The sequence below is a fragment of the Trachurus japonicus genome, chromosome 3 (assembly GCF_045865225.1).
Source record: "Trachurus japonicus isolate A0001 chromosome 3, Traja_1.0".
Classification (NCBI taxonomy): Eukaryota; Metazoa; Chordata; class Actinopteri; order Carangiformes; family Carangidae; genus Trachurus; species Trachurus japonicus.
This window is the reverse complement of record NC_140909.1, coordinates 11,049,760-11,599,995: the sequence shown is the minus strand read 5'-3', so window position 1 is coordinate 11,599,995 and position 550,236 is coordinate 11,049,760. Positions and strand designations below refer to the sequence as shown.

Genomic DNA, 550,236 nt, shown 5'->3' with positions numbered 1-550,236 from the left:
AGCAACTGACCCTGCAGGGCTCACACGCTCCAGGTTTGACCAAACAGCTGGTTTTTGGTTGGGAGGTGTTTTTGTTTTGCAGGGAGGTATAAGGGTAGTACCAGAAGAGCAGCATTTATGTGTCTTGTGTGACCTGTTGAAGATGAGTTACATTTTCTGTTTCAATATCCTTTGTATGACAAACTGAGACAGTCTTTGTTTGAGAAAGCCCGGATGAAGAATCCAAACTTATTTTGGATGTCTGAGCCGGTTGTGTTGGTTTTTTAAGGAAGAGATCTATGTCCTTGCTAGATTCATTGAGAAAGCCTGGACACTGAGACAGAAAATATATCCACAGAGAACCATAAATTACTGTTTATTGTTTTTTCTTGGAAGCTTGTCTGTTTTTTGTTGTTGTTTTTTTCTCCTTTCTTTTCTTTTAAGATGAGACGCTAGCCAGTCTTTGTATGTACTTAAAGCTTAGTGTCTTACAAACCTATGTGGACTGGGCACAGAAAATGTGCATGACACTTAAATTGTTATTCTATTTTATATATAAACCCTAAATTGTATATAGTATATGCATATTTTTATTTTTATTCCATCATACCCGTTTGTTTTGTTTTGTACCTTTTGTGTCTGCACCTGACACCATGTAAGGTTACTGCTCTTGGCAATAAAAACATTTCTGATTTCTGAAATAAACAAATCAAATCAAATAAAAACATTTTTTGGGGATATGACTAATCAAATACCGAATCTTTAATACTTCTTCTTCTTTACATTGACCCCACCACAGTAAAACATCAAGAGGGGATTGCGTTTGAATGAAGACTTTTATTGTGAAAGACCAAGAGCGAACCACCACCGGAAGTGTTTGTGGTTATTCCTTGAGCTCACGCTGCCGCTACAACCGACCGACCGCGCTGTGGCTCGGCTAGCAGCAGGCAAGCGAGGAGGAAGATGCTAGACAGAAATGGCGGTGACGGCAAGGCGAGCAGCATGAAGTGCTGATGCATTACATGGATCGAAACACACGACTGCGAGGACAAAGTTGGGAAAATGACAATGGCGTCGAAGTAGGACACCGTCTGTAACTGTCATTACAAAACCTACAACACCTTTCCCGGGAGAGTTTTCATCTTGTCCAGCGGAGAAGAGAGAGAAACGAACGGGGAGCATGGCTTCTCACAGCAACCAGGTAGCTAAGCTAACTGGCTAACGTTAGCCTGCAAACAACTGCTGCTCCACGCGCCGTGTTAACATTAAATATACACACCCACGGCCGCCCCGCACGCACACAACACCCACACCCGAAGTAGTGCCATACTGTAGTAGCAATCTAAACAGGTGCGTGTTGTTATTTGAAACATCTGGCTTGTCGTGTCATTGAAAGTAAGTACTGAAAAGTGCTTGCTAATGCCCCCACCCCCCTCTTCCCCCCTAAGCCTCATTGATACACCACCAGCATGGTAGCTAACAGGCCCTAGGTCTGTCCATTCAAATGAACCAGCGGCACTTTGCGCTACAGTTTTTGGGGGCATGACAGCAGCGTGTAGCGAAACGACACGAAAGCGTCCTCGATCTCAGGTCTGCGACGCTTTGGTGTCAAATCCCACAAGTGTCATGTGGTATTTCCCACAGTAAAGTGACACTGAAAACTGCTGCGTGTATGCATGGCATGGCCCACCTGCTCTGTTCAGCGACAGGCCCCTTTTTTTTCTCCCTCAGCGCATATTTTCATAACTGGAAATACCTCCTGATGGGGGTTTATTTGTGGGCTTTTTGGGGAGCACAGCGACGGTTTTGTTGAATGTTTTGCATGTGATGGTTTTTCACCGTTTCTTAGCACCGTATCAATCCGCTGCTGCTCGCTTAGCTGCTAGCAAGCTAACGGCTTTTGCTCAGGTGGTGTGTGGGGTATCCTACTTTGCAGTCAGTCAGTCCGCTAGCTGGTTAGCTAAATGGAAATGCGACAGTGTGTGTGGGGCCTTCGTTCATAGAGGAGATTTATTTGATATGGAAACAATTTGAAACACGTTTTGAGCCTGCACGGTTGTCCGGGGGCAGGTGTGCGGTCACGCCGCCGGTGTCCGCCTGACATAGACCGCGGGTGATTTAGCACGTTTGGTGTTATCTCCAGAGGAAGGTAGCTGTCATGTGGGAAGGCCCATTTTGAAGTCTAGGTAGGTGTGCATGCAGAGACATGCCAGCCTCTGAAGTTTCTCGTGGATGACTGAGTCTAAGTTGAATTTGTGAGTAAAAATAAATAAATAAATACCTGGTGGAATAAAATTAGGCTCACTATAGAGACACATGTGTTATCGGGTTCAACAGTTCAAGAAACGGTTAAGGAGTCGGACCATAGAAAGAGAAAACCTCACAAAAGACTTAATTCTGCATGCTTTCACACTTCTGGCTATAAACGTGAGTGTTTCTATTGGCAAAGTGAAAGCTGAAATGGAAAAGCTCTGTTGGCTATATTTACCTCCACAAATGAATGATAACACACGGTCCAAGTGATATTGATAATCCTATCATGATGGAGCATTTGCTGTTGGACAATTGTTGGCATTTGTGAATGAATAGCATGACTCAGAAAGGTTTGTACACAGCCAAATTTAAGTTCTGACAAGAGTTCAACATCGTTGACAGTTGTCCAGTTTTCTCGGGCAACCAGATTTGGATCCCTATCAACTATTTCGTTTGGTTTGGTTTGGTTGGCAACTGTTTGTCCTGTGCAACAAAAACTCCTGATGGCTCACCCTCTGTGTAAAATCCTCTGTGCAGACTAATTCAAGTGTTGCTGTCTTATTGATTTATTCTGTGAGAAATTGCTAAGAGAGTGGAGTAAAAAAAAAGCCACAGCACAGTAGCTCAACTGAAAGTAACCAAATCCCAAGGAAAGTAAACTTGTTAAACAGGTGGGGTAGCCAAATTATCAGAGGGAGAACAAAACACCTGGATGGCATCAACTTAGCAAAACAGGTCATTCTGGAAATTCTTATCAATACTCCTGTGTAGGTCCACCTACACATGAATAGCTTTAAACTGGCATTTTACTAATTTTAGTTTATCGTGTTAAATCTTGCTAATGTGCCATTTAAAAGCAGCATTTCAACCTTTTTTTGTATGATTGGTAAATCTGAGCCAGTGTGTGTGATGACCGTGCATTAAAACAATTACAAGATTGCAGGAACATGAATTGAAATTATACATTTAGTGCAGTTAAAAATGTGTCCATATAACTTCAGAAAAAATGGCTGCTGTGTTATGTGCGTTGTTGAAGAGGGTCTCGTGGGTATGTTCTGGGTGTAACTATTAATTAAATCAATCACCTTTCCATCTCCAATTCCCTATGAAATCCAGATGGGGTTCCACTTAGGTGGATTTCTATTATAATGGCACATTTGTGGCAAGTTGATTACATATTGTAACTGACCAGTGAGCCCAGTCCAGACACACACGCAGCATGCTGTGTGCCCTCAGGAGCAACAAACGGCTGAGCGAATCAATGTGCCGCGCACCGCTGTACAAAAAAGCAACGATTCAAATCACAACTTTAGACATCTATTTATTCCTAGTAAGGAAGCAAGAGCCTTTCTCTGCTTCATTTGTGTCTAAGACGCATCCATGACACATGGCAACGTTGTGCAACCTACAATATGCCAGAGGGCTTTGAACTTATGAGCGGCGCTATATTGCAATATGCTAACTGACTTATCTAAACATCTGAAGTGCGTTTTCAGCACATTCTGCTTGTGCATAACAGAGCATATGTGAGTTGTGCTCCCAAAATGACAGTGAAATGCTACAACATGGTCTTAGGACCAGGAATCAGTTTGTCAATCACGCAATCACTTTCCATTGCCTCAAGATAGCAAAGCAGCTGACCACACCTCATTTTAAGACCAACACACCCATGGGCGCTTCTGTATTTTAATCTAAACAGCATGGGCAGTGGAGGGAAAAATGACAGCTGTGATGGTCTGAAACTAGTGAAGACAGTTGCGTTGCACTTTGCGCCTGGTGTAAGGTAGGGCTCCGTCTGTGTTTAGTCTCTTCACCAATTCATGAAAAATCCAACATCCATGCAGAAATGTCCGTCACAAGATTAAGACTCATCAATTTACCTCAGGCGTTTGCTATAAATTACATTTGCTGCCTGTGTTACTACAACATCTTATAGATTATATGCGCCTCCATTCGATGTCTTAAAAACACAAAGTCACATCTGCATTACACGGCAGCTGTCATAACTCTCTTGCCCAAGACAAATTTCCCCTGGTGGGACAAATAATGTTTATTTGATTTGATTTGCATTAAGGTGACGTGTAATAATCTGAAAATGGCAGCTGTAGTTTACCTATTTCAACTCGTCAAACTAGTAAAGCAATGTAAACGTGGAGCTTCCTCCTGTGAGAATGCACTCTGATGCTTGCCCAACATAGATCTACAGTCTAGAGATTCAAAATGCAGTTTCAAAATAAACCGCAACACAAAGCTGTCTTTCTTGTAATAAGTCATCTGATAGACTGGCATGGCTCTTGAGCACTTTTGCAACTTAACCTGTCATTGCAACATCCTCTTTTATTTTTCATTGTCTATTTTTAGTTAAACCCAGTGTTCCGCCAAAGCATAAATCTGTGAGTGGGATAGTAATCCTCACCACTCCTCCTGGGAAAAACTACAGTGTAAGCACAAACAAATCAGTCTATCATCCAAATTGCCTGAAATTTTCTGCATAGTCATTTCAAGTGCACACAGAATGTAAATGCAGCAGAAACGAAGTCACAAATTCACTGGGATTATTTCACTCCACTTGTCACGCTCCCTTTTACAAATCTGGTAGATCAATTTTCAATTCCCCACTTTCCCAACACACATTGGCAACAAGATTTAGGTACAAGTCATAATGCCCTTTCAGATTAGCATGTCACCACGCTCACACTAACAGGCTGAAAGTTAAAATTTTGTCTTTCCATCTGTTAGCATGCTAAGAGGCTAAATGTTAGCATGCTGCTGTTAGTCACCAAATTGAGGCTAAAAATAGGATTTAAGCACGTTCGTTAATTCATCGCTTAGTTTTCTGATTGGATTCTAAATAATTATTTTTGAAAAGTGAACATTATAACCATCATAATGTGCTAGACTGTATTAGTTTGAGCTAGGTGTTCAGTGGCAGTTCATTGTTTGTAGTAATTAATGAGGAATAGCGAGGGTTTGATTACAGAGAACCGCATAAAGGGGGTTTGCCCAGTCAGTGTAATTTGTACATAAGGGCACTGATTGTCCTCTTGATAATTAATATCAGGAGGGATGAAGTGAAACCGTCACGCCAATAGCATCCTTTTAAAACCCCAAAGCCTAGTAGACATCCAAATGTTGAAATCATTGAAACTGGTTGTTTTGTGGCCTTTTGATAATCTTATTAATAATATTGTGCCACATTGTTGAAATTGTTCAGTTCATTTTGTTTCATAACATGATTTGAAGCAGAATTAAAAAAAAAAAAATCCCTTCTTTAGGACTTATATTGGTCAGTGTTTCATGCTTTGTGATTATTGTGTCACTGTTATTTACTACACCACACTAATATGCAGTCACAGACATGCCAGAGATTCATTGAAAACTGGTCTGACTCCGACCTTATATGTAGTGGTGCAGCAGCATTTCTATGCTCAGCCAAGTTGTCCATTAATAACATTGCATACCAATTTAAGAGAACAAGCACACTAGTACTCTCTGTGTCCCTTGTTATGGTTAGTGTTGACAGATTGTCTGAGTAGCACTCATTTATTTGATGGTTTAACAGGTATGTGAGGGATTTAAAAATCCATACACAGTTGTAATTTGTGAATATTCGATGGGGAACAAAAAAAAATCATCTTTCAGAGTTGTCTGGTCAGTTTGGGTATTTTTGAAGTACTCCAAGTTATGCATTAAAAAAAAAAAGAGTAATTGCATTGTGCATTGGTTGTGAACAACAACAGTGTTGTCAGGTGAAAAGATTGCTGAACTGGACTAAATGATCTCTGTTTTACACTTTGCTACATGTGGCCTTTTTGTGACCCTAGTTGGTTTTAGTGGTTTCATTGTGTTTTGGAGCGAGCTGCTGGTAGCACATTTTCATTTGACTATTTTTCAATAGCTCACATATCAACCTTTCCAAAAGAGGAAGTATCGATAATGATCATTTACACACCAGAATCAATCTTTTCTGCATATTTGCACTTGATACTCATGTGAGAGATTGTGTCTATGTAAATTAAGGCAGCATTAAATAACGTATACATCATATACTAATGCTGTTATGTCAAACTCATCCTATATCATTTGTGTGTGTGTGCATGCGTGCGTATGTGGTGTCGTCACTAAACTGTGTTGAAATCATACAGATGGCTAATTTGTTGTAATCCTCAGTCCAAACGAACAGCAAGGGAAGCTTAGTGCGGTACGTGTGGCACGCCTGCAGAAAGAAGCAAAGGGACATTCTTTCTGTTGTGATTGTATTAGCCATCCTGAGGCCATTGGATTATGGCTGGCTGTTTGTCGCTTGTAGTGCCATTTCAGCAATGTGGGCCCTCGTGTGGGGCCTCGTTTGCAAAGAGTTACATATGCTTGAGCTGCACTTTCTTTTCTCTATGCCACCCCTTTCACGTCCCACTGTTTATTGCGCTGAGAGGATTAACGGCGTGGCTAGTGAGTTCATGTCACCTTTTCTCAGTGGCTTTGTGTTTTCAATGCTCATGTGGACACTTAGGTTGCGCAGTGGGGTGTTTCCCCTGGAGCTCTAAGGGTCATCGGTCAGGGCTGCAGCACAACTAAAGCCGATATGATATGAAAACAGAAAAAGCATGATATCATTGATTTAATTTTTTTAGCAGTAAAAAACTATGCACCAAATAAATAAATCCATGGAATAATGGGACACTGGTTTAGAACAATATTGCATCATGCTACCTAGTAATTTAATTAACTTCTGTGAGAACATCTGTGCAATTCTTCCTCTCTACCCTGCTATTAATTATTACACCAATACCTCTTGGTAATCGGTTTGTTGGTAATTCAATTTATCCACACAAACAACTGTGAGAGCAAATTCACTTCTCTTGGAAGAAGTTTTTGATTAACCTAATGGATATGAGGCACTTACCTCCTCAGTCCATAGCGATGGTGGGGAATAATCCACCACATGCTAATTAATTTGTTGTTTCAGGTTCATCTTGGTCACTGAATGTATTTATGATCTTTACACCTGAGTGACATTTTCATAGTTTGTGACTCTGAGTAACTGGATAACAGGGTTAAAGTTAATCATTCAGGAAAACAACAACAATTGGTAATAAGTGCATGACTGAGAGCCTTCAAGTTGATTTTCAGGTCATTTTGAGGCTGTGGTTTATTGTACAATTGGAAGCAATAAATTTATCTCTGAGGATTACAGCACTGCGCAAGCGATAAATCACAAGTGTCGTTATCTTAAATGACTCATCATTTAATTATTGACCTAACGGTTAATAGTCCAGCGCTGAGGTAAAATTGTATTGTTAACATTGTTGATACTGTGATACTAAACAGAACTCCAAAACCCCAAATAATGAGTCTTTATAATATGAATTTTAGAAATGCAGGCACAAGTGAGTCACTCATTAATGACATTGACAAACACAGTGATGATATGATTTAGATCGGCCGTGCTAAGTGGCCAACACTAAAGCCGCTGACTTGTTTCACAAGATGATTCATGTTTGAGGTTGACAAGGCAAATGTTTGCCTTCAGAGATTGTATGTTTCCTTCTCACTGTCCTTGACACCCTTAAAATAAGTCACACTTCCTGACATGTATTTATTGTAAAAGACCGTCCTGTGTTTACGAGGGCTGCTTTGACATTTGAGTATAATGTGCCCCCCCAAGAGCTGCAACAAGGCAGCCCCGCTGGCTTTGTTCAGCTCATCACTAAATATGTCCAGTTAGTTGGAGCCAAGACACTTGGTTACAGTATAATCTAACAACCACAGGGACCAGCTGTGTAAACATTGTCTGTCTGTGACTGAGTGTTGTTGGTGCCCCCCCCCCACACACACACACTCCCACTCTATCTCTGCTAAGACTTTGTTAACTGAGACTCCTCTCAGTGAGTATTCAGTGGCAGCCATAACATACACCTGCTTCTGTGTGTTTAAGGATGATGAAGGTGTTTGGTTTTCTGTGTTTTAACCTGTGTTTAAAAGCTGTAAATCCTTCCTCACTCACAGCCAGTCGTCCTGGAACCAGATCTGAGCTGTTTGTATTCATGGTTTATGTGTAACACGGCATGACTCATCGCTTTATGTGGTGCTTTACCTTTGCACATGTTAGCACTGTTGTCTTGGCCATGTAATGACTGACTGAAGTAAGAGCCCTTGCACCTAGACGTCCAATGACGGCATCTTTTTTTTCACTCAGTTTGGGTTACGGGGATAAAGGTCCTGTCCTTGAGTATCTACTTGGCTTTTGCTTTGATTTGTGGTATTGATGCATTATTCCATGCTTTAAGACTTTAGGGATGTGCCAGGTAATTCAGGATCAGTCTCCAAATATTGAATTTGCATCATAACAGGAAAGAATATGTGGGTTTTCTTCTTTCCTCAACTAATGGCTGTATTGATTTCTTCCCACAGTACATCTTCGGGGAATTCAGCCCTGATGAGATCAATCAGTTTTTTGTGACTCCACGATGTTATGTCGAGGTAAGAGGATTGATTATAAAGAAGCAGCAGTAAATGTTTTTACCTAAATAAATCATAACTACATGAAAAACCATGATGGTTGACCATCTTTTGGAAGTTTCTGTAAACTCTTCTTGGCCAACAGTCATATCTCCTCCCCCTGCCAATGATTTATCACTGTTTTACCATCTCTTCTTTTTTACACATTGATGTTTAGTTGTCTGAACAAAAATTGTGCTGTTTTCAGTGTTTCATTCTTTCTAATGTTGTTTTGTCTCCTCAGCTTCCTCCGTTCAATGACAAAGTCCCATGCGTCAGTCAGTCTTCTGGTATGTACATTTCCTTTACTCTAGATTGTTAGATGATTTATTTTTTTCAACTATTCATTCATAAGCATCAAAATACCCTCTCAGGAGCCGACCTTTAATGGTCTGAGTTGATATCTTTGTAGATATACAGAGCAGGTCTTTCTAATGTAAGTGTGAAGCCCAGGCTGAGTTGACCTGCCCAGACGGGAGATGCTTATCATATCATATCTTTTTTTGCAAATATTCATACAAACAGTTCTGTTAATATTGTTGATATTCAACACTTTATTATTTTAAGAAAACATTATTTCTTAAATCTTCGGCCACCAATTGAAAAATGTTATAACAGCCACCTTTCTTTGAAATGGTTCTCATTTGCACATTGACATTTGCCTTACCTTGATTTGTATTGATTATTCAGGAAGTTACTGCACTCCTGCTGTACCTTATATTATGGAATCTATGGGACTGCAGGTTTGCGGTGAGTTGAGGAGTCTGACACCCTGTGGCTTGACTAGCTGTTGTGCGTTTGCTGTAAAACTCAAAATCCAGGTTTCAAAAACTGGTGGCTTTCTAAACCTTGCGCCTGTATTCTTTCTCTTGCCTGTTGGTAAAATCTGTAGAGCTTTGCATGCTCAAGATACTGCTAAGTATCTTATCTTCTCTTGCATTTTCACCACTGCAGGGCTCCCAAGTTGAATTCGAATCGGATTTAATTTTTTTTTTTTTTTACAAGATTTAACAATCACAACTTATTTACCAGGGGCATAGTGATGGTATTATGTGGTTGCTAACGTGTGTGTACATATTTACCCCCTACACATTTACCCTTGCATATTTACGGTTTTATTGCTAAATGCATTTTACAGTCATGAAGTGTGATTTCAGTAACACTAACAGAGGATCTTCTAATCCCAGTAGAGGAAGTAACTGCTGTTTTCATACTGTCTTAACCCCTGCAGACCATCAGGGTTTACAGCCTGGGTGACCAGTCAACTGTGTCATCATGGAAAAACTTGAATGATTTCTCTGATTTGCACCTACTAATGTTTCCTGTTTGTTTACCTTTTCACTTTGCACCTCTCACTGCATAGTAATTTGCTCTTCAAGATGCCATGCAACACATCTTAACTAAATAATTAAGTGATAATTTCTTTTGTAATGATGACAGACATTTGTTTTTGTGCCTTCTTGTCCGGAATTGCTGAAGAGCAGTTCGTGACACTTGGGAAATAAAATTAAATTTGGGAAAAAATACCCGGGATGCATATTGATGTGCATCACTGTACAATCCATTATGGAAATATTCAGACAAGTCACACTTATTATAGAGTATATAAACTGCCTTTGGGGTATGGTTGATTATGTTTTATAATTCTAATGGATGACATTTGACACTAGATCTCATATCAGAAATTTAAAAAATACACCTTTATATTCCTAAAGAGGAATATTTGACAAAACTGTTGCTATATTTGAAGGTGGGTAGCACCATATAGGAAAACATAAGGTAGGCCTGTTTATGCTTTCTAGTGTGCTTTTGTTTTGTTTTGTTTGTACACTATATTGGTAAATAGGTAAATCTGTGTTAAGCTACCTTTTTATCAAGTGATTCTTACAGACTTTACTTAACTTACTTTTCCATTGATAGGTCACATGAAGATCCAAATTTTGACATTATTTTAAAAATAGGCACACCTTCGGGGAAAAAAAACAAAACAGAAAAAGCAGTGAGACACAAACTTCGCCACAGATAAATGTCAAATTTGAGTGCTTTTTCTTTTGTGCCAGTTTAGTCCAGTCTGTACAAAGCGACTGCTTATCTGATTTTTTTTGTTTTGTTTGTTTAATTAGTAGTATACAACATACACATTTATCGTGGCTTTCCAAATCTGGTCATTCGATGACTGCCCCCAACTTAAGAGGAAAAGAAGAACATGATCAGATGAGCAAGTCATCGCATTTCTAACCTACATTGTGCGCCCTGCCCAATTGGAAATGTTGAATCACCCCACTTCTGGGCTTCACATAAGCACAGAAAGAATGTGGTTCAGTCAAGCATAAACACAACAGTAGATGTTGAAGCTAAAAATAGGTCCAGCAGAATTTATTTCTTTTTATTGGTACATGTGATCCTGTCAGCGTGCTCCCACGACTCCTGTTGAGTGAAAGCTTATTTGTTCACAAATTAAGATTTCATACAAACCTCCCCAGCAGGGACTAAAAGTGTCACAGTGTCTGTTCTTCATGATTAGGATTTAGATTGTTTTCAAAGCAAAATTTTGTTTCTAATTTGTTTAAATGTCATCTGCAGCAGAAGACTATCAGCGCATTGAGTTTGGCGTTGACGAGGTGATGGATTCAAAGCCTGTCGGGCCGAACGATCCTTTGTACAAGGTGTCGAGCACCCTCAACCCCCAGGCTCCAGAGTTCATCCTCGGCTGCCAGTCGGCCTCCAAGGCCCAGCAGACGGCTCCTCCGGCGGCCGACGTCCCCGACGGATCCGACTTCAACTCGCTGGACGGCCCCGACTCGGAGGCCTCGGCCCTGGACAATCACCAGGCCTGCCAGGACATGGACGGACTCCCCGGCAGCCTGGGACAGCGAGAGAGGAAGAAAAAGAAAAAGCGGCCGCCCGGGTACTACAACTACCTGGACCCGTCGGCGGGCGGCGGCAACAACAGCAGCGGCGCGGCGGACGGGTCGCCTGTGACGGCACTGGTGAACGGACATGCGCTGGGTGGCCCGCACCACGGCGCCGAGGATGTGGACGGTAAGGTTTTGTCAGGGGCTGAACTTTCCACCCCTGGGCCTGTCTCCACGGCAACGTCGACGGCTGCCGTGGCCGCGGCCAAGTTTGCCCCCTCATCCACTGCCAATCAGAGGACTTGTGATAGCCCTGATGACTCTTCTTTGGACTTAACAAGTGGAGCTGCCTCTTTATCAGACGGCAATAATGCAACTTCCTCCTCTTCATCCTCCTCTCAAAGCAGAGGGATGACAGAGGGACCGAGGACTGCAGATCAGCAGCCAGACCATTTGGCTCCACAGAGCCCCGAACTTTCAGATACCACCCCCCACAGCCCCCGCTCCAAATCGCCTCTCCCTGCTTCAGCTGCTGCGGCCACCCCCTCCGTCGCCACTTCCATTACGACTACTGAACTGGAGGGACAGGAGGTAGCGGACAGCGGGGTGGCCAACGGGGTAGCAGAACGTGAAACTCCCATTAGTGCAGACGGACACAAAGAAGACTGTGAGAGCGGGGAGCACACTCCGCAGGCCTCCCCAGACACTGCTGCCCAGCCGGCGGCGGCGGCGGCAGTGGCGGAGCAGGGCCAATCGGCGGCGACTCCAGCTGCACCCACTGCCAACCTCCCCAAGTCCTGGGCTAGCCTCTTCCACAATTCAAAGCCTCTGCCTGGGGGCCCTCAGGCCTTTGTGGAGGTAAAGAATGTGGTGGAGGTTGTTTCTCCCTCACCCGCTTCACCAGAGCAGCCTGAGAAAGTTGGGGAGGTCAGAGACGGCCCTGTCCATGTATCAGAGGATCCAATGGCCCCTAAACTTGCAGGTATAATATGAAGAAGCTTAGAAATAACCCACCGTACCTCCTTTTGTTGTTTCAGCTTTAAATGTTTTGCTGCAAGAGAAAAATGTGCACTACTGCTGAATTTACATCCCCATCCACTTGGTGGCAATGTTGAGACAATTGTACTGTTTCTGCTTCTTGTACTCCTTCATGGGTGAACAGTTTTTTAATATTTTGGTGTTTGGGAAAAGTGATCTACTTTATAATCTGCTGCTCATAATCTTCATATTTTTTAAAAGTGTAGCCTATATTAAATCAGAGCAGCTCAGTAGCACCTTGCTACTGTGATAGGTCACACAAATGTTGCTTTCATGTTCAGGAAAATTCAAGAAATGAACACTAGATGGTGGTACTACATCCAGAATAGGTGCCACATAGTAAGTCATCAGTCTCATTTGTGTAACCCCCTTTATCTCATTACCCAACACATTAGTAGGCAGGGAATACCTTGCAACACTCAGGACTCTCTAGTGAGACAAGATTGTTCTCCCCAGACGCCTTGAAGCGAACGGCCTCTTGTTCTCATTTTGTCAGGATTCTGTTATTATCTTGTCGTCACATCCTTCTTTGTGCAGCAAACCAATCTATCAGTCAAGTTCACATATTTTTCATAATTGCGAATTTGGAAGACATTAACCAATCGGACGTTAAACTACACACAAGCACAACACAAACTGTTACAGTTGTTATTTAAAGATGAATTCGACAAGTGAACCCACATTATTTCAACCAAAAGATGTGAGTAGGTTTACCCTGAGACATTTCATTGATCGGGTCAGGGAAGAAAATAAACTGAGGCCAGACTATTGTGGTTTGGCTTCAGAGGAGTCAGTGTTGCACAGTTTAGTCTGGACTGGGATCACTTCTGGGTTTGATTTATTTAAGAACCTGCAAACAAAGAGAAGATGCAAAGTATTTAGTTATGCCAAGTCACTTTGAACTGTGTCTGATCCATTGTGTCTCTTAAAAAGCAGTTTGCACTTGTTGAGATTTGTTTGTTTAGATAGACTGTGCAGGATGTATGTACATGTTGGGGTTGTTATACTGTTGTTCTCTCACAAGGGTTTGGTAAGTTACCACAGACCTCACTTGTTTCTCTCCACCCAAACGCTGTGATTTGACTTCTGCTTTGAACACAGTCCTGTTTAGTCAAATGTGCAGACTTTGAGCTCATAGTTTCTTTACTTAGGGTGTCAATTTAATAATTCAAAGTTTTCTTTGTTCTGCAACAGTGTGTTCACTTTTGAGATGACAATTTTACTTCTGCATATTTATAAACCCAAAAAATCTTGCAGCCGTATTTTATCTGCAGAACATGACGACCATCAGCTCCAGTGTCTGAATCGTTGGGTATTTACATTTACTCAGAAGTACAAGTGGGTCACATTGACCCTTTTAGAGAGTTGTATTGTGTTTTTTGTTTTCTGTGGGAGTACTGTGCAGCTTAGTGAGGCTATATACTGTTAATGGCAAAGTGATGAAGACGTTTGTCGCGCCTTTGCTGTTAATACAGTTTAATACACTGTTAAGATAGTTTTAAACATAACTGGCCAATTTATTTTCTTTAAATTTAAAAACTTGAATGTGCCTCAGGTCTTAGCATTGCATCGAGGTTTACATGAGCCATCCAGTCACAGGTTTGTAAAACTGTAGATCTAGAGAACGAGCAGATTTCCTACATCCGTGTGTCTGTGTGTTCCCTGTGCATGTAAAATGACACAGTAAAGAGGTTTGTAATAGTTGGCACAACACAGCCTCATGTAAGTCTCATGTATGTCTTTGTCCTACAGGATAAATTGTTGTCTGTCAGTATGACCCACTGTCACTGCTCAGGTTAAATGTTTATTATTTGTTTTGCTCTTTCCTGTTGAACTGTGTGGCCACAGGATCTGGACTAGCTTGTTCTGACCAATCCTCATCTTTCTGTGAAGCAGTATTTGAATTATTCAGGCAAATTTTAGTGCAGTCTACGTGTAGAAGAATAAGACTGTACTCATTGATGATCCATTGATATTGCCAATGTATAAATGTCATTGTTCTTGCAGTCACAGCTACACAGATGGTTTTGGTTTATTTTAATTTATAACTCAGTTGTGTCAATGTCCACGTTACCATGGGAGCTGTGTGTTTGAATGACAGTCTCCCTTCCTAGGCGTGGTAAAGCAAGTTCTCGCTCTTACTCCGACAGCTTCTTGTGCTCTTGTCACAAGACGCAGGAGCAGGAGAAGAAACATTTGTCCTTTTCAAATGGAAATGTATGTTGTGTGTGTATCTGTATTGTAACGTTTAACGTCTGATGTTATCCACACAAGATTGTACTGATGTGGCTTTTGATTGTTTGTTTGTTGAAGTAGTTAGTGGGCTGTGTGTTTATGAACATTGTGTCTGTTTTGAATCCCCAGAACTTATTGAGAATGTGAAGTTGATACATAAACCAGTGTCTTTGCAGCCGAGAGGACTGATCAACAAGGGAAACTGGTGCTATATCAACGCTGTATCCTTTCACTCGCATATTTACACCTGCTTTATTTAACCTCTCTGACGTGTGTGCAAAAAAATTCTGTGGTAAGCTGTTGGAAGCTGAAGTGTGAAGAGTCGACGCTTTTCTCTTTTGCTCCTCTTGTTTTATATCACAGGAAATTAGACAGCACCAGGCAACAGGAAATCATAACTGGCCCTTTTTTCTGACATTGTACAGACAAAGACAATTGAGAAAATAATCTTCAATAGCAACTAATGGAAACGGGTGTTTTTTAGGTTGGATAAAACAAAAAACATACCAAAATCATGAGAGAATTCATTCAAGAACAAGAGATTCTAATCATGGGACTTATTTATGTGTTTGTATGTATTTAGAGAGATTAAAGCAGCCTGTCATTGCTTTTTCCACATGGTTTTTCATCCCTGACTCTCAGCACTCAGACCCTACAGGCCCTGATTGCATGCCCTCCCATGTATCACCTGATGAAGTCCATTCCTCTGCATAATGAAACACAGAGACCATGTACCTCCACACCCATGATAGACAACTTGTAAGTACCGTTTCTGCACGCCGATTTTACGTTACTAAAATGTGTTTTTTGTTGGAAATGTAACCATGGTTTCTCTCTCTGGCAGTGTAAGGCTGGTGAATGAGTTCAACAACATGCCTGTGCCATCAAAAGCCAAACAGCAAGGTACAATGTGACAGCGTGTTGACAATGCGACAAGAGATTTTGACACCATTTCCCTGTCGGCGCCACTGATGTTGTGAAATTTGCCTCCACAGCTGTTGGTGATAAGGTCATGAAAGACATTCGGCCTGGCGTACCCTTCGAGCCGACTTACATTTATAGACTCCTCACTCTCATCAAGTCAAGTCTCTCTGAGAAGGTAAGCTGTGCTGCCTCCGGAGCTCATGCATCACATTGAAAATAGACCAGTGCTGCAAGACATGCTTTTTTTTTTTAAATGATCACACTCCTGGAACAGACAGTGCTTGAAGGGAGTGTTCGTCTGTGTGCTTTTATTTTTTTGACAACTCACCTGAATAAAAGCAACTCATGCGGTAGACATGCTGAGTCAATTCTGATACAGTTTTAATGAATGAATTCCCCGTCTGTGTTTACTTCAGTGAATGACTGCATACGCACATTCATGTCTAAATGCACTGTTTTTTAATTTGACATTTTTTTTATGGAGTGTTTTAATTGGTGTTTACGTCCTTGTGCTTTTACTCACAGGGCCGACAAGAGGATGCAGAGGAGTATCTTGGCTTCACTCTCAATGGATTGCACGAAGAGATGCTGGCATTGAAAAAACTAATCTTGCCTCAGGAAGAGAGTAAGCATTTTTTTTTCTTTTTCTTTTTTTTTACTACTTCCAAATTAAATCTGTGTCAGAACATAAGATAAGGTCAGTGCAGGTATTGCTTCACTGATTTGATCTTTCTTGTATCATTTCCGTTCTGAATATAAGCTGAAGATGAATTATGTTACTTTTTGCATCATCAAACCAAAGTAAATGTGGAGTTTAAAGTTTTTGTGCGACTTCTTTTCAAAAATAATTTAGAAATCGGCAACCAGCTTGATAATCCAAACACTAGTATATTGGTTTTACTGAAGTGATGAAAATGGACAACCTGTGCAACTGGACTGGTGTGACTAGACAAACCCAATATTTCAGAGGGTCAGAAGTTTATGACAATGCTTCAGATTATTCTTACTAATGTAAAGCATAGATTCCAGTTTATAAAGAAACTTGAATCATCGTCCAGTGTAACCCCTTGATCAGTAGAAATGCCGTTGTCTTTACACTCATGAAGATATTCAGGAGAGGATAAAGCCACTTTGGTTATTTGACCTTTTTTTTAAAGTGTTTTTATCTTTCTTCACTTGACAGAAGCTCCCACGCCCAACGGGCCCGAGTCCCAGCCGGGTGTGGAGGAAGATGTTGCTGATAAGGAGGGGGAAGGCAGCGATGACGAGTGGGAGCAAGTTGGCCCCCGAAATAAGACCTCCATCACTCGCCAAGCCGACTTCATCCGCACACCCATCACTGACATCTTTGGTGGCCACATCAGGTGGGTTGACAGACGGTTGATCTTCTCAACCCGTCGGTGGGGAGGAATTGTAACGACTGCTGAATATATGGAGTGTTGTACTTACCGTAATTCATCAGAGATTACATCACACAGTTGTTGTTTTTTCTTTTTTGAGCCATTGGCGGTTATGGCTTCAGTTCCCTTTTAATACGCCAACGCCGGGGTAGGAATTGTTTTTGACTTTATGTGTGCGTCCTCGGTTAGTCATAAAGTTTTCAACCTCTCTTCATGGTCATCACAAATCGGTCTGCCACCAACTATCTTCTATTCAGCTTCTATTCACCAAACACCAGAGTCCTTCAGAATAACAGCCGCTGTGGTTTGATTGTGGTCAGGAGTCTCGACAGCAAGACATGGGGCACCCATCCACAAACAAAGGTCTTAGCTTTCAGACAAATTGGAAAGTTAAGAACCTGTGCGGGTGTAGCTTGCCTAAATAATATGTTCTATGAGGGTTCTGGTCTGGCACAATCCAGATCCACACTGGTTGCACAGTGTCTTAAAGGATTATTTTCTCAGAAACGGTTGCAACCAGAGAGAAATGGAATACAGGAGTGAATGTTTACAGAGGGTAATATGTACGCCCACTGAGCTTGGCTTTGACCCACGGACTTCTTCAGGCATTGGTCAAAGTAACTGGTTTGTGTTGTGGAATCACTGCAACAATTTGAAAATGATTTTTTTTTTTGCCTTTTGTTAACTCCTTCTAGTGACGACCAGCTGACATATTAGCTGTTAGTCCTTTCATTATGTGACGGGTCAAATGTTGCAGTCAGGATGAGCATGGAATGAAAAATAAAAATGGTTAAATCATTGCATGATTTCAGTATCGGGGCTACAGACTGAATTATCTTAAAACACTGTAGACAAATAACTGCAGCAAAGTAAGTAATGCAAAGTAATGGTGTCCACGTTACCATGGGAGCTGTGTGTTTCAATGACAGTCTCCCTTCCTAGGCGTGGTAAAGCAAGTTCTTGCTCTTACTCCTACAGCTTCTTGTGCTTTTGTCACAAGATGCAGGAGCAGGAGAAGAAACATTCATCTCTCTTCAAATGGAAATTTAAATTGTGTGTTTCATTAATGAATGTCCTTTGTGAAATAGTCTTAAGTGCCTTGAATGTAATTGCATTTCTAACTGGGTGTTTTGTTTCTGTGCCAGGTCGGTGGTGTACCAACAGAACTCTAAAGAGTCGGCCACTCTGCAGCCTTTCTTCACCCTGCAGCTGGACATCCAGTCAGAGAAGATCCGCACTGTCCAGGAGGCTCTAGAAACCTTGGTGGCACGGGAGTCGGTCCAGGGCTACACTTCTAAAACTAAGCAGGAGGTATGCAAGAGGAGCACTTAACAGGCTTTAAATGTCACACACATCACATTTCAAACTAGCAATCTAATATAAATCGCACAGTTTTTTCTGGATTACAAAGACTGTTGTTGTTGTCTTTGTTGAGTGCACAACTGAGGAAAGCACTTGAAAATGGTACAGAGAGTGAACATTAAGCTGGAACAAGTGGTGCAGGAAACATCTGCTCTACAGCTGTATAATGGGCACACACTTTGAAGTGTGTTTTTTGGTGACATAAACCTATCATTTGAGTCTTTATCATTTTTAGAGACGGATAAATTTGGTCTGACACTTGTCTTTTGTACTTTGAAGAGCCCCAAAATATAGTGATTGGTTAATAACTACTTCTAAAGGACTGAGCAAGCTCATCTATTTTCAACACAATATTACCTTTTGTTCTGTACTTGTCTTGTTCTCATCCCTGTGTTGTTTAGAAGAAATTTATGGGGTGTAACCCCAAGCCCTACACTTACAAATAAACTTTTATGGGTTCTTGAAAGTTTATCCAGGGAGGAAAAACACCACATTTTCATTTACTGTCACGGTACGTCCTCTGACTTCTCGTCTTTTTGTCCTCACTTTCAGATTGAAATCAGTCGGAGGGTGACTCTTGAAGAGCTGCCCCCTGTGCTGGTGCTCCATCTCAAGAGATTTGTTTTTGAGAAGACCGGGGGCTGCCAAAAACTGACCAAGAACATCGATTACCCTGTTGACCTGGAAATCAGCAAAGGTATCGACCCACACTCTTTATCTGTGGATCTCTATGGATTCAATTTACCTGCATTGGCCAGAGGCTCTGCAGCTTTTCACTGTTGCTAAATCACCACTGTATCACAGTATTGAGTGTGGACCTGTCAAGTGCATGTGTTTGCACGCATGCACATGTTGACACCACCCAGTCATGAGAGCCCATGTAACTTTAAGATGTGAACAAGATTCGGTTTCTGATTGAATGATAAAGCATTACATTATATAACATGCATCTGTTTCATTGTGTAGTAATTATGATCTAAGCAGTGGTTTTGAATTTCTTGGTCTAATCAGTGAATTTTCCCTAATTGTCATTTCCTTTCAGATCTCTTGTCCTCTGGAGTACGGAGCAAAGTTGTGAAAGGCCAAAGAACTTACAGGCTCTTTGCAGGTGTGGTTCGGTTTTGTTGTGTATTTACTTCAGGCACATTGTTACAGATGCTGCATTCACTCCCTCCACAACCAGAACAACTGTTAAGTGTATTTTAAGAGTGGATTATTTTTTATTTAGTTGGTAGAATCATTAAAACAATACGGTTTGTCAGCATCAGTCATTTTAGTTTAATTTCAGCATAGTGGGTCAATCGGATCATAGGACAAACTCCAGCGAACTTGAGATAATATAGAGTATGCCGCAATTCCCTAATGCCTTTCTTTCTGTCTCTCAACATTACAGTTGTCTATCACCACGGGAACAGCGCGACAGGCGGTCACTACACCACGGATGTCTTCCACATCGGTCTTAACGGCTGGCTGCGCATTGACGACCAGGCAGTGAAGGTCATCAACCAGTACCAGGTGGTGAAGCAGACTGCGGAGCGCACCGCCTACCTGCTGTACTACCGCCGCGTCGACCTGCTGTAGACACACACACACACGCGCACACACACACACCCACCACATGCAAGAATACCTGAATATATTGACAAACACACACAGCACACAACATGCTCAAAATGCACTCGTTGACAGTACAGTACATCTACACACCACACAAAACACACAGCAAACTAATGAACAGGAACACTGCCCAACTTGTTCTCTGCAAGATTTTCCTCTTCTTCCCTCCTGTCCCTGCTTTCCTGAGAACCAGCTTTTCCAACACCCTTTTTCCTTGTCTCTTTTTTCTTTTCGGAAGAAGAGTAACAAGCTGCATTCACAAAGATTTTCCCTGTGACTGCTCTTTTCTCTGTGCACCACTGCTGTTTTTTTTTGTTGTTTTTTTTCCTTTTCCTTTTTTGTTTTTACTTTTAAAGCAGCAAGGAAAGGACTGTTGAATAGACAGAGGTTGGGCTGAGGTTACTGGTTAGGACCTGAGACTCACCTGACTGAGCCCACAGCTCGGCTCAGATAGCAAACGGTGGACTCACTCACACAGGAAGAACTATCTACCACAGGCTGCAAGAGGACTGCGGGGGGTAATTTCTCTTGTTTGAATGACCTTTTTTAAGGAAACGACCCAGAAATATCAGTGTTTGCCTTTTTAGTAAAGGAGAACTGTTGGCCTAAAGAATTAGCCACAGTTTAAAAGCCTATTTGAATTTGCCCTCGTGCATTGAAAAGGCCCAGCACCAGCATTATCACAAGTCTCTCCTCCCAAGGCCAGATTGTCTTCTTCGCTACCACCACCAAGTCTCCTCCTCTTCCTCCATCTCCTCACTTTTACGATGCTTTTAAATCTCGGTACTTGAGCCATCAAAAAACAGGAAAACTAAAAGAAAAGGTGGTACATGGAATGGGAACTGAAAAGCTTCCTTGTTTGAGAGATCTTTGTTATGATATCTGGGTTTAGATTTAGAGAGACTATCTAAAAAAAAATATTAATGCGCTTTAGAATTTAATAACAAATAAGCTTCTGTGCACAAAGTATAAACTGATTGATTATGATATGACAGGCAAATGCATATTTTGCAAATATTTAGATTAAAATGTTAAAAAAAAAAAAGGAAAAAATACTAAAAATATAAAATTTAGCTGACTGAAAACTTGTTTGGGTCCTAAAAGACTGCGCTAGTTTTTAGACTCAGTTCTTGCACTGGAGAGATGGCAACCAATCAAGACAGATTCCACTGCAAAACCTGCCCTTGTTTACTTTGTACATTTCCTTCTCTATCCATTGTTTTTTTTTTTTTTCTTTGTGTCTTTTCTTGTCTAAAGGTTCCACCTGTGTATAGGTGGCTTATCAGTGTAGTTCTGAGCCACACCACCCCTCTTAACCCCCCAACTCAGCAGAAAGCGGGGGCTGCCTTAGGTTCAGTGTGTGACGTTTTTCCACTCAGTGTACGAGTCTAACCCTAATCTGGTGGCAACAGCAAGTCTAATGTCTTGACGAGTTAGGGGAATGTACCTGACACCTCTGTATTTTACTCTTTTGTGGCTCAGTGTTTCCTCCCAGTCGAGGGGAATAGGTGTGTTGAGGGGAAGTGGGACTACACCTGTGCTACGCTCTGCATAAACACCCCAGACATGCGCACAAAAGGAGATAGTGTTTGCTTTTGTTGATGATATTGATTTTTGGATCATTCATTGATTGTGATGATTTTTGTTTGAGTTACTAAAAGATGTTAGTTTTTTTTTCTTCTTTTTTTTTTTTTTTTCCTTTTTTTGTCATTGATCATTTATTGGATGTCCCCTTGCTCTCGCTCCCCTTCAGAAAAATATGCTTGCATTTGAATTGGTGTTTGAAAAGAAACTACACAGGCTAAAGCACAACAATGAATAAAATTGATCTAGTTCTTTGCTTGATATTTATTTCCATTTTGTCATTTTCTCGTTTCATAATTATTATTTTTTTGTTTTTGTTTTTTTGTGTTTTTTGTTTTCTGTTTTTACTCAAGACCCATTTCATTCCAACCACCAGTGCCACAACCTCAGTATCAACACAAAAAGAAATCAGCTCAAGTATTTCTACATGACTTAGGATTTTACACTTGGATTTGTATCCCAACAAAAAATCCTTTTCTCTTCGTCTCAAACGCACTTCACTTTCTCACGTGCACTTGTCCATCCGTTAAAAGCAACGAACACCGGCGAGAAGGCGGTTGTCCCCCACTTTAATGCTTCAGATCAAAGAGTGCAGTGTACAAACACTTATGTATTTTCAGAGCAGCACATGGAGTTAATTAATTTCATTTAAAATGTCCCTTACTTACTTATTTACATGTTCACAAAGACTGACTTGGTTCTGTCTTTGGATTTAAAATTATAAAGTAATAATTTTCAAAATTACATGAGATATAAATAATTTTATGCTTCTGTGTGATATATCAATGTGATGCATATTGACTCTTCTTGTGGGTTTCAAAGTCGGAAGCCTCTCCCAGATAAACCAAAGGAAAACATGGGCCCTCCTGCCTTTCCTTCAATTCAAACTTTATTTTGCCTTCTCCACCCGACGTCTTGTTGCCATGTCTCGTCACAACCCGCATCTCATTTCACACAGGAAACAGCATGCTGTTTAGACAGTCAATACATCTTAACAACGTTAATGATAGTTCAGCTGTGCTGCTGGCTTTGTAGTCATTTCAGCACGAATTGTGACAGTGTTGATTTGCATATTTTCTTTTCCTTTTTTTCTTTTCTTTTAAGAATGTGGAAGTTGGGACTTTGAGATGGACACCTTGAGCTTTCTGTTGTACAGTTTTATCTCAGTCTCTCATGGCTGGTCAGGAAATGTGCTGGTGAAATGCTTCAACAATGTCTCTCTTTTCAGTATGTGCTCCTAACACTATTGTCTGCTGGGAATTGTTAGGATAATGACCTAAAAACAAAATCTATTCTGTCTTTTAATTTTAAGCCTCCAGCATTATATTTTGTTTATTGTTCAAATAAAGGATTGTGCAAAAAGCAGTTTGCTAATGAGGTGTAGTCAGAAGACTACTGGGCTTTCTTATAATACAGTAAATACTGAAAACATCTGCAGTCTCTGGATCGTGGACTGGCCTACAGAACAATGTGCACAATAAACCAAAACAATCCATAGAGTCTTGGTGTACCACACGCTGTTAATTGGTCTCTTGTTCCTGTATGTCAACATATACTGTGTGTAGTATTTGTAGTGTGTCTCATCTCCCCCTCCTGTGGTCGAACTGGCTGCCTCTGTGCCCACAGTGCTCTCTTTAGGGCCGTGGCTGTTTGTTTTAATGGGAAGCAGACCCATCATTGAAAAATTTGCTATGTAAGGTTTTTCTGGCCTTTAGTATTCCTTACTATTTATTCCCTCTTCACTATAGCTCAGCCGTCCACCGAAATGTGGCTTCGCTCTCAAACTTACAATCAAGCTCAGTATTTTCCTTGTTAATGTCAGAAGGCAACTAGAGGAGTTCTTTCTTTTTTTACAGGCCCATAGCCCAAAGAGAAAATTACACGTTTGAACACCCACCGATAGACCACCTATACTCAGAAGTGTGTCCTGCCATTCTTAAAGAGTGACGGTCTATGTATGTTAGCCTGCTGCTCATGGGCCATTTTAAGACTTAAAGTGGTTTGTTGAAACTGTGTAGGACCTATTTTTTCAACACAAGCCAGTAATTTTAATGGTCATGGCAGTACAGGCACAGAACAAGAGTAACTATCCACAGAATCGGACTCTTGCTACTTTTTGTTTTTTTCTTTTTGTAATTTAAAGCACCAAGGATCAAAATAAGTCAGAGTGGGGATGAGTGACACAAAATTGAGGGCTCTCTTGGGACAACAGATTTAAACCACATGTGGAGGCAAATGAAATCAACAGGCCCTTGTTACAGCTGTATTTTGGCTTCACAAACTATGTCGAACTGTTCTAGTGGAGAGAAGACAACCATTAGCCCTGATACTGACACAAGCAGCAACCACCACAGCTCAATATTAAAACAAATGCAACGATAACGCCTGGATCACCAGATTTGCTAAACACAAGCAGTAATTCACATGAGATTGTGTCCTATTACACATTTTCATCTTGTATGGCTCACAACCACACATGTGACTTATCAATCTTATATCTTATATTTTGGAGTCAGAACTACTTCTCTAGTGTGATGCCACCATCATATGTGATTGAGAAGCAGTCAGATTGCTTTTGTAAAACAGACCACAGGTCATCTAATGGTTAAATTAATACAGTGCCCAAAACATATGGGAGTTATGCTGCCAATTATTTCCTTTGCTCTGTTTGAATCTTTCAGTTTAAAGTTATATTGAGACTTAAACAAGTGTTTTGAGCTGTTAAGCATCACACATGCAGGTGACTGGTCAGGTAGATACATTGTAAGATGTAACTAATAAGTGTAGGGTATAAAGGATTGGCTTTGGCACCTGTTTGCCATTCATGAGGTTACAAACCAATAAAAGTACAGAGATTCTTACATTTCACTAATCTGACCCGCTATCACAAATTGTACTCTGCAAACTGCAAATTGTTCTGCATTTCCTGTTAAATTATGACCCACACAGGTTTGTTTTTAAAATCAGCCTTGTACACCAGATGGTCTGCTCATCCATTCTCCCCCAGTTTTCCTCCTCCACATCTCATACTTGTGTCTTGTTTAGAGGTTCACCAGCGCTCCACATTTTCTAAGGAAAGTAAACATCGCAACCAGAGCTTCAAGGACCTCCACACGCCCCTGTCCAAATAAACCAGCTCTCAGTTTTGTGTATTGAGAGTAGTGGTGCCTGCGTGTGTGTGTGTAGTGGACGGTGGTTCCCCTTGAACTTTACAAAAAGAAAAAAAAAACTAGGGTTCCACCTGCTGAAGATTATATAATGTTAAAAAGTAAACAAGAAAAAGGGGATGTTTGAATTATGTAACCCCTCTGTTGTCTTCAACTGAGATTAATGTAGAGTTGTACGTTTCCAGTTTCCACTTGGTCTGGTCTGCTATGAATTATGTATCTGGGTTGATGCAGCCCAGTAATGAATAACACTTCTGAGAAGAAGCCCCTCGTCTCCTGGAGATTGGGATACAGACATCCCTCTGTGAGATAAATGATGACTGATGTTCATCACAAGGGACTGTCAGGATCTTGGAAAATAGAGATTGATGTTTTGTCATAAGACGATCTACAGAAAACATCAGTAGCCTAAGATGAGGGTTATGCAGAAAAGCCGTTAAATAAAATAACAGGTTTGTGTTTCAAAAAGTCTGAAGAAACAACACAATACAGGAGGCTCTCGGAGAACAAAAACATGGGTGACTGAAAGACAAAATGCTTGTTGGAGAGGGAATGACTTAATATATGTCAAGGCAACACACCAAACATTCACAATTTGATGCATAGAAAATATGGTATTAAGCTGAATTTACAGGTGTCACAACCGGCGGCATTCAACAAGATGTTTACACAAAGATAAAAAGAGTGAGTCTGGGAAGGCAGAGTACAAGTCCAATTTTAACTACTGAGGTCATAAAGAAGAAACAGTTAGTTGAATATCTATATTTATGATCTATTTAATACCTATAATAGCCACAGCGTCACTTGTGGTTTATGTTTGGAGTCATGATTTTGTAAAGGTGACAACAGCTGACTCCAACTCCACCAGGCTCTCACTGTGTTGCTGTGTAACTTCAGTCGCTGAAGGAGGAAATCTAATGTTCTCATAGTTTTTAAAAGAAAACGCCCCAGGTCTGAATAAGGCAACTGGATGGCTCTATAAATCATGTATTTAACCATTGGTTAATAGGCTACTGGAATTATTATTATTATTATTATTAAAAAAAGATATTACTTAAAGAATTGTTTAAGATCCTAAAAGCTATGCAGAGATAAGGGATGAGTTGTCTGACAAAGGATTGAAGGTGAAGTGGTGCCTTTTAGCTCAGAGAAGCCAAACACAGTGTTTCCAGATGGTTATCTTGGTACATGTACAGTAGATGGAGCCCGTCAGGCTGTGAGCTTGATCTTTAGGTTTTCTTTTCTTACATCTCAGAAATGTGATTTTCCTGCTAACATCTCACTCCAGACCGCAGTCATCCTCTCTAGCATCTCTGCAGGACATTTGGGAAAGAAAGCAGATGCATGATGGGCCAGACTTCCTGTTAAACATGTATTTTGACTGAGTGCAAAGCCCAAATAGGCAGAGTCGTTGTGGGAAGGAAATCTGTCTGAGGGTTCAGTTCAGCTGGCATTCCTCCTGAGTGACCGTGTTCTTGTAAATATCTGAAATCAAGCTCATGATGGAAGAAAATGTGAACTATGTGGGTCACAGCGCAGCAGCCGTCGGTCAGATCAGGAGGGAGATAGGACCTTGACACATGATGAACCCTGTGTGAGAGCAGGATCCCCTTTCTTTATTCTCTCTGCACCTGACCTCAGTGACATGAAGCATTTTAATAATGTTCACCCCTGAACTCTTCAACATGATGAGGGTTTTAACATTTCTGTAGTTTGTGGCGAAGAAATAGAAACAGTCAATCTCAGTGAATGTTGAGCAAACTAAGTAAAGTCAAAGTGAAATATCAAAAATAATTTGTGACAGATCTATCTATCAATACATTGATAAGACTGAAATGTCTTATCCATCTATGTCTAGCTTTGCATAAAGCATTGTTTTAGTAATAGAGCATATTTTAAAATGTTAGTTTTATCTTATTGAGTCCTTTACTTTACCTACTCTTAGTAATAGGGAGGCAGCACTCCACAGGTGAGGCTGTGACAGGGTGATGAGTTGTCTTCCAGGGCTCCTGTATAATGATGAGGTTCAACTTTAGCCTCCGTGTCTTCACTCCTGTCAGTTGCGGGTCTCCTCGTTCACCGCTGCCCCCGTGAACCTCGTAGTACTGTTGTAATGCAGCGTGCGTGGAGCTGCTCGAGAAGATACATGTCTGGGTAATAACTGTCACTCTGTGATTCAGGGATGCTGATCTATCTGCCTGCAGCCGACTCCTCTGACAGTCGCTGATTTACAATATTTGCAGTTTTTTTCTTTGCTGCTGACATTCGGCTGCGCGTCAGCGTACGCAGACGGCGCGTAGTTTGCCAGGAACATAACCTACTTGAGGGAGGCTGGAGGCTGGGTGAGTGTGGGAGTGAGTTAGAGACAGTAATTTTTTCCTCTGGTCCTGAGGGGTCTCCTTCTCTATATAAGGCTCTCGGAGCTGCACAGGAGTCACTCAGTTCCTATGAGCTTCAGGAACAGCGCCAACAAGCAGCAGCCCGGTGCTCTCACCAGGGAATAATCCGGACCGTTCTCTTACGCGCAGAGGAAACTCAAACAGTCCAGCATCTGGATACTCTCTAACTCACAGGTTAGTGATTATGCGAACTGACACACATTTTTCTGCAGCGTGTAGTTTTATATCGTCCAGTGCTTTAGTTAGGATTTGACTTTCCTGTGTTAAAGCCTCATGCACATCATCCTCTGAGCAGTGCAGCCTACCTGCCTGGTCTCATCTGCACACCAGACAGCTTTTGACTGACATGACGTTTCAGGTTTATTGATTCTACTCAGAATTTATGTCACCAACAACTCTGATATTTCGGTTGTGGGTTTGAAGCCATGCCTTGGCCAGAGAGGCTGTTGGCAAGACACTGCCATTCATTGTGAGTCTGTCTCCTTACCAAGGAAATGTCAATGGGAGAGCAGCAGCTCCCAAATGGAAAATACTATACAGGCAACAGACTGTGGGCTACTGAGCAAAGTAGAAAGTATTTTAATACCAATGCTTGATTTTAAATGATTAGAATAAGAAATATTTATTTTTCCAGGGGAAACCACTGGAGACTACAACAATTGCACAACTGTCAGTCTATAATGTGTGCTTTTCCATGTAAAAGTATTTATGAAAATGTACTTAAATCAGTCAGTCTATACTGTCCATGACTTGTGTTTACATTCAGCCTCATGGTGGGGTGGAGAGGAGGTCAGTCTCTTCTCCAGACCAGAAACAAGCCCACCAGATAGACTAGATGTGGACACGTGCGTGTTTCCAACTCTACTGCTCTGTCTGTCACTGGGGTATAGAATTCATGAGAGCCATGAGAAGGGCCCAGACGCAGAAGCTGGTAGCGGTTCAGTGTGAAAAGGGGGCACAGGGAGAAAGGAGAAGGGTGTGGTGCCTGGGCTGCCCGCTGGCTCACAGTGCCCAGAGCTGGCACAGCATGTTGACACAGAGCCGGTGCCAGACCTCAAGTCGTCTTTTCAGCCAGAGGGAAAGAGGTGAAGGGATTCAAGGATAAGAGCAACCAGTGCGTGCTGGAGCTTGGTTTATTTTTTGTCTTTCTGCTCTGATCACACTGACTGACTGGTTCTCTCTCTTTATAACAGTTTGGTTTAGCTTTAGTCTTGGGCGTTTTCCTTGTTTCCTCAGAGGGAGGTCAGATGCAGGGTCAGATACAGAGTGTTGCCCTTGCATGTGTCAGGAATGCTGGATTTCTTTTGTTCTCAAAGACAGTTCAGCAGGGTGACAGCTACTGATGAAGCCTTAATTATGTAACAGATATTCATGAAACTACATCATTTATGGTTAAATGCTCTTTGAAATATAAACTTCACCTGATCGCTAACGCTCATTCAGACAGAGTTCATCTTTTGGATATGGAAGTGAACAGGTTGATTATTTTTGATACAGATTATATTATTTTTCTGTTTATTAGAAAATAATCAAAACATAGATAGTATATTTAATGCTACATATACAGAAACTGGAGTTGGTAATCAGAGGGTCTGATAACAACACGTCTTAATAACTTGTGCTGAACATAATAATGTAGCCATTTCTGTGGTGCACAATATAGTGCAAGACAGTCGTCTTTGATGCATCACAGTATCTGTGCACTGGGAGGAAAGCATTTCTCTTAAATGTAGATCTATAGATGTTGTTATAGACTGTAACATACAACCACTAGTTTATTCAGTGATAGTGTACAATCTAATAGAGTCCAATACAACTGTTCTGACTGTAATGATCTGCTCACTTGTTGACAGAGGAGTCCACTCAACTCTAGGGTCATTGTTAAGCCTGGTGTTAGTGTGAGGAGAGATTGTATAGGATTTTATTATGTACAGATGAATTTACGATTTGTTCAACCCCATTTACTCGCATGTGAGTGAGAGGATATTTATAAGTCTTTCACAATACTGCGTTTCAACACTACAGCAACTGTACAGCCTCAAAATGATGAATCACATGAATAATTAATAATAACTCAACTTTAACAGAAGAAAAACAAAGCAAAGGAAGGACTTATTGCAGGGCAGTTCCTTTGGATTGCATCAGATTCAGAAGAAAAGTAGTAACAGTTTTTGGGAATTGGCCATAACTGCCAAACTGCAGTCTCATCAGAAAAGCAACAGAGGCAGGTGACAGCAACCGATGGAAAGTGTTGCTATGTTGATACTTTCTGATTTGATATATTTGGGGTACTTAGCAAAGAAAACATTTTTCTGTGTGCATTAAATTGATAACCTTGGTGGAGAAAGTGTTTCCTGCATTAGTTGAGTAACATCTACGCCCTTATTTTGTAATCTGTTCTACTTTATTGACTCACACAGCGGGGAAAAACTCATTAGACATTTCCTCTCTGCAGGTTGTGTCTGGGACTCCGAGGAGCGGCGTTCGCATAAAAACCCAAGTGTCTACTCCAGTCTTACAGTCCGACCCAGACAGCTGAAGTGTCGGAATGACCTGCGCTGCCATGAGCTGGCTCTCTGTCGTCTCCCTCTCCCTCCTGCTGTTGTGCATCAGGGACTCGGGCTCCCTCTTCCTGCCTGACTCCAAGGAGCTCAGGCAGCTGCTGAGCCGCTATGCAGAGGAGGAAGCAGACCAGAACGGCACCAGCAGCAACACGGCTGGCAATAGGACCCGTCGAGCCATCCGCTGGTCGGACCGTGAGGAGATCATCCAGCTGCACAACAAGCTGAGAGGCAGCGTCTACCCAACGGCCTCAAACATGGAGTATATGGTCAGACATGTCCTATTGCCCCAATGACCTATTTCAGTATTATTCTTCATTTACAATGATGCTTACATGTTCTTGACTTAACTTTTTGGCTTCACCTCACACAGAACTTCATTTCCAAGTGTCAGCAACACTTAGCTCTGAAATAAGGCTGGTAATTAGGCTTTAAGGTTTTATTCTGCTGAGAAGAGTGGTGTTGGTAGAGTAAAAACAACCTTTTCTCTCTGCTGGAAACATGCAGTCATGGCGGTGAGTTATTGCCAGCCTGCTGTGCTGCTCTTTTACAAGGAGGATAATAATGCTGACTCTGTCCTACCTGCAAACAGCTCAGAGCCGGAGAAGACAGGACGGCGAGGGAGGGCTTTGGTCATGGGAGAGACAGAGGAAATAGGACTTAAACAGGAAAATTATGGGACAACGTGGCACATCAATGGGTGAAAAAAGGAGAGGGATTATTGTTGAGACAGAGAAAGTTATTGAAAACCGCGAGGTCCATAAAGTTGAGAGAAGCAGTGGTGGCCTGTGTGTCTCTGGAGTGTGGTTAAAGCCTGGGAGGAAAGTGTCTGTAGATTTACTCTGCCGGCTGCTGCTCTCTCAAATTCCAGCAAACAAGCAGCTTGTGTGTGTGTTTGTGTTGGTGTATGGCTGTTTGGGGTTACAGCGGTGTCTGTGTGCGAATGTTTAAGCGACCACCAAAAGGCTGGAAATTTACTGAGGAGATGTGCTTTGAGGGGCCACGGCTGTACGGCAGTCCTCCCTCCATTCATAGCAAACCCCTCCACGGCGGGAGTCAGGTGTCTTCTCCGCTTTCCAGCCTTCTCTCCAACACCGTAAAGAAACCCCTCTCAGGAAATGTGGATAATTCAGCTGTGATTGCTGGAGATTTGTAGTGGACCAGGGCCAGGCGCCAGCTGCTCCGCTCAGATGTCACCGTCTAAGGTTAATGTTGTACTTGTGTCCAGCTCAGTTTCACCTCACTGGGAAGGAAGGAAGTGCAGGAGCAGAGGCCTTGAGCAGGTTGTGGTTAGATATCTACTGAGTCAGAACAAGATGTGGATTATACTATCCCATATTGTGGCGGATTATGCAGGTGCATATTGTAGCCTACCACAGGTGTAAAAAAAGAAAAAAAAAAGTAAATTCTTTGTAGAAAAACTTGTTTTATTTGATGTGTCCAGGTGTGGGACGATGAGCTGGAGCGTTCTTCCACTCACTGGGCGGGGCAGTGTCAGTGGGACCACGGACCTAAAGACCTGCTGATGTCTATTGGACAGAACCTGGCTGTTCACTGGGGCAGGTGAGACATAACACACACACACATCCTGAATATATAATACAGTCTGGGCTGAGTTTCCGGTTTCAAAGCAAATTATTGACATCTCACCTTGAAACAGAGGATGATTTCACCTGACTTGGGTGATCCCTGACTTGTTTTTTTTCTCTCACACCATCATGATGTTTTTTCATTTGCAATTTTGGGTGACTGCGTTTTCTTTTTTTTTTGGCTTTGCCATGACATTTGCCACAGGTGTTGTTTTATAATTACCTCTCACATTAGCTATGGTGCCATGATCAGGTTTTTATGTTCTCTTTTTGAGCGAGTGTCTGCAAAATGATTGACACAACAGCCACAACTGTACTTTGTGTTTATTTCTTAAAAGTGTGCTAACAGACTAAAACTTATACCTGCTTGACATAGTTATTCAGCATTTAGCTGAAAGGACCTCTATTCTAATGCACAATCTTACCAAACCTTTAACATTCATCTGTGCACAAATACATACTCATCAGCAGGTCATTTCTTTGACTTCTGTTTTAATTACCGTAAGTACTTTCTCAACAGTCAGTGTTGCAAGAGGAAACCGTTCCTTGTAAATCATAGACATGAGTTTCGGCAAAAAACTATTAGTCAAATCCACTTTGAATCGATCTGCTTCTTTAAAAAAATAAAAAATCTTGATCCACTGATTTGCAGTGCCAGCGTGGGTCGTACTACTCAGTGCTAGCATTTTAAGGCTGATGTTTGTGTGAATGAGTGTGTGTCCGAGCAGACACCAGACACAGTAGGCCTCTGTGTATGACAGCGTGTGGCTATCGCAGCAGGTGCCCTTCCAGGAATCTGCTCTCATTCTCACAGGCCCTTTCCTCCCTCCCCTCTTTTCTCCTTTTCTTCCTTTGCCAACAAACCTTTTTTTTTTTAACTCCCCCTCTACTCTCCACTTATAAGCTCAGCACTTTTCAATACCGTAAAAAGACATGTTTATAATAAGAGCAAGAACTGATTTGTTAGGCAGTGGAGCCATGTTTAGATTTGCTCTGATTGTTTTGTTTTTTTTTTAACCTGATTTGATTTCCCCTGTTATGGAGGGGAGCAGACTGCTGTTCTATGTGCCAGGTCAAATTCAGACTCATCTCTTGAGGCCTGGAGGGGGGGGGGGGGGGAGGAGGAGGAGGGGTGGTGGTGGTGGGGGGGAGTTCAAGCAGTGTTTTTCAAGTCAAGCCAAAGCACCTGGCAGCTCCTTCAGATATTTCCCTTTATGCCCCCCAGTACCTGGATGGCCTGTGACTGAGACTACTGTTTGTCTGTCTGTCTGCGTGTGTTTGTTTATTTGTGTGTGTCTGTGCATGGGCTCCACAGATACCGCTCTCCTGCTTTCCACGTCCAGGCCTGGTACGATGAGGTGAAAGACTATACCTATCCCTACCCCCACGAGTGCAATCCCTGGTGTCCAGACCGCTGCTCGGGGCCCATGTGTACCCACTATACCCAGGTGAGACAGATCACACAGAAATGAAGGCGGGAAGAGTTGAGGTGAAGGAGTTCGTGAAAAACTTTGACAGACGAAAAATAGGTTAAATGGGAGCTGCTGCACTTATTTTACACATCAAAGACTTTTATGGCTCCAGAAAAGCTGTGTGAAGTCTGATAAACTGCCTAAGATAACAGTCCTGAATGTGTGAGTTTAAGCAGTTGTATTGTGGGTAATGTAGGCATCAGATGTTTGCAAGCAAGAAGGCACACACTAATTAACAATATCTCTGGTTCTGCTGCTTTGACTTAATTCTCCATCATAAATCTGAAGTTTGGCATCCTGTTTGATTGGTGTCATTTTAGTCTGAATTATATTTTTCAATTTCCAGTCTTTATGCTATATTAAATAATAAATAATAAAAAGTGTTTAGTATCAGGTCATGTGCCTTTTTTTTTTTTTTTAAATCTGTGAGACAATATTAGACTACAACACGTGGTGGACACCCTGTATGATATTTCACAGTATTTATGGGTGTTGCGGTGTGACTGAGGGGTTAAATGACAGGTGTGCATATAGTAACTTGTAAACAGTAAAAGTTTAGAGAGATAAATAGAAAATCAGTTGCAAATAATGGGAATGAAGGAGACTGAGGGGACAAGAAAGAAGAGTTGAAGATGAGATGAGAAAATGAAGAAATCAATCAAATGAAAAGGAAACAGCGATGGGTGAGCTGGCGTGTTTTTCCTCTAGACTTTACTTTGTAGCTGCTGGGATGAGTTTACAGAAGCATCCAGGCTCCTCCCTCTGCCTTCACCCTGAAACCTGATCGCTGTCATCTGGTAGTCATTTCCAGACACACCAGACATCCCTCGCTGCTTGACCTGGATTCTTTTGAAGATGCTGCAGAGAGGGGGACAGTGCCAAAAAGCAGCATCATCACCTTGTCTCTGTCTTTCATTTGCTGGATGTCCGGATGTATCTGCAATCCAGGCAGTCATAGCCCATTACTACCCCTACAGAGAAATGGAAGACCCTTTGGAGTTAGAGACTGCATTGTGCTGAGCTACCAGCACTCAGCACACATCGGTCTATGTGCTGACTCACTGCTTCCAGTGGCCTCTAACTCTACCAGGAAAAAGATGAACATTCCTGAGGAGGGAGAGCGCACATGTTTGAGAGTTGGGGAGGAAAGTGAGGAGGAGTTATGGAACATGCTGTGTGTTGTATTCGTTGTCAAATGGCACATCATTCATCTGTAACACTACTGCAGCAGCCCTCCGTTTAATAAGGCGTTTTATTTTAACTTGGACGGTCTCGGGCCCACGCTGACCGTTTTTTCCACTTCTAACTGGATGATGAAAATGATCGTGATTGTGTCACGGAGGGCAAACTGGGTTCACACTTCATGTGCATTGGACTGGGTCAGAATAACAGACCAGGCACTACTGGTCGTCCCAGAGGCCACATTAACCGTGACTGCGAGCCTAGTTTCTTCCTCTGAAATGATTGATTGAACCATAGCTGGTGAGAAACGTGAGTCAGGACGTCCAGGCTATAAGCTAACACAGTAGTTAACTCTGCTATAATATGTCTGTTCTTGCAGTAAGTGTTTGTGCTAACTCTGGCCATTCCTCCATTTCCTTCTTCACAGCTGGTCTGGGCAACCACTAGCCGAGTGGGCTGTGCTGTGCACGTGTGCCCCAGGATGGACGTGTGGGGTGAAATATGGGAGAACTCCGTTTACCTTGTGTGCAACTATTCCCCAAAGTAAGATCAGTATTCCCTCATGTTTCACCGTTCACCAACACCTCCGTTCTGGAGATTTTTGTTTACATTCCTCCTCCATAAACTGCTGACAAACGCTACACTGCGTGCTCCTAATATAGCTCCACTGCCAATATGCAGCACTAAATGTTTGAGAGGTTTCTATAACATATTGCTGCCATTAAAATTCCTCCATAAGTCAGAATAGAAAAATAATAATGAAGCACAGGGAAAGAAAAATAAAAGCAGAGCTGGCGTTTGTTTTCCAGACAGCCCACAGGATGTAATTGCCTGAGAGACAACGAGGAGTGTGGGACTAATGACTTCTAGGAGTGTGTTGACCATGAGCAAAGAGTGCTGAAGTAATTACACGGCTATGTGCCCAGTGATGCCTGACTGATGATTAATTTCCACCTTAGTCAAACTATCCATTGTGCTCTACTTCTGCAGGGGCAACTGGATTGGAGAGGCCCCATACCAACATGGCCGCCCTTGTTCCCAATGCCCCCCCAGCTATGGAGGAGGATGTAGGAATAACCTGTGCTACAAAGGTGAGAGAACACAAGTGGTTTTTTTCATTCCAAGATGTTGAAATTAAATGTCAAACTTCTGCTAACCCGAGCCCCATCTGTTTATTGATCAGTGGACTCCCAGCGCTCAGAGACAGAGGACATGAATGAGGTGGAGAAGCCTCAGGTTCCATTGCTGCCTCGTACCACAGCCAAACCTGTCGTCAGACCTAAACCCTCCACTCCGAAGAAACCCGTGTCCAAACCGTTCACCCCGAAGCTTACCACACCAAGGACACCAGCCTCAAGGCCTACCAGCAACAACTTCTTAGGTAATTTAGAGCGATCATTCACAACAACCTTAAACCTCTATGTTTGTGTGCATTGCTTCACTTTTGTTTTTTGTCTTTTGTGTTTCCTGCAGCTCAAAACATTAAGTGTGAGACTAGACTGCGAGATAAGTGCAAAGGAGCGACCTGCAACAGGTCAGGGAATCTAACTGAATGAATTACAATATATAGCTGGCTTTGGATATATCGTATTGTGTGTCAACTCACTCTCATCTCCAACAACAGATATGTTTGTCCAGCTAACTGCATGAATAAGAAAGGAAAGGTCTGGGGAACTCTCTACTATGATGTGGTGAGTCTGCCCAGCATAAACAGCAAACACTGCATCATCATGTAGCAATTACGTAATACTGTGAATGAATATTGATATCCCTCGTTTTTTTCTCATCTCAGCAATCAAGTATTTGCCGAGCTGCTATTCATTTTGGTGTGATTGACAACAACGGAGGACTGGTCGACATCACAAGGATGGAGAAGCTTCCATTCTTTGTCAGAGCCACAAAAAATGGCATCGAGTCTCTCAGGTAGACATCTGTAATATCTGTGCTTGGGGGGAAATCCCATTTACTGATGCAGCACTTATAAAATCCTTTCCCTGCTTTTACGATGCACATTTTGCGCAATAATGGATTTTCACCATTTGTTTTCCTGATTTTCTAAACACTGTGATGACTTTTCCAGCAAATATAAACCGGGCAACGCATTTGTGGTGGCCAAAGTGGAAGGTATGTGGATCACTATTTGAGTCATGGCTCTATAAAAAATACATGTATCAGGAGTATTAACAGCTTTTCTCTTTCTCTGTGACAGAGACGACTGCAGACTGCTACACCACAGTGGCTGAAATCTGCCCTTTCAAAAAACCCTACTCCCACTGCCCCAGGTGCCTTTTCACACCCACTGTCTGATTACTCACTGAAGCATCATATCATAAGTCAATATAGTTTTACACGCATTTGTAAAATAAACTTAATTCTGTGAATATAACCATCATCTGCTCCTTCAAATGCATACTAACTTTAAATTTCTTCCTCAGGATCTTCTGTCCAACTAACTGCAAGACTCAGCCGTCTTACTGGTCACCTGTTATTGGAAACAACATCTACACAGATGTAAGTTAAACAAGTATCTGTATCTGTATGTTCCAAGTGAACCACGAGTCAGAGCAGAGGTCCTGGCCCTCCAGTTCTGTGCTATTTATTTTTAAAGGTACTTATGGCCTATTAGTTCAGATGGAAAACATTGGATATGTAAATCTGTATCATGGTAAGGTCAGAGCGACTCTGCAGGGTTTGTGATGCGTGGTAGCTATGGAAAGCCATTGAATCACAACCTGAATTTGGCTCATGGAGAATGGGAGTAATGGTGAGGTAAGCCAGAGACTGCCAGGGATGTAATACACTCAGAGACTGACTAACATGTTATCTCAGAGTAAGGATTTGTCTCACCAAACATGCCCAAGAATGTGATGAAGTCTCGGGCTCTGAATGTGTTTCAACTGTGGTGTAGAGACTGGATGTTGGTTAAACTTGAGACATAAACTATCTGGTTAGAAATGTGGGAGGGCTGTATGGGCAGTGTAAAGTGTGTTTGGACTAGAAATGAATGATCTGCATGAATCTGCTCCAGACTGTTGATAAGAGTTCATGCTCTGTTGTGGTGGAGCCAGACTTCTGGCTGAGATTGTGAAATGAACACTTGAGTGTGTGTGTGTGTATGTGCTTACATGTGTCTGTGAATTACTGCCCAATACAGCAGCAAACAATAAGGGAATTACAAAATACTCATGTGGAGACAAATGTATTCTCCCCCTCTTAAATGTCTTTCTCAACTTCCACACATTCTCTTCACAGAACTCCAGTATTTGTAAAGCAGCCATCCATGCAGGGGTAATCAAAGCAGATGGTGGTTTTGTTGATGTTCTGCCACTGGACAAGAGAAAGAGCTACATTGGAGTCCTGAAAAATGGCATCCAGTCTGAAAGGTACTGCTCGGTTATTTTTCACATTATTTTTTACTGAACTTTTCTTTCTAGATGAGAATTGTTGCACAAAAACACAAAATACAAAGACAGATGGGTCAGGCATTGTATCAAACATTTGCATGGACATAGCTTGAATTCCAGAAATGTATGTTCCTTGCAGTCTCGTTGTAGAGTATTTTAAAGAGGCTGTGTCTAAAAATGATATCAACTATGCTTAGACATGCTGTGACAACTTCCATCAGCAAGCAACTATTTGTTTAGTAGCCACAAAACTGCCAAAACTCTTTGGCTGTGATGTAAGGGAATATGTTCACTGGTGCTAAAATAAAAAAACAAGAAACTTGTAGTAAAATAACACAAGTAACACTGACAAGAGAATCTGAAATATGACAGAGAAAGGTGTTTTTACTCATTTGACTCTAACGTGATTTATGTGTCCTGTAATATTGCATGTAGTGGGTTCCCTGCGTGCACGCCATGTTTCTCACATCACTCTCATGTCTGTGGCTGGCTCCAGTGGACTGAGCTTGGGCAGAGAAGCCCTTGTGGCCAGTTCTGCTGGCATGTGGGGTTGTAAGAGTAATGGTGTGGTTTGGTGTGTGGATGGGCCACACATGGGATCTGTGCTTACTTTACCCAGGCATTTCAATTGAGTGTGCAAAGTGCTGAGTTGCCAAAAATAATCCAAGTCTGATTCTATGAAATCTAATGCAAAGCTGCGAAGGCCCCACTCATGGCACCGGGATAGGAGGTCAAACTGCTGAGTGAGAGTCCGTGCCATGTGCCAGCATCATGGCAGGGTGGGCAGGTTGGACTGGACTCTGTTGCTGGGGAAGTAATCACAGCGTATCCTATTACCCGAGGATGGAAATGCTGTCAGCCACTTAGTGCTTTCCTATAAGGATAATTATCTGTGATGTGATACCAATCGCGCTGGCCTATCACGATTATTGATCATGGCAGAGATTCAAGGTTTTCTCCACTGATGAACTAATTACAAAGTTGTTAAGTTTAACACATGTGGTAGCTGGAAAGGTCATTCTCAGAAATACGGCAACTGTGAGTCATACTGCCAATCGGTCATTTGTCGGATTCTTTTCCAAAGATGCTGTGAACAACATGATGGTGCAATTTTTTATGGATTTGGCTGCAGGGAAGACTTGGGCAATACAAAAAAAGGACTTGTTTATATATGAGGACATGTTTTTATTGGGATTAAAGGGGAATTCCATCTATTTTATACCTTAAATTCAGTTTAATTGTTACAGAAAGAACATTTCATGGCGTTATCTTAGTTTGCGCCTTAGGATGGAGGTGAGCAGCTTGAAAGAAGTGGGTATTTAGTAGGCACAGAAGGTGTAATGAAAGATACTACTGGTTGCATAGAAGAGGATCCAGTGCTTTTGGAGCTGAACTTTGAAATGTTCAGCTCAGATAAACTGCTGTTTCAGTTTTGTCTAGTTCCCAAAACTAACTTGTTTTCTGTATCGTCTGTTTGCAGCAGGAGCAACACAGAGGGAGGCTCCTTCCGACTCTTTGCTGTGAGGGAGTGAGGCTTCGGTTGAGAAGTTCAAAGACCAACAGAGTCACCTCAGCTGCCCTTGAAGAGCAGGAAGTGCCCGCAGGTTGGATACCAAGGCTGTTCATCTGTCTCCGTGTCTTACAGTAAATGGAAACAGAGCGTCCCAGTAGATTGAAAGACACTTTCCCCTCCTAGTTATCAAACTGTAGCCACCCAGTAAAAGTAACTGTCCGATATCTTAATGAACTTTAATTTTGTCTCATCTTGTAACTCCAGAGATGGATATTCCTTAGACATACTTCATCTGTGAATACAGGATGTTTCGTTTGTTTATATACATTATGATGCATTGAACAGCTGGTGCTGGAAGTTTTACATAAAGTACTGTGTTTACATTGATGTTCTTATTACAAATATAAGTTGATTTCATACACAGGAATGTATACTGATCACACTGTATTTAATCATTGTGTACAGAATATATGATATTTTGTTTGTTTTAAAAATGGAGTACCATATATTAACATTATTATGTTCAATTATGATTTTTTTTTTTATTGCTGCCTTCTTCCTCTTTCTCTGGATAATATTTGCTTTCCTGCTCCTGAAAATTTAGACTGTGAAATCAAATCTAAGTCTAAATTGTATTTATAAATTAAGAGGTGTGCTCATTGTGAGGTGGGCTGTTTTGTTTAATGGGTAGAGCAGGACTTGGGCAGACATAAAGAGAGAGGACACAGTATGGTAAATGAAAGTGTATTCAGGCAGCAGGCACTGCAACAGGGAAATAATGTCTCCCCTGAGGAGGCTGGAGTCACTTCAGTGCCAGATATGTGAGACTAATGAAGGTCACTGTGTAGTGTGTGATAGTTAGTGGAGATGGGCCTTCTGAATGGGGGCAATATTCTGGACAATCACAGACAGCAGATATGTTTATAATAATGAGCTTAATATGCCATTTTATATTTATTGTTGCTTAGTGCTTTTCTTGTTTCTTTTTTTCTCTGGCTCCTCTAAGATAAACAAAAATGCTAAATTCGTCCCCTCCCCACCAGACAGATGAATGTGTACATTTTTTCAGGTACAAAGAGATTTTTTTTTTTTTTTAGAAAACAGGCCATAACAATCAAACTGTAGTTTATGCACTATGGAACAAACTACACTACAGTATGCAGTGACAGCAGGAGACAGACTCTGTGCTGGACTGAGGCGCTGTGCCAAATATTTTTGCTTTGTACACTTACAACTCTAAACTGTTTCTCTTGTGCCACATAAATGAGAAACAAATGAAACAAATGTAATGTGCAGTTCATCCTGCAGGATTGTCACAGTCCTTAAACCCACTAGACGCATTAGAGTACCATTAAATCTTAAATCTCTCTACCTGTTCCTTAAACACTTCAAAGTAAAAGCCAAGACAAAATGACTAACTTCAAATCTTTTCCGTCAAGATTATTTAATCTTTATCTCTTTATTCTACCTCAGTCCTATCGCTGCGCTAGGCATTTACGTCTTTTCTATATGGGAATTTTTATGGGAAAATTTAAAGGTTTTGTAAAATTATGCAAACTGTAAATACTATGATTTCGTTTTTGAAACATCTTCTATGCAATAATATTATAATTAAAATGTGTGAATTTATTTCTGTTGTCTTGGTCATTTTGTTTTTATACAGGTGTTGGATAGGTTTTTTATTATTTTTGTCACAATTTGAAAATAAAGTTTGCCTTATAATACAACTGAACGTTCTTTTGTGTCGTTTCATCATCATCTTTTCTTAAATATCACTTGATGGAGCCACATGATATTTAGGAAATGCACAGATGATATTTCAAGGTTTTTGAGAACATCTTTCTCATTTTTTTTACAGAGCACTTCAGGTCATATTCATTCAAAAAGAGTAATTTTATTTTAAATTAAGTACAGTATTTGATATTTTATTTACTCATAATACTCATGCTCTTTCATAATGTATTTCCCAATTGTATATTAATGTAGTGTAATAATAATAATAATAATAATAATAAATTTGATTTGTAAAGCACTTTTCATAAAGTAATCTCAAAGTGCTACAGTAATAGTCTACTAGGGATAGGGTTACTCAATTAGGGTAAGGGTTAGTTAGTTAACATTTGGATTAGTCTACTGGGGTTTGGGATAATTGGTTCGTCTACTGGGGTTAGGTTTTGTCAGTTAGGGTTTGGGGCCTGAAACATCACTGAGAAAGGTACTGTATAATATCTTTCCACCTTTAGTGTTTTCTCTTTGGTTAAGTTAAACTCTCATCCTGAAGTCTTTAAAGCCCCATGCAGTGTGTAACTCCTCTTGTTGTCTGTTCACAAAAATCGATTATTTCGTCCAAAAGTATGTTTCATTAATTAGTAATTACCCCCATCAACAAACTGAAGTGCTCTGGTAACCTTTGAATAGAGCTGGTAAGCTCAACGCAGGCTGCCATGTGGTGCTGCCATCTTTTACATTCAGTGGCAGCGTGTAAACCACAAAAACACTGACTCACCGGAGACACCGGAGCGGTCGGCTCTGGGAGAATCGATCGAGGTCGAGGTGGCCTCACCACGGTGTAGTGTGAGAAAGGATGAAGGGTCACACTTCTGCTGCATTCACATGGAATCAGGCAGACGGCAGTCGGCCAACAAACCAGATGTCATTTTAGTCAACGAGAGAAAGCCAGTAAAATATGGGTAAGGTAAACAATACGACATCGCCATGACAACATATTTTCACATGTGTATATTTTTGCCTCGTGCTGATGGACCAGTTGTTTACATAGATGCTTGTTTATCCCATTACGTGCAGCGGCTGTCATCCCTATGCCGTCTGCCCAATTCCAGGTGAATGCAGCATAAGAATACGATTGAGTTGAGTAATTCCTACAAAATGTCCCTTTAAAGAATAGTTAAAAACTAATGGGCTTGATTAATCCACTGTAGGGTTAGGGTTAGTCAGTTAGAGGTAAACTAATCTCAACCAGGGTTAGAGGTAATCTCAACCAAGATGACCTCTCACCTACATGACGTAAGTGACTTCATGTATGAAAAAGTCAACCAGACCTTTTTCAATTCAGAAACATTTAATCAAAACAGCTAGCATGTAACAAAAACAGAAAGTGCGTAAGTGAGTGTAATATGAAATAGGTGTTTGTTGTAATAAGATCTGATAACTATATTATTGTATTGACCAGAGCATCACGATAAAATCAGTGTGTCATGCATTACGAATAAACTTCCAACCCAGGCCACCCAGTGTTTGCCCATTATCTTTGGAAGAATATCACTGACCATGTTCATAACCTGGCTCTGCTTCTTGCGGTCAAATGCATGCTGAGTGAGGTGGAACAATAAATTGAAGCAGTCACTTTAACTCAAGGATCATGCACATAATCTGCCAATACTTAAAGGCTCTTGCCTATGGTGGGATGATTTCAGAGGAAAAATGAAACTCCATGGACTCGGCTAAAATTTCCTGACTATGTAATTTCCCATTTCACACTCCAGGGTCAAGTTGTCATTTGTAACAAGTTCATTGAGGTGATAAGATCATTATTGTGCAATTAATAAATGCTTTGTTTACTTAAAGCCTAAAAACATTGCAAGAGGAATGGAGAATGGCAGAGGGAGAAAAGAAAGCTTGTAAACACTGATAACTTTTCATACCTCCATGGAGTTTCATTGGAGGCAGATGTTCAGTCTCGGTTGAGCCCCAGTTGGACAGGACCCTGGACATCTTACTGATAAACAGCTGCAATTGGCTTGTGTGATGACTACTTTACTCCCATTGTCAATGGTGATAAAAATATGTACTCACACTGTAAATCCCCCGACTGCGTAGAGAGAATGCTCTGGGTTTTAGTCCAAGTTTCATTTTTCTTGTCCTCAAATGTGCCTTTGCGCAACAGCATCACACAGTAATCACAGCAGAGTTATTTATTTGTCTATTGTCATTAAAGGTAGAGTCTGGGGGAAATCCGGCTTATCACATGTGGGCTTCTAGTCCTTTGTGGTGGTGACTGTGTCTACAGAGCCCCCTCTCCCCGCCTGTACTTTGGTCTTTTGCTTTGTTTTGTTGTGCAATGAGTTAATTGTGAGGGAATCACTCTGTTTTCCTGTTACTGTAATACATGATGAACATTGGAGTAATTGTCTCAAGTGGACCGATGAACCACCACATGGCTTTTAGAGAAATGCATCACACACTCAGCGTCATCGACCAGCTGCCACTTGGACCAGATCTTGAGTTCACACAGGGGATATTAAAGTGCTGCGTCTGGCAGAAGTTTGGTGAGTAATGGCTTTCGAGCATCTCTACAGCAGAGAAGATTGCTTTCAAATCAGGGATCATATTTTAATGAGAATAATGGGTGATATGGATTTGATGAAACCAAAATAACATAGGCCAACACCGTAGCCTTCATAAAATGGTAACATTAGCATTGCTCAAGTTTGAACCCTTAGGAGGCCCGCTCTGTGCTCTCGTGGGCAATTTTACATGGTTGTCAAGGGAAAGCAATGTGTGTGGCTGTGCTAACTGTAGTATTACCAGAATTGAATATTGGGAATTTTATTAATGAGGGTTTGGAAGGGAGGACGAGAGCTTATTGCAGTACAGTTCATACACTCCAAACTGGACCTTCAGGCAGGATCTTGGTCATTGGAGAGAGTCTAAGGAGTAGAGTCCAAGTTATATGATTGAGATGTTATTTCCCCTAGTCAAAGAGTCTGTATAGTCCAGCACATGGCTTTAGGAAAGTTAGCTGAGATGGGCCAGTTTGTGTGAGGGAATCTCAGACTTCGAGAGACTGGAACTGAAGACATAATTTTCCAAAAGAGTTGAATGGGAGATGTGGCTGATGTTGTTATGACAGGTTGTGTCTGGCCTGCTTGTTCATTACAAAAATGTTCTAACAACTGTAGAGCAAGAGTTGATCGATGTTTTACCAAAGCCATCTATCTGTAAAGAGCACCTGAAATTGGTAGGAGGCTCGTTTTACCTCCTTTGGTTGTCTTTTGACGTACAGATTACCATTTATACATTTGTTAGGTTATGATAAGGGTATGTAAAGTTTAAGTGCAACTTTTTTCTGCTAAAAAGTTCCCTACAGCCTCACTGAGGTTGCCTCACTGAGTGCTGCTGTTAAGCACACTCTCACAAAGCCATTAGCATGACTCTTACTCCTCTTAGTCTCACTCTTCTTGCTTATTCTTTTATATCTTGTTTACTTTGTCTGTCATAACCTATATTCTTTTCGCATATTTGATATAAGAGATGCATTAAAGTTGTCAAGGATTAGTTTATGCAGGAAAGAAGATTTAACTTTTTGAAGATCACTTTTGAAAAGCCATAAAACACAGAATCTTAAGTGACAACTTCCGGCACTAATGTTGCCAAACCACCCAGGGAAATTCAGGCGATGATGCTCTAATGCGTCCCCAGAGTTGTTTTATTTGGTTTGGTCTTCTTTGTTTTTTTTTCTCTTCACAAGAGCCACCACAGTGAATCCCTGGCTGTGTTTCCCCAGGACTCGGTTTGAATCTGGCCCAGAGGGAGGCAACCCCAATCGAGAGAACAAAGGCTGTTTGTCAGAGAGATGATGAGGAATCTGTGTGGATGGTGTGTAGCCAACCAATGTGGACTGGAACAGCTGAAGCCTCGTTGCACTGGTAGATCTATAGGCTCCATGTATTAGTCTGAAACGATTAGACCTCAGTGATTTTAGTGTTGACAGCCACACACAGCTTCTCTTTCTCCCCTGTGACGCACTTCCATTCTGGGAATAGTCAAACACATGAGTACGTGCACATATGCCACTCAGCAGCAGTCAGCTTTTTGTGGTAGAAACCATAATCCAGTTGTTTTGCAGACATACTTTTGTTGGATTTTATATGAACGATGATTAAGAAAAAGTCATTTTGAAGTCTGTCAGTAATGAGATGACTGTGACTTTAAAAATCAAACTCCTTACCAACATTTGGACCTTTAAGAGTGATTTCAAGGCATAAGCTGTTTATGAGATCAATAATATTTTTTTTATTTAAGAAAACAAACATAAAAGTAAAGCCATGGGAAGGTTCAGTGTTCCCTGTGGACAGTAACATTTGCTCCATCATTCTCCTTCACAATGAAAAAGTCCTAAATAATGAGGTCTGATAAAAGACCTCATTTACTCCTCCACATAACTTTCCTCAAAGGACTCCCAATAGTTCAATAATTGGCAAATGATGGGTACATGAAACATTGAAAGGTTGTTACATAAACCTGTCAGTAAAGCAGTCTAAATATAGAGAACCTTATTATAGATGTGATAACAAAGAGCACACTCATAGTTGGGTTTTGTTTCCCAGCATTACACAGTGGAGCCGACACTCAGTAATCACAGGCTGCTAATTGTCTGCCTGCTTCTTTTCTAGCCCTACTGTCGACTACGGTCCTGGTCCTGACACATGAATCCAATGAGCAGCAGTGGGGAGTTTGTCACCACTTTGTTCTGAGTGGAGAAGCGGAAAGTTGAACTGAAGTAAACAAGGCTTGAGGGACATTGTTATTGTCTGTTTAAATAGCTCTATATCCACTGAGAATTTGGGCCAGTACACAACCAGTAAACCACAGTAGAAGAAGGAATAAGCCGCCGGGGCAATCCTCAACTTTGTTAAGGTTTTTCCCTCTGCGAGAGGCTCTGAGAGTTTAGATTGAACTGACCCCAGCCTTGTACGGGCTCTTCGTTTGTCTAATCAGTCTCAGGTCCTGACAGCAAGGATCAAAACAAAGCCTACAGTGAATGTAGAGCAAAGGCAGGGTGCAGCAGCAGCAGTGGTGCATAGTCTGTTTGTGAAAAATACATTCATGAAAAATTGCTGATTGCCTGAATGTACAATTTTAAAACTTTCCTCAGCAGTTGCATACGGTAGTAAGGTGAGGTTGTTTAGTCCAGGTATATAGTGCTACAACAACATTTGTGGGAATATTTAGCATAAATGTTTGTCGGGAACATAAAGAGAGATATTATAGATGTTTTGGAGAATAAAGCAGAGTGTTTAATTTTGTCACTGTTGCATATATAGCACATTTAAATTAGGATTGTTTCCAGGTGTTCCTACCACGGGTTGTCAGTGAGCAGATAGAGTAATTTTGTTTTCCTTTGTTATGTAACCCCCACTGCCTCCCACTCTGCGTGTCACACACTGCAGTGAGTACAATATGTGTTGGGCCGAGTAAGAGGTCATAAATCGTCCCACTAGCCGCCCTTTTCTCTGTCAGGACTTTTTCAAGAGAGGATGACACAGACCCTTTGAAACTGAGGAGATACAGTATAGCTCTCTCTCTCTCTCCACCAGGTATGGAAATGAACCCCAGAATTATTTGACCTTCCCCAGTTCTGAGAAAAAAGGATTTCCTACTTGTAACTTCATGTTGTGGCAGTTAATTATGGTGGTCTCTGTGGAGCACACAGCACAGATGCGAGGCATTCATCACACTTGCAGAAGCAGCTCTCTAAATTTTTAAAACAGGTTACAGTATTTAACAGGCAGTGTGAAGCCTGTGTTGTGCATACAGTGCATTCATCAAATCTCTTGGAGTCTTGTTATTCTTTGAAATCTGGTCATAAATTCAGACCAAGTTTCCACTCCAGATACGGCTTCAACTGGAGAAAGGTGAATGAACTGGTTACACCTCCACCACTCTGTCGATCTGTTCGCTTCAGAATGTCAAACTCATGCTTTGAGTGATGAGTGATGAGAAGAGCTGTGACAGAGCTGATGTTTTGAAACTATAAATAGCAACATTCAATAAAAACCCACAACCTTTTTAAAGGGTAAAGAGTTTTCAGAAGTTGTGGGCATTCAGATACCATTTAGACTAAACTCCTGATGCCTGACATGGAGTTTTACCTTTTTTCTAAGATATACTTTTGGGCTTTTGAAGCCTTTATTGTGACAGGACAGTATTAGAGGCAGGAAAGGACTGTGCCTATATGGACTGCTCTCTACGAGACGAGCTACTGGAGTGCACCAGACATACGCTTATGTGTAATCTGATATACCTGTTTTTAATTTGCTGTTAATAAGTCAGACTTGTACTCCATGCTGAACCATTCATAGGTAGCTGCAACATTTACTAATAGAATCAGTTAGTTGTGACTGAGCTGCAGAAATCCATTTTCTTACACACATCCTACGCAGTTGCAACATCATAAATAAGATTCATCGTCAGTCCTACGGATATGTGTTCTCATGGATCCTCAATGAACAGCCGGAGGGCACTTTTCCCATGTTTTTGATGTCATAGGGGGTATCAGCACTAACGTTGGCACTGACTACTCATGCCAAGACAAATGTCAGCCTGGGCGTCCCTGCTGGGTCCCAGCTTGGGGTCGTGAGTTTATTTTACCAGGCTATACTAGACTGAAAATCCCTCGCTAGCTGCCATCTGGGCAGTGGTACTGTGGGGGCTCTGGGAAAGGTTTGGTTCCCAGACAGAACTGGTTTTCTAGACTTGTTGGTGACCTTTTCCTTGAAGGCTAGACCAGCTGACCGGTGGGAGCTGCAGGGGAAACAAGTCTCATTTTACTAAAATTTTATTTAACAAATTCCCACATTTTATCTCCAGAGCTTATGAGTATGTGGGCCATTGTCACCTAATCTAACGGTCAGTTTTCCTGTGATTTGTGTTTAGGTTTACACAAAAGGTTCAGACAGCTGTGATGAATGTACGTCGCGTTTGCTTTTGTGTGTGTAATTATGCATGATTTTCTATGAACAGCCTTCACTCCTAAGGAATGTTTCTCTTGCTGTATCTGGACTTCATTTGACATGCACTGTTTCTCGTTAAGAGAACCATCCAATATGTTATCATGGTATAAAACACAAACCAGAAGTGTTTCTTTTTTCCATACTGTAATTTATAGTCACTAATTATGATAGTGGGTGGATGACTGTATTTACATGTGCAGTTATATTTGAAATCAGATTCAGACAACCAGTCTAAAAGGGGAGAATAAAGAAAAAAAAACTTGTTTCTGTCTCTTTGAGAACCATAAATTATGTTTTGGGAGTGGTGGTTGGACTTTGACGTCTGAGCAAACCAACTTACTCACTCATTGTGGCGTTGTCTCTTTAGAATGAGTAGTAAGCAGTAACAGGAGATCAGACTGCTGACATGAGCGCGAAGCCATCCTGACAGGCCTGCTGACGCACATCAACATCAAGCCGACCAACGTGTGCTGCTTCAGCCAAGATGCTTTCTCAGGGCTCCCGAACTGTGTCTGACTGACACACGGGCTTCAAAGTGCTCCTGTCACAGCGGAGGTGGTCGGACCAGAATCCAGAAGAGTGCTCCTCAGCAAAATGTCCCAATGTCTTTGTCTTTGTAACTGATGGAATCGGTAAAAAAAGAAAAATCAAGAAATATAACAATCAATGGTCAGATCCTTCAGTAAATGTCTTTAGTATTCCATCATACTTGCATTGTAACAGCCAGTAGTTTCTGGCTGTTGTGGCTCCATTCGCTGCAGTTTAGAAGGAAACAGAAGATCACACAATGGTGAAATTCCTGGTTCTGCATTATGTTGAGACAGTACCCTACAGCTTCAACCTTTATGAGATTAGTAATGATCAGAAAACATCTGAACTCTTCGGTATATAATATTGAGGTGGCGCCCATATAAACAAATTTGAGCCTTGTCAGGCTATAGGGTGAGGAGAGAAACAGAGCATATACTGAACCATTATACAAAATATGAATTCAACTGCAAAAGGAGCTGAGCAATAGTCACTCATATTTGACAGGCGGACTGGTGCTGCATCAGCAGAAATTTGGGCATTGTGCCGGACCATTGTGGTTCAGTATGAGCTGAGATGTAAGACCAACTGATTTACATTTCAACCTTCACCTGTGGTCATGAGCTTTTTATAGTGACCAAGAGAATGAAATTTTATCTCTGAACAAGAAAAAAGCCAAGGTCCATAAAACACACATGTATACAATCAATGTATTGGTGCACAGCACAATTTCACTTCTCAAAACATAAAACCTTAAAACTGTCCTACAGTCTCTCCATCCTGACCATGAGGACTTGAGGATACCTCCATTTGGAAGATTTCCAGATGCATCCAACCAGAAGAATACAAACTTTGAGGCAGACCAAAAAGAAAGATGGAGGGAATTTCTCGCTCCTATCTCCGCCACACACCCACACCCTAAGACACCCCCCCGTTTCTCCACTCAAACCCAGCAGACGGCCGCCCACCCTGAGCCCAGTGTTGCTGGAGGTTTCTTTGTGTTAAAGGGAGTTTTTCCTCACCACTGTCGCCAAAAGACAGCTCTTTGTGGGAACTGTTGGGTTTCTCTTTATAAAAAAGTCAAGGCTGTGACGTTCATGTAAATCTTGTGTGATGTTTTATTTTGAATAAACCCAGTAGTGGGTTAATCTCAAAGCCCATTTGGCAGCTCCTCAACTGGATGTGAGTTTGACACAGAAACAAAATGTCTTTTCTGTTTTAAATGTTCTCAAACTGAAGAAATAACACACTGCTGCAACTCAGGGATATTAAGTATTTTACCTGAAGTTTGTCATTTGTATGAACATCAAGCGATAAATGAAGTGGAAAGAAAGAAATTTGTAGAACTGTGAAATAGTCTGACACACATATTGAAAACATTTTTCTACTCGTCATCCCACTATATCTCTGTTTTCCAGTGTCTGTCATCATCTTCTGGCATTTGTCTTTCCATTGCTGTGCAGCTTAGAGCCTCTCCTAGGAAAAAGAACATAACTTTTATTTAGCACTGGCAGCTCCAGCGCTTTTGTGGATTTTGCTGTCCTGGATGTGCATTATCAGAGTACCATATATCATGCCCCCAGCACCCCACCCCTTTGAAGTGATTATGTAACACAGTAATGATGGCAGTAAACAGGTCTGCATGCTTTTCTACTGCTTCTACTATTACATACGTATACTTCATACTATTACTGGTGCTACTGCCTAAGAGAAAAAAGAAAAAAGTTCAAGCATGATTAGAAACAGAGTTAAAAGCCTGACATGGATTCAAAATACAATTTTAAGGTAATGATATATCCAGTCCAAATACAGTAGTCATAAAATAGAAATGCTTTCACCACGTAAGCGCTAAATATGTTTGAAGATGAGATCGAGAAGATGACTCATCCTGACATCCTAAGCTCCTGGTCCTGAGCCTTGAGGCCCACGTGGAAAAAAAAAAGTCTGATTGACAATTAGGATTGGGCTGTGTGGAAAGTTTTGTTCCACCCCGGAGACGAGAAGACGTCAAGTCAAATTTAGTGTGAAGCACCATGAGAAAGACAGATGACAGCGTTCCACCATCTGCAACCCAATCTATACCAAATTGTTACGTTTTGTGAAATTATCCTTTTCATTGATTTCAGTCTAATCAGGCTTATAGACCAGACTTTTCATATTACATTAGAAAATTCACTCCCTTTCAAAAGGTTGGCCACATGTTTCATGACAGATGGGTTTCGGGGTTAAGGTGAAGTGTGCTGTAGTTAATAAAACCTTGTTTTCCTTTTTATTTTCCTTGCTAAGTTTCCAAGAACCATGTGTAACTAGGTCACTTTGGCATTGGTTAGTGTTGAAAGGAGGGGAGCTGTCAAATCAGACTGCACACTGTGTATGTTTGTCAAAGGACAGAGTCACCGCAGGGTTATCGTAAAGGCTGTGTGTGTAGGTCATGTTATTTACTAAGGCAGAAACATTATTTGTATATTGTATATTTTATATAGTATATCATTTGACTTTGGTTTAACAACATTTTTGTAACAACATCTATTGCACGTCTGTCCGTCCTGGGTGAGGGATCCCTCCTCTGTTGCTCACCCTGAGGTTTCTCCGATTTTTCCCTGTTAAAAGGGTTTTCTATGGAGTTTTTCCTCAGTCGATGTGAGGGTCTAAGGACAGAGGATGTTGTCATGATGCCATGTAAAGCCCTTTGAGACAAACCGTTTGTAAAAACGGGCTATACAAATAAAATAGCCTTGCCTTTGGTTTAATATGTGTTTATGTGGACTGGAGATTTTGTGTCCTGCCATTATGTCAGATTTCCCAAATAGCAACAAACTTAACAGCATGTTAAAGGGACGTACAGGTCTTCCTGTGCTGTTTGTCCTGACTTCATAATCCTTCATTTCAGGGTGATGAAAAGATCAACAGCTCGCCTGTTTGTTGAATTCCAGGTCTCCTCTCCAGCTGTATTCCCAAAGAGTCCAGACCGCAACATTTTAATACTCACTGTGCAATATCTGACATTCAAGAAATCCACTGCCAGTGACCAGATACCTTCTTAATCCAAGACATAAATTTACATGGCATGTTGATTTGTGGAAAACTAATGGAAGACTTTATGCACCAAAAGACACAACTTGTGAAGAAAACATGATCTGTACCCTCCTTAATTGCACCATTTATTGTGCAAAATAACTGTGCTCTGTGTGGTGATTCTCTGCAGTGGAAAAACCCAAACCGTGAGGGGTTGTGTTGAGGTTTGATCCCACTGGAGTGTCTCTGTGTGTCTATGTAAGCAGGTGTTCTCTGGGCTCCCTTGCGTCACGGTGGCCAGCAAACCTAAAAGCCTGCTCCCTCTCATCCAACCTCCACTTGTTCAACTGCCTCACACACTCCCATTCTGTGTGTGAGTGTCCCTGCTTTGGATGTGCAACTCATTCACAAGTGGTGCAACAAGTCTGGCTAAAAATTGAACATTGTGGGGTTTTTGGAGGCTACACAGGGGAGAGACACACTTCTCTACCGTGTACTAGCAAACACAGCTGTTCCTGCATCCCCACGTCACCCCCTCTCCTCCTGAACGCTTTTGCCCAGAATTCCCTTGGCCAAACAAATCATACAGGTCAACACAGCAGTGGAGAGTTTATGCTGAGCTGCGCTAAATAAGTATTAGTTAGAGCTCAAAGGCTACTCTGGTGAGTCCTGACTTCTGCAAGTTTCTGTCTCTGATGTTTTTTTTTGTCAGGGTTATTATTGTATCGTATAATACGATTTACTGCCTGTAATCACATTTATGGAGAGGATTCAACTGTGGTGAATCATGATCAAGCCACAAATCACCATATTATTGAATCAATTTGATCAAGTTTCACCTTTTGTCTATGCAGTGAGGTCAAAATGATTAGTTTTCTCCTGCCTTGATTGTAATTGTTTGCATGTGTGGTTGTTTTTTGGTGTTTCTATTTGAAGACATAACATTAAAGGTCCTTGGATAGATGCATTTTTAAAAGGCAAAATGCTGAGTCTTTTTTCTTTTTCTTTTCTTTATTATCTGTAAGACTTTTCCTCAACCACAATTTTAATGCTCTGGTCATATCTCCGCACCCGTTATGGAAACAATTATAAGGAGGAAAAAAAATCCAAGTATTTGGAGGACACACACACACACACACACACACACACACACACACACACACACACACACACACACACACACACAGACACACACACACACACACACGAAATCCACACACAGTTGTGTGTTCATCTCTTAGGAAGACATAACATTGCCTTACTTTCATTTCTGAAGACTTTGCCTAACCCTAACCACTACTTCTCTAATCACCAAACATAATCCTAACTCTGGTCCAATCTTAACCAAAATCTTCGAGAAAGAACTTGTAATTTTTTCTGCCACAATTTCTGTTTCAGCCTGGTTTCATCTGTCATCATCTGTCCACCAGATGTCCTCAGACTTTGCTCCATGTGTCAACCACCTGTCTCCCCTCACCCCACTGCTCACCTGTCCTCTTATTCCCAAATCACCCAGTCCTGTCTCCTATACACCCACCTTTCCCATTCCCTAAAGAGCTCACAGTATACTGTACTGTATCTGCCTGCTGTCCTTACCGAGCCAGATTATTATGTTAGTCAGAACTGAGCAGAACACACTCACACACACTGCTTTGACTGCTTCAAAGAAAAATACTTGATATCCACATAACAGGGAACTCTGCTGTAACTTTTCCTTATTCTCTGAAGAATGTGCACCATGAAGTATAGCATGAAGGAATTGAGAAAAGCTGCTCATGGTCCTTTAACACAGTGCAGCCAGTAAAGTTTTTTCTTCCTTAGGTGATGATCTGAAAGGTCACAGGTGAGGAACTTGACAAGATCACTTCAGGCCCTTTGTCATCACTCAAACTTGGTTATTTAAAATGACCTCTTGGGTCAGGTCCTCTTAACCTCTTGGGTCATCACAGCAACTTCAATTAGTCTTCACTGCCAATTGTAATAATTGTCTTCTCTCTCTTCAGATTTGACGTATTGTGGTGTCACTACATCTCTGACTGTGTATTGGCCTCTTGATGTACTGCTTCACATATCTAGCAGTCTCCTGAACCTTTTCAGTCTGTTTTCAGGCTCCATTGTGCTACTGAAACTGTATTTGGTGAATGATCATCTGCTTTTTGCTCCACTTACTTGATGTCAGTGCAGCTTTTGATACCATAGATCACTGCACGCTAGACAATCTGGCATCTCCGACCCATCCCTCATGTGATTAAAGTCTTGTTTAAATGTGTTTCCTACAATAACACTGCATCGATATTTTCTGAAGTGAAGGATACCCAAGGGCTCTGTTCTTTTATCGCTTCATATTTAATTTATCTTCATATTTGGCCAAATTATACACAGTCATGAAACTACTTTCCACTGTTAAACTGCATGATGATGATCAACTTTATATTCCTTTAAAAATTTGAACCAGAGGCCTGCTTTTCTGCTGGATGTCACAGAACTAAGTCTACGGGTCATTGGCCCACCAGACATAGACAACTATTTGAGCAGTTAGCAGTAACCCCTGACGACTGTGCTATTTCTCAAAGTATGACGGCCAAGAACCTCAAGGTTACTTTTGATCATAACCTTTCTTTTGACCAGCACAATGAAGCCACCGTTCCCACTTATGCAAGATGGCTAAAATGCTGTAAAGCATACAAGTGTCTCCACTGAGAGTTTAGGGTTAGGACTTAAACATAGTTTCAGTCTCAGTGAATCCCTTCAGCTTAGTTTGTATAGTAAAGTCCATGTGATCCTGCTGACAAGATTACTGTAAACTCTCTGATCCCTGCATCTCTCTAACTCTCTGTTTGTTTATTCTCTCAAGCGCACGAGTGTCCACTCTGTCCTCAAGACCCCTTTCTCTGTCTCTCTTTTCTCCTTTTCATCTGGCTGTCTCCCTCTGTACAACATTTCTTGCATGTCTGTCCATCCTGATGCTCTTTTCCATGTTTTTTCTGTTAAACATTTATTTTTTCCTGGGGAGCTTTTTCCTTATCTCCAAGTCCCCTAAGACAAATTTGTGATTTGGGGCTATATAAATAGAGTTCGATTTGTCTTTGTTGTATGATGTGGTCTGGCAAGCCCTCTGCGTTTTTAGGAGCCTCGTGAAACTTTATATACCCAAAGCAGAGATCTAGACATCTCATAAAAACAGTGCTTATTTGCTAGGGTACTGTATATTCAAGATGAGAGAGCTTGAGGCCATCAATTGCATTTGCGCCACACACACACACACACACACACACACACACACACACACACACACACACACACACACACACACACACACACACACACACACACACACACATAGCTTTTGTAGCTTAAGGACGGATCACTTTATAGTTACAGTTTATAGTGGACTTACGTAAGAGTGGAGTGGTGTTTCGAGCCTGAATTTGTAGCTTTTGTTTGTCTCCATCACTTGAGTAGTACAAACTTTATTGGACATTACAGTACACTTAAGTGTCTGAGAGTACACACTGACATTCTTTTTGTTCTTGTGCTCTACAAGTCTGTAAACTGTTTCCAAGGTTGAATTTAACTTTTGTTTGGTTTTACTTTCAAGAATGAAATTGGACCACATTTCCTCTTGAGGATGATGGTTTGTGGCAGTAAATCCTGGTCCTGTTTAATATTCCAGTCAATTATTTGTACTTCAAAAAGCAACTTCTTTTTTTCATTCATTAAAAGTGTTTCTCTTTCTTTCTGGTATAATCCAGCTAATTTGCCTTGAATATTAGGGTTTAAACTGCTACCTCTCCTTACAGTGTCCCTGATTGAAATTCAGACCTCGGTGAGAGCAGCCCTGTGCACGGCTATATTTAGGTGAAGCGGTTTCCAGTCATAAATCCATACTACAAAGAGGACTGCTGTCTGTCTCTGCTACCTGAGAGGGCAGTGAAAACATCTGGATGGTGGACCTCACTGGCCTGACTTCCCACCTAACGGACGTGTTTATTATACAATGAATACTTATGGCAATTAGCAATACTAACTTCCTCACTTATCATCATCTTAAAAATTGTTTTTTTCTAGCTGTCTTGACCTGAGCTGTACAGCTGCAAAGGGGAAAAGTTACAGTAATAAGGGGACAACTGTGGAAAAAACCCCAGAGTGAACTGAGCTGAACCTTTGTGTTAGTTCCTCAGCAGCATCACTCTCATCTCACTGATGATGGTGTTTCAAGCCATGTTTCCTCTTGAAGTGAGAACCAGACAAGAGCGCTGACAGCAGTGGGTTCATCACAATCAATCCTGGACTATGAGGCCTTCAGCAGCAAATGCTCATCTACTGTTTCTGTTCATTCTTTTTTTCCCTCCCTTTTCCACTTCTTCATCTACTTGTCACTTGTTTTAAAGTTACATGGGGATTGTAACTTAGCCATTTCTTGAATATTTGTCATTTCAGGTTATGGTTAGGGATCGACAAATTTGACATTTACTACAAACACTGAAATGGGTTGATCTAAGTCAATATATCATTTTCAAGACTCATAATTTGGCAAGATTGCATTATAATAAAACCAATATGTTCATAGAGACTTGGTTGGCCTTTCTTGCAAACTTCCAAAATAAATTCATGCTTCACAGAAATCCAGTGAAATAAAATGCAAGAAGTCTTCCACTTGCTCCTCTTGAACAAATATTGAAGTTCCTTTTTAACATAATAAACAATATTTCTACATGTCATGTGATTTTCAGTAAGTAATATCATTTCTCAGACATGAAATGGAAAGTAAGTTTTACAGCCTCATGTTGTAAAGTTTGAAACTTTGAAAATGGCAACAACGTGTGTTCAGCTGCTGCCTGTGAAGTTTTTTCCATTGTTATTCAGAGCTACGGGAGTGTATCTGCACATCACTGCTTTGGAAATTTGAGTGACCGCAATAATCTTTTATTCTGTTCTCAGTTTATTTTGAAAGATGGATTTCGAGTGTCCCCACTGTTTATCATTCACTTGTTTCATGTGGTGATCATCTTCATGGTTAAGAAGTTGTTTTGGCTTTAATATAAGATTTCAAGACTTGCAGACGCAAATTTGATTTCACCCACCTCTGATTTAATGATGTCAGTGTTTCCCCCACTCTTTCCCCACTGCCTTCCCGCACTAACATAATTAAATAATCCTGTGGCATAGCTAAACCCTTCTTGCCCTTCAGCGGAGGGAATCAAACAGGTCTGTGGGCGCAATTGGAGAACGCACAATTTATACACTTGAGCAGATGTCCCAGATACTCAGAGATATCTGGCAGTCTTCTGTCTTGGACTCTTTGTACTTATTTCTTGTTTTATTTTGAAATCACATGCCTTATCTGTTCACAGTTGCTTTACTTCCTTTTCTTTGTGCTGTTTCCCGGCAGTTTTCTGTGTCATTTGTGTCTCATCAGCCAGTGAGTCCTCTGTGTATACAGTCCTATGTCTCATCCTTTCAGCTGCCAAATTGTCTTTGTATTACCAGTCCAGCTGCACTTGTTTGTAGTTGTGTACTCCTTGTGTACGATTTATTTATTTATTGCCTTCTGACTGCTCCTTGCTTGTGTTGTTTACCACACTGATTGACTTCTTGTGTATGACCGCCGGCTTTCAAGCAAAGACTTTGATTTCTGAACCCTCACCTGGTCTCCTCTGTGATCTCTGTATTTCAGTCGATTCCCAGTTGGAAGAAAAGCAACACTCCTACAGTAGTTCAAACACATCAGACAGTCGGTGTGCGATGCAGAGGAGGGATTTTGCATGTTGCAAAAATAACAAGGTCAGTTCAGACAGAACCCCCCCCCTGCCTCTGGACTCCCTCTGCCCAGGATGTGGAGAATGACATTGACAGCTGAGAGCGAGTGTTCAGCTTTTAACACTGATCACCACACTCTCTGCTGAGCTTGACAGATCAATAGATTGCCAGCACAGCAGGCCCCTGGGAAGGAAATCAACATCACAGCAGTGTCACTACTGAACCTTTTAAAGGCAACAAACAGTGAAACCTGAGTATGACAAGAAAACCATTTTCAACTATCTCATGTTCCTGTTTAAAAGCCCATTAACTGTCTGAGTAAATGGTGGATGAGCATAACCTGCTCCGTGATCTGAGGAGGGTTAGTAAGCAAAATGGCATCTTTGATACATTAATTAACTTACAGTAACTTTTGCATGAAACCAGCCTTTTAGTCTATAAAGGACAGTTTGTTCTTTCACAAAGCTATAACTGAACATCCCCTACTCTGCACCCTGCAAAATGATTACACTGACAGTATCACTGAAGCACTGAAGCTTTGACCTGTTTACATTTCTAATTTATTCATTCAGACCTTATTCCATGAGGTAAACCATAGAGGAGCCCTGATCTTACTTGAAATGACATATCATGCAATGTTTTTTTTTCTTTGTGGTGGAAAGGAGAGAGATTACATGGAGCATGAAATAGTTTACAGAAGAAATGCCCATTATGCACACTTTTCCAGTCCTGTTTTTGTTTCCAAGTTTCCTCCCACAGGATAAAGCGGTGGAGTCTTCCCCCTCTGGCTGATGGTGATTGCTGGTCAACACAGATCACTTAACCTAAATCTCAGATAGAGCCTGGTGTGGATGGTCTGAAGATGAGGGCATTAACTGCAGTGGAAGTTCAAATGCCCATCTTTGGATTGTCAGGGTAAACCAAAGACTATGCAAAGAAACACTGGGGTATTATTTGAAAAGCTGAAAATGCTTTTCCTTCTTTAGATCTCTTTGTGGCAGCTTAGGAAATATGATCACACTTATGAGGATATTTACTTTATGGTTGCTGTACATTGCTGAACATCATCAGTCTGCCCTGTGCTGTCCCCCACAGTGTCTCATTGTTACACTAGAGAAATCCAGCTGGTCTATATGAGCGTTCTATACAGTATGCAGGTGTAAGAGTGCGAGCCAAGGACATACTGTATATGCTGTCAGGCAAAAGTAAACTTTGAAAAGACGTCCACCGTCTGGGGAGAAGTTTTTTTTTTTCTCTCATTACATTGAAGCACTTAGCTTTATGGGATTATGTAATGTTATATAACTTCTTTAACATCAAGAATTCCCTCGCTGATTAGGTAAAGATTAAATGTCACAGACTTGATGGTGTCTCAAATGGAAAGAAGAAGACGTCATTAACCTGACTTCTGTGATGCATGAGTGTTTTTTTTTAAGGTATTAGCAGCCAATATGTTTAGATTATACCCTCTATTGTGGATATAGTTGCCAATGACTCCAGGGAACAATAAAGCATGGATTTCTTTCTCTGTTTTTGCAGGGGACCAGTAATTAAGAGATGAAAACAAATGGAGTAGCTAGAAAGAGAGAGAAGGTTTCAGTATGCAGAACACACTTTTGGCATCAAGTTATGGAGTCATCACAGCACCTCTTACCTTATGCTCTATCAAACTCCTTCATCCCTCATTACATCAGTCGCTATCAATAACCTTTACTGATCAACACAAATGGTGTCCTTGAAGGAAGAACTCCACCTACCTGGCAGGTGGTGTCTTTTTTAGCCAAAGGTAGAAAGAGAGTCTGCAGTGTTGGCTTAATGCCACTTTTCTTTAAAGTATATCAATATTCTATGATTTTTTTTTTTACTTGGCCTTGTTATATGTGTTTTCTGTTCAGATTTATACAACAAATCTTTCACCACAAAAACAAGAGTGAAGGCTTTTATTTACAGTAAGAAGAAAAAACCTGACTCATAGAGGTTGACTAATCTTTCTGAACAGGCTTTGTGTGCCCTCTGCTGGCAAAGACTGGCCATTTCAGTTCTAAATAGTACAGTTGTAGTGTGTGTGTGTGTGTGTGTGTGTGTGTGTGTGTGTGTGTGTGTGTGTAGTGAGTGTATTATGATCAGTTAGAATTCTGCACACATGTTAATCTATTTGCATAAGTAAGTTTATTTTACAGTCTTGAAATTTGCTGAAGGTTATCAATCCAGTGAATCCTATCTAGTCCAAACAAACAAGACATTTTCCCACAGTAATGGATGACTGAATCTCTGAGCCTGTTTGTGTGTAGAGTGTGTATCCTGCGCCCTGTCTCATGCTCATAACATCCCTCTAGTGTCCATGGTTGGTTGAGTTGGTTGAGTTGTTGCATCTTGACATGTGTCTTGGTGTGGACAGGTATAGCTCTTGTACACTGTGGGTATATTGGCAGCTTTGACATGTCTGTACCTCAGTGCCAGTCAGCCTGGACAGCAGGGAAGCCCCTTGGAAGAGCTGTGGGTGAAAGACAGAAAGACATGGGATATTTAGCAAATGAGGACAGAGAACAGCTGCATTTAACACAACTACATCTAATAAAAGCATCTACAGTGTTCAAAGTCAGAGCTTCCTAAAATAGCCTACACCACTCTATACAGTAAGTACAAGTAGATACATGTTTTAAAGGGATAGTAGCATTTTTTTTAAAGTGGGGTTGTATGATCTACAAATAGCCCCTAAGTACTTTAATTGCAGTAGAAGACTATCTGCACTCCTCCCGTTAGCAACGCCAGCCCATAGCCCTGCCCAGAGATTTACAACATTGTTGTGAATGGACCCAAAGAAACGGCCTATTTTCACGGGCTAAAAGAGGTTTTACCTGAAAAAAAATACACAGTTCCATTGTTCACTATAATACAATTTTTTCCAGCCCCTCAAAGTGCAGGAAAAACACAGTTTTTATTTGGACCTAACCAACTGCTGATCGGCAGGCGCTAACTCTGGCCAGAGGGATACGTGAGTTGGTTAGCTCCAAATAAAAACTGCGGTTTTCCTGCACTTTGAGGGGCTGGAAAAAATTGTATTATAGTGAACAATGGAACTGTGTATTTTTTTTTCAGGTAAAACCTCTTTCAGGCCGTGAAAATTTCTTTGGGTCTGTTCACAACACTGTATGTTGTAAATCTCTGGGCAGGGCTATGGGCTGGCGTTGCTAACGGGAGGAGTGCAGAGAGTCTTCTACTGCAATTAAAGTACTTAGGGGCTATTTGTAGATCATACAACCCCACTTTAAAAGAATGCTACTATCCCTTTAAAACTGAACTGAGCTCACGTGCTGAGGTGAGAGAGATGGCAGAGGTGACGTTTTCAGATGAGGCTCTTTCTTGGCCTTGAGTCTTGTTGTTTTCTGAAGGAGGAGGAGAATCTGGAAAAAGACAAATATTAAAAGGTGGGAGCTGATGAACAAATGGCACAATGTCAGTGGTTGTGCACAGTACAGTACAACTACATATTATTAAAAATGTCTACATTTTGGCACTACTCAATATTGTTCAATTTACAACAAAACATATAATTCAAATCCCCTTCCAAGCGAATACTGCAGCAGTGTCCTCTACCTGTACACGGTCCATTTCCTGTCTTGGCTCCCTCTCCCAGCAGCATCTCCAGCAGCAGGCTGTCCATTCTGGCTTCACCCAGCAGCTGAGCTAAGTGCAGAGTCTCCACCATCTGCCAGGCTACACTCTGCAGGGGAGGCATGATCAGCAAGAGCTCCCCAAACCTTCCCCGCTGCTCACAAGTTGCTTCTTCCAGCAGCAGCTGGGCCTGGAAACGCAGATGTCGAACCAGCCGAGGACTCTCCAGACTGGGACAGTCTGTGGGACAAAGGTAGGAGGACATATAATGAAGAGGAGAGAGTTCACTGTAACAAACAGGTGAACAAAATAGAAGTGCAGTTTAATTGTGCTGTAATTCAATTTCATTTGACAACAAAAAGTAAATATAACTTTTAGCATTACGTATGAATGATTTTTACTTTTACAACAGGACAGTTTACTTTAACCAATCACTGCATTGAATCTGCATAAGATTTTATTCATTCAAAGAATCCAATGATTGATAAAACTACACACTGATAATTGTATTTAGCCTACTGTATGAAAAAGCACATTTGTTATTGTATTTAATTTCAAATCTTTGTAATGACACCAGTGAATATTCTTACTGTCTGTTTGAGTGCATAAATTAAACTACAGTAGTTGCAAAACAACTGGTTATGATGAGAATATTTCAGTATGAGTCAACAGGATGGTTCAAATGATGTTAAAATGAAGTTTGTGTGATAATCCCAAATCAGAGTCTTCACCTATTGTTGTAATTTGCCTATTCAGTGCTCATGTCCTTTGCTCATCCTGTCTTTATTTCTTTTCTGTCAGGTAAATGGACCATTAAGTTCAGCAGGCAGCCACCTCCACCTGACTGCCAAGAATTTCACCACATCCTGATATTATTAGAAAATCCCCCCCAAAACACTCTGAAGCCAGACCAGACCATTCAGACTAAACTACACATGCAAAAGGCCAAGAAAATAAACAGCTCAGAGAGAAAATGTCAAAAAAAGGTGTTATTTGTCTGGTGCAACGGATGAGGTCAAGTGGCAGAACAGAAATTACAATCCACTGTCACCCTCTCGCAGGCTGACTAAACTGACCTGGGGCAAAGACGACAACTGCTTTTAGGCAAGAAAACTCTTTGTCTGTGATGTCCAGCTCTCGGAGAGGTTTGACCAGCTCCTCTTGGATTCTGAACGCCACTCTGGACACCTCCATCTGTGCACCCCTCAAGGGGATCACAAAGTCATTGCCTGTTCAGTAAACATAGACATATCAAAGAAAGATTACTCCAGATACATGTGAAAATTAAATGATTAAAATATTTAGGAACATAACTGAACAGTGAAATAAAAAGGAACACAGCCAGTTTTATACCAAGAAGAATGAGATTGTTGTAAGGCAGTGAGCGTCTCGCTGCCCCTAGAATAAGATGTTCTGCAGAGTGGCTTCGGAGCAGAGTTACCTGCAGACAGACAAACACAGGCCTCATGGTATAAACAGCATAAAAACGTAAGTAAGTTGTTCAGACATAGTGTCCCTTTCATACCCTGTCATCTATTGGGAGGCCACAAAACTCTGGGATGTGCTTTGCCCATTCAACCAGCAGGAGGAGTTGCTGCTTCATGGACTGAAACACATCTCCCACATCGGCCGTCTTCTTGGTGTAGATGTCATGACTCGCAGGTGAGACCAGCGCTGGGAACTGAGAGCAGCAAAGCAAAGACAGAGTTCACAGTGGGATTAGGTGATACTGCAATGTGGGAATGGACCTTAGAAAAGGTGCAGGTGTGTGTGTGTGTGGGAGGGAGGGAGGTGAATGGGCAATGAGAAAGGTGATGATGCTGATACTGTAGGTGTGTGAGTGCTTTGGCACCCTGACAGCTGTAAAGCAAGGCAGGAGGCAGGTGCAGGAGGCTTTGGTGGATGGAAACACGTGATAAATGTGGAAAAAATGCACCACCAACATACAGTATAATGCAGCAACTCATTTGCCAATCATATAATTTATGTCTCTGCATTCCTTTTACATGCAAAAGCATATATATCCGGTTGTTATTATTCATTTGAAGGTAATTGAACATCGGCACACAATCCCAGATCAAGTGGTGCAATTAAATGGGCTATGATTAGATGGGGTCCCTCGGCAATTTTGTCATTTCTAAGGAGTAACTGAATCCAGCCTACAGCTACAGCCTCCCCTGAATTTAATCGCTGCATGTCTAAAATGTAACTTATATCCTCTTCGTCTCTGACCTTCATCAACATGATTTCCAGAAATAGTGCAGGGATCCCTTGGCTGGCATATATGTGAAAAGTGTCCACATCTGTTCAAGAAGTTTGTATCTGAGGTCTTAAGCAACAGTGTATTTACCTGTTGCACACTGGCTTCTGCCCGCTGGAGCACACTGATGGACAGAGTGCCCACTGTCTGTCCCTTGGCTCTGTGAGTGCTGATGCAGTCTCTCTCATTCTGAACAGCTGGAGATTAAAGAGAGGAAAGAACCATCAGAGACGTTTCTTGGCTTCTCTGGACATCTTTTTTTTTCTCACCTTAGCAGCAACCCCGTTCAGAAAGAAAAGACCTTCTCTTTGCCTCCACAAGGTCCCTCTGTCCTCTCTGACACTGAAGTTGCTGTTCATGCCAACATTAGCTATGCCAAATGTTATATATATGGCAAAAAAAAAAAAAAAAAACTAGAGAAAACAATCTCCTGTGCCAGGGGACTCCTTCTGTTTGAAGTATGCATGTCTATTTCTATTTCGTGATGAAAAGAAGTATAGAGTCACTGAATCTCATTGTCTCTAAGGTAAAACAACTGGGTAGTTGATGAGAAGTAATATGAACAGGTACATTTGAACAGAATTATGTTTTATTCCTGTCATGTAGACCTTTCTTGGTTTGATATGGATTGATTTAATATTCTGATGCGGACAACAACTTCTTACATTTGTCGTGCACAATAAAAACTGGGCGTGGATGCCTGGATGCTTGATGGTTTGGATTATGTTTAGCGGAGATGTCATCAAATGTTGATGACCCTGTGAAAGTCATTAGAAAGAGAGCAATCTGGAAGGCCTAGGACTGATTCCAATATGGCTTTACAAAGTCAGACAACAGGACCGAGAGTCAGAGTAATCAGTCATCAGAGCTGTTCTCTCAGCAACCAATCAGGAGTATATTAATCAAACTAGAGGGGGAGAAGGAGCAGGGGGCTAACTCCCCGCTTCACTGTCATGGTGCTGCATGACAATGTCAAAAATGAATCTTCTGTTCTGTTAGAGCATCAGTTAAGTCCAGATCAGGAGTAAACACTTACAGGGAACATGCTCAGAGGTCAAGTGTAAACGACTGGTATTTTATTCTACAGCATGTTATGCAAACCGAACAAGTTACTTCAGTAAACTTTTAAATTAGTAGCCCTGGCCTTCGCTGCAGGGGGTTGCAAACGACTTCTTTCCAGAAAAAAAAAATCAGAACAAATATTTGCACATACTCAGTCAAGTTAATTATTCATGTGTAGAGACTATTCATGGCTCCTCTGATCACATCTCTCTTTCTCTGCTTTATCTGTGGGAGTCGGTGGAAGATAAGGCCAAAGATACACATAGGGCACATCAATATGGACAAAAATCAATGCTGACGCAATCATTGTTGCACATAAAATAAATAAAAACATATTTTCCTCCATTAAACCACTGGTGATCCCCTTTTCCATTTCCTAGAAGTAGACCTGAGTTTTTTTGTTTGTTTTTTTGTTTTTATTGCAAATGCTTTTAATGCAAATAGTAAGTTGTTTTTTTTTAAGTTTGGAATATTTTTCTCAATCTTTTATGTAGGTTCTTGTGGTTCAATTACATTATTAGAATTCAAACCCTGAAGGCACACTGTATTAAATTAAAGAAAGCAGCTTATGAAGATAAAAACATTTCCTCTGACCTTCCTTTCTCATTCCAGCTTTGAAACACTTTTGTAGTCTGCAGTAACGGCACTGGTTCCTTTTGTCTTTCTCCACAGAGCATTGCCTGTTGAACCTAGAAAAAAAAAAGGTGGAGTTCCCCTTTAATATTTCTTGGAAGAAGACACAATTACACACATTGAATACTCTGAGGTTTTGGAATTGATCATATATTGTGCCTGAGCCTTCACACCTGACAATTCACTCTGCACTCAGGGACACTTTTTAATGCAAGATCAGACATGACAGAATCTGCTGTTGGCAAAGCATGGCTCAATCTACTGCTCACATGGGAAAGTCAAAAAAAGCCTACAGCTATATCTCACCATTGATTTAGAGTCCCCTGTTTCTATAAATATTATTTTCTCCATGCCTGGACTGGTCCCAGTGACTGTGACTTTTAAAGTTGCTTTGCTGTTGCAAGGTGTCGTTTCCTCTGTGATACATCTCACACTGTTGTGCAGTGAGTGAGAGGTTTACCACCACAGAGAACTTCTCACTTGAACTTAAATAAAGACCTTTTGGAAATTCTCATTGTTATTGTTCATGCTGTGTATTGTCGAGTTATTATTTAATAATGATCTGTTCTATTATGCGGGATAAATGATGGAACTCACCTACAGTTGTAAGTGTGGTTATTGCGAATACTCCTCCTGAAGAAGCCCTTGCAGCCATCGCAGCTGGATGCTCCATAATGCTTACCTGTGGCTCTATCTGCACATATGGAACACCGAGTCCTATCTCCATCTGGATGTGAGAGAGCTGGGGTAGGTGCTGCTGATGCTGGTGAATCTGTCAATTAAAATAGACAAGACACTAAAAAAAAGAACCTGCAGATGTTGGGTAAAAATAAAATATAGGCTATGTGCCTGATGAAAAGTTTGAATATGAGACATGTGATAGACATTAGCATTGCAGAGGAAAGGGATTCTCTTAAGACCTTTTATTTGGTTGCTAATGAATAAATAAATATCTCTGTGCCTAATCTAACAAGCCTCACAAGCATCACACATCACATAGCTGAGAGAACATCAGCTTTGTTTAGAGCAGACAGACACCTTGATAGACACGATTATTCATGATCCCCTTTTATCAACTAAGGCACCAAATGAATCTTATTCCACCTCTGTGAACAGAAATAACCTTGCACACCGTGATGGCTATGCGGTGAGGTGTTGATTGTGAACTTACGACCTCTTAGGAATTGCCTGCAATGTTTCATAGGTTTAGCAATGGTGTTGATAATAAAACTAGGGTTATAGGTAGTGATATCACTGCTCTGTGACTGCCAGTGCCATGGACCTCAGAGGAGAACTGGTAGTTATTACTCAAGAGGAAGAGAAAACTCCCCATTTAATTAAAGCAGTTAGAGGTCAGTGGCGAACCAAAGTCCACTACTCTCCTCTGGCTAATTTTACATTGGATGCTCTGTTTAAATTCTCCCTTCCATGTGTTGCTCCAAATTGCATCTTGCCAGGGTTTGATTGCTGCAGGATTGTCTGTCTTTAAAAGCACTGACCGTCAAATACACATTCTTGGTGCAGTGTTCCTGCACTGATGCCTGTACTGTACAGACCCCAGGCTATAATGTATGTAAATTGCATACTTAGTTTAGGGAGATGAAGCAGCTAGGGATTGCGATTTAACAGGGAAAATGCTTTCTGTGGTCAAAGATCAGTTAGATTGAATTAAGAGATTAGAATACATTTGCCTTGCAGTTATCTGAATTTGAAGAGCGCTCTGTTGGTAAAGCTTTTTCATTTAAAGTGGCAAGGAAAGGGCCTGATTCAGCTGAACGGAGCCCTAATTATAACGATGACAGGGGATAAGATTATGAGGGGAATTAGATGAGAATGTAAACGTATGGAGAATGCTGAAATGAATAGTCAAAAGACTGAAAATTGATCTGCAACTATTCCGAACATTGATTTATCTTTTGAATAAATTCTTTCAGCAAAATTACCAAACATTACAAGCTTCAATGCAGCCAATCAATTGTAATGATTGGCCGCTTTTCTCTTTCTTTTTTTAAAATATCATTATGAAGTTCCCTTTGACTTTGGACCACTGATTGGACTGAGCAAGCAATTTAAAGACTTTGGATTCTGTCATTTTTTTCTGTCAGGCCCCAGAGGACATGCTTTTAGATCAGACAGTTAATTGAGAAAATAATTGGTAGATATAATTAAAAATTGTTAGTTGCACTCTAAAAACCTAATCTGAAAATAATAACTGCAACAATTACAGTATTTTGTGGATTGGTAACTCATGGCACTGGAGAGGCTTGGACACACCAAGCTGTTTTCATCATACCTGTTGTATTAGTTTGCAGTGGTATCACCCTTGTGTTGTTTAAATGCTCAGTGTCTGTACAGCAGTGAGTGTACTCCAGTTTAAGGATAGTCCCAGGAAGCTTCATGGCTCTGATGAGGCTCTATGTTTAAAGGGTTTTTGAAACTGGCCGACAAGCAGCTCTCCACCAGTATCGACTGTAACTTCCAGATCACACTCGGCTCAGTTTCTCTTCATCACAAGAATCCAATGTGTATGCTGTATCCCTTTCCTTCTTCTACACTTGTTTGCAGCTTTTGTTTTTGTCGTCTCGATCCCAGCTATGGATGTTAACCTTCTTTACTATGCCACTTCTAACACTCTTGTGGGGGGTTGATAAGCTGCTCTGTGATGGTCCACTCCAGTTACTTCACAGCACTGAAATTTGGCCCACTGTCTGTTTGCTTGTTTCTTATCAGTAAAGTATATAAAGGGGAGAGTTCAGAAACAGATAAACAGGACCCAGTGTGAGCACCAAAAACAGATAAGACTTGAGAGAAAGATGTGTGACCTACATGTAACAATACATTCATGACTAGTTCATTTTATTGGGAAAATTAATGTCATAAAAAAGTCAATAGACAAGTCCAAAGGTTGCCTGCTGGGATGTCTTTTATTGAATTTTAGCAGAAAATTTACATGGTATTCTCTTATCTTGGAAATCGATTTGGCACAGAAGAGTGACATTGCACAAACAAACACAGTGCAAGAGTTTGTCTGATTAACCTTTGCTTCTAGTTTTGTGATACCATTCAGATGACATTTGTCCTATTTTGTCTCCATGGTGTTGATGAAGAGTATTTTAGTTTCACTATGAAGACTCATTTCACATTCCATTGTATTGGTGTTAATGATCAGTCCTCTGGGACTTGATATAAAGCAAGTCAACACAGTTTTGCTCTCTGTTCAATGACCATTGCAACTACAGAAATGTCTATTCAGCAAGTCTATTCAGTCTAGATTCTTATTATAAAGGCCATGTTACAATTCTCATTGAGACTTAAGAAAGACAAATATATAAATATAAAATTAAAGAAAATTGAATCCATCTTAAGTTTTGGACACAAATACAAAGCAGATGAACACAGTATACATGCTACATGGTGTAGGGACAGAGTTTAAAAAAGTGAAAGATAGGGATAAAGGTGAACATGGTCACGCAATTTTTTTTTTATTTTTTTTTTACAAATTATAACAAATTATATGTCAGACCACATATGAGCTTTCCCAGTACTGATATCCATCATACTTTGGTGTAATGGGATTTCCTGGGTGAGTAGCACTCCTTCCTTGAATGTCACGCTAGGCCGCAGGTCAGACCTCCCCTGGCTGTGGCTCACACACTTAAGCTTTGTTTAGGTGATTGATAGATCATAAAAACCTGCAAGTCGTAAGATGACTGCAGAATAGGCTTTCGCTGGTCTGTCAGATTCTGACAGGTAAGGGTTAAAATGACCCATGAATATTGAACGTCTAGCTTGTGAATCTACAAACATTGCCCTCAAAATAGAAGGCTATATCATGAACTACATTATACAATATAGATCTATACAACAGAAACAGAAGTGTTTTTCCAACGCTCCAATTACACTTGCATTAATTCAAGTGCAACATAACATGTTCACATTTAATTTTATCCACCTGTATCAATCAAATCCTGGTGAGGAAGTCAGTTATTGATGAGCACCATTCAGGACAATTACACATGACAAGATTTTCTCTGTCCACTGGGGGGAGACAGAGTACATCATTTCTGGCCTCAATTTTAATCACTGCTGCTGGAGTAAAAACTTCCCTTGGCACTGCATTACAGTATCAAGGCACTTTTTGCACGGTCTACTTGTGTTATTTATTTGCATGGTCCTTTGCAGAATCAAAAATGCTAAATCCATGTAATCGTGTATTGTTGTTGTAAGTAATGTTAAGTGGCGTACAGTTTAGTTTCTGATATATAATTTGTGTACAAACTCCTCAGTAGCTCTCTTCATATCTGTTAGGCATGTGTTCGTGATGTAGATTGTGTCTCTCATGTTTTGCCATACAAGCCAAATTCGATGAGTTTACTTGAAATTATTTTCACTTCTCAGTTCCCAGTTTAAAATGCCAATTCATAGGTTGAATGGTGGCCAATATACTGACCAGGCTGTGGACCTTTGCATAATATTGCACTTGTAACTGTTTAGTTTCAATGGTGGCTGCATGTGACATGAGTAGGTGAATCTTAGACATAGATATATGTCACACATGTTGTGACGTCAAAACTATCAAAGCACAATAAAGGAAAACACCATTATCTAAAAAAAAACAAATAAAAAAACAAACAGGTTTCTTCTCAGATTCTGTGTCCTGCTCTGTCTGTCAGTCTCTGGATTATGACCAACTGCACGTGTGATGCTCAGTCACATAAATAATTTATGCTTTTCCAGGAATGCCACAGACATATTCCTGCTTATTCGTCCAGTTATTACTCAGTGGGTATAAACGACAGGAGTGCTGCATGAAAGATAGAGGTTAGAAAACAGTAAATGAATGAAATGAAATATTCTGGAAATATTTGCTCTTTAGATAAGAGCATTTTCTGTTGGAGCATTTCTCCAGTCCAAACAAGGTTTGACACATTTGTCTCTGTGAATTTGATTAATAAGGCTAGATCGCAAATCTCCACCTGAATACCAATGGAGTGATAAAACCTGGAAGATTAATACAATGTACAGTACAATAAAAAAGGGGGTTAAAAAAGGAGAGAAACCACAGCCTTTGGAGTTTCATTCAAAAAAAATGGGGAAAGTAAAACAAAGCAGCAAAAATTGGTCATAAAAGCATGGTAAGCACATGATTTAGTGGGGCGATAAAGAGTGGAGAGGTGGCCATTCATCATAGAGGCTAGCTCACCAGGAGAGGGCCTGTCACAGACACCACCAGGTCTGGGAGGCATGTTGAGAGAGAGAGAGAGAGAGAGAGAGAGAGAGAGAGAGAGAGAGAGAGAGAGAGAGAGAGAGAGAGAGAGAGAGAGACTCCAGTTGCCCCTACAACCTGTTTGTTCCAATGGCTTTTCCAGATGGACACATGCAGCCCTTAGATGGGTGAGGAGTGCTTTGTCTTTGCCGCTCTGCAGCTCCATCGACACAGCAGTGTTGAGGGATGGATGTTGTTAACTGCAAAGTAGACGGCCAGACTTAAGAAAGCTTTGAGCTGCAGAAACACTCAATGGGAACAGAAAAAGCTTTAATGTGGTAACTTCAGATTTCCCTGTAACAACACTGGGTATTATAACGGAAACGGTGACCCTCATAGGTGAATTTTAAAAGGGCTCAGCAACAGCACCTAAATGTGACTTGTAGGTTGCAATAAAACCATAAAGCACCAGTGACACCAAAGACCAAAGCACCAGAAAGAAGCAGCTTTTGAATTTTTTTTGATCAAAGATACAGTACAGGTAGTTTTGCAGTTGTCAGAGTGATCTGAGTAATTACCAGTAGCCTAATCAGAACCTTGGAAGCAAAACTATACTAGGACTTGTTGATCTTCCATAAATCTTCTCTGTCTCTCTAAAATCAGTGTGTCTGGTGTGACAGGGTGACGGAGGAAGTTCAGTAAAGAGGAAACTTTGATTTAACTATTTATGTCCACTCCACTGGGACACACTGAACCACTGAACACCACACTGGTGTCCGTTACAGTTGGCACATGTGACACTTTGTTCCAAATTTAACATAGGCTATTAGAAAAAATAGTTGTAATCTGATGAATATTTATAATCATTAGTTTTATAATTTACAATTTTATACCTAAAATTCAAGGTCACACAGAAATGCTCTTCAAGGCTGCAGTAAGTACAAGCTAGGGGCCCCATGTGGAACATGAATATTTAGTGGGATAGGGATATTTACAATTTATCCCATTATTTAAAACTAGTATGACACATTTTACATTCAGTTGTTTTCTTTTGAAAAATCAATAATTTATATTAGACCTATTATTATTTTTATGTTCGTGTATTATCACACTTTTCTTTACATTTATTTACTTGTTTTTTTTCTTTTTTCTTTTAAACAGCACGTCACTTCCTGTCAGCAAAAACAGTCACAACTTCGCGCGCGAAGAGAAACTCGTTAACTGCGCAGCTGCGGATGCCGAGCACGTAGCCTATGCCATTTGAGCTGAGAAACTACAATCTACAAAAGTTTATCTCATTATGATATTTTCGGAAAAAACACATTTGCAGTTGGCGCAAATTATCAATATTGTCCAGGAATCTACTGAAAAAGCAACGCTGGACCCAGTGCACCCTGGCTTAATCCAGGTTTTGTGCAGCAGCAGCAGGCCTCTTCTTCTACATCGACCAGGTAAACACAAGCAGACATTTCTGGTAAAGTCAGTGAGCAGTGACTTGTCTGAGAAGTCCAGAGAACCAGATTAAAGTTATTAATTATTATGTTATTAAAGTTAGTTAGTGAGCCATGTGACTACAAACGCGACTTAACTACTATTATTGTCAGGGGTAGGGTAGCCTAATGGTCCATTGGCTGGACAGGTAACCTGTAGCCTGCTTGGAGCTATCAACAGTTGAACTATGTTCGCTCATATCATACCAGGGGCTGTTTTGATTTTTTTTTGTTTTAAATCTAAGTTTGGTCAAAGTTTAGTTAATGCACATTTAAAAATCAGTGTGTAACTGCAGTTGGTTCCCCCTGAGCCTAAGCTTTGGAGAAACCTCCTTCAGTGTTTGGTATAATTCAGTAGACGAGACTGCACTGTTTTTTTTTTTTTTTTTTTTTTAAGTTATTGAAGACATGAAAGAAGAAATTCAGACCGTATTCATATTAGGCTACATGTGAGGGGGTAGAAATGGTTTTCTATGCTCTTTCATAAGAAGCCATTGTGCTAATCTCATGTCATCTGTTCAGTGACTGGATTTCAACAATGTCAAGCACATCCAAACGACATATTCACTATAAACATTGCATGCAATCATAGAAATTGTATTTAAATATCTGTAATAGAATCTGCTATAAACTTGTTAGTTTAGTTTCTGTTTTTGTATGAATGAAACCAATTGGGCACAATGTTTTAATTACTGCGTTTTAAAGAGGCTCTGTAATTCAAACATTGTGCCTCCAGTCTTATAGGCTTTAAGTTAACCTGTTGCTGACTTCACATTCACAGTCACCATACAATTAATTTAAGTGGTTTTATCCTTCCTTTAAAATTGTTTATTTATTGTCATGGGATATTGTTGATACTCTCTCCAACATACATATCTCAAAATTGTGGATTTTCTGTAAATGAATACGAACCCCTCAAAGATATTGCTGGCGTTAGATGTTTTTTGCCACTCTTTGATAGAAATTGAACATGTTGGTGACATCAAAGCCAACAGTCACTGTGTCACTGACCTTGAAATTTTGATGGTCTTTGCTGTTGTTGAATGAGTAAGTTGATATGTGGGTTGAACAGATACTGCTAACAGAAGTTCAAGAGTGGTTCAAGTGGAGAGCCCCCTCTACCTCTTTCCTTGTCAGAATTGATAAAGACAATCTTTGTGTGGCCTTCGAAACGTGCTTTCATATGCCACCCAGATGTTTTAAGGACTTTTTTGTTATGTAAACAGGAACCTCAACATCCTTAAAACTGTTGCTGTCGGGGTTTAATTACACTTTGAAACTGTATCTGACCATATTTGCTCAGTCTAAGTGCCAGTGCAGAAAATGTGATCTGAATACTGAACTGAGGATGAAGCTGTATCACTTTTTTCCCCCTGTACTTCTATTTTTTCCCCCCTGTTTGGGGGTTGTATGTGTCCACGTCTGCAAATAAAAGTGAAACATACGGGATACTGTGAAAAATGATTAAAAAAACTCAGCTTTTCCAAGGTCCTCTGTGAACCAGCATTTTAATTAAAACCACTTGTTCTCAAACCTGTACTTCCCATTAGTCATGTTTGAGGGATTATAGACAGCACCAATGAAAGTCAAAAAGATTAAATGGAAAATGCAGATGTGTGAACAATGTGCTTATTTTATAGCTATTGCAGCTTTTTCGTAATTTTGAAAAACTAACTGGCATTGACAACGTCCCCTAAGTCCACTTCAAATGAAAATGACATTCTTTGGAAAAAGAAAAATCTGGAAGGGGTTTCCTGGTTGTGGGTCAACAGGGGAGCTCTTCAAGGAACTTAAAAGTTTTCTCAGAAAACATTTTTATGCTTTTTAATCACATTATCAGCACTGCCCAATAAATCATCAGTTACATTATTAACATTACACTTCATATCTGATTTTACAATAGATGAGTACATAATCTTGTTTTGCGTCAAGTCACATAGGAAAGTTTGAGAAAAAATTAAGTACATTTTGTATAAAGAGTCATCATCACCATCCAGGCAGAGGGGTGTTAGTGCAAAGTAGAGACTGCAAAATTTCAGCCCCAAAGTTTTCACTCGCCTACAGTTTTTGGAAAGAAAAAGCCACAGATCAGACAGAAACTGGCACTTGATCGATGTCTGGGAGAGATGCCGATGCATGCAGATGCCTAAACGATATCTAGCAGGCGAAATATCTGAACCTGTGACTGGTAGTGATTACGGCAACAAATGTAGGAGTTATTGATGTTGGCCTCTCTAGTTAGAATGACTCGAGAGACCTGTTTGGTATTCCTGGTGGTGAAATATCTTGTGATCCCCTGTTGCTGATTACTCTATTGTGTGCAAACCAAAATGATTTGAGATTCTTGATTAAAAGAGTTGTGTAGTTTGAATAGTGCAGCAATCTGACGGCTTTGGTGAGAAAAAACCTATCATATATAATTTTCTTCCTAGTAAGTGCACAGTTATTTTGACTCTATGCCCTGTGAATTGTTAGTGACCCTTGATCCAGAGTTGGCACCTCTGTCAGTCAAGGCTCTTATAAATACTTCCTCAAATGTTCTCAAATGTCTCAGGACACACATTTCCCAGTGCCCTCTGCTCAGACATCACATCCACACAGAATAGACCTGGCAGAGGTTTAGTGCTTTTGAAAAGCATGCCATAAGTAGTTGGTGCATGTCTATTTCTTAAAATGTTCTCCTTTTTGAATCTTTTTTCCCCTACCACCTACAGAGGAGTATCTGTGTGTTTCAGCATTTTAAATGCAGTGAAGTAGTTAAAACCATGTTCTGGAGTCTTCATGAGGGACTGTAGAAAGAAGTGAAGTATGGAAGAGTGGTTTATTTATTTAATGTGGTTCATTTATTTCATACTGCACCCATAATTAAGAGGAAAGGAAGGCAACGATCAGCAGTGTTTGGCCTCTGGCCCAGTATGATTATTAAGAATTGGTACTGATAACAGCAAACACTGTATGTCATGTTATTGGGATTTGTAATAACATCTTTGCTTTCTCCTCTTTCTTTCTGTTTGTGAATCAGCACCCTTTCAGCTCCTCAGGAGATTTCAGCGAGTGAAGAGACGGGAGAGAAAAAAGAAGAGAAATGACTGTGCAAGGGTTTCAAAACCTGGTATGAAAGTAATTTTTTTTTCCTGTTCAAGATTTTGGCATATTTATGGAGCATTACTATAGGAGCGAACCATTTAATGTTATTTGCAGAAAGCACACATTGTTCACATCAAGCTTACAAAAGCTGAAGGCACAGCCATGTGATCGTGACCTCACAGCTGAAGGGGCAAGCTGCATGAAGCAAATGGGATTCAGCATTTGTGAGAACTCAACACAATTAATAATAGAACCAGGTTATGAACATACAAAGATGTAGGAACATTACTTGTCCTAAAGCTTTGTGCTGAGCAGCCTGAGGTGCCCACGCAATGCTGAAGTGAGAGGCATGATATGATGCAATTGCTTAGTTTACCAAAACACTTGCTCAGTAAAAGGGGAGACAGAGAATAGACCTTGGTAAGTTGTGTGTAGGAATTATCAAAAATTTAACTCATTCCTGCTGAGCTCCCCAAAGATGTTGTATGCATGATTGTGAATGGGGAATACTGTCTGCATCATCACATTATCTGGAATCACATCATCTTCAGTCAATAGTGGTTCTGGGCTTCTTCTTTTTTTTTCCATGGCAGGATTAAAGCACCAAGTGTTTTAACGATGAAGGCAACCATAAGGTTGATATATTTAATGCACCATCTGGGAAAAAGTACTTTTTTGTAGTGCAGTTTAAAAAAAATAGCTCCATGCCAAAATAAAGTAACATTCATAGATAAGCATTAAGTAACATTTCTAGATCACCACCAACATCATGCCCGATTATTCCAATATGTTATGTTATACAATATCTGTGTGAATGCTTAGATGGAGACCTGTAGGACTGTATTGTCCTGACTACAGAAATATAACCACTGACTCTTGTGGCTGAGTCAGATGAAAATGTGGTGTGCTTTTACTCTGCTCGGCCAAATGTGAAATAAATATAAAGAAAGGAAAATGGCTGCTCTCTTGGCTGTACCCTTGGTCCCTTGCTCTTTGTTAAAACCATATCTCTGCTGCTCCATTGCCCCCAGCTACATTAAATCCTATTAAATTCACCTTCATTAAAGCAGTCCTCTCTACTCCTTGCAGCAGCTCTGGTGCGGGCCTCTCAAGGACAGAGCAGTAATGAGGGTGGACTGGGTTTAACCTTGAAGAGTACAGGTTTTCATTTCCAAATCAATAACTTATGGTTCAAAACTGCCACTAGATCCAGGCTATAATTTTCAAGCATTAATTGTGTGGATTATGTTTCTCCACCAGTGAGAAAGTATTTAACATGAAACTTCAGTGTAGATTGTGCATTTATCATTGCTTTTTTTTCTTAAAAGAAAAAAAAATGGAATTGACAGCTTGAGCATTTTCTATATCAGTGGGTTTGTGTGCATGCGTACACTATGCTGCACAGATGGGATGACTTAGGGAGATTGTATTTCAAAGAGTCTGCATGAGTATAAGTGATTATTGGTACAATTTTCTACAGTGAAACCAAGCAGAGGGCAGTAGGCTGGAATTTTTCCTCAATCCAGTATTGCACCAAAGTGTCGTCATTCACTCTAGAAATCTAAGAAATCTCTTTCACAGCTGTGTAAGACGAGTTTTGGCAGTCACCTGCTGTCATAAGAAGTAGGAAAATATGAATTATGAATAAAAAATTAACACGTGGATGATAGACAGCAGGGACAAGGGGAAAAATGCCTGACCTATAGTAGAGGAATGATATTTTTTCAGCTCCTGTCATTTTCCATGTTTTAGTGGGACACTCTCTGTAGTGGGCTTTAGTGTCATTGTCATATGATTGTATTGAAAGCATTAACTTGTCCTGCGGTGATAATTTCTGCCCGACATGTTCATAATATGAAATATTGGATCTTTTCATAAAATGGGGAGGGCTGAGGCTATGGTGATCACTGGAGCTTAATTTTTTAATCAACTTCTCTCTTAAATGAAGCTTTATTAAATTACAAAGCTCACACAGTGGGAGTAGGACACAGACAGAGATGGCCCAGTGTAAAAAAGAGCTTTGTGGGATAATTAAATAAAATTAATAAAAAACCCTCCGCTAGCATAGACTGAGGAGAATGGGAAAGAGAGGAAATGCTGTTGCCATTTTCATGCTCTGCTTTTCTTTCATTCTTTCTCATCAGGGTCTCAGGAAATTTACCATGTGCAATTATGAAAAGAAGAAAAGAACACAATGGCTACAATATATTGATGGATAGAAAAAGAAGACTGTAATATTCAATTTTTTCTCGCATTCAGATTCATGCCCAGTGCACATCAAAATTAAATGTGCTTATTGAGGACTCTGAGGTCATCTAGGTCATCTAGCTCTTAGAGCTTTACGACGGTACTGTAAGTGGACTTGCTTTAGATCCTCAAAGACATTTCACCTCTCGTCCTAAATGCTTCTTCAGTTCAGAAATTGTTGCTGCTATTCTACCAGAGAAAGGAGATGTGATCACATTTGGTTAGGCTTTGGCAGGTTTTGCAAAGCTTTCACGGCTGAGAATGCAAACTACATTGTCTGTCTTCAGCTGACTCAGACTGAACTCTTTAATACTACAATTTTTTTTAACAATTGTATCATAGTACATTTTAGAGCAGGGTCAGATCACTTTATCCTTTTTAACCTCGCTTTTGCGCAGCCCTCAGTCAGAACTTCCTCACAACTGCTGTATCTTGGTCAAAACTAAACTTGTGTTTTCATAGCTGTGAGTCTTTAAATCAAAATCTTACTTTACTGTAAAGCTTCATTAAAATGTTCTTTGTTACCTTCTGATGTTTCATAATGACTTTTGAACATATATTGGGGTTTTCTGTTCATATCCTAGTTGAAATATAGATATCCTTTATTGTCAATTAGTATTATAAATTGGAACATCTGGTCATTTCAACGAAGTGGCCCATTAAATGACCAATTGCCTTGTTGCTATTCAACGTCTACAGCTTTGAGCTTTAAATCCCTGATAAAGAGGGGACTTAAATGACAGGTTAAAGGGATTAATGAAATATGGACTACAAACCATCTGGAGAAAGAATCATAATAGTAAGACCCAAATTCTTGAGAGATGTGCTTGGATAGATCCAATAATAGCACAAATAGCAAAAGCATTTGCCGTCCCTTCCATCATGAGACAATCTCTGATGCTTCCTCTTTTTGGGCATGCCTCACACTTGAGCAATGTGGGCACAGCTCTTTGTCTTTAATCATCACACACCTCAGGGTTAAGGGAATAGAGTGCAGCTCAGTAAATATAGGTCAAATGTGATTATCCTGCGAGGTCAGCTCGTATGCAGCTACTGTAATTGGAGAGGTGATATACTTATATTGTTTGGACAATCCCACAGTTCACATTTTTCTCTTATGGCAAAATATGAGATGGGTATTTCTCTTTCTTGCTTTTATGTTTTGTCTCATTCTTCGCAAGACGTAGGATTTACAATATGCTGCTCTTTAAGGCATCTCCCCTTTGTGTTTTACCCACTGCAGATGTCCTTGGCCTTCTTGCCTTGTTTTACACTTGCATTGAACATTTCACACAGTCGTCCTCGACATTTTGGAAAGTCTTATGATTATTTGTGACCTCTTAAGAGGACCAGCAGTGTGCTGTGGGCTGCTGCTATAATGTGTTATATCATAGGTTGTTCTTGTTTTTTTAATGTCTCATTATTGTCATGAGATTCAAATGATTAGGAGTTTGAAGGGAAGAAATTGCTTTGGCTCAGATAGACATATCTTACATCTGTGCTCAAAAGTGGATTGTATTGTTTATATTGTGGTAAAACTCCTTAAGTACTCTTCTGCTTCTGCTCCATGAGTACTTTTTTTTTTTTAGCTGCATCTGTCTCTGCGGCGCTGTGCTTAACGAGTTTTGGTAATGTAACAGCATAGGCAGATTAGTTGGAGAGTTTGGTAGCTTTAATGGTGCATGAGATGAGCCTTTTCCAACCTTAACACTGGCGATCAATCTCTTGCGTGACCAGGAATGCAATGTTGGATTTGTTTTGGGAAAGAAAATTTCAAAAGCCTTTACACTGTGTGAGCCAGACTGAAGGGTGCTGGGCAATGACTGTCTCCTCAGTGTTAAAGGGATAGTTCAACATTTTGGCAAATTGGCCCATTGCCATAATCGCTATAGTCATAGCAGTAGGTTCGTTACCTTTAATTGTCGGTGTAAGCTATTTTTAGAACGGAGGAGCGGAGCGGCGAGCTGCTCAGAGCTACACTATGGAGGCTAAGGGAATTTCTTGGTTTTCCTCATCAAACTCATCAAATACACAATCCAACAACTCCAAAAGGCTGTCGTGGACAAGTTGTGAGCTGCACAATGACCACGCTGTGAGATAATAACAGAACGTTACGAGACGGAGCTGTTTTAGAGGTAAATTCATGCAAAACCGCTGATGCGTGTTGCGTTCAGGGACAGTTTTTCAGCAAGCAGACTGTATTTACCCTGTATTTACCTCGAAAACGGCTCCGTTTCGTAACGTTCCATTATTATCTCATAGCGTGGTGATTGTGCAGGTTACAACTTGTCCATGAAAGCGTTTTGGAGTTTTGGGATTTTGTATTTGATGAGTTTGATGAGGGAAACCAAGAAATTCCTTTAGCCTCCATAGCATAGCTCTGAGCAGCCTGCCGCTCCGCTCCTCCGTTCTAAAAATAGCTTACACCGACAAATAAAGGTAACGAACCTACTGCTATGACTATAGCGATTATGGCAATGGGCCAATTTGCCAAAATGTTGAACTATCCCTTTAATATAGAGTTGAGAAGGTGCATTTCCTCATCCTCACAGTTTGCTGACCATTGTGATGTGACACATTTGTTTCTTCCAGAGAAGTTATTACTCATTTTGTGAGAGATTGTTAGAAAATGCAAGAGAATAGTCATAGACACTATGTAAACATTTCAGGTAGTTTTGACCATTTAAGTTTTCACTGTGGAGCATTGTAATTAGACCAAACAAACCTGCTCTATTAAATGTTTGCGATTTTGCTTTTTAATTTTTGAAGGGCATTCAGCATTTGCACATGGCTAATACCGGCTTTTTAATTTATAGTTTGGCAGGTTTGTTGGGTCTTTCCTAGAGTTTGGCCATATGACACTCATCTCAGCTGTATGATAATCAGCCTGGGCTAATTGTCACAGTTTTACTAAGATCATTTATTGTTTCCTTCAATCATACCTGACTGTCAATAGAAAATCTATATACAGTACTGCATGTTATGCTGTGGCTGTTCCGCACCCTAACACATGAGCCCCACCTCTGTCTGTTGAGTTTGGCCATACCTCTTGTTCTTTATCTGAATAATGTCCTCCCATAGTCTAACATCATCGTAGCCAGAAGAGGCTCAACAGAATAAGCAGCCAAGTGTTTTAGTGGTCCTTAAGCAATGGATGCTTGGCTACTCTGGCCTTTGCCCTACTGTGATCACAATTACAATGGTATTAAGAATGTATTTTGACATGAACGCATTTAGAATGGATGTAAATTGTTTGAGAAGCAGAATGTACCATTTGCGGCAGATTTCCAAAAGACATTCTCTCAACTTGACTGTATACTGTATGTTTTTACAGCTTTTTCTTTTAGTATAAAGTTGTCATGTTGTGCATTTTGTGACTGCTACTTTGTTACTGTTTCAGTTGTGCCTTTTACGTAAAATGTCAAAATTGCAATGTGACCAAGAAACTCAATACTTACCAATGCTTTTAAAGAAAATAGAAACACCCTTGGTGCACACACCACTCATCCTTGCATGGCATGTTATCTAATGTCACTCACAAAATCTTTGGCTGGACTTCAAAGCTGAAATACGGTAAAATTATATTTCAGTACCTAATATTGCACTTATAGTCACTACAGACCGTGTAGTTGGGCTAATTCAGTTAGCCCAAACCTCTTCCAGCCAAGGCTCTGAAGTTTTACACTCGTGCCCAGTATGTTGTGAAACTGCTAACACTTTTATGTCTGTCTGTCTATCAAACTTTATAATGCTCTGATTTCTACCCCACTGGCAGTGTCTTTTAATTAGATTATACTGGAGGAATAACCACAGTTCAGAATGCCAATTTGTGTCCCAGGCGCTGTAAAATTTGCTGTTACACTGCCGCCAAACAGAGCAGGTGAGAGCAGACAAGGTCCTTAGGCAAAGAGCAGCCGACTGCTCTGTAAGAACTTCTCTCTCTCCCTTTCTTTTTACCTCTCTCTTCCCTCTTTGCAGCCAGACATTAGAGGCATGAGAGGATAAATAAAAATGATATTCAAGAGTCCAACAATCAAAGTAAAATGCAGAAGTTTTGGTACAGATATCTCCAGGGAAGAATTTTCTATACTATAAAGAACGGTGATGTTGGCAAGCAGGCGCATGTGTAGTGTACGGGCTGTATATTGAAACTGACAGTGTGTTAGTTCACTCAGTCATACTGATTTCAGACTGAGCAAGAGGTCAAACATGTGTCTACAGCTGGACTCCAAACCAAATGTTATGAACATTTATTTCACCCAGTAGTTTACCATTTGTGGACGTGCGCCACAAAATAATTTGAACATAGTATCATGAGAACCATGATGCATCTTTAGGATGCTTGCAGAAATCAGCCCTTTTTTTTAACTCTCTGTGTTAGAAATATATAATTTACATTGAAAATACTAACCCTGTGTTTAAAGAATATGGCCAATGAAAGCAGCAAAGTGAACAGCTGCAGGTAATTAGAGCTGGCCCAGGAATGGCCAGGGATTCAAAGTAAACATGGACGGTTTCCACAATCAACAACATTTACAAATGCAGAAGAAGGAAGCTACTGAATTTGTGAAGAATGTGCAGTGGGAATGGAAAGCATAGAAGCATGAAGCCAGCAGATGTTGAAAATTAAATACATGCGGCATGTGGCTAACAGGACTGTGGGCTTATTCTTCTGATGGCAGACCCTGGAGTTCCCGAGGGCTCGAGGACAGCTGTTCCAGGTTAATACTTACAGGTTTACATCCAGCCAGCCATAGCTAAGATTTTTTAAAAATGGATTTCCTTTAGGGGAAACTGACCTTAGTTTTGGTGCATATCTATGGCGGCCTGCTACTGTTGTTTGCGATAGTACTTGCATGAAGTCTGATTCCTTAAAATTGGTCAGGAGTTTGCAACACAGAACAGTTGTTGAATTTATTTAACGTTAAATGGCTGGATGAAACCAAACTCTTATAGAATCACAGTCCTGAGAGCTCAGATTGTTTCAAACATATCCCTGAAATACTGAAGTCTGTGGGTGCCAACTGTTTCTACTTTAAATTGCTGAAAAGACTTGAATTATGGATGATCAGCAGAAGGAACTTGATGCTCACATGTCTCTTTGTGCACCCAAGCTGATACGCACAAAGTTTTTGATGAATGGCACCACTAGGTAGATTCTTTCAACGCTGTGAGGTAAAACAAAAAAAAAACATGAGGTCAGCAATGAGGAAATTATCAAGCAGATACATTGTAACATTAAAAAAAAATTCATTTTTGTTGATCATGTATACATTAGATGGATCTTTGGCAAAAATGCTTTAGGTTTTGTGGTGAAAAGCGTTGCTGGCTTTACTTTGCCTTCATGGAAGAAATGCAGATTTTTGTTCTCGAATGTCTCAGAATGAGATATATTGTATTAATATTGTATTTATATTTGTAGCATTTAAGTGTTAGAGTAAAGACATTGGTAGGAAGAAAATCGCAGGGAGTTGCCCTGTGGAAGACATTGTGTACAGTCTGTCGCTGTGTGGCATCCCTTAACTAAATATTAGCACACTGGCTGGGCAGCCTGAGTGTGGTTCTTCCTTCACCGGCTTCCACTGGAACAACCGTACTCTGTTTATTCGAAATAGCTGCCTGAAATTTTACTGTCAGACTCTCTGCCTCTCTTGGCTCTTTGGCTGTTGCAACAAAAACATGTCAGTAATATTTAAAATAGTAGTGTCATAAATTATTTGCACTAATCTGTGTAGGTATTCACTCTGACTCATGAAGCAGTGGGTGATTCTAGGCTGGAGAGTGTAGGTTTTGTTTTTCAAAGCCAGGCACCGCTTCACAGAAATGAAGTTTTAACATTTGCTTTTTGTTTAGCTTCACAGCCTGCAGAAAGAAAATATGACTTTTTACTAGAAAAGAAAGCACTTCATTAGAAAAGACATTCAGCCTAGCATACGGTGCCCATTCATTTCACTGTTAATATTTCAAAAGGTCAGTAATGTGTATAGGTTATTCTTTCCACTAATGCTTCAGTTTTCATGTCCAAATAGTAGTTGACATATTCTTGGAACCATCAATGAAAATAACCTATGTATCAGCAGGGTGTGGTGTTTTTTTTCAGTTTAGAAAAAAGACTTGAGAATAAAGATATCATTACTAAAACCTTTTTCCAATTAATATGTGTTTTGTTTGAACTAGTTTTGTGTTTATCGTTTCCCTTGAGTGAAACTCTGTGTGTTAATATCCACTGGTCAGAGAAGAGCCTTTTTCTTTAAGATTAGAAACGTTTAGCATCGGATTACAGTGCTGTTGTAGAGAAACAGTACAGCATGGAGACTGCAAAAGTGGCTGTGAAGTTGCTGCCTTTACCTTTAAGCCTTCTCTTCTTCACATCTTAGTTTATGTGTACACTCCTGCATGTGGGAATCAGGGCAGTATGTCAACTTTACCCTCGCTGCTTCCCACCCAATTCACGTATCTCACCCCTCACACCTCTGCCCTGTCTGACCAGGTGCGTCTGCTCAGTCACCCCACTCACGACTGCAGGTTGGGTAGCTTATTATTACTAAATCGTTGCTGTCAGCTCCCATCAGGGCTTAAGATGAATGTTGCCAGCTGTTTCCCAGCTCTCATTATTTCTGTCTTTTTCTGACTGTGCCTTTGACTCTCTCTCTCTTTCTTTCTCTCGTTGTCAGATTTGCTCCTCGTCCATTGGCCTCACGGTGGTGGTGAAGCTCCTTCAGTGGTGAGTACAGTGCTTTACTGCATTCCCAGACTGTGGATACAGCAAACAACTTATTAAAAAATCCCTGAAGAAGTATTCAGAAAAAGCCCAGCACACTACAGTACAGATAAAAGGGGTGATTCTGTAGTGTCTCATTTTGTAGGGTTATATTGTAATTTTATTTAGCAGACATGACAAGATGTGTCAGATAAGATGGTACATATTCACTGCAACTGCTCCGCTGCGTATTCAGAGAGAAGGAGATATACATTATGTATCTCATGTTAAATCATTTTTAAATGTAGTGGTACTAGAGTTGGGGCGAATGGTCAGATCTCCACTTAAAGGAGTGATGTTTTCTTGTGGCCAGGGGCACATTGGACAGAGTTGAGGCCCTCCTCCTCCCTGGAGGTGGGCTTGGATCATTAGTTTTAGTTTTTGAAGTGTTTGGCCTTTTGATGTTTCTATGTTCTCTTTAGGCAGCCTGGCCTGAAGGATATTTAATATCACTCCTACAAATTTCCAGTTAGGAATAATTTGAACTGAGCATCTGTCAAAGAAACTGCCATTTAAATACATTGGTCATGGTTAAAGAGGCATAAAATGAGGCAAGATTAGACAGAGCACCTTTCTCTGACGGCTGGCTCTGGTCGAGTCGGGGCCAACCTGGGGCATGGGGACCAAGCAAAACTGCTCCTGCTTTCAATTCATTAAGTGCAACAATCTAACACCGCTGGGATCCAAACTCTCCCCTGGCTGCCCTTCTCATGACCAGCCAAGCTTGCTTCTCCTGCGACTGTGGCATTGTGGGGATTGTCTTAGGGTCTCAGTTACTTGATATTTTATTTATGAGTGTTCAGGGGAGTTGGGACTAGATAATATTTCTCTCTGTCTCTGATGCTCTGAGCAACAAGGGACTGGTGTATCCCTTGTGTCTTCACTTCAAACATTCCTCTTGTGTTTCCACTAGGGTGTGCAGGAGGACCTTCATCAGCGTATGCAATCTTAGATTATGTCTTATCACCAAGAGAATCATGAAAGAGCATGCATTACATCTTATGAAAGAAACTGTCTGTACCTAAAGCAATTGACTGGGTCTGTCTCAAAAATGTTCAGCTTTTCTTTTCTCTGTCAAGTAAAACAAAGGCACAGTCACTCTCTGAACCACAGAAAGATACATTAAAAGACTGAGAGACTGGAGACCAATTAATTGATGTTAATGAACTTCCTCTTCAGACAAGGTATGTGTAGGGGTGTTGAGGTACTATTTTGTGGAGAAAAATTAGCATTGCAAATTTAAGTTTTTTGTTTTAGGCTACAGGAAGTACTGAAGAACATATTTTTTTAGGAATAATTGAAAAGTGCCGTCTCCATATACTTCAGTATATCATTTCAACATACAGTATAGTAACAAGGGGGAGTTGGTTATGTTGCTGAACATAGTCAAACAGTCTTCCCTATAGCCCCTGCCTGATATAACCCTTCCGTCACTCTTGGGTCATTGTGTCTAAGAGCGAGGAAGGTTTGCGTGAGCAGAACACCTCAGACATTATCTTTAGGGGGAAATAAACAACATATTAGTTCCACATTGCATTCAATTGGAACAGACACAAGAGAGGGAAGAGGAGTGGTTAGGGGTAGTTCACTGTCGGAGGAAAGTTTGGTGTTGGCAGGACGACAAATTTTAGGACGTGCTCAAGCTCTGTCCTTCCCCTCTGTCTTTGTCTTACACAGAACATATTTATCGTCATTTGTTTAAACTACAAGATCTGCCTAATGTGTTTTGATGTGGCACAAGCATTTGAGCTCCTGCGATTGTCTTCTTAAAGAGGAATCAATATGACCTCAGTGAGTGACACCTTGCACCTGAATACAAATACAAGCCTTCCCGTTTGCGCTGCATTGGATATGCAGATGATCCCACTCTACTGTCACAACCTACCACAGCATTGTACAACTTCAGATTCTCTTCAGGATTTCTAAGTCTTTTTCCTCCTACTTGACATGGTTGCCCTTATTCTATCATGAATAGCACCGATGCAATTAACCCTAAGAATGTTCATTAAAAAATTAGGTAAGCCCTAAGTGTTAATTGTCTAAAAATAGTTATCTCTGGTAAATAGATCACCTAAGGTCTGAACTAATCACTAATGAGTACTGCCTTCAAATTCTAATCTACTTTTTTTTTTCTTATTGGTATTACTTTGGCAGAGTACTGTCTGATATCGAGTACAGATCTGGTGTCAGTGCTTTCCTTTCTCTGTCACCCTGTCTGCTCACTGAGTGGTAGGTAGGAGTCTAAAGGAGCTATTTATAAGTTTTGCTATTACTACAGAGCTTCAGCCTGTCTCCTTACTTTCCTGTAGTGACCAATCATACCCTCCAATCTACTCTTAAGATGTAGTGCTGCTCAGACAACAACAAAAAAACATGTTTAGCTGCAGAGAAAATGTACAAACGGCCCCTTTTTGAGAACCCCATTCTACAGTTTTGGTGGTATATGGTGATATTTGTGTTCTACAAGTTCACAAACTGTTGTTTGCGGACTTCTTGGCACAAGCAAGATGAAGTACCTTGTATTGTGTTTACACTTAAGTAAAGCTTGTCATTTGGGTCAAGCAAAACGTAACTGTGAAGAATAAGGGAATTGTCAGTGTGTTTGATGTGGAAGGGACCATGCTGCCACTGCACACTTTCAAGTGTGATTGGGTGTTAAATAACTAGATAACAGGGAGTAGTTAATCGGTGTGAAGTTGTAACTTTATCCTCTCTACCTTGGCTTGTCCTGGTGGTGGGAGGAGACGGTGTTGGAGGTGAATGCGCTGTAAGTGTGGAACTGCTGTGGAATAGGCTGTCAGGGTTCATTAGCCCAAGCCATCTCTATCTCAGGAGGAATGTGGCCAGTGGTTTAAAACCAATTTCCATTACCTGCCTTCATTTTATTAACTTCCGTACCATTACCAGGGAGCTTCCCTTTGACGTTTGTTCCCACTCACTGTCTTGTACTTCTAAAAGATCCCTCCGGGAGCAAGGTTGTGAATCCTCACTTATCCTGTACTGTGTGTTCCCTTTAATCGCCAAGCGCAGTGCCTCAGCCTTCTTCAGCCCTGTGCAAAAGTGTGCGGTGTGTGTCAATCTCAGATTTCAGATCTGAGGACCCTTGCATAAACCTCTGTGGCACCACCACTTAGAACAAGAGCTGACACAAGTACCCAGTCTATAGTTTACTCCCTGTCCCTGCTGATCTATGATCAGCTGTACAGAGAGATTCTGTGGTAACGCGAAAGATCCTCTTCAAAGTTCAAACATGGTCTGTCAGCTTGGTTTGAGTTGTCAGAAGCTGCTAAAATTTGTGTCAGACATATATTGTGTTGGGGTAATCCTGTGGGGGCCTGGGATGTGTGGTAAATAGTAACTATGATATCTATCTATTCCATGACCCCAGTCCACCATTGCTGATTAGATCTGCTGGGAGCATTTGTCCATGAATAAGATGGGCTGTTCTTGCAGTGTAAAAGAGGAGTATGAAGCTTGTGCGACGCCCCTCTTCGTGACTGCCACTTGGGAGCACAGGGAAATGGAAGAGGAGGTGAAAGGCCAGGTGTCTGCCACAGAATTTAATTAGAAAGACTGGATGCTTTGTCCTTTGTAAAGTTGCTTCAGGCATTGTTTAATTGCCCCATTCCCCATTTCTTCCAACAATCCCCTCTCTAAAGTTGATTAGTATTCCTCATGTTCAAGCATTTTAATGTTGATTTCAAGTATATTCCACTGTACTCTGCTTAAATCCATTGTTTTAATGCAATGCCAAATTGCATTACAATCTAAATGTATATTGAAATTCTGGCCCATCACAACAGTTCAGCTCGAAACAATTTAAAATGTTGCAGTTGAGGCCACTCTATAGCTACCTGATGAGATCAGTAATTGACCGTGCTGATTAACTTGGCAGCTATTAAATAGCTCCCAGATGATGCTTCAGAGAGTAACGAGATAGATTAAGATATGGAGAACAGAAGAAAGAATATTGACTTAAGAGACAGTGTGAAAACTATTTAATCTTTTTGGGGATTTTCTCTCTTCTTTGAAATAGTTGGAATTAACAGTGTGTGCAAAGGGGGACAGTTTGTCATTGTACATGAACCAAGTTACACCAGGGTCCTGCCTTTTTGCACTTAAGCATTTCTTATTGGTGTTCAGGGGAAGAATAGAAACTGTGTTAAAGAAAGCAACCTTCAAAGAGAAATTGGAGAGGAAGTTTGGCATCAGAAACATACCAGTCAACTTCACAAAAATCCATTTGATAATTCTGTTTTTCCCGAAAGACTAAAAAAATCCAGATCAAGCATAAGCTGAGACATTACTTCTTGACTGGTTGTTTATTAACTGACAGTTCTGAGCAAGTGACTTAATAAGAGGAATTTCGAGGTCAATCATGGATCGATTTAACATTTAATGAAATCCACCAGGGAGATTTGATTTTTAAAGTTTTTATAAATCAGAGTATGTAATAGGCAATTAACTGTTAAATTTTCATGATTCATACGATGGTATTACCAAATATGTTAATAATGTAAGAAGGCTTTTAAGACAAAGCAAATTGCTTTTTTTAGGGTCTTTCTTCCCCACTCACCAGCCTTGAGCTTTATCAGCAGTGTTTAGCCCAGTTACCAGCATTTAAGAAGTGAAAGCTGAGATTAACCCCTAGAATAACATTGACCATCATTCATTAAAACTGTAATCATGCGTAAAATGAGATTGATAGAAATTTTTCTAAAAGGCTGGAAAAAAGGGAATAGCAGAAGGAATTATATGTCCTGATGCAGGATTTAATGGACAGAAAGTTAATTCAGCTGCGTTCAAAATATGGTAAGGCGGAAAATCCTCCTGGGCAAATTATAGACCTCTCCACCATCATCACAGCATTTCTAACTGGAGACAGAGGTTATGCCCCTTCTCGCACACCCATACCTGTACTGCAAACTGCATACACACATACACCAACACATATTCTGCTCTGGAATATAATATCTGGTTTATCTAGTTGCTGGGAATAGTTAAATCCTTCATGGGGGAAGCACTCTGTTGGTAGGATTACCTCAGTATTCGCCCACCATTCCTCTTCTTATTATCACATTTTTTTCTCAACCGGCGAGTTTAAGGCCAGTGTTTTAATGTTCAGCTCTATTCAATCCCTAGCTTTTACACTGGATATAATATTTATTTTGGTTAATCACTTAAGTATCGCAGAGAGCTCAGTATCTTCAGTAGTCAGTAACAGGATTACGTGTATGGGTCAAAGTCAGGGCACAAACATACTTTTTTGATATGATACATTATAAAGTTTCCAAAGTAAGATTTAAACTATAAAACACCCTTGACTGCCAGAAGTCTGTCAATTTCACCACTCCTGCTGGGATAAATTTTGAATACATTCTAATGAATCTAATGGAAATTTACTTTTCCTTTTTTCTTCCGTTTTATAGTGTAACGTATAACTTAATTAATATGTTTGAAGAGACACAACAACAAGATACATATGGTATAACATCTTTCCTGTGCCTATTTTCCTCTTCTTGCTTGTATTTTTTTTTCATTCGCTCTTTCCACAGCTATATGCAGTCCCCCCCTGCATAGTTCACTTAAGAGTAGACTCTGTACCTGCTGTTTTAAAGGTTCATTTTGAACTTACAACCAAGGCTGACACCTGAGGAACCCTGCCTTTGATTGATTGTTGAGACCATTGATCTAATTTTGAAACCTTTGAATTTCTCCACTGCATCCTTCCTTTTTTTTGTATGAAGTGGAATAAACCTAATTTCCGTGCGCCTCATGCGGGGCTTCACTCTCCAAGGTGGGAAAACAGAGTGAATAAATAAATAAAGAAACCCAAGAAACAGGTCTTTCACAGCGGCACAGAGATTTTTATAGACTGGATCAATTAAATTTGTCTTATTTGGAACGATGGGGCTCCGTAACTCAATAAGAGGTAATGTGGTTGAAAATGCCTCTCACTGTGCAGCCATTAGGTGAGAGAATGTTACCATGGGAGTATTAACATGCAGGGATTACAGAGGCATAAGATGGGTCTGGGCCAATTAAAATCAAGAGCAGCAGAGAAAACGAAGATGTGGGTGGCTGTCCTGGGCTACTGAGTCCTGCTGCGAGGGCAAGGGTGGGGGAGAGAGAGAGTGAGGACATCACAGCCAGGTCTTGATGGAAACCAGTAGTGAAGGAGGAGAGACGGTGGTGTTTGATATTACCATAGCAGAGCAACAACCCACACAGAGCCCTCAGTGTTGTTCCAATAACATGTGCAGAGTTATATGAGTCACACTGTAGAAATGGATTTCAGATGAAGATGCAAGTTTATAAACTAATTATAATGTAGATAATTTATCATTAATAATATGAAGCAGCTATAGTGTCACCAACATTTCCAGAATGGTGAAGGAGGAATGCAGAATAAACCTGCATCTGTGCATATGTTGAAACTTAAAAGTGATATTCTTACTGCAGAATATATTCAGGTTCTGTATAATCTACATCAAACACAGCAGAGTTGAAATTTGGCATAATACAATAATTAAAGCTGCAAATTTGCTGGTTCAAGACTCTTGCGTCAGGATTCGTAGCTTATCCTGGTCTTACATTACTGTAAATGTTGAGGTTTTTGACAGTCGGTACTGTAGGGCCAAATAAGACAAACGATGATGTCAGCTTGGATGCTGTGATGGACATATTTCACAGTTTTTAAATGCTTTATAGACGGGATAAATCGGTAATGAAAATTATTGTGAGTTGTGGCTCAGTTACCAATACTTAAAGATCACATTTGTTGTGTGATGTTTGTTGTGTTAGAAAAGAGGCACTGCAACTGGAGTTGAGGTTCAGGTTGTTGTAAAACAAGTGTAACTGCACCAAATTAAGTGAACTCATTAAGTGACTCATTTATTTTTTCAAAAATCAACACATCTGAGTCAGTTAACAAGACATTTTGTTGATAGGTACAGTACATGCAGTGTTATTGTACTGGTAACATTACTCTCCTACAATAACGCTCTAAAAAATCTTGACAAAATATAAAATTACCATTCTGTTGTGTGTTTGAGGAGCTGAGTGATTGTTCTCTGGCGTCTCTGGGGTCTGACTCTGTATTTACCACTAAGTGTCACCAACTTACAACAGACTACAATCCGTTACCTTTTGCTTTTCATTCAAAGTCACTTTTTCCCCCTGTTTTTCTCCCACATAAATACACATCAGTGTCTTGCTCAAAGACACTTGGAAGTGTGGATGATTAATGGACGATGTGCTCTACCACCTGGGCTTCAGCTGCCCTCTTAAAATACAGTGCTTCTGCCTCCGCCCGTATGCGCCCCATTTACATGAGCTGGTGTGTGCACTTGTTTGCATGTGACTGCCTCTTTCTCTTCCATTTGGCAGAATGTGTGATGCTCTGAATTTCTAATATATTTTACTGATTGGCTTCCAGGCAGTTACATTCTCAATGAACAGCAGGTGTGTTATATGCATACCAACGTACATGTATGTGGTGATGAACTGTCTAAGGTTCAGCATGAAGACTGACACAGATGTTGTGCATTAAATCATATTCTGGCGGGATATGCATGTTTCAAACATACCTAGCATATGGATCAAGAGCCAGGGGGTTTGCTACTCCACTGCAGAGTTTAGAGAAGTTTATATGATTATAAAAGACCTGTTCATAGTCACGATTGACTAAACTTTTTACCTCCACGTTTCAGGGCTTCAGGGCAATCAAGTTTGATACCCAAGAGATGGAAGGTACATCTTTAAGTTGTTTTTTCCTTATTATGATTGTGTAATATATCAGCCATTAGACAAACTATGCATGTAGTTGCTTTATACAGTTTTATGAAGTGGCACTTTCTTCTTCCAGTGTTTTAATTTTCCTAAGTAGGTTCAAAAAATTCTTTTGCGAAACACTTAAAAATTTAGGCTTTTTTGCATGTCTTTTGAATTTCCTCCTCTAAGTGGTCTATTCTCCAAGAGACAGTCATTCTTTGTGTGTGTCTGTGTCTGTGTGTGTGTGTGTGTGTGTGAGTGTGTGAGTGAAGCACTTCCCTATCAGTGAACTCAGATGTGTCACTTGCTATGTTGGAGAAGGATGGAAACACAGAGTGCCTCAGGACATTGTAACAAAGTCCCTTGTGCCACCAGCCCCCCCGACACAATTACCCACTCATGTCTAATTGGCATTTGAGGCTTCTCTGCTTGATCGACCATGGCCACATCAGCATGAAGTGGCAGGGCAGCGCTTGCCAAGCTGTGACTTAACTGGTATCACGCTTTGTTACTCCTCTAGCTGCTTACATAATTTGCTGATGTAAATTTACTCTGCCTAATTAACATCGTCAGCCTCTCATTTAATCTGAGCAGACATGGGATGCATCCGGTTGCTGGTGCTACTGTCCGTTTAGCTGATTTCAGAATGTCAGCGCGGAGGCCTGTCTGTGGTGCCGGAGTCTATGCGACTTGGTTGAACAAATCCATTACTCAGTACATACACAACTTAGTCATGGCATGTGGAGCTGAAAGGAAGGGATGGACATGAAACTAACTTTCCAGAACTGTCCTGAATTAAAAAATTAAGTTCATCTCAGTTGTTGGTTGATTGAAACTGAGCACTTAGCTTGAGAACCGTTGAGACATTGCTGCATGGACACAAATCTGACTGACAGGCCTCGCTGTAGTGAAGAGCTTCCTGATATTTAGGGTGACTGCGCTACACACAAATAATCATACTCTCAATTAGAGTCCCTTTCTCTTCTCTGTGGTCTCTGCAGAACTTAATGGCCTGTCCACAGAACTGTCTCTGCCTGCAAAGTCATCATTATCCAAATAGATCTCCTGTGTTAATAAATGACAAGCGTCTGGAGTATTGATTTGTTAACCTTCAAAGTGGCGCCATGATCCAATGCAGACAGTAGAATTATATGACTTTAAGAAATGGAGGGGAGTTTTCTCTGAGAGTGCGGTTTGCGTTAGAGTATGTGAGTTTGTGTTTGTGCACATTTAAGGATTGATCCTAAACTCTGAGTTGCAATTCTGAACCGCTTTTACAGGTCCTTCAAATCTAGTCAGGGCAGAGACATCAACCTCTTCCAACAACAGCAGTAGTTTTTGTACTTCTGAGGTGGATGCCCAATGTTTGTGTTGGAGAAAGAGTGCTTGATGCTGAGACAAGGGCTGCAACCAAGCCACCCACTCATTCAGCCAGTAAGGATATTAGATCGGACTGGTGGTTTGTGATGGTGGCAGGGTCACTGAGCATCTCATTCACGTCCCCCCCTCATCACCCAGCTCCCTCCCATTGCTGCTCACCCATTCTGCCGCACTGCAGGGTAATCAGGACAGTGACACTTCATGAGGGAGGGGACGACAAAAGGATTTACGCACAAAGCTTGGCAGAGAAATATATCTCATTTGCCTCCAGAGTTTGAACCTGAGTGCATAATAACAAAAGTTTAAGAGAAATAAGTTTGAGTACATTTGGTGTTGCCTAATTGTTTACATTCATTTACCCCAGATGATTTATGCATTGACACACAAATTAAATTACATGTAATAAACGTTACTGAGATATACCTTGGCTTTTAATTTAATCTTTCCAAATAATGCCCACTTTTACAAGTTTTTTTTTTTTACTGTCACAGACAAAAATAGTGAGAAGTGCTCTATGGCCTTTTGTGCTCATACCAATTCAGTGATAGAAATACCTTTACTGCATCACAACCAAACTCAGCCCCAAAGATAGGAAAAATAAGTTTAACTCTGACACAGCAAGGAGGAGTTGTGTGTTTTTTGTCCCTCTCTCCAAGTTGTGTGCTTTTCGCTAAGCAGAATGGTTAAGAATAAATGTTAATAAAGGTTAAGAATATGTGTTGGAATGTCGGCGGCAATCTGGGAGAGTGAGTATAAAATTAGAGGTGAAAGTATTAAAATATTGATAACACCTCTCTGTGTCCATTGCTAGCCCATATTTTATTCATTCTACCTTGAAGGTAGCATGCAAGATGACCCCTTTTCATTCAGGCCCTCTACCTGCTAACTCCTGCTTTCATAAGTTGTGATTCCCTGTGCTTCCACTGACATTCTGCTCTAGTTCAGCCACTGTGAAGATGTTTTATTTATTTATTTTATTTGTGCATTTCTTTTGTCTTGTATAGTCTACTGCTGTCCAGATAGTCAGAGCCTATACCCATTGTTTCTGTGACAATGCTCCATTTATGAGAACAACAACATTATTTTATTAATATTGGCCCAGTTAATGCACTTTCTAGAAACAGTATTTTGAATTTGTTTTAAAGCTGACATCACTTTACAAAAAGAGAAACAGTGTGTTGCAGGTGTGTCAGTGTCAGACATCTGTCAGAGATGGCCTGGACTATAAAAGTGTTTTTTTTTTTACCCCATGTCATTGCACCACACTTTATTTTCATTTAGAATAAATATTTGTACATGCATTGTACACCAACATGGTAGTAGGATGCTGGTTCTTTCAGTACAGAATTAATACGTTTGATCTTTGTTTTCCAGATATTTGACTGGTTTTTAAATCGTATTCAGTATATAAACACTGTTTTTAACAGTGTCATATGTCATACTCAAATTAGTATCAGCTGAGTTTGGTTCCTTTTTAATGTTTAATCCACAACAGTATATCAAGGACATATGTTGACTTATCCATACACATAGAATTATTTCAGATTTCCAGCAACTCTCCCAAATGATTTATATTTCATAGGGGGCATATTTGCCAGTGCTTCTTTGAAGATCTGTGCAGAGCTTCTGCTCAGACTTTGGTCAGTAATAAACAGGAATTCCCCTGAGGGTAAGGCTCATAGGTGCTGTTTATGTTGACCAATGGAACCACAGTCTGGAAACCAGAGGAGTAGTGCTGTTGGGATTGAAGCAGGTGGGTTCTGGGCTTCAAAGACCAAAGATAATCTGCCGAAAAAATCTAAAGCCAGGCTCTGAAATGTGCTGAACATCTACGAGCTTCTGCTCGCAAAGACACAGGCTCATCATGTGGTTCGAGCCAGCCCAGGAATGCTTTGATGCCGCTGATCCCCTAACTTTTGTTAGTTTATTTGACTGAGTTTTTATGTATAATATGTATTCCAAATGCTAGCTCCTCTTTAAAGAACTTAAAGGAAATCCTGAAGAAATAACTTTGGAGTTGAGAGCTTGTGCTAAAGCATCAGTTGATTCAAAGGCTCAGCAGCAAAGTCTTCCATAACACAGAGGGAAAAGTGCCAGGTCAATCGCTGGATAAATTGCAGAAAAAAATGGTACCACATAAGAACAGGAGATTTATTTATCAGGCTTATATCGTTTTAATTTTCTGAGCAGAATGATAATGATAAATATTGATCGTCTTATTTTGATACAGTTCAAATTATTTGATATCACTTTTTAAAGTTTTACTGTTTGCCAGCTGTGGTATTTTGGACAGTTGACACCAAAATGTAATACAAATATGAAATAGCCAATTAAACTAAGGTGTGAAAGTGATTTTAGGTTAAATGCAATACGAAACACAACATATGTTTTTTTTTTCAGTGAAATGAGTAATGTATGTACAGTACAGTTTTTAATAGTGATCACAGTCCTCAATTTTGCACGTTTGACTAGGTGTATTTTAGGAGATTTTATTTGCAGTACCATTTATGATTCTTGGCAAATGGTGTTCACTTAGGGTGACTTCCAGAGAAAGTTGAAATTAACCAGTACATTTAACTCTCATTTGGACTGTCGGTCATTTCATCATGTTTTCAGTGTAAAGGTGACTGATATTAATCCCTAGGCACGCACAAAAAGTTGAGTCTTATAGGGTCATCCTGTTCTTTCCAGTAGCCATTTTTAACCTTCTCCCTTTTTTCCAGCATTAAGATGAACATGTGCTATATTTCTGAAGCCTATTTCAATCAAAGCTGCGCACATCCAATTTTATCACCTACAAGGTGAAGATTCAGAGCAGGCCTGAAAATATGGAGGTACATTTATTCCAGTATATTCATATCTATCTGGAGTCCCAGCAGTATTAAATGGCGCAGCAAATTTGGTTTTCTGACTGAACATTTTGAATTTGGGCCAGCTGTGACCCCTTAAATTTGTATAAAATCCCTTTTTTTCATATGCATGCTGATAAATGAAGCTGCTAATATATCTTTGCTGGGGAAATGCAAGCAGGGGAGAGCACAGGTTTCATAGTTCTTATGTCAAGGTGGTTTCAGATGGAAATTGCTCTCCTGACATGACTATGAGGGCAGAATTGATCTTAGTAAGACTGAACCAGGGGATAGAGGAAAGAGGTTGATTATGTTTTTCTCCTGCTCTTCAGCAGCATTAGGCCTACCTCTTAACCACTGCATCTGCTGCATGTGTATACTTCTTGTCCTGTACAGTCAGTTACGCCCCTTGACTGTCAGAATCACAGGCTTTTCTTTTTTAAGAGGGCTATCTTAAGTGGTCTTCAAATGAAAACAGGAAAAACATGAAATAGATGGATGGTAATGAATGAAATGGCCTCCTAGTCTCCATCTTAGTTTATAAAACAGGTTTTTGTGGAGAGTGATTGTGTTCTCTTTGCCTGCAGAGGGGGATGTTGCCCTGGACATGAGCTCATGTCCTGTGTTTTAGGCAGCGGTACGCTCACTACCTGCACTGTTGTTTCCCCACATTAATGTTATTGTATGCAGGTCTGAAGCATTTCATTATATTATGAAAACCAGTGTATCTTGCTGGTTTCATGCCGTTTCCCTCTACATTGCTCTCCCTCTGTGTTTGCAGTCTGCAGCATACTAACATGCTCTGTTCTCTGTCTTTGTTCACTTAATTGTATTGTTCTTGATACAGTACATACAAGCTCTGCACATAGAAACCGGGCTCTGCACCCATGCAGATAGGCAAATTATATTTACCAGAACATTAAACTGAGCTTTTAAGAAAAAAGAATGATTTAACAAATTTCATTAGGTAGAAAATGAGCAGGTAAAAAGCCACTTAGCAGAGTACTGTACGAAACCAGTCCATAAATATGAGAAATAGTTGAGGTTGAAGAATAGGTTACGGAGGTGGGAGATGAGATAGTGGTGGTTCAGATGGCCCCCCTCCTGCGCTGGCCGTCAGAAGGAACGAAGTAGCCATTTTGTGGCGAGTGCGGTGGTGCGGTAGAGATGAGATGGTTAACACCCTTCTGCAGTATAGCCACCCTCCTCTCTCTCCCTCAAATGTTCTCTCTCTCCCTCTTTCTTTCCCTCGCTCGTTCGCTCAGTCGACTATGAAGACACTTCATCTTCCCTGACAGTATGACCGCTGCTGCATGTTCTGATGCGTTCAGCATACCTTCATTGCATCATAAATAAATCAGAGAAATGACTTTTTCTTTCTCTTTCTCTCACATGTTCCTTTATCTCACCCTCTTCTGCGCCTGTTATCTTCAGCAGTCGCTGGAAAAGGGGAAATGGTGTGCTGGTGGATTTCCTGTGTGCTCTGGCTCTTCCACTGTTCTTACTGCATGTGCAGGATCATCACCCTCCAATCCCCTTTTACATTATCGCACAGGAAAGAAATTATTTTTGCTCCATAATGATATTCAGTTCTTGTTATGACATTATCTGCCTTAATTTTAATTTAAATGTCATGGATGTGAGGGATTTTCTTAATTAATGTGCACACGGGATGCAAAATACAAAGTTGTATAATAGAAACCACGTATTGTCATTTTTCCATTTTTGAAAGGGGCTTTGGGGGGTGCATTGTGACATAGGGGCTATACAAATAAACTTGACATGCTTTGTTATTTGTGCTAGAACCAAAAAAAAAACCACACACACCAACACACAAGCATGCATGTACATTTTATGGGGCTGCAGATTACATGAGCAGGGGAGGTAGTGATGGGTGGATGGAGGAGAAGGGGGATGTGGAGGAAGATTGTCAAGAACCCCCCCCCCCCCCACACACACACACAGACAGACAGACAGACACACACTCACACACACACTGACTCCCAGTTACCCAGTCCCTCCACCCCTTCCTGTAATCTCCACTCCTCCACGGGTAGTCTCAAACCTTGTGTACGTCCACCACCAACCAATTACCTGGCAACCCTGCCCTTATCCCCAGCACAGGCGTGATGCTGCTGCATGATGGGGTTTTTGTATATTGAATTCCATCTCCTGGTGAGATAAAGGGTGTAGGAACAGGGCTCTGCCGCTGTGCTAGATAAGTGTTTCTCACAAACCGTTCCTTGCTGCTTCTTCTGACACTGATTGTGGAGAAAAGAGACATTGGGGATGGCAGGGGGGAGAAGGCGTGGGGGTGGAGGGTTGTTGCAGCGAGATGGGACCCAATTTCAGTATGATTTTCCTCTTGTTTTTAATTTGTTATAAAGCAGCTCTCAGAGTTGGATCTAGCGCCTAAACGCTTTTCCTGTTTCATGTTTGCAAAGTCTACATGTCACTACTGAGATCAGTATTCAAATGGCAAGAGAATATTTTCTCTGGCATCTCTACTCCTCATTGTAGACTTACCAAACACCAGATATTACTCTGTGGATCGATAGTTTATCTTCATTTAGGATGGCTGTTCAATCTGCAGAGGTGACAGTTATGGGTTGAGCAGCTCTGTGGAGTATCAGCTTTTATTCAGCTTCATCCCTTCGCTCTCAGTCCTATTTGTAAGCTGTCCTGAGAAGTGTCCCTTGGTACCTATGGCCTGAGCCGGGCCCATCTATCTGTCTTTGTCTGGCCCACTGCAGGGAACCACACACTCATTGGTTGTCCTGGGGAACAATGTAAGTGATGGACCACCGTTCATACATCAAACCTGCAAGGCGTTTGACAGTGCAGGACAGAAACATTGAAAATAATGACCACAGCAATATGTATCAGAGGTTAAAAATAGAGCACCGCAGAGAAGTGCTGGCAAAGTTGAAGCTGAGAGCTCTTCTGTGTGACCCACCCAACCCCGGCCCTCCCACTGTTTTAGAGGTTAATGGAAGCTGCCTTGAGCGCACAAGAAAAGATGTTTCCAGTTAGCTAGAATGAGTGATATTCAACTACTTGGACACTAATATGCTCCAATTGAATTTCTCCCTTTGTCAGGAGGGAGTCTGTCCTGCTGTGGACCCTCCCTCACAGCTGTGCCCTTGCCTCTCGCTGCTCCACCAGCACTGAGCCAAGCCCCAAAGGTCAAGTGTGAGGGGTCAAGTTTAACCTGAAACCAGACAGAATGAGAGGGAGGGGCTGGGGTCACTTCTGTGCAGCATATTAGTCAGCATCCATGTGCATCTTTTTATTTGTCAGTGTCTGGCTGTATCTGTTGAGGATGTTTTTGTGAGTGTATATCACCACACCAGTCATCTGTGTCTATAGCAACACATTTGTAGTTAACCTTCCTATATGCAAGCAGAGTCTGACAATATTTGAAGTTTTGTGAGAAAATCTTTTGCAAAGTCTTGTTCACACGGTGGTGAGCAGTCTTCTAGTCTATGGAAATGTTTTATACCAACTACAGTGACCTACAGTTGCAGACATACAGACTGTAGAGATGTGCATACACATGGCCTGTGTACAAGGCTATGCTATTGCTTTCACATGTTATGAACTTGATGTACAATGTGTTTGTATTGCTCTTCTGTTTTAGTTTAGTAAATTGCTTGTGGATCTTGAATCTGTTCATGTACATAAACATCTGTATCCCTCTCTCACTTTCTTTCAAATGCACACACTCACAGCGTGAGTCAGCCCACACCTGGAACAGATAAAGGCTCTTTCATGTTTGCAGGGCTATCCTGAGGTCAGCGAGTGCTGGTGTTGAGAGCTAGTTTTACTAGGAGTGAGTGGAGCTGGAGAAGAAATGAAAAGAAACCATATATATCCAGGTGTTGCAGAGTTAAGGAAGTTTTATTAGTCTACAATTCCCTCCTTGATTCCTTCCAGCACCACAATAGAGATGCACCCCTGGCATCATACCTGGCCCATCTATTGCACAGTTATCTTTTGAGCAAGAAGATGGTTCCTATTGAAATATCAACAGTAGAGACATATAAATAAAAGCTGACGTTTTAGTCTTGTTTCAGGCATTTATGGGAGAATCTGTGCTTCACTGAGTATTAACTTTCACTTTATTAACCTCTATCCTCGAGGCTCTTGCCTGATAGTAACTCTGAATATACACACATATAAACACTCACAGAAGAACAACGAACAAAATATACATTTACTGTAGAATAGAAACCAGCACCGTAGCTCAAACAATAGCTAACACAACACACATTTGCAAGTTTTATTGCTTCACACTGTTATTTATATGTGCATTTTAGTGATTTTCTCCTCCCACATACTGCATGTTTGAATGTTTTCAGTAATTTTTGACGTAAGCCCATCTTCATAATGAGGCACAGAATTTTTCTTAAAAAGAAGTATAAAATGAAACGACTGTGGGAAAGTGGTGCTCTGCAGCACTTGTTTTAAATCCAGCCAGGACTTTGGTTGCATGTCATCCCCCTTTTTTCTTTTACAGTTACAGTGTTTCCTGTCACTCCACTACCAGCAGTCCAGTAAAGGAAAAATGCCGTATAAATAGTCTTTGAAAATGTCTCTTATAGAGCTGTTTCCCCTTGAATGTCAATGTTTTGTGCTTGGAGAAATCTCTGTTAAAGTGGTTGTGCGAGTGCATGCTTTAATGTATGTGATTGAAAGGACTGAATAGAGCTCCCCATGTCCAGTGTCTCACAATGGTCTGTGGGAGAGTGCGGGAGTGTTTGTGACACCCGTATCCCTGTAAAGTTTCCGGTGCAGGTGTAATTCCCTGTTAAACGCCCTGTAATTTACTGCCCTTTGGGAGCACACTGTCTCGGTGAGAAAATCAATAGGATGGTGGAGAGGGATTGGGCACGGTGTCTATGCTCAGCCACATTATGGCAGCAGTTAGGGTAATTCTTTAATGGCAGGCGATGAGGTTCAACCTATCTAACGCTCTATCTGAAGCAGATAAATGTTTTACAACACCATCGTTTAACCCATCCTACCCATTCCACCCTGCCCCCAAAGTCTCTGAAGGCCATGCCCAGGGACTGCTCCAAGAGCTGAGGTCTAGACTGTGGTGGTGATGGTAGTGTGTGAGTCTATTTATTTGTGTGTGTGGGGTTCACCCCCTCGTCTCCCTTGGTGTGCATTCCAACTCTTAATGCTCTGTAACCTTGTAAAGATAGCCCGAGGCGTTTTAGCATATAGCTGATCTTCAAAACCCCCCAGTTGTTTCAGAGGGAAGCCATGCGGAAAACATGCATTGAATCTTACAAGATACTGCATGTATAATGTAGCATAGGGCAGATCATATAGAGAACGGAATAATATAGTCTCATTTTGGTGCACCTCTATGCATGGAGAGTGGGCAATTTAACTGTAACACAATGAGATTGATAAGAATGATCAGAGAGGATGTCGACTAATGAGGAAGTGGTGAAATGGAAGAGGATAACTCCTGGAATCGATCAGAATATAGTGCAATTGCCTTGACTTTGTTTCTAATAAAAGCACGAGGGAAGCTTTTGTGTGAATGAGAGCATCACAGCGAGTGTGATGGTGAAGAAGTGGCTGAAGAGGGAGATCCCATGCAGATTTACAGCCCAGTCTGCATGACATGTCTCGGCTACAGCAGGGACACGCAATTCATTCTGCCAGAACTGAGCGGAGAGATCTCATTGTGCCTGCCTGGATTGGCACCAACAGCAATCACTTGTTTCTGATTTATTAGATAGCCAAGGAAATTAATTTTGTTCCAAAATGCATGGTCGGAAATTAGATGGTGAAATTGTGTGAAAGAATCAGTGATTGTTTTCCCCCCCTGCCATCCCCCCGGAGGTACTGATAACTGCTGATCTCTGTGACACCATTAATGAAAAACTTATTCAGATTCTGGAGGGAAAAAAAAAACCTATCTTTAGCGATGTTGTAATTAACTTGGCTATCTCTCCAACCCTTAACATGATTTGAACCACCCATTAACATTCCCCTAAAAAGCTGGTCGCTAACACTCAGGTCATGGCTGTCTATGGACCTTAGGAAGTTCTGTACTGCCTTCTACTTCCTGCTCACATGTCTGGAGATCCGGTCCTTTAGAGTAGAGGAAAAGTGATTTGTACTGATGGATCAGCCGTCTTCAGTGGTTTTATAATTCATGCTGTCTAATTCTGTGTAACTAAAATACTCCAAAAATAAAAACAGACATTCTTTTTGGACATTGTGGTTGATGTTATCAGTGTGCAGCAGTATAAAACAATGTTGATGGTTTTATTGTAAGTAATACGGGGGATACACAGGATAGCCCATTTGATCGTTCCTCTGCATTGTGTTTTAGTAATAGTTTCACATTATTTGCCATTGTGGTCACGCTTAATCATTACCATGTCCATGGATGATCACATTCATTATCTGCTCAAGTGTGTCTCAGCTAATGGCTAATGCAAACTCACTGTGAGACGATTGACTGTGGAGAATACTTGTCTCACATTTTCACCCTGTCACGTTTTTTATTTGACCATGAATAAGTATGATTGCCAAGGCTGCAAACGGAGCCATCTTTACACTGAAGTAGTTTCTGACGATTCTGTCAGTGTGTAGTTCTTTCAGCAGTGTAGTATGTTGAATATCAGGTTGCATATTCAACATCATGGCCTTTTTACTACTTCAAATGATTTGATTAATTTTGACCATAGTATGAGTATATATTGTATCTGTCTGCTTGTTCAGCCTTTATAATGAGTTTTTGTTGCCCTGCCCCTAAGAGGTTGGAAGTATATTTTCTCTACTCATTTGTCCTAGGCAGTGAAAATGGAAAACAAATGCTCCACAACTATCAGCAAGACAAACATGCCAATATATTTACTTTGTTACCTGTCGACTTAAGTACTCGGGAAGATCAGGCTTTTTTTATTTTGACCATTTATCCATGAATACTGTGACACAAACATTAAACATACAACACACAGCCATTCAAAACTAACAACATCACGCTACTATAAATCCCCGCTAATCCCTGTTGGATATTTGATGATTCACTTTTATTCTCCCGTGTCTCTCTCTGCTACTCCATCCCCAGCATTTTCTCCTCCACCAAGGCTGTTCCACCATTTTCTCAAGATTGAATGCAAATTGGTTAAAACACTGATCAGAACTTATTACAAAATGGAGCCTTGCTTGGAGAAAGAAATGATGCATCACTATGAGAGCAGGGATGGGAGGGGCTGGGGGAGCCTGAAAGTGGGCTGGTAGCGGTGGTGGGTGGGGCTACTGGATGTGTGTGGGATGGGGGGGTATTCTGTGGCAGGGATGGGAAAATTAGATTTATATTTTTCATGTGGTGAAGAGAGGGAGGATAGAAGGGGGTTTCGGGGTTCAGTAATAGCACCAACAGTATTTTATATGTGTGCAGATGGAAGAAAATGAAAATGTTTTCTGAATAGGTTTTCTCCATGCATCTACTTTCAGCTCCTGTGTGTATGTTTCTGTCTTTACTTCTCTGTCTATCTACATTTAACCCACCCAAATCCATCCCCTCCTCCCACTTCCTTTTTTTGCTGGCAGATCCCCAAGGTTATGGCATGTCTGGACATCTAATCAGGCCAAGTCTTGATGCTGAATATGTTGTGCCCCACATCCCCACATCCCCACACCCTATACTGTTTATCCTATACTTGCCATTACATATTCAAGCCTTTGTCCGGTCTCTACTGCACACCCCGCTGTGATAAATGAACACGACCTTGGAAAATAGAAAGGTTGAAGAACAATGATTCCACTTTTTATGAATTCATTTTCTCCTAGGTCGCTGTGTTCAGCAGGTACAGAGGTAATGCATAACTCACTCTCGCCCATGCCTACTAAAGGTATGCATTTGAGCATTTGAAATTTATTGAAGCAGAACTGAGGCACAGGCTACATGTGTGAGCCATTAGGGGTAATTTAGGCAGTTATGTCTCTTGTCCCTTTGACCTAAAAGGATCATTTTTGCACCTTGTCAGTAATAATAAAAAAGGAACAGCTCCCTTTTTTGTTTGATTTTTTAGATCTGTGCATCTGTATGTCACCCCGTGGGTTCTCTGGCAAATTGCTTCGGAACGGCTAAATAACAGATTTTCTGGCTAATTTGAAGAAAGCCATCGCAGCATGAAGTTGTTTAATCTAGCAAAGGTTGTTCAGGTTGTTATGTTTCAGAGGATGTAGACAGTTGCAGAAGAGTAGATGGAGACTATGATATTGACCTTTAGGTGAAGGGGGTGCTCTCTCTCTTTAACCTCTTGCCTGACAGCAGACAGCAGTACCCGTACCTCACCAGTAGATGGTGTGCCTTGTTCAGGTTTTCACGGTTTCCACTCACTGAGCCTTGCTTGCTCACCCGTGACTTGTGAAAGCGCTCTGGGGTAGGCCTCCCTAACCTATCATCCCACACTCCCCCCCCCTCAACACCCCTCTGAGCACCCCTTCCATCTCTGCCATCTCCCCCATCGCCCCCACCCCTCCCTATCCATCCAGGGGGCAGAGTCACCGAGGTGGCAGTTCTAACAAGCTGCCGGGGACCGCACTGCTCAAATGAGCCAAATCAAAGAGAAAAGGGGGAGTGGGATAGGTAGAGCCATGAACCCCCTGCAGAGAACAACCATTCTGATGAATATGAAATGAATTTGTATTGCTTGACACGATAAGCCCAAGGATAACCCTGTGCTCAGTCGACATCCCTACCCTGACATCCTTCAGACATTAAAAGATGCACAAGAAAACATCAACAAAAATGACTACAGCAACAACTGTCCAGCTAGGCGTGAATTATCTGTGAACTGATTTCTGAACAGGAACATGAGCGATTCAATGAATTGCAAATTAATAGGATTTAAGATGTTGTTGTTTTGTTGTGGACAAGGTGAAGTGTTCATCTAACCCTCCAATGTATGTTCATGTCCCTTTTGAAAAGGACATGGGACAGGTGGATGACTTAGACACTACAACACCACTGACTTTTTTTTTTGTGGATTCATTGACTGGTGGACTGGCATTAATAAGAGAGCACTCCTGTATCATTTTCTTTTTTCTGTCAAGTCCCCATCCTCTCCTCCCCTCCTGTCTTCATTCTTCATTCTGTCTGCACCTCTCTGATTTCTCATTTCATTTTGTGGTGCAGTAGCTATCCTTCTGCATCTTGCATCTCTCTTGGGCTGTCTTCTAGGGGTCCATGATGAAACGGCGTCAGGTCACTCCACCAAGAAATATAAGGGATCATGGAAAAAGGAAAAAAAAGAAAAAAAAAGCTCACCATATTGTGTCCTTTCGCATCATGCAGCTTTAGTCTGTCACTTCCTCAGCACACATTGAAATGTGTGAGTGAGCATGCACGTACACGCACGCAAACACACACGGATACACGTAAGCACATGTGCACGTACACTCATGTGGTTGCTGCACACTTCATTTAACACATACAGATGCAGGGCTTTATGGTTTTCTTAAAGCCAGAAAACAAGGAAGTGCACAGAAATTGTAAAAGCCTGTGTATCATTTTATGTTCACAAATGCTCCTGGCATGGAAGAAGAGCCATTGAAATTGCTCATCCAAGAGAAGGGAATAGGAAACTTTGTGTATAATAACATGAATGGTAATGCTTCAGTTTTATGCCCCTATTTCGTCTGTATGTGTGCAGTCTCAGAGTCTTGAACCTAGATTTCACAATGATTTCACAATTTACAAAATGTAATGCATACAGAAATGACAATATCAGAAATGTTTTTCCCCTTCCCTTTCTTCTTCTTGGGGTTTTTAAGCTTTCTGTGAGTTTAAAGAATTACACAGTGAATGTGGCTTCACCTGCACTACTCAAGCCTTTTATTTTCTGCGAGATGCTCTTTTGGCGGATTCACATCTGAGAGAACCCTGCATAGTTATCGAAAAGTAATGGAACCAGCTTGTATGAGCAAGTGTAAAAGTAGGACCCCCGATGCCACTTGGACATGAATGTTTTTCGGTGCTTTTACTGTTACTTAGGTGTGTAGTTGTCGTATAGATATTCTGGCTGTAAAAAGAATAGATATCCGTGTTAATGTGGACATGTATATCATTTGATGTACAGCAGTCAGCTGTAGTGTTATCATTAGATTGTCTTTATAATTAATTTCATCATTTGTTTTTCCAAATGTGTTGATGACATGAGTGATATTTTAAAGTCAAAACCACTAAGCAGTGTTGCCGTTCCCCTCTTGTTCACAGAGCAATGTGTTCAGTGGACACACTCAAGACATAAGTATCTCTCTGCTACTCGCACCTTGCCTTCCTGACCTTTGGAAGGTACTACTGGGCCTGTGTGTTTTAGTGAGGTGCTACTGACTTCACCTGCGACCCCTCTCCAAACAGTGGGTCAGGAAGGCACTGAGGGATACTGCCTCTGTGTAGTTTAATGTGGTGCACTGTCACTATATTACGTTTGAACTATCAGCCCGCAGATCAGAAGACAGAGCTTGTGTTGTCTTACTATGCGTTATTGTACTATCTAGATATTCTGAGAGAGTCTTATTTGAAGGAGCAACATGTGGTGTGTGGTGTTCATTAACACCAAGATATCATTTAGAACAGCTGATAAAAAACTAAAAAAAAACTACAGCACATTGTTGGTATGTTGATCCTGGTTGGTAAGTCATTTCCTCCACACTTTTGTGAGCATTGTCTTCAGACTGAATGCTGGAGGTGTTTTTGCTTTTGGTTTTCCTGAGTGGACACAATAAAAGCAATTTCTCTATAAAGCCACTCAAACATGGAGTGAACGGACAAAAGGGATTGGAGAAAATCTGGGCCACAGCAGAATCCAGCCTGCCCCGCTGCTAACCTCCTCTCAAACAAACATAGCAGCCATTTCCTCCCTCTGTCTCTGGAGCCCCTCGCCCCTTGCTGAAGCACCAATTCAGTCGGTTGTAGCACAGGTGTTGTGACGTGTGCAATTTCTGTCCAATGCGATATTGTATTTAGACGGCATGTTATCTTTTTTATAGCATTCATATGTAGTGTGTGTATAAAACCACACTCCTACAGATATCTGATCGTGTCTTCATGTTTTAACATTTTTTGCAACAGTGCACTTTGAAAAAATGAATCAATGAATTAGAAAATGTAACAAATGATTTTAAAGCAATCAAAACAATAAAATGTAATTTTATTTTTATATCCCAAATTTTGTTAAAATCTCTCATGAAAAGAATGATTAGAATGAGATCCCTGCAGCAAACAGTTTACTCCTGAATAAAACTGTAATTAGCAACAAATAAAAAAACATGTTCATCATAGTTTCCTGCTTTTTTTATTTTGACAAGCTTCAAACTATTTATTTAAACCTAGCTGAGGGACTTTCACCGGCTGAGTCTAATGGTGTGTTTTATGTACGGATGCATCTGGTAGGAATCAGCTGACCTCGCTCAGGGAGCTGAAAGTGAAAGAGGCTGTTCTGCTTTAGCACTGGCCGAACTGCCAAAGTCACAGCCCGATCGGACTAAATCCCTGGCGTGTCCACAAAGTCAAGCGTGATGGAATCATTGCTGTGCTGTATCAAGCAGTGAAAAACACCGTCAACGTGAACCAACAAAAGGGGGGAAATCTTCCAGTAATGTCCTGCCCTGGACAATTTTAGTAATGTCAGAAATTACTCAAATTATGTTTTTTTTTGTTTTGTTTTTTTGGTTACTGTTTTTGTTTTGTTTTATTGTATGTTATTAACTTAGGTGTGGTATTTTATGTAGAATTTTCTTTTTTTGTTTTAATTTTGTACAAAAATCCTGAAAGTGTAAATTCTCTCATAAATATAATTATGTTAATTAATTGTTTTATATTACAAAAAATATACATATATTTATTTATATTAACCCTAACCCTCACTTCATATTAAGGATATCAAAATATAGTATAATTTATTAGAATTGTTTGTCTTATTGTTTGCGACGGTGTGTCCAAGATTTAAGTATTTTCTTTTTGTTCTTGTTTCGCCCCTGACATGGGTGGGGTATTTTGGGTTTAGGGACACAGGGAGGGGGCGGTGTGTTTATTTATTTTTTATTCCCTCTCCCTCTCTGTCTCCTGACATATCTGTATTCCTCATCTTCTTTCTCCTCTTTGAATAGAAATAAAAAAAGAGAGAAGGTTCTTTCTTTTCTCTTCTTTTTTTTTTTTTGAATCGTCCTCTCGCCTTACCATTTTCATCAGCTGCTCTGATAGCCATGAATCTTGTCACTCATGTTTTTCATCAACTCATGTCCGTGGAGCGTGTGGCGAGTCCTGGAGATGGCCGCTGAAGCGAATGCAGTGGTCAGAAAGAGAGTCACACAACAACCAAGACAGAAAATAACACACACGCACACACAGACGATATCACTGTCTAAATAATTTCAGGCTTGAGACATGTACCCACGGAAAAAAACTGTCCTAAAATAAGACATGGTAGTAAAATGTCTGCACGTGTGTGAAATACATGTACATTTTTTAAAGATGAATTGACTGGACAGACAAAAGCAGGAACAGTGTGTATACTTGACAAAAACACGTCTTTGCATGGGCCGAGCATTTTTACTGGGAAATGTTTTGTTAGACGTTCAGGAATTTGGTAGGAGGAAAACCGTGTTTTACTTGTGAACGCTGGCAAAGAGAGCAGAAGACAAGAGAGCAGGGTGTGTGTTCTGTAGTGTTTCCTCCTGGTTCGATCCTCAGATGGCAGGAGCCAGTTTCTATCACTGGTGTTCCTCTCTGCATCTGGGTTCTGCTGCTTGTCAGCTCAGCTGTAGTTGTTTTCATATGTGAGCCATGTTTCTTTTGGTGCAATTTTTTCTGCCTCCTGGATACTTTGTTCTTTCAACCTGAACTTGACATTGTTTTCCCTGCTTATGTTCAAGGCTGGAATGATTGGCTGTGACAAAAGGGGCATCTCCCTCCATCCTCAAAAACGAGTGATGGCCTCTCAGACAGCTGTCATTTACCATTAGTCATGCCCCATTCTGCTCAGCTAATTTTGTTTCTTATTGCTTTTTGTTATGTCCATGATGTTTTTTCCTTGCTTTTTTTTTTAAACAGCTAATATCAGCACATTTTATGCCCTTTCCCCTAAACCCACAACTGTCTCTGTGAGTGAAATAATTACTTATTCTTTCGGCGTTAATTGTGATTTAATTGCCCTAATTACTTCATTATCTCCTTCATGATTAAGATAATTAGCTTAGTGTTAAACACTGTGACTTTTTTCATGTAAGACAGGAAGAATTCCCCTTGATTAGCTAATGAGATTAATTATACTCAGTGATACACCAGGTATAATTGTGAAAATTCCCACCTGCAATTCCACTTTCACACCATTAATGTGAAATCGCTATAAATGAAGACATGCATGTGTCTTTATCAGGTAATTAATTAGAGATGACGGCATGCACAGTTTAAATGTGAAATGTGGATAATGTATGTTCGCTTCATGTGGGGTTTTCTCTTTTAGAAATGGTTTTTCCAGAATGAGGTCAATCAGCGTTGACATTTCTCTGCCTTAGGATTTCATAATAAGAAAGGATTTTTTTTTTTTTTTACAAATGTATTTTTTTGAGGTTCAGAAGTTTTTCAGACATAGATTGGACTTTGCATCTCTTAAATTGTAATTACTTGTGAAGCAGGGGATGGATTTTGAAAAGTGGCGTAATGTCTGATTCTTTGAAGAGTTTGAAACAGATATTAGGCCTGTTTCACAGAAACTGTAGCTTCAATATGGCCAGCATGCGTGGAATCATGCTGAATCAATCAGCACGGTTAGCGTTTAGATGAATTTAACCATTGCGAACATAGAAGCCTAAGTTTAATATGGGATGCAGCTGGAAAGTCTAGTCTGAATCTGAGGATGGCTGGCAGCCTCGATTGTCTATGTCTGTGTTTTTCTATCTTTCCCCTCTCTCCACCCTCCATCTCTTTCCCTCTGTGTGTCTGCAGTCAGAAGGTAGAGTCAGTTTTACTGTCACTACCTGTGAAATTGTATTCCACGAAGATGGATGCATTCTCTTATATTCATGACATCCAGGGAAGCACAGTCACCTCCAAAACTGTTTAATATGGATGCCGTGGAGGCGGACACGTATACACACATTCATACACGCAAACACAATACGTGCACGCACACACAAACACATGGGCATAAATGTACTTCTGCACACACACGCACTCACACACACACTTTTTCTTTCTTTTTTTTGCCCCAAAGACAATGCATGGCTGGTGTTTTGCTCCTGCTGATGATGAAGAGTGGTAGTGACAGTGCTGCTCTCAGTAGGGTTGATGCATTACAACACAGTGCTGCCATGTTGCGTAAATTCTCTGTCTCTCCTCATTGAGAACATGGAGGCTTCTCATCTAGCATGGTACACCAGTGCACTTTAGCTTCGCTGCTCCTCTGTTGTTTCATCTCTAGAGTTTCATGACGACACTCACTCCATTTTGTGATATTGTCGTTTGCCTTTGGTGTGTGTGTAGTCTCTCTTTTCTGTGCTGAGTGGCAGTCCAGCAGACTATTGCACTTGGAGGTGTTTGCCATGGATCCCTGTGCAGTTACTGAAGAGTACATGTGCTCTGCAAGTGTAGCCCACCTTCCTCCCCTCACCTCACAGGGGGGAAACCATGCAGAGTAATCTGCTCTGGTTGGACCGAACGAGACAGACCATGAGTAAATTTGCGGGCTCTGTATGCAACATTTGTGTATGCATGTGCGGTTGGATGTGTGTGTGTGTGTCTGTATTTATTTGTACTGACAGAGAGGATCAAGATGGAGGGGCGTGGTCTGTGGGTCAAAGGGGGCAGAGGAGACTCACAGTTGAAGGGTTTGAGGGCTGCAGCCGCAGAAACACACAAGATTAATAAAACAACACTGAGCACTGGATAGGACTCTGAGAGCACCAACAGACCCTCCCACCCCTCCCTTTTCACTCTAACCCTCCCTGCACTCTTCCACTGCTACCTTAATATAACCAAGAGATGGATCCCCACAAGTCTTTTTTTGGGGGGTGGGGGCGCATTGTTATATTTCATTTGGGCTGTGTTTTCCCTCTCGGCTCAGCGGTACAGTACATAACTGGCACCCTGCTCCTGTCTGCATGAAGCCAGCAGGTCCTCCCAAGCGTACAGGGTTCCTCCTTACTGTGTTGTCTATGCTGTCTAGACCCTCAAGTATCTCCTCCTGAAATCCTGATCCAACAGGACAGTCAGACACAGCTCTTTGCATGTACAGGGATACAAAAATACAGAGCGCATGTGTACTCTTTTAGGAATATCTCCACGGAGAGAGGCTCCTTGAACAGTCGCAATGTTGCTACATTTCACTCTCTGTGAGCCTGTTTGGTTGAGCTCTATTGTAGAACTAAACTTAGGCACCATGCCCTAGCTGCGGGTTGTATAGAGTTTCTACACCTCATTCTTTGGTGAGGGGGAGGAGAGGAATCACAGAGTCTGTGGAAATGGGGGTTCTGTTCAGAGGTTCAGAAGAGAGGTTTTGTGTAATCCTATGCTAAATTCAGCATCAGATCTTTTGGGGAGCTGTGTAAAACCAGTATGTTTTTCTTGTCTTTACTTTTCCTGCACACCTCAAAAATGATGATAGCACATGGCTTTTCAGCTATCTCACCCTCAAGGCAAAATGTACAAGGCTGCTAGGCGGCGTTACCTCTTCCTCTTCCTAGAGACAGCTAACCCCCTCAAAGGATGCTGATGTCTGGTGAGGGAATGCCTATGAGCAGAAATGGGGAAGAAGGAGGGAGGTTTGGGACGGGGTGGGGGTAAGATAGGGTTTGGGGGGGAGGAGGGAGGGGGGGGGGGCATTGAGTAGAAGGGGAAAGAGGAGGGGATGGAATATGTGTTTGATTCAAAGAAAAAAAAAGTCAATTCGGTCCCCCTGTTCTTTGTAGAACATTTAGCTTTGACCCTCCCTTGCTTTCTCTACTCCCTCCCACCACCACCCCCCCAACTCATACACACACAGACACACAGGGTCCAGCAGATCTGCAGGATATCACACCAGCGAGCCTTTTCTATCTTCTGCACAGAGATGCATGCTTCTTGATATATATATATATCTACTGTATAGTGTGTATATGTCCACACTGTTGCAACAGGCAGACACTGAGGGAGGAGAGAGGGAAATAGGGAGAGAGAGTGACAGGAAGGGAGTGAGGGAGGAAGAGAGAGAGGTAGAGTGAGAGTCAGACTGAAATAGGAAAAGGGAGGGGGGAGAGCTTTATATGTTGGTTACATGTTTATGATGCAGTGAAAAATATCAATTTAGATTAAAAAAAATAAGGCATGAGGATAGAATCAGAGTATTTTCTCATACATGTGAACTAGTCCACATAGCTGCAGCCAAAGCCCTGACCAGACCTCTACTTGTGCTGAGCAGACTGGAGGCGACCCAGGGTAAGTTATGGGCTTTTTTCTTTCTCTCCCTCTCTACGCTGCTGATTACGATGCTGCTGATTGATTGGTTAGAGGCTGTGGATTATCACGGGCCGCTCGTCACCAGGTACCTGATGATGAGAGGAGAGAGAGACGAGAGGAGAGGAGGAGGAGAGGAGGGAGGTGGGGGGGTGGAGGAGGGGTGGAAATTAGATGAGCATGGCCAGTGCTCACATCACCAGATCTCACTAACTCTCTTTCTGATTTCTCTGTTTACTCTGCCGTTGCACATTTGTATACCGCATGTGCAAAAATTGATTTTGTGCATCTGTGTGTATTTGTGTATCATCTTGTTGTGCGTGTGTGGTCTCAGCCGGCACACGTTGCCAGCCCGCCTGCTTTTCCTCCCGTCAAACTGGCGTGTGCTGATGAGGCTGTGGGGAGGGGTTTGCTGATGAGGGAAAGCCAGAGGGGCCTTTTTGTGAATATGCATATGAGGGGCATGTGTAAATGGGAGGGGGCTCGAGGTGAGCGTGTGCCACACGCTTTACTGTTTGTATGTTCCCCATAGGGAGCCTGATCCTCAACAGATTGCCGGCGTTTGGTGTGATCTTGCCGCTGCTTTGTTTGGGGCATTCAGTGACAAAGATAGAGAAAGCGAAGAGCAGAGCCAGGGAGGGGAAAAGAAGAGGGGGAAAAACAGATAGAAAAATACAGCTAAAGAGAACGGGGGAAAAAAATGGTAGCGCAGCTTCAGGGCATATTTTCACCCCATTGACAAGACGTGATGATTGCTGTTTTGCCCCCTCCCTCCTCCCCTTTACCTCCCCAAATGTTTTTCTAATCCATTTGCATGTCAAAGCAGTGGAGGCCACTGTGCAGATTAGTATGAGATGACATAATGATGTAATGAATTAAATGCTCCTGTTTAAGCAATGCACTCTGTGCAGTGGGAAGCAAGGCACGAGGGGCAAATAAGAGAGGGACAAGTAAGGATGAGACACTGGCTTTTCTTTCACTCTTATCTTAGGCACACTAATTGAAGCTTGATTACAACACAATTTTTTATTTTTATTTTTATTTTTTTACTTATTTAACTTTTATTTGTTTATTTTCACAATGACAGTGCACATTAATTAACATTACTGTAAATGTCCCAAACAAGTATAGTTTTCAACTGTAGTCCTTGGGCAAGGTGATAACTGCCAGTCTGTAGCAAAACAACAAAACAACATTACATACTGTATACAAATTACATGGTATATCACTAAAATAATACAACCTAAAAGCACATATGACACTAAAATAGTTATACATAGAAACACATGGGAATACAGCAAATAGAGACATAACATAAGGGTGTAGCATGTAAAAGCACGTAGCATGCAGAAGAAGAATTTCAAGTTTACATTCATCCTTATATTTACATATTTCAACTGCATGTATATCTTTGACTGTTAACATCTTTACTAATGGTTACAGCCTGTCAAATCTTGACTCAATTGCAATGCATTATATTTATTACATTTTCTTGGCATTTATTATTTTTTCTTGGACTGAATTTGTCTTTTTTTTTTTTTTTTTTTAATAAAAAAGTTTATTTAATGGACAAATGTTTTCATTTGAACTCTCTTATCTGGCCCTTTGTACTGATTTTCTGTTTGTATGGTTGTTGTGAAGACCAACATAAATATAATAATAAAAAACCCATTTTGTCTGACTCAAGAGAGGGGTCAGAAAATCACACAAGACCTTCTCTCTCAGTTTCTAGTTTCTCTGATTTTTTTTTGTATTCTGCTGAATTTTAAGGTTAGTTTTTCCTTAGAACAAGAACTGTAAATGCAGTTTACTCGGCCTTTAACACAGAACACTAAAGTGACTGCGTGTGGCAACAGTAAAAGCGTATGGAGTATATCATCGATTGACGCGCTGGCTATGGCAGTGTTTTTATGAAGCCGAAAAGATCTGAGACACGACACCTGGGTCTCTGTGGAGAAACACCTACTCTATGACACAAGCTGGAGTGTGTCACTCTTGTCATCTCCCACCCCATCAATGATAGAAACCGCCGCACACACACATACACACTCACACACATGCACACACACTTCAGTCACCTGTAACAATTGGGATAGTTGCCTCACTGAGGACAGGGGCAGGACGGGGGCTTGTTGAGGAGATAGATACGTCCCTCATCTCACTAAAGTTTGCATTATTCACACTACCTTATTTCTCTCCGCTCTTATTGATCTGGGATGTACAACACAGATTCAGGTTTGCCTGGCTGATGGTTGTCTCCTCTTTTAGGTCATGATTTACTTCTTGCCTGAGTGGAAGAATTGACACTAAAATCAATAAGTAGTGATGGCATCATGATGGATCAGTAGAGTATTTATAGATTTTATAGATTTATCTATAGTAAGTCTAAAAAAAGTAGTTGCTGAGAAGAAAATAAAAGCTTAACTAAATCTCCTTGACAAAAGGTGTATTCATAGGTCTTAAGTCTTAGTGTGATATTTCCAACACTGAGACAGTGAAAGGAGAAAATTTGTAAATGTAGTTTTCTAGTTTAGGATTTCTAGCTGTCCCCAGTGTGGCCCTGGAGCCGTGTCCAGGCGGGTGTGGCCGTGTGGAGTCAGCTGGCTGGTGCAGGGGGTAATGAGTATGCACTGTGACAGCTGGGATAAAGTGTATGGATGTGTTTGGTGGGAGTAATCAGCTGCCGACCACGGGGTGCAAGAGAGTGATGTGAGGCTTTATGACTGGAGAGCGCGCGCACACACACACACACATGCACACGTGCACACACATGCACACAGAAGTCCGTTGGGACTGCATGCTTCACCTCACCCTTGCACTGCTGAACATATCCTGAGCTTCACAGCTAGCTTCTCCTTTTTGCCTTCAGTAAAAATATGTTGTTGGCATTTACTTCCAGTGCCCTATGAAAATGAGGGATTAAAAAAAAAAGTTTAATAATACATAATTCACTTATCAGAAAAATGTAAACGTTTAATTGTACTAAAACTGTCCTGCACATTAGAAAATAATGAATATTTAAATTTGTGCTTGGCTATATGCTGCACAAAGATAAAGCTGCATTTTGTGAATCAGGATTGAGTATTTGGTTGTTAAACAGCACACCCAGCAAAATATTGAATATGTGGTATTTTAAACAAATGCTTTTCCAATATTGCAGAAGAAAATGAATAATGTGGCTTCATATATTTCATGTGGTGTTGTCTAATTGCTTTACTGCACAGATTTGCTTTGTTACAAACTACATCTCAATTGAAGTTTTTGGAGCCTGTGGCTACAGTGCTTTACAAATAATTGACCTAAAGTAGGCCCTACCGGCCAGTCAAATTGAGCCCACTAATAAATGCATAAAAGGAGAATATATATTGATCACCCAGTACATGAGAATAGTATCACTTTGATTTGATTCCTGCAGTTTGTGGAATATGTTGTTTGTGGGTTTTGATGGGGTGTGGGGGTCTGGGGCCATGAATGTGTTTTTTATTTGAGTGTCCAGGAGTTTGTTTGCTTCCTCGTAAATGTGCAGCTTCTAAGCTCCAGCTTGGATTGTCTGTGGTCTTCAAATATTTTGTCGGTGTCTGAGAAAAGTGTTGAAATGCCGATGTTGGCCTGTGTTTCAGCTTTGGATAACACATCTGTGTGTGTATGTGTGTGTGTCTGTGTCCAAAGTGAAAGTTTCTGTGCATGTGTGAGACTTGGAACCTTTGCGTTGAACTCTTGGCCCTGTCACTCTGGGCTGCAGTTTTCTCCAGCTCCTCCAGGTTCTCTATAGTCAATGAGGAGGATAGGCGGGAAAGAGGATTATTGGTATTGATCTACCCAGGGGGATCATTAGGCATCACTATCAATTCACAGCTCCTAGCACACAGCACTGGCCCGCACAGACATTGCCAATTTGTCCCTATTAGAGAACCCAGTTTCTGGGTGTCTGCTGTGAGAAGCTGCTCAGGCCCCACTGGAGAGCAGCCAGCCAGGGCCTGGCTTAGGCCTGACCACAGCGGGCTTGGCTGAACTCAGCAAGGATGATGAAACACTTGGTGGCTGCACTTACCTGCTTGATATCATGAGGAATACAGAACTGAATATGAAAAAATAAAAAAAACATCTTTTTTCTCTAGGACGAAAAAAAAAAAAACGTGTCCTATGTTTTGCATTAAAATGTCTGGGACTTTTAATGTTATTTAGGGAAACAAAAGAAAATGAGATTTTTTTTAGACTCCCTGAACACATTCTACTTCCTGTCAGTAGTTTCCTCTACATCCCATATTATTTACCAAGGGGTAATTGGCACTGTAATAGAATACTTCAGTGAGGCTTATCCAGCCTGGCCCACTTATCTGTGTAAGCTGGCTGTTCTGGGGACTAAAGCTGCTAGATCCGTTGTCGCTGACTTTAACCCTCTCTGGTAGAGTCAGGTGTGCAGGGAGCTGCACTACTGACTGCCACTGCACGTCATGATAGGTGGTAGTTGCCAGTAAATACCAGTCATTCAATACAGAGATGCCTCTAATTTAATGGTGCCGCTTTGAATTATGTAATGTAGAAATTATAAATATTTGTGTGCATTTGTTGTTCTTTAATGCTAAATATACAGTTTTTTGTACAAGGTTTTGTTCTACCTCGTGTTGCTGTTTGTTTTCACATTTTTTCTTATACATTTTTTTCCTTTATATTATTGTTTGCAGATTTAACAGAGTAGTGCCACTCTGGTTCACCACCCCTTCATTTGATATATTTTATTATTATTGCTGTAAATGGAAAATATTTGATCAAAATAAGATAAAACCAGTTGAATAATAACTTTCAGTGGAACCTGAAAAAAATCCATCAACTACATTTCACCTTTCTGACCATCTTGTATGTCAGGACACAATCCTTAAACAGGAGGTTGGTGCCATGTTTGTAGTGAATGTGTGCAAGAAGTACCTTTATATGAACAGAGAGAAACGGTGCTAAACAAGACGATGGAATTACATAAGCTTGGTACTGTATGCCTTAAGAGCAAAGCAGCAGTCCTTGTTGTGGGTGTAGTGGTTTGAAAACTGAAGGTCAGAGAATAGAGAACCCTGTTGTGATGCGCAAAGTTTTGTTTAACTGATTACATTTATGTGTGTGTGCTCCATTTGTGAGGTTGGTTTCAGGTTGTGAGTCAAAAGAAAATATATAGTCAACGATATGGTTGACACACACACACACACACACACACACACACACACATGCACACTAAAGCACTAAAGGAGTGAGCCAGACAAGCCTTGCAGTCTACCAAGCGGGTCAGTGAACAGCAGGTGATTTTTTTCTCACGCCCCTTGACCTCTTTCCAGGCCTCTTTAGCAGCAGTCTAACAAAATTTTAATCATGCAGAAAGCAGACACCACCCACACTGACTGTACCCTCAGCTGTAGCCAAACACACACTGTATAAACTATCAGGAATATAGTGCATAGATATGAAAGACTTTTTTTTTTAACAGTGCCATGGTCAGTGAAAATGGTGTCATTTCCCACTGAGGTTCACCAGAGGGTGAGCTGGGTGTGAAGGATTTAAGTACTCTAATAAATCATCTTCAACACATTCAAAATTCATCAGTGCTAACACTTTGCCCTCTCTTTCTGAATCCGCCCTGCGCTGTCAGATAGCCACACCACATGCACACAGCAGTAGAAACCATTCTCCAGGATAGCAACACATTGGTCTTCAACCTGAGGTTTTGCATGTGGAAATCAAAGGCCTGCTGGTAATGACTTCAGTCTGGGCGATGTGTGGGGGTCCTTTTGAGCTGCATGTTATCCCCCCCAGCCCCAGCACTGGTTTCACACATCCTCATTCACGGGACGGTGTGCAGCTCTGCCGTGCTAGGTCAACGACCACACAAATGACATATGGGGCTAGCTCTGGTTTAACCAGCTCATTCAGGCGGTCTCACTTCATCAAATGCAAGAGCAAGGGGATTTCTTTTAAGAGTAAACCATAAGGAATACAAAAAACACTGTTTTTTTTAGCATTAAAGCATAAAGGGTAGAAGAAAAATATGGAAATTGATGATCTAATTGTTAGTTCTTAGTTTCAGCATCAGCATTGATGTAGAGCCACCAAGAGAGGGCAGTGTGGCCTGCCCAAAAGCATTGCTAGCAGCTGCAATTCATGGCTGCAACATTGTGATCACCTGACATAAGCAGACACACACACACATGCAGGCGCTCACACACACACACACACACTCTCATGCGCGTGCACACACACACCTTTGTATAGTTGTAAGGACACTCATTGCCATGATGCATCCTCTAGCTCCTACCCAAACCTTAACCATTACATTAAATACCTAACCCTGACCTAAACCTAATTCTAAACTAACCCTTAAAACCATGTCTTAGCCATCAAACAAGCCTTTGAAGTTGTGAGGACCAGCGATGAAATTTGTCCACACAACCGTAGAAACACACATACACACACACGCGCATACACTCACTCCCCTGTCCCTCAGTTGGTTGTTATATACATAGATGATATACAGACGTGGCTCCTTTTTTTCTTTCTTCATGGTGGTGTGGAGAAACTCTCTGATCTTCTCTCTGGCATGCATGCCTTTCTTATAGGTTCTGGTTAATTTCCTTTCAGTTCATCTTTAATTGATGTTTGTCCAAACAGAGTGAATATATTCTAGTTGAAAAGCCAACCCATTTACAATATCCTACAGATAACATCCTTAGTCCATACTTATTTATATAAACTGTATCTTAATGCAGGAATGAATGCAAAATGAAATGAATGAAATATAAGCCAAAGCAGAAGGACATTTGTTAAATGAAAGGACTACATGGTCGTGTGCCATTTTGTTCCTATCCTTTGTGTTCTTATGAGGCAGTGGAGGCAGACTGTCTGGGAGTAATCAGATAAAAACAGGAATCATTCATGATCCTCAAAAATGTACAAATGAAAAATAAACAGATCGCACAGAGCCAGTGGGAGCGATGTGTGCTTCCGCTTCTGTAGATTTTACCCAGAGGACCAGTCATCGGCGGATCTCACTGGTAGAAATCCAACATCATCTCAATACGCATTTGTGTCATCTTGCATGTTTTGTTATCTGAGAATGTAAGAATGTGTATGTGTGTGTTTTCTGGGGAGGAGGGAGAGGCTAAGTCTGTGAGTGAAGGAAGAAAAAGAGAGAAAAAGAAGGGAGAGATGGATGAGGGCAGTTCGGGGGCCCTGGGTGTTTTAATTATCCACTGCTCTGTCGTTGGGTCAGAGCTTGCTATCTCTCCCTGGCTTTATCCCTGTCTCATGATTTGAGCAGTACCTTTATCCCTAAGCCCTCAGCTCCTCTGGCCAAACAAAGAAAAAGGGAGGGCAAAGAAGGGGTTTTACAGCAGTAACTATGCCACATTTACCATTAATATCCCTCAATCTCCTCTTTTTTATGTAGTGCAGAGCAGAGTAACCTCAATAAAGTGACCCCAGTGAGGCCTGGTAGTGTATGAATATGGCTGTTGGGATGGAGGATCCTCTTGCACACCAGGGCAGAGCCGGTCTAGTTCTGCTCAAAAGCTGAAGCTAAGTGCTGGCAGCCTCCTAAACAAGTGGGGTGAAGGAGCACATTTTTTATCTTCTTTCTCCCTTCATTCTTTCTTTCCGCCTTTTTTTTTTTGTGAGAAGAGATCATTGAAATGCCAAGCGTACCAGGAATACTGTTTATCTGATAACACTATTGGCTGAGGAATGGCTACTGTGGATGGGCACAGTGGTCACATGACCTTGCTGTAGAATATCCCTGAAGCGGAAGCATTGACACATCCATGCTAAGCGTTGGAGTCGATTTCACTGTTACTGAGCATCCAGACAAATGGTACTTACTGAATTCAGGTTTTACTTCCATTGAAAACACTCAGTGAATGAAGACTTTTTTTTTTCCATGAATGTAATAACTTTAAATAGAGAAATCCCTTTGCTATTGTTGATTGTAAAAGAAAAGACATTTATTATTTCTGTTATCTCTTAATTATTAAATGTTTTACCACCACAAAGCAGTTTTCTTTTAAATTGCAAATGGTGGCTGTTTTTATTTATTTATTTATATTTATTAAATCAAAATATATTTCAAAACAATTAATGTTTTGGCTGGAATTGGGTGTTAACCAAAATAAGTGGTTTAAATAATCTTAACTCTTAGGCCAATATTTTTCTTTTGGTAAATTTATTTAAATGTATTCACCTAAATTTATTTGACTGATTTTTTTTTTGGTGGGAAAAAAAAGAAAAACAAGTGTAGGAAAACAAAAGACTTCTTTTGTCTTATGTATACCATATATAGTAGATATTGTTTGTCTAAAAAAATCCATAAACCAAATGTATTTATCTGGGTGAGCATAAAAGCCGGTGTGTGTGTATACTGTGCCTGTGTGTTAGTCTGTAATTTCTGGACCGTACTGTATCTCCATGACAACATGGTTTTGATATGGGTTCCCTTCCTGACATTTCCCCATTTGGGGAGGCTTGTGAATTGCCTTGCCTCTCCTTCAGTCAGCATGTCACATGAAAAAAAGGTGTTTGGGGGTGGGGGGTTGGGGGTGGGGGGCATTGAAGGAGGGTTGTGCATAGGGGGGCAGTATGAGGAATCTAATGGGCGTCTGGTCTGATGGTCCTCAGCCGTGGCAGTAGAGACAAAGCAGATGAATTGTGCAATGGATTCGAAGAGATTGGAGACAAGTGCATGTCAGCAGCCCCTCCATCTCCTCCTTTCCTCCCCCCATCCTCCAGGATCCCTCCCTCTCCATCTCTCCTCTCTTTTTGTCTGACTTCCTGAAAAAAGCAGGCATGACAGCAGAGCTCTGCTTGAGCAAAGCATTAAAAACAAAATGCAATCCTCCCCATTTTTCTTTTATATTAGATATTCAGGCAGACATTCGCTGTGTTGGGGCCCATATTAATTGTGAAACACTGCATGGCAGATCTTCATAATATTAATCACTAAGCAAACATCAAGGACATTTTGAACCATTCTGTCTGAAATGCTAGAAATAAATGACAGCATTTATAGAAAACACATTTAAAGATAAAGCTGCTTATCTAATCATCTTAAAAGAGGCATACTGGGGAGAAAATCTTTCTGAGGGCTGATACTGTAATAATTTCTTAAACCCTCTGTGTGTGAATAAACGTCTATAGCCAGTGTCTCAGACCACTATCTATCCTTTCCAGTGGATGCTAACCTCCAGGAAAACATTGACAGTCAGCATAGACAGCTTCAAACACCCTACTGCTTCTGTCCTGAAGCTGGAGGTAGAACAGAGTCTCTTTGTGCCTGCACATGTTTATCTGTGAACCCTGGAAGAAAAAATCACAGAGCCTTATTTTTTACAATTTCTTTCTCATGTAAGGCTCCGGCCAGTGTCTTAGCTTAGGTGAATGATTATGGTTTGTGGTAGCAGTATAGCCTGGGACTGTAACTGTGAGGATCTCCTCCTGTACAGTAAGTGTGCTGATGTGTTTTAGACATCTACTTTGGCTTTGAAGTTTCAAAGACAAAAACTCAACACTCTGAGGGATATCACATTTCTGCCAGAAAACATGATCAGATATTTTTCTGTGTTTTTTTTTAAAACTTTTTTGTGTATTGTTCTTACATGTGCATGTATATATTTTTGGCTTAATTAACACACACGAACCAAAAAATTATTAATTTATGTCATTAATTATATCTATGCTTAATTTAAAAAAAAGAAAAATAGTTTTAATCTGAGCAAAAGCAATATCAAGAGTGCTGAAATATTAATTTGTTTATGTCTTAAACATACCCCATTATTAAGATGAATTGACACAATAAATTTTCATTTCTATCAAGTGACCACCTTGACAGCACTGGTCTGCCAGCTTTTGTTTTGTGTTGACTGCATTTATTATTCATCTTTACATCAGTCTGTATTTTAATATGAATAATGGAAGAGGTATCAGAGGAGGAAGAGGGATGTGAGAGAGGGGTGCCACACAGCATGTGTCCTTGGCTGTTCTGTGCTCCTGCACTCCTCAGAGTGGAGCAGGTGGGGGGTGGGCTGAAGGAAGAGGAGGGCTGTCGGACTCGGAGTCTCGCTGTGCCTGGTGCAGGGCCAGGTTTCTGGGTCCTGCTCTCTCTTTCCTCTCCACCTCCTCCTGCCTGCCTGCTTACCTGGCTGGCTCTCTTGTCGGATTTAATAACAGTGTATAAATCAAAAGCCTCCTGTCAGCCACACAGCCTTCATTAAATTCAAATAGGGAACGGGTCTCTTTGGATCCAATTTTAATAAAACCAGGTAATCAAATATGGGGTTTAAAAATGGGTCATCATTTCGCAGCCCCACAGATGTCTGGTCGCCATCGGTTTCTTGTGTACACATTTAACATTTCAGAGAAGAAGACCCCACTTATACACACAGTATACTGTATACAATCTCTGCAAGAGAACCAATATATTGTTTCTTTGTATACAGACACAATGGTGGTTCACTAACATAATACATTCTATTCAGTCACACCTCCCATTTCCTTCCAGTTTATTCTAAGAATATGTTCATATAACCTATACTGTATATGTAGTGTAATGCTTTTTGTTACTGATAATTAAAAATCAATTTAGGGGTTTCAGCTTTGATTGTTTCCTAATCAGTGTTGTCTTAAAGGTGTGCACATGCAAGAAATAGTATCTTAATGATGTAGAGTATTTTATGCACAAACACAGTATGGGAATATTACAGTATAAGTAGACTTATCTATTGTCTGCATCCAAGAGCCACGATGTGATGCTGTGTAGTTTTGGAGGCCAAATAAACACAAGGTACACACAAGTACATGAGCAGAAAAGACACATGCACAATCTTACATGCATGCAATCTTACATGTTCCAGCAGGAATTGCTTGTTGTTGCTCAGCTGGGTTTAGTGTTGCATCTGGACTGAGCCAAAGCTTGAAGGTTTCCAGGGTGCAGTGATGATTTTGCAGCCATCATTTTTGTGGCTGATTTTGGAGACAGATATCGAGATTCTCTGACTGAAATATACACCAGCTGCCCCAATCATTTTTGTACAGTTTTTTTTTGGTGCTGGGTTTTTATAATAGTAATGCATAATATGCATGTATTAATTTGGGCTCAGTGTTGACCCATAGCTTATTGAGCACCTGTTTGTCTTACAACTGCTATTTCTGGTCGATGATGGAGATGATGCTTGAGGTTTTTGCTTTAGATATGATAACTTCCTATTTTTAATTATGCCTAGAAATAAAGGTATGGATTGCCATGTGCAAGCAGAGCTGTTAAAAGAGAAGCGGTGCTTTATCAGGTGCTTTATACTTGTATTTTTTGATGATCAAAAGGAGGAAAACTCTGTTTCATACAGCTTGTGAGCAGAAGAGGGCACTATGAGTCGCTGATGTGTATTCCCCTTCTCTGTCCCTCTCTTTTTTTCTGTCTGTCTGTCTGTCTCTGTATCTCACCTCTCTGTCTGTCCTCTCTCATTGCCCTCACTTGCTTTGTTTCACTCTTGAAACAATTCAGCTCATGTGTATATCAAAAACATAATCAACATGAATTTATGTCATGAAAGGAAGAGAGCATCCATCAGATCATATTCAGAACATGTCCTGTGAACCCCAGATGGAAATTGAAAGTGATTAATAGATCAAATTATATTAATTGATGTCATGATATCAGCTTGTAACTTTGCTCAGTGGTTGTTTGCGAACGGGTTTGTGTGCCACATTCAACTGTCACTAACTTTATTTCACTTCAGTTTTATTATTCTCACCCTACAGTAGTAAATATTTCATTTATATTGAATATACTGTCATGTGTTGCAGCGTTTGGGAGTTTCTAAACATGCTACAAATTCATCATGATTTTCTAAACACACTACCTCTTCATCCGGCCTGTTGAGCCTCTCACTCAAATATGACAGAATTATCCTGCACTACACATCAATGTATTTCAGCTTTTAACCGTTTTTTTTTTTTATGGATATGATGATTATATGTCACAAAAAATTGCATCTCATATAAAACCTGTCTACACTAATTCTTACTATGCAGTATTGTGAACGTAGCTTAACTTTTTTCCAAATATTTTCCTCAAGACTTTCAAGATGTTTCTATTTCTTCTTTTTTTTTGTTTTGCGTTTTTCTTTTTAAACCTGCCCGTCCTTTGTTAGAGTGGAGCACATGCAGTGAGAGCGGTCCCATGATTATTTGTCCTCCTCAACAGCCAGTGTAATCACGGTCAGCTCTACCTGAGCATTGTGTCCTCCACAGACAGGTCAGTGGAGTTCCCATCACCCCCTGGTGTGTCTCCCTCCTGCCTCTGTTCTTCCTGCCCCCTTTCCTGTTGCCATCGTGGCCTGCCATGTTAGTGCAGGCTCCCGCTGCTCAGCCCTCTCCTTCAATAAATCTTCATATGTGTTGGAGGGAAGGTGTGGAGGGTGCACACAACAATAACCACCGGTACTCTCCATCAAAGGGTTATCTGGCTTTCACAGACGCACTGACAGACTGCTCTCTGACATGGAGCAGAGTCCGAGTGCTGTGTCTCTGACAGGGAAGAGAGACAGGAAGGGGATTCATTTATAGGAACTAAAAAATTCTTCAAAAAGTTCAAACGCCGAGAGGACAGAGCTAAACAATCACACAAGTGAGAGACGTGATGAAGTGAAATGTCAGAGTCTGAGTGATTAAATCGCCAAAGATACGTGATTGTCAAGTTTTCCAGTTGCAAATTTTAGCTATTGCATGTACACGTCTGACTTTACTGCATTTCTCTGTTGGTTTGGTTCCTATTAATACAACATATTTGCAGTTTGTTTGTCTGTCATTTTGATTATGCTAATTTTGTCAGTGTTCAACAAATAACCTTAATGCCTTTGTGATCAGGATTGCCGAGTTTTAGACGAGAACAGATTTAGTTATGAAGGAGACATTTTTTTCTGTGTTGAGCTGCAGGGCCTATTCTTCAGTGCCATATTAGTGTGTCAGCGAGCACTGCTGTTATGAATTACCAGCCCCAAATTTTGCAACTTAAAAAGTGGGAATGAGAGTAAACCTTTTGTTTATGTCACCTATCATCTTGAAATATTTACTATTCTGCGCCTCTCAGCTCCCTGTCTCCCTCCAGTGTGATAAAAGGTTGCTGGCTCCCAGTCTTAACCCCTTCCTACTCTGTCCCATCTCCAGCTCCATCTCCTCTAGGAACACACATTATATAAACCTCCGCTCTCTGCTCAAACCGTGTTGCTTCCCCCCCCCTTTTTTTATATTGTCTCCCGCAGGAAGTAGTTTATTCATGGCGGTTCCTTTGGGAATCAGATGAGCATTTGACCAGGTGTCTGTGACACTTTTCAATATTTTATTCTAGAGCATGTTTGTGTGTGTATTTGAGTTGTTATGTTTGACTTCTCAGTTCGAAGAGCAACAATACATGCGTGTACTTTTGCACTTTGTATGTCTGTGTGGTACAGAGTGAGGGTGTGTGCAGAGTGTACGTTTAAAAAAAGAAAGAGGAAAGGAAATGAAATTCAATGCTCAATGAATTATGGAGTATGTATCCTTACCTACTGTGTGTTGTTCAGAGTGCGTGAGTGAATGGAATTCATGTGCGAAAGGTGCCGAAATAAAAACAGAAAAACTGCAGTGTGTTTTTAGGCATAGTGTCAGGTACTGTATGAATTGCCTGCGGTTGCCTTGCAGGACTGATACCTCTGAAATCCACCATTTCTCTCCATTCGCTTTCAACAAAAACATGTCCCCCAGCTAAGGTGCACCTTCACTGTTTTTACCAGCACTTTTTTCAAGAGAAAACAAAACTGTGAAGAGTAGCAGCCAGATACTGGATTTTGTAAAGGTGTATGCGCGTTGGTTTCTAAGGTAAATTGGCATTGGGCTGGATTGCCACGCTATACATTTCTTCACACTATGCGGGACCTGCTGCTGAGATCAAAATTACTGCAAATTATTGTTGTATTGCCTGGTCAGGTAAAATGATAATGTTTCATCAAATGTGTTGGTTGTGTGTGTTTCTTTTCAAAACCAGAATACACTTACAGTAGTGCTGTGACTACATTTGCCTTGGAGAGGAGGAGATGAATAAGCATACTGTATTTTTGTCAAAGAGTTTGTTCTGTTATTGACATAAAATGGATCTTCTAATAGGGTACTCTACTTCTCTTACACAGGCTAGAGTTTATTGTGTTTTATCTCTTTGTTTTTTAAATTCTCTGTTGCTCATAAGAATGTGGTGAATGGCATTAGGTAAAAATCTATTTTGAAACAAGCAAACATGTGAATGTCCATGTTGAAAATACAGGATATTCCATTTTATATTTGCCTCACCAGTATTTCATCCTAAATGGTTTTTCGTCCTCTTCCACACCTTGTTGTCTTGCACTTGCTCTTCCTCTTTAACCTCATATTACTCTCCCTTTCTGTTGTGAATGTTTATCAGATATTCTCTATGTTGCATTGAGAAGTGAAACCTCAGTCGGACTCTCACTCTCCACTCTGCCAGCCTTGTTTTTAAGTCCTGTCTATATTTTTTTTCTGTTGGGATGGTGCGAGGGTGGGGGCGGTAGGCCTGATGTGGGGGTAATGTCAGGAGGGGTGATCATAAATATTAGGAGCTGCAGGGAGACAAAGGGGCTAAAATGGAAAGGCTTGGCTGGACGAGGGGACCTGGCCATGTCATGTACCTCAGTCATTTTTCTTGTGCGCTTAGAACTCAGTCAGGGGTTTAATTGGAATCCAGACTTCAAAGAAACCCTCGGCCCATCCAGCAGCCCCCCATCCCAACTCCACCCCTGCACTAACTCCCCTGGCTGGATCCACTCACGTCCATAGCACATACACAGAGACCATGACCACTACAATATCAGAGAGCATCACCATGTACGACCCCAGCTGAAATTGACTTTGCTCATATTTGCACAAGATGTTTAGGTGTGGAGTGGATTTGTGTGGCCCTTGTTTGTGTTTGAATTGCACAGCCCAGTTTTTCTTACACTTTATAAAAGTCCCATATATATGTTATTTGTTTGGGATTCATTACACCCAGATGAAATATATAAATAGAGAAAAACAGTAATTTTGGCAGGAATATTTACTCGAAGGCGCTGCATATGTCGTTGCTTTGACAAAGTATAGGCCACTTAATGATTGGTTTGGAAACACAATACTAGTCTGAATCCACAATTGTTAATAGAAATGTAAAACTGAATTTTCTCTGCTGCTCAGCAAGTAGTTTAGATACAATAAGCCTCCTCCCACCCTGAATAAAGTATGTAACTAGGTAAAAGTCAAGTCAGTGTCATATCTTAACCTCATCAGGGCCTGGTGAGATGTACATGTGGGTGTCCCTTTGAACTTCTCTGCCTTTAAGTCTAACACAAACACATACTATAGCCATGCCTTAAAAATGTAATATTCTGTTTCCCATTTCCCTAGCAAATTATCACTTATGAAGAAAACATGTTCTTATTTTGTTGTTTTGCGGGCTGATTGTTTCCATTCCACATTGTCTGATATTTATGTCATAATTGGGGGGATTAGAAATGTGCTGTGCAAGGCTCAAAATGAAAGTGAGAGAAAGTTAACTTTGTAATGGCTGAAGAGAACAGTATAATTAATATCGGAGTACACTTCTACCTAGATCTGGTGAGTTTCAGTAGGGCTTGTTAGCACTATGTGGAAGACACTTTTGAAGCCATACCTGTAAGATAATATGTTTCAAAGCTATAATTATAGGTAGGGAAAGGGGACCTATTTTCAGACCTCTAACAAATCACTTTTTCTATTACACTTGGTAAAGGTGTTAATGACTTCTTGTCTTTTTGATTTTCTCATTTGAAATATGAAACAGCTGTATCATTTGAAGTGCAGCTAATAGGTGAATTTCAAGTAGGGATACATAGGGAAAATGTGGAAAAAATGTGTATCCAACTTAAATAGTTTTCACTGAGAAAGACCTTAGCTTCAATCAGCTTGATTAAAAAAAGGTGAGTTCGTTAAAACTGAATGTGAGAGGAAACACTGAAATTTGTAAATGAAGCTGTAACTTAGATAGAAATGGAGTTAAGGAGGTGAGATGGTCATTGGTAAAGCACAGTTAAGTTGAGGAAAGGCATTAATCCAAATGTGCTCAGAGTATAGCATTTACTTTGGATAACACTGAGCACTTTGAATATAGACAGTATTTATAATGTAGCATTTATCATTGTTTTTAGGGTTGAACTTAGTTTTTTTCCACTACCCCATCTTTAGATGTTGGAGACATTTTAAATCAGGGAATAATTTTCCTTTACTGCAACATTTTGACAACTAAGGACTTTGTCCCTGCTGCTGTCATCATATTATATGTCCAGCAATGGATGGTGTTGTTGCGTATAAGGAATTCATTTGTCTTATGAGGATAACTGTGCAGCTTTGACCTGCCATATCATAGCAGCTCACAGTCTGCTCTGTAAATATATTCAGGCAGATCAGTTTAATGCAGGAGCCTTACTAACAGCTGGTGGTAGAGATGATGATGACTGATTGTTGTTAAAAAGAAAACAAAGAGGACTTTTCTACTATCCTGCTGTCTTGTTCAAAAAAATGTATGGCAGTCTTGAAGAGAAGCGTGGGCTCTGAATGACTAATAGAGCTGCTCATACAGAAATGTTTGTAATGGAGGTGTTAATGACCACGTTGCTTAAAGGTTACCTCTGAGTGGTGTTTTCTTCTCCCTCACGTCAACACCTTTATGCTGCCACCAACATGTTCACTTTGTTTCCTATCATCTTCCCCCTTTTCATCACACTTGCCTGTGCTGCTCACAAAGCAGTTTTGATTTTATCATTTTTTATTAGGTCAATACATTAAGCTTCCTCACATCCTGAATAAGTTATGTAATGAAGTCAGTGTCATAATTCAACTTTATCAGGGCCTGGTGACAAGTTTTTGAGGCACAAGTTGTATGTTTGGGATCACCTCTATTGTTCTTCTAGAGTCCCACATACACAAGTTTCAAAGTTAAATAGATAACCATGTTATAAAAGTGTGATATCATTTTCATTGTTCGACATTTTCTCTGACTAATGATTACTCATCATGCTACCATGGTCTTATTTTATCATTATTTTGTATCTTGTATATTGTTTCCTTTATTATTTTACATTTTTCAGTCGTTTATGTTGATTCATGTTGTCTGATATTTATGTCATAATTGAAGGATCTAGAAATATAATATGAACAGGTTGGAAATTAAAGCGAGAGAAAGTTAAGTTTGTAATGGGCAAAGCTGGAAGAGAGCAAGTGGGATAAAATGTCTGTTGTACAGTATAATTAATATTAGAGCAGCAGGGGTTGATGTGTAGTAATATATGCACCAGTGTAATTAAGGCTTCTCTCTGCTCCTGGTGAGTTCCAGTAGGCCTTGTTAGCACTGTGTGGAAGACACTTTTGAAGCCATACCTGTAAGATAATATGTTTCAAAGCTATAATTATAGGTAGGGAAAGAGGGCCTATTTTCAGACCTCTAACAAATCACTTTTTCCATTACACCTGGTAAAGGTGTTAATGACTCTTGTCTTTTTGATTTTCCCTTTTGAATTATGAAACAGCTGTATCATTTGAACTACAGCTAATAGGTGAATATCAAGTAGCCATGCACTGAAACAAATTGTATATCCACTTTGAATAGTATTCACTGAGAAAGACCATCTCAGGCTCAATCAGCTTGATAAAAATGTGCATTCATTTAAAACAGAAAGTGAAAGGAAACACTGAAATGAAGCTGAAACTTACACAGTAAAGGAGTTGAAGAGGTGAGCTGATCACTGGTAAGGCACATTTTAATTGCATGATGAGCTAATTGTGCCCTTGTGCAAGTTAACACTGTGTAGCTTCATCAGTGGCATTACTTATATTTTTGGAGATGTATTTAATATTTTTATATCCACTATCTCTTTTTAGATGACTTGGTCAGGGATTTTAAAGATGGGGATGATTTTCCTTCACTGCATCATTTTGACAACTGCTCTTAAAATTCTTTGCCCCTGTTGCAGTCACTTTAATCACTGTCCAGCAATGGATGATGTTGTTGTGTATAAGGAAGTCATTTGTCTTATGAGGATAACTGTGCAGCTTTGACCTGCCATATCATAGCAGCTCACAGTCTGCTCTGTAAATATATTCAGGCAGATCAGTTTAATGCAGGAGCCTTACTAACAGCTGGTGGTAGAGATGATGATGACTGATTGTTGTTAAAAAGAAAACAAAGAGGACTTTTCTACTATCCTGCTGTCTTGTTCAAAAAAATGTATGGCAGTCTTGAAGAGAAGCGTGGGCTCTGAATGACTAATAGAGCTGCTCATACAGAAATGTTTGTAATGGAGGTGTTAATGACCACGTTGCTTAAAGGTTACCTCTGAGTGGTGTTTTCTTCTCCCTCACGTCAACACCTTTATGCTCCCACCAACATGTTCACTTTGTTTCCTATTATCTTCCCCTTTCCCAGCAGAACTTAGAGGTGCAACTGCAACATCCAACAGATCAAGGGATGACAGAATCAGATGAGAATAAAAAAGATAATGAGAGAGAATGAGAGATAGAGGGCTCCAAGGGGAGAAAAGGTGCTAAATCGGAGAGGTCTCAGCCCAGCAGGATTTTGACTTAAAGGGATGGGCATCTCAACTCAGCTGCCATCAACTACGTCTTACTCGGGCCTCTGCAGGATGAAGGGAAACACATGCTACTCGTAATACACACTTGCACACACACTCATTCAAATCGTTTTCATCAGATACATTTAAATTTTGGGATCCACATGCTTCACAGAGCTCCAAAAATGCAGGACACAAGGGAACTATCGGAGGGAAATGGTAGAGGAGAAAAGAGGATTTTTTTTGGAGAGGTAGATGGAGAAAAGGGGTGGTGTGGGGTGTACCCAGAGTGGTGGTTGTAGTGAAGGGGGTGCCAGCTTTTATAGTAATTGCATGTCAGCATCCCATTGTCAGTGGGCTCAGTGGTAGGTCTAATTTAGGAGCAGAGGTTGTTCTGTTTTGCACCCTGGCAGACCAGACCATTGTCATATCCGGTGGAGTAGGGAGCTCTGCTCCACTTCCATGATGGCTCTATATTGAGTTTTTTAAACAAGTGAATGTTTGGCCTAACAGATGTCCTTGTCATAGAAAGGGTGAATGAATGTCCTTTTCCAGGAAACAGGTGAATGTTTGGTCAACTGGATATCCTTGTCTTAAGTGAGCAGAGCATTGGGGAGTATTCAGAGGTTCTGCTGTTCCTTCACATGATGGGAAACATTAAGACTTTCGGCCTCATACAGCTGCTCTACATGTGCAGCTGTCACTTTCAGTGTAGATTAAAGGCAATTAAATGATGGATGTCATCTCACTGATGATCATAAATGACTGCTGTCAAGATTAATTACACGAGAGGAGTAGATATTTGTTGAAATCCTGCTCATTTCTCACATCCCCCCTGCCGCAATAATATTGCCTCATGCTTGGTAAGATTTTTCATTTCTCAGTGGACTCGGTAGGAAAACTACAACTTTTTACAACCATGGATCTTAGTTCTGCTTTAGTTTTAATTGGTTGTGATACTTTTGTCATCCAAAGTAATTGTTGAGATCTGGAAAGGTGGTGACATGACATCACAAAAAAAGAATCCAAAGCAGTCAGACATATCGAGTGATACAGGGTTTCAATATCAAACAGGCCAGCCAGGCTTAGTTTCTAGAATAAATTCAATATCGTCTTCAAATTTCTGTTGTAAATATTTGTCAGTTTACAGACCAGCTTCCGGGTTCAACTTTGACTTTCAAAAAAACGAAAAAACACTGTAAGGTATTTGCATAATCTTGGCAGGTGGTTTAGCTAAACAATTACTCTGGATAAAGTACTGCAGTCATGTAATTGAGTAGTGCGAGTTCCCAAAACGAAAATGACATTAGTAGGTAGCTTACCTTTCAAACTAAGCCTTCAGTAGTAGGAGAGAGACGGTGAGGCTTACCAGCTGAAGCCCTTAGCTCCTAGGGCTCGCTAATAATGTGCTGTCCTTCAGCCAGATTTTTGTAGAACAAGTAACCATCTGCAGAATCATAGAGAAAACTCTGTCAGCCCTACAAATAATTTTGTATTAATGTTGAAGTGGTAGAGACAGACACACCATGCAAAAAGAGATTATTAAATGTGAATGTAGATAATAGGGGAAAAAACAATTAAGAGACAGCAGTTTCCTGGAAAGGCAACTTATTAAATGTGAATTTGTCAAGAACTGAGAAACAGATTTACCAGCTTTTGTCACCATTAGACTGGAAGAGGCACATGAGATGTTGATCTCTCTTTTTTGTTGGGGAGAGATTTTTGTTCAGTGAATTGTTTTGGACAGCTGGCCTTGGACAGAGGAGGTGCGATAGGTAAGAGTCTGAGAGGAGAGAGGAAAAGGAAAACAGCAGTGTTGGGGTCCTGCGATCTGTTACATGAACGCCTCAGGTCTCCTGAAAACACAGACCCAGACTGGAGATTCACTCAGAACAACACACACACACACACACACACACACACACACACACTGGTGTATCTCCCTACATCATCTGTGCTGATAACAGACCATAGTGCAGAGGAGCATAGAGAGGAGATGGTGCACTAGCACACTTCTCACCTTGCAAGCGCAGACACAGAGAATGGGACCAGCTCAGCTAAACGGCGTACACTGTCTTCACCTGCCTCTTGCCCCTGGTGCAAACACCATGCCACCCTGCTTTATCACTGTGGGGGATCACACACACACACATACACACGCACACACACGCGCGCACACACACACACACTCTTAACACACTTTTATGTTTTTATTTATAGGCCTCTAAGCCTCAAGTTTGGGTTGAGCTCATATAAATGCTGTCGTTTATAAATGTCAAGAAGAATATTCCACAGCATAGAATCTTCAATCCATAACTCTTTTCTGATCACACCTATGGTGATATTTAAACAAAATGACTAGACTGGCATCGCAGTGGAATTATATTTGTTTGGCCTTTTTTTTAAAGGGTATGGCATTACAGCCAGTGCAGGAAATTATGTCATACATATTTTTCAGATGACAAATTATTCAAAACATCACCTCAATTAATATATCACATTAAACAACGGCAGAAGAAAAAAACATAAATCCTATAGTTATAGATTATTGTTAAAACACAGACTTGTTTAAACTGATGAAAAACAGCAACACAGTCTCCTGCAAATTCAGTACAAAAGGATTAGAGTGTGCGTCCCACATGTGACTAGGTTTAAGGCAAAGGAAGGTCGTGGTTTGTGGTCTGTCATAGAAAAGCAAACAAAAAAAGACACCCACCACACTTTGAATTTCTCTGTTAATATTTAGATCTTAATCTTTCTCTAACCTTAAAAAATAGGTTCATACATTTTCCTAAACATTCTTAAAACAATAGTAATTTGAATTTGGAAATGTGTTTTGTTTGCTGTCATTACTCATCTTTGTCATTCTTTAAAAAAAAAAAATCCATTTCAAATTACAACAAACTTTAAAGAAGTTTGATCATAATCGAGCTACAATAGACATTTGATTGCTGGAGCAAATATTTTAGTTTCTGTATGAGCACTGGCAGATGTGTACATTAAAAAACTGGAAATTGGGAATGCATGTGCCAATATACTTGAAAAGCTAAAAGGTGTGTGTTATTTTTAAGTAATGACAACATGACAACACATACCCTGCTGAAACCCCAGACTGAGCTAACGAAGCAGTGTGGCTGTGACGGAGAAGGGCCACCCTGCTCCTCCTGTGGTTCTGTGTGGTAGGAGCCCCCATGTTTCAGGCCTCTACCAAGGGGATTATGGTTACCAGTGGGGAGAAGCAGACTGGGGGCTCATGTTCTTAATGTAGGAGCGTTCCTCCCCACTGGTGGCTGTTGTGGGTGGGCTTCTCTACCCTCTGTTCTACACATTGTAGCCTGCTGCCGAGGCGTAAAGGCTAGGTACTGCTAGAAATCTCATACACTTTCTAAGTGCTTGTAGTTTTTATTCTCAGTTCTGCAGTGCTTCAAATGTGTCTCTGAAGTCTATCAATCATTTAACTCTAACTCTCTCCTGTTAACTTAAATCTGCTTCCAGCGTACTCTGTGGTTGTGTTGCGTTCAGTACCTCTCTTTCTTTCCATCCTATCAGGAATGTGGCTCTGATGCTACAATTGAGTTTAAAATGAAAGTGTTTGTTAAGTGCCAAACCCACTAACACAGAGAGACTTAAAGGAGTGCTGTGCCAGGCCTCTTGCAGCCTTGTGTTCCATAAAAACTGTAATTGGTCTGTTAAACATCAGAGTGTAATCACATGTGGTGAACCTGGAGAGATCTGTAAACACCCTGTATGTGGTGTTTCTCTCCTCCCGCTCTCTTCCCTCCTACATCATTTCAAAACAAAACCACGTGTGGATTTCAAAGCTAGGATGTGGAATTTGGACTTTTCCCCTGGTTTTTCCATGTTGGAGAAAAATCTGAATGAAATAATGTTAAATCTTATATTTGTCGATGGGACAGTACTGTCAGTGTTGGACATCAAATGCAGTGGATAAAATACATGTAGACATGTGGTTGTCAGCTTTGTTTCCTGGAACGAGTTGACACACATACTACAGACTTGTCTCGGTGGCCTTGCTAACATCTATTCCAAATTGTATTGTTGTGAAAATGTAAAGTTAATTTTAGTGAGCTGTTGCATGAAGGACTAGGTCATTTGAAGGGCATTACAGAGAAGATAGAAGAAAAAAAAAATCTGCCGCAGAAGGTGAAAGCTGTCTGGGTTCAGCTCAATCAGTTTTCTTTTTCTTACCCCCATCCCCCTTCCCACTCACCAACTCCATCTTTCTTCCTCTGTGGAGGACTGGAGCCAGTCACCATGGAGCTGAGGTTGGAGTTCAAAGTGGTGATGAGGACAGGGTGAACTTGTGGCAATTAAACTTATAATGGAAACAGTCAGGCGACACACTATTCTCACCCTTTTTTCTATTGATTTAGGCATAGTAGCTATCAATGCATATGCTCAATTTAAAGGACAGCTTTTACCTTTTTAAAGATTTTTAAAGATATTTATTCTTTTTTTTTTTTTTTTTACATAAAATGGATCTTTGTCATCTGGATTGAATTCACACACACAAAAACTCTCCAGATCAACTTAGAACCCACAGATTGTCCTTATTTGCCCAATGAAATTGGCTTAAAAGTCACTTTAGGCCTAAAAAAGTGACTGATCCATACAATGAGAGTTTAAATAACCTAAACCCCTCCCAAGAACTATGATTGTCCAATCATACTGAAGCATAGGAACCAGGCACAACAGAGCTGACAACTCAGCTGTCGATTTCTTTTCATGTTGAGGCCATGGGTATTGGGCCTTCATGCTACTACTTACATTTAAACTGAAACAGGTGTCTAAATCAAATCATTCAAAAGGTGTTATGACAATATCAAATAACTTATCTTGAGTGTTTCGTTATCATATGCCGTACTTACTCATCAGCTGACAAAATTAAAAACTTGACCAGAGACAGAGATTAAAAATCCCTCAGTGATGTTAACCCTCTTGCCATTTTGTCTCCACTGTTCCTGTGTTTACATGCACAGAAACTTTTCTCTTTATTCGCCACTGTTAGAGTCAAGTCAGACATGATGATCAGCCAAAAAATGACACCACTGGAGCTAGTGGGGATTGAGTACACTGATCAAACTCACAGCTGTATAGCTCCTACACTGCCTGACAGTGGGTGCTGAATTGAGATCTCTCCGTTAAGGGTTGGTCTCTCAACTCACTGCGCCTTCCTGCAGCCCTACACACTTTTAGTAGTGCACATGGGAGTGTGAGATCTGCGTGTCCTCTGATGTGTATAGTATATCTTCATGTGTCTTTGGTGAGGTATAATCCCCTGTATGTCTTTAACTACTGTATTAAATGTGATTGTTGTGACGTTTTCATGAAAAGATTGCCATAATATAGATTGTATGTAATTACCAAGCTGGAACACTGATACATTTTTTTCATTATTGGTCTTGAGGGTTTTCCTCTGATGCAGGTAAGGTGGTGTCCCATTCTGTTATTACACCCAGAGAGCTGATAGCTAATGTAGATACACGCCGATAGAGGAGGTTTATCACAGCCGAGCACAGCTGCATTGATGGCTGCTCTCTCCCAGAGGGTAGAGGTGCTTATTATGCATCCCATATGAAGGCACAGTGTTTACTCATAAAAGCCCAGTCTGGATAACGATGCTTGAACACTCACTCTCCTGATTTCATCTGAAGACTAATGATGAGTTTGCCTTCTAACTTCATTTCCTCTCAACATTACAGTGCAGCTGTGTTTTTCACAGTGATCAAGTGTTATAAAACTGTGGACGAAGTGTCTGAGGTACATTTGTGAAATGAGGCATCACAAGTCCAGCTTTTCCAGGAGATGGAATGAATTCTTTAAAGTGAGCTGTCGAGTGTAATGCAGAATGGCTGTGTACTCCCCCCCCCCCCTGTTCTTGTTCTTCTACAGTACTTACTCTGTTTAGTATGCCCACACAGACATGGTGCTGCTAAGTGACAGCATGCGACCTCAGTTACCATTTGGACCATGATATTATGCTGCCATTCCTTCTTCATTGTCCACCAAATGGTGCAATTTAGCCTGTAGCAAAAATAACCTGGAAATCTAAATGCACTAGTTATACTGTATATTCTGTGCCAAGCCTTGTCGCCAACACTTGAATTCAGTAATCTTTTAATCCTGAAAAAATTGTCAAATATCAAATGCAAAATAAGAATTTAAGAATCCTTCCAACACATACAGTAAATGGATAGCTAGATAACATTTTTTAGTAATAATAAATAATATCATTGTTATTTTTGAACTGAAATTGAGTGTGATTTGATATGGAGCATATAAACCTGTTGTTAGGGAAAAACAGGCATCATCCAATTCTAAAATCTAACCACAATTTCTTAAATTGAATGTTTTTGCCTACTTTTAATACACTCGTGCAGCTGGTAAAACAATGTATATAGTTCAATGTCTGCTTGTGTAAGAGTATGCTACAGGAAAGGCCTGCTTTGCATTAGATACGGCCAATGGAGGCTGCTCTATATTCTCTCAGGCACAGACATCCACACTTATACAGTATGTGCCTCTAATGCACCTCTCATGCACATTTTCCTTTTTGGTTAAATGAATTGTAGTATTGCTATCATATGAATTAAGTCCCCTCTCTGACCACTACACTACGTCAACTATACACTGACATATCAGATATTAATCCGTTATTATTGTTTTTAAATCTTCATTGTAAATTCTGTTAAAATTGCACTTTGACTGAACAATTCAATCTTGCTCTTCTTGCATCTTTGCCTAAATGCCTCAGTGAGCTTTACAAGCTGTGTTGTACTGCACTGTCTTTACTACTCAGCTATAAACTTGTTTAGATTAATTTGTTGGTGCTTGCATAGAACTGCCATTATCGCTCTGCCATTACAACTGATGACAGTCGCTGCCTCAGTGGATTTTATTATAGAATTTTTGCATTTAATTGAAACTATATTGTAGAAAGTGTGTTTAGTTAATATGGTATAGTTTCTGGTTTTATGTGACTTTTTGAAATATGAACCATTATAATTTAACTTCTATAACCACAAATATGTTTGCTGACACGGCATACTGTATAAAATGCAGCCCTGCAATGTGTTGTTATGCTACACGGTGGTGTTTACATGCTACAGAGGGACATAACGTGCAAACCGCACCGCTACATGTCTACAAAGGTGAGGTGCTACACTTAATACTATGGTAACAAGGTAAAAAGCCACTAGCTATGAAATCTGTGTTGATCACATGCTTTCCTAAAGTGGAACAACTGTTTTCACCGTAGCTTGTAACCACCCTTCCATAAACATTGACCTTATACCTGAAAAAATCAATTACCTCTATAAAATCCAACAGTTGACATCAGTGGCCTATTGTGACTGAACTGAAAAGTCCAGAGATTTACTTATTTTGTTACGTTTTTTTTTTTTTTTTTTTTACCTTGAGCTTACACAAGTCAATGATGAACAATCAAAATAAACTTCTTTTAGTGAAATTATAATGACTTTCACTAAAACTACTGTTAGTTATTGTATTTACAGCAGCTACATTCAAATCAAATGTCCAGCACCATTTCTAGTAATAAAGGAGTACTTTAAAGATGATCAGTTTGGAGTCTAAAAAGAAGAATCAAAGGAATGGCTTTATTAATTTTTGATGAAATTTCTTTTATGTGTTACCTGTTTTCTTGGGCACTTCAGACAAGAAGAGACGTGACTCCAGGTTTTTACAACTCTCTTGAGATTTTGCAAGTTCCTCTGCAGTATGAATGGATATTTGGTCAGTGCTTTGTTAAAATAATTGTTATAGTCATATTCATGTATTTGGCAGTGGTATGCACTTGCTGCACAGAGACTATGCAGAACACACAACACAATGGCAGATTGTTTGTTTGCTCCATCAGTGAAGAGCTGTCGGACGGTAGAAGCTTGCTGAGGATCCATTGAGGGGATATAGTGTCCCTTCCCCCTCTTCACCACTGTCCTTCCTTTGAGCCGCATTTGAATTTAATATTCCATGAAATAAGGCAGCCCATCAGGCTATTGTAATCACGTCAGGTTAATAGAAGAAGTAAAATTACTCTTACTTACTCTCTCCCTCTCTTTGACACTTTTCTCAACCTACCCTTCTTTTCCTCGATCAAGAGCATATTTGAAGCCAAACTGCGCCACAGAATTTTTTTTTTCTCTTTTCAAAATTCTTTATTCTTCCTCCCCAAGTGTTCTGATTATTATTAGGATTCATCCTGAATGGCTGATGCAGATCCTTTTGAGAGTGAGACAACTGATTTTCCAGTCCTAATGGGATGTTCATGGGAAATAAATCTGGACCCTCGTTCTTTCTTTACTTGGGTTTATTTTATTTTTATTTTTTACACTCGCATGTTCTCTTTTCATTTAACACTCTCTTGTTTTTCACTCCCGAGCTTGCTAACCCACATTTATACACACACATACCCACACACATACGTGCAAACATGGCTGCAGTCTGTGGGTGTCAGCCTGTCAGGGTTCTAGATGTCATGTAATTGTATGTATCACCTGCAGCATTCCTTCAGTGTAAAAGCATTTTCCTGCAGCACTGAGGCCTGCTGTTCCACAGTGATGCGGCAATGCCACACATGTGACACCCCCGCATTGCTCCCTGTGGATCACTCTTTATTACTCCCATTTCACCTCCATCAAGGCCTGGTCTGCTGCCATTATGACACCTGAGGAGAGAGGGAGAGAAGGGAAAAGAAGGAGAACAGTCACACTCACGGCAGTGCAAGCCTGACAGACTTGTCTTTTGGACAGGCTGGGGACAAAGAGAGTTTCTAGGCAGCCAGCTCCCTAAGCAGGATTTCTTCTCTTTTATAGCTTACCTTTTCACAATAAAGACGGTCTCTATAGCTGCAATTCTGAATTAGTTGACTTAAGTCACACATAGTTCTTCAGATCAGTCAAAGAGATGCAGGGTGAAAGCCAATCACATTCAGCTGTGGGCTCGGAGTGTGCTTAATTTTGATTTTGTGTGAGGTCTTCAAACTGTTGAAATAAGTTGTCAGCAGCATTCAAATTCTGAGCAGAGGTCAGTGGGAGTTTTCATGCGTTTTGTAAGACCTATGAAAGAGCATTTGCCTTTAGTTAGAGGAAACTGGTTTTAGCCAGTTCACTCTCATTTATTTATTTTTCTCATAGCCAGTGTCACGTTGGATCAAGTATAGGCTACCTTACATTTTGGCTCAAGGTCATATAGTAGTTGGGCTAGATGTATTTTTTGTTTTGCTTGTAGTGCTGCTACAAATAATTCATAAACATCAGAGTTTTGGACATGATGAGTAAAAAAAAAGAAGTCAATCAATAAGGGGTGAAAGGCCAAAGGGATTTTAAAGATGCAATGGTTTATATTTTACTCTTTGATAAATATATTTTTTAATCTCTCCCATGTTATCATGACCAAAATATCGAACATGAGAAATACAGAAAATCATTAAACCTAGCCTTCGGTAACTCTGAACAGCAGATGTATCATATTAAGAATACAAAGTATCCAGCTAGAGGAAGGGTAAAAAGAAACTGACAAGAGTGCTAGTATCATCCATCCTCTGTCTGCATGCACAAATAAAACTAAGAGAATATGGGTCAAGGGAAACCGTTATCTACACACCTTTTTTGATAAAGAGTAGTAGCTTTGCAATCCATATCTGGCTTTATACTGATGATTATACAGCTCCATATCCAATGTTGACATTTTGGGCTCTACTCCTGGAAAAGTAGAACTTGTGTCAGGTTTTTTTTTTTTGCACATGCTCGTTTGGTATTGTAATGGTTCGCCATGAACTTCACTGTGCAGAAGTGTGTCAGAAGCAATGAAGTGACACAGTGCAATTTTGGTGTCAACCATCACTGGGATTAGTGCTTTCATCACATGGACCAGTAGTGTCACTGCTATATTTTAAACTTTAATTCTTTTTGTTAATCTTTGTTAGCAGTTAACATAGAGCCATGGGCATACTGTCCATTTTGTTATAGTTCCTGGTTTAGCTATTAAGATTATTGCAGTAGTCAAGGGAAGCTGTAATACATCTAAATTGTAGTCTGTTCACTTCTTCAGGTACTGACTATATATTTCTTATTCTTAGACTTATACTTTTAATATTTTATATAAATGATTGAGCATATTTATCAAGTTAGTTTTAATGAAGGAAGAAACTGCCTTTTAACCTTCCTGTGTTAATACAGATTAGAAACCGCCAATTCCATGGCTTTCATTTCCCTGTTATATTTTACGTATTTTCACTGTGGAAACTTTAACATGTAATATTGCACCTTTAGTAAAGAGAGAGGATGTAGAGAAAAAAAAGATGGGGAAGGGGGGGTGATGGTGTATGCTGATTTATAGCAAGGCCAGAGAGCAAAGCCCTGAAGCAGCAAATGCAGTGCTTCAAATAGAGATTGCCGGTGGCCTTTGGTGTGATCGGTGACCCAAGGTGAGGCACTTAGTGATTTATCTTTCACATATCCCCTCATCTCTCTTGCTCTGTGGTGGGCCAGGGCAGGCTAAAACGCGTAGCACCTCTCTCCGAGCTCCGTCCCTGGCCTTGACTCTCTGACTGACCCAGGAACGTAGCCTAGTCTGGGCTGGGAAGGCTAGGACACACAGCCCAGCACCTCTGGCAGTCAGGGTTAGCAACATACGGATGGTGGGTCAGAGATGCAGGTCAAGCTGGCAGACCTCTCACCAGTAGTGGAGTGCACCCGCTGAAACTCTGTTATTCTGTGATTGCATTGTTTTTCTCATCTCCTTCTTTTGTGCTGTGGATGGCCTCTTTCTTCCTTCCCTGCTTCTGTTCTTTTTCACACACTCACACATGTTCTACACTTTCTTTCTCTCTCAAACACACACACACACACGCACGCACACTCACACCTTCATATATACAATCATGAAGACTCTGAGCCCCACAGCTGTCTAAAGCTGAGGTTGGCTAATGAGGAAATGTCTTCTCAGTTGAGTGGACTTGATGCCAAGAGGAAAACCTGCAGAATCAGCCCTACAGCTTCATCTGTCCTCTCTCTGGTAAATGTGTGTGTGTGTGTGTGTGTATCTACTGTATCTACGCACATACACAATGTACACATGTTCTCCCTATGAGTGTGTGAATGAGTGTGCACTCGAATGTGGGAGAGTATGAGGAGTGTGTATTTGTGTATAGACGGCATGAGAGAGATCGTGTGTGTGAGAGAGAGAAAGAGAGGGAGGGCGTGAAGCTCGACACCACTCTTAACATATTTCACTGCATGGGACTGGGGCTGACATCTCCCATGCCCTGGGATCCTTTAGGAGCAGATTTAGAGTGATTTTCAGTTCAATTATACCTGCCAGCTTTGACTGGTAGAGATGCCCTCTTCTCGGCTCATGTCTTCATGCTACAGAGCCGTTCCAGTAATGCTGAGCAGGCTGGTGCTGAGGCCCAGAGCCACCGGCCAGACAAACCAGAGGAGGAGCCTCCCCTCACTGTAACCGGCTGTAGAGGCCCACAGCCAGGGTCCTGCAGGACAGGAAACCATTCACGGCCAGTGCAAAGTGATAATGAGCTCCTGTGCCCTGTCTTTGTACTCTGTAGCTGCGTGTGGGTGTGCACAGGGTGGGTTCAGTGGCACAATCGGAGAAGCCATGTGTGGAGGTGCAAATGACAGCATTAGGCCACAATGGGTGATTAGTGACCTCTGCACCTCTAAATAGCCTCCGCTCATGTGTTATGAGCTGGTAAATGCAATTTTTGAAGCTAAATTGTTAAATTAGATCAAATGGATGGACTTTAGACAATCAATATCTTGCTGTAATAGATACTTAAAAATATTTGACATTTTAATGAATATTACAAAGCTTATGATCATACAGTTTATTTGTGCAATCACTGCATGCTTTCCGTCCATATGTGTGTGTGTGTGTGTGTGTGTATGTGTATATGTGTGTGTGAAAGGGTGCATGTGTTTCATTTCCCTGACCTGCACCCCAGTGACCTCTGTCTGGGGCCCGGCTGCAGTGTCTTCACACCATATATCAGATTAGTCATAAAAACCTGCCTCAGCCTCATTCTTCTTCACACACTGGGAGATAATGAGAGATGCACTATCAGCTGCACAATGAAGCCACTCACCGTCTCCAGTGGAGTAGCAAGGGTAATAAGGAGGGGAGTGGTGTTGAGGACAATTTGATCCCTTACAAGAAGCATAGTACCACTTCAGCTGCCATGTCGCTGCGGCGTCCATTTTACCTGTATCAGGGTAGATGGTAAATGCATGGGCTCATTTTCCAGGTGAGAAGAGGTTCTGCACAGAGACTTGAGCACTTCTTGGTAATTTCACAGATATTTCACAGAAGCACAGAAGAACATTTTTGTGTTGCAGTGGTGTTTCAAGAGATTAGTAGAAAAAAGTCTTTTGCCTGGCGGCACAGGAGCGGGCTTCACTGCAGGGGGAAAATGAGACAGGGCTGAGGCAAGTCGGGGACAAGCAGATTAAACAAAGGTGCTGTATTGGTGAGGAAGCTAATCAGAGCCAGCCTGGTCTGGGGAGGGCCAACACTGTTGAACTGCAGAACACTTCTGTAGTTGGATGTGTGTGTGTAATGTCATGTAATAAACCTTGATGTAAACGGTAGCTGTAGCTCTGCTGTTCTTCATCTCTTACGTTACCATTAGCTGGTTAAATGATAGTTGCATAGATACATGTCAATCTTAACCATTGTCAGAGAACCATTGGCCTCTCAATCTTGGAAAAGCCCAAACCGATATTGGCTCTGGTTCAGAGTTGAACAGGGAAACAGATTCAGCCTTGGACATGTCCACTGGTACTGGGCGTCATGAATGGCAGGCACACAGAGAGGAGTGCAAGAGACACTGACGGAGCCAGTAGAAACTTTAAAAACTTAATAAATGTTTTGACAGTGGTGGTCCCCACCAGCAGACCGCAGATTCTTCTCTTAGCCAAAAAACCAGATTTCTGTAGGGAAGAAAATTCTGTAAGGTTGCATTCACCTGAAAACTGCTGCATCATGTTGTGTCAGTGCGGTCAGTTCCTATGTGTTCATAAAGTCGGGGAGGGCAGTTAAACAAGGAAGGACTAACACGCACACATTTCTGTTGATTAGCAAAATAAAGAGCAGTTATGAACGGTATGGGTAATACAAACAGCAATGTGTTCTACTGGGTCAATGGTCTACTAGGAGTTGGCATTGGATACTTGCTCAAATTCTGAAGTTTGTCAGATATCTCCTGATCTAAATCAGTCAACTTCTCTGATACTAGAGTATTTAACTTGAGCTGAAGACCTTTACTCAACAGTTTTACACTTGGCAATTTAACATACTTAAAAATCAAAGGTGAACTTTGTATTTGAGGTAATAAAAGGAGAGTAACATTCTGGTGATGGAGCAACGTTTGCTTGTTACAAATGTAGAAGACATTTCAAATAATAGCCAACCCTAGTCATGAGAGCTGTGAGTAGCCTTGTTGTTTTTTTGTTTTCTGCAGTGTTTGTGTTCTGACACTGTGGTTTGAGATGTTGACAGTGAGATAGGGACTTACCTTGTCTAAATCCCCCTACTTCACACACCTGACACCCATCTCTATTTGCTCACAAACACATACACACACGTTGTGTAGAGAGATGGGCGCTCCTTTGGTCAGTACATTGCATGTTGCTGACTTTTAAAAAGCACCTCTGCCCAGATAAATAATAGAGCCAAAGAGGCTTTCTCCTGTCACTCCACGCCATCAACTCAAAACACCAAAGTTGACGACTCAGCTGTAAGTTGTCCATTATCTGCTGTGGACACAGGAGTTGAGCAGGCTCGTCCCGTAGGGGCCACATGTGTTAAAGCATGGAGCAGCCAGCGTACTCTCTGACAGTTCACTTCTTCCTGTGCCCTTTACAGTCACACTCAAAGCAAGGTGGAGGCAGCGGACAACCATGTATATTAATACCATTGTCTGCTTAATGTCGCCATATGTGTCATGGTCATCATTTGAATGAACTGTGATCAGGTGTGCTAGTGAAGCCCTTGACGGTACACACACTCCCTTGCTGTTTTAGGTACACACACACACATTGGCTCCCTCTGACACTCTCCTGAGATGTTCAACTAAACCGTTCAACAGCAGAGTGTTTGATTGCCCTGCTCCGTCACTATTTATTCCGATATCGTGGCATTACAGTAGTGGCTCATAATGAGTTCTGCTGAATTAAAGGTTGTATTGTTTGGCTGCCATGGCTGTCCTTGATCAGGATGTCAATTACGTTGGGTAATTTTGCTTCTCTCCCATTTTCTTCCATATGTTCCGAACAAAAGGAGGTTTTTGCTGGGTGCATCACGTTGACATATGGTGACAGATTCTGTCTTAAATCCTTTTTTTCCCAATATTATTTCAATGTTATGATGGCACTTTCTGCATTTTTATTAAATCCTACCCTCATTTTTGTGTTTTTTTTCCTTCTTCTTAAGGGGCACAGTACAAAATACTGCTTCTTTGACTCAATTGAGGATGTCACCCAGCCTGAATAGAACGTGAATGTGAATAGAATAGTTTTGACTATGAGGACACAGTCTATCTTTATTTGTATAGATGTAGTCAGACAAGTATGCCTCTCCCTAACTAGTGCAGGTCTAAAAATAAGTAAATAAAACTAACATGCTTGGAGGCAGGTGAAGGGAGGGGAACCTTTGCTTTTTTTTTCATAAACAATATATGAGGTGCTTTTTGCAAGTCAAATCCTTAAAGATTTACTCCCGGCTCCACTCTTAGTGCTTTTTAAAGAGCAAGATGGCATGCAACGGAAATGGCAAGGAAGTCTAGAGCGGGGTTGGTAAACACTGGATAATTGTTAAAAGATAATATTTAAGTAAAGGTTGCAAACTATCTCCTAGTGTTGTTTTACAGTCCTTTTTGGGGGATTGTGCAGAAGTCGTTCACATCCACAACGTCTTCTCTGGGCATGCTCACATATGTGTCCCCACTGCCTTTACTGACCAGTGTGAATTCAACCAGAATCTGTGTAATATCTCTTCACTGGGAGTGACCGGTAATTAAGGTCCTCAGATTCCCACTGCATGTTATCGCTTTAACAATCTCCAGGGTAAGATGCTTTTTGACTGCTGGTTGTGCAGTGACCTGTGCACATCAAGCTTTTCTCTGTTTATTGGGTTGTCTTCTTTCCACACTAATAGCCATAGGGGGTTGAGTCCGGGCTTCACCTGACCACTGCTCACAAAGCTGGGTCTCTGGAACCGACAGGCGGAACAGAAATCACATTAACCCAGCCCGAACCAAAAGAAAAGCCTACATACTCTTGCACATACATTCTAAACAAAAACAGGAGAATCTCACTGTTTTCCCCTTCAACAGCAGCATGTGTCAGTTCGGCTCATTGTTGTTTACTGGTGTTTCGTGAAGGCCGTCTGCCACCCACACCTCCTTCCAGAGGGCAGTCGACAGGCACCTTGCGAGGACACTGGGCTGAAGATGTAAAACACCCTGTGGGTGATGGCAGGGCCTGACCTCTTTAGACAGCAAAAAAACAATTTTGTGATAGTGAGGAGATAATTTGCAGGATTTGCTGCCAATTAGTGTGTCATTTCTCTAATTCAGTTTGGGTTTTCAAACAGGTTGAATGATGTGATGGCTGCCTCCATGTCCGTAAAGAATCTAGGCCACTGCAGTCGAGCACATCATGTCCTGCCTGTAGGCTTAAAGGGAAGGAATGGAAGGTGAATTAAACCTAAATTAGTTATCACAGCAGTCATCTACCAGCAAGATTTTTTTTTTTTTTGGTAAAGATTGTGGTTGAGTTTTTTTTTAGGTGAGTCTCCATGTCTCATCTTTCATCTGCGTGTGCATCTCTGTGTCCAGAAGGCATTTGGACTCATTTCTTTTCTACCCTTTACATTGCACCTCATCATAAACTCCCCCCACCCCGACAATGCTGTGGAGAATAAATCGACCATATTTCAGCACTGATGCTCCCTGCCCATTCCCAGTCCTTCAGAGGGGAGGGCAGCAGCCCTGGCAGTTTGTTGTTTTTATTTAATGCGCTCCCACTTCCATGTCATATTTTCTCTCTTTAATTGATGCCCATGCCTGTGTTGTTGCCCAGTGCACCATTGAGAGGATGCTTTCTCCAAACAGGCCCTTATCTTGCTCTAATAGGCCTGGCACTCCTCTGAGGCCTTCAGCTGTGTCAGGCCACTGCTGCCTCGCTGCGCCTCCGGTTTGAACTGTTGCTGTGTTGCCCATTAGTTCTCTCTCCAGGCCTCACTATTCCCTGTGCTCATCCCTCTGCCACCCCATCCCCCCCAGCCCACAGCCTTCCCAGCCCTATCGTTCACCTCTGCCTGCTCTGCTCTCTGCTCCCCACTCCCCAATGTTTCATCAGCTATAATATGAGCATGCTTTCACAGTAAACATTTTTCTTCTCATTTTTCTCTGCAGTTCCCCACCGCAGGTCTGGTCCTGTCTTGGTAATTTGTGTGTTTTGGAGGTACTTTAGTCCATGTGCCACCCATCACATCCTGCCCCCAACAGGAGGTCTCTCTGATAAAGCCTGTGTGTAGGGGGCATGATTGCATCCCACGTTTAGGTGGCATGAGATTTGTATCTATACAGTATATCTATTTTTTTGTGTGTACAGGATGTGTGTGTGTGTGTATGTTTGTGTGTGCATGCCCCTGTGTGTGTGCACGTGTATGAAAGTGATTGTTTCAGTTTGTGCCCATTAGAGAAAAAGGTAGACGGTGAAATCTTGAGTGTTGTATGAATGGTTCTGAGCTTGTAGGCCATCGTTGAATCAGAGCCTCTGCACACATTGATAGATTGGCAAAGCAGTTTGTTCTACCAAATTTAACAATGATATATCATTATCACAACTTTGGGGGAAATCTATAAAATCAATGGGTCTGCCGGTGGAGCAGGATTAGTATTACTAACACGCTGAGAGAGTGTTAAAGTGCCCGAGTATGGATCCCAGTTGTGGCTTGGATCAATGGCATTTGTGGACACTAAGCTCAATAACAAGCCATCCAAGAACTGGTTAGAAGAAGAAAGAAATAGATGTGAAAAGCAAATTTGCTGGTAGAGAAGCTAATATCCTGTGCGCGCCTGGCTGAACATGAGCTGTGTAGCTGCTGGCGGGTGAAGAGGGAGTAGAGGGCAGGAGAGGAATAGATTCCACTGCTGAAATGATACAGATACAAATGTAGCTGTCATTATTGATATTCTTCCATCATTGATATTGGCAGGCTGGGATGAAGAATGTAAAATACATTGATCTCAAAGGGTGGGAAAAATGTATTGAGTGACACAATTTGATTTAGATATTGAGTGTTTTCAAAAACACAACTAAAGCTGAAGAGGTTATTGAGAAAACTGTATGACGAATATCTATGAGATTTTTTTTTTGAGGTAAGGATGATTCTCCTTCAGATAAGAATAATGCCTGACATCCCTGTTTGAACAGGGCAGAGTGAGATGTAGAGCTCTGTTTGCATGGTTTGCTGCATGGTGCAACAGAAAGAGGTGAGGCAAAGCCACCGTAATTGGATCTGTAAAAGTCAAATTTCCTGTTTAGTGCTCAAGTCTTGAGAAGATGACAGTGTGTTATTTTTAAAGGATGGGGATGTCTGGCCACAAGGACAGTGTTATTTCATGAAAGCAAAGGAAGGTCCAATGAAAAAACACATTTTCTCAACACTGAACAAAAGAAAAACACAGTTTCCAGTTAGTCCTCACTTTACCAAGTGTTGTTCCTGGACCAAGAACAAAGCAACAGTGTGCTTTTATTGAAACAATCAAACAGCAGTAGCATGGCCAGATATAAGGTGAATATTCTTGTAGATAGAAGAGACTAATGACGTTATACATTATACTACTAGTAGTAGTCGTAGTAGAAGTAGTATAGTATAAGCTTTTACATTGAAGATCACACATTTACATTTGTTTCAACAGCTTTTTCTCTTGTGAAAGTAAAGAACTGGAGGAAATAAGCTCAATACAAAAGCAGTGTGTTTAAAGTGTAATAATTTCATTGTGGAATAACATTTCATATTCAGGTGACACAATGATTTGTTGGGGAGAATTTTAACATTCAACGTGTTATTATACAGTATTTTTTCCAGATACGTATGTCGTTGACCCTGTCTATGCACTTGGCAACCCAAACTTCAAAGAGGAGAAACACAAATGATGTGTAGGGACTATGCTTAGATTAAGGTGACAAGTGACACACAGAGACATATCACTTAGAGAGCTTATGCTTCATGAAAGTGGAAACATATCTCAGTCCTCCATACTCTGATAAACTTACAAAATGCCTCATGTGATGCGTTTTCTGCAAGTGAACCTCCTTTGCATTTTGTCACCTCTCCCATGTGCTTTGAAAACATTACCACACACAAACTATAGTTCTTATTTGCAGGTAGAATCAATTTTCTTCATCTGCCAAGACACTCTGAGAGATAAACAGGACATTTTCTTTCTGTCAGTGAATGTGATTGCTTATGTGCTGTTGCTCTGTAATTGTACATCCAATAGTGGCTGGCTCTGGCTCCAAAAGTAACTGTTGGCAAGCACGGGGAAAGGTAGCAAGTGAACTGTGGTCAAACAACATCACTTCCCTAAGAACACAAGTGGACCATCTATACAAAGGGCTGACGATAACAGCAAGACAACAACCCAACTTATTGGTTTGGGAGAAAATACAAAGAAGAGAATGATAGATTGAGGGGGAGCAGGGAAGAGGAGAGATTGTTCTTTGAGGCACAAAATAAGGCCAGGTACAAAAGGGAAGGGACAAGGTAAAAGGCAGATGAGATATCGTGCCAAGAGGGGGTGTGCGTGGAAGAAAAACACACAGTGAAATAGAAAGCTCTGTTGAGAGCCAGGACTTCTCCTGATGGGGCCAGTTTGTTTTTACCTCTATTTTGAGAGATGAGAGATAGACGGAGAGAGACGCCAACAGGGCGTAATTAAACAGCCTAATGAGTTTGTAGCTCTTTTGAAGACTGTTTTTAAATGGAGCCCTGGTTTTGTGGTAGAAAATCTTCTCTTTCAGAGATGTCAAAGAAGTTTCTGACAGAGCAGTTATCACAGCATGTCAAATTGCTCCAGCTCAAGAAATAATTTGGATTTTTTTTCTTTTCACAGAGTGCTGCGAAACAAAAGCCCCCCCTTCTCTCTAATTTGCCTTGGCAGGGTCCCTCTGGGTGGGGGGTCCGCATGGACAGAGAGGGCTTTGCCAAAGGATTATAGGATGAGAGGGGGTGAGATGAGTGAGCGTACGTGTGTGTGTTGGAGGTGTGTACATCTGTGTGTGTGATGGGCATGGGGGTGTGGTGGCAGTAGGGGGTTCGGGGGGGTTGCAAGCAATTTTACCCAAAACGCTGCAATTGTCCCAAGATTGAACAGTGCAGAGTGGTAACGCTCATTTTCCAGTCTATTCATTATCTCCTCTGTATTTACTTATCTTTGTCTCACAAGGAAAAAAAAATCTGTGTTAAAAAGGGCCCTTTCATGTGGAGAGGGTTTTTTAACAGAGCTTTATGCTCTGACATGGTTGAGTTAAACTAAACTGTAGTTATGTTATGAAAGCAGTATGAATAGCAAATTAGTACTTTCTGCTTTTCAGTGGTATTATAAACTGTATTAGATCCCTGATTTCTTCAAATTACATTTCCCTGCAGTCTATTATAATGCCTTTTTTGGATGAAATTCCCAATTTTGTGGTGTCAAATTAGCTCAAAGAAAATTACACCATTATTCTGAGACAGAAATAATTATATAGTGTTTTTACAACCTGTGCTATAAGAGTTTATGATTTTATTTCTCTTTGAAAATAAATCCCCTCATAAATGATTCATTCTTGGTGAGAGATCATCTGACAAGGAATAATAAACCAGGACTAGCTGAGTCGTATTTACATTCAAATAAATGCAGACAAAGGAAGTTCATATGAAAAGATATTTCTTCTGTGTTTGCAACACAATAAAACATAGTTGTCATTGTCCCTCTCAATGACTGTCAAAGCTGATTTACAGGTTTGTTTTTCTTGCATCTGAGAGTTTGACACAACATCACCACTTCAAAATCACAAAGCATTTTTTTCCACACATCTCTTTACTATACATGTAGAAACCGGTTTCTCTCTAAGACTAGGTTGAGAAAACTGCTTATTTTCTGCTGCTGAAGTGTCAACTGCAGTTATTCTGTGCACAGTACACACAGCTTGCCAGCTGTAAACATCTCACCAAATGATGTGATAAAAGCTGATTATTAAGAATAACTTATTTGTACAATTTGGGGAAAAAAATAGATAAAAACAAATTCTGCTAGTTTAGGCTACATTTTCTTAGGCAAGAGTAAAAATGAGTGGGTGGGTTTACAATACATAAACTACAGAAGTAATTGTGTCATCTCATGCAGTTCCGAAGTATAGACCAGACTATATATATATATATTTATAGATGCAATGTTTGAAAAATAATTGATTACAATTTCCTGTAGTGTCATGTGGTGACACAGCTCCAATGTCAAAGGATGTTGTAATGTGGTTAGAGGTCCCTGATAAAGTAACACTGCTGTACTGCAGATACAGTGAAGTCTGTGATAGAAATAGCTTGAAGAAACATCTCCTTAGGGCACACCTACAGCTCTTACCCACCTCTTCCCAGACAAAAAAAAAAAACGTCCTATAAAGAATTCTCAAACAATACAGGTTTTTTTTTCTCCCTTCCAACTTAATTACTGATATTTCTCTGTAATAGGTGACTGATTTGAGGAAGATAATTAGGTGGGATATTGAAGTGGGCCTCCAGGGGGCTCAGGTCTGGTGGATCAGGAGCAAGAAGATGAGGGGAGACACCATCTTTTTATATTATTCGGGGGGACCAGTGCTCCCAAGCAGCTTATGCAGCTAAGGCTGGGTAATTAAATTATAATTTAACCTGCTGAGGGTGGAGTGGCAGGACTGGACCAGGCTGGGGGTGGAATGGCACTGACAGGATTTACACTTAATGAAATAATAAAGCAACACAGCGAAGGTAGCTGGCAGTGAAGAACCCAACACGCTGCCACTTGGCTCTCTGTTTATCCACTCTACGGCATTGGGGGAAGGTTGAAAGCTAACGAGCTGCTCTCTTCCTCTCCTTTCTGTGGTTATGTTCTTCTTTTGAGTGCAACTTAGTATTGTAGGTGGCAGTGCTTTTCGGTCAATAGTAGTCTTTTCTTAGTTTTGTTTTAACCTGGATGTATTTAGTGCTGTGTGTGTGTAGGTGTGTTGGTGTATGTGTTTGCTTGGATTGCCAGCATTGTCTTCCGAAGTTCAATGAGCGAACTACAGTATATCAAAAAAAAGGTTGTAATGTTTTTGTGAAGTGTGTGGGATGAAAACATATACACAGTACAACATAATCGTGTATATATAGTTATAGTTGCTCCTCTTAAATCAGAGGCATTTACATATCTGTATATAGACACAAAAACAGTCAAAGATTACATATTTGTTTTGCTGGTTTGTGCTGATGGCTGTAATATTTTGTATTTACTCTGCTGCTTTTTGCTAAGGGGGTATGTTTCTTCTAGTGCATGCTAATTCTCTGTTGATTAATTAGTTTCTCCGTGGGGAATCTTAAAGTGTATGTAATTAAAAAACTCTCAAAGTACACAGTGCCCACAAAACAGCTGACTCCGAAACATAAATATTACAAAAAGTAGAAACATGTTGAGAGCAGCTTTGCTCCCAGAAAAATTGATGGCGTCTTGCTGGTATTATGCTGTTGAAAACATTCTGGATCCTAATGTGACATGTTTACTTCAAATTCACTCAGTACCCCACATCCACAGGCACTTACAAACAAGGGCAGTAAAGATATACAGGTACACATATATTTGATTTATATAAAAGAAGTTGTACATCTGTGTAAGAAATGTATTCAGCATGTTGGTTATCACTTTATTCTCATCATATAAGCAGAATGTAACTCACTCATCAACAGATGTATTAATATGAAGTACCCCCTTGCCAGTGAAACAGGAAGTAAGAGTAAAGTGAGAGAAAAAGAGATGAAAACATTGAAAGTGAGGATGAAGTAGAGAGGAAGAAATGCAAACAGTTAAGGTGAGAATGAGGTTGAGAGAAACACGGAGCCAACTACATCTGTTTTGTGTCACTACGTCTTTTCAACTCCTTCCACTCTCTCTCGTCTTCCTCCATCTATGCAGCTGTTAAGATGGATGCCTCACAGTGAAGGGAAGAACCATGCAGTGTTCCTATAGCCCCTCTTTGCCGCAAGCTCATTACAACCCTCCCCTCCAAAATCACACCCGCCCTCGCCTGCCCTGCACTCACCATCCACCCGAGCCTAAATCTGCCTCCACCATAGCCTCAGCCTGAGATCCAGCCCCAGCCAGCATGACAGACAGGCCCAGTTAACAGTCCCTGTAAGCGGGGAAAGAAAGCCGAGCAGAGAGGTAAAATGACTGGACCGCAAATGACAGGTGTAGTTAAAATAGTGAGGCGCAGAAAGGCTTGAGGACAGAGAGCCGGGGCGGCACTGTAATAAGCAGGATGAAGGAGCTCAAGCATTGCCTGAGTTTTCCTCTCTCTTCCACTAACATCCTTCCTCAGGCAAACAAAGGGAAACGAAGAGAAAGTTAACTTTTCCTTTTTAGACACTTCCTCTCTTCATTCAGTTCTCTCTCTCATGTCAGTCCTGTCTTAGACTGCTTCCTTTACAGACGCTAATGAAGCATTATTGATATCATGCAGGATATTTTTTTTTAAAATCTTAGAGTTTTAATACCATGCTGTGCAAAGGGGCTACTTGAATTGTAAATGGGTGAGGGGAGGCCATTTTGTTTGGTCCCCTTTGGACTCATTTAGATGGACACAGGAGGGATTTGCCTCCACTGCTGATCTGCATCCATTTTCTATGCCTTTCTTCCATTGTCTATGTTGCCTTTTTTATGACCACCTCTCCATTAGATCCTGTCCAGCCTCATGTTTAAAATAATCAGTTTTTTCGCAGCATGCTGCGCAAGGGAAGATGGGATGGGGTTGGGGGTGAGGTTGTGTGGGGGTGGGGGCATTGCCTGTCCATCAATTTACATCATCCTTGTAACTAAGACTCTGTTTCAAATCAATCTGAATAGTTAAAAGTCAAAATGCATGGTTGCAATGGTTACTTACCCGCTAGTGTCCAACAGACTTCAATCCACACAGCTCTGAGCCAGCAGAGGTCAATAGTCTACAGCCATCTCTGTGCTGCTGCACTTGAAGACACAGTGCTAACATGTACAAATGAAATGGGTGTAATGTTTACCATGTTCACCATTTTACTCTTACATGTATAGGATTCTAAGATTTGATAATCGGCACTAAACACAAAGCACGGTGGGTGAATTTTATTAGCTTTACAGGTATTTGTCCGTAAAAAAAAATACATTTAGATGATGGTGACGCTGTAAAAATCAAAGGATCACCAAAGTTGTTTTATTTAAAAAAAATTTTTAAACCCCATCAGCTACTCTGTCGCAAGAGTTAAAATTCATCGTGAGAAGCAGATGAATGTTTATCCAGACATGTGACTAATATCCACAAATGTCAACCTCCTGGTGGTGCTAGAGGGAGAGGACCATCAAAATCAGTAGGACTCCTCCTTTGGGGACCATGAGTGTCTGGCAATACGTCTAACCCTGACTGACAGACAAAATGACTTTGCCGACATCGAAATAGAGCCGCGTCGCTTTTGTGGCGAGAAAGGATATTCCCAAAATAGCACAATTATAAAACACACAATAAAGCACAACTACCACATACTGTCATGATTATAATGTGTTGAAGTTGCTTAAAGAAGCATGCAATTATGTAGCAATTATGGTTATTACTGTTACCTGCATTTAAGTGGTTTGGTACATTAGTGTATGTGCTGCTTTCCTCTAAGCAAGCTCTCTCTCCAATCAAAATCCTATTGCCATTTAAAGTGATTTTGCTCTCCCTCATCTTCTCCACCTCCTCCTCCTCCTCCTGCATGCCCTCCCTATCTCTGATTTCACCGCCTATCTGATTGGTATTAACAGGATTATCAATGCTGCTGCCATAATTAGAATTAATGCACCACAATTACTGATATAGATCAGGGGGATTAAACTCCATAATGTGGTGCTTGCTTCCAGGCAATAAATCTAATGCATTTTGATCATATGGACTTTGTTGATATCTACATGTCAGTATTTATAAGAGACTCTGCCATTATTTCCACAAGACTTAAAATGGCTGATAATTGTTGGCTCTCAACCCGCCTTAAACCTGGCAGATACTGTACAAGTGACAGAACGATTCTTCTGTCACAGCCTGGAAGCTGATTCCAAGTTGGGGTAATGCCAGAGTCTTTATTACTGTACAGTGTTTTTGATGTTTGATACTGCATTTCATCTTTCTGAGCTGTATATTTAGAGAGGAGTGACAGAAAATGTGGGAGAAAGAGTGTGGTTATAGTTTGACTTCAACTCCCGATGTCACGGCACATCACATGGACCAAAGCCCACTGAGCTGTAGAATACTCCCACAGTCAAAACCGACATTATATGATGTAACGTACAAGCATGTATTACATTAGCTTCCAGACTATATTGAGGAGAATCAGTGTGAGGCCGGTTGCAGCCGGAGCTCCCCATCTATGGACTCGGTGACATATAGAGCGAGTGAAGAGTATGGCCATCTGGGGGAGCTAAATTTAGCAAATCCCTGTGCAGAAGAGGAACATCTGTCTTTATCAGCAGTGGTTAACTCTGTACAGGAAACCCAGCACATGTAATTCATGCAATATTTAGATGAGAGGGTCAGAGTGCTCCTGTGGGGATGGAGGCAGTCTCTGTTGCGTAGACTGCATGATTGACCTGGGCCTGGTCTGTGGAGAGAGGTGCCAGCTCTGATCTTTTTAAAGGACAAGACGACACACGGGAATGTCATGCTTTAACTCCCCTATCTGCTGATGTTGTGCCTTTGAGTGATAAAGCAATAACACAGCAAGACTGCATATTAGAGTTTAGAGGCTAAATGATGGATATAGTTAGTGATGTTGAGTTAGGTATCAGCTCTGATGCAGACAGTGACATGCTATGTCACTGTCTATGTCACTATGTCACTTGATAGTTCCACTTCTCTACATTTCTGTTAGAAATATACTTTATGAGTATAATTTTCAGCTGCAGGTTTTGGTTTAACATATAAAACATATAACCAGTTTATACAATACAATACCTGGCCAAAGAGAGGAAAGGTGTGAGAGTTGTTGTTTAACTTGCACATAAAGAAAAATGGCACATGCACAGCTATTATTTCTTTCTTCCTATGGCTGCTGACCTGCCACCCCTTCTGCCATACTAAACACTTGGCAACAGACCTGACTTTTCTTTCGGGATGTGATGCTGTAGTGTTGCTCCTACGTTGTTCACATCAAAGCCCAACAGAAGCGGAGAGAGGAAGGCTGAACAGACCTAAAGTCCTCCAAATTTGCCGACCACACACATTCATGTGTTCAGTTCAGACACACACCTTACCTTGAAGGTCATCTAATTCTCCAGCTGTCCATCTCTCTGGCACACTGGGGGTTATGTGTACATACAGACTAATGAAGGGTTCATTAGTTTGTGTGCGTATACATACTGGAATTGCTTATTAGAAAGTCTTTGAGGTGTGAAAAATGGGTGGAGTCTCACCAAATGCCTATAGAGGCTAGTCATTGTGGCAGACAGACAGACCTTTGTCCTGACTCACCTTTGGCTGCAGAGATATAAATACAAATTCTATCATGAGGGGTGGAAGCTATACTCCAGCAAGCTGATAAGCTTTTTTTTTTTTTTTAACTGTTCCAATAAAGTGCCACAGGGGAGAGACTCTCCTTATTAAACCAGTCATCCACTTGACGATACACAGTGATGATAGTTGCATAATAGCTTTAAACAAAAAGAACAATCTCATTGCTGGGCCAGGCTGACCATTTTTTTTCTTTCCCCGCTAAGTGATCTGCCATCGTGCAACAACTGCTCCATTCAAAATATAACATTATTTAGAACTGAAGCCAATAACCCGTTAAGATATATGAAACTCATTTGTGAAATGTTTGAGAAATTGCTGCCAGGGGGTTGTGGATTAATGCGGTCTCTGGCACCCGTACTGAAGATTCAGAAAGGGGAGGTAAATATTTCAACTAAAAATAATATCACCAGGAAACCATTTGCAAACTTAAAGGGCACACACACAAACACACACAAACACACACACACACACAAGCAATCTCTTGAGCTTCGAAATGACATGATATAAAAATGCTGTCCCTCATGCTCTGCATCTGCATCCGTGTTGTTTTATTAAAGATTTAAACAAGTTTACGTCGCCAACAAATACAAATAACCAATTTTTTTTTGACACCTTTGATCTAATGGGGGGAGATGCTGGGAAGAGAGAGAGAGAGAATGACAAAGTGACATTGTGAGGGTATATTATATTTCCACATCTGAATTGAATACATTTAAAGAAAACACTATTTTAAGTTATCAGTGCTTAGTGGGCCAACATTAACTGTCCCGGCATTCAGCTGGATATGACTTGTCAGAATAAGAGTCTTTGGGAATTAAGCATGCTCTTAAAATTCACAAAATAACATTCAGTCTTTATTACTTAGAAGATGAACACAGTCATCATGTATCTCAATGCATTGTGTCCATGTACGTATTAATAATGAATATACGATGCTGCTTTAACATAAAGCTACCATCCGTCTTTCGAGAACTGTACTGAATGAACAGGAAATATCTCTCAGCATCCTGGCAACCATTCCTGTAACTTTGTTGAGCGACTTCTTGTGCTACTGTTTGATCTTCTACATTTACTACGTTTAATTTCTTTCCCTTGTTCTGTCATTGGCTCCCTTGTCTCAGCTCCTCTGCGTCCTCATAGTCAATCGATTATCTCCACGGTTGAGGTCTTTGCTCTCATCTGACGCCTTGGGTATCTATCCTTGGCTTTCTGACCTGGGCCAACCCCCGCCTCACCCCGTGGCTCCTTCCGAACTTTGATGGCAGCATCCATATCCATGTCACCAGTCTGACACTGTCCGTCCTGCATCAATAAACATTTGGGGAGGGCAGATTTTTCTAGGCTGAATAATTTATAGTGCATGATTAGAAACTCTATCCTGAGTGCAGGATCTAGTTGCTTGTATGTTTGTCTTGGATCTTTACAATAAAACATGACCCAGTCTGATTAGAATGTCCGCTGCTACAGAGTTTGTTGGGTGCGTGTGTGTGTGTGTGTGTGTGTGTGTGATTGTCTTTGTGAGAGACAGAGACAATTGGATGAAGGGTTTAGCTCTGCTCTGAAGTGGCTCTGGATGAGCAGACATGGTAAAGAAAAACTATTAAGACTTAGCATTTTCAATTTTCTTCCCTGTGTGTTTCCAGTGAAATAGACAACGTCACATGTTAAATACCATTTTTGTTGTCACACTTCTCAATGAGACATTTTATCCTTAATTATAGTCACAGGTAATTGTCAGACTGTAGACAAGCAGTTTGGTATGATTTAATGAATCACAGACAGTCATACTTAACATTATTTCTTCAAAAATAGGAACATGAAACCTCATGAGACACTATTATTTCATGACAAATAAGGAATCCGTGTAAAATTGTGACAGTAATCCCAGTGATTCAAATACAAGCCTATCAAATTCAGTTGATATGTGAACTTCATATAAGTATTACAGCATGGTTACAGCTAAATGTGTTGCTGGGTCTTTTCAGGTCCCACAAGTGAAAAATATAAACATTGCGCTGACAGGGAAAATGAAAACTTGAAGCCATTATGTTTATTTAAAATGTGCATCTGTACCAACAACATGTGGTTATTTTTCTTGTGATTCAGACTCAATCTGGAGCTTCAATCTTTGGCATCAACATATAAAAGGATGGTAAACTTCTTGCCATCCCAGCACCCCATCACTTTTACAAATTGCGACAGAATATTGTGCATGTTAAAAATACAAAACCTCTCTGTTTCACAGAACTAATGGAAGCAGCTACGAGGCGTGAGCGTCTGGCAGCCACTGTTGTCCTTCACTGGGGCCCTGCATGCGTCTCTTTGTGTTTCAGAGGGACAGTAGAGCAAGCACATCATGAACTTCTCATCATACAGTAGCTAGGAGTGTGTGTTTGGGGTGGGGAGGGGTGTTATGTTCATTAGCACAGTCAAAATGCCTGGAGGCATAAGCAGAGGAGGAGTGAGTGAAGGCGAGCAGGGAGGGAGGGGGGTGGCTTGTATGGAAATTGACCAGTGTGCTGTAACTGTTCATCTGGTGTAGGCCTTTGAAGTGAGCTGTTCAACACTGCAGCCGGCCTTGTTCTTGATAATTGCCTAAATGATCTCCATGGAGCGCAGGGCTGTGTTACATCTGAACTAATCCAGGGGCAACCCGCTGATTTGACAGAGAGCTCTTCGCTATGTCAGTCTCTCCCCCTCGCCCAAACAACAGCCTATCTTCCATTCTGTTACGTCTGTTTATTAGACTAACACAGCAGGAGGTGTCATGGTAGTGATGTGGGTTCTGGAGGCACGGGAGGAGGAGGAGGAGGAGGAGGGTGGGGGGGGGGGTTCTGTTTGTTGTAGGGATGATGGCCTCTGCGCTCCCCAAGCTTAGCCACACGCTTAACCCGCACTCCTTGACATCATACCCTCCCCTCGCCCCCATTGTTATGCAAATGAGCAGCAGCCCCGTTTGCAAATGAGGGAGGAATAATTAGTCAGGAGCACTTAGCAACAACAACAATAATACACGCGTCTGATCCAGGCTGAGCTGCTCTCTCTTTGTCATTTGAGCTCCTCCTGGCAATCAGACAAGGCCCCCCCCCCCCCCTCTCCCTCCACTCGCACATACACACACACACACACCCTCACACACCCCCCCATTGCAAGCACCAGAGACACTGGTGGGTTGTGGGGCATCCACAACAAGTACAGTGTTTGGCCTTTTGGAGCCTCACTAGGGTTTAGGGAGCCAGTGGAGCATGGAGGCCAAGCAGAGCCCTAGGCCAAGAGCAGCGAGTACAGAGCACAGCCCGGGTTGGAGACCTCGCTGGTATGCAGGGAGGTCAGAGCAGAGAGCGAACCAGAGAGGAAGTAATGTGGATACGCTGAGACCTGAGCTTTTCAGGTCCTGGAGGAAGAAAGAAAGAACACCGTCGCACACATGTCCATGAAAAAGGGAAAGCTCAACTGGAAAATAAGGAAAATCAAAGTTCAGTTAAATTTCTCTGTGAGGAAAGTACAGTTTGCATTTGTTTGTCAAAAAGTAGAACAAAAGAGAGGATGAGCAAGTAAAAGACATGAAGTTGAAGAAAACAAAATGGCCGATGGGAGGAAGAAGAAGAAAAAAAAAAAAAACGGCATCCATTTCGGGAATAAGACTCAGTGCACTGACTGGGAAAAATAGATTATTATGTCCCATTTACATACAGTGCTTCAAAAGAGGCGGGTGTCATGTTAGTGCTCCGGTGCCAGGCGTAATGAAGAGCCCCCCTCCCACTGTCCCAGGACAGGCCCAGTGGCAGGGTATCAGGTAGACTAAGGTCCCATATAAAAGCGGCCCCTATGAATTATAAATCATAGGCCACTGGAGCCACAGCCTATGGGAAACCGAGGGGGTAAGACGGACTGTGTTCCCGGAACAAAGGATAGCAGTGGGAGGGGGTAAGGTGGAGAGGTGGCGGGTTCGTGTCACACGGTAAAAGTTAAAGAAGGACAGACAGTCTGGTGGTGTGTCATCATCGCTGTCTTTGTCTAACATGTAGAAAGTCAATTTCACTGTGGCACTGATATTAACTTTTTAAGCAATCGGCCCAAACGGCAGATTCATACTTTCTTTATTCACACCTACTGTAGGTGTAACTGTAAAAATATGTTTCACACATGTACCTCTTGGGAGGAAAATAGGAAGTGCTTGGATTTCTGAATATTTTCTGCACCTCTTCTCGTTTGGGCACACACACATATAAGAATAAGCAAGAATGCATGCGTTCTATTTTATGTGTGTATTCATGTGGAAAGATTTGTGAACCAGCTGGAGTTTTCTGGTCCTCCCCACTGGTCAGTAGGTTTTAGGCCTGGTTCAGTCAGAGGTGATTGAATAGAAATATTGTTTTTTTTCCTCTTTTTTGGGGGGGTGTGGGGGGCATGCTGATGAAAGGTTGATTGATATGGTGTCAGGCGCTCTGTGATGGATTAAATTGTGTGTGCAGACGTTGTGGCCCTGGCCAGTCATGGCTGTTGCTGCCTTTTCCGCCAGCCACTGCTGCGGCAGCTTTAAGAAAATTTGATTTTCGCAGCTCAGAAACATACGGCAGCCCCTTTCTCTCCGCTGCCTGACTTCCATTTAGTTTGAGAGTGCACAAGTGATTCTTTATTGGATGAAATCTGCGCCGGATTGGATAAAGTGTTAGAGCGCTGAGCCATCTATCACTATCACCGCCCCAGCTCCAGTTTCATTTTAAAAGAAAAGAATGAAAGCAGAAAAAACAGAAAAGAAAAAGAAGAAAAACAGACAGCCATAGGATGTTGGAGATTTGAAAATTAACTGTGGCAAGTAAAAAAAAAAGGAGATCTATCCTCCAACCACTAAGCCTGTTTCCTCTGTTGGAGAATACCAAGCTTTTCTCTGTAGAGATGCCTCCATGACTCACTAGTCTCTGGAGCTCTGCTGTCTCCTGCTCTCATAATGTCTGCTGACCACCTCCAGCCCACACCTGTTCACACCCTGCTTAATACGTTTGTTTCATTCCCTTTAACTTAGTGGTTGCGTTTCTCTCCTTGTGTGGTCCTCCATATAATTCCAGCATCTTGTATTACAATTTTTTTTTTAATTTTTCTTTTATTGATGTCACCCTTGCATTTAATAGGCTGTATGTGTTAAAATTGTAATTGCTGCACATTTTGTGACAAAACTGTGGCATGAAATCAACTGATTCTCCTTGCACCAACCCCAAACCTTAGATGCTACTTGATTAGCTCTGTCATATATATATTTTTTAGACCCTTTAAACAGTGTTTTTCAAATATATATATTTAATTTGAATCACTCATTAAAATACACATATAAACAGAGATAGTATTTAGTAAAATTTAATTATCTCTGCTTTCAGTGGTCTAGTTTGTCTAAAGTTCACTATCAGTATAAATATATACAAACACAGACCATATTCACTCAAGTCCTGTTGACAATTTAAAGTGATTGTTTTGCATAGGGACTTTAGCTTTGCACAGCTGTGACACACATTTTCTTATTATGGACATCAAATAGTCTGAAGGCATCTACTGCAAAGTACCAGCCTCTTGGACCCCCCCCAAACCCAACTTACATAAGTTTAGTCTAACTCATCGGTCCTGCTCCTCTAGTCCATCCCGACACAGCCCAGCACTGCTCAGTATAAATTTGTGAATTAGTCAGAGTTGTTTGTTTGTTCACATCCGACCTTCTCTTTTCCATTCATTTTTAAACACAATCCCATATGTCCCCCTGTCTGTCCATTAGTGCTCTGCTGTATAAAGCAAATGGCCATGAATTTACCTCAGGGCGATGCAGACAAGAGCTTTGGAAGGAAGGAGGAAGGAAGGAAGAGTAGTATAAAGAGCTGGGGGAGGCGGCAAAAATTGTGCAACTCCTATGTATTTCATTTTGTCTTACATAATTCATTTTGAAATGCATCTTGGATGATGTAAATCTGTTCAGAGGCACCCTCTATTTCAAGCCTTTACCCTTAAATGTCTCTGTGGTTGGAGTGTCCTGAGGCAGTTTGGACCCACCAGCCTTCCCCACCCCCAGCCTTAATAAATCATTATGGAGCAGAGCCGCACTTATCAAGCTGGTCAGAGACCTCTAATGAGCGCTGGGACCACGACTCTGGACAGCCCCAGAAATATTTTATTGAGAGCACATTTAAACACACACTACTCAGGATGTATGACCACACTGGTGAGCCCCCCGTATCACATCTGCATCAGAAATAGCAGGCCAGAGACCACAGACTGTACGTAAGATCCACACATTGCTTAAGCTGTCCACTGCGATGCAGCTAACTGTCCTCTAGTAGTCTTTCTTGTCCACCAAAGCCAACGCTGAGTGCCCTCTGTGGAGCGCTTGGATTATTTCCTGGATCCTGATCGCTCCTGTGGGGACTTATGACCTTTGCTCTTATGCTCTAGTTATGATGGCCCTTCTGAGAAGAGAACATACTCAAAAGTCAGACTCGGATCATCTCCCTGAGTAATGGACTACTGCTACAATACTTTATCTCCATTGTGTGCCTTATGTATGAAATTGAATAGGCAGAATTATGAAAATCTAGATATTTCTTTGAGGCAAACCTTGACCAAGATTCAGTTCAGAAGTTTTTGTACTTAGTATGTGGGAACATTTTTTTCTTTCAAATGAAACACTGGGCCCACTGATTTCATTATTCTTTTGAAGTTAATATCATGCCAATCAAACTCTCTCCTTTCTCTCTATCTCAGGTTGAATTAATTGGTGAAGTCAGATGCTGCACTGTTAGATTAAACTGGAGCACAAATCCAAATAGCTTCTTCACTTGTACAAGGGGAAATGCTTGGTTTTGAACACCACTTAGCAATCCTGTTCTTTATGACAGCTTTGTCAAGTACAGTTGTATGATTGACAGACTTGTAGCTTGTATTGTGAGAGTGAAGCCACTACCTTGTACCTTTTTTGAAAAAAATCTATATGCCTCTGCTCATGTATTTTTCCTAATGAATTAATGCAATTTAATCCAGTAGGTAAGGCATTTGGAGGTAAAATGAGAAATAGAAAGAGATCATATCACAGGTTAAGGCCAGTCTCTTTGATACAGGAAGACCATCATTAAAGAAATGCTCAGGCTCTCAGCGATGAATCCGCTATTCAGAAATACCTGACCTAGGATAATGGCAAGTACATTGTTAATGCATCATTTTTTTAATAAGTTAGAAAATTGCTCAGACCACTGAACAAAGTCAGAATGAGCAAGGACTCACTGACAGTAATAATAAAAGGTAAGAAAGTCTTTCTTTAACATTCCTTTTAAGTTTCCAACATCCAAGACTGAAGAAAAGTAGTGAGAAAAAAATCATTACGCGGTTGTTTCATCTGACTCTTTTCTTCCCCAGCACAGAAACACCGGCCTGATTAAAGATGACTAAAACCTAAAACCGACCAAGCTACGTACTTCTTCTCTTTCCTCCTCTCTTTAACTTTTATTTTTAATGGAAAATCGGCCCCGAGCTCGTTTACTCAGGAACAGAGGGATATAAATGTTTTAAAATTTAACCAAAAAAGAAAAAGAAAGGGAAGAAAATGGAATGGAAGGAGGAAAGGATAGGTAATATGAGAAAGATTTTAATCTTAATAATTCATAAAGCAGTCCTTCAATCCCCTTTTTTTCCTCTGCTGACTGGTGTTTGATGAAGATATAGGCTTTCTCTCTGCTGGGCTCCAGCAAGGTAAATGTTGTGCGGTGTAGATAGGCCACCGATAAGGCCAATATATGAGACACTTACCAAGGGGAGTGGGGAAACGGCATTACCCAGGCAGAACATGGGGAAAGAGAACAGAGCAGGACCGTATCAGAAACAAGGTTAGAATGGCAGGAAAGGCCCTAAGGGAAGCCAGGCAAGACAACAAGTCAGACTGCACAGTGATTGTAGCACCGAGGGTCGCAGGGTCAGTGAAAGGGTGGGACATGAATACTTAAAGCCCTGAGAAGCTATGTTTGCTTATGTGGAAATTTATTTGAAGCCTATTGGACTCCAAAATGTCACTGGCTTTGTTGGTAAGACATTGCATTTCAGTAGAATGATGCATTATGTTTTTCTTATCTGAAACAGTGGCGGCTGAATATTAGAAGTGGCAGGAATGTTATTTTCATTACTTTGAAGATCTGTAGTTTCTCATATGAAGGCATCTCTCTCTCAGGTATTGCTTTCAAACAGTGATGGCCTTCTACACAGGAAAGATCTTTTGTATTTTATGTATTTTGTGCAGAATTTTTTATTTTTTTTGGTCCAGAATTCACAGTGAAATTGTCAGTGGTTTGTAAGTATGGAAAAAATGGACAGGCTGAGAGTGTGTACAGAGGGAGAGGGGCAGAGATGAGGAGGAAGGAAGAGGGCTTTGCTGCTCTGAGGTACAGCCCTCTGATCTCCTTTTAAGTTGTGGCCCAGCATGCTCAGCAACATAGCCAGTCAAACCTGCAGCCCCCCAGGGTTCAAGCTCTGCTCAAAGGATTCTCCTCTCTGAGGCTCCGCTGCCTAACCGCCAGGCCACGGCTCCTTTCCACCTCAGTGATCTCACACACACACGCACACACTCCCCCGACCAGGACTCGCATGTTGACACTGTGTTTGAGGAAGCGTTCTGTGATAATGTCCCTGTATTGATCAGCTATCTGTGATGATAGCTGTTGGGAAAGCGACCTGAATTCAATCTGGAACGATTGTTAATACGGGAAAGGTGGCTCAGCCTCAGCGGTCTGCCATATAGTGGGGGCGAGGGTGTAGGGTGTAGAGGTCTAGGGTTCGCCAAAGGTGAGGAGCCCTCCTTCCCATCTGTAGTCCTGGGAGTCAAGTTCAGCCAGAGGGTCTATGGGGGGGACTGGAGGTCTGGACGCCATGTCCATCTGGATCAATCTGCATATAGAGGCCAGCTGACTGAGACAGCCCCTCCTGGTTCATGACAGGAGAAGATGGCTGAAGGGGATGGTTGATTTTGGGAAATGTGATTTTTCTAAGCAGTAGAGAACTCAACTGCTGGCCTTTATATTTGGTTAATGTAATGCAAATTGATTTTCAACATCGCCATCACTGCTTATATCTCACTGGGTCATGTTTATTTGACTTAGAGTATGTATGTAATGGAAGGATGCAGTCAGTAATTATTTTGTATATGAAAAAAAAAAGAAAAGGAAAATGACACTAAAATAAAGTGACATTAAACCTTTAACTTGGCAACTTGAATCCACACTTATAAAAAGTGAAAGTGTTTTTTAAAAAGCACATTTGAATTTATATGTCAGTTTACCAGTTCTTGCTCTGAGGTTGGTTGCTGACATTTGTTCTGTTTGCGAGTAGATGTCATGCATTTGTGAGTGTGTATGTGTGCATAAGGCATTCATGAGATTGGTGTGAACCTTGTCCTCCCTGAAGGTGCAGAGGCCAGGCACACTGCTGCCGCTCATATGCATCTCTTTTATTGTCTATTGTGCATAATCACAGTCCTCTCGCTTCTCAGTGCCAGACTTTTGACCCTTTTTATTTTGCTGTCCGTTTTCAGCTGCCCCGCAACCTAACAGGCATTAGACTACTGAACAGATGTGCAGGGGGCAGCCAGTTAATGCTAATGAGGGCTTCTCAAACACCAAATCCTTTTCATAGCCTGGATGACAGAGTGAGCAGAAGTAGCACACGGCATGTTGAGTCCAGTTTTAGTCAAAAGACGAGCTTGTTTTGAAAAGCTTTGGTCGTAGCTCAAGCTCGTACGTCACTGAGTCATAGGCCACGTTTGTGTTCGTGTGTGTCCGTCTGTGTCGGTGTGTGCAGTGCACGTGTCTGCGCGTGCATGTGCATGTGCATGTGCATGTGGCATGTGCGTCTGCGTATGCGTGTCCCCGGGCCAGACAAAGCATGCTACTCCTTGGCAGATCCCCCTGTCACTGCAGAGGCCTCGGTGTGTGCGAGTGCGAGTGTGTGATCAATCTCACGTGGACCAGTCATGGTGTCAGGGCAGCAGTGGATCTGACTCTTGCTCTCTCCCCCCCCCCCCCTCTCTCTGTCTCTCTCTCTCTCTGTCTCTCTCTCCCTCCCTCCTTCTCTCCTCGTTTCCCGTTTCTCTTTCCCTCTTTCTCTCTTGCTCCTCTCCATCCATCCTTTCCTTTGACTGTGGGACAGTAGGAGAGCCGGGTCAGGAGCGAGCCTATAGAGCACCCATCGTTCTAGAGGATAATTAATGCATGCCAAGCTGGAGGGCTGATCCCACTGATCCCAGGACTGCTCCAAACAGGTACCTGTGCCTTCCTTTTCTGAAGACCTGCTCTGCTCTGTTTCACTTTGTCAACAGAGCTTTGCAGACTGACTGATTTGCTGACCAGCACTCACTCATGCTTTCACTTTTTCACACTCTCTCTCTCTCCCTCCCTCCTCCCCCTCTCCCTCTCTCTCTTTCCCTCCCTCTCTCTTGCTCTCTCTCTCTCTCACACACACACACACACACACACACACACACACACACACACACACACACACACGCATACTGTACACAAGGCAGCCCTCACGTGCATGCACGCCCATTACCGAGTAACTTTTTATTAGTGTTTGCTGGAGTGAGAATAGCACAGTTTCCCTCTTGATCTACATTGTGTGGGTTTACAGGTTTACAGGTGTAGAGTTGGAGAGACACGTTTTATGCTCTGAGGTGGCAAATGTCATGTTTTTGAAGTTGAAGTGGGTTGTCTTTACTGCTCTGGGCTGTACTAGGTGCTTCTACACCTCTGATCGCCTCTGATCGACTTTCTCAAAGGTTACAGCTTTTCTCTTTTCTGTGATTTTGTGTATTTGATGTGTTATTCCTCGCTGAGATAAAACCCCCAAAAATGTGGCAAACCGTGATGATTCTGAAGCAGTTAAATCTGTTTGACTGCTCTGCAACGTTGTTACTTCTTACCCTGAAGTGGTTACTGAAATGATGCAGTTTTTAAAATAACAAATTCATAAAAACGAGACAGAAAGAGGGAGATATTTTTATTTTCTCAAAAGCTCTAATAGTTGCCAGCTTTCCCAACAAATACTAGTTTCTACTTTATAAATGTATGTTTTGGGTTTTATTAATGGGTCTGTTAATATCATAATGCATTAGTTAATATGGTGACAGACTTGACTGTTTCGCTTACAGGTTTATTCTGTTTAAATAACCATGGTTACTCCCACTTCAACAGCAATTCATCATATATTCAGATAACTTAAGAAAAATAATCTAGCACTGATATCACACTGGCTTTGGTGTTAGTTACTACATCACTACAACGTAACTTGCTTTTTTCTCTAGTTTTCCTTTGTCCATTAGTTTGGATTGACAGACCAGATCAACTTTCAAAGTCCCGCAGGCATGTAGGGAAGCAGCTACTTCACGGATTTTGAGAGGAGGAAAAGGTGTTTCCTGTAAATGTCACTCTCATTTTTAGATGAGGAGATATTTTTTCTAAAGGGTCAGCACAAGAATTTATGGAAGGTGTTGCTCTGGGAGCTTTGAGAGGGGGGTTAATTTGTCGAGCATGTGATGGTCTCTCAGCAATCTTAACATTTTTCTGCTCAAGCACCCACCTGTCAAATGTGTTGAAGCTGTCCTCATGTATGGTGATACAGTGTAATATAACTTAAATATGTTAGCATCCCATTTATTAGATGAGCTGATCCTGAGGTGATGAGGCAAGGTGATCCATTTAGAAGTTGTTTTAAACTTAATTTACACGTACATAGCCACCAGTCTAAAAGGTTAATGGCTGACAAATTAACCCCTGCAGCATTATCTTACAAATGGCCTGCAGCATATGATAACCTATAATCAATATCAGCAATTATGTGTCAGACAGAGGCTATTGGCCGTGACCTGTCTCTCATGAAGAGACTTTCTGAGGAAACAGGATCTCTTCCACTATGCAGATGCAGGGTCTCTCCCATTCTGATGTCATTACAGACACCTGGGACCACCTATCATCCACTGGCTGCATCTATCCCTCTGATTCTATTGCTTCATAACCTTCTACACTACTTCTCCTCTTCTTCCTCTCTATATCGATTGCATCCTCATCCTCATTTTCACGGTCTTGTTTTCCTCTCTGCTTCCCTTTTTTGTTCAAGTGAATCTTGTCTGTCTTCAATTTTAAGTAAAGACAAGAAAAGACATGGAAAAGTTCAGGTGTCCCTTCATTAAGCTTATACTGTATGTACCTCACACATATTTCCATATGATCATTCTTTCTATTTTTCATCCCTCAAAGTGCTTAAATAATATTTTATTAATTACTTCAACTGAAATCATGAGCGGGGATGTGATCCTTGATTTTAATCCAGTTGATGCAGTGATTTGTGTGTTAGGAAAAAAATGATACAGGCCCATGACACAGATACTGTAGTACAGATTTTTTTTTTCTTATAATATACACAAACGTTGATAGATTTTATCAACGATTTTATTTTTCATAATGTTAGAGAAAGCGTTCGTTTCTTTCTTTTCTAAAATAACGCGACTCTGGGCAAATCATTAACTTCCTGTTGCAATTAAAACAAAATGAATTGAGTGTGATCAGTCCTGAGAGCAGGAGCATCTTTTACATACTGACAGTGACAATCTGCACAGGCCACTGTTAAAACTCCCCGTGTTTCATCATTACATAATAATTAATTAATTAGTATTTAATAAATAAACAAGCCATACCTTAACATTTACCAAATGGTTTTCTAATAATCACTTTGCAGCGACCAGTGCGTCTTCTTCATTAAACATCACACATGTCACCGTTTATTAGGAGTTAATTAAAGTCCGAGTTACTTCAGAGCAAGACAGTTACCAGCTTTTACATGTTTTATTTAAAGTTATAATAATAACTGCGTTTAACCAAAAGTCGTGTGGGGCTAGTGCTTTTGATTGTTTGTATTATAGAAACAAAATGTGTGTAATTCTGGCCCTGAGCTCACCTAACTTTTTGTTTTTGTTTTTTTGTTTTAGTTTTTAAGGAAGGACAAAACCGTGTTTGTGTCGTTCAGTCAGTGTGTGGAAAATGTCACTGTGGACTGGGGGCAGCTGAGGCATACATGAGCTGTGTGATTTGTATTTATGAAATGCGCCACAATGTTGTGTTTTGAAAACAATGTGAGATTGAAAAGCAAAATAGAATTTTGTGGTTCAACGCGAAGTCCTTAAAATTCGCAGTAAAGCATTTAATTTTCATTTCAGACAAATGTTTTGTTTAAATCCGCGGTAACAGTGAATGTTAAAACATCAGTTCACAAAACAGTGGAGCTGACCATCTACAAACCATTACATGTCTGAACAAACCTTATATGATAACTAATTACTTAATTAGTTTATAATAATAACAATAACGACTGTGATGATATGAATAGTAATAATGATGATATTAATAGTAAAGACACTAAAAATAATAGTGCTACATAAAACGCATTTTAAACGTGTTATTGTGATAGAGAACAGAGCTGTAGTGTTTTAAAGCAGCACCTCGGGACAGTCGCAGACATCCAGACAGAAGGCGCTCGCTCCTCCGCCTCCGTTGATGGTCACTGGCTGCAGAGACCTTGAACTTCACCGGAGCTGGTCGGGGGTTCAAATGCGGGGTGGGGGGTGGCAGCTGAGAGCCATATGCCTCCATGTGACTGCTGTGACACCCAGCGCAGGGTGAGTGATGCTCACCGGCTCTTGTGGTGAGGACAAGTACCTACTGCTTCTCTGGCTCTTTGGACATTTTTTTTTCCTAGGAATTTTTCTTTTCTATCCATAGCCTGCGCACTTTGTTCAGTCACATGACCAATCTGTTGCGATTGTTATATATTTTTTTCTGTATTCTTTTCTGCATGTCGGAAACCTCCTGTAGGTGAGACTCATTAACAGGTCAAAAGTGGGGTTGATTTCAGAAGGTGTTGTCAGGAAGGCATTTTGTTGGTGATTAGTGCCTCAACAGGCCTTTATATTTACATATCAGCCTGCAGATGGTTTCAGCTGCTGGGGCCTATAAAATATTCAGCCTGGACTAAGGCAGCCTGTTAGTGATGTGTAGTGTAAGAATCAAAACGGGGCCTGGATCAGGTTTGCCCCCCCCACCCCACCCAGCCCCCCACTGCATCCACACCAACCTCCACCCAGACTCTGCTGCTGTCCAGACCTGCCTCACATCTAGGCCCGTGTCTGCCCTTCGTGGATAGGATGGCACACAGAGGGGAGGGGAGGGGGTGGGTGGATAATAGTTTACTGTAACCAGCATAAATAGAAACGTGCATGTAATTAATTATTTGTTTTGAGGTCTTTATTTATTTATTTTTTGCTCTTTCGAAATGTCGTGGCTGCCTTCATCCTCCATCCTTTTTTCTTTTTTTTTTTCGAAACAGGACTATTTTGTTTCACAAATGTTAATTGATTAATGATCAAACATTCTCGCGAGTAGATACATTTACATCCTGCATTGATGTTTCAGGTTTCTATTTTTGTTGCGTATCCATTTTGGCTATGTAAGACTACAGGCCCTATCCTCTGTACGGTATGTCAGTTCCTGCACTAACTATGATGTCATGTTTGAAACCCCTTTGGTCTTTGAATGACTGAGAGTAACTCTTAATAATGAGCACTAAATAAACATTATTGTTTCCCTTCTTCCGAGGAAAGAAGGGGGGCAGGAGACTAAGGTGGGAGATAAATAAATGATGTTTAGAGTCGAAACTTGAAAACAAACTCAGGTAGATGAAAAGTCTGATTGTGGCAGGTCGCAAAATGATTTGTTTGCCAATTCAGCTAAAAGAAAAAAGAAAAAAAAACTCTGCATGAAGCCAGGGTGCTTTAACTCATATCCAGATTTAGACATTGACATAAAAAGAAGAAAAATATATTTTTTTGATGGTGACACGACGGTCTGGCAAAGCGCAAACAGTAGGCCTGTATTTTAGATGACATTAATCTGTTAATGATTCCAGTCGATACAAAAATATCATATAAGAAGTTCTGAGTAAAATAAAACGTTGGGCCTCAAATATTTTATGGAGTAATTTAAATATTTTCACATTAATTTAAATTTGGATAATTTATTAAGATAAATTCTGCTTTGAAATAGTGATTAAAATGTTTCAATGAGTAGGTTTACTAAATAAAACGCAGGCCTATACCCTGTTGCTTATGTTGGGGCCTAATTGTTGTATTCCTGCTAACAAGTGTCCTATTAGAATATAATGAATATTAAATAGACGGAATAAACTTGTCACTTTCAATTGGATCACTCGCCAAATTCCTCAACAGTTGGCCCGCGAGGCAATTAATACAAGCTATTACCCCGCGATAAAGCCTAATTAGGCCCGATTAGCAGAGAAAGGGAGGGAGGGGGGCCCTAATTGAAAAATCCTTCAGAAAAGGAGGGTTGTGTATTGTGTACACGCGGTCCTTATAAGCAGCTCTCAGTGGTAAATACCATTCACATTCAAATGAGAGTGACAAACTTTGGCACAGAAACAAGCACACGTCCGCCTCCTGGCCTCCCAGCCTGCCTTAAAAAAAAAAAGGAGAGGAAAAAAAAAAAAGCGCTCCGCCTTTTGTGAACCTGACACGTGTTTAGAGAAGCGTTATTTGGTTAATTCTGGAGGAGGATGGCACCGTGCCCGACAGCTTGGAGTAGAAACCCAACCCCAAACACGAGGAAGGAGAATCATTAGAAGATTACACTCAGTCGTACATTATGAAAAATTATACATAGGCTATACGATCTTTTTCCATTTGTCTTATATCTATGACCTCTTTCTTTTGTCTGACATTAAAATATAATATAAACCCTCAAACACGTATACGCACGCGGCCAAAGCGCAGAGACGAGCCTACAAAAGCACAGGAAAAATCTGACTGAAATAAAGAGTGTGTGTGTGTGTGTGTGTGTGTGTGTGTGTGTGTGTGTGTGTGTGTGTGTGTGTGTGTGTGTGTGTGTGTGTGTGTGTGTGTGTGTGTGTGTGTGTGTGTAAAAAGAATGGACTTTAAATGCATTTAAGCTACTGTATAGAGGGGAGAGCCTTGCACCTGTCTCCCTCTCGCTGGAGATTTGCACCCTCCTGCTGCCGGCATAGAGGAATCGCTGTGTGTGTATGGGTGCGTGTACGCGTGCATGAGTGCGTGTGTGTGTGTCTGGCCATGCATGTCATATTTTCGACCGAGACACACTCACACACGCAAACGACGCCTTTCCTGCGGCATTTGTCTCTTTCTTGAGCATTACAGTGACTATGTGACCTAAATAACCATTTTATTGTCTGTTCCTCCTTTAAGACTTCTCATAAGAATAATCTGTAATTTTGCACGTTTTGTTGGACCCCCCCTCTCTCCTCATGATGTAGACTTCTTTGATGAGTGTAATATTAACATGATAAGGAGATGTCAATGAAAAGCTCTCTACCTGACTGAGCAGATGGTTCTGTGATATACTGGGTCTAATGTAATATTAATGCATGCAGAGCTTGTTTCTTATCAGGAAAGATCTCTCCAAAATTGTCCTCCACAGGGACCCACTTAGAGTGAAGCACACATAATAGAAATGATCACTCTTTTTTAGCCTGCATCTCAAAGATGTCGCTCCATTTTATTCAGTAAGTGACAAGAATTTGTAAAAACCAGTTCATTTAGGCCTTTTTTGGTTAATGAAAGCAAATTTTATGTTAAATTTAGAAGCTTGTTTCCATCTTCTGTGAAATAACAGCATAATCATAAAAAATGAAAATAAACATACAATTAAGATTGAATGTCAAATTTCACATCTATGATAATCTGGACAGAGCACACTGAGGGAAAACTTCATTTATTTTATTTTTTATTTATTTAGAAAAATACATTTTCAATCAAGTAACCAAAACAACTTTAATTTGAAATGAGGACATCTCTAAATCATAGCTACTTTGGTTTAGTTGCTGTAATTAGTTTGGAATTAATTGGTGGTTTGTTTTTGTGTTAATTACAGAGATATTAACACTAGCCTATTTTAAAATATTATAGTCTATATATATCTTTTGACATAGGCTGGAATACCTAAAATATTGTTTGGGAAAAAAATATGTATATTAGGTTTTTTTTTTTTTTTTGCACATGACCTGATTTTCAAGTAGCTAAAGGTTGACTGATAATCATGTTCTATTCAGGGCAGTTGAGATGTATTTAAATGAATAATGTTGTCAGTTGGAGGTATTGATTGTAGGATTGTGAAGGTGTAAGTAAAATGGAGTGTTGATGCGTCTGCTCTGGGCTGTGCCCTGTGAGCAGACAGGACCCGGGGATAATGAGGCATAATGTTGCCTGAGACGGGGCCTCCTGCCGAATAAATCCCAAATTATACCCCAAACCAAGTGAACATTCTCCTGGGGGCCACAAGGTCAAGTCCACGACCCCTGACCCCAGAGAGTCTGGGTCTAGAGAGGAGGTGAGGCAGGAGGCTGAACATGGCTGCTGCTGCTGCTGCTGCTGCTGATGATGATGATGATGATGGCAGCGAGGGAAGTGCCTGGGACCTGGTTGTTGTCTGTCTCTGCAGCCTGCTGTCCACAGCCCTGCTCCTCCCTGCTTGATTTTAGCCAACACTTCATCTATTATTTAACAGACTTATTAAAAGTTATTTCAGAGCCATCAGGTCCTGCCAGATGACCTGAGAAAGGGGGCCTCCTGAGTGGCCAGACAGACTGGAAAATCCAAATGGACACAGTGGAACTGCTAAAACACACAGGCTCAAAACAAACAGAAAACACTACCTGCATTATTAAGAGGTGCATTCACTATAGGAGAAATAGGAGCTCTTCAATATTTCACAAGCACAATCTCAAATATAGATGAATGTTTAATTAAAGCCAACTTTTGCAGTATATGTAAGAGAAAACTAAATAAGAGCACAAAACAGAAAATAACATCTTGGGCAAAAAAAAACTTTTACAAATAGAAATTCAACTACAAATTTTTTGTTTTGTTTTTTTAAATCTCTTATTTGAATACTTATTAAATTTACCAAATTGAAACAGAAATTATTTGTGGAAATACTAAAAATATAATCTTTTGTGGTACAATGTTTTAAATAATTTAAATTTGTTTAATTCTAAAAGTCTGTAAAAATATCCCCATTGTCTGTGAGTGTGTAAATTGAATAACCAAACTCTAAGGGAAGAGGATTGTATTTTTAATCCCTTTTGAATATTTGAATTTCAGAACTCCTAAAATCAACACTCAATTCAAATGTATTGGCTTATCCTTTTGAGGCTGACTTAACCTATGTCTTGACACAGCTTTTGCCTTGGTCTGTGCATAGTTTTGAATATTCATATCTTTGCTGAAGAAGCGTGACATAACCTTTTCCCCCTTAATGTGATGTGTGCACATGCACTTCCCAGCTGTGTCCAGAGAGGGCTGGGCTATCATGGGGAGTTGGGGGGTGGGGTGGGGTGGGGTGAAAGGCGTATAGAGCAGGAGCTGGCCGAGGCGGAAAGGTCAGGGGAGGCAGGAGACAGGCGGGCTGGCTGACTGCTAAAGCTTTGAACCTAACAGATGGTGAAGGTTAGGTGACGTCCCCTCGCCTGGCCTTTCCCCAGTAATTGAGGATAATTTGAGCACCAAAGAGAGCAGGCCTGTCCACTGTCAGGCCCAGAGAGGAGAGACGAGGTTAATATGAAAATGATTTTGCATTACGGCTGGCTTTGTGAGGCTGGCCGCAATCCTAATCCTGGCCTGAGGCGGCAGGAATGAAGAAGTGTCACCCTGGGTCCAGGCGCCACGCCACGCACATGAATACATCTCCAACCCATGGCCCTGTGCCCCCCATTAACCAGCACTCTGCCAGGACCGATTACACACACACCCACTCAGGAGCCAGGCAGGCTTTGGGGGCATTTTAGGGAGGCTTGGGAGTGAACTGACATCACCCCTTATCCCATAAGAACAAAAGAGGTGCAGAAAGGCCGTGTGATATCAATGAGGATTTTTCACCTCTCCCCACAGCTACTGTAGCTGAGCACAGCACTCCTCCTTCGCACCTGAACTTGGATCAGGATCACTTTTCTGAAAGTTGTTCAAATCCTCTAAATATGAATTTTGATTTAGCGAAAACTGTGCAGCGTTATGTGAAATTTCCTGCCAGTTGGATCATTTATTTGTTCTTACGCTGTGGTACATTTTTGGAGAAACGCTACATTTGTAACATGACTGGACTTCCCCATAGCGCTGGCCTGTCAAGTTGCAACTGTGGGACCAATTCTGTCCAGAAAGTTGCCTCTTTGGTGTGATGAAGTCATTTACAACTATTGATCTAATAGTCAAACTGGGCATGTTAACCTGAAGAGCCTAGGAGGGAGTTTCTGGGAAAATGGAGGTGCCCCAGGGAGCCTCACATAGGCTCAAGCAAGACACAATAGACAGAGATGTAATTTAAAATGTTAGCTGTGGCCTGGGCCCTCTTATATGTTGGTATAGTGCTGCAGTCCTGCCAGGGCTTCCTGGATCTATTCTTATAGTAAAAGTTTAATAGCAAAACCCATGACACTTTATGTTGGCATGGAATATATGATAAATTAAACCCAACTTCCACAGTAAAGGTCTTTAAATGGGCAGTAAATTAAAGATGGTGAAAGCCAAAGGTAAACACCACTTTTTAAACAGGCCGATTTATTAAGATAAGCATTTTTTAGAGGGAGATATGAGCATTTGTGGTGCAATACAAAACACACATTCACGTATCAGTACAAGAACATACAATGCAACGTAAAAGTTAACATAGTAAAATCCTATTTCAATATAGCCATAGATTTTAGAATATTAATTTTTGTATTTTATTTGTTCATTCTGAGACTCAGTGTTTGGATGAGTTAAAGGTTTCTATTTCATAGAAAAATAGTGGAGGAAGTTTTGTACATCAAACATGAATGTATAAACAGTGCATCAACAGATGCCACACAAACTTTGTACAGTTTGTTCGTCCAACACCATATTTTCTTCAGTCCTAGATGAGTAACTGCTTTTGTTAATTCACTCTTCAGTTTTATGCCATGAGATCAGTGTGTGAACTTTCTGTTTCACACACTGAGGAACATTCACTTTCAGAGCTGAGTGAGTGTGCATGTGTGTAGTGAAGTAGCTGCTGTGCTGTTCTGTCGAGCTGGGTGGCCCATGGGCTCCCCCAGGTGTAGTCCAGATGAAGGGGTCTTTACAGGGGCGTCCCCGCTGCTGTGCCCTCTGCTTGTCTGTCTTGTTCCCCAGGAGCAGCAAGCTTTAAACCGCCTCGGCCTGTGACCTCCTCCTCCTCCTCCTCCTCCTCCAGCATGGGCTGTCTGAGCTGGAGAAGGACCCTCCCAGCCCTGGAGGATAGTCCCTGGCAAGAACTTCTGTCCCCATCTTTCTCCACCTCTCTTTTGTTTCCCCTCCGCCTTACACATGGGAACCTCTGCTGAAGTTCTAGTGAATTGAAGCAAGTTCAAGTTCATGCACAGAATGGAGATTAATAGTGATTTATTGGCTCCGCTTACACCACTTATTTTGTTAAAACACAATAATTGTCAAAGATGAAGGAGCTGGGTTCAATAGGGCAGGAAGAGGGGGTGCTCATCCTCTCCTCTCTCCCCCCTTCTTTCTCTCTCTTGTCACCCCACCCACCTGTGCTTTATTGGGATTGGTCAGGTTTCAGGTCAGTTGTTCCCTCTGAGGAAGAAGGCTGAATGAAAATTGTAGACTGCTTCCCTAAACAATGAAGGAACAGCTGTTTTATGCAGCTTTTAGGTCATTTTATTTTCATTGTGCAACACAGCAATGCAAAGACAGATGAACACACACACACATGCACGCTTGCACACACTAGTGGTAACAATGATTGAATTTTTTTCTACCATATTTCATGATGCAACTCAGATTTCAGTAAATCTCAAGAATGAATATTTCCAGGCAGTTCAAATTGTATTTATTTGCTTTCTCACCAGCGGTATATTTCTTGAACTTTTTTTTGTCTGTAGTCAGAGATGTTATCTTGCATGTGTTTTCTATTTTACATTTCAAGTTGGAGACCTGGGAAGAATCAGTGGCACAACAAGGCTCACTGTATTATTATGTTGTGATTATTTCTTTTTTTTTTCTTTCTTCTTCTTTTTTGCTCCAATTGGAAAAATAACATTCATCGTTCCTTTGACCTACAAGATCATGGCAGAAAGTATGTCTTTGAAAAGTAAAACAAAAAATCCACTTTTAAATAAGATCAATTGTAAACAAACCCAGGGCAACCCTTTGAAAGGCCCCGCCAAGAGATTTACCTTGCCCTGTGGCAAATAATATTTCTTGAACTGGGTTTAAATTTCAAGTGTCTTGGGTTTATAAAAACCTGGAACAAAAGAAAGCCAGTCTCTGAACAGCAAATATTATCTGCTAGTTGGGCAAGATGTCAAGATTGCTTTTTTTTTTTTTTTTGGTGTCTCAAATACACAGCCAGATCTAGTGTCTAGCAAATCCCAGAATAAACCTCAGACTATATTCCTATTTACTTGAATTTAGGAGGATCACTGTAAACCCACATCTGCATGCACAGTTAGAGGGAGATCTTATCTTGAACTGACACAAGCTGTATCCTTTCCAGATTCCATTAAATATTTCTTTTAACATTATCACCCCTCTGACCAGCTTCATCTTAAAATATTTATTACTTTCTTAGCTTATGTCATATTTTTTTTTCTTTTACATTTTATGTTTCTGCTATTGAAGGACTGTTAAAAAGCTGTTAGACTGAAAATAATATTGTATGTCATTAAAATAATTTCATTTTTTAACAGTTTCCACTTATGAACTATAATTTCATGATTCATTATAGAAAGAAAAAATAGAGATTGTGCTGGCTTGCTCTGTAATAGCTATCTTTCAGGATGATAAACATAGCAATAACTATTTACTGTTTCTTGGTAATAACAGTACTAGGAAACCAAGTAATGACCTGTTCCCTTCATCAGTCTCATATCGAGCCATGATGAAAGCATATGAGAATTTGTTATAGGGGCCTGGTGTGACATCCATTACTCCTTAATATCCTGCAATCTTTCCACTCTCCTCTCTCCTTTGCCCCCAAAATCCCCAACACGGAGCATAACACCCCACCCTGAGGCGAAATCTGTCCTACCACACGTTTTGTCTTTTGTTTGTTTGTTATTTAAAAACGCGAACACATCAGAGAAGGATGGTTAAGTAATCATAAAAGAAAGCTGCTGCTGCTGCATCTTGGAGTCACTTTTCTTTTAATTGGATGCAGCTTTTAAGTGAACTTCACTGGTGGGAGAGAGGGAGGAACAATTTCTGTCTCTAATTTGGTTTTCCTTGTAGTGAGTCCTTGTCAGAGCCAAATAAACCCATTGCAGCTCGCCGACCGGGCAACCTTTCCCTGCAAACCATTGCACCCCTGCAAGAGAGCCTTCTGTCATCTGATGTTCCACTCTACTTAAAACAGAGGCGGAGGCGGAGGTGGGGGGAGTGTGGGGTGTAGACAAAAAAAAGAGAGAAAAGCCACAGCCCCGCTATCATCATTTTATTTTGATTTTTTTTCCATCCCATTCTTTAATCCCTCTGATGAAGTCTGGACAGGCAGAGGCATGCTCTCGCAGACAGCAATTTCACTGCACCATATGCGCCTCACACATCGGATGGCAGGGAGGAGAGGGGTCTGTCGGGAGCACAGCCAGGAGAAAGGAGAGAGGAAGAAAATACACGACATGAAATCCAGAATGGGCTGCAGTCGGGGCACACTGATAGCCTGTGATGTTTTGTCTGCAGCATCCGCTTATGCTCCTTTAGCAACGCGCCCGTCATGCATCCGCTGTTAACAAAAACGCACCGAGTGAAACGTGTCACAAATGACACTTGACCTGTTGTCAAATATTAACACTTATGCAGGTAAACAAATGAGCCAGGTACTCACACAAAAGGAGCCAGGTACCCACACAAAATGGTGGTAAGCTGAGCGCTGTTTGGCCCCTCCCTGCGCTGAGGATGTGGTGCCGACACCCTGATCATGTGATTAGAGAGGATGGAAAATAGCTGCGTGTCTACTGTGGTTGCCTTCAGACTTCCCTGGTTTACTCGTCCGCCCGGAGGAGATGCCTTTAATTTACTGTAGACAAGCGTCAGTGCAAGACGGAAGGACAAATACAGGGACGCCTCATATTTATTCAGACATTCACGTCATGGTTTTGCAGAAAAATGGTATGAGATTTGATTTGATTTTTGGAGCAAAACTTAAAATTTGTACAGTGTGTACAAATGCCAGTGCTAAAAGACAGATCAAGACCATCAGAGTTTGCGTAGTAATTGACTTTGGAGTGTAAACCAGCTCCCACTCGACATTAAGAACAACATCTACAGATGCGTGTCACTGTAAAGGGGACAGAAAGGGGAAAGGGAATGGGCGGAGGCTAAAATAATTAAATTTGGGTCAATAGACCTTGCCCAGTTACATACAAGGGGAGATCCATAACCCTGCTTGTTCCTTGATCTGCTTGCATTTTCAGCACACTCTGTGCTGACCAAGCATGTTGCTCCTTAAATCTCACACTTGCTTACTATATACATAATATATACATCTCATATCCTCTAGACGTGTTTACTCCCCCAGTGAAATATATATAGACCTCAGGAGGGACGCACTACATTTGTTCTTCCCTCAGAGAAGAAGAAGAAAAAAAGAGAGAGGGATGGGGAAAGGAGAAGGTGTTAGTGTGGGTGGGAGGGAGGTGCAAAAGGTTACACTTAAGCTCTGATTGGGTAGCATGTAATTAAGGCAGCATTTGGCAGCTTTCAATTTTAGGTGAGAATTGAAGGAGAATTAGAGTGACTGTGTCTATTACTAAGCTCACCTGTGAGCTCAGGAGCATGTATCAGTTCTCTGAAGCTGAGTCCTGTCCTATAGATTACTCCACAATGGGCTGGCCGGGCTCCCTGACATTGAGATGCGGTTTAGATGGGCTGGCGTCGTGGGTGTGAATGCGGTATTTCTGTGGGGTGAAACCAAATTACTTTTACTTACTTACTTTTGAGGATGACGCTCTTGGTTAAAAAGACTTTTGCGATGCTCACTTGCGGACACAAAAATGAGATCACAAAGGTGCACAGCTGTTCCTAACCAACGCACATCTGTGAAACATTCCTCACAGCAATGCATCAGTATCACTGCATCCATGCCGCGTTGGACAGTGGCTCCAGTGAATCGTTTTAAATGTATTTTAAATGGCAATAATCAGGCCTGCTGAGTGATTGATGCTGTCAGCGTACAGCGTATACCTATGCAACCCTGGGCCCAGCAGGTGTAGATCAGCAGCACATTAGACAGACAGGGGAAATGTGGCATACATGTGGTGATGTCTGGGAGAGGAGTCATACATCAGCTGTCCTTCAGCAGCAGCAGTACAGTACACTATGTAGTGTAGCCCCTGGAAGTGTAGTAAGAGCTCTGCCCATGAGGATCCGTGTAGCGCTCTTCATTTTCTGCAGGGAAAACTGAGACATCCCATGGTATTGATCCGACTATTGACATCATTTGATGGTTGATGGTGCCAAAGACAGAGTGAAAGTGTATCGGGGTGATCTCTCTGTCATCAGGGTGTTGTGTGTGTGTGTGTGTGTGTGTGTGTGTGTAATGTAGTAAGTGCATATTCAAAGGTTGCTGTTTAAAAAAGATGACCACACCTGGCTCTGAGCAGCCTGGCTTATCATCCTAGTTAGTTTCTTCCTTTCTCTCTCTTTTTTTTGCATCACTGTTATCCAGTTCGACATTTCTTTACTCTTTCACTTATACCAGTAAGAAGAAAGGAAAATTAAAACAAAACAAAACTTTTTCTTTGATTTTTAAGTGAATTATAACTTTGCAGAAAATTTAAAGAGGTGCAGTAGTGATGCAGAATAAAGTGTTTGAAGTCTAATTTTCTCCTGTTGAAAATCTGAATATTTCATTCAAGCAGTGTGACAGTCTCTGAGCACTGTGAAAGACTGTTGCAGTGTCCAGTCAGCATTTGGACTGGGGAGGCTGCCCTTGACTTTGAGCCGTTCCCAGGCTCTTGAGGGCTGCGAGGGGCTCAGAGGGGACCGCTTTGTGTGACGCACAGAGAGCAGATGTTCCTCTGCATTTGTTGTGGCCAGTTTGGGATGCCGTGTCTGTCCAGACCTGACCTGACCTGACCCGACCTGACCCTTTAGGTTGATTAGCATGCTCGTGCAGTAGGCGTAAAAAACAACAACAGTGCAGCTTTGGCGTCAAGATGGAAAAAATCTGTCTTCTATGAATAATCATGGTTTGATGACATGTACTTTGTGCTGTTTGAGTGCATCAGCTGATCGGGTTTATATGCAAATAGAGCAGATTTTGTTTAGTGTCATTTTGCTAATGTCTCTACATAGAAAGTGCGGTGTGCAGTTTTTGTTTTTTGATAAAATAGCAAATTTAATGCAATTAATTTTCATAAGAATTTTAAACATTTAGAAAAAAATTGTAAAAAGGCCTGAGAGCTCCAAGACAGATAGGGTGGTTTTGTTTTTTCCTTTCCTCCTTTTATTTCATTTTCATATACAGTTTACTATAATTATTTATTAATCATCAAAAATGTATTATTATTAATAATTGAAGTCACACTTTACACCTTTAAACCTATAAATCCAGTTTCCCTGCCACCTGCAGACTCTCTTTGTGTTTGCTGCTGGATGCACTGTTGCTGAGAGCTTATACATGCCATGAGGAAGTATAAGGAGTGCAATGGATTGTGGCTGAGAAGTGGGAATATATTACACTGGTCTTAAATAGTCAGGTCATGAATTTGCAGTGGCACCTCTCTCAAATGGGGGTCCTCTCCTTTGCTTTTCCTCCCTCTCACTGTCTATCGTACAGTACAGTAGTGAGATGTTGTGAAGCTGCTCCCCACTGACCACCTTCAGGCCCCGGGGCTTTCTGTGGGGAATGAGCTACTTGCTGACCACTTCAATAAAATTCAATCATAGGTATCATTCGCAATTCTTGTAACTATGTTCAGACTTTATAATGTGACAGGCTCTGTCAAAATCTAGATTATTGGAATCGAAGTTAAACCAAAATTTCCCTCCAATGGATCATTTGTGAGAGGGTCTAATACTGTTACTGAGAGGTGTGCTGAAAAGATGGAAAGACTTTCGGAATATTGATTCCTGCTAAATCAGGAAAGTTAACTTTCCTTGAGTTTATCAAACTAAATACATCGTGAAAGAGTATACAGGAAACTGACTGACAGTGTGGCTGACAGGAGAATGTAGGTATTACTTACAGTGGAGTTTGATCCTTACAAATTATTAACAAATATTGTCAAAATGATATTTTTTTCCTCTCTCTCTGCTATTCCACATGAAACGCAACAACTACAATACATGAGACAATGTGCTGATTAGAGAGGATGCGCAAAATGTAAAAGATTATATGATATTATCACTGAAATGTGCCGATTATGTCATTTAACACCTGAGACCAGACAATCTGGGGTCTTGACATGTCCCTTAGTCTTGGATTTATCATTGATGTGTTACAAAAGCAAAGTCTTCACTGTAATATTCTGATCAGTTGCATTTAATAATCTTTATTTTACATCCTAACTAGAGGCCCATATGAATCGGTTGTAGAGTACAGACTAATTTGTTGTGAGGCTTGTCAAAAAGTTTTGATTAGGTTAAAATGACAAAAAACATGATTGGCCCGTGGAGAAAAGCAGCTTTGTTAAGCTGAGTGGTGGCAGCTTTGAGTGGTCCCTCCCCTCGGAGACATGCCGTACAGACTGGGGTTGATTTGACCTCATCCACATTGTTGACTCTTTCAAGGTAATGGGAAGCATCTTATTGTGTTGTCTGAGGTACGGTGATTACTGCTTTCCCTAGGAAAGTTTCTCCAGGATCAAAGAGTCTCTCATGCATTAATAAAGGGTGTTTTGTGAGAGTCTTATTAGCTGTAATGTGCCTGTCGGGTAATTCATGTCTGATGGCAGCAAGCGTCAGTTGTAGGCGGAAGAATGAAAGAGCACAGACAGTGTTGTATTTCAATATTGCTGCCTTTTATGGGCACAGAGGCTAAATTTATATTGATCTGAATTTGATAATGATTCTATTAGCTCTATTAAATTTGTATATATTCAAGGGCTCAGTTACACACTGAAACCGAAAAAAGAGCCAAAGAAAACAAATTAGTGTGTAAGGGTGGATTGTGTTGCATGTAATATAAGAGGAGACCGTTGGCGGGGATCATCAGGAGCTGTCAGTGAAGTTAGAAAGGAGAGAGCTAAGGCCTTGTTTGTACATGTGTGTGTAAATATCGCCATCTAAATTGCCTCTGGCAGATAATTAATGCAGATATAATCAATTCAAGGCGTGTGCAACAGGGCTGCAAATATTTGGAAATGTTAAAATATATATTTTTTTTTTACAAAGGAATCAATTGTCTCTTTAATGTGTTCTCTGACTTTTTTTTTTCAAGTTTCAAAGGTGAACACATTCACCAAGTGGCACTGTTCCTCCTCGAACACTGAGGCCACCGGGTTACTCATTATTAACACACTGACCAATTATTGGCCCCTGACTGACACTGGTCAGCACGTCTGCCATACCTATCTCCTACTATCATGGCCAGACAGAGGTCATTATCAGAGATCTGGGCCACAATAGGGACCTTAGGGACTCCACCGCTCACTGGCTCAACAGGCCTACAGCCGAGACAGGTCAGGTCAAAAATGCAAACCCCCCCCCCGCACTCCCACCCCAACCTCTCTCTGCTTCTGTCTCATCATCTTGTTTTTCCTCTGAACACGCGCTGCAGCTTCTATGAAAGAGTTTACTGGCACACCTCGATATTTTCTTAGTTTCTGGGGATGTTTTCTATCAGTAGATTTACAGCCATGTAGGTTATCTGCAGTGAGCGCCTCCGAGCTCTGCCTGTGGCCCCTGCAGTTACAGTTGATACGGAGGAATCACAACTCAGTGTCAGTGTTTTCATTTTAGTTGGCAGCATGAGGCTGATAAATCTCTGGGAAAACACTCATTTAGACAGTGTGCGTATGGATTCGTCCCTCGAAAGTAATGGGTATTGTATACTTAGGGGAATTAACATAAGACATTTTACACAGTCTAAGAAAAATATAATTCATGCATAATTGATTGGCGGCATGATTGCCTGAGTTTACTGTCATTTTTCTGTGGTGAGACAAAGTCTTTCCTCAGGCTGTTTAGCCTAATGGACTTTGGGGATATTTAATTTAGGGCTGTCCAGGAGCAGAAATGGAGCTCCAGAACTCCTTTTATATAACATGTATAGCTTCCACCACTCAAATGACTCTCATTTAGCATGCAAACCCATGGTCAGAGCCGGTCTAATTGCCTGTCATTTTGATAAACTCTATCAACTTATTTAAATGTGTTGTGCCTCACATCCCAGTTTGAGGTGCAGGTGAGAAGAGTGGTACTATTGGCAACCTTTCATTTTGTATGTGATGTGGTAGATGGACCAGATGTTTGGTTAAATGTGTGTGTTTGATCACATGTTTTTGGTTTCACAGTTTCTGACATAAGTGGATTTTTTGGGGGGGTTGGTTAATGGAATTCAGAAACACTCATAAAGACCATAGTGTAGAGAAAAGAGTGGTATAAGGAAATATAATTTACATTAATGAAAAAAAAATCTTTGTCTGGGGATAATGCACTTTTTTGTTTTCCAGCACAATATTTATTAAAACTTGGCAAGTTAATGTCTTGGAATATATGTTGTGTTTCTAGAGTGCTCTGTAAACCTACAATCACTGTCATTCCCATCTTACTTTCAGTGTCTTTAAACGTGGCTATGTAATATCCTGAGTTTGAGATCATAAACAGTTGGCAGAGAGGAGACTTTGTGCATGCTTTTTGGTGCTGTAATAAAATAAAAATAAAAAATCTTAAATGCACAATTGTGCAGCTGTGAGAACAACACAAAGAGTTTAAACTTTTATCTTACAATGCCAAAGTGAATATGAACATGTATCTTTACTTTTCAAGTTTCAGTACTAGCAACTGAAGTAAAACCAAACATACTGTGTGCCCAGTAGAATTAGGTTAGTAAGGCTGTTTGTTTTTAGCAGTGAAATGGTTTGTATCCCATGTGGTCTGGAAATACTGAAGGAGCTGTTTTTAGTAATTAATAGATATACTGGATAAACTCAGGTATTGTTTGGGAAGCCGTCTGTCACAAACACAGGTGGTGATTGGAAAGATGGGCGACAATAGTGGCGATGCCGACAATATAGTCTTGAAAGGTTTTTCCTCACTTATTCACAGTGAACAGCTGAACAGTCCAACATGACTGCAGAATGAAAAGATGAAACTTGCAAAGGACTTGAAACCTTGACCATTTTCACACCTAAGCACTTCCCAAGCAGCACGTCAGTGGAACCGTACAGCAGGCCCTATGATGGTTCAGAAAGGGACCCGGCTAATAGCCATGTTAGGCAGCTGGCCCTTTCACAGCAGGGTGGACAGGGCGAACAGAACATGAGTGAGCCCCTGGTTGCCGCTTCATTATCCCTCTGTAACCATCCACATCAGCACACACCTCCGCTCCAGCCTGCTGGGCCCGCCGCTGCACCGGCCACTCGCCCGAGACGAAAAGCAATGGACTCCAAAACATGCCGTTCATCTTCCAGATGGAGTGATTTACTGATTTAGCATGGGCCCTGTCCCCCAAGAACCACTGCACCCACACGCCAGCATTCCCCACTCTGCTGAATAAACATTTATATTCTTTAACTTGATGTTCTGATATTATGAAAATAGAAATCAAGCAGTCAAAATACATTTGGAACATTCTGTGCATAACCGACCAATGGAGAAAATAGAGAAAAATGACACTGGGGGAGTAAGTGAGGAAAAATGAATATATCTGACTGGACTGCAGTGCTCTGAGGGGATTTAAAATTGTACTGGGGAGGGATGGGAGTGGGGGTTGCTCCTTTTCCTGCTGAGCTATACCAAAGAGGGGAAGGGGCACAGTTATTTTTATTTCCTTTTTTTTTTTCGTCTACCTTCCATGAAGGAGAGTTTTGTAGAAGCTGGATTCACTTTCCTAATTTTCTCATCACTCAGACGCAGCCACCTGTCTCTTCCCAAGATCCCCTTCCTTTGTCTCTTAAATAATAAGCCTACATCCGCATACGAAATAGGGTAAGGAAAATGACCAGGGAGGGAAAATAGAAGGTGTTAGCAGGGGAGACAAGAGATGAAAAAAAGGGGAGAGAGAGAAAAAAAAACACCACCCGCAATAGAAGACGGGGGGGTTACTAAAAGATGAGAGAGGTGACCTTTTTCTCCCTGGCTTGCGTCTGGCCATCAGTAAGCAGCCATGTTTGAGGGGGAAGCCATTTTCTTGCCCCACTCATTACTGTGTTTTATATTCAGCTGTGTTGGGAGGTGCTGGTCACTGTTCAACCCTGCAGTCATGTCAGGCATCAGTTGAAGGGTGTGTATTGTGTTTATCCATGTGTGTGTTTGTACGTGTGTGTGTGTGCGTGTGTGTGTGTAAGGTTGGAGGGAGGGGCTGTAAGCCAGGGGCACTCAGGATTAGACGGAGAGACCCCTGGGTTGGAGGCCAGAGCTCAAGTTCATCACTGCAGACAATGGAAAGCTCTTCAGAAAGCAATTGGGCCCTCAGTAATATTGGCCTCTGTGGCGTCTGCTGCTACACAGAACTCTCCTCTCATCCACCGCCATCACAGCTGCACCTTTGCTCTCTCCTGTTCCAGTCCAGTCCGGTCCAGTTCACTCATGCTCATGCAACTACATTTAATTACAACCCGCCATAACCATGACCAACCGGCACAACGACCATGTCCATTGTGTTTATTTGTGCTATTTGTGTGTGTGTGTGTGCGAAAGACAGAGGCACTATTTTCCTGGGCATGCGTACAGGGTCAGACAGTGCTCTGAGTACAATACACAGCGACAGTGCAACCACCCTCCTCAAAAACGCACGCATGCACACACACATGCACGCACATACACACACACACAGCCACCACCATTCCTCCTCCCTCCTGTCCTTCTCCCAACCCAACCTCCTCCCTCTTTACACCCCTTCACTAGGACATCTGCTCCCCCAGCGTAGCTGCCATTGTGATGCTCCACACTAACAGGGGTTTTAGCCACTGGTGGTGTGAAATTAAACAGCCACCTCGTCCCTTGATGATAAGTGGCGTCCTGTCTTCATGCTGCGGCTATCTCCTGTCACACAGCACAAGGTCACGCTTTCAAGGGTGATCATGGGAATTAGAGTTCACTATTGTAAAAAAAAAAAAAAAGATGAGGGAACATGAAGGAGAGATAGTTTCAACTATCATGTTTGGACCTATTTTGATTTTGATTTTGTGCTATTTTTTTTTTTTTTTTCAGTTTTCTGTTGTTGACTGAATCTCTGATGCTGTATTGACCATGAATTTTACACTGCATCACTTCTGCCATGCATGCGCCCACGTCCCTTTTTGTGCCCTGTTTTCATGAAAGTGAACATGAATGTCTTGTAGTGGAAAAATAATATTCAGTGTGTTTGATACACAGGCAAATATTCAGTACACGATAATTACATGTTATTCAAAGAGCCAAAGTCAGGAAGGTGCACTTCAGAAAAGAAAGAGGGCCACAGAAGTAATGAAAAGGCTTCTTTTTTTTTTTTCGAGGGCAAATTATCTTTTTGAAATTAATAGTTAATATTTTAGTATTGTTATATATTTTTAATTCACCCTTTGCATTTTTGCAAATATAATGTATCCTTCCACATTCATTTCACTGCACAGCCTTGATGAGTACTTCAAATGTGAATTAAAGCACTCCATTTTAAGAGGAAAATGAGTAATAATTCAAAGATATTAATAATACATAATAATGCTCTTCAGGAAAATTGAAAGTTGAAAAACAGTAGAGAAGAGAGGAGGAAACATGAACTCTTGGATTGTTTAGAGGTGTTTTACGGTTACAAGTCAGGAATACAGTATACACAGAGTGGCTTCCAGAAGACAGGAGTGCACGTATCATTGGTCAGATGGGGTGGTGGGGTGAAGGAGGGCACATGACAGTCGTGTGAAGAAGGCTACTTAACAGTCACAGTGTTCAACTACTCATTAATATTAATTGTGCTGTTTATTTCCCAAGTTTCATTCTCCTGAGATTGGTAACATAGTGAGACTGGCAGAGCACAGCAGCTCTGCAGAGGCAGTGTGTGTCTGTGGAGGGGTCGGTGGTGGTGGTGGTGGTGGTGGTGGGGGGGAGTTAGAGGTGACTCTTTATCACTTTCTTTTCCTGTCTCATAAGATATCACTTTCTTCTCCATTCACTTACTCTCTCTCAATTTAAGATGGTTAAGCAAAGGAAATGAAATTCCTTTTTTCTTACCAAGGCTTTTAAAAATAATATTAGAAATTCTCATGATTATGATAGTATTAAAATGATTGAGATGGACTGTTAATGCCAGTGGAGTAATTTTCCAGTTCTGCTTAAGCCCTAATGGCGGTGATAGAATGGCCTGGCTCTGCCATGGGCCACATCATTTCCTTTCTCAGGTACAGTAGATGGGCACCCTGTGGCTGAGGACCAAGCTGTTAACAGGCTATACAAGGGCCAGACAGCTGGTGACCGAATTAGACTCTGTATAATAAAGTGTAGCATGGTGAGCATCATAAATGTAGTCATGGATTGCATTAACATTTAACTTAACTTGACTAACTATGTATTAATTAGTTGTTAAATGTATCTTTTATACATGCAAATCTATTCAAGTTGACTGTGATGTGGAGAAAATAAAAATTAGGTATTTAGGTATTTATCAGAGGCCACTGGTCTACGTGCTGGAGGATTCTGTCAGATGTTTCTGTAGTGTTGGTCTGTTTCTCCTGCAGCAGGAGAAGTGAGACTGGTATTGCTGAGTCTTGGGGGTCCATTCTGCAGTCATGACTCCTGCCTGGCCGCTTGCCCCCATGGGTGCACAATGCTGCAGCCTGTTGACCAGCTTGCAACTCCAGCTTACACAGTCATTTCCAGGCCCCCTCCCCTCCCTCAGTGAGAGTCCAGGTCCCAGTCTAACCCACCGATGACACCGTCATTGCCCAGGGAATAATTCTTCAACTTATTTCATACCACAGCAGCCACTCTAATTACAATAAATACATAGACAAATGCCTTGTATCTTGTTCTTTAGTTCAGAATTATGAAAACACATTAATAGGATGTAAAAAGTCAAGGACATTTTGCAAATTGGGTTCTTGACAAACATAGCTTCATTTAAGTCGATGAATACCACATTCATTTTTCATACTTTGCACTCAACCTGCACAAAAGACTGATACAATTTCAAGTTTTTATTTGTTTTATACATTTATTACATCCCTCTTTTGAGTAAAACTAAAGTAGTCAGCAGTGTTTTTTCTTCATCTTGAGTAATTATAAATGGTTGGTAATAATAGAAAATGGAGATTTGTTTCTACTTAATATTTGTATTTCAATGAAACAGTTTTCATTGAGTGTCAGCATGTTGTTACAACCTCATAAACCTTTTATATTCACAAAAAATGCTGAATCCAGATGATTAATTTTATACTAATTCATTATATAAATAACAAAAATGTCATAGTTCTGAAATATTATGTAATAAAAGATCTATCTTCTATACATAAATGCCTTTACCAGATTATATTTACATAATATAATATGTACATGAATGTCTTAATTAAGAGGGCAGAGTATTATATTAAATGTTGCAGGATTAGTTTCTGAGTGTCTGATTACTGAAATTGCTAAATTATTTTGTGTTAATTAACAAAATGTTAAATTAAGTCTTCTTTACTTTTCCAATTAGTGAAACTAAATTAATGTGGCATTTTGGTTGTGAATTGGTTATTGTGCCATTTTACCCATCATATGAAAGTTTGTAAACACTGTTGAAGTTACTATAAACAATGTGTTTTATGAATTTTGTATGAATTCAATTCCTTGAAATTCACACTCACTAACATTAGTAACATTTTCAGGAATGTTTGCACAACAATGATGTTTTTACAAATAAGTAAATAAGCTTTGCTTCTATACGCTTTTTTTTTATGATTATTAACCTCACCCTATCAGTTTATCTTTATTATTCTTTTTACCTCTGACACACACACACACAGCGCAATAAATTGAAGTCATTTTGATGAAAACCTGAGTGGCAGAGTGATTTGGGACAGCTTGGAGAAGCCAGCAGTGATGTCATTAAGCAGCACCCTGGATGATAAGGCGATCCCTGTCGTTGAATAAATAAATAAATTAAAATCGTATCTTATGTATTCTTTTCACCTCCCTTCAGACCCCCGCTATCCCAAATCCTGACCCCTCATCCCTACCCCCCGCCAGCACCTCCGCCTCCCCCAAACACACACATCACAAATACACCCCTTCGCTGCTGATGCAGTCACCATCGCTGCCCCCCTCCCCACATGTCCACCGGCATATCAGGAAAAAAAATGAATGCAGCTTTGCAATAAATAATGCATTTTACTAATACGCATTCAGGTGGAGTCAGTCTTTGGCCCCATCTCATGTAAGAGAAATATAGAATCCAAGAAGGGAAGGCTTTCCTCCTGAACTGAGAGCAGTGACGGCTCGATAATAGGCTAAAACAACGAGCATGAGAGCGAAAGAGTGAGAGAGAGACTAAGAGAGTGAGACAGAGAATGAGAGAGAGGGAACAGAGGAAGAAGAGGGGGGGCAAGAGAGAGGGAGAGAGTGGCAAGCATATTATAACTCATCCATGTGGATCACCCTAGTAGATTGGGAGCAATCCCTTGTTGAAATTGTCTTCTAAACACTTAGAGAGAAGGAGACAGAACGGAGCAGCCAGCCCATCTCAGTGTGCCTGTGTGTGTATTCTCACACTGCCTGCTATCCCAGCCAAGGTAGAGAGACTTCTGACAGACTGCTTGCATGTGTGTGTATTTCACTTGGCTCGTGTGTGTGTGTGTGTGTGTGTGTGTGTGTGTGCATGTGCATGCATGTGGCTGTTCAGTTGCCTATCTTGCGAGCCAGCCAGCTAGTAAGTGTGTGCACGTGTGTTTGAGCGAGAGGGAGAGAGAGAGAAGATATGTGCGTGTGTGTGTAAGGAAGAGGGGGTATTATGCACCCTGGATGTTGCCTCGTGCTTTAAACAGCTGCCTACAAGCCCAGGTAGTGCGCGCCGGCTTCTAAATAAGCAGCACATTCACCGTCCCCTTCAGGACAGGAGGCTAGGCTGCAGAGTGTGAAATCAGACTAATACAGTGGCGTAGGGCTGAGCAGGAGCAGGAAGCAGCTCCTGCATGACTTACTTAGACTAGAGGTTTAGAGGACAAGAACCAGCAGAAGAAAAAGAGGGGATTGGACGTCAGACAGAAAGGGGAGAAAAAAGACAGTAAGGTCAGTAAATCCTTTTTTAATTTCTGCTCTGTGGATTCTTTCTGTCAGTCTACAGTACTTTGAGTACAGTTAGTGTGAAGCTCGGGCTGAGGCTGAGGCTGTGACTGTTGTGTTTTGCTGGAGAAAGTATTGATTCTTTGTAAGTTTGTGGGAAGTGTGCTCTTTTTGATCCTGCAAGGTGAGAGCAGATGGAAACATTGGATGTGGGGGGGCTGGCTTAGAGCGGCCCAACTCTTTACTTTGTGTGTGTGTGTGAGTGAGTGAGAGAGTGAGAGTGTGTGCGTATGAGCCAGGGTATTTGTTTACATAACTTATTGCAAAGGTGTATAGATTTTATATGCAGGGCATTGTGTCCAGCCTGTGTAAAAAAGCATGGTTGGATTTAAGGAATTTCTACAGTAACAGGTGAAAAGCTGTGTGTCTGCACGTGCAGATGTGTGTGCTGAGATGATGTGTTTTAGAAAAGGGGGTGACTGTGACTGTGCATTTAGGGCAAGAGGAGAGTGTCACCGCCCAGTAGCACTACAGTGGACCAGATATCAGGACTATGGGAATGAAATGGGTTGTGCTGGAACAAAATAGAAAGAAAAATCACTTTTACATTCTCAGTTTGCGTGGACGGTGTGAAGAGGCGACGCCATTGATAGATAGTCGGTGAACGCTACAAACGCACCTAACAGTCACTGTGTCATGTGGTGAAACGGTATCCAATGAGAGGGTCAGTGCATACAGGTACAAAAAGAACATGTGACCACATTACACACACACAAGATGGTGTCCACCGTTTGAGTTCACAAAGTTGTTTGCAGTGTTGGTACACTTTTGGACATTTTCTAAAATAGTATACAAGCATTTAATGGTTTAAGAGTTTGATTAATATCTAAAATAAAGGTATGAGTATTTTCAGAATTGTTTATTTTTGGATATGTAAAATTAAACTTTTTATTTGGCAAAAAGAAATTAGCATTTTTTTTTTTTTTTTCCCCAAAAGAGGATTTGGAGCAGGTGTGAAATACAGTGTGTCTGTTGGAGTGGGTGCCAGCATTTAGATGTGTTTAGCCACACGCAAGCACAGGAAAAGTGGAAAAGCCAGGACTACCAAATTGTCAGCAATACTAAAGACATCAACACAAAAATTTCAGCCATCCATCACAGCTGTCGGCCTGTTTCTGTGGCGACAGTGATTTATTCTAGGGCTGAAATCCATTTGGACTCTCTCTCTCTCTCTCTCTCTCTCTCTCTCTCTCTCTCTCTCTCTCTCTCAAACTCACTCACTCACTTACTCAGTGACACTCACTAACACACACATAAACCCAAATATACCATGCACAGCAACTCTCCCAGTGTTAATAAGTGTTGATTTTTTTCAGTTGCAATTACTTGGAGTTGACAAGTGTTGATTGGAGAATTATCTGTCCTCTCACAGAGCTGACATGGCTCTGGGGCAGGTGTTCAAAATATCAAATAAAAATACTGCTCTGCTGAGGGTGGACTTCAACACAGTTCATTTTTGCAATTTCAGAGTAATATTAACCCTGATAGTTTGGCAGTTTGTGGGTACTAACAATCAGAAGCATCACTGTGTTTATGAACAGCTATTTAAAGCACCAATTTTTGATTTTTATGGGGGCACATTCATAACAAACACTAATGAAGTCCACTGTCATAGGTATACATCTCTCAATATAACACAATACTGTTTAACAGCACCACAGATTGCAGCCTTCACTATGAAGTTAAATAAACTCTCCAAAACTGTTCAAAGCATCATAGAACATTTTAACTTCTTGAAGTTAAGATACATTTTTGGGGATGATGTATTAGCTACTTACTAAATTGATGAAGTGTATAGAGGTAAATAAGGTGTATTACTTACTTTTTACAGATAAATTGATTGATTTGTTTTGTTTCCATACCTCAAAAAGTTTCATAATGTCTATAATACTAAACTAACTCTCAGGCCCCCTCCCTTATAAGTTTGTCCTGTCCATTTAAAAATAAAATATGCCAAAATAAGAGTGTGAATCCTATGTTCTCATTCTTTTATTCAAACAATCGGTATAATTAAAGTCAAAATATCATACAATTTTTAATAACTGTCAGCCGCAGTCTTTTTATCCTCTGCAATACAGTAAACAATATGCATAAATGGAGACTGGGATCCAGTGATGATCCAGATTCTAAGCTTTTTAAATCCCAAACAGGAAGTAGTAAGTATTCTTACAAGCATACAAGACTATTTTTGACACATGTATTAGTCATACAGTGTTTTAGCTACTGTTGTGCTCATGACACAAGCAGAATAAATGTAGAAACATGAATGAAATCTGATATGTAGAGTGAACTGACAGTGTGTGTGCGTGAACATGCAGAGTGTGTTTGTGGGTGAGGATGAGGAGCAAAACAAATGCTGCAGTGCTGGTTTGCTCCCCTCCTTCATCCCCCTCTTATTTAATTTCCTCCCTTTTCTCGCAGCTTTTCTGGCATTTTTTATTTCATATGTCAGATGATAACTCAGGCCCTACACTGTGCAGGAAGATTTATCAGTCAACACACTGTCCCCCATGTGCCAACAAGCACACCCAGTGCCCTAAGCCCATCATCTTGCCCTAAGCCTTGGCCCAAGCCCTGAGACTGCACCTCAGAATTGGTGTGTATGTGCACGAGAACGTGTGTATGCTTGAACGTGCATGCGATCACATGACTGTGTGCTCGCCGGCCGTGCTGCCCTATTGGCTGATGGGTATTTGTGCTGCTGCTAAAACATGATGATGCTACTTTTCAGATGCATGGTCAAAAGCTGTCAGCTCTTAATACAGTATGTTTGTCTGTCTGCACAGCAGCTATCTTAGATGTTGATCTGAGGTGGCCTGTGTGTATCTGGAGTCGAATGGAGAAGAGAAGACTCTTGTTGTGTGCTTTGCTCTGCTCTGGCCTGTGTAACGTCTGGAGGGGTGAGGCTAGCGCTGAGGCTGAGGTTGGCCAGAGAGGTCACTCAGGCTCCGTGAGAGCCCACACTCTGAGCAAGCCTCGCTGGAATACTTCACATAATGAGGTGTTCAGCTATCTGCTTGAGAAAAATGTATATCCTGGATGTTGATTTTACATCACCAGGACATTAAATCCATTTTACTCTTTAATTTTGCAAATCACAACCTGAAAAGAAGCCAAGACAATAATACAAATCAAGTGGAAACAGTATACATGACTTTGGATCATTGATCATTTAAGGGTTATTTTTTTTGTCTATTATGTCTATACATACATATCTATTATTTCAGTCATGTCTGAGGCCTGTGTGACTGAAGTTGCTGGCACTTCTGCGTACTATTTGAACTGCGGCTAAGGTCTGGGCCTTGCCATGATAACATGCCAAACGTTGCTCTGCTCCTAAAATCCTGGATTAATGCCTGCCTTAAGAGCTTAACATGGTCAGCCATTCAAACATGCACTGGATTGACTGGGCTACCTTAGTTGCCTGTTATCTCCTCTTGAGTTTTACAAGCACATCAGCCAGTGGGGGAGAATTTTAGCACCATCACTGCTTGTGTTTCTCAGTCTTGTTCAGCGTTGCACGGGTCAGGTCAGGAAACACTTCTGACCTGAACACTTCCTGGGTAAAACCTTGAGTTCTGGCATGGAGATGTCATGAAATATCTTTTGCTCAAAATAATATTTTCTTAATAAAATTATACTCTTCTTAAAACTTTGCTCAAACCCTAATGTGCACTGTAATTTTTGTAATACAAAAAATATATATTTGTCTTCTTCCCCATTACGTTGTCATTTAATCTCATTTTCATTTAAATGCATGAATATTTAAAGTTAATAGAGTCAATTAAGTTTCTTTATAAAATTTACTCCAGCGTTTTACAGTTGAATTGATTTGTTATGTTTGTAATATGTTTAATTTACAGAGAATTTTTAACTATTTAAAAAAGAAGACTGAAATGAATTGATTTCCTGTAGCTGGTATGTAAATTATTTCCCATCACTCCATGTTTGCACGTACAAATGCTTTGCCTAAAAGCTTGTGACACCTGCAAGCAGTTTTCCTTTTCTTTTGTATGAAACCATATAGCGCTGTACAATAGACCAATACAAGATGTGTAGTATGTACGATGAGTTATTAGATTCAGTGATTTGCTTGTGAGTCTTTTGTTAGCATTTGAATGCTGGCATAGTAGCAAGTATCTCTGCTTTATTCCTTCAATGATACAAACAGCTTTATTGGCTGTTCACAAGGAGTGGCATCAGCTCTCCTCCTATAAGATGTCCACCTCAGTGCTGTCAGTGTTGTAGAGCAGCTTTGGATGCTGTCGCAAGTATTTACTGACAGTGTTTACCGCCACTGGGAAGAGCGACATCTAAAACCTGTCACTGCTGCTTTGGACATAGTTTTTTTTTTTTCCCTGTTTGATATTCTGATGTTTACCAACTAAAACATATGCATTTGTAAGCCTGATTAATGTTAAAAAAAATACTGTTAATACTTTGATGGTCAGATTTTCTGAGACATGTGCAATGTCTAATGGGAATAGTGAAAAATTGCACAGCCTCCAGAAGTTTTGAAATCACATCAAGCAGATAGAGAAGCTGATGCCTCCAAGGGTTTAGTTTAATTACATTAATGTTTCTGATTTCAGAAATCCCCCTTGACAGCTTTGTTGCCTCATTTGCTGTTGTTTCCATGTTTGTTTGCATGTTAAGCTTGAGGTTCTTTTGCCTTAAATCTCTAATAACCGTTGGATAAAAAATACAATGCAATCATGTTGGCCAGCCTTGCACAATGTCTGGAGTAAAATACGTATGGTCATTCCACATCTTATTACAGCTTATTATTGCAGTCATGTGCATAATCACTTTATGCTTTTCTCAAGTGTGAGTAACTTTTGCACCCTCGACTGTAAGCTCGTCCAAAAATTGTGCTTTTCAACCTTGTTGTTTTATCCATTGTGTCACCCATGTCTGCAAGAGGAAATCTAATTGTTTTATTATGATGCCTTCTCAAGGATAAAAATAAGAGCATTGACAGTTTACTGGAAAAGCCCAATCATGTATTGGCCTTCACAAGCAAAATGCTTTTGTATTTGTACAGTGTTTTATCTTCATTAGCTTTTGATTTATTACATATAATGTAATTTTTAATAGTGCTATTGTGCATTAATCTAATTTGGTTACATAAGGAGAGAACACTTAAAACAATATGCTGTAGAGTGAGCAGGGTGGCTTTTTGTGTTGTTTAGTTTTACAAACTGAGCTTCAGAATTTTTCAGAGCAGAATTTCTCATTATGATGTACGGGCTCAGGGAAGACCGTAGCAACGCCTTGTGTTTCACTGTGTGCTGTGTGTAAGAGTAATGATGGTGGGGTTTGGTGCTATGTTGATTCCATCTAGGCTGTTCTGCAATAATTCAGGAGAGGAGGAGGGGCGGGGTGGTGGGGAGGCACCATTTTACTCCTCCAATCCCCCTTCGCCACCATTGGAATATAATCCGCTGTCTCCTGACCTTCAAATCATGCAGCGCTGCAGTCATTTCAATTGGCCCGGCCGCCATTAGCGTGAAATGTCCTCTAGCCACTCTCCTTCTGCACATGGAAGATTTCCTTTCTCCCAGCATGGTTTCCCTCTTCTACTTTGCTCCTTCCCTCCATCTCGTATTCTCTCCACCATGCCCCCTGAAGCCTGGCTGCGGTAGAGGGTGGGAACCTCTTGCACTAAGGAAATGAGCCACCACAGGAGATGCTGTTGGTCAAAAGACAGGATGAAAAACACTCACTCCATTAGACTCTGATATGTTTGTGTTGCACTATGTTCCTTTAGAAAAAAATGTTTTAATACATATTGTGCACAACTGACACCGGATTTTACAGCAGCCGTCATTTTAAAATGCTTAATTGCATGTGTGACTTTAAGAAATGAACACGTTTATCATTCAAGGATACAATATACTTAGAATATAGGATATTTTGCACAGATAAGTACGATTGTAGGATACATTTAATAGCCATTGGTAAAATTACAAAACTAGTCTTTGCTTTACAATCGGTTTATCTCCTATTTTGAGCTTAGACACAGTAAATGCAGCTTCATCGACTGACACTTGGTGGTCACGGAGTTCGTTGGAGCATGCCCTGGTAGTTCCCTTGGCCAAGTGCATCACATGGAGCCGGTAGCCTCCTCATCATACTGAATTGGGGGAAGAAGATATACTGACAGGAAAATAGAAATCACATGCCAAAGCTCAGCATGTGTTATGTTGCTGGTAGATAGATAGATCAATTATTGAAAGAGGACATATTTGATATGATCTGAATATTAAAAATATATCAGAGGCCAAACAACATTCATGGCTGTCTTCAGATCTATGCTGAGAGATGTGTGTCAAATCTCCAGAGAGATGCGTTATTCAGAAGGGTCAAGGGTTTCTCTGAATGTTTGATAAGATGCAAGAATATTTTTTATTTTTTTTTTATTTTTGTTGTTCATTTATAAAAAGTAGTGTAGGAATGTCAGCAGTACCTTTCAAAATTATATTTATTATCAGCATGCCTCATAAATTATTATTTTTTCCATATTCATAACTACAGATAAATATCCTATGACCCAGAATTCATCTCATGATAAAACATCATTACACAAACACGCATCTCTCAACATTTTTATATTTTTCCTGTTTCCAAAAGATGTTGTTTTCGTGGTTGTACTCTGAACAAATTTGGCTCACCCCGTCACTACTTATTATGTTTCTGGGACAATGACAATTGGAAATGTGTACTTCTGTATACGTACACTGACTGCGTGACTGCTTGCCAGCTTTGTGAAAACGCTGACCCAGGTGCAGTGGGTGAAATGGTGAGATTTGTTTACATATATAGCTGTTGTGTCCCCTGGTCTAACACGAGTCCTCATCTGAAACCTTCCCCGAAGTCTATTTCTCCCCACTGGTTGTTATTACATACAGTGTTTGTATTTATGATTAATGACCCCACTGGGGTATATCCATAATGCTATGACCTCAAGGTAAAATTGAAATGCATACACTGGATGTAGAGCATTCTTATATTATTGCCCAATATACTTAGCAGCCATTACATTTGTTGGCAATGGTGAAAATAAAACAGAGGGCTATGAGGTTTCAAATCAACACGGCCACTCTAAGAAATGGACTTATTGGAATTGCATTAAGTTGATTAGACTGAGAAATGAATACTATTTACAATGGAGCAGTGTTAAACACTCTTGTTTCTCCCAGCTATAGGAGTGCATTGACAGTCGGTCAGCATCAATTAAATCTGCTGATCTGTATATCCTGAGAGGCTGGACTTGTTGTCTTCTAATAAAGGCAGTCTGTGGCAGCAGAATATTTCATTTCCTCTTGGAGATTGCCCTCAGTAATGCACAGCGCTTATCATAGTCCTGGAAAAGGACTGCAACAAGACAACGCTCTGATGCTTGATACCCAGATCAACCTGAGGCCAGTGCTCACAGCACTTCTAAGCAGCAGTTGGACCTGTTTAGTTGCACTGAACCATGACCATTTAGACTCAAAGAACCTTTCACTTTTTAAACCAGGGCGACTGTGTGGGGTTTAAAGGTTCATTATCGAGTTATTATTAGTCACACTGAACTGTTTTGTTTTTGTTTTGAAGTAGACATTTTGTTTTGGAGGAGAATATGTTGAATTTTGGGGATACTAGGAGTGATTTTTCGTGCCTCTTTGTGCAGATGAAAATGAAAAATGGGGTCTGGGAAGGACGGGGTTGTGAGGGGGCCAAGCTGTCCCTGGCCATTCATTCTCTCTGGCCCCCCTGTCTAATTAATGGGCGACGTTCATACACGTTATTGCACCAGAGGGTCTGTCACTCATTAATCATGTGACCTTCTGTGGCACAGTTAATGACCTTGGAGGAGTAGATCAGCTGGAGATGGCTGAAGCTGTGGAATTAAATTGTTTCTGGAAGTGGTCATGGTCACATCAGGCACTTTAACAGCCACTCTGCTCAGGCCCTCTCCTGTTACACAGCCAGTGTCGCACCCATAGGTCTTTTTGGGCTCAGCCATGGGGATGGGCAGGGGAATTTCAGACACTGGGACTCAGGATTAGGGTAGGCAGGGGATGGAACCAATGTTGAACTCAAATCACTCAGTTATGACTTTTTATTGGTTGATTTCCTGCATGACCACTGCCTGTCACTCTGGAAATCGCTCAAAAAAGACGGAACTTGTGCCAACTTTCCAAATTAAAAAAAGAAAAAAAAAAGAAGACTTTTCATCAAAGTTTTGTGTTGCAGCTCAATATGCAATGAAATCTCTCATGGGACTTTTCGTGCTCTTTCATTAGATTATTTTTAACCATAGCTTTAATATAATTTTGTACTCTTACCTTATGCACTTTTCAAAATGTTTTGTTTTGGCCTCTGATACATGCTATACATACCGTCTAATGCATGCTATACGTTTGTACCCTACAGTATCACATATAAGTTTAAGTTACAGCTCTAATGATTATTCTAGTAACTGATAGGTAGATGGACTCAAAATCACTTCACAGTCGATCTGATTTTTGATTAGTTATTCATTTCAGAATAAATGCCTTGCTGGATGGATGGATGAAGTATTGAAAGCAATTCTACGTAAGCATTATACACTGACAAAGTTTTTAATTGAGGCTTGAAAGATGTGGCTCAGGTGGCATCCCGAGTTTCCTCATACAGGAAAGGAGCCATTATGGAGAAAGCTCAGCCGTCCTTAGGATGTGGGTGTTGGATCACACCTGAACCTGAACAGGAGTCATATTTTCTCTTTTCTCTGATTCTGGCTGCAGCTGTTTGTGTTAACTGCAATATCAGTCACCATTTTGGTGTAAATACTATAAATATGCAGTTGACTGAAGTCACGTCAACACATAATAAAAACATCAGTGACAGTGTCCTGGCTCTACACTTTAAATTACATGCTACAGCAAGAAACACAGACTTATTTTTTCTTCTTTTACATTTACCTGTTCTTAGTTTGTCAGCAGAGATGACACCTAGTGCACGTTTTTTGTGCAGTCCAGAATAATGATGATAACAGGTTTGATGTTGACTGCCTACTTGCATACTGTTGTTAGGGCAAATGGAAGGATACGTGTCGTCTGCATATCACTGATTACAGATGTTGTCTTTAGATTTCATATCTAAGTGGATGTTAATTAGTAAAAGACAATGTTTTAAGGAGATGACATGTGTTAACAATTATTAATAGAGACCAGTCAACAATATCCACATTGTGTTATTCTACTGTACATCAGTTTTTCTAGACAACCGAAGTATGGCATTTCTGCTAAAATCAAACATTGAGTGACACAACTTTAAGGTAATATTACTTTTAATAATCCTTCCAATCTAAAAAAAAGAGTCATATCATCATTAATATCAAGAGAAGTTTGAAACTGTTCTTCCTGAAGTCAAGACAAATTAGAGGAAGAGTGAGATAGCGAGATTGCTATATATTACTGCCTGATGGCTGAATCAAGTACAACAATTATATCTCAACAGCCACCATGTTGATAATTACCTGTATTTTGGGAGAAAAAAAATTAAATGTGTCCAAAGTTTAAATGATGAACATGTTATGACTGTTACCTCCTTTTTACAATCGCAGTATTAAAATGTTAGCTTTCTTCCCAGTGACATTGAAATGGAGGGATTTTGTTTATCCCCGCCTTTGTTTATTTAACATTTTGCTCAGCGGGGGAGTTTCAGATAGATTGTTTTCAAGACAGTCCCTGCAGACAGCGAGCAAACACTCTACAGCTTCATCAAACAGAACAATCTTCAACTTTCCCCTTCTGCAGTGTGCAGGGAAATGTGACTGAGAGGAACATCATAATGGAATATGATTGAAAATGATCGTCATAATTTTTCTGTCTGAGTCTGTAACAATATGCGAGTACTGGTTTTTAGAGGATTTATTTAGAACTATGTGTAAGTGTACCCTAGCACAGGGAAAAAAAAGCACATTGATGGATGAAAACATTTCATTTTCATGTGGCAAACATTTGCAAGTTTTGTTATTAATGAATTCACTTGTGTGATGGATTCTAGGTTTTTTTTTCTTCGCTAAGAAAGCGTCGACAGACATTTGGGCACATGGAATTCAACCTGAAATACAGAGAGGAAGCTAAAACAAATCTTTGTGAGCTGAAAAGTGAATTCACCCCCATATGAAATGAGTTCAGAATGAGCTCATTTCACTCCTTTTTGTGCAAATACGAGCCAGACAAGTTTTCTTGGTAGGATGGCGTGTGCTTTTTATTTATTTTATCGTTAAAAAAAAAAAAAATTGACAAAGGAGTCGAAAATCCATTGTCAGAATCAGAAATGGCATGTTTAATGTCAGCATACAGATGTCCATAGCTTGGTGGGGACAGTCATGGACCTTTGCAGTTGTGCTCATTAAAACACACATAAAATCCAACGTATACGCACATACAACCACACACACATACACGTGCCATTATCCTCTAACGCTCTCCTACCACTCTCTGTCTCTCTCATTGATGCCTTCCTTCTATCTCTCCTTCCACCATCGTTCTCCCCGTTGCAAGTGCAGGCTTGATTAATATTTTCCACTGTTCCGTAACCATGGCAATAAGGTCACTGCATATGATACTTAATTGAATCTTCCCAGTGCTTTTGTGTGCATCTCCTGTGTCCGGACAATAAAAATCTTCCACTGATGACTCCAACCCCCTTCCTTTACTCCACTCCCCTCCATCTTTCCTTTCATTTTGTGCCCCATGAATTTATTCATTTGTTTCTTCTGCTAGCTCGCTCTTGTACTCCCTTTCTTTCCTGGCCTTTCTCTGACCTAGTCTTCCTTGTCCTGTCATAGCGTTTTACAGTTTTTTTTTTTTCTCTTGCATGCCTTGTCCTTCAATAAGAAGCAAGACAATGTTGTTTTTATAGGGCAAAGCCAAATTTCTGTTTGGTTTCGTCTTTTTGTTTACACCCACCTGCTGGAACAACACTCAATGACTTATTGCTCTTTAATTCCTGAGTAATGCACAGTATGTGGTTCCTCTTTCTTTGGCCTCTTTCTTGACTTTCTTCTCTGTATGTTGCCTACTCCTTTTTCTCCTCGTGTAGCATTTGCATACACAAATCAGTCTCGGGCACAATCGTTAAATTGATTTCAAACGACACTGATGACTCAAGTGGTGAAACAAAAAGCCCGGCAGCCAGGGAAACCATTGGGACACAAAGTGAGCCACTGACACAGGGTGCTCTCTGAGCAGGTGTTCTGATTAATGCCTAACAAATTGGGGTCCTCTAAGATCCGGACATAAGTGGGAGACACGTCCCCTCTTCACACAACACATGGACCAACACATAAACACGTGCTGACTGTGTCTTTGTTCACGCAAGTATGGAGGCTAATCCATGACAAGAGGGGATACAGGTTCACAGGGAGAAAACACTGGAGTGGATAAAGAGTGGAGGGGTGAAGAGGAGGTGGTGGTCTGTTAGGGGAGCTAGCGTTTCAAAATGGCATGCTGGACACAGGAACAAAATACATGTTTTATCAGGGCTTGATTGCCATGATTGAGCTCTGATAAATTTTAATTTTTGCACATTTATCTTTGATCACGCAGGACAGGGGGAATCAGGGTTGTCTAGTATTTACTGAATAGTGTACTGAATGATTTGCCACTATTAGCTTGAAGAAAACAGACTAATGCCTCACAATGAGGTAAAGTTTTAGAGTAAAAAACTACTCATTAAAATGATAAAAAATATTGTTTTTGCAGTGGTACTTGGCAGGGCATTTTCCTGAAAGGTCAGTTTTTGCTCATGTTATTACACGGTGAGGTAGCTCTGTTTGTTCTAATAAAAGTGTAACAATAATCTGGCGTCAGTCATTAGACTCAAATAAAACAGGGAAAGATGCGGTAAGAGGCAGGATGAAAAAATTTACACATCAGATTTGACATGTGCACCATAAAATAACCATTAGCAGTCACCTACAATCTGAAGTGACAGTCTATCAATAATGTCACTCTGAAAATAGGACAGGTTTGTTGCTGTCTTTAAATCACCAGAGACTCCATATAGCAGGAAAGCATGCAGGTATAGGAAATGCATTAAGGCTTGATGTTAATGGGTGTGGTGGGAGCAGCGGGAAACACAGGGGCACAGGAGGACATCGCTCACCTCTCACTCGGTCACAGGCTTGAGACACCTGCTCTGTCTGAGGCTTACTGGCGACGACTTCTGTAATTGATACTGTTCAGTTAGGATGTTATTTAGAATCTCATGTTCCTGGCATCAAAATACACTTTTAATATAGTATAATTTTATATTTTCTAAAAATATAGTATACTGTATAATGATCAGACCTCTTTTTTTATTTTCGTATTTCAAGATTATAATTATGAATATTCAAACCAACAGAAGAGGGAACTGTACATTTAATGAAACTTTATAATGAAAATATCCTCCTCCTTTCATTTTAAAGTATATATTCTACAAACCAGACTCAACTCAACCATTTACAATCCTTTTAAGCATACACAAAGAAAACTCTGTCACTTTCAAAAGATATGCAAACAAGCACAAGCAACTGCACTTGCAGAAACACCCACACATTGACTTGCATTCACTAACCAACCCCTTCCTCCCTAATGGGGCATTTGTGTACAATCAAACTTGGTGCTGCATGTGAATGGACCTATTAATGAATGGGACATGCACGCAGTGTCTGCCAGCTTTGAAAGCTGACAGAAGCACACGCTTCTTTTCTACTGCCATGTTTAATATGGCAGCACGTGGAGGCTATAGTATGCGCATCTGCTCCTCACACACGTTCCCCGGTCGCCCCATTTCTACCATGTGCTGGCGTAACAGGCAGGCATTGTAGCAACAAGTGTCTCCACATTACCACGCTTGCCAGCTCCCCTCACTTGGCAGCGAGCCTGCTAAGCTGCCCGCCCCCTTATGAGAAAAAGACTTGATTGTGCCAGGGGAGACAGCTTAGGGGGTAGACCGGGATGAGGGACGAGGAGGGGGATTTGATTTACATACTGCGGCTTAGGCGACACTCATCTGATTTTAAACAGCTCCAGAGCAATTAAGGGTCATTAGTCCTTTTGTTTTCTGTTGTGGCACACATGTAGCAGTGACGGCATCTGTGGCACGGTGCCCCCCGTGGGGGTTGCCTGTGGGAATGTCAGCACTAAACAGGGTCCCTATCCCACCCTTCCTCCCCATTCATGTCTCCTGCTCTGCCATTGACACAGGCTTCCTCTGTGTGTAAACAAACACTCAGCACCAGCCTGGCATTGCAAGGGAAGCCACTTTGGCAAAGACCCAGCTCTGAAGTATGCAGCTGAGGACGGCACAGGCTCAGGAGGCACTGGCTGCTTATCCTAATTATCTTGATCATGACAACATTTTCTTTTACATGATAAAATTTGCAAAATGGCAGCATTCAATTAAATGTGATTTTCAGACATATGTTCACAGGTTAGCACAGTGTTATTCAGTCTGAATTTCAGATATTATTTTAATTTTATAATTTGCATACAGTACGATGGTGGTGCTGTAAACCCCTTTGTGTTAAATAAATGTAATATTTAAATGCAGGTATGCAGCACAGTCAAATACAAATCATGATTTTGTTTTCTAACACAGACGTGGCCGTTATCTCTACTTTGATTGCTTTCTATCCATAGACTGTACATGACTCCAACTAGCAAGTGGAAATGAAATAATTCAAAACTATCTCTCTGAATATAGTAGCAATCTAAAGAGAGGATGTGATCAAGCAGGTGTTTTAAATAAGATATAATACAGAGAATAACATTGCCTCAAGGTCAATCGCACAGCTGCAATGAAGGCTGGGATGTATTCTTCAATATGTTTATGTCTGTTATTTTCCATTATTCACCTGGCAGGCAGCACTGTGTTAAGCACTCCTGCTACTGTGAAAAGGCATCAAAGGCAGCAAAAAGACAGGTATGGTATGGAATGTGAATGTTCACATGTCCATTTGTGTGCCTGTAAGACCCTCCTCAGTTGGTATAGAAAAACACTTACTGCTAATGTAAATAGCAAGGCAGCATAAATCAGGAGCCACGCGCAGCCCGGGAGAATATCGTGTAATAGTTATTGCGAAATGAAGTGGCATTGGGATCAATATCCCACTATATCTCACTCTGGCGTAATGGCGCAGGGGGAAGCTGGAGGCCAAGGGAGTCCGGTCCCTACACCCCACCATGGGCCTATAAATCTGCCTGACCTGCAGCCCGCTTATTAAAGTGCATAGACAATCGGCAGCAGCCATCCAAAAATACAAGCTTACTTACTGACCTGGAGTCAGGGGAATGGATGCCTTTACCTTGTCTAAGGGTAGGGGTTAAAGGCTGATTGAGGCTATAGCATCATCACACCATACTGTACAGAGAAACAGGGAAGTGTTGGTTTTAGCTCGGCTTTAATAATGTTAATATGATTTAAAATGAGTTCTGAATGTCAGTACTATAAGGAATACCGTAGATTTATTTCTGTTTCTGTAGTAAACCCAATATGTTGATTGTGTATAGGTTTTTATATTCTATTTATTAATGAATAAATTTGTCTGTTTGTCTTTTATTCATAGTATCTTGAGGCATAACTTTTCTTCTGCCAATGCGAAGCTAGCAATTATGCTGTCTAAGCTGTGGCTTATGCACCAAAATTAAACATTAGTATGTTGTTCACTGAGGAATCTGTGGTGCTGTCTGTAATTATTCAATAATAAATGAAACGAGAGAGGAAATTATTTTCAAGGTTGTGATTCCAGGGTCGAGATTCTCCCTCTCGAATATTGTCTTTTTGTGTTCATGTTTGAATTTTATGACCACAGAGTCACAACAGGTGGAGTTCGCGCAGCATGGTGATCAGCTTGATTATTATAATGGGGCTTAAATCATTCTTATATGTAACACACAGAAGAGCAAAATGTATGTATAAAAAGAGCAAAATGTATGGTTATTGTGTCGTCAGAGGCGAGGCCAAAGGAATGATTGGGAAACATGAGCTGACATGAGAGTGCCATGGATGTATGAAAGAGGAGATGTTTTTGATCTACATATGCAATTATTTTTGTTTGTTTTTCTTAAGAAAGCAGCGTTTTTTCAGTGGCTTTTATTCATTCTATCTTAATATGTTTTTGCAGTGTCCTTTTCTACCCTCCAGTTGTAATATAACTTCATAACAAACAGCACAAAGCCTGGAGACAGAAATGAGTGCAAAATAACAATATAATGATAATGACTGTCTTTGATTTGCCAGTTTATTCAGGTTTTATCAATTCATACATAAAAGCTTGTTGCCAGCTTAGACTAGCCCTAGGGGCTGATAATATTGGTCAGTGAGAGGGATGTTGGTGAAAGGTTGTGAATAGTAACTGTAATAAATGAGCAAGAACAGTGAGACCTGTGGTTAACTTTTGTTTTCAGAGAAGCAAATCTTAAACAGATTGAAGACTGACACTGATGCATTTCTCTTATGTTTTGCAGGTCTGTGAAGGAAGCTTTCCTCTGCTTCACAGTTGGTAAGTGTTTCCTTGGATTTTTTTTTCCTCATTGTAGTTTCACCACATGTATGAGACTTTAGAGGGAAGACCTTCTTTGGGGAAAGTTTGTATTTTACAGATTTAATCTCCAAGTAAACTCTTGAGAACTTGAGCAGAGAAAAGAAATTTCAGCTAAAGGGTTTAGAGTTTAAATAATAAGAGAGGGTGTGCACAGAGTCTCTATTGTTAAATCCATTATATCCACCTATCCCATTCCATTTAAACAATACCCCATTATTGTCAAAAAAGATTGTCAGGGTTTGGTTTTTGTTTGTAACATTTTAGACTCTTTTTTGTCTTAACTTTTTTCTTTTTAGAATTAACTGAATATTAAGGCTTACAAGCATAATAAACACAAATATTTACAATAATTTGACCCAGATGGCTCAAAAATATCAGGGGTTAATTATTGACCTATATGGTAAAATAATTACTCCAAAAATAACAAGGGCAATATGAAAATATATGTATGACCTTATAATTAGATTGTATATTAGCATAGTGATTTTTTTTTCTAACTCATGACATGACCTAAACAATTCAGGAAAATGGTTCTTGTAATTGCAGTCCAAATATACTGTAGCTTCATGGTTTTTACAGCATTTTTAACCCTGACAAATGTATTTTAATGTTATATTCATACCAATAAGGGATTAAATCTAACAGTTACTTCACAAATTATTACCAAGTATATATATATTTAAAAAATAGATGATGATGCAGTGTGCAGTGATCTACTCTTATGAAAATAAAAATCAAATTAAGGTTGATAGCCCTCACAGGCTATCATATGTGCAATGACGGATGATTAACTTGTTCTATCTTACTGAAAACATATTTATTGACATCCTGGATACATTTCCAGCATTTTAAATTTCACATGTCAGAGCACTGGCTGTATCTGGACTGGTTTTAAGGCAAGCTGATAATTATTTTAATGCAAGTTGCTCTAATTATATTATATTTATGGTGGTTTAATAAAACTGACAATCCAGGATTTTCTAATTAGCTGTCCGTATTTAGCAGAAGTGCTAATCAACAACAGTGAAATGCATGTAATTTTATAACTGTGAAGAACACTTATATTACTGCCCTTACATGATCGTTTGATTGCACACATGCACAAATGGGCCCTGTGTGTCTCAATGGATATGTACATGCACATGACTCTGGGTAACCATTAAAGTGTAATTTAATTATCAGCATCTTCTTCTCTGTTCTGTGGTGACCTTAACTTATAACAAGCCCTCTTACACAGAAACGTGTACAGTGGACAGCTCGTTTTCAGCCTGTCACTGCTCTGACCTTGAACCCGGGGGGGGGTAGCAGTTCAGAGAGGGCAAAGGTCAGGATGGTTTGGTTGGGTAGACAAGAACAGTGGCTGATTTCAAGTGGAGCATTATTAAAAAAGGATAGAGACTGGAATAGACTTTAGTCAGACTGCAATACATGATACTGTTTGTATCATGTACAGGTGATACTCCTTACAAAATCTGAAGTGTGGAAATCATATGTAAATGTGCAGCACAGACTGACCTTTGCCCTGTCTGTGTGAGGATCTGTGACCAGTGGCTGACCCTTAATCCTCTCCTAAATGGTTTGACAATAGAGAGACATATTGATCTGGTCAGTCTTCTGGCTATAGGGTCAAGAGCCTGACACAGTGTGTTGTGTGTCTGCAGGTAGAGAGGCGTCATCATCACTGGGGCTCCCTTTGTCTCTCCACCACCTGTAGTCCCTTCTTACGTCTGTTCCCACGTCACTTGCTACGCCATGTTTATTAGAGCTACAGCGAGGCTGTGTGTAAAAAATCCCCAAAATAACACATTAGAGGGTGTATGACAGGCTCAGGAAATAGGACCTTTTTCTCTTTAAGACAGCACAAATTGCTTAAAGTAAAGCGTATGCATGAGAGATTTAGTAACCTACACCATCTAACCCCCCTCCCTCCCCCAAAAAATAACACATGTCTGCATGCTCCCTCTCAGAGCCCCCAGCTCTCCCCACTGTGCCTGGGCGGCTGCTCTCCTTTGGGCTCACCCAAAGAGGGCTGGCCAGCTCCCACATCTGGCCAGACAGAAGAACAGAGAAAACACTGCGAAATTCTCCTGCCGACCGCTAGTTCTCCCTCTTGAATACTGGAACCCTGCCTCTCTCTCTCCCCCCCCTGCCTCCCTCTCTCCCTCTCTCTCTCTCACTCACTGGATTCTTTTGGAGTGACTGGTGATAGAGCAACATCTGGAAGGAGCAGCAGTTTTCTTTCCTTGTGTTTTTTCGGGGAGATCTAGGCCCCCGATAATCCGTCTCCCTCCTCATTAAAGGAGCTGAATAAACACAGGCCTCTTCCAGTTGTTCCTATGAATTTCCTCACCAGGCGTCAGGAGACCCAAGCAGGGGCTACTGGATCAAAGCAGCCGGCAGCCCCATGTGTGCCGAGAGTGAGAGTGCGTTCCGGGGTTGGGCCCATTACCTTTCTCCCTGGGAGCCTTGGAGGCTCCTAGGTCACTGGCTGTCAGCTCTTTGGCCCAAACTCAGCACAGGAGGAGGAGGAGGCGGAGGAGGCGGCAAAGCAGGACAAGGAGGAGGGAAAAGAGGAAAGTAGAGGAAAGGAAAGGAAAAGAAAAGAAAGGGAAGGAAAGGAAACAGCAGAGTTCACCAGGGGAGATCCACGGATAATGTAGTATGAGAGAAGATAACAAAACAAAACATAAGAAGACAGGAGAAAACTGATGTACAGGCCAGTACCTGAAATAGACACAAGGTTGTAAAGGGTGTTGTGACAGTCTTTAGGTCTATATCTTTGACATGAATGACCTCACACAGGACTCTTGTTTGGTTGTTTTGGCAGGAGCTAGAATTGACCAGTTGTAACTGTCTATATTAGACAGCAGTGAAATGTTGCCGTGAATTTCATCTAATGCAGAAAACTGCAAACTAAATGTTTTTTTTAACACCTGTGTAAAAGTTAGTCACCGGCATTGTGATATTTTCAACAGAGAAAACATATTGTCCAAGTTTGTGTGTGTGCCACTCTCATGCAATGACCCTGGTGTGACATTAATTTTCTAATTCCCTGCACTTCCTGGCAATCAACTTAGAGGGGCAGTGGTTCGCTGGAAAAGTTTGCAGTGGAGGCAATTAAAGGCAGGAATCTAAGGCAGTAGCAGCAACAACAGCAGCAGCAAAATCAACAGAGGCAGAAGAGGACGATTCCCTGCGCTGTAATTGTTACTCACTTACTCAGAAAGATGATAAAATTTATCAAATTGCATCCCTTGCACACTAAAGAAAAAAAAAATCACCAATATTTAATGGTCAAAGTAATTAACTTACCTGGCTACCAGCTGCATGATGGCTGCAGACGTGGTTAGAAATGACCATAGTGTTTGTGTTTGTATATGTGCGCCATGTGTGTGTGTGTGTGTATGTGTGTGTATCTGTGTGTACAAATGGCCCTGTGGTCGTCATCAGGCTCCCATCAGCCCCTCCATTAGTTACTGAGCTGTGGGTCCGTGCTGGAGCCTACCTGCCCTGAATACAGATGAGCAGAGGAGAGTACGGGCAGCAAGCACAATGAAGACAAACACACATGCACTCACACACACACACAGACACACACTCACAAAAGAAAGCATTAACATATTATCTACTTTGACATACAGTGACATATTTTGACGCACACACTCCTAATCAAAGTAATTGCATTTTACACACCTAAGTGACTGAGCTGTTGCATCATACGCATGGAATAATAGTAAAATCATTAAAAATATTTCTGTGTGTTTCCTCTGGCTGATAAAAGCATACATGTCTGATTACTGCCTATCACTGGACACTGACACGCAGACGCCTGTGGAGAGCACTTCATCTGGTGCAGGCAGATCATAGCTTACACATTCTGAAATAACGTCACACACAGCAGAGTACACACACTGGCAGCCCAGCACAAAGGCAAATATGGTTGCATTCTTCTCTTCTCCTCCTGGAGCCGGAGACTCACGTGCTCGTGACAGGAAATCTGCAGGCAGTCATTACACCGAGCCAAGCAAACACGCAGCCGCCACGCTCACTGATGATGTTTTCACATGTGCCGCTGCTATGTTGGAGGCATAGGCACACGCCTGTATGTGTGTAGATGCACAGATTTGGCTTGAAAATCTAGTGATAAAATGGATGGTGGCAGGATATCCATATTAAAGGATTCTTTGAAATGAAACCATGTCCATATTAGGGTTTTACTCAATTTTGTGAAAATACTTTTTAATTAAAATGTTCTTTAGTCTCTCTTGCAAAAGGAATACTGCAATTTCAAGGCAGTTAATTTTGGCTTTATTGTTTTGTTGTTTATTTGGTTGTGGTTAATGTGTCAAACCTGCAGGTTATTGAATTTTTTTTCAGAAATTTCAGAATATAATTACAATTAGCCAAACTAAAAAAAATATTAAAACAGAGTAGATGACGGTGTTGTTCAGATGTTCTCACCTTAGGACAATGGGGAAATGGGGAGCTATAGAAACCTCATCAGCCCTAATGCTTATGTTTAAAGACATGTCAGAAAAAAAAGACAAAGTGGGCGTCCAGGTTGAGTTCAAGACCGGAGACCAGGGTACTGCCTTGGAGTTCAAGCCGGAGCTGTAGGGCACGAGGGCTGAGGGAAGGGGAGAGGGCGTGTGATGGCTTCTCCGTGTCCCTCTGGCGGCGCAATGGGACCCTTGGGAGACCTGGGTCAGGAGGCCTCCCTCCAGCCTCCCTACATTACTGTGCCATTTAAAGCCACCCAGCATCTATTTCCTCCAATAAAAACTAATAACCTTTTCTGTCGGAAATCACGGCAGCTCTTGAGTGCTAGAGCAGAGGCCTGGCTGGATGGCCTGTAATTGCGGTCCAGAAGTCCCCCTGTAGTTTATTTTTTGCAGTGTTTTGGATTTGATTTTTTTTCCCCCCAGTCCTCTTGGTCCTCTGCGCTTTGCGGCTGATTGCCTGCGCAGCTCGCCCCACACTCAGTAATCAGACAGGAGCTGGAGAGGGGGCAAAACAGCAACTCAAGGACCTTTTATAATTGGAGGGATTTGGAGGGCAGTTGGACTTTACATTTGGTATCAGAATAGGTTGTGATGGTGACTGTGCTGGCTGAATAACAGAGGTGGCAAAGCCCCCATTACAGTCAAGTAGTTCATTGTGAGGCACCTATGAATAGTCTACATGTGTCTCTGCGCTGTTACTGTCCATTTGTTGCTGGGAGTGTCATGGCATAATTTGGAAACCAGCTAAAACAATTCATCCATTGAAGAGATCCCTTTACTCACATTTTGACCTGGACTTTAACGCTATTCCGGCATGTTACTAAATATTATTCAGAACCTACATTTCACAAAATAATTGTATTTACCTTTTATTTTATTTTCACCAGTTGCTGTGAATCATGCTCATTTGGTGTCTCTCTGTCTGTTTACATTGAAAATGGTCATAAACGAAATAGGCAGTTCTGTTCCTCACAGAATATACACTTCAGTTTTTATACAATATGTTACACAGAATGATAATGGCTTCTTCTTTCTGTGACATTTTGTAATTTTCTGCATTACAATGGCTTTAAAAGAAGGCATGCAGAAAACTCACAAACCAGTTAATACTCTCTAATAAGGCTGTAGAGCTTTAACACATATTTATCTATCGCAAACACTTTACACTTACAGAATTTGCCTTTGCAACACTGGCAGCAATTATATCTGGACCTAACTAAACCGTTGAGTGCTTTTTTCTTAGCATGTTCTTAGCAGGAGATTGTGTGTTTAAGAAGCGACTCTGCTATATATCTATGACTATGAGCCATAACGGCTTATAGTTATCGAATAATTTGGCAGACCCAACAGTGTTAGCTACCTCTGTGCTAACAGTAGTATTGAGGTGAATTGAGATTCAGCTCTGCTCAGGATGCCCTGGAGCTTAGAGCCCCAGCTTGTCCAGGACTACAAAAGGTCTCCAGTGTAGCTACAAACAAACTGCAGTGAGAAAAGAATAATAGTTGTATGTCTTTGGATAATTATGAACTGGTTTATCTAAATTAGCTGCTATAATAAACACATTCGGTTTCCAACAGATTAACCATCTGCTTAAAAATATACATACTGTTGCTTGATTTTGATTAATCTGATAATATATTCTAAATTTACATAACAGTAAATGAAGGGATCCCTCGTATTCTAGTCTTATTTCTACTTCCTCCTCTTCACTGTGTTTCTTAGACAAAAAAAACAACAAAAATATATATACAGTATATATATATATATATTTATTTGTTGAGATGATTTAAATGGAACATGTTCCGGTGTAGAGAGGAGGTCAGAGAGGGAGGGGCTCTGGGATGCAAAGGAAAGTAACATTGTGGGGTCGCACTTACAGAAGCAAAACTATGGGGTCTAATGAACTGGCCAGTCTTCAGTTGCATGAGGAGAAGGGTTTGCTCGGGGAGACACTACTGGATACTAATTGAAGAGAGCTGTAAGCAGCCTTAGGGTTACAGTCTGTGTCTGTCCATGCACTGCACCGATATAAAGCCAGCATGCCCCCTCTGCCACACAGAGCCACTTCCCCCGGGGCATAGAGGCCACAGCCTAGCCTTGCTCTCTGACAGTACAAACAAATATCTGTGGTCCAACAGAACAGACATTCTTGTTTCAACAATGCATGGTATTGGGGTGGGCATATTTTCCCAGTGTAGGAGTTCTGCTCTTTTTATGTTTCTGTGTCCTTCTGATGTCTTAATTTTTGTATAAAAGGGATTTCTCAGAATGAAGGAGCAGGACACTGTCACAGTCTTTCCTTGCTGATTTTTTTTGTCAAACATTGGGCTTTTGGGTGAATCACAATCGGGGTGCTTTGACACATTCACAATATACTGATATTTTCCACTTAATGGAAGATTCTGTTGTCCACTAGTTGCACATGTACGCTTTAGAGTGTTAGGTATATCTCATCTTTAAAGATGCTTCTTGTATTGATTTCATACAACACAAAAATAAACATTAAACTTTGTGACTTTGAAATTGTTACTATGTTGAGCAGAATTATGAAATTGTGTTGCCCAAAAATAGATACATTTTATTTATTTTTTCAAAATGTAAAAAATCTCTAATTGGGTTCACAGCAACACCTTCTGCATTGTATTGTGCAGGTGGCATGTGTGCCGTGCACGTGTGAACTTAACATGCGTGTGGACAAAAAAAAGTAGTATTAGTGACAAAATAGAAAAGGTCAAAGTAAGACAAAATAACAAAACAGGAGGGGCTGCAACTTAGAAAGGAAAAAAAAAGCAGCATAAACCAGAGATAATGACCAAAACAGAGCCATGGTGATTTTTAGATGTTACATTACTGTGTGGTTGTGAGCATGTTAGTATGTAAGTGTGAATGCCTCCTGTTTCTTTTTTGTACTTAGCTCTAGTACTGTGCTCTACTTTGTCTGTAGTGACTCATACGCAGACCAGGTCAGATGAGATAGATGACATCTCAGTTTAGGTCCTGTCACTTGTAAGGCAATGAACTCGCCTTGAAAAGTAGGGAAATTCAGGTGGTGAGTAATACGCCATAATGAGCAGATCAATAATAATTATGGAGCCTTCAAGTCTAACAAAAGATAGCACTCTGTGCTTACTATTGCTTTCGGCCTGTGTAAGCACTGTTATTTCCAAGGGATTTGCTTATGCATTTATGTTGGTGTGTATGAGTGAGTGAACTGTGTAACGTGGGAATTCATCTAGTGTTTAGCACATGGAGCCTAACACTGCTTTGTTGTCATTTTCAATTTTTTTAATGTAGCTCTTCTAAGTATTAGATTGTTTAACCTCTTCTATAGACTGGACAGCTTCTGGCCTGTTCTTTCCTGTGGTTTGCTCTCCTGCAAAATATTAATGAAGATACTGAGGAGATGAGGCTCCCACACAAAGTGCTAAAGTGAGAGAAACAAGTGGTGAGATTTCCCATGCTGTTCCCCACCCTGTCCAAACAGGCACCATAAAATGCCGCCTTTAAACAAATTAAATTTCTCTACCACCAAATTAAGAAGGGATGGGTAAAAGTTAGACGTAGACCCACAAACAACAAAGAATCTTCACATGCAAAATTGCCTCACATCTAACAGCTATTCACTACTTTAAATTGGTTTAAGTGTGCTGCGTTGTAATGACGCCTTGCTTGATTTTAACTGTTCATCTAGTGCTTGTAATCACATACTATATGTCAGAGGTTTGAGCTTAAGTATTGGAACATAGTTTTTAGAGTGAAAATGTCACATGTGCCTGACCAGAGGCCTGTCATTTCACATCATAACACAGCCTTTTTGCATGTATACCTCAAGATGTGTGTTATTGAATATAACTACTTCTCACCACCCGCAACTAAAAAGATTGTGCGGCTTGTTTATGTGGTTATCACCATGTGATTCTGCATCTAACTCCAGGAGACCTGTAATACTTTGTCTTCCTGCCATCCTTAGAGCTGTATTCAGGGGCCTTGGAAACATTTCTCAACAAAGGCAAACAGACATGGCCAATTATTTGCATCTTACCATCTTTCTAGACTAATAACTCAAGATCAGAAACTTTGCTGTGATTCCAAAGTTGTTAGAGACTGGTCTGGTACATCCATAAAAAAAACAGACAAGTATAAAATTATCTATAACTATCATTGTAAATGAAAAACATTGCTATTATTATATAAGTCAAAGAATGAACATAAAGTATGATTGAGGTCATTCATATAGAAATCAACTACATTTTACAGTTTTTAAAAGTAAGCTAGTCACAATTTATCTAGTTAGAAAGCATGAGCTTTTATGTTTGTCCTTTAAAACAGCCTATATACTGTCACATATGATGAAGACAAGACGAGAGCTTACATCGCCTGATAAATTAACCTTTTCCGCTTATCCTTTCTGTGTTCTTTCTGTGTTCCTGTTTTTGTGTTTCAGAGTATTACTGTATGTTTGTGTGCACACTTCCTTAATTGCATTAAGAGGATGACGCACTTTCTTACTCTGTTTAAGCTCACTTTAATTGCCTCTGAATGGTGCGCTAGGGAAGCAGGGACTGACGGCACAATGTGGACATGCAATTAGCTATCTTTCATAAGACGCTCCAGGGAAAAAGAGAGGGCTCCAATTCATAAAGGAATTTCGCACACAAGGCAACAAATGCTATTTTGTGTCACTGCTGTGGTGGCATCTTGATGGAATGGCATTTCATTCATTAAAGAATCAGACATTCAGGGAAAGCAAGACAGAGAGATCCAGTCAAAGAGAAAGAAGGAGGACTGTGATAAAGGGGGGGCGGGAAGGGGGGGCACAGTGGAAGCAGGAGACACCAAGATATAGGTGAGGTGCGAATAAAAAATGAGAAGAGAAAGACAGGCAGAGTTGGTGAGATAGGAGAAGGAGTGAGGAAAGAGTGATCGAGGTAGATCGCACTAGAGATGCAGCCCTGGTGAATTTTCACCTCAGTTTGGAAAGAGTGCACCACTCATGGCTCAATGACACGAAACTGCCGGCCTCTGCTGTAGTTTGAAATTACAGGCACATTCATTTTACATATTCTATCCAGAGCCTGACATATCAAGGTGAATGAGAGGGGGGGGGTGCCAAATGTTTTTTCATAAAGTAGTCAAACATTCAGGAAGCTGCCAAAAAGCGAACATTATTTTGATGGTGAATGTTTTGCTCACACTGTTGCAAAAAACACTGCAACTGCTTCTTCAACTGGAAGTTAAATTTGAAGGAGACGTGATACCTCCCCTTTGTCTTATTCCAACATCAACTTTTCACGTACCTTCACTGATCATTATTATGGGTGTGCTGTCCATAAAACTGTGATACTTCATAAATATTCATTTCTTTCTATCATTCTTTTTAGGGATGTCTGATGTAGATTGACAATAATATTGTAAGTAGCTCTTAAAATGTGATATCAGTTTATGGTCCTTTATCTAGAGTGGGACAGGCTGGACATGCATTTTTCATGTGTATGAATTTATAAGTGTAAGGCATTAAGTAAATGACGTCATGCATTAGGTTAATGGCATTGTTGTGACACGTATCAGAAGCTTTTAATGTCGTATAACGCAATAGGTAGCTCCAACAGCACGACTGATGCTCTGTCTCCACCAGCTGCCCCTCCATTTCCTTCTCCCTCTCCTTGTACACATTTTTCTATGCTTTTTCCCCATTTTCATTTTCTATGCACCCCCCCGCCCCCCCACCCAATACCCCCCCCCCCACCCAATACCCCCCCCCCCCCATCTTGGACAATCTCTCTCTGTCTCTTGCTGTCTCTCCCGTTCTTCCTCTCTCTGTCTCTCTCATCCCAACTCCATTCTCCCTATCCCTCCCTCCACTCTTCTTCATTTAATAGTGGACCTCAGAGTGGTTGCCATGTCGACCAGCCGGCATATTACCATGGCAACCAGTCTGAGCGAGGCGAGGCTGCTGATTAGGGAGAGATGTGTAGTGTAGCCTGGCCAGCGGAGGGTGGGGAGGAAAAGGGGGAAATGGTGTTGGGGTACTGGGTGGAGGGGGGGTGGGGGGGTTGTATATTATAGGTCTGAACATTTGTGCGTGTATGTGTGTGCGCGCTCATGTGTGCATATGAGCCTGTGTGTGTGTGTGTGTGTGTGTGTGTGTGCATTTCAAAAAAGAATTTGTAGATACTGGTCAGCTCTCTAATAGGAAGCCAAAGGACATTTTACTTTAGATTTCAGATCACACTGCTACCTGCAGCCATGTACTGTCTAGATGTGTCTGACAGTCTTTTGCTTTCTTTAAAAGAAATAAGAATCTCTGAACGTCTCCTCACAGTGCTAACCATTATCACATGGGCTTTTTTTTATGTACAGCACCTGATTCTCTCAGGTGGAGCAGACTTAGGGAAAAATTCTCTTAAAGACATTAATGATGATAAAGAGTCCATTTCCATAGGTATTATCGTGGACCCGCCTTACCGTGTCCCTCAGGGCCCCACAGTGCTGAATATCGTGGTGGCATCTATAAGCAAACCTGAGTCAGGATGAGAACGGTGCTCCTCTTGTATTTGGGCAGAATCATATCTGGTGTTATGACATGTGAGGGACGGAGCAGACAGAGGCTTTAAAAAGCTGCATCCTCCTCCAAGAACACTAATGAACGCTGTAGAGGATGCCTCAGACCTCCCAGATCCATCAGAGAAACTAATTACAAGATCCAATTAAAGAGAGAGAGGGAGAAGAAGAGGAAGAGAGAAAAAGAGAGAGGGAGAAGACGGGGGTGGGGGGTGGGGTTCTCCGTTTACCATTGACCCAGCCAAGCCGTCAGCTCATTCAAGACAGTAATTATAGCTTATTTATTATTCATCCTTGAGCTAAATAAGAGCGTGACATTTCAATAACAATAATAGGGGCAGAAAAAAAGGCAGCACAAACTACAGACTTATTAATTGCAGTGCTCAGAGATTAAACGACTGGAAAAATGTTGTTATTTACTTATTCATAACATCTAGACCAACCATAAGAGCATAGCAATGCACTTTGCTGAAAATGAGTCTAAGGGGTTCTCTCATGAGATCTCCCTCGTGGACATAATCCTCGACAAACCCCCGGATTCCATGCTTTCCGTAACAAGTGTTTTTGGGCAAGGACTTAACGACTTTCTCTCACTGTTTTTATTGTGACCGTGTCTCATTAGAGAGAGGGGTGCAATATAGTGTGTGGGCTTAAATTTCCAACAGAGTTTAAAATCTCTGGCTTTTAGCTCGCAATCAAACCATTTAGTGGGGTAGTAATTAACAGAACCTGTCTAACATTACTGTCTTTCTTTATAGCGTAATTATCAGTTTATCCATAAGGCCTATACTACCCCTCATCTTCTCATCCTTCCTCCGTTTCCTTTCCATACTCGCCCTTCCCCACCTCTCCTTCACCTAAGCTCAACTCTGAGGCACCTCATTAAGACTGCCAGCTCTTGGCCTCATTGGCCATGGCAGAGGTGAAGAATATCACATAATCATGAAGTGGAGATGGCATTACACTCATCACAAATTATAGATGAGTTTTATTGTGTGGCGGCAGGCCTGGCAGACTAGTGCTTAACTTAAGTGACTGTTACAGGGGGGTGTGCAGGCTCCCTTCCTCCCCTTTGGAACCATCACCATCCTTCCAAAAGGAAGTAACATCTCTACTAACATCAGGCAATCGTGTATGGTATAACACACTGTATGGATATTTTTACTTTTGTTTTTTTTCTGGAAATGTCGTTACCTTACAGTCCCTTACTCTGAAAACAGCAGGAGGATACTATATTAATTCTAATTCTTATTTGTACAAGGTGATTTTTACTTATATCACAACATATGAGTGACACTTTCTGCTCATTAAACATGGGTACTAGTATATTAAAATGCAGTACAGTGAGTATTGGCTAGGCTCAAGCCAGTAAAAGTCCATAAACAAAACCCACGACAGCTGTAATTGATTGGTTGTTGAATACCTATATCTGCCTTTGAATGTATTTGATCAAACAGAGACGACTTTGTTGTCTTCTGTCATTTACCTGCCAGGCACTAAGAATAACTGTTTTTGATCATACAATTGTTATGTTAGGTCTCACGACTCTTCCATTATGGTAGTGAGCTGAGAAAGAGAAAGAAAAAAGAAAAAATGCAGACAAACAGCAATCTGTGATTTGCCTTTGATTTTATCCATTTGCATTTATGTGTTCATTCAAGCCAGTCAAGAAGTCCTTTCGCTCCACCACTAACAGTAATGTATAGTAGTACAATGCAACATAAGCCCTGTGATGTGTCCCATTGTCATTGGGCAACAATAAACTGCACTGCACCTTGCTTCCTTTTCCTCTTAATGCCTTTGTCCTTGAATCTGAAAATATCCTCGTTAATGTACTCCTATTAGGGGAGTCAAGCCGCCACAGTCTTCAGACAGTGAAAATGAATAGTCAATATATGAAGATATGGTGAAGGCATGTTAAGAGACAAGTTTATCTGAGTAAATTGGTCTTTTTTTTCTCCTTACAGTACTTAATCTCATGGTATATGTGAATGTGCAGCTATGGTATGTTCCTTATATTTAGCCTGTGAGCAGTTGTACACATGCTTGAACATACATACCGACAGGCAGAAACCTTGACCTTGCAGAACTGAAAGAAGGCAATAGCAACCCAGTGACCTATGGAGGATTGGGGAAGGGGAGGGGGGGCTAGAGGTTCATTCAGAGGGCTGGAAAGCTTCTCCTCTCCCTCTCTCTCTGTGATTTTCCTCCTCTACTGCTTTCAATTCTAGCCGTGCAGACTCTTCATATACTCCCTGAGCCTGACTAGAACAGGAGGGGGGAGGTTGTACCACTTATCAGCTGTTACGGGACTTGTCCTCAGACAGAGCCATTGATTTTATTGATTGATTCATTTGCGGTTTTTCCCATACAGTTGTCACGGGTGCTGAGCTTGAATGCAGAGTTACGGAATTTGGTTGATGGTCTTGGTGGGACCAGGAGAGGGTTGTTGTTTTGGCTGGGGTAAAGAAATGGAAATGTTCACAAAGCCCAAACTGCTATAGTATATTTCCTGTTCCTGTTGATTTTTTTTTCTTGAACAGAAAATTCATTCATAAAACAAAAATGGAGTTATACACAGACTTTAAAACTATATTCTAATTTACCATGGGTTAGCCTTTCACCTCTTTCTCATGCAAATGGTGTGGAAACCGCGCACCTGATCGCACATGCTAGGCCATACTAACAGGATCACATCTGATACACAGACAAACACATTGCCCTATTGCTCTCTCAGCACACTCATGCAAACACACACACACTGACCAGATCACACCCCCTCGGGGCTGTGGGGCAGTGCTTGAGCGATGTCTCCCCAGGGGGCTGATATTTTATAGTTTGTGTCCATCAGTGCTGTAGCCCGGGGCGCCAGGGTTGACAGTAAGTGCTCTCAACACCGGTGACACTGATTCATCTGAGCTATGACACAGATGAGAGAGAAGTGGGGGTGGGGGAGGCAACACTAGAAAAGAAGTAGAAAACACCTAGAGACCAGGTTATACTCATGTGTTTTCTTTGAGTTACCAGTTCCATGCATTTGTGTTTGAATTAGCAGAATGCATATACAGTACTGTATACCTGTGTATATTCAGGTGCATGTACTATTTGTGATCACCACATATTCTCCTTTTTAGTGATGGTTCGTACGGATAGGTTTATGGATGTTCACCAAAACACACATGGCTGTTCTATGATATGGCGATCTAATATGGGCTACACTGGGCTAGACCAGAGAGATTGGCTTGAGGAAGGGACTCCAATCTAACATGGCATTTCAATTTCTCATTCCCCCTCATGGCTGTGCTGTGCACTGCTGCACCTCTTCTACATATATATAGGGAGGACGCCTCTGAACCCCAGCCTTCTGGATGCGCATACTAAGCAATCAATGTGTCACCTCTTCCTGACAATCCTATTTTTTTTCATATGGGGGCCATGCTCATTTTTTCTTGTCAGCAGAAGGTAATTTGCTGTATTGTGATTCAGTCCTAAAACTTGGTGACGAGGTGTCTGATAAGTCGATACCTCCCCTCTGTCTCCCCCACTCCCTCACAGTCGCCCCCCTGCATCACCCACAATATGGAAAAAACGAAGGAAGCACCCCAACCCCCATCCTATCTACACCCAACTGCATCCCACCACCCCTGTCCCTCCTTTCCACACCAAGCCCAACATAGTTGTATCTGAGGCGGGCTGCTAAATTAGATAAGCGGGGCTGTGGCGCAGCGCCCCTGATTAATAAAAGATGCAGTGCTCCCTGGGGATGGTCCCTCTGAGGGCCGAGCAGAATCCACCCCACAGACAATGGAGCTTGCTGGCACACATTGAACAGGAAATGGAGAGAATGAACCAATCATGGAAATATAACATTTAAAGCAGAGCTATCCTATGACCCTCTCTAACATTATGCATGCATCATAATAGATAATAACTAATGCTGGAAGTGAAAAAAGAACAAAAATATTAATATATTCATTTATTTAGAAAGCATATCCTGCTATTAACATATGTTGGATAGAACTGCTGATTTCCTGCTGTTTTATGAAATTCAAGAGAGCATCTGCGAGTCGGTTCAGCACAACTGCTACAGATTCATGGTCAGTTTCACTTTTGCCCCTAACAGTGTATGTTCAACTTAGCAGTTATTTTGCATCTTGTCTGTTGCGTAGACAGCTAAAACTACACCATTTGTGAGAATCTCATAAATTGCCAATATTTTATTTCTGACACCTAAATCATTGAATCATGGCCCCAGAGTCAAACTAGAAACAATCAGAGCTTTACACAATCAGAGCAAATTGCTAATGTAAGTGTAATTTGAGATTGAGTGATTTTTTTTTCTTCAAATAAAACAATAGTCCAAAAAAGAGAGCAGTGCTGTATATTTTAAATATCTTTGTTCCCAAAGTCTTGATCAAAATGTAACATGCCTATGTAATATCTGTACGTTCCTAAACTAAGAAGGGCTTTCTATTCCTGCACATTTGTACACATTTAGCATTGTTTTCTACTATCAAGAGCAGCCAGAGAAAACACAAAATAGAAGATGGTTTGTGGCTGTTGTGTTTACCGTTCAGGTTAATTTGAACTGCAAATAAGGGCAAGGAGCCCAACACGTGCAGTGTGAGGCTAAAGCTTGTGTTATGTTCAGTAATTCTGAATTCTGAACATTTAATGCTCATATTTAGTAAATAAAATATTTTATGGCAATGGAGTGGGAAATGGTAGAATAGTAGAAAAATAGTTTGAACTTGACCAAAATGATTGCCTTTACACTTTAATAAAAATGTTTTGCATTGCTAAGGCTCAATAGTAAAACACATGTTTTTGTTATGATTGGGCAGTATTCTGTAAGGCTGCCCTACTCTGGTTGTTCAATGGATATTCATAGAGTAGCCTATGTTTAGAAGATTTGCAATTTTAAAGTACCGTAACACGTAACACAAATTTTCAAGGGCATAGTTGAGTAGCTGAGTGTAGGCCTCCATTTGATTGTCTATATTTTCCTAAGAAATCCTAAATAATGGGTACTTCCAACTCCCCCTCTTTCAGCAGCCAAGGCACACCCAAAATGTTGATCTGTCAAAATGAAACAAAGATGGAAATTTTAGCTTTTGAAAGCTTGTTTTTGTCAGCTCTAGAATCATTATTTAGCTTTGTGCTTTTCTGTTTGTATTTGGCGTAAGAAGTTAAAATTTATGTTAATTAATTGTCTTTTTTTGATAAATGAATTTAGTGGGTCGTTTTAAGCATTGCTCATTTAAAATGCATTTCAGACATTTTCAGCTCTTAATGTCTTTCTGCAGCAGAGCCACATAGGCTATTAAAATACAGCTGAGATGAAACGGGGTATAATAAATGCTGCTTTGAGAGAAAAATCATTGTGAATGTTCCAGCAAACATCTGTACAACAGATTATTCATTTTAGTACTGTCGTAGTAATGCAAAAGCATCCACTGAAACCTGCTTGCCCAACGCCGACAGACAGGTTTACTAGGTAAACACAAAGCTACATCAGCACCGAACACACAACATGAATCCATTCACACATCAGCTCGTATGTGCGCATGTGCACTCATGCAGCCACAAGGACGTGTTTTTCCTCTACTCTGTGTTGGTGGTGTGTGATGGATCATGAACACTAGAGAATTTATCTTTAAATGCCCCCCCCCCCATACACACACACCTGTCGCTACTGAACAGACACTTCTAATTTTCTGCAAGATAATGGTAGTCATATTGAGATGAAAAAGGTCAGGGGTTGGCTTGTGAAGTTCTGATTGGTTCGGAGCTTCACGCTGCCCCCAGAGATAAAATGGAAAGTGATATTTCATTTATAGCACCACCCTTCCAGGCTGCACAGCAATTTTAGGTGATAGTTCCATGAGGAGGCCCAGTTCTGCAATGATTAGAGTGCATCTAGCAGTCAAACACTAAACACAAAAATGTCTACCCTGATGTCTTGCATCAGCAGATTTTTGCTGTTCTTTTTTATGATCAAAGGCTGTATGGTTTCCACCTGCTGTTTTTAATATTTAGTGATTCAAATGTTCTCCCACCCCCTCCAGCCAGCAGAGATTGATGGGTTTTGTTTATGCATATGTATAAGATGTGCATATGTTGTTGAACCTGCCTTTGACCTTCATCTGCTCACATGTATTCAGTAAGCTACTGCTGTAACACTCTGCATTGTAGTGTCTTAAAAAAATATTTTTTGTTTAAGCACACGCTGTTAGTTATAACACTGAATGAACTGATCCTCCTCAACTCTCAAGCCTCTCTATCTTATTATTCACAAAAGTGCAGTCATGCTTTATTCTGTATTGGTGCTTAAATAGAGATGTGGGGTGATGTTGCTTAAGTGGAGTGGATGAACCCATGCTAATTTTTTTTTTCAACCAACATTTCCTTGTAGCCCGGTGTTGTTCATTGAATGTTATTTTTCATTCATTCTTTGACCACAATAGTTAGATGATGACCACTCACCAGCATGTGAATGTGTTCAGTACCAAACTATGGATGACGCATGTGACCAAAAAGCCTGGTGACTGATTGTACACAGCAGGATGCATATAATCACATAACCAAAGGACCAAAACATTGCTGAAACCATTACGCATCAGCGAAATATAAATCAATGAAACTCTAATCACACAAGCTCTGTTTCTTAATAGAAGCACCCTGACACTTAAAACTAATTTATGACATAACTTGCACATTCATATCATGTGTGATATTATGTAAATCCCCAAATGTGTTATAGACCAACAACAGCAGAGAAACAAGCATTTGTCTTGCAATTTTTTTTGTTTTGTTTTGCTTTACCCTACTTGGCAGCTTTTGCATAATCTCTTTGGCCTGGTTTCTACATATATATATATTTTTTTTACATCCAGCCTGAGGGCCAAATGCATCACACATTATGCAGTGACCCAAACTGCATTTCCCAAAGAGCAGTCCAGCCAGTGGGAGTGGTCTGAGCTTGTTGCAGAGTCTGCCCTTTAAGGTCATTACAATGGTCATGTGATAGGCCAGTCGAGCCCCCTGGGCCATATGACAAACTGAGCTGCCAGGCTGAGGTGTGTGTCAGGGGTGTTTTTCCACAAAGCATTCTATAAAAGTGTAACTGGGCTGTATTTGCCCTTTCCTCCTGCTATGCGTTCAGCCAACAGGCCCCTGAAGATCTCTTAAAAAGTGCTGATCCACAGAGCTGGGCTGGTGCTCTTGTAATCCTTCTAGCTGTGCCCCCCCCCCACAATCCCACCATCTGTACCTCCTGCTTCCTCCCTCACATTCCCTCACTGTCTCCTGCTGATGCATTGCTCTGATGTGAGCGACAAGGTGATGGGATGAAAAGGGCTTGTTTGGGCCCCAAGCTAATTACCACACATTAGAGCATGACTAAATAAATCTTAAGTGCTGCTAATTGCTTGGCAGTGAAAACAATAACTGTAGCACTTGCCCAGAGGCTCTGGGGTAGTGAGGGGCTGGGGCACTGGGGACCAGGAGCCCTGGCACTGGGCCAGCAGAAGACACCAGCATCATCAGTCAACTCCCTCACCCCCACTGCCTTCATGTTAAAGTCACACACCACTTGGCACTGTCACTACATGCACCATATGCCCCACACCCACCACCCAGTCCCCAACACTCCCTGCAGCCCTCACCAGCGAAGAATAAGCCATACATGACAGGCACAGACAAGCTCAGTGTGTCTGTGGAGCCATCATACATCACTGCATTAATAAACATGAATTAGTAATTGCACGATTAGATGGGGTTGTTCTGACATTTACTTGTACGATAATGGTGTTCTCCTCCGCAGCCCCCTTTGGCCTGTAGTGGAGCACCATCAGACCTCAGATCTTTGGATGTGAGGGGTAGAAATGCCTCGCTCATTATGTATATTGTTAATTATTAAAGAACGATCTGTGGGATTTGTGTCAAAATTGTTTGTATATATTTTGTTGTTATTGTTAAAAATGATATTGACCCATGTATGGTTGTCATATTTTTTTTTTTTACATCTCCCTAATATTGCAATCAGTATCAGCTTCAAAATTGCTTTTGCTTCAGTCCGTATATGGGTATGTAAATGTGTGTATAACATGTTGTGTGTCTATGTGTTTGTTTCCCTCTCAGGTTGCATTGTGCTGTGTGTGAAGAAGAGGTTTGAACAGCCTGTGCTGCCTACCAGATCTCCTGTGGCCCAAAGGTATGTTTAACACAGCCACTATCAAAGCCTTCCTCTCTGCCACAGCACGTACCAAACATGAAGTCCATGAGTGACAGAGGGAATTTCAACCAATTCACTGTACTTTTCCCAACATTATTTGTCAGGCTCCTCCAGAGTTGGTAAACATGCTCCCACAAAGAGCCCAGCACTGTCACTGCACATCATCAGTCCGGATCTGCATCATTTAACAGTTATGTTTAGTTGCATATCATGACACTTGTGGTAAAACAAGGCTTTATCTTGTTGTGGGACACATTTAGTGAAGAGGTCAAGATAGAATAAATAAATAAGTAGTTTGACTTGAAATTTAGGAATATTTTACTTTTACCCAATCTAAGTCATAGTCAGAGGAGCAATACCTCTTCATTTCCATCATAACTTATTAGGACAAACTTTCGGTAACAAACATAAACCAGAAAACAGAATACCTCGTTCATTGTTTTCTTTATGGGGAATTTCCTGATTGGTTTTGATCATTTTTGTAACTTGTTCCATTTCCCATAAACCGACAGGAATGAATGGTGACAGGATCTCAGTGTCCCGTTTATCCTCTGCCACTGTCTGATCCTCCCTTTTCCCTCCTAAACCAATAGCCTCTCATTTGTACTGTCACTCTTCTGCAGTGTTTTACAGCTCTCCCAGGGGACTCATGTGCTTTTGTTAGCTTTTCTGTGAACACCCACAGCCTAATTGGTTGATTAGTTCAGGTTGACTGGCCTGTTAATTGAATAGTAATTTAGATTTGATGTGTCTAATGAAGATCCTAATTTATTGTTTGGCACTCATCCAAGGGTTTGTTTTTGAGAGGCGGAATCAAACAAAAGGGATGAAAGGGAACAAGGAAATGATTCAGTGTCTCAATGCTGCTTTGATGGCACATGAATTTCATCTCTGTGTAATGTTCAACACTGAAGGATGTTTATCTTGCTGAAATTATTCTGATATAGATGATATGAAGGCTCCAATATGAGTAAAATCCATTGCAAATTTATAGAAATTGTATGTGTTTTTTGTTCCAATAGAGGAACTGATCACATATGCTGGCTATAAAACATGTACAACAATTCTGGAAAAATGAATTGAAAAATGAGTGAATGAAAATTGTAGAGCCAGTCTTCCTGTAAAGTTGATGAGCTTTCTCTTTAAAGGTGCTATATGTAGCAATTTAGTATACATAAGTAATCACACTTAAATCAAGATACCATTATACTATACTGAAAACAAATAAGACAATGGCTGACTGGCAGCCATGTTTGTCCTCTATGCTGTTTCACAATGTGAACTATTGGCTTGAATTTTGCAAGACTTCAGCTGGTTCATTTTTTTTTTTTCTTTTAGCAAAAACTGATTTAAGGGCATAGAGTGGGCATTGTAAGCGTAGTTTCATCTGTGCTACATTATGGTGAAATGAGGGACCTTTACCCTCCTTTCACAGTTGACACATTTTTTTCTTTTTCTTTTATTCTTATCTTTGCCAGCTTTTGCTGCATGAAAAAAGCAGCCCTCCCATTCATTTGAATAGACTCAAGATGTTGCACAGTGATGGTGGCAGTAAATCAGTGCAGAGTTGTCCTCCAAAAAAACAACTCAAACCTGTTTCTCAACCTGGACTCTCTGGATTGTATCCTGTTGTTTGAGCAGTGGCTAAACACACCTCAACAAGTGCAGCTAGCTGTATTGATAACGCTATAGCTTTGGCAACCGTAACAACTTTTCATTCTGTTAATTTTGGTCCCAAGATGACCAGATATTGTGGTCACATCTGTTAATATAAATCCCCATGTCAGACCTGTCATCATTTGCTTTTCTCATGTTTCTTTTCTCTCGTCTGTGCAACTCACAACTTCACCCATGGACTGAAGAACCTTGCCCAGCTGCTCAGCTCATTGTAGTTTACCAATAAGGAGAACACGTGTTTGCAGTTGATGCACTGACACATATTATGTACATTCAACAATTTTGATGCAAGCAACCTTGTAGTGTTTATTTACCTCTCCTCCCTCAAACAATTGAGTTTCCGTGGTTACCATTACTTACTGTACCAACACAGTATTTTTTTCCTTCAAGTATATTTCAAGTATGAACTCTGAGGCAAGAGCTTTGCCCCATTTCCACAACCCTTCATCTTGAGTGTGGTAGGTTTATATAACAAAAGAGATGAAATTCAGTACACTGCAACAGCATTCATTTTTAGAGTATAGCAGCCTTCAGATAACACACACACACAAATAAAAGAAATATTTGGAGTAGTACTAATTTGAAACTGGAAAGAGAATACCAAAATGACACTTTAATTGAAGTCTGGCGGTGACCATGTTGTATCATTTCCTGCCATTAATGTCTTGTTTACTGACTGTCCAAACACTATACTATCACACATACACAGTGCATTCTTGATGTGTTAGTATACAGCGTGGGATTGGACATTGTAAGTATAAGTACCGTCACACACTAAGATAGATTTGCATTGTTTGCTGCACAATAGTATTTCATTTCTTTTACAGTTTACTAGCAAAACATGCCTCTTATCCTTGGTACAGAATGTTGATTTCTTTTATTACTTCACAGAGAAGTGAACCTGTAGAGTGGAGGCCTTTCTGTTGAGTGTTCCCAAATCAGAGCTCAAGTACAAAGTGAGTTCAGGCACATCAAGGTCTTTCCCCACATTTTGTTGGAGGAATTTATCTTCCCTCAAATCCACGATTATGCACACGAAAGTCACATTTAAATTCAATCAATGGAAACTTGATTTCCCTTCAGTATTTGGGGATGATCCCAAAAGCCCTTTGACTCCTCCTCCAGTGAAGCAACGCTTGGGGCCTTGAATTGAACATTCATTGCTGGTGTTGAACGGTCCAGTCACCACCAGTCGGCCGTCTGTTCAATAAAATTCCAATAGAATTCAAAATAAAATAAAAATTAAATCCAATCCAGTGAATTGTACTGTCAAAAGCATCCCAAATTAGCTACATCCACACAAATATGTTATCTGCCACAGTTTACACTACCTTCTCGCAGCCATTATCATGTTTGAGTTTGACATCAGAGTTGATTATACGTTCAACTTTTCCTTGATCAGAAATGTTCCTGTTGCTTCCTCCATGGATGTTTGTATCCAGGTTGCAGGCTGTTCCATTCCACAAGTGCTTAGATTTCCCAGATTCGATTTTGCCGTAACTCGTTGCTGCTGAACTCATGAGTGCGGTATGTGCTGGGCCTTCTCTGTCTCACATTGACACCAAGGTAAACTGCAGATCTCTTGCATTCCGCATTTTTCCTAGACAAAACAGTCAAGAAAATCAATATCCAGTTATTAGTAATAAATAACCCAGGATTTTTTTTTCTTTTTTTGCAACAAACATCTCAATCGCCCATCAGCCGCATCCCCCACCTCCCTACGTAGGCTACTCAGTCCCTTTGAATGCCAAGCAGTCATGCACTCCTATGCACATGCAACAACGTACCTGAAAGTACTACACAGCAGGCCAAACTAGTGCGGGTACTGGCAATCAGAGGTGAGGAAATCACTCGCTTTCTTGCACGCATACAGATTTATTCGCGATATTTATCCATCTGTCACTTACCCGCATACTTAAGGCGGTAGTCATTAGTCGCTCTAACCCACCCTCTCGTAATGAGAAAGCAATTACCACAGGTTTCTCCCCAATCCCAGTGGCCTGGCAGCGTTGTCCGAAACCTGCCTCCCCACCTGCCTTCAGCTCTCCGTCTGCTTCTCTCTCAGATTCCCTTCTCTTCCCTTGTACCTCTTCTCCCTTTCACTGTGGCTGCAGACTCTCTCTCTTTCTCCATCCTCTCTGCAGCCTCTCTCTTTCGCTCCTCCCATCTCTGAGCTCTAGGCTGCTCTGGGTTTTAGACGGATCACTCTCACAATGGTTGATCAATACAGGTATTGATCCACTGGCAAAATGTTTATAAAATCATTCTGGGCAGCTGCGGTGCAGCAGGGAGGGGAGGCGGGGCGACGAGAGGGCCAGCATGCCATGCCATTCGCCTACGAGAGACCCAACACGGACCTGATTGGCTGTCTGGCCGCCCGCCTTGCCAGGAAGAGGGCTGGCATAGTCTGCATTTCTTTGTCATTGTTGCTTGGTACACCACAGCCCTCCCTGGCTTACGCTGCGAAACTTTCCAGACCACCAAAGCAGAGTGCAGCAGTTTCACCTTTTTTATTGCTCGGTGTTGACTGCTGGCCCAGCAGTGGCACCTGCTCCCACATTTCACGTCAGCCAAGAAATTAATTTGCATAAATTAGCAGACTGCAGGCAATCCCAGCCTAATGATCCGCTGTCATTTCATTTCCTATTGCGCCCGTCTCTTTACAAGTCACACTACTTCTCCTCAGTGCTTCCCTGCTGCTGCTTGTCCACTGTGGCAAATTGTCACCTCAGAAACCTTACCCTTATTTCACATACACATAAGCACGTATAGACCTCATGGATCGCAGTGTGTGTAAATATTGGGACACTCACAGCCCGGCAGTGTGCAGAGGAACACAGTATGTCCCTCTTGTACTGTCATAGTAGCACTGGGAATAGGCCTGTCTCTCGTCTGCGCCTCCCTGTAGACACTCACTTTGAAGCTTACTGTTAATGAAAGGACTGCTCTCCTTGTTAGTCTTTGTTACTCCATTGTGGCCATCATTAGCAACATTAGCAGCAGCACATCAGCCACAACAGACTGCTGTGCTTTCTCTGCAGCAAAACACGCTGTTGCTCCGCTTGGGGAAGCTACTGAGAGGGCAGCTAACTCAAATGCTGGAACACTTCACTGTCATGCAACTGAATTAGACAAGATGCAAGCAGATTCCAATGGCATGGTTTATCAAAGGCTTTTTAATCCAGGGAGGGGCTTTTGCTTATGTCTTGTTGAGTGATGATGTTTGAGATGTTTCTTTACACAGAGATAATTGCAGTGTGTTACGCAGTGTGGTATAACTTTTTCCAGAATCCCAACTCTTGTTGAACCAAGCTAACATCTGTCAGCCATAAGGCCTCTGTGACACTGAGTCAACCTCACCCCTCTGGGGTGTGTGGCTTTGTCTGTCCCCCTCCCTCTCTGGCACCTACCCTAGACCCAGATGCCCAGACACCGGCCCAAACCGCAAAGTCTGGGCCTGCCCCAGCCCATCCTCTGTTAAGGAACCGTGGTAAGCTAATTATGGGAGATGATACATATGACAGTAGCCGCCTAAGTGTTGCCTTCTTTTAATTAGCAGCACCAATTGCCTCTGCTTGGCACATGATGGAAAGGACCTCCTGGATTGTCTGTGGATTCCCAGGAATATGATCAGCACACACACACAGACAGACACATGACTTCGCAAACACATCTAGGAAGTGTCACTCACACATACACTGGAGAGTGGTAATTACCCTAACACATCCAGAACTGGCCACAGCCCATTCATTACCATAACATGTTGTAATGAAGTTTAATCCCTCATCATGTTGTCTGTGGTTGGAGAGTGGTGGCTGTTATCCTCCAGTACTCCAGATGTCTTCCAGGCTGCCTCTCTTCAGTGCTGTGCTAGACTGAAGACATGTCATTCACTACTCCACCTTTAACCATTTCACTCTTTCTTTTTATTTCTGCTTTTTTCCCCTTATAAATTCATTTTGACATTATCCATCTTAGTTTCCTCCCTCCTCCCCTATCCCATTTTCACCTTCTGTTCCTTCCTCCACATACCCTCCCATCTCTAAGAGAGTGTGTTATTTATTTCATCTGAATGCAGGGGCTCTTTGGTGCATGCTTCTCACAGAAATCAATTTCAGCTCAGACAGCATAACCAAACAAAGCACTGCACTCATTTCAGCATGGGCATAGATGTAACCCATCTCTCTCATTTTCTCCCTCCTGCTCCTTTATTGGAAGACATTTTGTTCTCACTCTGATGCCATTATGTCAATCACTGCAGACATGTGGTGATGTGTGAATGCAGCTGCCAAATGAGTCATGGCAAGCAATGATCATTAGAGACTAGAGAGTTTGCATCTGTTAATGTATATGCCAGTTTTGTTGCATGTGATTGTCACCTTTCAGTCTGAGTGGATGCAGTACATGGAAGTTTTTCAGTTTTTGCTCAGCCTGTTCTAACTGTTTATGACTGAACGTTTTCATTCAGCATCTCTACTTGTCCTTACTGGACGACGACGTAGAGTATAAACAAGAGGCAGGTTTCTCTCAGTGCTGTATGAATGAGAAAGACGTGATCTGCCAGCTCTCATGTACTGTATCCTTTTCTCTGTTCTCAGTTGAGACCACCAGTTAATGCAGCTGCTGGATTGGCCTCTTTCCTTGCTCTGCTTTTATTGATTTCAGCCAGACACAGAGACAGACAGAAAGAAAGGGCCTTTTCAGGAAGAAGTTAAATGGTCAAGTAGCGGGTGGAGGGTGGCTTTCACCACTTTATTGACGAGGTGGAAAAATGTCACTATTATGGAGGCCCTTGCAGCAGATAGCGAGCTGATTGGATGAGTGCCCCCAGGTCAGAGTGGAGCACGTTCCCCCTGCAGCCAAACAAGAGCAAATAAAAGGGCAGAGGAATCCGCTTGAACTGGAGGTGATGTTTCTCTCTACCAGGCCTCTCTTTAGGCAACATTTCTCTGGATGTAGAAGGCAAAGTGCTTGGAATCTGGACTGAGGGCTGATCTCTGGTGGACTTGTTCCCTCTGAACTCTCTTCTCAAAGCATTCTGGGTTTGCAATGTTTTATAGCTCTAGGGACTTCCTTGTTTTATGTGTTACACAAGCCCATGATACACACAGATGTTGAACCTGCACAGATGTTGCTATAACTACAGCTTGATAGCTGCACAGACACAAAAAGAGGGCGAGAGATGAAGAAGATGATAAGAAAAGCAGACACTCGAGGTCAAGATCGCAAGGATCACGCAAAGGCATGTCACTGTAGATGCAGCCACTTCAAAGATGCCACCAAAATGGCTGACTTGAAGCTGAATGACCTCAGTACGACATGTGTCAGTGATGTGAATCCACACTTTGGGCCAAAAATTGGAAAGTTTTATATGAAAGCTTGTTTATGATTGTGTTTATGACACTGTGCACAGCAGGGTCTTTGTATCATATAGGACAGCAGGCAGGTGTCACATTATTGATTGACCCTGAAGTCAGAGGGAAGAATTTATGAGTGTCCTAAAATGAACGGGAAATGCATAATGGATATTTGCAAAGAGAGACTGTACGCAGTAGAAAAAATGAAATTAGGCTTTGAATTTGACTTGTGAGACTCTACAGGATCCTGACAGAGATGCAGTTGTGAGTCCTGACAAATGGCTCAGGGTTCAAACACAAGCCACTCTCAGGCCCAGCCTGCTGACGTCAATCAGTTTAATTAGCCCAGCATATCATCTGGCTGGCCCCTCCTAGCAGCACAAGACAGACCTCTGGAAAGGTCAGCATGCCACAGCAGAGACAGAGCAGTGCTTAATCAGAGGTGAAATGGTTTCTTTTCCAAATTGATTCCAGTTCGGATCAGACAAGAGTGTCTTGTGTTGAGCCACTTAAGGACTTAAGGAAAAGGCGGTCGGCGCTTTTAAGAGGCCTTTTAAAACAAGACATTAACAAATAAAAACTGTTCTGGTGACATCTGGACCAGGGCCCAGAGAGCAGTGGGACATGTGAAAGATCTGTCTGTCCGCCTCTATCTTCATATCTTCCTGGCCTCTTCCTCTGTTTTTCTCTCTGTGTATCCTTTTATCTCCTGCTCTGCATGTGACACAGTACGCATTCGCATACGGACACATTCTCAAATGAACGGAAAAAAATTCATGCAAACTCTGCAGGAAACTTTGTCCCTCTGCATTGTACAAAAAAAAAATGCAAAATCACTTTTCTAATGTTGACACAAAACAGTACGAAATAAATATTTTGTCTTCTCTCTCACAAAGTAAACTAAGTACCATTAACACTGGACCCCTGAGGCGTTATATCTTTTTACACCCTCTTTAAAGCTCTTTTTACAACAGGCTTGTCACAGCCATGTATACATAGAAGGAAACATCTGAGCTCGCCCACACCCACACACACATCTGCACACTGCACATTCACCAACTCCCTTATGCTGAATGCATAATATATGTAATGAAATAATGTTTCCAGTGGGGATGGTTGTGGCTGGGGGATGGAGATGTGAAGTGAATATCAATGTGGCTCCCCCCAGACTCCCTAGTTCAATTGGTGTGATGGTGGGGGGTAAATGAATATGTGGGAGTTAGAGAAGCTTTATCCCTTTGCCCAGAGCTACAGTGAGAAGTCCACGCAGACAGAGGAGGGGGCTCTTCACTGGCCCACTCAGTCATTATGAACTTAAGATTCATGCATTCTGACTGATGGTGTGTCCTCCCTTGTCCCCTACATCCCATGTCCATGCTGGCGTTAAATGTTTGCATTCAGTGCTCTGGTTTAAAGAGCAGTTGTCGGGCTAAACACTTTTCATTTGAAAAACCAAAGTATGCTGCATTTATGGTATGTAGACAGATTACACAGGCAACAGAGAGCTTTCATATGGTGGCCAGTCCTACAATACCTCAGACAAGGAGCTCTGTGAGTTTAACCTGCTCTGAACCACAGCCTCTCCAGGAAATCTCAATGAAAATCAATGGAGAGACAAATTACATTTTCCCCTGTGCCTCACCTTGACTGACTCAAGTGAGCTCATCTGTTCCATCTTGTCAGAGTTAAGATGCTGTGTCTCTGTCAGCCGGGGCTTTGATGTTTTAAACATTACCATTAATAATGTTTTCAGCATCAAAATTAATTGCTGTGCTACTGTGTCCTGCTCTCTTCATCCTAAGCTGAAGCATGCATAAATCATGACTAACTACCTTTGTCTTGAAATTTTGAGGTCAGGAATTTGGGATGAGACCAAACTTGAATGTGGCCAAGCCGAGTCCACTCTGGTTGTGTACTTGTGTGTGTGTATGCATGCTGAGTGTTGCAACAGAATTGCACGAACCTAGAAGATGTACAATGTTTGAAATATCTGTTTTTTTATATGCTGGAACATTTGTCATCCATATGTGAAAATATGTAGTATAAAATATTCTTTATAGAGGCCCTACAAGAATGTACTGTGTGTGTGTGTGTGTGTGTGTGTGTGTGTGTGTGTGTTTGTGTGTGTGAAGAATGCAGAGGTTTTGGGTACTTTACCATGATCTCTATTTTAGTCTAATGATGAATTTTCTGTAAAAGATGAGGCATGATCTGGGACTTTTGCCCAAATTACTGGAATGCCGTTTAGACATTACACTTTTTTTCTTTTCTTTTCTTTTTTTTTTTTTTTTACAACAAAACTTGAAATATCAGAGCTGTCATTGAGTTAGCTTTGGGATGCCGCTCATTGCTGGATGTGGTGACTTGAATTAGTTCAGTTTAGACACCAGAGAAGTATTTTTGTGACTTCCAGATGTTCTGTTATCTATAATTCCCAGCTGTGTTCTGAGAGATTAAATGAGCTGGAACGTTTCTGTCCAAGTTCTGTTATACTCATCAAACTCAGGGAAATGTAATTAGTGCCTTTTTGAGTTCCCATCGCCTAGCAACTCAGTCCTAAATAAACAATAAAAAATTGCCTTCCTTTTTCACTTAGCCACACCTCTTATCTGCCAAGCACCTCCTCTTGAGTGGCTTTGGCCCTACCCAGTCTCTGGGGCCCCACAATGTGAAGACAGGGTGAGGAATGTGTGAAGCATCCAAAGAAACATGAACTGCTATTTTCCCACAAGTATGAAAAAACAGAGGCCATGGCTGTGGAATCTTTCTGACGCAATCAGCTAGTGGGATGGCTGCTGTACAGTTGGGATTTGGACAGGGGCTCAGGTCAGGGTGTTGTTAAAGCTGTAGTCTTAGGACTTAAAGATCTAAGCTGGACCTGGGTGAGTTAGAGAGCTGCTGACGAGGTTAAACCCTGATGAGTATGACTGGATGGAGAGATAGCAGGAGGTGCTGAATGGCCCCATTTGGGAGCACTCCATAGTTCCTGTTATTTCATTTTTTAACAGGCATCTGTGGGGCAGCCTTTTAATTGTTTGTTGGCCAAACCATCATTAAAAAGTCAGACAGCAGGTGGCTTTTACAGAGATGTGAGAAGGAGCAGAGAGCTGAAACAGGAGAGAGGATCACTGAGGATGCCCCAAGAGGCTCTCCTAGAGACCCAGATGATTACCACACTACTGTTGCCTCTGTAATTCCTCATACATTAAGACACAAAGTTGAAAGGAATTCCCAAACACAAAAACAGAGCAAACTTCAATGAGTCTCTCTTTCTTTCCTGATCTAATTATCGCTGCCCCCATAATCGCTGTTATATTCATCATAGTGCTCAGTATTTATAGGGTCTGTTTTCATCATAGTAATAATGTCACTCTGGAATTCCCATGCAGGCACAGAGAGAGAGAGAGAGAGTGAGAGACATACATCACAGAGTATATAGAGGAAGCAGCTGGAGAAAGGCAAGGCTGGCTCTTGGATCCAAATATCATTTGATGTTAAGGAGGCCACAACAACAGCACTGCTAATGTCCTCTTGTTTTGTCTGGACTTTTCCCTGTATCTCCACCGTGGAGTCTGCAGATCAACTGGGTCCAGCTGGGCCCTAATGTCTGATCCTTGTCTGGGCCTTGACTGTGTCCTGGAGCTGGCACTTAGCCCGCCTCTGTTAGCCTGCTGTTAGCTTTAGCTTTGAGAGGCTAAATACATTTGGTAATCTTCTGCTCTTCCCTCACATTTAGCTTTCTTTTTTAAAACTACAACTCTTTCTTTCTTTCTTTCTTTCTTTCTTTCTTTCTTTCTTTCTTTCTTTCTTTCTTTCTTTCTTTCTTTCTTTCTGTCTTTCTTTCTTCAAATCTGCACCCAGTTTACTCCAGAGTTAACTCCCCTGTTCTTTCAGTCAGCTCTCCATCGCTCTCTCCGCCCCCCCCCCCCCCTCCTCTCCACTTTCAACCCACTCCTATTCCAAGGAGCCCACTGCCTCCTATTCTCTGCCCCCACAATGTTGCTCCCAGTATTTGGGTATATATTTAACACCCACATGTGAGGCCTGGTGAAAGTGCCTGGGGAATGGAAAGGAAAACAAGCATGCCCTCTCTCCCGGCCCTTTAGTGCTGGCCTGCTATAAATACCTCCGGGTGGCGCGCCAGTTCCAGCACCAGTGGCATGGGAACCTCTCTCCCTCCTCTGGTCCAGTGCTTGGCCACTTAAGTCCAGTCTGGGAAGGTTTTAGCCAGCAGGCTGGCCTGAAGAGCGGGTGGGTGATTAGGTGTGTGAAATATGGACAATGTAAAGAATAAGTATACTGTGGGGGGGTGAGGGGGGTGCATATAGCAATGGTGGTCTTGGTGTTTGTTTTGTCTGCTTCTCTGAGGAGCATCCCTGTGTCTTCTCCCTCCCTCCGTTCCCATCATCTCCCTTTTCAAAAGACTTCATGTGTATTGCATCCTTGCTGTTTTGCCTTATGAAGATTGTATGAATACGTGCTTTTCAAACTGTTAAGAGAGAGATCCCCTTTTCTTCACTGCGGTGAAGCGTTTGTTATGTTACTCCCCCAAAAATTGATTTAGACTTTTCAAAGGTTTGTTCTTCACAGTGCTGTCTCCCTGTGTCAATGCACGACAGGCTCAGCTCATATTTTCAGAGTTTGAGGTAATAGTTTTAAACTGACAGACTAAACATCTCTCTCCCCAGCTGTTCCACTTCTACAGAGTAAATAGTTTTATGTGCACAAACACACACACTCACACACACACAACCTGGGTGACTGACTTAGTCTAATGATTATTTCTTTTTGGTTTGTGGGGTTCAGGAGAATTTGCTGGGTTGTAAGTTAAAAGACATAACGTTGGGGCCTCTTAGGACACATTCTTACCTTCTCTGCCTCTCCTCATTGACGTTAACCGTTATAGATTTCTACAGTATAGATGCAACACTGACACCATTGTACTGTATTCATCAGCTATAGGACACATTTTTGGTATATTTGTACACTAATATTTTCCTTATATTTAGCTATCAGTTGATTTTTACAGAGGTTGTGTCTGTCCCACTGTCAGATACATTAGGGATACTTGACATCAAAGCTTTCTGTTTGGTCATTTTACATACTGACTCTACAGATTATATGTCTCAGCTGCCCCCCACCCCTCCACCCCCCACCCTCACACCTCTTAGCATTCTCCCTATGTCTCTTTTTCTCTCCCTCACTTAATACTCTCCTTTCCTCCTCTCCCACCCCTACAAGGCTCACTTGTTATTTTTTCGTACAAGGTCCTGTAATTAAGTTTGACATAAGCACAGGGATTAAATATGCGGTTGAGGAGGGAGAGAAAGGAGCTCTGTTACAATCTCAAGGCCAGCTGTAAAATGGAACCAGATTGCGACACTTGGAGTTGGAAAGTTTGGGAAAGGTGCCGAGACTGGAGCTGTGTTCTACCAACAACGGGATCTGAGTCTTTCTCCAGCTTTAGAGCAGCCAAAAGACTACTGAGTCTCTGGCCAAAAAAGCTCATATTAAAAATCCTTATAGGCAGAAGACTAACATACAGTCTGATCCAATGATAATTTCTTTTTCAGCAAAGAGACTGCCATCTCCTCCAGCTAAACATTAACTATTGTCTGTCCAGCCAGATGACTGATACCCTTACTCCAGCCAAAACCTCTGCTGCCAAAATTGTACTAGAAAGCAACATTTTTGATAGTTAACTGCATGTTTACAATGCATGGGGACAGCATGTATTGCTTCTCTTAACAATAGACATCTAATTTCTATGCCAATTTTTTTTACTTAGTTATCAAGCCCAATAAACAAAACATTTCAATTAAAACCAGATGGTAACTTCATGACACAAGGAAAAAGTACAGTTTTTTAAATTATGTTTACAGGTTGCCAAATTAGTCTAACAAGTGAAGAGAAAAAGAGCAATCACACTCAACCTCCCACTGATGGTAAGAATGGAAAAGTGATTGTAACTCTAAACCATAATGCAGCAGGAAAAACCATTTCACATGCTATCACTCAATCACTGACACCAAATATAGAAATATAGGCTAAGATCAGCCCCCAGTGCACCAAGCGTGTCGATAGGATTTTCTTCTGTTCTGAACTCTGAGAGGTCTCACATGGAACTTTGCATTCTTAAATAACTCTGGCAAAACGCTTTAATCTTAATGAGTCTGAACAGCAAATCTCTCATCTGCAGCAAAAAGGATTAGAAATGCAGAAAAAAAGACTGCCGTTCCACTTTGATGAATTGTGTTTAGAAAATCCCTGGGCATGAAGTTCCCCCAATGAACAAAGCGTTAGGCAAGAACGGATGCTTTTAAACAACACAACTTATCTGAGAAAAACAGAACATGCATTTAAGTGAAAATACAAAAGCAGAGCTGATTCGACTCCTCTGCAAATGATAAAAGTGACTAACTCTTTTTCTCAATCCACTTAGCTACTTTTGGAATCAAACGTGGAGTAGCTTTGCACAAATTACGTGCATTGTGTTTTCAGTGCTTCATCAGTGGTGTGTTTATTTACTCTGCATGATGCACTCTGCCATTGTTAAGCGCAAATAAATGAATTCATAATTTTTTTTCTTCCCCTTCTTGGTGGGAGCACTTGGAAATGGGTGATAGTGTGATGAAGAAGGGAGTTGATGAACAGAGACAGTCAAGTGCCAAGAGGTGTTGCACTCAAAACCACAAAAACTCTGCTGCTCCCACTGTAGTTTGCTGCGGTTTTTCACATGGCTTAAAGAAGACAAACTTTTTTTTAACCGTGTAAAAATGGAGTTAGTTAAGTATTCTATTATGCAGAGGTGTTTATTTGTATTTGATTAATACATTATTGATAATATGTTAATGTAATCCAAATCAAAGCAGTTCGCCGTTTACTTGATTAATTATTACTCTGTGGTGTAATTTCCCCAAACAGTCTCTCAGAGTGGTAAGGGTTAGAGCAGTAAGCCTCTGGCTAGTTCAGACTGCTCAAACTACAAAGAGCCTCACTGCACTGGGACCTGCTCTCGGTTCCCCCGTTCCAACCCCCCCATCCACCTCCCCAAATGCCCCCAGGCATTTCGAAAACGACTCTGGCTGACTTTCGCCGTATTTATTTTACCTTTCCTTCTAAATCAGCGCTCCCCTTTGTTTCCCCTAATGGACGTAAGAAGCAGATACTGCTGATACAGGCCAGATATATGATCCATATTAATGAGAAGATACACGGTATATCTTCCTGAAATAAATGAGCATATCACCAAGATGTGATTGAAAAAATATATACGTATACTGTATGTGTATATGTGTGTGTGTGTGTGTTTGTGTGTGCGTGTGTGTGTGTATACATATATACATGTACATTTTTTTCTTCCTGCTCAGCACAAATCTCTGTGCTGAAAAGACATCAGTGTCTTGTGTGTGTAGAGTACTGATAAATATTAGCATGCACTTGACCTATATTGATCCCCCTGTAGGATGTATACCCACTTCACCATGTTGAGCCTAAACATCTGGTCAACAGAATGCTCCTTTGAATGACAGATAACATCTGGGAAGTCTGCTGCTATCACAGGAAACAATGTTCCTATCTCCCCCTCCCCGCCCCACTATCTCTCTCCGCTCTCTCTCTCCCCCCATGTCCCTCTTTCTCCATGTCCTGCTCATAAGCACATCCCTCTCATTGATTTCCCATTAACCCCTTCTAGACTGTGAGTATCTGCCCACCCAGACACACAGACACCAATGGATTGATTAACAACATAATGGCATCACTATGGCTGCCTGTTCTCATCAGTCTGACCTGGTCTGCAGGCTGGTCCAGCAGTCCATGTCCAACTGTCTGCTGCACTCCCATCTTTGTCTCCACTTGTTATTTGGCCTCTTCCTTCCTTGCTTCCTTGTGTCTTTTATCTGTTGATTCCTTCCTTCCTTGATTCCGTCCTTCATTAGTCATGATTTCCTCCTCCTTCTCCTTCTTTATTTCCTTTTCTTAACTATTTGTCCTCATCATCATCTGTCTCCTGCATCTTCCTCCTTTCAGTGCCCTGTTAATATTCACCTGGCGTTCAGACTCAGATCACACATGTAGAACCACAATACTCAGCGTTCACGCTAAGATGCGCATGCGTGTGTTTGTACACTATGGTCTTGCAAGTACACACCGTTTCATTTTAGAGAATTTACAGTCAGGGATGAACTGGGATCTGTACATTTAGGAGCTTCAAAATAGCAGTGCAGACCAACTTTTCAAAAATACTTGCTGATGCTATTACAATGGATGAGAAAATTAAACTTGCATCTGTGTGTGGGAGTCCGTATTGATGTGTGCATATGTTTAGATTTTTTTTCTTTTGTTGTTGAACAGACTGTGTTAAAATATATACTTACATGAAAGAATGCCATCATATCTGTTTCACTATGTATTTCCTCTCTCACTTTGGCAGCAGCTTTGGCGGCAGAGATAAAGTAAATGTGTGTTTGTTAGGTTGCGTTTGTGAGCCACGACGGAGGCAAGTTAGAAAAAGCCCTTCATTTAAGCATGGCGTGCCTCCATCAGTCCTAGTCTCTGATGTACAAAGAGCCCAGAGGAAGGAGCTTCACAGCTGTTTGTAAACTATGAGAACAGGAAAGGTCAACAAAGTAATGCAGTGCCGTTTTTGTAACGCATTTTCATCTCTCTCTCTGTTCCATAGTGAGACAGCAGGGCTGCGCCCTGCCTCAGTAGTACTGGTGCATTTAAATTACTGTTCTTGCCTGGAGAATAATGGTGAAAGCATAACCCCATTGTATTCTTTGATAAACTCTGGAAAATGCATGGTATAAGCTGAGGAAGAGGCGCGGTTTAAGGGCACAATTGCCTTGCAAATCTACCATGGCAAAGTTTTTCAGAGAGAGAGAGAGAGAGAGAGAAAGAGAAGGAGGAAGAGGAAGAGAGTGGTGAGAAGAAGGGGAAATGTGAAATCGAGGGTTGAGGGAGGAAGAAAGGGGAGAGAGAGAGATGGAGGATCCAGCATGTGGGTAGAGTAGGGGGGTCTGTGTTGCAGGGACATGTGTTATCTCTGGGTGCAGAGGTCTTTGTTTGCAGGGCAGAGAGGTATAGATTTCCTCTCCATGTCAGTGCCTTTATTTAGGGCTCAGCATGGAGGGGACAATAGCAAACTAATCCACTACTGAATCAGGATTAATATTCAAGCTGCAAATATTAATTCACAGCCAAAAGGAGGAAATGCAGAATGTGTCAAAATGCTCAAACAAATAAAGAACAACAACAACAAAAAAAACACAAGATCCTTGACCAGAAATTCCATCCTGAGTCTTTTATATGAGTGCATTATTTTCACTGGGTCCTACAGTCTTGTCTCAGCATTCTGTTTGATTTCTGTATTAATCTTCATAATGATTTTCTATAGAAGAGCGAGAGCTGGGGGAAGCTGAAGAACTGCATGTTGTTTTTGGCTATTCTCCTCACTAAGCTCTGGATTTAAGATCTGGATTTGAATATTTATGATAGAAAATAATAGAGGTTATAAAAATAAGTCCCTGCAGAGCTGGGCTGTAAGTTATAGGGGTAAGCAATGCCTCCCACATCAAAGAAGCCTGGAGATGTTGGCCAGTAGACTGATACCTATAAGCCTAGGGCTCTTCAGCGGAAAGTGCGGTACCACTGAACATGTATGATCCAAAAGTGTCACTCACTCAGAATTTAGTGAAATTTGGGTTATTTAGTTCATTTAGTTTTGTCTACCTTGAAACAAGAGAAAACAAATCTGCCATTAGGGTGAGATCGTTTGACTTGTTTCAAATATAGTTTCACTTGTGTTGAGATTGAAGCATGTGACAGTATTCGTAACTGACAGGTGGATTACTCCTCTGGTTTCAACATCATATCACTTGATCCAAGAAAATGTTTTAAACTTGCTGGTTTGCATTTGAAACAAGTGACACTTTGCCTTCCATTTGACAGTTTTTTTCATTTTTCAGAAATACTCAGATGTTAAGATTCAATACCAGACTTATGATGATTTTACAGATCTGTGGAGACGAAATGTTTTCTGCTGCTCTCCTCTTGAGTGTCTCGAAAGCAGGGCAGAGCGACCTGTTCTAACAACATGAGGAGTTAAAATGGGCATTCAGGGGCACATCCTGACAGGGTTTTGTGAAATATTACTAGTTTGATATACATTTAATGTCAGTAATGTAACATGCCATATCAGTTAAATATTTAACCTACTGGTGTCTTTTTTTTTTGTCACACATGACCATGAAAAATAGATAGAGAAAAGTTTTTACACGAGATTACCACTTTAGTATTGTCCAAACAAGCGACCATGCAAGTCCACACCACACCCTTTTCAGCACACACACATACACACAAGCACAGTAATCCCACACCAGGGGGTAGAGGCCTGTTGTATACCAGCCCGAAACACTATTGTGATGTTCAAAGGGGTTTCACAGAGGCTCCAACCATTGATAAGGTCTAATGTGATGAGGGACTGTAAACTTCATCTTTTATACATGGCAACATAATGTGAAAGGTCAGCTTATCTTAATCCTCAAATCTGCAGAATCCAGGCCCGTGGCCCCATTTCATGAAGTTAAAGAAATAATCTTAGAGTCCATTCTGAAGACGGCCCTTATTATCTTCTCCGCAAGGTCCAATCAGAAGATATCATTAGAGTGTACTATGAATGCACTGTTAGGAATGATTTCTCTTTTCTAATCGGCCCCAATCATATCATAGAATCAGCTGGACTGTGTGCTCATGGTGAGAAGCTTTATTATGTCCAGTGATTAATCATCAAGCACTACCTTATCCCTCTTAGACACACAGCACACTGCTGGCCTGGTTCACAGAAGGAAAATTGGAAAACATCATCTTCATCAGCACGATGCTTACCTGATTTTCCATACGCTTTAGTTCACCAACCCAAGGGCCTTGTACAGTAAAATGCTGTTGTGCAACATCATCTCAAGTATAGCAACATGGTTTTAAGACCAGCCGTTCATGCAGGTTCCATGTAGAGGCTAATCAGAGTTTGGCACCAGTGGTTATAAAGTAGCATACCATTATATTTTTCTTCCATTCATTCTTTTGAATGTGCCATACCATCCCGATTTGGCTCGTGTTGGATTTTTGTTTGTTAACTTCTTGATCTGTTTCGATCTGTTCTCCTCCGTAGCTGCCAGCAAAAATGTCTCTTTTTTTTTTCTTAATAAAGACGTAACAATGTATTCTTAAATTCCAAACAAAAGGAGGGCAGATTACATAGACAGTCACAAAGTGAACGTCACTATCATATTTAGTGAATTAATGCAGGTCAGAAAGGTTATTATCTCAAGGCCAAGTTTGGGCAATTTGTTGTTTAGGAATCCTTTGTTCTCGACTGAAAGTGTGTCAAATGTAGACAGATTGTGAAATATTTATTCCTTGACTGCAGATCATATTAGAGTGTTATTGTTTGTTTCGTTTTGTATTCCAACCCTAATTTGCCAGTGGTACAGTTTCTCGGGAAGTCTAACAAACACACATCAACTTTAACAAAGGTAGACCCTATCCTGTAGCCTTAATTAGAAGGAAATTGTAAACAGACGCATGCCTCTCTTTTACGGATTATCCATACTTTATGACTGAATGTTTGAAGTTATGAGGGATTCTGAATCAGCACTGCTCGAGTGGTGCTCTTATAGGACATTGTTGTCTTCAATTATTTTCAGTTATATTCCCGTCTGTAAGAGGCAGGGGATCATTTATTATTTAAAGATGCAATCGTTGCTGTTTATCTGGGATTTTTAAAACCGGGTTATCTTTTCGCATAGTTTTTTTGATTAAAAGGAACAAAGTGTAATAAAGTGCAGTTTCAAATAGATGCTTGTCTCTCTAGCGTGAGAGCTCATCTGCCATTATTGTGATTTAATATGAATGGTGCCAAGCAGCTGCCGAGAGACAAGATCTAACAAGCATCAGGGATGCTTTAGTATGTACATAAAGGGTTTCACACAGACACGAGCTGGTGCAGATGCATGCGCACACGCGCACACACACAAATGCACATTTGGTTGCAAACTAACAATCACACGGCTCTTTATCCATATATCTTTGCTAAAGGTGGCTGACAGAAAGACTTGTACTTAATTGCCTTTGCATGTGGATTAATCACCTTTCTTGGGAATAAGTACTGATGATTTGAAGAAATACTCATCACTGCTTTCTTTTGTAAGTTAATCATCCTGGTAGACAAGAAAAACAGAAAAGCACACAACTGAAAGCAACGTGAGTAATTGTGCGTGTAGCATTCACACGCACAGATGATTGGAATCCTGCCTGTGTCGATCTCTTTATAAGCAAGAAGGAACTGATTCTGAGCCTGCAGACCCACATTCAGTCACAGTACAGCACTGTAGTTGTTCAATACATCTTGCTTCAACATCCTTTATTTCATTACTCAATAAAATTGTCATGCACAAGGCTTCATCCCCCCAGTGCGCCCTAAGAGTAAAACCGTTTTTCCAGGTTTGTACAGCAGTCGTAGTTCCAGTCACCCTACTACATTTCACTGTTCTTACACATATTGTTTTCTTTAAACCCCAAAGCCCCACAACTCTTGTTGTGTCCCTCTTATGGTCACTAGTATCCACTCGCCCCACCATCACTCTTGTTCCTTCCAGTACTTAACTTTATACTGAAGCCTTTGCCCCTGAGACAGTAGTGTTGGGAGATTAGTCCAGCCTCAACTGAAGTAGACATACTGCAATCAATACCTGATATAAGCAGCCCGCCTGGGTCAGGCGACCTTGCTGTATGGCACCCACGGCAACTCTAGTAAAGTCCTTATAAAATCTGGGTGACTGACCCCTGACGACCTGGGTAGATAAGGTCAGTCTGGCCGGAGTGACCTCGAGCCAAGAGGCCAGTGTCCAGTCAGTCTGGCTGTCCTATAATGAAGTGGTCAGTATTGCCTTTCTGTCACTCAGCAATTACTGGGAGAGATATGGAGCCATAGATAGGTGCTGAATGCACAAGGAGGCAGTGGCCACAGAATTACATTCACGAGGCAAAGGACCGGTAAAGTGACATGTAAACTACTCTAATATGGACTGGTAATGACTGGGAACAAGATGGATCGAAAGGAGTCTGACACCTTCAGTGGGACTGTATTACATCTGTGCATGCAGTCACTGGAGACACTACTGTAAAGCTTTTGTTTCAATAACTGCTCTTAGAAAAAAAAATCTGATGATTTGCTGCAAGTATAAATTATGAATACAAGAGTAACACAATATGAACACACACAGATTATATATATCTATACACACACATGCATATATATGTATATTACTCGTCATACTAAAGATAATTGTCAAAAGATCTAATTTTTGCTGATTAATTTACACATAATGTTTAAAAAAAAAAAAAAAAAAGCCAGTCGGCATCAGTCAAGTTGAATTGATAATGTAATGTATTGGGGATGATCTTGGATGAGTGGTCCAGAGGGAGCCATTAATAGAATGTGTCCCTACTGTATTAATGACAGAGATGTAATCTGCAGATTGAGGAGTGACCATATTAAAAGACAAACAGACTGACGTGCAAGCAGAGGTCATGTTTCCTGCACAAATAGAGGCCTGCGTATGTCACAGTGTTTCTCCCATGGCCTGTTGTGCTCCCCCACACAGGTCAGGGGCTAGGAAATCCCCGAAGCCATCCAGCTGCTGCCATCAGAGACTCTGCATTCTTCTGTCTGCTAACTATTTAGTTGTCAGTGATTTGGTTAAGTGGAATTGACTTTTATCTGTGGTGTGCTGTGGGGCTGCCACTGGCAATTCAGAATCCCCCTTCCTCAGCTCCTGTCTTAGCCTGGTGTCACATCCAGCACATTGCTATTGGCAGCTGAGCCAGGCCTAATCAATAGCTCAGGTCAGGGATGGCCCGCGGCTCTGCTGTGGGTGGGCTATTGATCCGACACACACACACTCCCACAGGTTGCCCTGACAAACCGGGAAGTCGTGGCCTTGGTTGGAGCAAAAAGAGAAAGGTAGAGAGACGACAAATTAGCAGGGCTGCTTCCTGTGTGCTGTACCTGATGACAAAACACTGCCGTAAATGTACTTATTGATTAGCAACAAATCTGTTGTATACCTATATTTGAGATGGTTTAAAGGGATCATCATTGAAATTCATGTTTCAAACAAAAATAATATGATTCTGAAAAACTTGAGCAGACATTACAGTTGTCAACAAGAGAAAGTGATAAAACCATTCAGATGCGAGTCAATCCTAACCACACAAGACCTCTGCCCCTGTCTGTCTCTCTTTCACTCTCGCTCTCTTTTCTCTCTCTCTGCTGCGTGGATCCTGTGTTGTCACTCTATCAGACCTGTGGCCAATGAGCAAGAGTCTAGTTATTTTTGTTGCAGTTTTAAATGTTGCTCCCCGAGCTCCTTATCAGCACCACAATAAGAACTCTTGGGAACAATTAAACATGGGCTTTAACTCAAGTCTAACCACAGAGGTAAAAATAATCGCACAATGTTTCCAAATGGAAGTGGCTTCAAAAGAGCTATTCAGTTATCACAAGCTGTCTGCCTCTCCCGCATGTATTCCCAAACTAAATCTCTGTCGCTGTGGAACTATTGGAACATATGACAAGCATATTTACCCAGCTTCACAAACCAGGCCCGTGTGGAATTCAAAGTCTTTTTTTACATGTTTTTTTTTTCATCCCTGAAATTGACAGTTGAATAAATATGTATTGTCTATGAGACTTTGTTGTCATATACAGGAGATCCTCTGCAGAACAGGCAATTATATATGCTATTACAGGAATATGTCTTGGTCTGGTTACAGGGAAATTAAGTTTCTCCGGAAATCTTTTTCATTTCTCATTTTAAAAGTCTTCAGTGGTATGAGAAGAGAAATTACTCACAGCAGTTCATTTGCTATTAAATGTAATCTTGAAATCATAAGAGGCTGTCCTGCAGTAGTATCATACAAATAATTATAGATTAATTTTGTTGGCTCTAAAAGCAGATGATTAATTTTGAAGTCTTGATGGAAGTCATGCTGCTCTGGTTTGTTTCTCCTGAAAGACATTTATTATGTGCTCAGATTTTAGGGATGAGGTAGAGAAACCGTGGGTTCTCTACAGGATTGCAGTGGAACTCTTTCTCTGCTGTCGTCATTTTTTGTCTGTGTTCAAAACATGCATCTGACGCCCTTTTTTTGTGTGTTTTTCTTTGTTTCAGGTGATGGTGTCATCCTGATTTGTTCCTCTTGTGACCCGGGAGTCCCTAAATCCCAAACCTTATAGCTTTGGAAAACCCTGGAAATACCTGGAATTCTAGGAGTCTATCACCAAAACTTCTTAAGGTGCCCAGGCACCGGAACAATAGCTTTACATTCTCCTTTTATTATTTTTTTGTGTATACAAAGAAAGAGACGAAAGTCTGAACATTAGCAATAGCCGCTGGCCATCCACCATCGCTTCGACGAACCTGCTGTGACCAAGAGGGCGTGACCTTTCTGCCTGCTGACTTCAAACAGACACTTGAAAAGAAAACGCAGTCAGAGAGGCTTCCGCGTGGTGGCAACTCAGACCAAAAACCCCATCAGGTAAGGCTGTGAAGTCCCCCTTGCTCCTGCTGTCCAAGCCCTAAGCCCTTTAACTTCTTCAGGGCTTTGAAGCTAACTTGTCCCCAGCCTGTGTCCCCCTACACGGTTAGCTTGCCTTCAGAGTTGGTGTAAAGGAAAAGGCTGGCAGATAAATGCTCCGCTTTCATGCTCTGCTCACCTGTTTGTTCCTGTCGGATTAGAGGCTCTGAATATGTTGAGGTTGTTTGGTTGATAGACGCTCGCCGCTGGTTCTTCGCTTGTCCCTTGCAGTTTCAGCCAATGAGCAGCCAGAGCTAGAGCAAAAAGGTGACATGACTTGGTGTGGACCACACTCCCATGTACACACATGCGTGTTCTCATTAGCTGTTGCATGTGTGACAGTGTGCGGATGTGCAAACACATGCTGTGCGTACATGTAGACCTACAGATCATATGTAAATGTGCAAATAGAAGGGAGCATTTTATTTAGTTTCACACAATGACACATCTACAGTATACACTGTACTGTACGCTTTCTATTACAGTTATCAGTAATGTTGTCAGTGATGGGAAGTGTGAATCTTCCAAGATGTGGGTGGTTTTTAGTTTGCTGGAGGGACAAAAGGGATTTTCAAGCTGATAAAATGTCATTGCTGTTATATATTTACAGATGAGTGTGTGTTATGTTTTGTATGTGTGTGTCTGGTTCGTATAAGAATAGATATACAGTATGCGTTTCAGGCTTGGCACATTTCTGATGCATACATGCATTTTTTTGGGCTCTGTAGCACAGCGGTGAAATGAGTATTTCCACTCAGAGAGACTTTGAAATTGATTTTGCTCAGCTTCACTCTTGTAGTTTTATTAAGAGTTGGTTTCCCAGTTGTTGTGCAGAAGACTGACAATACATTTTCAGTCAGTGATTAAGACCTGATCCCAGGTTATCTGGACTATATTAAATTATTCTGCTTGATAAGGGAATCTGTATGATTTTATTTTTTCTCAGGCAATAACTTGGAATCAAATAGAGCCTGATATAAGGATGTAGAGATTAGGCTCTGTTATGTATGTGACAAAGCATGTCCTCTCACTACTTTGCTGGGAAAATAGGCCTAATTTTAAAAAAAAAGTGGACCCTGAATGCATCACATACTGAGTGAGGTTGGAGTGAGGTCAGTCTTGATCTAAAGAGATTTGTTTGACAAAATGTAACAAAATGTGGATGACTGAAATTTAAAATTTACCCAGCAACCTTTGTTTGAAAAAGAGAATGAAGGAAGAGTAAATAAATAAATATTAAGATAAATAATAATAATAAATAAGGCAGGGGTTAAGAAGCCATGACAAATATGTATATATGTATATACTATATATATATATTTTATTTTATTTTATTTTTTCTCTTTCTCCTGCTTCTTTAAAGATTGTTTTGAGGAATTTTTATTATGAAAAGCACATGCAACTATATTTATTATTATGGAGCTAATTAAGGACGTGATCTGAAAAGTATTTTCTATAAGGTCTGATCTTAGGACCCAAAGGGTCAGATGCCTCACAATAGGACAGCGATAATACAGCAGGAGTCAGGAGTAGAGAGGGCTCCAGTCTGGGGAGCAGCTCCCCTCCCTGGCCTGTGTGCTGATGGAGCTGCACTCCTTGCCCAGGGCTCCAGGGCTCCGACACTAGACGTTATTTTTCATGTGGGCTGCACACTGTTCTGCTGCAGCCAGGGTTGCTCCCTTTGTGCCACCCCTCCCCCTTTTAGACAGAGAGACATGCATGATTTCATACATGAAAGATATATGTAATTGGACGGCAGGGCCTATGCAATACATTTACAATTCTAAACAGAATACGTTAAAACCAGTTTCCTCTTTCTCTCCCCTCTTTTCTTCCTCAGGAAATGTATTTGCACATATTCAAAAACATAAGATCAAAAAAACAGACAAAACACAGGTTATCACTCTTGTTACCTGCTTTATATCTCATGTGAATGCACAAAATGCACAAGCACCGCCAATGTATCTCAGTTCCACTTTGCCGGTGTGTGGCTCAGCCAGGCTTTAAGAAAAATACAGTAGATTCTGACCATAATGTACTGCAATATGTAATTGTTCATGGATGTGTATTCAAACAGTCACAGTAAGTCTGACACAATATAAAAATTAAAAAAAAAATTTTTTTTTTAATTAATTTTAATGTACCGACCTGCAAATTTGCTTCATCCATGCAAAAACAAACCAAAATCTGAAGAGTATACATTTTAGTTAGGATAATGCTGAGAGTCTTGTTCACATTCACAAATGAAATTCTTCAGACACAAAAAGAGGAGAAAAACACATTAAAATTAAACATTTCATAGTCACAAAACTATTTGATCCCTTTCAAAACATTATATTTGAAGAACACAATCACATTATGCAGAAATCTGGGGTGTCGTATCGGTTGGACTTGGGAAAGACTCAATCCATCAGATACCTTAAAGAAAGATCTGCAACTGTTGTGTAAAAAAAATGGACACAATTTGTGTGTTTAAAATCACTCTGTTGTTGCGAAGTAGGCCTGAAAAATATTAAATTTATGCATAAAATCATTGCAATTTTCAATTGTAATTCAGATTACAAATGTGCAAAAGACTAATTTGATGACTCCACAAGCTGCTGTGAATTGAATGCCTCTGATCCAATGCACATATTTTATCCTCTATCCTCTAAGCTATGAAAGAGAATATCACATCACTGTCTGTCATTTGACCACAGGGAGGGTATGACCTTTTGGAATTCAAAGACAATTTTTCATGTTGATATCTTTTTGCCCCTATAAGCAGAAAAACAACTTGTTTAGCTGGATTAGATTAAATTCAGATACACCACGAGCTGTACAGAATGCACCACATTACAAATTTGTAATCACATATTTCCATTCCTTCTAATATGAAAGCAGACACACACTTGTGAATCACACTTGTGTGTGTAAAGATAGGACCATAGGCATGAGGCACTATAGAGCCAAACCTCCTGTGTCTCATACACAATAGACAGACAGTCAGACTACTGATGAGCTGAACACAGAGTACAGTATGTGCTTGAAATGTGTTAAGGGTAGTATTTCTGCCACAGGACTCAGGTATGCTGATTGCTACACTTAAAATTCTTAAAACAAAGGTGATCTTGGTGGGAAAGCAGGATATAGGAGCTGGTTGTGCAGGCGGCACGGATACAGGTGTCACTCCTGAGTCTCCTCACCATGCCTGAAACGCCAGGCCTCTGACGACTGGCATGGTAAAACTCGGACCATGAATTAGACGGATGAGGTGTTTTCTATTAGAGGACTGAGTTTATGAAACATCTTATATATGTGGACATACAGTAGTAACATGACACAGGTGAGAGGTGCGTTGGTAGTTGGTGCAGACCAGTGCAGACTTCCTGGTGTGAGGTCGTAGCCCACCCCCTCCTGTAGTGTGTCTGTCATGCAAAAGTAAACACCTTCACATGAACTCCCTTAACAAGCTAACACCTAAAAAAAGGGAACAGCTCCACTAATCACCTGGTTTTATGGGCTCCACGAACACTTGAGGCTATGAGGGGGGGCTCACCTCCACTGAGGTATTTAGAGCACAGAGGCCAAACCTATTGATGGACAGGGAATGCTCCATGACCTCTACCCTCCCAACTCACCACCCACCGCAAATATCGGTGGGATCACCTGGCACAGAGGCAAAGTTTAGGAGTGCTGATAGGGGTTAAGGATCCACCATTCTGCCTCAGTTGCTTTGACTATCTAAAATTACTCCTGGTGGCTTTTGGCCCACGGGGGGGTGGGGGCTTCACGGCTCTGGAGGTTTGATCACACACAGCTTCAGATGAGCTTGTTTCTTAACTAGACGTATCTGTACATCGGCAGGGCCTTGTGTGCAAGATATGAGTGAGTTGTTGATTGCCACGCATGGAAAATTCTGCAAGATCCCACCATGTTCACTTCTCACTTGTTTGGCTAGCAGCCACTGTGTGCCTGAATGTGTGTAACATGGGTCCATGTCACTGTCAAACACTGAATATCATATAGCCTTATGTGCTTGGCTGCTATGTACCTACTTCAAACTCTGTACAGGAGATCTAAAGCTAGGTTGATGCTTATTTTGCATTTCCTGGATGAATGTTGTTTTGTTTGCTGCTTTATGAATTATAAGAAGTCATGCTTGAAATCACTGCTGTCTTGTTTGACCCGGGCCATAGTGTCTGCTGTAGATAGATGATGCTGCGCATCCAGAGGCTGTTTGTGACGCAGGGTTTGGATTTGACCCCTAGATCTGCATTTGCCTTGTGTGTCGCTGCCACCTGTCATCTTTCATCTCGTCCTGCTGTTTGGTGTGTGTGTGTGTGTGTGTGTGTGTGTGTGTGTGTGTGTGTGTGTGTGTGTGTGTGTGTGTGTTGGGGTGAGGGGTGGAGGGGGTGTCCTGACATCAAGGAAAATTACTCTCTTTAAATTTATTATATTGACGTTCAAATGCAGCGAGCACGCAGTGGTATTTTAATAGGTTTGGCGATGTAGGGATCCGCGATTCTCCTCCCTTCTGTTTGGGTCGGTTTACCACCAGCTAGTGTTTCTGTTGCCTGGAGTGGTCATATGGCTCTGATTTGGGATCCCTCTGTTTCACTGAGCCTCTCCAAAGCGCGTAAAACCCCACGAGTCCCGCCTGTCTCTCACCCAGAGCCTGTGACAGCAGCTCTCAGAATTTCTCCATTATTCACTATATCCCCGACTTGAAATATGCATTATCAGAAGGACTGCTCTGTGCCTCTTCCTTTCTTTACAAATTGATCTTCAGTTAAGGGTGTATTAGAAATGACACATTTAGTAGAGAATTTGGTGTGAAACGCTGATAAATTGTAATGCCCTGGTGAAATTACATACTTGATACTTTGTGAGCCTTCTCTTTACGCTTTGTTTTTATCACTATGTATTTTGTGTTCTTGTCTATTTGTAGGTGCTTTTGTTACTCGTGAGCTTGAATTTTATATGTGGGAGCACTTCTAAAGAATTGAGACCTGACGGCAACCAGCACGCAAACTGTTAAAACATTTTACTTTTAAAAAACAAACATAAATAAACAAACATTTTAATTACGTGTTCGGGAATTTTAAAGCATTACACAACCCATCAGAATATCAGCGACTGGTCCGGAAAAAAAGAAAAAGAAAAAATCCTCGACAATGATTTTCTTTCAAAAATGTCTCATGGAAGGTGGTGAGGTGTGATGAAGCTAGACTGAGGTTTGGTAGCCTCATATTTGTTGTTGTTGCTGTTGTGTGTGTGTTCTACATAGGCTACCTTTCAATTTCTGTAGTAATAATAATAATAGCCTAGTAATAATAGTAGAAAAACAATAGGTAAAAGTCTGTATTTCTCTATCTCTCTTGTTTTTAAATATGATGCCCCCGCCGCCCTAAAAAAAAGAAACAGGCAGTATACACACACACACACACACACACACACACACACACACACACACACACACACACACACACACACACACACACACACACACACACACACACACTTCCCATCCTACATACACACAGACACGCACGCACGCACACACACAGAGGCGGGAGCACAGACAGGGAGAATGAGAGAGAGAGAGAGAGTCAGGCTCGATGATTTTGGGGGATTTTGCGCGTGCGTGTGTGTATTTGTGTGCGCGCGCGCGCGTGTCCTTTGACTCGATTTAATCGCAGTGTTCAGGATGAAATAATCTGGGCAATCAAGTAAAGTCAGCAAAACCTCGGAGATATTTTTGGATGTTTTACAACATTTTTATTTTTCAAATATTGACAGACTTGGAATGATTATGTATTAACACGACAATTTTTCTAAAATGCAAACGTCAAAACTGTTTTTGAATTATGCATAGGATCATTAATACGGTAGTACAGGCAGGACGAGTGCATTGATGGGAGAGAGAGGGATTGATATGCCTTGTTTCTCATGTAAATGAGGCAGACTGACCAGACGGCCGCTCCAAACTCTTCACATCACAACAGCAGCAGCAGGAACCGGCTCCTGTTCTTTCACCTCCAGCTGCATTCATAAAATATGATGTCAGCTTTGCCCCCGTGTTGCTGGTTTTGCAAACGATCTAATATCAACACATATACAACTATTTTGATTAGAAACATTTGAATCTCATGATGCAGTGTTAAAAACGATATCAAAAACGGCAGATGCTTCAACGAATTTTGTCCAGGAGCATTTTAATGTCATTATTATTTTATTCCAAAAATATTTATTCAGATCAATAAAGAACAACAAAAAAATTAAATTAAATAAAGATGCCAATAAAAATGAATGACAAGATATTGGCCACAGACAGTCAGAAAATCAAGTAGAAAAACAGTCAACTATCAATCAGGATACAAACAACATCTGGAACAAAAAAGAAAGGAAAAAACAACAACAAACAAACAAAAAACTCCATCAACACACTTACGTTGAACATGACAACATTATATAAACGTTTAAATAAAAATATCTACCAATATGAACAGCACAGGTTGAAGTCATGTAAATCACTGAGGGCAGATTTCCACTCAGGGGAAACATTTCTGCATCTCTGATAAAGTTAAAACCAGTTGAATGATGAATAGCCTGTGTGATCTGATGTAATGCTACATCACAAGAAGGGCTACGAAAAATAGCAGCAATGACAATAACAAGCATTGCTCTTGAATTTGATACATAAGGCTACACATATACAGACACACACACACATAAAAAAAAATCTGCACACTGGCTGTATCCACTTCAAGAAGACTCTCCGTGTGCCAAACATGACACAGGGATGAAAAGAGAAACGAAGAGACCACAGAGGGATATAATACCGGGATATTTGCAAATACTGCTTTAGAAAATGAAGTCGATGAAATAAAATGCATTTACGTAAAGGTTTGCAAAACGACGCATTTCCATGATCAGCAGGAGTATCTGCTTTAATGGAAACCATCCAGAGTGTGAAACTGCTGCACATACAGTAACAGATAAATTATGACGACTTGAAAAAGTTCTTTTTTGATTAAATACCTGGAAAATATTAGTAAAATAACGTTTATTTCTGAATGTAGATTTGCATGTGAACTGTGCTGATGCTCCGCTAATTAGGCCAAGTTCAAGTTTGGGTTTTTGCTTATTGTTAAGTGGCTGTTTTCTTTTCTTTTTTCTATTACTTTTTTTTCTTTTTTTTTGAAGATGTCACTTTCGGACACTGTGCACTGTTATTAACAGACTATTTCGGTGAGACGTGCAAGTGAAATGTCTGTGATTTCCGCCGTGGTCGCTTTTGTCTTACTTCTGACCACGCAATAAGCCAACCATGTGGATTTCCATCATTTACACAGGAGGCAGTCTAATATATAATGTTGGAGAGAGAGGCAAAGGTGCGCTTTTGCAAAGACCAGCTGGTCCGCAGGCGCTTGGCTCCTGTAAAGAGTTGATGCGCTGCTTGATCCCAGTGGTCAGGCTGAACATAAGAGGGCGCTCCCATTGCACCTGGCTGCGCTGCCCTATCCACCCTAGACACATGGAGAGCCGGACACCAGCCTCCCATATGTGCAGTGATGTAGTGTTTAACAGCGCAGACTGGACGGTTTCATCCAGAGGATCATAAAAAAATACATATGAAAATAAGTAGCCTGTAAAAATATTTTCTTATAATTAAAATAAGCTTGTTTTCCTCCAACATGTTCTACCTTTAAAAATAAAACGACTGTGATGACGCGGTTCTGGTAGCTAGGCTCACGTCAAATGGGTTTTCATTGAGGCTCATCTCTCCCTGTATATGTCCCTGTCTGATACAGGACCCGGGCTAAAGTGGGCCAGGAGGGGTTTGCCCTCCGTGGCGAAGTTGGGCTACAACCCTGAGACTGTCACTGGTGGAGATTCCCACCTATACAGTCGCTGCATGCCACCATCTGTAAGGTGTCTTTTTATTAACCTCGTCACTAGAGTAAAATAAGATTTTCATTTTAAAAACAAGTGCAGCGTTTTTATTACATTTTTCTTCTTTTTTGTTTAGTATCTCGCTATGAGCATCCAGTCCACCTCCACTAGGTTTAGAAATATTTTCATAGCATAATCTCACTCAGACTGTTTCCTAAAGAATGTCTGATGCCCTTTTCATCTCTGTTTACAATAGCCTGAACATATGACTGACACCCTCCTTGTTAATATTGCAGCCTATGAGCATCTTAAATCCCTAAATCCTTCGGAATATAATGGTTGTTATCTCTTTATAAAGTTATATGACTTTTCTCGATAGCAGCTTTTATCTTTAAATACGTTCACCCCTGCTCATTTCCTCTGTTTCCCTTTGTGCTTTGTCTGGGATTGCGCGTGCGTGCGTGCACACACGTGCACACGTGCGCGCGCACACAAACACACACACACACACACACACACACACACACACACACACACACACACACTCTGTAACTGCATACATGAGGAAAACAGGATAAATTTAAATTTGATTTAATTTGAGTATATACATTCAAATTAATATTTCTAAAAGTTGAGTGGTGCACCCCCATCACCGAACACCGGTTCAAGCACGTTGGAAACGATTAGTAGGCTTTGGCCTCTGTCTGAACACAACTGTTGTGTTCCTTCAGTTTTGGTGATGGTCAAGCGCTTTCATGTGCCCCACATCTATGGAGCATTTTGCATTTTAAGCTACTCTGCCTTTCTTTTTCATATCCACGGGCTGTCATAGCCACAGGTTGTGTTGAATTTGCAATGCCACTCATCGATGTATGCCTATTGAGGCTGGCACGTGGACAGTTATCCTTCCCACAGAGAGGCGCAATTGAATGCTGGTAACACAAAAGCTTCAGACCCTGTCAGTTCCCCTTTTTTTTCCCTTTTCAGTGATGCATAGGCCCTAAAAGCACCAAGGCCTCCGTCTGGCTGCTAGTCTTTTGATTTAGCCTACACTATACTCAATATGGTCACTGATGGAGTAGTGTCAATCAGGCCTTTGCATAAATTTGTAAACTGAAGTTTGCATTGTTAGGCTTTAGGCGACTGACTGGCTCAAAGCTGCCTCCTACAAGCCTCAAATTACACCAGACTCTTTTATTATCTAGTAGCCCCTTTAACTCCACTCGCACGCTATTTTCAACCTATTCATTTTTACAATCTCTTCTTCCCGTGAGAGCAGACACGTCGCAAATCCTCGAGATTCCTGCAGTCTGCCTCTCACACTGCAAAAATGTGAGCTGTTCGACGGGGACGATGCAGTTTTCCTGTGTGTATTTTCGAGAGGGGCATGCATGCTATACAACACATGCTACTCTGCTTAAAAACAGGTATGAGCGCCTGCCTCGGCTTATGGAAGGAAAGTGCTGAGGAAATGCCGTGTTACAGCACACCATATATTTTAGCAGCACGGAGAGAGAGAGAGAGGGAGAGAGAGAGAGATAGAGGGAGAGGGAGAGAGAGAGTTAGAAGAGGGGGGGTGGGGGGTTGGAGAGGGTGAGTTGGGTCTTGGTCATATAGGCTGCAATATAAGAATTTAGATTTTTCTTAGGCTCTTCAAAGGGATATGTGCTATTGGATCTGTAGAAACGCCGCGTCCCATGGGGCTCCCATAACCTCTCTAACCTTTAAGTCAAAGGCCTGTGGAAAAAAATATAAAATATAGCCTATGTATTTGATCAGCCATCTTCACTGCTACAGCATCATGAAAGGCTGCTTAAGATATCAATTGTGTGCAATCTGAGAAAATAAAAACAGACACTAGATTTATCTGTGCCAGGCGTTTCTATCCAACCCACGTCTGAAAAAAAAAGAAAAAAAAAATCGCTGGTCGTTTTTATTAACCCAGTTATGGCTTGCCTCCTATACAGTGCTGTGTTATGGCTACTTTAGGTTATATAGCATGTTTGGACAATGTTCGGATAGGAGCATATGCAGCATTGAACTATTAACTCTATCGGAATGCACTACTACAGGCTATAGGCGCAGACTATCAAATCCGTATTGTTTCAATAAACATCGCACGTTATGTGATCAGTGAGAGCTGCTACTTGTATTCAGTGGACCAGGACTCTATATGGAGCTGTTTGCACAGAAAGTGTGCATACTGAGAGTGAGGGATTGTCCATTTCCTCAGAGAATCAACAATAAAATTATCATAACAAAGAGCACTGAGAGACTCAAAGGTCGATTTTTGCAATACAGTCTTTTCATTCGGAAGGAAACTAGAGGACATCAGTTACAGAGGCGAAGTGCCTTACGGAAAGATTATTAAGAAAAACAAACGAGAGGAACTCAACAAATAGTTGGTATTGATCATAAAGGCATTTAGAAATTCCTAATCACGAAACATATCAAGCTGGGATGAGACACTGACCATCTGGGCTTCTCGTCACAATATCAAAATAACTATCACAATATAGCAAATTGAAAGTAAACAGGCCGGAGCTGACCAAATGTCTCTAAGCAGCTTTCTTACACTGTCATACATTTATAGTGTTATTATTATTTAAGAGAACCTACACGTATTGACAACGTGTTCCCACCAGTTTCGTAATAGATGTCACGATAACCTGTTTCCCCATCATCCCTGCTACAGCTCCACTTACAAGTCCTGCACTGCTGTGCAGACGAACAACTACAAAGCTATTTACATTTTATAAAAACCCGCTACATATACTGTAAACATTAAATAAATTGTCACAGTCTTATAGAATACAATGAGGCTTCAACAAGTATTGAGGAAAAAAAAAAGCTGAACTTGCTTTGCATAATGCACTAACACAAAGGTGTTCTTTGGAGTTCCCCCATTTTCACTGGAAAAACATTTAAAGCCCTGTGCTCTGCATGCCCTCACAGCTTTAAAAACATTTAGTTTCTTTTATATTACAATAGTGTTATAAAGTGTTTTAACTCAATTTTAACTTGGACTAATATTTTGAGCTGACAGAAACTGTAAAAACGACACACGTCTTTCACATGATCTCGTCTCACTTCCAACTATGTCATATTTTACAAAGCTGAATTTCACTTTTTTTTATTTACTATGTCTGTACTTTTACTGTGAATTTTATAGCTTTATTCAAATGAATATGTGCATACACAATTTTGTCTGAGTTGGAAGCATGTAGTGCTGTAAGTCTCAGTAAAGCAGCCTTAAGTCTTATCTCTTTCAACGTGCCATCGGTAAATTCATATTTTTATTGAGTCTAATATAAAAAAATATATACAGGAGTTCGCCTACATGATATTCAGGTGAAATCACGTAAAGTTGATCAAAGTTTAAAAATATATTGGAGCTCCGTATGAGGAGTATTTCTAATAGCAGCTTCTGTCTCTGAGCAAGTGACATTTCTCTTAATGCTTAAAATAAATATTTACTAATACCATTGTTATCTCTGATAATATTCAGGTGCCACTGTGCTTTCGATAAGCTCTGTTCACTGCAGACTGCAAGAGCAGGCAACACCTTGGCAGCCTATATGATGCACTTACAGTAGCCTACAGTTATGCACACATGTAGAAATCGCTTCAAACATGCGTTGATTTTTTTGTGTGGAAAGTCTTTATTTTAGTTGTTGACAAACAAAACTCGTATTTACTTAATTACAAATGGCTCGTGATAAAGAATGTCATGTTTTCATTTTAGCTCCTTCAGCCGCCCAAACTCACTTATGGATTTCAATAAGTTGTTCAAATGTTCAGACTAAGTATAGAAACAACGCTGCGTGCGGCTTTCACGCGACTAAAAATGACAGACTTTGGCTGAGACAGGCAGAATAAAATAAAACTCGGTCGCTTATGTACTTTTAGTGGCCGCAGTATGCTCTTATCTTTCATTTAAAAAGGCAAAAAAAAAAAAGACCGGGAGAAAAACGTTAGAAAAAGTGAAAAAGAGCGGAGGAGAAGCTGCGCCTGTAGCGTCGGGGCTTCGCCTGCTGCGGCTGCCTGCTCCAGTATTAACTTTCACAGTCTTCCGTCTAATCAAACTCTTACTTTCCGCTGTTCTTAATTCCATATTTTCAATTCCTGATCATTACTTTCCTTTTTTTCTACTTGTATCTATCCATCCCTCCCTCCCTCCTCTTTCTCCCTCCCTCCCTCCCTCTCTCTCCCGAGCTCTCTCCTTTGCTGAATCTTATTGATCCAGAAGGCGGCTAATTAGCCCTTCCCTTCGTGCCTGTGTAATGAAGCACATGCGCACTGAATTAATCACAGCCATTTTTTGCAGGAAACTAATTAGCAGGAATAAAGATCCAAAGAGTTTTTTCTTTTCAATCATCAGATCTCACTTTCACCTCTTCCTCGCTCCCTCTAACACAAGACTCATCGCCTGCTTTGCATCCAAATTATTTTTATATTGCCTTTAACAACTAATAGTACCTACTTCGTTTTTTTACACTCCGCAACAACAATGATCTTTCTTTTGCCACCCTAAGCGCAAACTGACCAAAAGGGGACTGCCTTGATGGGATCTTTAGCTAAATCATCTCAATACTGGATTAAAAAGCGAGGATCACAAAGCGGCAGCGAGAAATTGTAAGTTTCAACTTTGCGTTTCTCTCTTTTCCTCTCTGTTTCCACGATCCTGTTCTTTTCGCTGTAGACTTATCTCAACCTCTTTCCATATCTGTTCCTAGTTTACGTGTAGCGGAGCTGGCTATTCTTACATTGTGAGACATTTGCTGGCGATCACAAGTTCATTTCATGCAAGTAGTTTGGTTTATTCTCGATTTTTTCATTCGTATCGTTACCTGTGTTTACATCAGCGTTCGTCCTCTCTCCTCCTCATGAATGGAAGATAAGAAATGGGCAAGACAGCGATCCTCTCCCAAGCAGTTGATCGTAGAAAAACACGGTTTTAAAGCAAATATGTGCATTTCGGTGGGATCGGGAAAAGGTATGGAGGGCTTATGGTTGTCGAGAAACGTGTTTTGAGGCACAGAGGCAATAAGAAAGGGGCTGTGTTGAGCGGACGAAGGGCAGCGGCAGCTCCACATGAGCGCTGCCCAGAAAAGGAGCTCCAAGTCCAGCCTGTGGGTCCGTGTGCGTCCGGCGAAAGGGAACATCTCTCGCTTTTCTAATTTTGACAGATTTGACACTTGCGACATCCAGGGGTTTTCGAGCACCGTCGTATGGTTATAAAATCCTCCTCTGGATAAACACATTTTTGTTCTTCTCCAATACGTCTCTCTCTGAAATGTGCAATCCCTCCGCCCTGCCTTAGTTCCTCTAGCTACACTTTTCCTCTTTACCCCACTTTGTCCATCTTTTCTTTTTTATTTTTCATGGACGTTTGCCTCTTTGAAGCGTTGTTTTTAGGTCGATTCTCGCTCATTCCCTGACGAAGTCACATGCAAATCGATCGAGGTGTGTGTGTGTGTGTGTGTGTGTGTGTGTGTGTGGTTGTGTGGTTGTGAGTGAGTGTGTGTATGTGTGCGTGCGTGCATTAGGGGTTTGTGTTTGCGAGCGTGTGTGTGTGTTATGTGAATGTGGTGTGTTGAGAAAAACGGATCCCCGGGTCTCCTTCATGACAAGAGCGGATCAGCAGGACCTTGTACACGGACAGCCTGAGAGTGTGAGCTGCGTGTCAGAGAACAGACATGTGGTTGGAGAGGGGAAGACATAGATAGGCTGCATCTGCTGCCTCCAACTACTTGGCCACCGTATCAGACGCTCAAGAGAACATTTTTCCCCGAGAAACGCTGACCGGAATGAAAACAAAACAGTGCCCTATTAGACTGACCTTAAGCAGACATAATCATACCAAAGTTAGTGCCGGAAACTTAAGTATGGTCCACGCTAAACCTATAGGTCACTGCATGCGTTTAGTAGCCACTTAGCCAGTTAACATTTGGAGGAGATTTTGGAAGTTAAACTAAACATCTCTTCCACGTACCCAAAATAGAATAGGCTGTAGTCTCGGAGGAAAACACAAACGAGGCTTGCAAAGAAGCAGCCTGTCTAAGCTGAATGGGCCTTTAAAAAAAAAAGAAAATAAAAAAAACTACTTTATCTCTCCCTGTTAACTACATTGCTACTAATCTCACCAAAAGATGAATCTGATCGGCCCCCAAAAAAGAAAGAAAACGGAGATGCGGTTGTTATCTTGACGTTTAGGTGTGAAGACTGACGAGCCCGAAAGTGCCCATAAATATGATAAAATAGCGTCTACTTTTCGGACGGATTGGAGCTGCATTGGAGTCAGAAAAAAAGCTGCAAGAATTACAAGTCAGCCGTGGATATTTTTACGCGACACAGAGACGGGAAAAGAAAGACAGAGGGGGAAAAAAGAGGTTTTGCGAGCGAGCAGAGGCAAGGATAGGATATGTGTACCGTTGGGGGGAAACAGAAAGGGGGATGAGAAGCTGTGTGTGGTGTGTGAGTGTGTGTGTGTGGTGTGTGTGTGTGTGTGTGTGCGTGCGTGCCAGTAGATGGGGAGGGTGGGGGGGTTTAGGTCAGACAGCAAGAAACAGGGGGAACAGGGGTCATGGAGTGAATGCAGAGATAAAAAAGAAAGAGAGGAAACCCCCTTCGCAAACAGCCCAGGGATGATGAGGAGAGAGTGGGTCTGGCAAGTGGGAGAGAAGGGTGATGGTAGTTGTTGGTGTGTTTTGGAAACCACACAAAGCACTTGTGGTCGTCAGCATCTGCAGGATTAAGACTTTTGTTCTTAAGTTAAGGAGGGGAGAAACCAAAAAAAAAACAACAGTAACACGTTTAATAAAAATGAATATAAAACGTCCAGACTGTCAGGCAGTGAGAGAGGCAAAAAAAAAAAAAAAAAGAGGGGGGAGTGGGGGTGGTGGAGGGTGAGGGTGGGGGCTGAGGCTTGGTGTGTTGAGGGGGCAGGGTGGAGGGGTCAGATAGCCATGGGCCATCGAGGAGGAATCAGGGGAAGAGGTCAGATAAACAGATCCCTACCTTTCAGTGTGGAGAGGAGCAGACGGAAGGAGATTAGCAGGAGAAAGAGAGGAAACAGGGATTCGAGCTGAATGTGTTTTCTTTTAGCTAATTTCTCTTTTTCTGTGTTGATTTACCATAGCACAATTTTTATATGTGTTTTGTGTGTGTTTACATCCCAGTAGTTAGAAAGTGGTAGGTGTTACTGTAGCCTGTTGTAGGACAGGTAGGCTGCTGTGCCAAAACTCAAATCATCTCCCTTCCTCCCCTGTCTGACAGTAACACTCCTCTCCTCTTCCTCCTCCTCCTTCCCTCCGTCTTCTGTTACAAAACAAAGAGAGCAGAAATGTTTACTGTCATCTCAGCTGTCTGATTCCCCTGTCCTGTCTCTTTGTCATATTTATGTTAAATTATAACAGCTCCTACCAAAGGTATAGGAATGTCTTTGGCTTAATTTCTGCTTATTGTGTTCCAAATACGTGTTTGGTGTGGCTAACTGTAGTATCTCAAGCTCATCCCTGACTGTGAGTGGTAGTATTGTGTTCATGCTCAAGTGATGGTTTTACCACAGACATCTTTTTTTTAATATAAATATTGAAAATGGGCCATTTTTATTTACAAGTCATCATTTGTGGTCAGAGTTATTTCATCATTTTTGTTGACATGTTTCTCAAGGCCAGATTTTCATTCTTTTCTCTTTTTTTTTTCTAAAAAACATTTTAAAGATTTCTGAAAACTGTTTAGTAGTAGATAAGTTATTTACTATAACTGAAGGATAAATGAGAAAATAGCACATTGATGTTCAGAATAAATGAAAAATAACCTTGAACAAATATTTCACTTATCTAATTATTCTAATTAATTTAATTAGAGTTTGTGTTAATTTATTTGGACTTGGTTATTAGATTTCTGTGACATCAGGTAACAGTTTTAAACCATTGTGCATGTAGCTATAAAAAAAAGACTAAATTGTGAACTTGTTATTTAGATGATAGACATAACACAAATCTTTGTCTGTTAAGATCAAACTAATTAAAAATGCTGTATTTGTGGTGGTAGTGCTGTGCATTTAGTGATTAAACAAGACTCTAGTGATATAATTGATCAAATAAGTGCATTTTGGAATCAGTGTCTGCGTGTTGCAGCTGTGGTGATTATTATTCATAATATGTAGAGTATATTAGGTGGTGTAATGCTGTGATGTGCTGGCTGTTCGAACTGTGGATATGTGCAGTCGCCACCGATCCTGCACAGCAACAAAACATTTGACCACTGTTTGCACTCGGCTCCTCTCTATTACCATATTCGATGACAGGTGCATTCAGACTGCTCTAAAGTCGTTTCACTGTGTGAGTGGGAATCGCACGTCCAGTTGGGGAAACAAGATAAAGAGAGGAGCAGTCGTCATAGATAGTTGTGTCTCATGTTTTTTTTTTTTTCTTGTGGGGTGGGAGGGGGGTGGGGGGGTGGTTACACAGAGAAAGGGGAGACAGCGCCTCTGGCTGTCATAACCCCTTCTCCTTTTCTCACTGTGCCTCTCCCTGTGCCTCCCCCTCTTTCTCTCTATATGTCTCTGCATATCTCCCACCTTTCTGTGCTCGGGCACTGGCACCATGGGCCATGTCGTCGGTCAGAGAGAGCCCTCTTTGGGTGAACAGTAGGCTAAGGCCACACATGAGAGGCTGAACACATACACTACACAAAATAGTCTAAATATAGAATGAATTTGTGAATGCAGAAATGTCATAATTATTATATTTATTGCTTCTATTATAATTATAATTAAAATTATTATTATTATCATTAAAAATATTACTATCAATATATTTAATAAATTGTCACCTATCACTAATTTCTACTGTCTGTTGTTTAGTTTGTGAGATGCAAAGCATTATAAATATGAATACATCTACCTTTGTGTGGATGCGGCGCCACTGAAATCAGACAAGAATGCAAAGTCTGTGTGTTTGCACCATCAGCAGTATGGGCATGTGCAGATGGGGGCAGTCGACAAAAAACGATGGCTTTGAATTAGATGTATGGTTTTGAATATGCAAGGTCGTGCAGCCAGGACCAGTTCTTCCAGTTGTCCTGCAGCCGAGGCCAGTGTACGTGTCATGCTATCATAAAGACGCAGGCGGTGGGCGGGATCTCGGCTCAGCACAGGGGTGAGCTAGAAAGTGGGAAGGGGGAGAGCAGGAGAGATGACTGTCATGCTCAGGTGTGTGTATGCATGCTTTTGGTGTACCTGATCCTTAATCCCAACAGCCCCAAGTGTCCAAAAGGTCTTTTCTTTATCGACCCCCGTTTTCTCTAAAATTCCCCCTCCCTGTCTTCTTTTGAGCCTCTCTTCTCCTTCAATGTCATCCTTTTATCTTTTTTGAAGTGAAGTTGGCAAGGATTTTTGTGGTTTGCTCTTTCACAATATGTTATCGTGTTAACAATCATGGTTAAATCATTGTGGTAGTCTAGATTTATGACAGAGAAGATGCGCATGTGTCTCTGCATATGTGTGAGCGCAGCCGCATACTAGTATGATGGAAAATCTAATTTCTTTTGAACATGCCACACCGAGACCTTTCTGTAGTACAGTTTTGTGCATACGGTCTTTACATTTCGTAATTTTGTACTGTCTGCAGAGATCTAAGGTAGTGTTCATATTCAAATCACAGCAGACCTGTATTGCTCTGACTACCCAGCAGTCACACAGAGAATAGAAAGACAGGATGGAGGGAGAAATGTCTTTTCCTCACCTTCACCGAAGGGAATTCACAAGCTATGACAGAACAGAGATAAATAATGTCGCATACAAATTTAAACAAATTTTTGTTCCATTTATAACAATAAATTAATGTTGGTATTGTCGTGGGAGAGGGTTATAATGTGTCCTTGACTAGAATCTCAATATTGCTTCTGTAATAAATGTACTGTATCAGTTTTGTAGTAAACAAGGTTTGTGAGGTAGTGGTATTTTAACAGTGATGAAGACTATTATGTCTCTGTGTTTAGAAGACCCATGTGATGCACGCCTGTCTAGGACCGGCAGTGCCGTAAAAGCTGTATATGCGTGTGTGGTGTGCACATGTGTCTAACGTAGCGGCTACAACTCACAGTGTATATATCCTATTTGGGGCAGCAGTAGCTAGCTCTAGTGTTCAGGGATGGGAGGAACAACGGTTTTGTGTCTGTACAGGCTGCATGTGCCTACACGCGGGCAAAGCGGGGATGACAGGGACCATTCCGAGGGCTTCAAAATTGAACTGAGCTGCACCCCCAGCCCCCCATAGGCCCACCCCTCTCTTGGACCCTGGAGGCCAGCATTCCACCCTCCGCACTGGCGCTTATCATCACAAAGGACAGAATGCATAAAACATGGAGGACGCTTAGACAGAGGCGGCCCAGGTCGCCTTTCTCTCCCCACGCTGAGCCCTGGAACAATGCATGGGCCCCTCTGGCCTGTGACTCTGACGACACACACGCCGTCTTTTTATCCTCCCCTATTTCTTTGTCATCCTCTTCCTCTTCCTCTATGTTACTGTGCTCCGTGGAGTGATAACTGCCCTCGCATTGTTTATCTGTGTCTGTGAAATCTGCATTGTGTAACTGAAATGTAAGAGTGTGTGTGCGTGCGTGCGTGCATGCGTGTGGGTATGAGAGGGGAGAATGACAGGTTTAAAATATTGACAGTATATCAGCTGCACAGCTCCTGCTTTTATTTTCCATATTATATACTGTATTACATATTTTTGAAAACAGAATTTTATGTCCTTTAAATTAAAATAACATTGCATTGCATAGTGTCACAGGGGTCAATGGTAAACAATATAAATCTTTATTTATTTATTTTCATATGGAAATATTACATTTCCTATAAAGAGGACATACTGCAGTGCAGGCAGGTGATGTGTGTTGTGGACCATCAGGGTGTCATTTTTCCCCGTGGCTAATTTACAGCCAGGTGACCTGATGATGCAACTGCTAAGCTTGTATTCGCACCAAATGCACCGCGTGTGTTTGTATAATCAAGCTATCAGCTTCTGCGCCTCTCTGTCGGTCAGTGGGCTGGGTTTAGAGGCCAGATAAAGAGCTATGTGAAAGTGATATGAACATTATGCTGCTATAGACTTCATATTCTCTTCAGCTTCTCCAAGAATACCCTTAGTGTTAACAATTGGACAGATAGACAGTGTTTGTCTGTATTCTTTTTTTTTCATTTTAGACAATTACGTGTGTGCAGTGTTTTCTTTTCAAAGTATGATGATTTTTCTATTTCTATTTCCAAATGATGGTTGAAGCTCACCGCTTTTAGATTTAGGTCATACTGATTTTAATTTCCTTTCTCTGTGTGCACGACATCCACTGTGACTGTGTGACTATGACAAACAGTAGTCATGTGTGGCTGAGAGGGTTTTAGTCTATATCTGTCTGTATGTGTGTCTTGATAGCTGGGCTGTAGGAATGTACTGCTAGGATGTGCTGGACCCCAGCAGGTCTATGGCACTTCCTCTCTGTGTACCTCACAGCTTATCCTCCTCAGGATTATAGAGAGAAGAAAAGAAAGGAGCGATGGCAGGAGCACCCTTTCCCTCTCACACCCTCTCCCCCATTTCACACACACACACACACGCACACACCAAAAAAAAAAAAGAAGAAATCTCAACAAAAAGTGTAATTCACTTGCAAATGTGTAGAAGCCCGTCCATGTTCCCAGTGGAGGAGAGAGAGAGAGAGCAAGAGAGAAAGAGAGAGAGAGCAGGAGCGGGAGGGGCAGGCAGGGTAAGGGTAAGACATAGAGAGGAGTCTGCAGAGTGTTTCAGTATGAGACAGGGCTGAGGGGAAGAAATCGACTGCTTCTTCCTGGTCAGGAAAAGCAGCGGACTCCATCTGCCCATTGATAGGTTCTGGTTCTGGTTTGTGCACATGCATCCATGTTATGCTGTATGAAACTAAATGTGTGTGTATGCGTGTGTGTGTGTGTGAGAGAGAGAGAGAGAGAGAGAGAGAGAGAGAGAGAGAGCGAGAGCTGTTGCCATGCAGTAGGTATATAGGTTACAACTCGCTATTTGTCATTCCCCTAGCTTCTCCTGAGGTGGCCTGCTGTAGTTCGCTTCGTGCCCCAGGCGACTGATCTTCCAGTCGTGAAGGGGTTAAGAAGCAGGGATAGCCCTCTTTTGTCTCTGCGGCCCTCTTTGCCATTGTTGTGGTGGAATTGAGCTCGGTGCACCTCACTTGACCACAGCAAAGCAATAAAATGGCCTCTAAGTGCTGTAGCCTCCATAGTCCTCTGATGTCAGCTCCTCCAGCTTCTGCCGCTGTATTTTTCTTTTTTCTACCAACACATCGGCATGTCTGTATCTGCAAGTGTACACATACACTATACATATTCTGTATTACATTGTTATATTTATAACATAACCAATAACCCTATAGCCTTTTTATTATCTACTTGTGAAATAAAGCTCACATCTGCTTTTTTCTTTTCTGTTAGAAAATTTATCACATATTAAACTCCTAACATATTTTTTTTTCACCTGCGTTGGTGCTTTACAGAGAATACTGAGTGGGGAAAGTGGTGTCCACTGTATAATATTAGAATATACATTGTAAAGGCCCTGTTAGCACCTGTAGTACTAAAGGTGGCAGAGAACGGCTCTTGAAAAGTGCATTCAAAGTTGCACACATTTTTTTAGTTTTACTGGTCTATGAAAGTTATTGTAAGTATTTATTTGAGGTTTATATTTAGAAAGGTAATGGCATTTTTTCTCTTACACTCGGTGAGCACACAGTCTGCCTCTGTGAATGCCAGCAAATATCTAGGCTGGTCCGACCAACCAACACCACCTGATAGTCATTATCAAATCGAACCAAGAAGTCCTGCTGTTGTAGCTGCTGAATGAATGACACACAGTTAGCTACTCCAGATCTTGTAGTTATTTTAAAGCATTTCTTTGAGTTTTATTACCAGCAATAATGAGACAAATACTATGGATGATAAATTTATTTTTCAGTTTGAGAATGTATTATTATAAGGCACGGTGTTGATGGTGGTGCGTTTGATTGCACAGATGATTGTTTATAGTAGAGTCCCACCTCTGCAGACATTGTAATTAAAAAGAAGATATACTGCATGCGCGTCTGTTGCCATTCCATCTCATCTCGTCAAATAAGTGTCTGGCTGTTGCAGTGAGCATGTCAGTGGATTTATGAAAGATGTCTGATTGGCTGAATTATAATTGGCAGTGTCCCGAGTGTAAACCATTTCTGCCAGGTGTCATACAGACTGCATTAAATGTTACACCAAACTGCAATTAAACCAACATTTCCTCAAAGCCACAACAATGCACCTCTACATTATTCTGAGGGGTGTCTCTTCTTGTGTGCGTTTGCCTCCTCCTCGCCCTCTCCTCCTCCTCCTCCTCCTTCTCCACCTCCTCCTCCTGAAACACGTGTGGTTTCCTCTTCGGGTCTCACTGTACCTAAAACAAATGCTCTTTCTCATTTTCCCTTTGTTAAATGAACAAACATAAGGACCTCAGTACCTCCATAATAAATTGATTAGAGAGAAGCAGACTCCCACACAGCAACACCGAAAACTAGAGATGTACTGTGTGTGTGTCCGTGTGTGTGTCTGTGTGTGCATGTGTTTAGCCTGAGGAGAAAGAGACACTCTTCTTCTCCCTAACACGCACACACCAGCACAGCAACTAAACGTGTGTATTTATCCAGTTTAATGGCAGTTTGTGTCGGCCGGTCCTCGTGCTCCCACCTCTGTGGCAGGCTATACTCTAACTGCTGTTCTGCAGCCAGTGGCTGATGTCTCATGACAGCAGCAGTGCTGTGGCGTTTACGTATTCGGCACAGAGCCCTCCGCGACTGTTTGGTTTTTGATTCTGACGTTCAGCACCACAGAGCATAGATTTGGTCTAGGCTGGAGGAGGGGGTTGGGCAGGTCCCATGGGGCTGACACAGGGCTAGACGGCCGTGACAGACTGGTGACCTCGGCTTTGTGACGTCATTTGCCTCGTCTGGTCACCATGGCATTCATTTTCCCTACTGTTTAATGAATGAAGATAGGGGCCTGGGCTATTTTATGCAGCTATTGGTAATGTTCTGGTGAATTCGGAGGCCCCAGTACAAACAAGACTAAAGCATTATGCCACATTATAATAATGGCCCCAGTCTAAAACATCCCTTCTGTCGCCTTATCATCTGCCGTCTGCAAGTCGTTCACACTTCAGTTTAGGTTTAATTAAAGGTGACATTTCCTTCTTTTTTTTTTAGCAGGGCTGAATGTTTGGCTTTTTCTGTTTTACTCAGGTGGTAACAAATAGAAAGTGAGCATTGTTGTGTGAAGCAGTAAAACACAACGCACCCTGACCACATATAGGAAGTCAGCCTGAGGTAAGAGCTGGGCTCAAAACGGATACTGACTGTTACAACAGTTTTTCTCCTCTTTACATGCCAAGTGCCAATTCTTTGACAAGAAGTGCTCTGCTTTCCCCCTCTTCTTTTTTTCTTCTGCTGCTCTTTCACTCTCCTTTAAGCACTTCTACCCCACAGCCATTCAGGATCATACACATTTGATTGAAATATAAAGAAGAAGCCTCAGCGATTGGGTAAAATCTGGGCAGCATATCCTCTGTAGATTGAGTGTTGTCCCTGCAAGTCAGACAAGGTGCATATCTGTATCTGGGGGATGGCTGTAAAACAGGCTCCTCTTATTGCCTGCTTTTTGTTGAAGCCAGGTGTTTCCTCATGTTGGATCATGCCCTGATAAGGTACAACAATCCACATGGCAGGTGAGAACCATGTTTGTAATGCTAGTGAACAGCTCTTCACGCCGTGGTGTTCCTATATGCCATGAGCAAAGCTCAGAAAACTCAGAGAAGAGTTGGTAAAATTGCACTCTGGGTTTAAGGATTAACACAGGAAGTAGCCCTTGTATGGTGTAGGAGCTGTGTGGATGTACTGTTTCCCTCCCAGCAGCACCAGGAGCAGGACAAGTGTGTAGATGACACAGCCTTTGTTTACACTGGAGAGAATATGGGCTTGGAGGAAGGAGAGAAAAGACAGAGGTGGTGGTCAGGGCATGTGGAGGGAGGGAGGAAGGGCTCAGACACCAGTCTCATCACTTCCTTCCTTTCTATAGGTTTTATGTTTTCTTTTCTTATGTGTGTGTGTGTGTGTGTGTGTGTGTGTTTTTTCATGAGTCGTCATTATCAAAACAACAGGAGGGATGAGAGGAGGTGTTGAGCGGTCCCCATTGAAACATTCTATATAATAATATTGTGTGAAAACACTAGGCTGTAGGAAATATAAAAGTGATTGCATGTTTGGTATTGACCACTGTTAAACTTTGTGTAATTTCATCCTGTCTATGTCTACCAGCTGGGTTTACCCTGTGACAACAATAACACTTCTCCTTTTTTTCTGCCAGACATGGTACATTAAACAAACCTGCATGTTTTGACCCTGATCAAGACAGAACGCTCATTTCTCACACTCCGTAGACCCCTGGCTTCCTCGGGACAGCTCTGTGCGTGTACGCGCACGTGCGCAGATGGATGCATGGATGTGTGCTTGGTATATGGCACATGTTAATCTTAGCTCTTTCCTGTGCTTCACATAGAATTTCTTTTTAAGAAAACAGTAGAATGACACCTGCAGCCTTTGTCTCGTTGAGCTTCAGCCCTGTGGTCAGGGCAAAATGTACTTTCACATGACAGATGGCTGTGTGGGCCTTCAACAGGAAGCCTGGCTACACTGTTTCACAATCTCTCTAGAAACAAGAACTGAGTATACCCGCTATAGTGTGCTGTCCGCATTTTGTGTAATGGATGCCAGCTTGCCTGTAGTGGGTACAAGCACAAGGCACGGGGAGGGGGGTACCCCAGCATAAGTGGACCCCTGAGACCTCCTGGAGGGGTAGAGGTGTGGCGAACGTCTGTTTTGGGCATGGCTTGTGTCAGCCTGTTTAGTGTTTGCCTGTGAGGGCATTTATATGCAAATGCTAAACAACCTATTGGGGTGGCTAATTACAACAGGGCTTTTGTGTGTCCCAGGCAGTGAGAAGCAGGGAGTTTTTTAGCACGCCAGGCCTGGACTTCCCCTGCTTGTTTACTCATTGTCTTTCCTTATTACCCCCTCATTGACACTCCCCTTTTGTGTGGCTGTGCCGTTTGCCTGCATGCTGGCTCCTCCCCTTGTGGTGCTGGAGTTAATGTAGTAGATTAAAGAGGCAGCACTCTGGCCCTGTTTACTTCCTCTTTCATCTGGTGGCCCAGCTCAGCTTTACTCTGTAGCCATCCCTCCTGGAGCTCTTGTCTAGCCACCACCCATTCAGGAAGGATTCAGCCTCGTAGTACTCGCTCTCTCCTACAACTAATGCTCAGCTAATTACTTTGGGTGATAAAAATGCATTTAGGTCAGGTTCTAATGCAATGCAAATTTATGAGCAGGCAGAAGCAAATATTAACTTGTAGAGTCACTGATAGTCATTGGCTGGGGACAAAGGTACACCTCCCTTAACTGTCAAATATGAAGGTTTTTATGTGCTTTTGGTGTCGCTGCCTGTTTTGTTTCTTTGTTGTCAGAGATCTAAGGACAATGACTGCAGGATGCACCGAATTTTTTAACTGTATAGGCTCCCGTTTAAAGATATGCCTTCCGTTAGACAGGACCATAATGCAATAAAGCCTGCATACTAAGCCCTATTTTTACTATTATACAAAGTATGAAATCATTTTCTTTTCCTCTTCCTGTTGTTGCCATTAAAATGTTGTTATTTGTAGTGATGAAACCACAGCCAAGTCATTGTGTTAAAAAAGGTGTGAATATAGTGTTTCATAATTAAAGAAGGATATTTTGAATATTGCAAGTGAGAAAACTTTAATACATTAGTAAACATGCCTTATGTGTGTATGAGTGAATGAGTGAGAGAGAGAGAGATAGCAAGAGACACACACATACAGAGCAAACACTTCAGAATTGCTTGGTGTCTGTGACCTCATGGCATCATCTGGTTTGGGCAGAGACAGGCTGAATTTCTTCTGTTTTATAAAGGCCTAGCTGAAAAGTCTGGACACCTGGATTAGCTGTAGCTCTGATACAGGTTTTGTGATTTTCTGTGATTCTGCCTTTATCCCACGACCCTTCAAAAATCACCAGCAGCAACAACCTCCTTTATCATATAGGAAAATTGCATATTTAGAAGTGTTTCACAACGTGTGTGTGTGTGCACTAGTGTGTCTTTCTATCCGCTTTTCCCGTACAATATTCTGAAATCCCTGCTGAATACACAACCATATCAAACTGGCCCTGCCGCATTCCTGTGAAATTATTTGTCTTGTGCTAAAACAAAGAGAGGGGAAGAGAGCAAAAGCACAGGTTTAGCGTTGCGTCACTTCATTCTAACACTTCAGTTTCAACGTTTGTTCCACGGTTTGCCACCACTTGTGCCTACTTACTACGCCAATTACACCCCCACTTTCATGTGTTCCCCCTCTGACATACATATACCCTGACACACACTCATACATACATACACAGGGGTGGGGGGGGGGGCTTGGCTGGCTAAAGGAAGCCAGGCTGGATCAAAGGCCATGTGTGAGGGGAGTCAGGGTACCTCATAGAAAACAGCTGCCCCTCGCTGTCTCTGCTTCTCACCCCGGCCTGACAGCAGCCAGAAATATGAGGCCTCTCCAGACCTCTGTCCTGGGGAAAAAAGGACAGGACAGCACACATACACTCAGAAAAGCTTTTGTCTCTGCTCTCTCTCTCTCCCTCTCCCTCACTCACTCAGACATACAAAGAAGAAAGAAAGCCATTTGTCTATGCTCATTCACTCATTCAGCCACAAAAAGAAATCTTCGTTTCACATATACACTCCCTCTGCCACCCTCACAAAACCATTAAATTATCACATGCTTGATTTCTCTTTATTGTCTGTTTGTTAAACTCTTTCATTAGCTGTTTTAGTCAATTTGGTGCAATTTGTCTGTCAATCTTACTCTGCATTTGCCTTTCTCTGCTCTTGTCTCCTGCCCTCATCATTGTGCCGGTTCTTTCTGTGACCTAGGCCTTCCTCAACACTGTCTGAGGGCGCTTTTCTTTTCCTATACTGTTGTCTCCACCTTTCCTCGCCACATGTCTGGGATTTCTCTCCCTCTGCTCTGCTTCTCCACTGTGCTCAAACTCTGACAGAGTTGAGAAAGGCATTCAGCTCCCTAATCCGGGCTCCCTCTATCAGGAATGCTAATACGTGTGATTGTGTGACCCGCCGAAGCCCAGCAACATCTGCAGGAGCCTATGGCGAGCCCCCACCCTCGCACACCCACCCTGCCCCCTGCCTTTGAGCGTTCACTCGCTGCCATTATTTCATTGTTTCACTTCACGCTTGTGACTGGGCAGTGCAGTTAACCCTCTGCTGCTCAGGCCAGGCTAGCTGCAGTCCTGCAGACTGAAAAGGGGTGCATGGGTTTGGGACAACCCTTTCCCAGGACAGGCCCATCTGGACCCCTACACATAGCGCCTCTCCTCAACACTCTTTTGCATATGACTTACATTCAAACACATCTGTGAGTTCATGTAGTCTACTTCAAAGTGTGGTCACTTGAGAGTTAAGGCTTAATTACAAGAATTTAAGAATTACTTGTCCTTTTCACTCTTGGATATTCTACATGAATGGCTCTTACTTTTTCAGGGACATCAAGAAAAGGAAAGTCACGCTTGATAGGATGAGATCTGAAGACGTTGTGGTGTTAGCCAATGAAAACCAACCTGTTATTAAATTTTCACCCACCCCTTCGCTAGGTATTGGAGTTGAAAGAAATTATTGTTGGGATAGTGTCTGTTTTCAGAAAGATGAATTACTGGTAAAGCACAACTGACAAAGTGAATCTGTGTCAGCCTTGAGTGCCGCTGATTGAATTACCCTTCTCCTCAGTCCTGGCTGTACTCCTGCATATGTATTCACGCTACACCATACTATGGACAAGCAAAGGAATAGATTGGATTTCTGTGTGCTTCTGTCACATCCTAACATTAGGCTATTAAAGCTTTTGGATTGTTAGACCTCTCAGAATTCAGCTCGTCTAATCTGTTTGTGCTGGATTCCAATAAAAAAAAAAAGTGTGTACTCTACACTGTATTGTCAAGGGCTTCACATGAGAAGGAAGTCCAAGCAAAAGTAACATTTTGTAGTTGTATTGCACAATATACATTAAGTCATTATTTAGTCCCTGAGTAGTCATAGTAGTAGGGCAAAGGTGGCTTGAAAATGAACAACAAACTTTTCATGGTAGCAGAGTTCCACAGCCACAGAAGATTCAATTAATTTCAACGTGTTCGTCAGCATCAGTTTGGTATCTTTAAGGTAGATACACCATTCAGTTTTTTTTCCTAGTGTGTTACAATAATCTACACAGACAGGGAGTTACCTTTGTACTGAGCTGTAATGTCTGTGTTAACCACTAGGGATCCACATTCATGCTCATGTGTCCATTCCTTTCTGAGTCACACACACACATACAAGCTTCACACACACATACAGTCTTCTCACACACACACACACACACACACATACAAGCTTCACACACACACACACACAGTCTTCACATACACATTCTGTTAATGTTAGAACAATGATTTTTGTCCACTCTTATCAAAACCACGATTAATCATTACATTTTTGCAAAGCACCGGCAGTGTTACTATGGGGACATGAAATGATCCATGTTGCTTTGCATATCAACAGAAAAGTTTACAATCGCTGTACAACTCTGGGTTGTGTCTAGAGCTGCCACAGCCCAAGTAGCTATAAAGAGATTTCCACTCTTTTGGGATTCTCTGTCTCTTCCTCTGACCTCTGTTGTTCAGCTCAACAGGCTGTTTTGTAGCGCACTGAAACAGATTATTGGGCAGTTCAGCATGAATAAAGGTTTTGATGGTGTCCTGTTTTCCCTTTCTGTTGAATGGCATTGTAGATTTTTTCCCACTGCTTTTTATAACATTATGACTAGTGGCTGTGTGTGTGTGTTTTTTTTAAATAAATAAAACACATGTCCATTGTAGAAATATAGAGAAAAATCAACACAGTGCAAATTCAAAACATTAATAGACTGTTGTGTCTATTTTGTTTAGCAAGGCCTAACATAACACAGAGAACATCTAGACCCTATTTAGGAGAAAACAAGTGCAAATTATATTAGGAGAAAATGAAGTTAATGTCTTTTTTGTCAGTCTTTACTGAATGTGCCTATGAATGTTAAATTCTAAATAGAACTTTAAAATGTTAAAAAATGTTTTAATGACTGATAATAACAGTTTTCCGTGGTGCTCGGAAACTAATGGGAATGAATAATAAAGAAATAAATGGATAATAAAGAAAAGAGCAGACATGATTCAAGCAAAGTTCACTGCCACTAATTAACAAACTTTTAGCACCTGCAGTCCAACAGATGAGACGGAAAGTTTAGGGAAAAATCAGATCTATTATAATTTTCAGTTACAGTGTTAAAACTTTGTCATAGTTTCCTAAACAAAACAGTCAAGATCTATCCATGTGCGTTTCACTTTGGTGGTCTTCCCCACCATTCTGTGTGATAACATTTTTTCTTGTTCCCTGCAAAAACAATTTAAACTGAATATGAGCCATTGGGGAATAAAAGTGAGCCTACCATCCCAGTTCCCATGATGGCTCATTGAAACCACGGATTGAAGGACATATTTTAAAGTCAAGCTTCATACCATAACAGGCCATCCCAGCATTCATTTACATCTGGAGCAGCAAATTGCTCTGGGATAATCATCTACTTTGTTATGTACACATCCTCTGACATTGTTTTTATCTGTGCATTCTAGATACAGTCTGCCTGACCAATATGAGATATAAATGTTTGATTGAAAGAACTGCAGATTACAGCTCCCCCGTTCCTTTGTTTACAGACATGTTTCAGGGTTTCAAGACAGTTTTAAAGGAATGGGCGCTACAGAGCCAAATTGGATCTGGGTATGTAAATACTGCTCTGATGTTTAATGAGAAACAAAGTTAGCTAATTATAGCAGCTCTGAGAAACATGAGGAGGACAGTGGGAAATGTTTCCATCACTCCCTAGCTCTATAGATTACTGCCTAATTGCCTCAATCGAATCAGGCGGAGACATTAGCCAGAGAGGCAGAGAGTGAGAGAGAGAAACACGGGGATGGGGCTGATTACACATATCCGTCGGTGGCTCTTTAGATAATCCAGCAGAGGACCAGCAAGTTGGACTCTCTGCCACAGTATGAGCCTGTCTATCTCCTTTAGTCGGCATGTCTCCCATGTTCTGCTCCCCTCCCCCAGTGCAGTTATGAAGGTGAGGATAGCAGGGTACTGTCTTCTCCTGCCACGCCAGCCAGCTGCAGAGGTGATTCATACTCCCATGCGGAAGTTTTTCAACTATAATTACATGTAATTCTGACACATGTTTATGCCTGATTCTACCAGACAGCTTCTCCACTAATGACAAAGTAGCGCATAACATCCTTCCAAACATTTGTTACAACAATATTTTTCTACCTTATTTTCGCATGTTGTAATTTTAAGCACTGGGTGGAAAACATGCTGTGCTAGTTTGGCTGACCTGTTGAGAGACTAGGGGAATAGTTTCGTCCATTTTACAACAAATGCTGCATTATTTGCTTTGTCAAACAGCAGTGTAAGAGAGTGAAACTCGAGATACAGCAAAATTAAATTCAATTGTTTTTAAGAATGTCCTGATGTTGGGAAACCCAATCTCTCTTTGCTCTCATTTATTTATGCCTCTGTGGAAATGATGAGGGGAGAGAAAGCTGACTTGTTTACTTTATTTCTTTTAATTTCTCTAATTCCGGTTAATGGCGGTGCAGGAATAAAAAGGAGACTTTTGTATATGGCTGTTTAAATATGTGTCCCACTTATGTTTTGTAGGCAGGGTGGGGGGAATAAGAAGCTCCATTGGATCTGTTTCGTCCTCAGAGCGCAATGATATTGAGGTCAGCTGTCCAAAATGATCTCATGTTAAGGAATCGGCAAGTCAGCAGGGTCAGAGCAGAACCGCCATGACGACACTTTCTCCACAGTGATAACGCTGCCCTCCTTTCCCTCCCCTTCACTTCCTCTGCAGGGGAGCAGCAGAGTGGAGTCTGAACCGTATCTGTGCCCATTTACTCTGGACCACATTGGTGCTGCCTTTGTCCGCCCGCAGAACTAGACTCAGTAATCAGGTGAAGATGGTCTCAGTTAAGATTAATTGTACCTTTTACAGTTGTGATGATTCAGAGCTGCATGGCTAATCCCTCCATCTTCTTTAATCCCAAACAAACATGTGAACTGCTGAAAATAGCCAACAGAAAATAGCTGTTTCCTGGATGTCACAGCAGTGTCAATGGGTGCCTGAACAATCCTTCCCTCAGTTTCTCAGGCAGGATGCCACGGAGCATGGCTTAGGAACTGTGTGTGAGAGTTCTGTGTGGGGAACCCAGACCCCAGCAGATTCCTTTTTAACAGTTCCGTTGGGAAAGTAGGCACTGTAAACAGATAATGGCGCTCATGCAGAAAGGGCCGGAAGTGGGAGGTCTCACTTGTCCAGACGTTTAGCATGGGCACTCTGGGTGTGAATCTTTGGAAAGTCACGTGGAAGTGAGCAAGTTTGGTGTTTTGCATTGGTGTTGCTGCTCATTTACATTCCACTAGTCCCTGTTGATGTAGGTAGACTTGGCTGTGGGGTCAAAATACCAACAGTTGGCGTATCAGCAGTTGAGGTGAATATTGTTGAGGAATATTTAGCAGAGCTTCCAAAGCGTGTTAATATTGTTCCCAGGTCACATGCACCAATCTCAGGAGAACGTCTGCAGGTTTGGCTACAGCTCGTATCTCTTTTCCGTCCTAAAATTACTCGCATACGACCCAGCTCCTGCACTTTCTCTCTACTGCACTACTTTCTCACCCTTTCTCTCTGTCTCCCTCTCTCTCTCACACACACACATGTTCCCATAATTTATGGCTGCCGGGTCCTTGATCAATTGATAGCAGGGAATCCTTTGGTAAATAGAGTTTTAGACACATTGCCAATAGACTTGGTCTATTGATTGGAGTGTAAATTAAAAACTTAATCAGGTCTCCGAGATAAGATTTATCTCCGCCCCAAGCAAATTACAGGGCTGACTTGGAGACATAAAGGCAGGCCAGTGGGCAGATGAGCACTGCCCCTTCGTGGGTGCCAAGTCTGGCCACGATTCTCTGTCCTCTCCCTGTCGCACTGCTGGTGCCACTCTCCACCACTTCTAGGCTTACTTCCCTCTTGTCGAATAGACCACGAAGACTTTAGTGTTGACATAACGGATGAAGTCTTTTCTTGTAATCTTTAGCTAGGAAGAGACTGGCTTAGACTAACACGGTTTAAAGCATCTGGTAGACATATTTATCCAATATGTCTTATTGTTCCATGATGACTTTTAGTATGCTGACCCAAGTGGGAAGTAGTTTTATTTCTTTATCATTTTATTCTGTTTAGCAGTTTGTCTTGTTCAGTCTTGTCAATATTCCCCCTCTCCTCCTCTTTCTCTCACCCTCTCCTTCTCACTTTGTGTTTAATCACTTACTTTCATTGCTGCCTGTGATGAAATATGTAAATCATTACACCCAGCTTTTATTTCTTCAATAATATTCTCATCTTGTTGAGGTCATTTTACGCCACAATAAATTCATGCACATTCATACTCACGTGCAATGTTGTCTATATTTTATATGTATTAAGACAATCCTTGGGATTGCACATTGATCAGTATATGGATTTCCACAGTAATTGCTGAGGGAAATTTTCTCTGTCTCTACTCTTCTTCATTATTAATATTGGGAAATGGGTATACATTCAAAATGTCTCTGAGTATAATTTCATTTTAAAATAACGAGAGCACTTTTAATTCATGCCAGCTAATACAGAGTAGCATGCATACTGAGAACGGGGCTTTCCTCAGGTTTCACAGATAAGGAGGACACTCAGGAAGAATCCAGGGATGCGTACCTCACAGATATCTGTCTGGATCTTTTTAGTCTGTAATTAAAACATACACTTTTTTTCTTGTGATTAAGGCTGGTATTAGGCTCCTCTCAGGGATTATAGCACTTCCCATTATCTCTGGTTATAGTCCTCATATACAGAAGCCATAGAAATGACATTGACCCAGAGAGAGCGAGACAGACAACGAGAGAGGAAGATGGAGGTTGAGGAGGTCACAAGTCCATTAGCAGATAACCGTAAAAATACATAAATATGAAAAATGTGCAGCACCCCTGAGGACTATTATATTGGTGGTGAATATATGGACATCGTTTTGGGTTTGTGAAGTGCTGTGTAAGTGTTAGGGGTCCCCAAAAGAGCCATGCAACCTAACCCATCCAGTGTCCACATAATGGTGGCCAACCTCTCTCTTTGTCTAGTTGTGGGGGAGGCTGAGACCATTAGTAATAGGCTTTTTGCCTGATAAGCCCGGAAAATACTCGTTTAGTTAGTGAAAGTGCAGAGGGATCTTGGCCTGATAAACCCGCTGTTTCCTTCTGTAATACCCGACAGCTAAAATCAATAGTTGGGATAATTCTCCCGCTAGTCGTCCAGTCTCCTTTATCTGCAGCCTTCCTCAACCCATGTACATGGGGGTGGTGGTTATCTGGAGTATGCCTGTCTGTATATTAGAGGTTAAATAGTTATACTTGCATATAACTTTGCCTTTTGTTAATATCACTTGCATTTGTCTTCACTGTCCTCAGCCCCACCGTTTCGCAGTAGTGGCCTTCAGGACTGGTCCACGGCTGCCGAACGTACACCTTTACACTTGGCTATTTCACAACTGTTCACTGCCATCATTTTGGCACGGGGTTCCTTGAGGGCAGACCATTGGTGTAAGGGTCCTCGTGATGTGGGCCAAACTTCCAGCAATTGGCTCAGGTGTTGTCTCAGAGTGAGTGCATGTGTAAATCTGGTGGGAGGAAGTGGCTGTCAGCACTATTTCAGCCCTGCTAAGAGCCCTGTGCTCTGTCAACACAAGCCCTATGTTCTGACACAGGTGCTTGATTAGGTTTAAAAATACAGCACAGGTAGTGCTTCTGTCACAGCCATGGTACTGAAAGGTTTCGACAAGAGAGGTCTGTCATAGTTTTAGGACACAAAGAGCATAGGGTTGATGACCCCAGTGAGGGTTTTATGCCAAAATGTTTTTAACAATACGTATTTTTCAGGTTTTTTTTTTTTAAATCTCTCAGAATTTGCCCTCTACATACACCTTGAAAGGAGGTGAATTTGCACCAGACTGTCAGGTTAGGCATGTCCCACTTTAGCCAGTGTTATCATTTTGCTGACAGGCTTTCCCAGAGTTAGGTTGTGTGTGTAATCTCTCTGGCCATCACAGCACTGCTGTAAAATACAGCCTCAGGTGTTAGTAGGAAGGGTGGTTAGCCTGCGACACCGTTACCTAAAGTGCAGTGTATTAAAAAGCAGTCAGGGCCCTGGATCACAGTATATCACAAGGGAGAGGCAGCGATAAGGCCTGCCTGCTCGCCCGCAGATCAATGAAGGTTACTGACATCATATCACAAAGTGAAAGCGAGTACTGCACCCCTAGCTATTTATCAGCAGTGGATCAGACATGAAAGGGGTGGAGGGGGAGAGGACAAGACAGGACAGCACTTTCCCCCCTCTGTTGGGGGCTCAGGCCCTGACTCCTCCTCTCTCACCCTGCCAGCGACTCGTCCCCTGGACTGCGGTGGCTCACACATGACACAAGATTGACAGAGACAACTTTTTCTGGCATGGGAAACCACACAAGGCATTTGTCTCGTGTTCTCTGTGCGCCTCTTTCACTTCCTTCCTCTCTGCTTCTCTATATTTGAGTGATTTTTATTCACAAATTTTGATCACCGTTGTAAATAGTGAGGCTTTGTCCTTAATCTAACTGACATCCATCCCTCTGACGCACCACAGCCCCGTGGATTTCACCTTTTGAGTGACACAATATCCAAAACAGAGACACAAGACGGCTTCATCCACTGCACGCTTATCTGTTACCCCCTCTCCTTCTTCTCTTTACCTTTCCACAGTTTTATCGGTTTATTGCATTATATATCATAAAGTCCCTGTTCTCCTCACTTATGCCTGCATTAGTATGGTGGTATTGAGCTGCATGTACGCGCAAATGCACTTTTGCGTGTCCATGCGTAGGAGATCATGCTTACAGGTACTGTATGAGTTCCATTTATCAGCTGCCTGGGGCACAATGTGGAGGATTTCCCCCAATGGGTTAGTGTGTAACTGCTCTGTCAATACATGCTTGTCAAGGCTGGGAGAGTGTGGGGGAAAAAAGGCCCCTCACTCCAACGCACTGAAGCCACTTATTGAGCAGCCAATAGCTATTTACCTCTTGACGGTGGCAGGCAGAGAGGGGGCCCAGCCCGGCAAGAAGGAACTCTGTGGCTCATTCCCCACACCCAGGATTTCACTGCTACTAGCTCGCTCTGAACCAAGCCCATCCTGAGCCAGGAAGCAGAACCAGTGGCTCAGACAGGAGACAGGGAGGTCTGTGTTTATGTGGAGCAGGTTGTCCTCTCCTGGCTCCTGGTCTTTGCAGGTCCTGGCTGTGTGTGCAGCTTGCTGCTGTAAAGCCCTGCTTCCTCTCTGGAATCTCGGTGTTGACAGAGAGCATCTGGGCCCTGGGAGAGCTTCCAGCCTGCTGGGTCCTCACATGTACACACACACAAAGGGAGGGATGGAGGGGGGAGGAGGGGGAGGGGGGGGTTGGGGGGGCAAGAGAGTTAGAGTGCAGGTTTCAGTTAATACGCTGTATACCATCTCTGTATATCCATTCTAACTTTGCCGTGCCCATTGACCTGCACTCATGGACCTGTCTCCCAGTCTGTTCCGCTCCTCCTTTCACCACCAGCGCCAAAAGGTGGTATGTTTTATGAATGGGTGTTTTGATGGGTTTCTTTTATCCTCACCTACTATGATTCAACAAAGAAAAGAATGTTGTCAAGGAGGTGTTCATCTTTCCTCTTCGCCTTTTGTTTTCTTAGTCCTTCTTGCTCTGGTGAAAATCCCCCTTTTTTGTGGGCTGTTCAGATCCCTGCACTCTGTGTTGGAGTTGTGGGTCGCCTGTCAGGACACGTCCCATATACCTGAGTCACAGAAGGATTAGTTAACCCTCACAGTGCTATTGAGGAAGAGCCTGCCAAATTATGCACAGCTGGGGTTTAGCTATGAAACAGAGCAGAAGGAGAAGGAAGGAAAACAGTTAGTCCAAACAGTGTGAAATATGCCACACATGCCCACCGGTTCAATTCCACAGGCTTTATCACCCTCTCACAGCCAAATTGTGTATGTATTTCATATATATTATACTGAAAAGAGATGTCAATTTTGCACAAAGTAAGCCATACAAGAGCAGCACAGCGAGATGTCCCGCTGTTAAAGACCAGCTGTGCAAACAAAGAGAGGGGAAAAAGAACAAGAAAAACACATTATATCAACATTTAACAACAGTTGCTCTGTAATCTGGTATTACTTCCACAAGCAAAGGAGGGGCCTGTGTCAGGCCAAAGCGAACTTGGATACTGTTGTGGCAGGAGGAAGCCAAGTGCTTTCAAGAGGTTAGCCCAAGATGTGAAGGTCCACAGACTCATCTTAATCCAGGAGGCTTGTACTTAATCGCTTTTGATGTGCATGTGAACATGACCTGCTTCAACATTCCAGCCCCTGACCATACCAAGTTCAGAAGACCAGGGCAAAGCCGAGCAGAGGGGCAGGGGTGAGGGGAGTTGGGTGGTGGGGGTGGCTTCAGCTTGCACTAATTGGCTGCCAGGCTTGTCTATACAGCCTGGGGCAAAAGGAATACCCTGCCGTCAACCTCCAAATGTCTTCCAACTGTCCTCTTCCAAACTGCCTTTCTTTTCTCCAGGGTCTCTTGTGTCTGAGATTCGGTGTGTGTGTGTGTCTGTGCGCGTACTCGCACATGCATGTACGTGCTACACTGTGTAAGTTGGCACATTATAAAGGGGAATTCCAGTGAAAGAGAGAAGTTGAACAGAGAAGGGTCTGTCCCATGGGTTTGCGGTGGGTGGCATCCTAGCATTCTTCTTTGTGTGTGATTTCTGCCCACAGTGACCCTGTGTATGTCTCTGGTGCGGTCAGTGTTTTATTACTGGCTGATGGCACATAGGACTCTATATGGAGCATGAGAACTCCCATCTGCCTTGAGTTCACTGAACTTATTGTGGAGGTTTGAGAAGACTTGGAAGTGTTGTCAAACCAGGCTTCGGGAGACTAAGTTAGAGAGATTTGGCTGAGGCGGGCAAGGGCTTTGCAGCCAGGCAGTCATCCAGAGTGACAGAGCACGAAGATGGAAAGGAAAAGACGAGGGTAATAGGAGCAACAGGGGATTAACAAATGAGAAGTCATGACTTGGCATCTGCGAGTGTAGTTCACACACAGACACGCACATACACATGCACACACACTTTGGTGTAGTGAGGAGAAAAGGCTGGCACACTGCAACATCTTGCCAAAGCATTGGAGAGCAGTGCAGGCAGTGCGTATGCCTCTTCCTGTTTTGTCCCTGTGTGTGTGTGTGTGTGTGTGTGTGCGTGCGCGTGTGTGTGCTGTGCTGTAGAGTGGTTCAGGTGCGGTTAATGTTGGCACCAGATCTTCAGGCCCGCGGCAATAAACAACAGAGCAGGCAGGAGGCCAGATGCAACTCCACAAACTTTTAACCTCTCTCTCAGTTAATCCCTCGCCACACTAGTAACTCTTTCTTTTTTTAACTCATTCTTTCACCTCTCACTCTCTCTCTGTTCTTTATTTCTCCTCCCACTGCCTTCTCTTCTTTCTTTCTCTCTCTCCTTTAGTCCCACTCTCCTTTTAAGTGAAGTCAGTGTGCTGACCTCTAAATAAAGGCTGGAACACTACAGCTGTTACCAACTTCAAACAGCCAATGGCTCAGAGTGGAGCCTGTGCGGGTGTTAGGGGTAGAAATAATGTGCCTATTAAAACTAACTTAGAGCCCTCTTTACTCTCAAGGCTCCCTGGGTCTAAGTTGACCACACCAAACCAGGCTTGATACTTACTTCAGCTCAGCCGAGACAATCACGGTGCAGCCAGGCCTAACCCAGCCCAGTGTGAGATAAAGAATGAGCTAAGACAAAGACACTGTTCATTTTGACTCCACAGTATCTGTATGATTTCCACTCTTTGATATGATCTTTCCATAGTGGAGGGCAACAACAAAGGGTCACCTACACTTCCTCACATTTGGCGCCAGTTACATCATTTGACTGGACGCCACCTCATGGAACCTCATGCAAAACCTTTGAGGCCCCCAAATTGCGCACTGGTGGTTGGTTCTCTGTTTGACACTGTGCTTTTCTGTTTCGTTGTCCTTGCACACGCAGTTGTTAAACAAAAATAAAGAACAACAAAAGTTCACAAGGACACAGTCAAGTTTTTAAACAAATGAATGTGTGCAGGTCATAGTTGTTACTAGTTAGATGGAGATCAGTGGAAAAAGCTAACCTCTGTATTCATGGAACAAGTTGGGCTGACAAAACCCAGGTCTGGTTCACAATGAATCATCCACCTCAAGCCCATATTAATAGAACTTGTAAAAATGGAAGCTGTCTTTTATCCAAACACTCACAGAATGTCTTTATGATACAAAGACTGAGCCAGAACCAAAATGGAACGCATTAGGATTAGTCACCTTATCCCGTGTTTGTTGTCTCTGGTTATAAAGGGAAAGGTTTCATGATTTATTATCTGTACAGATGGCTCTCATACCTTGACCCAGCCCCCTTAGTATCTTTTAAATTTAGATTCTTAGTCTTTTTTCAGTGAGCTGCCCTATAGGGCTGGCTGCCCTTTTAATGTGTTTGCAGTGGATTCTATTGCCCACCAAAACACCCTTATTTGCTTAGGGCACAAACAGCATGTAGAAATAAACTAGAAAACTTCAGTTCGGGCAGTTCAGTAAATTTGTTATGCAATTTGTTAAAACCTTGCTTGATGTCTAATTCAATAATGAAATGTAGAACTTTTGTAGTAAGCATTAATCAATGTTCAGAACACCAAATTACTGTCCAGTGCTTGATTTAATTACACTTTAATGTTTCTCTGTTGTAAACCACATTCATTGCCTTTAAACTGAAATTAGATGTTGTACGCTAGTTGTTATGACATTTGTATGTCACCCATGTTGCATATTACTTAGATTACACATTGTTTACAGGCATTATTATCTACGGGTCCTCCCTTTTTGTGTGTGTCTGAGTGATTTGTGCGTATGTGTTTGTCTGTGTTTGTGTTTGTCCCTTGCAAAAAATAATTACAAGGTGTACAAGTTGTCATTATGAGCCAAGCTCCTCGGCCTTCCCCCTGACTGCATGGCTGCAGTAGGTTAATTACATGTCTGATGTCAATGATGTCACCATGTTGGCAAGTTTGTCCCAGCCTTGTGGACACAGACTTACTTGTGGTGGGCTGAACTGGGTCTTGATGCTCCCCAAGTTTTGATAACCACTGTAGGTTTTGTCTCTTTTTTGTTCCATCCTTATTTTACAAGCTTGTTTTCAAAGAGAGGCCATTATTTCAGTGATCTTCCCTAGAGAATAACTTCTGGATATAGCAGATGTTTTTCCTCCTGATGTACATGTCTCAGATTAGTACTGTGCATGTGGTTATTTGACTTCCCCTGTTAATAACAGATAATCTCTACAACTCTAACAAGAATGGACTTGTGCCAAAGATAAATAGGAAAAAAATGTACTCGTGTTTGTGTTGTGACTCATATTATTCTGGAAATATCCCACTTGACCTTTTCTGAATGGTTTCAGGTATCGCAGGGCAGAGTCTCAAAAGTACTGTCGAAGGGGATATTTAAAAAGTTATAAGTCGCTCTTGTTTTGTGACCAGTTGAATCGTATCATTAAAGCAGACGAAGCGCAGGTAGAATGCATTCCAGGTTGAAGAAGGTGAATGAGCAAGTCAAGGAATGGACGTAACATTCCTTCTGGAACACCTGAGAGGTTAGGCGGATGGTGGCTGTAAGCTAAGAGAATGCTGAGTGCAAATCTCTGTCGACAAGCTGTGCCTCCTGCTCTGCTCCACCTGGGGAATGTGTTACCTAATGGGCCACAAAACTGCCTGGAGACCGCAGCTCTCTTATCGCTGATATTAGATGACCCTGCAAAAAAACAGGAATCCATCATGAGGAATAAGACCTTTGCAGAAAAGTAGGATTTGAAGGCTTTTCTCTTTTTCTGTGGACAGAAGGAAAGAATGGTAGGTAATGTTATCTTGTTCACAGTTACAAGAATCCTGCTTGCAGAGGCTATGGGTTTCGAGTTTCTAATATGTATATAAAGTTTCACTGCACAATGGATCTTTTGTCTAGAGCAAACTGAACACTCCCCCTCCTTCTTTTCCTCCCTTCTCTTGTAAAAAAATGCATTCATGTGCTTGTGGGGCTGTGAGGACTCAGGTTTCTGCTATCTTTGTGTGCCATGTCGTCACTCGCCCCCGCGAGCTGAAATGTGCATCTTGCACAGGCAGGCGCACTGCCAGGGCTGCTTCCAGCCATGGATTAGGGAGAATCCAGGAAACAACGGACTCCTGACAAAACAGCAGCATGACAGGTAACTGAAGTTGCACTAGGGAGAGAGGAGGCAGACGATAATTACAGAGCTTTTTGTTTTCTGGGCACTCTTAGCTGGCTACTTAAGTGCCTGATCTGAAATCTGTGCCTTGTAATTACAGTAGTGGGCCCCATTAGGGCAGAGGTCTTGGTGGGGATTATTCTCCTTCTCTTCTTTCCTCTGTATGTGTGTGTGTGAGACCTCCATACCTCCTCCTGCGTCACGTAGAAACCACAGCAGTCAGGGCAGGAGGAGGAGCAGGAATTAGCCTTCCTCTTGTCTGACCGTCCTGTGTGCACAGTCACTTTCACACTTAGTGCCAGATCCCCGAGCCACTGAGATCGCTCCATGACCTGTACTTAGTGTGTCTGCCTTTCCTTCATCTCCCTTTCTCCTGCTCCATAATACCTTTGCTCCTCGTGCTGACGCTGAGAGATTTGTGTTGATTATGACAGGGTTGTCACAGTGATGAGTGTGCAGCGTGGCGTGTGTCATGTCGAGTTGACAGGGACTTTTTGCATTGGCGTCTGTGGAGATGGGTGTGTGGCATGCCTGGCCTACACACCACCAGAACTGTGTCACCAGGTTGATGGAAGAATGCCAAGGGATTTGCTGGTGAAGTTCAGAGGATAAACCTTGTTGATACCTTGGCACGTGATTCTACTATCCTACAACAAGACAAAGAAATGCAAAAACAGGCTCAAAGAAACAAGAATCGGAGAGAGAAATGAAGGCAGAATTGGCCATGTGACTTGGAGATGGAGCTTAAAGTGGGTCAGTGTAGAAGGGGTCATCAAAAGCTGCCAACCTCTAGGCACAGAAACACAGATCTCGCAGTCATCATTAGATAGATCCTGCCTCTTTAAGCTGCTAGCCCTCCTAATAGATTCTTAAGCACTGGCTTTAGTGCATGTTAAACCAGGATTACCCAATCAATTATGGTCAGTACAAACAAGGATTACTTAAAACAGTACATTTTTCTTGTTGAGAGGCTAAAAGCAGGGTAAATGGAAGAAGCAGCGCTGCTGTTGATGTGAAGAGCAGTCACGATGGGGTCATGATGACCCCAGACATGGGCACATGGGGAGAGGAGGTGGACCCTCATCATTTTAGCTTTTACATTCAGAGCTTTGAGGAGGATTTTGCATGTTTTGGCATTTGTGTCTGCTAGGTTTTCAGTTTTTCACCTTTTCAACTCAGCACACATTGTCTTCAAAAAAACAAAAAAAACACACACCCGACAGAATCTGCTGTGTGTATGTGTTTGTGATGCTGCCCAGCCATGTAGGCTGTGTTAAGAATAAGAGTGTTTCAGTGGGTGTGGAGATCTGTGAGAGTGGATCAAACCTCAAACTCACATACTCGCCCTTTTTTTGAACTCAGCTTTTGTTTACATTTTAATCACAATCAACAGCTGTAACCTCCTTCACAATGCCCAACAAGCAAGGACATATATACTTGCCAAACCAGATCCCTGCACTCATGTGTGTCTGTGTTTGCACATTTGCTCTCTCCCACAATAACGGCCACACAACCCTTAGATACTGAAAATACGCAACCTTAGTTGCCAGTGTGGACCAGTGAACCACAGCTATTGTCTCAGAGTCCTGAGACAGCAGTAAGTATGTGTCATTAAAAAGGATATGCAATGGCTTTGAATGAGATTATGTGTCATCTTAACCTCTGCACATGTGTCAGTCTGTCTTTAGAGAGCAGCCAAGGATCTGGAGAGTTCTACATTGTCAGAACTCTCTCTCTCTCCCCCACCTACCCCAGACACACACACACATGCATGCACAAAACCTCCCGCTCTCATTCAGTTTTCCCCATGTTGTCAGTCAGTGCTGAGTGACTGGTGACTAACAGCCCTCTCCTGTGTAAAAGGTCAGCAGGCTCCTTGGAAAGAAAGAGTCAGCTGTCTTTTCGGAAAGCAACTGTTCCCAGAGCATTCAGTTTGTCTGTCAGTCAGCCATTTCTAATCAGAATACATTGTTAATGGCAGAGAAGGATTTTTGAGATAGTGAGGTCTAGATGGTGTGTGTGACAGGAGAGGACCTGTAGTAACTTAACTAACCTCGCAGATGTTTTATGTTTTATGACCACAGCCAGACAGGAAAAGCAAGATGTGCTGTTCCTCAACAGTGCATGTGGCATTACTGCTATTATCAAAAGCCGCTGTTGAACAGAGCCTATTCCAAGGGCTTCATATATCAAATTATGTTTTATACTCAGGTCTAATTAATACAGAGCCCTCTGTTTGACTTGTTGGGTGGCAGACAAACTGTTTGAAACATGGCTTGTTTAATGTGACTATGAAGCAAATGTTAACTGAGTGCTATGCAGCTAAGTGCCACTGTTTTGGTCATATGAAAATAACTCAACAAATTAGTGAATTCAAACACAATTCAAAGGTAAAACAACCTCGCTACCCGTCTAAGAAAAGTGACTGTTTGTCCCCATTTTGAAATGAATCTTACTTAATTAAGAAGCAATGAGAGTGCACAGATAGCATTCCTTAATTAGCTTAAGCTGGCTGCTGTAACCAGATCCACTGCATTAATGACAACACAGCCCCTGTGAAAAGCATCATTGTTCTCAAGATAATTGTCCTTTTAGTTAACGCGGCCCGGGAAGAGCTCTCCTTGTTAGAGGAGCTGGCTGGGACCAAGGACAGCCGGAGGCTGGGAGGCGACCGGGACTGATACTGGCCCAGTGCCCGTTGTGACAAGCCCACTTGTGCCCTCTGCTGAAATCCCCTTGGTATGCAGTGGAATTAGCTGTCCCCAGGGTGTGGCACCAGGGGATGGTCATTAATTATATACCCCGAATCTTAACGAATGAGGAGCAATCAATAAAATAAAGCAGATGTATGCAAATAGCATGCTGATTATACTGCCTAATGACATGTCATGTTGTTGGCAGGAGAGTGCTCAGGGAATAAAAGTAAGGAAGGAGATGGAGATACAAAATAAATAAAAGTACCGATCTCGTCTCATATTGAAATCATGCATGTGTTCAGACATAAACCTTGTAAATACTTGTGCTGCATTTGCAGTAGATATTCGTGTTTTGGGCTATGAACCTGCACTGTTTCATTAGCTCGTTAGATTCTATTTCAGATCTTATCATCGCAGTTTTATGTTTCTCTGTGAGACAGGGAACAGTGACTGTCAGCCAGGAAATGGTGTGAGACTTAAGGGTTGGGTCGGCTGGAATTTGAGCAAGATAGGGTAAACTCTGGCAGAGTCTGAGGTGTAGGGGTGTTAGTGGCACTGCTGCTGGAAGACTGATAAGGGCTATAAGGGAAAAGAGGAGAGGTTAGTTCACCTGCATGGAACTCTGCCCCTGCACTGAGATCTCCATTGTATCCAGCCAGCTGGAGCTGTTGGAAACTCTATACCTGCCTTTAAGCAGTGAGGGAGGGCAGCCAAGAATTAACTGCTGCCTCATCCTGGCAGCCGTCAAGGATGCTGTCTGCCTCCATTCATGGCGAGCGTGAGAGGGCAACGAGGAAAGAACAGAGAGGGTAGAGGAAAGAAACAGTGCTGGCAATGTGTGTCACAAAAACCTGAAAGAAATTATGAAATAAAGGGGGAGGTAATGTATCTTGGCTTGGTTCTATACATTATATTTTTAGGCTTTCTTCGCAATAATGCAATAATGATAACAATGCAAGTGCAAAAGAGAAATGCAAGTCCCCACCACCTTAAAATACATATGTTGAATTCAGCTCATATTGTTCAGTTCTTGGCTCAACTTTGTCTCTGTTTAGACACAACTTTGATGAAAGATATTTTATACACTTTTATCCACACTGAGAAGTCTAAACTCAATGCAATTGCAGTTTGCCTGCAGTGAAAACATTTGATGTTTGTAGATGATACATCCAGTTCCATAAACTGAGGAAAAAGTCAGAGTTTTTACAGAATAGGTAGAAATTGACAGTACAGTTGACTGTGTTAGACTGTACTACAGTAATAATAGCCCAGCCCCATTAACTGTTAACCTGTCATGGTTTATTGCCACAGTGTCTGACGAGACTCATGGTTCGATTATGCACCCCCCATGGTCTTCCTGTGTTTCTTCAGGATGGTGAAATCTAAGACCTGGGCTCTTCAGGAGGCCAGGACAGTCCAAGGAGAGGCCAGGGAACAGGTGGTGACCCTGTGCTGCCTGGGAGTATATTATTGACCAGGATCCAGCGGCCAGATTGATTACTTTATTGTATTGCCATGAACCTCAGTGGCCAGAGACCTCTGGTTGACCCTGGCCGGACAGAGCATCGCACTGACCCTCACCTTAGCTAAAGAGTTATGTGGCTTTGACCTGCTCCCTAATGGGGAGGTCTTGACCTGCTCAGCCACTGGCTCCACTACACAGCTAAAGTGGGCCTATGCCTCTCCCTCCCTGGTGTCAACCTAGGTAATTTAGAGGCTGGGGGTAGGCCTGGGTCCTGTGGGGGCCACCTTGTTTTTGGACAGACTGTGTCCTGACTTTAGACCTTCCTCTGACCCACCGGTGTTCATTGTGTCAGCAAGATGGGCAGTCCACGGGAAAATGTTAATTCATCTTCACCAAATTACACAAAAACGGTGGAAAATCAATACATCTCTATCAGATGTCCTCGCTTCCAGCTAATGGTTGAGATAGATGACTCATGGTGAAGGGGATGGATAGTTTTACAGCATTACAAACCTAAAAAGGTTTTTATTATATATTAATAACAATAATTTGGAAAAAAAAAGTTGTGAAGCAAAACTTTGTCCTATTTTTGATTCCGTGTCATATTCGACTTTGACTAAGCAAGTGAAACCCCACAATGCCTCCGTGCAGCAGTTTTCTGGGCTGGATTCCACGCTGACTAACCTTGTGTCCTGTATAAACAGGAGGAGACAACAGGCAACATAAGGGAAACAGCCTTTACTCTGGTAGAGGCTGTTTCCCCTCACCATCACTTCCTACTTCCACTTAGCTGACAGACAGAATATCTGTCAGGCAGGTTTTTCCTGTGCTCTACATACTTTTTTGGTTGTCAGCTGCAGCTTTTCATCAGAAAAAACAACCGTGCCCTAAACAAGCTGGGTAAACAGTTGATTCTGTTACGTCTCTCCTTCCACCCCTCACACTGCCTCTCCTCTTTCATTGCTGTTGTTTAATTTATTCATTTCCTCAGTGAAAGTTTTCCAAGATTTCCATCAAAAGATACATGGCGAGAAAAGGATGTTTAAATGTTTGAGTATCACAGTCTTATTTTTTAACTGTGCATGGCATCCAAGCCTCTCTACAGTATCAACAGCAAAAACATCCTCCCACTTTACAATGCAGATTTATTTCTCATCGCCATCTTTAGCACTTGTTTCTCCCCAATAAATGGGAGGCATGGCTGTTGAGTGGAGAGGAATTGATTTACTTTCTGTTTGAAGTGGATACTGTAGTCCTGTTCAAAGCAGAATGTGAAGGCCACTTATCTTTAGAGCAAGTATCTCCTCACAACTGAGCGCAGTGGTTAGGAAACCCTCTTGTTGCATTACTTTTTTGCAAAGGAAACATCCATGCAAGTGAACAATCAACGCTGGGCATAGTCAGCCTTTACTACTTTCATTTCCCTCACCAGTCCACATTTGGTGCTGTCATGTGTCACTCTTACCTTTTCCAAATAAAGCTGTGCAACAACGTCTAGCCTAGTAAATAGGGTGAGTGATCCTTTTCGTAGCGTGAGTTTCCAAGATGGTGCATGTTATAGAGGCCTGCTTGTGTGTGTGACTCATGAGGAAGGTAGGGGTCTGGCAGTGGGAGACAAGAGGTAGGTAGTGTGTTTTATAGGTGCTTCCTGCATACCTGCCCGAAGAGGGGAATGCATGACCGCACCCACGCAACTGCAGGCGTCGTGGCTAATTACCGATAATCATATGGTGATGGGCAGGACAAACAGATGTTCCTGCAACACCACTCCCTCCACCCCCCCTCCTTTCCCTCAGCTACCGCTTCAACACACACTGTCCGCTCCTCTTTGTTGTATGAAAACATTTCTTTAACAGGTGATTAAACAACACTGCTGTCCACATTAAGCAGCTTTCATTAAGACGCTGTACAGCATTTCTGATGCTTCTGCAAAAAGCACATCGCGCTCCATCACCCACCCTCCTCTTACTATGTCCCAATTAACACTCAGCCCCCATTACATTGATTGGGAGAGGTGTAGTATTGGCTAGGTGGGCCATGAACACATTGATCATATTGACCCACCATGTGAACCATGAGAATATGTTGAGCTGCAGATTTCTCACTCCCAACAGCAGATTGAAAGAAATTGCCCATGGACATGAGCCCAGCCTATACTATGGTCTGTGCATGTATTGTTTGAGTAAGTGTGTGTGTTTATAAGTGTATGCCTATTTGCATTAGGCGTGGCTGTGCTGTGTTGTGACGGGTTTTAGTACATGCAGGCTTTCATGTGGTTTTAAGGATCTAATAGGCACACGCCACACCTAAACTATATTCTTTGGGGGCACTCACTATAGAAGCCCCCTCCCCCTTCCATACACACACACGCGCATCTAATCCTCCCAAGCCGTTTGCATGCACCCACACACACATAGGCACACACCTTATAGCCAGTCAAAGGGCAAACCGCTGCCCCACCTCCTGAAGGTGCACCTGGCATCTGCGAGTCCACTCCAATTACATCTCCCCAATTACAGGTTATGAACCAATTAGTCACCCTCTCGTTTTACACTGCCCATATCACTCTCCCTCCTCACAGCTCAAATATGGGGCATCTGTTAGAGATGGGGCAGAGGGTCCTCTCATTGACAGCATGTGAGAGGTTGCTGGTCTGGGGCACTTGCTGGTCAGTGTAGCTAGAGGGACATTGTATAGTGTTGTTTTTTTTTCCTTTGGTAGAGATAATGGGTGACATGTAAATACTTCACCCAGAACAGCTGTCTGGAGGCAGTTGCCTTAGCAAACTCCAGCATGCACATACATTGTAAGGGACACGTACTGGGGATAATTTAAGCTGTCAACCTGTAATTTGTAGTGGCACTCAACTTGAACTTTCAGGGTGAGCCAGTTGCCTCTGCTCTAATTCTCACCTCCTTGCTAACATGTTTTTTTCTGTGTGTATGTGCAAGGACGTGAGAGCACAAACGTGGACGAGCAAGTTTGCACATGCACGCATGAATGAGTGGGTGTTTTTTTTTATTATTGTTGTTGTCTCATGTTGTTTGTGCTTTGTTTTCTCTTTGTAGTGTGGTGTAGGTGATTTTTGTGCGTGCTTTACAGTGTATACGTCTATCCTCTCAGTCTTATGGCATTATTCCCAGTAGTAGTTGGCATGTGTAAAGACTCTGAGCCATGCCCAGTACACTGGCATAGCAGCCTGACTGGAAACTCACCACTCAAGAATTCATTCACAATATGGCATAGTATCTGGCTGCTATTGAGTCTCACATGGATACATATGACCTAACACATGGGTGTATGTATGTTCACACTCACAGTGTGGTGCAGAGCTGGCAGCTCAGTGGTATGTGTAAAATATTTCCCTCATTGTGGAGTATTGAATGGAGCCGTGATCTCCCAGCTTTGAGTTTCTCTTAGTATTCTGATACTACTCTTCCTACAGCTAGACCTTGTTTATCTTGTTTGCTGGCATGCTCTTTCAATGTCAAAACAATGACATCATTAATTAAATGTGTATTAAATGTGCAGTTCTCCAGGAGGCAGTTGTAGCTCTACTGGCAATAAGTGAAGCTTATTTATCTGTGGAAAAAAAATCTAATGGATTTTACCCTTTTACCCTGTTAATAACAACAAGAATAATAACAAAGTTTATATGCATAGCACCTTTCAAACAAGAAATCCAGCACAAGGTGCTTTACAATAAGTAAGTAACATGCACCAAGTGCTTCACATGGATAGACATAATATGAACAAAAACATGTTATAAACTTTCATATATAATAGTGCAGTAATATTATATGAATGCTGTGCCCCATGTTTTCTGATTGTGGTCACTCCTGACATTTCCATTTTAAGTATCAGGTTGAATTAGTATTTGTTTACATATGAGTGTATGCTCATGCATGTCTGTGGGTGCACAGGCACAGCAGAGAGATAAACAATTGAACATTTAGAATCAGGTCTTCTGTGTCTGTGTTTACATCTGCTAAAGATAGCCCTGTTTCTATGACCTGATTTTTCGTTGTTCTGTACAGTCCACATAACAGTTTTTATGCCCTTGACATATGCTCCCTCTGACAGACTAAATCAATGAATGGTATGTGTCATAGAGGTAATGCTGAGGTCCTCTTCACATGCTTGCTTTTTCCCTGCGAGAGGCATCTATCATTGGCTTGAGCCCCTGATCCTGAAGCTAATTATCCAGCAATGTAAATTACAGAAGGGTTGAGCTGAACCTGGGTTGCTTGCACTGTCCACTCATCTCTTTTTTTTCCTTCCTTCTCCTCTGTGTCTGTGTACCTTATTTTCTCTTTTGTACTCAACTGCTGCCGCTCTTGACTACTAGCTAAGAAGACATCATACCATCCCCATCTGTGAAAGCCCACAACTAAATCTCTAGCAGATGATCATTTTTTTATCCTCACCCTTTAGCTCCCTTTGTCCCTTTCCACTTTGTTTTTTATAGTGATTTTTTTCTTAGTGCTCAGTCTTCATGCTTTGTATCTTGTGTATATGTCTGAGGATTCTGCTCAGAGTTGGAATATATATAGAGAGAGAGATAATATTCTAGTATAAAGCTGTAGGGGAAACTGGTGAAGTGGTGGAAAACTGGAGCTTCAGCTAGTTCAATATGCTTACACGTGCATGCATCAAAGTCAATGCAAACTTACACATGCTCATGCACTGAAGATGTGTGCCTGTCCTCTGAGGAATGTGTGGGTTCTCTGGCAGTGTTTGACCTTCAGACCCCAGGCTCACGTGACTGAAATTCCACTCACACATACACACACATATTACATACAGTACGCTCACACAACACACACTCAGCTACTTTTATCTCCTCACTCAGAAATAGAACCTACACCACTTAAAAACTGCAGTAATACACACTAGCCCCTACAGCTCATGGATAAGAAAGGCCAAAGATAAATGGCAGTGAGCAACACCCATTTAAATCCTCATTGTTTTTGGCTCTGGATCTCTGTAAAAGGGAGTATTACTATGAATCCATGCAGCAGCGTGGGTGCTCCAGTGTTTCCCTACCTAGCCCCAGTTGTGCTATGCTGTGCTCAGCAGGCTATACCCAGCTGGGGCCCAGATGTGGCAGCCATGTCATGTGGAGCTGGGAAGCAGAAGATATGAGGCTGGTGGTAGGCCTGCTCCTTGGTCTTGGGTCTGTTCCACAGCGGTTCAACTAGATGTTGCGGTCGGTGCGATCTGAACTTTGACAGCCCATGTCATTCTTAATGCCTCACTTCCCAAATACAGCTCAGTGGGGCTGATTTATATCTACCAGGTGCTACAGTGTGTAAGCAGCTCTGGGATGAGAGGAGGCATGTGGCCATTTCATTAAGGCAGATGAACAAGGGCTGCAGTGTGTGTGTGTGAAGATGAGGGGCAGGGGGCTGGTCTTTCTCAAATATAGCTCCACAGCACTGTAGCTGTCACAACACTCAGGCCAGGCCAGGAGAGGAGAGGAAGAAGAGGAACTTATTAACACGCTCCACATGTCTTAAAATATCACACCGGTTTTTGCCTCTCCCAACCTCTAATTTCCCCGTTTCCGCTGCCCCCCTACCCCCCTACCCCCCTACCCCAATTCATAGAGATAGGACTTTTTGAATGCCCCCCCGGTCCCTGCTCGTCTGCCTCCCCAGATCAAAGGGCTCAAACACTTGTAGACACCAACATGCCTACTAAGCTGCCAACAGTTTTAATGGCCAGATATATGATGGTCTTCATTCAGCTGCTGTGGAGTAAAGATACTTTAATCTGCCCCTTGTTCTCTTTCTGGGGTGTTTCTCACAGAGGGGTATGTTCTGCCACACACACGCACACACGCACGCACACACACAAACTCAGGGGTAGACATTGTCTAATACAAATTGCTTCATGGTTTGCAGTTGCCTTTTAGGATGGGGTTATTCTGTGAATGTTTTGTAGTTTGATGGCAGCAGTTTTAGCTCATGTTAGACAGGTCTCCCTGTGGCTCACAGCACAACTCTGATTCAGTGCATACAAACACTTATGATTACTACTGCAGGAGGAACTGTTGTCTTTTTAGTCACAATTTGCCTCTTTATTTCCTGCCAAACTGCAGTGTTTTTCTTCACACAGGGGTCTCTGAACAGTGTGGTCGGCTCTGTCAGTGCTCACTGTAGCTACGGAAATGCTGTTTGATGTGCCTCGCGCACTTCAGAGTCAAGTGTTGAGGTGTCTTTCAGCATTGCCCTCCAGGCCACCTTGTTATACACTTAACAAGTTGTTTTCTTTTTGTTTTTCTTCCCTTTTCCTCTGTTGACAGTTCCTCATCACTGCTCCGCTCAGAAGGAATGCACATCACCTTCCAAGGTTTGCCTTGGAATCTGTCCTTGTAAACTGTGGGGCAAGCGCTAGCTCTCCTTTTAAGATGACAGTTGCGTCAAGATCTGATGTTTTGTTTATAAACTGCCAGTGTAAAGATTAGGCATCCCATTGGCATGTAAACTAGTGCTCTGTGGGTTCATCTTCCTGAAGACACACATTAACATTTCTTTTATTTTGTCACATTGTAATACTCTAAAATACATTTTTGGGGGAATGTGTTTTCACTCCGTGGGAATGAGAGTAATCTGAATATGATAAGTGTAATTCCACGTGTCAGATTTTGTCTCGTTTATTTCCAGTGAATGATCCTGGTTAGCAGCGCAGCACACTGTAGAAGTGGCACATGCTTTTGACTAAACAGAGGATGCAATGCTATACTGTGGCACAAAAATAGCCCATAAATAAGAAGTCGGTAATTTCCAGTAACTTTAGGATCCTTTTAATATTCATAGCAGGCTTGCTATCACACCCCTTTGTCATCCTGAAATATAATTAGTCTTTGTTATTAGAGTTAACAGCTATTCTCTCTCTTTGCTTTGTTTATCCTGCGTTCTTTGACATCCAGTGTCCCAACATTTCTTGCTCACTTCCTCTTTTAAAACGCAGGGCACATTATTCTTTTAACTTTATTAACTCTCATAATTCAGCGGGGGAAGGGGGCAATAGAAAACACTTTTCCCCTGAGGTTTATTGTTTAAAACGGGTGCAGTTCTTTCCCAGGATAAGAGCTTCAGCTAAGCAGAGAGGAATTTGGGCCAGGCCTCATAAAAAAAAGTATTTGTGTACCAGAAAGATTTTTGCTTTTCCTTTCTAAATCTTTGTCATTAATGACTTTAGCAAATGTGAAGTGGGGAGTGAATGGTTCGGCTGTGCAAGGTCTTCAAAGGAACCCTCTAATTATTTATCCAGGATATCCTACTCTAGAATTAGAGGCCAGGTCACCATTGGCTTTCATGCCTTTTTTCTGCAAAGAAATAATTTCCACAGAATGGTTTCACTGGGACACCCTCTAATCCCTTATATGTGCGTGCGTGTGTGTGTGCATGTGTGTGTGTGAGTGCATGTCCGGATATGTGCTCCCACACATGGAAGGGCATATACACACACAATTGTATGTGTATGGGACTGGGCCATTCTTCAGTGCGAGGTGTGTAAAAGAGATAGTAAGTTTCCATTTTCCACACATAACACTGCATGACTTTCCACAGCTCTGCTCTCACCCTAGACAGCTTTCACCCACATTACTCAGGTTTCCCGGTCATTTGGCCTTCACATGCCTTCTAAAAGGGATCTTATCACCCTACTCGGGTTTAGACACTTAACCGACACTGGGCCCAACTGCAGGGGTTGTGGCACTGCTTCACTGTTTCACTGCTGAGCCTCTGTGTGGCTTTAGTCACCCCCCCCCCCTACACACACACACCACTGCATGCACCTCAAACAGTTTCCAGACTGATATTTTAGAGTTACATTATAGATTTTCTGTTCTCTCTCTGCTGTATTGTTCAATGCACCATTACTCCATATAAAGGTGTCTGATAAAATTCCCTTCAGTGTTTTGCTGAGGGAGTGTGTCCCTTTAAGACCGCTCTGCAGGGGATATTTGTCTAATTCCAGGTGCCAGTGAACCCAGTGTTTTACCAGGTGCAGGACAGGGTCATTACTATTAGTTTTCCAGATTACACAGAAAGGCCTAGGATTATAGACATGTTATCCATGTCCCATATCTGTCTGTCAAGGCATGAGCTCTGCATGGAGCCTGTGACCACTGATCCACTGTATGCCCCTGTTTGCTGTCATGCCTGCTGGAGATCTCTTACATCCCAGTGCTACCAGGTTGTTCTGGGGGTCGATCCCCCTACTACTCCTGTCTCTCTGTCAACAGAGGCTTGGTATGCTGATCAGTGTCAGCTATCCTTAATGGAAGTAGAAGTAGTGGTAATGACATCCCCTGTTCGTCCCAGTCCCTCAGGTTTCGGATGGTAGGGTAAGGGAGCAGAGCTGAGTGGTGAATGGTGAATGTGTTGGATGTGTGTGTTTGTTTGGGTGGGTGGAGGTGGGGAACAACTGTATGGACAACTGATGGTCTCTCCAAAACATTTACATAAAGGCCACAATTGTGATAATAAACCATTTTATCATTGGGCTCCTAATCAATAATGTGGCTTCTTAAGGTTTAATATTTCAATGGTATTGATCATTTTAACAACTGTGTTTGTGGTTGGCTTGCCTTAACTGCAGCGCTGTGGGAAGGTGTGGGTGTATGCAGCCATGTGTGTACGGCACCATGGGATTTCACCTTTTTGGTGATTGCAAGTTTCTAGATTGACAGAAATGAATTTTGAACCATCAAAACAAGGAGTGATTCTACAGTATATTTCATATTTGGCTCAAACTTGCATTTTTTCTATTCACTTATTTACTTTCACAGCAACAACTTTCCTACATAAATTGTAGTCACTGTTTTTCTAAACCCTCATCTACCACCCTTATCCAGTTACTACAGAACAAATGAAATGGAGTGAGTGCAAACAGAAGCTCTGAAAGCACTGTAGTTAGCAGATTTCACTTCCATCCTCTCTTGAGAGAACGTCTGCTTCCCGCAGATATAAATAGGGGCAGATTTGATAATTAGTAGAAATGAAGGTCCTGGGGCTCAAAGACTTTGATCAGCACATTTCCCCCTTGTCCCTGACCTTTCATTGGACACGTGTCTTTAGCCCTCTCACTTTCTCTCCAGCTGCATATCTCAATCTCACTTTGTCTATCTCTCTGTCTTCCCCTTCACTTTCCTGCTAATCTGCAAACACAACAGAAACACATCTATACATACTGCATATCTACACATATCTCTCTGGGATCTCTAGATGTTTTTTTCATTTAGAGATCTTCCCATGGATTAAGATCAGTGTGTTGTTTTCTGATTGATTAGTGCCAGACAGACCAGTGCACAAAGTATCAAGTGTCCTCTCAGCCTTTCTGCATTCCACACTATGGGAAAGTCAGTGCTGCATGCTAAAGGATTTGAGGTTCCATGTTAGACTGTTGCAAATCATTCAGTATCCATGTCTGTTCATCTAAAGATGAGCAAAAATGGGGGATGTGTATCTAACTAATCTGATAAGTATTTGAAAGACACAGCTCCCTCTCTCTATCTCGCTTTCCCTCTCCCTCCCTCTCTCTCTCTCTCTCTCTGTCGAGCAATTTTACTGACACCCTGCTGAGTGTAGACTGAGTGTGTGAGCTTGCTCTGTGCACTGGGTTGCCTGGGGGCGAACGTTAGTTTGTGCCCGATAGCCCTGCTCTGATTATACATCAATACCTTAATTCCAAGGATAATTTATGCTCTTATAAATTACAAAGCTTTCTAAACAAACCACACGAGACATAACAGGAAAATAATACAGTGCAGCCTTTCAGTGTGGTCGGAAAATGAAGAAAGATAGCTCGTGGCTGCTGTAAGAACAAGTTGCTTCTATAGTTAAATTTTGTAATTAAAATAGTATCACTCTTTCAAATTTCAGTCACTGTTTTGGCAAATGTTTTTTTCTTTACAAAAAAGCTGTAAGAAAACAGTCTAACACTATGCATATTTAAATAGAATTGCCCTCTCATTTTATGGCTTCTCTCGTATTGAGCTTAAAATCCAGTGATATGAGTCTTCTTACATTTGTACTCCTACTGCACCCCCCCCACCCCCACCTCCACCCCACCTCATGCTGGTTGCTAATTGGCGGGAGACTGGGAGCTTCCTGCTGTGTGTTCGCTGCTTCCCTTTGCTTTGCCACCCCACCAGGTCTTTCACCAACACTCTGCAGAACCCAGTAATTAACCCACAGCTAATTAACTACTTCTAATTACACCAGCATGCTGTTTCTATCACACCCTCCAAAACTGAGGAAACACTCCAGTGCCATGTGTAAATCCCTTCTGGAGGGTTTTCGGAGGTTAGCTGAGCGACAGTCAGATCATTTAATCAGACTGCCCTGTGTCTAAGTAACATACGATTCTGCACCGTGATTTCACTGCTGCTTTGTCTGAAATCACTTTTCTTCCGTTCTGCAACATGGAATGGATTAGCAGAATTTGATGGTGTTGCGTAAAGGGTAAAATCATTTTCAAGGTTTTATTTCAAGTCTATTAACAAAGGAGGCAATTGATACTACAAACAAATCAATTTAGCCTTTTCTGGCCAGTGTTGCTAGTGCAAAATGGTTACTAAAATTGAGTGCTGTGAAACTAAAACAATCAGCGCATTACCTCTCGGGTATTTGAGTTTGCTCATATTTTTAATCATATGGATTATTTTAGCATTCAGTTATATGTTTGTTCCAACTGTAGTTTGATGCATATAATATACATAGAAAACAGCATAAAAAAATTATTTAAGCTGAAGCCTTGTCATAAAGGTTTTCCACGGTTGTAACATGACAGAAGCTGCATGCCTCAGTTCTGCTATCTCTGAGAAATACACCCAGACATGCCAGTGACTGGCCCCCTCTACTCACACACACTCATGTAAACACACAGCACTGTTCTTCTCCGCCTCAGACTCAACACAGCCATGGCTATTTCTGTTCCACAGACTGATAGCTCCTACTGAAGATCATTGATTTTACGGGAAGCCCTGTTTACAGGCTGAGTGCCATCGACCTGAGGTGACTTTTTGCCTCCTGCATTTGGAGCAACACTGGAGCACCCTTATGTCTGCATTAGCAGAATAGTGGACAGAATATTTACAGCACACAATAAACAACAGTTCTCTACATGGTTAAGTATCTGATTTACAGTGTTAGGGATCAAAGAGAACAAGAACTCCATCCACCTAATGCAATTATAATGGTGTATTGTGCTAGCACTTTTTGCAACACAACTCTGAGACAAAGTGACTTGTGACGGTAGTCTTGGACACCCTTTCAGACTACTCAAATAGTCTTTGTCATTTTATTAAGTTTTGTCTTCAAGATGACGTCATTTATAAATACATTCTATCTATTTATGTATTTATTTTTGATCCTCAACAGTTTATCATCTTTAGCTCACGTGTAACAAGTTATACCCCAGTTGATCATCAGATCATTGGTATTAGATACAGGGGTTTGGCTGAGAAGTTCACAAAAGCAGAAAGAGATGTAGTGCAGGTTTACAAATATAAAGTCCCTCACAGTTAGAGCATGGTGTTAAAACCCAAATTTACTAAGCCATGTCAGGCATTAAAGTGGACTTATGCTACAGAATGCAATGCATGCATGCCTTTTATTGGTGATTAATTGGAACAAATCTAGGAGATAAACCTAGGCCTCACTCTGCCTGAGGACTACAATGGTTCCCCCATCAATGAGCATGTCCCTGGTGCAACATCAAAGGCCTTCCCCTGCTTTATCAATAAGAACCCTTCCTTCCCACATCTTCCTGTAACTTGCTTAGCGTTCACGCCATTGATTTTCCAATAAGCGCCCCTTACCCTGCGGTGGCTGGCCAGGCTCAGCAATGGCTCAGAGACCAGACACATACAGGCAACATCACAGAGGAACAATTGAAAATCAGATCTGGTGTATTGTTAGGGGGTCCACTTGGTGTATTAAGAAACAGTGTCTTTCCAATTTAAAAAGGTGTTCCCTCACTGCTGACATGCAGTCCATGTGGATAGGAGTAAGGTTCAGGGCTGCATCCCGCCCAGCAGCCCAGCAGTATTCACAGTCAGGGCCGAGTCTGAGCTAATTCCCTCAGGAAACCCCAGAGAGCAGGGTCTTCTGGAGGCAAGGGCAGGCCTTCAGGCAGGTGATCAGGCATGCTTATAATCAGATGGTTCCTTAGCCTTTAATTCCTCCCTCAGTTGGCCGGTAAATCCCACCTAATGAAAGGACCCATAACTTAAAACTTATCTCATTTTCCATCCCTACCAAATGACATCCAGACCCACTCTCTGACAGTGTTCATTAGAACTGAGGCCTTTTCTCAAGGTTCAGCCTTATCTGTGTTGTTATGGTGGTAGGAGGGGGTGGAGTGCAACCTTTTCTTTTTGTCAGACAGAGAAAGAGAAAACAGGGAGACCCTGGCATAAAGCCTTTGAAGGCAGGTGGCAGCAGGAGTGTGAGTTCTACAGTCAGGATCTGTGCATCGGCATGCTCTCCCTCAGATCAGCTCAGGAATCCAGCCTTTTCTTCTCTTTGATTATCTCTTATTGTCAACTAAAGCTTGTTTTGGCTGCATACTGCCTGCTTATTGTCAACTCTGTGGGCCCACATTTAGCATTGCGATACAGCACAAGGACATAAGCCATGGCAGGATCGTTTGTTTTGAGCAATCAGCATCAGTGCCAGTTTACAAAAGAAAATGAACTTTTTTACATATTACAGTATATAACATTACATAATACCACTCAGCAGTAGTTACTTTTAGTGGGCTGCTCCATCATTTTGATTTGTGGTTATTAACACAGTCAGCACACAGAGACACCAGCCTCCTCCACTTCCCCTCTCCTTCGACCGCGTCTCTTTGTCTGTCTCCCGGACTTGTTTAGTGCCTCCCAGAGATTAAAGCTTTTCCTGCTTTAAACAGGTGTCACTGAGCCAGGCAGACCTCCGAGAGACAAACAGCGTTATATCAGTTGGCCCATCTGCGACTTGCCGACTCCAGACAATCCCATTGCTCATCAGTAACCACTGCAGGTTATTGAATTACACCATCTTGATTTTAAAGGGCAATCCTGTTTTCTGTAAGCAGTGAACACACCAAACTGGCTCAGAGCTCCAGCACTGATCAAGAGTCATCGTGTTATCCTGTCTACTGCTAATTGCTTCAGGTATCTTACAGCAGTAATGGGAATGGATGGGTGCATACCCTTGGTACAGTACACTGTAGACTCAGACTCATCAAGGCAAAGATGAGAGTAGAGAACTTTAGAGGTCATTGTTAACCAGCAATCTTGCCTAGTAGTCGTGCATGTGGGCCCAGTCTTCCCAGGCCTGGTCAAGACAGGCAGTGGAATCTGGAGGAGGAGCTGATAGGGTAGATAACAGGAACAAGGTGAGAGATACTCCGTGTTCCGACAGGATACATTCAGACTTTTTTCCCTATGAGACAGTCGTTTTAGACAAGTCACATTTTCTGCTTTTTTTCTCCCATTTCATTTTGTCCAGTTTATTCATGTGCTTTTAGTTTGAAGAATCACTGTCTGTTTGACATGTGGCATATTTTTTTTTCTTGCATTACTCTTGCTGCCCTCAGTCCATTTGTGTGAAATGGCTGTTGAGCTCATAGCCTCTTATTAATGGAGCAGATAATAAATACAGACCAGTAGGGCTAGTATCCCCTCACTCAATATGGCAGCCATCTCTAAATCATGTCTGGCTGTATAAAGCAATCTTGTTAATAAGCCAGCCAGTCTAATATCTTTCATTTTGTATGCAAAGCGAGACAAGGGTCATCGGGGTTACCGTCTGTAGTGTGTAAACAAAACAATCAGATGGACCATACACACAGAAAATGTCTGTCCTCAGGTATCTATAATAGTAATCTCTGCAATCACATTTCAGATTCCCTCATTAAACTCAGTGCTTTATCATTGTAGTTCTTATTTCTTTTTTTGTTCCCCTTTTCATAATATTTGCTTCTTTTCTGTGATGTTTTTTCTGAAGTCCAAAATCAAAATGCATCACTCAAATGGGAGTCCATTTTTCTTTGTGGTTTGAGTGCAGATAGGCTGGAGAGGTCCCAGGTACGTTGTGTGGGAGGTGAGCTTCATCAGACATTCATGAAGAGGCAGACAGACATTATCAATCTCTCCTCTCCCTCAGTGGTTAATATGTGATGGTGTGGGGGTAGACTCCATTCTGATCACAGCTGAAATTTGCATCCCTAAGTAAATAAGTAAATAAATCAAGTGCAAGCAGTGAATGTGCTAATCAACCGGGACATGGCAGTGAGCTTGGTGCCTGGAAACTTTGCTCATGTAATATTCAGTGCTGGTGGGTTAAAGGGCAGCCCAGAGTTATTGGTTTCAGCCCGATTGCCCCCTTTAATCAATGTTGGCTGCATCCCTTTAATAAAATTATTAGCTCAGCAGTATCTTGCGCTATCATTTTATCTCTTCTGCGCTCTAAATTGCAGCCTGTGTTGGGCCTCTCAGATGCTCGGGGCATGGCCAGCTCCCGAAAGCTCAGCTCCCATTTATTATTTCAGAGGCGGAGGATGGCTGGAGTGTTTGAAACCAGGCTGAGCGTAGAGGTTATTGGATGCAAGATCTAAACACAGCTGCAGTGAAGTCCCTACCCAGCTTATGTATTTTGGGCTCATAGAAAATACTGCCTTTTATTGCTCTTGTTAGAGTCCATACAGATCTATTTCAATAATGCACATGAATTATATTCTTCTTATAGATACACAACATGGAGTTGGTAATGATACTGTTAAGAATAGCTTTTTTTAGATGCAGTTTTCTCCTTTTCTTCCAGTTATGAAAATGTACAGTGTGCTGATGGGTGGCTTCTCAGTGTCTAATTATCTCACAAGGAATCTATTTGATCCATTAAGTTAGCCTGTTTCTCCTTTTTTCTGACTGCAAGTTAATTAAAAACGGATGTAGGATTTGCAGAATATAAGATTAGGGGTGTTGTTTGGAAGGTGAAGATAAAAGATGGTACCTTCCTGATATGGCAGGAAGATGAATCATGGACGGCTTATTAGTGCTTGTCTCAGGTATTGTGTTTAAGTACCTAATCTAGTGTAATGAGCACAGTGTCATTTTTCCAATTATATCTCAGACTTTTGTCTCTCACCCAATACACCGTACATTTGATTTTCCCCCTTTAAGGTTCCTATACATATTGTCCCTTTCATATTTTCTGTATTTGATCTTTTTTTAACAGGGGTAGTAATACTGGAAAATCTAGACATTTCTGATGAGCCGTGTGGATTTATGTACAGAGTTTGCCTGTATGTTAAAATGGAATTCTCCAAACCCAAATGTGACTCTAACCTCTTGTCTCACCCAATTTGTGTCTCTGCAGGCCTGGATGCGATGAACGCCTCATGTAGGCATCAGCATGGACAGCTGTGAGTCTCCCGTGGTTTCTGGGACAGACGATGGGCTCGGCTCCTCCCAGCAGCAGCAACCACCACAGCCCTGGAACGATCACTCTAGCTCACAGGTCCCCTGCACCAACCAGGCTCCTTCCCTGGACCCCCTGTCTCTCTCTGCTCCATACCCTTCTCAACCCCAAAACCCCGGTGCACCTCATGACACGGTGAGAGAACTACAGTCCCAGCAGCAGCAGCCAAAACAGATATCACCCCAGGCCCGCAGTGATAGCTCTGCCACAGGCCAGCTGCACCCCAGAGGAGAGGGTCTTGAGGAAGAAGAGCAAGAGGGAGTGAGCTGTGGAGAAGAGGAAGAATCCGAGGACTTAGATGAGATGGAGATTGACAGCTGTTTCCCAAGTCTTCAACCCTTTCCCGGGGTGCCAATGGCTTCAGGGGGAGGGGGTATGCCCACTCTTTTGCGACATCAGCCCACACGACAGCAGGGAGCGCATGAGAGTGGGAGTGAGGAAGGAGAGGAGGAAGAGGAAGAGGAGAGCAGTGATGTGGAGAACCTGGCTGGTGAGATCGTCTACCAGCCAGATGGCTCAGCGTACATCGTAGAGAGCCTCAGTCAGTTGATCCAAAGTGGTGGGGGCATGGTACCCGGCCTGCTTCCCACAAACTCTGTTACCAGTGGGGGAAAACCGGGAGAACCTGCTGGGACTTCATCCTCGGTCTACCCTCAGATCATCAACACGTTCCACATAGCCTCGTCCTTCGGGAAGTGGTTTGGCAATTCAGACCAAGGTTTCCCCAATACCTCAACTATGGCAGGCCTCAGTCCTGTCCTGCACAGTTTCCGTGTCTTTGATGTGCGGCACAAAAGCAACAAGGATTACCTGAACAGCGATGGGTCTGCCAAGAAGTCCTGTGTATCCAAAGATGTTCCCAACAACGTGGATTTCTCCAAATTCGATGGGCTAGCCCTCTATGGCAAGGGTAAGCCCATTCTCATGTGTTTTCTCTGCAAGCTGTCCTTTGGCTATGCGCGTTCCTTTGCCACCCATGCCGTCCACGATCACCGCATGACACTGTGTGAGGACGAGCGGCGGCTGCTAGGGGACAAGCAGGCATCTGCCATCATCCAGGGCATTGGGAAGGACAAAGAGCCCCTCATCAGTTTCCTGGAACCAAAAAATAAGAGCACTCCTCTGCCACCTACCGTGCACCCCATTAACTCTGGCCAGAGCTTCTATGGCACATTTAGCGGTGTGCATCTAGAGCCTGGAAGCAGCAGTGGGGGCAGCGAGACCCTCCTGAACAAAGACTCTGACTGTGGCCTCCAGCAGCAACAGCAGCAACAACAAACCCCACTAAGCTCAGTCCTCTCTCTTGGAGGGCTGGGCATTTCCAAAGCATCCACTCTTACCTCATCCCCAGGCTCTGCCAAAGACTCCAGTGCCCTGCCCAAACAGGGAGGGAGAACAGAGGAGCCTGCTGGGAAAGAGTTGGCATGCAAGGGAGAGGATGGGGATACTGAGGGACATGAAAGTAAGGCGCACCTATCCAGTCAGATGGGGGGCTTGGAAGAAGAGGAACTGTTGTTAGGGGAGGAGGAAGACGAGGTGGAGGCAGAAAGCACTGCAGTGGCCTGTGGTGGTAACAGTAGCAGCGGCGGGGGTGAAGCGGGGGAACCAGCTGTCTCAAACCAAAGCATTTCCAAATCTCCTTTATTAATGCCTAGTAGCGCTCTCCAGCCTTCTGCCTGCACCTCTGCGGTCAGTTCCACACTCAACAGCAAAGCCCCTGCTTCCACTTCCTCCTCTGTCAAGGAAGAGGTTTCAGCTGCAGACGGTGGGGGGAGGTCCTCAGAGCTCCCTCTGAGCTTTAACTGCCAGGGGCCCACTGTTCCCATGGCAATGGCGGCAGCTGCCGTCAGAAGGAGCGAGGATGACACGGCTGGCACTTCCTCCTCACCTCTGTCCTCCAATGCTGCTGCTGATGAAAGTGCCAATCGAGATAGTGCCACAGCTCCAGAACCAAATGATTGCCCAGCAGAGGGAGAGGAGGAAAATGGAGCCCTTCTGCACCATCACCACATGCACCACCATCATCATCACCTCCACCCTTCATCTCATGGCCACTCGCTATCCCTCCCAGGGAGCTCCTGTGACATAACAGGGATGGGCGAGTGTTCACAGAACCATGGGCCAGGTGGCATCGGAGGAAGTGGGGTAGAATGCCCCAAGTGTGACACTGTCCTGGGTTCCTCGCGTTCCTTGGGTGGTCACATGACCATGATGCATTCGCGAAACTCGTGCAAGACACTGAAGTGTCCCAAATGCAACTGGCATTACAAGTACCAGCAGACGTTGGAGGCCCACATGAAAGAGAAGCACCCAGACTCAGGAGGGTCTTGTGCGTACTGCAGCAGTGGCCAGAGCCACCCACGTCTTGCCCGTGGAGAAAGCTATACCTGTGGATACAAGCCCTTCCGGTGTGAGGTGTGTATGAAAAATTGTGGCAATGTTTTTCTGCTTTTTCTTAAGAGTTGCAATTAAAGTTTTTTGTGTTCTTGATGTGTTGACCCTTATGGGACAGCTTGAAAAAGAAAGAAATATTTGCACAATTTTGTTGCAGTTCAAGAGCAAATGTTCTGTATTTTCTAGGTGTGTAACTACTCGACCACCACAAAGGGCAACCTCAGCATCCACATGCAGTCGGACAAGCACCTGAACAACATGCAGACGCTGCAGAATGGAGGTACTATTGGCTCTGCGCAGGAGCAGGTGTTTGGACATACCCCGGGAGGAGTGGTGACTGTCCCCTCAGTGACCCAGGCCAGTAGCCATCACCCGCCCCACCACCATCCTACACAGTCGTCCGCCCATATGGCAGGGCCGTGTGGGGCCCCCTCTCCGACCAAGCCCAAGAGCAAACCTACTTGGCGGTGTGAGGTTTGTGACTACGAGACCAATGTGGCACGGAACCTGCGTATCCACATGACCAGTGAGAAGCACATGCACAACATGATGCTGCTCCAGCAGAACGTGACTCAGATGCAGCATGGACGACTTGGCTTGGGAGCCATGCCTTCGCCGTCCGAGGCTGAGCTCTACCAATATTACCTGACTCAGAACATGAGCCTTCCACCAGGCCTCAAGATAGACCCAGCTGGAGCTGAGGCCCAGTTCCTGATGGGGAGCTTTCACCTGGATCCCAACATGGCCGCCCTGGCCCCTGCACTTGGTGAGCGCTACGTTACCATTTTTGCCCTTAGAAAGACCAATAGTTGTTCATAAAATTGTGAGTACACTTTTGTGCAATTTATTCCATGTAGAATTTAAAAGGTAGTTTCAATTCTACTTGACCTTTTAGCAATTTCCACAAAATATTAACATCATTCACTTTTTATTGAGTTGATGACTACACATATTTTCCCTCTCCACTACTACGCATGCCTCTTCTTAGTTTATTTCTTTGACTCTGAGGTATTACTGCCCTAGTGCACTTAACACCTCTCCTTTTACAAGGAGTGTGTCACTGACCCAGACCCTTCCCATATCTTCTCACTGATAGTGTACATGATAGTTATGTTAATGACAGTAGATAAGTCTATTGTCATGTGCCTTAATCAGATATCCATAGTAAAAACTGCACCTGACCAGTCTACTAATCAGTTTTATCTCTAAATGTTAAGCTGTAAATGTGTCTAGTAACATGCAGAGGCCCAAAGGTAATTTGTACTTCATCTCACACAGTCCTTAACCGGACATCTAAATGACACTGAAATGTTTTGATGGTGCAACATCGCCTGAATTTTGATGCTCGCTTTGCAATACCCAATTTTGCTCCCAATAGGTGAGTTAGAGCGCCAAACCTCTCTACTTCTCTAATCTCTGCCCTCCTCCCCCTCAGGCAGCCAGCCTCAGCCTTTTTTATGTCATTATTCCCAAACTGCTGCTGAACTTCCCCACTGGAGTTCTCCATTTTTTCAACTTTGTAATTGCAGCTATAAATTTTATCTTGGTTAAAGAAGGGAGGTTAGAGGGCTCAGCTTGGGTAATTCAGCAGCATAGCAGAGTGTTTGGCGTGGCAGTTACAACCCCACAGTTTGTACATACTTGTCTGAAACTGTCACCAGTTCACAGACACAAACAAGAATTGATTGCTGTGACTAATTCTCTTTCCTCTCTTCTGCCATCTGGTTCATTTTCGTGTGAGGTGAGTTGTAATAAGCATGTTACAAGGGAGGCAATGATTACACAGTCTGCACCCATAAACTACAGTGGTGTCATCCTCTGTCACACTTAAAGGAACTCTAAAGTCATCATCAACACAAACACTCTGATATTAACTCCATGGCATGATACATAAGGCTCAGTAAATCTCTTGAGAGAATCTGCCATCAGGAGGCCAAGGAGCTAAAGTGAGAAGTGGTCTTTCATGCTTTTCACTGTGGATTTTTGACTTTTGAGAATATTGCCAAAGAGATAGATAACAAATGTTGACCTCACATGATCCCTACCTCCTGGTAATCCTGATTCCCAAGACTCTACGCTACTGTAGTGAAAGAAAGATATGAGATGGAGGGCAGGCAATTTTTAGCTACTTGCACCGGAATTTGTTTTGTGACATAAGGGACTGTTCGTTATTTATCATCAGTGCCAACGGAGGGATTCACAGGACTTTTTTTTTTTTTACATGACCCCCCTGTCGGAGTCAGTAAATTTTAACATGACCCTGCATTAAGCCTTATCAAAAGATACATGACCCCCCCCCCCCCCCCAGCCATCGACACGTACATCGCATCACGTAGCGCGTGACACTACATTATTTCATTTTGACAAAGTATGTGCAACACCTTCTCATCAATCCATGCCATTTATCAGCTGTTATTAAAACCCAACTCATCAATAACAGAATCGCGATTTTGGACCAGCTCACATTACACAACAAGCCATTAACAATTAATCCACACTCAAACCCAAACCGAAGCAACAGTAATGTGAACCGTACTCAACAACAACGTATTATTACAAGGTTTACAACAGATGACAGACAACTGTGTGTGTGTGTGTGTGTGTGTGTGTGTGTGTGTGTGTGTGTGTGTGTGTGTGTGTGTAAGAAAGAGAGGGAAAGAGAGAGAGAGAGAAAGTACGTAAAACCAGCTAACTGTTAGCTACCGTAGCTCAGGCGTCGGTCTCCCGTCAGGTAAAAGCTGCCGTTTATTCCTCAAATGTAGTTCATGAAGTTGAGCCTCTCCGGTACAGTTATCCATCACTGCAGTTGAATTAGCCGCTAAACTGCTGGACGCGAAAACCGAGGGGGGGCGTCTGTTTGTTTACAATTCACAAAAGCCAGACTATGTAGAGTTACGCAATGAGGCAGGCAGCGTAGCCTCTGTACGGTACTGAAGTTAAACTCACTCACCCATAAAAGACGTGCTAAGCCGCGGGCAAAACCCTTATTGAGTTCTTGGCGAAGCGGTTAGCATCGTCGCCTGCGGTGCGGGAGACCCGGGTTCGAAACCAACTCAGGGCAGATCAGGGCAACATAAAATAATGTTGTGATTCGGGGGCCGTTGCTCTCATTGTCATCAGTGCTTGCAGCTTTGAAATGTCCCGTTTTTGTTTTGTTTTTGTTTTCTGCGGGCATTGCAGTGTCCTCCAGACAAAATGTTGAATGACCCCCCCTCACTGACCTTTTTTTTTTTGTGGACCCACCCCTCAACAAAGAATATTATGACATGACCCCCCCCCATTTTCCTCCGGTGGCCCATTCCATAAATAACGAACGGTCCCTAAAGCCAAATAGCTGCTTACAAGCAAGAAGTGGTAATGTGTAAAGAATCAAATTCTTTAAAAAGATTTTTTTTACCCATCTTTGTATAAACGTGAACATACCTACATACCTTAACAGTATTATGGTTTCAATATAAAAGAACCTATGTTAAAACAGAGCTGCAAATCAGACTCTTGGTCTAATGGTCTACTGCTACAATTTAGTGAGGAACAGGATCCCGGTCTGGGGTAAATCATTAAATCTGCGTAGTAATGGAGCATGAGAGCCAGGTAGAAATGAGAGATGTAAGGTGCAGGAAAGGACAGGACCGGGATAGCGATTGGGCGTGTGTGCATCTGTGTGTTTGTAAGAGAGAGAGTGTAAGGAGGTATGACTGGGGAGCTGGGTCTGTGAGTGATTTCAGAGGGCTTCTCAAAGGTCTCCCTCTCCTGGCTATAAAAACTCAGGTAATGGAGAAAAGTCCAAGAGCAGGCTGCATACTGCAGCAATAAATAAAAAGGAGCTGCTGGAATTAATTTAGTGTAAAGCCAGGCGGGGTCAAGCCTGCATGCTCAGTCTGGGCAGTGAAAGATTAAAGATCAGCAAGCAACGGCAAAAACTCCGGCTGCTCTTACCTCATTTTTTTTTTCACATTCATTTTTAAAGTCAGCCTTCCCAGACTGTATGTACATCAGTTCTGTGGTTGGTGTCATAGGATATGTGCTTTCTTTGCCCCCCTCTTTCTCCACCATTTAGACTCAGTACCAAGCAGAATTAATCTGGTAGGTGTCTATATTGATTTAGAGGCAATCTGGAGAGAAAGACGCACAAGAATCCAAGCAGAGAAGTGGATTTTTTTTTTCTTCATATTCAGCGAACAAGGGCGATGGATTTGATTTACAGCAATGTGTGCTTGGGAACTCCTTAGTTCTTCAGTAATGATAAAATAACTTGTTTTTTCTATAGAGCTCATGGCCTCTGGAGTTGATTTACTGACAGGCCATGAACGTGCACCAGCCCAAACAGGGCGACGTGTATGTTCATTCTCTGGCAGTGAGAGGTTTTGTCCCTTTGGAAAAGTCCAGACTTTCCGCTTTCCCAAGTCAAAGCAAGGACAGCTGTAGGCTCATAAACCCATACATGCACATTATCCTCCATGCAAATATCATATGGTCAGACTTGGTTTTATAGTTTCAAAGTGTTACTTTACGTAAGACATTATGAGGGAGTGTCATGAAATGTGAGCATTCATTCAAAAGACTGAGCTCATTAGCTCAAAATGATAGAATATTCACATCCTGAAGTGAATATGAGAGATGAGAGATGTTTATTATGTCTGACATAAAGATGGCATGTATGCAGCCATCAAAATATCTTTCTTAACCCTTTTTCACTGTGTCTGTCTTTGTGTTCTCCGCACATGTGTTCCAGTAGGTGGGGAGATCCCTATGGATGTGCGGCTGGGTGGTGGCCAGTTGGTGTCCGAGGAACTGATGACCCTGGGAGAAAGTCTATCACAAACCAGCGATCCCTCCCTCAAGCTCTTTCAGTGTGCTGTGTGCAACCGCTTCACAACTGACAACCTGGATGTGCTCGGCATGCATATGGGAGCTGAACGTAGCCTCCCGGAGGAGGAATGGCGCGCTGTGGTGGGCGACTCTCACCAGTGCAAGTTGTGCCACTACACCACTCAGCTCAAGGCCAACTTCCAGCTACACTGCAAGACAGACAAGCATGTGCAAAAGTACCAGCTTGTGGCCCACATTAAAGAAGGGGGCAAAGGCAACGAGTGGCGCCTGAAGTGTGTGGCCATAGGCAATCCAGTGCACCTGAAGTGCAACGCCTGCGACTACTACACTAACAGCCTGGAGAAGCTGAGAATGCACACTGTCAATTCCCGCCACGAGGCTAGCCTCAAACTCTACAAGGTTAGTGATCCTCAAACTCCTTTATCTCACCCACTACTCAACCTTGTACTGACATTGCGACACCATTTTCATACAGTTACTGAATCTCACACAACTCTCCATATAATCGCGCTATTTGAGGTGTTCGTATGTTTATGATCCAACTGAACTTCGTTTTTTACACGAATGTCTCCCTGTTGATTTGATACAGCATACTGTCAGTGCTCTAGTGCTGCACACTCCAGTATACAGGCCACTTTTCTGAGGCATGAATGAGACATATAGAAAGGGGGGGCCACACTGCTGCCATGAGAAGAACATGGCAGGTGAAGCTGGCTTGTAGGCCTAGGGGTGAATCACTTGGAGACGAATGAAGAAGTGTGAGGAGACAGAGGTTTGGTGCTAATACTCCTTGGAGCGGGAAAGGCTGAATCGTTCTCGACAGCCGTATTGATTTTTGCTGGACTTGGAGCTTCACCTTCTCCTCTAATCATTCCATAATAGCCAATGGATGAACACTCTCAGAACAAATGGCCATAAATCTAACAGGCCTGATTCCACTTAGGTACCTATCCTGTGTGTCTGCGGCTAAGACCACTCTGCGCTTAACCCAAACTGGCATAGCTGCACACGCACACAAACATACGACACGACACTCAGAAACACATACAAATGGTGGCAACATGTATTCCCTGTGAGCCTACAGTACATTCAAACAAAGAGAATATTAACATAAAATACTGAAATGTGTATTTTCTCCTAGTAGATTGTGCATTTATTTATAAGTTCACTCAATTATAATCTTTTCTTCTTTTTCTGAAAAAGTAAACAGGAGAAACTAATGTAACATTTATATTGCTTGACACCTCTGTATTGGAGTCTTAGTATATTATAGTGTGACTTCCTTTGGAGAGGAGCTATTAAGATGTACAGTATGTGAAAAATGTGCTGCTTAAAGCATGGCATTTTTAATCACATTAAAATCTAATGTGGCTATCTATTGAAAATCATCCAGAATTATACACAGTTCTTAAGATCCACTGGCATGGCAGACATGTTTCCTGTCCACAAAGCATTTGTACTGAGATAACAGTCAGAGAGAAATCAATTGTCAGTGTTTTTTTTAAAGAGAAAGTGTTGTGCTACTGGTGCAGCTGGTAAAGAGACACAGAGGGCCAAGAGACACAGGAGGTGTCAGCCTGGTTTGTTTCAGGACAACAGACGCTAACAATTATTTAATTGTTTTTATTGATAAATAAAAATTGCATGACAGGAGTCAGTTGCAAGGCAGAAAAAAAGCATTGTAAGATATCTTTTGTGTTTTTCTGGCCCATGGTCATTCTCCCTTGGCCTTAGCTGCTGGACTTACTGGCCCACATTCCAATGACAGACTCACATTAGACCAAAATAGACAAGCACTGGCATACTCCCTCTCCTCCTCACACCTTCGAGGGGAGAGACTTGTTTTTGTCTGACAAGATAAGGTACAGTTTATATTACATTATCTGTGTGCTTCCACTTTGCTGTGAGCCCAAAAGGCAAAAGAGAAATATATATTTTTTCTCCTCTGTCTCTTTTTCCGCTCAAGTTTTTAAGAAAGAAGAGACATATGTCATACTGCTGCTCAGGCTGTGGGGGATTAAATATGTACAACACATCCAGGCATGATCATTTTTTATGACTTAAGCCTCTTAAGATGGCTCCATATTTCTTAAAACCAATTGATCTTCTGAGTAAGAGCGTGTGCATTTGTCCAGAAATTACCTGCACTCTCAGCCCAAGAACGCTGCGGTCCTCATAAGCTTTCCTCATCCCAGAAACTACTCAAAAACTGAGATGTTTGCGAGTTGTCAAGAATTATTACAATATTTTATGACTCACAAATGTGATTAGCGGACAACAAGTACATGGTTGTGAGGCCTTTTGGCAGCACTGGCCCCCCACTTGACAATGTCACAGTCTTCGTACTGCACTGGATTTACGGCCCTGGTGGAGATACTGACAGGCATAAACCTACAGTGGCCCACAAGCCTGTAAACCCAACTTAGTATATTATGCAAGGACGAAAAAGGAAAATCACCATTCATTTATTCCTCCCCAAAGAAATCTGATTCAAATAGCACCATTTTTAACCTTTTTGGGGAGAAAATAAATCATCAAGTCAGCATAAACAGGCTCTAAGATGTGGGAGATGCTTGGGACACTTCACCCAAATCAAACTGGTTTGCATTAAACAGGCCCTTTGTGTGCACAGCTCCATATAAATTGGAGCCTGTAATTACTGGAATTAAAAAGGAAGGTTTAAACTGAGGGCTAAGCTGGATGGGATAATTTGAGAGTCTGTGGTATGCGGCCCATATTAGGGCTTTCTAAAAATATCACCCCCACCACCCCATGTATTGGAATGTTCCAAAAGACCACAGAAAGATCCAGCAAGTCATCCTGACCGCATGGACCACCACACAGTGGGGGGTGATGCTGTCTTCCCGTGTGCTCAGCTGAGAGTTACCCATTCTGAGCACTGTGTGTTCTGCCAACACACTCTGAGGCTAACTTTTACCTTCTCTCTTTCCCATGGAGCGCAGGGTTTTCAGCTGCACTGATGATAGCATGATGGCCACTCATCCATTCACGTACATAATACGTCAGTGTGATAGCCCTTATAGCGCTAGCAGCAGGCCTGTGAGCTTGGCTATGTGCGAGTGTGGAGGTGAGATGAGTGGAACTAATCCAGCACTCAGGCCTTGGCTGCTCTGGGCAGACAGAATGGGTGGGGCCTAACCAGGCCCGGCCACAGGCCTCAGCTTCCAGTCAACGGTTGGGGAAAAGGGGAGGAGCATGGGGGGGTTAGCTGGCTACCTTCCTTGTCTCAGGGGCCGGTGCAATTGGCGGTAATTGAGATTGATTGGATGTTATTTTTCCTCTTGCAAATGTAGTCCATTAGCTTGGCACATGCATAATCAGTTTAGAGCGCAGTTAGCCGAATGTAATCATGTTCCTCGGTGTCTGCTAGCACAAAATCCACTCCAGATGCCGCTTGGCCATGGAAAGAAAAGGAGAAAGTGCCGTCACTATCAGATGGGGAATCTTTAACCAAGAAAGTCCTGTCACCCCTCCCTCTGTCCTGGTCCCGCTCTATTGAGCAAACACATAGCTGTGCAAACTTTTCACCTATCTCCCATTCTCTCTCTGCCTTACACACACAGTCACAGCCACTGTATGCTCCCTACCTATGAGAGCAGCGGTTTTGATCACATACTCTGCACTTTCAACTGCACTAACATAGTGTTAAGTGGAACCCATTAACGAATACAATACATCTGCATCTTGGACGGAGTTACTGCTCTTATTTTACCCTTCAGTGCAATCCAAAAGAATCAGTGAATGCTGGGGAAAGAAAATGTCTACACTGCAGTGAGTGAGCAAATAATCACAATGAAACATAATAGAGGAAAAGGGGGCTGTAATGTAAATGAAGGGATTAGTGGTTACATGAAAAGACATTAAGGTGTTTCTCTAATGATCCTACTCAGCAGAAGCACTGGCTTTTCAGACTCAGGAATGCAAGCCGTGATGACCTTCTCCCATTAATGATCATAACTACCGGGATTGACTCCAATCCTCTTCCACTGTACAATCATAAGTAGTGGGGTACAACCACAAATGGGTTGTTTGTATTACAGTTGGAGAAAAACTTGCAGTTTTGCAATCAAATAAGCAAGAGTGTATTTTGGATTGGATTGGTTTGGATTTTGGAGGTCAGTCCTGCTGACTTTGACTAGCCCAAGACCTCAAGGGTTGACAGTGAGGGTGATTTAGGCGCCTCATATTAGTTCTTTTTTTTATATTTTGCTAAAAAACAGGATTATTCTAGGATCGTTCTGCCCTTCGTTCCTCAAACAGGTTCTGCATGTCCATGTTTAATTCCTCTCCTGAGCACCTGACCTCTTTGGGGTGTCCCAATCATGTTTAATATTTTCTTGGTCTTACATTGTGAGTACATGAATGAGCCAAATTGTCACTCTAACGAATGTTAAGACCATTTTTACAGCAGGTAATGTAAGATGTCCTCTGGCAAAATGAAGTCTAGCGGGCGCCTGGCCTTGCCCACTCACCCACCAGACATTTCTAAGAAGAGGAGGGGTAGCGGGATGGAGAGACAGACAGGAGAGAGGCGATGGGGGGGCAACAGGAGGGTTGGAAGGATAGATACTCTGCTAATTATCATGGCTAGCCTATGATTGTTCAGTAATAGTGCTCAGTGGGAAAGGTTGCAGCAGTTCCAGGAAGAGCTGAGCTCTGATTTACTGGTACTACCGCTCTAATAAAGCGCTCGCTGCACATCCTGGGAGACAGCCCATTCTCCCCTTTCACATGCACAAGCGTGTGAATGCACACAGAGAGAAAAACACACACACACACACACACACACACACACACACACACACAAACACACTCACTCATCAGAGCAATCTTGTAATCTAAACTACCAGAAAATGACAACACAGGCCTCATGAAATGTATTATTTTAATTGCTCATTGAAAGCATCCTATAATATTATTCTGAGCTAATAATGAACATGAGACAAAGGCGTGAGATCACACTACGGAAGTATCCAAACTCTGTATGGATCCCAATTCCTCCTCAGTCAAACAAGAACGATCCTGAACCCCAGTTACCATCTATGTGTCAGAAGTTTCCTGCGGAGGGTGGCAGTCCAGTGTTGTACGTCAAACTGATCTCAGCTGCTCTGAAGTGGTTGGTGGAAGGTGTGGCATACAACAGAAAATCAGGGTGAATTGGAGCAAGGGGGGCTGTCAAACAAACAAGGGGGGCTAGTAGGGCTTAGTGTTTGGCAGTGTGTAAGAATTTCACAACTCTTAACGCTCCCACCCTTTGAGAAGGCCAGGGAAAAGGTCGGGCTTTGACCCGTGGCACAGCTGCTGCTGCTGCTGCTGCTGCTGCCGCTGCTGCTGCTGCCGCTGCTGCTGCTGCTGCTGCTGCTGCTGCCGCTGCTGCTGCTGCTGCTGCCGCTGCCGCTGCCCGATGGTGGGTGTTGCTGAGATTAAAAAAAAAAAAATGCCAGTGAAAGAAAGTAAAAAGAGGGAAAAGAGAGCTGCTGAAACAGGGCAGGCTGGTCTTTTCCTAGCTTTCTTTCAACAGTGATTTACCACCAAGTTAAAAGGATCCAGTGCATTTCAGACCAGGTCTTCTACTCTGTGTCTGTGGTGGACACAGATAGTGAAGCAGTGTCTGTGTTGCATCGCTGAGAGCCAGATGATGATTAGAGAAAGGATAGAGATGTGTCAGCTGGGAGTTTGAGATCATTGGTCATTGTGTTAATGATTGTTTGTTTTGATTTGATTTTTTTCATTTTTGGACAAGAGCAGTGGAGCACGCTCCTGCTAATGTGCAAGGAAGCTGCTGAATCTGTTATCTCCAGCCTGATCAGCAGAAAAGACAGATTTGTGTTTGAGGAAGGAAAAGACTTGGAGGCAAGGTTATGTGAGTTTTTGTAGCTTGGGTTTATCACAGTTCACAACAGAGATAAGTTTCACTTTGTGTACAGCCGGTGATTTTGGCGTCATAGGCCATGATGTATGGTGTAGATCTACAGTTTGTACCTCCCACCAGGTTCCCCCCTCCTCTCCTACCTTTTCACCCCTCTTTGGTGTCTCCACATGATTAATAAACATAACAAATGCTCTACCCACAAAACAAACTGGTATTGATAGTGAACCAGTGGGTGGTCTAGAACGGGGATCTGCCTAAGGTTAAATATCTTTAATCCAACCATGCTGGAAAACTAAACATTCTCCTGAGCTAAATCCTGTGTCTGCATCCCCCATCCCACTCACTCTACTTCCTCTTAGTGTCCCCCTCCTCACTTAAGAGCAAAGTACTGTTAACTGTTATTGCCCATACACTGATTCTCTTATTAAATCAACAGATCTAACTCCCATAAAAGAAGACACATAAAGCTTTCCAGGCTCAAATTTGTCTTTAAATTTTTAAATTATGATGGTAAACGGTAAAACAAAGTTCTTCCCTTTCAAGTGATTGTAGGAGATGGGGGCATTATTGAGCGAACAATTACATCTTGAAGCAGCTTCCTCCTGCACCAACCGGAGGGTCTCTGTATCTAATCTGTGTTATACTCTGGCTCTGCCTGCCTCTATCTTGTAAAGATGATATTACAGACATATCAGTCATGGTCCTGTCTTTTTACCACCCCCACAAAACCCCCACTTCAAAGATGCCAGAGAGATAGTATCCTTTTTGCCTTGTCTTCAAAAAGCTCCTCATACGAATTCATGTGATCAGCAGCCACAACAGTTTCCTATAAACCTATTATGCATTTGGCAGTCAAACTGTAGTAAAATTAGTTGCCATGTAGGCTGACTGTCATTACATTTACATGCAGACAAATAACTCAATTACAATGAATACCCACATTGAAGTGATTGATTTTCATGTTTTGCCATAACCAGACATCCCCAATAACAAAGTGTACATGTTGTTTGATGGTCAAGTCAATATCTGGAGGCATATGTATGGTTGCCTTCGGGCTTACAAATAACATTGATATAGTTCCACTCATGCCAATACTCTCAACACATTTTGGGAATTTACCAGTCTACAGAACACCTAGGTATAATGTCAGGTCTGTTTCTAGTTGTGAGAAGCAAGCTGCTGAATGTGGTTGAAACCTGATTAACAGCTCATTTACTTGGATTTAATTGGCATGCAATGATCTGGTGGCATGCAACCATGCCTCTCTAACACTGCTTGAATGAAATATCTTGAGGGGAGGCGGGGGCTTCGGCCCAAATGGTCAATACATCCTGCGACCTATGGCCACCTCACCTGAAAAGACTAACAGTGGCGGTGTGCAGGTAAATGCTGCTTTGATGAGGGCAGATGGGGGCTCCTGTGAATCTATGTAGCTCCTAAGCTGAAGGGATGGAGAGAGTGAGGCAGGCAGGCTTACCGGCTCTGTGCCATCAATACATCAGAGGCTTAGCCACCAGATTAATGGCCCCCGAGTGGTCAGGGCCACAAAACTACTCCGCTCTAAGGTCTGTGTTCAGTGGAGCTGTACATGAAAGCAAGGTAGGGTGAAGAGACAGATGAGAAGAAGGGAGGAGGTCTTAGGTACCAGGATGAGCACACAGGGACCTCTATTCTGTTTGGGTTTGGCCTACAGAGTAGAGTCATGGGACAGATAAATTTTTAAGAATGATGGATATGTTCCCTGGCTGTTGTTTCATTCCCCTAGCCATGTAATGTTCCACTTGTATGTCCGAGGATGTTTGAGTAGCTAAATGCAATATTATAAATACTATTGAGTAATTGTATGCACATGACATTCATTTAGGGTTTATAGATATATATAATCTAACTATACAACCTGTTGACTTTATTTATTGGAAAGCAGTAGGATTTTTAAACCTATGCTTGATTTACTGTGCCGCAGTCATTTAAATTGCTCCTAAGTGCACAGATTATACAGTTAATGTTTCACGTAGCTTTTTCTTTGTTTTCATAAATCTGCCCTTAATGTCTTTTTTTTCTGTGGTGCAACAATTACTGGTGGATTGCAGAACTTCAGCAAGGTCTTGCTTTAATTCCCTTATTTGTTTGTTGTTAGCGATGGGTCAGACTGATGCTGAATCCTGCAAACATGCATCTGTTTTGGTTATGTTGCATGAAATATGACGTAAAGTACACTGTGCAGTCAAAGGTCTGCCTCACCTTCTTTGGAACCACAATCAAGTCTTGAATAAAAATGAACTATCCACCACTTTCCTGAAAACTTTTTCTAAGTAGAATATTTGTTTGAAACAGTGGGACCTTAGAGGCTGTTTCTGCGGTGCCAAGAGAAAATAGCCATCCCCTTCCTGAACTTCATGGCGCTGGTTGTTCATCCATGTTTTGCCTAATTGCTGTGTGCTGGAGTTGAGGGTTAGAACTGGGAGCTGTAAATCTATCAGTGCTATGCAGACAATGTTTTCTCCAGATGTAGAAGAAAAGATTTCATCCTTTTGTAATTAAGCAGTGCAGCCCAGGGTGTCATGTGGTTTTTATTGGGGGCTCTGGAAAAGATCATTTTGCACCTTGTTTTCTCATCATGCCTTTTATTCTTAATACAAAAGATGGATAAAATGGAAAGATGAAAATGAAAAAAGTAGCAGAGAATAGAATCCCTTGTTTAAATTATTATATGAAAATTACAAGGTAGTGATGTAAGAGGTAGGGATTGGGAGTGTGGGGTGGAGGCACAAAGGGGACAAAGGCAAAGCCTTGGAAACAAAGCAATTACATAGTTCCTCAGATGAAGAATATCAGGGAAAAAAAGTTCTTTTTTAACCCCAGGAATGTTCCCAAATGTTATCATCCCCACGGGTGCCGTCTTCTACACCTGTGTTCTCCTTTAAATGCACTGCTGAAATAAGAGAGAGGGGGAGTGAGCTGGGGAAAGTGATAGTGAGTGAAAGAGAGGGAGACAGCTTTAAGAGTTGGGGACAGGAATGCTCTTCAGCTTCTCAAGGGCACCGATACTTTATGGCCTTCACATTCCTTCTTGACAAACTGATGCCCAGAATAGAAAGAGTGGTGTTGAGGGAGAAAAAAAAAGTTTAACTACCAACCCTTTAAGCCCCACCCCATCATATCATCTCACTTCCTTGCTCACCTTCACCTCACCCTGCTTCATTTATGAGGCAAACCTCGGGGTCACGACGTCTGACGCATTTCTTTTACTGGCCAAAGCTGGTGAAAGCACGGGAATGAAGTGCAGGCTTTTGTTCAGTATAAGCAGTTTCACACATTTGTGTTTTATGAAGTCCTTTTCAATCTCATGTTGATTTACAGATGACTCTTTCCTTTGAGATCTCTTCACAGACTCAGATAGCAGAGGAAGTCTCCATAGCCACTGAACTCAGAGGCTCACTCCCAGATCACATACTGTCATCCTTCACTGCCTTCCTTGCCAGCCCCACACGCTCCTCTTTTTTTATATAACACCACATTCAATCAACACTAGCCCTAAAATTAAGGACTGCTGAATAATTCAAACTTGGATCCTTCCTTCAGATGGCCTATCTCTGTCACTAGATAGGAATTTCCTTAATTTATGCTTGTTAGGTTGGAATAGTCATGTTGAAATAATTTGAACCATAAGGACTGTCTGTGCAGCTACTGTTTAAATGAGAACTCTGGGAGCTGTTAAAGTTTGAACATGAAATTGTGAGATCTGGAATGCAAATTATTATTCAAATGATCAATGTATTAATTTGCATGCTGAAAAGAGTGAGGGAGAGGGAGAGAGAGGGGGGGGGGAGAGGGAGATATATATATATATATATATATATATATATAGAGAGAGAGAGAGAGAGAGAGAGAGAGAGAGACAGAGACAGAGAGCGAGTTCTGTAAAGCAAAGTGTTTTATTATTTGTTGATGTTTCAGGAGTGAGGGTGTGTTCATTTTGCAGTTGTGAGTCCCATTGTGACCTAAATCTCTCTCTTTCTCTCTCTCTCTCACACACACACACACACACACACCACCACCACCACCACCACCATCATCATCATCATTATCACCATACACAGAAACTGTTTTTGTGCTTACCACTGTTCTCACACCTTCAGCAAACCTTATTACACAGAGGAATTACAGACAACGTGAAGAGTAAAACAGCATCTTTGAAGATGACTTTGTCCATATAACAAATTTTCTCTTTACTAATATACTGTAGTTACTTCAACTACAATAGTTTTGTCTCCTATTTTTTTGGAATCAGTTCCTTCTATTTTTACGTGTCAAAATTATTAGACTTACAGTATGAGATAGGAAATAGACTTGAACCACAGATTTAAGCAGTTGAAACATGAAATTACTCTGAAAAATCAGAGATTTCAGGACCTGCTGTTTGTACTCTTTCCTTCCATCTTCTCTTACACATAAAATAGAGCTTATCATTCAATTTTCCTCCATTTACAACTTTTGCTCCTTTTCCCTTGGCTCAGTTTCTCGTCCGTGCTGTCATTACTGACTGGTTGGGTGAAAAGAACAGAACAATTTCATGATAGGTCTTTTGAGGATTATCTTTGATCTTTGGGGACTTTTGATTCTTTGAGGGGTCATATGACCCGTGGATGACTTGAAATAGAGAAAAAACATATGTGCTGTGAATTTCATTGTAATAGCTTTTTTTTTTAAGTGAAGGCTTTAGTGGCTCACAGCATACTAACCATGAGTGGAGCATATAGTTAAGAGAGATCAGTCATTGCATCTGGAAGGGAGGTTAGGGTTTTTTAAATGAGAGATCCAGCATTGGAGTATCCCCAGTATTCAACTTAACTTTTAAATCATTAAACATGATGAAGCCATCTCCACAAAGTCAGGGGTTTATATACGAAAATCAAACACCATCTGCCATCTCTGATCAGAAGCAACAGCCATCAGGTCAGGGTTACCAAGGCAGAACAGGAAAAGCCATTAACTGCCAATCACTGCATCGATCGACAAGCCGGTCCACCACTACCCCACCCACCCACCCACCCACCCTGGCCACAGACACACGCATACAGTTCATCAGCTTCTACTGTACAGTGCACACACATGCACAAACACATAACACGCACGCAGCGCCTTTCATACACCACATCTTTTTGTGCACGAGTGCTACGTGATGGGTAACATTTGGTCGAGTTTGTCTCTTTCCCACTTGAACCATGTTATCTTTTAAATTATCTCGAGTCTAGATTGCAGGATCAACATTCTGTTCAGTTTAGATAAAGCTTGTCTTCCTTTTTTTTTATATTGGCTCAGTAAACCCTATGTGTTGCTTGAAGGACAGTCAAGATGCTGCTCAAAAGATATTTCCTTCCGAGCATAGGTAATCTCCTCAGTACCGAAATGCATCTCAGTAAAGTCCATTGCCCTGTCAAAATGAGAGTAGACATTCCATTCTGCTCAGTCTCCCTCCACATTTTTGGAGTCAGCCCTCAGATAAAAAGGCAACTAATAGAGTCAGTGAAGGGCAAAAAGGAAAAAAAGAAGATTGATTTTTTTTTTCCCCCTCCATTTTCAGTGGTGTCGCGAAAACTCAGGGTCATTAGAGGAATATTTACCTACATCCCAATTTAATAGAGATGCTGTATATCAGAGTGATCTGGATCAGAGGTCAAGACTGGGGGGAGCAATTAAAGCATATGGATCCAGAGGCTCTGGGCCTGTCCCATTGAGTGCGTTGTAGGCAGAAACAGATAGGTGAGCTAAAAGTGAGGCAGAGGCAATAAGTATTGAACATGGCTGTTTTAATTTATTGATCTTTATTACTGACGAACTAGTGATGCATTAGTCAGGAGCATGAATATGTTTGTATGCACACACCCCCCACATAGACACACGCTTGCATTGACATGCATAGTTGTCTACACAAAATGCACTGACATGGTGCTAGCTGAACTATTATGAACCGTCTTTCACAAGTGAAGTCAGGGACGAGTAATATATGGTTTTCTTTATAGTTTCATCCTCTATTCATAGTAAATGTGCCGTCTTTTCTGCCACTTGGTTTGGTTAGGTCAGCTTTCTCCAGGGCCCACACAATAGCCAGAGACAGAACCGATATGATGGATGTGGCCTGGGGCCTATACGCTCGCTCTGCGTCTGCGGTGGCCTCATCCACACATCAGCCACAGGGAGGGCGGGGGGTGGACGCAGGAGGGAGGGGGGGTAGGAGGGCAGAGATACAAACCAGACCAGCCATTTTCCCCGTTCCGCTCATAAATATTTGTGTGGCTGATTTATAAACAGTGGAGCAAGAGAGGAGATCAAAGTGAACTGTAACGCTTATGTAAAAGTGAGGCTTTTTCACGACACTGCCCTACACACCATTCTCATACCTATTAAAGACAAAGCTATATATCACAAGGCATATTGGCAAGAGTACCGAATAGCCACTCACACTTTAGGGCTCGGTCTTCCCCCACTTGCGAGTGCAGTTCTTATAGCACCACCCTCCAAGGTTCTCAAACACTAGTTAAAGGCCATCAATATGTGTTATAGCTAAAACTCAACCTGCTCTCAGCCTGTGTGGACTCCCCTGAGGTCAGTGGCTTCCTAGATGGATTTTAAATGGCTGTAGTAATGCCAGGCAGCCATATTAAATGCAATGAAGAGTTACCATGCCCTGGTTGTGGTGGAATAGTGTTCGTCACAGTAGACAGCTGCACATGCTGATTCAGCCAACCAGCTGGTCAGACGCAACACAAAGAACAAGTCTCCTGTATGGCAAAACGGCGGGATTAAGGTGGAGTGGGGCAGTGTGTGGACACTGTATATATGCATTTGTCTTCTGGAGTAGAGCACTGGCTTTGCATAACTTCATCTGTCCAAGCAGTGACAGAGACAGACGCACAGATTCACAGCTGTACTGTAGCACTGCAGGCCCACTAGGAGCAGAGCAGACATTCCACACCTACAAGCAGTGTTTACCCTGTGCCCCCCCCCACCCTAAGTCATATACACGTGCATACGCACATATATCTCCCGTCCAACCCCGACACCCACCCCCACCACTACCATTCATTCCCTGCCTGGGTGCAAATGTGGGGGAGCAAGAGGTGCACTCTTCTGCCTCTGGCCGTCTTCCTGATTAATAACAGTTATAGCTGGCAGATGCAGAGGAGTGCCACAAAGATGGCTGTTCGTTGACCTCTGTGGGAGGGAGAATAGCATGGGTAATGGGAGAGAAAAGAAGGCCTTTTTCAATGGAGATTCCCTCCTTTGTCCAGCAGCAGGACAGGGTGTGCTCAGTGTGGTTAGGCCTGGGAGAGTTGCTGCTAAACAGCCTGCCTCTCTGTCAGTCTGTCTGTGTGTGAGTGCCCGGAGACATCTGGTTCTCTAGCTGTGGGAACACAGTGGCATTATTTTTTTAGGCACTTCACCTAAAGCTTACATAACACCATTCCAGGTATGCATGTGCTTTTTTTTTGCATGGCAGAATGGATATTTTTATAATTGGTTTCTGTATTATTATATACAGTAGCAACACTTTGAGAGAGTTCCTTTTGTGCTGTATAATAGTCTGTCTGTGCAGTCACTGCAAAACTGGAGAATATAGATCAGTTTATGTAGCACATATGAGGTAGGCTACTCCTTTATCCTATATGTTGCTCTTCCTCTCCCTAATTTCTGTAAATGCATTGTATATGGTGAGTCTGATCAGGTAGTCAGGCATTGTAGGAGGGTTGGAGAGAGAGTAGACTGCAGATTGTTTTACCCCTGGTGTGTCTGAGTTTCTGTGCAGGGAGTTCAAAGTCCTGCTGAACATCAGAGGACTGATGCTGAGTGAAGCTGACTAGCTGCAGCCTGTGGTCTGGGAAGGGTTACTGAATTATTACTGATGGTTTCAGGGGTAACTGTCCGACCACAGGACTGGGGAATATTAATCATTTATTTGATTGTCCGCATGTGCTGATTAATCAATTTGAGTAGGATCTGCAGGATTAACTACCCTATTTTTCCCCCTGTAAGAACAGATAAGAGATAAGACTTTAAAATATCATATTCCATTTATCATTTATTTTTAGGTCCCTGCTGATGAGGGTGAAATAAAAACTGAGGTGAGATTAGGCAGAACAGCAACAAGGGAAAGTGTTGGGGGAGGAGGATAAGAGAAAGAGGGATAAGGAGCAAAAAAAAATCCCTTAACTGCAGATTTGAGTATTTCAAAAGATGTGGGAAAAGATACAGCTTTGTATTTCTTCAAACATGGCACAGAAAACCAAGTTGTGCAGCTGGGAGTGAGAGAGCGGAGAGAAAAGGGGGGTGGAGAGACAAGAGGAACAGGAAGTTGATGGGAAAGTGATAGCTGTCTCCACCTGGAGTGTAGTCTGAGCTGTGTGTTAAGAGGGAAGGCAAAGCAAGGGAAAGGAGGGAGCTGCTGCAGTTGACTCCTCTCCTGTGCTCTGGTTTAGGTAAGTTTGGCTCTAATACCAAGTATAGCTTGTTAAACTGATCCAACAATGGCACTATTCCTGTTTACCCCACTCACTATCTATTCAGTCTATAAATTCTCAATCTGCCAACTGTTTAATGTGTTATGTCATGTGGTAATGCCTTTGATTCCAACATGCCTCCGTTTGTAAATACAAGAGGCACTCAAAAGGCTGTGGTTTCTTTACAAGCATGGCGCCCCCGGCGCTTTGGTTGGGAATGCACTGAGAGGGAGAAGGATTAAAAGAGTAAGGGAGGGAGTGAGAGGTGGTTAGAAACTGTATACACTTCCCGTTGCTCTTCTGCCAACCCCTCTCCCTGCTGCCTCTGGTTGCGCAGGCAGAGAGTGAGAAATGTGAGAGGGAGGAGTATATCCTCTCTCCTGGCTGAACACAGCACCGTAATTATGCACTTTTCAGCAGGTTTTACCTTTAACACTTTCCTCCCGGGGTTGAGATTAGTGCTCACCATGCTTGATTTACTGCACAATTACTGAACAAGAGCTCTATCTAATCAATAAACAGGAAGGGGAAAAGTGGTAGGCTTTGAAGTATAGTTTGAGATTTTTTGCACGATTGAGCTGTGTATATGGTGTAGCCAGTAAGGGCAGCTTGGCAGCAATGCCAGCCTGTGAAATATCTATTATATCAGGCACGCCTCTTTGCTTTACCAGCTCTCTAAGCCTCTTTACAGTGCTCAACTACTGGAGTGGAAAATGACATCTTTTTTTCTGACCATTGCTTAACACAGAGGTCAGCAACAAATTGTCTAATAAGGACATTCCTCCAAAACATTAGATTAAAATCACAAGGTGTCCTATAAAATTAGGGTTTAATAACTTATGTGCACAAGTTACATGGGAAGGGATACAAAGCACTCTTGTGTGGTAGCTCGCTATGCCCTGTATTAGATGTCCCCAAACAGGCAGCCAGCACGGTGACCTCCATGATGACACTTTGCTAATGGCATGAACAGTTATTTTGGGAAGCTCTAGTGACTGGCTATCACAAGTCTTTCTGGGGCTTTGTGAGGCTTTTTGCCAGCGTGGCCAAAGCAATAGGCCTCTTCCAATTAGTCTGGTCTGTGTTTGATTTTTAGTGATGACAACTATATCTCAGCTGCAATTATGCTGCTCTGGAAATGATGAGGGTTTAGGTTATTGATCCTAAATTGATTTCACTGATCAATGAGCACTTTTGTTTCTCTTTTATGGAAAGTGGAGTTATGTTTTTTTCTTTGGCTAATGAGTAAAGAAGCCAGTGTTAGCACGGTCCATATGTATTAGTGATAGAGTTGGCTATGCTCATGGGAAGAAGGGGGGCACTGCACGGAGCACCATTTTTCAACACAAGTGCATTATCTCCCTGTGGGCATAGGTCAAAGGCTACTATGGGTCTTGTGAAGAAGAAAAAAAAATCAAAGTTTGGTCCTTATGAGGGAGAGACCACAGCTGTGACATTGTGCATTTTGGTTATAGCAACGTTATTTAAAAAAAAAAAAGTAATAAAGACTTACAGATTTCTAACAGAAGATTGAACAGGAAGATTCAGAGGATATGGGTATTTTTATTTCATATTTGTATTGTTTTTTAATATCATCTGACAGAAGCAGGTTTGTTTTTCATATCACTTGCATTGTTTAGCTTTTTATTTCTAGTTTGTTCTCCATATCAAAAGTGAAATGTCAGGGTTTCAGTCATTAAGTTGCAGCTTTTCAGTTTCCTGGTATAGAGGAGCTGACAGGTGAAACCAGTGGGTGTTTGGTGTATGAATTGCTTGAAGAACCCTCAACAGCAGTTCCACTCCAACAAGGTACTTCATGTTCCACATATAGACCTACTCTGTATATTCACCTCCACTCAACCCCACTCATTAATTTTCATTTTAAGAAGAGGACCTCTCAAAGGCCATGTTGCTCCTTTTGTCAGTGCAATGCTGCTAATAAAGATAGCTGTGTAAGACTGGGTTAAATATTGACACTGGCTGAGCACATCATCACTGTTCTTAATTAGCTGGTGTCTCTAGCGAACTCGTGTGAGGGCAGTGCACGAACAACTAAACATTTCCCCTTATGAGATCTCCCACACCCGCTCCCCAAAACACACTTCTATGAATTTTACATAAAAAAGGATACAGGATAGTGAGAAAACATACAGCGTTAAAGCTATCACAGCCTTATTGCGTAGCCTGAAGCAGCAACCAATTATGTGGTAATGAAATATTTACACTACCAAACTGAGAACGCCAGGGGTGAAAGCTAGATAATACAAGCCGGAGGAGACTGTATTCTGTGTCTCCTCTCTGCCGTTACGTCAGCGAAAAGGTGGAACAGGAGATCAACTAATGACAATAGGCTTAGAAGCAAGAGCGTGGGCAGACCTGCAGTTCAGTAAGCATGGCTTTTGGTCAACCCTACCGCTGTGGGCACATTTAAGGGCTTTTTTTCTGGGTCATAGAAGCCAGGAACGTAGGAAGGGGACACATAATCGCAACACTGACACTCTAGAAAACCACAGCTGACATGTTAAGTTTTACCTCTGGAGTCCTTTTGACTTCTGATGGCTACTCCCGCACAATGATATGGCAATGAATCTGCATTCACAGCATAGTGTGATGTTTGTTCTCGAGGACTAATTGTGTTTGGGTAATGTTCCTGCTCTGAATTTAATTCTCACTGACTGCATTAATCATTACAAGTGGTGTTTGCCTGTATCTTAATCCAACAACCCCCCCCCCCAATGCCCCGACTCACTGTCCCGCTCACTCTTATTGGGCTCGTTCCCCTCTGCCCTCGCCAAACTGTTTTTCATCCTTCGTCTCCATCTAAGAAGCTTTTTGCTGCTCAGATTCCGAGTTGGTCTACAAGGCAAGGCCGCGATGCTATTGTCTGACTGGCAAGTGACAAATGAGAGGCAGTGAGGTGTCTGAGACTCCTGTCAGCTGTGTGGGTACAGGCTACACATCAATGGCCTACAGTACAGCCGAGTCCACTTCTGCATAGCTCTGTTCAGACAGCTCGTATTGTGCCTTTCATGAATTTGTTCAAGCAGATTCTGTTTGATTGATAGCTTTAGGTGTCTTTAGTCGGCCTAACTTCATTACAGGAAGCATGTGAAAAGGCTGTATACTTAAACATGTAAAGCCTGGAGTCATGTTAGATGAGATTCAGATTGAAGTCTTCTGTGTCTGTCCAATGTCACAGCCAGAAGACAGCGAGTGGTTTGTAGTGTAATGCCAGTGTAATGGCCTGTGGGTGCAGTTGTCTCTGTCTGCTTATGAAGCATATTGAGATACTGTGTTGGAGATTTGTGAAGTTAGGTTGGCGCTGTTGGAGTTGCAAGTGTGTGTGTGTGTGTGTATTTTCCACGAACCTGTTTGTTTCATATCTCCTTTACTTAAGTATCAGTCTAGCCTTGGTTTCACACAGAAGTTCCTGCTCTTTGTTATTTGTTTTCCTGCTGCCACTATCACAGCTAAAAGATTTGTTACATCCCAAAACCTGTTCTCTCTCTTCCCCAATGTCATGACTTCTTATTGTGACTAAAGTTAGCGCAACACTGGTTCAGTGGACTAGTATTCACTCAAAATCTCATCTCAACCTGTTCAGCCTGCTTTGTGCTTCCTGTTTTTTTGTTTTGTTTTTTCCAATGAAAATCAAAAAAAATGTTCTTCCCTCTACAAGTAATTATTGTCACCACTGTCCAAAATGGAGGGTTGTTATGTTGACACAGTACTGTGAGTAATGGAGAGAAGGGCCAGGGCAGGTCCTGATTTGCCCCCATTCAGCTTCCAGATGGTACCTTGCCAGTACACATGTCATCAAGTGGCTGTAACAGTTGTTTGGGTACCCCCACGGCTCCACCCTGCCCTCGCCTCCTGCAGGCAAACTTATTGTACTGCAATTTTGGCAAGCTCCTCCCAGTATGGCTTTCATAAAAGCACCAGGAGGTTAAGCTGTTAATTAGCTACTGAAAGAGGAGGCCAACAGCTTGCTGTTAATTTGCTTTACTCTTTTTTTTCTTTTTTTTTTCTTATTTGGGGATTGACATCATATCCTGCCTGCTTTGGAGTCATTGCTGTATGTCACAAATGCAGAACCGAGCTCATTAAGACGGGGGGTGAAATGTGTTTATCTGGCTTAGAAGTGCACATTATGTATGTATAGTCATGCTTATCCAAATGTTCTTAATGAGAGAGACCCTGGACGCCAGTGTGGGGCTCCTGTGGATATAGGCCCAGGCTCGTTATCACCACACAGGACATTGATCTCTCTACCGCCCGCTTGCTTATCCTCCCCCTCCACCCCTTTCAAAGACAGTGACTCGCACATGAATTATGTGGACACATTGATCAGCTGATTGAGAGCTATTGTTTAGAGCCCTGGGTCATTATTGAAGGAGGGATTACCCAGCTCTTGTTTTGTGCGTGTGTATGGGAGAGTGTATTACTCAGCTCCTTGTCACAGCACATACTCCCTTTAGCTCACCTTAGACTTGCAATGGCTACACAAATGTGCACACATACACACACAGAGAGCACATACAGCAGCCTACACAATCAACATGGCCCAAATGACTGCCTGCATTGATTGCCTTCCCTCTGCAATTATGTTCCCATTGTTTACTTTCTAGCATCTTACTCATTCAAACGGAATTCAATAATTATTGCTTTATTTAATGTTAAAGTAAGTAAGAGTGGTGGGTGTGGAATACCAGCAGCTGTATTGTCTTTAAGTGTCTCTATGACCGTGCTCAGGCTACTTTGTTTCATGGGTCTGTGTTAAGTCATCCTCTCCAAGGACACCTACAGTGATCCATCTTTACCTTACTGCCCTCCCTTGCTACGCAGAGGTCCATTTTGCTTCTCTCTTCCCTTCCAGAGACAAATATACAGCCTGTTTTTATTCACTGGTAGCGATGGATCACTGCTACAGCAAAGCAATAGAGGAAGCAACTTACCACATTATGGGCTCTGAGGCAGAGGGACAGAATGGGGTGGAGGGGTAGCAGGGATTGGGAGCAGTAAAGGGGAGGAAAGGACACGGATGGAGTGAGGTTCAGGAGGCAGTAGGTATAGACAGTTTGTGCCTGGAATACGCAGCCCCCTTAAGCCACAACCTAACTTTTCGGCATGTTGCAGCATGCAGTGGCTAATTCAAAGCAGCCACCACACTTGGCACCCAGTGGGGCCTCTGTGGTTGGAGCTGTTGTTCGTACCGCTGGCAGACAGGGAATCACTGGCCAAACTGCAAGCACTCGCTGACTCCAGTCACTCTGCTTTGCTTTGCTAAATAACCTGCGTACATTCCAGGGGAATCCCAGAGTGCAGATTTATGAGAATCAAGTCCCCGACAAATCTCTGCACATGTAGAAAAACACTGCTGCTGTGAAGAAAGGGGTCATTACTGTACATTGAATTATTTTCATTCTCCAGAATTTAACACCAAACTTAATCCTCATTAAAATAATCGGTTTTAAAATTTAGTTTAATCCTGATTTATAACTTTCAGAATTAGGCAGCAATTGGACAATTTAGATTTTCTCTTCTGGATGCAACAGGATAGCAAAAAATATATAAATGAGAAAATGTACACACTAAATATATATATGTGCTATAGCTGTTCATGTGTAATGAGACACAAAGGTGTTTTCTTCTCCCTTTGGCCATAGTTCATGTTTCAGCCCAGCAGGCACATTACATTGTCTCCCTTCAGAGAGAAATACAGTTACCTCATTCATTATAATTTCTGCCATGACATCACTGTTTCTGAAGAACAAAGGTGCTGCTTTACTCATTCTAACACGTCTCAAGCCAGGAACTAGTTTGTACATTTTCATGTCAGGTGATAGAGAAAACCCTCCCGTCTGATTTCGGTGGACGCTGTCTTCTGATCTGTATCAGCGTACAGGCCAGATCTACTGCGGTGCATGGCTTCAGGTGTGAATTGAAGTTTTGCAACCTGTGTAAACCTCCCATGAAGAACACATTGAACACACGCTCACACACACAAACGTGCACACACACACACAGCTTTTAGTGCCGAGAATCAGCGAGACAATTACAAAGCAATATCCAGGCTGATACTCACTGGCTCTCTCACAGAGGGAATTTGGCAGCTCTCTTAGAATTGATAGCTATTTAGCTCACAGATCGTCATCTGTTTTAATGCATTAATTTTGTATTAACAGCACTGCCAAATTTAATGGTGGAAATTAGGGTATGATCATAATGGTATGTGGCTGTGAGTGTGTGTGAATCTGTGTGTATATGCGTGAATGTCTGCGTGTACAATTCTGATATTCTTTACATTTGTACGTGTGTTTTGCGCGTCGATGCTGCATTATTCGGCTCCATTGGGAGCTATTCTTTGGAATTACTGGCTCTCTGTCTCCCTTCCACCCTTCCAGTAATACCCACCTCCATCTTGTGTGAATTGGACTCTCTCAGCAACCACACTGTTTTGTGTTAAAGGTGCACTTTTACTTTGCATTTAAGTGGATGGAAATGCAGATGTATGCAGTGCTCTGGGTGGGTGGTGAAACCGATACAGGCGTGTGTTGCCCACTCAGAGAGCAAGGTGCACTGTGGAGTTGTGAGAGAGAGGATGGGGTGGTGCCCACACCGCCCCTGCCCCTCTTTACCTGAAAAAGCACAGAGCACTGCTTCAGCCTCCACAGAAAGAGACAAGGTGCTCCATCAAAGAGAGAGGCTTGAAAAACTATGATTGCATTTTTAAACTCTGAAAACCACTGTGGTATTTAACAAAGCTTAGAACTGGGCTTCCAGCAGGAAAAAAAAACAACTAATTAAAGGTGATCTGTCAGGGTAATTGTTTTAAAAAAATAGATAATTTAGTATCACAAACTCTGTCTCATAAAGTCTCTGTTTAAGAAAATTTCTTGAATGGATTTCTTTGCATCTTTTGTGTAAAACACTTGAAGATAACCACAAAATGACTGATGTATTTTAAAACATCTTTAAGGTTCCTACAATCAATGTACCTTTGTGATCTTATCTGTTGAATCAGACCACACACAGTAAATCCTCATGCACACCGCATGTCACCCTGTTGAGTACATCACTGCATTCTAGGCGGTCACACGCTTGTACTATCTCTTATATGACTGCTGCAAATTCCCAGACAGTTCAGTGGTATTGAATCCATGCCACTGACCCAGCCAGTTTCCTCCCATTATGCTCCACAGCTCCCCTTCTGTCGGGGCCTTGATAGGGCGCTTAGAAACCCCAGAGCCTGGCCGACCAACTCCTCCCGGCTCAACATGACTTTTTCATTAAGCCGCCAAATTCCTGCACTCCAGTTGGAGGTGATTTATCAACTAGGGGCTTCATTGCAGGTTCATAGGAAACAGACATAGGCCCTGTCTCGTGCATTATTATGTTTCACATTCAAAGCGTGTGTGTGTGTGTGTGTGTGTGTGTGTGTGTGTGTGTGTGTGTGTGTGTGTGTGTGTGTGTGTGTGTGTGTGTTGGTGTGTGCACGCATCTGTGTGTGGAGGGGGGAAGGAGACAGACTGTGTCCATACTGTGTTTATGCCCTTAGATATTATCCCAGTGGTCTCTCACATGGATAATTCCTCAGGAATCCAGTGAGAATCCATATTGGAGAAAATCTGTGCATGTGATGATCAGAGGGTTGTTGTTTTCATGGGTCTCTTTATCCTCAACCAGAAACTAAGGTGTTATTTTGCCTCTGAATGACCTGGGACCCACCTCACTGATCACTCGTCATTGGTTTGATCTTTTACCTTGTTCACTGGCTCTAAAATACCCCCAGACTACCTTGGGTCATGGCCAGTGCAGAGATGGTGAAAGTTGTGGTTTACAGGTGTAACCGTTTGACTTTGTAGACAGAGCTACAAGCACTGGGGCAGACCAGCTTTGGCCCTGTTAAGGCCATCTTCCTGGCCAGTCAGGTTTATTGTGAATTATGGCTGATTCTGGGGCAGGCAGTCTCGGGTTCACTCCTATATAAACCCTGTGGTTTTTATGGGAAACTATAAAACTCCCAGAATTTTTTTTTCTACCCCCTGAGACTGTCTTTGAAGTTTCGGTCAGGTGCTGTCATTTTTTTTAAAACTTGTCTTCTTGTAGATTTTTGCAGCCTTGAGTCATTTGCGGCAAGAACTCTCTTTTTTTTAATGCAAGACATCTGCTGTGACTAAGAGTAGTTTGCATGATGGATTTGGTGCTATCTATAACTGAATCTGTCTCTCAGGTTTCCCTCTACCTTAGTTCTGATGCAATATTTGTGCACAGAGGAAAAAGGAGGAGAAGGAGGAGGGCTCCCACAATATCCCGCAACACCTATTCATGACATCATGGATGGCTTAAAACGAGGCGAGAAAGGAGAGCACACAGAGACACACAGCCTTTTACAATCACCTAATAACTCTATTACTCTGAGCTGTGGGGCTCACAAAAAGGAGGAAAAAAAAAACTCCTATTCCTTTTCCTGGAAGCGGTGTCTTAATGCACATTTTAGGTGTAGAAGTGAGAAATATGAAACCAAAGAGAATGAAATACAATAGCTCAGAAAACCCCATAGCAATATTACAATATTGCCAGAAAATTAAACATTAGGAGAAGGGGACATGAGCATTTTAGGGAGGCATAATATTGTTATGACTTTTTTTTTCGCCAGCCTGTCAACACCTGATTTGGCTGTAATGTGGTTAAATGTCTAATGTTTCCATTGCTTTTACATTTTACAGCCAGGCAAACAAGGCACCCAGTGCAGGAGAGGACAGTTCAGTTTCTTCTTGATGAGTGATTCAGTTTTCTGAACCTTTTAGGTGTAAGCCTGAAGTAAATGACCGCAGGGAAATTTATACTCTGATCCCAAAATACTGAGTAGACCCGACTTTAATTACAATTACAAGCTTTCAGCACTGTTGATGATGTGAATAATTAGCTTCTTCTTACTGTAGGTTAATTTCCACGTGCATCTTACCTTGTTAGAGATGGCCTTAATAAGCATAATTGTCATCACAATTTACATGCACGTATTAAAAAGCTTTTTAAGTGTCTATGTTCATCAAATGACTTTTTTGTGAACGTATTAGAGTGTACAATTAGTTTGTTGTTGTCTCAGCATGTCTCACAGGAGATATGGGAGCCAAGGGGATTAGAGTAAAAGGAGGAAAACTTTTGGTGATTGACATTGATTGTAGCCACAGAAATCCACAGCAAGACGGCAGAGTTTGATATAGAAGAAGCACATGACAGATCTGACGCAAGTGGCCATACTGAGTCTGGGGCTTTTATTATAAACATGCAGAAACCATCAGTGTGATGCTTTAGGGTAATGGTCAATAACTGTGTTGCTCACACCAGGCCCAGCCATATTGTGTTGGCCTTGCATCATTGATTGAGCCATGCAGGAGGTAATTAGACTGGAGCTCTGTGGTGTGACAAGAGGTTGTGGTGGTATGGTGTCACTACAGGGTGTTACAGGCATGTTGTGACACTACGGAGGGTGGCCTGGAGACTGGACTAGGCCTGCTGTTGATTCTTGGAGGAAGTGCTGGGGTTGACAGGTCAATACTGGTGCTGATTTCCTGTCCTCTGAAGGTTGTCCTCCTGTTGCGGAATGTTCCAGTTTCTCTCAGAATGTGCTCAATCCCCCTCCTGTCTCACCACTGGCTGACTTTGCTTCCCTTTCTCTATGAGAGAGCCAGGATTTAACTCGCCATGATCAATATTTAGTATCCCATGCGTGAAACAGGCAGATGTTTGGAGTTTCCTTTTCAGAGACGAGAGGCTTCTGTTGAGTGAAGGGGATCAATGCTCCCTTCCGTCTGTGAGGCTGTAGACCCTCAGCTTCTGAAGGGTGGCTGATGCGATTCCTGCCCACCCTCGGGCCCCTGAGATTTGCGTGCCTCCCAGGCCTCTCCTGTCCTGTTAGCCCACTGATACAGACACTCACACAGGCAAAGTGCGCAGTCCAAACAGTTGTCCTGAAGTGGAAGAGGTCTGGATGTTAAACAACAGGGCTGTGATTGGGAATTGATTTGTTCATTTGCCAACTGTGTGAGTGAAAGTGAGTCGGTAGTGCCTAGCCAGCTCTCTGCCATCTACAATAACCTCTTTCTCTCTCTTTTCTTCTTTCTCTCTGCTTCTTTCTTTCTCTATCTCTCGCTCTCTTTCTCTCTCTCTCTCCCTCTCCATCCCCTCCCACAGCACCTGCAGCAGCACGAAAACGCGGTGGAGGGTGATGCCTGCTACTACCATTGTGTGCTGTGTAACTACTCGACCAAGGCCAAGCTCAACCTGATCCAGCATGTGCGCTCCATGAAGCACCAGCGCAGCGAGAGCCTCAGGAAGCTGCAGCGCTTGCAGAAGGGCCTGCCGGAGGAAGAGGAGGACCTCAGTTCCATCTTCACCATTCGCAAATGCCCTTCTTCAGATACAGGTCAGAACCTGCCCCTGTGGCCCTATTTAGTATCTCTTGTGTCTCCTTTTCTTTGTTTTTCTCTCTCGATCTCTTTACCAATGTCACTCTGTCTCTTGCACACAAACACACAACCTCTCGCACAACTGAGACACTCTCTGCCTCATTTGTCAGAATTTGGCATCGGAACTGGCAACTTGCTTTCCTCTTGATATCCCTCTCCATAGAATCTGCATAATTAATGGATAGCATCTATTTGGAAAAGACAACAAAATCCTTTTTGTGTAGGGTTTAGTGTTATTATTGTTGTTGTACTGTTTGTTGTTTTTGTTTCAAAAGAAGTGGCACAGTCATAAGTGAAATTCATGTGAAATACTCAAATGTAGATCACACATTTTAAATAGGGAGAACACTACATGGCACGTTGCCAGGTATTTTTGGAATAATTTTAGGTGTAAATATCATTTCCACAAAATATTCCTGCAGGCCCTGCGTCCTGCACTGCTAACAGGAGCTGTCGTTTTTGGCCATTAAAAACATATTGAGACAGAGCATTAAAGCCAGAGGAGGAGGAGTTGAACAACTGCAGCAGCTGCAACAACAACAAGAACACCACAAAACAGACACAGCTACAACAACAGTAGCAGGTCTGAAACAAAGTGCTTTGACTGCTCATTTATTATGGACTGATTAGGAATAGTGAGCTGTGGTCAATTAACACTCTTTCTTAGCAGAGATTTGGTTTTCTAATCACTTTAACTCCTGTGCCCTGACAAAGGGGCTCTATTGTGTGTCCCTCCAAGAGGGAACTATTACTTCCCTCGCACACATACTTGCTGTCTGTGTTATGTAGGGGGGAAAAAGGCCAGCCTGTGAAGATGCTTTGTTCCAAGGAGGCAGGGATAATGAAGCCAGCGGCCGGGAAATTGCGCAAAAGGCAGTCACAGATCTGAAGCAAATCATTAGAGAACATATTTAGCTGAGCAATTAGGGACAATTAAGCTTTCTGCTCGCTGCACTCCAAATATGTTAATGACTACAGTACAGTGGACAAGCGAACATGCGAAGGCAAGAGGGGAAGGGCCATTTAGGTTAAAAGGGTTGGGGGTTGGGAATTTCCTTTTTTGTGTTCAGACAGGAGGAGCTGTGCTGTTTGCAAATAAATGTGTTTATCGGCCTGTTTTTTGTTTCTTTTTTAACCTTTGATGTGCTAGATGCCTATGTTTGTGCCAGGGTGAGAGATCTGAGCCTCAGGTTTGGTAATGGGCCTCTGCCGTAGGGCTGTGTGTGGGCAGTATCATTGCACATACACACACATGCACGTGTAGACAGTGGTTACTCCCCTGCAGAGCTCAATCAAATTCCAATAACCCTCACATACTCAAGCAGACCGCAAGTATCTAACAAAATATTAATGAAACTGAATTTTAGCTGGTATTCAGTGCGCTTGAGATTTGATGTCTTTATAGTATGATTGTGTGTTTTGATGATGCTTCATTATCAGGATTGGTGTTAATGCCTTTCTATTGTTGCCTTTAATCTAGGGACTATTTGACTGCTGTGTAATATAATTTGTTTTTGAGTTACTAATTATGAGCCTTCATCAGGAAAATTCATTGTGTTCTTAGAACAAGCTGCAGACAGATAAGCTTTTAAAAACAAAATCCATGATCATGACTCAGTATAATTTAGGTCTTAGTCATTGTTTTCCATCCAACACATCTACATTTGTTTCTTTTTAAAGTGAGTTAAATAAAATGAAGTGTGTAAAAAAAAAAAAACAGAAAGAAAAAAGGAAAGAAAAGAAATGTGTTGACCGAGCATCTTGATCAAATTATCTCAATAATGATCATACCTAGGCGTCTTTAATCATTAACTCTGAAATTGCTGACTCCACACCCCTCACTTCTACCATTTCACACCCCAGATGCCTCAACTGCGCCAGTCCACCTCATAGCCCCACCCCTGCAATAAGGGCTGAAACTCTTCCCTCCTTGTGTAATATTTAATTTCCTCTTCACTAGCTCTTCTGTGGCACGGGGCTCTTTTTTGTGGTTAAGGCATAGTTGCTAAAGTGTGGAACATTCCCTGGCTTGTTAAAACAAAGTTGCCCCTGGATTTCTGGGTCACCTAGACAATAATTCCCTCCCTGCTGCTGTTCTGTGATCCTGTAAGTGCTTCTCTGCCATCAAACACATGACAACATTACACAGAAAGGAGGTGCAAAGCAGTAGGACGACAAAATGCCTTTATAAAAATCTCTTGATTTCAGACAATAGTGTCCTTGTGCTGCAATCTTTACATGAAGTTGACTGATACCCATTGGTGACAATAATAGAATGATCTGGTATGTTTTACACTTTACATTTCATAGCTTTGCATGTTAATGCTGCTGATGAGCATGCAGCAAACATAGACTTGATTGGTGCCACATCTCCTCTGGGCTGAATGTCCGAGGAGAGCAACGACAGCAGAAATGAGGTTTCTTTCCAATTAGACTAACACAGGGATAACAGGCCTCCATTGTTTTAATTCTCATACTGAAAATGTGCTGCTTAGGCATGTTGCTCCGTGGGCCCCGCCTCCATTTGTCTTCTTTAACCCTTTATCTATGGGGAGAGAAAGAAGGCCTCAGAGGGACACCAGACCCACACAGCCCAGCGTTGACTTCAGCCATTGCTCGGTCTGCAACACTGTTGTCTTCTAATTTTACGGATGGCAGGTCGTTATGAGATGGCAGGTGTGCACAAAAAATAGAAAAGAGGCATGTATGTGACATAGAAGGCAGGAATGAAATGTTTAAACTCCCATAAAGCGTTGACTGGTGAGGACAGCGGGTCTGACAGCATGAGGACAGAATATGTTTTAGCTTTAGAGGTTATAGAGAAGAAGTAAAACTTAGTGTCATGTTGATGTCAGGTATATGGGTTAATGGTGACTGCTGAGTGCTGACAAGTGTCATTGTAAAGCATAAGGGTGTGTGTGTGTGAGAGAGAGGCCAGCACTGTACACGAAGAATATGAGAAAATATTCAAGAATAAATGTAGAGGAAGTGGGGGAAACGAGTTTTGGGAGCTTGCGTGTGTGCACTACTGTGACACTTGAGCGTATGATGACCCTATTTCATATGAATGATGTTCACCAGGGCATATAACTCAATGACACATTGAGGTTTCTCATTTCTTAACATTTAATCGACTAAAGTTATTTTTTGAGCACAGAACAGAATGAGATCATGCCTTTTAAAAAGGGCAGAGTTAAATTGCACTGAAGGGTGGATGCCCTTCTGCAAGAAATGTTTGCTTTGTTGTGTATGTGAGAGAGAAAGAGAGAGCAGGAGAGAGAACATTTTATAAGGCTAAAATATTAGTATTTTTCAGTGGTGGCATATGTGTGTGTGTTTGTATGTATGTGTATGGAGGAAGCAGAGATGGAGAACAAACGTGGCTGACAGTGTGGATTAGCTCCTGCTGTAAATCTGCCTCAGTCACAGATGGCAGGCCCTTGATCGCTGGGCTGTGACGGCTTGGCTCTCATCGCAGGAGGAAATCCCTGTCTGTGAGCCTAGAAGGCTGGGAAGGAGAAGGCTGGGGCTGGGGCCGCCTGGGCAGCCACCAGTCATTGTCTCCCGTCTGTTTAGACATAGAGGCCTGGGTATTCAAGGGCGAAGACTGGTTTGGGGAGGGGTTATCTTACTTTGACTCTGCAGTTGTTTCATCCACCACACCGTGAGAGCTTGTAAGTGGAACTTAAGCCCCCAGTTTAGATCAGCATTACTTTTAATGACCAGTTTGAGAAACTGGGCAGGGGAGCTGTGTGCATTATTAAATGGAAATGAGACGAAAGGATGCATACAAATTACTGCATAATAGTGGTATCCAATATGAGATCCATTGCTTGTTTCGCTAAAAGGGGTGCGCTGTCAGGGTCACACACCTAATAGCAAGGCCTGTCCTGACAACAGAGGCATTTCTCTTCTCTCCCCACATGCCTCCCTCTCCCCCCCTTCCTCATGCATAATTCTTGAGACAATCTAAAAAAGCAGGAAAATGGACTGTGACATGGAGAAATACGCTAATGAAGCAAATAGGGGAAAGTCACTCATATTTTCAGGTTTGCACAACACCTTGCAGCTCGTTCTAAAATTCAATGATTTTTAGGCAGGATGTGTCCTCTATGCTGTCAAACCTACTTTACCAGATGTCTAATATGCGTTATATTGGACCATGTCTTCACATTTGTGTTTCGTCCTTTTCCTCCAACTGCTTTTTGCAACACATTAACAGGGCTTTACCCTCCACTGCCAACATACTTAAGGTATGTGCATATCCAGTGGCTAAGCTAAAGCTGTTAAAGCCAGGTAAAATCAGAGGTGAGCCAGACCATGCTCTGATGGCATGCAAAGGCCATAGTCCTAGCCTCTGCCCCCCCACAGGCAAGAGCAAAACAGACGATAGCCATTTCTGGAATGTCCTCCTTTATTCATGCTTGTTAAAATGCAAAGTAAACCTTTCCAGAAACAGGATATTGTAGCCCCTAACCACCAGACCCTTTCTACATGCCACATTATGGCCAATCTGAAAGTAAGTTGTATAGACAGACACTGCTGCAATGCGCTTTTAATAAAGGCTGTTATTGCCCTGGTGATGCAGAGTGGATATGAGGATGAGGACTGGGCAGGCCTGGATGAGCAGGGCCCCAGAGGGCCCACAGCTCAGTCAGGCCTCCGTCAGTCGCCTGCCTTCTAATCCTTGTCCGAAGGGCATCTAGGCAGCATAGGAAATTGTTTGCTGTCCACAGAACGTGCCAGGAAATTCATAAATACATTACTTTTCATTTTGAAAATATTACAAAAGACTAGACGTTTATTAAAAAGCCAAAATGATGGCTTTATAGATTTTCCAGTTGTGTATCAGCATTCATATGACCCTGCTGCTCTAACTAACACAAGCAACTCTTTTCTTTCCCTGTGCCCTCTGCTTCATGGACGGGCTTGGTAGGAATTCCTCTGCTGGCTCATCCTGTAATAGCAAATTGACCAGAAAGCCGCCATTCTATTCTGGGATGGCTGTGAATGAAAATGTCTGGTGTCCAGATTTTTACTACCTCCTGACTGAATCCTCATTCTGTAAATACGGGCTAGATTTGCCCTCAGGGTGGAACGTGGGTAAAGTCTGGGTCTCAGTGTGCCAGCCTGTACAATGTACCAGATTTAAAGGAGAAGAGAGGCATCACAAATGGCTAAGATTTGACTCTCTTGACAGAATGTTTATGTTCTTATAGAAAGTCAGATAAGTGATAAATTCAGTGAGGTCCAGAGCATCGGAAAATTTCGAATAGAGCTTCTTTATGTATGTTGAACATGGACGGACTGGTCAGGCTGAGTTCACTTTGTATGTGCTCCGTATGTTTTATGACCGGTGTGAGATTTCACTGTCAGTTGTGTCATGTGGGTGTCAATATGCACCAGATTTTATTTTGCAAACTCGCACACTCATAAATGAGCACGCACATAGGTGTCCACACTGAGAATCAGGCCGTGTGTGGGTGCAAGAGGCTCTCCCTGTCATCAAGCCCATTTTCAGAAGAGACCGGCAGCACATTATAATATTGGTTTCCCTCTCTCTTGTCATTACCAGACACTCTCCTTGAAAGCTGATCCAAAAGATAGACAGTCCATCAGGAGACAGTCATCTCATTTGTACTTACTAAACGTGTTAATGAGTTCTATTTTCAGGCCTAGAGGCTTTGCTGCTGGATATTGGAGCAGAGGTGGCGATCAGTGGTGTGAGGTGCAGGATCAGGAGGAGCTTGGAGGGAGGGGAAGGAGGTAATGCAGTAGTCCTGCTGCCCCTCATGTCACTCACGTGGAGTGACCACAGCCTCCACAGGGGCTGTCATTCAGAGCCGAGGGCGGGAAGTCTGTGGTTACAGACAGACACAGACAGGGGAGGAGAGAATAGATTAGGTGACAAAGACACAATGGTTGTGATGGGTTTAATTATAGCAGCGGCCGTGTCACTGCCATACAGGTGCATGAGATGAAGGAGAAACAAGTCCATTTAAGATGGAGAGTCGTTAGACAGTTTCTTCTCTTTTAATGACTGATTCATAGGAAATGTGTCTGACAGCATAGGACTTACAGTATGTATAGGTCGGTGTTAATGTCCAGAATGTAATTTTTCCAGTGAGTCTAAAATGTATGAGTGGCTGACTTTTCTTGTTAGAGAATATGATGTTGTGCTTTGTCAACATCTACTTGGACAGAAATAAATATAACTAAATAAACTTCACTAACCCTTTTAATATGATTACAATCACAAAGAGCCAATTGTGTCTCCCCATAATTACCAAGTCAACATGGCTCATTGTCTCTCTCAAAGAATGCACAACCAGCACATTTTCTATACATGCTGTACATGTTGGTAAATTATCTCGCATGGGGTTGTGATACAGTAGAAATACAATTTCCTCTTTTTTTTGGCTTGTCCTCACTGGTAATAGTTTATTATATAGTTTTCTGCATGCTACTTACTAGAATTTCCCCCTAAGGCGCACATTATCATCTCACATTCAGCATGTTCTCATCTATGATATTGATTGTAGTGCAAGTGTTTGCCAGGTAGTCTAGGAAGTAGAACCAATAAATTGTTAAACACTTAGATTGCTTCATTTGTTACTATGTTTTGGTATTGGGTGAATAGAGCTGCTTGCTGTCAGAATTAGGCAGCTCAATTTGACCATAGGCAGCATCACAGAAGAAGCTGGGGTAAAGTTTGGGAACTATCGAGTCGAGGCGAGGAAAGTTTTATTTAGCCATTTTTAATAAGGCTGTTTGTACCCCCAAGAGAGAGCTGGTGGATCAAAGGGCATGATCTGTGCTATGGATGAGTTCACCCTGGCTCCAGCAGAGACGATTGGCCTCGCTGACAGCAAAACAAAACTAGAGAGTGAAGGATGCCCCATCCAGCAGCATGTTGCCCTCACACTTCGAAGGCTCCATTAGAATAAAGGGAGATGAAACAATGGCTGGCTGAAAGCACAGATGTTGTGATTCATTATCCACTCTGATAGATAGGCACGAGTAGCAGACAGAATGTGCATAAGTGTTGGGGCGTGTGTGTGTAACTACATGTGTGTGTCTGTTGGTTAATGTGCAAATTCATGTCATGTTAGTTGCCTCTGAAGAAAACATGCTTACAGACGAAAAAAAAAAAGATACAGACACATACAGGATAGACACGAAACACACACATGCACATCCATGTTTTCAGTGCATTAGCAAAAAAAGAGTCCCCTCCAGTGCCTCAACCACGTCAACTAAAAGCAGCCAGGCAGATGGCAGCAATGAGAGAAGTGCAGAAATAATTCAGTAGAGAACCTTTCTGACCTTTACCTGTGGGCGTGAGCACCAGTCATTGATTCACACTGTGCTTGACAGTACACTACACACCACCTGAGGAGGGTGAGAGGAGGGTGGGTGAAGAGAAATGGATGAGTTTGGTGGAAAACACAAAAAGATGATACGAGTGGGAGGGAGACTCTGTTGTATGTCGGTGATGGTGTGTGTCTGTGTGTGTGTGACATTTGGGGGGGGAACTTTCCACGCATGGATACTGGGAATTACACTGGTTTTGGTGTCCTTGTCCCTCTGCAGCAGGATATCAGTGACGGACAGAAATTCTCACACAACGCCACTGGTGTAGGCCACAGTAGGCCACAGTAGGCCGCCATTGATCACAGGTCACTTCCTTACCTACTTTAGTGGAATTCTATGGTTAACGTGGCACACAGTAAGACAGTGGTTATCTGGGGATGTCTGTTGTGAAAGACTCTGTGGTTGATGAGCACATACAGTACATAACAGTATATCTTGTTGTGTGGTGGCCACCAACGACCCTGTTAAGGCTCTGTTTGTTGAAGAAAGGAAGTCTGGATGTTGTGGATGTTGTGCCCACAGTCTCACTCTGTTTAACCAGATGTGGTCTTCTGCCCAGTGACAGTCTGAGACAAAATAGTATTTGTGTTGTGACAATGTTGGACATTCTTATTCCATCAGATTTATGGTGTCCCCCCTGGTCCAGTGGATGACCTATCTCTCACAGTCACTCTTTGTTTGGCTGGAAATGCTGCTGCTCTGCCACTGCTGTTTTATTAGTTGGCTGTGGATATGTTCTCCCCACTTTCCATTTGGAGCGAAGTGATACTGATGATATTTAAGTAAGGGAAAACGAATGAGGAGCCACTCATTTGCATTGTAAATGCTCACTGAGGAGATAAAGTTCCACAGTGCCCATTGAGGGGGAGTTTTAGTGCAACACTGTGATTACCAAAAAAAAAAAACACACACACACACACACATTTGTGTTAGCAGTATCTGAGGTTTGGACCCATAATCAATCCCTTCCAAATACCAACAGGATTTTTTATGTACTAGCAATGGTGTTTAATTACTCACTCCCTAGAACTGCATGTGTTTGGCAAGACGTGCATCCGATGACACAGACATGGATAATAAAGCAATAAAAGTTTGCATGTGAATCCATGGTTGACAGACTTCACTGCTTGTTTGCCCAACACTAAAAACAGCATGGTACAGGACAAGAGCCCTTAACTTGTAGTAAGGGCAAAACCACACTTGAATTGTGTACATATAGTAGTTAAATATGTTATTCTGGGATATAATAATAAGCAACTGCAGAAGTAATTGTTTTAAGAAAAACATCTCTGTGTTGTTTTACACATTGGTTTCAAAATAGTTTCTGCATATTTCGTCATTTTATGATGGTTTCTAAATCCTACAAAGATTTTATGCCTTTTTATGTCTTTACATGTTCATTTGTGGATCCCTTACTAGTCCTTTAAAGATTCCTTTTTATTTAAATCTGAATTTGTAAACATACTGTAGATAGTAATAAGAGGAAGGGAAATATGTTTGAAACAGCAGAAAACCCCACCCTGACCAATTGGAAGCATTAAGTTGAATAATCCACTGTTTAGAAAGCAAGCAAAGGTCAATTTTCATGCTCCTTGCTCAGTAAGCATACAGAAGAGCATATCGAGTCAATTCAGCTGCGCTGCACAGTCAACAGGGAGAGATGTGCAGTTTGTGTTAGTCCACTAGGTTAGGCCGAGTACTGCCATGTAAAGATGCATTTATTTCATTCAGAAGAAAGATTGTTTTGTTTAGTTTTTTTATTTACGTTGTTAATATTGTTACGATATGTGCATTTAGATGACCATTTTGAAACAATATACTGTATTGACATCAATCTGTGAAGAAATGCTCAGCTGTGGAGTGTGAAATTATGAGATAAAGCTGAGACCATCTGAAAAGAACACAAGCTAAGTTGTTTGAGGAAACTGTTGTTGAATCATTAATCTCATAAGCAGCAACTAAAATCCTTCCCCATGTACGTGAGAAGAGAGGTGTAAAATGTTAAGCAGTTACATAATTTTATGCAACATAAATTTGTTCACTAATTGCATTGTGCTGAACCTTAATAATTTTACCCATCTCTAGTTGTACTGCACCCAGTTTAAGGCAGCCTCTTAAGGCAGGTATGTGGTTTGTGCACTCTTGATAGTGTGGACACCTATATAGAAGAAATACAAATATACACACAGTAACTGTCATCAGTTATTTATTACCACCAACCAAGACAGAAAATAGAAAGGCTCATGACATTTATCCTCATATATCTTAATGTTACGAACATGTTTTAATAGTCGTTCACATAAACCATGAAAACATTAATGAGCTTCATATTGTTGTCTTTACATTACAATGTGTCAGAATAAAAAGCACATGATCATCAGCTCATTTCTGCTTTTAGCAGAATAATCTGTGCTGCTGTGGGCTTTTGCTGTAATATGTGGTGATCAGTCTCCTGTTGCTGCAAAAAACACATCAGCTTTTGATAACAAGGGTACAAAAAAATCTGGTTGAAATTCATGTTTTTTAGTGAAAAAAACAAAATCCTGACACTGATTAACCTTAACGTTGCCTGATGACTGGGGGGGTTGTCTGGAATTGAGCTCCTCTCATGTATATGTTGAATATTTCAAGCACTTGGGAAAGCTGAGATGGGGCACATATTTGCGTGTGAGACGTAGACGGGAGAATACGGTGGATGTGTTTGAATCCATGTCACAAGTCGTTGACAGTCGAACAGGCAGGCCAGCACGCTGAGGCTTACTCGATTTAAGGTGGCACAGGGGCCAGTAAAGCAGCCAGAATTAGGAAAAATGGCCTATGTTTTTTGTCATGTTAAACTGGGCTAAAGAATCTAATTGGGTGGGGGAGAGTGAATGGCAATGCCTTCTTTGTTTAAGGGCCCTCTGCAGTCACTTTCCAGGACCCATTGTGCATTGACCACAATAGCATTAGCTTGTGCTCTTGTTCTGGGCTCCTCTTTTCTCTGGCTCTCTGCAGTCAGCTCCTGTCCGTTCCACTCTGTCTCCACGCTTCACTTCCACGCTCCACCAGTGCTCAGGAAGGGACTCAAACATGCCCCCCATCATGATCACCTCAACCTCGCTTTCTTCCTATCCTGTATTATCCCACCATTACGATCACCATCCTCAATCCTGCTTCCTTATCCACACTATTAAAAAGATAAAGATAGTGAGGGAAAGGCACCATTTTCCTGCTTTGTGTTTGGTTTTAAATTCACTCCTCTCATAGTTTTTGCCCTGAGAAGAGGATCTTTGTATTTTTCTGTTATCAGTTTTAAAGAATCCACTCGTTTAATGAGAAAGCATTAAAACTGATTGCTCCGTAAGTCCAGGCAGTGTTGCCACAAGGTCTTGCAAGTATGTGATGAATGATTTTCAGTCATGAAAACACACTTATTTTCCAGAATCATAAAATAATAATGGAATAATTGATATTTTTAAGTTATTTATCTTGTCATGTGTCACCACCAGCTGCAAATCTGACTGACTGATTATTCAATAGACCATAAGTGGTTTAACATTGAAAACTGTTTTCAATGGGCAACCACTGCAGTGTACACCCCCACTCACAATGATTCCTCTCAACAACTGAGAGATTTCTCATATTCATTTATCGAAAGATAGAGACCATCTTTAAATTAGTGCTTGAGCCATAGCACAAAGACGAGCACTTAATTTTCATGATGTCTTCACGGAGCCAGCCGGGGTAGTTTTTATGTTGCTTGGTGACCAAGGCTGCTCCCTACGCTGGCTAACAATACGTAAGAGGAAGCAATACATTTATGACATTGATATGTTAAGCTCTAAAAAAGAAATATCTTAAAATGCATGTCTTGAAGGATATGCCCTAACCTGATGGAGGCAGCAGGTGAATGAATGAGGCCTCTCTGTAAGAGACCGACCGTTTCAGGCTTCCACTACCTCCAGCAAATCCATGTGCAAATTGTATAACAACTAACCTCAGTATATTTAGTGCACTGTTAATGGCCTTCTGCCTTGTGAAGGTGTAATCATGCGTGATAAAAACCGGGCCCAAGTTACTAACCTAGGAGCAATCTTGTGTGCATTAAAGTGTCCTTTTTTTGTTACAAAGGTCATTCATAACTTGGTCGCGTTGTTGATGTACAGTGAGAGATATTGATTGATTAATGCATTAAGTGCTCACAATCCATTAGGTTCTGTGAAAGGGACTGGAGAGAAGACTTGCTCTTTCTCTCACTATGTGTTTTCACCTCTCCCTGTTGTTCAAAGGCCATCATTTTTTGCTGGCAAAGTTTAAGGGACAAAGGCATGAATATCTGCCAACTAATGCATTCAAAAGAACACTGGTTCTCATAAGTGTCAGTTCAATTACTCTGAAAAGCTTGACAAGGAATTGCTCTTACATTAGCCTTCTGTTCATCCTGACCCCAAAAGTCTAGTCTTCACCTACTCTAAAACAAGCACACTTCAGCATCTGCTAGTATGAAAGAGATTCGCCATCCTTTGTTTATTCTTAACATATAGCTTCGCCAAAATCATGCTGCGTCTGCTAACTCACATTGATGTCACAACAAAAATAAACCATGTCACATTGAGTGATGATAACAGTAGTATTTTCAGCCTTCCTCTTCTTTGAGATGTTTTTGTTAATCCACTGTCTAAATCAGTGTAGTGTGTGACATGTTTTCTGTTTTTTTTTTTTTTTTTTTTTAAACCAAACTCTGTGTACCCTCTCTGGATGGTTTTCAGTACCAACGCGGGGGTCATAGGATCATCAGACTGCAGAGTACTTAGTGACAAGGAATAGGAGACCTTTATCATCTAGACCCTAAGAAGGGAAGCCTGTGAAAGGGGCCTGAGAGTCAGTCATTACCTTAGAAACATGGGCTGCATTAGAGATTCATAACAGTGTGCCATCTCTGCACCTTTCATCTCCACCAGGGCCAGCTCCATTAGGATCTTTTATCTTTGTGCTGATGGCTGCTCTTGATAATGGGACTGCCGAGAAATCCCAAAAAGTAAAGACTCAACTCTGACACTATTGGCCCTCCCTTTCTACAAGTAGAGTACATCAGAGTACAGTATAGATATACACATGCTTATTAGCAGTCTTAAAGCCTGATTTACTAGCTTTCTTTCTGTCTCTATGCACTACTGAACTTTAGTTACTGGTTTATGATTTCACCACAACATAGCTATTGCTGTCCCTTTCATGTCCCACCACCTTTGAATCTGCAGTCGGATGATGCAGCCAATGATGTTTGAAAAACAACCTTTTTTTTTGCATGCCGGCAATCCGTGTGTCTGTGTTACCCATGTGACTGGTACCGTTTTTTTTAGGTTGAGGTTTAGTAAAATATTGGCATTATTCTCGCTGATCCCTCCATGAAAATGCATTAATGATATCCCATGCAAAGCCTCATTGAAAACTTTGCTTTTGGGCAGACAAACACAACTGCATAATGGTATAGTAATTCATGCAAGCCAATGTTTTTCAAATGTTACAGTAATTATGAAAAATATTCATACTTTTCCCCTACATAGCCGCAGCAGAGCAAATCTCATTTCCAAGGCAAAGCGGCGAAGGAACACACTGAATAATCATTGTGTTTAATGCTCTGGTCATAATCCCAGGTTTTATGATGGTTTTCTAATGATTTTCTAATGATGTTAAATATTAGTAGAGAGTACAGCCATAATTTGAACACAGCAGTCATTTTTTCAATGCTCTATCAGCACACCCGATTGCAACTACAATGAATATTGCACCGGGAATGAGATTTAAGAGCCATCCCTTTTGGTGTTTTATTTTGCCGTCTCCCTATCTGCCATAAATCCTCATTGCTGTGCTCTTGAAGCCTCTGCCCTTGCCTGCTTTCCCCAGGTGGGAATACAATTAGGTGCAGGGGCCATTTCATTCAGTGCCACTGTCTGTCCACCGCAGTCATTCGTAAAAAACGCTGGAGCTGTCCCAGTGGAGAAAACAGTGGACTCTTGGGAAATATAAAAAAAACGAGGAAAGAGGAGGGAGAGAAACAGAAGAAAATAGTAGAGAGATGAGCACAAAGACAGGAAAAAAATCTCCTGAATTGCTGTCAGAGAAGATACAAGCTTGGCCTCTGATGAGTGACAATATTGAGCAAAATATGTATTGGAGACAAAGGCTTTGTCTCCTTCCTGTGCCTTTTCAATGAATTACACCTCTCCACCCCCTACCCCCAGCTTTTTAATTAAATGGCTGCAGCTCCATCTCTCTATCCGTAGCTCCCCATTACAGAGGCTAGATAAGGGATTGCTATCTGTAGCATGTTAAGAAAGGCTGCTGGGCAGCCAAGCCTCATGAAATTTGTCACAAGATCTCATTTTCCTCATTGCCAGACGTGATGCTTATAATTGATGTGGAGGCAGCAGTAATTTATTGGCCGTCCGCAATTATCATCCCCTTCTAGCAGGGGGATGTGACTGCAATTTATAAGTGTGTGCGTGTGTGTTGTTGGTGTGTCTGGGGTTGGGGGGGGTGACATTGTATCGCATAAATTAACACAAAAACATGTTTCTCCTTATCACATGTTAAAGTGTGTATGTGTGTGTGTTTGGCACTTAAGAATGCAAATTAATGACAGGCTCCATATCATAAACAATATGGGGCCTGTGATGCAACCATGTTCAGTTTAGGTGTCGCGGCTGTCACTGCGCCAGCTGGACTTTCACACACAGCCGGGGGGGTGGAAGGGCAGCCAGAAGCCTGGGAGGTGAGGGGGGGTCAGAGAGGGCGGGCCAGAGGGGCAGAGGGGGCTGGTGCTGTAGCCCCTTTGTCCACAGCACCTCCTTATGTCTTTAGGGTTTGTTTTCACATAGTAAAAACAATGACCCTGGGGGTAGATTGTTAATAATGGCTGTCTGAATAGTGAGGCTATCAGACTAAATGCAATCAGTCAGTGTTTTTTAATCAAAAAATTATTTCTCTCCTTAACTTAACACTTGTACATCCAGGAAAGGAAATGCATGTGGAGTGCTGCAGGAGTGAGTCCTCAGAACCTATGAGTTAGCATTTAGCACCCCTTGTCCAAATAGATTTTTTTGAAAGGCTTTTTGGACAACTGAAGGAAGGTTTTGTCATCAACACGAGCTAAAGGCATTTTCATGTTTAGTCTATGACCAAAAAAATGTTATAAAATACCCCACTTGTGATTTCTTGAAGCTTTTACATTTCAAGCTGTATGCTAGTCAGTAATCAAGTCAAGTCAATTAGTTTATTTATAGAGCACATTTAAAAACAACAAGTAGCTGAATAAGAGTTCCGAGATTGTCCATGTTGTTGACTATCAGAAAGCAGAATATGAAAACCTGTTTGCTTTCCATCCCACATTGAAAGCCTCATTGTGTTTATGTTCAAGCTTTTGGAAACTCTTTCAGAGGGAAGGTGATTATTGAAGAAGTTATCATGTCAGTTATCAAACTACAAGATGAAAGTGTGACAATGGTTAACTTCTGGTGAATATAATTGGGCTTCAAAAATCGTGAGAGTAGATTTCATTTGTGAAGATAATTGCGTCAAAATCTCTTGTGCTTTTTGTTGAGCCAAGGTGATACTAACTTTCTAGTCACCTACAAAAATGTCATTGAAATCGTGTCCAACGACACAACAGAATTCCACTATGACACAAGTGAAAAAGTGAACTGAAGGTGATGGTAATTATTAGAAAGCTGCTCCGTGTCAAAAAAAAACTACACCTGAAATCGATAATGATTTCAAGACATCTTGTTAAATTTCACTTCTCATGGAGTATATGAAATTCTCCATGCTGTTCATGCTATTATGGAGTCAAAAATAATACATTTTCACATTGCCAATATGATCCGCAAAGACATTGCATTAATAAAATCTGCATTCATTAACATAGGAACATCATTAGTGGTATCAAGGCAGCACTTCAGTTCAGACATGAGGCAATTCATGGTTCTTTGTACTGTATGGGTAATGTTAATTCACCAGACAGGACAGTGTGCTACATTCAGGGTTGTCCATACATTAATAATGGAGGCTGGGGTTTTGGTTGCTGTCTGTTTATCTTTATGCACAATGCACTTTATTAGAGAGACAAAGGGAAGTATTACATTCTCCAAAAATACTTTATAAATGTACAGTATGTTATTTTCTATATAAATAATTATATATTTTTTGCACAGACAACTTCACCAACATCAGCTACACATACATGCAGAGAGACGCAACTACAAATGTAATTGCGCGGGGAAAGTTTCATGTTCTGTGCCATGTTCTCTCAGCGTTTTGCACTCTTTCATATGATCTGCTCTGTAGACGAGTAGCAGGTTTAGTGGTGTGCAGATTTTCCTGTTGCACAGCGGTGAGCTCCATGGTCAGAGTGGATTGCTGTCATGCCATGGCAGGGAGGGGAATGAAGAAGATGAGAGCTGTCACCAGCAGCCACTCTGAGCATGCTCAGTTTGTCTGGGGAAATGGAACCTGTTTGTTTTGTCTACCTGCACGCCTGTTGTGTGCAGTTGCCAAATTAGACTTTCAAATCAAGAAGCCAGTGGGAGACCAAGACTCTAGTTTTCTCCTTCCCTTTAATAATCATCCCTGTTTACTCTTCAGGGAGTCATCTTTATATATTTTTTTTTCCTTAAACGCATCCTCTAAGCAGGGAGAGTGTCTTTAATAAAGCAAGCAGGCAGAGCACCATTCTAACATGTGAATTGCACAGGAGAGAATTGAGAGATGGAAGCAATAGAGGAACACCAGGGGAGTGGGGGCTGCTGCGGCTGCACCCGTCATGCTATTATCTTTATGGCATAGCAAAACATGCTTCAGGCAATCAGCATGAAATTGTTAATTGCTCAGCCCACTTGTGCGTTGCTCAGGGGACAGGGGCCTTCAGGAGGTCCCACATCATGCAAGCGAGGGGTGTCCGACTAACTGCCTGCACGTCTGGTCTCCCACACGACACATAACACTGTCCAACAAACATGTTGTCTTCCCTCACTCTCGGTGACCTTCACATAATTGCATTGGCAATCACCAGAGGCACTTTGTGCATAGTGTATTTAAGAATTCATTGTAGCTACAGTAGAATAATAGAATAACAAAAAATGTTTAGCAAGCAGAGTGGAGTGGGCATAGACTTATCGTAAATCAGCACAGCTTATAAAGACAAGGAATAAGATTTAAAATTCTGAACTATAAAATCAGATGTTCTGTCTGTCTTTTGTATGTCAACATCTGTCAAATTATTGTCTGTTTTTTTTGTTGTTGTTTTTTTCGGAAATATAATGTATAGTAAGCCAGTTGGTCAGGGAGGCACGGACAGGCTCACCAGCTCTTCGTCCTGGATGTGCTCCACTAAGATTGCATACCTACAGTACACAAACAAAAATCACTTCCTTTCCACCCTGTTCCTTGCACTTCTCACCTTTTAAGAAGTGGCTCCAGGTGACGATATGTAAGACATCTTTTCAAAACGAACACCACCCCTCCTGTTACATGCTCAGTCGAAACATAATGCCCCTCCTCCTTGGCTATCAGTTTTGTTCCTGTTGGAAGAGAAGGAGAAGGAGCAAGGTTACACGGGGCGTCATATTAATGGGGCCTGTCATGCGCGTTGATCGTCTTAGGCGTGGAGGAGGATGAGCGCTCAAAAGGTGTTGTCTTCAAATAGGATTTCTGCAAGTGAGACATCCTCGTTGGGTGATATCCCCCTCAGAGCAGCCACTTTCTTATAGAATGATCTGTTATTAAGCAAATGAAGTGCTGCGGGCCCAACGGTAAATCCCTCCACTTTGTCATGGTGTGCTCTCAGTTATCACACCCTGCTCCTTCATTCATTCCTGATGTTCTACCCATTTCACCATGTTATACCACTGCACAGCAGCCTTGTATTTGAAGTAAGTCGCCCCTTTGGAGCACGCGTGACACAGAGAGGATTCCAAGTTGTAATCAATGACTCCTCAAAAGGCGCATTGATCTCATATAAAAAGGGAAGTTTGAAAATAAGCAGGCTTTTTCTTCCCAAGTAGATTAAAGTTAAAGGCAGTTTTTACGTTCCACATGTATATGAAAGGGTCGGCCCGCTTAACATCAAATCTCAGCATTGACTCCTGCTGTCACTTTAGTATTTTCTTTTATTTCAATAAATATTCACAGTAAATCACTTAATCTTGTGTTTTGGCGCATTGGTGTTAAATTATAATCACTTGAGTGTTGATGTTAACACCAATAAACTTTTACAGAAAAGGGCTGAAGTGCAGTTAGAATAAATAGTAAGTTATGTTTTTTACACCATGTCTGTCTGTCAGATCCTTTAAAATGTATTTCCCTCAGTTGTGTATATCTTGAATGTTGGACCCCCCGTGTGTAATTTCAGGTCTTGTAATCCTACGCACTAGTGGTCAGTCAGAGGACTGTTGAACCTGACACCCTAACATCAGCTCTATCTGTCTGATGTGTAATGACCCTGACTAAGAAACAATTTGAAATCTCTTAATAAACTTTGCTTTGACACGGTCCTTTTGTCCCAGCTATCCAGATACATGATAGAAAAGAAAGAGGGGCGATTGGACGGGGGTGGGGTCGACAGGGGGAATGGAAACTGCTAGACAGGAATTGATTACATTAATTGATATGCCAATATGTAAGCTTGTTACATCCACCATTGCTTAGGATGATGGCTAACAGGTCCTGCTGATCAATGGAACCAATAAAGGCTTCATCCATTAATGAGCAATGTGGTAATTAATGTTATCCCTAAACCAATTACCTCAGGCAGTGCATCTACAGGAAAGCGCAGCAAACAGTCCAACCAGGTTATCTCTGTTATACTCTTAGCAATTTTCTCATGCAGCCTCTTTACTGCTCTATGAATTAGCATGGCTGTAAAGGCTGCACTCAGGCAGTCTATTCACAAGCCATAGAAAAGTAAAATATTGTGAAGTGTTTCCAGTGTTTATCAAGCAAACTGAAATTTTTGTAAAGAGTCATAGTTAATATTGCAGTTGGAAAAAAAAGTAAGATTATTTGTGTCCCAGCCTTGAAGTTACAGAACCTGCTAAGTAGTCATGGCTTCATATTCAAAGCTAATCTAAATCTATTCATCTTGTCCCCTCTTATTTCAGCTTGTAAAGATTACATTTTTGTTGTTGTTAAGAAGAGATGCTCTTCTTTTCTCTTAGACTTCACTGTCTCAATGCCCTCCTTTCTCTTCTTCTCTTAACATTATCACTGAGTTAGACTGTGGTTTTAAAAATCCCACACTGTTCAGTCTACTAAAATGTATGGTAGGCAACAAACAAGTTTTTTTTGGCAACTAAGTCCAGAGTCTTTTAATTATATAATTATTGCACTTTTAATTGTATGTTACAGACACCCTGGCTGACGTGAAAAAAGGTGTGTAGCGAGTGTTCACAGCCTCAAAGGCGTGATTGTCTTGACAGTTGCAACAATGAGCTAACCCAAGAGTCACAGCCAAGTAACAAACCACACCTCTCCCTAACAGACACACTGTCTGCACATGAATAATGGCACGCTGATAAATCGATACTATTGTTTTTATGCTCTGGGGGAAGAATTATCTTAACTGGAATTCATTGCTCAACATTTTCATTCACCTCATCTTTATAAGGTGTAAATAAAACAGGGTTTTCTGCATTTCATTCCAAGTTTACTGTCAATCAACAGAACAGAAACTACAGGTTCAGAGTTCTGCACAAGTATGGCTTTGGAAACATGGTAACTAGTCAGATCACTGGGCCTGACCCTCCATGTCTTTTTTTTTTTACTCGTTTAAAGTATACACACTCATTGAGCAATGTCATGGCAGCTACAGTTGGTTGAAATCAATTATGGATCCTTGTTTGATGCGTTGATTTAGTCTTGTAAGGCAAGTGTCATGTAAATGAACTAATTTTGTTGTACATTTGTTAAGTAGCACCTAAATGTGGTAACAGTGCTGTATTTAGACTTAAATAATGTGTGCAATTATATATTTATCACTTATCTGTGACCTTGCAGGGGAGATGAGCCTGTAAAAATGAATAAGATAAAGTTCAGTTTTTGATTTAAATATTCCTGCCTAATCCGACTTAACAGAATAACAAACAGAACTAAGTGTGAGATGATGACTTATTAGTTGGGACAAGCCCTTTAGACCAAAATCCAGTTTATGTAATGGGTGTTGCAGAAGTGCAGAAAGGCCCATCTGTCTCTCTGCCTATTATCCGAAGCCTTAATCGGGACTTACAGCAGGGCAGGCTAAATAAACAGTAAGTAAGTTGTCTTGGGTAGAGGAACGTCAATGCCTGCAACTTGCTCAAGCCTTTGCTCTGAATGGTTCTGTATTGACCCCTGAGGACCCCCCGAGAATTCCCTAATTGAAAATTAATATTGAATCAATGCTGCGGGCCATTTGCATATTGATTATAAACATCCAGGAAGGCACCAAGTATGTCTGGGATCAATAGGGCCCTTCTGCAGCAGGCCGAGTGCACTACATCACATGGCAGCTGCCTGCTCCTGAGGTTAATGACTGCTGCTTGTTAAGGAGCTCTTGTCAGGTAGAATCCAGCTGCAGGGTCTTTCTGCCAAAGCTGGCAGCAGGTGAACTGTGGAGAAAGGAAGAGCAGGTACAGATGGAGGGGAAGTATGGGATTTGAGAAACCTCTTCTGTTTTAGGTGACATTGAATCCAAGTTTATCTCTGTATTAGATGTGTTAGCAACTTATAGCCATCATTGTATCTCTTCATCCAACAATCTTTTTGGGTTCCTTTTGTGCTCCATTATCTGTATTTTGGGGCCTTGGTACCCTACATTTGAACTCTGACCACTGCCAAACAAAGAGCAAATACACCAACCATGTGTGTTTGTACTCTATATGTGTGTGTGTGTGTGTGGAGGCTGATCAAAGATAACACCAACCATTTCCATCCCCTGAAGGGAGAGAAAACAATATTAGGTAGATCAAAAAGGCCTTTTTTAATTTGGAGTGAAACTTTCACAGCGTTACAAGACAAAGGAGACCCACAATCCTCTACTTAAAGGCACCGATTAAGATTCAACAACACATACATTCCTCCTTCAAACTCCCCATAATAGTTTCCACATGTTGAGGAGGTAGGAGAGAAAGGGATGGCAGTGGAGACAATGGAGTGGAAAGGTTATATACTGATAAGGGGAGATGAGGAAAGAGATCTCCATCAAACCACCATCACTGGAAACATAAGCATGGAATCCCACAGAAATCTGACTGGCTGGTTTAGTGGCGGCAACACTGAAGGCTGGTTAAACTAATGGGGCTCTCTAAAACTGGTTGATTCTCTGAACCCACAGGAGACAGCAGACCTGGTGTGAAGCACATGTGAGAGCAGCTTATCCTCCAGTATATGAAAGGCAAGGTCTTGAATTAATGCCTCCGTGCAGTCTGTGTCCATTCTCCCCTCGTCACCACCCCCACCACAGCCCACACCCTGCACTGGGAGCTAGGGTCTGGGAGCCAAGAATGGAGTGCCGGGCCCAGAGAACCAGGCTGCATCTGATTGCTTCATTACAGGCCCTTTCATTGACTTGGTTGCACTGAACTGATGAACTGAGGCAGTGGACAAGAGCACATAATAGGAAGAAATGAATTCTTATCACAGCCTTCTCAGGAGGCCAGTGGTCCTGGCTGGAGCCAACAGAAGCCATGACTGAGTGAGGAGGAGGGGGCGGTATCCGGGCCCATTCATGAGCCAGAAGCAGGATCTTGTCTGAGGACATGATGAAGCTTTAGGATGTTGGATCAGTACACAGGGGAGGAACCATGAATCCACAGAGAGGCATATTATTGCAGGCAGCTTGTTTTAATGATTAATTTAGTGATTAGTGTTTGCTTTCTCGTGGTAACTGACACCCACGGCATAACATTTTTTCAATTGTTTATTCCAGCAGTCCTCCAGAGGCAGGCCTCTGTTAGTTAGAGTCCCTGCTTTAGGCCCCAGAGCAGCACCCAAACACCAACCACTCAGATGAATAATTAATTTTGTACCTTACCGGGCTCTCACCCCTAACTCTACAACCTCTGGCTAATGAGTGAGAAGAGTCTTCTGCAACAAGGACAATAGCGGGACCCATTAAAAAAACAACATCAACGCTAACAACCACAGTCATGCATACCACAGAAACGTAGGATGCGATATTGCACAGCAATTTAGCAGCAGTCTTGGTCTCCATAGGGCAGGGGTGACCGTGTCTTAGAGGAGCGAGGGACTCCACACCTCTGTCTTACCTTATTTCCATCCCTGTATGCATAGTCAGCATTAAACCGAGGAGGAGGAGGAGGAGGAGGGGAGCCATCATTTTACAAATGCTGCGATCGTGATCCTTAACATTAGCATAATGGTTTCCTGTAAAAGTTGAAGAAACCTGAAATTAGCTGATGTTGTGTCATTATACTTAATATATAACTATTTAGTGAAGCCTCCTGATGGGGCGGCCGCGCACCACACCTACCTGCCAGTGTGCTCTGCTCCTCTCTCTTCCTCCCTGCCGCCATCAAATCTTTCCCCTCCCCCTCATGCTCATACCTGTTCACTCGGCACAAAATGGATGCTGCAAAGCCATTTAATTGGCCTCCACTTCACAATTCAAGGGCGTCTGAAATGTCCCTTTAATAATATCTCTTCCCCTACAGAGCTGTTCTTGACTGTGTTTAGGAAGAATGCACTTTGTGGTAAAGAGGCGTCCTGTAGCCAGTGGGTATAAGACAATCTTGGGCCTCATCCTAAAGATCTTTTGGCCCCAGCGATTGCCACTGGGGTGTTGTGGGTTTTTCTTTTGTTTCTTTCTTTTTTCCTTTTTAGCAAGGAGCACATGTCACAGTCTGTAACAGTATTGGATATGTTAGTCATTTTGGTCATTTTAGACCAGCTGGCCCATGTTTTAGCCACATCATCAGTTCCATTTTTTTCCTTTCCTGTCTCGTCCTCTCCCTCTCCTGTGGCTGAGCCAAAGATAACTGAGGAGCAGTTTTGACTGTAATCACTCCAAGTCTCTTTCTCTGGAGAGCAGCACAGCGGGCAGCACAGTTCCACCCCTCTAGGAGCTTTCAGCCCACTTTCAGAATATCGTGACATGTTCATGAAGAATCAGACAAAGCCAAGATAGTACATGCATTTAACATGTGTAAATGCACATAACATACACCTTTAAACTGTAGAGATGTATGTATTTGAAAATATCTACAGTATCTTCTCACTATAAACAATAATCAAACTGTGCTTAGAAAGAGGGAAAATTTGACCCACTCTGAGAGGGTATACACTCAGCTGAACAAGTGTTAGAACCAGTCATTTGAATATACTTAACAGCAACAAAAAAAGAGCCCTCACACAAGCTGAACTGTGTAGGCCTGCTCTGTCAAGTGTCATTCTGAGGCATTTTTGTATCTCAGGTAAAATTGAAAGCCTAAAGCAATTTGGCATACTGATTAGGCCCTTATTAATATAGGTTGGATATAACAGTGAGATTAGACAGATAACTAGTTTAAATGATAGTTGAGTTGGTGCATTATATCCCATCATCTGGCTCCGAGTCTGTTTTGTAATTAAGGATGTAAGGTGTGTGCATAATCCAATAAATAAATAATGCTGCCAGAATTATGTGATAATAAATTAATACAGTACAAGAAGTGAATAAAGGAGCAGTTAATTGCATGAGATGAGTCTGTTTCATTAGCCTTTTAAGAGGAAATTTCATTGTATGCATCACATGCCATACATCCAGTTTTTGAAGTCAAATAAGGACCGAGTATTATGTTAGGAAAATCAAAACGCAGCATTAGAATAGACATATGATCTGGGTTTTGTTACTTAATTTTTGATATAGTTTTGTTGCACTCACTTCACTCCAAACACTGCCACACAGAAAACAGGCAAAAAAGAGAACAGAGAAACACCTCATAACTGAGAGAGCGGTGCTGACCTACAGTATGATACAAGTCTCTGCATCTTTGAAGGTTTGTAGTGTCAGGCTCTTAGGGGGATATAAAAATATATCTATATAACTTCAAAAATGTACTTATCTGCCTTGATAATCAACGTAATGCTGTAAATATTTCTAAATCAGCCATGAAGGTGATCTGTGCTACTACTTATGCACGGAAAATTAAAAAATAATGTATTTTTTTAAATGTGTATACTTACAACACACCTTGCAGTATTGATATTCAGTTTTGTTCTCTTTCTCTAGACCTAGTGTTGCAAGCAAAAAATAAACTTGGTTAAATGCATCTCCAATAATTGCGCTGCAAAGTTGGTTGATTATTTTGTACATAATTACAGCGGAAAACAACCTGCCTATTAAGCCTTTAATGGCAGTAATACAGAAAGCAATTACCATTACTTTGCTGCTCATACTGAAAATAAAGATTTCTCTAAATTAAAAGGATCTTCTGACTTCTGCTAAGGCTAATTGTGTGGGGTCTTGTACAGACATCTGGTTGTACATCATTTGTAAGGGCTAAATGCTGATCAGTTAGGAAGGCTTTTACAAGCTGTGTCCTAAGTGTGTGTTTTTGGGACTGCTCTGCTGCCAGGGAGTCTGATAGCTCTTGAATTATTTATCTATCAGGCTGCTGGACGGTAGTCACGGCGACCTAGGCCCCGTAGTGTTTGTCTGGCAACATCTCCCTCCAACAGTAGCCACTGGCAGACAGGGGAAGGGGTGTTAATGAGCAGGGCACAGTGTGCATGGGACCAGAATTTTATAACCCTCCAACCGTTCCTAACATACAAACCCTCATCACTGAATAAAGACGCAAGAAAGATTTACAAAGATCTGAGTGCAGAACTTTTTAATTAGGGAAAAGATGAGGTTAGAAAAAGGAAAAGATTGAAAACGAAAGATAGAAACAGCCACCCGTTTTCCTATTAAGGAGAAATGTCAAGCGCGGTGGTGAAGCAATAGTCTGTGTGCATCCCTTTGTTGTCCTCCCTGACATTGAAGGCTAATTTTTCATGGTTATTTGAACTGGAAAATGAAAGAGAGGTTTGCGATTATTTCCTATAAATGACAACACAATCGCATTACGCTTCAGTACAAACACAGAGAGGATATTGCCTTTTCATATTTCATGTGAAAGTAATGGATGGGCTATGCAAAGAGGAACAGAAAGAAAGACAAATGGTGAAAGAAAGCTCACTGTGTTTGATTTGTATTAGAAACAGAATAGAGAGAGGTAGCAAGACTTTTTTTCCCCCCCAATAAGTGGTAGCACTCTCATAGATGTTTTAAAGTGCCTGTGCAGTGTAATCATTGGATTTCTTTAGCAATTAGCTATGAGCAACCAGCCAAGGTGGTTGTTAGGAGAAAAGTTGGCCAATGTAACAACTGCAATCTCTACTAGAAAAATATTTATCCATTGTAACACACACACACACACACACACACACACACAGTCTCCATCTATGTCTGTGTGCAGCTGCATGATGTAACCAATAAAAATAAGTGTAAAAAATAAATAAGATAAAACAGGAGCCTGCCATCCTTCACCTCTCCTCACAACTGTCCTGAGACATCTGAACTTAGGAAGCCGTTAAACTTTTTAGAGCAAACACGTGTGAATGAAACCCTATATTTTATATTTTAAATAAAATTGATTAGAAAAATTTGTATTCATAACCTTGTCAGATTCTGTTTTATCTCGCCGTACGCTTTCATAAACAAACAGCCAGTCAGGCGCAGAGCTGTGGATGGAGACAGGGAGGCAGGATGACCATCGAGCAGGATGGCAAACCAGCCCACTCTGATGGGGCATGCTGAGAAATGTGTTTGTGTACTTTAAGTTTACAAAGATTGAAGGACCAGCAGGAAAGCCTCTGCCGGCAGGACTCATGTAAATAGGACCCAAGTGGGAGCTGCGAGTCGGACTCCTAACACGCGCCGAGGTAGGCGCTACATACATCCAACCATGGCAACATTGATTTTCTGAGCTAATACCTCCACAGAACAGTCCACAGGCAGATGGATGCACTACAAAGATATGCAAATGGTGCATTCGATAAATCGACAGGCAGAGATCTTTTTCAGACAGTCCACTGTACTGGTCTGCAGTGCCTAAAAGGAGAGATAAACAGATAAGTACCTGTTAATGGACATGCACATACACAAGTGTGCACATGCCGACAAACATACAAGCACCTGCCTGTTACCTGGGAAAACTTAGATCGATAATAGAATTTCATGTTAAGCAGAACTGCTTCAGAAAAGCACATCAAATAAATGTGGGGACTATCGAGCATTAGCTTTTTATATGAAAGTGCTATTTTTAATGCAGCGTACTATGATTTTAATTTTCAAGGTTTTCTTCAAGAAACCCTTTTGCACCATATATTGTGTATAATAACAAAACAAACTGTGGGTATAGTCATATTCACTGTGCTTATTAGTCAGATATGAAACAAAAGCTGCTGGGTGTATGTCATATATAATAGATGTGGGCTGTCTTGTTAAGCCCAGCAGGCTGTATGTGGCTGTGTCTCTGTGGAGAAAGGCTCTGAAGCTCGCTGTACCTGGTAATTAAAGAGAGTTTGTGGCAAAAGCCAAACATCAGGAGAGATGAGCTATGAACAAAAGAGCTGTGACAGTTTCAGGTTATGTGATTTTTGTGTCCCTTTTTTGCCAAATGAAAAATCAATACATTTTCCGGGTTATACATATTCAGAGTGTCCACCATGCTTCCGCCCTGATGGAGAGAGAGTGTGTGTGTTGGGGGGGGCTGTGGGCGAGAGTGGGGGGAGTCGCCTGTCCGCCTGTCATAACTGTACCATCGCATTTTCCAACCCACTGGTGAATATTTCAGAGTTGATGTGATTGCCCTTCATGACAGCGGTGATGCTTTTTTTTTCTTTCTCTTTTTTTTTTCAGACACCCCTTCAGCCACCCCCACACTCCGTCAACCCACCCTAGTTCTGTTTGGTCCCTTTGAATGGCTGCAAATAGGTGAAGGCATTGTAGTGTGAGCTGGAGGAAAAAGAAAAAGACACATTAATAACAGCAGGTTGATTTAAGAGGGGCCAGCAGTGGAAGACGATAAGCATAAATGCATGGCGGGGGGTGGCAGAGAGGCAGAGTGACTCTTTGTGCTGGACAGTGTCCCTTAGGCAGAATAGATGTAAGAGCACTGCCCAGTGATGTTTTTGCCCCCCATCCAGGCTTTTAGTCCACCATCCGAGCAGGGAAAAGTACAGCCTGCATCTTCCATTGTGGACATAATATGTGTTAGTGAGCGGTCATCATCTTGGACATTCAAGGAAGTCACAGTGTTGTGTGTGTGTATGTGTGTGTCAGCTGGGGCAGAAGAGTGAGCAGTCCCTGAATGCTCACTCCCTGTGTAGCCACATTAACCTAGATCCTCCTCTCCTTCATCACTCAAGTAAAACACAAAGAGAAAAGAACTAGAGCGGCACTCACTTCATCCTCTTTATTTGTATCTATGTATCTAAACATGCCATTATCACAAGGAGCACTTCTAATTAGTGTCATTTCCCATGAGGTAACACTTTAGGGAAAACATTTAATACATTGCATGGTGCTCAGTAACAGTTTCTAATTTACTTAAGTATCAAGAGTGGAAAAAAATGTTAGCCACATTTAGTGTGCTTGAACACATGTACATTTTTTCCCTTTATTAAAAACCAAAGCTTCCACGCATGACTCTGTGACCTGAATGCACCCTGTCCTTTAAAATGGCCAGTGACTTTGAAAGGCAAGGGGGATCAAATTAAGTGTTGTGTGGGAGACCTATGAGGCTGGTTTGATGAGCAGGCACCACCGGGAGAGTGGTGGAGCAGTGGAGGAGGGGGCTGCTGCGATATTGTTCTAAGGCAGTGTGAGCTATCACTGCTGTTTGTGATTAACTTGCCGTTTAAAGTTTTTTTAGTTATTAGCTGCCCTAACCCCGTACCCCTCCTCCTCCTCCTCCTCCTCCATCCCCCGCACCTCCTCCTCTACTATCCCCCCTTCCTCCTTTCCCCTCCTGCCCTCAGCCCCATGGAGACACAAAGTATTCATTCACATTTAGATCCTGAGGTCACAGCAGGGCCAGCAGGGAGAGGCCACCGCGTCCCCCCATAGACAGGTCAGGAATCTAACACGTAACTCCGACCAGCAGCGCTGAGGTAGCTTACTCTTCTTTCCTTTCAAAATGTGAAAGTGTGTGTGGGAGAAAAAGAAGGGAGGGAGGGAGGGAGAGAGGGAGAGAGGGAGAGAGGGAGGGAGAGCGCAAATGGGAAAAGAAGAGACAGATGCACTTTCATTTTGTGTGCGTGTGGCTGATCTGGAGTTTGGTGCGTTTGCTGACATTTTGCTACTTTGATTTTCAGTCATCTTAGATATTCATGTTCACATTTTTTGAACGTCTCTGAACTGGAACTCATAGAGTTAATCAGCTTTTACATATCAGTACGAATGTTTTGCAAGTCATTTATTTAAAAAACACTTTTTTTCCGCACAGCACATCACATGCCCGCAGTGTAATTCAGCTTTGTAGTGCAGTGACCATAATGGCTGCTGATAATTCCATGTTGTGGTTTATTGGTTGTTCATAAGCAAAAGCCCCTCTTGTCTCTGGCCAGGTTGTGGTCATGTTTTGCTCTGTTGTGGTTTTATGAGAGGTAGTTTGTGAGGATGTAAGACAGGAGCGTGCGTGTGCGTCTTGAAGGGGTGGAGGGGGGGTTAAGAGGGGTGGGAGTATTTTCCTGTGTGTTGTAGTTTAAAAGGAGGTCTTGCGTATGGGGCGCAGAGGTGCTGATATGAGGAGCGGACAATGCATGAAAGCCCTCAGCATGGGTCCTGTGTCTCATTGTCCCATGGTACCCTCCTGTCACTTTCATTTTGCACCCTCTAGTCCAGAGTCAGGCCAACTTTGATATAAGGAAGGGGTGCAAGGGATGATGGGGGGAGCAAGAGGGGGATTTTTAAAAGAAGAAGTAGGGGAGAAAGATAGAGTCTGTGAAGTGTGAAATAAGATTGCTTTTTATCCGACAGTGCAGCGCTAAAGAAAAGGAAGCTGTCCGGGCCTGGATAAAGCGGGGGAAGCACACCTCTCTGATTTACAGTGTGGTCGTGCAACACCTGGTTAAAATGATAACAACAGCCTCAATAATCATAATGAGAGTAATGAGAGCTTAGACCCACACAAGAGCCCAGAGAGACGCAGAGCTCAACCCTCGCTCCCAGTACTCGAGAGCCGGGGAGAGGGAGAAGCTCGACTCAGCCCCCGCACTGGTTCTCCAGGACTTATGAAAGCCAGCAGAGAGATAGACAAGACACCGCTGTTGACTAAGATTCTGTATATGCTACAAAAAGAGCAGACTGTAACTACTGTTTGAGGAACACTGGAGCCATTTGCAGGTAGGACTGGGATTCTGTACTTTGAGAAAGGCAGTTATCATCATAGCAGTATATTCTGCTGAGGCCGAGGACGGAGGAGGAGCCTGACCTAGTGAAAGATATCTAGAGTGACTATTATTACTTGCTGCTGCTCTTCTCTACAGTCTGGGAAGGAATACTGGAAAGTGCAGTGGTTACCATCAATTATTTATTAGGCCGTTTGTGCTTGTCAGTCTGATTAGCATTAGTGTAATCACTGCTCTTCAGGGGAAAGGAAGGCTGCTCTCTCTCATCTGAAGGTAATCTTGCCGTTTTCAATGTCTCATCTTCACCGGACACCTCTTGCATAGCATCTGCTTTTGTCATCTCCACATAATTCTTGCCTTTTCCCCTTCCCCGTGTGTTTCTGTCTGTTGCTGCTCGGTCCCTTCCCCCCCACCGCACCTCATTAATGTGCGTGAGCAAGTAGCACTCTCCCGGCTTGTAGAGAGTGACACCTATGGGCCTGATTAAGCCTCTGCACTGGCTGGCAAAAACACGAGAGGGGGAAGATGGTGTGTGAGTGTGTGCGTACTTCTGTGTGTGTGTGTGCGCGTGAGTGTGTGTGTGTCTGTCTGCAGGATGTTGGAACAGAGAGTCCATGGACTGTCCCCACTGAGTGACTGGCAGAGCAAAGCTGATATTTATATGCTCAGAACAGATGAGTGTAATCTCTGTGTCGGCAATGGGCTTATTCAGCTTGCATGATTAGATTAATGGAACTGTTTCATATCATTGTATTAGGATGGTTAATGAAGACAATTAATTAGAAGACAACCTTCAGGCTATTGTCCTTTACATCTCTGAAATTTGGGTTAGAAATGGCCTGCTGCCATAGCTTTGAGTGTTTCTCCTCATCTATTTTCAGAGTTAATCTATGGCTACAGTTTTAGTGTCTCTTCCATTTGCATCCTACTCTTAGGCCACTCATGACCTTTCATTAATTATTGTCGGCCTGGCTTTAATCATTCTGTAATACCGTTGGAGATGAGACGAGAAATAGGCAAAGCCATTTACCACTTAAAGATGTGACGCTTCTCCTGGAATTAAATGTCTTCATTTCTGCATAAATTATGGACTTGGCTCTGTGCTGTGTGTGTGTGTGTTCAAAGTGTCAACCATGTTGATTAGACCCAGAAATAAAAATGTTTTGAAAAAACAAGGAAGAAAAAAAATATCAGTGCACGTGTGAGCATGTACATTGTGTGCACAGGAAGTTGGGGGTGGATACAGGGAAACTGAATGGCATTAAAATGTTGTCTGCCTATCACAGCAATGTTTAAGCACAAAGTGTGTATTAATGTGTAGGTGGGGAATTAGTCTCACTACAAGTGTCACATTGCTAAGAAATGACACCTTGCCCCGTTTTTAAAGGTGAAAAAATTTACCTGGGGATTATTTTGTAATCTGAGCACCTATGCAGCTGTACAGTATCCTAATTCTCGCACAGTTGTGGAGATTTATGCAGGCAGGAGTTAGATGGGATTTTGGGACTCTGGTTTTCTGGGAATGTTGAAAGATCCGCCTCACCAGCACGGGATAGGCTGCACTGGATGGAATTCATGGGTTGCCTTGGAAACATAATAGAAACATGGTTAAAAATAAAAGAATAAAATGTATTCATTTCTGCGGGATCCGGGGGAACACTTAAATATGCTTTTTACTAGGAGTCAGCCATCCCTTTTAAATATCTTTATTTAAACACAGGATCGCTGGATCACAGGATCGGCTTTTAGCAATAACGTGTAACCACACAGTTCATACATCTATCACTCTGCTCAACTGTTTCCTACAGCATCTGATCAGCTAGCAGGAAATGGAGGATCCTGCTCTTGTCCTGCCAGTAACACAAAGGTGTTTTCCATTGAATTAGATTTTTTTTTTTTTTTTTAAACGGAGTAACCCCATAAGCATGCAGTTGTATGTAACTATTCTTATGGTAATAATCACCTATTATGATTTTGTAGCTATACTGAGCATTCAGTCAACCTTTAACAAAGGTGGCCTCTTAAATGTCTTTTAAAAGTTGTGCAAAATATGTTTTTCAAGATGCTCTTGAATATAAAACCTTTTTTTTATTTTAAGCTATTTAAAGAAAAATAATAATAAAAAAAATCTTTCATAGGCAGCAGTGGTTGTTAATAAAAAATCAATTTCCTTCAACATAGTTTTCATTTATAAACATGACTTATTTGTGTAAAGCATATCTATTTAGGCTGAAGGGGAAAAAAGGTGTTTCTGATTATTCTGTAAGAACTGACACTGGGAACGGGTCCGTGAGAAAAGCAATGTGGTTCAGATATGAATGAGTGTTCAAAGTGTATCTGTGATAATGACACATGCTGCAGTTTGAGAACACTGTGTCAACTCTATATACATCATATGCAATGTTTCATAACTGATGGGATAAACAGTGAGTGCTGTGGATAATGTAACATCATAAAAGTGGTGTTGGCTGTGGGTAGTCATGTGGTGAGCTAGGATTGGATGTGTGATGACTGCAGGGCTGAATACTTGAACAGGATATTTCAGTGGCTGTTGTAGCATTGTCAATATGTCAATAGCTTATAGAGTAGAGACCTGAGCATGAAAGCATTTTCAAAAGAGCATTTAAGTACATTTGCTGAGAATTAGCTGACTTGTGTAATAACTGATAGGGCCTATTGACTGCGGCCTAGTTTACTGTTGTCAAATCAATGCTACAGCATGCAAGTCCCACTACTTTTAAACAAACTTAACAGGCAAAGGGGATGTTCAGGGGGCACTGGAGGGAAATAAACAAGATTGATGCCCTTTTTATTATCTGTTTTTGCTATCTTTTCCTCTGTGTGTTACTTACAAATGGCATTATCGGATATCCATTGTTTGGACTTCGATGCTCCTAAATGGCCTGATATATTGAGCTGAGGCTTTTAAGGTGGTTACAGGGGATTTCTGCCTTTGACTTGGCATAAAAATAAAATGAATTGTGGCTTTGAAAGTTTTAAATATTTATGTTTTTTTTTTCCTCTTCTTTTGTTGGCAATAGTTGCATACAAGTGAAATGAGACTTGTATTGTTAGTAAGTAACCTAGCAGATTGCAGCAGGGGATAGTAATGTATGTGCGAGTTTGCCTTCATGTGTGCATGTGTGTGTGAGAAAGAGAATTTTGGGAGGGGGGGGGTCTAGTATAAGGTCTTCCTCATGAAGGATACTGCTCTCACAATTATTTTTCCATCTGCCCACTTCAGACCACATGTGTGCTTTTTTTCCTTCAAGTTTTATGTCCACATTAAACTGAGGAAACCATATATGTGTCATGCTCTTGGATACATGGAAAGATGCAATGCAATATACAATATAATACGACTACTACTTCCACTACTACTATTAACACTACTAATGCTACTAATACTGATTTTAACAACACGATTAATATTAATATTACTAATAACAATAGTATAAATTTAGTAATAATAATAATTATTATTATTATACATTTGCCTCTCCCCTTCCCCTATAATCAAACTCAGATTTTATAATTCTTGTCAAAATAAATTTCACAGTGATGATCAGACAGCACAGGACAGAGAGCAGAAAGCAGATTCTGCCCTCTTTGTCTGCTAGCCTTGCAACTGTGTGTCAGCAAATGTAATTGTTGCAAGCTCCTATAGAAAAAAACGCTGCCGTCCCTTTAAGTGCTTCCACCAATTCTGATGGCGTGGTGATTTACATATCCCGTCCTCCCTCCCCCTTCAGGAGAGCTGAGCGAGGATGTGGAGGCTGCTAGTGAGACCACCACAGACCAGGAGGACCAAACCAAAGAAAGAGAAAGTGGGGGGGAGAAGGAGCTCACCAAAGGGACAGGTAAGGCCAATATTTACACCACACACATTTAGGGACAACTATTCACAGGAAGCATGTGCCTCTGCTCCTGAATGGTGCTGAACAAAAGCCCTTTTATCTAATTAGATTACACATATTTTAACAAAATATTGAGAGCGTTTTAGGCATGAAACACTCAGTCTCAAAACTCCCTAAATTCAGTTCTGTTTCACAGAGGCTGTTCTTTGATGCTTCAGGTTTCCAGGCATTAAAACCCATCAGATACAACTGGGATAAACTGTCAATTTGGGTAATATGTTCAGGTGACATGTGACCCATGTTTTGTCTTTGCTCAATAGGTGATGTGAAGAGAGAGGGGCCTGCATGTGTAATTCCAGCTGAGCCATGTGTGAACGCACATGTAATAGCACTGCCCTCTTTTCAGTTTTGCTGCACACACACACACAGGGACACAGACACAACACTTACCTGCTTTTAATGTTATCAGATCAGGATGGTTTTTATCTGTGCTCCTCTTTATTGACAGGTGTTGGTGGTGACTCTATGCAGGGGGTTGGGCTTGGGAGAGGGGGAGGGGCTTAGGCCTAAACAGTCTCTGACCAAGGGCAGGCTGCTGTTCCTTGAAAAAAAATATATATATTATATTTTCAGCATTTTCGGATCTAATCTCACAAATCTTGTTGTGGAAAATTACAGGATATTTCAGGTTTGAATGGTTCATGATGCATTATCATCCTTGGGTTCGTGGTAGTACGCATGTGTGGATTTTCATTTTCACTCTGTTGGTCAATAACAACAATCAGTGCACTTCTTGGTCAAAACAAAAGAGCCAACACTGAGCTCTAAACTTTGAGCACTGCATTGTTTCAACAGGAGCTTTTACAATGAGAGAGATCAGCATCCCTGAGAGTTGATGTACAAGAACCAGTTGAGGTTCTTCAGCAGTTGTGATTTTGTTGATGGTGAATGTGAGATTTTGAAGCAAAACAATTGTGGTGCTGGTTATAAACTTGCATATGAACAATTATGGTCTGTATGTAGAAGAAAAAGTTTTGGCTGAGATTGTCATGTGTGAAAGACAGTTGAGACTTACAGCATCTTTTTACACAAACATCACCCTTGAACTGCGTTGCCCAACTTTATCTCCACCACCAACACTTGGTCTCAAACACAAGTTTAATCTGGCTCAAGTTTAGAGCAACAGTCAAAACCTTGTTTTGTCCCACACACTGCAGTTTATGCATCACTGCAGTTAATTATATACAGTGCTTTTGTTTACTGATTGTCGTCAGACTTCACAAATGTCAGTGTAAATGAAATATAGCTTCATTTTTCTTTTTTTCATGCACAATTTACTTTGTGTGCCTGTGTTGGAAAACAATGCTGGCAGTTAAGACATCTCTTATTCAATAGAAGAGATTTCTGATAATGATGACACTGAACAGTAACAGGCCTGGGTAGATGCTTCTCACTTGTCTAACTTCTTGTGTTACTGCAGGATGTTTTGATTTACACTAGTCAGGTTAAAAGCTGGAAAACAATTCAGACCTTTTGCATACCTAAGTTTTTTATAAAGTGCAGCAAAAAAAACTTCATCACAGTGTTTGAAGCCCAGCCTTTGTAAAATGTCTTTGATATTCGAACTTCTATTTTAAATGAGGCTGAGTTGTTTGTGCTCTTTGAAAGGGCGACACTCTTCTTTGATGGAAGAAATAATGATATGCATGCCTGACTGAATATGGCTAAAAGTATGTTTTAGCACATCAAAATAAAGCACTTTAAAAAGCATTAAAATGAGCTGGCCGATTAATAATTCACTCATACCTGTGGTGCACAGGAAGACGACTCCTCGCATTAGGATTCCTCCTTTTTGAAAGGCATGCAATTTGATACAAGCATATTCAGTTCCTTTCCTCCCCTCTGTCAGTCGCTAATCACCAAATAAGTGTGTTTCTGTGTTTTCACAAAGGAAATATGTGCTTGCATATGAAAAATTTACAGCTTCCCAGCAGCTTATTAGAAACGCTTAGTTAAAAATAGCATGTGCATTAGGGAACCAGGTCTGAGGTTCTGTTTGATGTCAGTGAAAAGGTGGGTGGGTAGGCTGGGGTGGTGGGTTCAAGGCTGTGTTGTCAGCGAAAGGTAGACAGCTGTAGTTTAATGGAAGGGTCCCTTTTTGTACTTCAAACTTTTTGTGATGGATGAATACAATGCCCATTCAAAGGAAGCACAGAAAACCTGTCTTGTAGCAAAAAGGCGAGGGAGACCTCACAATGCATTTGGTAAACAGAGGAGCACTTGTTTGGGCCTGTGATTGTCTGAAGATGTTTGTACAGTAGATACACAGATGGTGTGTATGTTAGAATATGGTGTACGAGCGTCTCGGCCAACCTGTTATTTATCTGAAAGGTGCTCAGTCTCCCACTGTCTGAGGATGAGCTGTTTCTAAGGTCCATCATTAGAACTACTGAAGTATTTCTTCTCATCGCTGTCATGTAGCTGTTGGAACAGAGCACAACATTGTTCCTTTACAAATGACAGTCACTGTCAGACAGACAGCGTTAGCGAACACAGAAAAAAGGCTTCCTCTCTTTTAAAGCCACTGTCAATCTTATTTTCTCTTTCTTGTTCCACAGCTCCTCAGTATTCATTAAAATCATTTAGAGGTACATCAGAAGCCTTTGTAAAATGCATATGTATTTGGCATGTCATCTTTTGAAAGATGCCTTCATTATTTGGTTGTTTTTTTATTTATCTTTAAGATAGTATATTATATATTATATACATGTACATGTGCATGCATTCAGACATTATGTAAATGTCATATGCTCCCAACACTACAGACAATAGTGGAACTTTTTCTGATTATACAGTACATTATTATAAGGATATTTCCAGATAGAAGAAAATACAAGTTAACAGCAAAAGTAATTATAAGTGGAATACTAAAACCTTAATGTATTTGGATAATGATGTTCATGTTGGCGGTAGCTGTAACTTAATCATCCAGCTTGATTAGTAATTCAAAGGGTCATTTTTAATGCTAGGTATGAAATATGTATAAACGGACAGCAATGAGCTTCATTCCCCGCACCTTCTTCACCTAGCTGAGACAGCACCAGCAAAAGGGAAGAGCTTCTGCATAGGAGCAGAATCCTTACCTTCATTAAAGCAGGTGGTGTATTTATGCAGCAGCTGAACGTATGGGGATGCAGCAAGGAGAAAGGCAGGCAGGATGGCGGCGGGTATAGGGGAAATAGGAAGGTGAAGAGAGCAGAGAGAGGGGGAAGGAGGGGAATTGATAATGCACCTGAAGACTTGGTCACAATGTGATTTGACATATTTAACATAAATGTATGGGAGCGGGGTGTATTGAAAATTGGGGACCCTATGCAGGGAGATTGGGAGGAGGGAGAGAGAAAGTCTCTCCATTCTGGTGCTGGGAGGATGAAATTGAGCTTGATAAATAATTCTTTTCATACCTATTTTCCTTACATTCAATTTATGTGAGGTGGAGTAGGTGGGTTGAAAAATTATATTTCAGCCTGGATCTTCCACATTCAGTAAAACCTGGAGATCAGAGAGACTCATAACTCAAAACTAATTGTTAATACCAAGAAAAAAATGTTTTTAATATTTATCTCAAACATCCATTTGCATATTTTGCTAGAGATATTAAGTTATTAGTCATTTTGCAAGATTTAAAAGGTCTATTCTGTTTTGTTTTTTAAAAAGCAAACATATTTAAAGCTAGTCAGAGTATCAGAGAAAAGATTTACATTGATATATTGCAGTGTTTGGTTCTTTAACATAAATGTTGTGATGTGTGCGAGTGTAGTGAGATTTGCTTTCTTTGGTAAAAATGTGTTTTTAAATACCATGTAAATGATGTCACAGCCCCAACTTACAACTGTGCAGTGAATAGTATGCAGTGAATCCCTTGTTACTTGTTTATCCACACTTGCTGGACTTTGTCTTCATTTGCTTTGGCGTAAATGCTGATGTTAAGGTTAAGTGTGTAGGAGTATTTGTTGATCACAGATTAAAAGTGATGTGCAAGTTCCAATTTACCATTCGATTTGGCTGCCGCATGCCATTTATGCCTTTGTACATATTTTCCCATTTCAGTATGCCCCAAAACACTGCTTTTACTTCTCACATAGGCTTGAAAATAAAATCTAAATATCTGAAATTTATATTTATACATTTTGAAACCTTTGTGCACTCTGGACTGAACAACTAGGACTAGTATGAGTTAGATACATTATTACATACTGTACTATATATACAGTATTCACTCACCCACACCTGTGTCTGTTGCAAACCTGTGCTCTGTTGTCCTCACTTATGAGGCACCTACAGCAGATTTTCACACAGTCCTGCTAAAAAAAATACTCCAAACTATTTTCAGTTGAATGTTGACACTTAACCTGTAAAACTATTCAAATGAAGACTGAGCAGCTGCCTGTGCTCAGAGTAAACTCTCTTCTATGTGTGTGTCTCTCTGTGTTTTTGGCTGCTCATCCTGCTGTCTGTTTGTGTAAATCTGTTTAAGCGTGCACATGTGCACATACAGGTGCACCGTGCGCAGGAGAAGCAGATGTTGTGTTGTACACTGTAGATGCTGCATTTAGTCTGTATAATGAACATGATGATTAGCATCCCCTAGACGCAGCACTGTGGCATTGCAGTCTGTTCATTTTTTATTGTGCTGTTAAACCTCTGTGTGTTGCTCACTCCGGAACAGACACAGCAAATGTTATGAATTGTTCTCCATATAACAGTGCAGATATGTAGATTTAATATAAGCTGTGGCTGAAGTTGAAATTGCATGCTTATGGTTAGTTACAATCAAATTATTCAAGTTTATGTTATTGTTACTCTGAGCTGGGAGACATTCAGCACAGTGGTGATTTGTTGTTATTGCTTTAAAACCCTAAGTAGTATGAGAAATCAGGAGATAGAGCAGTGAAAATGTTTACATATTCATATCACGTCCTTTGAGTGCTTGTCATCCCTCAAATTATAATTCCTTTTGTCTTTGAAGATAATAGGCCATAAATTGTCCTTGTTTGTGAGCCAACTCCCTGAAAGCTCAGTGTTTATGGGTTTTACCACAGTGTGTCTAATGGCCAAGTACCAGGCTGTGTCTCTGAGCGTCCTGTAAAGGTGAACGTCATGTCATCCTGTTGTTCACCGGCCTGGAAATTATTAATGCTTTAGCTAATTAATAACTCCTCTCAATTTCTTCATCCTGGATTTGCCTTACTTGCAATCACGTCATTAGGCTGCATAACACTCTTGCACTATAGCTCCCTAGCTCTAATATTATACAATGGTATAGTATAGCACAGTGATTAGCTCTATAAATGCATATTTGGAATTTCATATGTAGCTTGAATATGAGACTTTACTTCAAGGTTTCAGCTTTCTTGTATTTTCTTTATTAATGCAGAATAATTACCTGAGAAATATAAGATGAAATGGAACACCGCCTTTTATTGCTCTGGGCCTTGACACAGGCTATAGATTAAAAACCTGGATAGAAATGGGAAAAAGAAAAGACAATATTCAGCTATTGTTAGCATAGCATTAAAAGAGAATGACTTGTAGCACTGGGGGAGTTGAGTCATCTCCATATTAATGGCCAACTTGCCGAGGGAATAGAGGTAAGGACTTTCTAGAAGAAGAAGTAGAGAGGTGTCGGACGCCCTCAGCAGCAGTGTTAAGGTGAAAGGTTTCAGGGAGCTTGGGGATCAGAGGACACACATCCCAGAGAGTAAACTACTGAGGATCCTGGTGTTTCACTATGCAGAGGAATTGTGGGTTTTGAGCTGAAGTTTAAAGTGATTGGCAGACTGTGGCTGTTCTGGGCAAAGTGACAGTAAAGCTATGCAGCCTCATTGGCGTGGACGAAAACTGGATGATAGGTTATGTTTTTTACAACCGGAGGCCTGAAGTTGGCATGGCAAGACAGGAACTGTGGTAATGAGGGGGCAGAGGCTCCGGAGATGATGAGGACCCCATGTCAGTAAGTAGGAGGGGAATTTCCCTCCAAAACAGCAGGATTTTTTTTTTTTTCCCCCATCTTCCACTTCCTTACATTTTCTTAACTGTAACTCATATTTTAGGATATGGATGTCCTCTCCAAAGGGCAAAGCAAATTAATTGCAGCTGTGATTGCATTCCTGGACAATTTCAATGACCTGTTGTGGTTAATTTAGTCTGTGCTGTGTCAGTCACTCTGTCCAGTTGCCATCTTTTTCTCCCCTTGAAAGCACAACGAGGCTGAGACCGCTCTAAAGGCTGTTGTACTGTGCTGACAGCCCCTTTGCTGCTTGAATAACACGGTCCAGCTATGGGAGGTGAGACAAGGTGCCAAAGTCCAATTCACTTACGGGACTCGACAGCACAAAAGCTTCTGGTTTACGGAAAAGGGACATGAATTAATAATCACCTAATTGACTCTTAAGGTTTTTTCTGCACTCTTGCTCTGCCTTTTGTGCTTTCAAACAAAAGCCCACCCTGTGTATCTGTCAGAAGAGGTTTGGTGTTGATGGGGGCTCTGTGTCTAATGACCAGGCAGAAGAGGTCAAGGAACAGCAAGACTCCTGACAGATATTACAGTCGTCTGACAGAGGATAGTGGTCTCTGTGGAGGGCTGTATGTGAACAGGATGAGCATAGTTAATCTAGCCAACCGCTGAGGTTTAAATACATAACTATGCTGTCGTTGTATGTCTTCCTGAAGCAATAACACTCAGAAAGTTCTTCAGTAGTCACAACAGGGTGCTGTGAAAATGTAACTCAAAAGTAACTTTGGCAGAGTGACTGGATTATGAAGAAAATGGCAGAAATGATTCCTTTTTTCTCTCTCTGCACTATGATTGTTTTTTTGTGATCACTCCATTGCTCCTGCACGTAGAGCATCAGAAAGTAACTGGACTTTTCTAGACTTTACCTCTAATTGTTGTCAGATATATTTGACATCCATAGCATGACTCACCCTGTTATTTATACCCTGCTCCATCAGGGCCCAATGTTTTGGTCATTGGTTCTGATCACCTGCTCATATTGTAGATCCATGTCACTCGTGTGTGTTTGTGCGCATCTATGCTCTGACACCAGTGTCCAATGTAGTGTGTTAAACTGTTCGTAATGACAACAACCAAAAAAAAGAAAGAAAGAAAAAAGATTTATTTTTTATCTCTATTTCATTCCCAGTTTTTTCAATGTTTCGGTCATTTTTTTCATCACTGTTGACAAAGTAAAACAGGATACAGTGGTTGGATGTTAGTCACAGTGCCAGTGGTGGTGTCAGGGTGTAGGGTTCTCAAGAGATGGCGATTGATCAGATTTATGGAGTCCTAACTGGCCGTGACGAGAGAGACTGCAACTTCCTCAGCCCTCCATCTGTTCCCCCCTCTCTCTCACTCTCTCTCTCTCTCTCACACACACACACGCAAAACAAAACACCCTGAGCTAGCAAACTGGGTTTGGCCCTTCTACAGCCGCTCTCCAGTGGCTGAGCATAAACAGCCACTTGTCTCACCTCTCTGGTGCTAATTATGTAATTGTGCAAGAGGAATATACTTATAATCAATTATGTTGATCCTCTTAATCATGAGGCTGAGAGCATACTTGTGTCTACTTAGTTCATGCTTACTTTATGTGCTGTATGCATGCACTTTATGGCTGCAGCAACAAGCCTATATTGCTCTTATGCTCATGTGTGAATTGAAATCATTTCTCTTTTGCACTTCACCTCTCTGGTAGTTAGAAAAGTTAAGTTATCTCATGTGAGTAGGTTGTATTTATATTGACAAATTCAGTGCAGCTGAGATTTTTTTATTTTCGCTAAAATAAAAATGTGATATTTGTTTATTTGTGCTGATATTAATATTTTTAACAGATGCTGTTTGGATGATTTGCTCTCCTCTGTCCGTAGCCCATGAGTTAAACAGTTTTTTCCTCCCCGGTCTTGTAGCTGTGAAAGTGATGATACGAAATCAAATAGCTGCCTGTTATATGTGTAGCTGAAAGAGAGAAGAAAAGCTTGGGTTTCCTAACCATGATAGAGAATAATGTGTTATTCAGGAAAGGCTAATAATCATTATCAAATAGAAATCTGACCCAAAAACTTGAAGTGAATACATGTTGGCGTGGGTTTTGCTATATAATGTGAAAAATCACTAGACCAAGCAGATTGTTGAAATGTGAAGGCGACCACCAATGACCGTTGTTGTTTTCCTGAAGAGATGAGTTCAGGGGAAGTAGGAGTGGACTGAAGTGGAGTTGAGGAGGAGGGATTGTTGAGGACAGTGCCATGACTGCGAGGTTAATGTCAGGGAATGGGAGGTTCCTTTTGTTTAACATTCCCTTTGTTTATTGGCGGATGTGTTTAATAGGATTGACTGTGACTGGACCCTAATAGGGCCTCCCTGGCTGATCCTGGTGTCTCTGGGAGATCTCGCAGGCTGCTCTGTCCAAAGCCAGGTCCCCCACTGGGTAATCAGCTCAACTGCCCTCGTCCTGATTGGAGCTGACATTTTAATGTCTGGAGCAGAAGCGTGGTCAGCCCCGCTTAACCTGACCCCCCACCAAACCACCCCTCCCTTACCAGTGCCCTCTGTTCTCAATTTGCCCTTCCAGGACTGTACAAATCAGGCCAAATTTAACTCTTTATGGGCTTGTTAGGGGTTGGCAAGACACCTCCTTAAGTTTCACAGTGAATTCTTTCCACTAGTGACAAAGCGTGGTGCGGCTGCAGCTCCACATGCTGGCTCCGTGAGGATTTAGCTCCTCTGTGAACCTGTGCTTAACTGAGTGCTCAGCTGTGATGCCTCTCTGTGTGCCAGCAAGTTTCTCTTTTTCTTTATAAAGTGGAATAGTTTTAAATTGGAGGGACTTGCGTGTGTGCGTGAGGCCTTGCTCTGAAGATATGAAAAGAAGAGGACTTGTTATTTTGTTAGTATTAGTGCAGTTTAAATTAGACATATTGGCTGTGTGATTTGATTTGTGTACTAGGGAAATACATGAAGTATCTTTTCAGAATGGAAATCTTTTCAAACAGCCACCCAGTGACTGTGACTGTACCCTATATTTTACATTTCCACAGACTGAGTACCAAAGCATGGCGCTGTCCTGTGAAAATGCTCGGGTATGACTAATCATCCGCCTGATGCCATCTTTGAGCCCAGTGGCATGTTTTTGTCTTGGAAATCTTCAAGTTAAATGAAAGCGTGTTGTCATATGCAACCTAGCTTTGAGGAAACATTGTGATTTGCTCAGGGGTTGAAAAGAGGTTTTCTAATCTTTCTGTCCCATTTTTCTCTTTGTCACAGACCACTTGCACAGAACTGCAATGCACAGGGGAAGGCTTAGCTGGTTAGAGAAATGCAGGTCAAACACAGAATTTCATTGGCATTCACCTGCTTATGGAAACAAAGAGCTGAGGAATTTTCTCAGGTCGGTTAAACTGTGGGCACTGCCTGATTTAAAAAAGAAAAATCGTTCTTGATCCCTTAAAATTGCCCGATCACTCTAAATTCTGGTGAGGCACAACTGTGACTATTGGTTCTATATATATAAAAAACTTCTTTCTCAACTCGTGATCTTTTCTGTGACACAAACAAAAGGACAAAATGTCCAATGTAGTTGAGTGTTAGCATAGCATGCTTGTGTTACAATGTCAAGATCATACATCGTTTTGTGTGTGTTGAAAGAACACCTGAGGATAGTTTGAAAATACTGCAAATTAGCTTTTGACATTTGAGCATCACATGATAAGGTATACCTGAGGAAAAGCAATTACAGAAACAAGTTGTGTTTCTCTTTACTCTTCTTACTGTATGATGAGGTCACAAGATGTTTGTGTACCTTGTCTCAAGTGTAGAAGCTCATGTGGACTGAAACTATGTGATGATGTGAAACTTAAAGCTGCACCCTGTGGCAAACTAATATTTTTATTAGCTGTTTATGGTGTTGCATGATATCCTGACAAGCCAGCACTGAAAAAGACAGCCCGTCGGAGCACGTTGGCTGCGTTACAGCATGGGAAGACAAGTAAAAAGCGTGCAGCATTTTTTTTATCGGGAGACATGAGTTGGATAACAACACCTCTCTGCGCAATTCCCATTAAATGCAGTTATATCACATTTAAGAAAGACATTCCAAAGCCCTTTATCCACAGTGTTATTGACTGACCTGCCCCCAGGCTGCCAAGTCCTCACCTCATCTTGACATGCTCTCCTGTCTTTATCCCTCTGTGTTTATGTGTGTGTCCGTGTGAATGTGCGTATGTTCAGCATTGTCCAGCCACTTGGAACGGCACCAGTCAGATTCCCCGATCCCCTCCAAGAGGCCCTCTTCACGGTCAGAGACCTCCGAGAATCCGCTCTCCTCGAAGCGTCCCAGGACAGCTGAGAAGAACGCTGCGGAGCAGGTGAGCTGCAGTCCAAAGGATTTTGTTCACACTGATGCCTTCAGATGTTCATCAAACTCTTTGAATTAGAGGATTCTTGCTAAAGGTTATTCCATCCTCAATTACCAAGCCCTCATTATGAGCTTGAAACTTAGACATCAATTAAAAAATGAAATGTAAAAATGTACCTCTAATAATTTTCAGTTCTTTAGTTATCTCACTGACCCTTATTACATTATGCAGGATTTTTTTTCAAACCTGCTGAAAATTATTTTAGCCTTTCTGCTGCACTGCTAATTGTGTATGAGGTGGAAAATCAATATAGTATTTGACAGATGAGAGCGCTTTGAAGTGGGTGCCAAGACTCCGTTACACTCTTGTCTGTGATCAGAGGGACCTGCCTGCTTGAGGGAAGGAGGCTCCTGTTTTCCCCCGTGATCCACAGTTCCTCTTCCAGCAGGCCTACTGGACCCACCACGCCCTTTTCAACCTCCCCTCTCTCCTCTCTGTCTCCACCTTCCTCCAGATGTACCAGTGCCCCTACTGCAAATTCACCAATTCAGACCTGAATCGTCTCAGAATGCACGTGATGACGCAGCACTCTGTCCAGCCCATGTTACGCTGCCCATTATGCCAGGACACGCTCAACAACAAGATCCACCTGCAGTTCCACCTCACACACCTCCACAGTGTGGCGCCCGACTGTGTCGATAAGCTGATTGCATCAGTAAGTCCCGTGTTGTGTGTTTTGCGTGTGATTGCATACATGCCAGTTGGAAAAATTGCGGGGTTGAAGTGTCCATTTTTACGTTCCTCTGCTAGCAATGCATTTGAGTCCTTTTCTTTTCCATCCTGCTTATTTTAAGGTAACCTGAAGCTGGCATTTATTTAGTTAGATAAGATGGCTATGTGTTATTTTGGCCTGGCAAATACACATTGTTTAGTTTGGCCGTCTGAAAGAAGATAAAATACAGGCATTAAAATAAATGCATTATCTGAAGTTTATAAGTCAGGGAATGCCATGGAAATAAAATCACAATAGATGAAGAAATACCTTCTGGGTAAGCTGTTATTATATACAGCGCCAATCCAAGTTTTGATTCATTCTGTCATCTCCACAGTCATTTATGTTTTGCGTCAGACATAAGGAAACCACAGTGAGTGGAAGCTGCTCTTTGTTCTATAGCATATTCCTACTTATACACAGTATAGCCAGTTACTGTTACTGCAGGCAGTGGGTCAGGTCAAGGACCAGTGGAAGGATTTTTGGCCTTGCCAAGAAGATGAGTCACTCACTCTTAATCAATGGCTCGCCCTGGAGTGGCTGCCTTAGCCATGTGAGTAATTGTCATTCCTGTCGTCACTCCTCTAAATTGCCAACATTCAGTCCTTTATCAAAGAATGCTGTTAATTGTGAAATGGCCGTGGGCAATCCCATTGGCTCATTGGAAATGATTGGGCCTTTTTATGATGCATATTTTTCTCCTCATTTTCATTGTCTTAATGCGCCCGTCATCAGAGAGCCTTTTTCCAGTTCTGCTCTAATCACAGTCATTTGGGGAGGGGAATTCATAATCTGTTTTGGATTTTTTAATGATTTCAAGATAAGCAGGTCTCTTAGCTCCCAGTTAATTTATTACTACAGTGACATTCTTGCCATGTCTATGATCACCTGTGTGCAAGTCAAAACAGTCTTTTATTATGAATATGTTAAAATAATTGTGACACAGGTTAATCAAAATTTAATCAACAGTTTCATAACTTCATGAAATTTGAGTACAAAACAGTGCTGATGCTGTTATTCACTACAAATCAGGCCAATCACGTTTAATATATAAATGGTGCATATGTGCATAAACAGTGAAATACAAAACTTTCTGTCATTGTTCACATCCATTCCTATGAGAAATGAGATGTACAAATGTGAGTCATGTGATATCTGATTGTCAAGTCCTACAGTAGATTTACCTCAGCTGCAGTGCACTGATGCACCCCTCTCCATGAGAGAATACATTATTTCTTTCCTTTAATGCTCATCATTTTCTTGTAAATCCCTGAGCAAATCTTTGTTCTGTTCTAACCTGTGAAGCTAAATAGCTTGCTGGACAGTCAAAAATAAAACATTGCTGTGTCTGTTGCCTAGCCATCTTCATCCCCCATCTAGACAGTAAATGGCAAGCACATTAGTATGGTAGATGGCAAAATGTATTTCTCTTACAGGCGGTAGTAATGCACTGAGCCACTACAAAGGAACCATGGTAGAACAGGGGTAATATAACATACATTAAAGTCAGCACCTTTTTATAACTAGTGAATGCAGATGGAAATGTACTTCATCTTTTTCACTTGTCTAAGGAGAAGGGCCTAATTAATTCTGAAATAGGTGACTTTTGTTTCTTGCCAAGCATGCATAATGATGCGTTCACTCTTCCACCCTTCATCCACTTATTGCATTTGCACTCCCTTGTCCCCACCCCTTGTCTCTCAAACATACATTCAGTATATACAGTGCATATGTATACACACATACAGTATCTATGTATAGGGTTATATTTTGTAGATACAGATTTATATAAAAAAAAATACCTTCTGTGGTCTTTTGGACTCACTGTATATATTAGTACACACACTCCTCCCTCCTCTCTCACTCTATGTCTCATATTCTGTCTGTATAAGATAGGGGTAATGAAAATAATTGTGCTTCATTAATTCTGAGTCTGGCTGGATGATAGCCATTTTGAACTATGTTTGCCAATTAGGCGGTCCAAATTAAAAGTGACCTTGGGATACTCTGTTCCTTTCTCTAATCGTCTAATGAAGCAGTTGTCTAGAAACAGTCCACTTTGTAATGTAAATCCTCACTTTTTTTAGTGACTTTCTGCACTTGCACTGCATAAATTCACCACTTTTCATTTTAAAGACAGAGGGGGGTAACAAAAAGAGAAGGACATGATTGGATGTTGTCTTGCAAACTTTTTTTTCTGTACTTCGTGATGAAGTGTTGACTGTTCTGCTTAACCCTGAAACCCCTGTTGCTTGAGGATAATTCTGCTCCATTTTGATCTGGACTGTTGGCTACATGACATGCTACAGTACATTCATCTGTGTCTATTAGAGGGGTGATTAGAAAGCATATGGCATATACTTTATGGTAAATTAACCAACAGTTTAGGAAGACAGATCTTTTTTTCTTTTCAATGCAAGTTACATCAGATGTGTATTTCATCTGAGAAACATTTCTTTTGATGAACAACTACTGATACAATTTTACAATATCTGATGATGATGAAGTGATGGTGTTTACATATTATGTATGCAATAGTAATGATCTTATATTATGTTACAGTGTAAATTTATAGGAAGTGTAGAACTTTGGGTGAACCTGAGTAAAGACATTTGATAAAAGTTACCAATGAGAATCAAATCAGGGAGTCGACGTTCACATCCACCAAGACATTTTTCCCCTTTGTCTCCCTCATTGGAGACATCTTTATTTGATATGGCTTGAAAAGACTATCACAAGTCTTTGAGCTAAGAGTGAAAGGTGGGCTGTCTTAAAAGTGTCGAAAATGAAGTTAAAATTAAGTATCAGTGGAACAGAAATGAAACGAGGAGGATAAGGTGAAGAATTGTGAATTAAAATTCAACACGGAGAGAAAACCTGATTACTCTGTTTGTGAAGTTAATTGAGGGAAGGTGAAAAAGACAACGTCTCATCTTCCAACCTCACCTTGTTTCAGCTGATGATTATTGCTAAATAGGGATCTGTTAATGAGTGATTCTGATGAAGTATCAGGTTTGAGGGGTAAAAAGAGGATATCAAAAGATGAAATAGGAAGAAAGTTGCAGGAGTGCAGCAGGGATAAATGGAGGTCGCCGTCATTCACACATGACTGACTTCAACCTTTTTAGAGCACAGAGAAGTAGGGTTCCTCTGAACTTCTTCAATCAATACTTTTCATCCTTGAAATGTTTGAATTAGAAAAGCAAAAGAAAAACATTTTCTTTCTTTTTTTCAAACTTAAAACGCATACATTTATCAGCAATGAAACTGTTTTCTTTTGATTTTGCTGTTTTATTACGGAGCACACAGCCTAATTTAGCAATTCTTCTTAAATTGAATGATTTTTAATTTAAGTGACACAACTTTTCTACTGAGAAATCAGTAGAAAGCTTTGAAAGTGTAATATGGCTAGATTTAGTTTACCTACCATTTCCTTTTATTACAGTTGAGTTGTTTTCATTAGTCCTATTTTATTAGCACATCCTAATAAAGCTTTCAGCTGGCTGAGATACTGTATGACATGAGGTCCATCTCTGTAATTGGCTGCAGCAGAACTATGCTCAAGACAAAACAAAGGGCTGTGAAACTTTATATTCTGTGAATGGTATATATAAAACTATATATATGGGTATGATCATTTGTATGCACATGTACACACGCGTTGATTGCTTTATATGAAAACAGTAAGGTACAAATATACTCTCAGCATTCAATCTCTTTTTGTTATTCTTTTTTATGCTTTGTGTGATAATGTATACTTAATCAATCTGTTTAAACCGCCGCCTTGTTTTTTTTTGTAAATTTGTATTTTCCTTGAATTGAAATTGCAATATTAAATTTTGTGTTTTTTGTGCTTTGTTTTACCAGGTGACAGCAAGTGAAGTACTGCCAGCAAGCATGTTCATACCAGTACCTAGTCCAGACAGAGAGTCCCAGAGCACCCCTCACGCCACAGCCAATTCTAATGCTGAAGATGCAAAGAAGCAAGCTGGTTAGTATCTAACTCTGCTGGGGGTAACTTTAAAGTATCTTGCCAAAAGTTTTCTGAAAAGACCTTTGCAGTCTGTAATGAGACATTATCATTCTGGGTCATCGTGGCTGACAGTTCAATAAATTAGACAGAGTTTTATTACTTTAGAACTAGGTCATTAGTTGTCATTACATAGAGGGGAAATAAAGAACCATTACTCAGCCATTTTAGTGTTTTTACAGCAGAATTGTGTGGTAAAGGTTTGTTCCATTTTTCACAGACAGCTTAATGTGAGACGTTGCACTCTTCACTCACAAAAAGATAATGTGAATTATGGTTTGTATTCACCTGCTATATGATATGATGTTGCACACACTCTAATGAAGTTCTCTTTTCTTTTCATTTATTTGTTCACAGATGCATCAGATGCTGATCCAGAGAAGGGGGTGTCACTCCCTACAGAAGTAGCGGAAGCTCGCAAGTCGCCTCTGGAAGATCAACAATCGGAGAGGGATGATGCCACAGGATTTCTGTGTTGGAAAAAAGGCTGTAATCAAGTGTTCAAGTCGTCCAATTCTCTTCAGATGCACTTCAATGAAGTTCACAACAAAAGGCCCCAGCTGCCTGTTTCAGATCGCCATGTCTACAAGTACCGCTGTAACCAATGCAGCCTGGCCTTCAAAACAGTGGAGAAACTGCAGCTCCATTCACAATACCATGTGATCAGAGCAGCTACAATGTGCTGCCTTTGCCAGCGAAGCTTCAGAACACTGCAGGCCTTGAAGAAACATCTAGAAACAAGCCACCTGGAGCTGAGTGAAGCTGATATTCAGCAGCTTTATGGGGGCTTATTGATGAATGGTGACATTATGATAATGGGAGACCCATCCCTTGGTGAGGAGCATGGGAGTCTAGGAGAAGATGACAAAGAGGGAGATGACAGTGACCCAGAAGAGAAACAAAGCCCAACAGGCAGTGACTCTGGCTCACTGCAGGAAGATTCTGGATCTGAACCTAAACGTGCTTTGCCATTCAGAAAGGGCCCCAACTTTACTATGGAGAAGTTTTTGGATCCATCTCGTCCCTTCAAGTGCACTGTCTGCAAAGAATCTTTTACACAGAAGAACATTCTTTTGGTTCACTATAACTCTGTCTCCCACCTACACAAGGTGAAGCGAGCTCTGCAGGAGTCCACTACTGGTCAGCCTGAGCCTACCAGCAGCCCTGACAACAAGCCATTCAAATGCAGCACTTGTAACGTGGCATATAGCCAGAGCTCTACTCTGGAGATCCACATGCGCTCTGTTCTACACCAGACCAAAGCCAGGGCGGCCAAACTTGAAGCGGCAGGAGGAATCACTAGCACTGCGAGTACACCTGGCTTGAGTGGCGGAGGGTCCAGCATCAGCACTTCAACATCTAGTCCAAGCCCAGCAACTAACTCAACTACTAGCTCCACCAACCACAGTTCCTCTGTATCTCAAACAACTCAGAGCATTCTTGGAGGAAACCACATGAGTCACTGCATCGAAAGCCAAGGCAATTCTACAGTGAGCTGCCATTCCTCACCATCAGAGAACCATGAGGTGAAAAAGACAAAATTTTCAGACATGCTGTCAGCTAGGGGGCAACAACAACAACAGCAACAACAACAACAGCAGCAGCAGCAGCAGCAGCAGCAGCAACAACAACAACAACAACAACAGCAACAACAGCAACAGCTTCAGCAGCAGCAGCAGTTGGCTCAGGCTCAGGCCCAAGCTCAAGCTCAGCTTCAGCAAGAGCTCCAGCAGCAGGCTGCTCTTTTACAATCACAGCTATTCAACCCAGCACTTCTGCAGCACTTCCCAATGACAACTGATGCACTTCTCCCCCTACAACAACAGCAGTTGCTTTTCCCTTTCTATATCCCAGGAGCAGAATTTCAGCTGAACCCAGAAATCAACCTCACTAACTCAGCACTTGGCCTAGGATCATCCACCTCCTCGCTGCTGGAAGATCTCAAAAACTCAGCTCAACAGGCCCAGCAGAGTTGCTTGCAGCAGCAGTTGATGCACCACCATCTTCAGCAGCAACATCAACAACAGCAGCAGCAGCAGCAGCAACAACAGCAGCAGCAGCAACAGCAGCAGCAGGCTCACTCACAGGCTCAGAGTCAGATGGCATTGCTGCAGCAAAGTGCAGCTCTCCTCCAGCAGACTGACAAAAAGCAGAAACCTCCTTCCTCTCACAATGACAAAGACAGAGAAACGCAAAGAGAGAAGGACACAACTGAAAAAAATGAGGAATATGTTAAGGATTCTACAGACGGCAAGCCAAAAGAAAAGAAGGACATTCAGCACATTTCAATTAACGTGAACCACGATGGATTGCCTCCACCAAGGATTGCCTCAGATGCTCGAGGAAATGCAACTAAAGCCTTGCTGGAAAATTTTGGGTTTGAGCTAGTAATTCAGTACAATGAAAATAAACAGAAAGCTCAGAAAAAGACAGCTGGACCTCCAGGATCAAGTGGTCCAGGTGGGATAACAAGAGTGGTGGACCCCATTGAGGGATTAGAGAAACTGGAATGTGAAGCCTGTGGCAAGCTCTTTTCAAACATACTGATTCTGAAGAGTCACCAGGAGCATATCCACCAGGCTTTCTTTCCATTTCGATCCCTTGAGAGGTTTGCCAAGGAATACAGAGAGCATTATGATAAACTGTATCCACTGAGACCCCCTACACCAGAGGCTGCTCCAGCTCCTCCACCGCCTCCTCCTCCACCTCCTCCTCCGCCCCAAAGAGCTCCCACACCAAATATTCCTGTCTCTTCGGCCTCCCTCACACCTCCAACTGTACCTACCCCCCAGCCACAAGTTTCAATGGCACAAATGACCATGCCAATGGATCTGCCCCTCTTCTCGCCCCTCATGATGCAGCCTATGTCTCTGCAGTCTTTGCCCACTCAGTTGACTCAACAGCTACCATCAGTTGAGCCAAGCCTGGCATCAGACCTAGCTCAGCTCTACCAACAGCAGCTTACACCAGCCATGCTACAGCAGCAGCAGAACAAGAGGCCACGAACACGCATCACTGATGACCAGCTTAGGGTCCTGAGACAGTACTTTGATATTAACAATTCACCAAATGAGGAACAGATCAAAGAGATGTCAGACAAGTCGGGGCTTCCACAGAAAGTCATTAAGCATTGGTTCAGAAACACCCTTTTTAAAGAGAGACAGCGCAACAAAGATTCACCATACAATTTCAATAATCCACCAACAACAACTCTAGAAGACACAAAGATTGACTCTAAACCTCCTTCACCTGAACCACAGAAACAGGAATTATATGGAAGTAAGAGATCATCCAGGACGAGGTTTACTGACTACCAGCTAAGAGTCCTACAAGACTTCTTTGATGCCAATGCTTATCCTAAAGATGATGAATTTGAACAGCTCTCCAACCTTCTGAGCCTCCCCACCCGTGTTATTGTTGTGTGGTTCCAAAATGCTCGCCAGAAGGCCAGGAAGAATTACGAAAACCAAGGTGACGGAGCTAAAGAAGGTGAAAGACGAGAACTGTCAAATGACCGCTATATCCGCACCTCGAATCTGAATTACCAGTGCAAGAAATGCAGTCTGGTTTTCCAGCGCATATTTGATCTAATAAAACACCAAAAGAAGCTGTGTTACAAAGATGAAGATGAGGAAGGACAGTATGACAGCCAAAATGAGGATTCACTGGATCTTTCCAATGAATGTTATACTCCCTCTGGGTCTTCCTGTCACACCCCAATGCCGTCATCTTCAAGTCTCTGCCCACTCGCACCCTCCACTTCGGCATTCTCACACCTCCCGTCTTCTGAGAAAGAGGAGGCATCACCAGCATCCACCTCGAACCTCTACGATGAGAAGCCCAAGCTGTTACCAGATCTTTCTGTTGATCCAAGAGAAACCCAAACCTCTATCAAGCAGGAAATTGTGCATCAACCCCAACCTGAGGAACAACACCACAGACCTCAGAGAGAAGAGAAGATGCAAAGTATTTCCAAGCCCATCAAACATTCGTCTCCCTCCTTCTCTCAGCAACAACAGCAGTGTGGTCCATCAGCCTCTCAGACAAGCCAAGCCTCGTCGCAAAGCTCTCACATGAGCCTCAATGCACACCTGACCTCTGCCACACAACAACTGTCACAACAGATGATCCCATACCAGTGTGAGCAGTGCAAGATTGGCTTCCCCTCCTTTGAGCACTGGCAGGAACACCAGCAATTACACTTCCTTTCTGTGCAAAATCAATTCATCCACCCTCAATTCCTCGACCGTCCACTTGACATGCCTTTCATGCTATTTGATCCCAGCAATCCTCTACTGGCAAGTCAGCTACTCTCTGGGGCAATGCCACAGATCCCCAGCAGCTCTGCCACCTCTCCGTCCACCCCCACCTCCACCATGAACTCCCTGAAGAGGAAGTTAGAGGAGAAAGCTGGCACAAGCCCGGGAGAGAACGACAGCACAAACAGTGGAGAAGAGCCACAGAGAGACAAGCGGCTCAGAACCACCATCACACCTGAGCAGCTGGAGGTCCTTTATCAGAAGTATTTATTAGATTCAAATCCTACACGTAAAATGCTCGACCACATTGCTCATGAGGTTGGATTAAAAAAAAGAGTAGTGCAAGTGTGGTTCCAAAACACCAGAGCTCGAGAGAGAAAAGGCCAGTTCAGAGCAGTAGGGCCAGCTCAAGCTCATCGAAGGTGCCCTTTTTGTCGAGCTCTTTTTAAAGCAAAAACAGCCCTAGAGGCACACATTCGTTCTCGTCACTGGCATGAAGCCAAACGTGCTGGATATAATTTAACTCTCAGTGGTTTGCTACCTGATCAGGAGAGTATGCAAATAAAAATGGATGCTCTAGAGGCGTCAAATTACTCCCAACTAGCCCCTTCAAACAGTGATGGACAAAGCTCCTCCATGTCACCAGTGAACAAAGGCTTGGATTTGTCTCCCAGGGCTCTACTGAGCCCTTCATCTATTAAAGTTGAGGGAATGGAGGATTTTGAGACTGCAACCATGTCCTCTGTTAACCTCAGCTTTGATCAGAGTAAACTGGATAATGACGACTGCTCTTCTGTGAATACAGCCATCACTGACACAACAACAGGTGATGAGGCCAATGCTGATAATGACAGTGCTGATGCAAAGCACAGCCAGAATAGTGATTACCTGTCTAAGTCTGGAGGCTCCGCCGCCCTCCTTGAAAATGATGACCAGATGTCCTCTGGGCTTGTTAGCCCTGCAACAAGCTATTACGCTAAGGACTATGAAAATGAACATATCATTGACCACAGTGAGACGTCCAGTCTGGCTGACCCCTGCTCTCCAAGTCCTGGAGCCTCAGGTACTAGGAGTATCGACAGCGGAGATCGACCTGGCCAAAAGCGCTTTCGAACCCAGATGACTAACCTCCAGCTGAAAGTATTGAAATCCTGTTTTAACGACTACAGGACTCCCACAATGCTGGAATGTGAGGTACTTGGTAATGACATTGGACTTCCAAAGAGAGTGGTTCAGGTGTGGTTTCAAAATGCTCGTGCCAAGGAGAAAAAGGCAAAGCTCAACATGGCCAAGCACTTCGGAATAAATCAGACATCCTACGAGGGGCCGAGGACTGAGTGCACTTTGTGTGGTGTCAAGTACAGTGCTCGCCTCTCTATCCGTGATCACATTTTCTCCCAGCAACACATCTCTAAGGTGAAGGATACCATTGGCAGCCAGATCGATAAGGAAAAAGAATACTTTGACCCAGCCACTGTCCGCCAACTTATGGCCCAGCAAGAGATGGATCGCATTAAGAAGGCCAATGAAGTTTTAGGACTGGCACAGCAGCAGGCCATGCAGCAGCAAGGGATGTTTGATAACCCTGCAATGCAGGCTCTGAATCTCCAGTCAGCTTATTCAAATCTGCAAGGCATCCCACCTGTCCTTTTGCCAGGGGTTGGCAGCCCCTCTCTCTCCAGCTTTAACTCATCGAATTCAGGTAGGCTACGTAATATTTTTTGCATTTAGTCACTGATAGAATGATCAACTTTGATGTGTAGGTGCTTTTTTCTGCTGAAAGTAGACATAATTAACACATAATTCAAACAACTGCCAGTCATTACTTGAAGCAATAATATTGTGTTTCAGCGTAATACCTAGTCAGTAAAAAACTAGAACACAATATTTCTTGCCCTTTTGAAATAATTTCTATTTCCATCAATCTGTGTAATGCCTCCTCAATTATGCTGGCACATAAACTAATTAATTCATAATGATTTGATTTGCCTTTTCTGAATGTATTAGTATATAATGAAATTCATTTTTGGTGTTCAGTTACCAGTAAATATGTGTAAATACTAACTCTTAAATTTTTGTCTGTATTTGAAATATTTCCAGCTTTAACTCCTCCAAAACCTTCAAACCTCCTGAACATGCCTGGTGCCAGTGTTCCCTCACCTAGCCTCCCTACATCCGGATTGCCCAACAAGCCTCCCTCCTCATCGTCTCTTGCCGCATCCAGCCCAGCCCAGACCAACACATCTGCTTCCCACTCAAGCCCCACGTCCACATCGAACTCCAGTTCTTCAATCGCCCAGTCCGGCTCCCGGCCAGAACCCCCCAAAGAACGTGATGCTGAGAGGGTAAGAGAGAAGGAGAAGCCCAAGGAAAAAGCAGAGAAGCCCCCAACCCCATCATCAACAGGAAGCACCCCTGCTCCTTCTATTTCTGCTGCCAGCGCCAAGAAGGAGAAACCAGACACAGCGGTACCTGCCACCTCTATGCCCACACCTGGCATGGAGTATGTGGTGGACGCTGCCCAGCTTCAAGCTCTGCAGGCTGCCCTGGCATCTGATCCCACAGCTCTTCTCACAAACCAGTTCCTCCCCTACTTCATGCCTGGCTTTTCCCCGTATTACACCCCACAGATCCCTGGAGCTCTCCAAGGGGGCTACCTGCAGCCAATGTATGGTATGGAAAGTCTCTTCCCTTACAACCCAGCATTGTCACAAGCACTGATGGGCCTGTCTCCAGGGTCCCTGCTGCAGCATTACCAGCAATATCAGCAGAGCTTGCAGGAGGCACTACAGCAGCAACAGCGTCAGCTTCAGCAGATCCAGCAACCCAAGGCGAGCCAAACTCCTGTTCCCTCTCAATCCTTGGGGGATCGTAAAGAATCTGCCAAAGATCCAGTGAAAACGGAGGAGCAAAAGGGCAACTCCCACGGTGTACCCCCAACTTCCTCCTCCTCTTCCTCCTCCTCCTCCTCCTCTTCTCATAATAAAGTACCCTCTGAGCAAAACGAGATGGATGGCAAAGCTGGTAACCCCCTTCTAGACCAGTACATCGTCCCCAAGGTGCAGTATAAACTGGCATGCCGCAAATGTCAAGCAGTTTTCACCAAGGAGGAAGCGGCTATTACCCACCTTAAAACGAACTGTTTTTTCGGTCAGTCTGTGGCAAACCTGCAAGAGATGTTGCTGCGTGTCCCCGGTGGCGTAGGTGCAGGGGCTGGAAGTCTCTATGACTGCCTGGCTTGTGACACTACGTTGGATGGGGAGAAAGCACTCAGTCAACACCTGGAATCGGCATTGCACAAACACAGAACAATCAAGCGATCAGCCAGAAATGCCAAAGAGCACGCTACTAGTTTATTACCTCACTCTTCAGCCTGCTTCCCCAATCCTAACACCGCATCTACCTCGCAGTCTGCCACTCATCCCATCAGCAGCCCCCCTCCCCCGCCAACAACATCAGCCACCATGCCATCCTCTGCTGTCTCCTCTTCCTTGTGCTCCTCCTCTTCTACCCCACTCAACACCACAGCTGCCGGCAAACCCTGGCCCCAGGCCCCTTTCTCCAGAGCTTTAGCTGGGAAGCCCAATGCCAGTCCCTCCTCTTCTTCCTCCTCTTTTCCTCCAGTGTCCTCACCTTCAACGGTTACCTCAAGTTCATTGAGCACCTCAGGAGTTCAGACCTCGATACCAACAGACGTCTTTACCGACGAGTCTGACTCTGACAGCAGTCAGAAGTCAGCAGACAGGCTGGGCAGGATGGCGGAGGAGCCACAGCAGCCAGGCTTTGTCAAAGACAGTAGTAGTTGTAGTAGTAATCTTGCTAGTGTAGGAACAGACTCCATCAGATTGTAAAAGAGCTTTCAGTGATGGACAATATTTAAAAAACACTAAAAAAAAAGACAAAAAAAAACACAAATGGAAAAAACATAAAAAGCAGCAATGTTAAGAATACATTAAAAGTATACAAACCAATTTCAGAAAAAGATGTGTAAAGACTAACTGCAATTCCAAAGCTTGTAACCAAAAATTTAAATGTTAGTGGATTGTTTTCCCATATCAACATGCTGGTTTTCGTTTCGTATTGTTTTTTTTTGTTTGTTTTTTGTTTTGTTTTGTTTTGTTTTTGTTTTTTTTACTCAACTGAATACATGCATACTAATATATGAGAATACAAAAGATCGCTGCAGTTATGTTTTGGGTAATGGTAGAGGAATGCTGTACTGTATGGCAATGGACTGCCTCAAAGTTGACAAATGGCCCAAGAACCCTTTTGAAGAAACACGAGTCAACAAGCTGTCCCTTTGTTTTGTAATAATTTCTACTTAATAGCACAGTCACAAAAAGCCAGTATGTACTGTATGGGAGAATAGTCTATCCGTTTTCTTGCTATTTAAGCATTCAGATACCAATGGCTTGCAAAACTAAAAGAATAATGTAATGTCTATTTTATTCTCAGGTCAACAGCTCACAGTTGTTTTTCTGTTACAGAAATCCATGTTTTACACCTTTTGTTTCCAACAGGAGATGAGCATTTTTTTTCTTCTTTCAGAACTTGATTTAATAATATAAAGTTTTAAGTTGAATGAAATTTTAATAAGGCATTGTTTCTGGGCATTCAAAAAGGGTAAATGATTTGCTGATTTTGACATTAGAAATCCTTTTAAAAGGGGGGAAATAGCAATCCCATTGTACCCAGACAAGGAGAGCATTGCAGACATAATAACGGGCGATGAAAAGAGTTTTGATTAAAAAAAAAAAAACAACCTTCTGTATTTATGATAGATATGAACATTTTTGCTGTTAAGTAGATTGTTGCATTGGAAATGAATTTAAACAGTATGGTAGGTTGAAAAAAACTTTGTGTACATTTAGCTTTTGTATTGTCCAACTTTAAGACGCTTCATTTGATGTTGTCTTGGTCATTCCGATAGACTAGATTTATGGACAGGTAATTTATCTAAACTTTATTTCTGTCTTATTCTCAACTTCTTGGGAAACATTCACCCAAATGCCCCTCCTGACAAGGAAGGATCCTCTTGTAGAATTATTTAAATTTTATGGTATGGTTGGTGATGCGCTAACCACAACGAAAAAGATCCTGGGTGAAATATTGAAAGTTTTATTTTATTTAATTTTTGTGTTACCTTTGTGCACTTATCACTGTCTGACTTCTATTTCTCACTCTACTTGTTCCTCTCTTCGCACTTATTTTCCTCTGCTCTCCTGTGTTTGTAGATATGTACACTACAAAGCAGGTCTTTTGTTCTTCATGTAGTGTGGCTACAGTCTTTATTTTCATTTTGACATTTTTGTTGTCATAAATGAAAATGAAAAAAGAATACTAATAATAATTCTCACGCTTTAAGACAAAAAGAAAATCCAAAGACTAAACACTTTCACCATTGGTGCATAAAGATGAGAAAAGAGGCTTCTTTATACTTGAGAATTTGTTGCTGTTTTTAGAGGAAAGAAAACAAAGTTTTAAAAGATAAAGGAGTACGCATCAGAGTTGCCGTATTTGCTTCTTTGCAAGCAAACAGGTAGCTTTTTTACGTAAATACCAAAAACCAAAAAGGGCCCTTGTCCTTGCATTGTGGAGTAGCACCGTTACAGAGCCATTGCAGTTTGTAAGATAGAGGTTATTAATCTTTGTTTGACTTTTTTGTCACATTCAAATGTCCATTTTTTAAAGAAAATGTATAAGGTCTGGTCTTCAAGGACATACGTTTTGCTGCTAATGTAGAATTTTGAAAGAAAAAAAGAGTACCTAGATGCATGCTCATTTTGCTTTTGGCTAAGCTTTAACTAAAACAAACAATAAACCAATTTCTTGCCTCTGCAACACCTTTTTTTTTTTCTTGTTGCAAAAACGGAACTTTGAAGACTGTGAATATATGTTCCAAAGGACATTTTGCCGATTTTCATTTTGAACAGACCAATGTTTAAAGCCAATGATCTATAACGTTTGTAAAGAACAGTGCATTCCAAATATCACAATGGATTTTTCTTAAGCAAGGACTGATCGTATTTCATTTAATTGCTTTGAATTGTCACAATCTTTTTTTTTTTCCTCATTTTTAAAGTGACTGTAAACTGTTGTGTACATTTTTGCATCATTGGTTGCTGAACAAAGTGACCTCCATATGTCATTTTGTGCTGGCATGGAACATTGCTGAAAATCCCTCCATCCAGTCAAGGTTGTTGCTCACTTGTTAAGCAAGTAATAGTGGTTACCAAAAAATGTATATAATACATCTGGTACTGATGCGTCTCATAGGTTTAGTAACATTTATGCCAGTCAACATACAACTAGTCTCAGAGGGAAATGATGGTTGTTTTGCTGAGGTGTCGTTGCCCCCTTCTTGGGAAATCCACCAGTGACTTGTCCCATGTGTCTGCAGGGTGCCACTTCCACACATAGCTTACAGATCTTAAGGGACATCTTCATTCCAAAGCATTATTTCTGGAAAAAGTAGGAGGTTTTTTGAAGATGTCCCTTGGTTTCAAATAGTTAGGATGCTTTCATGCCCAAAGAAGTCCCCCACTTCATTTTACTGCAATGGAAATGGATGTGCATACGTATCCCCACCTTTTCTCACTGATGATCTGATGAACTAAAATTTTTATTTTTTAAACCAAAACCCTAACATATTTAAATTTGTGAAAAACTACTTTTGGCCACTTTGGTATAGCCAATGTATTTGCCCTAATGAATACAAGGCACAATCTCAGAAGTGTGTTTAAAGTGCTACGTCTTGCAGAGCAATGTGCTTTGGTGTTAATGCTACAGCATGCTGTTGAAAGTCAGTAGATTTGGTCTGCAAGCTTGTTAATTCTCTAAAGTCCAGTTCCCTGAAATACTGTTCATATGTACTTTCTTATTTTGGAAAAATCTTAAGTTGTACAGTTTTTCTCAAATATGTTTGCTTTATTTTAATTTTCAGACAATGTCAGACATGTATTGTTATTTTCTTATAAGTATTTGTATTTGTATTTTAGTTTCTGTATATTACTTTTTATCATAAATTAACACTAGCTTTAATTTGAATTGCTGAAATTAAGAAACAAAAACAAAAAATATGACCTGGCCACTTTATGGTGTGATAATGTTCTTTATATTCATTGTCTCAATGATACTGTTTGCTCTCTTATTTCCAAAGTGTAATCTTTTGGGCTCTTCTGTGGAAGACAAAGTTGAGGTCTCTGCATTAGATTCAGCCAGCATGGACTGTGTGTGAGTTTGTATGTTTGTGTGTGTGTTTCATAAGAGCCAGCATCAATTCAATTTTTCTTGTTTGCCTTTTATTTTATTTTTGTGTTACACACCAAAACAAACTGAACCACAAAGCTGGATTATGAATAACTGAAATTTAGAAAATCCAATTTTAAAGCTAATGATCAGAAATGAGAATGATGATACCGAAGCACTGAGCAGTTTTTACTTTGATTGAATATATGAATGTGGCCAAAGCTTTATGCAGTTGAAACAAAAAGAAAAAAAAAATTACAAGTTGTGCCCCAGATAAGTGTATATTTTATTGTGGCACAAAACCTTATTGTGGATAATTGGGTCCACTGACTTACATTGGGATACTTGATTTTAAAGGACATTTACAAAAAGAGAGATAAAGGCAAGGTTTTGCTGTAGAGGTCATCTTTTGCCCACTGTGAAAACGAACGTGTACCTGTATACAGATATAGATATATTTAAAACAAGACATCAACTTTTTTTTTTCTTTTGAGATGAAGAAGGAATAAAAAGAAAAAAAAGGACTCTGGGAAATCTTGGAGATCTCGTCAGGAGGACATGAGAGGCTGTGGGCACACCAAAACTGGGCATGGGAGCCGAAGGCAGGCTCCAAACAGCTTTAAAACCACCTCCTTATTTGATTACTGACAACTCTGTAACGGGAATGGACTCTGGAACCAATGGACATGTGTGACACAGAGAGGAAAGTCCTTAGATGAAACTGAACTTAAGTGGCTCCAGCTGCCTCTTTCTCCTTTCTGTCTGTCTCTTTCTTTCTCCAGCTCTGCCTCTGCTTCTGCTCTTTGATGGACATTTTCCAAATTTCAGGACAGGATGGACAGAGATGCTTGCTTCATTTCTCCCAGTTCATGTTGCTACCCGTTTCATTTCCTCGTGCTTGTCTCTGGTTGACAAGTAAAGCTCTCCAGTCAAATGGCGGCTCACCCCTCTCTCTGTTGATTACATTATCTAAAAAGAGAAATTAATAACAGAGAGAGGGGACGGGTTCTCGAAGCTGTCATTCTTAATGAGGCAGTTACACTAAAAAAGCGTATTAACCAAAATTAACAACCAAACTAACAACCAAACAACCATTTGCTCCAACTTCAAAGATGAACTGTTACTTGGAGCTCTCTGTTCCTTTTGTGACTTCTGGTGCCACAATGTTTTTTTATGCTTTTAGTTTTTCTTTTTGTTTCCTTGAATTACTCCTCCTTCGAGCCTCATAAGCATGGCTCTGTGGCTCCAGGCAGCCCATCCGAGGGTAGAAAAAAACAGCCTTGCAATGTACAAAAAAGAGCAAGTTAAACCAAAAATGTTGTTCTTGATGTCTTTTCTATACTGTAGTCTTGTTAGCTTTTTTGTTACTGTAATTATATGATGAAGATTTCCAAACTGTACCAAATTACATGGAAACTAACATACATACAACCACGTGGAACTTCAGACTTTTAAAGAAACTTTTGTCACAAAACCTTGTTGTCCTAGTTAAGTTGATTGTAGATGGTAATTGAATATACTCCTTTGAAAATATTTCATCAAGTATGTTTCTTGCTCATTGTGATACATTAAAAAAGTATGAGCATAATTTGCACTGGTTTGGACTCATCTTTCTGTGTTGTGAGATTTGATCACTTGCTGTCACAAACTACTCAGAGAATTGAAAAAAATGTACTCAGAAAAATTACCCATTTTTTTCCCTTTGTACTGAGTAAAATAATTTGATCCTTAAAAGCCAGAGTTGACAACAGACACAGAGATATTTTCACACATATCGTAAAAGACCTGTCAGTTTTCTTTGTACACTTAATGGCAACAACTAAGTTTAAGCTTTCAGTTATTTCAACAATTCTACATTGGCTTGTATGTAAGAATGATAACACATTTTCCCATATTCATAACTGGGATAGTTAGAAATATCTTGTATTTGCTTACATCAAGATGACATCTTGTGTCAAACAGACACCATAGAACATAATAGCATTTGTGTCTATGTGTATGTTACAGTGATACAATTGCTGAGTATGTCATTTTACATCTTCTACTGTCTATAAAAAAGGAAGAAAAAAAAGTAACACCCAGTGGTGTGTTTGGGAAACTGCAACAGAAGTAGCTGTCACTTCAAAAATCTACAATCTATTATCTACACAGTGTATACTTGTCCCCCATTTGCTAACTGATACTGTACCTCACATCACTTTATAATTATCTAATTTCACATTGCATCTGTACACACCATCACCAATATGATACACACACAGAGCCACACATTCTTGCTGCAAGTAAAAGATAAAGTTGAGAGTAAGCAGTTCAAAGGGGAGTGAAGGGGCCTGAGAGATACTACCTAAAAAACACAAACTGATATTCTCAGAAGAGGCACTGGCACTGATCAGCATTTGTGCCCTTCGGATGTTATGGTCAATTTGTACCTAGGTCTAGTAAGGTTGAGCCAATTGTGCTGATTTAAATCCTCTGTGTTGTTAAAATTATAATGGCTTTACTGCTAAATGAGAGACATTGTTAGGAGTATGAACTTGTAAATGAAAAAAAAAAGCTTCTTTAATAGTTTCAGAACAGGGCCTCAAACCCAAAATAATCACCTCTTTTTAACTTCACACAACTACTTTTGTTTGTCTTGATCAACATGACCATCAGAGAGTAAAATAACTGAACAAAACTGCTGGATTGCTTAATATCTTACATGTCATACCTTCTCAAAAACTTTAAAATATATGCACTTTGTATAGAAAGTATGCCATGCTATGACCACTATAATGAAACCTTTCAAGGGAGTTTCAGAAAGAGACCATCCTGTGTCAAGCAACAGGCAAGATTCATTGGCCATGTTGAGCCAATTAACACGCAAGGGCACATCCCGAATGAATTAAAACACCCTAATCCGATCAGTGTGAAAAGCAAGGCCATTTCCTTCACAGGCCTGGACCAGATGGCACTCACACTCAGATGCTGCATTGAAACAGGCCAGGCCCAGTCACACAGTGTGAAATTGGGTTAGCGCCTGAGTCTAACATAGGCCCAGGGCAGTGTGAGCTCCCAAACCCATTCTCCCCTGGCCTAAAGGTACAGGGCCCACCTTGCCAATCTTTGGCCCCATATTTAATTATCATTCTCAATGCACCTCACTAACTCAGTCATTTCAGTCAGAGGGGGAGCTGACAGCTTCCTAAAGTCATTAGTCTCTTTAGACCAGTCAACCTTTTACATATCCCAAAGAGCGAATGACATACCATAGATTTTTTTTTTCTTTTGCAGCACAGAAGACAAGCGCAGCTCTGTTGGATAGAATACCGCTCACAGTTTGTCCACTCTGATCCAGGGTGGGTGGTGTTACCATGCTGAGGTCTAAGTTCTTTGGAATAATGCCTTATTCAGGTTTTCAGTATCAGCTTTCAGCCTTTGGAGGGAATAAATGGGACCAATGTTGGATGATACTCATCAAAATGACTGCATGCATAAACCGGCGTTGTGTCTTGGGCCTTGTCTTTAATAAAAACCATAGCTCTATAATGGTTGTTTGGCTTAAGGTTGGTATTACTATCTGACTCCACAAAGGAAGAAAATGAGGAGCAGAAGCTGTTGGGGAAACCACACCACCACACATCAAATCCACTGCCATGGTCAGAGCAACCTGCATCCATTTTCACCAAGAGAGTCAAGTCCTGCCAGTGTGTCCTGTTCAAGCTGTTACCAGCCAAAACTGTGATCCAATAGTATAATCTGATGAGAAATCCCATTTTAAATATACTGTAGCTATATAAATAGGTTAGTTTAAAATCTTAATAAGTTCAACATTAATTAAAACTCAACATCCTACCCAATTGATAACCATTTGACATTATATCAAAGGTGTCTTTCACAAGTGGCTTACTGAAGTCAGCATGCTAACCTTCTAGCCTGGGTTGTCCCATTGTGTAATACCACATTTTACCCCAAGAGGCAATAGTCAGTAACTCGGATGAGACAAATCACATGACTTAAGATGTCAAAAGCTTCCTCTGCAGGACAGATCTTTTTTTTTAATGAGGACAAATGAAAACATAAAAACACGTGTGGCCTCTGGATGGCTTATGGAGAGACATTTGGATGAAAACCCAACAGATGTAGTAGTGTCTAGTCGGCCCTAAGCCCAACATGAGGAAGAAGTAGTGCTACCCCAAGAGCAGAAAACCACCTTCAGTGCAAATAAGTGACAGAAATAGGAGAAAGAAAAGTGTTAACAACTGAATTGCTTTCCACAGCTGGAGAAAGTTCTTGGTAAATAAAGGAATTAAGTTTGCTGCTCAACATTTCCCGTGGTCTGGTAAGTTAACAACTAACACTACCCATGTAGAGATAGCAAATACTTCCATATAGCACCTTTAAGTCGACAGTTGACACTGATACCGAGGGAAATATTGAATGTAGAATTGTGTGTAAACTGTTCTGAACTGCAGTGAAGTAGCAAATTGGCATCTGTCACCAGCAGATACTGTGGACATACTGGACACATTTGTGACTAAGCTAATGAAAGACCTAGCTGAGCTGAGCTGCTATGCACATGAGTAGCTTACACTGCTACTGTCAAGGGTTAACCCCTGACAGGCAGTCTAGTAAAATGACAAATATGACCGTGAAGAACAGGAATTTCACTGCCATGCTTGAAAGCCACATATACTCCTTCTCTTCACATCACATACTTACAGCACTTCCATGTTTTCATCCCCCGCAAATACCTTTTTCCTTTGCCACATTGTCTTCCTCCACTATCAATGTCAAAGGCAAATTACACAACAGCCTTGAGGACAGGTCAGACTAATTCAATCTAATCTGTCAGATAAAATGATGGGTGAGAGAAGATCAAAGATAAAAATTGAATGGGATGAAAAATTATAACGGAGAACTCAGTTTCTTAGCAGATATCAGTGGAATGTTTTTGTTAATATAAGTCCTAAATAGTCCTATTTTCCGTCAGCAATCACTTACATGAAGTATTTCAGCCTAAACACGAGTCTCTCCGTCACTCTGCTCTGCTGTAACCCGAGGAGAAAATTTTCCTTGTGGGATACAAGTGTTATCCAATGAGGAGAGAGAACGGCATGAAGGGCTGTGTGTGCAGCCAAGGGATGCGCGTGAATGTGGTGACGTAGCACGAGGACCAATTGATGCCTGACAAGGGCGGGGGCTGCTAACTCATGGTGCGTTCAAGGAAACTCGTACTTTGTGTTTTTCCTTCCTGTGAAGTCATACCAGTTCGATCTGGTACGAGTTCACGGGTCGGAAGTTACGAGTGGCCGTTATAGGGAACTTTCACAGACAACAGGACGGTAAAAACACGAGCTACGGGTTACCTGGAACGCTACCAAGTCGTAGTTGTGACTTGAAGCTGTAACTTACGGTTTCAAAAGCCTGCCTTGAACACAGCATTAGCCGAAACGGCCGTGCCACTGATATCTGCTTTAAGTTTTCTGATTCATTTTAAGCCATTGCACGCACACAGAGGAAAAAAAATAGTCCACAATATAATATACATGTCAGTGAAAGCCTCCACCTGTGCTTGTTAAGTGAGTGGTGCATAAACCTTGCTGCCTATACTCCACATCGCTGCGCTGGCTTCTCACCCGCATGGGATTCATGCAGGGGAAGGTGTGGAGGGTGTCTTGGCAGGCTCTGGGCTTTGCCAGAGCATTTCCCGTCTCCTGAACACAGGATCAGGTGTCGCCATTTTCACAGCACCTTCTGGTTCTGTTTAACAGGAAATGAGGTCCATCAGAAGAACTCTGACCAAAACTGAGCCAGAATGGGCCCTGACAGGCAGGAATATTAGCCTGTGACGGCAGTCAGTAATTGAATGATTCCCCCACCCGCCCCTCCACCCCCTATACCCTACTCGTAATGAAGAGAATATGTGCTGGGAATGTGTTTGTCCTTCTCTATCCTTCGTCTATCCTCTCCCTTTCCTCTTTACCCCCTTTTCTTACCCTTTAAGAAATCATTTGTGTGGCAGAAATAAGGGATAATTTTACTTCACTTCAAAGTGCTTCTCATGGTGTCATTTCTGTAACCTCAAAGTGATGATGCATTAAAAATGCTGCGGGTGAGCTCTGCCTGAGAGTGTTTTTGCCTTGAAATGAAGCTGTGCTGATAGTGTCGTGAGAGAGTGAGCTGAAGTACATGAGAGATCAATTATCACACCTCATTTTGTTCTCATACGCAAAATGATAATGGGTGGACCATGTCAGACCTGAACCATCAGGTGGTGTATCCTTTCTCCATAAATGTGTTTCACAGATTGTCTGAAGGGGTCTGTTAAATCCCTTTAACAGTTAAAAAGCCAAAGGGAAAGAATCTGGCTTCTCCTTGATCTGTCTTCAAATGTCCCTCTGTGGACAAGATTTAAGAGTGATAAAATAACAGAATGAACCTGACACTCAGCATGATATCACTACACACTTGTAAACACTACTTTCATATTGGCAGTTTTTTTTTTTTTTTGAAAAATAAATAAATAATGCTACCTTGTAGTCTTCCCTTAATGTTTGTCAGCAAACAGAAGAACAACTGTGTATCTACTGTATGTTCCAGTGAGAAAGAGTGCATGAACCACAGTCCTTTGTAGCTCGGGTTTGAGGCGTGGGTGAGGGAAGGTGATGCTGTTAAGAAAGCAGGAGGCACAGCTTTGGGGTGCAGCGTCATATTTCACATAGCTTTGGGGAGAATGTCAACTCTGAGAAGAGTTCTTAATACAATAATTGCTTTGAGACTTGTTCCTATTAATATTTCTCTGACTTTGGTTTTGTATTTTTTAAGCCTTAACCAAAATCAGTTGTAGTGTATTGCTGCTGGAATGCCTGTCAGACTGGGCCCTGACCCTGGGCTGGCTGCTATAATGATGGGAAGATGAAAGAGCCAGGCCCATTCCCAGGCTGCCCTGTTAGGGGGTGCAAGCCTGTGAAATGGAGAGATAATGGAGACCAGGTGTGCTGTGGATGCCTGAGATACTCCTCAGTCAGTCTGAGAGCTCCTCTCAGTGAGAGGGAGGGTACACTACCACTGTTGAAGACAGACTGGGCCACAGTCCAACTCCTCACTCCATGTCATGCACACACATTGTATAAAATATACATGCAGGAATGTTTAAACCAACCAAACGGTGCGCCTTAAACTTTCTTTTATCTTCATGCAAACTACATTGTAGTGTGTGTACTAATAAATGATGATGGATGATGAGGTTGAAAATAAATATTTGGTTTGGACTGCGTGCGCATGTGTGTTGCCATGGTATTCATAAATATGATAATTTGACCGTTTAAGGCAACTATTTTTGACAATTTATCCCTTGTATCTGTTGTTAATTTTAACATAGAGAAGTTTTTAAAGAAAGGTCAGGCAGACTGGCTGCAAAAGTGTTTCTAATTGGAAGAGACAGGCTCGCAAAGCTCTGCTGTAATTACAATCTAATTAGCAAGCAGCTAGCAGAATCCAACATGCCATTTAACATCAACAATTTAACCCTTTGGAGGAGCCCTGCGAGAAAATATTTCAAAGATTCTAGCAGATCCGGTGAGAGTTATAGTTTGCCCCACTTGTGTTTTTTTTCTACAGGGGGTCAGGAAATGTCAATTGGAGAGAGAGCTGAAACTGTTGAAGAGGGACTCAAGTGTGATGTAAGTCCTCATTAAAGCATTCTCCATGAGAGCTTGTTGAATGATAAATATTAAACATTGATTACATATAAATAGGAGTGACTCTCTCATCATCACCAACTATTGTCTTGCTGAGATTATCCCATAATTAAATCTAACAGGGTCCTATTGAGGCCTTTTTGTCAAGTGAGTGAATTACTCATTATTCCCACATGAATAAGGGCCAATCACTCTGCCAGCTGTATGAACAAGCATGCAAAGGTAGTCATGCTATAAGAATATTACATGAAGGAGAATTTCTATTTGATTGACCCTGTCTGCCTATTAAAGTGGCTGTCACTCAGAATGGCTTATGAGTTAATTGTGGTTTTGCATTGCGGAATATAGGCTACATTTTGGTATCATGTAAATGAAACATTGTATAAAACTTTAGGGAAGAACAAAGACCTACTCCAAATTATGCGTGGGCATGTTTTTGGCATATACTGTATTGACAACAAATACACTTTTTTTGGCAAGTGCACGCCGTGACACGTTGAACACAGTCGAATGGGATCTTGGCCCCTGACCCCTTTTACTTTGTGAATAGGTTGTTTTCAGATTAAAATTCAGCTTGTCTGTTTTCCAGCTAAGTAGGTGACATTTAATGTTGAGTTCATTCCTCCTGAGCTGTCACCACACCTGACCTGTGCTGTGCAGAAGATATATTAAATGCCTGTCGATGAAGATGTTAAAGTTTGGTTTTACACGATGCCGGACTCTCCGGACTCTCCGGACTCTCCGGACTCTCTGTCCTTGTGTCTTATCACTCAGTCTTGCAGGTGGTACATGAGTCGACTAGATCTGTCCTTCTGACCGCTCTCGCTTTGATATACTGTTGAAAAAGATTTGAATCATAAAGTATTCACTCTCTTCCTTTTCTCTCCCCTTCACTCTCCAACTGTTAAGTTCATATAACACCACCTACACAGTGACAGGAGTCAGTCAAACGCTGAAAAGAAGTCGGTGCAGTTTGACTTTTGAGTTTGAGTATCTGTTGTGCTACAATCCCTACAACTGTGAATCATATGCAATTAATCTGCAGCATAGCGCCTGGAGCTCATCCCTACCCCCAACACACAGTCACTCACACTAATGCACACACACCCCGTGATTTGGTTTTCCTCTTTATCCTTCTCACTGTCTTCCTCATATAGACGTGACACTTTCAACGTATCAAGCCAAGGTCACTGAACATCCATTTCAAATTGTTGCCTATGCTGCAGCTTGAAATTAATAAGGCCACCATTTAAATGCTACAGTTATCAAACCCATAACAAATGCTGGGCAATCTTCCCACAATACACTCTTTCCCTCTCCCCTTCCCTTGATATATTAATTTTTGACCAAACGTCCCCGCTTGACTACTGTAACGAGGTATGATGTATTGAGCCTTGGCTGTTGCCATGGAGACAGCAGTCCCCTCTTACTTGTCATTAGAGCACAAACAAGCACTGGCATCTAATGTCGTTCCAGTCAACATGAGGGAGAGCGATGAGAAAGAGAGAGACTGTCGGATCCCTTACTCCCGTTCCTCAGCTTGAATTGGTTTTTCTGTGTAATATTTGTATTGTACTGGATGTTATGGGCTAACATACTCTGTGCAGAGGCATTGTTGGGTCATATACCTGAGGAGAGCCACATTTACTGTTGTCTTTGTATTTTTCTCACATCTCAGTGCTTTGATGTTGGCCTGCAAATGGAAATAGGTGCCTTGGTGTCAAGGAATAATTACCTGTCTAAGGCATTCCTCCTGCTTGTTTTGTCCTGTCCCCTGTCTTGGGTTTCAAATAATTAGAAATTCATTTTCTTTGTCTGGGTTCATTTGACTGCGCTACAAAATCCAAAGTGAAAAGTGTTGACTCTTAGCAAAGGTGTTCGCATAAATGTCCTTCTCAAAGGAAGTTAATTAGTATAGTTTTGATGGAAAATAAGATAACGTCCTGGGCTTCTCATTTTCTCCTCAGCTGTGAGGAAATTACAGGCTCATTGTGTTCGAGGAAAAGAAAACTGACAAATGCACAACATCTTTAATACAGAGCAGAGAAAAGAGAAAATGCAATAAATGAGTCTCATCAAAATTGAGAAAATGTTATGCTAGTATCATTTTAAGCTGTGGTAAGATAATAACACTGTAACTGAGTAATAGTACTGCAGCAGCTTTGGAATATTCCAGTCTATTTTATTTCCATTTAAGATAAAGCTTTATACTTGTTGTCTCAGCATGAAAGTGTGCCTCATTTTCAGATGTTCTTTCTCTCCTCATTTCAGTTTTAATCAGTGGCTGCTTTCTAGTCCCGTTGTTTGAGGTGAAAGTGTAGCCGCATGCCTCCCCGTCTTTTCTCTGAACATAATCTCTTCCTCACACAGAACAATAATCCTACCTTATTTTTTCTCTCAGTGTTGGTCTTTTATTACTTCCAGGTGTTAAGGCCCTGTCTCCCTTGCAAGCAGATGTGCTAGGAAAAAATGCCCTTTGTTTGGAGTTGTGCTATTTCAAACTGAATAGTCAGTTGGCAATGCTTTCTGACGGCAGAGGACTAGAGGTGGGGGGTCGGGGGGTGGGGGGGCAAAATAAAAACTAGGCGAATGAGTATTTGCATTTAAGAAAAAACAGTAAAAGATGTGGGAGACTGAAAAAACAAATGGAATACAGATCAAACCTGTATGCCGTGAGCACAGAAAATAGTCACAGAGGAAAGTGCAACAAAAAAAAGAAACAGATTGAAACCACAGGGCCGAAAAGAGAGTAGAATATCATTTTGTGAACGCTACAGTAAATTAGGTGAATCATGGAGACTGCTGGCCACCTCATCTGTTCATGAGCTGTCTCTTGACTGGTCAGTTTTTTTTTTGTATGGAAATATATGACTTTGATCTGGTTGATCCTCTGTAAGAAGTTTAGCTTTTGTACTGAATCCTCCAGTGACTGTTCTGCTGGCAACACAGGAAGATTTTGACACATTTTGTTTTATAAAGCTGCTGCAGTCTACTGAATAATAATAACTTGTTGCTTCATAACTATTTTTCTTGATGTACACCTGCCAAGAGTAATGCTCGATTTTGCAGACTAGAAACACAAAGCCAGTAGCAGTTGTGTTATAGACTCTCTAAAAATCCATTTTGGACTTTCTCCTTTTTCCTACAAGCAGCTAAACTGAGATCACATGTACTTGCAATGAAAAGTGACAGGAAATTGACTAAAGCATTGGAAATCAATGGAAAGTAAATGTGCTCCCTAAGTACAAGTGAACAGCTGATAGCTGCCTACTGTCTACCTCTCTCTCTTTCCCTTTCTATCTTCCTTTTCTCTCCCCTCTTTTATTCCTTTTTCACCTTCTGTGTCTTCTTTCACTCACTTTCACATTCTGTCCATCTCTCCATCTGCTGAGCCAATATGTACATACTCCACAAAGAATACATGATTTATTGTGTTTGTGACTGTGTGTGTTCGCATGTGTGCCTGTGTGCATCCAAATGAAGGAATGCAGACATATAGATAGATGTATTGGTTTTGTTTGTTCTTAGAAGAGATAAGTGTGAAAAAAGAAAGGAATAGAGTGGTAAAAGAACATGTCACGTTTATAAAACGTGATGATTTGAATCACATGGTTTATTCTTAAAAGTGTTATTAATTCTTGAGAAACAGATCATTATTTATGCAATTAACAATGTTGGCAGTTGGTTTTGTTAACAATAGCCCATAGGATACCTTTTATGCAGAGAAAACATGACCAGAAATGAACAGGGGGTATCATGACTACACCCAGATGCCTTACACTTCCAGCTGCTTCATCATATCTCTAGTCAAAATGACATATTTCTCTGAATTACTGTAAAATTGGGAAACATTATGATGGTACTCCATTCAAAGATTTGATACTCTGGTCATTCAACAGGTACAAGAGCTTTGTAAAGCTCCACGTTAGCAATTGAAAAACTGAATGTACCATAGATCCATGGCTCCCAACTCATGGTCACTTGAAAATCTCAGAAATGTTGGTGGAGGCCAAATCATTTTAAGAACTCCTTTTCTCTTAACTGTAACGATCACACATCAACACAATCAAGCAGAGGAATTGTATGGGAAGCTCAGTTTTTCTTTTTTGTTTGACGGAGGGTTTCTATCCATCTTGATATTGCAGTTTGACTGAATGAAACCTTTTAACTCACAATCCGACTGAGATAGCAAACAAATGAACAATGTGGTCCAGACAGCACCAATATAAAACTTGGCTTATTATTGTGATAGGCCTTAATAAGAGAAAAAATAAACAGTGAAAGGAGTTTTAAAACATTTTTATGTCATCATCATAAAAATGTGTTCATTTGTGTTTATAAATTTAAAAGTAAAATTCTTTCACCAAAGCAAACATGGTAAATGCCAAAATCAGTTTCTCAGTAGTCTTAATTACCTCAGCCAGAGAGGTGATGTTTCCACCCCTGTCTTTTTATTTGTCAGCAGGATTATATAAAAAGTGCTGAACCGATTTGCAGCAAACTTGGGGGCACGGGCCAGGGAAGACTTCATTCAATTTTGGGGCAGATCTGGATCATTTACTATGAATTAGATTTTTTTTTTCCGGTGTTTGCTGTTTGATATTGGCTTTGGTGGAGGTCTGTGCTCTCTGACTGCCCTTCTCTTCTTTTTTTTTTCCTGTTGCCACTGAAAATGTCATTAAAACAGATGGAAAGGAGACTGAATGTAGCAGCAGCATTTTTGCGCAGCTCACTTGCTATAGACCATGTACCCCTGATACTCAGTCTGAACTCACTGAAAATATATTTGCATGCTGTTGTTCAGTTTTCATATTTATGTTCCCATCATCAATCAGTTCTCTCTAAGCACATTTGCCAAGTTCGAGGAGAAAAAAGGCTTAGGCAATTCTTTCATGATGTCAGGTCCCAAACAGGTTTAGAGGACATTAATCCTAATCCAGACCTCTTATCCCACAGGAGATCAATGGACAAAGTGCTAAATCGATAGAATTTCATAAAAGTCTCTATCAGTATTCCACTGTTCACCAAACTGTGCTGGCCCATGATCCGTCTCCTCTAGCATACTGCCATTTCATGTCACCAAGTGACTCAAATAAAAACTATCAAACTCAACACTTTCCAAATGAGCCTGTGGTGTTTCTCAAAGAGAATAATGTCTTGCTATAAAATGTAATAGTATTTTACATGAGAAAAAATGTAGTTGTTTTAAAATGATGTTTCTGTTTTTGTTTTGTTTTTTTTTTCACTTTTAAAGAGCACCAGAGCCCATGCTAATAGCTGTTATGCATGAGAGCTTTTACTGTGGTGTATATATTATGAATGAAGAGGAGTTACTTGTCCAAATATGTGGCTTGTGTAAAGAGAGCAGAGGGATTGTGGGTAAAAGAGCCCTATGGAATAGTTTTTTATGGTTTTGTTGGCAAGGCTCCTGGGTGTGTTAATACTGTATGTTCCCTAACTAGTGCTTTTTTCCTATGATAGAGTCATCACCTGGGGAAATCAAGTTTGTGTAAAATATGAATTTATCAAAGCAAACATAGGGCAGAAATGTAAACAAAGAAATATAAAAACAAAAAAATGTTTTTTCTATCTCTCTCTCTCCCTGTCTCCGCCCACACCACCAACCCACCCACCCTCTTTCCCCCTACACAGACGGGTACGAGTGTGACCAGGCAGGGGTTAAATCCATTGCACCATAAAAAGGAGCTGTTCATAAAATGGAGGAATAAGAAGCAGAAATAATATTTCAAGTATGATTAGTTCATCCGCAGGGCACCTTGTGCGATTGAGAAAGGGGGTGAGAGTGGGAGGGGGTATTGTGCACGGCAAGCAGTAAATTATATCTAGCCTTTGAATGATTCCTGCAGATCCTATTACGACAGTGAGGGGGACTGGGGAATGGTGGGGGGAATGGGGCAGTTGGGAGAGAGAAAAGCAGCAGAACGAATCGGATGAATTCTGTTTCCAGCTGTCCGAATGATGGGGGAGATGAGGGGGCGTGTGTGTGTGTGTGTGTGTGTTTGTGTGTGCGTACTGTGGATATGAGGAGGGAAATGCATAGAAAGGACAATAACACAATTATTCATTCACCGCTGTAAAACACTGTCATGTAGACATGCAAACATACACAGCCCCAAACACAGCTTTTTTTTTTTCCTTTTTACTCAACCAGTCTCTCTCCCCAAATTTTACATTTTACACCAAGTCCTCTTGCCAAATGGAGAAAAACACTATCACCCATTACAACCCCTGCACTATTCCACCCTCCCTGAATATTTGAGAGGCGCTTGTCTGCCATTTGTCACTTTGACTGGTGATATAGTAGCTGATAGTGGCATTAATGTGATAGTCCTCACAGGGAAACAGTGATGCTGAATTTATTCATCCACCACCTCCATTTTGACAATGGTTAAATATTCCCCATCAGTCCTTTCCGAACCCTCCTGGGTTATTAAAGCGCAAAGACAATGCTTCTTGCACCTGCATTGCTGTTAATATAATCTGCTGCAATCTGTAGGTCTGCATGTTTATAAATAACTTTCAATTACATCCATACGGTTAATAATGTTTAAAAATACAGATTTTTCAAACTCAGCCGGTATCTCTATGTACTATGTTCCTATGTCTTGTTGTTTATACAATCTGAGTTTTTATTACCTCCATCTGTATTCCACATCATTTTTCATCTCAGTGCTGCTTGGTGTTGCAGTTACTTATAATGTAATCTAATGCAATCCAAACATGGTTAAGTTTGAAGGATTTAATATTTCATAAAACTTGTCATTAATTAGTGAAAGGAAAATGGGACAAAGAAACAAGCTTCATCTGTAGTACAGATATACATTTGTTTTCTTAAGTTGATTTTTTAGGACATTTTTAACAAATTGACAAAATTAACCAAATCTTTGTCAAATATCTCAGCAGTGTCTAAAAATATTCTCAACACTTAAAAAAAATACATTAAACAACGTGAATTCAAAACAACTTGTGGAGAAGAAACAGATGTGCAACAGGGAGTGTACGCACTATTTAGTTTGTGACAAGCGGTAGAGGTTTCACATTCGAAATTTATTGACACAAGTGCTGACATACACCACTTAAGACTCCAAATCCCTCTGGAATGAGTGCTGCAGAAATATCTTCACAAATAGTCAACTGCTTATCGGCATCACATTACACTGAATGTCCTTTACCAGTAAAATCTGTCTTGTGCAAGAAGGTTCATGCAGCCCACAAGCCAAAGATTACAAGGTTTGACTGGACTGAGATTGAATATCACATTTCAAAAAAGGTCTCAATACAGAAGTTAAATAAAACAGTTATCACAAATGTGAGGCCAAATATGTTGAAGCTTGATGCTTTTTCACTTGACTTTCCCTAGACATGATGAGATGCATATTTTCAATTACTTCATGAAATGTCCCCCCAGTCCAGCGTCCGTATTCTGAAAAGGCTGTTTGATTTACTGTATGTATGAGTTCATTAATTAAGCCTCATTTTGGCAAACTGTGTTGGATGGTGGGTGAGTGCCAAAGCAGAGAATAGAGGGCTTGGACATTTAATGCAGAACATTAATAATAACAGGGGAGGAGGCAAGGGGGAATTAAAATGAACGAATTCTGCACCCAACCTCCCACTTTAATTGCAAATTTAAATTTCCTATAATGGATTCTGACATCTCAAGTCACCAAAATCCATCATTCTGAAGGGTATTATTCCTCAATTAACCTGTCACCCCCACCACCACCACCCTGCGTCTTTCTGCAGGGCTTCAAAGAGAAATGAAGAATTCTAATTACTTTCAAATATAAAGCAGATTGATAATCCACCCTTCATTCACACACACACACACATACTCAGAGTCCAACAATCTGTGTACTGCAGCAGACTGTGGGCAGATGAAGATATATATGTGATGATATATACCTACAAAAGTAAACTATTCACCACATTGTATCTTTTTAATTATGGGTTAAAGTACACATTTTTAAGTCAGCCTTTTATTAGTTTTACACATTTCTCAATCAGACATGCCTGCAAAGTGAACATCGCGATCATAAACACTCAGATCCAGTTGCAGATGGCAGTTGCATCCTCACTCACACTTGTAGCAGCTGAGGCCACATCCACCACAGCTGCTGCTAATGTCACACTCTTCACAGCTGTGACTAATGTCATGCCCGTCTTTGCTCATCACAGCTAGATCTTTCTTACCAGCAGCCTCCTGAGTCCTGCTTGTTACGGCTGTACGTACAGCTCCAGCAGCAAGTGTATCAGTCACTTAAGATGCAAATGAGGTAATGACAGCTAGATGTCTGCTCTAAAAACAGTGACTAAAGTTGAGGCAGAAAATCTCCAACTTTCTTTCAAAAGAAAATCCGTATTTTTTTTCCTCAAGCGGCCATAAGGTCTCAAAACTTGATTACAGTCCCTCAGTTGTGTGTGTGTCTGTGACAAATCTGTGAGTTGCTCTTCTATCAGGGAGATATAAAGGATCAAACAAAGCTATGTTTTGGGTGTGTTTGCTTGATTTGCCGGGGTTTCTCACTCAATTACATCCATCATCCGTAGTGTGCCTCTTCATCTCACTGCAGACTTTTCCCCCTTTATCAAAACTTAGCTAATTTAATGGCCACAGTAACTGACAAGTTCACATTGCCTAAAAGCTATACATGCCTCCAGAGACTTATATAGTGTCACCAATATATGCATATTTTCTTAGGATTACACTACAGTATTAATGCTGAAATGCTGATAAACTTCACATCTCTGCTCTTGTACTATCACATACGAATAAACCAAATACAATGATTATGCATAAACCAGATGCGGTTTCCTAAAAACTCAAATTTAAACTCCAAGTCTTCGTGTTTTGCCACAGTGACTGCGTAGAAAATTACCAAAGTTCAAGCCCTTTGTTGCCACTATACTGTACAGTCATTCAAAAATTCAGTGTTGCAAACACACTAAACTCAAACTACTGTGTTCAGCACAAGAATGCTGGCACCTATATATATTATTTTTCACTTGACACTATCCACCTCCCCAAAAAGACCAGTGATTTGGATTGGAGACAACTGTATTTTAAAAGTATTGTTGACTGAAAAGCGACGTTCAAAGCAATCTTCAAACCAATAAATCATCATGTAAACAAAGCGAGTAGTGAGAAAACAGTGTTTCAACAGAGGGGACCAACAGAGGGCAGTTACACACTGTGGCTGTAAGGAGTTGTATGAACAAATTGGGTACAAAACAGGGGCTTAGGTTTCACACTTCTTGTAACATCTCAAGCACGACACAGAGTCACCAGCCTCATCCTTCCCGTCTCATTTGTTGCTGACCAGCCACAGACACAAACCATTTGCCAGCTTGTCACCAGCATCAATGACAAGAACCCGTGGTGTTTATCTGCTGCTGATCCTACACTGCTGATGGCTTGGGCTTTCACATGTTAATTAATAAATAGAACAATCATCATCACAATAAAGTTTGTTCACACATACAAGCAATTTAACTCCAGCTGTCAGTTGCTCTGTTTACTTGAATGCAGCGTCAAAAGTAACTTACGATGACATTAAGGCACTGGTAATTTCACAGAAGATTTTTTTTTAAAAAGCGGGAAAAAAAAGCACATAGTTGACACTTCACATGAGCTGAGGTAATTGTTGATGATTTTGATAGTTCACTTAACTTGCGACCCAGATATGCAGCACTTGTGAAGATTTTCTCTCCCCGTTCTTCATTCAAAAACTGCACAAGGCCTCAAAAGTGCATAGACAGTCCAGACTTGCTGTTATAACCTGCCAATCCAAACAGGGTTGTAATAGCTACTGTGCATCTCTGAGGCAGGGGTGGAGCTGGGTGAGATGACATCTTGATTCTGGAGATTTCTTATTTCTGTCCCTGAAAGATCCGGCAGCCTGTCACCCCATACAGATGCCTGTAGTGAGCAGTTGGATAGAATAGGGCCTGTGCTTCTCAAACCAGCAATAAATGTTCATCAGAACATTGTTATTTCTCAACAGTGGAGAGAGAAGGTACATATAGCGGTTATGGTTTGACCTGGTGGACATTTTTGAATTCTATTTTTGGATATTTGTTTTATGATCTTTTATTTTTATTTTGTAACCACATCATTTTTCTGTCTGATGTTAGTTCTACTTCCTGTCTTTGTCCTGTTTCTCTCCTTTGTGATTGGTTACTCTGCCCTAATGTGCTGCACCTGTGTTCAATCACCCTTTCCTCCCTTGTGTGTATTTAGTGATTGTGCTCCCACTTGTCATTCTATTTGTTGTTCTACTGTGAAAATCCAGTTTTTACTCTGGTTTTGCTCCTGTTTCTCTCTGTGAAGTTGCTGTTTACTGTGCTCCTGAGTTTTGGGATTTTCGGATTATTGTTTTGTAGGTCATCCTTTGTTTCTAAATCATTTTTTCCTACTAATTCCTTTTTGTTGTCTGTATTTGGATCGAACTCTTCTTCAAATGTGGCAGTAGCAGGTTTGTGTCTTTGAGACATTTCCATATTGCTGCACTGTTTTCGCCTGTTTATCTCTTCTGAAGTCAAACCATAGCTACCGACCAGGCTCTGTTCCAGGAGCAAGAAGACCTTTCATCAACATTTTGAACAACATTGATGAGTAAAGAATAAAACTTTGGATCAAATCCATACTCAAGAGTCTGAGTATGTCAGTTTCGTAACATCATCGTGACATCATACAGAAGGGACCATGAGTGTGTTGAGGGGTTTATACACAATAGTTGGCTCATGACATGTCCTAACAGCAGGATGGAGATGTGGAAGACCAGTGGATACTGGTCTGTCTCAGAATATGGAAAGAAACAGCATCAACATATTCTCATATTCTCTTTTTTTCAGAGGGATTGCTGAAAAAAAAAGAGAGAATACGTTAACATTGCAGATGATGGCAGACTATTAGCCAGCACGTGCTAACATGACCTCCACTCACACACAATGATGTATCCCCATAACATTTTCCTCAAAAAAGTTGGGAAACGTTATTTTTCCCTTTAATAATACAAATTGGTGTTGTATTTTATATAGCCTGATTAGTCACCTTTACAACGAGCTACAACTTGTCAGGATTGTGCATTCGTGGATTGAGCAACAGAGATAAACGTGCCAAAAATGTGCCAAAAATCCCCTACAACATTATCCTGTTGATATTCACTCTGGTTTTGATTACCTTGGTGTATTGGATGATTGCACTATCCCACAATAATAAGGAACCTGTCATCAGTGAAGGCAATCCCAATGCAGTGAGATATAGAAATGAGATTCTGGAGCCAGTGGTGATCCCTATCTTCAGGATCTGGGACCTACCTCCATCCTCCAGGATGACAATGCTCTCCCCCACAGAGCCAGAATTTGGGAGTGGAGAGGATGGGATGGATTGCTGTGAGTCCAGACCTCAACCCAATTGGACACTTGTGGGATCAGCTTGGGTGTGCTGCACATGCTAGAGTGACCAACACAACTTTGCGTGTTGACCTTCAACAACTCCTGGTTGAGGAATGGGATGTCTTTATTCCCACAGCAAAATGTGACCAGGCTGGTGACCAGCATGAGGAGAAGATGCCAAGCTGTTGTGGCTGTATATCATCCACATGCTACAGAGGTCCCTGACAGTGTCAAATAAATGGCCAATATGTATTGTTGTTTACTTTTTACTGTGGGAGAATGCAATCATCCAATCCATCAAGCAACTCAAAACAAAAGTGAATACAAACAGGAGGATATTGCAGGGGATTTTGGCACATTTCTTTGGGGTGCTATCCACACGTTTATCTGTGTTGCTCATTCCACAGATACGCAATCCTTACGAGTTGTACCTTGTTGTAAAGGTGACTAATCAGGCTTTCCATCAATATTAAATTAACACCAGTTGGTATTATTGAAGGGGAGAAATAGGCCTAACGTTTCCAAACTTTTTTTTTTTTGCAGAGTTCATTGCTGTGATATTCACAAGCAGTATTGTATATCACATGCTGTAGCCTATATGCTGCCTTATTTTCTAGCTCTTGAGAGCACAAGACGATTTAATGACAACAATTAAAACGTTCCTTTGGCATTGCTTGCTTTCAGCATACCTATCCACTGAACTAATTCCACAATTACTTTTGTGCAGGTTGGTGGCAGGAACAAAGCAGAATAATGTCTACCTCAGTGGTTTATGACATTCCACTCTTTGTTGGGCGCTGGAGTTGACATATTGACTTATATTTTAATAAGATTCAGGGGCAACTGTTACAAGTTAATAAATCAAAATAATTGTTTCTAATGAAAAAGGCCGGATATAAGTAGGCCTGGTTCTATTGTATCCAAAGAATTACCCATATCTATTGATGTACAGGCCTTTAAAATGATAAGATTTTCAAGAATACTTCTACTTTGAAAAGCCTAAAAATCCTAATCTAAAATAGAAGGTCTGTGTTTGTGTTCCAGTATGAATTGCTATAGGAATTTAATAACAATCAAAACTACCTCAGCATTACATGCCTTTTAACATGTCTACCGACCTCACTAATATGACACACTTAATTTTTCAGTATAAAGAGCTATTAAAAGATAGTCAACAAGAAGAACAAAGAACATCTCTAACTCTGTGGTCTCTGACATTCCTTTACTAATTGGGGTGGTGGAGTTGATGCAGTTTTTTCCTCCTTTAATAAGTCTCAGTTAAGTTTTACATGTTAATAAATCAACCTAATTGTACTGTGCAAGGAACATATGGAGATGAAAGCAGAACCGGCTCAGTTGTATCTCTAGACCGGCCCAGCTCTATAATAATCAACTTTATTTGCCAAACCATTATATTTTTCAAGAGATTTATACCCTGATAAATTTCACATAAAAAGCATGTTACCTACAGTACATATTTGAATGATCTGACTTATACACCCATTCAAAAGATACAGAAAAACACAGAAACAATAAGGGGAATACAGACAGCAATAAATGTCAGTGTGGTGAAGACCAACAAAATGCCAGAGAGCTGGGAGCATGTAGAAAAAAAATAAATAAATAAAAGACAAAAAAGTCATATGCCTTTGGGCATAATGCAGTTATAGCTGGCAGCCATGTAGCTGTTGACTCTTCTGTACTTTTGTAATCATTCAAATTTAATTAAAGGCTTAAGGAGAAAATGGCCTGAGCTGACGGTATAATGAGTTGCCTGGGGACATATTTTTAATAATCTTAGTTTGTAACAAAGATGTTGCCAAGTCATAGTCGCATTACGGGCCTTGCCTAGCCACTTTAACTGGCCAGATAATTCACACCGACCCTAAGGAGTGGTCTCCAGCCCACAAAATCTTCTGACTAAACTGATGATTTCATGTCACTCATCAGTATTAATCAACATCAAGAAACACAAGAAATTCACAATCAAACATCATCATCATTGGTGTGCCACATTAAATGTTCCAGGGTCTTTTCAATAAGCCAAATAAGGCTAATGAAAATTACTATTTAAATGAGAAAATATCTTATTTAAAAAGTGAGAGTTAATAATCAAAGGTGTAAATCTATGCACAGATAACTTTCTGTACTTGACAGTTTTGATCCTCCTTCTCCATCCTTGAAAAGTGTGATAATTGGCAGTTACGTATATGGTCCTGGGTGGACTATACCTTATCAACTCACACGGCTGCAACTAAAAGAATTTCCTAACTCTGTGTTGTATATTTTGTCTTTCACAGATTATTTTATTAGACTTTCAGTTATTGACTGTAATAATAAATGTACTTAGCATGTCAACAAACCACATCTACTGCAGCTGCTGGGATGAAATAAAAGTCTAGCGGAAGTCATCTCATACGGGAAGAAATAAAAACACGACCAAAGTCCTAAAGTCTCTGCCAGTCATTGCAGGGTGTCAGGGCAAAGAAAAGGGGGGGGGGGGGAGTGGATATCAAACCAAAACAGAAAACCATCTGTTCCAAAAACTGTTTTCTGAGTGATCATCTTGACCATCACCAACTGTCCGCTCACAAATTGCCCTCATCAAATATTGCTATCCACCCACATTCTTTTCCTCATCTTCTGGTCCAATAATCAAAAGTCATATTAGTGTTTTAATGCCCATGAATTCAATGGTAAGTAATTATTGAGTCTTGGGTAAACAGAGTTGATTCATTTTTGGCACATTATGGTAGCCTAAATAAAACAGATTTTGCTGCCATGCGGTAGGCTATGTTTTATTTTCAAGTTTCCCATGAAAAGCAGGTCTCACAAACAGGAGCCTAATTTATATTTTTGCAATCCCTGCTGGCATTAAAATGTCTTGAAGCGAAATCAAAGCCTATATAAGAAATGGAGAGAAGAAAAGTATTGTTTGTCTGATGAGGTCAGTTAAACTGAAATGTACTGTGAATATCCATCAGAGGGTTTAGTTTTTATTTATCATTACAGTGTTTCTTCTATTCTAAGCCACATCATGAAGAAGAATGTAAAAACATCAACACTGTCAGGTGTCTTGTTGGTACTAAATTGGCTTTGATAAATTAAAATGATGCTTTAATAATTCTCATCTATTATCTCTCATTAGTTCTCCCTCTCTTTGTTAGAAGTTCTATTTTAAAACGAGTGGACACATGAAAGGTCTGAAAACAACAAAACTATTATAGAGATCAAAAATAATTTCTACTACTGGTTATTACATTTCAAAACGATCTTTTTTGGGTCCTTGGAAATGATGACGCATGTTTTTTTTTCTCTCCCAGTGATCTGATTGGTTCAGTTAGTTTTGTCAACAGGATCAGATTCTCACCTGCTGCGGAGGAATTTAGGAGTTCAGCGGAAGTGGCCACGGTAATTTCTTCCAGTATGGAGTGATTCATCCCGGCGGGACTGAAATCTTACCCCGCTGATAATCTCAAAATACTTGCAAACACAGGGCGGGGGGCTAACGACCATTAACCACATGTTAGGTAGCATATTTGTTTTGGCTAACACTAGCTTGTTGCAGCGGACGTCAGTTAAAAGTGAGTAGCTCATTGATTTCAAGTGAACATGTGTAGGCTAGGCTAGTGTTTCTCGTGATGGCCAAAGTTGACATAGTAGCCTAGCTAGTTAAGTCAGCATCTTAAAAAAAAACAAAAAAAAACAAAAGTATGTGTGATACATGCATAAATTGTGTAATGTTTTGCCATGCATGTTAGTTTAGGCCTACTGAATCCCTTGCTATGGAAAGTTGCAAACTCAGTTAAATTAATGCAAAAGTATCCAAGTGGCACTGTAGGCTACCATGGTAGCTACAGTAGAACAATACATGCTAAAGAAAGAGCTATCCCATCTCCTTTGAAATATGATATTGGACTCTCCTTTACTAAAGGATAGAGGCCTTTGCACAATAGCTTGCAGTAGCAACATTTTAAATGACCATTGTTGTTTAGTGTTCTCTTATTTAACCCCCCTGTGTTTGGTTCTGTGACTTCTCCTTCACATCTTTCCTTCACCCCATGATGTTTTTCTGTCAAGGTGTAGGAAAAGTAGATGGTGAAGGGAAAGAAATCACATGTCCTAGTTGGCTGTGACAGTGAGGCAGCATCAACAATACCAAGACCTTGAAACCAGTATCAGTTTTATTGTTCACCTCTGTACTTTTACTGTTGTGACCTGTCAAAAACTGCAGTGAGTGGGCTGTAGCTGACTCAGCTGAACCACTGGTTAACTTTCAGAGCCAGGTTTTGGTACTTTCGTTATTGTTAGTGTTCCCTCAGAAACTGGCACTTGATTCATATAAGCATATGTTAGTTTGCTAAATTTGAAGGCTTTTTGATAATGGGTTTTAAACTTTTCAAGGTTAGAAGCTGATATGCTGTTGGTACTGTAGCAGCAATTCTCTTGGTCTGCACACCTTCGTGTCTGTCTGTCAGTAGCTACTATCCCCTCTCTCTCTCCGTATAGGATCACTATAATCCAATCCCAAATATATTACTTGGTCCTCACTGAGATAAGGCATACTGGGGGATGTTAGTGTATCCATATGAATTAAATGGACGGCAGCTCTATCAAGATCATCCAGCAGGTCAAGGCTACTCTGCAAGAGGATATGATGTAGCCAAACAGTTTTTTTTTTTCTCCACACAGCCTCCACCCTGAGTTATCACCAGCCACCCACACTGAAGGAAATAACACCCCTGCCTTTGTTGTCTATCATTTGCAGATTGTTTTGGGTAAGTTTGAGTTATTTTGATCAATGACACCAAGTCCTGCAGTTGACCACCACTCTGATTTTACACCACTACCATCACCACTACCATACAAACAGTTAAAATATTAGAGGACATAGCAACTATCTCAGTTGGTGCTTTCTGCCACAGATCTCACAGACAGAGCCCACAGCATGCAGACATGTTGCTACCTCTAAAAGAAAGCATGTAGACAAATTGTCTGCTATGCTGAGGACTGTAGACTAGACCTGGCCTTGTTTATCTTGTTTTGAAGATTAATGCCAGTCTGACTCGATGTCTGACTATGTTGTTGTATGAGAAATGGTTTGACTGTTCACACTAGACGCACATTTCTTGCTGCTGGTCAAGAAGCAATTCGGCTCATCTTCTCATTTTTAATGTGTACACACACACAGACACACACACTCACACACAGAGCTTATCTCTATTATTTCCTCATGAATTTATAAGTAACCTAAAGCTTTTTGTGTTCTTGGGTAAGCGGGATGTGGCCTCCATCATTTTATGCTATCCTGACTGTGAGTGTGTCCTCCTCAGTCACTTGCTTAATCAACAACATCTGTCAGTCAAAAAAAAATAAAGAAGAACACTCATTAAACAATGAATCAAACATTTTAATTTATTTGTTAATTGTGGCTATGACAATACTTAAGTGTCAAGGTTAGCTTTGGGCACTGACTCTATGCCCAACCCGGCAGCCATTGGAGATCAGACTGCTTATCATGTGTAGACAGTCTAATACCCACACAGTCACAAATGCCCAGCAGACCGAAATTAACTGTCGTGGGTGAGTTTGTGGGTTTGTGGCTTAGTTTATATTCTTTCAAGAACAACTGTACCATGCCTAAGATGAATTGTTACTGGTAAAGGAGAACACATCAAGGCTTGCATCTTGGAGGAAGCCGCTCCTGGTACTGTAGGTCCCAGCATGTAATTAAATACAATGACCTGTTAGAACAAAGGCTGAGAAGGACTCAGGTATGTTATTAAAGCCATTTATTGCCATGGATGCGGCATCTATGGACAGTCAAGAGTCCCACAGAGAGATTTACCAGTATTACGTGACCATTTAAGTTTGACAGTACTGTTGTTGTTATTGACATAAATAAGTTACAAGTTTTTTTTTTTTCATAATTTATGTTGTGTTTTCCCAGTTTTACTTCTGGGATGTTATTTTTCTATGTCTTGATGTTCAGATGTGTGGAAGGTTAATGGAAACTTGTGTCTGTATTGATAGGACATCAGTGATACCCTGACATTCACTCAGCAACCCGTTGAAATGTGAAACATCCTGGAGGAGCTCCAGATGGTCTACCAGGAGACTGTTTGAAGGCCTCTTATTGCTGATGTGAGAACCACCCGATTGATTCAGCACATGGATGCTTCACAGGTAAGCTCATGTAAGGACACCACACTATTTCACCTGTGGCTAATGCAGATGAAAGTTTGGAAAAACATAAACGGAAACACCAACACAGATTCACTGCTGTTTATTTTGGTGAGATAGAAGTTGGATCTTTAGGATACTGTATGTGTGGGTATATGGTTGTTATGTTAACTCTGTTAATGGCAAAATGATAACAGAAAAAAACCCCACAATAATGTAATAATAAAGCTAAGAGGGTTTGTAAAAACATTTTTTGTCAGAAGGAATATATTATTACCTAAAATGACACTGTCTTCATTACCACTTCTTACAAAGTAATGCAAGTAAAGATGGCGACCTTGTACCTGTCCAGAGTGCTGTTGAAAATCAGTGTGACACTGTTGTTGTTGCAGAGCAGTTAAGTTTGCCAATGTGCTTTTCTGCTCGGGGTATTTCTACCTCCTTCATGGAAGTATGAGCAGCATGGAGGAAAATTCTACCTGTCAGACACGAAACTTTATCAGCCTAACACATGGTTACTAAAAGGTAGTGTGTCTTTAAAGCATGACAGTTTCATCAGTGTTGTTTCATAAATTAGCATTTGTACATCAAAAAGCTTTTTGCCATTAATGAGAATTCATTAAATATTTTCAGCTGTAAGGAAAATGTCCCCTTTACCAAGTACTTATCTGAAAAAACTGGGAATATTAAATATTAGTGCTGGCATGAAGAGTAATTTCATTTTCCTGTGTGTGCTCTTACTCTCTCTAAGTTTATTACTAATTCATATTTTTCTCTTCCTCATTTCACAATGTGATGTTTTGTCATCATCATCTTCACTAGGGCATAACAAAAAATGGTGAGGATTGTCTGGCCTTTTTCAGGATATGTGTCATATCATTGGCTTTAGGATTATCTATTCTTCTCTGTGCCCTCAAGCATGCGGCTGTCTTTTCTTATTTTACTGTATCCTTTCCCCGATTCCTACTTTTTTAGTAAACTTGTCACCAAGTTGTGTGCAACGTCTCTTTGTCTGCATGGTGTAGTTTGTGGTAAAGAAGAAAAACATTCACTTACATTTTGGTGTTCCATATACAATTATATTTAACCTAAAATCACTTGTCACACCTTGTTTACTGATCTCTTCATTATTTATGTTGTGCTGTCTCTTCAAGTAATGCTTCCTTTGAATTTGTTTTGGACATGGCATAAAGGCACAGTGAAATTTAATGGTGGATCTCTACTAGTGCTTGAGGCCAAATCCTAATTGGCAATTTCTCTGTCCATTGAGAGTCTGCCTTTTGTGTTTGAGTTAACTGTTTAAGATCTGATGTGTTTTCCCCCTTCACCGGTTCAGTATCTCAGTAGAAGGCAGAAGTATCCATTTGACTCTGTGTCTCTCCGTATTCCCACATATATTTTTATCTGCCCATACCAAAAGTTGCAGAGTGATGTGAAAGTGAAGAAAACACAGCATTACTTTGTTTTGTGACAACATTTTTTCTGGGCTTATGCTGTTCATAGATTGTTATAGTTTGGAAACTGTGAAGGTGCAGTTGTGCATGTGCACGTAGGCTTTATCTCACTTACATGTACAGTAAGTAGCATCAAGTCATCTCTTCAACACAGGTGGTGGTTGACAATGCTTTGTGTACATTGTGGTTTATTTATCTTTGTAATGACTGGAATTAAAACACTTGCTTGTTTGGTGTATTTTTTTTTGTTTGCTTCCATTTTGCCTTGGATTTTACATACACTATTGTTTTCTTGTGTTGACCCCAGGAAAGGTAGTTAGTTGTAGGTAAAAAAATAAATAAACAAAAGAAAAAGTGTAATGTCAGAAATCTTGACATGCATACAAAAGATAGTTTGCACTTAAAATTTGTCTGTGTTTTTTGTGTCTGTGTATTTGTGAGCATCAGCAGTTGGAGTGGATGAGTGAGCGATGACTAAGATGAGAAGCTGTCTGTTTGTGGTCAGAGGATGTGGTAGACTGCTTGTGTTGGGTGATACTTGATCTGATGTTAATGTGCTGCAGTGTGTGTGGGAGGGAGGGAGTTGAAAGAGGGAGAGGGGAAGATGGGCAGATAATCCCGTCTGCCTGATGAGATTGAATGCTGGGATTGATTGATCGCCTAATCATAGGAGGAAATGGGCCTGAAAATGAATGGGACTCTGCCCTTGGCTTGCTGTGGAGCTGGGTGGTTGGGTTGGAGGGGATGTTAGCTGCAGAAAGACATGGCCTTAATGTGCATGGGACCTGATTTCATTTGTGTCTGATATACAGTTATATGATCCTGGCTAAATGATCAAATAAAAAAGGAAGAGGGGGAACAGTGAAGGGGATGTAAATCAAGCTTTATTGCTGGAATATTACTTTTTCATCTCATCTGAAATGGATGCTTTGAGAAAAGAGCAAGAATGAAAATTCATCATGAATTTGGAATTGATGGAACTGTGTGCAGCTTCAGATACCCACTGCCCTGGATTCAGTTGATTGGCCAGTAATAGAGTAGGTATTGAATTGTGATTATTTTATTTGTCATTATTTGGATTGCAGTATTTTTATCCTGGCCAAGAAGATTTTTTTGTGTGAAATTGTTCGCTGTTGGCTTGGAGGATTTACTAAAGATCTAAGAGATAACGTGCTTCTGCTATCATTGTCAAGTAGTTGTACTTGTTCAAATGATCATATAGCTACTACTGGGGTTGTTTTTACTCCTCTGGAACCTAATTTGTACTATCCCAGCTCCCCAACACACAGACTATACAATATATCCGAAAACAAGCTCCACCTTTGCGGATCCTTGCATTATGTAAGGTCCACAGTTCACAGAACGAATGTTACCAGAATATATCAACCTGTTTAATGATGTAAGTGGGTTATGTGGCTCATGTGTCAAGGCAGAATCAGAACAATAGCTTTGCCTTGTTGTTTAAGTTAAGCATGCGAAGTGTCACTTTGAGTTTGTCCCTATTTCCACATCACTATAAGGCTTTGAAGAGTAAATGTCTCCCAGACTTGGACCATTTATCACAATTTTTGTTTAAAGAGCATTAATTCTCATGTCTGTCTCATGTGTAACTTGATCCAAGACCAGTTTGATTAACATTCCTGCAAACAAGACAATCCTGCACAGGAGTTGGCGCAAGCGCTAATATCAGTGTTGTACTTATGATACATACTATTTTAGGGGCGGCATATGACTTATAGGTGCTTGAATGTTTTTATTCTTTTTGTACAGTCCCACTACCTTGTGAATCTACTGTATTTAGATTCATATTTTTATTGTGATCAACATATTTTTGGCATTTAACTGAATAGGAGACCACCTGAATGACATTGAAAAGTAGAAAGAAAAAAAATCTATGGACCCAGGAGCAGAAAGGACTTGGCACATAATCCAGACTACTGTATACTTCATATTTACACTTATTGTGTACAATAGTGTAATAGTGTACTGTAGTCCTTCGGCATGCTGTTAAAGTGAAATTCCGGCGTAAGTGTAAACCATGGTCAAACACACCGTAACACCGAGTTAGACCCCCCCTCGAGAGATCAATTTGCCCGACCGCTACATCCACCAACTTCAGCAAATACCGCAATATCGCCACACACGGCGCTCTCCGGATCCACTGTCTGACCGCAACCAAAACGCCACCATTTGCCCAAAATAATGCTCAGAACTGCACCAAATGTCATCAATAGTACACACAGGGTCCCAGCACGTAGTACGAGTTGTCAAATATCTGCTAGCTTTGCCTGTTTTCTTTAGCAAGGAGATGCAACTCAACTCACCTACTTCTCCTCCGGGAGCCGCTCGTTGGTGAGGAAGCCCTGACGAGTCGATCACCGAGTGCACCGGAGTTCCACAGCTCAATCAACAATTACCTCATGGAAATACAATCAGAGTTTTTTTTTTTTTTATCTTGCATATCACTTTATAACTATTATTATCGAGTGCTGGCCACGATATAGGCGCAAATGAGCATTTTTAAGAGCTGCGGAACTCCGGTGCACTCGGTGATCGACTCGTCAGGGCTTCCTCACCAACGAGCCGCTCCCGGAGGAGAAGTAGGTGAGTTGAGTTGCATCTCCTTGCTAAAGAAAACAGGCAAAGCTAGCAGATGTTTGACAACTCGTACTACGTGCTGGGACCCTGTGTGTACTATTGATGACATTTGGTGCAGTTCTGAGCATTATTTTGGGCAAATGGTGGCGTTTTGGTTGCGGTCAGACAGTGGATCCGGAGAGCGCCGTGTGTGGCGATATTGCGGTATTTGCTGAAGTTGGTGGATGTAGCGGTCGGGCAAATTGATCTCTCGAGGGGGGGTCTAACTCGGTGTTACGGTGTGTTTGACCATGGTTTACACTTACGCCGGAATTTCACTTTAAAAAGACCTCAGGGTGGTCTTTTTAACAGCATGCCAAAGGACTACAGTTGTGCCAGTTGGAAAACACTGGCACATTTACAGCAATGTCTATTAATGTGCACTGTCCTCTAAATAAATAAATAAATAAATAAATAAAAACATTTCCACTGTTATGATAACTACTGTTAAATAGCCACTAATGCATTTGTAGGAGATCTTGATTATGATGTTGTTGGAATAATGAGCAATATACGGTACTGATATGGCCCATGATAGCTCTGTTTTGGTCTCCACCAGCTCCTGGGGAAAGGGAAACATCCAATGAAATATGATCTTAAAATATTTACGTTTGAAGTGAATAGGGGAATGGTATCAGACCTTTGGTCTAGTAGATATATCCATCAAACAAGTAGTCTGTGTGTGTGTGTGTATGTGTATGTTATCACACTCTATTTTACTGTAATATATCCCAGCCAGATGCCATTAAGACAAAATATCTATTGTGGCCCTTCTCTCTGTCTCCCTCTACAGAGGAGTGTGCAGGCTGCATTTGTTGGTGATGTAGTAGTAGGTTGCTGTGATCCAGAGCTTGAAGGCTGAGAGTGGGATGACTGAGGGGAAAATGAGCAGCCCATACAAAGAAGTGGAGGTACTGAGGGCTAAATGATCAATGGCATTGATCAGCCGGTCAATCCTGGAGTCTATATTCTTCTCTGTTTACACTCTCCCATTGCCACTGTGTTAAACTGAGCGTGCTCTAAGCAGCTGCCTTAGGGACCCTCTAAAAGCCGGCCTCACACCCGTCATTGATTGACATGTCGATTATCTTGGAAGCTGTTGACAGCACAGTTGTTAGCCATCTTAAACATTAATGATGATGGGGAGTCATCAGCCCCAAGTTCCACTCTTGACTAAGAGAAAGAGACTTTCATTCATTTTCAGGTACAGTAACAGAAAATGAAGTGAAACATACCAGAGAAAACTAAAAAAAACTAATGGCTAAATAGATTCCTATGATGCATCAGAACTACCAGTTTAGAGTTGGAAAATTTTGTTATTAATATAATATCATGTTTTGATGTGGTTGACTTGTTATCCATAGTCCATTAAGAATTTTAAGAAATTGACTTCTTTGCAAGGGTGACATCAGCAAATCAATCAATTGACATCTTTGTGTTTCTATAGAAATTATGCAAGTGCTGGCATCATAATTTTGAGGATTTGATTTGTGAACGCATAGATATTGCCTTGCTAAGTGTAATCAAAACCAGATCATTGTGTGTGTCGTGCGTGCGTGCCTAAACATACGTTTGTGTAAAGGTAATTGCAGTAAACTGTGCTACCACATGCCCCACCTTCAACCTCAGATCTGTTTCTTCTTTTATGCGTCATTTACTGCCTGTAAACAGTTTGTGTAAAGCAGTTTATAGATATTTTCTAGTCCTCGGTTCTTTGAGCTCGCCTAAATATGTGCTTAAGTTATACAAACTCTTTACTTTAATAGACACCTCACCCAGTAATGGGCTGACATTGGCGTGGCTGCAGGGACCAGTGCCTCTGGAAGTGGTTGCTCCCCAGTAATGCTAATGATCAACCTCCTGCATGATGCTCCCCAAGTAGAGAAACTGCAGCCTTGACCTGACATGAAGACTTTGTCTGGGTTTCCTTTTTTTCCCTCTTTTTTTGGTCATCACTCTTTTACTTTAAGCTCCATCTCGCTGCTGCCAGCTTCCCCAGTCCTCTTTTGGTTGGTCAACACATTAAAAATTGTGCTGCCTCTTTACAAGATTGTCTTTAATCTTTTGCCTCTACCATGTCACCTCGAAACGTGTGGAGGCTGATATGATAATGATGTGGACCTGTCCAGGGTATTAGAGTTAAGCTGGCTGATTAGGCTGCACATCGATTAGTCCATCACTCAGCACTGGCCAGGTCTGGGCATCTGGGAGGGAGGGAGGGTTGTGTGGTGGGGGAGAGAAAGGATTGACAGTCTCTCTGAAGAAATGACCTCACTTAAGGTGACTCACAAATTGAGCACAAAACAAAATATGGAAACATTTGCAGCAGGTACACAGACCTCAGTTCAGGCTTTCTCCCTATTACTAAATGAACCCATTTATAAATTAATGTTATATTTATTCATTATAAAAGTTTTACTGTTCATCAGGATTTAATTTTGATTCTTGGGTGTAAGATTCAATACAAAAATAATTTTTGATTTTAAAAAGGATCACTTATTCAAAAAAGATTGTAGTAGGTCATAGGATGCTATAGATATTTCAGAGGTATAGTGCTAGTTTACTGTAAGTACAGGAGTGCTCATCCCAAGCACACACACAATTACGTTGTGGCTGGTTTCGAAAGTTATTGAACCACTGTTCATATAGTAGACAGTATAGACAGGTTCACATAACTCAGTCAAATATGATCACATGATCAACAGTTTCATTCTGTGAATGATATACCACAGTCAGTTAGGTAAGTAATTATAGACAATACCATGAATGAAGTAGGTCGACTCGTAATAAGAAGCAGGTAAACTAACTCAAAGGCCGATATCCAATTTGCAGCATCTGCATTTTTTCTAAAGATGAATGCAAAATGCGTCAAAACACTGTTGTGCATTGTTAGCACCATATGTGTTGTGTTGCTACAGAGACAGCCAACAAATTGTATCTCAAGGCATAAAGGTACATGGTTCTAGCCATATAATTGCAATATGATGATGCACCCCTGTCACCTCCAGGTTAAACAGGCTGTTTTTCTCATGAATCTTTACTCACTAACGATAGAACTCACTGTGCAGCTACTGGCAACTTTTAAGGTGAAATGTTTTCTTGTGTGTTACTCAATGAATGTATGATGGAAATTAGTCAATACGCTTAATGTCAATATGCCAACTTTGATCATTTCATTTATTGACTTTCTTGAATCACATGCACTTCAGTGATAATCACCTAGGAGGAGTATCTGGTCAGAAATGCCATCTCTTGGATTGGCGAACTAAACTCGCGTCAGGAAACAATGTCAACCAGCGCTGTTACAAGACTGAAAAATAAGAATTGATGGTTTTTGGAGTTTATGGAGTTTTTTCTTTTATTGATAAAAATGAAATCACAATTTCATAATGAATATTTTTTTTGCATACCTCCTATCATAAAGTTTATAGTACCTTTTTACTATTAAGTAACTTGTTCTACTTTCTGATACAACCGTAACAGTGTGCCATCAGTTCTTAAGAACATCCTTAGGCAATTTTAGGCCTGTGTTAAATTTCCCTGGTGGCAGAATCAAATTAGATTACTGAATGAATACTAAATTACTCAAATTACACAAATCATACCAAGACTTTTCATGTTGTGTTTAACAGCTGCGTTATATTGTAGTCTTGCAGTACTGCTGTGATTAAACTCTTCATGACTCCACCTATTAAATGAATGGAACAGATCATAATACATAACAGAAGATGTAATGATAACGGTAATGCAGAAGAGATACATCAGTGTAAAACAATAGATTAATATGAGAAAGCTGTTAACAGAATGCAGAATTCCCCACACATTTAGATTCAAATCTCAAAATCTTATCACCCCGGTTTAATGTCCACACTTAGCTGCATTACAACAGGCTTGCCTTCCATGTTGGAGACACCGTTGATTAGAAGGTCATTGTCCTTGGTTCTATCATACAGTAGCACCTGCACAGCTTCATTTTAACTTGGCTGTGTGGACCCTCTTCAGGGCGAAGATAATTAGTTAGGACAATATTATAGGGGGAATGGGCTTTCCACATTAAGGTCTAATGGAAATGAATCATTGATATTAATTAAATGCATAATAAAATAAAATGAAATAATACAATGACTGTAACCTTTAATGTAAGGTTCAGTGGTTTGGCACAAAAGTCTTTAACGTTAGTTACAGTAGCAACAACCAGTAACACACAACCTACTTGTGACACATGAATGTGGTAAAGGATGGTGGAAAAGGGAAAGAGACAGGGGAGCAACGTATAGAGAAAAAAGGTGAGATGATTCTGAAGAAAAGGGATGGGTGATGAAGGAGAGACGAGCAGCCAAGGAAAGATTAGAACCCTTGCCTTGCCTGAACACTCTGAGGCTTTTAATCCCGGAACAAAGTCATTAAGGTTCACAGCTACAGAAGAGGCCAATTAAAAGCTGGGCGTAGGCAAAAGTCTGGAGAAAGGCATCATTTGCTGCTGAACCCAGGCCTTTTATCAGACCAGTGGGAGCCCTCCGTTATGCAGCCAGGGAATCAGAAGGCCTGTCAGATATCTGTTGGAGATGTTTTACTTCCAGTAATTCCCTTTTACTCAGAAACAGGAGACCAGTGGTGAATTGCTGGGAGGTAGCACTTACAGACCAAAGCCTCTCCAAAAATTGCAAAAAAAAAAAAAATCACCTTTTGACACTGTTCACATCCCATACAAGACTACTGTACAGTGCAAAACAGCACATTGAAAAGAAAAAAATCCAAATAAAAAAATCCAAATATTTAAAACATAGCAACCACAAAGAAAAACAGTAGGCCCTCAGGGAGTAATAAGTACATTGAGATAAGTGTACATACACAGTGGTTGAACTGAGTATATATTTTATAATTTCTCAGCGGTTGTTTAACTTAAAGGGATAGTTCACCCTAGAATGATATTTCGCTCATTATCTACTCACCCTCATGTTGACTAAGGGCTGGAAGAAGTTTCAGATTCCTCCGTGGCTTCTCTGAGTTACAGGGGGTCTCGGCATAGCAGTGCATGTCCATATAACGGTTGCCAAGGGACACCGGAGCTCTTCGTAAAAAAACACACACAAAAAAACATCCAAATACCTCCATGATGCTCGTATGTAATGTCCGTCTTGTGCTGAAGCCCCAAATTGCGTAATTGTCCCGAAAAAAATTAAATAAGTCTATATTTTAAGCTTGTTTGTAGCGGAAGCTTCTCGAAGCTCCTCTTCCTGGTCCGTCCAAATCTCGCGTGATTCGCAGTAACCGCACTGACGCATGCTGACGCCGGCGCAAATCACGCGAGATTTGGACGGACCAGGAAGAGGAGCTTCGAGAAGCTTCCGCTACAAACAAGCTTAAAATATAGACTTATTTAATTTTTTTCGGGACAATTACGCAATTTGGGGCTTCAGCACAAGACGGACATTACATACGAGCATCATGGAGGTATTTGGATGTTTTTTTGTGTGTGTTTTTTTACGAAGAGCTCCGGTGTCCCTTGGCAACCGTTATATGGACATGCACTGCTATGCCGAGACCCCCTGTAACTCAGAGAAGCCACGGAGGAATCTGAAACTTCTTCCAGCCCTTAGTCAACATGAGGGTGAGTAGATAATGAGCGAAATATCATTCTAGGGTGAACTATCCCTTTAAAACAGTGACTATTACTGTTCGTAAGATTTGATGATCAGATATATCCCATTATTAGCTGTTACTGTACACCCATACCATTTTCTTCTTGTAAATACACTGTTATTTTCCTCAGAGAAACATCCACGCACTGTATGGAAATCCTCAATTATCCCTCACAAATCTCCATTTTGTTCCAATTAGCCGTTAAATCTTTCTATGTAGTGCTTAAATGCAGGGATTGAGTGAGGGGCAAAGGCTTGATCTACTCTTGTTTGTTTACCGAAATAATTGATATTATCAGATTCTTGGTGATTAATGGGCTTACCAGAGTATACTGGAGCTCAGCAGCTTTGCCTGAATGCAAAGCTCTTCTGTATTTCCTTGGAGCCAACTAATTACTGAGTTGAGTTAGGCCTCCTGCGGAATAAAGACTAGAAAGAAAGGGGAAAACATGGGAAGTATAATATCACTTGAACTTCTGTGGTTTCATAAAGTTACCATTTTTAGGAACATGTAAAAAGTTGGATTGTGAAGGTTTTCACTCTGGCTACTTGTGGCGTCAGTGCCTTATGTCAGGCCAAATAGTGAGCTGCAGTCATGTGCTATAGCTGACAGGATGCACAATTATTATTTCTCTGATTGTTCATCATTGTGATGCCCCAAAAAATCTCACACAAAGGCAAGAAAACACCAGTAAAACACAGGATTAATTTAGGCATACGTATATTAATGTTTAAATAAGGCAATGTTATTAGATCTGCCATGACCACTGACTGGCTGATCAGTCCCACATTTATCCACATCTATCCATGTCCTGGCCACATTCACACTGACTTGTCAACTGAAATACTGTCAACTACACTGTGCACTACACGGTGCACTTTTGCCCAAGACGAATTTCCCCTTTTGGGGACAATAAAGTTTATCTAATCTAAATCTATCAGTCAACTTGGAAAACTCATTCAGGTTCAACCTCACTCTATCCAAAAAGTTTTTATACAAAGATCGCAGTACTGTTCTTTCTTTTTTTAAAGTATATTTTTGGGGCTTTTATTGCCTTTAATTGATAACAAAGTCGAGAGAGAGACAGGAAATGGGGAGGCAGAGAGGGGGAATAATATGCAGGAAAGGGCTGCCCGATGTGGGACTCGAACCGGGGTCACCTGCAGTGAGGACTGTAGCCTCAACATGGTGCGGCAGCTCTACCATGTGAGCTAAACGTCGCCCCAAAGATCGCAGTACTTTTCAAAGAGATTTGACCTGTTTCTGTTGCTCCAATACGTACACATCTCAGTGATAAGTGTTTAGAGTTAGTTTTTTTAATTGCATGATTTATTATTCGAATAATTGGGTAAATAAATACTTGGTAATAAAAATAATTGTGGTTTGAACTCTGGAGCTCTTAAAAAGTAAATTGGAAACAGTGATCAATTAGGTCACCCATAGTACTCAGACTGCATTCGGTACACCCATATATTCATACATGAACATACTTTTCTGGATGAAATGCTTCCCACTGAAGGGAGAGAAGGTTATAGGAGTTGAGTGAATAGATAAAACTGTGTGTAAATTGCACCGGGTTCAGTGGACCACCATGGGAGATGCAGTATGAGGGTGGATGAGATAAGCCAGCTGTCTTTCTCAACTAGCAGAGCCTCCCGAGAGCTATTAATAATGAAACAACATGCTGGTTTGGACAGATTCACATATCATGAAAATGGCTTTTTAGTTGCTGTTACAGACCTTTTACCTGTCTGCTTGGCTTACACTAGTGCAGGAGTTTGTGAAAGGCACAGTGGGAGAACACTTTGCCCTCATGGAGAGCTTTTAGTTACTGGTGGAAACTGGAGTTTTGTGTGTAGAGTACAGTATGTATGGGGCTGTGGGGCGATGGGACTGGCCTACCCACAGCCAGTTTTCATGACTTGCAGCACTGAGCTGGATGGATATATTTTTTTCTATGATGGACTAGCATTCACTTTTATTTTATAGTTTGCAGAGGCACCTGGCTGTTTTTTGTTGTTGGTTTTTTGTCACAGTGTCAGAATATATATGGTTTTCTCAAGTTAAAGAAGAAGGAAAGGTTGAAATTGCTAAATAATTTATTTTAACACTGCAGAATAGTAAAGATGAGAATGTTTTTGCTTCATTGCGGAAATGACAGGTACCACTCTGTCCATATCATCCTAGTCTTTGGACAGAACTGAACCACCACCTGTCTGCCATTATTTGCAATGCTGATTGATGGCTCTTTCTCTGACCTTGTGGTTTGCTGCCTCTTTATTTCTGTCTCTTTTTGGTTCCTTTTCCTCTTTTGCTCGGCTTCTATAACTTTCTTTGTGTCTCTCTGTAGACTGTGAGCTGATATCATCCTTTGAAAAGGTAATGATCCCACTGTGTTGAGATTATGTATGTGTGCTGCACAGTGTAATGGCCTGGCTTTTTATTGCCTGCCGCATACTAATCCCACAACTGAAGGAATGAGATGACACCTGCAGGGAGCTGTGTGCGAGCTGCAGCCTCACATGAAAGAATGGCCATTAAAAATGATCAAAGAAATTACTGCACTCGGCTGCACAACACTGCTCTCACGCCTGGCTAGGTGTACATCCCTCTGCCCCAACATGCACTTGCACATACATGCACACACATAGGCTGCACATACACACATGCATACATAGACTCGCACTAATTAGTATCTCCCTCTGATGGATATTTTCCAAGTGATCCTCTGTGGAAATGTCCTGTGCATAGTTGCCTCAGGCTCTCTGCAGATACTGATGCACCCACGCTTGCTGATAGGAAATGGAGGACAAGTGTGAGTTCAAGATGATAGTCTCTTCTCCATACCCCTACCACAAATTATTCATGGACATATTATAAGTGTTTTCCAACTGAATTTTTATCAGACCTTTTCTTCAGGGGTCTTTTGTTATATTGAGAAATGATTTCAAAGTTTATCCATTACATTTACATGTTTGCTGTGTTAATGACAAAAGGAGTTTGCCTTTTTAGGAATGCAGTAATTGGAAGATTTTCTCAGTGTGCTTGAAACTATACTCCTACAGTTGGCAAAGCAGTGAACATTAGTTACAGTTCAATACTACATCTATCAAACAGTGTTGTACTGTGTGTGAATCTTCTGCTCCTTCTTGCTTTCTGCTCACTTGCCGCCTGTCCCAGATCATGAATATCCTCTGATTTTGCATCTGTCCGTTCGTCTCTTCACCTTGCCTGCATGGGGCTTCTTGGAGGTGACGCAGTGTGAGCCAGGCAGCTGTTCTTCTCAATGAGTCCTATATGTGTTGACATTTTTGTAGTCAGTCCATTGGCCCAAAACAAACAAAAACAAAGCAAGAGACCTAATAACAATAACTTTTTCACTTTGCCTGATCTGAAATAGAAAATACTTCTCATGTGTTATTAGAATCAACACCTGCAGAAATGATAGGAGCGGTCTCAGGGAGTACAGGAACTGATAAACAGCTTCTAGAGACACGCAAAAAGAACCCAAATCTCATTGTAATTGTAAATGAACATGGCAGTATATTTCTTTTTCTTGCATTGAACGTAAGCTCGCCGACGTGGAGAGAATGTGGTTATCAGAGGGATCCATTTTACTAAGAGATTCCTTTTCTCAGTACTCCTCCTTTCCCCCCTTAGCCCCTCCCTTTCTCTCCCTCAGCGGTCCATTTTAGAACCATGCTGCATGGTTTGGTGGGTAATTTCGCTGCCTTTTCATGTTACGGAGGGCGAGGAATCCTCCTCCATTAGGTAGTGTCATCTTGTGATGTATGATGTATGCACAGAAAGGCAATCTGATGTTTATTCATGACTTTCAAGGCAATGCCTCAGCTAAGCCCTCTGATTTCCTTTTAAGGAACAAAACTATGTGAGATTGAGACTTCAGTTTAAAGGCACATAGACCATCCTGCAGCACTTCTTCTATGTTTCTCCCTTCCTCTCTCTCACTCCCTCACACACATATACTCTCTCTCATCTCTCACCCACAGCTCTCTCTTTTTTTTTATCTCTTTTAAATTCTCCCTCGATATTTTTTCTGTCAGATTTAATTTATTTGACCCTTAGAAAAAAGATCACATGCAGTTATTTCCTTCTGATTTTGCCTGGCTGTCTCCCCATCTTGCCTCTGTACTTAACTAAGGACTTTGATGAAGAGATGAATTTAGATCGTTTTTATAGTAGGCTGGCACGTTAATGAGACACCACCACTGTGAAACTAAAAGGCCCTCTGGTCACACATGACACACACACACACATACACACACCACACACACCTAAATATGTAAAATGGCTACAACCATATTGACTTCTAGCTACTAATATCCACCACGCTTTTCTCAGTCAATTTCTGTGCTTGACCACGGAAAGAATCTGATGCTGGGTGAAATCAGCAGCATGGAGTAGTTGTCACAACTGCATATCAATAGCTTGTTTGTAATTTTGACTCCAGACTCAGTGTGTTTTTTTTTAAATTAACAATTACTCCTACTTTGTGTCCCCAGTTGGCTTGTAAATTACTCTTTTTGAATAGTAATGAAGCCACATCTATCCATCATAGCAGAAGGCAAGTCTATCCCTGTGATGGGTCTCCAACTAATCTCAATGACCGACCTTTGAACAGCATGCGCATGCTGGTGTAGCCTTTAACATGTGTGTGTGTGTGTGTGTGTGTGGCCAGTCATTCAGTGTAGGTGTGTGTTTTTGTTTGCCTGCTGTTGAAAGCTTGAGACTGTTGTGTCAGCTGTCAGGCGGAGTTTGACTGCTGCCAGTATGATTATGGTAAATTGATGCCTGATATCAGGTCTCCACACAGAAAACAGGTTTAAATACTCTAAATAATATTTAAACCTGTTTATCTGACTATGCATGCTTCTTTTTTTTTTTTTTTTTTTTTTTTTTTTTACATGAGCCACAGACAGGTCCCTCCTCCATCATCCACTGTTTGATTTGAATAGCTAAAGTGTTGCATGATCCTGTTATATTTTGGGGATACATTGGAGCATGATTGAGGCAAATGAGTGCATTTTGTATTTAATGTTTGTAATACTGTGCTGATAATCATATGCTCTTGCCTTGAGTGGTGCATATTCTAACCTTATATGATAAATAATGCAAATGTAGCAACCTCTGCAAATGCCAGAGAAAATGAGGTAGAGGGGAGGGAGAGGGCAAAGGAGCGAAGGAATAGAGAGGGAGAATGAGAGAGCAGGAGCTAGCATAACTAACTGATTGTTGTGCTGTCAAATTGATTTGCATGAAAAAGGCCGGCCTAATTGCAACACTTAGCTGCAACGTACTGATAATACAGAGCAGGATTACAAAAGGACATGGAGGAGCTTTTATTAAGAAGGATTTCCTGGGTGTCTTTGAGAGATGCACCACCACCTTCTGTTTCTGTGGGAGCCACTCAAAGCAGTGTGTCCCTCACCTTGTCCTGTCTGACATGACATATCCATCATGCAGAGGCATACACATTGCTGTCTCAGCTTCCATTACCATATAAATCATTTCTGCTATTGTATACTAACATTTGAACCTATTAAATTTGGACAAAAAAACCCAAAATTAAAAATAAGTATGTTTCCTTCAAAAGAGGCAGGTTCCTTTGAAACAGATTAAATGCTCCTTACAAATAGATGTTGGCTTTTGACACTGAGGTGAATAAGGTGACGGAATAAAGAGTCCAAAGGCTATTTCTTCTCAGATGTCTGATTTTACTTATTTCAATACAGAGTATATTCAACAGACAAAAAACAACTGAAACTGCTTTTAAAATGTTATAAGATCATGTACCAGACTTAACAGAATGATTTGAAGTACAGAACAACAATTGTGTCATTATTAATAGGATTTTAATTTCAGCAGCAAGACATTGATGGCATTGTTGTATTGTTTTTATTCCACAGATGAATCTGTTTTCTGTCTGTCTATGTGATCTTTACCATTCAGTGTATTTTTTGTAGGAGAGACAAGAATAACTGATAGTAGGTCTGCTATCATACTGACCTGTCCTGGAAGAGAATACAAAGTTACGTGCTTTGAAAGGATAAAGGTGTGGAAAAGCACAAAGTTGTAGGCAGTTGTTTAGCAAAGGGCAGCCTGATGCTGCCAAAGGCAGTTCTTCCCTTTATTTCCTTTCTTTAATAATAAATGATGGATGCTTCAAATTACGAAACAGTGCTGGGAAAATCCAATTTAGTGTTGGCTTTGTAGGGAGGGTAAAAAGAAGAGTTCTATATCAAAGGCCCTTGTTTTGCTTTAATATTTGCAGTGGGGCCTATTGAATGATAATGTGCCATGTAATAATCATCTGGTTACTACCCATGAATGCATCTAGCAAGGTTGCTGTTGCTGGTCCTTCCTTGTCAGATATTGATTTAAACCGTATTCATAATGAGGTATGCTTTTTTGTTCGTTTTTCTCATGTTTATGTGTTTTTTGCATGGACTAGTTTATTTGTTTTGGTCAGGGTTAGACATACCGTAAGTGCATTTGCATTGCTCATTACAGCCCAACTCTTGCTGTCATTTGAATATTGAAGTCTCTTGATGTTTTCTGATTATAATAAAAGAACATTTCCTGTTCTTACCGTGAAACTCTTTAATTTTTTCTGTTGGGTTTGCTCAAGCAAAGATTCAACTAGCCCTTTGAAAGGCACAGACTTGTTCCAAATGGCATATTCTGTCTTTATGAGTGCCACTTATTAACATTGACCAGGTAGGTATTCATTAATAATTTTTTTGGTATTAACAATATGTTCTTTTCAGCGGAGATATGCTAAAAAAAAAGGCCAGCATGCACAAGAGTGGGTCCTTGGAATCAAATAAAGTAGCCTATTAGTTATGTAATTAAATAAACTTGTGTTTAGCCAGTCAACATATCATCTAAGAAAATCATATTGATATGTAATGGCAACATGTATATGGTTATTTCAAGAAAACCTCATAGGGGAAGGACTAAGATAATGTTTTGCCACCACACAGGTATGCAGCTATTAGGAACAATGTGAACAGCTTTTTGACTGCTGCAGTGTCAGCTAAGCATGTTGTATTCTATAAAATGGCATTTGCCGTTAGGTGCGTCCAACATGAGAGCGCTGTCCCATAAAAATATATTTATTAGTTATTTATTTACTATATACCTTTCTGTCACGTTTTATAAGCAAGCAAGTACACACCCACACAAAAACAATTTGCATTCTACAAAATTTCAAACATATTGGTATGTAGAAAACAAAAATCCATACTATTTCTATTCTTAGAACCACTTCCACATAACAATGTGGTGCCTTTAATGCCCAACTTGTAGCAATTATGTGTGTGTATTTCTTTATTTTTCTTCAGTGTATTGAATTCCATTTTGTTTATAGATTTTGGATGATTTTGAAGGTTTTCAAAATCACTGCTGCCCCCATCTCCGTTAAGAGCATTCATGTATTTCTACAGCTAATTCGGCGCATCTTAAAGACATAGCAATGACAAATGTCATATATTTCTAACTGTATAATTATGAGGTTGATATTATTTATAGACAGTTGCAGCAACACAAATCCTCCTTCAAAGCAACCACAGTTTTTCCAGGGACATCAGTGTTCCTGTCAGTGCTGTTTCTCCCCTACAGCAGACAGCTGCTTTAGAGTGTTTGGATGAATCTGTTTACGCTTTCTTATCTCAGTTACTTGTATTTGTCTTCTGGATGTTTGTCTTGTTAATTCCTCTCATTCTCTCCTTACCACAGTTTCAATTACAGTAGATCCTGGTACATATGTTTCTCTGGTGTCACAGTTTACATCACTCTTCATGTGCCACCATTTGTTTTGCTCTTCTCTGCTGCCCTTGAGACGGTTTCTGTTTGTCATGAAAATTCATTTTAACATCCACCATTAAAACTTTCTTTGCAACATCACTTCTAAGTTAGTTAGATGTTGTTGTCATAGTCAGATATGATTTCCACATCTGTGTGGCAAATTAACTTTTTAAGAAATAGTGAAACAATTTTTGTTTTTCCTTTGTTTAGCCTGTCTTACCTATTACTAAGTCTAATCATATTAGACAGTTACTTTTTTAATATAAGGAGTCTAATGAATTGAAACATTCCTTGATTGATTAATTTGATCTGTCAGTCTTTCATCCTCTTAATATTTTTCATCCAAGTCTTAATCAGTGCTAAGTGAAGAGCCTTTGTTGTAGCTCAGTCATGCTAATGTATTTACAGTCTGATGCTACTGTATATAACCCAGTATAAGATAATTTCATTTTTAAACCATTTTATGCCTACTCTCTTGCTAGTCCTATACTGAGCAAGTAGTGCTACTTTCTTCTACCCCACACTTTCCTTTTTCTGGTACCACTCTTCCTCTTGTGCCTTGTGTGATGGTAGGCAGGCAAGAGCGTAGCTCTGTAACGAAGCCAAGATTACCAAAGAGCTTTGGCCGGGAGCAAGTCTGGCTTTTTAGTTCCTGCAGAGATTGGCTAATATTTCTGTCCACCACATTGAGAAATATACGGAGAAATAGGCATTTCATCTTAATGAACCTCTTGCTCAGAGTCGACTCACAAGAGGAAGGCAAATCATAAAAAGTTCTGAGAAATAAAAGGCATAAAAGGCTGTTAGCTCTAAAAGGTACATTTCCTGCTTTTGTTCTGGCCATGATCGAGGTAATTCTCCAGATTTGCACTGAAAACACAGCTTAATGACTTTGGCTTGTAGGAATAAAAATGAAAATGGGTGTCAAGGTCCTTAATACAAGCCTTTATGTCAATCATTTTCAAACTGGTCCTTCAGTTACAGTATTTCCATTCCTTCCACCCTCCCTTTGTTACCTTATATATTACATTACATTGCATTGCATTTACTCATTTGACAGACACTTTAATCCAAAATGATTTACAAGTGACAGACAAGACTGGACATACAGTATGTGATGAGCAGATACTGTAGCTCAAGTACCTTCTGATCAGATTAGTGAACAGAATACACTTGAGACTCATTAATTCAGCCTATTAACAAAAATAATTACAATTATGATTCACAAATGATTGCATAGGCCCTAAATTAGTGCTATGCAAACACATAGTCCAAATAGATAACAGGCAGTAGCCAAAACAGCAATTTTTGATGTCAGTGAAGCAGAGTTTCATTGTGCTGTCACAGCCAGCTTGAATATGACAGTTGTGATTTTGATATGCGTCCTCTATATTTTATAAAACATGTTATTTTATTTAAATGACATGTTTTGAATGATTTAGAATGGACAGCTGATGGCTGCCTGCAGATACTGCATTTATACCAAGATCCTGCATCAGTAAGTTGATGCCCACAGTTCTTAAACAGCTACATTATCCTCTTGCTTCACAAAGCCTTTTGTTTAAGTTGGCTTCTTCTTTTGAGTAGTTCTCATAACCTTAGCAGTTGGGTTTGCCAAAAAGTCTTGAAGAAATGTCTTTTTCAGTCCAATTAAGTCTGTCATTGCCCTTTAGCAGTAAAGTGTGGAGGCAGCAGATTTTTTCCACAGCCGGCAGAGGTCATGTTCATGTGTGCTTGCCTAGCTCTACTCTTATGAGTGTTTCCTGCCTTTTTCTCATCACATTCACAGCTCAGCTCATTTTGAGTGGGTGGGACAGGGGAGATTTCAACCAGACAGGTTGTCTCCTGACAGTACTGTAAATTGTGAGTAACATGTAATTTCTAGAGGTTCCCAGTGTCACAGGCTCATAGTGTTACAGCAGGACTTTAGTGTTATTAGATCAGTATGCTATATGGGACAGAGAACATCCAGTTGTAGGTAGTACTATAGCTGTCTATCTGACATGCTGAGCTCTGGGAGATCATCTTGGCAGCCACAGTGCATCAGGATGATGCTATCAAAGTAGAGAGAGCCAGGGGAGTAATGGAGGTGAGCCAAGTAAAATCAGCATATTCTATTACAGACAGATTAATGGATAGAAGAAAACTGGGGTTAAAGAGCTAGGTAAGGTAGAGGGAGAGAGAGGCCACTAATGACAAGTTGATGAAAACTGCAGGAGGAATGGACTCCAGGGAGCAGTTTACTCCAAACTAAATAAACTTAACCATGTATGCATATTCAGAAAGCCAGTTCCATGGCCAAAACAAAGTTCAACATTATTCTTTGATCACTGTTGACTCAGACACACACATACAATGTTCACAGGGTGGTCAGCCAAACACCACAGACTTTTTCACGTCTCATTCACTGTGCCCCCTGCTATCCTCTGTATGTGGTAAACTGTTATGTGAGTGGTTGTGTTTTTTACATGTCATTTGGTCAATATGACTTGGTTTTCTCTCGTTGTACCTGCTTCCTCCTGCTGGCTTGGAGGTGAACTTTTGCTTACACCTCCTTATGTAACAGTAGTCCAGTATATGTAAACTCAAAATTGGATTTATTTCAGGGATACTCTAGATGTCCTTGCAATATCATGTTGTCTCATTCTTGTTTTGCAACAATATAAACTATATACATGTATATCCTGTTTTGAATTTGGAATGTGAAAAATCCCTCTCCCTCTCATATGCAAAATGTATGAGTTAATTTTCTTTCTTCATATTAAAGTCGCTGTAAAAAAAAAAAAGAAAGAAGGTAATTTTAAATCTCTTGTGGGAACCCTGAGCAGGGCTAACTGTCTATCAAAATATGCCGTTGGAGGAATTATAACTGTGGTCCAGGATTGCAGTGGCTCTTAAAGAGCTCAAATGTAAGGTATCACGCTGTATAAGTCGCTTCTTCAATGCATAGTACATTAAAGCAGCCACTAAACTATTAAAGTGTGTGTGGTGGGTGATGATATAGTCTGCATTACAAAGCTGGGATGTGAGAGTGGTGGTGTTAACTGTCTGCTAGCGTTATGAGAGAGTGAGCTGTCATAGACACACATGTAATGGCTCCCTTGCCAGCCGCCCGGTTCAGGTCCTGTGGGACACGGCACAGACACACCATTGCTTTTACCCCCCTCCTCATCTCCCTTACTCTTTCTTGTCTTCCCTGCTCTCCCTCCTCACTTCCTTTCGACTTCTTCTGTTTCTAAACTCTGACCTGGAAAGAGACCATATCTTTTGTTTCTAAGACTAAACACGTAAACAATTACATACACACATATAGAATATCACATACAGGACTCGAGAGGAGTGTTTAGGAACTATATCCCATAGGATGGCCTGCTTTATTCGGTATACAGTGAGTTTCTCATGGGCAGTCAAGTCTACGCTCACTGAAACAGTCAAACAGGCAGCAGCGTCTCAATAGACCAGGCAGAATAGTCACACTCTGATGGTACATCTTTATCTCTCTGACAGCCATGGTATACTTTAAGGACGGCTCTGTTAGAGGAGTCAGTTTACAGTCAGTTTCCAGCTGGACACATCTTTCAAGTGCAAGGTCATTTATTTTACTCCTGTAGTTTCACTGAAAAAAGAAGCTTTTGCTGCTTTGATGTTAAATTGTGATACTAGTAAAGACATAAAAATGGTACTTCTGAATATTCCATATATATAGTTTTCTTGTCTAAAATACATTGTTAATGTGCAGTGCCACACATTTCACAAATTGCACATTCATTCAATGGCTGAGCTTTCTCCTTCTCCTTTTTGCCTCTGCTCACAGTCGGTCTGTAAGCATTCATCCTTGGAGGATTGTGGTTATGACAGTTCTTTCATCAGCCATTACCACTGGTGAATGATTATCATATTGTGTAGGCTGATTGACAGTTGACCTTCACACCAGTTTACGAAGAACCGGCAAGATACAGCGGGTCAAACCGATTGCCTTGGTGTCGACATATTAATACTAATCTGATAGAATTACTGGGAACCAATTAATCCGGAGACCCCAGACAAGACAGTGGTTAAAGAGATAGTGCTGTGTCTCAGCTAGGCGGAAGCAGCCCCTGCTAACAGGTGCATGGATTTCACTGCAGGTGTAGTTCATTCCCACCAACTCTGTGTCAGTTTGATAAGCCAAAAGGTGAGCATCATAGCTGTGTAAATGCCTCGGTGAAGTTACTGTAACGTAGTGGGGTACACAGCTGACTCATTAGTGCAAGAAATGAGGTGGGGGAGAAAACAGTATGTGTGAATGGTCATAGTCTAAAAGCTAGTTATGTAGCAGTTGGCTGTTATTTTTGATGAAGATTATTTGTGAATCAATTCTTTTGTATAAGAATCTCTTCTTTCTTCATAAGTTGTCTTTTTTTTATTGTCACTGATTGTGCTGATGAAAGAATGACAGTGATAACCATTACACCAATGTGCTGTATCTACCTCACCTATGAAACAAATTTAAGACACACTGAACGTATGACAGACCAGTGGTAGTTCCATCTTTATAGATCACGAAATTCAGTTCAGCCATAAATGTGCAATGTATTGTTTCTTTGGTTAGAAAATCCCTGATTAAACTTTGGCTAAGCGTTGGAACTGATATCAAATTAATATTTACATATGCACATACAGAATATATGTGCATTATTAAAATGTGCATAAGTTTCCATCCGCTTATATTCATTGATTATTGTTTGAGTAAAAGTATCCATGGAATGACACAGATAATGTATGGACCATCTCATTCGACTGATATATTTACCAGTGTCAGGATTTCTTCTCGTCAGTAGTGTAGCTTATCATTTGAAATTCTGTTTCCTTTTCAAATTGACCCATGTGGATATGATTGATAATTAAACATGTTGATAGGAGGCTGAGGAAATAAAGGCTGTGTTTGTTCAGAGAGAGATAGCACTCAGACAGTAGCCGAAGCATGGCAGAACAGCCAGGCAATATTACCTCACGCTGAGCTGCATAATAAAGAGGGCCCACATGCATATTAATACCAGCACTCTGCATAATGTCTACATCTTATGACAGGCTCAGAAATACACAGACACCTCACCGGTGTTGCTTAACCTTTCCTATGCTACACCATGGTGATTTGCATCCACATTCCCTCATAGAGGGGAGGTTCTCCCTTAACCCTGGTCTCACCCACGTCAGCCCCTCTGGCCCAGGCTGCCAGCCTCTTTCCCACACTCCACCAGTCTTGCACATTAACTCTCATCCATTGAAATGCACGATGGAGGTGTGTGATACCAAACGAGTTCCTCGTTACCTCCCTCCCACTCGCTTGGTAGAAGCTTTTGGAAGAACTACAGCGACATCTGCATGTGCCATGGTTACAAAGCGCCAGGCTTATACCCACCCACTTCACTGGGCTTCCCCTGCCAGGCTGCTCCCCGTCTGTGCTGCCCCACCTCCTCGCCCCTGCGGCACTCATCTCTCAAATTACTAAACATGGCTAATTGTGTGAGGCGTGAAGCTCACTTCATTTGAATATTCTGGCTTGGGGGGGATTTGCCTTGCATAGGGGAAGAATTAAGCGAGGATGTCTGAAAAAGGGAGGATCCGCAATTAGATACACAGGTCTCTGTGGAGTAAAATTTACCATGGAATTGTTGTTTTTCATGATGTTAATGTCATACCTTTCCAGGGTATTGTTCTGTATCACACTTTATTATGTTTTTTAAGAATTGAAGCAAGAGCATTCTGTATTATCTGTAGGAAATGATTTCTGAAAAAAAGATCAGTTTTGCTATCTCCGTTAATCCTGTTCTAATTTTTAAATCTAGAAATTAGATGTAAGAGGAGGCAGAACAGTCTCTTAAAATCAAGATGCTGTAGTGGGTCACAGTGTCAAACTACCTCCTCCTGTATGTTATGTAATGTTGCTTTCTTTTGCAAATCGGTAAAATATGGGAAATGAAATAATGTTGTGTCCTGTGTGTGTGTGTGTGTGTGTGTGTAAGTGGGGCGGTGAGAGGTTTAATCTATCCCTAATTAATCCAGATATAATGGGCCTGGTTCTAAAGCGAGAATCTGGTTTGAGTTTGATTGTGGGATATAACTTGGGGTATATTTATGAAAAGGATAAGTCGAGGCAGTTTTCTTGTCTAGTTTACGAAGATTATGGGAAAGACAAACAACAAAATGGAGCAGTTATTCCCATTAAGTAAGGGTTTTAGTGTTTCAGGCACTTAGCTTGCCCTTAACCTGGCTCATACCTGCTGCCATCAGCCACCTGCAGTGCTCAGCCCATGGTCATATAACAGTATAAACCCCTACATGAACTCTCAAAAAAAAAATCAACAGCAAATTGTTCCCCGCAATTCTCAGTGATTTTCATAATTTTTCTGGTCACATGCAAATATTTCATTTCCAGTCTGAAATCGCAATAATGATCAAATCCACAAACATCCATTAGTTCTACATGAACAGACATTCACTGTATATGAGATTGCTCCTTGCACAGATTGTAAGGTGCTCAATTAATCCGTGTCAGATAGGTTGAGTGCGCTGACTTTTTGTAATTAATGTTGAATTAAACGAATTGGCAGGTTGCCAGGATCTTTGAAGATTGCCATCGCATAATGAGTCGCTTTTTTTTCTTTACATTTTATGCTTTTCTGTTTCCACTCCCTCGCTCTCCGCTGCCATTTGCCCGTATGCCTTAGCGATTTAATGATATGCAAATGAAATATGCATAAAACCATTCTGCTGTAGGATGATTAAGCACAGAGGACATTAGCCAGTGCCCGCCACAGTGTCTGTTGTCTCCTCTGCATTCCGCTTCGGCTAGGCGCCAACAGCACCAGTCTAATAAAGATCAATGCTGCTAATGTACTAATCATCTAAATAACACAAATAGTATCCATTTTGAGAGAAATTAGATTCCAGCAAGGTTTCTTCTAGCTCCAGTTTTGTAAGATCCAGCACCAGGAAAGGCAGTTGTCTTCTTATGTGAGAGTTGCTGCTCTAGAGAGCAGGGAGAGAGCACAGACCACGTTTTCCAAGACAGAGCACTTGAGCAGCACTAGCAATGCAGGAGATTTTCTATGCTTGTTTGTGAGTACTGTGGCATTATTTGACTACTGGCATATAAGGAAGGAAGAAAAATATCCCGTTCTTGCTTTCCCTCTCTCTCTCTTACACACACACACAACACACACACCACACACACTCCACCCCCCATTCCATCCTGCTCTCTCGTGCAAGCCTTTTTTTTTTTTTTTTTTGTAATCCATTTGTGTAATGAAGACGCTGCACAATTAACATCCCCCACGGAATTAAATAAAAGGGTGATTATCCAAAGTTCATTAGCTCCGAAAGATTAGAATATCCACGATTTCCCGTGATGAATATGGAAAAAATACGGGACAAATTACAAATTAAATTGTTAATCGGATTTGTTGCGATCTCGATTATTGCGTTTGAGATGCCCAAAAAGATGCCATCTTTCAAGCGCTCCTTCCTCAGTGGTGGTACAAGCAGATTCAGACATCTTAGTAGTGCCAAGGTTGGGTAGCAAGCACAAAGATGTTATAATCCCTCCCTTTGGATGACTTCCTTAATTATTCATATTGCACAACCATGCCTCTTGTCCAAAGAAATCCAGAAAAAAAAATTCAAACAATAATTGTTGGATGCCAGTGGATGAATATCCTTGCGTTGCTAATTACTGTTTTAATTCCGCATTTTAACAATGAAAACGAACTCCGCCGCTCCGTTGTGTGTCTTTGCAGCGATGCCCATCTTTGGCTCCGTGCCCGATGCCAGCACACCTCGCGGGAACAACAAAAATGTTCCTCCGGACCCGGAGAGTACCCCGAACTGCAACTCAGACCAGTTGTTAAGTCTGCGTTGCATCTGTTTATGATAGTTTAGTGCAGGAGGGAAAATCCCAAAAGGGTGGAGTTTGTTCATTTCTTTTGGATGGTTGGCAAGAAGGGGGCAAAAAAGTCGTGGAGATCTGGGGGGTGGGTGTGGAGGATCTAATGAGTTCCCACGGCCTCACAAGCCCCATTTTCGTTGCAGTCAGGCCAGCACCTCCCCCTCAGTGTCTGTTGAACTCAGGTTGCCTCCTTCTTCCTGCTCCTTCTGTGCCCATTCCACTGAGTTCCTGTTGTGTCCGTGCCACCCCTCTCACTTGGCTCTTATGCTGCTGTTTGGTATATTGAGCCTGTAGGACTTCAAGTCCACGGTGATACGCATATAAATGAATTCATAATCTTTTTATATAGATTGTGAGCTGTTGGCTGCTGGTCTGTTGTCTTCTGGCACAGCAAAAAATGATTTGAAGGAAAACAGGATGTGCGATTGATTTTGATCAGCTCAAGTTCAAAAAAAAAAAAAAAAGAAGTTAATGAATTCCCGTCTGTCCACTGATTATAATTTGTTTTGGCAGTTCATTAGTATGCATTCTCATGTTTGCGGGTTTTGTCTGTCTTTTGTGTCTGTGACATTGTAAACAGCTGCTATTGAGCTTCAGGCAGAGTCCCTCAGGTCCATTCTTTCTCCCTCCTCCTCTTGAAGGCAGGCACACAGGCGATTGGCAGATTGGCAGTGTCTGTTGCAGCAGTGCCTATGGTAGACATTCAATGTGGCTGCCAGCCCAGTGCAAGAAGAAATGGCAGTTTACACTGGGGAAAATGTGGGGTAGAGGGGGAAGGGAGTTGGCACAAAAAGAGGCACCCGCTTCACACCCTCTACTAATAGTTGAACAGTTCGCCGCTTCATCTTGTTTTTTGTTGTTATTTTATCCCCATTGTGGATTCTTTTGTTGATAATTCAAGCCGTTCCTTTGATTGAGTGTTTCACCCTAATTAACGAAGTATATTCTGCCCTAATTAGTCATATCAGGTGCTGTAATGTCTCTGTTTGTTCTTTTCTCTTTTGTTTTTACACGTGACGGGTATCCGATTGTGTCGATTTGGTTAATTGTGGTATATCTTCCTCGTCCTTCGCCCGCTTTCCCGCCAGATGCCATCACATTCCCGCTGGCACACCACTTAAGACCCGCAAGTGGCAAATTATTACTCCTTGGGCATCTTCCAAACCAATGACTTCTACCCAAGTCCATAAATGCCAACTGTGAGATTGAAATGGCGCTCGTCAGCTTCCAAGGGTACATCCTTTACTGCTAACAGATGAGTTGGCATGGCGTCTCCTGCCCAGATGGCTGGCTGGCTGGCTGGCACAGAGAGCTGTGCTTCAGATGGTAAGAGAGAGAGCAGGAGGGAGCGAGTGGGAGGAGCTTCCTTTTGTACCACCGCCACACCCCCCAGTTATCACTAGAATAACAAAACAGCCCCAAGTTTCCATTGTTTTTGTTTAGAATATCCATATCCTCCATTGATCCCATGTGGCACATCTCCATTTTCTGCTCTTAATTATGGGGCAACCTTCGCCTTAAGGTTCACTTCCTGTCTCACATCTTCTGGGATGTAGAGTTTTCGTGTACTTCAGAGTGCTCGATGTCCACCCGTGTGCCAACATCACGTGCCACGTAGCAGCGACCGATCCTTCTGAATGGCAGTTCCCAGAAATAATTCAGCTGTAGGTCACATCTTGAAGTCTTCATCAGCAGATGTTTACTCATCTTCCAAGGCGACACTGAAATTACGGACGATTGTGTGTCTAAAGATATGTATCGTCACTCCAACAACAAACAAAAAACAAGATAAAGGAACGACTACAGCGTGTGACGGTACCCAAATGACGGCAGGACCCTTCTGTCTCGCAGGCTACATCTAACCACCTACCCTAGAGAGCGAGCAGAAGTCCGCCTTGGTGCTACCACTGAATGGATGGCACTGTGCCAACTTCTCTCTGCCATCAACCGCATTCGCTCCTTGCTTCCCTTATTTGCCCATCCCCTTTCTCTCTCAGTCCCTCTCTTACCCACCCTCCTCCTCTCCCTAGCTTTCCCTCGATTATGCCCAGTACACCCACCTTCCATTGCCCTCTTTTCTTTCATGGGTTGACATTAATTAACATTTGGGTTAATTGATTCTGATGAAGATGATGATTTCTTCTAACAGCTCTCGTAAGCCGACTGACGAGTTGTTTTGCGACCTGCCGTGAAACCTCGGTGCCTGGCACTAGCTCCGTGCTGGTCCTGGAAGGAGAAAGAGAAGAGCTTCAACCCACAATCAGCAGTTCTGGTGAAGTCCAACAAAAACTAGATGAGCTGTGTCTGTACGTGCTACAGCACACAGTGAAGAATCTGACTGTAGTGGATCCAAGTTGATGTTTTGCTGACTGATCCGACTGCACAGAGTTGTCCTGGCATTTCATAAATAATAAGTCCTCCCTTTATCACATTTCATTCTTTTTTCTTTTCACATTTTCCCATTTAACCTGCCTCTGTACGTCTCTTCCAGTTTTACACACACTCTCTCTCTCACTGTTTGTAATTGTCTTTGATTATATCGCAGTCACTTATCTTGAATGCTGCATTTTAACCATCTGCCGTTACTTTTGTGGGACGTGGATGAGAATCGTGTAAACAAATGACTATGTATCCGGACAGTTGCGTTAAATATATATAAATATATATACATGCGGTAATTATCCCTTTTGTCTTTTTTTCATTAGCGGTTTTGTCAGTAGCGCATATTTGATTAAATAATTATCTTGGCCACATCTGCTTTTTCTCTTGCGTAGCTTTTTATTCTGGTCTTTTGGTACGGAGATGATGAGGTTAAAACCGGGAGACGGGAATAGTTTAATTATTTAATAAAATCCCCCTCCCTCTGAGGGGGGTTTGCCCACTGCTCTTAATTAGCAATGCAGTGGATTGCTTTAATAGTCGAGGCAGAACATACTAATTAAGAGAGAAATTTTACGAACGCTCGCAAATAACACGCGACTTACTTCATGGGATTGCTGTGTAATTCTTGCATGTTCGTTCCTCCTTTGTCTCATGTTTGTATATGTCCTGTGTACAATTTATGTTCGACAGTTGTTTTGCAGTATAATTAAAGATGATCTGAGCACGAAATGTTCTTCCCCTTCATGGTTTTTCTCAGTGTGGCATTCCAGGAAAGCAGTGCCGAAGAGCTTCCTGGAGCTCAAACGTGCTTTCCTTTCTTGTTTCACGCTCATTTGTTTTTTTTTGTTTTGTTTTTTGTCATTATTAAATAAAAACCAGCAACTGGGCAATTGAGGCAACAAGAGGAATCCATTATGCAAATTGACCTGTATTTGCATAATGTCTTATGCCAGGAATATGCAAATGAACCGTATAATTTATGAGCGCCTGTGTCTGTCTCATAGTGTTCCCATAACTTACAAAGAGTTTTTTTCCTCCTCCTCTCTCCTCCTATCCAAGCTGGCACGACATGCACCATACTCACAGACCAGACCCACACTAAACAAGCACACCCACAAAAGGGGCTGCTGGCTGGGTACTATGACTGGGTGGGAAAAACTTGTCTGGCAGACTGATGAGGGATAAGGAGGCAGGGAAGGGGAGGGGATGGGTGGTATGGGAGAAATGTGTAGGGGGGCACATAAATCCCTCTACAAAGGCTCAGTAGCAGATGCTAATTCTCTAAAACAACTGCGAAACTAAATAAAATGAGAGACAAAAAACAAAGGCGGAAGATTTCGGCTGGGCGGAGCGACAGCGATTTCTGACTTTTCTTTTTGTCTTGTTGCGAGAGCATTGGACTCTTTCTCTCTTCTTTGATGCCCGCTTTCGAGATTTTTTTTTTTTCCCTCTTTTTGCTGTCATTGGAGCTGGCAGCTTTTTCCTCTTGTGGAGGATTTCCTCATGAGTCAGTTGGATGAAAGCAGCCGAGTGCTGGGTGAGATGGAGAAGAGAGAGAAACACAGAAGGAGAGAGAGACTACATCTCAAGGCATGCGTGTGTGGGCTCCAGTCACTCTCGCCCAGTACCCTGGGATGCCACCACTCCGCCCAGCAAAGCCCAGCACACAACATCCAGGCTGTATCCAGGGAAACTAGGACCAGACACATCCTGATGTGTGGTATAAATTGCACACCAGTTATTGGGCTTCTCATTCCCCAGCAGGATTCTGTTTGCTGCAATTATTCTATTACGACTCGTTTGTGATGATTGGCCTGCTTTGCATAGCTGATGTGAGGCTAATGGCTAAAGAGACAATTCTACATTGTTCCGGAGAAAAAAAGCCACAGGGGACTGCGTTGGAGAGAAGGCTTCTACTATTGCACTCCAATTCAATGAGGACATGAATGTTGGAAAAAATATTGTTTGTTTTTCTGAATTCCTCCTCAGGGCCTGCTCTCACACAGATTCCAGACTTGGTGTTGCTATATTTTTGCATCAACTGCCTCTGCTGGAAGTGGGAATGCACTCTTTCTATGTTTCTTCACACACTTGGACACTCCCGAGCTTGTGATTGTAAAAACGTGTTGCACACAAACACAGTGAGTGTGCCCGCCTTCCCCTGAGCCTGAAGGGGCATCTGTTCCCTCCATGTTGGACAGCGATTGTATAGCAGCAGACGTGTGTGTGCATGTGTCTGTGTGTGTGTGTGTAAGGGTACGTGTGCTTATGAGAAGCAGAAAGAGACAAAGGAGATTGCATTATGTAAGTCAGCATGATGTCTTGCCTTCTTTCTTCAGCACATACACACAGATGCACACGTGCTTAAGTAAGTGCAGTGTGCCACCCTCTCTGTTGTATCAGGACTTGATTTGGAGGAGAGGAGGACCATCCCATGGAAATACAGATGCTGCTGTGTGATTTTATTTTCTGGCTGTGGACTTTCTCTCTCGCACTTGATTGTGGTTCGTGTCGCTAATTCCAAATTGGACCTTTCTTAATTACAATGTCAACATCATGATGCGTTTTTTTCATGTGGAATTTAAGGCTCACCGTTTGCATTTTTTATTCACGTGTTTTTTCCTTTTTGTATAATGACGCTGTGAGATTGCCTAGATTAATTTTCTCGAGGCACGGTATTCATGCGAGCAATTATTTTCTGGAATTAGCATTCAACTGGCAGCTTATTATGCTGCACAGACCTTTCATTATCTCTAATGAATCTCTCATTTAGATGTGGATTATGTGGACTTGAATGATGTATCTGAAGATGCATTGGAAAATTCACATTGGGATTTTGATGATTGCACAAACTGGTTCTGATGATGCACAACCTTGTATGCGAACTCAACACTTAGTTTCTTGCTGTAAAATATGTTAAATGTCACTGTCACCTTACAGTAGCTCATGTTTGCATGAAACAGTGTTTGGCATTACGTGCAATCATATTTTAGTCAGGCTTGTCTTACATTAGTAACAGATGTAATACGTTAGGTCAATTTTTTTTTTCAAACAAACAAAAAAAACAAGCAAACAAACAACATTATACCTTGTATAATGAAAATAAAGTCTATTCTAACAACAACAAAAAATCTTGAAATAAGCTATGACAAATTCAGCACTAGGCCCTATCCTGCCTCAGGCCGAAGTGGCACAGAGTGACTCTCAAGTTAAGTTTTTCCCAACCAGTACCCAGGAAATACACAATATGGTCTAAAGTCTGTAGTGCAGCATTTCATTCCTATTATTAATATTCACCTGCATAGATGGGTGCACAATGCACGTACACTCTACCTGGTACGCACAAATAGAGGTTGCTGAAAATGCATCCGATTGAACACTGAAATAAATACAAGCCTCAGGAGGTCAAAGTGTTCTTAATGGCATATTGTGTGTTGCCTAAAGTCGCCATGTGTCATAAATCAATCTTAGACATGAATGACGAGAACTGACTACCTGTTTAATCCTACGGTCTCCTATTAGTTTCATAATGAACCCTAACCCTTATACTTTTTGTAATAACAACATAAGATATGTTTTGTATCGTTGTGTCGATGTAGAGCTGTGCACAACACATTAAGTTGCGCAGCCCTTCCCTCGTGCGGCACACAGAACGTGAACGTACTATGTACATGTGCTGGGATTGGGCTCTCTGGTCAGTCACATTATGTAATCAACTTGTCATAAATAGAGTCTAATTCTGGGTGAAACACTGCCCGATTGGAATAGCAACCCACCACTGTGGAATCACACCTGGCTATAAGGAAATGGGAGATTGCATGTTACACCCAAAACATGCCCATGATTAAGATACTACATGTAAGTGCAACTCTTTTGAATCGTATGCGTCATTCACTGTTCTTTTCCATCGTTTAAATGGAAAAAGCCCCTAAATTTACTTTTACCATGCGCTTAGATGGTTGAAATAGAGCTGTAAACTATGTGGGGTTGGAAATGACTCCGGCTAAGATATGGGCCTTCGCTGGTGAAACAACAGGTAAATATAATGACAGATTTAAGGAACATGTAGGATTAAGAAGACATGCGTTATGCTGCCACACTTCTTCTTAATTAGAAAGAAGAGAAACACTAAATAGAAAAGGAAAAATAAACGTATAAAGATGATCATTATCTTCTCGACACACATCTGTTTTCAAAAACATGGCAGTCTTGGCAGATGAATATTTACTTGAGAAAACCTTTTGAAGAGGTAGATGGAAAACCTAAAAAGCCTAATTTGAGGTAAAAAATATTAGCGGAACTTTAAACTTCTGTAGAAATTGAGAGAGGGCGTCTGTTTGTTTCCAAAATGAAGCTACGCAGAAAATATTGCAAAAAGAAACACACTGATGTCACTTGACTTTCAAGATTATCGTAGAGTTTACAGTGAAAGAAAGTGCTTTAGATGTATATGTTTTTGTATAATTTGTGTGTGCATAATATGTATGAGTGCATGAGAGTGCAGGTTTCATTTGTTTTTGCTATGTATTGTACACAGAATTACCTAAAACACTGAGCTTCCAAAGAAGTAGATTTACATAATTTAAACATTTCTGAAGGCCCCTATTGATACTGTTTTCTTCAGGAAAAAAGCTTCATTTTCTGTGCCTATAGAATGTATTCTTTGCAGTGCCTATAAAACAGCACTTAACCAAGAGCATCATCTCAAATCAAAACATTAAATCCATACTGTACGTATGACCCTATTTTCTGAAGTTTCTTGGTAGTGCAGTCTGACACCTTTTGCATGTCTGTTGAGCACAGCAGTAATAGCTACATTACACAGCAGTAATAGCTACATAACGAATGAATAGGAACTGCATAAACCTTGCTTTTCATGCTGTTTACAACATAAGCCGTGTTTCCACCGAAAGTTCCAGGAACCTTTAGTACCCAGAACTAAATGGTTCCTGTGGCCCGCTGTTGTCCGTGTTTCCACTGAGGGCCAAAGTCCTGGGGAGAATATGCAAATCACTTAATGTAGCCTATAGTCTTAAAATTACAAGAACAACATTTCTAGTTTTGTTGCAAGTTACATTATTGGTTACTCCTTTCCCTCAAAAAAAAAAAAAAAATACAGGACAGCGGAGTGTGCTGACACTGTGCAGCCCAGGACCGGTGGACCGGTGTGGGTGAGAGGACTGGAGCAGAAACCAGCCTCCCTGCTCTCACCCGTGAGGTGTTTGCAGCTGGTTGGGTTTAGGCAATGAAGAAAGGAGTTGGTTAAGTTTAGGAAAAAGGCCAGGTAGAGGCTAGACAGGCAGACCAGTCCCTGTCTGCGCTCTGCTGCGTAATTACACATAACCATGTGGGTATTCCATATCAGCATGTCTTAAAGAAGGGAGTCAACTGTTGAGTAACACATGTTTCCTTATATTGAAAGCCTTGTCGGAATGGTGGGACGTTAGCATGTCGGAATAGCGGTATGTCGGAGTGGTGGGATGTTAAGCTACGTTCACATCGGACCTTTTGTTTTTCTCGCTGGCGACGAGTTTACATGTTAAGTCAATGCAAAGGAGCGATTGAGCGTTTAATCGCTCAGGCGAAAAATCGACCGAGCAACGGAGCGATTTTCGCTCTGTCGCTTGAGATGAGAAATCCCAACTCTCTGGCCGCCAGTCGCTTGTCGCTCAGCGCTGATTAGCTGCCGTAATCCCGGTGGTGCCGGTGTAAACAGAGACACATGGCAGTAGGCATGACGCCATCAAAGCGAAAATGCGAGTCTGTGGCAAATTGACGAGCGAATGCAGCTGAGCGACAGAGCAATTTTTTTGAGCGATACGAGGGACAGCGACAAAAATAAAAGGTCCAGTGTGAACGCACCTTTAAATGGTGGGATGTCGGAATAGTGGGATGTTGGAATGACAGCATGTAACCGATCGGCCCTGGACTGCGAACACCCCGCGGCTGGTGGGAATCACATTGCCGTGTTTCAGTCATGTAATGGAGACCATAACTTATTTTTCCCACAATGTTGTGAATATGGCTATATATTATTTTTTTATGTATATGTTTTTTCATGAAAAAAACCACAACTAACAAATCCATGCTTAAAAAAACAAAACAGTGGGCTTGCGGCTGGAATGAATATACCTTTGAGTAAAATGCGGAAATGAGGGCTCATCCAATCAGAGATGTTCAGTGCGCAGACCACGCCCACATAGTTCCTGAACCTTTCGGAAGTACCTACCCCCGACCAGGGTTTTTGAGGGAACTAGTTCCTGCGCTGGAAATGCAGCTATATATAGACATATTTGTCAGTGTTGCTGTATTGGCTGTTGCTGCAAGTATAACCTGAGCTGTTTTCACATGGCACAAGATGTAGTGGTTATACTCCAGGAATGAATACCACCCATAGCAACAAGCATCAATGAGAAAGTAGTGCAAATGACCCACCTGTACAGTTTTTCTATACAGCAATCATCAAGCTATTTTTTCATACCTTCAAAGGCTCTTGTCCATGATTTTGTTATCTTCTCTGCTGAGCCAAAGAGCTATAGATTGACTGTAGCCTACTATCCAGCATTCTGTAAGATATGAATGGCCACTGTCCTTCTCTGTCATCTGACTGAATAGTGACTGAATAGTTTGTTCATATAGACATATAGATTTGAATGGGAACAAGAACAGCCTCATTTTTAAAAAGTTTTTGATCTTACATTGGATGAAAGTGATGCCCTTTTAACTGATAGTGTCCTTGGTTGAATAAAATAATAATAATAATAAAATATCTCCTTCAATTGAATGTGTTTTATACAGTTTTCTTTTTCTCATTTTGTCAAAGTTTTCTGTCAGTTCACAATGTGCCTCATTCAGCAACTTGTAACTGTCAATGTAGGAGCTGGAAAGAACTACCTTTTGTTCCATTTGAAAGGATCAAGTAAAGTGTACACTCAAGAAAATGAACAAGGACAGCGCAAGGCACCCTTTTATTTACCCAGGTATGATGGCTTAGGTGTTATAAACTAAAACTGAAAGCTTTAAATTTACAGTATTTATTATTTTCCATGCTGCAAACATAAATCTCAATTAAAATTTCTCATCCGATACATTTGAAAAATACAGTTTTTATCAATACAACCAAAACTTCTCCATGTAGTCAGATATAGTGATAAACATCAAATACATTTTTAAATTTTTTTTTAAATTAATTTATTTTTACTTGTTTGCTTGTGTATAATTATTTTTTCAATTTTAATAAATCATATGGGTCCAGAAGTTTGTATTGGTCTCGATAGCCGTTTCTTAGATTGTTATCAACCATCAGGTGAAAATGAGTGAAAATGTGCTTTTTTGCTGGACAGCTTTCAGATGTACAAGTTATTTTTCAAATATTGATGAGATTTGTGGGGTTGCAGCTGTTGTTGTTGATGAGGTATCAAAATGAACCTGAATAGGTATACATTTGGTGGATTTTGGAGCACAGTAACAGCACATGCCTAAAATATGGTGATGGCAAGTGATTGTATTTTAAAGGAAAGAAGCCAGCCTAGATTGCCACTCTCACTGAAAGCTCCCTTTACATTCACTGCACCCCTTGACCCCTCAGCACACATTAGCAGGTGAGGATTTATTTCAGCACAAGATGTTCTCATAAAAGTGGCAATCTTGTTCCAATAGCATAAAGGTTTTAGCATTCTGGGTAACTGCATCTGATCACAGAGACGTAAATGGGTCTGTCCATAAATACAGTCTATCCCTGAATAACTGGGCCAGCCTATGTAAAAACACACAGTGTTAAACAAGCCTGTGCTCTCTCCATGTAATCATGTTATTGCTCTTTTTCCTTTTAAAGTAAACTCTCCATTTTAGTTGTGAAAATATTTTAGCTTCTGATGGGAATTTAAATGGTATCTGTAGATAATAGCATGGTCAGGGTGAGTTCTGTTTGGGCAAGGTGTATTCTGTCACCAGTGAGTTTTTGACCAATATACCCATGTATATACATTTTTTATTATGTTTCAAAATGTGTATGTGCAATCAATGAAACTATAATATAATTATTTTTAAACATGCAATATTCAGCAGAATAGATCCTTTTTTTTTGCCACGAGTACCGAGAACCTTGCTAAAGGACTTTTATGAGTGAGCCCCCAATCAAAATGAAAAACAATAGCAGAATGGGTCGGTCAGATTGTCCAGCTGGCACTTTTTCCTGAGAAAGGAGCCTGTTGGAGAGAGAGAGAGGGAGAGGGGGAGAGAGAGAGAGAGAGACATTACACTGACCCCTTTTTAATTGCACTCCCCAATCCTCTTTACTTTTCATTCAGTGTCAGCTCTGCTAAAGCTGTCAAGACTGCACTGTAAAACTCAGACCATGTCTGTGAGGGCAAATTTGCTGTGCTCAGGAATGTAGGAATATTGTTGACTTAATCTTATAATGTTTCATAATAATTAAAATATTAATCATGTAAAACAAATTGAAGTCAAAGTCTGATTGAATTTTCTTGAAGCTCTATATTAATACATTTTGAAACACAAGACTTCCAACATTATTAATTTTAATTGCTCAAGAGTCTCGGTCATGACTTGAGGATGATACACGTGGTTATAAAACACAATGCTGATTAAATGCTGTGATGAAATTGTTTGTTTTTGGGCTCCATAAGCATAAAAAGGAAAAAAATAAAAACAGTTCATTTTTGGCCTCTTGACCCACTTTGGCACATAGAGAGCTCTCACAGGGTATCCGCGGGGTCTTAAAAAGTCTAAAAAAGTCTCAAATTTGAAAATCTAAATTTTAGGCCTTAAAATGTCTTAAATTTGTTGAATTATTGTGTTCAAGTCTTAAATAATTTTAGACAGGTCTTAAATTTTCTTATGCCCAGCATGGGCGAGCATTTTTAAATAAAAAGATATACCGTATTTTCCGGACTATAAGTCGCGTTTTTTTTCTAGTTTGGCTGGCCATGCGACCTATAGCCTATTCAGAAGCGACTTATATATTTTAAAAAAAACCCTACGCTATGACCACAAGAGGGAAGCACGGCTTTTATTTCTAAATCCCTCCTCATTCAGTGGCTCATCTTCATCTTCCTCATGTGCTGTTCTCCTCGCTGCGCTGTCTGACCTGTCTCCGTTGCGCCGTAGCGCTTCACTCCGTCAATTCAGAGTATTTTCACAGCGTGTTCTGCGGTCCGTCTTCGGTCTCTCCTCCGGTCCCGACTGGGCTCCGGACACGGAGCAGAGAGCCAGGTCCGACAGTGCAGGCCTGTCCCTCTCTGAAGGAGAGGAGAGGTCGGCTTCACTCCCGTCCGTCTTCACAGACAGTCCACAAAGAGTTACTGATCACAGGGTTTCCAGCGCTGCCGCCTAAACTAACGTGTTAAAAAAAAAAAAAAGGAGCGATATTCACGCCCGCCGCCGCCCCCCCTTGGGACGATCGCCTTCATTCATCTCCGCATCCTGACACACACATAGGCTACACACCACAGAGAAACGCGCATGCATAACAGCAGCGCGCGCTATAGGTGCCGGCCTTTAAACAAAGCCTGGTCATTATATGACACCCGGCTATTAATTAAATGTTTGAAAAACAAATGCGACTTATAAACCGGTGCGACTTATATATGTTTTTTTCCTCTTCATGACGTATTTTTAGGCAGATGCGACTAATACTCAGGTGCGAAATATAGTCCGGAAAATACGGTAGTACACATTTATTCAAGCATTATTTAATACCATAATATATAGGGGTGACCAAAAGCCAATTTATTTACTTCATGTGTCAAATATTGTGCTGGTCATAATACAGAACAGGTTGTGGCTCGTGTCTGTTGATCAAAGAAGTTGAAATATTTCCATGTTTGTCTATTCTGGGTCACATTTAGAAGTCATCACATTTCAGGCCAAAGGGGAAGTGTTGGTGTTTTTACTGTTCTCCAATGTAAAAATGGGTCACGTGTGACCCTTAACATTATTCAAGGTTTAAAGCCATCAGCCTGTTGGTTGCCAGTGAATTAAATAAATAACATTTTTAATTTCACTCCCCAATTTCTTTTTGTGCCCCCAAATAGTTTACTTTAGATGCTCCTGCGACACTTCATTGTACTTTATTGAATGTATTTTCAACTACAAACAAGCCTAACACGCAACTTATATATTGCAATCAATTTCTAGTTTTGTGACTCCGCATTTCTTTTGTACATTTTTTATTTGTCATGATAGGTCTTAAATTTCATCCATAATGGTCTTAAAAAGGTCTTAAAAAGTCTTAAATTTGAGCTGGTGAAACCTGCAGAGACCCTGTCTCAAGTTTTTATTCCCACCTGATGCCTCTACACAATCTTTTTCTTTTCACTGGCACTCTTGTGTCCTCAAACTCAACAGGGTCATAACCGTTTGGTAGTTTGTTAGTGGCAGCATTTAGGAAGCGTACAGAAACTTCTCAAACCACCCACTCAGCACCTTTACAGGTGACAAGTGCAATTACATGGTTTTAGAAGAAGGTGCTGTTTAATATCAGCAGACCTGTGGACCTTCTCTGAGAAGCTGTGGAAGAGAGAGCACAGAAGACTGCTTAAATCTTTCTTTGTCTGACGTTGATGACATAGTCTGTCAAATGTGGCAAATGGACTATTCTTTTGAGTGGAGTATTCATAGTCCCCAAGTTGTGCATTACAGGCCTGATAAACATCTAGACAGTGGATCTGGACACTGGTGTATGGAGCCAGAACAGTCTCAAAATGAATAAATGCACACAGGAAAAAAAAGATTCACAAATGTATTTGGGGATTTATATATACGTACATGTACGTTTGTGACTCAAAAGATTCATAAACATATTTCCGATGCACAAACAAATAGAAACAAAATTCACATATATTCACATATATATATGTAAAAGTATTTGCAGTCTTCATCAAATACATATTTAGAGCTTGTTACATTGATATATGAACTGTTGGACCTGTATTTACAAAGTGCTTTTAATTTGTAAACCTTGATGCATTTGTGTGTGAGAGTTTTGAGATTCCCCTGACGTGACTCCGATTCACAAATGCAAGACCAAGACCGTCCAAACACCGTGTTGTCTTGGCCGCTCGCCGCGGTGAAGGTCTGTCATATGATGGCCGAGGCAGACGGGTCTCGGTCTCGCTGACCTCGGAGACGCTCAGTCTGCCGACGGACCATCAAACACACGACACGGTGTTTCTCCAGACCTGAAGATCAGGCTGGCTGACTATCAATGTAACAAGTGAATATTTTTTTACTATATACGTATGGAATGAAACATATTTGTGTGTGCATTGAAAATGTATTTGTGTTTTGAGTCACACTTACAGTCCCGAAATACATTGTTGAATCTTTTTTTGTGCATTTTTTAATTTCTGTGTGCATTTATTCATCTTGAGACTGTTCTAGCTCCATACTGGTGAAGCAGCACAACGAAGCATGAGTAAACTGAATTCCAACACAGCCCACAACTCCAATTTTACTGCTCTGAGAGGTGATGGCTGTAAAAGCATCTCCAGTCTCCAGCTTATCACCAGGTCACACTGCAGAATATGCCTGCTCAGTTACTTTCTTTCAACTAGGAGTATGCTGTGGAAGGACAGATGCAAAGATAGAAACTTGACGCAAGCGCACAGATATTTACAGTGTTGAGTGTAGTCAGCTTCAACTTTGAAACACTGCTTTGTAGCATTTCAGTGTTTAGCAAGCTGTACATCAAACAGATTTTCATCTGCGTGTGTATGAACCAGCAGCTCAGAAATACTTTGCTTTATCAATGTGAGGCCCGCTCTGTGTATCTATCACTGTCTCATGTCTATCATTGCGCAGCAGATAATACATTTACTGTCCTGGCATAATTACATTTTCACATTGGTTGTGGCAGCTATTGGTGTGCAGGTATGTGCATGTGTCTCTGTATTTGTGTATGTCTTCTGCCTCATTGCACTGCACTCCAGCAGATGCTTCCAAAGCCCCCTGTCTTCTCATGCCCAATGAACAAGAGACAAGTGCCAGAGGGTAAACATGTCTGCTGCCACACGTCTCTGCTGAATGGCTGCATTTAGCATGCACCACATGCCATAGTCAATGGAAGCACACACATCTGTGTACTCACACATGCATACACATCTCTAATGAGTCTAATCCTGAAATACACACCAGTCCAAAGGAGCCCAGGGCTGTGTTAAGCAGTTGTGTTAACTATTGCATGCATTGCGCACTAACATGGTTGTAAGCAGAATCCTGCATTATTCAGACTGGGTGGATGGGGTAATTAAGAGTCTTGTAGTCACTTCATAATTCATCTGCATTAAAGGCCCAGCAGTTTTGCTGGGATAAACAGAGCTGGCACATGATGTAATGTAAGATGACACAACATGGCACTTGTGCATAGAGTTGCTGTCTTTTCTTATTTTGCCTGCAGCTAGTTACAATGGAGGTGGAATAGTAGCAGTGGAGAGTTTAGTTGTTGATCAAATAAAAGGCCACTTCTCTTTACAGTATACACCCCACCCACTTTGCCTTTAGTATACAATAGCGTTTGTTAATGGATTAGCCAGATTAAAAAAAAAAACATTTTGTAAGATGTATTTAAAGCTTCCAGATTTCCTCTTCCTATGATTCTTGCAATCAATGATGGTGTCAAAATGTGCATTACCTATGACATTTGGCTGTTGATTCATTAAAGTGGAATTATTCACCAGAGGGGTGAGATATCCAGATAGTTTGTCCAGATACTGTGAATGAGCAAACGGGTGGGCAGAAGATTCGAGGGAATGAATTGAATAAATAATATAAAGCAGTTCATCTTTTTATTTCTATATCTACATCTTATGATAAGTTCATAATGGCCTTCATCGTAAAATGTGTAAAGGGCTATTAGTGATTTGAATAAAAATATTAATCGGTATATGATGGAGTGACTAGGCTGAGAGTTTGAAGATAGAGCAACAGATGATAGCTGAGCTTTAGACAGAGTATTGATTATGCATGTTTCATAATCTTCCCACTGCAGCTGAAGGAAAATCTTAAAGGCCCTCAGCTAATTAGTCACTTGTCAATAACTGACACTTAGATGTATTCCAGTGGACAGGGAGCTACAGCTCAAGGCTGCTTATAGAGGAGAAAAATCTGGATGGCAGACGAGGCACGTGTCGATGTCAACAGGTCAGAAGAGAACTTGGTTTTGTCATACAGTGTGATATCCCTGTAATAAATGTGGGGGTTTCCAAGGAAAGTGTTAAAGGCTATAAAATAGAAGGAACGGACTGTTGGTCATGATCATTGTGTATTGTATACAGCTGAGCAATATATTGTACATTAGTGTTAATGATATTTATCGCATCTACAAATACGCCTGGTAATTGTTTATATTTCCTTTCATGTCATTTAGTATGTGAGAAAAAAATGAAATATAAAATACGGGGAGGTTGTTTTATCCTGAAATCAGAGTGACTAGATAGACAGATAGGTAGATAGGTAGATACAGTATATCATCAATAGCAAGGAATATTTTTTCAACTATTTTCATGCAGCATGAACATTTTTTAAGTTCTTGCAATTTAGATGATCAAATCACAAACACATTATAATTAAATACATTTCAGACAGTAATGAAATAAAGTAACAAGACTTTGGCATGAGAACGGTGGAAACAGCCTTGCAGGTTCAATTGGTAATTTAATAAACAGAAGCACACAATGCAGGAAATTAAGGTATGTATGACCTTTTCTAGCATAATCTGGCAGCCCTAGTAAGAATCTTTTGTGTAGCTATATGTACGTTCCGTATGTGTGTGTGTGTGTGTGCGTGCATGTGTGCTCTTTTAACGCCTGTTCTGGCATATCTCAGCTCTCTGAAACACAGGAAGTGATCCCAGAGCTATTTAAAAGGTCAGGACAGCTCTGCTTTTTTCCAGCCGTGACATTTGACTGGCAAAAGGTAGAAATGTGTGTGGTAGTGATGAGCTGAAGCCTCTTCTAAATGCCTCAAAAAAGTAATCTGTGTGGAGGAGGGAAAGGGTCGCTCCCCTCAGGCAGCCACCTGCTTTGAATTCTGCTTTATACTGTGTACCATTTGTAGTGTGGCCAACATTTGATGCTTCAGTTGCATATTGGTACATTTTTAATTGTTTGTGTAGGACAGTAGGTTGTTGTTGAATGCAGCATGACAACAAGATCTTGCATTTATGCAGATGTGGGACACACACAAATAAAGCATCACCATCATTTCTTGGTATTTCAGATCAAATGCTTCTACAGTAATACTTGCTGCATTCTGATCTTACTGAAGACATTGTGGTAATTGCGTCAGGTCATCTGCGTCATACATCCAGATTGCCAGTCCCTCCTCCCTAAGCCCTTCGCCCACCTCCTCTGCCTGCAGTCTTGTGTGCAGCGTGTTCTGGTGGCTACGGGCGCTCGTTAAAGTCCATAACTTATCTCACGTTTGAAGCTAATGGGAAGAATACTGGCTGCAGTGAAAAATAAATTACATTTTTCCCCCCTCTCTCTTCCTGCCCTCCTAACCTGCAGCGTAATATAGCAGCGGTGAGTGTATCCATTACAGATCTTAAGCATTAGAATTTATCTGTGCTGCACGACGCTGACTGATGCATTTGGAAATAATGTACTGGAGCTGGGCATTACAGGAACCCCTGTAAGTAATGGACAGCTCTCGCCTGTGGCCGGCGATGTATATCATTCACCTGGACTACCTCATCAACTCCAACAGTTCTGTGCAGGGCTTCCAAGCCAGGCCAAGCCACTCAGGGTTTGCATTAAAGACTCCTGTAATAAAAGCCCCTCCCTCCCTTCCTTTCCTGCTCTGTCCATCTCTCCCTCCCTCTCTCTCAACCCATTTATTTTGTCAGTAAAACCTTCAATTATAAACTAGCTCACTGTTCTGTAAAGAATATGCAAACTTGCAGCTGGATTGATTGGCAATTAGTGAAATTTTTGAACATTTTTTTTTTCATATTTGCTTCATGTCAAATTAAATTGTATTCTCAAAGGGTGGTGGACCAATCAAAAATATTGTTAGCCAGAAACACAAGTGTGATGCATGTGTCTTTTAGATGTGTATAATATAATAAATATATAAGATTTTGTATAACAATATGGTAAGTGAAATACACTGTATAGTTCTGTGAACATTTTTGGAGGCTTTTTATCCCCAACTCGTCAGAAAGCATTGAATACTGATTCAGGCCTTGACAGTGCTGTTTGCCCCATGGGTTAAACAAAAAGCCCATAGTAAGTAGAGAAAAGAAAGAAAATGGTATTGTTGTACTACAGTGCATTTAATTTGATGCCCAAAATGAAGCAGGGGAGGGACCTGGTGTTCTTAAAGAGCACAATAGCTGGCCAACTATGCCAAACTGTCAAACAATAATAATTTTATGATATTCAGAAAGAATCCAAAGTCAGTGTGCCTCTAGTTGTCCTTGGCAGTCCATCTTAACATGCCTATCAGGATAGATCACAACACTGGTGAAATGCTTTTATTCTCATCACTTCAGAACCACATTTTCCCAACGTGCTCGTGGAAGTTAAATGTATTTACTAGCCAGGAGCCACTGCTGTTGTTGCAGGTTGTGTTGATTACACGGATTACAATTTATCATTGATTCACCTCCATCCTATAGTACCTTGTTCCTTGGTTGAAGTTTTACAACCATTCGGAGTTTTTAGACATAATTATTTGCATTTGAAACTAGAGTTATTGGGTGACATTTGGAGCTTATTTTATTTTACTTTGTTAAAACACCTACAAATTATAGTGAACCTAATTTAGCTAGTGTACGTACATTGTGAAAGTAGAAAGAGTCTTTTTTTTCTCTGCCTTTTTCTTGCTCTTTCCACATGCCTCACTGCTGCACATTTTTATTTAATGGTGTTTATGTTTTAATAGCTGCACCAGACAGTAGCTGCTTGTCTCTGAAGTAATGTAAAGAACAAGGAATAGGCCAGATGAATTCCATCCACAGAGGTCAGAGAGACAGAAAATGAATAGCAATGTGAACCCTCAGCAGGCAGCAGGAGAGACAGACTAATAAGAGCATAACAGAGGAAGAGAAGGGGACCCTTGGGAACCAGCATAAAGGTTTTCAGTACATTTTTAAAAGAAAGTGGTCTGAAAATATAATGATGCCTGCTTTGAAATGCATCAGTAATCAGGGAAGGAATTTGTTCCAGGATATGAAGTAGGATTGAAATTCCCCAGTTGTGTTGAAGAATGGGGTTTGTAGGTGGATGGTTGGGTTAGTAAGGGTGAGAGGGGAGAATATGGAATGAAAAATGTAAGTGTTGGAGATAGAGGTCTTTTCTGACTCTCCTCTGCTCTTCCTACAGGTACACAAAGCAGGGATGGTAGAGGGAGCTCGTTTTGCCTGTTTCTTTATCTCTCACAGATTTGTACAATGTATAAATCTCTACACACTTAAAAATGTTGGGTTGAAAATAACCCAAATTGGGTTAACGCCCAACCCAACGCTGGTCCATTTTTGGACCTGGCCAACGCTGGGTTGTTTTAGACCAACGGGGTTGGGTTATGGGCTTAACCCAGCATGTTGGGTTGAGACTGTATACCCAAAAATGGGTTAAAAACAACTCTGCTGTTGGGTTAATGTTATCCAATAAATGGGCTAAAATAGAACCAATTATTATTTTTATTATAACCTTTATTTAAACTCAGAAATATATTGAGGAGCAACCTCATTTACAATATAGCCGAGACAAAACTGTTGGATTAAATATTAACTAATAAATGGGCTAAAACACAACCATGTTGTTGGGTGAATGTTACCAAAGAAGTGGGTTAAAATGGAAATGTTGGCTTGAGAACAAAATTAGCATTAATTAATGAACATTAACCTTAGCATTGCACAATGAATTTGTTATTAAACCTGAAATGATTCAATGAAACAAGTACATAATGCTCATTATTTTATTACCATACAAGTAAAAGGAGATTTCAAGTTCAGATGAAATTCACTTTAAAACAGTGGAATACATTTTTAACATTGCTGGATCATAAAATTAATGCAAAGTGCATTGATTTTAAGTGCTAAACATACAATAACTTGCATATTAAAAAAGGAAAGGAAAAGAAAAAAACAAAGTGCATCTAGCTTTTTGCCCCCTTCACATGTTCAGTCTACATATTTTGGCAAATTATATCAGTAACAACTATACCCCATCCACCGCACCCGATAGAGATGGGTGCTCCAAGGCTATCCCACTGATGCTTCTCCCTAGCATGGGGACATACAGGTATTCTGCGCTACTGCTTGCGGTCGCCAGGTACTGCACCATGTTTGTTCCGGGCTGAAGAATAAAGAAAAAAAAAACAAGATTCAAAAATTAGTTTGTACACCAGGTTAGGTTCAACTCTACAGGTAATGCCCAGTGCTGTATCTGGAGTCTTAGTCCATTAAGCACATTTCTGTACATGCTAAAATGACCAGTCAATTCCACTTAGCACAGTATAATGAAGATTGACAGACGTCAATTCAAACTATGACGTGCATGATCTCAAACTCACACTGCTGCACTGAGAAAAAGCTGACTTCTACAAAGTTGAGAGCCACATGTTACAGCTCTATGTGAATACCTGCTGAGAGTGAATCGATGTTTGCAAGAGGGTCTCGTGTCTTCTCCTTCCTGGCCATACGAATGATCTTCTCAGCCAACTCCGGGATCCATTTCTCAGACATTCTTTCAGAACACTGGCTGTATCACTGCAAAATCCTGAGCAAAAAAAAAAGGGGGGGGGGGGGGGGGGGGGAGGGGGGTGTTAGGCACATGTAACAGCCATCCCAGGTAGCTATAATATCTGTACACTGGGTAGGCACCTGGGTACGTTATAATGAAGCGTTAATATCTATGAACTTGTTTTTAACTACTGTATTTTAACAGAAGTTATGAACTTGAACTGTTTGTAACTATGAACTTAGAATACCATTAACTATTAAATGCTTTTATCTTTTACCACTGATATTTATGATCCTGTCCTTATTTTAATCAAATTAGCTGAATGTGCACAGCTAATCAACTACCAGTATGCATCTCTGCATTTAACCCTTCAAATACCCATCCTGTTGAAGCCCATATGGTAGAATCAAATCATGAACTCTATTTTTACAATAATGTTTTCAAAATATTTATTTATTTATTCCATTAATTTTTAAACAGGGTCCTATATGAATTTTGGGATGAGGGATTCCTTGATTTTTAGCCAGAAGTCGAAATAAAATATATGAATTTTAGACAGGGCAACAAACAAACATTGTAGATGTAAACTCACCATGCCTGGAGTGTCCATGAGACAAGGCCACATCATTTGCAAGCACTTCTCACTATGGGCAGAGAAAAGAAAGACCGCAATGATGTTATACATCTCAAAATAGCACCAAAAAGCACTAAATAAGGCACTCACCCTCCTTCCTGACTCACTGCTGCCAGTCACTATGGCGACGTGTGTTAACCCCCCCCCCCCCCAACGACCAAAAACGGTTTTTTAACGACTAACGGTTCAGCACACATTAATGTTATCACAACTGAATACACACACACAGCTAACAGAAAAATATCCCTACACTCAGACTTTGATGGACAGATATGTGCAGCAGAGTAGGAGAGCTAATAGCCCCACCAGCTATCCTGGATGTTAGACAGTGCTGCTAGCATGTCTCTTTCTCTGGGCAGCAGCAGCACTGCAAAGAAAAGTTCAGCTAGCTCGATGCTAACTTCGCCTAGCGCTAGCGGTTAGCATCCGCTGCTAACACCATGGATGTATTATATTATCGGCTAACACCCACTTCCCAACTCACCACAGTCCTCCTGTCCGTTAAAACTCCTGTCATTTATTTCCTCTCCTTCACGGCCCTGACAACTGCTGCTGCTGCTGTGATGGAAACCATTTTATCAGTTGAAAATAATTAGCTAGCGAGCAAGCAAGCAACTCGGAAAAAAACGCCTAGTCCAGAGTGAGGGGAAGTTTTTAAGTAACACTAAGACACAACTATTTGGCTACCTCATTAAACTACCAAACCTGTAGGCTAATAATTTAAGTTTTACTTACCATTTACAGTGTTTTCTGTGGTCTGAAGCTGGAGAGTGAGGTGTACTCTCAACTGTCGAAATCCCAACTGTCGAAATCTCAACTGTCGAAATCTCAGGGCGGGAAAATCAACCCAACTGTTGGGTCAAAATATTTAGGCCTAACCCAACCTTGGATAATCTCAGGGCAGGAAAATCAACCCAATCTGTTGGGTCAAAATATTTAACCCAACCTTGGATAAAAACAACCCAATCAGCTCAAAATCCACAGCTGCCCAGCAGTTGGGTTATGAAAATAACCCAGCATTTTTAAGTGTGTACTGTTCCTCAATACCAAGTTAACTTTCTACATGCAGAGCAAAACTCTGAATCCAAATTTTCTATTTCATGCTCAAATCCATGCAGACATGTTCCCAAATTGAAATCCAAAACAGCAGCTACCATCCTCTGTTGTTGAACAGAGTATTGACTTGTGAACAAAAAATAAAAGAAGAATAAAAAGCCTAAAGCCTCAGTTACTGTAGTTTTATATTAGAAAAAGTCACTGTGAGTCATTAACGACTGTTAAGTAAGGTGAATGCCATACAAAATATATTGTAGGTATCAAATACACAAACAAGAAATATGGCTGATTTTGTAACTACGGTATGTCGCTATCTGCACCCTGAGAGAAGAAAACATTTTTTCAGGCATTTGTCTTCATTTCAACCATTCAGTTTTTCTGAGTCCTGAGCACACCGTCTGTCTGGGATCAACAATAGCTGAGCTTTTATTTACTTCAACTCCACAATGCAACAGACTTTTATTAGAGGCAGGTCTGATGTGTAACACAATTATAGGGCTGGCCCCACTGTTGTGGTCCAGCCAAAAAGGAAGTGAATGGATAAATTCAAAACCTGCGGTAGAGTAACACAGTATGTTGACTCGACATTTGTGTGAAAACAGTTTGAACTTGCAACTGAAAGTCCTTCCTTTGTCCTTTTTCTTTTGTGCCAAAAAAAAAGCTCTTTGTCCTTGCAGTGGCTGAAGAGGTAGTGTGAGCAGGCTGTAAAGTCACTGGCACAATGTGTTGCCAAAATACAAAAAATGACGACGTAATCTACATAAAGAAAACTCAAATGGCAGAACTCAGATCTAAAGACAAGTTCATTTAGAGCAATGACACTGACGACAGGGGTAGTCAGAGAGAAACAGCTAGCTGAGCAAATGTTTTTTTTTTGTTACCACTGTCTGTGGTCTACTGTAGCATTAAAGGCTGAAGACTCTTGCTGTGCAAACTACTGTGTGCTGTGTAAATCTGTCCATAAACTTTATGGTAAACTCAACACAGCTGTAGTGTCTGAAGATTTGCATTGTCCATGCTATCTAAATATTCCTCTCAGTAGACAGAAGGAATAGTGCTTTACATTTTCTCTCCTGTTTTTAATTTGAGGTTTATTGAAAAACAAATTAAATGGAACTTTCATAAAGTATTATTACCAATCAAAGCGATTTTACATTCTGATGAGATTGCAGTGCAACGTTGTCAACGATCTCAGTTGTTAAAGTGCAACATAATTATATCAGTCCATAATAGGAAAATGAGCAATTTTATGTGATGAAAGGAGAAGTTGGGAGCCATGTTGTGGCCAAGTGTGATTTTGAGCAAATGTTCTCCCCTTGTGGATGTTAGAAAATCAGATGTTACATGTACATTTGTTTTAGGCAATCCATGAAGGGGTGGATACATTTATATATCATACATTTTGAGTCTCCAGCTGTGCAACTTGTACTGTAAATGGGCTTAATACTTCCATCCTGCTATCGTAGCTCTGACATGTGACAATCCAAAGCTGGGTAGCAAGGGACGTCTAACCTCTAACTCCAGGGGACAGACATAGGGAACTCCATTGGTCTCTTGACAACGATGAGTTTGTCCGATTCCCTGAAGGCCTTCTGAGGTCGATGTGAACCAGTGCTGCCACTCTGTAATGGTTCTGTGTGAAAAGGGTTTGTTGGGAACTGAAACTGGAGGCCAACAGACAGAGGGCTATTACCTAACAGCTCACCATTAAAAGGTTGACTGTGCCAGTGCCAGAATAGAAATGCTCCATAGCCAGCCCAATTTCATATAATTGACATTGGCTGATTGTTTACTGAAGTGCACATTTCCAGTGTACGTTCATCATGGCTCCACTAGATGTTTTATTTTATTATTTCCTTTATGTCGCTTTACCGTGGGGCTATCATTTATAATTTACCCAACGACATCATCCCATCTACCGTGGCTTGCCTTCAACTGGGCTCATCAGCCCCCAAAAAGTGCCTTTTCCTTTTGGGAATGGTTACCAATAATACATTTCAATTTCAGAGCGGTGAATTATCCCAATTGTAGATTGAGAAATTCTGTCTCCCTGTATTTATTTTTGCTGCACATGTGTTACGATCCCAGTTCCCTGATGGATGTCCCCACACCCTCAGCCCCTGCTTTGATGTGGATTATCACTGAGCCTCATCGTTGCCCCCAGTCACCCTGTCAGCACCTTTTGATGTTTCCTGTGTGCACTTCCAGATAGAATTTCTAATAGGGAGTCATTATCATTTTGATTTCTTGCTGAATGAGAACAGTGACCTCTGGCATTTAACCTAGAGTGTGGCTAGAAGAAGAACTAATTGAGGTGGTGATGATATGTGCAAGGCTTTAGCTTTGGTGAGCTTACAGGCAGATTTGACCGACTGGCATTAAGTCTGAAATGCTAACCATGTACATGGTAAAATTCAGTTTTAATTCTGGATCAAGGGACCAACACCCACCATTTCTCCTTTATACAGTTTTGGGCCGTTACCTCCTTTTGTCTTTGTATAGGTTTTCCAACCCACACTGATATCTTAGATAATATAATCATTTTACTTATTTTATTTGATATGTTGTAAACATTATTGTGATGCTTTTATTAGTTCTTTGCAAAAGATTCAGTGAAATTGCTTCAAGCCTCTCTTTGTTGATTAGATTTTCAGTATATAGAAGTATGCCATGGAAGTGCTCACATGAACAGGGGGATAGCTAATGAGATGTTTGCTTCTTTAAAACAGTGATGCATTTATAATTTTCAATCAGTTGAGATTTTATTCAAAAGCAGTGTTCCTTGGGACTTGGAACCAAATAATATATTCTTTCTGGAAAGTGAATCTTTATCAGGAGTTGAGGTAAATGGTTTAGTACTTGATTGCATAGAAACTGGAACGACAAAGACAAAGGCATAGTCTAAATTTAACTCCATAACTGTAATTGGAGTGCTCATTATTAGGCGCCTGTGATAATTGTGGTATCACAAAACAGGTCTTTGGCCTGGCCTCTCCTGTGTGAGTCCAGGGAGCACCTGTACTCCTTCAGGATGCTTTTCACTCTGAAGGATGTTTTGTAATTTAGTCCAAAAAGCTTTTTATCCCGATGCAATGGCAAGATCTCTCAGCACCCTGGGATGACAAAGACTCTCTAACTGTGCTTCTTTTTCATTGTAGGTCTGGAAAATCATCTGTGATTAGCATGCTAATGATTGGCACTGAAACCTGTGAAGATCAAGACAATTGAAGTATTTTCTGGGCGCCTGGAGATAACAAATAACCTTTAACAGATGAAATGTTCTGCTTCTATTAAGTAAACTCCTAATTTACAGAGCAATTTGTGAAAAATACTGGCAGTAATCTTTTCTTTTATGTTTTGGAGTCACACATCTGCCTCCAGCTCATTGTAGTTAATTATACTGAGGACCCTGTATTCTCATCTGTTCCTTTCTTTTGGTGTTTTCCTAGTGGATCTGCATATTTCTCTTCAGCTCTACTTGATGTTGTTGCCTGCTGCTTGAGTTCTGAGTGGTTCATTTAGGAGGCCTGGTGTTGCTGCTTTGTCACAGTGGAGAGAGATCAAAGAGGCTACTTAATGCCGAGGTTTAGGAAGAACTAGAACACCCAGTTCAAGCCGTGTGCTGGGCCTCCTGTGGCTAGTATCAGGTCAGAAATAATGAGCATAGTATAATGGCCCCTTTAGAAACACAAAACTCCTCAAATGTGGACATTACACATGGAGCCAAGGCTTTACCAAGCTCTCCGTAGGGAAGCTGGAGATAAAAAGAAGCACAGGTATACATGCAGCCAGGTCATAGTGCTGCACAAGTCAACAATGAACAAATAGAAAGTGTGGGTGGGAGGCCTTGGCAGAGGGCAGACACAGACACTGGCTTCATCGGGGAACAGTGCTATGTGTTCAAGGAACCTGTTTGAAGATACTGGGAGGGCTGCTCTTAGCCGGAGACACCTGCCCCACCGTTCACAGTGCAGCGATCCCTGGGCCATAGATACCCAGCACTGGCAAAGGTGTGTTAGTAGATGTCTCATTTAAAGCTAGGTCGTTTTTTTTTTACTTCTTCTTTTAGTTGTCTCATTGTTTTATTTCTCTGTCTACTGCCTTGCATTTCTTTTACTATGTTTTCAAATGCATCATTCAAAACGCACACATAACCAGACACTAGTAGGTTGTGACCCACTGAGCTACAAACCTAGCCTCAGTAGTTGTTAGAGGACCCCAACCATTCTCAGACGATGCCCCGCAGTGTGCACACCGGCTCATCTCTCTCCATGCACTGCCCCAGGCCACACGCTCCAGACATCCCCTGCCTCGTTACACTCCCCTCATCCACCTAACTTTTGCTCTCTGTTTCTCTCTATTTCTCTTTTTTACTCTCCTCTAAACAATAATTCAAATCAACCCAGTCTGTGTGCACTCATTCAGGATGTGTCCATTTGTGTAGATAGGCAGATAACCGAGTAAATATGCCTTTCAACACATAGTGATCTAGAGGACTAATTCCTGGTAAAGCAATGAAACATCAGCTTTTATAACCACCTGAGCTAACAATGTGTCTGAACATGTACTGTACAACACATGAGGCAATACATACTGAACATTTCTAAGGTATTGACAACAAGACTTCATTGTGATGCTGCTTGGTGTCTGTGTATGTATAACACAAAAGCAATAACAATCCATTATGCGTCTGTTTATATATTAAACAAAGACAAACAATAGATTCATGGTAGGAACTTCAGATTTATAATGCATATCCCCTGAACAAAGCACATACTTATTTTTCACTGCTGGAGTGGCTTCATTGCAAATTCTTTACTATACACAACCTGTTATGAGTGTTTAGATAAATATTATGTACTTGTTTTTCAAGCTCTGGTCAACAGAAATATACATTTTCAGTGTCATGGCATTTCTAAAGTTTTCACTGCTACACAGGAGTACAGTCATAATGTCAGTGAGAAGTTGTGCAAATGTTAAGCATTTGAACTATATAAGGGAGCCCTCTGTATATACTGTACTTGTTTTGAATATAAAATTGCTTTTGGACTAGAACAATATTGCAACAAGTTTAAAGGTTGTTGTGTAAAATACTCTGCTATTGTTTTTTAATATGCAGAGTTCATATTATTACTACTCATTCAACAACAGAAAAGCCTTCTGTGACAAGTTTTTACACTGTTTACTACTTAAACATAAATCTAATAACTAACATATTTATATAATGTAGCAAGCGACATGCTCTGACTCAGTGCACCTACACAAAGCTGTATATTAATCAACATTTCCATAATGCACTCTGTGAGACATGCCGGCTATGCCAGTTGTTTTATTCCTTAATAGGGCAGTGGGATTTAAAGTTTTCAAATACAACATGGGTTTTGGATGAAATATGTAAAGATACTTTGAATCACTGACTTAAGACAGTCTTAACCTCCATGTGTTATGCTTGTGGAAATCACTCTCAGCCTCCAAGATTAAGTGTTAGTGGAATACAACATCCATTCCTGATTGTGTTTGTATCCTGCCATGGTGATAATTGAAGGGCATTGCAAGGCAGCTGAAGTGCCTTTTTATTTGTATTTTCAGAAAGCAGGAACATTTTACAGTAATTGTAATGTATTTTTATGCCTCTGTTGACGACAGTCAAGGCTGGAGGTATTATATTTTCAGTTTGTCCATAATTCTCTAGGTCCCATTCTTGTGAAAGCGTTATCTCAGTAGCACGATGAGGGAATTTTTGTCCAAACATTGACTGGGACTCAAGGATAAGAATTGTGTGGTCAAAGCATGACATTTTATGTCCAAATGGTCAAAGGTCAACTTAACTGTGACATTGTAATGTTCCACGAAAAATTCTTCTAGCCCATATTCAATATTTTGCACCTCAGGGGAGATTGTGACCACATTCCCTGTATCTTAGCTGGTTGGTAGAAGCAGAAAAACCTGGAAGCAATATTAATTTTTCACATTTTCTTTGTGAGATCAAAATAATGTAGGCTATACTCACAGTGTTCTTGTTTCAGGAAGGTTTCTACTTGGTGCTTATTGAAAACTCACTTCGAAAGAAATATACACAAACTGTAAGCTCAGTTTCAGTGTAATGTATCAGTTTTTGGTATGTGGGAGACTATTTACATGATCACTACTTCCACACTTTTATGCACAAGTCGCACAGTTATGCTGTTACTGGCCAGAGATGTAATTGCTCTGGCTGAGTACTGGGGCTTTTTGCTGCCTCTTAAATGGGTTTGTAATGATGGCATATGTTGGACTCAATGTGGGAGCCAAGGCCAAGTAGAATAGCAGTCTGTCCCTCTATAACAATCCACAGCCCTTAGGCTTCACAGAAGAACTACTATCTCTTGACATCTCCACACATCTGGCAGTCAGCCTAAAGACCATGGCATTCATTTAGCCCTAATGAATTGTAATATTGAGCAATTTGAATCAGTGTCTCATTCTGCATAATTGCAGTGTAATTTCTGGATGGATTTGATTGCAATTACATCTGTAACTGTAAGAAGGGCAATAGTTCAACCAGAAGAGGCACACAGGCCTCAAAACAGAGCAGCTTTCTTTGTTTTTTTCCTGGTCTAATATGGAAATGGTGCGAGAAAAAAAAAGTGAAAAAATGATGAGACAACTTTTATTCTCAGTTTATTTAATTTGCAAGGTCAGGCACAATGAACAACACTGTAATAGCTGCTGAGATAGTAGATTGCCCAATTAGATGAGGTCCTTCCAGTGATAAGCTGCTCTCTCTTTCTCTCTCTCTGTGTAAAGCACTGTGACCTTGAAATCATTGTAAAGATTAGTTAGAGCTGTCTTGACTAACAGGGATGGCTTTTGCCTATGCTGGCTTTTCTGGTAGGCCTGAATAGCATCTTGTCTGGTTGGCACAAATGAGTCTGATTACAGAAACATCCCTGTCATGCCGTGGCTGAAAGATAATAAACAGATTTAGTAAAACAAAGGTCCTTAAGAAGTATTGAAACATCTTAATCACCATTTTACGAGGCATTACATTTTATAACATCTTGTTCAATGTGAATAGTGTTTGTCTGAGGGTTTTTTATGCTCAAAGCCTTCATTAATTGATGCATTTATGCTGCATAGACAAGATTTCCTTAGCCCCGAAGGCAGCTGGATTTCTCACAAACAAAATAATTCATCTTGCCTGGCTCCAAGCTATTTGCTTGTGGGTGAACCGCGGTGGTTCAGACCAGCCAGCATCCTATAAGGAGGGAACTAATGTCAGCTATTAGTGTTAATTAATAATAGTGTTTAGCATCAGTTATTAGAAAGATAGTGTTTCTTCATTTAAAGAAAAGCAAGAAGGAACGTTGTAGGCTTTTATCAATGGAAAACAAATGTTTTCATTCTAGACTTTGAAATGGTGAAGGTTACAACTGGTTGGACTTAGCCTGTGCTATAGGGGATTAGCTAGATGACGGTGGATCACACTTGAAGATTTATGTTTGTCATCATGCAGACATGCAACAACTCTTTTTCTTTGAGGGTAGTGCTGTATGTTTTCTCTATCTTCTACTGTCCATAAACTTCGCCATTTGTTTAGTCAATCAATGTCAGTACAGTGGTTCCCACAGGTTTGCACGGAGACTGTGGCGGGGGGGTCGGGGCCGTACGAGTCTCTTTTACCGCGCACTACTGTCATGCATGCGCGCTCGTCTGTATGTGTGAACGACAATAACGGAGAAACAGCGCTATGCGGAGATGAACAATGTTGAGTTGGTCGAACCAAAAGCAGAAAGATCTACTTGTGGCGGTAGTAATTTATTTGTGGCGGGCTGCCACAAATAAATGAATGTATGGGAAACACTGCAGTAAACGTAACGTAACGTAAAGGTGTGTCGCTGACGTGAGTAACTGTTCAGTTGGAGTTGAGGTCTTCAGATATGTTGCAGATTCCTACATATAACCTGTTTGTTTATTTAGGACTTAATGAAACTGAGCGCTAACTGTGAAGGATTCTCTCCTTCCTCCCACATTCTTCACAGTTTGGCTGTCTTCTTGCCATCCCCGTCTTGCTCACTATGGTGCTAATGCATTGGAAAGGAGAACCAAAGTCACACTACATTAGTTTGGTGGTGGCTGTTGCTGCAGAGAGCCATTACTCTTTCCTGACAGTATCAAAGAGAGCAGCAGAGCTGGGCTGCGCCTAACCTCCAGCTCTCTCTCACCATGCGCCACTCACAGGAAATTGCCTCATACTTCAGCAGGCAGGAGGTGAAACGGCAGCGACACCCATGGATGTGTCACTTTCTGGGCTCAGGGCTTGGGTGGGAGTGGGCTTTGGTGTCACACACAAAATGCTGCCTGGGGACCAGTAAAGGAGTGCTGCCCAGGGGAGGGGAGGCCAGGCAGTACTACAGTAGCACTGATGATGATTCTTGAGCTTTGAAGAACACTGGACTGGATTGAAGGTAGCACTGCTGTAGAGTCTGACTCAGTCTTATGGGCTGCAGTGACTCATCTATACATAGGCTAATCAGCGTCTTATTCATCTTTTAATGTATCCTACTTGGAATGATTGGCAAGTATAGTCTTTTAAACTTTTTACTAGTGGTGGTGACCAATAGAAACCAGTGGGATACCTGTGTGAAATGGTCCTTAATTGTACCTTGTTATGGCTTGATTTAAAGCTAAGATGAAAAAGGAATAGAGACTATTATACTGTAAAGATGGCAATTTCAATAAGTAGAGTACAACTGAAAATGAGGTTACAGTATAAGAAATAAGGGATTGAAGGTGAACTGTTTTGGCCTGTGGCCTGGGGAAGTTTGGACTGAGCAGTGAGAGAGAGTGTGATAAGTGTCTTATATCACCTTAAATCACAACGTCACAGTGGACATTATTGGACTTCAGTCTTGATGCACATTGGTTGTTTTGAAGAGATACTGGCAACATGTACACAATGCTTGTTAAAAGCATTCGTGCCCTTGTTCCAGTCTGTGAAAGAGAACAAGCCATTGGCCGTCAGTGATAACCTTACCTTAATAGCATTTCCAGAGTTGTGGAAGGATTGTTATGAATTCAACGGAAGCACAGTCAGCACTTCAGCCTCTCTAAAGCATGAGTTAATTAGACTTATGCCCATAAGGTAATGCTGTTTTTCAGCATCTTATGGGGGAATATTAGACATTTTATCAAAACCCTGCAAGCTAAGCAACATGCTTCAGTGCGTGGAAGAGTAGTGGACTGTTTGTTGTTTGCAGATAAATTGCATATACCGTTCTCGCAGAGATAGGAGGTGAGCCTTTTTTTCGGGTGGGGTGGGGTGGGGGTGAAAATGTGTTGATGCTATTCTAGCGTCTCTTGCATCCTGCAACACCGCACCCATCATTCTGTGCAGATGTCTCGAGAGGACAAATGTTTATTGCTATTATAAAGCAGCCTTTGTTGTGATCGTGTGCGCTCTCTGTCCCCTTCTCCTTGTTTCTGCTCTCCTTTCATTTTGTGTTGGGCTGGGGGGATTGGTGCAGCCCGCCGCCTCTGCGACTGTGTGATTAGAAAGGGAGGGAGGGAGAGTGCTTCTCAGCAGGACTCTCTGTTTTATATTCATCAAAAGAGCTGCCTTTGATTTGCTCCCTCTTTGACGTGTGACAGCATGGACTGCAGCACCACACTGCTGCTAAGGAAATCGTGCGCTTACCACCCCCCCCCTTCTACACCACCCTAACCTCCCCGCTCTCTTTCCCCCTCTTCTCCTTGCTGCCATCCTCCAGCCATATGCCCCCCCTTCCCCTTCCCCTTCCCCATCCGGACTATTACAGCCCGCCACTGCCCCCCACCACCACCACCACCTCCACCCCCTGTAGTCTAACCCCCAGGCCAGTGCACCAGCTTATTAATTTCTCCATTATTATTGATATTGCCGCTCTCCTCAAATCATCAGACTTTTGCCAAGGTCATTCTTGCTGAGAGTATGCCCCCGCCTCTTCCTTGCACCTCCCATCTTGAGAAAGAGACAGATAGACAGGCTAAAGACATGGTAAGCTCCCAGGCAGAGACAGACTGGCTGACTGTAACAAAGTAACAAAGAGAATAAAGGCAGATACAACAGGGGGATGACTATAACCTGGAAAACGACAGGATGATGTCTTAGAATAAGTCTGTGTATATTTGCTTATTTTCATACTGTATCATGCACCTCATTTGGAAAACAATTTCATCCTTGGGAACAAATAAACAATCTATTATGCTACAATTGATGGCTCATTCATGAATTGCTAAGTGTTTTTGATAGATGGATGTTGAAAGCATTCTGTGTGTAAGATTTGCCTTTTGCTGCTGATGGTGGAATGATATTTTGTTGTATGTGACTTCAGTATTTAGATGTTATTCTGTTGTAGTGCAACAAAACAAAGCATTCATAGCTAGAAGCGTTCACATTAACATTAAGTCAGTTGGCAGATGCTTTTATCCAAAGATAAAGTTAAGGCTAAGATAGTCAATCCACATTTTGTCTGCTTGGATAGTTCAGTGTGTGACCTTCAGCTCATACACTGTTGTAAGAAATCTGTGGTTTCCCCCAATGTTGACACAGGAGCCCTCCCTATAACCACCCTCAACTATCACACCAGTCAATTCTGCCCAGTCTGTGATAACTCACACTGCAATCACATACACATTCATACATACACCTTCACCTCACTGTTCAAACACTGTCCAATTTTCACTCTGTGGTCCACACACAGACAGACACACACACACACACACACACACACACACACACACACATACACATACCTGTGTTTGAACAGAACTTCTCTGTACCACAGAGACCAAGCTGGTTATTAACAGCATAAATTATTTAAGAAATTTCCAACTCTGCAAACACCAGTTGGAGAAGACAAGATGCAAGAAATGAAGGAAGAAAGAAAGAAAAGAAAGAAAGAGCATGTGTACACATCTGTATGTGTTTCACCCATGAGGGACAAACTGAAGCTATTTGCTGTCTGCATCTTTATCCCTGCACTGACGCAGTTAACAAGGTTATTCCAGGAGGAGGAAATGTGGCTTTAGCATACACAATGCACTACTAAAGAAAGACACGCTGGCTGTTTTTAATTACATTTTTAAAATCATGTTGCAGTGTCTCCATCCTCCAGGTACCTGTGCCGCAGCTTTGAGTCTGTGTGTTTTTGTTACCTTATCTCTACATGCCGCCTCCTTCACGTTTTATCTTCACCAAAAGTGTCGCCTTTGACAAGAAGTCTTCAGTTCATCAGTGTTACTGTAGCTCCTGAAAGCTTTCTGCTTAGTTGACCAATACAGGCATGCCAACCAAAGTGAAAAGGCATCAAAGTAATGGCTAGTCACTGTGCATGAATAATAACGGGGTGTGGAGGTCACATCACCTTTTCGGCGCGTGTAGGCATCAGTTTGATTTTACTGTCAGCTGCGATGGAGTTTGATTGGAGTTTGATGCTGTGCTCTCACTGTGTGATAGCTCTTCTCAGCAGATGACACCAGACTGTTCAAGGTGAACAATCTGTAGTCCTGTCTACATGCATGCATCTTATCACCGTCTCCCTAATGGTCCCTCACTTAGCTCTGAGGCATCTTCTCCAGCACTCAAGCCAACGTCACCCTCTGTCATTTCAAATGTTCACTTGCCCCAGTAAGCAGACACAGACGTTCAGCTCTTTCTCCTCTGAGCCACTTGACAGAAAGGGACTGCAAAGGAGACAAGAGTAGATGAGAGCAAAAGAAATGAAGAGAAGGAGGGGTGTTAAAGTCTGCACACTGCACTTTGTGTCAGAAATGGCACATCTAGCGCCCTGTAATCTCTGAAGCCATGGTATGGTGTGTCAGTGTTAAGTTGATACCAAGCTTTGGCCTTCTGTCTGTGGACTGACTCGCACATCTGAAGCTCCACTGTAGCACCTAAACCCCATAATCCTACTCAAAAGGACAGCTAAGTGTGTATGCGCTAAAGATTCACTGTTCTTTTCTCTGAACAAAGTAGCCTATTCTTCCTTCTTTCCTCTCTCCTCTCATTCCCTTGTGTTGCCGGTCTGCTCCTCAGCCCCACAGGACCCCACCAGGCCTATGGGTGATTCTAGCATTTATCCTTTCATTCAGAGTGTCTCCGGCCAGGAAGTAAGTAATTCTCTTAGCTTGGCACACTGCCTGTACCAGAGGCATGATGTCCCACTGAAGACCTGTCAGTAATATTGATTAGAAGAAACCTATAGGTGTTAACATGACCTCTGTGTTTCTGGCATAGACAATATTAATGAATGGACTGCTGCTTTATACTGTACATAAGCTCTAACCTTGTTTTAAGTGGCAAAGGTTGGGTCAGTTTAACATTTCCAGTGTGAGCTTGCGTCTCATTGATATGTCATCCATCAGCATGTGGTGCCAAACTCCTAACTCCCCTACGCAAACCTCCCACAAGATGTTTGTGCTTTTGCAACTGGGTTGACTTTTCCTCACTATCTGACAGATCCACTTATCGGTATAACAACACCCATGTAAATTATGTCAAGAGGAAGAGGCAGAGGGTGCATTTGTTTGTTTTCTTTTTTTAAGGGCATACTGTATTCTGTTTTATTTATGGTTTTTCTGTATTATAAAGTCAAGTTTTGTTGTGCATCACTATCATGTCATCGGGTTATCTTTAGTGTGCCTCTCCATTGTCTGCTCTGCTCCTGCAGAAGTCAAGAGTATTTGATAGGGCTCTTGACACAGATGAGCCTCGGCAACTCAGCTCCTTTGTTCTCGTAGGAAGGGGTGCCAAATTCAATGGAAGGTAGTAAATAGGAGAATGCTTCAAAGTCAGTACTTCTTACCCATTGAAGCAATAGACGTACAGGTATTTGTGCATTTGGCACATGGTAACATTCTTCAGCTACTGGATTGGATGGGAAAATAAACAGCCAATATTTGTGTTAAAGCTAGTGCATTATTAAAACTACTGCACCAGCCATGGCAGACCTAATCTTATCAGTAACATCTACTCAGCAGAATCTCTGTTGTAGAACTGAGCAAATCTCAAGGGGAAAAAACTCTTTACATTCAGACACCTGTTCCCACATTAGAGTTGCTTTGGCAGAGCCAACTGAAAGCAATTATTTGCTAGTGGTCAGCATTTGGCCTATCTGTGTGGATTAACGGTGAGAATGCTGACCTGGGAGCTGGTCAGCCGTGATGCCGTCACACCTGAGTGAGTGGACTTTGGGCTCCTTTAGAGCTGCAGATAGACTGTCCATGGGGCTGGGGCATTAGGAAGTAAGGCTGAACTCAGTGGGAGAAGCATTTGGGCTGATCCTCCATATGCAACCACAGTTCCTGTCTGTGTCTTCCATACCAATAACCTCCAACAGAGGTGAAGCTTTTGAAATGAACCACTGCATAATGGAGATAAACTCAAGTCACGGGTCATAGCGAGAGATAAGAGCCTGTATTTAACTGGGCAGTTTCATACATCATCTCTCCGCCTTGGAGCGGTGAATAGTTTGAAATAGGCCGAAGTGTGATTGCATGGGACAGAGTGTGTGTGACTGCAAGTTAATGTTTTTTTTTCTGCGAGTGTGTGCATGATTATGTGTACATTTGTTTAACAGTGTTTGCGTGAAAAAGCGAGGGAGTGGCTTGGAGGTAGCTTGGGTGTGAATGTGAGGGGAGAGAATGAGTGTATGGGTGCGGGCCCGTGTGCGTCTGCTCTGGCAGTGAATGTGATTGTGTTTTGATTAGGTCTCAGTGGTGCGCCAAGTTCAGGCCTTGTTGAGATTCTTGCTGCTCTCACATCCCCATCGCTTTCCCAATTTGACAGCTGATGGGATCTCAGATGGAATGTGCATGTGTGAATTGCCAGCAATATACATAACAACCTAATTTCTCTTCTCCATCCTTCACCCCTTTTCCCTCCCTCTCGCTTTCATTCCACTCCTCTACCTCCTCTCTATTCATCTGCAGTCATTGCTCTGTCTCTCCTCTTTCTCTCTTTCACCCTTTCTTTCTCTTCATACACGTTTCATCCACCTCATCCAAACCACAGGGTTCAAGAGCAGTGCCAACCCTTGTGTTTTGGGCTGTACTTTTTCATCCTGATGGTTCCATGCCTTCTCTGTGCTGCAGGTCCCTCGATCCAAAGTATTCTAATGACGAATTTTAAAAGCTGACTTCTCTGGAGTCTAATTTAGGTCTTTTCCACATACAGACCACATATGACTCAAAACTGAGGAATGTAAGTATTATGAGCTTGTGTGAGTGTTGTGAATCAAACAAACGAAGAAAAATATTTCTGAAGAAAGATGCCAACCTGAGCACTTCAGTAAGATGCATTAGTGAATCAGTGTTCTGACAAAACTCTGTGTTTTAGAGGAGGGTTTCTTCTGCAACTTACATGTTTTTCTTGTCTGTTTATTACTGTTCATCTGTATGCCTTGATTAGTAACCATATTTTGGATGGCTGATCATTCTTTCATCTGAAATGGGCTTTTATCTGCATGTACACGCCTGTCATTATGACAGCCTGTTCGTTACAAATATAGATTTGCTCCAACTTGTCAAGGGACCATTATTTGGTAAGAGAGTAAATCTTCTAGTCAACATTTGGATCAGGATATGTGTTATTCCTCTTCCCCCTTTTATACTTCTTATAATGTGAAATTCAACCATGCCTCAATATTCTTTTAACCATCTTTTGCATTTTGTCATTTTAACAGTTCATGGCTTTATGCATTATACAGTACATACTATTAACATGTTAGGCTGATTGTTTCAATGCATGTCTGCACACCTACATACATACACTGTCTTCATGTATAAACATATGTGTGAGACGCAGCTGATAATGTGAAATAGCAGGTCCTCCCCCTCACCTTGTAGACGCACTGCAACACTCGCAATCTCTTCTTTTCATCTTATTTTATTTTTAACAACATATAAATAAATTCCACAGGGGACCTTGTGCTTACCACAACACTCAGGCATTATTGTCTGTTGTGGTGGCATAGAGCCTGGGAGTCAATACAAAGTTGAATCTGAAAGTTGTATAACATTTACAGGGATAAGACATTATGTTGGACAAATGAAATTACTAGATGTTTTTCCTCCATCCTATTCTTTTACATTTTTTTTCTCCTCAAGGGTGTTCCTCAGGGTTCCACTACAGGGTCTCTTGTTTTTTTTTTTTATCTTTACTTGTTTCCCAGGAGATCTGACATCTATGGCTCTACTAAAATATTCCTATGTGGATGGTTGACCATGGTCTTTTATATAGGTTGTTCATGGCTACAGTGCAGCCTTGGTAAATGCAAGAGACATTTCAAACATCTGCTGCTATCTGTATGGCATAAACTTCGGCCAGTCAGTGACTGCAAAGGAATTGCAACTAAATATCATCTTGTATATCTAAGTTTATGTTAACAGCTAAAACTGGCACAAAATCTTACAAACACCCTCAAATTCAAACTCAGTCAGCATTTGAAACACACAAACACGGTTTCATCTCAAATCTGATTTACTGGCATTCAGAGCCAAATATGATGGTGTATAACACTCGAAGCTGCACAGGGAGATTAATAATAAAGGCCTGCCTCAGATAATAGTCTGTCTCAAATAAAGGCAGAGATTTTTCTTATGTTGAGGTGAAGAAAGGTCCCTGAAGCCATTTGAGAATTTACAGGGTATATATTTTTGTTTGTGTGTGTATACATGCACCAGCAGTGTACAATATTTGCCGCTGCATGTAGGGATCTGTTTTTGCTGTCTTGTGTGTTTGTCCTACTTGGCTTTTACTAAACAACATATTGGCGCTGGTATTCGTGATTTAAGAAAAACTGAGGAATCGTTGCTCCAATTTTCAGAGCGGTTGTTATTGGTATGAGTCAAGTAACACTATTTTTCCAATTGCTAGAATGTAAGTGTTTGTGTATTCATGCATGTGTGGGCTTGCTCACATTATTAATAAGTCCGTGCACATACAGTAAGATAACATGGAATGTTAAGGAGCATCTGACTTGTGCATTTGTTGATGAGTGTATGAATGTGGTAATGAGCCTTGGCAGCAGCTCGCTTTAGTATTAAATGCACATCTCCCTCCTTTTAAAGGCAGTAAAGCATGTTGGGATGCAGTGAAATGTTTACAGCAGTGTGGTTGGCTCCTGCAGGATGCCTGCCATGGAGGATATTATTGCGGCTCTAATCACTCATCCTTGGCCATCAATCAAGGCCCCACCCACTCTCTTCCTCCCACAGAACTTCTGAGGACCGCATTACAAGGACACTTTTAATGGCCTCCCAGAATGCTTATAATCATCAACCTCAGTTAAATAGTTTTCTCATTATTCTCGTTGTGTGTAAGGTGGCATTCTATAAATGTGGAGGTTCTGGTGTTGTGTGGCTGTCTGTAACCTCAAGGTTGCGGAGAAGTGTGTAAGGTGAGCGATTTTACTGCTGGCTTTTGAGAGTCTGGCTCTCACTATGGAAGTACAGCAATAAAGTTGAGCTCAAAGGGAGATGGGGGGATAACAGCAGAACGATGACAGTGTTGAGTATTGCAACGATATTTTTTTACTACCAAAGGTTCAACATTTAGTGAGTAATTTCATGTGCACCCTACTGGTGATTCTGGATTTTAATATAGCCTATCTAGTATGTTTAACATTTTCCTGCACCTTTACATATATTACCATATGTTTCATACTGATTAAATTTAGAATATTTAATCATCATCGGCCAGTTGACATTGTAAGGTGATCCGAAGATTGGAGGAAAAATGAGTGATGACATGCAGCAAGGGTCGTTTGGCTTGTGACATCACTGTCATAGATCATGTTTCTGAACCATCGTCGCCATCAGGGCGCTTTAACTGGCCACTCTCATATGAAGTCACACTAGATGGTAGCTACCAGTGGTGTAGTGGCCGTTGGATGCGAGGGTGCGCCGTCCCCCCAGTCTTTTTTTTTTCTTTTTCTAAAGACGAACTAAGCAGGATTTCTCCTGTGGCTCTGCTACGTTTTTACCTTAATTAAAAAGCTCAGGAGTACTGTAATTGTGATCGTTAACTACATGACTTGTGACTTGTTATGAGTGAGAACGGAGGCTCTCTGTCTTCACCTGGCGTCTCACGACTGAAAACCAACCTTGCAACATCAGTTACCTGGCCCAGGCGCGGCGTTATGGGTGGGCCTAACGGGCCTGGGCCCACCCACTTGTACAACTGGCCCATCCAAAATGACAGGGTGAACATAACTTTAGTTAATCTAAGGTTTAATTATATATTTTTATTTCAGATAACTTTACCACAGGTTTAAATGTGTCAGCATTCTGGTGATTTTCATAGTCTAATAAACGCGACTCAACTGAGTTTACCTCCGGGCAGGCAGCGGCCGTAGAAGCCACTCGCCGTCTCGTTGTAGCTGCCTCATTGCGTAACTCTACTGAGTGTGAGCGGCACGTACGTTCACGTTGCTTTCGTGAATTGTAAACAAACAGACGCTCCCTTGATTTTAGCTTCCAGCTGTTTAGCGGCTAATTCAACAGCAGTGATGGATAACTGTACCGGAGAGCCTCAACAACGTAATGAGCTTCATTTGAGGAATAAACAGCTGCTTTTACCTGACGGGAGACCGACGCCTGAGCTACGGTAGCTAACAGTTTTACGTAGTTATACTTTTTCTCTCTCCCTCCCTCTCTTCTTTACACACACACTCACGGCCCAGTCTGTCATATCAGTTGTAAACCTTGTAATAACAGCTTGTTAAGTACAGTTAACATTATTGTTGCTTCGGTTTGAGTGTGGATTAATTGTTAACGTTTTGTTGTGTAATGTTAGCGGTGGTCTAATAACATGATCCTGTGATGAGTTGGGTTTTAATAACAGCTGATAACGTAGTGTAGATGGCATGGATTGTGATGAGAAGGTGTTGCACATATTTTAAGACTTATCTGTGCAAACCATTGTGCAAAACCTGTTTGTTGTGCCTTTTTGCGTGATAAGATGATTTGCCGAATTCTTCTTCCATTCCTGCTGTTGCGGCTTCCAAACACAAACCTTTAAAGCCGCTGAGAGTATGAGGTTGGGTCCTCAGGTACGTAGATTTGTGACGCGCTATAGTAGATTATGATAAAGACACGCTGAGATCCAAAAATGCTTTTGGTGCATTTATTGTAACAAAACAGCACAGAGCTATCAGCGCAGCAAGGATGGATAAACGTAAAAATGAGACTGGCGGATTAAACAGGAAAAAAGGGTGATTAATGAATGAATGAGTAGGTGGTCAACAAAAATTACGGCTACTCCCAACCCTGACTCTCTCTCTCTCTCTCTCTCTCTCTCTCTCTCTCTCTCTCTCTCTCTCTCTCTCTCTCTCTCTCTCTCTCTCTCTCTCTCTCTCTCTCTCTCTCTCTCATCTGTGTCACCGGTGAGTGCCCACCTTTACGCACACACACTTACGCACGCACACACGCCTACTCCCAGGTGAACCACCCACTCTGCAACACACACACACACACACACACACACACACACACACACACACACACACCCACACACACACACACACCGTGCTGCCTATCTTCAGCCTGTATGTCTCTTACACCTGCAGCCTGTTGTCTCAATGTTAACGATGGCAAAATGTCCAGATATTTTATTAGCCTACTTTATGAAAATAAATGTCTGTGAGTTAAAAAGAAGTGGGCTACGCATTTCTGATTTGATTTGGCTTTTCGTGCATTTGGTTAAACACACAAGTAACAGCAGAGAGAGAGAGAGATACGAGGAGAGAGAGAGGTCCGCTGGGTGAGCTAGATTAACTTTTAACGGGAGAGAGAGCGGCGCACCGCGCTGTCAAAGCTCGTCTCAGCAGAAATGGTGTGTGCTTTCAGGGCAATATAGACACGAACGAGTCATTCAGGAATAATTTCCAGCTCTATGTATGTTAGTGTTATTTTTTCCTAAGTAGTGGCCCATCCAAAATGACTCTGGCCCGTCCAAAATTGAAATCCTGGCGCCGCGCCTGACCTGGCCGCCGCCCCGGTGTCCCAGCTCTCCTCTCTGCTGCACCGCGACACAAACGCGCTCCGTAACCCGCATTCTTTTATGACGGACATGTCGTAACATCGTAATGTTATTCACCGCTCCCTGTATTGATTTTTCACTGGCTTCGTTGTAAACAAATCCACATGGCCAGGCGGAGGGGTATCAAAACAGCAGAAAAGTAATGGGGTTTTTTCCCCTAGAAATGACCATGGAAACCTGCAGATAAAGCCATTAGAAATTAATTTAAAATGTATTTAATTATGATGTTGTTTTATATGCAATAACTTACAGGCTTTGTTAGTTTTAGGTTCAATATGTGGAAAAAGGTCATTTCAATAAGTTTTCAATAAACAACCAGTCTGGCCCTCGACTTGTACCAAGTTTGACACCCCTGGTCTAGAGATGATAAAACTTTGTCTTGGACTTTCAACACTTTGGAGTGAATGATTGTGACAGTGGCATTAGGCTAGATAACAATTAAACATTACCTCTTGTTCAGTGACACTAAACTCTTGTGTGGCAGTGGATGGTATTTCAATGACCTCACATATTTATTTCAATGACGTCACAGAGTTTGTATTTCGATGGCGTCCACCCAGTAAAAAAATCCCCACTACACCACTGGTAGCTAAGAATTTGGACTTAAATATGGGAAGGAATAACTGTCATCCACACTCATCCCTGCGGATGTAATGATGTTTCAGACTTTCAGTACTACTCCTTGCCAAAATCAATACAGTTAGTCAATAGATGTGACCACAGCTGTGTACTTGCTACGCATCCTCTGTTAATGATGATTTGAAAGGTGGTATGCTGTAGTCAAACATCTCAATATATAAACTCCACTCCAATTAAGGCTTTTTGTTTCACATTATCAAACACTGTAGCTTCACCTCACTTCCCATCACATACAATGTTATTTCAAATGATGCTAGTAATATGTTATTTTTGTTTTACAGTAAAAAAACAAAACAAAACAACAACAACATGAAAATCTCACTCTACAATATGTGGGAAGAACATCCTGCAATCTTTCAACAGGGATATCCTTATGATTCCAGTAACTGAAAAGAGAATGACTCTGTCACGTCTTGGCGTAAACTCTCCTTTCTCAAACAGTGGACAGAAAATGTTTTTGTTTTTCTTCATGCCCACTCTTTTATTCTTCCAATTTCTGCTTCTCTGCAACATTTCTTTTATCACGGCATGAAAGACAAGATGGAGGAGATGAAACTAAGCAGAGGAAGAGTACAGTTGTTCGTATCAGCCATGTGTTTTAGTTCATGATGAAAAGAAGTCTGGCTTTGTTTATTAGCAGGAAAGTGGTAGGTTGCCATGCTCTTGACTCAGCAACACTAATTAAAGTCCCTGTAGAGCCAGGACTTTTCTAGCTGCTCCTAAACTTTGCTGTGCTTTTGAAATGCAATTCTATTTTTAGATGATCCAATTTGTGTCATTGCTGGCGAACTCTGTGTGTGTGTGTGTGAGTGTGTGTTGACCATGTCTATGCACAAATGTGCTACGGTTGTGCACTAGAGTGTTAGTATTATTTTCTGCAAGGTGTGGCAAAGTGTTTGGAAAAGAGAATGTTATTAGTTTGTCTGAAAACAACATTTATTATGTTATTATTTGTTCTCCAGCATACATGGGGTAATAGAGATAGTACACATCCATCTGTATAGTTACAGAGATTATTGTTGCGTATTATGATATTTCTGACTCGCTGTTATTTTTTACCTCAGGGGCATTGTTGTTTGCTGCAGTGCTGTCTCAGTGTGGGGAAACACACACAGACACACTGTACGCACACATTCACACATACAGTACACAGACATATACACACACCTCTTATACTACAGTACATGCACAGATGTGGAACTTCCACATCTGTGCATGTACTGGAAGGCAACAGTGGTACTGCATAAGACAGGTGTCAGCGTGTCCTCTTCGCTGGCCATAAAAGTTAATTAAAGAAAAGGAATTTTTATTGTGCTTGGTTGCTCAAGCACAGGCACTGGGCTGCTGCTTAATAACACCCTCTCCTGGAGCGGCTGTCAAGAGGGGTGTACAGCTGAATAATGGCTGACTGCAGATGTGTGTACAGCGTGTAGGAATGTACAGTACCTGGCTCTGATAATTATTTGCATGGTTTTCATATTTTAGTCCAACCCTATATCTACTATCACGTGGGACCATGTTTGCCTTATTAGTCCTTTGGCACTCTTCCATATACTGTATAGTATCCATTATTTAACAGTGATAAAGGTTTTCATAGAAAGATGTATGTGTAGACGTAGACATCTACAAGTATCTGTGTAAGAATGTGTGAGGGTATATTTGAGATTCAGGATCAAAGAAATGAATTTTGATTATCTCACTAAAAGCAGCATTTTTGTTTTTTCTGTAAAAACATATACATATAGTTTATGATGCAATACAACTCGATCAGTTCAGGCTGAAATTATTTTTATTTAAGAAGAAGACAAACATATCATGTCGAACATAAAACAAGAAATGGCAAAGATCTATACACAAAGACAGATATAACATGTCACACCAGCTATTGACATATTGTACAAAAGTACATAGATACTGTACAGAACCCCATGACATACAATGTTATACAAAAGTAGATGAGTACTGATGACACATCCTTTCACACAACCTCCTATATTGTAAATATTACAGGTTTATGACCCTGGATTCATATTGCAGTGGATGTTAGTTTAGTTGGTCCATGCAATAAGATGGACTGATATACAAAAGAACTCTATAGCGCCTGTTTTGAGGGCAAAAGTTAATATTCTCTATTCAGGACATGTGAGGAGTCGGAGGATCTGTTATAGAATCTGTTATATGAGCAGATACATTTTCCATTCACTTTTCTTTACACTAATGCAATATGGCTTGTGATACAGTTATAGAAAATGCCCTAGTTTTTCCAGGAGTACTTAAACTTGAATTTTTTAACATCTGGTAAATGATTATTGCGCATTGTATGGAAGTATTAGTTTAAATAAAGAAAAACACAATAAGCAGCTTGACTTTTTTAGGGATTTAGTGAGAAAAAAATACTGTTATTGCACATGAAGTTTTGATTTGCAATGGGAACCGATACATGTTGAGAATCAATCTTAGTAATTTCTTGAGTCTAGGACTCTGTGTTTACAAAATAACAGGGCAAAAGTGAACTCTATTCACAGGCGAAAAAGTGCAAGACCAGACGATAGGTGCGTCTATGGATTCTCATTCATCCAGGTCATCTTTATCTCTGGGCAACAAATTGAATCGAAGGCAACTGGACTTGTATTTGTCTAGGAAGACGTTTCACCTCTTATCCAAGGGGCTTCATCAGTTCACAACGCATCTGACTAGTCCTCACTAGTCTGACGAAACTATAGGTGGAAAGACACACACAGACACACATACAATACACTTTCTCACACTATTTTCCTTGAAAAAACACCACAGGATTACACTGTGTCTCTACCGCTCTATCTTTCACTTCTCCATGCTAGCTCTGTACATTTTCCCTCTTTTCAAAATTGAATTGCAGGCATTACAGTATAGACCCAAAGCACAGATTCTCAGCTATCCGTCAATGTGGAATTTCTCTGATTGTACAAACTATGACAGAGTTATGGTAATAATACTCTGCACATAGCAAATATACAGTAGCGCCGTCGCTAGTGCAGTTGGTAAAGGGGTAAAGTAACCTGCATACTTGTGAAATATCTAAGCATGTTTTATTTTAAGGGGGTTAGTTCAGGTTTTTTGATGTTGGTGTTGTGTGAGGTGTTAACACATAGTCAGTACATACCTGCAATAGATCAGTGTGCTCCCAGTCAGGAGAGCCAACCAGGAGCACCAGTAGACAAACAGGGCCACTGTATGTGTCACTGTGCATGGGGACACCAGAAAATAAATGTGTTTTGGACATTTTTAAAAACGCCCACTGGACCAATCCAATATTGGTTTAACTGTGCACCTCATGTAGATTATTTCATATGTTTATGTTCCAACAAAAACAGTTTTCCTAAGGCACAGCATTTTCTTTAAACGGCTGAACTACTGTATTACGCCATTTTCTGATTCACTTGCTCGCTTGATTTCTAGCTGCAGCCGTACAAAGTACAACATATTGTTTGTATCCTTGAGGTATAACAAACGTATGTTAAATGTGTTTTCTCCCTCATTGATACTATACAATATGACTATATGATAAAATTGACATTGAGCAATATAAAGAAAGAACAGTGTCACACTACTTTAAACACTGTATTAGGAAACCAATGTTTTGAAAACGCATAGTTCAATGTTTTTGACTGCAGCTGACCTTGGAGTGTTTTTAAAATGATCTAGGGAGTAGAGATGGATCAGTTTGTGGACAATAACCATGATCCATTCACCTCAGTCCTAATATGTGCTCATGTTTAACTGCACATTTTTCTCAACACATTCCTCATAAACTAATCAGGAGCGGTTTTATCAGTTCAATTTGTATTGGTTCTGTCCAGATATTTGTTTGCAGCATGAATATAGTCATCACAGGTGGTACACATACATAAGTCAAGCTTCTTCACTGTTATCAGAATATTGAAGTAATGCACACACCCATTGTGATGGTACAGTACAGCCCCAGTCTCACACAAGCATTAACAGGATATCTAGAGTTACTTCCTTTGTGAAACATAAAGAAAACACTATGCTGAGTAGTTATTGGCTAATTGTGCCAATTTGCTGCCCCCAAACTTGGGGCCTACATGTAGTTCAACTTTAATTACCAGGAAGAAACCTGCTAGTAAATGAGGTGGCAGTAAAGGAGATGAGAAATGGAGGGGAGTGGGGAGGAATGATGAGATAGAGATGGAAACTGCGAGGAGCAGAGCGGTGCAGCAGTAAAGGATGCATTAAGCAATTAAAGTTGGGGAGCAGCAGAATGAAGGGGTGCGATGATTTTTCCTGTAGTTGTCATAGCTATCACGCATGATTACAAGGGAGCGGAGGAGAGCAGAGCAAACAGCAACAGTATGCTGTACATCACCATGCTGCTTTGACAGTTTTTCATACATAATCACAGTCAACCGAATACACACAAATATTGCCAATATAAAACACATCACATGTTCATTGCAGTATTATGACAAGATAATTATGCGTATCCCCTAGGTAATTAAGGCTAATAAGATCCACCAGAATCAAATTTGATTTCATAAGGCCAATGCCAGAAATATGTCTGCCAATGAAATGTATCTACATATTCTCACCATCTGTGCACTTATGCTAAAATAATTATGTATGCATCAATATTTGATGAACAACAAAGACGTTAGTGCCCCGCAGTATTTTTGTGCTTGAGCCATGGGATTATGTTAACAGTGTTCGCACAACCTCATCTATGATTCATTTATTGCCAGAGCCCAAGCTACCACTGTTTTACTCCTCAGAGCTTTGTCGAGTCTGTCTGTGGGAGATAGCCAGTGAAAAGACAGGGGCTGGGCTACCGAATGGAAAAGATAGGTATAAAAAGGAAGTTGGGTAAGACCACAGAGAAATACAGCCTTTTGTGGGTTTTCAGTTTGAAGCTGTGTAACTGCAGTTCTGTCTCTCCCCCATTCTCTGTTTTTGCTCTTTTCAGTCCTTTCTGCCCTCCTTTACTGCAGGTCTTCTCAGCCCTCATTAATGCTAATTTATGCAGCCTGGCTGGCGTAAAACCAGCAGGGAGGGGTCCTCTCCCTTGATTACCAGCAGTGAGAGTGGGGAGGGGGGGTTGTGGGAGGCTGGGGCGAGGGTGACCTGGACAGACACCTCATTTAATTTAATACATTGGAGCATGCAGCAGCGGGGAGTTGAGGCAAGGGAGGGAGATAATCAAGAGGCTGGGCCCTTAAAAATGTGCTCTGAGATGACATGGAAGAGATTGGATTTGGAAACGAAGAGCAAAGAAGAGCAAAGCCAAGCGGAACACAATTGATTGATTTCATTCAAGTAATCGTAGCCACTGATGAGGAATGAGTTTTTATTTCTGAGGGACGAGGATCTTGATGAGTGTTTTTTTTTAAACTCAACATAAATATTTTATTGTATATCGTTTATGTTGCAAACTCTGCCCCTTTCCTAGCTGCAGGAATAAACGGTTGCCATAAATTCCAGTTTTGCAGCAAAATACACCTAACTTTGGGTTGCATTGAGCCACATCAGCAACTCTCCTTCAGTATGTTGTATTCTTCAATTGTAATGCAAAAGCAATCTACATATTACATTTCTGTATAATTTATTTCAACTAGTGAAGACCATAAATTGAACCAACACCTCTCAAGCATAGTGATTATAAAAGCTTAAAAAGGATAAATAGCACAAAGACAGTTTCCACTCCCGGCATCCTCCACTGGATTACATTGCTTTATATGCTATAAGGTTGTCTCTGTCTTTTTTTTTTCTAACCAGTGTAGGATTTCACTGTCAACCAAAGACAGGAAACTGACATGACAGAACCTAACATCATACAGATGTCCCGTGTTTTTCGGCTCTACCCAAACTCTAAGAAGATTATTCTTTCAGCATCCAGGCCCCCGTTTCAGAAAATTCGGAGCTAATCACCATGTCTGCCAGTGACCCTCATTGTGTGTTGCAACTCCTGAAGATGAGCGTTGCCCATCCTGGGGCTACTGCACCTTTCAAGGCATCAGCTGAGTTTTAAACACTACCCGCCCATCCCTCCATCCATACTGTGACGAATGGCAGGAAATCAGATGGTGGCCATGACAGGCAGATTATGAGATCCCTCTGTCTACATGACTTAGCCCTGTCTCTGCTTCTTAATCGTTAAATGTGATTAAAGCAAACAAACGAAGCATTATTAGATTAGTCAGAAGGACATGGAGTCTTTGTTGCTGATTATCTTTTCCTTTTTAATGAAATGCTGCTTGAAATTAACATCGCTTTGACTAATTTGATTTAACATTGCCCCGAGAAATACCAGACAGCTCTCATTTGCCCGCAGACAGTTTGAGATCCTTGTCAGGGACTAGAGATCAAATGTTGGAGCAAGGCAAACATTTTCGTTCTTCTGCAAAGTTCACAGGACTTGATTGAGTTACTGGTGCTGCGGTGTATGTGCATTACCGATGATTTTAGGTGAGACCAGAGAGAGACACAGTCAGGGACTTAAGATATTGATAAGTGAATGGTAAAGGTGAAAAAAAATGTAGATGTGTGTAAACAGGAAATAGGGAAAGAAATATTGCAATGGTCACTGAAAAGGACGTTTAACTCCACTGGTGCTGATGTTTGCAGGAGAGCTGTTGCATGTTTGGCTTTAAGAGGGTTAGTGTTTGCAAGAATAGCATGTGTGTGTGTCTGTAATTGGCAGCGGGTGCTGCATTGTTGTTGAAAATAATCCTGTCAGCATAATCCTCCTTTGTGAGGTTCATTAATTGCATTTAAGAACAGATGCAATCTAGCTGATTCAGGCCCTGCCTTTGAGCCCTGCTCAGTTTTTTGCCGCACAAAGCCCCTGTCACTTCAAAGGATAAAAGGTCGGGTAAAGGGTGTTTTCAGATTTTCATTTAAATGTACACTGCTTTTTTTTTCATCCCCTCAACTCTGTGTGGCTGTGATGTGTATACAGTGGCAAAATGAATGTAACAGCCACCCATTTTCAGAGTGCAGCTGCTACCCACCACTGCTACTCGTGTTGAGCTAAGGGCAATGCTAATAATGAAATCTGTTTTTTAACAATACACCCTGAATCATGCCGTGTAGTATTTCAAGTTGAATTCTGACTTTTATTACGTTACACTCTTAATAACATTATTTAGTCTGTTTGATGCCTATTCAAACTGCATTCCTGGTGTAATAAGAGAGTAGGAATAAGCGTAGCATCACTGCTATGGAGGGAGAGTGGTTGCACCTGTATGTTTTTCTCTGTATGTTTTAGAGTTGCTGTGATAAACACCCCCCTTCATTCATGTAGTGACACATGTACATGTATGGTGTAGCTTTAAGTTGGAAAATGGACAACCATTTTCAGCAGAAATCATGTTTGGTTTAATGAACATGTGTCACAGTTGTTATTCAAGGTGTATTTAACACAGTGAAAAGGTGGTATATTAATTTTCCATATGCATGTCACAATAAGTCACTCCAGATACAGTAAATGCAGTTGTTAAACACACATGGGTTTCCAGACCAGATCCTGAACCCTGGTTGTCAGTCAGGTCTTCCCTAGAGAGGGAGCATGAATTTTGAGGAACTTAAGCAGCCCAGCATGTGATTGAAAAACATCTTCTAACCCTCTAACACCGCCTTGTCTATGAGTTACTCTCCATTTTTATTTTCCTGAATGATTCTTTGGAAGATCCCTTTCCGATGGCCTCTGTAGCTTTTGCTGCCAAAAATACAGCAGATTTAAAACAAAGGTCACCACCACACTTGTTTAATAGCTGCCTTTTACTCTGGTTTTACCCTGATTGGCAGTAAATACTCTTGAATAGGACTCTTAAAGTGATTTATGGGTATACCTCCCTTTTAAATCATTCAAAAACAAAAAACCCTAAAGGCTTGAATGGTGCCACATTACGTCAGTGCTCCAGCACCATTAGAAATGTGCGAAATCACTACAACATTTTTGCCATAATGTTATTAAATGCATATCTGTTTCTTACTAGCATGAATGCTGTTAACCTCTTTGCATGGAGGTTATTTTGAATTTTAGGCAAAAAGTTACCCAGGTTCCCAAGGGAAAGGATTGTTAAATGAATGGACTAAAGGACATCAGATGGAGCTGGAATCACTAAACCTTCTCCAGTCCGCAGTATACAAGCTTCTTAGGTGGTTCTTGAGGGATAGACAATACAGAAAATCTTGATAGACTGTAATATCATGATATTTTGTTTCGCAATACTATATCGATTTTTTAGTAACATTTTACATGCAAACATTCACGGCGATGGTTCATATTTGTGTTGCATTTAAAACCCTGACTGCCAGTTGCCAGCAGTCATTCAGCCATCGACTCCTCCACTCCAATGGAACAATGAGATCTCGCCAGAGTAAAGGTCTCATCGCATGCTCAAGCATTAGCTAACTTAGCACAGTCAAAAAAGTATAAATATCTCTGTATCGTTGCCCCTGTATCGTGATATGTATCGTATCGCCAAGTATTTGCCAGTACACACCCCTAACTGCATTCATACATTGTGTCCCATTCATCCATACCATCCATCCATCCATTTTCTGACACTGTGAAATATTTGATCAAGGCAAGGAAAGCATCAGTGTTTCTTTGTAGGTTTGTGTATGTCCCTAGTGGAAGCAGAAATACACTTGGCTGGCAGTGTATTAGGTATCCCTATCTAAAACTAATGATGTATAATAAAACAACCCTGCAATAAATCCTATCTTTATGATTGTTATAGTTATGATATTCAGTCCAGTGTTGTTTCTTATTTTAGGGGTCGGTTTTTTGGTGATGTGATTTTGTACGCCTCATTCATATCAATGAGCATTGGCTGAAAAACAGAAACACTTTTTCTGTATAATGCCAAATAGCTCAGAAGCACTGGCAGCAACCTTCAGAATTATCATACAGTTGAATCAACACTTAGTCCCAACAAAAACTCTCCATAATCACCCCCCTAAAGGAAGTTTTATTGCAGAACTGTAGCATTACACTGCTTTAGATTTAGCAAGGTGTGCCAAATAAATTGCCAACTGTGTGTTTGTACGTGAACGTGAATACCTGCTGGATAACTCACTCACCTGCATGTTTTGTATTTACTGTTATATTTGGCATATGTCACACAAACAATCATGAGAGACTGATTGGGTGATGAGCATTTCTGTGGTGTGTTGTTAAGTCTTCTCAGCTCCACTTAATTTTGGTCATCCAAGCATATCTGCTTCTTTCTTCAGATTCTTATTTTTTTATTCTCTCCCCTTTTTTTTCTTTGGCTGGTGGCAGGAGGGAACTTGCCATGCATTTCATGTTGAACTCAGAGTATGTTGCTATGGTGGTTGCTAGGGATTTAGCCTACAGTGACGTGGAAAGTCCAAATATTAAAGGTGTCCTTCTAATGCAGAGGCAATGGAAGCTGTGAGGAATGAGCAATCGCCTCAGAGAGTGTTTTTTTATGTGCCCTTTCATTATTATGCCTCTGTCTTTTCAAATATCCAAATTGATTTTCAAAACACAAGGAAGGGCTAAGCATAAAGGCACAAGTCACAGCAAAAATGGGAAAAGACTGCCCATGCATACAAAGCTTGCACATTAGTATAAGTAACATTTAATGTGACCAAAGGCTGAAGATACTTTATAACAAGTTTTTTTTTCTTTTACCTCATTTAAGATCAGTTCTTAAGAAGAAATGTTCTAAGGTTTTGAGCTAATATAATGTCCTTGGCAGTGGGGTTATGCAAAGTCAAGACAAAATAATGCGAACATCTAATATGTGAATAACAAATAAAAAGATGGACCAGCCTTTGTCATTCAAGTCCTCTATTATGAATCCTCTAGTTCTGTCTTGAAGAAGGAAACATTGAATCTGTTTTCATTTTGCATTGTCAGGCTTACCTTAAAGGTTATTATAAAGCTTAAAGGTTGTTATAAATTATTTCTATAAGATAAAGGATGGATGGCATCTGACCAGCAGCACACATCCACATGCATAATGCTATAAAAGAACACTTCTGTTAAGGGTGTAATAGTGCAGTTGCCATGTAATCCACACGAAACATCTCTATTTTAGCACAATACGGTAGCTATTTCTTTCTATGCATGCTATGCAAAGGTGTTGATTCTCAAGAATTTCTGTTTTGATAGATTAGATGACTGATGTTCAAGTGCGTTCTCTGTAACTCTTGAGTTCTTTACAGGGTGAAATGTTACATATCGATCACCTGCTGCCAAAGAACGCCATGTGTTGTCTTATGCACTGGAATTTCTGAAGAACAAGAAAGCAAACTCATCTGACTATACTTGACTTTAAGTGCATCAAGGGAAGGACTAGCCAGTCTAGACACTCTTTCAGAAATCTGCTAACACTAGGCTACATAATATTATTAGCTGGATGGCTTACCTAGTCATGGTTAGTAAAACTTGTTTTTAGTATAATCAAAGTCCTTCTAGGCCTAACCCTACAATATAGAATGTCTCTGGTATAGTTTCATATGCCAACTTAATGAAACTTGTTTTTAGTATAATATACTAAAAAGAAGTTTCATTAACCATGACTAGGTTAGCCATAGCCAGGTGAGACACTGAGGCACCCAACATGTCTCTTTATTGTTGTTACCAAATTCAGCTCGGCTCAATACAGTCCTCCTCTGTTTTCTTTTTGCCTTCTGCATTGACCTCATAGATGGGCTTGTGCTTAGCTTAGCTTTTTTAATTTTCACTCTTGGCCACATGGGCAAAAAGTTGGCAATGCAAACTGCAAAACAAAAAAAATCTGGTTATTTTTAGCATAGAGAACAACTTATCTTTTACAGTACTCACCTAACCACAAACAAAGACAAACATTAGCCTACTACATAAGCCTTTTAGCAATTCCAAAATTTGACTTTTGTTAGCTAGAAAGCTGGTCACCAGACCCTCAATGAGGTCCATGAGTTTGGTTAAAAACTATAAATGAGAAGTTGTTTAAGTAATAAGTTGTTCCTTGACACGACTCTTCTAATAGTAAATACCAAATTTGAAAGAAATAACGTCCGTAACATCTTTTTCAGGACGTTTGCATTATTCTAAGAGCCTGCCTTTCTATGTGTGAGCGTTTGAAATTAAGGCTTATTAAGACAGTAGCAAGCAATAGCAGCCTATATGATCCAGTGCCCAACTCAAGAGCTCAAGGCCTGGGGAGAGAAAGACCTGCCCTGCCCTTCCTCCCACTTCTTCTCCCGCTGCCGTTCCCTGTCTTGCAGTCCACAGCTGTAGCAGCCATCACACAACCTCGGGCAGGCTAGTTAGCCCTGAGAAAAGAGCCTGAACCCCCGATCAATAACTTTAGTCTTGTCTGCCTAATTGCTCATTGGTCGACATTGGCGCCAGACTATATGTAAGTGCATGTTCCCCCGAGTGACCGACTTCGGCTCTATTTCCACCACTTCCCGCCTAGTGTTTGGCTCACGGTCTGCCCCTCTCTCCTCTCTCTTTTCTCCTGTCCTCGCTTCTGTTCACCCATGTTCAGAATGGAGAAATTCTGACCTGATCGGCTTCTCCCCATCTCAGCGGGACGAGACCTTCCCAGAGACTCCAACGAGACGTGCTGCTCTCTCACCAGGCCCGTGACTCCCATGCTGCTCAGGTAAATATCCAGGTTTAATGACGGAACAGGAAGATTAGCCAGTTACTCTCGTTCGCAATTTCAGTGACCGCCAGGAAATTAGCTGGTCTCGTTTGGGGTTTTCTGAACGGCTTATTATATGATCTAATGCAGACGCACTTTATGAGCATGGAGCAGAGTATGGCAAGGGCAGTATTGATTGTGCTCATTGTGAATTATGTGAATAGATAAAAGTGTGACTGTGCATATATATTAGGCAATTATGCGCTCAGGTGCTAATGTAAAAAATTCTGCTGAATAAATATGAAATATGCCTCTATCAGCATCCAACTTGTGTCCCCTCAAGACTGGTCATTTGAGACGATAATTGGGATAGCATGTTTGCCTTTTTCTGATGAGACGAAATATTGTGATAGCTCTCAGCCTGGATTTAAATGTGTATTGATCAGCGTGAGGCTGAGGAGCTCAAATCACACCAGCAGTACAGCCCCCGCGCTTGTGCATATACTTCTTGCCTTTGTTTTTCTTGTTATGTTTTAAAGAAATCTAACATTCCTCGGACACAGAACATCCATTACTATGTCACTCAACATAAGACGCTCGTTTGTATTTGTTCTTGCCTTCTTTTTCCCACTAGTAGTGTGCTAATGTCATGATTTAAATGAAGTATTGATCAGTTTAGGAGGGGAGAATAGAGAGAGAGGGAGCGATTGTGAGGGAAAGAAAGCAAGACCAGGGTTATCGGTGTGGATCGCACACAGAAAGCAAGTGCTAACGGATGAGACACGTTTTAAGCGATTCCGTGAAATGGATTTTTGCATAATCTGTCTTTTTTAATTCAGGAATTACCGCCAGCCTCTTTTGTTTTGACTCATTCCAAGAAGCAAAAGTGGACATGGAGATGACAGCAGTGCAGGAATGGAAAGAAATGTCTTTTTTATTCTTGGCTTTTGTTGATCTCATGGAGTGTTTGCCTGCCTGTTTGCAGATGGCTAAATCATGGTTTGTCCTGGTACCTGTGTGGGTCTCCATCTTGCCTGGTTATAATTCCCTCTGCATCGACAACACTGCAGCATCAGGCGCGCTGGACTACAGCCTCTGTCCAAGTGATCCAGGAGCTAGGTCTGTTTGTCTTCCTCCCTTACTTTCTCCCAAGCTCCCTCCTCTTCCTCTCTCTCTCACCGTCTTAGGCTCTCTCTCACTCCCCCTCTATCCCTTCCCCTTTGTGATTTAGCACAGCAAGGTTGTATTAATTAGTAGCCTGTTTATTATTGTTGGCATGCTTACTGGCCAGTTTTGTGAGAGCGGGTTTTTCTCACCATTGGTCAGCTATCACTGCTACATATGGCTGCTGCTCTAAAGCTTCTCTACCTCAGGATAGCATGTACCTTTTTATTAAAATGTAATATTTAGTTTATTATATAATGCAGCACTCCTGTATTATGTTTGACTAGTAAATTGGTACAGACTTAGTCTTTGTCTTTTGTCTTTGCAATTTAATTAATTTGTATTATCCGATAACCTGTTCTAATGGCCAAAGTTTAGATTTTGTATTAATTTATTTGCAATTTTACCTTCTACATTCACATGCACTTTGAAATTAAGTAAAATTCATCTAAAAGCCTTGAAAGAAATGTATTTCTAAACTCACTTCACTGTTGAATGATCTATCCTGCACAGAATTGCGTCTTGTATTTTGTGTTTAGAATAAAGACCGAGTCCTTGCCGTCAATAAGTGTATTGTTTGTTATTTCACTGTGCAAATGTGAATTAAAAAAAAATCAGTTTAGTTTCAGTAAAAATCAGATTAATCTTCTGCAGTCCTCTCCACACCATCGTTAGCCGATGAAGGCAGATATTATGCCTGCCCTTGATGGGACGGGACTCTGGCTGGCTTTATCTCTGAGTATCGGCTTAGAGGACGGGGAACCATGGTGCATCTTAGCCTCAGCGACACAGTGAGCGGGTTGATTGCACAGACAGGATAGGCTCGATCTACTGGTTTGATTTTTCACCTCCTCTCACCGTCCTGCCTTCTTTTGCGGTTCAATAGCTGGGTATCCAGGAGCAAGGACGTCTAAGTCACTGCCTCAACTGCAGCAGAGCCAACTAGATGTCTGGGGGAACCGTTGCACGCAGCTTCAGAGGCAAACCAGCAGGCCTAGGAGCTCCAGAGTCAGGTATAGTGCTTATTGCCATGCTCAGGTTATTTCTAGAAAGGCCTTAGTCTCCTTATGCTTCCTGTACCTGCATTTTGAACAGAGCAGTCTTACAAGGAGAAAATTAGAAATATTTTAATCCCAGTGTTGCTTTATTGATTAAATGTGTTTTAGCTTGTGCAATCTGACCTAGACCTAATGCAGCTTTGGGAGTCACAGTACAATCTATGCATGAACTATACTGCACTATATATAGGATTGTATATGACTACCAGACAGATGAAATGCAAACAGTATGTCTTTGCTTTGATTTGTATGAAGAACAAATGCTGACAGAAAAAACCTCTGTACATACAGACAGATAGGGAGGGATTCATGTCCACTGCACAAGCAGCAGAGTCAACAGATAAACATGTTCTGTATGACAAACAAGCACTTAGTCACATTGACAAGCAAAACAATCCTGGATGATTGATGAGCGATGTTTCCACAGTGTATTCAGAGAAAAATGCTGCTTGCCACCTTCTTGAGAGAAAAAAACACCCTGGCCAATGTGAATCCCTGGTTGTGTTGATTGCTGGTGTCTGTGTCACCTGTTGCTAAGCCTCTGGGCAGACTCAGTTTGTGGTGTTCAATCAGAGCCCGAGGTGTCATCTCAGTCGCACTCTCTCACTGTTGTTGACTGGAACAGTGCTGCCTTACTTACTCTCTGCTTATTACACCATCTCCCTATCATGCTACCAGGTATCATTGACCATAATGATCTCTCACCATTTTCACTTTTCACCAACTCTGCCACTCATTCAAACACTCACACTTTGCCTGTGGATGTTATGGCCACTGGTGGCACTGTGGAAGAAAGTTTCAACAAGCACTTCCACAGATGTTGTGCTTTTTGTCATAGAGAGATTCATATGATGAAAACGATGTAGAACACATTGTACAGGATGTAGATGCCTGTTACCTCACTCATGGTAATGTGTCATAATGCATTGCAGCATATGTCAGGGATTCATACATTAATTGATTTGGTTACAATGCAAACATACTAAAATTTGTTAATAATGAAACTTCACAGGATTAATTTGAATTGCAGTGGCACCCAACCAGTCAACTATTGATTGATGTGCACATGTACCCTATGTCCAACCTCATCATATGTTATGGCTTATGCCAATACTCTTTTTTTTTATCAATGAAAATAACAGATTATCAATATCATATTAGATTAGTCTCCTTAAAAACCCAGATTCTCTCAGACTAAAACATCTCTTTAGTTTCATTTGTCTGTAAAATGCTATTCCAGGCCCAATTCATATACTGAGCATTGGAGTCCCAAAGATACCATCTGACTCAAATATGTCATGATAGTTGTTCTGATTATCAAATATTAAGACCATTTAATATTTTTTAGTCAAATCTAATTGGTGCCCCTTTGGAAAATCCCATCTATCTTAATTTTACTACCAGGTTACAATGCACTTAAACTTAAGCAGACAGCTCAGCTAAAACTGTTCATTATACAGAGTCAGAGTATGCAGAATGAATACGAATTGTATGCATAATTGTTGTCAGATCAGATTGTATTGTATTGCTAAATAACTGAGACACTTAATGCTTTCAGTCACATACAGTGCATGTCAAATGTCAAAGACTTGTACTCAAGTTTTGTATATATATAATTTGAATGGTAATGTGCTGTGGTAGAATGTCATCTCCATCTTTTCCCCCTCTATCATGTCTTCCTCAGCTGCAGTTAATGGGCATCTGGTGCGGATGGAGGCAGAGAATGGAGCACTAATGGAATGTAAGCAGGAGTGGAGAGCTCAGGTCAGCCTTGATTGAACAATGCAGCACCACACATTCTGACCAGCACACCTCCACACACATGCCCGAACAACAATCATGCACACAAGGCTATGCAAACTGTATGTACAAACCTCAGTAAGTAATGGGCCTCACTTGAAAGGGAATCTGATAAAACACAATGCATTCATGCCGATGTATGAATCCTTGTATCTGTGTTGTTTTATAGTTATTTACTTTTCCCTTAGTTTGTCTGTCATGGTTCTGACGGTCATGAACTATTGCAATACATAATTGACTGAAGCAGTACCTTTGTAAAGTATAATGCAATAGCCACACATTTCAGAGGACTTCACAAGGTCTTTTGCACATTTAGGCTATTACCAAACAAACGATTTAAAGACTAACTCTGTGCTGTGATTTCAGCTTCTATTTTCATGTAAAAGACCACTCAGGGAGAAAGTTAGAAGAAAGAGAATATTTCTCTCAGACTGCGACAATAGTTTAACCTGTATTTACTTCAATTCCAGAAAATAACGCACTACTTAAGGTGGACTCATATTAGAGGCCTTTATTTCAAACTCCCTCTGTCTCATATGTATAATGACTCACAGCAATATTTTAGAACAAAGTCTCTTTCCGGCTGTTTTTTGCTAACTGTCTTAGAGTTTAAGTATTATGGGCTAGTGCAAACTAAACACTTAAAATTAAATGTCCTCCTGTGTTTCAGGGAACAGAAAAACCCTTTATTCCGTAGTGGGGCTTCAATTGCTGCGCTGTAGGAAGTATATTGTCGCATATCTGGCTGCTAGTGTTTTTGTTGTTTAGATTATTCAGTCATGTTATGGGCTGTGTGCACCAAACACATTGTTGGCACCAGTGTCGCCAAATGCTGTTGGCGATGACCTTTTTTAGTTGCTGCACACAGAGCGCTTCAAGTTCAAATCTGTTCAACTTTTAGAACAGCACAGCGTTGGTCAATGTCACTTTTCCCACTTTGACTAATCAAAATACAAGATGGGGCGGGACTTACGTTAATAACAACCACACAACCAAGACATGGCTCGGTTTATATCATGAACCCACACTCATTTCGATGATAGGGTCCATGTCAAAAGCTGTCGCTAATGCTAATTTATACCATGGTCTGGGTGAATACTCGATTTTGATTGGCTGCAGGGTATGTGTTAAAAAGTGATAATGGACACCCATAAAGACGTTCAGGTCAAATTGCCTGATGAAGGTTCTAAATATAACTGCGCTAGCTCAAACGCTAGTTGGTCACCATGGCAACTGAGACTCGGTGCATAAGTTTGCTTCAGCGCATCATGACACTGGAGTCTGTAAACAAACAAGCGGTAAGAAGTTCACTGTCCTTCTGAAATAATACTTTGTGTTACGCAACATGTAAGCCACTGTTTTTCAACCTTGGGGTCAGGACCCCACATGGGGTCGCCTGGAATTTCTGATGTCAAAATGGGGTCATGAGCCAAAAAAGGTTGGGAACCGCTGATTTAAGCCAACACCTTACCTCCCTTCACTCTTCGACTATCAGGCTGTAGCAGAGTCGCTGTGGCTCTGCACTGCGACCACAGCGGCTCCTTTTTAATCACTGTGAGTCACTTTTATCATTAATGGACTTCGCGGAAGCAACCGTTCTCTGCTTCCCATGGACGGTTCACGCCTCCGCAACGTCCATTAATTTCTGATAATGGACACCTCATCTGGCGTTATCCCTAACGTATATTACGCTTTGTTGTAGTGTTTACATTCAAGGCAGGAACAGGGAAGTGTCAGAGGAGGACACGTTATGTAACCTAGCAATAGCAGCATTCTGACGAGAGGGAGAGAGAGACCGCTCTACAAGTAGGTCAAGGGCGTTGTCAGCACAAAAAGCGCGTTTGGTGGACACAGCCCCTTAGTCTATTTAGCAGTTAGCGATGACTTCTCTCTCTCCCTCCCTCTCCTCTGTGCTTTAATCTGTATGTCTTATGTTTAATTATTTTCTCTGTCTCCTTTAGTAATAATGATACATTTAATGAAGGTAGTCTATTTTCTGTAGTGTAACTAAGGCTCAGTGTATTGGAAGTAGTCCTCTGCTTCCCTGGGAAACAAGTGCAGCTAGGTAGACTGCCCGAAATGAGTTGTGGCTCTAAGTACCTGGTGACAAGGCATTTGGCTGACTAATGGTGGAAATTGGAAATGATGAGGATTAGTCCTGGCCCAATTGTTGTGGTCCAGCCAAAAATTGTTTATTTCCGCAGTTGAGCAATTGTAAATGCTAAGGAAAGCCCCCATACCACAAAACCATTGCTTTATACTTAAGGGGGAAGTCCATGTATTACTGCATTTGTGTAGATCATTGTATACTGTAAAGCCCTTTGTGGCTTCAAAGTTTGACGAGGAAGATCTGATCAATTAAAGGCATCTGTGTCTGAGGTTTGGAAATGAAAAAAAGCAAAGGTGAATATAGCCTCTGCTTAAGGCGACTTTAGCCTTTAGCCACTACTGCCAAGATGAGAATTGTATGTCACCAAACTTTCGGTCAGGAGCAGCACTGTGGGTAATATAAGCTGTCAAGTTTTGACATGGAAGAAGAATGCATGGTTATTCCATGCAAGATGATATATCTGGTTTTGCTGCATCATATGTTTTAACTGTCATAAACTGTTGTGAACCTCATAATGTCATAGGAGCTAAATTCTAAATCTGTGGAGGACTCTTTCAAAACCAAAGGAAGAAAACAGTTACAAAGCAATACAAATACTTGACTTTAGTTTCTGGCAGCAGTGCTCCTGCCTAACCATACCTTGCAATGGACTTAACTGTTTTTCATGGAACTAGCATGGAATAGTACAAACTAAAACAATGGGCCAAAACTATTTTGAATAACAAAAATTTAAATGAGATTCAGAAAAAAACTGACTGACATCTATAAAACTAACATGAAATTAAATCACAGAGGAAAATTCTTTATTTTTTGTCGGGCTCTCTGTCTAAATTACTAAAACATATACAGTATAAACAAAGGTGAAAATGAACAATATCTGATCTTTGGCCAGTTGAACAAGCGTGCATTGGCCAAACCTTTGCAATGATGACCTTGTAGAGGTGTCTGTAAAGGAAGTGGTACTGCACTCGAGACATTTGGTCAACACATCATGGTTCACATCATGTTTAATTTTCTGTGGTTCAATACACTGTACTAAGAAGTAGTTTAGCACACAGCACCATAAAGCTGCAACTTGTCTTAACTGTGGTTTTCAAGGATTGAACAAGATGTTAATTACTCGGTATGAACCAGTTACACAGTGACTGAATATAAAGGCCTGGAAATGTACAATTATTAGCGTATGATTAGTATTTACCATTCAATTTGTAGACGGCTTAAGTAATGCTACGGTTGTTGTGATTCCTAATCAAATACTACAATGGGTTCATTGATGAAATACATAGGAAAAGAAGCATCTCGAACAAGTTCCAACTTTGCTTTACAAACTATTCAGTTATTACAAGTGCTGTCTGTCTACATGTGTATACATAGTCTTGTGTTACTGCCTTAGGTTTAATGCATTGCCTTACTCGCAGACATACATTACAGCAACATTACATTATTCTTATTCACTGCGGGGGTAGGAAATTGTATGTGAGAGAAAGGTGGATTTTATGCATGCATGTGTTTGTATAGGGTTGCAGGCGGAGAGTAGAGGTTTTGTTTTTTATTCGTGCACATGTGCATCTATACCCTTGTGTGTGTAGCGTGGTGGGGAGGGATCGGGGGGGCACATATGGGTTTGTGGGATTCGTCTCCTCTGTCTCTGTGTCACCTTTGTTGACTTTGTCTCGCTCCTTCTGCAATGCTGTGCTCTCCGCTTTAATGACGCATATATCCTATCTCCAGTCGCTGCCTAATCCCAGCAGCGCTGGCTCAGGAACAGATTACTGCTTCCAGACACCAGAGGAGAGAAGAGCAGAGCAGGGTGGGGGTTGGAGGGTAGTAATAGATGCCTCAGTGATACAATATACAGAGAGCTTGATGAGGCCAGCACATGCATGTTGACTTGCACACATGCATGTTTGTCAGTGTCTACAGAGGATGTTTTTCATTAGTAAATCCCATGTTTCATTTACCCATTTAACTGACTTTCAGAACTGATTGGACACTGTGCTGTTTTTATTTCACAATTGAATTTAAATGTATTCCTCACATAAATAACAGTCCATCGCTAAGGCTGTAAAAGCAAGACACTGATTGTTCTTTCTTCTCTTCTCGTCCCACCAGACTGAAAAGAAATATCCTGCCACCACATGCAGAGTTATCCAACATGGCTGCCTCAATAAGCAGGTACAGTGCTTCTGACTGCTCAGACCTGACTCAACTGGATAAGAATAGTGATTTTATGCAAAAGGTGTTCTCCCCAGCAGATCCAGAAACTCTCATGTTTACATTTTTTTTTTTTTTTAATCATTTTTTATCATCATCCCTTTAGGATCACAGTGTTGTTCTTTTTACACAAACTAGTAAAGATGTTCTGTATGGTCAGCTGCTACTTAGCACTGAATCATGTGTAGGTTATTCAAGAAAATGTATATATGAAAACATGGACACAACAGAAGCAGTAAGCCTGTCCCTGTCTAAATATACTGTAGTTTTATTGTGCTTAATTAGAGCTTTTTATAGACTTGTGGCTTCAGGTGTAAATAATTGGGAGTGGTGTTTGCTGAAGTGGCAGTGTCTGTCCAGCAGCTGCTGTCATCACACCAGCTAGCTCCCCAGAACATGACTTTTAGGACCAAATGATTGCTAATAAAACATTTGATTGAGAGGAGAAGAGAGTGAGAACCATAAACAGGCTGAATTCTGCCCTTTAATTTCACCATCTCCAGAGAATTGGTTTTGCTGTGCTGCAGAGTAGGTCCCACACACAAGCAGTTTAGTTGTCTGCCCAAGGACTGAAATTTAATTTAGCCTGTGTGTGTATGTGTGTGTGTGTGTGTGTGTGTGTGTGTGTGTGTGTGTGTGTGTGTGTGTGTGTGTGTGTGTGTGTGTGTGTGTGTGTGTGTGTGTGTGAGTGAGAGAGAGAGGGAGTGTTTGGATGTGTGTGTGTGTGTGTATGTATGCGCATGCGTCTGTCAGTCTGACTGTCTTTGTGTCTGTGCCTCTGTGTCCGTCTGCATGAGTCAGTTCAGAAAACCTCTGTGTGCTAAATCTAGCTAGTAAAAGTTGGTGCTCTGCTGTTTGTGTGCATGCTATATTTTGTGATTTCTTTTTTTTTCGAGTGACTTAATGATTTTACAGTGCCAGGTTGGAACCATTTTACACGTCTGGTTGCACTGAGCAGTTTATTTGCTCTCTGGGCTGCTCTGTTGTTTCTGCATTTGAATTCTGTTTTTGTGTAATTTTGTGTTGACGTGTTATCACTATGTTAACCTGCAATGCCCCCAGTTAGTGTTGGTGTCTTGAGTTTGTTACAGAAAAGTTTTTTTAAGCAGTAATTTTCTGTTGAGTGTATGCTGATTGCATGTTTAAAAAGTAGAGCAGCAGAATTCTGAAATGTTTAATAATGGTTTGCGTTGGGTTTTCAGTGTGGCTAGTTTATAACAGCCCTTTGTGTGTATGTGCGTGTGTGTTTATGGTGCAGGTTCCTGATGAAAGCCTAGAGCAGAGGCATATATCAGAGCTCCAGCACTAATAAAAGGCCAGCAAGCTGTGCTCCTCTCCTTCTGGGAACAGCACCGCTTTTTACTGCTTCTCTGACAGCAAGATAAAGTGCCCTTCCAATTAGAAAAATATTTGGCCACATACCTACCAACAGCGATCCTAGGTTTTTATTTTTCATGCCATTTGATCAGGAATCCTTGCTATTTTTACAGTGTGCTTTCTTATCATCGTGTCCTGGGTATGCACATGTTAATGTGCACCCCAACACTGCACCATATTGAAATAATGTGGTTTTATTTTGGTGTCTCTCTTTTTATTTTGGTGTTTCTTTCATAAGGGTAGTGCCGTGTGGAGTTATGTTTTGGTTTGCGATTTAGACAATATATGTTTCAGCATTTTGCATGAGAAGATTCATGCTGCTGCTGTGTGTTTGGGTTGATGTCATTCTTGTTGCCCCCGTCATCTGTCTCTGCCTCATACAGAGATGTGTGCATATATACTTAACTGCTGATGCTAGTCCCCATCTCTGCTTAAGAATACTGTAGATGATTCCCCCCCCCCCCCCTTTTTTTTTTTCCAGAGAGTGCATTAAAATTAAATTCTCTCTTGTTGTTGTGAAAAGAGGCACACGTAAAAAATAATTGGCTGTAGGAGAGAACAAAGGGCTGGCTCCTCTCTCCTCCCTGCACACCCCAGCCAGGCATTAATACCAAGCCTGCTGCATTGTTCTGCTGTCTGCAGCCATCCCCCTAGCCAGACACTCAGCTCTGGAGAAGTCACTTTTAATGTCTGATAATCAAGGTGAATTTTCAAAAAGCTGCCATTTTCAAATGATGGTGTATATATTATGTGTAGATGGGAGTTCAGGAGCAGAGGAGCTCCTCTGGGTGAGAGAGACAGCTCCAGTCATGTGAAGTGAAAGAGAGACACCTAACGGCCACACTGGGAACTGCAGGTTGATTTTTTACCTCTAATTAGAATTCAGTGAAGGAGGGAAGCCAGCTGGAATATCAGTGTCATTTCTGAAATCGGCCTGATAATTTAATCTTTTTTTAAGTAAACATGCTTTTTTTTTGGTGTTTCATTGTAACAAGCACCCCGCCACCTATTGTAAAGTACATAGTCTAATATTGCAGCATCTCTATATGTCTCCTGTGGCTGTGGATTGTCAGGGGAATGTATTTCTAGAGTACAGACGCTGCCTGCTGTTGCCCCTTGCTGAAGGGAGCTGTTGTGCAGTGGTACTGGGGAATCAGGCAGCCAGCAGCAGAGCAGTGGAGCTGCATTTCCCTGCTACAGGGCACAGACTCATCTTCCTCTCGCTCCTCCCATCTCCCCTCTTCCCCCACCACTAGGTATGATTATTTCTCCTCCGCTCCACCGCACCATTATATTCCAGGTCCGCAGTTACCCCTCCCTGCTGTCATTTTTCATGGCATGTTTTTGCCCGTGTGCAGCGCTGCACATTTTCACTGTGCTTGTGCAATATGTTAAGGAGGTGAATATATGCAGTGTGCAGAATGTAATAAGTATATATTTATTTTCTTTGCTGGTGATTTACTGGTTTTTCCGGTGCTTGAGAAAAAAGGCCAGCTCTAGCCATGTATCTTAACAAACATGACTGCTGCGTATGCACCCGCCTCCAAGGCTTTTTGCTCACCGGGGAAACCAAATTATACATCTGAGGCAGACTGGTTGTTTTTCGTGCTAGGATTGTTAAAAACCTGTATTTTGGGGTATACTGTAAGCCTCGCTAACACCAGTTGGGTGAAGTTTTGGATGTGTGTGGCATTCCCTGCATTACAAATAAGAAGACTTTAGGTGCTTTTTCCTTTTTCTTTGCAATAAAAGCTGTGTTGACAGCTGATCAGGTGAGCGGACATGGTTTGCACATTGTTTGTTCTTAAAATACCCTTCACATAACTGACACCAAGCCAGACAGCCAGCCACTAACAGCACAGGTTGTTCACAACCTTCTGTCTCCCCCTCCATACTGCCCCCAGTAGTCCTGCAAGAAAACACAGGCATGATAGGAGTCTCCAAAATCAAAACACAAATACACAACACACTCACACACACATGCACGCACACGGCTGAAACTGACATTATACTCAAAGGGGAAGTAGATCTAACCCTGTGAAACAGTAGGATTTAAATGGATTCTGTGCTGGGAGCAGCACGGTGCACAAGTCTCCCTCTGTGAGGCTGTCACAGTGGGAAACTTGCAGATTTGCAGAGCAGACAATAAAAAAATATATAAAAATAAATTAATTCTTGAAGATACACTGCCTGATTCTGTTATTGTGTCCACTGCCGCCCATAAATCCCAGAATTTCCTCTCAGCTCACTGGTGATGAGTTTAAAAACATCAACAGTGAGCAGGAAAAAGGAAACAGGACCAGGAAATTTGGAGGTGATATGGGGAGCTACAATAACTATAACAAAATCAAGCAGTCTACTGCAGAGATGAAGTAACAATATGAGCCAGTGTGTATGAGCATCATTGATTATTTGGAACAGTTTATAGCTATAACTTAATGCACTTCTTCATGAAATGAAAAGACCCTTGTTAATTTACATCTCATTTTGTTGATGTGCATTTTTTACACTGCGTAGACTTTAACTGTCCACATTATATTTGCCTTATTTTTCTGTTGTTTTGAGCAGTGTAATATATACTGGATGACAGTGTACAAATATGTTTTATATAGACTAGTTAATCATTTTGACATTCTAATTTTAAAATATTTACTATGGTGGTATTGTTTATGTTCAGTTGTATAATGCAGCGTCTGTGTATATACAAGTATCTGTCCTCCGGCTGTGGGCTGCAGTTCACATCATACAATACTGTCTATCAAGAACAACTTTGATTGTGCTGGCAGTATTGCATATTGTATTGTCACATCTGTCAGTGTACAGACTGCCAAACAGGGAGACTGAAATTCCATCTTTTTCTGTTGATTCATAAAAATCTACAAAATTGAATACATCTCAAGGCTTACAGTGCTTGTTCATATTCCTGTACTATGCACCTGATACCTGATATGGTGCCTTGATGTAACATTGTTTATAGATGACTTGGTTTTGCCTTCAGTATGATTGCATAATAACCAAGCATTCAAATGTGTGAGTGCTTTATTTGTTCCCGGCAGTAGTAGTGGTAGCATTATTTTTCTCTGGCTGGTTGGAGGGCATACTTTCAAAGTGTTGATCTCAGCTGCGGTGCAGAATAAAGACAGAGAGAGGAGGAGGAGAGGGCTGCAGGCATTCTGATGAAAGGATGTGTGGGGAATCTGGAGTGTGGAGAGAGAGGGAGCATTTTGCCAGTCCAGTGTGGCAAAGCAGGTCTGGCTGGGTGCCAGTCTGGGCACTGTGCCCACAAGGAGGCAGTGTGTGGCTAGCGCTGACTGTAGCGCAGAGGGAGAGATGCACAGACAGCAAGAGAGCAACTGAGAGACACAAGTGCGTCTGTGGGGGGTGGGGGGGGTGTCTGGGGCTGACTGGCAGAAGAAGTTTAGTCTGCATTTGCATGTGAAGTGGCCAGGTTGTGATACAGCAGGAGAGCGGGAGAGTGGAAAGCAGCAGGGAAGAATGAGGAGAGATTTCCCGGGCAGTGTTATGTCACCAGCTTTATTACTGATCACAGGCCCTAGTGTGCACAAGCAAGCTGGTTAAACTTGCAGTTGAACTCGGATCCTTTTCTTACTGACGAGGAGTCGATGGAACATTTGACACAGTTCATTTAATCAGGCATTTGTTGTTTCATTTAATCATGCACTTGATTGTTGCTGTTAATTGCTTGTCTATTGTTTCCTTATGCACTGCATGAGTAAATACTTTCCGTGAGACACAAATGTTATCTTTCTGCTTTGTATGCATTTACATATTGTTTGCCTCTACACATTATCTAGCTCTCTCTCCCCCCCTCTCTCTCTGTTCTCCTCTTTGTATCCTTAAAATATTCTGCACACCCCTCAGCAGTTCCGCATGGCAGACAGCCCTAATATAATCTGTGCGTCTGAATTCTAATTTATACCGTCAGGATAAAATAAATAGTCTGCAGTTAATTATGGGGAGCCAGCTCCTGGCTTTGCCCCGGTGATTTATGAAGTGCACGTACGCATTCTGCAATGCATTTTTCTTAATTTATTTTTAATCTGTCTTTCAATTAATTTTACTGCAAACGTCTTAATGATGGCAGAGGGCTGTGTTAATGAGGCTGGTAAGGTGAAATGAACAGCCACTCACCCTTGTGGGGTGGCAGTGAGAGGCTTTGACAATGGGGTCATGCAAAGGGTCTTAGAGCCATCTTAGGTGTTCTGTCACTGTCATGTCTTCACGCTGCTCCTCAGGTCTCTTGAGCATCCCACACGTGCCAAAGGAAACGCTTCTTTAGAGGAGAATCATCCTTTTTGTCACGTCTTTCGGAGCTGTTTGTTTCATGACGTGCAAGCAGCTTTTTGTGTTGCTCATTTGACTTCTCCACCCAATACAATACAATACAATACAATACAATACAATGTTAGTTGTTCTCGGTGATTGGCGTCTTTACACCCACCATCACTTTCATTTTAAGTCAGTTCATTCAAACGTTGTAGAGGACGTGTCACTCCATTGTCGAACTACGCCCATTTCTCCAGTGATTTTGACAGTGCGTGATTGTCCAATTCACACATCTTGTACACTGTTCACAAATTCTGTCCATGAATATGAGTTGTATTCACAGTAGATTTGAATGAGCCGTGTTTTTTTGTTCTTCTAACTGATGACTTCACCGTTAAGTAGAAGTGTGTAGTGCTGCTTTCATAGTCTGGCTCATTGCTTACAGACCAGCTCCAGTAAGTGGATTTCAGGTGTTGCTGCTTGCTTTTTGTTTTTCTCGTCAAGCTTGTGGGCATTCACAGCCCACCTGCTCACATGGTCTTTGTCCTTGTGTGTCTTGACTCGTGGCTCTCAAGAGAAAGGATAGAAAACCGCAGTCTGTGCCTCACAGACAAGAAAATGCCTCATATGATTAGATGCATTTTATCCATCGTTTCACCCCCTCTCAAATTAGACCAATGTCTCCTCTGTACTTGCTATGTACCATCGTTTTCTGCCAATTAGCATGGAGCGCGGTTGTCTCAGCACTGGGAGGGCCTGGTGTGGGGTAGGCAGGAAGATGATGTAGCCGTGGTGGTCAGCTACCAGACAGCTCACATCAGCCTACCCCATTAGGGACATCCGCACACAGCTCTCTGCATCAGGATGCTCTCATTTACCGCCTCCACATCCAGCCATTTATCTCCCTCTCCCCCTGCTCTCCCTCTCACTCTCTTCTCTCTCTCTTTTTAATTTTCCTCTCAAAAACAGATCCCACATTAAGCAGCCAAGCATGGCTGGCTGCAGTGCCTCTCCTGAAAGAGCAAAGGAATGATTTAATTTCACCTCCTTTCTGTCTCTGTGGCCTCCTCTCCCTCCTCATACACAGATCATTACACACAGAGGCCTCATTTTCATGTCCCTGTGAGGGCACATGCAGGGCTTTAACTAGTCAGCCACACCATGGCTATTGCCCACGATCAATACCTGTGGTAAGGACGGATCACGCGATGCTTCCTAAATAGGCCCTGCAGGTCCAACCATAAAACACCTAAAGGCCATACGTGCTGCCCCAGAAATGCCCCTGTTTTTTTGTTTGTTTGTTTTGTTTGTTTTGGGCTTCTATTCCTATGGGGGAGTGAGAGGTAGCCATGCATGTGTCGGATAGGTGAGCTGGGAAATGATGATAAAGAGGCCATCATACTGTCCAGAAAATACTGATAAACTGAAGGTCCAATGGCAAAGTTCAGGGAGAAGTTTGGAGGTGTTGTTTTTGTCTTTTTCCTGCTTTCATACATGCTATGAATTCAAATGTGTATCAACTATGTAAACACAAGAGACAAAGTGGAAAAGCAATAGCGAGCGACAAAATGCATATGCAATTATATGCAACACGCAACAATCACAGGACATGGTAGGGATGGTTTAATTGTAACAGTAGGCTACTCACAACTGACAACTGCTAATGAGATTTTGCTCAGTTGGAACCCAAATGAAACCGAGATAAGCTCAGAGGAATAGTCAGTTCAAGTTTTTCTTTATGGATAGTTCCCTGTTTAGTTTGTGGATTGCGGGACTGGAATAAGTGATATATGGACCAGATGAGAGTTAGCCTGGGGGCTGGTAGACAGACAGAAAAATGGATGTGTTTCTCATCTTGCTTCGCCTCCGAGGCTCTCAGCTGGCCTGATCCCTACATTAACCAAACAGATAGCCAACAACTTTAATTACCTTTGCATCCAGTCGCTCTCCCCATCCACCACTCCCCACTTCGCCTGTGCAAATGAAAGAAAGAGAGGGATAGAAGGAAGAGAAGCATAATTACTTATTTTACTGGAGTGCGGCAGAATGCCTTTTGCCAAATGACTCTAATTCCAAATGGTTAACAAGATTTTTCTTTTTAATAGAGCCGAATCCATGTGACAGCAAATTGCTTTCCTATTTGGGACCTTAATGGCTTTTCATACTTTGCACTTCCAATAAGCAGTAAACTCGGAAATTAATATTGCACACTGTGTTATGATGCAAATGGGAGCGAGATAGGAGAGCTGTACCTTCATGCAGAAACCTCTGATTAGATCCATAATTGCTCTGCTGGGATGATTTTTCCCTTTTGTTTGAGCTTATTTATTTATTTGTATAATTTTCGTCCACAGGCTTCTCTCCACTATCATTATCAGTGCCACATCTGCATTGCCGTGTGTTGCATTTCACTTTTGAATGACTTTTAATCAGACGTAATAGAAAATAAACATATTCACCAATTTTAAATATGATAATGTTGATAATGCTGCATGATAATACCATGCTGTCTGCCACCGAGCTTCACTTTTTGTTTTGTCGTAAGAACAGCAGTGGATCACCTCACATCTCTAAGTTCCACCTTCAAGTAGACTTTGTCCTTTCAATGAACTGAACACACACAGACTCAAAGACCTTGGTTTTTTGCTTTTCTCCAGTTTTAGAGCATTTGTATTAGTGTGCTGTTGACTGGTTCAGTCAGAACGCATTGAACCCCTCATGCTGTCGTACGAACAGGTACAATCTAAAAAGATATATTTGTGCAAGGTGTTTCTTAATTAACTTTTGATCCAAGTCATTTCATTTCTAATTCCATTTTACACATCCTCAAATATTAATCCTTGTCTGTGTAAAAAATATTGTATTCTTAATAAGGGGGATCACAGAGTGGGACACAGTTCACACCGGACATATAGGTGCAGAGGGGCTCTATTGCCAGCACACAGATTAGTGCATAATTTTAGAACTGCCACTGACAAAATAAACTCCAAACAGCACCCTCAGGCAGGAGCCTTTCTCCGCTGTCACCCTACTTTACCTCCATTATACTCAACACTCCTTCAGCACTTTTTTTATAGACACGTCTTTTTTTGTGTCATTTGAATTAATGTTTTTGCCATCCCTGACTGATTGTACAGCTTTTTTGTTCTCCAACACCTTCTGGATGTTGTAACGCTGTCAGACACCTCCTTTTAATGCAGATTTTTGTAAATATTTTACGGGGGCCTCCCTTAGCGCCGTGCTCATCTCTCCAGGGCTGTCATTAGAAATGGAGGGGTGGAGAAAGTCCCCAGCTTGGCTGTAGCTGCAGCACCAGACTCCCAGGCAGCCTGACCCGCAGACAGAATAGCAAATAAATTCAGCTGGATGGGGCTGCAATTGCTGCCAGCGATTAAGGTTAAGTGTCCTTTGGTGTACAGGGCCTGAGTGAAGCAGCAGTTCAGCCAGATATTGGTCACATGACCACATACATGCAGTCTGATTCTTTGGCTATATCACCATGGCAACCCTTCATTTCTTCTCAGCTCGCTCCCATTTCACCTGTCATTCTGGTAATTGGCTCTGAATTTTTCTGCATATCTTTAGAAAAAAGTCATGATGATCATAATAAGACAATATTTATGAACCGAACAGTGACAGGAGAGTGTAGGGAAATGGGGGGAAAAAACGAGGCTTTCATTAAGCTGGAATATTAATGTAGCAACAGGGCTTTTTAGGGACTAATAAAGCTTGTTCTCCATGTTTTCACAGGTTCCCGCTCATTGTGAGCATGAGCCACACTGTAGAGTGAGTCTGAATTTCGATTTGGTTTTAATTGGGTCATCCTCTCCTCTCCTCTCTCCTCTCTCCTCTCACGCAGCCTTTATGTTGAACTCGGCTTAATTAGACCTATAAGATTGTGACACTACCAGAAACATATCATATCTGCTCTGCCTCTATTTCCATTGATGATCCGTTTTTAGAAGTATTGATAAGACAAGCAGCAATGTAATGACATTTGCTATACTGCTGTAGTCATTACCAGAGCTTGGCCAGTGCTGGACTGTATATAGCAGCACAGAGGGAAAAAGGATAAAAGGTTTTATGGAAATAAAAGACGGTTCCTGAAGGTGTAGATAGCCAAGCCTAATGAATGTTGCACCAGCTGTTCTTCATTACCTAGGTCACTGGCATCAGGACCAGCTGAGATCTGCTAAGTGGGCTATAGCCTTTAAAATGGCTGTTAGGCCTTTCCGTCACTACTGCACTCACTGACACCATGCATAACAAAATCATTTGTCATTATCCTCATTGTTAAACTGTTTTTCCAACACAAAAATGTGTGAATTGATACTGTATTTACATGGCAGCGGAAAGTTTATATTCCAGTTGGCGATAGCATAGGAGGCATTTCTTTGCTTGGAGATATGTCAAATCATTCTTATTAATTTGATCACAGATCTGTTTTTCTTCTTACATGTTACAAGAGAGGGATGTTCAACTTTGTATTTGTAATTTATGGGCTCCCTCCGAACCTCATTAGATTTTCAAATATCAACATCTAAGTTATTTTTCCAGTGTTGTGTAACAATAACAAATCTTCCCTACAGTGTTCAGTTCTTATTTGGAATAAGGACATAAAAACTAAACAATTCAGCTGTTTTAGGGAGCACAAACAAGAAAGAAAGCACAGTGTTGGGTTTTTATACGGTATATGCTTTGGGGGCAATGTCAGTGGAATTAATTGATTTGCCCATATTTATCAGACGAGAGTAAGCACCTAATCCCAGCTTGCATTATTAAAGATAATACCACAGTGGTTTCTGCAAGACCACCACACTGAATCAAAGTCTGACATGGACTGATTATGTATGGATATATTATTCAGAGCATTGCATGGGCCTCAGAACAGAGCGGCTCCTTTATCTGCCCTCCCAGCTCACTGTGTCCTCATACATAGACACACATGCACACAACCACCACTCATCAACCCCTGGAGGGCACCTGTGTTTTCAAAGTAAAGACCACTTAGAGAATAGCCCCAGGCATCTGAATGCTGAAGTGCCCTGTGTTACACATTAGAAGCCTCTGTACAAGCCAGGAACATAAACACTCTCAATAGCCCATGTCTCCTCTCAAGAATACCCCAAATACCTCAGAACAGGGGGAAAACCGCTTACACAGGCCAGAATATGGAACAGATAGTCTGCTGGGACTTGACCACATTAAGAAGCACTCACCGAGATGTGCAGCTCATGGGACAGTTATCTGGCCAAGACCTAGAGCACAAGAAGAAAGGCTGACAATTCGATTAGAGATTTAATTTTTTTTTTTTTTTTTTTTTGGTCATTTTGGCAGCTAACGATAACCATGACTGATATACCTCTCGGTTAGGGAAGTTTTTAGCTTTGAAATATCTGTCAGTTTCCGGTGGGTACGTCTGACTTCACCAGTGTTCACAACATAGTAAACAAAACAGCATCTCTGTATGTGGCGCAGCAAGAGATAAAATGTTCAGGAGGCAAACAGCTACCCCTCCTCCAGAGGCAGACACAGGGTTAATGATCAGGCATTTCATTCAGTCCCTGGGTCGAGTAAATGAGGTTTGATCAGATGCCAAGAACAGGAGAACAAGCAGGCTTCAGAGCCAGCCTTACAATCTGTCATAATGAACACTTTAATATTGAAAGAAAAACAATCCTATTAACAAGCAGAAAAAGACAAGAGTTTTTGGAAAAGCAAGGAAGCTGTAATCTAAATTTTTAATGACCGTTCCTGCATGATGACTTTGTCTATGTATTTTGTCTGTTTGGAAAGGGAAACGAGTCAGAGCTGTCACACTTAATTCAGGCTACCCTTTTGTGCTAGAGCGGTGGGTAAATAGCTGGGGGAGACATTTGAATGTCTTAATAGACGTAACTGCTCCATCTCTAAATGTGTTGAAATGGAGGCGTGAGGAATGGCATCATTAAGGTAATGTGTTCAAGAAGCCAATGAGTTGTCTAACCTCCGCTGCTCAGCCTGAGATTCGGTAAGTGCACAATCTAAGGTCACCTTAATCAGAGGGAAGCAGCACTTACAAACACACATACACACACACACACACATACAAAGCCTCAATTACATTGTGAAATTGCTCTCAAGTGAGTTGTACAACATGTCTAGCTTTTGTGTTTATGTATCCTTGTGAAGATTTTGTGTCTATTGTATGATTGCAATGGTACAGTATAGGTTTGTCTGTAAAGGACTGTTTGTACAGTTGTTGCAGTGATGCCGCCAAAATGAAGTTTTGTTTACCTAATGCGACACAAGGGCAGTTGTATATTACTTGCAACAACAGAATCTAATTCCAGTTCGGCCTTGTTTAAGTTTTGCAAAAGTTCCAACCGTGAACAGGCTTTAAACCACATGCATAGTTTTCCCAGCCCCAGACAGTGTTTCCAAGCACCGTGACGCCTAAGATATCCCGCTCCCTACTCTTTTTTTTTCTTGTCAACCCTGCAGCGAAAGACAACAACCATCCTTTTCCACACACATTTTTTCCTTTAAAGTGTCTTCATGCTTAGTTTGGAGGCAATCAGTAATGACCAGAGGTTCTTGTGTCTTTTGCTGCTCCAGCGTGTGTTTTGTTTGGGCTTAAGAGTTTTTAGTGATGAATTTCACCCATCACATTCTCCACTGTGGTTGACCAATGAGTTGTGTGAAAGCATAGCCTGTGGTGTTTTTCTTTAATAAGTCCAGAGGTGAGGGAAAGCAAGCAGGTCATCAGTCATCCTGCCATGATCCTGCCCTCTGATTAGCCCAATATATCGGTGGAGATATTTAACCTGCCATCGTTGACTACATCTCAAACCAGTCTTATTTTCATTTAAAAGCTTTTTTTTTTAAAGTTAGCCAGGACTTTATATGTGCTTGGGGTCTTTTTGTCAGTTTTTTAATTAGATACTGACAAGAGATATTTTCAGTCTCTTATTTATGTGTAAGCATACAAAAAATACATAGGCCTAATTATATCAGTACATTTCCACTTTTTGTGTTTAGAAGTAAAATAAACACATTAGGAGAATTACTAATTAGTGTGAAGCTGATATTTAGTATATTTAGTGTCACAGAAACTAAATCTCCAGATACAATTAGCAAAATTCACAGGACAAGCCCTCCACCAACATGAACAATAAGCAGTGTGATAAAGAGTTAAATAAAAACAGAGTTAGGAAGGGAGCACAGAGGTCAGACTGCATCTAAAAATGCTGCAAAAGATCCATCCATGGTACTGCCACTTGGAGCGACTGAAACTTGATGTTTCTAACTTGACCTAACGTGTTTAACAAAAAAAGAAAGGAAAGAAAAATGTCTGTCGGTAGTTATGTCTGAGTTTATCTGATAGGGCTGTGGGGCGTTTTGCAGTGAGCTCCCTCTCCAGCGCTCTGTCCCTCTCCTGCTCCCTGGCTTCTCTCCCCCTCTGATCAGGACGTTTGTGTGGTCCAGCACAGCCCATGCAGGGCCAACCTGAACAGTGGCACTCTCGCCTTTGGGCCTCAGTTACACACCTCAGAATGGATCTTTATTTACAACACAGAACTCGGAAACAGCTGGTCAATCCATTTAGCCTAAGGCCACTGATTTGTTCGTATTTACTACAACAGCCAAAGAAAAGCCAGGGTATTTTTTCCTCTCTCCTTCCTATTGATCCGGCGCTTAGAAAATCTGCCCTGCTGTCTAAACACTATTGATCCCTCCCTCTCAACGACAGGCTCTCGCACCAGTGTATAAAGGGACTGGATGAATTGAAATTTCATTTCCGACAACTTGTTCCTGTTATTTTTACCCTTTTTTCAATAGTGGGGAACATGTGCTGGCGGGCCGCCACTCACAGAGAGTCGATCAGCGTTTGGCTCAGAGGGGAGAAGGGGGATAGAGGTGAGAGCTGTTTAGATTACTCTAAGCAGGTCTTAATACCACTATGCTATAGACAGGCCTTGCTCAGTGTCTCAGATCCCAGCGATTAGTAATGATTTTTAGAGCATGTTTGTGGCCATAACAGAACTTTTGACTTTTATAGTTTGGGATATTGGGATCGTGGGGTCCGCTTTCTCAGCATGGAGACCACCATTTAAATTAATGTATTGAACATACAGATGCGTTTTCATGTTTTATCTCATTAATGTGAAATGATATATACGTGACCTCACTACTGAGCAAGTTGCCTTAGTCATTTACAGCGAGGCCCTAATTACATTTCTCATGGGTCCACTGTTGGAGAGCAGCTGCAAGCTGGAGTTTGTACTGTACATCAATACTAAGTGATCAAACCCACAAGAGAAACTGAACAAGACTAACAAGGAAGGAATCTCTGTTTGCATGTTGTATTACAACATGATAAAAAAAACATTTAAAAGAACCCATTGATTCGACATACAGTGTTGTAATGTTCACTGATTCTCAAGCAAGTTTCACATGTTTGCAAACTTTTGTGATTTCCATGACCATTGTTGCATGAACTGGACCCAATGGGTTGCCTGGAGCATGCAGAAGGAAATCAATGTAAAATTTACTGTACACTGTGGAAAAGGTCAGTAGCACTTGTTGAAAGTTAATGTGATAAAGTGGGGAAAGTCTTGGTCATCGGTGTCACTGATACCAGATTTTTGCAGCAGTGTTTGTTTTGCAAAGCTGTTGAAAGTTTGAAGAAGTTTTTTTTCCCTCCCTGCATTAACCAGTTATCTTTGTATGAACTTTGTTTATGTGGTCATCCTCTGCCAATCTCCTAATGGCCAGAAACTAAGTTACAAGATGTTGACCCTCTGTTCTTGTTGCTAGGTTTGCTTGTTTCAAAACAAGACACTGGAGGTCAAGGAAATGCATAAAGGAGAAAACATAGTGAGAATGAAAAAACAGTGGTGTTGAGAAGAGAAGAGAAGAAGACATGTTGCTGAATCCAAATTGGGCTGGAATTTCCCACCCTAATTTTTAGGTACTTAAACTGGAAGTGCAAAATAAATATAGCTTCTTGACTGAATTACTACCAATGTGACTAAAAGATAAAGGCCTTTATATCTTCCTTAAAAAGGAAGTTCCCCAGTTCTTCTGTCTTTAAAGGGATAGTTCTAGGAGTAGGTTCGTTACCTTTAATTGTCGGTGCAAGCTATTTTTTAGAACGGCGGAGCAGAGCCGTGAGCTGCTCAGAGCTACGCTACGGAGGCTCATGGGATTTCTTGGTTTCCCTCATCAAACTCATCAAATACACAATCCAACAACTCCAAAACGCTCTGGTGGACAAGTTGTGACCTGCACATTCACCACGCTATGAGAAGGGAAACCAAGAAATCCCATTAGCCTCCGTAGCGTAGCTCTGAGCAGCTCGCGGCTCTGCTCCGCCGTTCTAAAAATAGTTTGCACCAACGAACCTGCTCCTATAGGGATTATGGCAATGGGCCAACTGACCAAAATGTTGAACTATCCCTTTAAGGGAGGCCAGACTGTTCTTATCACAGCTGGCTCTTATGCCATTAACATCTGGATTAGCACATTCAGTCTGGAGGCTTCTTTAACTTAAATGCTTGGTCGACACTCATGGAGTTCGACAGGGAAAGAACCGACCTTCAAGCCCTTAGCACGCTCACAAGGAGTTCCACTGTGTCTCCCGCAGGGTAAACCAACCAGTAATGACTTCTGCTCCATCTGACTCTCCACCGTGTCCAACTCTTACCATTACAACAAGATAGAGTGTTACATAAAAAGGGAGGTTCTGTTTTAATTAACATCAATATTCATGTAATGGTCATAAAGCCGGCCCACATTCCATTTCAAGCTCTTAATGTTAATGCATATTTTAATACATTATCATTGCCACCATCATAATTCTTATTATGATAACTGTAATTATTAGATTTATGACAGAATTATGGTTTTGTTCCCTGAAGGCTCATATTTTGCAGTGAATCCAATTTTTCCCTGGTGTATAACGCTTCCAGTCTTTCCGCTCCAAAATACTGAGCAGACACTGATAAAGATAAACACACAAACACCCTAGTGTGTCTGCTGCTGTGCCTGTAAAACACTCAATCTGAATTGCATATCCGCCTTGCCACCGAGCTTGTCATAAGCTGTATTAAGAAAAATGGTCACACGGTTTGACATAAATTGGAAAATGACATTTGGAAAATGGGCGCTGCTGTGGAAATTAGAGATATTAAAATTATAAATCAGTGTCTGGAAGTGCAGGGGGGTGTGGTGGCTTGCCTTTTCTCTTTTTGTGTCTGCCTCTCTCTATGTCCATCTCTCGCTCTATTTCTCTCTTTTTCTTTCTTTCACATACTTTGTCTTTTTGCGTTCTCTCTGGAGGCAGTGTGGGGTCGGAGCGCAGAAGTCAATGCAGTAAAAGTTGTTTTAAATGCAGCCACACACAAGTCTGCCCCACGGGGACAATCCCACCCTCTCATCTGGCAGTCAAAGTGGAGGATATTGTGTGTGTATGCGTATGCGTGTTGTGCATGCTGTGTTTGTCTTTGTGTGCCTGCTGGAGCGGCGTCTCGTCAGCTTATTGCTCAGTTCTCTTGCTGTAACCTGCTAATGGATCATCTCTGAGGTGTGATAATGTATTATGCAAAAGTAGGGTGTGTTGACACCTTTAAAAACAGACAGCCTCAATCCTCCGTACACCTCACCTCTGCCCCTTCTTTCCCATCCCTGTGTTGAGCAGGAGGAAGCAAAGTGGCAGAATGAAGAAGAGATTTCTGAGCTACAGGTAGAGATAGACTGCTGCTGGAGGTTGACTGGCAAAAGGTGCAAAGAAAGTCAGTGGCCTTCCTATTAACTGGAGGTACACACATGAATACACATGTATCCATATGACTCTTTTTCCTCAATAAAGAGTGAAGGGCTTTCCACTACATATAAGTGCTCGTTTGTACCTCTGCCTGCAGTTTCTTTCCACTGATCTCCAAGAAGAAAGCTAGAAGAGTGCTGTGGGCCTCCATGCCCAAACCCACTGACCATCTCCTTTTGAGAGAAAGAAAAAAAAAACCTCCTGCCTTAAGAGGAGCTGCAGCTATGGCACATATGCTACCTTTGAGATGTAGGTCAGAGGCCATTTTCATTGATGGTGCAAGAAGAAAACATCCAATCTTTGAGTCCTTGAGGGATGAATGTAACATTCATATATAGTACCATCTCAATGTGTAAACATAGGTCCAAAGTAATATCTTCTCTATAGGATGTGAAGGACATGAGGTCACCCATTTAAGAGCAATCACTTCCCATGACCTGCTTCACTTCCCTGCCTCCAAAAGCTATGGCACATGCGCCCCATTCTTTCCTACTTGAAATCTGACGTCACTAGCAGGTCAGTGCTGGGCGGGCGGTATTTACCGTTAAAGCTCATTCGGATTTGCGATTAGCTCGACTTAATTTTCTTAACTCAATGGCTCCATAAATGTCAGGAAAGACCTGGTGTAGCTAATGTTCATTAGACTCATGGATGTTATTGATTATGAGGTTCGACAAATCTATATTAGCCTCATCTTAGCACTCAACCTGCACTGCCACTGCACCACTGCCCAGCCGACAACTACTCTCCACTTCAGTATTTCAGCACTTTATTTACATCCGTGTAATTTCAATTGCACTTTCTGTCCTTACATTGAAATGTTAAAGGAAGCGTTCATGAGGAGGTCAAGTAACAATAAGAGGCACTTTGTTTTGTTAAACTTTCAGATGTCTCTCGCTGTAGTCAAACAGAGGGAGCATGTAGGAGGGGTCAGTGGCCCTGGCTGTGCCTCTGGAGAAAACAAGAAAAAACCTTGTCAAATTAATTTGAAGTGGAATGGCAACAACTGAATTGCTGAAAGGACGCTTCATTTGTGTCGCAGTCATGAACCCATGCTTTGCCAGTGATGTGCCTCAACTCTGTGGAAATAAAAGTTGGTGTCTCTGTCTTTGTGTGCTCAGTTCAGCTTTGGGAAGTATAAAAAAGAAATGAAGAGATTTAAGGAGCGCCAGCTGAAGGACAAGATATGGCCCTCAGGATTTGTCCACAAGCACAACCCACACGTAGCAATGCATTCACAATAACATATGTGTCGTTGTCACCTTGATACTAACAGGTCAGTGAAAAAGAAATCTGTTTAATAAGGCCTCACCTTTTTGGAGTGGGATGGGCGATAAGACCAGACTGACCTTTCCACAATACAGCCTCTCTAAGAATCCATCGTATATTCAACTCGATGGCTGATCTTTCAGCTTCCACAGAGTGAGTTTTGAGGAATTTCGAACTTATGATGTTGACCTGCTCGGCTGCTGCTTTGTAACTTTTCATTTGTGTAGAGACAGAGGTTTAAAAAGGCATGACCTTAAGTGTCCCTATGTATGAAAAGCAAACTGAATAAGCGTAAGCAAGTAAGCTTGAGGACAGGACCTATACTGTATTTAACTGTGTTTGGTCTAGATAGCCATGTGTGAGGTGTGTAACTGGAGGCAAGTGTTGAGCACTGAGATGATGTGTTTTTACAGCGCCGTCTTGCTGTGCTTTGGGATGGCAATAAACCACGGCCTTCAAAGCACAGCCAAGCGCCACTTACTGCTGAGTGCTTCTCTGGTGGTTGGACGAGATTACTCTCAAAACAAAGTGCAGACAGGTTGATTAATAGAGGGGTCTGCAGAGGTGTGTGCCGCAGTATATTTTCACACCCAGCGTACACTCGTTCATTTCATTCGCATGGACTTTTATGGGCTGATCCTGTCACTGTGTGAGTTTGTCACTTCATAAAAACGGTCCCCCTCTCGGAGTGTCTTTTCATGAAAAACTTATCAGAGCTGTTACAGACGTGTTGTTTTAATGTCGAGGGAGCGCACTGTGACTCGAGAGGCAACGAAGTTCACGGACCATATTAGTCCATCGCTGAGTTTGGGGTGCGGAGACCTGCTAGGGATTCAAACAATCTACATCGTATACTCCAAGCATCGTCTGTGGGGGCGGATTTTGTACAAATCTTCATACGAATGCACATGAGATTCATAAATAACACTCTTTTACCCTCTGACCAACAAAAGATTACACTCTTATTGTCATTGGTGATTACTGTGCTGCACTAACTCCCATGCTGACCTTGGTCGTCTGTGTATTGTCAGGCTTCTCCGCCTCGCTCTCGGGCCGGGGGTGGAAGGGGATGTGGGGGTGGACGGGGGTGGTCACCCCCTCATCACATCAGATCACAGGGTTCTAATTAACTTCAGCACCGCATCAGCCTGCAATCAGCAGAACCACAGAGGAAATTAGATTTTTTTTTCTTCCATGCCGTTCAAAAGTGTGGTGTTAAAATGCATATTAGCCTTGTGTTTTTAATTAACATTTTGTGCTTAGGAAGCATGTTAACAGTATCCCTTAATGAGCTTTGTGGAAAACGAGCCAAGCAGAGGACAAAGGGCAACTTTCCCCTGTGTTTGCTGATGTGCTGTTCTTTATTCTAATACAATGAGATTAGTAATCATTGTTTAACTCCTCATTCAATATTGCTTCTCCATAAGCCCACAGCCACCACCTCTGCTTCTGTAGAATGGGACATTAGCTGTGATAGAATAAGGCCTTGATTCATTAGGATGTAGAGTCGTGAAATAGATCTCTGCTTGGATTTCGACTTTGAGATTTTATTGTGCAGCTTTGTTGTTGTTTGACTCCTTGCTATCACGACCAGACAATATTACCCTCACACTTTCTTTTTTCTAACAAAGAAAATTGAATATTTGTGACTTTAACAAACCTCATACAGACTTGTTAGCAGCCTTCATCAAGTCTTCATTATCTGACTGACAAAGAATCTTTTCACAAGGTTCAATTACTTGTTTTTTCTTGTGCTCGAAGGCCACAGGAAACAAAGTACTCCTGATAATACAATTTTTTTCTTTGCCAAACTGATATTTTCAAGGCAACTAATGAACCTTCAAGCTCAAGCTCGTTATCTTACTACATTATCCTACTAACAGCAACTCATTTTTCTTATGATCATTTTCATCATGGCATTCAGACAGTGACACATGACAAAATTGCTTTTCTGGAAACAGTGGGCTGGTTTTTAAGATCAGGCAGATTCAAAGCGTCTCTGCAACAGTGTTACAACCTGGACCATGCTGCTGCCCCTGTGTGTGACTTGTCCCACCAAAACCACAGCATCCATATTGTGGCATCCATGCGTTTTGTGGTTTACGTATCTTGTTGATTTGTGTTTGCTCTGTACAGCATAAAGAGATTTATTTCACTCTCCACTGAGTGCTTTGCAGAAACACAGTTTTTTCTACTGTAGATACTGTATCACCATCTATACTAGAAATCATTCTACTTCCTGTGACATAAGTGTCTCTAACTCAACTGTCAGTCTCCTTGTCGATATAAATAATAAACTTGAGGCCGTCCCGAGCAATATTTTGTTGTCAATAAGTGGAAAGGACTATTTTCTTGTTATGTCCAACTGTTCCAATATCTACTCAGTGTGAAAATCCGCCTTGTCATCATATCTCATTTTCTGTAGAACTTATTGTTTCATTTCTGGCTCTTGGAAGTTTTTTTTTTTTTTTTTTTTCCATCTAACGACTTGCTGAAATTTTGGAGATCCTGTCAATGGCTGCCAGCTCCTTGCTGGTTTATTTATTCCCTTGTGCATCCGACTGGTCAGTTATTTGTTTTCCACAGTGTCCTTGTGTGTTATAAATGGGACAGGCCTGTCACTTCAATGCTGAGAGGATGTTTGAGTTCCTTGAGAGATTTTTATTTATTTAATTTTGGTTAGACTAGAGCGGTGAATAATGCATCTCAACCCTGCCACATGTACTGTTTTTTATCATTAGCATGCAGCCCAAGTTATCTGCAGAATACTTATGAGTACTGGCGAAATGTTTGTGATGTTATTTATTTATGTTACTCCTTTCAATTATTCATTTGTTTATTTATTCATGGAAGAACTAACTGAAATTGGAAAATTCATTTTTGCTGAAGGGCACTTGGCTCCACTCTATCCCCTCCCTACACAAAGGGAAAGGGGGGGGTGGCACATCAGGCTTGTTAGTAATTGCTTTATGTGGTGTTTCCTTAGACTCACCAGAGGATGTCATTTTCATCCAAGCAGACGGGTCAGCAGACAGAAGACGGACGAGAAGAGAGACAAGTGAGTGGAAACTGAGAGGTGGAAAGAGCATTGGACTAGTTCTGTATTTTTCTTCCCGAAGTTACAATTTAGCGCTGCGCTAAGGTAGCAAGCAGCAATATGTGAGGAAATCAAATTGTCTGAACACCCAGTAAAGGACTCCACAGGTTGGACGGGAAGCAGAGGTTCAGATAGAGAAAGAACATAATAGGCTGCGGTTGCCTTCGGTTGTATCCATGCCTTCACGCTCTCCTGGCCTCCCCGTGTTATTGTGTGCTCACTGTGTTTTCTTTAATTATATGGAGTGGGATTTTGTTCAATTTCACACTTGCACAAACATGCAGCAATTATTACTGATAAGTGATAACGATTCACTGAACATTAAATGAGTGTGTTTGTGTGTGTGGGTAAGCATACATTCGCGTTTGTGTCTCTGTGGCACAGAGTTGAGCCTTGTGTCACAAACTACTCATGGTCATAGAATTCCAATTAGCATTAAATATAAAAAGAAAAACAGATTTGCTTGTCTGTTTGCATCCGTAATGGTATTTGCTGATAACGCGTTCATGTTGAAAATGTTGAGTCCTTCAACCTTTTAGTGGCATATCTTTCTTTTTTTTTTATGTGTAGCTGATGCTGCAAGACAGTGGAGAAATCTGCCCTGAAGCTGGAGGCGACGATCCAGAGGTTCAGGAGGTGGGAAAAACCAAACTGGTCAAAAATCAGAGAGGCTGAAAGCAGCTCCATCAGGAGTAGGTGAGGTAATCATCTCTTACAGGTCTCAGTGCACATGCATGAACAGATGTAAGCAACTTCAGCATATATGAACTTACACAGACAGGTGACAAGCTAAAGGAAAAAGCTAAAAGTGAGTGGAGAGACAGGAGAACAGTGCTGTGATCCACGGGGCACGAGGGGTCACTGAATGGTTTGATGAACATAAAAATGATGTGAATCATAAACCACAGCCTTCACAGTCACCACATCTCAACCCAACTGAACACCTATGTTGGACTGACATGTTAGACAATACCTTCCGCTGCCATCCTCAAAGCACCACATGAGGGAATATCTTCTGGAAGAATGGTGTTCATCCTTCCAGTAGAGTCCAAAGACATGTGCAATCAATGCCAAGGAATATCGAAGCTGTCCTGGAGGCAGGTCGTGGCCCGACACGTCACTGAGACACTTTATGTTGGTTCTTCCTTTAAATCAGCACCAGTCTTTACCTGCTACATATGTCAACGATCTGTTGTCTCAGTCACTGGGTTCCCAGTGTGACATGTCCCATAAACCCTAATATAAGTAGAATTTCTAATTTTTGTTATTATCAATGCTGCTCTTTCAAGTTCAAGTGTAAGAAACTGGTGTAACTGGAACGATAAAGTCCAACCTGATATGAAATGTCACCAGGATTGTGAATGCTTGTCAGTTTTTGGAAAAGCTTTTCTATGATCTAATGTTGTTTCCTCTTTTTCTGTACATGCTAGAGATCAAAGAGCCAAAATGTCCCACTGATTTCACAAAGTATGAACATCCAAAGTACCATTTTAAAATGCCTATTGGCTCATTTTTAATTTAGGTAATTCAATGAAATTGAGTTAAAACACTGAGCAGACTAAGGATTGTAGGTGGTTATTTAGAATTTCAGCAAAATACCTTTTCCTAAACTGATTCTTCGCTTGTTCCTTGTGGAGTTTGCTTGAAAACAAACTCGCATTTATGTTCAGAATTCAGTTTTTCCACCAATATACGTTGTGTGTGTCCTTGAGGCATAACATGTTGTATTATTCCCTTGTAAAACGATGAATGATACATCCAGTAGACGCAGAGAAAATATAGTAGTAGTATACATATAGAAGTTGTATTCCATGGCCACTTGGCAAATAAAAGTTAAATATTCACTCTTTTTGTTAGCTCTGATTTTGCTGCTCACTAACTTGTAAATGAAATATTTGGCTCTGCAGCTGCTCTGTGCTACAGTTCTGTGCATCAGCTAATCGTTAAACCTGGAATAAGTCTGCCCCCTGACCAGGACCAAACTTACCATGTGCCCCTCAGTCTAATGAATTCTGTTAAAGATGCAGTAGGAGTGGGCCTCATGAGGGTGGTCAGGCGTGTCACGCTCTCTTCTTCAAGGTGTCAACAAACAGCGCACAGCCATGGAATGACAATTTGTATCATTTAATTAGAGCACGCCTCTCTTGGCACAGTTCATTTATTTTAATCTTGTTTATGCACCTTGATTGTTTCACAATATAGCTTTTTCTAATTAGCTCAGATTGATTAAATTGCATTGATCCTGTATCCTTATTAAAACACCCCCACCCCCCACCCCCCCACCCCCACCCCACCTCTGTTCTCCTTCCTTATTTTTCATAATTAATGGTACAGCGTGGCGGTTTGGGGGAGGCACCAGTGACAGTGTTGCACATTTTGTAATTAAAGCAATGGTTAGAATTATTTATTATGGTGGCTGTCAAAGAGCAGCACATTGACAAGCATTTTATGAGTTTGTGGAGGTGTTGTGCCTTGTGTGGTGATAAATGTTAACACATGACAGTGCTGCTGCTGACTCAAAGTACCAGAAGATAAGAGAGTAAGCAGAGCTCACTTTTTTATTTTGTGTGAGGGTCCACTATCCACACAGGCAGCACTGGATTTTGCGATTGGACCCAATTCTGCATGTGGCCATGTATGCAGACGTGCACACATGCGTGCGATGGGGGCCTGTTAGTACAGGATCTCATTCCAAACCGAGTTCTTTTTTTTAATTTTGATTGATGACTCCGTTTATCTTTGGAATAACAATCCTGTGTTACCCCCCACCACTTCGTTGACAGCCACACCGTAGCCCCTGATTCCTCTTCCCATCACTCCCCTAGTATGAAAATGATATTAGAAACAAAATGAGATTTGAAATTTTGTGTTTGACAAGCAACTTGATGAAAGGGTTTCATAGCTGGACTTGATCCATGGAAATTTTATGCTAATAGTGCTGCTAGCCAAGCAATCTAGTTGGAAATTAATCAGGGGGCTAGATGGAGAGAGGAAGAGGAAGAGGGAGAGGAGAGGAGAGGAGAGGAGAGGAGAGGAGAGGAGAGGAGAGGAGAGGAGAGGAGAGGAGAGGAGAGGAGAGGAGAGGAGAGGAGGTTGCTCCATATATACCCTTCCCCCTCCTCACCTTCATTCCCTCTCCCCAGCTCTGAATCTCATCAGAAATAGCCATGGGGTGTTGTCTGTGTGATGGGGTAGGGAGAGAAATAGGGAGTTAGAAAATTACACTGCAGCTTAGCACTGATTGATGCAGTAATGTATGCAGCCATGCAGCGAGCTGCCGTATTATGGATTAGACCTCTCCCCTTCTCAAGCAGTCCCCCTCTGCATTAGAGAGGACACACACATTTAGAAACAGATACACACACACACACACACCTTTAGCCATGTCTGTCCTCTGTTATTATTATTATTATTTTGTATTTATTCTGCTCAGCCATAGATGAAGTCTTTTCTCCATGTATCATTTTCTTCCTTTTCAGTGAGCGGTTAGTTGTGTATTTACTGTACATGGTGATTCAGTCTCATCCTCAGTGCATTTGTTCTTCCATCCCATCACACTTTGTGTCTTACACTCATAGACTCTCTTTATCCCCTGTATTTATTCCTCTTTCTCACTAAACCCTGGGAGTCATCATTACACGGAGTCACTAATGAAGTCATTATCAGATTTCAGTCATTTAAAACAACACAATTAGAGCCGAGGCCTTAATGATGTTTGCAAGTTAAATGCAAACTAATCGCTTTTTTCCCCTTTTCTCTGTCTCATTTCCTCTCTCCCGGCTCAGTTGGAATAAAGAGAGTAAATGAATCACTGAATGTTTTTCTGGATGTGGGTGTGTTTGTGGGCACATTTTTCTCAACCATGTTACAAGTCTGTGTGATTTATTATTTTTACCCCGAGAGACATCTGTTACACCATTCCTTATTTTTGTAATGCATCATCAGCCACAGGAAAAAAACAATATTATCCAGTCTGGGATATTGTACTCTGGAGTCTAATAATCTAATGTACACTAGAGCTGGTGTCATTAAAGTGCCAGTGGAGCTGCAGGGAGATAGTAGGTACACATCTGTCTGTCTGTGAATCCCCACTGGTGCTCACACTCAATCCCACCACCTGCCCCAGCGCAAATACACACATACCAGAGCACAACACAAACTCACGCACTCAGTCCCAGTGGCTAGTTTTGTTGCTGTTCTATGTACTGGTGTAGCCAGCAGGAGGTGGGGAAGAGAAAGTAACCATGCACTGAGCTGCAGGCAATCTAGGACAGCATGCAACAAGAGGAATTTCATAATAGCACAGCTCTGCTCATGTTGACCAGAGATCCATATGTGGCAAAAATGTGCGCCTTGCAACACACCTGGCAGGACATACCTGTGTCTTTTGTCAATGCATCCGTTTATTAAAGTAGACCTCTGTGTGCTTCTCCCTTCTGCAGAAAAGCCATATGCAGCAGGCTCCGGAGGCAGACAGGATGCAGAGATTGTGCCTCCAAGCGCCAGGCCTTTCTCACTTAGATGGCCCAGCGATATGGCACTCACTGTCTCTACAGAAGGACATGAATGATCTCGGGTCACAGGTCAGTTCCCACAACAGTTACCTCTGAAGGCTTCCTAAAAGTGGGTTTATGCAAGTAAGCTTTTGTTGTCAAACTACTTAACGTGTGAGGAGCCAGTGAATCAGAACTTGAATGCCCAGGAAGTGTGTCTGCAAGCTGAAGGGCAATGCACAATGTCAGCTTAGTCTGTCACTCAGCCACCTACAACAACAATGAGCTGTGGCTTCTACAAATGTGCAGTCTGAAGCTACTCTGAGATACACAACCCGCTCCATTTTCACAGTCGGGATGTTTTATATTCCTTGTGCACTTTATAAATGCTTTAAACTTGTACCTGTAATGTTAAATCAGCACTCCCAGCTTTATGATTAGCTTTTTAGTGTTATGAGTGTATTGAGGTAGCGGGAAAAAATGATGAATGAAACAATAAATGAAAACGGTGCATATTAAGAACTGTTTTTGTCGTTTGAATTTGTGTTAAACAAAATGTTGACATGCAGATCTGCAGAAGCTGTCTACTAAATGGGCAGGTGGGTGTGAGGACATAAAGATGGGTTGGCTATGCTTTGAATATTGCTGAAAAGCCGATTGATGGATGGAGGCTGAGGGAGCATCAGGTGTTGTAAGCATCTGCACGGAGAATCTCAGAGGGAGTTGAATAGCGGTTGAGTGTAAAGACAGGATTGTGAGGTGGGCCTTGGCATCTTTCAGGAGACCAGCGGATTATTGCAGTATCCGTCGTGGTTGTCAACATTCTCACACGCTATTGTTAATTGTTGTATCACCTTACCTTGCAATTCAGTCAGGTCAGGGTGTCATTCATTCATAGACAAATAGAGACTGTAGAAGACAGCCTCACTAATTTCTTCTGCTATACAACAGTGTACCATGGTGAGAAACTGCTTGATAGTATAAAGAACAGAGGCCATCATGCCTGGCAATGGAGCATCCTTCAGAGGCTGGGAGATAAATTCAGGGGTGAGAGGATTTGGACACATGGTTCAGTCAGTGAAAAGGATGAATTGATGACTAGGTAAGTGACAAGCTGTATTGATGTGCTGTATGTGCCTGAGTGTAAATGTGAGAACGATAATATGTGGGAGCAAAGAGTGTGAATGTTGTGTGTGTGTATGGATAGTCGGTCTGCAGGATTTCATGTGCAAACATACACATCCATATAAAGATTTGCCCAACATGTGGGAGTGTATGCGCTTACAATCACTTCGGATCTGTTCAGTCTTATGGGGTCAAACAGATTTTGAGATGGATGCACAGGTAGCTCACCTGTTGGGTCCAATAGGACAAGGACAGCAATCACAAAGCAGAGTCCAATCAGAGGGCAGATGGCTCTGTTCTGTTTATTCACTGCCGCTGATGCTGAACGATGTAGTAGATTTTCAAGATGATTTTTTTTTTCAAGGACATCTTCATCTTTCACATAAATTTGGCCTCAACAACATGGATTCACTGACACAACGTGCTTCATGTCACCATACCATTCAGAGTATTATTGCTGAATATATTTTATATAAGTATAAAGCCACCATATACAAGACTGTGGAAAGACAAAGAGGATGAGCGCAGAGTACTGATAGACTTAAGTCTTACTGAGAGAGAGATGTGTGTGTGTGATAAATAATGGGTGCTGGCGCCCGGTGGAGGCCAGAAGTAGAGTGGAGGTGGCTAAAGGTCTGATGGAGAGATCACCTCCATCTGTGATTGAAGTGCGGTGGTGCTGCTCCCTACACACTTACTTTCACACTGATTTTCTACTCAGACATGAGCGCAGTAAACAGACAAAACAAATCCCCAAGTCCTCAGTCCTGCTCCTCCAACCCCAGCTGTCCCTGTAAGAATCCAAAACATAGGCAGCTCTGAATGTCACCCTCTTCTGTCTGACCTCAATTAGCAATACAAAACCTCTTAATCACACACGCATATGCATGTCTCTCTCACACATACACACACACACACACACACTAGTCCTCCATCCATCAGGTTACACACAGTGGAGACAGTTAATCAGTTCTGTAACCTATGGTAACACAGGTTGCACACTGGTTATGATCATCACAAAGGTGAGGAGGTCCAGTGTGTGTCCTCTTGATACCTGCAATAAGATCTACTCCGTATAAGAGTACCTATGTGTCAGTGTGCTTATGTGTAATGAGGAGCTTGCTGGAGAATGTGAAGAGCTGTCAATTGGATTTTATCTCTCAGTAAGACACCATGCAATGTCATGTAATTCATCTCCCCTATGCTGTTTACTATAGAACTCACTCAAAGTAGCAGCAATTAATTCGAGAGCCAAATGTTTTTGTCTGAACAGCTCAAATTGCTCTTCCATATTTGGTATGAGCAAGAGGAAGTAGTTGTTAGAAGATTAGAGACAAAACAGGATCAAATATGTTAATTAATTTTCTGAAAACAAGTCGCTTCAGTTGACAAGGTGAAAAGCTGGTGTCTGAGCAATGGTTGACTGTCGCCTTAATGAGAATCAGTGATATTTACTGAAGATTTAACTGTGTTAACCAGGTAGGGGAGCAGAGGGAGGGTGAAGTGGGTGTGTTTTGTGTTGATCCTCCCTTATCTATTCTACCACTCCTTATGGCTGCCAGCTCTTAAAGTTTAAGGACAGGAGTTAAAACTGTGGCAGTTTATGGCCACTAATAGAAAGAGCAAGAAAGAAAGACGCTTAGATAGAGTGGTGAAATTCTGAGGCGGGTGAATCAGTAAAGTTTCTGTGGATCTATAACATCTTGTACATTTTTATTCAGGGGAGCAGATTTGTAATCAAACATTTAATGCAGTAGTTAAACCTGTATCCTGATGAGTAGCCAACATTTCCGGTTGGACAGGATAACACCGAATAAAGTCTGATAGCCTGGGTCAAGACAGTCTCAATCAACGGTAGTCATGGTAATCATGGCTTAAATCTATTCAATCATGCACCCACCAACTATAAATTCAAACATTAGCTCACTATCTTGCAATCTTTTTAGTGTTGTATCTTAACATTGTTTTGTTGTGTCTTACATTGCATTTTATTCTTGCTGTTGTGTTGTGTTGTGTTGTGTTGTGTTGTGTTGTGTTGTGTTGTGTTGTGTTGTGTTGTGTACTTTGTTATTGTTGTTGTTTGAAAGGCTGCTTGTGTGATGATGTTTTTATATTTGTATGTGCTTCTGTGTGAGATTCATGTTATTTATTCCTACCCAGGGACTACAGATGAAATTTAGCTGGTAGCTAATTTAGCTAATTTAGCTGAGAGCCGTGCACTGTCCCTGTTAAATAAACGATTAAATAAATAAAATAAATAATAGTTTTTTAGTTTCTTTTTTTTGTTTTTTAGTTTTTCATATGTTCACATTTCGTGTAACTCAGTGTAACACTGGTCATTTTGAATCTTGCATGGTTTTTGTGGGTTTACCTCTACATCTTCATGGCCTTTTGTCGGCACATTTACTGCCACCAGGCCGTCAGTGGAAACCGGGATCCACAAAGTGTTGCTCCACAGCTCCATTAGTGATCAGAAACTCAACAGGGATTCATGTAGGCATCCATGTGTTGGTTGTTTCTTCTTCCAGTCAGGATTGTGTGTCATGTCACTAGATTGATGTGGTTCAGGTCATTATTAGATATTTATCACTTATCTATTTGATATTGATGATTTGACTCCTACAAAGAGGTAGAAGTCAGTGATGTCAGATGTTAGTGATCCTAATGAATCAGAAAGCCTGTGTATTTAGTCATAGCATTATTAATCTTCCTGCTGTTCCCAGACACTAAAATCCCAATGACTGCTGCTGCTTTGTGATGGTCATAAATGATGTAACACAATATGTAGCTGTTTAGTATTACAAAAGATTCAGGGGCACTAATGTCCCTCGGTGCCCAAGAAAGGAGGTGAGTGCCCATCACCAGGCAGGCCAACGGCAAGTAAAGTCCATACCCACAGCAGTGACTAATTGTTTGTTATGTCAGTGCTTGTCGTGCCCGTTTGCCTTTAATGGAGTGTAGTGTGGTGATCCATCAGACTGTCGAGCAAGCCCCATGTCAGTTGAAGTGGCTGTGTGTCAGTGGGGCCAGCGTGCTGTGCAGATGTGATTTACTGCCCTGCTTGTTGCGCCGTGTTGTGCCTCGCCTCTTAGCCACGCAATGCAGCCCGCTCCTCTCGTCTACTCTTCTCCCCTTTTCCTCTCCTCTCACCCCAGATTGATTACTAGCGCAACTGGCTCATGACACTCGCCATCTTCTGGCAACCTTTTAGTGCTGTTTTATAGATGGTTAGCGCACCTCATTTGGCTATTTATACATCTGTAAGTGGCCATGAAATATAGATTTGTCTTGATGGGTGTCAACATCGGCGCTATGGAAGCAGAGCTCAGTGACACCTCGTTATTTTAATGGCGGGAGATGAAGAGGCCGCATGACAGGAGTAATTTTCAAACGTGGCTAAATGATACTGGTTTTATTTTCATTTAATGTTTGCACTCATATTTTACTCAAAGCAATAAGCCCATTTCTTGCCGTGTTTGGTTGGTGCTGAGAGCGGGAAAGAGGGAGAGATGTGACTGAGGATGGAAGGGAACATCCTGCCCCTCTCGCTCTGTGTCCCACACACACACACACATGCACATGCACATGCACATGCTCTAAACCATATTCTGTGTGAATGTCAAGGTGGTTCAGAGGGAGAAGAACCCTTAACAGTAACATGATGTGTGACCTGTCATCCACACACACACACACATGCACATATTTCACTCCATTCACAGGCAAGGTCTCATAGGTAATTAGGTGCTGGCACCCACTCAACACGATGTGCTGGTTAATTGAATAGTTAACACATCAGAGGCAGGCCTGTGCAGATCGGAGGTGACACCTGTCAGGAAGCTGTTCTCCGTCGACCCAGGACATTCCCTGCTCTGCCTGATACATATGTCATCCTTGTGGAAATACCAAATTAGGGGCAGGCAGCTGAGTGAGTGGAGTGCAGCAGGTGTGGAGATAGCTTGGGGGTGGAAGAAGGCAGGCGCCTCTCTGCTCTGTCCTTCAAGAGGATTTGTAAAGCTCGGGGCACCTATCCTCACTTCACCTCAGGCCATTTCCATGGGTTTGTGACAGGAAAGTGACAGCAATGTGTGTTTATTCACATGTGTGTGTGTGTGCATGTGCATGTGCATGCCTGGGCAGGCTCTAGCCCGGGCCCTGGAGCAGTGTGCCCGAGGCATGTAGGAGTACAGTATATGTCGTGTAGAGGTGTCCAGACTTAACCAGCTCAGAGACAGCTGTCTGGCAGGTACACTGTCATTTGCACACACAAAAAAAGAACTGTTTATCAAATTATACTTTTATTCACACATATTGTGAAATTGTGTAAGGTTACATACCGCATGTGTCCTGACTGAGTGCTTGCATTCCTTGTCCAGAGGTGTCGAGGTGTCGTACCTTCAGAAGGCCGGGGATCGGCTGCAGATGGAGGTGCTGTTAGTCACAGCAGCAGGTTACCACACTGTAGCCAGACCTGGAGAGCGCTCACAGCCGAAGCACTGGAGGAGAGCAGGTACCAGCTGGGCCAGGGGCTCATGTTATGGTTAACCATCAGCCATTTCATACAGTGTATGTGTGAAGCTCACACACATATACCCCCTCACATACTACACTCATTATGTCCTGTCACACTCTCCACAGCAGCATAGTGAATGGGCTGATGCATGAGGCAGAGATGGATCATGTTAAAATATCATGCTAACAGGAATCCTGCACAGAGGCTGAACATGCACAGCAGCAAACTGCTCGAGGCCCACACAGGTAGGGAAGCAATGAAGTTGGGCTTGAATGTCTTTTTGTTATCACTTTGTTTCTGATTTTAGAAGATGCTATTAAAGGAGACATATTATGTCCCTTTTCCACAAATTAAAATAGTTCCCAGGTGTCTTAAAGACATATTTGTGACATGCTTTGGTCAAAATACCCCAAAGATCAAACATCACGGGTCTCTTTTCATTCACTCAAAACAGCCCTGCTCAGAACAGCTGGTTTTAGTGCCTGTCCCTTTAAATGCAAATCAGCCACTGCTTGCCCCGCCCCTTTTACTGGTACCAGGTAGGGGTGGGGTTATGCAAATTAAAAAGCTAGTTACATCACTGGAAGACAACTGAGGGAACAGCTCATAAAACCACATGGATTTCAATCTAGGGAGCCTGCACATTACAGATCTCAATTCTCGCATTTTGGGGGCCGGAAGGCAAGACAGACACCCAAATATATGTTAAAGAAAAGTGATATTTCCATAACATGTCCCCTTTAAAGTTACAAAATTTAGAAATTTAGAACACATTGGAACCAAAGGAAGGGAGTGACTGTGGCTATCATGTCAGGTCAACTATTTTGCAGTCCTGGTTTGTGGAAGACACACATATACTCTCTCAAGATAGCCACTCACATTATCTATGATAACTGATGATTGATTACACATATCAAAAGAATCTTAGCATATGGATGCGCATAGAAAAAGTGGGCTGCACAAAGGGTAGAGACATTGCAGTGTCAGTTAGAAAAAGGACCAGTCAAACAAAATACTGTACATAAAATAATATATATAATATTATAAAAGTAAGTGAACCTGGCAGGGAACTCTTTAAAACATTTGCCTGAATACTTTGTAAACACTCTCTGGCAACTGCTCTTTAAAGTGTCACCCAGAAACGCTGCACTGCAGGAACAAATGTGTAATTAGGATGTGTTTGTGTGGGAGTGCATATACATTTGTTTATGTATGGATTTCATTCTATTTCTGATTTGTGCATATACAGTGCATTCAGAAAATATTCAGACCTCCTCACTTTTTCACATTTGTTTGTGTCGCGAGGTGATGTTAAACTCATTTGAATTCATTTCTTTTCCTGTATACTCTGTATCCACCCAGGATCGGGCTTAACAGGAGAAGAGGACTTTGTTGTCAGCAGGTGGGCATCTGCGGACACCGCAGCAGCAGAGGTTGTGAAAACTGAGTCGCTCCAGAGCATTAACTGTAAAGCTACAGGTGCACTATGTTCCCTGCAGTGTTTAGGGCTTAAACCTGAAATATTTGCATCTGTCAGAGCTGTTATGGAATGAATTATCATGAGACGGTGTTTAATGTATATCTCCTTCTATGCTTTGTCAGTGTGATAAACACCAGGAAACTTTTGACTGTGGACACATTGCAAACCCTGCTGTGCTTCGCAGACACAACTGGTGGCAGGCAGATGTTTTAGGACTGTGACTCTTGGTGTCCTGTGTCCTCTCTTCCCTCCACCCATCCTGTTCCACCCCATTCATCTGGACTGTGTGTGGGCCAGGCGCTCAATAGGCGGATCATTTCAGGTCAGGGCCTTGTGTGAAATCAGATGTTTAAGTGGCCAGCTGAAGTGGGACTGGAGCATCTTAACCAGCACCTTGCCAAAGGTCTCATGTTCACTCAGCCACTGGGGCTGCTGTGAGTACGCTCGCCACCTGCCAATAGGCATTAGGGAGGATTTAGTAATTAAGTGATAGGCTGAGGACTAAATTGGGTGTTTGTGGGCTGGCGAGCCACCCCGAGGTCCCTACAGCCATGCAGATAGGGGATTCTAATTGCCAGGAATATTGATCAACCTGGCGAGGGGGGTGCACAGGGAATTCACTAGCCATCGATTAGCTGTTACTGCACCTCACTTGTCAATGGAAGAGGGAGGTGAGCATTGGAAAGGCTCTGGGCTTTTCCCACAGTATCCTTCACCACCAGCAGCTCCTGACATGCACACAAACCGTCAGAGGCAGTGACACAGCATGTTTGTGATGATAGCATCCTCTAAACATCCCTGTGCATCCTCCCCCTATATAGTATATGTAAGACAGCTTTACTCTCTCATAGACAGTCTGGAGGTGAAACTAGGAACAGGAAGATAAACTTTCCATAAGTCTCACCAGCTGTGTTTTATGCACTAATAAACCACCACCTTCCACGCAGTCCCGTCTTTCTCCCTCCTCCTTGTTTGCTTAAAACTTCTGCATGAGTCAGTGAGTCCTCTGTGAGTGGGTAAGGGCTCTGACCCGTGACTGTGGTCCTAGTTAAGGGTGAGATGGAGCTGAGCTCGCCCGCCCTCTAATATTCAATTAGTTGCTTCACCTGGCAGTAAATAGGCTCTGGTCAGCATTCTTCCACACACATGAGATTCCTGATTATAGTTCTATCACTTATGCTCCAGTGGTACATCATCATCACCAAACAACACAGCATACAAAACAACACTGCTGGCAGAATCTAAGTACTACTACTACTACTAAACATCAGCTCATTAAATGTTAAAGCTTGCCTGGTCAGATTGAGACTGTCAAACATGCTCACATTACCCTGTGTTCATTCAGTTCCATGCACGACGTACTCTCAGCACTTAAATTGCCTCTTAATGGACTCAATTTAACAAAGAGATGTGTGAAAGCATTTTAATTGTGAGTTTTATTATGAGAGCTTTTTTGTATTTTTCATTTATAAGAACCAATAATTACATTATATTTAGACAAATGACATCACCATCTTGAAAACCTCAACATTGCATGTTCTTCCAATCGGTGACCAGGTAGATGGTCTCCCAATTCCTCTGAGAAATAAATTCACATAAGACTTTTGGACACTCTGTGACAAGACCAATTTCATGTATGACATTTGAATCAACAAAACATTTTTAATAGTTATCTTATTGCCTCGGTTTAGTTTTTCTTAGCTATCTTAGCTTGTGCTTTATATTCTAGCTGAAATGAATTGCAGCAACAGAAGTAGTGAGAGGGTTTGCTGCACAGCAGTCTCTAACCTGAGTCATTTAGAGCCTATTACAAAACATCAATATATTGATTGAAGTAAGTGTCTCTGTGTACTGCTCTGTAAACACACAGTTGGTTCAGTTGTGCATGTTTTATCTGCTTGAATCTTATCAGGATTTAAATCTTTTCATCTTCAGTTCACTTAATCGTGGCACTGTTGGCTTTTGGCTTTTGAGCCAAAGGTTTGAATCACTACATCTCGATTTGTTTGGTTGATTCTCAATAAGAATCACTGTTATTGATATACTTTTGGTTTTTATTTCAGTATAATGTACTGGTTCAATTCATTTCTGTGCAATTCTGTGTATTGACGTTTCCACGGTTTGAATGAGAAATCCCCACATAACCTGATGAAATGTGTGGCAGCTTCAAGAGCAAACTAAAGCTTGTTGGAAAAAGAGGGAGGGCAACAGGTTGTGAGGATCAGGGACTAGGGACAGAGAAAATTTAATTCATTCTAGAGAGTTCACAGCCAGGTCAAACAGGTCAATCCAGAAATGCTAGAAAATATTTAACTTTTATCCTTGAGGCTGTCTTTTACTGTAATTATCAAACTCAGAAAAGGTTTTGTTAATGATGCCATTTTCTTTCAATCTGAACATTTTTATTATTCATAACTGAAACAAAAATATTTTATATTTAAAAAAATGTCATCTAGTTTCAACATATCAAACATTATAATGGTTTGAAAACACCTACACAAATCCTCAAAACAAATGCAGAACAAGAATGAAAGGAAATGCCAATCAACTGATTTATTCCAAATCAAAACATAATTAGAAGAGATTTCTATTCCAGAAATTGATTGTTACATTTTAGTGGTGTGCAAGTAAGCCACTCATGCTCTGGTACATAAGATGTATCAAAACAAGCCCAGGGAGACATCACCCATTTGATGGTTTTATACTTTCCTGGTGAGAATATATTCTTGTCTGTGTTTATATTTACGGCATCCAGCACCAGACTGTAAGGTCAGCCTCTCGATTTGAATCAATTATCCAATCTGAGACTCTGAACTATGTGATTTCCAAGGTCATTTTGTCATCTCTGAAGGGGGATTGTTCCCCCATGCTTGTCCTCTGATTGAAGCTTTGCTACAACCGTTTATACACCACTCAGAGTCACCCTCCAGCCATGCTCACAAATTGAATTAGTTTCAGTCTGAATTTGTGTTTCAAAACTAGTAATTATTTTTTAACCCCAGAGGAAGCCAAGAGAAATGAGTCAGATCTTCACAAGTCATGAAATTTGATGATATATGATTTCACACCAACCAAAGGGACACAAGCCTGAAGCACAGCAATTTACCAACCATTCATCTGTTAGCAAATTAAATCACACCACATTTGACATCTTTTAGAAAGTTAGATAAATCTGATGAAAAAGTTTCTCTCTCAATTACCATCTGAAATTAATCTCCTTAATCCCAATTTGATCTCTTTCATGCATATAAGGGGTATCTTTCATCTGCCCACCTATGTGCTTTAAATCTCCACCACAGAGTTAAGATGGAACGTGACTGTCAAACTTAGTCCTACGTGAAACTCTTAACACCCATGCACCTCCATGAGATGAGAGCGCTGATTAGGGGAGACGAGGACAGAGGGGCGTAACTGACAGCCATCCATTATCTCTCTCTGTACCTGGTGGGAGACTATGAGCAGTCCACAGGTCTGTGACAGAGTTGCAGAGCGCCATCCAGAGGCAGGAATGGTTCAGCTGCAGCAGAGCAAAGCCGAACAGAAAGAGTCAAAGAGCTAAACTACTGCCTGTTTCCACTACATATGTTTACAGACACTGATTTATTCATTTTTATATTTTAATTCTACAATATTCATGGATGTGATGTTGTCCGCGCAAGTACAAGCAAAAAGGGGTCGCGGGTCATTCAGAACCACTGGTCCATATACATTTCAGGTGGAAATGAACAGATTCTGTGTCCGTGTACACATCAGTTAATGCTCTGTGCATTGTGATAACGTATAAACTGTAGCGTATGGTCTGTGTCTGAGAGAGGTGTTATAGTTATAGTTAGCAGACTCAAAATGATGAGCCTGAGCTGGGGGAGCAAACAGGTGGTCAAGTGCAACTGCTACTAATGTTGTTGGATAATTGTTATATGATAAATGAGAGGAGTTGTCTTCAGGTGCGACTTGACCTCTGGCCCGTCTCAACATATCATGAGCAGAAGATCGAGCAGTAGATTATTAAGTTTCAGTCTGGATACTGGACCAAACTCACACCAAGGTTAAAAACTGAATACTAATTAATATGATGATAAGCAGAGAGATGCATGTAGTCGTTTTACCTTGTGTTGTTCGTTGTTCCTGAGTTGCGGCAGAGAGATTTTCTAGGTTGGCAAATTTTATCTGTGTTACTGTATGTCCCCTCTCCAGCCGAGGAGTGCCCGGCTAACAGAGGAGAGGGAGAACCATCAGGGGAGGACCAAGCATCACACTAAAGAGGTTATCAAACTTCAGCAGACACTCACATGGTCAACTGCAGATATTAAATCTTCACTTTGTGTCGTTGCAAAAAAAAAAAAACTGCTCCCAGCATCTGAGCAGCCAGCACCAAAACTAAAACTGATCAGGCTTAGTTACACACCAGCTCTGCCCTCTCTAAGCGACACTTTGACCAGCCATCCTCAAGCGCAGTTATGATGAGAGTGCTCTACAATACGGAGGAAAAGGAGTCTCATCTCCTTTCTCAACAGTGGTATTAGTTTAAGATAGCCAGAGCTGAGAAGGGGGCACAATGCTAGCCGCTTCACAGACCATTCTGGTCATTAGCGTGGACCACACAGCTCCTCTCAAGTAGAGTTGTAACCTCTGGAGGTCACTCTGTTCTCTAATTGTACACCACAGGCAAGAGCTGATTCTGTTGTCAAGACACGGGGAGACTCGTAGCTTTGGCCTTTCTGTGTATTCCTAAAGCTGATTAGATAATGAGGTCTTTTTATGGACTGAGGGCTGTATTTAACGCTTTCTGATAATACCAGCCGGATAGTGCAGTTCTTAATCTTTTATTTTAGCCACCTCAGTAGTGCAGACCTCGTGAGCTGGTGTTTTGTTCGTCTTTGGTCCTGAGGTCTTTGTGTACACATTGTCACTTGCACTTCGCTGTACAGTGTCATTCCTTTTATTGATGTGTGTGTGTGTGACTGTGCATGCATGATTGCATACACGTGTATTTTGTGTGTGTTTTCCGTGCATGTTTGTGCTGACTTCTGAGCCAAGAGCACATCTCTGGCTCATCTCTACGGCCTGGCGTCAGCCTCCTTAAGTGCTGTCAATGTCACATGGTAACAGCAGCACTGCAGCCTCTTAATTGGTTTAGGAAAAGCATCCTTGTCATTTTGCGGTCAGTAAACTCCGCGAGAGAAAATGAAGTCCAAGCTGCTGCCACCTCCTCAACCCCCACACAGGCAGCCTAACAAAAAAATAATGATTATGTGCCGTGTATATTTGTGCGTTCGCTGCCTGTTTTCACTTTTTGCTTTTAGAAATAATTGCTGTTGGTTGTGTGGCTGCATCAGAGGAAGGGCATTAATGATTCTCACTGGCCGCGCGGAAACACTGCGCTGCAGAGGGCAGGAGGAGAGCAACTCATTTTCTAGAACTAAACAT

At 41.5% G+C, this 550,236-nt stretch overlaps 4 protein-coding genes and 2 long non-coding RNA genes across 20 annotated transcripts; 3 read left to right on the top strand and 3 right to left on the bottom strand.

Moving 5' to 3' along the window:
- Positions 1 to 935: 935 nt before the first annotated feature.
- On the top strand, positions 936 to 22,006 carry usp10 (ubiquitin specific peptidase 10). 4 transcript variants are annotated; one of them, XM_085761431.1, is made up of 15 exons: positions 936 to 1,180; positions 8,644 to 8,712; positions 8,975 to 9,020; positions 9,421 to 9,480; positions 11,317 to 12,567; positions 14,988 to 15,079; positions 15,508 to 15,617; positions 15,703 to 15,761; positions 15,854 to 15,957; positions 16,308 to 16,407; positions 16,966 to 17,146; positions 18,328 to 18,493; positions 19,097 to 19,241; positions 19,587 to 19,652; positions 19,938 to 22,006. In XM_085761431.1, the coding sequence occupies exons 1-15, from the start codon at positions 1,160 to 1,162 to the stop codon at positions 20,123 to 20,125; spliced, it is 2,658 nt and encodes an 885-aa protein (XP_085617557.1). In that variant the 5' UTR covers positions 936 to 1,159; the 3' UTR covers positions 20,126 to 22,006. The 4 variants fall into 4 exon arrangements, with proteins under 4 accessions (XP_085617557.1, XP_085617548.1, XP_085617573.1 ...); XM_085761422.1 differs by having other exon boundaries at positions 11,314 to 12,567; XM_085761447.1 differs by lacking the exon at positions 9,421 to 9,480.
- A 5,093-nt stretch (positions 22,007 to 27,099) lies between these two features.
- On the top strand, positions 27,100 to 40,754 carry crispld2 (cysteine-rich secretory protein LCCL domain containing 2). Its single transcript, XM_085761406.1, has 15 exons — positions 27,100 to 27,485; positions 29,767 to 30,141; positions 31,317 to 31,435; positions 32,777 to 32,909; positions 34,543 to 34,658; positions 35,106 to 35,206; positions 35,299 to 35,496; positions 35,589 to 35,649; positions 35,740 to 35,806; positions 35,908 to 36,038; positions 36,196 to 36,239; positions 36,325 to 36,397; positions 36,551 to 36,626; positions 37,368 to 37,498; positions 39,000 to 40,754. The coding sequence occupies exons 2-15, from the start codon at positions 29,860 to 29,862 to the stop codon at positions 39,049 to 39,051; spliced, it is 1,584 nt and encodes a 527-aa protein (XP_085617532.1). The 5' UTR covers positions 27,100 to 27,485; positions 29,767 to 29,859; the 3' UTR covers positions 39,052 to 40,754.
- Positions 40,755 to 58,974: 18,220 nt separating this feature from the next.
- Positions 58,975 to 67,372, bottom strand: hnf4b (hepatic nuclear factor 4, beta). Of its 4 annotated transcripts, none has more exons than XM_085761366.1 (10): positions 66,952 to 67,372; positions 65,256 to 65,430; positions 64,620 to 64,714; positions 63,054 to 63,160; positions 62,229 to 62,384; positions 62,057 to 62,144; positions 61,780 to 61,932; positions 60,686 to 60,943; positions 60,400 to 60,492; positions 58,975 to 59,582 (listed from the first exon to the last, which is right to left on the bottom strand). In XM_085761366.1, exons 1-10 carry the CDS (start codon positions 67,055 to 67,057, stop codon positions 59,539 to 59,541), a joined length of 1,275 nt encoding a protein of 424 aa, XP_085617492.1. In that variant the 5' UTR covers positions 67,058 to 67,372; the 3' UTR covers positions 58,975 to 59,538. The 4 variants fall into 4 exon arrangements, with proteins under 4 accessions (XP_085617492.1, XP_085617500.1, XP_085617519.1 ...); XM_085761374.1 differs by having other exon boundaries at positions 59,003 to 59,582; positions 65,256 to 65,421; positions 66,952 to 67,325; XM_085761393.1 differs by having other exon boundaries at positions 59,402 to 59,582; positions 60,400 to 60,474; positions 65,256 to 65,421; positions 66,952 to 67,291.
- A 7,001-nt stretch (positions 67,373 to 74,373) lies between these two features.
- On the top strand, positions 74,374 to 401,750 carry zfhx3b (zinc finger homeobox 3b). Of its 9 annotated transcripts, none has more exons than XM_085761312.1 (16): positions 74,374 to 74,466; positions 83,363 to 83,412; positions 166,589 to 166,697; positions 207,428 to 207,462; positions 226,710 to 226,782; positions 249,074 to 249,440; positions 308,610 to 311,126; positions 311,292 to 311,871; positions 315,838 to 316,334; positions 340,524 to 340,755; positions 373,333 to 373,440; positions 383,726 to 383,862; positions 384,368 to 384,568; positions 388,493 to 388,616; positions 389,013 to 394,616; positions 395,015 to 401,750. In XM_085761312.1, exons 7-16 carry the CDS (start codon positions 308,646 to 308,648, stop codon positions 396,763 to 396,765), a joined length of 11,715 nt encoding a protein of 3,904 aa, XP_085617438.1. In that variant the 5' UTR covers positions 74,374 to 74,466; positions 83,363 to 83,412; positions 166,589 to 166,697; positions 207,428 to 207,462; positions 226,710 to 226,782; positions 249,074 to 249,440; positions 308,610 to 308,645; the 3' UTR covers positions 396,766 to 401,750. The 9 variants fall into 9 exon arrangements, with proteins under 9 accessions (XP_085617438.1, XP_085617430.1, XP_085617421.1 ...); XM_085761304.1 differs by having other exon boundaries at positions 166,586 to 166,697; XM_085761295.1 differs by lacking the exon at positions 166,589 to 166,697.
- On the bottom strand, positions 228,786 to 230,774 carry LOC146989629 (uncharacterized). Its single transcript, XR_015035625.1, has 2 exons — positions 230,388 to 230,774; positions 228,786 to 230,080 (listed from the first exon to the last, which is right to left on the bottom strand). It is a non-coding gene; the product is annotated as an uncharacterized LOC146989629 (long non-coding RNA).
- A 69,215-nt stretch (positions 401,751 to 470,965) lies between the features above and the next one.
- On the bottom strand, positions 470,966 to 472,480 carry LOC146989627 (uncharacterized). Its single transcript, XR_015035624.1, has 3 exons — positions 472,393 to 472,480; positions 471,616 to 471,667; positions 470,966 to 471,059 (listed from the first exon to the last, which is right to left on the bottom strand). It is a non-coding gene; the product is annotated as an uncharacterized LOC146989627 (long non-coding RNA).
- Positions 472,481 to 550,236: the final 77,756 nt, after the last annotated feature.

Excerpts from the sequence above, each read along its gene's own strand:
- usp10 (XM_085761422.1), top strand. The coding sequence starts at position 1,160 with ATGGCTTCTCACAGCAACCAG. Across the intron at positions 15,762-15,853 it reads ATCAAAAGCCAAACAGCAAG|CTGTTGGTGATAAGGTCATG; the intron begins GTACAATGTGAC and ends TTGCCTCCACAG. Across the intron at positions 16,408-16,965 it reads AATCTTGCCTCAGGAAGAGA|AAGCTCCCACGCCCAACGGG; the intron begins GTAAGCATTTTT and ends TTCACTTGACAG.
- crispld2 (XM_085761406.1), top strand. The coding sequence starts at position 29,860 with ATGACCTGCGCTGCCATGAGCTGGCTCTCTGTCGTCTCCCTCTCCCTC. Across the intron at positions 35,497-35,588 it reads TACCAGCAACAACTTCTTAG|CTCAAAACATTAAGTGTGAG; the intron begins GTAATTTAGAGC and ends TGTTTCCTGCAG. Across the intron at positions 36,627-37,367 it reads GAAACAACATCTACACAGAT|AACTCCAGTATTTGTAAAGC; the intron begins GTAAGTTAAACA and ends TTCTCTTCACAG.
- hnf4b (XM_085761366.1), bottom strand. The coding sequence starts at position 67,057 with ATGAAGCTTCCTGGGACTATCCTTAAACTGGAGTACACTCACTGCTGT. Across the intron at positions 62,145-62,228 it reads GCCTCCCAATAGATGACAGG|GTAACTCTGCTCCGAAGCCA; the intron begins GTATGAAAGGGA and ends GTCTGTCTGCAG. Across the intron at positions 61,933-62,056 it reads CAACAATCTCATTCTTCTTG|GCAATGACTTTGTGATCCCC; the intron begins GTATAAAACTGG and ends TTTACTGAACAG.
- zfhx3b (XM_085761295.1), top strand. The coding sequence starts at position 308,646 with ATGGACAGCTGTGAGTCTCCCGTGGTTTCTGGGACAGACGATGGGCTC. Across the intron at positions 316,335-340,523 it reads CTAGCCTCAAACTCTACAAG|CACCTGCAGCAGCACGAAAA; the intron begins GTTAGTGATCCT and ends CCCCTCCCACAG. Across the intron at positions 373,441-383,725 it reads GGAGCTCACCAAAGGGACAG|CATTGTCCAGCCACTTGGAA; the intron begins GTAAGGCCAATA and ends GCGTATGTTCAG.